Below are 442,487 nucleotides of genomic sequence, written 5' to 3'. Positions count from 1 at the left end.
ATAATAGCCTCTTCTATTTCATCTGGTAACCCTACTTCTATGTGTTTTCTTTATGCAACTCCTATTTTAATGCTTTGCATATGATAATAAAATCAACAAGGGGTATTTAGGGAGATGATAACAGATTTGACTTACACAGTCCAAAATGCAGTCCAATTGTTTATAACATTTTGAAACATAAAAAGAAAAGGTTATGTACTCCATCAGTCTTTCCATGATTCTTACGCCTTTAAGAGATAGGAGTTATAGGACTTTATTGAGTTTTTTAAAATCCCCAGTCTGAATAGTTTCCCCTACACTGAAAACCAACATTCAAAAAACTATAAAATTTGTTGAGAGCACAGATCAAGTAGATTAAAGTTTGTAAAAATCATTAAAAGGATGCTAGTCACAGTGTTTTGTGAATTGAGGAAGGGACATGAGTGTGATAGCTTCCAAGGTATCGTAAACTTAAAAATCCAATTCTACAGCTGCTTATTCTCTAGGTTGATAACTATCTGAATTCCAAAGTTGAAGTAATTGATAGAGCATGAAACCTTTTGCTTAAAATTGAAGTCTTTGTGCGTGAATAATTAGGAGGGCCATGGTATCATGTACCAGGGAGTGCCATCAGCTGGTAAAACATGAGTCCCATGTGACAAATGGGAATTCTAAGGTTGTGATTCCCAAGTCTGGAAAAGTCTATAGTCAGGATTCATGTATCGATGGAGCAGATATCTCAGAAGATACTGAAATAAAAGGTTTAAAAAACGAGTGTGAAAACAAACCACAGAAAAATGCCCACCAAGCCAGTGTCTGAAAATCTTTTTAACCTCTTTTTGTCATTTATTGTTTCAACTCCTAACTTCCATCAGTCAGTTTGTGATGGAAAACAAAGGATCACTAGATCAGTCCCTAGTGGTTCTTCGAGCTTCCTTTCTAGAAGGTAGCAGGATGGGGGAGCTGAGAAACAAACACAGGGTTTCCTTGGGGGAGGTGAGTGTTCTAATGTTTTATCTGTAGGACAAGTAGTTACTACACTGGTGAGATTATTAAGATGTGCACCTATGTGAAAGTGAAAAAAATGAAAGTGTTTCGAGTCCAACTGTTTGCAACCCCAGGGACTGTAACCCACCAGGCTCCTCTGTCCATAGAATTCTCCAGGCAAGAATGCTGGAGTGGATAGCCATTCCCTTCTCCAGGGCATCTTCCCGACCCAGAGATAGAATTTGGGTCTCCTGCAGTGCAAGGCTGATTCTTTACCATTTGAGCCACGAGGGGCACCTATGTGAGTACAGGTCAAACCAGTTTTTGGTTTTGTTTTTTTAATAAAAAAGTTTTTTTAGTATTTTTTTAATTGGAGGATAATTGCTTTGCAATGTTTTGTTGGTTCTGCGGTGCATGAATCAGCTGTGTACAACATGAATCAGCTGTAAGTATGCATATATCTCCTCCCTCTCTAGCCTCCCTCCCACCCACCTCCCATCTCACGCTCTAGGGCGTCATAGAGCACCAGGCTGAGCTCCTTGTGTTACTCAGCAGCTTCCCACTAGTTATTTTACACATGATAATGTATATATTATGGAGATACCTTTTAAAAAAAGCTAGGAATTAAACTACCATATGACCTAGCAATCCCACTACTGGGTGTATATCCTGAGAAAACCATTGTTCAAAAAGACGACCCTCAGTGTTCATCGCAGCACTATTTACAATAGCCAGGACATGGAAGGAACCTAGATGTCCTTCAACAAATGAATGGATAAAGAAGTAGTATGTATATATAATGGAATATCAACCATAAAAACAAGTTTTAGGAAGGGGAAAGAATTTAGGAAGAAAGAGGCTAAATACTGATATTTTAGAGCAGTCTGACTCAGCCATTTATGGTATCTCGGGTTTCTTTTCAAAATACGGCCAAGTAACTGAAGGGGAAAGGAACTTGCTTATGCATTGCTTCACCTGTAGAAATATTCCTGGTTGGAAAATTGACTTTTTACTTCCCTCTCTAAATCTACCACCACATCAGAGAGTAGATTTTTTTTGCCCCCCTTCAGAAATGCCCTGGGAACATGTTTAAGAGTTCATGTGGGTAATGTAGATACGGAGCTATTTGGTTCAGGCAATGAATACCCAGTGGATAAGGATCTAAAAATCCATGAAGATTAGGAAAATCCTTTATTCAAGTTGCTTCTGTTTTAGAAGTCAAGTCACTTAATGTTTCTGATTGTTTCCTCATCTTAGGATGAGTAAATTAAGGTACATCAGGCATGAACTTCATTTGGGCAAAGAAGGAATTTTGAGAAAAGAACTAAGTAAGCTTTTGTGGGCCATATTTTAAAACTCAAAGTATAAATAACTTTACAGAGTTTTATGAAAAACATTCTAACTGGAATCAAAGATCATTACTGAGGAAAATGACCCTTTTTAGCCATTAAAATACAAACATAACTTAGACTTGCTTCTAATCTTAACTCTTAATGCTGTGTAGTGCTTTTGAATTCGCAAAGTTCAATCATATAGTAGTATTTTATTTGCCAAAAACCTAATGGAGTAGGTTTTATAAATTCCAAATTAGAAAATGAAAGGCCCAGTAAGATGACACAATATACCCATAAATGCACCAGAACTTAGCTTCAGAGCTCAGGCTAGAAGCTGCATCCCATTTCATGCAAAATTTATGGAGTAACTATAGTGCAAGGCATTATAAGAATAAAGGACTCATCTTCATTTTGGATGAAATCTCTCAGCCATGGAGAGGACAGCTATGTAGGATGCAAGTCAAGTCAGAAAGGCTGGTCGCTGTAGTCCAAATAGTGACAAGTGTCTGAGTGAACTAAGGCATTGGAGAAATTTGAGAAACTTACAGTGCTTAGTTGGATATAAAGACTGAGGTCTCCTTTTATTGCAAACTATATACTTTTAATTTAAATGTAAATGTAGCAATGCAGGTTTAGACCTGACCTACATGTAAAACATGTTGCCATACAATTCAGTTAGAAACAAAGACCCACTGAGATATTTGAAAAATGTAATTATTTTCATAGGTACCTGAATTTAACTCAGCAACTATGATAAGAGCTTTGACTAATTTAAGTCCACACTGGGCTTTAAAATGTATCATTTGTGATATTTTGGATTTTAGAGTTTTATATCCATAGTGAACTGCATTCACCCCTCCATTATCACTTAGTATAGAAGTTCAGACATTCCTACAAAAAGGTGTTAGATTCCCAGCAAGTGTTTCGAACTTTGCGTTATATTCTAAAATTTTTTCTCTTCATCTCCCTCCACAGAGATAGTTTTCCCAATATAAGGCATTGTATTTTCATTTTAATGAGAGGAAAAAGAGAGACAGATACAAAGAAGCATTTGTATGTGCAGAGGAGGAATTTTGTCTGTTTTATTCATTAATTAGAACTGTACCAGCACATAGTAGACACTCAATATATCAATATATCTTCAAAGTGTTGATGATAAGGTAAGAGGAATTCCTCACCCAAGCTTAAGGGTGATCCTCTTTTTTTTATGAAACTGCACCCTTTCTTTTTTAAATTTATTTTCAATTGGAGGACAATTGCTTTACAGTATTGTGTTGGTTTCTGCCATACATCAACATAAATCAGCCATAGGGATACATATGTCCCCTCCCTCCTGAACCTTCCTCCTTCCTCCCACCCCATCCCACCCCTCTAGGTTGTCACAGAGCACCATGCTTGAGCTCCCTACATCACAGCAAATTTTAGGGGTGGTCTTCTTGAGGCTTGTGTTTTCAGTCATAAATCAGTTTAAGTCTTGTGTCATTTTCAGTCGAGAATGTCCTAATTGATGTGAAGCTCTTTTTACTCCTGTGATTTCTCCTAAGGGCCCATGTTCTCTTTGTTTCTTCTCTCCCGCTGCCTCTCTTCCAGCTGCCTGCAGATGCCAGTATACCTTACAGTGTTCTCTTCTTTACATTGGTTCCTGACAATGTCAGCCAAGTTCATAGCTACCCAAAATTAGTAACACTCTAATGATTTCCTGCACAGTTTCATGCATGCAATTGTTCACTTCTGCTTGGGTCTCAAAGGCCCCTCATATACTGTACGTCCAAAACCCAACACATTGAGTCAAAACCCACACCATCTCCTATAATTCATTTCTGGTTAATGGCATCACCATCAACCCGGAAATCTGTCCTCTGCCTTACTTCCCATCACATGAGTTTGGTCAGCAAATACTGAGGGTTCTTTCCCCTCATTCTCTTAATCCAGCTCTACTAAATCATTTACAGTCCCCCGGATACCCTCCAGTTTCATCATTCTGTACCTTCACTTGTACCATCTGCTTGGCCTGGCCCTTCACTATCTACTTAGCAAACCCCTCTCTTTCCCTCCAAGAAGCAGTTCAATTATTCCCTCCTTTATTCACCTTGTTCTGTTTATCCCTGTATCTGGACCTGTGTGTTGTTTTTCCCCATGCTCAGTACCAAACAAATAGCCAACATTTACTGAGTATTTATTATGTGCCAGGTTTTATTCCCGGTGTTTTCCATGTATTAGTAACTCATTTAATTTGATGAGGTAGGTGCTATTACTAGCCCTACTTTTCAGGCGAGAGAACTGACAAACAGAGAGGTTAGGTGATTTGCTTAAGGTGGGAGAGCTGCAAAAGGCAGGCAGTCTGGCTCCAGGCCCTTTCCTCACTGCACTGGAATCAATAGAGTGAGTGGTGTGTGTTTGAGGCAAAGAATGTCTTAGCCCTAGAAGGCATTCAGAATACAAATACTTGGAAAATTAATGAAACTAGTTCACTAACCAGAAGCCCAGCATTTGTTTAATACACCAGAAACATCTTTCAGATGGATCAGATAAATGGAAAAGGAAAGTCAATGCATGAATGTTTTAGGAAGATTGATGCATAATTCAATAATTTGGTAGCTTATTTATCACATGAATGAATAAAAGTTGCTCAGCATGTCTGACTCTTTGCAACCCCATGGTCTCTCCATGGAATTCTCCAGACATGAATACTGAAGTGGGTTGCCATTCCCTTCTCCAGGGGATCTTCCCGACCCTGGGATCAAACCTGGTCTCCTGCATTGCAGGCAGATTCTTTACCATCTGAGCTACAGTCTCTCACTTATCACATAGTTGGGGTATTTTTAATTGACAGTCTTAAAGTAATAGGTCTGAGAATACACACCTCTTCCTCCAAAAATATATTTTAGCTTTTTACTTGTTTTTCAGTCTACTTTTTTTCTTTTTTTTTTTTTTTAGCAAAGCCAGATAGATAGCTTTAAACCACAAATTTTGCTTTAAATTTCACTGGCTTTTCTCTAGCATTTCAAATTATGGCTTGAGTTTAGAGTCAAAGCACCAGGGCATGGGAAGGCCTCCCCTGGTACAGCCTTCCCAGAACCTAGGAATGTCTCCTCTGTGATCTTACCACTCTTTTCTCGGCTCACAAGCAAGCCCACGAAATGAGAGGTTTATAGGCTGGATTTGAAAAGTCATTTCCTGTGCGTCTGTAATATTTTGGTATCCAGGATCTGGAACTCCTGTTCCTTTCCCTGTGTTTACCATTTTCAGAAAAAGGAGAAGAAATGGAGGATTTGGTGCATATCATTGAAGTATAAGTGCACCTCTATTCCTGGCATAATTACCTGTCTCCATTTCTAAATAGGACCAAAATTCTAGCAACCTTTGCCAGCTGACTGTGGAGTTTAAATTTAGAATTCCTGAGAAAAACTGCATTGAAATAACACTCACTTCCACTAAGGAGGTGACTTGTCTGCCAGCAAAGCTATAGGCAAGCCAACTCAGAAATTACTCGCGCACGCACCAGGAAGATTTTAAGACCCTGTTGCTGGTTTTTGCTAGTTTTCAATCTGGAGAAACAGCCACACACACACACACAGAATCAATGAAACCTCTCTCTTTTTTAAATTGGAATATGATTGCTTTACAGTGTTGTATTAGTTTCTGCTTTACAACAAAGAGAATCAGCTGTAGGTATACATATATCCCCTTCCTCTTAAGCCTCCCTGCCATCCCCTCTCCCTGCCCATGCCAGCCCTCTAGGTCATCACAGAGCACCAGGCTGAGCTTGCTGTGCTATACAGCAGCTTCCCACCAGTCATCTGTTTCACACATGGTAGTGTATATACATGTCAATGCTACTCTCCCAATTCATCCCCTCTTCCCCCTTCTATGTCCACACGTCCATTCTTTACATCTGTGTCCCTATTTCTGCTCTGCAAATAGGGTTCATCTGTACCATTTTTCTAGATTTCACACGTACTTGCTCTCTTTTTCCCATATTCTGCCTTCAGGCCTTCCCGTCCAGTCCTCTCTTAACTACAAAAAGTAGCCTAAAACTCTGAACAGTAAAATTTCTTCCATAACATCTGGAATCCATATGTCAAATCTGTCAAGGCATAAACTTTTCATTTTTTTTTTCTTTTAATTTAGGCTTAATTATTTGAAGCCCTGCCTCCCTCCATACCAAACTAATTAGAGCAATTATCTGAGCCATCCAAGGCTGCAGATCTGTTAAAGCCTGTTATTGAGGCTAACAAATGAGAGGGTTAATTTCTCTAGACTGCACCATAGTTGGGGAAGAAAGATAATAAGCCCTTATATTTGTAAGGTGATTGTGAATTTTCAAGGTCTTTTTTCCCTAACACCAAGCTGCCACCTGGGAGAAGAGCTTATTCTCGAGATTGCAGACTGGATGTAAGTGACTTAATTGTGAACTGAAGCACTTGGAAGTCACCACTACAGCATGAAGGAGTTCCCCCAAACCTGGCTGCTTCAACTGTACAAAAAAGATTCTGGAGCTTTTTTAAAGAAATAGGATTGCCAGTGGGAGTTCCTAATTTAATCTTTTGCCCTGGAGGTTTTTAAAAATCACATAGCCTAATGTTAACTTTTTTTTCTTTTTAAGCCCAGGAGATTTTGTTGAAGGAGGACTAGATTTTTCTTAGCATTTACCATGATTTCAACTAATTTTTCCAACTGGGATTTGTGAAAATGTGATAATGATGGAGAACAGATTTTTTTGTTGTTGCTGTTAGTGTTCTAAGAGAAATTACAACTTTATTGCACTAACTTTTAAGAATGTGTTGTCCATGTAAAAGAGTAAATTGGAGAATAGATTTTCAATTTCCTCACTTAGGTGCCAAAAGTAAGAGAAAAAGTCCATGTGTTTCAGAAGAACAGAAAACAAAACTTTTTAAACTTTTTTTTTTACTATGAAGAAATAGTAGTTATTTTTTAGTCTTTTAAAGGACAGGAACAATATTTACACCAAAAATATAACAATAATTAATTTGCCATATTGTTTTAATTCATTGTCATAACATTCATGTTAGATACAATTTTTTATAACAGTATTTATTAAAATTTTTTCTGATTGTGAAAATGGTACATATGTATTATAGAAGATCTGGAAAAAAACACTTTTGGCAGAGAAATACGCTGTTAACATTTTAATATATAGTATTTTCTTAGAGTTTTTTTCCTATCCATATGTATACATGATCTTAACAATATAGATATCCCATATTTTACTTAACATTAAACATTATCAATTCCATTAAGAATTCTTCAAAGACCTAATTTTTAAAATGTTATTTATTTTTATTTATTTTGTTATAAATATTTCCATATTTTTCACCGCTATAAATGACCCTAAGATGAAGATCTTTGTAATTAAGTATTTGGTTGTAGTATTTGATTACAGAATTACTTTTGTGAGTAAGAACTCAATACAGAGTCATATGTAAGTTCATCCAGTTTGAATTAATGCTCCTAACCTCTTGAGACCATATTTAAACAAGTATTTTACAAACTTTTGTACAACTCCTTGAAAGTCCTAGATGTTAAATCACCTAAATGTTAGACGAGAAACCAGCTTTTTATAGTAGCAATTTGACATTTCTAATATATCCTCTTTTTAGGTGTGCTGAAAAACCATGTTTCTTTTTAGGCTGCCCCAAAAAGCTACTCACCAGTGCTCAGACTGAGAACCTGGTTATTTTGCCTCCAGCAAAAGGAATCTGTGGCCACATGAACTAAAGACTAATTTTAAGGTGAAAAGAGGACTGAGGGGAAAAAATAAAGCAGATTCAGCTTTTCTCCCCCACTTCTACATTATTGACAATATTAATGAAGGTAGGGAAGCAACAGTTAGAACTGGACATGGAACAACAGACTGGTTCCAAATAGGAAAGGAGTACGTCAAGGCTGTATATTGTCACCCTGCTTATTTACCTTATATGCAGAGTACATCATGAGAAACGCTGGCTGGAGGAAGCACAGGGTGGAATCAAGATTGTTGGGAGAAATATCAATAACCTCAGATATGTAGATGACACCACCCTCATGGCAGAAAGTGAAGAGGAACTAAAAAGCCTCTTGATGAAAGTGAAAGAGGAGAGTGAAAAAGTTGGCTTAAAGCTCAACATTCGGAAAACGAAGATCATGGCATCTGGTCCCATCACTTCATGGCAAATAGATGGGGAAACAGTGGAAACAGTGGCTGACTTTATTTGCGGGGGCTCCAAAATCACTGCAAATGTTAATTGCACTGCAGATGTTGATTGCATGAAATTAAAAGACACTCCTTGGAAGGAAAGTTATGACCAACCTAGTTCAATTCAGTTGCTCAGTCGTGTCCGACTTTTTGCAACCCCATGAATCACAGCACGCCAGGCCTCCCTGTCCATCACCAACTCCCAGAGTTCACTCAGACTCATGTCCATTGAGTCAATGATGCCATCCAGCCATCTCATCCTCTGTCATCCCATTCTCCTCCTGCCCCCAAATCCCTCCCAGCATCAAAGTCTTTTCCAATGAGTCAACTCGTCACATGAGGTGGCCAAGGTACTAGATTTCAGCTTTAGCATCATTCCTTCCAAAGAAATCCCAGGGCTGATCTCCTTCAGAGTTGACTGGTTGGATCTCCTTGCAGTCCAAGGGACTCTCAAGAGTCTTCTCCAACACCACAGTTCAAAAGCATCAATTCTTCGGCACTCAGCCTTCTTCACAGTCCAACTCTCACATCCATACATGACCACAGGAAAAACCATAGCCTTGACTAGACTGACCTTAGTCGGCAAAGTAATGTCTCTGCTTTTGAATATACTATCTAGGTTGGTCATAACTTTTCTTCCAAGGAGTAAGCATCTTTGAATTTCATGGCTGCAGTCACCATCTGCAGCAATCTTGGAGCCCAAAAACATAAAGTCTGACTCTGTTTCCACTGTTTCCCCATCTATCTCCCATGAAGTGATGGGACCAGACGCCATGATCTTCATTTTCTGAATGTTGAGCTTTAAGCCAACTTTTTCACTCTCGTCTTTCATTTTCATCAAGAGGCTTTTTAGTTCCTCTTCACTTTCTGCCCTAAGGGTGTGTCATCTGCATATCTCAGGTTATTGATATTTCTCCCAGCAATCTTGATTCCAGCTTGTGTTTCTTCCAGTCCAACGTGTCTCATGATATACTCTGCATAGAAGTTAAATAAGTAGGGTGACAATATACAGCCTTGACGCACTCCTTTTCCTATGTGGAACCAGTCTGTTGTTCCATGTCCAGTTCTAACTGTTGCTTCCTGACCTGCATACAGATTTCTCAAGAGGCAGGTCAGGTGGTCTGGTATTCCTGTCTCTTTCAGAATTTCCCACAGTTTATTGTGATCCACACAGTCAAAGGCTTTGGCATAGTCAATAAAGCAGAAGTAGATGTTTTTCTGGAACTCTCTTGCTTTTTCCATGATCCAGCAGATGTTGGCAATTTGATCTCTGGTTCCTCTGCTTTTTCTAAAACCAGCTTGAACATCAGGAAGTTCACGGCAACAGGCAAATTTGGCCTTCGAATGTGGAATGAAGCAGGGCAAAGACTAATAGAGTTTTGCCAAGAAAATGCACTGGTCATAGCAAACACCCTCTTCCAACAACACAAGAGAAGACTCTACACATGGACATCACCAGATGGTCAACACAGAAGTCAGATTGATTATATTCTTTGCAGCCAAAGATGGAGAAGCTCTATACAGTGAACAAAAACAAGACCAGGAGCTGACTGTGGCTCAGATCATGAACTCCTTATTACCAAAATCAGACTCAAATTGAAAAAAGTAGGGAAAACCGCTAGACCTTTCAAATATGACCTAAATCAAATCCCTTATGATTATACAGTGGAAGTGAGAAATAGATTAAGGGCCTAGATCTGATAGATAGAGTGCCTGATGAACTATGAAATGAGGTTCATGACATTGTACAGGAGACAGGGATCAAGACCATTTCCATGGAAAAGAAATACAAAAAAGCAAAATGGCTGTCTGGGGAGGCCTTACAAATAGCTATGAAAAGAAGAGAAGTGGAAAGCAAAGGAGAAAACGAAAGATATAAGCATCTGAATGCAGAGTTCCAAAGAATAGCAAGAAGAGATAAAGCCTTCTTCAGCGATCAATGCAAAGAAATAGAGGAAAACAACAGAATGGGAAAGACTAGAGATCTTTTCAAGAAAATTGGAGATACCAAGGGAACATTTCATACAAAGATGGGCTCAATAAAGGACAGAAATGGTATGGACCTAACAGAAGCAGAAGATATTAAGAAGAGGTGGCAAGAATAAAAAGATCTTCACAACCCAGATAATCATGATGGTGTGATCACTCATCTAGAGCCAGACATCCTGGAATGTGAAGTCAAGTGGGCCTTAGAAAGCATCACTAGGAACAAAGCTAGTGGAGGTGATGGAATTCCAGTTGAACTATTTCAAATCCTGAAAGATGATGCTGTGAAAGTGCTGCACTCAGTATGCCAACAAATTTGGAAAACTCAGCAGTGGCCACAGGACTGGAAAAGGTCCGTTTTCATTCCAATTCCAAAGAAAAGCAATGCCAAAGAATGCTCAAACTACCACACAATTGCACTCATCTCACATGCTAGTAAAGTAATGTTCAAAATTCTCCGAGCCAGGCTTCAGCAATGCATGAACCATGAACTTCCTGATGACCAACCTAGACAGCATATTAAATAGCAGAGACATTATTTTGTCAACAAAGTTTCATCTAGTCAAGGCTATGGTTTTTCCAGTGGTCATGTATGAATGTGGAGTTGGACTATAAAGAAAGCTGAGTGCAGAAGAATTTATGCTTTTGAACTGTAGTGTTGGAGAAGACTCTTGAGAGTCCCTTGGACTGCAAGGAGATCCAACCAGTCCATCCTAAAGGAAATCAGTCCTGGGTGTCCATTGGAAGGACTGATGTTGAAGCTGAAACTCCAGGCCACTTGATGCGAAGACCTGACTCATTTGAAAAGACCCTGATGTTGGGAAAGATTGAAGGCAGGAGGAGAAAGGGACAACAGAGGATGAGATGGTTAGATGGCATCACCAACTCAATGGACATGGATTTGGGTAAACTCCGGGAGTTGGTGATGGACAGGGAGGCCTGGTGTGCTGCGGTTCATGGGGTCGCAAAGAGTCAGACACGACTGAATGACCGAACTGAACTGAACTGAACTGAATGCAGTTAACAGAGGAAAACCTTAGGGGGAGCCAAAAGCTACTGAAGCTACCCTCTGCTTTCAGGCAGGCCAAGCCGGTTGGCTTCCCCACAGCAGCGGGCTTGCACCCCTGCAGCAGGCAGCAAACTTAGAGAGAGTGCCAAGGAACACCTTCTCCGGAAAACAGGACAGAGGAAAATGCCTTCTTATCGTGACTTGTGGAATTGGGGAGATTCCACAATGGGAACTCCCAGTACGGTTTTACCAGAGAGTAGGAGAAGTAACATTATACTTCCCCTCACCTTGTCACTTAATCACACTTACATTGTTCCCTCACTCTGGGCATTTTATCTTCCTAACTGGATTAGGGGCTGCTGCAGAGCCCTGGACAGAGGAGCCCCATGGGCTGCAGTCCATGGGCTCACAAGAGTCGCATACCACTGAGCAACTAAGGATGGAGGCAGAGCCAGAAGGGCCTTAAATTTCTTGTGGGACAAATTCAGAGACCCAGCACAACACAATAAAGATAGAACTTGTCCAATAATTGAATGAAAAACAAATTCTTAGTGTGCATGTTCATGCTCAGTCATTCAGTCGTGTCAGACTCTTTGTGATCCCTTGGACTATAGCCCGATAGGTTTCTCTGTCCATAGGATTCTCCAGGCAGGAATACTGGAGTGTGTTGCCATTCCCGCCTGCAGGGGATCTTCCCCACCTAGGGATCGAATTCCTGTCTCCTGCATTGTCTCCAACAAATTCTTTACCCCTGAGCCACCTGGGCCCTGGTAACTCTTAGCATCTTAGCATGTCAGCGCAAATAAGTTTGCAGGGCTTTTCCTGCCAGCCTATTTTCTTTGGGGGGACTCAGCAAAGCAGCCCAGGGAAGAGAGGACTGGCAAGGAGCAGTTTACTAAGGTTTTCATTTCCTTGGACTGGCCCTGGAGTTCGCCAAGTCCGCATTCTGATTCCTGTACGTCAGTTAATCCAAGTATTAGCAACTTTCAATTAACAGAGATCCTCACCCTCACTTCCTCAATTTTTAGAATAAAAGATGGTAAGAAAATGATAGAAACTTTTTATTTTAAAAAACGACTTAAACTGCTTTTCAGAGTTGGCCATTAACAGGGTATAATAAATACAACCCAACCTCCTAAGCCTTCTCCATTCAAGAAATGTATTCTGAGAAAAGTACTTGCCTGTGCTCTGAAAAAAAAAAAAGAAAAAGATCTCCATTGAACCTGACACTGAACCTCACAGTTGCAAAGCCCCTGAGGAGCCAGCCAGTGAGGAAGGCTCTTCACCTTCTTGGTCTGAGTGCCTCAGACTTAGCACAGATCTCTCTTAAGGACAGTTGGTAAATCTTGTGGAATGGACTTGAAGAGGTGCTGCTCTCTACCGTGTGGAATGACAGTACTCTTTCGGGTTTACACTGGTGAGGGGGTCCAACAGGAGCTGGGGGAAGGAGGGTTGATCATTGATTATTCATGGGGTCAGCTGCTTCATAGAGTCTATTTCTAAATTAATTTTCAAAACATTTGTTGAGTCAAAAAGATAGTTTTAAAATACATGCAAATTAATACTATTAGGAGATACTATTTCTCACCAACTGGATTAGAAAAATTCCGCTTGACAGCACACTCTGTTAGTAAGGCTACAGAGGCACAGCATACTCACACAACACAGGCAATAGGGTAAAGTAATACAAAATCCATCAAGAGAAAATTTGCAAATTCTATAGAAATTACAAATATATTACAGAGTAACCCTACAATTGCACTTCTGGAAATGATCCTGTGGATATACCAATACATATGCAATGTTATATACATACGTATATAATGTATAATATGTACTGGAGAAGGAAACGGCAACCCACTCCAGTATTCTTGCCTGGAGAAGTCCATAGACAGGGTTGCAAAGAATTGGACACGACTGAAGATATACATGATATTTATTGAAACATTGTTTATAATAGCAAAATATTGAAGTAAATCAATATCACATGGAACTGGTTAAATAAGTATGGTTTACCCACTCAGTGGAATAGCATGCAGTGGGGAAAAATAAGTAAGGTAATGAAGCTGTTTGTATAGAAATGGAAAGATATCCAGGATATACTATAAATTTTGAGAAAAGGAAGTTGCATAAGGTATATATACTATGCTGCTTTTTACTTTTTGTGTAAGAAAGGAAAGGATAAAAATATATATTCACCAAACAATGGAATATTATTTTGTGCTAAAAAGAAATGAGCCATGAAAAGGCATGTGCATATTACTAGATGAAAGAAGTGAATCTGAAAATACTGTGTGGTATATGATTCCAACTATATGACATTCTGGAAAAGGCAAAACTATGGGAACTTACAAGAAAAAGATCAGAGGTTGTCAGGAGTTGGGGTGAATGGAAGGGATGAATAGAGCACACAGGATTTTTAGGGAAGTGAAAAGACTTTGTATGATACTATAATGCTGGACGCATGTCATTTCGCATTTGTCTAAACCCGTAGTATGTACAACAGCAAGAGTGAACTGTTACTACGAACGGTAATTATGATATGTCAGCATAGGTGCTTTGGTTGTTACTAATGCGCCCCTCTGGTGGAGGATGTTGATAATGGGGGAGGCTATGCATATGGAGGGGCAGGGGATTCAAGAAAAATCTATATACCTTTTTCTCGTTGTTATTGTGAATCCAAGACTTCTGTTTTTTTTTTTTAAAAAGTCTTAGAATACATATTCAAATTTACCTGTGTTAGTATAATGTAATACTAATACCAATCCTGTAAAGTAGTCACCTATGAGAGGGCAGGAAAAGCTCGAGGGTAGACAGTGACAATGTTGAACTTTACCTGAGCCCCGTGCTCCAGTGAAAATGAAGGTTAAGACATCTCCAGCAAAGGAGTGCCCTGCTGTCTGAGACTATTTTCATCCTTCCTTGGAATACCTGTAAGACTCCTGTGGATGACTCCTTGCTTACCCGCCATCTTCCTGTTCTTTGAGACATTCCCTATTAATGAACATTCTCTCTATTATAGTAGCCAGAATAAAATCTTCTCTTACTTCTCTGCTGCATTTTCACAAAAAGCAAGAAGACAGAGGTGGGAAAGTTCTCTGGGTAAATCTTTTTTCATCGTTTAAATTTTCAATGTGACTGCATCATCTACTTTTGAATTTAAATTTAATTTAAAATACAAACCAAGAAAAAGATATTTCTTTTCTCAATTTCTATTCTCAGTGGCTCATTTGAGAGTTCCATTAACCAGACTATCTCAGTCCCAGCATCCCAGTTGATTACTTCAGGATAGAAGCATGTTCCACTATTGAATCCTTCCTACTGCCTGATGAAGTGCTAGCTCGAAGACCTTTTCCTCCCTCATGAGTACACTTGTAATGACGGTAGTAGAGAGAAAGGAGAAAGCAGTAAAAAGCAGGAAGCAGTTTTGTCTCCCAAGTATATTCTTTAATGCCTGGCTAATGAAATTCCCTACTTTGAGCCCATACTCTCTCTGCCACTGGGAAACAATGGAATATTGTTTTCTCTTCTCTTCCTCCACGTGTCACTGCCCTGGGTCTGGCTCTTATCTTTCCCTGCCAGTTGTCATTAGTGTGTTGGAGGCCTGAGCCTCCCTGTACCTCGCGCATGCCCACTCCCCCATCTCTGCTGGCTGGAGCTGGGATGCGGTGCCTGGCTTCACTAACAAGCCCTGGAAGTGAGCACAGGAGTGGGAAGGACCCTGGGTCCCTGAGTGACGGTGAGGAGCAAAGCTGCCCTGAAGGCCTGCACATTCACACTGGGACTGTTACATGAGAGAAAAAGAAACTTCTTTCTTAAGCCACTGTATGGCTTAACCTTATCCTAATGAACACAGTTTCTTTTCAAGAAAATCAAAGTGTTGTACTCAATAATCTGTAAGAAGCTTCCCAGTGCTAACTGATGTGAGTCAAAGCCTGATTTTGCTGCTTTAAGAGTTATAGCAACTTTGAAGTGCAGCTGCATTTACAGAGCATACAGCTGGGCACAGCTGTGGTACATGTGCTACTCTGTGGCCTAACGGATAAGACCTGGACTTTGGGTTCAGGCCCCATAGCTTCAGTTCCTTGCCCTGCTGCTCACCACCTGTGACCTTGGGTGAATTGCTTAAGCTGTCTGAGCTTTACTTCCTTGTCTATAAAATTCTGATAATACTAGGAACTCTTTTACAAAGTCAGATAATCTAGGAGCAGTTCTTGACTAACAATAAATGCTCAATAAATGATAGTTTTTAATCGTTGTTATTATGACCTTTGTAAAGAATATAACCCACAACTGTAACACTATTTGTAGGAACAGATTTTATCCCCATTCTGATTATATGCTTTATGTCATCACTTTAAAGAATGAACAGACAAAAATATCACAATAGATTGAAATCCTTGTGAAGGGTGAGGGATTGGATGTGAGAGAAACATCTACTCTTTGTCCTGTGTGGGTCTCCTCTTTCCTAGGAATCCTGGAGGGCTGTACTTCCTAGCCCTCTTGCAATTAGGGCTTTATGACTACCTCTTATCGAGGGATAGTGAGTCAAAGAAACATATATGACATCTGGTGCAACGTATTTTGGAGTCAATGCAAATTCTCTCTGGTCTCTCTTCCCCTAAAGCCCCTATTGATCTGACAGCATATACAATGATGAAACCCCCAGTGACCTAGATCTCTGAGTAATTATGTAGCCTAAGGCCACTTTTCACCCAAAACCTTCCACTGCTCACACTGGACACAAGGAATGAGAATAAACCTTCTTGTCCTGACATTGAATACACTATCATATTACCTATCCTTTTCTCATATAATGAGAAAGTTGCCATAATATTCAAAATACTAAAGATTTTGAACTGAATTAAGAGTAATGACCAAGTAGTGATGTAATATCCAAAATGCTTAATACTTAGAACAGAACTGAAGATCAAAGTGCCTGCCATCTGTCTACTGCAATTGGCTGTTGCTTGAAATGTCCATAACAAAAATTCCTAAAGATGATTTAAAACATAGAAATTTTAATTATTTCATTAACAAACACATAGAGATAAAATGTTTCTAGGACTGATTAATATGGAGATTCTATGGTTAAAGCCCCTGATAGTACAGGGAAGCACAGCAAAGGCTAATAGAGCTCTGCCAAGAAAACGCACGGGTCATAGCAAACACCCTCTTCCAACAACACAAGAGAAGACTCTACACATGGATATCACAAGATGGTCAACACTGAAATCAGATTGATTATATTCTTTGCAGCCAAAGATGGAGAAGCTCTATACAGTCAGCAAAAACAAGACCAAGAGCTGACTGTGGCTCAGATCATGAACTCCTTATTGTCAAATTCAGATTGAAAGCAAAGAAAGTGGAGAAAACCACTAGACCATTCAGGTATGACCTAAATCAAATCCCTTATCACTATACAGTGGAAGTAAGAAATAGATTTAAGGGACTAGATCTGATAGAGCACCTGACGAACTATGGACGGAGGTTCACGACATTGTACAGGAGACAGAAATCAAGACCATCCCCAAAGAAGAAATGCAAAGAAGCAAAATGGCTGTCTGAGGAGGTCTTACAAATAGCTGTGAAAAGAAGAGAAGCGAAAAGCAAAGGAGAAAAGGAAAGATATACCCATTTGAATGCAGAGTTCCAAAGAATAGTAAGGAGAGATAAGAAAGCCTTCCTCTTCTTGATCACTGCAAAGAAATAGAGGAATACAACAGAATGGGAAAGACTAGAGATCTCTTCAAATTAGAGATACCAAGGGAACATTTCATGTAAAGATGGCACAATAAAGGACAGAAATGGTATGGACCTAACAGAAGCAGAAGATATTAAGAAAAGCTGGCAAGAATACACAGAAGAACTATACAAAAAAGATCTTCATGACCCAGATAATCACGATGGTGTGATCACTCACCTAGAGCCACACATCCACACAAAGCTAGTGGAGGTGATGGAATTCCAGTTGAACTATTTCAAATCCCAAAAGATGATGTTGTGAAAGTGCTGCACTCAATACCAGCAAATTTGGAAAACTCAGCAGTGGCCAAGAGACTGGAAAAAGTCAACTTTCATTCCAATCCCAAGAAAGACAAAGCCAAAGAATCCTCAAACTACCACACAATTGCACTCATCTCACACACTAGTAAAGTGATGCTCAAAATTCTCCAAGCCAGGCTTCAGCAATACGTGAACCGTGAACTTCCAGATGTTCAAGCTGGTTTTAGAAAAGGCAGAGAAACCAGAGATCAAATTGCCAACATCCGCTGGATCATGGAAAAAGCAAGAGAGTTCCAGAAAAACATCTATTTCTGCTTTATTGACTATGCCAAAGCCTTTAACTGTGTGGATCACAATAAACTGTGGAAAATTCTGAAAGAGATGGGAATACTAGCTGACCTGCCTCTTGAGAAATCTGTATGCAGGTCAGGAAGCAACAGTTAGAACTGGACATGGAACAACAGACTGGTTCCAAATAGGAAATGGAGTGCGTCAAGGCTGTATATTGTCACCCTGCTTATTTAACTTCTGTGCAGAGTATATCATGAGAAACGCTGGACTGGAAGAAACACAAGCTGGAATCAAGATTGCTGGGAGAAATATCAATAACCTCAGATATGCAGATGACACCACCCTTATGGCAGAAAGTGAAGAACTAAAAAGCCTCTTGATGAAAGTGAAAGAGGAGAGTGAAAAAGTTGGCTTAAAACTCAACATTCAGAAAATGAAGATCATGGCATCTGGTCCCATCACTTCATGGGAAATAGATGGGGAAACAGTGGAAACAGTAGCTGACTTTATTTTGGGGGCTCCAAAATCACTGCAGATGGTGACTGCAGCCATGAGATTAAAAGACACTTACTCCTTGGAAGGAAAGTTATGACCAACCTAGACAGCATGTTAAAAAGCAGATACGTTACTTTGTCAACAACGGTTCGTCTAGTCAAGGCTATGGTTTTTCCAGTGGTCAAGTATGGATGTGAGAGTTGGACTATAAAGAAAGCTGAGCACAGAAGAATTGATGCTTTTGAACTGTGGTGTTGGAGAAGACTCTTGAGAGTCCCTTGAACTGCAAGGAGATCCAACCGGTCCATCCTAAAGGAGATGGGTCCTGGGTGTTCATTGGAAGGACTGATGTTGAAGCTGAAACTCCAATACTTTGCCCACCTGAAGCGAAGACCTGACTCATCTGAAAAGACCCTGATGCTGAGAAAGATTGAAGGCAGGAGGAGAATGGGACAACAGAGGATGAGATGGTTAGATGGCATCACTGACTCAATGGACATGGGTTTGGGTGGACTCCAGGTGTTGGTGATGGACAGGGAGGCCTGGCAGGCTGTGGTTCATGGGGTCTCAATGCGTCAGACATGACTGAGCAACTGAACTGAACTGAACTAGTACAGGGAATAGCAGTTATAGTTTGTAACTAATTTACTGAGATGATTTTTTTTTAATACTTTTTACTGCCTAGTGGTTAAGAATACTCTAGAATCAGAATACCTGCGTTTGAATTTTCACTTCATTTCTCATTTTGGGTAACAACTTCTCTGACCCTCAGTTTCTTAATTTAGAAAATGGTTTGATGCACCTCATTTGTAGGGTTATTGCAAGGATTAAGCAGTTCACATAAAGTTCTTAGATTATACATCATACATAGTCCTATGCAAGTGTGGCTGCTGCTGCTGCTGCTGCGTCGCTTCAGTCGTGTCTGACTGAGCGACCACACAGACGGCAGCACACCAGGATCTGCCATCCCTGGGATTCTCCAGGCAAGAACACTGGAGTGGATTGCCATTTCCTTCTCCAATGCAGGAAAGTGAAAAGTGAAAGTGAAGTCACTGAGTCGTGTCCAACTCTCAGCAACCCCATGGACTGCAGCCTACCAGGCTCCTCCGTTCATGGGAGTTTCCAGGCAAGAGTACTGGAGTGGGGTGCCATTTAGCTACTATTATTCTGATGATCATTTCTAATAATTCTAATGAGTTCTGAAATTAGAAATTATGCCGTATTATCCTGGCATAGGCACAGACTGATAAGTCATTGAGGCACAATAGAGAACCCAGAAATAGATTCGAGGCAGGACTGCTATCCACTATGTTTGCATGGTGTCCCATAGCAGTGATTTGCAGACAGCATCTATTCCAACTGGCTTGTGCTCACACTGTTTTGATAGTTTTTATTGAATACACTTGAAGAAGGCAATGGCACCCCACTCCAGTACTCTCTTGCCTGGAAAATCCCATGGACAGAGGAGCCTGGTAGGCTGCAGTCCATGGGGTCGCTAAGGGTCAGAAACGACTGAGCAACTTCACTTTCACTTTGCACTTTCATGCATTGAAGAAGGAAATGACAACCCAGTCCAGTGTTCTTGCTTGGAGAATTCCAGGGACGGGGGAGCCTGGTGGGCTTGCCGTCTATGTGGTTGCACAGAGTCAAACACAACTGAAGTGACTTAGCAGCATTGAATACACTTTCAGTCCTATAAGATATTCGGAAATTTAGTACATGCAAAATGTTTTACTTCAGTTCAGTGGTTGAGAATGATTTATTTCACATATATTGTTGACAAACACCTCACTATATATATGGTAAAATAAAATGTACAACCATTATCTCATGTACATTTCAGTCAGATTTGAGATTTAAGTATAAAAATGTAACAATGGAAATTTAGCTCTCAACATTGGTTGTAGAGTCCTTTAATAGGAAACCCAGAAGCTATAGAAGTAATAGCAGATGACTGCTCAAATATTAATATATATTTATATATGGTATGGAAAAATACCCCAAACAAATTCAATAGACAAATGATAAGTTAGGAAAATATTTCCAAAGCTTGTGAAAAATGAAGGTTAAGAGTTTTACTATACAAAAGTTAAAAAAATAAGAATAACCTAATAGAAATTGGAAAAAATGTAAGAAGGCCAATTCAAGAAGAGCAAAAACAAGATAGCCACTAAACACAGAAAAAGAATCCAAGATGCCTTCCTCATGAGAAGTCAGGAGATTGCAAATCAAAGTATCCCTTTGTAGATATCAGATTGGCAACAAAAAGAGAGAGAGATAACAGGTACTGCTTTCAGGAAAATGTGGAAAGGGGCATGCTCACACATTACTAGTGAAAATGTGAATTGTTAGACTATTTTGAAAAGTAAAATTAGCGTTAAAAATGCATATCTTTTTCCTAGCAATCCTACTCATACGAAGAATATTCCATTTAAATAAAAGTACCAATATGGAGAGTGAATAAGTTGGCTTAAAACTCAACATTCAGAAAACTAAGATCATGGCATCTGGTCCCATCACTTCATGGCAAATAGATGGGGAAACAGTGGTAGATTTTTTATTTTGGGGCTCCAAAATCACTGCAGATAGTGATTGCAGCCATGAAATTAAAAAACGCTTGCTCCTTGGAAGGAAAGCTATGGCCAACCTAGACAGCATATTAAAAAGCAGAGACGTTACTTTGCCAACAAAGTCCATCTAGTCAAGGCTATGGATTTTCCAGTAGTCGTGTATGGATGTGAGAGTTGGACTATAAAGAAAGCTGAGTGCAGAATTGATGCTTTTGAACTGTGGTATTGGAGAAGACTCTTGAGAATCCCCTGGACTGCAAGGAGATCCAACCAGTCCCTCCTTAAGGAGATCAGTCCTGTGTGTTCATTGGAAGGACTGATGTTGAAGCTGAAACTCCAATACTTTGGCCACCTGATGTGAAGAGCTGAGTCATTTGAAAAGACCCTGATGCTAGGAAAGATTGAAGGTGGGAGGAGAAGGGGACGACAGATGATGAGATGGTTGGATAGCATCACTGACTCAATGGACATGAGTTTGGGTTGACTCTGGGAGTTGGCGATGGACAGGGAAGCCTGGCGTGCTGCAGTCCATGGGGTCACAAAGAGTCGGACACGACTGAGCGACTGAACTGAACTGAACTGAACTGAGAGGGTATACGGATAAGGATACTGATTGCACCCTTGTTTGCCATTAGGGAAAAAATGTAAAAATTTGGCATTAGGTTCATACATTCAGTGGAAAAATAATGCAGTCATTATAAAGAATGTGTTTAGGGCTACACCAGTTTTTTCAGCGGAATCTCCATGGTATCGTTTAGATTAAGACAGATGAAATGCAGAGAAATGCCTATTATACACATACATAAGGGGATGACAGAGGATGAGATGGTTGGATGGCATCACCGACTCAATGGTATGAATTTGAGCAAACCCTAAGAGATGGTGAAGGACAGGGAGGCCTGGGGTGCTGCAGTCCATGAGGCTGCAAGGAGTTGGACGTGACTGAGCTACTAAACAACAGCGACAGCAAAACACACATACGACACAGACGTATTTGATTATATGAATGCAGGGAAAGAAAAGGACACATCCATACCATAGTTTTGTATTGATTCTCTGCAATGAGAATACAACCAAAGAAACGATATATATTTTTGCACAGTTTTTTCAATATAACTTTTATTTACTCATTTATTATGGTTATGCTAGGTCTTTGTTGCTGTGCATGGGCTTTCTCTAGTTGTGGAGAGTAGGAGCTATTCTCCAGATGCGGTGTGAGGGCTTCTCATTACAGTGGCTTCTCTTGTTGCAGAGCGCAGGCATTAGGCACATGGGCTTCTGTAGTTGCAGCATGGGATTCAGCAGATGGGGTGCACAGGTTTGTTACTCCTGGCATGTGAAATCTTCCCAGACCAGGGATCAAACCCTGTCCCCTGCATTGGCAACTGGAGTCCTATCCAATGTACCACCAGGGAAGTACAAGACACAATATTGCTTAAAAAAATTGTAAGTGCATAGTAAAAATAGCATGTATGGGATTCTATTTACAGAAATTTGTACGTAGATAAATGAGATGCATAAAAAGGAAAACAAAAATATTAACTGTGGTTTTCTCAGGAGATTTCAAGTCATTTTTACACTCTTCCCTACATGTTTGCATAGCGATTTTGGATTTTTAAGATATCTTACTTATAGAACAGAAAAATAGTTCTTTTCATTATTTGGGAAATAAATAAAGGAATGAAAATTCTCAACAAATTTCTAGTTAGAATCCTAGATATGAATGTAGGGTGAAACTTGAAATGTTGTCCTAGAAACACCTTAAATAATAATGAATAATCTCCTAATTTATTTAAACTTGATTTAAAATTAAAAATTAATTAAAATAAAAAAATAATGCTTTAAAGATTTGGATTTAGTTTTCCCCCTTAGATAATAAGATGTAGGAAAAACCTCATTTCATTTGACCCAAGTTTTTGTTATTGAGAACGAAATTTTTTCACTGTGATTCAAAAGAACTTTTGTTAAAAGATTTCTTTTCACACATTTAATGAAATGCTTTAATTTTCTTTCTTTCTAACTTCCTTGTATCCTGGGGCTTCCCCCATTTTTGGACACCTGCTAATTTAATGGTTTTATTCCTTCACTCTGTTTCCTTAAATTCACTTCTATTTTGCGGAAATCAGATGACCACAACAGGCTTGTTATTGGCGCACTTTGTTTCTTCATGGTCTCAAGACAAAAGATTTATAGTGTTTTCAGTTCTTATCTTGTGAGTACATGTCACTTCTCTTAAACAGGTGAAAAGCTGTTTATAAAAGAAAAACTAAATTATAATCCTGAAAGGATCTCTACCCCCTTATGTTAAAAAGTGGTATTATAGTAACTTTTATAATTTTGTACATCAACTATAGTTCAATAAAACTTAAACAAATCATTTCTTAAAGGAAAAAAATAGTATTATAGGGAAAGAACAGCGGCAATGAAAGCACTATCAGAATAAACCAGCAAGCGATTAGACTGAGCGAGATAAAGCAGTGTTTCAAACAGCTTAACTAGACACATACACTACATTTTTCTCTTTTCTGGCTCCCTTGGGTTTCTACATTCCAGCCCTCTCACCATTGTCTACCCACTCAGTCTCTTTCTTTCTCCTTTGACTAAAACATCTTCATGTTTTTCTTGAGTATTATGTCCCAGTAACTTTTCTTTCACAATAAGAGACTTATTGGTGTCTTATTTTAATAAATTGGTGTATTACTTTCATAAAGGTATTCTCTTTTTAGTGAACATTGCTTTGAAAAGCAAAAAAGGTAAGCCCAGCTGAATTTCTCAAATGTTCTCTGGTCCGTAGAGGGACATGTTATTATGAAATCATGGATCAGGTCAGCGCTAGGTAGTTCCACACGTAGCTGGCTGGAAGCCTCACTTTTTTATGGGTTGTGGGTGGGGCACTCCTTTACTCCCTGATCTAGGCTCATTCTACCTTTCTAGAAGCCAAAAAACTTTTTAAAAAAAAGTCAAAAAATGGGATCTGCAATACTTATCTAATAGGGAAGTTGTAAAACTTAAATGATGTTTTTGAAGCATAGTTGAGGAAATTCAACCTTAGTCTTGTTTCCATGGCTACTGTGACTCATTTTGCTTCAGTGATGCAACAGGTTAAAAAAAAAAACAACAATGGTTGCTTATGATCAAGATAAGCTTGAGATTTGCATGTGACCCAAAGAAGTAAAGAACTGTCATCTATCCTTCCAAAACAAAAATCCTATTCAAAGGGCTCTCTGTAATGTGTAGATGTCAATGCTTTTTCAAATTGGAGAATCTGTTTTGATGCTTTGGAAATTTCCAGTCGCTTTCTGCAGTTTCCTTATTGACAAGGCTATCAGGCTTTCCAAGAGGGTCTTATCTGCAAGCTGCAGCAGTGGCTGATGGAGCTGCCAAACAGGTTCAGTGGGATTACATAGCTGCCTGGGAGCTGGAGGCCAGCCTGGGTGAGCTCCCAGCTTTCTCCTTTCAAGGCCTGCAGGCTTTGACCTGTAAATAGGTGCCTACACACAGGGTCTAATCTGTCACACAAATATGCCTTAGCCGAAGTGGTAATGCCCCTTATTACCTGGCTTAACAACAATCCCAAGACATATATTTAGAGAGGTACTTGTATAAATTGCTATACTTGAAACTATGCCTGGTATTTCTATAAAACTCTCTTAAGAGATGATACAATGATTCAAATGTATTTATAGCATCCAATGAAAATAAGTCCCTTCCTATGACCCCAGCTCTCAAGAGCAGCAATAAAATGAAAACCAACACATGCACTCCTTGGATACCCTTTAAACTGAGCTCAAGAGTTCTGTTTTTGGAGATTGCATTTTATTCATTTGGGATGACATTTATCTCTACCCACCCTGATTTGTGATCTTAATGCTTCCACTAATACATATTTTAATTTTTTAATGTTTTCTTGATAGTTCAAGGAACTATTTTCAGTTTGTGAAAAAACATGCTAAAATTGGAGTAATCTTTGATATCTACAATTGGGAACTAAATTCCTAGCTAAGATTTGCTCTTTTATTCCTAAAATGGAGACAAATTGAGTAACAAATTAAATCTTGTGAAAATATAAGCCCTTATTATGAAGGCCCCTGGCAGGTTATTTGGGGGGAAAGCAATTAGAAGAGAGATTAGGACTTCCATTCAACAAATAATATAAATATTTTTAATATCTCCAGCTATTAGCACTTTCTAATAACAAAAACCCTTATCAGAATAGCCTTCTTCTTTTGAAGTGGGCAGAGTAACTAGGCCATTCTGTTCTGCCATATCAAGTCTTAGCTCATTATCATGAATGAAATAAACTATTAAAACATTATCTTCTCTAATGTGCATTTCACTGATTATTAATGTTAATTCTCTATAAAGGAAACAGAAGTTATATTAACAAGTTATTTTTTAAAATTTAATATTTAATACAATGGCAAGTCACCCTCCTCTTAAGAGATCTACTTTTTATAGAACTGGCTCCCTTGTGGTGGAAAATAGTTAACTATTCAATGTTAAACAATGACTTATTTACCTTTTCTTTTTTTAAAAAGACAGTCTTTTTGAAGAGATTATTTAGAGGTTTGTATTTAAGTCAGACCTTTACAATTATTTGCTCTCATCATTAGCTCTGTGATGGAGGGAAGGAGGCAAGTATTGTCAGGTTTTTAGATTTTTAAACAGTGGCCACAATTTTAGTATTAAGTGAACAACTTTGAAACAATTTATTTTGTAGCAACCTGAACCAACTCATCCTCCTTATTCCCCTTTACCTTTGTGTCTTAACCTGTAATTGACCTAATCCATGCATTTTCTTGGGTCCTTTAGCAAGCCACATTCTCTGTTTTCCCCAGAGCAGTTTTGGAATGTTTACACAGAGAATTTGATTCGCTTATAGATTGGCTCATTCTCTTGTTAACATACTGCTATGGAATGAAATCTTTGCTCCCCTTCAGCCTTGACAAGACTTGGCAATAACTACTAGTTATTTCATTGTGATTTTCATCTAGGTAAAAAGCACTCACTTCTCTTTTCATATACAGACAATGCCCTGCCTCAGACATTCGTCCTGATAGCCCTTTTCTCCCTCTTCCTTTTACCCATCAGCTGACCACACACTCTTGCTGAAGCAGACCCTTGGCTCCTTTTCCCAAGCTGCTGCTGCTGCTGCTGCTAAGTCACTTCAGTTGTGTCCAACTCTGTGCGACCCGATAGACGGGAGCCCACCAGGCTCCCCCATCCCTGGGATTCTCCAGGCAAGAACACTGGAGTGGGTTGCCATTTCCTTCTCCAATGCATGAAAGTGAAAAGTGAAAGTGAAGTCGCTCAGTCGTGTCCGACTCTTAGCGACCCCATGAACTGCAGCCCACCAGGCTCCTCTGTCCATGGGATTTTCCAGACAAGAGTACTGGAGTGGGGTGCCATTTCCCAAGCTAATGCTGTACTTTTCCATCCTTTGCCCACATTGTTCCCTGAGCCAAAAAAAAAAAAAAGGCGGGGGGTAGGTGGGGGGCTCGTTCTAGCAAGGATGCCCTCCCAACTCATTTCTAGCCAGCCAACACTTGGTGACTGCCTCCTTCACCAAGTCCTTTCAGAATAGTTTAATCAGAAGTCTTTGTTTGAATTCTAATTGGGCATTTTTCCCAAGACCATGCAATTGAAGGAGGAAACAGGACAGAACAGGCTCCATCTTGAAAGCAGAACTCCATCTTGGGCCAGACTGTGGACTTTGAGCTATATGCCCAGTATCTATGGAAACAACATAACAACTGGAAAACCAGCCCCACCCACCCCCCACCATGGAAGAGCCCCAGGGCTTGTACCTAGACTCTCCATTGCCTAAAAGAATACCCTAATTATCTGTGTAGCAGAATAAAATCATAAATTCTATTATGCTTATGACCACAGGCCTATCGATAATTGCGCACCGTTAACCACCTAGGCTTGAGGCATATAAATCACGGGTTAGCTTTGATTGTATCTTTCTTTTCCTTTGTTCAGACTAATTTCAGAGAATTTGTGGGGGGGGTGGGTTTGAGCACGTACACTTAGGGTATATAAGGTTTTCACAAAAACTGGTCAGGTCCTTGGCTAAGAGGAGATTCTGCCTTGGGCCCGCCAGTGTATAAACTGCACTCCCAAAGAAAGGCAACGCCAAAGAATGCTCAAACTACCGCACAATTGCACTCATCTCACAGGCTAGTAAAGTAATGCTCAAAATTCTCCAAGCCAGGCTTCAGCAATACGCGAACTGTGAACTTCCAGATGTTCAAGCTGGTTTTAGAAAAGGCAGAGGAACCAGAGATCAAATTACCAACATCCGCTGGATCATCAAAAAAGCAAGAGAATTCCAGAAAAACCTCTATTTCTGCTTTATTGACTATGCCAAAGCCTTTGACTATGTGGATCACAATAAACTGCGGAAAATTCTGAAAGAGATGGGAATACCAGACCACCTGACCTGCCTCTTGAGAAACCTATATGCAGGTCAGGAAGCAACAGTTAGAACTGGATATGGAACAATAGAGTGGTTCCAAATAGGAAAAGGAGTACGTCAAGGCTGTATACTGTCACCCTGCTTATTTAACTTCTATGCAGAGTACATCATGAGAAACACTGGACTGGAAGAAACACAAGCTGGAATCAAGATTGCCAGGAAAGATATCAATAACCTCAGATATGCAGATGACACCACCCTTATGGCAGAAATTGAAGAGGAACTAAAAAGCCTCTTGATGAAAGTGAGAGGAGAGTGAAAAGTTGGCTTAAAGCTCAACATTCAGAAAACAAAGATCATGGCATCTGGTCCCTTCACTTCATGGGAAATAGATGGGAAAACAGTGGAAACAGTGTCAGACTTTATTTTTGGGGGCTCCAAAATCACTGCAGATGTTGATTGCAGCCATGAAATTAAAAGACGCTTACTCCTTGGAAGGAAAGTTATGACCAACCTAGATAGCATATCTAGCATATGCAGAGACATTACTTTGCCAAGAAAGGTCCATCTAGTCAAGGCTATGGTTTTTCCAGTAGTCATGTATGGATGTGAGAGTTGGACTGTGAAGAAAGCTGAGCACCAAAGAATTGATGCTTTTGAATCATGGTGTTGGAGAAGACTCTTGAGAGTCCCTTGGACTGCAAGGAGATCAACCAGTTCATTCTAAAGGAGATCAGTCCTGGGTGTTCTTTGGAAGGACTGATTCTAAGGCTGAAACTCCAGTACTTTGGCCACCTCATGCAAAGTGTTGATTCATTGGAAAAGACTCTGATGCTGGGAGGGATTTGGGGGCAGAAGGAGAAGGGGACGACAGAGGATGAGATGGCTGGATGGCATCACTGACTTGATGGACGTGAGTTTGAGTGAACTCCGAGAGCTGGTGATGGACAGGGAGGCCTGGTGTGCTGCAATTCATGGGATCGCAAAGAGTCGGACACGACTGAGCAACTGAACTGAACTGACTATCTGCATTGTCCTTCTGAGTAAGTTTGTTTCCTGAAACGTGTGGCTACAATACAATGACCTGGACAGATTTCCTAAGGACAACAGTTAGAATCCAAGAAATCATTTGATAAACAAAGGGTTAAGCCTGTGGCTAGAATGCAGAGAAAAACAGCCAGGTGTTTGGGAAAGAAGTAGAGTATAGAGGAAAAGCTTCAGCTTTGGAATCAGATGTAATTTTTTTTTTAAGGTGGATTCTAATAGTCACTTACCAGTTCTGTGACTTGGACAAGTAACTTTCCCTCCCTGAGATTTAGGCTTCTCGTCTGAGCAGTGCGGGTAGTGAGTTCTATTTCTCAGAGTCATGAGGGAAATAAATGAGATGATTTATAATTAAGTGCTTGGCCTGAGTAGGATCTCCGTAAATTGTAGTTTTCCTCCATTAAGTTCTGTCAGTACATTAGAAGAGAAGCAAGGGATTGATCTAGAATTCCTACCAGCATATAGAAACTCAGGTGAGGTTCCAGTGTGTACAAAGGTGGTAACAAAGTAGATAAGCAAATAGAAGAAGGGTGAGAGGACTTGCCAGTTGCAGATTATGGAGGGAAGTGGGTCAGCAGCTATCCCAGGGAGTGAAATACGCGATAGTATCAAGTGTAATAGCAGGGTCTGAGGAAGGCCAAAATCAGGGCAGCCCTTAGGAACTGGTTAGAAATTCAAAGTACAGAGATTAGAAAAACTGAATATGCGGACCCTTGGGCTAGGTTTAGTGATTTTCTTTGATCAATGGAATGTGGGCAGAAATAACATGTCATCTCCAAGCCTAGGTAGTAACAGACATGTCAGGGGTAGCTACAGGGATGTTATGTCTTTTGTGAAATTTGGGAAGTTTTCAGTCATTACATCCCCAAATATTTTTTTCAGTTTCATGGTCTCCTCTTCTTCTGGGGCTTTGACGATGTGAATGTTAGATATTTTTCTATTAACCCATGGGTCTTTGAGTCTGTTAATTTTTCTAAAAATCTTTCTTCTCTGTTCAGATGGGAAGTTTTTTATTGAGATATCTTTAAGTTCATCGATTCTTTCTCTGTCATATCTATTCTTTTGAGCCTGTCCAGTGAAGTTTTAAATTTTGATCACTGCATTTTTCAGTTCTAAAATTTCCACTTGGTTCTTCTTCGTATGTTCTACTTTTTCACTGAAACTTTCTATTTTTCTATTTAAGAATGTTTCCAATTGTTTGTTGAAGAAGTTACATAATAGCCATTTTAAAGTCTTTGTCAGATAATACCAACATCTGTGTCATGTTGGAATTATCTATTAATTGTCTTTTCCTATGTAAGATAAGATTTTCTTGGTTATATGTACCCTGAGTAATTTTGGCTTATAGCTTGGACAGATTAAATTTTATATTCTGAAACTCTGGGTCTTGTTAAAATCTTATAGAGAATTTTTTTTTTTTTAAGAGACAGTCTGGCTAGGTTAAGACTACAAGTTTCAACCCATTTTCTGTAGGTTCTGCTTCCAATATAAGGTTAGTTTTTCAAAACTTTGTGGCACTGCTTATTTCTGTCCCAGGTATAGGTCACCTGGTAGTTAGTTTGGGACATGGGTGGTGAGGTATTCTGTTAATTCAGATCTCAAGGTCTTTGAAATGCTGATTAGGACCAGATCCACACAGGTGTAGCTCATGGTGAACCCAGGCGTTCATAAATAATCTGCCTCGGTCAGTTAAGGCTGCTACAAGAAAAATAACCAGACTAGGTGACTCAAACAATAAACATTTATGTTTCATAGTTTCTTTATTACAATTCCAGGGGGTGGGAAGTCCAAGATTAAGGTACCAATAGATTTAGTGTTAGATGGGGGCCCACTGCTGGTTCATAGGTGGCTATCTTATATGGTGGAAGGGAGGAGGGAGCTCTCTGAAGTCTGTTTTTTTTTTAAAGCACTAATCCTATTCTTGAAAGCATTGCCCTCATGGCCTAATCACCTCCCAGAGGCCCCATTCCTAATACCATCATTTGGGGCAGTAGATTTCAGCACATGAATTTTTGGGAATCACAGATATCCAGTCTCTGGCACAGTCTCTCAGACCTTTCTCAGTTCCTTGGTGCTCTCCTTTTTTGGTCTGTGGGACACCAAGCTGAAGCATTAGTTATATCTCTCTGCTGCTACTTCTATGACTGTGCCTGATATCTAGGGCAAGCAGCAGAAGGATGGAGAGAGAGAAAAAGGCAGTAGGGGTTTGTCCCACCTTCTTGGGGTCACAGCTCCACCACTCAGAGAGAAAGGTTTCCCTTCCTTACAGCGCTGACTTCTTTAGCTGCCATTGTGGCCTCCCCATCACCACCACGGGGACTGCTTGATTTCTGGAGTATAGGAGACTAGGGAGAAGAGAACACCTCAGGGGTTTCCACACTTTTTCTGAGCGTTAGGCGTTGCCTTCCACCTCCATGAGAAAGACTAGAGGACTTCTCCTGGAGCTCTCCCTTTTTGGGCCCCAGTGCCCACTTCTAGGAGTGAGGTTGCATTGCATTCAGGTCGAGGGATTCTGGAATTTAAAAAAAAAGATAAACTCACCACCAATTCAGTGTCCTTTGAACTCTGGTCTTCCCCAATCCTCCTGCTACCATTTATTCTCCAGAGTTTTCAAACAGGTGCTGAATGCTTTCTGTCCTTGTTTTATAATTAAGAGATAAAGAGTGTACATTCTACCCAAAACCCTAGTTTGTTTTTTCGCTTCACAGATATTTTATTGTACTTGTTATGATTGTCTTCTAGGAGGATCCATCTGGACCTGCGGGTGTACATTCAGTTTTCGTTAATAAATTCTACCTGAGAAAGAATTCTCTTTTTTTCTCCCTATGTGTAATATGTGGAGCAAATATAACTGTGATTCATATATTAAATATGCATTTATTTAATTCGCTCCTAGGGTAAACAGAGACATAAAACTTCTCATACCTCCAGGCAGTCTTAACTTATGCATTGAACTTTGGTTCAGAGCTTTGTTCTCTTTTTATTTGAACAATCTTTGAGTATGTAATTATGAGGTTGCTGACTGGTGTATGTAGTTAAAAAAAAATAGTTTTCAAATTAGCGAGCTTCTGCATTTAAAGAAAAACTTTTTCCAGTGTAGTTTCACAGAGATCCTGGTAAAAATTATATCCTCTATTGGGGGACTTGAAATTCTTGTTGTGAAGTAAGTTTTTATCTTTTCTTTCCTCAGACATATTAGATCAAATATCAATACACTATATACCATGTTGCTGTTTATAATAAAACATCACACTCCAAGATAATTATTCTGTACTACCAGAATAGTATTTCAGTAGTACTATTGATGTTGAAATATTGAGAAACATGATTTCCCAGCAGCAACTACCCTCTATGAGAAGTTAAATTCCACTTCAGCAGTTGTGCATGTGTGAGTATGGGCTTCCCTGGTGGCTTAGCAGAAAAGAACCCGCCTGCAATGCAGGAGCCACAGGAGATGCAGGTTCGTTCCTTGGGTCAGGAAGACCCCCTGGAGCAAGGCATGGCAACCCACTCCAGTATTCTTACCTGAAGAATCCCATGGACAGAGGAGCTCGGCAGACTACAGTCCATGGAGTCACAAAGAACTGGACATGACTGAAGTGACTTAGCACACACGTGTGTGTATGGGGCATGGGTGGTTTCATGAGAATTTTTTCCGCTTTGTCTTTTCTATGTTTTCCACGTTATCTATCATTTTAAAGAAGGAATCGTTTTTATCAAGTTAAAATATGCTTTTTAAAAATGAAGGGATTTGTGTTAGAAGTTTAGAAAACTGGGTTTAGATACTCCTCAGGCCTAAATATCTACCATTAAATGTCTTTCTTCTGGTGTCAGCTGTTTGGTCTGAATGTGGTTATGACAGTTTCTGTTCTATCTACTCCCAAAGACTTTTGATGAAAATCAGACTAAGAGGTGAAGTAAAAACACTAGTCATAAAATTCTTCATTCCTTGAGCTGGAAAAGCAGTTACTCCTTTCCAACAGGCAAGCATGGTCCTCTGGTTCTATCCCTGGACTACACACTCATTGGCAGGACCTAACAGATGCTAGTGGGCACTGAGCTTGGACCCTGTTGTAGATGTTTGAGATCAAGTTCATATCTTTGCATGAAACTCACCTGTAGTGTTTTTCAGCATAATTACCAAGTTTTCATAGAGTGCTGGTACCTCTGTTGACCATTACACTGCTGATGACTTTGTAGGCTCTAATCTTCTCTTAGTGAAGAAAGTGAAAGTGAAGTTGCTCAGTTGTGTCCAACTCTTTGCAACCCTATGGACTGTAGCCTACCAGGCTCCTTTGTCCATGGAATTTTCCAGGCAAGAGTACTGGAGTGGGTTGCCATTTCCTTCTCCAGGGGATCTTCCTGACCCAGGGATCCAACCCCGGTCTCCCGCATTGTAGGCAGACGCTTTACCATCTAAGCCACCAGGGAAGGTGTAGTGAAGAAGCCACTTACATATATTAGTTGAATGCGTAGAGTTGAGGGCTCTATTGAAAAACTAGGATACCATGTGTGAAGGCCTTTCTGAGAGTGATTGCCCGATGAAACATGCTTTCAAGCTGATTATTTGCATCTCTAGGAGCATCTAGGAAAACTGTCATCATGCTTCATCTTGAATGAGTCAATAGAGATGGTAACTTTGTTTACTCTGGTGATAAAACAGATGGCCCTATTCTTCATCTTGAATTCATTATTAGTGTGCGAAAGAACTTCATTAACTCTTGGGTGAGATGTTTAGTAATAATGATAAGTGTTTTGTGAGCAGGCTCATGACATGAGACTAGTGTCCAGATTTCAAAAAACGGGTAGTATTCAACACTGGGTCCTGTGGGCTCAAAGAACAATAACACATGATCCTAGCCATCAAGCAAAGTATAATGCAAGAAAGAATCTCTTTGGCAATTACTGTCTTAACTGTAAGTAATACCTGAAGGCAGAATTTTTCAGAACAAAGAAATTGTCATCTCTCTGGTGTGTTCATCAGTATTATTATCAGAAATTTGCATAAATTTAAATCTTTCACCACTTCAGTTTGCTTATCTAAAACATGTTAATTTAAAAGCTCTCTTATTTAAAAGAACACTCTTGTCTCAGCCGGTTCAGGCTGCTGTAACAAAATACAACAGACTGGCTCAAACAATAGAAATTTTCTTCCAGTTCTGGAGGCTGGAAGTCCAACATCAGGGTGCTCACATGGCTGGTTTCTGGTGAGGGTTTCTCTCCTTGGATTGAAGAAGGAGCTCATGCTATATATTCAGTGTTCGTGTGCCCCCAGCTCATATTTTGAATCTTAATGCCCAGTGTGATCAGATGGTATTTGGAACTGAGGTCTTTGGAAGGTGATTAGGTCATAAATGTAGAACCAAGAAGAATGTGTTTAATGTCCTTGTAAAGAGAGATTCTGAAGAGCTCCCTTGCCCATTTTACGTGAGAACACAGAGGAAAAATGGCTCTATATGAACCAGGAAAGGGGTTCTCACCAGATACGGAATCTGTTGCTGCCTTGATCTTGGACATCTCTACCTATAGTTCAGTGAGAAATCAATGTTTGATGTTGATAAACCACCCAATCTTTGGTATTTTTGTTATAGCAGCCCAAATGGATGTAAGACAAGCTCACAAGGACTTTTCTATTTGGAGAAAAAGAAAAAATCAAGCTGTCTGGTGTCTCTTCTTACAAGGACAGTAATTCCTATTAAACTAGGGCCCCACTCTCCTGACCTTATTACTTCCCAAAGGTGCCATCTCCAGATATTATTACCCCGGGGCTTCAACATATGAAATGTGGGAAGACAGAAATATTCAGCCCATAGCACCACTTGAAATGTGTTTCTTGAAATCTACCACTTCCATATTGACTAGACATTTCCGCCCTTGCACATGTTATATTCCCCTTTCTGGTATGTGTTATAACTGATGCATGTACCACAATTTAAAATAGCACCTGAAATAAACTGAGTTTTTGCTAACCTAAAACCATGGGGGCATTAGTAAGTTATAAGTGCTTTCACAAAAATGAGACTGAGAAGAAAATAACAGGATTTATATAGTAAAGAAAAGTCTAGCATTCTTTCTGGATTACCTGAAATAGTTAATAAGTTAGTGCTTATCCAAAGTTCCCTCTTCACATATAATTGAATAATCAGAAGATGATTTTAATCGAGAAAAGTTATTAGGCAGTTTTTGGCTTGTTTTTCCCCTCAACTGGTTCCCTGCTATTCCAAAAATAAATAATTCCTTATTCTGTGCTTTAGAGAAAATCCTCCAGTAGAAGAACACAAAAGGCTAAAAATGTGTTTACTTTCTTACCTCTCAGTGTAATTATGGCTTTTTTCAGTAGTTTCTTGCTTATAAGTGTAAGTAATGTTCTTTGGTTTTGTTTTGTTTACATGAAAGAACCATGAGTTTCCAAGTAAGAAGTGAAAGGAGGTTATTTCTAAATGCTGAAAATGTTTTTGTTTTCTTGGTAGTGAGAGTTTGAGGGGGTCAGAAAAGTCTTACTGTTTAATTTTATACGTCTAGATTTGAATTCAGTCGGTAACTGATAGAGAAAAGTAAACTGTAAGAAGCCATTGGAAAAAAAAAAAAAAAGAAGCCATTGGTACTTATTTGTTGAATATGTACAAACGCTATTGAAAACCTAGGATTTAGCATGTGAAAGCATTTCTGACAGCTTTTCCCCAGTGAAACATAGTTCAGACTCTCCTTATTTGCATCTCCAATCTTCCCTTAAAGGTTTCTTTAAAACATATTCTTTCATTGAGATTTTCCATGAATATTAGCTGGGAGTATAAAGATAAAGGGACAGGAAAACAGAACTTCTTTTAAAAAATAAGATGCGATTTGTTTACCATAAAATTCACCATTTTAAAGTGTACAATTCAGTGATTTCTAGTATATTTACAAGGTTGTGCAACCATCACCACAATCTAACTCTAGAATATTCTCATCATTGTAAAAATATATCCCATGCTCTTTGGCAATCAATCCTCTTTCCTCCCTTCCCCCAGTTGCTGGCAATTACTAATCTATTTTCTGTCTCTGTGGATTTGCTTATTTTAGATAGTTCACATAAATGAAGTAACAAAATATGTGACTGTGTCTGACTTGGGCTTCCCTTGTGGCTCAGCTGATAAAGAATGTGCCTGCAATGTGGAAGACCTGGGTTTGATCCCTGGGTTGGGAAGATCCCCTGGGGAAGGGAAAGGCGACCCATTCCAATATTCTGGCCTGGAGAATTCCATGGGGTCACAAAGAATTGGACCTGACTAAGTGACTTTCACTTTCTTTCACTCACCATAATGGGTTTTGTTTTTGTTTGTCTGTTTGTTTTCTGGCTGTACCATGCAGCTTGTAGGATCTTATTAGTTTCCTAAAAATGGATTGAATTCCCCGGAACCCCTCTAGTGAAAGCCTGAGTCCCAACCACTGGACTGCCAGGGACCTCCCAAGCATAATGTTTTTTAAGGTTCAGCTACATGGGGAGAGTAGCCTGGTAGGCTGCAGTCCATGGGGTCACAAAGAGTCGGACACGACTGAGCGACTTCACTTTCACTTTTACTTTCATGCATTGGAGAAGGAAATGGCAACCCACTCCAGTGTTCTTGCCTGGAGAATCCCAGGGATGGGGAAGCCTGGTGGGATGCCGTCTATGGGGTCGCACAGAGTCCGACACGACTGAAGCGACTTAGCAGCAGCAGCAGCAGCAGCATACCCTGTTAAACAGTAGCCAACTTATTTTACCACAGAGGAAATGGAAACATATATTAACTTGCTCTTGGGCGTGAAAATCACATATTCATTAAACAAATATGTATGGAGCACAATTTTACCTGGTGAGATTATGGCATTTAGGTATGTTGCTGGTGTCACATAAACAAACAGAAATCTAATGTAATATTAAATAGTAATAACTACAAGGAAGAGAAATAAAGCAAATGAATGGATAGGAAGTGTCAGGGGTGTTATTTTAGGCAAAGTGGTCAAGGAAGGGCTCTCCAAGGAGATGTTACATCTGAGGTGAGACCTCAACGGAAGGAGGGACTTTCAGACAGAGGGAAAAACAAATGCAAAGGCAAAAGTGTGCTTGGGGTATAGGAGGTGCAAGGAAGTCAGTGTGAGTGGAGGGCAAGAAGAGGAGTGAGGTGAAGGAAGTCAGATAGCTAGCCTCAGGTACGTGCAGGGCAGCCCATCTAATATAAGGGATTAGGAGCAGTGGAGTGTCAGGTAATGCCAGCTGGTAGATTTGGTGGTGAAAAATTAGGTGGTTCCCTCGGATATTTCCATTATCTCAGTTGTAACAAAAAAGAAAGGTAATAATTGAGAGTGAAGAGGTGGGTGGTTGATGTCAAAATTAATTTAACAAGAAGAGAATGAAAAGACTGGGCTATTTAGTAGCTTTTTGGCAGCATCCAGGAACCACCTGAAGTTCATGTGTTTTTCTCCAGGGACCTTAAGCCATTCAAGTGTCAACACAAAATATGTGGGGATGTTAGTTTTAGCCAGAGTTGAGGTTTTGCCAGATGTGTAGGACAATGAGAAAGAGGGACAAAAAAGTTGAGGATGTATGCAAGGGACTGATTATACAAAGACTGGGAAAGCATGAAGGGGAGCGACAGACTGGAGGGACAATGGGATCGAAGTGTTGTTGCAGGCAGTGCTGGAGGGAGTGAGGTGGAAAACAGGAAGTGGTATCTACAGAGTCTGCGGTTAATGGTTATGACAAAGTCTAATGTATGACTGTGGGACTGGGTGGCTGAGATGGGTGGAGGGCAAGATTACTAGAGAAGTTCACAAAAACAACAGGGCAGGGTATTAGGTGAGTCCTTTTGTGAATATTGAAATCGCCAAGAATGATGACAAGAAAAATAGTGCAGAAAAAGAAATAGTGAGGTAGGGCTTTCCTGGCGGCTCAGTGGTAAAGAATCCACTGGCCAATGCAGGAGACAGGGGTTCAATCCCTAATCTGGGAAGCTCCCCCATGCTGCAGAGCAACTAAGCCCGTGAGCCACAGCTACTGAGCCTGTGCTCTAGAGCCTGGGAGCTGCAACTACTGAAGCCCGTGTACCCTAAAGGCCCATGCTACAAGAGGTCAGTACAATGAGAAACCTGTGCACCTCAACTAGACAGTAAACCCCACTTGCTGCAACTAGAGAAAAGCCTGTGCAGCAAAGACTCAGCATAGCCAAAATAAATACATAAAATTATATAGAAACAAAGAAATAGTAGATGTTAGCATGAACAAAGGGCAAGCTGATAGATAACTGCAAAAGCACAGACAACAGGTGGTATTTCAAAAGAGCTGTGGAATATTAAAACGATGGGGAAATACTGATCTAGAATGGTAAAAATGAGCAAAAGTTCACCATGATCAGTGGTTTTGGGATATCTGATTGATCAAGTTAAGCTCTGAAGTAGTTCCATCTGATTTCAGATCATTTCCATTATACCACCTCAGGGTTTGGAATTACAGTTTTTGAACCTAAATATCAACATTCTCTTGCTACCCCTGTAGCATAAACTATTTGGCTGGTCTCAAAGTTGTATTGCTTTAAACAGTTGCCAGGATCTATTTGAAAAGTTGGATTCCAATTAAAATTTTGAAAGTTCATACATGTTCAACTGGCTAGTATGGTGAAAAAGCTGGATTCTTTGACCTATAGTTTCCCATAGTCTGGATTTTGTGATTGCATTCCCATGGTGTTATTAATATCTACATATTCCTCAGTGCTCTGTAATTCCTGGAAATTAGTAATCAGATCTTGAGGTTGATCAGACTCAATTTCACTTTTGATAAGAATGCATTACAGGTGGTGTTGTGTACTTGATCAGAGGCCATGTAATGTCAGGTTGTCTCTCTCTCCCTTTGTGATGTTAGTAGTCACTGGTGACCTTTGTCTAGATCAATTAGTTGTCCAGTTGCTCAGGGTGTCTGACTTTTTGCAACCCCCATGGACTGCAGCATGCCAGGCTTCCCTGTCCTTCACTATTTCCTGGAGTTTGCTCAAACTCATGTGCATTGAGTTGGTGATACCATCCAACCATCTCATCCTCTGTTATCCCTTCTCTTCCCACCCTCAATCTTTCCCAGCATCAGGGTCTTTTCTAATGAGTCAGCTCTTTGCTACAGGTGGCCAAAGCACTGGAGTTTCAGCTTCACCATCAGTCCTTCCAATGAATATTCAGGACTGATTTCCTTTAGGATAGACTGGTTGGATCTCCTTGCAGTCCAAGGGACTCTCAAGAGTCTTCTCCAGCACCACAGTTCAAAGCCATCAGTTCTTCAGCGCTCTGTCTTTTTTATTCCAGCTCATACATGACTACTGGAAAAACCACAGCTTTGACTATATGGACCTTTGTCAGTAATGTCCTTGCTTTTTAATACACTAAGTTTGTCATAGCTTTTCTTCCAAGGAGCTTCCATCTTTTCTTCCATCTTTTAATTTCATGGCTGCAGTCACCAAGAAAATAAAGTCTTTCACTGTTTCCATTGCTTCTCCATTAATTTGCCATAAATTGATAGGACTGGATGCCATGATCTTCGTTTCTTGAATGTTGAGTTTTAAGCCAGCTTTTTCACTCTCCTCTTTCACTTTCATCAAGAGGCTCTTTAGTTCCTCTTCGCTTTCTGCCATAAGGGTGGTGTCATCTGCATATCTGAGGTTATTGATATTTCTCCCACCAATCTTGATTCCAATGTATGCTTCATCCAGCCCAGCATTTCACGTGATGTACTCTGCATTGAAGAACTCCTTTCCCAATATGAAACCAGTGCATTGTTCCATGTCTGGTTCTAACTGTTGCTTCTTGATCTGCATACAGGTTTCACAGGAAGTAGGCAAGGTGGTCTGATATTCACATCTCTTTAAGAATTTTCCATAGTTTGTTGTGATCCACACAGTCAAATGCTTTAGCATAGTCAATGAAGCAGTAGTAGGTGTTTTTCTGGAACTCTCTTGCATTTTCCATGATCCAACGGATGTTGGCAATTTGATCTCTGGTTCCTCTGCATTTTCTAAATCCAGCTTAAACATCTGGAAGTTTTTGGTTCACATACTTTTGAAGCCTAGCTTGCAGGGTCTTGAACATTACCTTGCTAGTATGTGAAATGAGTGCAATTGTGCAGTAGTTTGAACATTCTGGCAACCCACTCCGTATATTGCCTGGAAAATCCCATGGACAGAGGAGCCTGGAAGGCTACAGTCCACGGGGTCGCAAAGAGTTGGACACGACTGAGCGATTTCACTTCACTTCACTTGAACATTCTTTGGCATTGCCCTTCTTTGGGATTGGAATAAAAACTGACCTTTTCCAGTCCTGCAGCCACTGCTGAGTTTTCCAAATTTGCTGGCATACTGAGTGCAGCACTTTAATAGCATCATCCTTTAGGATTTGAAATAGTTCAGCTGGAATTCCTTCACCTCCACTAGCTTTGTTCGTAGTGATGCTTCCTAAGGCCCATTTGACTTTGTACTCCAGGATGTCTGGCTCTAGGTGAGTGATCACACCATTGTGGTTTATCCAGGTCATTAAGACCTTTTTCTGTGTAGTTATTCCATATATTCTTGACACCTCTTCTTAATATTTTCTGCTTCTGTTAGGTCCATACTGTTTCTGTCCTTTATTGTGCCATCATTGCATGAAATGTTACCTTGGTATCTCTAATTTTCTTGAGAGATCTCTAGTCTTTCCCATTCTATTGTTTTCCTCTATTTCTTCGCATTGATCACTGAGGAAGGCCTTCTTATCTCTCCTTGCTATTCTTTGGAACTCTGCATTCAGATGGGTATATCTTTCCTTTTCTCCTTCCTTTTTGCTTCTTAGCTATTTATAAGGTCTCCTCAGACGATCATTTTGCCTTTTTCCATTTCTTTTTCTTGGGGATGGTTTTGATCACTACCTGCTGTACAGTGTTATGAACCTCCATCCATAGGTCCACTAGTAAGTAGATCCATTATTCCTTTAAGGTAAAAATGTTGATATTGTATCAAATCTTGTTATTAGGTTGACAACTCTGCCAAAAAAAAAAAAAGCAAACTTCCTTCAACTATGGGTTACCCTGAGGCACAAATCAGTTAGGAAAGACAGGCTATACCGGTTCACTTTTTCAAGGGGCTTATCTGAGAGCTCTTGTGGTTTTAAGGATGCATATATTTTGTCCTTAAAGTAGTTAATTGTAGCTTGTCCTACTTTTAAAATTAGACTACATTTACAGGATACAGTTTCACATTGTGGCTTAATACTTACAGTTAAATGGGAATATATTACAGGATTTGGTTCTAACACCCTTGAAGAGGACTGCATACAGAAGTATTTCAACTGTTCAACAAGCAGCTTTCCAATGTTCAGCTGAATTTCAGAAAAGCTCATAAAATATTGAAAACTTTTCTGAAAGGTGACTAACTAAATAATTTATGAAAATAATGTTTCAAGTCAGTTCAAGTAGAAAATGTCTACTCTCTTTCTCTACACAAGGAAATATCCCAGGGGTGCAGAGGTTTTGGAACCAGATAGATGGAGTCTGAATTCCTTCACTTATTATGTTGACCTTGAGCAAGTTATTCTACATATCCCATAATAAGAGAATCTGAAATAGTGAATATTCTAAAACATTATAAACTAAATACTAGAAAATACATATGTACTTAGCAAAGGCCTCTTTTTAATTACTTTGGTTGGGGGTAGGGGATAAGGTAAGGAATATTGCCAACTGCCAGATACAGCTAGTTATGAAAACATTAACATAAAAATTGTTATATTGATGACATGCCATCTTTGATTCCCAGGGCAATGATGATGCGGTCAGCTTTAGGCTGAAGTACTTTTTACTCAATTATTTATGGAACTGCATGGCAGACCAGAGGATCTCCATAATGCAGTTTAGAGAGAGGGATCTGGGCAAATGACAAATTAAACTTGCCTTTGGGAACTTCCCTGATGGTCCAGTGGCTAAGACGCCACACTCCCAATTCAGAGGGCCCAGGTTCAATCCCTGGTCAGGGAACTAGATCCCACATGCCATCCCACATTCTGTAACTGTTTGCAGACCTCAACTGAAAATCCTGCATGCTGCAAGGAAGACTGCAGATCCCATGTGCCACAACTAAGACCCGGCAGAGCCAAATAAATAAACATTAAAAAAACAAAACAAAACAAAAAAACACTTGCCTTTGGTTCCAAGAATGGAAGACAAAGCAGCAAAGGGACAGAAACACACCCTAAATTGCCTGTTAAATAACCATAAGATACCTAGATATTTCCCTTCTATCAATGTTAAACTTAGCCCTCTGCCTCAACCTGCCCTGCTCCCCTCCACCTTTTGCTAGACTGAGTTGGTATGACCCCATCTCTAGTTTGCCTCCCCAGCTTGCTTGAGCCCTGTGATCCTAGTTATTTTTTATCTTTTGTGATCGAGCTGACACATAGTTGCTAATTCATGGGGCATCAAAATAATTTCCAAGTCAGTGAGAAACAAGTACAAACACTGGAAAACATATCCCCACCTCCTTTTCATAAGAATATGTTTATTAGAAACACATGAAAATTGAGCTAACTGGGGGAATTGGGTAGAAATTGTTAAAACACAAAAATATTTTACACAATATAGCTGATGGTCATATCTTGTCACTATCAATTATATATAATATAAGTTTTGTGGGTGCTATTTTTTTTGGAATTACATTTTTATAAACTTTCTACTGAAGTGTTAACATACATATAGAAAAGTGGGATTTGCATTTGAGTCACTAGAGTCACATAGCTGTGACTGCCTTCATTTCTGTTGTGACCCAAAATACTTCCTAAAAATTGTGAACTTAAGTGATAGAACACTCTCAAGTTTACTTACACCGTCCAGCATCAGACTTAGTTCTGAGTAATGCTTAGAACATTGCACAACATTTTATACTAGCCAATGCTTTATAATTCTTGAACACAACAAGTTGACAAGTTGGATTAAAATTGAAGTTCAACCAAGACCTTTCAGGTTATATTTTTCTATTCATTTCAATACAGGTTTGAAACTTACAATATTCTTAACAACTGTGTTAACTACAAAGAATAAAAAGATTTTGCAACCAAGAGTTGGAATGCAAACAATTTTTGAGATAGGGATCAAGTTGTGTTTATAGACATCACTGGCAGCTTTACCATCAGTCATTTCCTGTGGGAATATTTCACTGGAACATAATTTTATGCCTTGATTATTCATTAAATAGCTTTGGTTCTATGAAATAAAAATAGGGTAGAACTATAAATAGTAACATATGTGAATTAAAGTATAACATTTCATTGTATTTTCCTAGATGAGAATTAAGATTATTTAATAAATTATGTTCTTACACATCACTGAAAGATTTTGAAACACCAATAGAGTATGGTCTAGTGGAGCGTTAGGCAATAGACTGGAAATTAAAGTCCAGTTGTTTCCTTCAAATTAAAGTTGACATTAGTTTTAAAATATTAATTCTTCATATGCCATGTATGTTATACTCTATGAAGAATACAAAAGTCAATTATAAGTAGTTTCTGCCCTCAAGGAATTTATGAATTTTCTTGTACAGGAGACAGTGTACACTTTGTATAAAACAAAAAATAACATACGATGAGTGAGTATGAACAAAGCACTATGGGAGAGTTCGGAGGAAGAGAGATTACATCCATGTGGAAGATCAGAGATGACTTCACGAAGAGGACAGCTAAGTGGAGTCTTAAGGATGGTTAAAATTTCTGCAAATAGAGATGCAAGCAAAATTATTCCAGGATGCAGAGACTAGGTAGACTAGGTTCTAAGGTAGTATAGATCAAACCACATCTAGAGGCTAGAGCCTTTGACTTGTAGAAAGAAAAAGGAACTTACATAGATAAATATAGTTGAACACAGGGTAAGTTAGAGCTAAATATTTATCGAATTATGCAAGCATTCATTTATTCGAAAGTATTTCTTGAGTATTTACTTGGTGCAAGTATTGTACTAGGAATTAGTAGTATATTTATGAGGTACTCAAAGGCCCTAACATATAAGCGCTAAAAAGTTTAATCCTTAAATTATATTGATTTTTGTCAACCACAATGTCCACCGATCTGTGGCAACACAAGGTATTTTACAGCTGTTAAACAGAACATGGATTTTAATGCTTTTGAGACAGAGTTGGTATTTCTAAATAATATTGTTTCTAAATTTCAACCCAGTTGTTTCTCATCCCAGTTCTAATGAAAAGTGTTAGGTAGGGGATGGGGAGACTAGCGGCTCCTTTCTGCAAGTTTTGGTTTATGCCAGAATTAATTTTGTCTTAGCATGCATTAACTGAAAGACAAAGAAAAACAGCCTGTAAAGAGAGACACCAATGGTGATCTTTGGGACAAAAAGATTTTCCTAACTGAAAAGGAATCGCTGCAAATTTCCTTGAACTAGCCAGCTCCCTGTACAATTAAAATGATTCAGAATGTTTCTAGAACACACTGCACTGAGATACACCTGTACTCATACCTTGTCCGTCAAAACAATCTTTGTTTTCTCTCAAGCTAGGACTTGCATTAGACACGCCTCGTGCAATGGTGGCAATGGGGGTGGGGGGTGGGATGGGGGGTGAAGGTGACTAAGTGGCAGCCTGGAGGGCACTTTCCCTTTCTGTCTCCCCAACCAGAATTCTGCAGCTTCCCGCTCAGACTCACCTTCCCGCTTCTTATTTTTCCCGCCTCGACTCTCACTGCACCCCTCTCCCAGCCCCCATGACGCGTTCACTTTCTTATCCGTCGTTCTTTCAGCTCTCACCCACCTCCCTCTCCGCCCTCCGCCTCGCCTCGCCCAGCGCGGTGCGCCCACCTGGGGAACTCAGCGCCGCACCAGCAGCCCGCGCGCCCCTTCGCAGCCCGGAGCTGCGGGGCATGCGCTCTGAGGCGGCGCCGCCCTCCCCCACCCTTGCCGCGGCAGAGTTATGCCAAGTATGTGAGGAGCCCGAGAGGGCCAGCGTCGGTCATGGGGAGCCGCCGCCGCCGCCGCCGCCTCCGCGAGCGCAGCTTTCTCGCGAGCCGGGCTCCGAGTTATCCCCGCACCGGGGGCGAGCCTGGCTGCTGAGGCGGAGGGGGATGACGGACCCTCTGAGGAAAACGTTGTCCAGGCTCCGGGGAAGACGGGGTCCCCACGCCACCGGGGGGCTCGGTCTCCGGGCGGCCGCAGCAGCCACCGTGGCGGCCTCTTCGGCTGCCGAGGGAGACGCAGGTAGTGCCCGGGACGCCCCCTCAGGCGAGCGCGCCAGCGGAGCTCGGCCGAACCTGGAGCGGCTCCCGCCGTCGCCTCAGGCGTGGGGTCCTGAGGCGGGGGTCCTGGGAGGGCAGCCGGCGAGGTCGGGGGCGCTCGGGCCTCCGCCGCGCGGCTGGAAGGAGGCCACCCCCCCGGGCCGCGGACTCAGTCGTGCCTTTCTGTACGCCCCGCCGGGCTCCGAGGGCAGCGGAGAGGACGAGGAGGAAGACGCCGACTACTACGAGAACCTGCCGGGAGACTTCCAGCCTGCATCCAAGCCTGAGGGGGCGGAGGCGGAGCTGTGGCCCCCGCCTCCCCTAGCCGTGGGCTCCTCCCCGGGGGCGGAGGGCGGCCGCCTGGAGACAGGCAGGCTGCAGACCCAGTTGCGAGAGGCCTATTATCTGCTGATCCAGGCCATGCACGACCTGCCCCCTGACTCCGGCGCGCGGCGGGGCGACCGGGGCTGGGCAGATCGCGGTTGCCCTGCGGGAGCCCGGGCTCCGGGCCAGCCGCCTTCCCCCTGCGGCGCGGCGGACCGCCGAGCCTGCCCCCGAGACTGGGAGCGCGGAGGCGGCGGCTGCCCTTGGCAGCAGGTGTCCCCGCCCCGGTCGCCTCCGGGGGAGTCGGGGGGAGGCCGCCCACGGACTCCTCGGATGCGGCTGTCCTGCAGCAGAAGTCTCGACAGCCTCCAGGTGGGTGCCAAAACGCCTCCCTTCCAGCGGTGGCCGAGCGACAGCTGGATCTGGTGCGGTACGCGCGGGGAGCCGGACCAGCCGCCGCCACGTGGAGGCGGGATGCACGGCTGGAGCGGAGGCAGCACCTGGGCCGCGGCGCCCTCGGGCCCCCGGCTTCCCAGATCCGAGGACCCTGGCCGCTCCACGGGAAGCCGCGGCAAAGGGGACGGCCAGGAGGGGCTCCCCTTCCTCAGGCCGCCTGCGGTGACAGTCAAGAAGCTGCAGAAGTGGATGTACAAAGGACGTCTGCTGTCCTTGGGAATGAAGGGTCGCGCCCGTAGGACACCTCCCGATAGCACGGGTGCTCAGGCAACCTCTCCAAATCTGGGCGCTTTGAAAATGCGGGAAAGCCAGGTCCTGTCGGTGCCTCCAGACCAAAGAATTACGCTAACAGGTAGGATGCCTTGGAATCAACATGCTAACTCTTTGAGCCTTAAAGTTTACCGAGCGGGCTTTGGTTTTAGAGCGAAGAAGAAGGTTATGGTTTTGCAGACAGGTACGTGCCCGTGCCAAAGTGAGTGTCATGTCAATGGCAGCCTAATACGATTTCCCGGTTACCCAGGATCATACGTTCTCTCGTTTTTTTTGCTTTTATTTATTTATTCTTTTTGACAGTGGCATGAGGAACTTGGGGATTTTGTCTTTTCTTCTCTAAGAACCAGTGTACCTACCTTCTCCTAAGCGCAACAGTGAGTAAAGGTTAAGTTCACCACACACTTTTTAGTGGATTTAAGAGTTGGGCGGTGCTGCCTTGATTTTTATTCTTTGTAGCTCTAGGCGAACTGTAGACTTTTGTGGAGTTTGTGAATTTGAATTTGATCCAAGTTAGACTTTATGGGCTTTTTAAACTGTCATTTTAGTCATTACACCTCCTCACTCTCCCCCACCCTAGGAGCGTTCGTGCACACAGACATATACAGAACCCAAACCCAAAGCCAAAGTAAACCGAAAAAAATCTATCATAGTAAAAAAATTTTTTTAGTCGGGTAGGATTTCACTTGTTTCTTATCTTCATCTTTCTCTCCCCTCCCTAACCCCCAAACCTAGCTCTAGATAATCTTCTTATTGTGGAAAATGAAGGGCACTTGGATTTTAATCAAAAGAAAAGTATGTGTTATATACTTTTAAAGAAAGTGTGGACATTTAAAGTCATTTGTAAAAAGTATATTTGTCCTAATAATGGAATTTTGCTCCCTGTTTCATATGTGTGATTTTTAGTTTTCACTGAAGGTTTACATCATCAATTCTAGAAATCTCTGAAGTTGTAAATAACAAAAAATTCTCTTGTGAAAGAAGTACCTTCAAACTGAGCCAAAAACAACATGATCTTTTGGATTACACTCTTAAAGACTTTAAGTGAACATAATGACTTACATATTAGTAATAATTTAAAAAATATTAAATGCTGAAATGTAAAAGTATTCACAGTATTTGGCTGTTTCCCTGGTAAGAATTACAAATCCTACAGGGCTAGTTTTGTACACATTAACTTTTTTAACCAATAAACACAAAACTGAGGAGAAACAAAGTTCACAAAACTTTTTATTACACAATGAAGACAAGTCAAATGATTCACTTCAAGTGTATGCAAAACTAGAAAAGTTTTTCTGAATCTATGAAGTTTAACCCACACCTGTCAAAATTTTCCCTCAAACTTTTTCCATTCCATCTAAATAAAAAGATAGTAGAATGCAGATTTTTGTGAAGAGAGATGTACTTTATGCTGTTCATATTAAAGTATTCATTTCCAGTAGTAAAGTATTTGTAATCATTTATTATATTTTATTGCTATTATACCTTTATCTCCACTGATTTTGGTACAGTTAACTCTTTGTAAGACAGTTAACTTTTAGCAATAACAAAAATCTGTATAAAACTTAAGTAAAATATGTATTACCCTTTTGTTGCAAAGGTTAAACATTACTATCTGATGGCTTTTAATATTCTCAGCTGTTGTGGAAAAATTCAAGTTTTTTAAAAATAATAAATGAAGTAACTTTTAAGAATGAATTCATTGACTTTTTTCATTGAGAAACTAAGTAAATGAAATTAATTTTAAAATAAATGACATTAGAATTACTATGTGATTATGTATAAATTAGATATTTACTGTGTATAAATTAGATATTTCACAAGAAATCTAAACAAAAGTTTAGGTAACCTCTGGTTTAAAAAAGTTACTCAGATGTTTCCTTTCAAATCATTAGTTTATCTTTTAGGAAAGATTAAAAATACTTTATGCAATGTTTATATATCTAGTATAGATTTGAAGAATTTAGTCTTTTTTAAAAAATTACTTTTTCTGATGGTTAGTTCAATTTTCTAAAAACATTCTGGATACTTTAAAGGGTCTGCATATAATCTTTATTACACCCCCATCCCCTCACTACCACCCCCACCCCCCGCCCCAACGTGAAGGTATGACAGCTATTATTGAACAGCAACAGCAAAAGAAAATAAGAGGTTAAGTACTTTGCCCAAGGTCACTTAAACTAGTATATGGTTTATGTATACTAGTATATAGGTCCAAACTATTATGTGGATTCAAACTCAAGTCTTTATAACTCCAAAATCCCTATTAATATAAGGTCAAAGTAACTTTATGGGCTTCCCCGATGTCTCAGTGATAAGAAATCTGCAGTTCAAGAAACCTGGATTACATCCCTGGGTCGGGAAGATCCCTTGGAGGAGGAAATGACACCCACTCCTGTATTCTTGCCTGGAGAATTTCATGGGATCTCAGAGTCGGATGACTGAGTGACTGAGCACACACACAAGCAAAGGGACTCTAAATTTCCTTAGAGGTTTGATCTAATTAATTCTCTTAAATTGCTTGGATTGAGGAGATGGGAAATAAGTAACTTCCTCAGAGTAGCAAAAAAGTTGAGGGACTCCTAGAATAGAATCAATTGCTATATCCACTTTACACTTTTACCTTTCATTAGTTCAAATTGGTTACTTGGATTCTGTTTTTAATCATGTTTTCTAAAAAATTAACCAGGCAGTCCTGATGAAGCAGTACATTCTTGATTGTATAAAGATGTTAAATAGCCTAAAGGTTTCTATCACATTTTGCTATACAATATGATTTGTGATTTTCAAAATACAGTTATAGTTAGAATTTATAACATGAAACAACTATATTGGGGGACAGAGATACCTAGTCTACATAGGTGTTTTGGAAGTTTTTGAGACCATATGACAAATGGAAGCCAAAGTGGTTTTCTGTTTTGATTTCTGGCTCCTATTAAGAATCATTAAAATTTTTGATATTATAATGCTGCCAGTGATTTGATGCAGAATGTAGTGTTCACAGATTGGCCAGTTTGTTACTAGTTGAGATGATTAATTGAGAAATCTAAAGTCATTCCATAGTAAATACTGTTAAGTTTCTGCAAGCCGTAAAAGGGAATTTAAATTTATTTACTGACTATACTTCATTATAAGTCTTTATAAATTTAATTAGCAGATAGTACTCAGAAATAAATGGAAAAGTTTATTTTCCAAGTTGAGCACCAAGTTGAGCTAGCTTGACCTTACTGCTTTAAAAAACAGTTAGCCTACTTTGACTCTACTCTTCTTGTTCCGTGATCTGTGAAAAAAGAAAAATTAGGGCAGGTAACAGGTAGTATTAAATAGCTGGTATGATCTTGTGCATTATATCTTAAATTGAAGTTGACAATGCAGATTCCTACTAATTCTGTTTTCTGAAATATATGTAGCTCCATTTTTGTAACTTTATGAGTTATATTTTCTTTATGGATTTTTCCAATAAATTCTTTCATGCATTAGCCCTTTCAAGACTAGTAAAACTATGTAGGCAAGTAATTTTTGTCTGTCTTCTACATCTAAATCCTTCTGTTAGAAATTCTGCCATCGTGGCCCCAGAAGCAAGCAGGTCCATGTTTTAGTTTCTGTTTTTTTGTTTTGGGAAGAGTGCCATAAAACATCAGAGTTGCTGGTGGCAGGAAAACACTGAGAATGACAAATTCAGCAGAAAACAGTGTTGTGTTGCTTTTTGAAAGTCCTACATTTCTAAATGGTCCTTAATGTTTTGAGAATCTCTATTGGTTGTTAAAATGAAGGTTTAATATGTATGAGGGTGGGACTTTGAGGTTCTACATTTTAACAAACTGCCAGTATAGATGTTATTTGGTATACATTTTTAGAATAGTAAGGCTCTGTAATTCTCAGTACCTCCAATCACCTATCTTGATATTTTGTTAAATGTTTTGAAAAAGCATTCTACTTTATTCTGGCACTTGATACTTATACTAACCCCTTTATTAGAGCAAAGCGCTTGACCTCTTTCTGCTTCAGTTTTTTTTGTTTGTTTGTTTTTTGGCTGTGCTGGGTCTTTGCTGTTGTACTTGTGGTGAGCAGCCTTTTCATTGTGGTGGCTTCTCTTGTTGTGGAGCACGGACTCTAGGCTCACACGCTTCAGTAGTTGCAGCATGAGGGCTCAGTAGTTATGGCCCATGGTCTTAGTTGCTCCGGCATGTGGGATCTTCCCAGACCAGGGATTGAACCCATGTCCCCTCCATTGGCAGGTGAATTCTTAACCACTGGACCAGCAGGGAAGTCCTTCTGCTTCAGTTTTGTAAGCATGAACTTATATTTACTACTTATCTATGACAAGTATAAGCAGCTCTCTCTGTGTTGGTCTTACCTTGCACCAATAAAAGTAAAAGATTTTAGAATCAGCAAGAGAGGAGGCCATATAATGTAATGGCTAGTAGAATAGAGATTTTGGGTTTCTGATCAAATCTACCACTTACCAGGCTTATGACTTTGGACAAGTTACTCAACCTTGCGTAGCCCCAGTCTTCAGGCTGCTGTGAAGATGAAAAAAGATAATCCGTTTGGTACCATACCTGGCACTTAGCTGTTACCAAGAGAAAGGCAAGCAAGCTTTGTGAAAATATTGCCTGTCCCAAGTCATTAAGATTCTGGCTGGATAGTGATCTGAAGTTGAGAAAGACAGCCTTAAGGAACACTGGGAATTGAACTAGAGGACACCACTTTAGGAACAATAAAAACTCTTAAGAAAAATGCTGTATGCTAGCTTTGGGGATAGAAAAGTAGAGAAGGGAAATTTGAGACTGTTTTTAGTTCTCTGAAAGTGAGGAGGCATAAGAGAGGAAAAGACAAAAAAGGCACAGAGGAAAAGATGAGCAGAATGAAGAAGTGCTTCTATAGTGGTGCCCTCTAGTTCAATTCCCAGTGTTTCTTAAAGCTATCTTTCTCAACTTCAGATCAATTGCAGATCACTCTCCAGCCAGAATTGCAAACTCCTAATTTATCCCATCTCTCCTTCCCCTCTGGTAATCATAAGTTTGTATCTGTGAGTCTGTTTCTGTTTTAGAAATAAAAGTTCACTTGTATCATTTAAAAATTGTTTTTAATTTAAAAATTTTTTATTTTTGGCTGTGCTGGGTCTTCGTTGCTGCAGCTGGGCTTTCTCGAGTTGCAGTGAGTGTGGGCTTCTCTTCATAAGCCTACATATGGACTTAGTTGCTCCAGGACATGTGGGATCTTCCTGGACCAGGGATTAAAACCATGTCCCCTGCATTGGCATGCAGATTCTTAACCACTCGACCACCAGGGAAGTCCCTGTATTATTTTTTTAGATTCCACATATAAGTGGTAGCATATTATATTTGTTAGACTTATTTCACTTAGTATGATCATCTAAAGGTCCATCCATGTTGCCACAAGTGGCATTATTTCACTCTTTTTATGGCTAAGTAATATTCTATTGCGTATGTATGCATTACATCTTCCCTATCCATTCGTCTGTCAATGGACACTTAGATTGCTTCCATATCTTGGCTATTGTAAATAGTGCTGCTATGAAAATGAAGCTGCATGTTTCTTTTTGAATTAGAGTTTTCGTCTTTTCTGGATACAGGTCCAGGACTGTTGTTAGTTTTAAGTGTAAAGGAGACAGAACCAAACTCTTGAATCTTCAGGTTTCATTGATTAAAGTAAATTAAATTAATTCAAGATATTTATTGAATATCTATTAAATGTTTGCATATTAGATTCTGAGAGAGTGGAGGTAGGTATCCTTTGGTAGTAGTCCAGGTGTACTCATGTAGACTTTGTGATCGGTTTGAGTGCTGCCTCTTCCATTTACCAATAGGTGATTCAGGCAAGTTACTTGACTTTTCTGAGTAGTACTATATAGTTTCAAAGTATTTTAAACATTACCTTACTTAGTCCTAGGAGCCACCCTATAAGGTTAATTGGGTTGATACTATCATCATGTTCAGAGAGGGTCACCTACTTCCCTACTTTTAGTAGCTGGCATGCTGTGGGGGAGACAGGTGAGAGCATGGTTTGTTGGCAGAGTAATATCTCTGCTTTTCAATATACTGTCTAGGTTGGTCATACCTTTCCTTCCACAGAGTAAGCGTCTTTTAACTTCATGGCTGCAGTCACCACCTGCAGTGATTTTGGAGCCCCCCAAAATAAAGTCAGCCACTGTTTCCACTGTTTCCCCATCTATTTCCCATGGAGTGATGGGACCGGATGCCATGATCTTTGTTTTCTGAATGTTAAGCTTTAAGCCAACTTTTTCACTCTTCTCTTTTACTTTCATCAAGAGGCCTTTTAGTTCCTCTGCACTTTCTGCCATAAGGGTGGTGTCATCTGCATATCTGAGGTTATCGATATTTCTCCCGGCAGTCTTGATTCCAGCTTGTGTTTCTTCCAGCCCAGCGTTTCTCATGATGTACTCTGCATATAAGTTAAAGACAGACTTAAGTTTGAATCCTAGGGCTAGCACCTTGACCATATTCCTCATATGTTTGAAGCTTATGGAACTAATTCAACCTGTCTCAGGATTACTGTGGTGGGTTAAAGGAGGTTAAGGGCTTTCTTATTGCTTTATCTCTTGTTCCTGCCACATAATAGGCACTCAGTAAATATTTATTGAGTAAATAAATATCTGACATAGTAGGCATTCATGGGAGATTTCTTCCCTTCTAAGTCTGTTCCTCTATTCTTGCCTCTGGAACTAATTGAACTTGAAGCCCAGTTTGTGTTTAAGGCTTTGTTTTGTTTTTAAATTAATCTGCTTGATTAGGTAACATTTAGGGTTATAAAAAGGGCAAATTTACATTTTCAAATGATTTTTTTCAGTAGAAGGGAGGTTACTGAAAACCTTTATTATACATGAACCAAATTTTTTGGTTGTTGTTAAGTTCCTCAAAGTTTAATATGTTTTTATCACTCTGTTACTAGACTACTATATTTTACTTGCTGTAATACTAAAATGAATCAACCGTCTACGCACTCAAAGTAGCACAGACCATAGTTTACAAACCTGGCATGATCTTAAAATTAGAAATATGGTTTTGTTTTAATTATTTATGCATAGTAAATTAGCATTAGTTCAGTTCAGTTCAGTTCTGTTCAGTCACTCAGTCGTGTCCGACTGTTTGCGACCCCATGAATCGCAGCACGCCAGGCCTCCCTGTCCATCACCAACTCCCAGAGTTCTCTCAGACTCACGTCCATCGAGTCGGTGATACCATCCAGCCATCTCATCCTCTGTCGTCCCCTTCTCCTCCTGCCCCCAATCCCTCCCAGCATCAGAGTCTTTTCCAATGAATCAACTCTTCACATGAGGTGGCCAAAGTACTGGAGCTTCAGCTTTAGCATCATTCCTTCCAAAGATATCCCAGGGCTGATCTCCTTCAGAATGGACTGGTTGGATCTCCTTGAAGTCCAAGGGACTCTCAAGAGTCTTCTCCAACACCATGGTTCAAAAGCATCAATTCTTCGGCGCTCAGCCTTCTTCACAGTCCAACTCTCACATTCGTACATGACCACAGGAAAAACCATAGCCTTGACTAGACGGACCTTAGTCGGCAAAGTAATGTCTCTGCTTTTGAATATACTATCTAGGTTGGTCATAACTTTTCTTCCAAGGAGTAAGCGTCTTTTAATTTCATGGCTGCAGTCACCATCTGCAGTGATTTTGGAGCCCCAAAAAATAAAGTCTGACACTGTTTCCACTATGGACAATATATATTTAATTTATTGACTATCACTGAAGCCAGCTTTATGTGACTTTTTGGAAGTGTAGAAATTTTCCCCTTTATATGTAATTAATGTTATACATTTTTAGAGTCTTATCCATTATATTAATACATGCACATATCTAAGTATTTGATGTTCTACATTGGGCTATGAATTCCTTAAGGGCAGGGACCATTTTGTTCATTCTTGTATTCTTGCTACTTAAGCTTATGCCTCAGTAATATAGCTGTGTTGTGTTTATTGTGAGACAGGATACTTAGTCCTAATCAAGGGCCTTCTAGGGATTTTTAATTTTTATTTTTGCTCTAGATATTTAGAACTTAAACTCTGTATGAGTTGCTACTGCATTATGTGGTTAGAAAACAAATGTTATTTTGAAATTTCAATAATCAGTAAGATAATTGAAATAATTAGTAATAAATGAGATACATTTATTTTGAAAGATTTATTCAATCTTTAGATTTATTTTTTAAAGATTTTATTAATCTTTCTGTGAAAAGGTAATAATATTACTTTGTAGTTTCTAAAGTTCTTGTAGTAGTGAGTTGAAAGTTACTCATATTAAAGGCATGCTGTGTACCAAGCATTCTATACAAGCTTTTTATAAAATATGTTTTGCTTAGGATAAAGCTGTTTTAGCCCTATGATATTTATAAAGGTGGTTTCAAAGTTTGTTTATTGTTTTTCTTAAGAATTCTTACAGTACCTGATAACTAAATAATAGAAATCATGTTTAGGTGGAAAATCCAAAGTTTTTCTTATTTAAGTTTAGTCTCTGAATGTGATTAATATTACACTTTTTTTTCTTTTTATCTTTTTAAAAATAGTATTTTAATAACTGGTCTAAAGTGACATATCTTTCTTGGTATGTGAGGTATTATATTCTACCTTCTTTTTTTCTTTGAAACAGATTTATTTGAAAATGTCTGTGAGTCTTCAATGAAGAGAAACGAACTTAAGGATCTGAAGGATAATATTGGCTTCAGGGGTCATAAGCCACTTAACAGCATCACTGTGTCAAAGAAACGCAATTGGCTATATCAAAGTACTCTGAGATCTTTTAATTTGGAAGAAGAAAATAGGAAATGCCAAGATATAAGTCATTTATCTGTTTCACCTATTTCTCTACCTAAACAGCAGCTGTCACAACCTTTTCTCAAATCATCTGAAGAATATTGTACGTATATGGTGTGTAATGCTACAAATTCTTCATTATCAAGAAACTGTTCGTTAGACTTTAATGAGGAAAATGATGCAGATGATGAAGGAGAAATATGGTACAACCCCATTCCTGAGGATGATGACTTTGGTATTTCAAATGCCTTGAGTTTTGGTGAGACAGACTCTGCTGTTCTGAAGTTTCCTGATGTCAGTTTGAGAGTATTATCTGGCAGTAACCTAATGAAAGCAGAGCAGTACACTGAAGACTTGCTCTGCCCTTCTGAACACACAGGCGATGTTCAGCCCGCACAGTCAAACGAGATAAATCCTGTAGATTCCATCTGTCCCACAGAGTTTGTGCAGCAGTACAAGCAAAGGCATAGACACAAGATGCAAGAACGTATAATTATAGAGGACAGGCCCATGTTGAAATCTCCTTTTTCAGGTAAAGATGATCGTATATCTGCCATTTCTTCTTTCATTTTCAATTCTTTGGCAGTATCTAAAACTAAGTATAGATGTTTATTGTAGCCTTGAACCTTTCCTTACAATGTGAGTGTATTTTCATGAAACTAAAACTCAAAAAGATTTATAAACACTTTTATGTACATGCTGGTTTAATTATTCCTATCACAGACTTTGTTTTGTAAGGGGTGAAGGAGCTGGAATCCTACACCAACTTTTAGTGTGTATGGTGTGGTTTAATGTCTGTCCATCGAGACAGTAATCACCTTTCCCTTAGTTGAAAGCATGGAGTCACGGGGACTGGAAAAGATGTATTCTTTGTGTATGTCTTGTTTTGCTTCCTTCATGTATTCATTCATTCACACCTAGCCTGGCCACAGGTAAAAAATTCTGTGTTCAGTATACTAGTAGTCATTAGTTTTCACTTTTGTGCCTACATTTCCTCAGAAACAAAGGAAAAGAAGAAGAGACAAAGAGACCGGAGGTGAAAGTAAATATTTTGCAAATAGGTGCTACAATAGATACGGAACCCAGAAAGGAAGTAACTGAATATATATTAGGTTGAACCATATGAAATTGCCAATATTTAACAGCTTTTGACCTGAAAAAAACCTGATATTTCATACAGTTCAACCTAATGGTTTTATTCTTGTTTGATTTCTGTTGTGCTTCTTTTTAAATTTAGTCCCAGATGTAGTACCCAGAAAACAGAGCATAAGCACTTTTGAAGTGAAGTGAAATTCTCTCAGTCATGTCTGACTCTTTGAGACCCAGGGCAGAATCCTGGAGTGGGTAGCCTGTCCCTTCCCCAGGGGATATTCCCAACCCAGGGACTGAACCCAGATCTCTCACATTGCAGGCAGATTCTTTACCAGCTGAGCCACAAGGGAAGCCCAAGAATACTGGGTAGCCTATCCCTTCTCCAGTGGATCTTCCCAATCCAGGGATCATACGAGGGTCTCCTGCATTGTAGGCGGATTCTTTACCAACTGAGCTATAAGGGAAACCCTAAACACTTTTAGTTGTAATTATAAAGTGTTGTTTAGAAAGCAGTTCTAAAAAAAAAAAGAAAGAAAGCAGTTCTATTTTATATCAAGGCATTTTAATTTAGAAAATTTCAAATTATAACAGAATATTCAACTATGTGGAGTGTAGCAGGTGTTGTTAGTACTTGTCCATATACATTGGGTGTTGTTATTTATTTAAATGGTGGCAGCCTACTTCCAAACATCATTATCTGCATCTCTACTTGGAGGACTCCTTCCGAAGTGTTAGGGAGTCTCCTGCAGGTCAGCCTGAGAGTGCCCTTCAACTCCTGATTGACAGGAGTTGGTGTAGGCCTGCACCAGCTCTCTCCACCCTTGTTGGGATAATTCTACATTTTTTTCCCAGTTTTCTCATGAAATTAAGCTCTAGTTACCCTTAGTGGTAGCAGGCTTGATAATTCACCTTGAATTTTCTCCTGAATTTTCTTTCTTGCTGATATTTTTTTACTTTACAAATAAACTACTTGCATTTGGATCCTTTTCTCAGGGATGTGAGGAGAAGGAGTAAATGTTACATTGATACAAAAAAAAAAAGTTAAAAAACAGTGTGAAGTATATGATGTTAATTTTGAAAGAAACAATAAAAAGCTATACTGGAAATGTTAATACCTGACTCCCCCACCCCCAACCCCCAGTGTTGGGATTAAAATTTTTTGTGTGTGTGCATATCTAAGTGTAAACTGATTTTCCACAGTGACTGTGTGTTTCTTTTGTAATGTGGATGTGAAGAGTAATAAATGGTATATAAAATAATACTTTGAAACACAGGTTGAGATCCAGGTGGAGTGATGAGGAAAGCTTGCAGGAGAAGGGCAGACAGATCGTGATGGGTGTGGAATGGTGCAGAAAAGGCAAGAGGGCATTAAGTATAAGAGCAGTGTTAGAAAGTCAGTGTATGTCACGTGAGATACACTTTAAGTTACTGTCTTTAAACTTTATTATTTTATGTTTGTTGCAAATTGTGAATCTGTTAAGAGGACAGACATTACCGAAAAAACAAAAACAACCACCCAAATTTGAAAGTACAGAAGGATGTGAATTATGTCTCCTTTCTTACTGTTATTCTTCTCCTAAGCTTATTGTTATAACAAGTACATTCCTATGTTGACCAGAGGAGATATTTAGACAATTTATTTATACAATCTTTTTTTTTGTTTTAATATGGTCAGAAAGGTTATTTACCTAAAGTGATAATGTTTTCTTTAGCAACACTGGCAAAAATCTGTTGGGAAATAGGCAGAGAGAATGGTTAAATTTCAAAATAATGTTTTGATTAAGAAATAGGAAAGCTCAAGTATTTTTAATATGAATGACAGTTTTATGATCATGCTGACACAGTTATGACTGTTTTTTGCCTATTAACTTTTGGATATATATATACCTTTTATCTAGTTGCTCTCATAGAGGACTGTTTTGGGTTTTGCTGATTTCACTTATTATCTATACTTTGTATTCTTACATGTGGTGGTGGTTTAGTCGCTAAGTCGAGTCTGACTCTTGCGACCCCATGCACTGTAGCCTGCCAGGCTTCTCTGTCCATGGGATTCTCTAGGCAAGAATACTGGAGTGGGTTGCCATTTCCTTTTCCACGGGATCTTCCTGACCCAGGAATCATACGTGGCTTTCCTGCATTGCAGGCAGATTCTTTACCGACTGAACTATGAGGGAAGCCCCATTCTTACATGTCGATTAATGTTATTGTTCCCCAATTTTTATAGTATTTAATTGGGTTGATGTGCCCTATTTGACTGGTTCCTTACTGTTAGATGTTAATAGAATGTTTCCACTACTACTATGGTGATCTTTATCATGATCTGTTTTGCTTCATTAAGATTGATTACTATTAATAGTATCTTTACTTGGTCTTTACAGCTGGTAACTATTATAGGTAATTTCTACATTGTATTTCCTAAAAAGTTTATAGTTTACAGGCAACTAACAATTGGTTAATTCAATTATTCAATAAACATTTAGTTCCTGCTATGTGCCATTTACTGTTCTAGGTGCTGAAGGGAATGTGCCAGTTTCAGTTGATCCTAGTCTGGTTCATAAATTTATATTGAAAGATTTTTCCTTTTTTTCTTTCCCTAGAAAGTCCCATGAATGGAGCAGCCTGGTGCAGCCTACTGTCCATGGGGTGGCAAAGAGGTGGACATGACTGAGCGACTTCACTTTTCTTTTCTTTCTTTATAAGCTATAGCTAATCTGTGATTTGATTAGTATAATTGTGGTTTCATTTTAAGTGAATGTTGAACTTGGTTTGTCATATTTCAGCTCTTGGATTTTATAAAAACAAAGCTTTTTTGTTTCAATAAATTCAGTCTTGCCTGCAGTAGAAATGTGTTTTAAAAAAAGTCTTTATATTAGATTTACTCTTTATTTAATAAAACCTAAAACAATTTTATATACTGGGTAGCTTCTTTAGGCCATGACAAAATAGATAGATTGTATGCTACAGCAAGACTCTGATTACTGTAGAATATTTTAGACCAGTAAACCAGTAGAATTGTACTACAGTTTACAGTATAAGAGAATGCTTTGTCTAGTTTATTAAACACTCCATTTCTTATTAGTTACGTACCAGAGAAGCCCAACAGGCATACTTAAAATAGTCCTTTCTCTATAAAGAAACTATTTTGTCAATAGGACACATAGAGAAGGATGGAGAGAGGACTATTTAGACTATTTTAATATTTTGAAGAAAGGTCATTTAATCTATTGATTTTTTGAAATGAATAAACACTTTTCTTATTTTGATTGTCAAATGTACTACATAGAGTAGCCTCTGGTACTAGGGTCATTAAGGATCCTTATAAGGAATAATTAGATAAAGTATGAAAAATTAATTTAAATTTTAAACAATTGGGATAATACTATGTTTTTCTTTAAAAGCACAGTTTAAATTTATATATTACATTTTTAGAAGCTACTTTCAATTTGCTGTATTAATTTGAAAACTTACTAGGAAATATTCAGATTTTCAATGAAATTGATTACCCTTTACACATCCTTTTTTTTTTAACTGAGAATTAAAAGTTTAAGGTTAAGTGGAATGCTTTAACTTCTTAATAATAGTTGAAAAAAGGTCTTTGAAAGTCAATTTGATGTATATGTATGGACAGAAAAATGTTTAAAAAGATGGAGAGACTGCAAGTATAGTATTTTAGAGCACAGATTCTGAAAGCCTGTTTTCAGATATGAGTCCTTATTCTTCCACTTACCAGAAGTGATTTTAGACAAATTAGACAGCTCATGCATCAGTTTCCTCATCTGGAGAATGGTCTCTTAACTCGTAAGGTTATTATGAGAGTTAAATGAGGTTCTGTGCATATTAATTATTAAATTAAGTTTTCATACTTTGTCTAGCTCAGTAAAAGTTGACAGGTATTATTTTTAATAATAAATATTATAATTTAAAAATAATAATAGACTTCCCTGGTGGCTCAGACGGTAAAGCATCTGTCTACAATGCGGGAGACCCGGGTTCGATCCCTGGGTCAGGAAGATCCTCTGGAGAAGGAAATGGCAATCCACTCCAGTACTATTGCCTGGAAAATCCCATGGACAGAGGAGCTTGGTAAGCTACAGTCCATGGGGTTGCAAAGAGTTGGAGCTACTTTTAATATAATTTTCACTGTTATATTACCATGATTAATCTCCTGGTAGTACAGTTTTACAATGATTAATCTTTTGGTGATATGGACTGGTTTTTTTGTGCTTTTTAAATTTTTAGAAAAACTTTTTATTGTAAGCCTGAGTAACTTTGACATTCAGAAAAAAATAAAGCAATTTTTGTGGAGAAAAAATTGAAAGCGTTTTATACTTTATTCTTTATAGAAACTGAAAATTATAAGAAAATGCATTTTATCAATCATTCTCATAATAGGTGAAATTTCTAAATAAATATATTAAAGTAGGAAATGTGAAAATTGGTGAACACATTAAAATAGAAAATTTCCCTAGTTTTCTTTGATATCCACTGTTTACAGTTATAAGTATATTGCCGTGGGACAGATTTAAAAGGAACCTATATTACCTTCCTTCCAAACCTTCAGAATAGAAAAGCAGATGAAGAGGGGGATGTTTCTTTCCACCATAAGCCTTTTGTAGATCTTGATATTCTGCTTAAACTTGGTAATGGGAATTCAGCTAAACTTTTGACTAAACCTCACCATTAAGATGAAACAGGGAAGAATTTCTGTCCATATGAGAGCTTGTTAAATTTGTGGTTTATAAAGTAAAAAGAAATAGAAACATATCACCTTATTTATTTATTTTTTTCAAGGTCCTGGGAGTATAGCTGCTACAAACAAGACTGATTTGGGAGTTATGGAACCGTCTTCACCAAGCCCTAGCCCAGTGAAAAAAGGCAGTTCAATGAATTGGTCTTTCCCGGATAAAATAAAATCTCCACGAACTGTGAGGAAACTTTCCATGAAAATGAAAAAGTTGCCAGAACTTAGCCGAAAACTGAGTGTTAAAGGAACCTTGAATTATGCGAACAGTCCAGATAATACTCCTTCTTTGTCTAAATGTAACTGTCAAGAGATTCATCATGCTGTTATTCTACCTTCTGGGAATACAACTACAGCTGCTAAGAGGAATGTGATAAGTCGGTACCATCTTGATACCAGTGTGTCTTCTCAGCCCAGCTATCAGAAGAAAACCTCCGTGAGTTCTAAGTATTCCTGCAAAGGTGGTTACCTCAGTGATGGAGATTCACCTGAACTGATAGCCAAATCTAGCAAATATGGATCTGAAAACAAATTTGCAAAAGGAAAAGACATAATTCCAAATAGCGGCAGCAAGAATGAAATAGACATTGATGCTTTTAGACATTACAGCTTTTCTGATCAACCTAAGTGTTCACAGTACATATCTGGGCTCATGAGTGTGCACTTCTATGGTGCTGAGGATTTAAAACCACCTCGGATAGACTCAAAAGATGTCTTTTGTGCAATTCAGGTAGATTCAGTGAACAAAGCCAGAACAGCTTTGCTCACATGTCGAACAACGTTTTTAGACATGGATCACACTTTCAACATAGAAATTGAAAATGCACAGCATTTGAAATTAGTAGTGTTTAGTTGGGAACCCACTCCAAGGAAAAACCGAGTGTGTTGTCATGGAACTGTTGTTCTTCCCACCTTATTCCGAGTGACAAAGACACATCAACTGGCTGTCAAACTTGAACCTAGAGGACTTATTTACGTGAAGGTGACTCTTTTGGAACAGTGGGAGAATTCACTTCATGGGCTAGATATAAATCGCGAGCCAGTAATATTTGGTGTTGATATTCGAAAAGTTGTAGAGAAAGAAAATATAGGCTTGATGGTACCACTCCTGATTCAGAAATGTATTATGGAAATTGAAAAGAGAGGCTGCCAGGTATTAGTTTACTGTGTTTCTCTATTGCCCCCTTATCTATCTATCTGAGTAATTAATTCAATTTATTTATAGTAAGTCTTAGGAGAAGGAGTTCAAGGTAAGTTTAAAAAATCTAATTTAGACTTTTTATCATTCCTATTCCTTATTTTTATTACATTATTGTTTAGGATATAATTTATGCCTTAACCTGTGTTGTCAATGATTGAAAGCATGCTAGATGGTTCTTTATGTTTGATGCAGGGCTGCATGGATACTTTGAGATGAAGACATGGCATTTTACAGTGACATTCCTAGGAAAAGCCAGAGCTAATAACATGGACTAAGACTAATTTGTTTAAGGAATGTTTCTGCATGGTTTGACTTTCCTTTGATGGAGAGTTCAACAGTGAATCTTATAACCCTGTTTCACTCCTAAAATTAACTCCCTGCCCTTATTTCCTGTTCTACCTTAGTTCCACGCTTTGGAAAGCGTAAGCTTATCCATGTCTTACCTTTGGGAATAGCATGGTGGATAAGGAGAAGTCCTACTAATAAAAGCACATCTCATTCTCTTTTCCTTTTAAAGAAGGTAAAAGCAGTTCATTAGAACAAACAAAAAACCTGGTGCTATTTGTAACAAGATGGGCTTCCCTGGTGGCTCGGACGGTAAAGAGTCTGCCTGTAATACAGGAGACCTGGGTTCGATCCCTGGGTCGGGAAATTCCCCTGGAGAAGGAAATGGCAACCCACTTCACTATTCTTGCCTGGAGAATTCCACGGACAAAGGAGCCTGGTGAACCTTAGTCCATGCAGTCAGAAAGAGTCGGACATGACTGATACTTACTTTCATGTAAATGTTAACCAGTTGGTAGACCCTATTTTTTGGGCTTTCCTGGTGGCTCAGGCAGTAGAGAATCCACCTGCCAAATGCAGGAGATACAGGAGACTCTGGGTCAATCCCTGGGTTGGGAAGATCCCCTGGAGAAGGAAATGGCAACCCACTCCAGTATTCTTTTCTTGGAAATCTCATGGACAGAGAAGCGTGGTGGGCTATAGTTCACGGGGTTGCAAGAGTTGGACACGAATTAGTGACTAAACCACCGCCACCAGACCTTATCTTTATTTCATTAATACTTGTAGAATGACAATGAGAAGCAGTGTATCACTGAGGATATTAATATGGGGTACAAGTAATTATTTATCTTTTGCAAAACAAAATGAGCCTTAGAATCATTACTAAAGTGTTTTGCTTTAGTGCTATCAGAATTTATAACATTGATCAAAAATACCAAGGATGAATACCATAAAATCTGAAATATAATTTCTTTAGAAGAATATAGAAGCAAATGTTAAATAACCTACCTTGAATTTAACATGGAAACTATAGAAACCTCTTAACTTAATGGAGTTTGGTATAAAGATACAGGAAACTTAGATTCTGGTTTCTCATCCATTGTTGTGTGATGTTGGGCAAGTCACTTAATTTCTGTGAGTCTTTTCTGCTTATATTAATAAAAATAGATGTAGTAACTTCTTGAAGCAGAGAGGTAGGACATTTGAATTTTTGAAACCTCCTTCAGATATGTGATTCTATCAAGTTGAGTTTGTGTTGTCTGGGTGGAAGTGAGGCCTTTAGAATCCAGCTTTTGGTCCAGTTACTCTTTTCTTAAGGGTGTCTATTTTCCCTCCATATTTTTTCCCAGGGAGCATATAGAGATACCAGAAGTTAGGCAGGCTTTAAATAAAGCTAAAGTCTTTTACAATTGTACATTAAAATGTGTGTTAGTTGCTCAGTAGTGTCTGACTCTGAGACCCCATGAAATGTAGCCTGTCCATGGAATTCTCCAGGCAAGAATACCGGAGTGGGTAGCTATTTCCTCCTCTCGGGGACTTTTCTGACTCAGGGGTTGAACCCCGGTCTCCTGCATTGCAGGCAGATTCTTTACCGTCTGAGCCACCAGGGATGCCCCATAAGTAACTCAAGTAGCACTATACTTTTACAGTCTATTTTCTGAAAATATTTCATAAAGAGCAAGTAGATAAGACTGTTGTAAGTGATGTTAAATGCCAAGAAAATATTTTTTAGGAATGCTTTATTTCTATAAAGTTTAGAAAGATTTATTTTAATAAGAAATTATTTCCTGTGAAATAAAAAGTAAGATTTACAGTTGTATGTTTGAAACAGTTCTTTTTAAATGCCTTTTCTTGTTTTGTCTCTTTTGCTTCTCCCTGTTCCACCCCAATACACATACAGAAAGAAGCTGATATGTGCCTGTGTTTTATAAACCAGCATACTGCTTTAATTTTGTTTACCTTTCTAGTCAGTATTCCTTTTTTTTTTTAACCATGACAATTAGGTTTCAATAGTCATACTAAAATAGTTTGTGATATTTTTCCAAATACTTGGAAGGCTACTATCATACATCTTCTGCTTCGAGTGGGAAAAGATTAGTATAGAAATCATACTCATGGTCCGTCCAGTTTAGATTCTGTCCTTACTAGAGGCATCAAGCATGTACTTCAAGTGTTTGATTCAGGAAATCAGCCTCTGAAGTTAAGGAATATACCCTAAAATATTCCTCCCTGATGTATGTATAGTATATCTTCCTTCTTTTATTCACTTTTAAAAACTATGTTTGTAATATCAGCTTTTGGGATAACACATTCCTTTAAAGTATCACTCATTATTGAAGTATTACTTTCTTTAATTTGTTCTGTGTGCATCTTTCTCAAGCTTAAGAGGATGCATCTTTATGAGATTTTTGTGACACTCTAAGTTTGTTACACTAGAAGGGCTCTACTCAAGTTGGTTTCTTCTAATGTTGTAGTGTTTCCTTTGATCCTGTTTAATATTTTAGTTTCATTTTCTGGATCATTTGCCATTCTGATTTTCTTTCTCTTGATGTTGTAACTAACACCTGCTATTGTCACTGTGAATATACCGTGAATGTGGAGAAGAATAGGACATTTGAATTTTATTCCTAGTACATTCCTTGGTTTCCCATATCCTGTTGATCCTTTCAAATTCAGCAGCACCTTGAACTACCTTCTCTTAGAAATAGTTGTAGATTCTCTATTATCTTTAAGTTAATTCTGAGTGCTTGTCATCTCAAATATTTTGGATAACATTTCTGTGGATCCGTTACTGACACTTTCCTATATTAAGACTCACCTTTTGTAGTGTAGTCTATCAGTTATTTAATAATTCATAAGAGGTTAGTGTCATAAGTAAACCTGTAAATTTTATTTGCTTTCTTCCTCTAGATCATTTTTAATATTTTTAAATGATTTCTAGTTCAGATCCTTAGGGATCGCCTTGTGTGTTTTCACTTTATTTCTGTCTTGAAGTAATCTTTATCCAATCTTTCAGTTCAAGGTGACTGAACTTCCTAAATAGTCTTTGATGTAGAAATATAGATGACGACCACTTTCCTCAATTTTCATGAAGATTTTTTTCTTTTAAAAGGCCCCAGTTGCTTAATCAGGTTGTTTTCTCTTTAAGATACCATGTTGATTTCCTCTTAGTGAATTTATATTGAACTAACAATGTTTAAAAAACAATTCTTTTTAATGTAGATTGAAGGGAGATTGAGTGGTGTCTTTGCATCATAAATACATTTTGAACTAGAAGTTTTATTTTCCCCTTTAATATATTATTTCCACTGAATTTCCTTCAGTGCTTTATAATCAATTCATTTGATAAGTTTAAAAAATCCTAGATTTGTTTTCATTTCTTCCCAAGAAACTTTAAAAGATAACTTTACAGAAATAGTTTCCTGGAACCTTATTTCAAATATATACTTAAAAAAAAATAAACTGAGGTTTTGGGTTTTAAAAATAAACTGAGTATTAAACAAATTAAAAAACTTGCCCAAATTCACCAAGCAAGGAGTGATAGTGTGGGGCTTTATGAATCCAAAATCTTTGATTAGCTGTTGTGCTGTATTACTTCAATCTGGAGCAAAAGATGTAAAAGGGCACCCATGGAGATATTGGTTGAGTGTATAAAATTAAAAGGAAGGTATTGTTTCTTTGCTTAAGATATCATAGCTAGTACTACAGGTATATCATTTGAATTTAAATGAAAGAATATAAAATTTATATTAAACCATGTAACTACAATCAGTATAGTCTGTGGTGAGACTTCAGAAGCTTATGTTTGAGATATTTTTAATTAAATGCCATCAGAATATATAAGATTGCCAAAGTCATGTGATTTATACATACTGTGCTCTTATATTTTCTCTTTATCCAATTTACCGTAATGTGGCGATAATTTTATTTCTAGGTAGTAGGCCTATACCGATTATGTGGCTCGGCAGCAGTCAAGAAAGAACTTCGAGAGGCTTTTGAGAGGGATAGCAAAGCTGTTGGTCTGTGTGAAAGCCAATACCCAGATATAAATGTAATAACAGGTAATAAATAGATGTTATTTTTATGTATACATTCTGAAAGACTACCTCTGCAGGAAGGAGAATTGAAATACGGTTTTGGTATTATTCTGAAGTCTTTTTTTCCTTCTTTCACAAACACTACTGTGTTCTTTTCTCAAACAGCCAACCTTTGGAAGGAAGTAAGGCCTACATTAAAATAGCTCCAGTAGCTAACAGAAGGAAAAGGGTACCTTGTCTTCATGGAGGGATAAATAAAGTGCCATCAGGTTCAGTTTGACTGGAGCATAGGTAATATAAGGGGCATTGACTGTCTGGTTAGAGAATTTAGATTTATTTACTAGGCAGAGGGAATCCAAAGATTTTTGAGCAGAGGAATGAAATCTTCAGAGATAGTCTGCAGGAATACTTATCTGGCAAGTCTGTGCGAATGATTGAAATAAGAAGATAGAAGAGGAACGAAAACCAGTTAGGAAGGCTTGGCAATAGTCTCAGCAAAGAGGTAATGAGAGCAGATGGCATCTTACAGCAGTAGCAATAGCAGGAAGGAATAGAATTGAAAGTGGATGAAGACAGGGAGGGCCCAGAAAAACATGACTTTGACACCTGGTTGATTGGATTCCATTAGCAGAAATAAGAGAAAACTACTGTTTTTGGTGGAGAAATGTAGAAAAAGATTATGAATTGGATTTCTTCTCAAACATATATTGAACTTGAGGTACCAGTCGGAGATCTCAGTGGATACATCAAGCAAAGTTGAAAGTGCTTATCTGCAGCTAAGGAGAGGATGTAGTAGAATGTGAGGGGTCTGTTATTTGCCCAGGTGATGAATACAGTCCAATGTACAGCATTGCAAATACTCTTCCAAAGCCCTGAGTGATGAAAATGGCAATTTGATGGTTATTGGCACTAGTTATAGTTAACACCTTCCAATTGTCTGTAAAGTTTCAAAAGTCCAGAACTTTGAGGATTTCAAAACTTTGGAGGCAGGCAAAGAAAGAAGAAACATCTAAAGGGATTGAGAGGAAAGGAGTCAGAAACTTTGGGAAACAAGAAACAATAGAGTTTTCACAGCAAGGTGTAATGCAGTGTCATTCTGTGGAGAGATCATATGAGATGAGAACAGAAAAAAAGGCCTTTAGGAGATTTTTTATAACTAATCAATATTTGGGGACTGTTGGCTTATAATTCCATGTTTGTTTTTTGTTGTTGTTTTACTTTTTATTAGCAAAGTTTTCAAGCATAGAATACTATGATAAACCTTCTTTGTCCATCATCTGGCTTCCATAATGACCAAACCTGTCTCATTTATACCCCTCATTTGATTCTCCCCACACTTGGACTATTTTGAACCATAATCTCAGATATCACATCCTTTCACCTACAGATGCCTTGGTATGTATTTCCAGATTGTCTGTGTATTTTGATAGTCTTTCTCTTCTCTCTATTGTCAACTACCATTTTTTCCCTTGCTCTAACAATATTTGTTTTTCTCTTCTAAATTGCTTTCTTATTTTGCACACAGTTGTCTAGGTGAGAATTTGAGGAGGGCTCAACTTGCACATATTAAAGAGATTTTTAATGATTGGAATCCTTAAAGACAACTTTTAGCATTGAGACTTTCCAAATGTTTGAGCTTCCCAATCTCTGAACTCTGAATGACTGTATTTTCATAGATTATTTAATATATATTCTTAGATACTAAGTTTGATCCCAAGCATTTTAATTCTAAAAGAAGACAAACCAAAGCACTTTTTTTCCTGTAAGTTTTAGCAAACCAGAAATAATGGTTACTTTTATTTTTCTAAAGGAAGAAGGTTTATTATTTCTACTAAAAAATGGGTCATTTCTACAAAAAGGTAGATTTTTCCCCCTTAGTAGTATATAATTAATAGAATCAGCAAAAGACTCATTTTTTAATTTATTAAGGAGAAATTTTATAAATATCAGTTCTCAGAAAATTACATTCTGAATAAAAAGAGGTTTTGTCTTAGTTGAAGCCTTGGCTTAGAGGTAAAAATTATGCCAAATGTGTACAGTTTAAGAAGATGAAGTGATGTGGTTTGAATTGTCAGAAATTTGCAGCATATGCAGAAGATATGACAGTAGATCAATGAATATTAGATTTATAGAAGCATTCTTTTCTAAAGTTGAGAGTTTCCATAGTTTATGAATTAGATATTTCTTGGCTTTATTCTTTGTATTCCGTTTCAGTAAAGTTGTTTTTCAGAAGAACCAAGAGCTCTTTTCTTTCTTGATAAAAAGCCAATGGAATGATTTAAGTTTTGTCTGAGAAATACCATTGGAATTGCAATAAATTATACACAGGGGCTCATCATGGCTCAAAATTTGGGGAGTTGGCCAGTAATAGTGTTGCCTCATGTGTTTGTTCCATGTGAACTCACATTGCTAAGTAAACTTTGAAATATAATTAACAGTTCAATAGGTCTAAAAAAGATATTAATGGAGTGGATAATAGACTTTACTCACAGTTTAATGTGTTCTTAGTGATTGGTTTGTCTGGAAGACAGAATGAAGTACTCCAGACAAACCAGAATTTTTTCAATCAGGTGCAAAATTTAAGGTGTAAAATCTATTCATAGTTTTAAGAGATGATAATAGAAAAGTCAATAGTTAGTATTTATTATTTAGTGATTATTAAAGTTTTAGACAGAGAGAATGGTGAATTTTGTGATTGAGAATTAATACAATATAGGTACTTCAAACCAGTCTCTGAGAAACAGATGTAGTTTCAGAGATAGAATGCCCTTTTTTTTCCAGTGTGGTGATGCCTGTATTGCATCACAGGGATGAGTAGAATCTTCCTGTGTAGTTGGTCCTTGTGCCTGAAGGCAAGAGGCATATGATTTCATAGTACCTAACTAATAGTGTTCTTGCCTGGAGAATCCCAGGGACGGAGGAGCCTGGTGGGCTGCCATCTATGGGGTCGCAGAGAATCGGACACGACTGAAGTGACTTAGCAGCAGCAGCAGCAGCAGCAACTAATACAGGGCAGCTTAAGAGATGTAACTGGAACCAGTTCTTTATTTACCAATAATTGCCTGCTTCAAGTACATGATGAAAGATATACTGTGTTTCATTAAATAAACTTCATCATAAATGTCCCCCAAGTCTTTTTTTAAGTAGCTTCTGTAGCATTAAAGATTGTCACCACAAAGTTATTATCTTATGTTTTTTATGTCCCAAAGTGTTAAGAAGGCAAAATGGTTTTAAGATGCCTCTGTCTATCACTAAGTTTTTGAATTAAGACCATATGGTCAATTTCTAGATTTATGAGTCGTTATATCTTATATGTCACAATGTACTATAAATACTTCCTCTCTGTATCATTTTATAAAATCCTTTATTTTTCCTGTGAAGTTTGTCTGCATTTACTAATAGAAAAGCAATAATAACCTTTACTTCATTGAACATAATATGCTGAGCATACTCTAAGTGCTCAATGTTTGTTATAATAATTCTCCCTTATTTGCCTTAAAATTATAGTGAAGTTAGTAATCTTGAATCCATTTAAAATCTGGATCCATTTAAAATTCCATTTATATTAATGGTTGTTTAGTATATTACTCATAAAGTATAATGATATTTGACATATATTTTCACTAAGTTATAAAGTTATCTTTTCTGGAGATCTTTTAGATTTTAATTTAATGTAATTGCATTATAGGACAAGTCTCAAATTACCAGGACATATTGAGTTTTATGAGAACTAACAAGTCTTGTTTTGTCAAGGAACAAATATGGAACCTTAAAAAAAAATTATGCCCTAAAGGTTTAGTAGTGTCTTTGTTTGGCAGCTACAGAAAATTGCATTTTCACTTTCTAGTTGTAGATTCTTTTTAAACTGAATGTTTCTCTTCATTGTGGGAAACTAAGGATAGTAGTAAAGATCACATGATAAAAGTTAAGGAATGGGAATATCACTGTATATCTAACAGGTATTGATTATTATTATATGCCAAGCAATATATATATATTGTATCTCTTTGTGTATATCAGAGAAAAAGTTTGGTCAGTATTCTCTTGGTTCCTTCCTGCATTTCCATCTTGTTACCTTTTTACTATGGAGTAGGAAGTTATGCTATGTTAAGGAATAAGGTTTTTTGGAGGCTCACAGCACAGTCTTGTACCTCCTCTTTCCTGTTTAGTATCATCATCAGAATACTTGAGCATTTTCATTTATTCACTAAAGACTTTAATATCTTACCTATGGTTAGATTTCCAGCTGAAGTCCTGCCATCATTCTGAATGACTTTAACATACAAATGACCGATCTAGTACACTCTTCTTATCTAACCTAATTATTATTGGGTATCAACTGATACCTTAAACTCTTTCTTGAAACATTCTTTCCTTTACTGCCTTGATAGCATATTTTCCTGTCCTGCTCCCCACCCCCACCCCGCCTCTACTTACCGTTCACACTTCTTTAGCCGTTCTTCCCTAGTCACCTTTGGAAAATCTTCTTCCTGATGACCACGTAAGAGCTGATTGAAGACTGGGATGGGGGCGGGGTGAGAGGGATATATGTTTGTAGCTGAATCATATTGTTATACAGCAGAAACCAATACAACATTGTAAAGCAATCATCCTCCCATTAAAAATAAATAAAAATAAGTTTTTTTAAAGAAAAAAATTTTTTTTAAAAAAGAGCTGATTGATGTTCTTCATCATTTTCTCCTATTATTAGGCCTTCTCATATCACTCTATATTACCTCCTTGGCTTCCCTGGTGGCTCAGACGGTAAAGAGTCTGCCTGCAGTGTGGGAGACCTGGGTTCAATCCCGGGGTTGGGAAGATCCCCTGGAGAAGGGAATGGCAACCTACTCTGGTATCCTTGCCTGAAAAATCCCATGGACAGAGGAGCCTGGCGGGCTATACAGTCCATGGAGTCACAAACAGTCGGACACGCCTGAACGACTTCACTTTCTTTCTCTCTTTCTCTCTCCTCCTTGATAATCTCAGTCATTCCCGAGGTTCTAGTTATCATGTTTAAGTTGATCATTCTCAGATCTGTGTCTCCAGCCATCTTTTTCCTGAGTCTCAGATTTTTATATCCAGTAGCCTTGAATGTCCCATAGATAACTTAAGCTTAATACGTTCAAAATCAAACTCTTTTCTATCCTCTAAAGCATGGTTTTCCTCCTTTCCCCCGTTTCAAGTAATAGCACTATTATTCACTTAGATGCTGAAGCCCCAGACCTAGGAAACATCCTTTTTCCTCTGAATGACAAATATATTTTTGATTCAGTGGTCCTGTTTTGGAATTTGTCCTACCAACATACCTGCGTATATACAAAATGATGATGTGCAAGGTTATTCATTATAGCATGTTGTGAAATAACAGATTAGAAAGAATACAAGTATCTGTAGCCACTGACTAGATCAAAATGTGGGGCATCCATACATTGGAATACTGTGATATGGCTGTAAAAACGTTTGAAGAAAATTTCTGTGTACTGAAAATATGGCAAGGGTTATGGCAAGGATAGGGCTTCCCTGGTAGCTCAGCTGCTAAAGAATCCACTTGCAGTACAGGAGACCCCGGTTTGATTCCTGGGTCAGGAAGATCCCCTGAAAAAGTGATAGGCTACCCATTGCAGTATTTTGGGGCTTCCCTGGTGGCTCAGTTGGTAAAGAATCTGCCTGCAATGCAGGAGACCTGGGTTTGATCCCTGCATTGCAAAGATTCCCTGGAGGAGGGCATGGCAACCGATTCCGTATTTTCACCTGGAGAATCCCCATGGACAGAGGAGCCTGGCAGACTACAGTCCATGGGGTCGCAAAGAGTCGGACATGACTGAGTGACTAAGCACAGCACATAGCAAGGATGAAATGTTAAATGAAAAAGTATATATGCTGTCTTTTATGTAATAAAGGAGAACAAATAATAATGTTATTAGTATTTATATCTGCATAAGCAAAAGCTGGAAGGATGCATAAGAAACTAATGAACCATTGTTGTGTTGTTTAATTACATCTGACTATTTTGGAACCCCAAGTACTGTAGCTCACCAGGCTTCTCTGCCCATGGGATTTCCCAGGCAAGAATACTAGAATGGGTTGCCATTTCCTTCTCTAGGGGATCTTCCCGAACCAGGAATTGAACCTGAATTTCCCGCCAAGAATTCTTATGAGCCATAGTATTATCAAAATTTAAAAGATTTATCAGATGGGAAACTTCCTTTATGATCATGTTTAAATTCAAATTGGGCTTCCCTTATAGCTCAGTTGGTAAAGACTCCACCTGCAATGCAGGAGGCCCCGGTTTGATTCCTGGGTCAGGAAGATCCACTGGAGAAGGGATAGGCTACCAACTCCAGTATTCTTGGGCTTCCCTTGTGGCTCAGCTGGTAAAGAATCCACCCACAATGTGGGAGACCTGGGTTCGATCCCTGGGTTGGGAAGATCCCCTGGAGAAGGAAAGGCTACCTACTCCAGTATTCTGGTGGAGAATTCTCTGGACTGTATAGTCCATGGGATCACAAAGAGGTGGACATGACTGAGTGCCTTTCACTTTCACTTAAATTCAAATTAAGCCCTCAAACTAAGTTCTCAGCTAAGCTGAGAGCATTTTCTAAATCAGTATTGTCTATATTTAGGTTTTTGCTGTCAGAAATGTCAATTTTTTTTCTTGCGATCACACTCTATCCTTTAGCTAGTATCTTAACCTACCTTCCTTATATGTAACAGCTATTATCCTTTCCTGTTTCCTCTACTATAGCTATATCACCTCTTAGTTCATAACTATTTGTGGTGTGTTTGAAATAGACTTACCTCATTCCTATTATAGTGGCACGTTTGTTGTTTTCTGTTCTTGGGTTTTGGTTTTAGAAATGATTTTTTTCTTCCATAGTATAGCATTGGAGATTATCCAGACTATTCAGTATGTGTGTTTAAGCCATATCTTCTGTATTTAAGAGGAATTGCATTTATGTAGCTCACTTATTTATAAGGGTTTATGAAAAGTCTGGAAATTAAAAATCCATATAATTGGAATAATTTGAAATTAATATTAGTGTGGCTTATTTTCTTTTGTTTTATATGGACTTAAAGGAGCTTTTTATAAAAGGAATTTACTTTATGAACAAATCTACTATATATGATAATTGGATATTATGCATGTGCATTATTAGCATGGTTTCAAAACAAAAAGTCAATTAATGAAGCAATTTCTAAGAATACAAATTGCAAGTGTTTTGTTATAGTACTTTTTACATTTCTGCTTTTATTGTTTTCAGAATGTTAAAAGTTCACTGTAATGATACTTTGAAAAAAAATTCGCCGCAGCTTTTTATTATTTCACTCTAAAGACTAATTGACATCTATTTCTGGTTTGTTTGGTTTCTGAAGGTGTTCTTAAGGATTATTTAAGAGAACTTCCTTCTCCTCTGATAACAAAGCAGCTTTATGAGGCTGTATTAGATGCAATGGCAAAAAATCCTTTGAAAATGTCATCAAATGGTTGTGAGAATGATCCAGGTGATTCTCAGTACACTTTTGGCCTTCTGGATTGTCTGCCTGACGTTGAGAAGGTAAGCACCATAGATATACATTCTTCCTGAAATAAACCACATACTTAATGAACTGAGTACTTAGCTCCAGAGCTACAGATAATTTTTAGTTATTTGACATTTGTAGCACTAATGAGTTTTAGCTCTACCTTTGCTGAAGACTAAACAGTGTAAATCTAGAAACTGATTCTTAAATAGAATAAATCTAGAAAACAGTTTTTTCTCTTTTGCATGTGATATTAACCTAGGCATGAATACTCCTGATAAGTTTTAAGAGTATTGTTATCTTATTATTAAAATGACATATTTGTAATTAAGTTAGGAAGGTATAGAAAAGAAGAATGGAATTTATAATTATCAATATCTAAAGCCTATATAATTAACATTTTGGTTTATTTCCTTTATTAATAGTATTTTTAAAATATGGTAACTGTTTTGTGTACATGACTTAGCCTCAAGACTTTGTGCTCACCACCACTCTTTCCTTCCTCCTTGTCTCTTCACATTTGCCCCCTTCCCATGATCTAAATCTCATACCAGTATCTTCTGGTATGCCTGCAGGAGAGAGGATGACTGGGCTTGCAGAACTAATCTTAGCCTAACTTTAGCTGTTGTTCCTTAGAACAAAAGGGAAAATAAGGGAAAGAAATATGGCCAGGCTTATCCAGATGAGGCCAACTTTGCCTATATTTCTTATCATGTGAGAGTGGAAGGTCCAAGAGTGGATAGAAATACTTTAAGCCTAATACCTTAATTAACTAGTTTATTTTAGTCATCTGAATGGCCTGTTCTCTGTCCAGTTAGATTAGGAATTTCTGTTCCCTTGGGTGGGAGAGAGGAATAGCTACAAAGAGGTAAACAGAAGAAGGGTGGGGTGAAGGGGTAGAAATGTTCCTTCATCAATATAAGGTAAAATTATGTATCATTTTGCTTATGAGTGAAGACTCGAGTGTCAAGGAATTTAAATCACTTGCCCAAGATTATGTAGCTTTTTGGGTGTTATAGTCTATCATATGAATCTAGGCCTTTCTGGCCTTAAAGCTCATGCTGTTAATATTCTTTCTAAAAAGGCTCCAAAGTATTCCACTGAATGGATTTGACAATTTATCATTATTTGTTTTATATAAAATTTAGGTTTTGAACCTATTTGTATATATTTGTCCACAGATTTCTTTTCAGTTAGAATTACTTATTCAGATTAGAATTTCAGAGTGGAATTGCTGATTTAAATGTTGTGAACGTTTTGAGGCTGTATTAGTACATATTTTCATATTACTTTTCAGAGGGGACTTAACAATTACATTATTTGGCTGATCTTATTTCAAGGACAAAAAAATTTCTTACTTTAGGTTGCGTTTCTTGGTTTGCTATTGAGATTGAGCCTAATATATTTAACCAGTCATGTGTGTGTGTTAACTGTGTTAACCAGTGTGTGACTGGTTTTGATTTCAGAATATCAACTGTAGTCTACTGTAGATCCATTTGCTCCTGATTCCTTCCCTTCATAGCCAAACACTGAGCAAATGTTTGTTCTGGCAGTTATCACTTCTTCACCCTTCATTTACTACTCAACAAACTGTTATCTGGCTTCCTACCCCATCTCTGTGGATCTGTTTTTGTCAAGGTTACTAATTACCTTCTAATCACCAAATCCAGCTGTCACTTTTGGCTCCAGAAATATTGATAATATGTCATTTTAATTTTTTAAAATAACTTTTTAAAGTGACAGGTTATTATTGGTATTTATTTCTTCAATTATGAAGAGGAAATTACATGCTTATTTTGTTAAATGATTGATCATATACCAGTATATTAAAAACATCATTTCTTTTCGTAATTGCTTAGACTTAAATAACCATTCACTTCTTAAGCAAATTCCCCTTATTGGTTTCTTCAAGGATTAAAAAAAAATTTTTTTTGAGTAATTTTTTTCATTTCTATGCTTCCCTTTTCCATTGTTTGTCTACTTAAAATATTTATTAAGAAGTGCATTGGCCTTCTTCCTAATCTGGATCACAATAGAACCTGGCCACGGTAACCTAGATTTTAAGATGGTGCCCCCTATTTATGACTACAGGATTTAACTGAACTTAAAAATGAACATTCTGTAACTCCTGCAGTTGAAGTGGGGAGTCCTAACCACTGGACTGCCAAGGAATTCCCTCAAGATACCTAATTTAATGATATCTACAAAAACCTGGATATTTTTGATGGCCATTATTTAGCCAACTATAGATACCTAATCTTATTAGTTTTTTGTTTATGCTTTCTGTATTTCTGTTTGCAAAAATAATTAGATACATGCATGTTTTCTCATTTCCCATTCTTTCTTACATAAAAAGTGACATAGTATGAAAACTAAGATCCTGCATGCCAAAACAAACAAACAAATAGGTATCTTGAGATGGAGAGATTATCTGGGATTATCAAGGCAGGTCCTAAATGTAATCACAAGTATCCTTATAAGGGACGGGGAGAGGGAGATTTGACTACAGGCAGACGAAAACAGAGGGAAGCAGAATCAGAAGATGTTACATTGTTAGTTTTGAAAATGGAAGAAGGGTCCCTGAGTTGAGGAATGTAAGGAATACAGCTCCTGGAAAAGACAGGAAACAGATTCTTTCCTAGAGCTTCTGCCGGAGTGTGCCCTACCTGCTGACACCTTGATTTTAGCTCCCTGAGACTCCTTTCAGACTTCTGGCCTCCAAATCTATCAGAGAATAAATTCATGTTGTTTTAAAACTTAAAAAAAAAAAAAAAGAACATTCTGCCCTAATCCCCTTTTCATCACAGCCTTTGCTGTTATCTTTTTAGAGAAGGGAAGAGAGGAAAAAGTTGATGGCATATTTTCTAAGAAACTCCAGCTAAAATTTGGAATTCATTCATGAGCATTTTAGATAATGTATATTTTAACCATTCTATGAATCAAATTATGTTGTCAAAACCTAAGTGTCCTGTGTAACATTTTATAAAAAAAAATGTGTTTCAAGTTCCAAACATCCAGCTTAAAAGTAAATCTTTGAAACAACCTTCTAAAAAGTGACAGGTTGTTTGTCTATATTTCCTACTATAAATTGTGTCCTTGAATTTATCCCTGTTTGACTGTATTAAATGAAATTTAATTCAATTTAGGCAACTCTAATGATGTTGTTGGATCATTTGAAATTGGTGGCTTCTTATCATGATGTGAATAAGATGACCTGCCAAAACTTGGCTGTGTGCTTTGGACCAGTATTATTAAGTCAGAGGCAAGAAACTTCCACCCATAACAACAGAGTCTTTACTGATTCCAAGGAACTTGCGACTGCTTTGGATTTTAAAAAACATATTGAAGTTCTTCACTACTTACTTCAACTCTGGCCAGGTAAATGATTCACTGGAATTATTTTTCTCTTACAATGATATCTCTACAATGATAGAATTAGCTAATCATTAAATATGCCCCTGTATGGTTGAAGAAAATCTTTTCTAGATTTTGCTTTTTAAAATAGTATGAATTGATACCTGCCCTTTAGATTTCTCCATTTAAATGTTCTGCTTTTGCTGATACTGTTGTAGACATAGAGATCAATGTATACGTTTTGGATTTGGTAAGCTCTGGGTTTGGATCCTGATTGTATCCCTTATTAGTCTGACCGTGGGCAACTTCATTAACATTTTAGAGTCTCAGTATCACCTTTTGTCATGTGGGTTAGTAATATGTTTATAGAATTGATAGGAAGATTAAATTTTAAAAAGTATGTGTATAAGGTGCTCAGCACAGCTCTTGGCACATAATAGATACTCAGTAAATATTAAGATTTTTACTGTTATCATTTTTAGTTCAACTGATTTAAAGCAGAATTCATTTTTCTACTTAAATCAGTTCTTCCTGACATCTTTCATGTATTCATGGTCATTCTTCAAATTGTCTAGGCTTGAGTGGACAGTTCAGTTTTTCTTGTCCATCCCTTATTCAATAAGAAAAGGCTGACAGTTATTTTCCTAACATATCTCTTAAGTATTTCCACAGCTAAAAGGAATATGTATTTAATTAGATGCTTTATAAAGGATCCCTGTATTTAGGTTCTAAAATTTTCTTACCCGGTAGTAACTCCCACTTGCCTCCCCTATCCTGCATAGGACCAAGTGTGAAGATACTTCAATGCTAAGGGCAGTACACAGTGTTGAAAGTGCCTGGGCCCTGGAGTCAGGCTTGGATTCAGATCCGATGGTGGCACTCACCAGCAGTGTGGACTCAGGCAAACTTTCCTAAGCCTCAGTTTGCTTCTGTATGAATAGTGCCTACCTTAGGGTTGTTGTGAAGATTGGCATAAAGGATCTAAGGAAATGAACAGAGAGTTTAGCATAAAGTCAGTCCTCAGTAAATGTGCTTATTAGTCTTCCCTGGTGGCTCAGTGGTAAAGAATCTGCCTGCAATGCAAGAGATGTGGGTTTGATCCCTGGGTCGGGAAGTTCCCCTAGAGAAAGAAATGGCAACTTGCTCTAGAATTCTTGCCTAGGAAATCCCATGGACAGAGGAGCCATGGGGTCACAAAAGAGTTGGATACAACTTAGCTACTCAACAAAAAAAACCTCTTTTGTTAATGTATATGAGAGAAGGATAGACTAAATAAAGTACAGAAGGCTTGGACTTCCCTGGTGAGTCAGAGGCTAGGAGTCCGCCTGCCAATGCAGGAGACACGGGTTTGATCCTGGTTCGGGAATATTTTACATGCCTCAAGATGGCTAAGCCCATGCATCACAGCTCCTGAGCCCATGCTCTAGAGCTCTTGAGCCACACAGCTGCTGAAGCCTGCATGCCCTAGAGCCCATGCTCTGAGACAAGAGAAGCCGCCACAGTGAGAAATACCAAGCACCACAGCTAGAGCGTGGCCCCTGCTCGCTGCAGCTAGAGAAAGCCCACGTGTGGCAACAAAGACCCAGCACAGCCAAGAATAAATAAATATAAATAAACACGTATTTTAAAAAAACACAAAGTATAAAGGATTGCTTGATTTAGTCTTTTAAAAAACTAATTAATTTTAAAAAGTGAGTTAAAAATTAAGCTAATTAAAATTTTCAACTTTTAAATTTGGAAAGTTAATATTTTTGTTTTCTTTTAAATACAGGCTTAAAAAATCATTTTCAAATTATATTTTAGCTGAGTTAGTATGTATTATTTATTAGTTAAAAGTGCTGAATGTAGGTGTTCTAATTAGTCTGATTTCTACATTTGGTACCCAACATAAGGGATCACTCGGGTTCAGGTTTAAATGTGTGTTTCCTAGCTTTTCCTGGAACTGTTTTAATTTTAATAAACATGAAAAATTGGGAAAGGAGCTATCTTATCATTCTAATCAAATGAAAGTTTTCTTGCCTGGAGCTATTAAGTTTATTACCAGTATCTGAGTTCTTTTATCATTAATTCTGTATCAGAGGTTAATGTCACTCCATTATTTTGTAACAGTCATCTTAGTGTTGGATTTAGGAGCAAAAATTTATGTTGTATGTTATAGGAAAAAAAGGTTCAGATTTGAGACTCACTGTACAGTATTTCAATAACAACCTTAAGCAATTGTGTCTGAGTATATAGCAACTTATTCCAAAGGTTTGTGTGGTTGGATTGAAAAATAGCTGCCCCCTTGTCTATAACTTGTTATTTTTCTTCAGTTATAATACCTCAGACAAAGTATAGAATAGGGCAGAAAGTTGAGAGGAAATAGGAGTTAGTCTTGCCTGCTACATCACTTGCTTTTGGATTTAAGAAGAGGCATAAATCAGGTAGACACAGTGCACTTACTGAGCCTGAGAAAATTGATGGTGCCATGGAAAATGGGCCACAGCCTATTACTTGCTGAATGACTGTCCTTGCTACATGTACCCCATTTATTTTCCTTGTTGGTATTTATCCTACTCCAGAAATAAAAAGAATTGGTTCCACCCTTTCCTGTCTACCTTCCTTCTTTTTTACTTCCTTAACTTTTTGTTTTATTATTTTTTTAATTTTGGGCAGTATAATTTGCTTTATATTAATAATTTGAATATAATTTACTTTGAGCTTTTCTTCTTGAAAAATCTTGTCTTCAAAGTGATCAGTTAGAACCCTGGTATACTGGCACTGAAAGTTAAAAGTCAGCCTGCCAGTGGCTTTTCAGATTCTTCTGGCAAAACCCTAAATTCTTTGGAAGCAGCTTTGAGGCTAGATTGGCAGCAGGTGAGGGAGCAAAATGGAAACACATTTCCCTTTTGATCAAAACAGTCTTCTTTTCATCTTTTTTATGTACTGGGTATGTAGAAGGTAGTTGCTTTTAAAAAAACATTAGCTTGCTGTCTTAAGAATATTGAAAATTAATGATAGGCTACCCTTTCACTTTATAGATAGGAAAATAGCTTTAGAGAATATACAATTCTTAGACTAGCTGTTTGTTACATCACATTTTCTATGACATCGATTTGGGACTGGGCTTTTGTTTTTGGAAGAGCTATCTATTTTCCCTAATTCTTTTTTTTTTTTTTTTTTGCGGTTGGGGGGCTGTGCAGCTTGTGGGATCTTAGTTCCCTGGCCAGAGATTGAACCTGAGCCCTTGGCAGGGAGAGTACTGGAGTTCTAACTGCTGGACTGCCAGGGAATTCCTTCCCTAATTCTTTTTGGTTCATTTTTCTCACTAGACTAAGCTTCATGAGGTCCAGGACTACATTTTGGTTACCTCTACACTTCCAGGTTATAACAGAGTACTTGGCAACAACTAGATACCCAATATATTCTATTAAGTAAAATAATTATGCCCAAGGTAATTATACTATAGATAAAAAGCTAATAGAGTGGTGATTAAAAATATAAATCTATTGGTAGAAAATAAGAAAATTATGCTTCTTAGTAATTATCATTATATTTTGAGAATTTTTTAACAACTTTCTAGATTGTATTTTCATCTTATTCTTTTGAAGGTGGGTAATCAGCAGTGCTAGGAAAACCAGAATTTTGGGGGGTAAAAGTAACCATTTTATCTGCATATGTAATAGGAAACCCGTATCACCACCAGTAGTTTAAAAAGCTAGTAAAGTTGATTTTTTAGAAATTTTGGTCTAAAAGATATAAAATACTTCAGTTGGTTTTTTGAAAGAAAGTGTTAGTTGCTCAGCCGTGTCCGATTCTTTGCAACCCCACGGGCTGTAGCTCGCCAGGCCCTCTATCCATGGACTTCTCTAGGCAAGAATACTGGAGTGGGTTGCCAATCTCTTCTCCAGGGGATCTTCCCAATCCAGGTTTCCTGCATTGCAGGTGGATTCTTTGCTGTCTGAGCCATCAGAGATATAAAATATTATAAATTGGTTTCTTAAATGTTTTCTAAGAAAATGCAAAAATAATGTTTGAACGGGGACTTGGTTAAGCAACTTTAAGCAGCTGGCAACAAAATAAAGGTGGGTTTTTGCAGGTGAATGTTGGAAAATACAGACAAATTAAGACAAGGTCAACACAGAGTCAAAAATGTTTTACCCTGGTTGGATCACAAACCAGATGACCTCAAGGTTAGCCTAGTACTTTAATGGGTTGGCAAAAACAAAAGGCATGACACTTAAGCACTAAGAATAGGAAGAGCACAGCAAATGAAGGGGAAAAGGCAAGGAGACTTAGTAAGGATAAGCATCTTCAGTAGAAGGATGAATAATTAAACAGTGAAAAAAGTTAGATATCCATTCTGCAATGGCATATGGCACTCTCTGTTAATACTGTTTTAAATATCAAGTTAAAGTAAATATCGCCATTCCTTTCATGGCTCAGCAGGTAAACAATCCTCCTGCAATACAAGAGACACAGGAGACACCCAGGCTCAATCCCTGGGTTGGGAAGATCCCCAGGAGGAGGAAATAGCAACCCACTCCAGTATTCTTGCTTGGAAAATCCCATGGACAGAGGAGTCTGGTGGGCTCCAGTCCATGAGTTGCAAAGGGTTGAACACAACTGAGCGACTAACACACACATTCCTTTAAAGTAAATATCAGACCTTTTTTTTTGTAGAAAATTTTAAATCAAGAGCTTTTAGCTATTCATAGTGATATGTAATAGCCATCATAAAAATGCAGGTAAACAGAAATGTTAAAAACATACCTATATACAGTTATCAGGTAAAAATCATTCAATCTCTGAAAATGTTATATAAATCACTGTACATCTGGAGAACTAGAACCATATACATGTCTGTATTATTCTTTAATTATTTTATTCAGTAGGAAATGAATATGTTAGAGAGTGTAAAGTTGGTATGTTGTCACTGGTTATATGTTCCCTTTATCGTAGTGAAGGGAGGTATATAAATGGAGAGGCACTTATTAATGGAGAATAAACATGCAGAAATAGAAAGGCATTATGGATAATTTTTTAATAGCTGTGCCTCAACATTTAAATTAAGTCCATTCGACAAGTGTTTTGTTCAGTACACACAAAAGAGTAAGCTGTAAAGCCTTGATTTGTTATGAAGTAATGTGTGTCTCCCTCCTAATCTGTTTGGCCAGTGCAATGCATACTATTAATAATAGAAGGAATTAGTCTAAGTATGAGGAATGTTATTTGTGATTGTTAGAGTCCTAACCAGAATGGGAAAATAAAATATCTGTACTATTTTCAGGCAATAAATGAAGACTGTTATTAGCTAATGCTGTATAATCAAACTCAGGTAACAAGTGGACAAGTCTAGATTTCATGCATTTTATCAAAGTGAAATTTGGCTGTTTAAAGTCAAGTAAATTATGACACCGCTGCTAGTAGAATTGCAAAAAACCCACAAAGATTAGAACTTTAAGACTGAGCACTTTAGATGCCTTGGCCTCATTTAGATATTTGCAGATAAAGAAACTTTTATTTTGTTTATACACAAACATGCCTTGCCTGCTTTTTGCTGTAGCTTTTAATTTAAAAGAAGCTACCAGCTTAGCCACTGTTTGAATTATAGCTAGATATTAATTAACTTGCACAGAAAGTTAATCAACTTGGAAATTTGATTTATTTGGGGATGTTGTGATGTAGCATGAATTAGCACTGCTGAACATTCTACTGGCTTCTGTTCCTAATCTTGATTATGTCTGGTGATAGAAAAAATAGTTATGGAATGCTTTCTTTTGGTAATGTGCATGTGTTTGTTGTAATGCATGTTTGTAGTTGATTATTAAATAGCTTATCTTTAGCTCTGTGTTTTTAAATTGGATTAAGTTGGATTACTGTCACTAAAGCAAATCAATTCTTTGTTCCTAGTGCAACGTTTAACTATCAAAGAATCAGCAGACAATTTGTTCCCAAAGCAGAAGTCTTCTCTGAATTATTTGAGGCGGAAGAAAGAACGACCTTACTTGTTAAATTTAAGTGGTACTGAATCATCAAGAGTACTCAGGCCAAGGCAAACCAGACTAGACAGTCCACTCAGTAATCGTTACGCAGGAGACTGGAGCAGCTGTGGAGAAAACTACTTTTTAAATACGAAAGAAAATTTAAATACTGTGGATTATGATGATGTCCCTTCAGAAGACAGAGAAAATGGAGAAAACTGTAGCAAAATATATGAGCCAGATATCATGACTGAACAGCCAACTCCTCTGTCCAAAGAGTGCACATTTCAGACGTATTTGACAGTGCAGTCAATTGAGTCTAGAGTGGACCGAAAAGTCAATCTCAAAGATCTACAAGAAAGTATTGATACTTTGATTGGAAATCTAGAGAGTGAACTCAACAAAAACAAGCTTAATATGAGTGTTTAAGGTTGAGAGTTTTTGCTTATTCATAACGTCTTATGTTTCACATCCATCTTTCTCACTTTCTTGTATATCTCACAGTGATGTTTTAAATTTTTTACTCTTGAAACCTTCAGTTATTTTCTAACAAGTTCATGTAATTCAAAAAACACCATCCATTACCATAGTTTTTACTTATTTCATTAGGAAGTTTTTCTTGAGGTAAAGATAACCTGGACTTCTTGTGGGTATTTCTTGCCAATGCTATGGGTATAAGTTTAAAATGCACTTCTAAGGTTCATATAAGTTATTAGCCCCTCAAGACTTTTGTGCTTTATAGAAACTGCTTTTCTGAAACAGACATTCCTTCCACTGGAAGGAATGCAGCTGCTCCGTCTGACTTGCAGTATGAATCCACGCACACTGCAACATCGTTCCATCACATTTCGTTCACAATGCAAATGCTGCTGTAAGAAAACCTTTTTATAAACTTTTACTTTTTATAAAGTAAAATTATACAAATATTAATGTATTCTGTGTTAACATTCAGTAATTATTTAAACTTAAAAATAAGTATTTTTGTAAGCCCCAACATATGTATATATTTATCAGCGCATATATGTATAGACATTAGAATGGGGGGAAGGATTGGCTGCAAAATCACGTGTATCTTTAAAGTATATGTCATAAGGCCAAAATCATTAGCTTAAAAATGTCTTTTTCAGGGAAAGAACATTTAAGTTAAAGGAGGAGTTGCATAGAAACACTTGAACCAAAACACTAGGAACATCTAAATAGAAAAAATAAGACTTTCATTTTTGACTTACAGAAAGTCACAGTATCCCCAGTGAGAAGTCATCCTTTAAATTGAAATCTTCTAACATTTTAAAGGATTAAGTGCCAAGATTTCTGCACTGGTGACTTAAATTTAAAAATCTTTACCTATTTATGCATTTTTATCTTCTGCTTTTTAAAACAAAGTAATTATACTTAGAACATATTTATTTGTAATAGTACATATATAACTTTGACTTTATAATTACCTTCATTTATTTCGAAAGAAATCTTGCCAGGATACTATGTTATTGATTTTTGAAAATTAACTTATTTTGACTAATTTTATCTACAAGATAGTCATTATAGCAATCACAACAGTGTTTGAAAATGTAAATTTAGAAGTCTTTTTTATTAAATTGGAATGTATTTTTTGTAAACTTTTATACCTACAGAATGTATAATTTAAAATTATTAACAAAGTTTGAACTACCAACTTAAAGATGTAGCAACCATTACAAAAACTGACTTCTTGATGTTTTTTAAAATATTAAAGTATTTAACTTTCTATGCAATATACCTTGGTAAATGGAATACCAAGTAATTTAATTTGGAAATTTACTTGTTAAAAGTCAGATAAATAACTATTTTTATATGAAACTTTCATTTTTAAAGCTTTATATAATAATTCAGAAAAATGCCAAAAGAATATGTGACAGACATATATTATTGAGTAAATGGTCAAAAGAAATGTACCCTAAATATTTTGTAAGAAGACTGTCTCAGTCTTCTTTCTTTTGAGTGCTATATCACATACCTTATATAAATTAGTGCCAGAAATGTAAAAGCTTTATTAAAACATTATAACCTCAGTGTCATGCTATTATTATGACGATTTTTAAGGATCATTTATTTCAAAGTCATTCTTTTTAAATGAACATGTTAAAGTATTGGACCATCATATATTATCCATAAATATATGTAATAACATTTTTTTTCCAAAATTGAGTTTTCCAGAATCTGCAGTACTTTAAGGGACATACATTATTTTGGATGCCAATAATTTTAAAGTTAATCTCTGCCATCTTAAGTATTAATGGAAAATACTAAACATTTGTTGTTTAAATCAGTCATAATAAACCTCTTTTGTTGACTGTGCTGTTTTAGAAGTACTCCATTAGGTATATACCTTTATTTAAAATGGCCTTTTCAAATCTTTTTTGAGTTTTTATACCTGCTTTTTATAGTCTCCTGGAATCTTCCCATACTGTTAGACAGTCAACTCTCATTCCCCTGCCAGCCCTAATGGTTTTCAGGATTGAAAACAAATTTAATTTTAGTGCATGTACCTGAACAAAGATTTTAAACAGTTCAAGTAGATTGAAAATAAAAAATAAAAGTGCTCCTCCCTGCCATCCACATCAATCTTACTTCTCAGAGGTAACAACCACTATTTATTCTTCAGGTAGCTGCCTTTGTCACTCTAGGCTTCCTGCTGCTGTTTCTTGATTTGTCATTTAAGCGGTACCTGTTGACTGTTTTGAGTGATAAGCAATTTATTTCACTCTGTTCCTCCTCCTTATTTATTTATTTAATTTTTTGGTTTCTCTTTTGGTTGCTTCTGTGACTTTAATAAGTTATTTCTTGATCCATCAGTTTTAAACAGTATCTCTTGACCTCTTACCATTGTGGAAATGACCAGCCCGGTACTTTCTTTCCAATTCATTACTGCCCTTTACCTCCCCAACTTCTGTGAGTTATACTATTAGTTTATATAATCAATCATTAATAGATGTGTATTATTTGGGGAAATAAACTATACTTTTGATTTTCCTTTAGTATTGATTCTAAAAACTGCTAATCAGTAACGAGCAGTTATGCTAGATTATGCAGAAATATTCATGGGTGATATTACCATGTGATGGTATCTCCAATCTTACAATCTTGAAGTCTGTATACTGATTTAAGCAGAATACAAACTAAAGGTCAAATGGATTATTTTATCTTACAGCCATCAGTTTCTCTAAATCATGTATTATTTGCTTCATAATGGCTTTTGAAGATTTTACTGTTTTCTGGAGTAAGTAATTACCTTTTTTTTCTTGGAGAGAAGATAAATATTTTCTTTACTATTACACTTCCTTTGTCAGTAAATTACCAAATTCGTTCAGACTACTTTTAGCTTTCATTCTGGATTCCTGAAGGGTATCATTACCTTTATTTTTCTTTGACAGAAGAAAAATATTTTCTTTACTATAACCCAGGGATCATTTTAAGCTTCTTAATTAACTTTATCAAACTTGTGCTTAGCAATTTTTAGCTGTTTCCTGGGATATATTTTCTTTGCACTCCTATGTGCTACTTTTTTTGTTTTTATTCTAAATTTCATTTTTTCCTTTTTTATTTGTTTGCTGAAGTATATTTATAAGTAGCCCTCTGCCCCACCACTTCCCAAAATCAGGCACATGGGAGATAAACTTTGTGTCCATGCATGTCTGACAAGGTCTTTATTTTCCATACTTCACTTTGATTGGACTTGTCCTAGGTTCAAACTCATTTTCCTTAGAACTTTGAAGACATTTCTCTATTATCTTCTAGCATCCAGCTTTGCAGTAATCCAGGTAAGAATGATGGTGGTTCAGACCAGCAAGGAGACAATAGGGTGGTGAGGAGTGATTGTATTTTCAATACATTTTGAAGTAGGAGCCAAAGAAATCTGCAAGTAGACTGTGGGCGAAAGGAGTAAATCCTGAGCAACTGAAGGATGGAGTTGCTATCAGCTAAGATTGACATGACTCCACTGTGTTTTTTAAATGAGTTCCTTGTAGTGGATGCTGCTGTTATAAATACAGTGATTATGGAAATGCTTTATAAAATCCTTGTTATCTCTTAAGTACTAATGCTTCTGTACCTGGTGATGGTCCCCATAGAGTCACTGTAAGAATAAGAATGCAAGAAAGCAAAATCCCACATTGTAATTGTCTTTGGAAATTTTCAGATTGCGTAGCTTTATATCAGGGACCCTAAAGAAACAGATTTGGGAGTGATACGGTTCCTGGAAAGAATTTAATTCCAGACCAAAGAATGATTTTGAGGTTTAGGATTTTATAATTTAAGAACATCAAATTTTAGCTACTTGGACAGTGATAAAGCTGTTTTATGTTTAAGTCCTAATTTGAGTCTCACTGACCTGAGGAATTTGGTACTAAGAGGAATGTTCTTTTCTCTTTTCCCTGCCCCATGTTTGCTTTGAATTCAATAAGGCTCAGATATGATAAACATCCCTGACAGAAGCATCAGACTGTGCCCCAGCTTCCAGGAGACAGAGAGCAGTTAGCCAGCATTGTTTCTCTGAATCTTACATGAAGGTAAATTCTATGAAAATAAAAAAGGGATTTAAATGCTGAACAGCCTGAGCAAGAGTTCCCTAGACTTCACCTCACCCTGTTGCCCCAAACTTGGAATCATTCTCTTAGCCCTTATACACAACCTGTCAGCAGTTCTATGCACTGAAGTTTGTCACTACCAACACCCTCGTCCAAGCCACCAGCATCTCTCTTCCTAGTTCATCTCTTTACTATCACTCTGCACTCCCCACACCCACAATCCATTCCAACCACAGAAGCTAAAGTAAACTTTAGAAAAGATAGCCACACCCTCTCCTGGACCTTTTCCCATGGTCCCTGTGCTTCAGCAACACGGAGGACCTCAGTCCTGTAAGGATCTTTGGACTTGCCATTCCCAGTGTCTAGAAAGCTCTTCACCCAGATCTTACTTGGGTGCCTTTTTTTAATCGTCTCACATCTCTGCTTAAATGTCAACCTAATCAGTAACTGCTTTGAGAATGGGGGAGGAAGAAGACAGAGATTTCTATTTCTTGTAACAAGCCCCAAATAGTTATGCTACTATATGATTAAACTACAGATATTTATAACTTTGGGAAATGTTTCCTGCCTTACTTTCATCAAGACGTTTATCAGTATCTGAAATTACCTTCTGTATTTAATCATTATCTGTGCCCACCCTTCTTGAATGTAATTTCCATGGCAACAGGGACCTTGTGTATCTAGTTCTTTGCCATAGGCCTAGGACTTATAACATTGAAGATGTTCAGTTAATAAATGAATGAATAAAAAGGGATTCTTAGAGAATGCTTATCTTGTCAGGAAAAGACTAAGCACTATGAGGTGCAACATGTATGTAATTTTTCAAATATTCACTCCTGATCAATAAATCATTTGTGGTTAAGAAAATAATGTTTCCTTTATTTTTTCAATGATTTGTCTTTCTTTTGGAACTAGCATGACATTGGTAAAATTTAGTGACTTAAAAAATAAGGGGGTTGGCAATTTTAGGTAATTTTGTGCTGCAGAGTTCAGTGGAAACAATTATTTAAATGATATGTGTGTGAAAAGGTACATCTCACCATAAGAAAACAAGATTTCTAAGAAAGCTTTTGTTAAAATGAATCATTTATTTCTTTACAGAAATTGTGATGAAAAATATCCTGTTAATTTTTGTGCACTTTTTAGTAGAACTGGAAAAACCTACGTTTCACTTTATTAGAAAATATTTTCATAAAGTTAAATGAATACTATAAACAATTCCTTTTTTCAAAAAAATTAGAATAACAGAGACCGTTTTAGGGCGAGGAACTACATTTAGTGTTTTCATTTTTCTCAAATGAATGTTTGTTTTAAACAAGTGAGAAAAATACCTAAATATTGCCCCTGAATTGGGTTAACTTAATCCTTATTTGTTTGATAAGGCCTTTGGTATGCTTTTAAGTCAGTTGAGTTAATCTTTCTTTTTTGGCTTAATGGATGTATTATGTAGGGAAAACTTGGTATTGGCCTCAGTATTCTACATACTTCTTTGACTGGAAGTTTTACTCTTCAAAATAAACTCTTCCAAGGAGAGTTTAAAATTCCAGCTTTAGACAAGTACAATGGATATTAAATTAAGAAATGGGAAAGTCCCTCACATCTAAGATGTTTTTGTGAAAGTGATGAGCCTGCAGCTTACATTTTTTCACAGCCACAGATACTGAACAGCGAGTGAACCCCTTGTTCCTGACGTTTGTTCAGGAAAATGGATCTATTTGTGTCTCTTCTTGACTGACTCCCAAACCCCATTCCTCCCCTCCATCCCCATCCCAGCCCCTTCCCACCAGTATAAGTGCACATTTTAACCTAAGAGCAACTCTGAATCATGAGATTAATGAAAACAACTTGTCTAAACCTGGGAGATGAAAATTGGCAGCATAAAGTGCCATCTGTCCTGGGTTATGAGTCTATGTTTGATCTGTACATAATCTCAAAACTCACCTGTAAAGTCAACCAATCTATACATAAAAGAAGGCCAGTTAATATCTCTTTCCATCAACGTTTTATTATAAATACTTCAAAGCATAAAGAAAAGCTGAATATCATATAGTGAACATTCACATATTTCCCACCTAGCTTCTATCACTGTTAAGCATTTTGCTGTATTTGCTTGATCATGTACCTATGTATCCACTCTTTTTTGTCTTGATTCTTAGCACATTTAAAGTAAGTTGCAGACTTCCAGTACATGTCACAATGTGTCATTTTGGACACCACAAAAATTGAGTTGGAGATAAATTTTGTGTGATTATAATTAACCTCTAAGAATCATATGTGAATTCACCATAAATCCTAGGTTTCATCATCGTTAGAAAAACCCATTGCTATGAAAATCCTCTAAAAATGCATATTTTGGGTATCCTGTGTTCCTTTCCATGTTACTTTTAGTTATCCTGGACCTCCATCATACAGACAACCTTTACAATTTCTGCCATATTCAATACCATGTGTAATATTATTTTCTTATTTTCTCTAAACATTTTTCTATTAAATTTATTTATTATTTATTTTATAATTTTAATATAAAATAAAATTAAAATTTATTATTATTATAAACTTCATATTATTACCATAAAAGGAAAACCAGTGATCATTTGTCATGTTAACTTCATATGTTTTTTCCAATACACAAAAACAGATTTATAACATACACCTTGGCATATATACCACACTTGGGGAAATACTGAATGACAGCCCCTGTTCTTTCCAATTTTCCTACCAGAAATACTGGGAGACAAGCAGTCAGAGCTGCACTGAAAGTTGGACACATAGATAACCCCAGGGAGGGACAAAAACATCACATGCAGATTTGCACAAGTCTCATCTTGATGATGGAGAGAGCTGAAGGGTTTCCCAGCAGTGCTAGGGAGGGTCTGTCAGCAGCCTGGCTGAGATATGTCCTGGGTGGGGTCCATTCTTCATGAGCCCTATGCTGCCAACTCCAGTGGCCCTGCAGGCCCCACACTGGCAGGAACAGAACCAAAGTCAATCCTTGCAGCTGGGGTTCCTACTTTAGGGTCTTCTCAGGGCTGTGGCCCTGACCACAACCACAGTTTTCATTTTGTTTCCTCTTTTAGCCCTCTCCTGCCAGCGTCTCTTCTTCGCAACTATGTCTGTGCTAGCATGTGTTGTAGGAGACCGGCACCACGCCCATCTGTCCTTCCTGAAATTAGAGCCTATTACAGGAACCAGACACATGGAGATAAAAGTAGCAGGTAAGGTAAGCTGGAGGACTTCCCTAGTGGTCCAGTGGTTAAGTATCTGCCTGCCAATGGGGGATCACAAGTTCAATCCCTCATCTGGGAAGATTTAATATGCTGCAGGGCAGCTTAGCCCGTGTGCTACAACTACTGTGCTCTGCAACAAGGGAAGCCACTGCAATGAGAAGCCCATGCACCTCAGCAAGAGAAAGCTCACGCAGAGCAATAAAGACCCAACACAGCTAAATAACGTTTTTAAAAATTTTTAATGTATACACACACACACACATATATATATATATTCTAGTATTAGTAAGTTAGAGAATGTGACTTTGGTCTGCGGTGAAATGGGCTTCTTTCTACATCCCTGTGATCTGATCCCCTCAGCCAGTCACTGGCAGCATTGGTAAGAAACAAGCCTCTCCTGGCAGAGGTGGAAGCTGTCAGAGATATAAAAACATACGCATATTACCTACTATCCACAGGCTGGCTCTGTGTGTGAGGGAACAGAGAAGGCACCCAGCCAAGCAGGCTCATGTCCTGCTCAATCCCACTCAGATGAGCCTGTCTCCTTGTGACTTGAACAGTAAATTAGGGGCAGAGAGAAGCTGAAGCATTCCTCCTGTGCCCTGTTCCCTTGAGAGGTGGGAAAGTTCCCTCCCTTTCATGGAAACAAGAGAAGAACAGGATGTTGTCGGCCAACAATTACCTCCTATTGCTTCCTCCTCTAGTGACCAAATGTCACAGGATGAACTTGGGGATCCTTCATTAAATGCAGCAGGAAATAGAAATGCTGAATGGCATGTTGGCAGCCAACAACAATATGCAAAGCTTTCCCAGGTAATTGCTAGGAAATCATTGTCATTCGGCACCCTGGTTAATCTGCACGGTGGCCAAAACTGGGCATATTCTCACCTCTCTTGATCAGTCCCTTTCTCCTCAAGCCTCTCAGGCCATGTGCCAGCTCTGGTGCCTCAAGCCTCAGGGGCCCAACCAGTCTTGCCCTCCCCTCCCATACCCAGCACAATCTGCCTCCTTCTCCTCTGCCTCCAGTGTCACCGGAAAGTGTGCAGTCCCCTTGTCTGATTAAAATGCTTTGGTGTTGATGGCAGGGTTATCTGTACTTTATTTTAAAATGAGAGCCTCTATTTTAAAATTAAGCCTCTTTTAAAGAATATGCAAAGAAAATATCAGGGGAACTCTGAGTTTCTCTTGGTTCTTTCTGTTGACTGTGGGCTCCCTTGATGCTGCTGCTACCTTGCAAGGTCACATTCACTTCTGGGAGATTGTCAGCCATTGTATGAGCCATCTCCACTTCCCAAATCTGCTTACATCCTTAGCCACTGCGGAACAGTACTTAATTCATCATCAGCTCTGTTCTTCATGCACTTACACAAGGCCCAAGTCATAAAGGGGCTGAGCTTCTAGCAAATCACTTAATGGAAATTTTATGAAAGCCAGAATTGCATATGTAAATTAACTGCTTATGAAAAGCCAAGGCTAGCCAAAACAACACTGGAGAACCAATATTACCTGATTTTAAGGTGACTTATAAAGTGATAGTAATTTAGACAGTACGGTATTGGCACCAGGATAGACAAAACATCCATGAAACATAATAGAGGTTTAAGAAAAAGATTCATATGTATACGGACAACTGATTTTTGACAAAGGCAATCCAGGGTAGAAAGAATAGTTTTTTTCAACAAATGTTGCTGGAACAATAGGATATTCATTTGGAAAAAAGCCTTCAATAATATATCTTATACCATATAAAAATCAACTAGAAATGGATCATAAATCTAAATGTAAAGCATAAAAGTACAAAACTTCCAGGAAAAAAAAACCTTGGGTTATGCAAAAATTTCTCAGGTCACCAAAAATGTGATCCATAAAAAAACAAATTGCTTAACTGAAGTTCATCAAAATTAAAAGCTTCTGCCCTTTGAAAAACATTGTTAAGAGAATAAGAAGATAATCCAGAGTGGGACTAAATGTTTGTATATATGTGATAAAGGACTTGTATGCAGAAAACTCACAAATCAGAATAGTAAACAAACAACAAAACCTTCCAAAATAATGAGTAAAATATGTGAACAAACACATATTTTCATGAAAGAAGATATGTAGATGGAAAATAAGCTCAACAGTGTTACTCATTAGGGGAATGCAAATTAAAACTACAGTAAGATACTACTACATCCTAATTAGAATGGCTAATTTTAAAAGACTGACCCTGGTGGTCCACTGGGTAAGAATCCACGTGCCAATGCAGGGGACACGAGTTTGATCCCTGGTCCAAGAAGATTCCACATGTCATGGAGCAACTAAGTCCTTCACAGCTGTTGAGCCTGACCTTCGGAGCCCAAGAGGCACAACTACTGAAGCCCAGGCAACTAGAGGCTGTGCTCTGCAACAAGAGAAGCCACTGCAGTGAGAAGACTTCACATTGCAACTAGAGAGGAGCCCCAACTCCCTGTAACTAGAGAAAGCCTATGTGCAGCCATGAAGACCCAGGGCAACTCTCCCCCCACCCCAAAAAATAGACTGACCCTACTGGTGAGAATGTATAGGACCTAGAATAGCCATCACTGCTGGTGGCAGTGTACAATGGTTTGTAAACATTTGGCAATATCTTAAAAAGTCAAACATACCCACACCATATGATCCAGCAGTTCTACTCCTGGATATTTATCAAAGAGAAATAAAAGCTTATGTCCATTAAAAGGCTTGCATAAGAATGATCATAGGAGACTAATTTGTTATGAACCCACACAGGAAATAACCAATTCAAGTGTTCATCAAATAAATTGTGATATATCCATACAATGGAATGTATCTCAGCAATAAAAAGTAATGAACTATTTATACCCTCAACATGGATGTATGTCAAAAGCAAGAGAATAAGACAAAAATAAGTACATATCATACGATTCCATTTATATAAAATTCTAGAAAAATACAATCTATCGTAATAGAAATAGCAAACCAGTGATTGGGAATTGAGGGGAAATGCTTAAGGGAACTATTGAAAAACGGCATGAGGAATATTTGGGGGTGATGGATATGTTTATTTCTTGACTTGACATGCCCATATACATATGTCAAGACCTAAAAATTTGTATATTTAAATTATATACAAGACTTCCCTGCTGGTACAGTGGATAAGAATCTGCCCACAAACTCAGGGGACATGGGCTGGATCCCTGGTCCTGGAAGATACCACATGCCGTGGAGTAACCGAAGCTCTTGCAACACAACTACTGAGCTGGTGCTCTGGATCCCTTGTGCTGCGACTACTGTAGTCCACAAGCCGTAGAGCCTGTGCTCCACAAGAGAGACCACTGCAATGAGAAGCCTGTACACTGCAACGAAGAGTAGCCCACTCACCGAACCTAGGGCCTTCCTGGTGGCTCAGCGGTAAAGAATCCGCCTGCACTGCATGGGCCTTAGAAGATGTAGGTTGGATCCCTGGGTCGGAAAGATCCCCTGGAGGAGGGTATGGCCACCCACTCCAGTACTCTTGCCTGGAGAATCCCACGTTCAAAGTAGCCTGACGGGCTACATTCCATAAGGTCAAAAAGAGTCAGACACAGTTGAAGTGACTGAGCCCGCACTCACTGCAATGCATGGAAGATCCAGTGCAGCCAAAATAAAAAAAATTAAAAAATCAATCTTTAAAAGAATAAAATATATACAGTGTATTTCATGTAAATTATACCTTAGTAACACCCTTAAGTGTGTACATGTGCAATTGTGTATTGTACCTATGAGACACAATATTCTAAGATTCACAGTATAACATTGCCTGTGACAGCAGGAACTCCGAAGCCAGTCTTGGTTTGTGTCTCACTACATTTCTTGGGCTAGTAACATGATTTTTCTGTCTCAGTTTTCTTAACTGTAGTATGAGGATGCTACTCACTACCTCTCAGAATTGTTGACAGGATTAAAATATATTAAAGCTTTTAGGAGAGTACCTGATGCTGTAGTAAGAGCTCATGAAACATTAGTTATGATTATTAGTAGTGTGGCATCAATTTATAGTTTTCAGCAGTAAATATAATCACTGTCAAATCATAAAGGCCCCTTATAGAATAGTAATACAGACCTCTTACAAGTGAATGTCCCTTTGCTTCAAAAAAATCTCAAGTGATGAATATAATAGATTCAAGGAGATTAGCCATGTAGTGATCTTCACTAAGAGCTTCCCAGGTGGCACTAGTGGTAAAGAATCTTCCTGCCAATATAGGAAACATAAAAGATGCGGGTTCGATCCCTGGGTTGGGAAGATCCCCTGGAGAAGGAAATGGCAACCCACCCCAGTACTCACGCCTAGAAAATCCCATGGACAGAGAAGCCTGGTGGGGTACAGTCCATGGTGTTAATAAGAGTCAGACACAACTGAAGCAACTTGGCACACAGCACGATCTTCATTAAAGTAGAATGCTAACTCACTTCTTGTCTCCTATTCCACTCCTGAAAAAGATTTGGAATGGGGAGATTTTCTTGGATTATCCAGATGGTCCCTAAATATAATCACAAGTGTCCTTATAAAAGGTCAAGGGAGGTTTGACTGCATAATTAGTGAAGGGCAGTGAGGGTAGGTGGGGTGTCTCCTGTGTCTCAGCGGTAAAGAATCTGCTTACCAATGCAGGAGACCCAGGAGATGCAGGTTGGATCCCTGGGTCCGGAAGATTCCCTGCAGAAGGAAATGGCAATCCACTCCAGTTCATGCCTGGGGAATCCCATGGACAGAGGAGTCTTACTTACTGCGGTCCATGGGGTCACACAGAGTTGGACACAACTGAAGCAACTGAGCACCCAGCACAGCAAAGGTGGGAGAGGGGATGAGTGATGTGCTGTGAAAGAGGGATGGCTGCAGCCTTTCAGAGGAACGAGGAGCAGGATCTCCACTGCATCCAGAAGGAAGCAGCCCTGCCTGGATTTTAGACCACAAGACTCAGTTCTGACTTCTGGCCTCTTGTTCTTTTTGTTATTGAGTTGCCAAGTCGTGTCTGATTCTTTGTTACCCCATGGACTCTAGTCCGCAACTCTAGTCCGCCAGGCTCCTCTGTCCATGGGATTTTCCAGGCAAGAATACTGGGTTGCCATTTCCTTCTCCAGAGGATCATCCTGACCTGTAAAAGAACAAATTTTCATTTTTTTTAAGCTGCTAAATTTGAGAAACCCTCTTTAGCTCCTCAACTTAAACCTGCCTAAATCTTCAGGCCTCAATTCAAAAGGTGCTTGCTCAGAAGCAACTAGAATAGATGCCCTCCTGTAATTGCTTGTTCTCCTATGTCTGCTGCTCTTGACCTATGATTCTTAACCCTGGCTGTGCATCTGATCTTTTACAGTCATCGCAGGTCATTGTGACATGCAAGCCAGACTGAGAACCACTGCTCTAGATGCAGGTTCTTCGGACTAGTTGGTAGTAAGAATACAGCAACCTGGGCATGCATGCATGCTCAGTTGCTTCAATCGTGTCTGACTCTTTGTGACCCTTTGGATTGTAGCCCACCAGGCTCTGCTCTCCAGGGGATTCTCCAGGCAAGAGCACTGGAGTAGGTTGCCATGCCCTCCTCCAGGGGATCTTCCCGACCCAAGGACTGAACCCTCGTCTCTTATGTCTCCTGCATTGACAGGCAGGTTCTTTACCACTAGTGCTACCTGGGAAGCCCAACCTGGGCATATCCAAGCTTAGAAGATGGTTTTGCAAATGCTTGCAGGTCTTTGTTCCTTTCTAAGACACGTTTACTTGAGCAAGAATTCTGATCCTACAAAATAAAATATTCAAAGCCATCAGAAATATTTCTCTAATATCTTTTATTCTTACATATTTGTTTAAAGCTAATAGATTTTTAAAACTTGGCTTTATTTCTTTTAAATGAGACAGTTTTTAAAAATTCAAACAATATGAAAGATACAAAGATGAAAGTAAAAATCATCAAAACTCTGAACATTCAAAAAGTGGTTTGATAACATATCAGTGACTATCCTTTCAGACATCTCAGACTCTATATAATATTTATGTAGTTTTGTGTATGAAATGCTACAAAAATGAGACTGCATATGTATTATTCTACACCTTGCTTTTTAAACTCAGTATCATATTCTAGGTCTTTCATGGTCAATAAATAAAGTTACACATCATCAGTTTAGTGAATTTATAGTATTACTTTTTATAGCTTCTCAGTGATGTACATGGTCTTCCCAGGTGGCTCGTAGCTAAATAATCTACCTGCCAATGTGGGAGATACAGGACACACAGGTTTGATCCCTGGGCTGGGAAGATCCCCAGAGTAGGAAATGGCAACCCACTCCAGTATTCTTGCCTGGAAAATTCCATGGACAGAGGAGCGTGGCAGGCTACAGTCCATGGGGTTGCAAAGTATCAGACACGACTAAGCAACTGAGCATGCACACATGAATGATTTACAAAATCAGTCCTCATTGATGGATATGAAGGTTATTTCCAATGCTCCACTGTTATAAGCAGTACTGGTATGAACAATCTTGAGCACAGAGAGGCTTTTTAAGATTTAAGAGCATAGGGGTTCATAAGTTAGTGAATGAGGGAGTTAAGTCATTCAGTCATGTCTGATTCTTGGTGACCCCATGGACTGTAGCCCACCAGGCTCCTCCGTCCATGGGATTTTCCAGACAAGAATACTGGAGTGGATTGCCATTTACTTCTCCCGGAGATCCTCCCAACCCAGGGATTGAACCCAGCTCTCCCACATTGTAGGCAGACACTTTACTGTCTGAGCCACCAGGGAAGTCCACTGGGGATGCATAGGGGAGGGACAAATTGGGAGACTGGGATTGACATTTACACACTGTTATGTATAAAATATGTAACTAATGAGAACCTACTCTATAGCACAGGAAACTCTACTCCAGTTCAGTTCAGTTACACAGTCATATCCGACTCTTTGCAACCACATGGACTGCAGCATGCAAGGCCTCCCTGTTCATCACCGACTCCCAGAGTTTACTTAAACTCATGCCCATTGAGTCGGTGATGCCATCCAGCCATCTCATCCTCTGTTGTCCCCTTCTCCTCCTGCCCCCAATCCCTCCCAGCATCAGGGTCTTTTCCAATAAGTCAACTTTCTGCATGAGGTGGCCAAAGTACTGGAGTTTCAGCTTTAGCATCATTCCTTCCAAAGAAATCCCTGGGCTGATCTCCTTCAGAATGGACTGGTTGGATCTCCTTGAAGTCCAAGGGACTCTCAAGAGTCTTCTCCAACACCACAGTTCAAAAGCATCAATTCTTTGGCACTCAGCTTTCTTCACAGTCCAACTCTCACATCCACACATGACCACTGGAAAAACCATAGCCTTGACTAGACAGACCTTTCTTGGCAAAGCAATGTCTCTATTTTTGAATATGCTGTCTAGGTTGATCATAACTTTCCTTCCAAGGAGTAAGCGTCTTTTAATTTCATGGCTGTACACACATTGGATTATGATTCAAACTTTAAAAGGAAAGAAATTTTAATACATTCCCAAGTAGCTCAGTTGTAAAGAATCTCCCTGCTAGTGCAGGAGATGTAGGAGACACAGGTTTGACACCTGGGTCAGGAATATTCCCTGGAGTAGGAAATGGCAACCCACTCTAGTATAATTGCCTGGAAAATTCCATGGACAGAGGAACCTGGAGGGCTACAGTCCTGTGGTTTAAAGAGTCGGACATGACTGAGCACGCGTGCCACGCCACACCACAGCAACTAAACAACAACAGCATGGATGAACCTTGAAAACACTATGCTAGGTGAAATAGGCCCGTCACAGAAGAACAAATACTGTTTGATTGCAGTCAATTAAGATACTTGTGTAGTAAATTGTAATCAGTTCCAAAGACACAGAAAGTGGAATGGTGGTTGCCAGGGGCTGGAGAAGGACGGAATGGTGAATAATTGAATAAGAGGTATAGAGTTTCAGGTTTGCAAGATGAAAAAAATTCTGGAGATGCATGGTGGTTGTAGTTGCACAACACTGTGAATGTATGCACTGAACTATAGACTTTAAATGGTTAAAATGATACATTTTATGCTATATGTATTTTAACAAATTAAAAATTAATTAATTTAAAAATGGTATACACAATGTGATAATGATCAAGGGATCAATCCAAGAGGAAGACACAACAATTATAAATATCTGTGCACACAACATAGGAGCACCTCAATACATAAGATGAACACTAACAGACATAAAAGGAGAAATTGACAGTAACACAATAATAGTAGGAGACTTTAACACCCTACTCACACCAATGGACAGATCGTTGGAACAGAAAATTAATAAGGAAACACAAGTCTTAAATGATATATTAGATGAGATGGATCTCATTGATATCTTCAGGACATGCCATCCAAATGCAGAAGAATACACCTTCTTCTCAAGTGCACATGGAACATTTTCCAGGATAGACCACATCTTGGGTTACAAACCAAGCCTCAGTAAATTTAAGGAAATTGAAATCTTCTCTGACCACAATGCTATGAGACTAGATATCAATTACAAGAAAAAGCTGTAAGAAACACAAACACATGGAGATTAAACAACACATTTCTAAATAACCAATGGGTTACTGAAGAAATCAAAAGGAAAATAAAAAAATTTTAGAAACAAATGACAATAAAAACATGACAATTCAAAACCTATAGGATGCAGCAAAAGCAGTTCTAAGAGGGAAGTTTATAGCAATACAATCCTACCTCAAGAAACAAGAAAAAAATCAAATAGCCTAACTTTACACCTAAAACAACTGGGAAAAGAAGAACAAAAAAACCCCCAAAAAACAGAATTAGTAGAAGGAAAGAAATCATAAAGATCTGAGCAGAAGTAAATGAAAAAGAAAGAAACAATAGTAAAGATTAATAAAACTAAAAGCTGGTCCTTTGAGAAGATAAACAAAGCTGACAAACCGTTAGCTAGACTCATCAAGAAAAAAAGAGAAGAATCAAATTAACAAAATTAGAAATGAAAAAGAAGAGATTACAACAGACAATGCAAAAATACAAAGGATTGTAAGAGACTATTATGAACAACTATGTGGCAATAAAATGGATAACCTGGAAGAAATGGACAGATTCTTAGAAAAGTTCAGTTTTCCAAGACTGAACCAGGAAATGGAAGCTGTGATCAAAAATCCCCCAAAAAACAAAAGCCCAGGACCAGATGGCTTCATAGGAGAATTCCATCAAACATTTAGAGAAGAGCTAATGCCTATCCTTCTAAAACTCTTTCAAAAAATTGCAGAGGAAGGAACACTTCCCAACTCATTCTATGAGGTCATCACCCTGATACCAAAACCAGATAAACACAACACAAAAAAAGAAAACTATAGGCCAACATCATTGATGAACATAGATGCAAAAATCCTCAACAAAATTTTAGCAAACAGAATTCAGCAAAACATCAAAAAGCTCATACACCATGATCAAGTTGGGTTTATTCCAGGAATGCTGGGATTCTTCAATATATGCAAATCAATCAATGTGATACACCATATTCACAAATTGAAAGATAAAAACCATATGATAGTCTCAATAGATGTAAAAAAGCCTTTGACAAAATTCAGCACCCATTTATGATTAAAACTCTTCAAAAAATGGGCATAGAAGGAACCTGCCTCAACATAGTATGATAAGCCTACAGCAAACATTCTCAACGGTGAAAAACTGAAAGCATTCCCCTAAGATCAGGAACAAGACAAGGGTGTCCACTTTCACCACTATTATTCAACATAGTTCCAGAATTCCTAGCTACAGCAATCAGAGAAGAAAAAGAAACAAAAGGAATCCAGATCAGAAAAGAAGTAAAGCTCTCACTATTTGCAGATGACATGATACTGTACATAGAAAACCCTAAAGATAGTATCAGAAAATTACTAGAGCTAATCAGTGAATTTAGCAAAGTTGCAGGATACAAAATCAATACGCAGAAATCACTTGCATTTCTACATACTAACAATGAAAAAAATCAGAAAGAGAAATTAAAGAATCAATCCCATTCACCATTGCAACATAATTAAATTTCTAGGAGTAGACTTACCTAAGGAGACAAAAGAACTGTGTGCAGAAAATTATAAGACATTGATGAAAGAAATCAAAGATGACATAAACAGATGGAGAGATATTCCATGTTCCTGGGTAGGAAGACTCAATACTGTGAAAATGACTATACTACCAAACACGATCTACAGATTCAATGTGATCCCTATCAAATTACCAATGGCATTTTTCATAGAACTAGAACAAAAAATTTCACAATTCATATGGAAACACAAAAGACTCTAAATAGCCAAGTAATCTTAAAAGTAAAAAATGGAGCCAAGGAATCAACCTTTCTGAATTCACACTACTCTACAAACCTACAGTCATCAAGATAGTATGGCACTGGCACAAAAACAGAAATATAGACCAATGGAACAAGAGAGAAAGCCCAGAAATAAACCCATGCCCCTATGGGTACCTTATTTTTGACAAAGGAGGCAAGAATGGGGCAAAGACAGCCTCTTCAATAAATGGTGCTGGGAAAACTGGACAGCTACATGTAAAAGAATGAAATTAGAATACTTCCTAACACCAGAAACTAGAAAACTCTTAGAGGAAAACATAGGCAGAACACTCGATGACATAAATCAAAGCAAGATCTTCTACGACCCACCTCCTAGAGTAACAGAAATAAAAAGAAAAGTAAACAAATGGGATCTGATTAAACTTAAAAGCTTTTGCATAGTAAAGGAAACTATAAGCAAGGTGAAAAGATAACCCTCAGAATGGGAGAAAATAATAGCAAATGAAACTGACAAAGGATTAATTTCCAAAATATACAAGCAGCTCATACAACTCAATGCCAGAAAAACAAACAACCCAATTAAAAAGTGGGGAAAAGACCTAAACAGACATTTCTCCAAAGAAGACATACAGCTGGCTAACAAACACATGAAAAGATGCTCAACATTGCTCATTATCAGAGACATGCACATCAAAACCACAATGAGATATCACTTCAGGTCAGAATGGCCATCATCAAAAAGTCTACAAAGAATAAATGCTGGAGAGGGTGTGGAGAAAAGAGAATGCTTTTGCACTGTTGGTGGCAATGTAAATTGATACAGCCACTATGGAAGACATATAGAGATTCCTTGAAAGACTAGGAATAAAACCACTATATGACCCAGCAATCCCACTCCTAGGCATATACCCTGAGGAAAACAAATTTGAAAAAGACACATGTATCCCATTGTTCACTGCAGCACTATTTACAATAGCTAGAACCTGGAAGCAACCTAAATGTCTATCGGCAGATGAATGGATAAAGAAGTTGTGGTACATATACACAATGGAATATTACTCTGTCATTAAAAGGAACACATTTGAGTCAGTCCTAATGAGATGGATGAACCTAGAACCTATTATACAGAGTGAAATAAGTCAGAAAGAGAAAGATAAATATCATCTTCTAGTGCATATATATATGGAATCTAGAAAAAGGTACTGAAGAATTTATTTACAGGGCAGCAATGGAGAAACAGACATAGACAATAGACTTGCGGAGATGGGGAGAGGAAAGGAGAGGGTGAGATATATGGAAAGAGTAACATGGAAACTTAAATTACCCAATGTAAAGTAAATAGCCAACGGGAATTTGCTGTATGGCTCAGGAAACTCAAACAGGGGCTCTGTATAAACCTAGAGGGGTAGGATGGGGAGGGAGGTTCAAAAGGGAGGGGATATACGTATACCTATGGCTGATTCATGTTGAGGTTTGGCAGAAAACAACAAAATTCTGTAAAGCAATTATCCTCCAATAAAAAATAAATACATTTAAAAAGTGAAAACAGTATATACGATGTGAGATTTAGATTGAGTTTTATATTTTTCTTTATGGATGGTAACTGTTGAACAGAATTTGTTGAAAAAAGCTATCATTCCTTCATTGAACTGCTTTTGCATCTTTGCAAGAAATCAGTTGGACATATTTGTGTGGATGAATTTCAGAGTTCTCTATTCTGCGAGCTTCCCTGATGGCTCAACCGGTAAAAATTCCTCCTGCAATGCAGGAGAAAGAGGGGACACCTTCCATTTTCCCTGAAAAAAATTGTCATGCAGTGCCTTTTCTTCTGCATTCTGTTCTTTGAGGCAACCACAGAGCCCCACCCAATTTCAAGGGAAGGGGAAATAGAATCTACCTTTTGAGGGGGTGTGGCAAGGGTTTTGAAGAGCTCGTGGGACCAGATATATTGCTGTGGCCATTTTTGAGAATTCATTCAACCACAGCAGAAGCTTGTCATGGTTAAATCTCTAAAGCTTGTAAGTGGTTCAGAATTCTTTCTGACTCCAAAGCCCTGATTCTGATCCAGATATTCCTCTTACTTTGTGACTGAAAACTATTAACAGCAGATTGTCAATTCCTTTTTAGTCTCTAAACAAGTTCTTATGAGCACTGTTCATTTTCCTATAGAAAGACCACACATGAACTACTATCTTTAAACGGTATGTAGATACTATTATTGGAGAGGAAATGACAACCCACTCCATCCAGTGTTCTTGACTGGAGAATCCTGGAGATGGGGGAGCCTGCTGGGCTGCCATCTATGGGGTCACACAAAGTCGGATACGACTGAAGTGACTTAGCAGCAGTAGCAGCAGATACTATTGTGGCTTCCTCAGTGACTCAGTGGTAAAGAATCTGCCTGCAATGCAGGAGACACAGGTTCTATCCCTGGGTCAGGAAGATCCCGTGGAGGAGGGCATGGCAACCCACTCCAGTATCCTTGCCTGGAGAATCCTATGGACAGAGGAGCCTGGTGGGCTACATGCATGCAGATACTCATATTGGGCTGCATTAGGCAGTGATTCATTTTAGAGCATTTTTGCATTCTTGGTAGCTTTTTGTTTTTTTAATTTAGCAGTGCTGGTCTTAGAACATGGGATCTTTCATCCTTGTTACAGCTGTGGGACATTTAGTGGCAGCCTGTGAACTCTTAGTTGCAGCATGTGGGATCTAGTTCCTGACCAGGGATCAAACCCAGGGCCCCTGCATTGAGAGTGCAGAGCGTTAGCCACTGGACCACCAGGGAAGCCCTTTGGTGGTTTTTAATCCATGGAAAGGGAGTAGTGTTTTCCAGGAAGCAGACATCAGAGAGAACACAGCACAGGAGGAGAACCACATAGACGGCAATGTCTGGAGGGGAAGATGGGAAGGCAGATCTGTGAGAGATGGGCTTTAAAAGTAAGCAGGGCTGTGCCATAAGCAGGCAAAGAATTTAGACCCTGTCCTGAAGCTGATGAGCGCCAACCATCGAAATATTTTAAGTCAGGAAGTGATGGGGTCCAGATTTGGTTGACGTGGATGAGGGTGAGAAATGTCATATGAAATGTCTTCTGACCTATTAAACAAGAAGACCTATTAATGTCTTCTGACCTATTATCTCTTTCCCAAGATAAACTCTAATTTTCCTCCTTTTCCTAAATTTCAGACTTTAAGACCCATTTAATTGCTGTTGTTCATTCGCTAAGTGATGTCTGACTCTATGTGACCCCATGAACTGCAGCACTCCAGGCTTGCCTGTCTTTCACTATCTCCTGGAGTTTGCTCAAACTCATGTCCATTGAGTCGGTGGACTGTTAAACCAAATTAATTGGCTACTAACATAGATAAATTGTTTATATCCAGTGAGGTAACAGAACGGAAATCTTGGCTAGGTGAATGTTAATGAAACACTGTAAAGAGTTATAATGCAATAAAATACACTATAGTAAGCATAAGTGAACTTGTTTTGATGATTCAAAAATCACTTTAGAATCCCAAAATAGTTCACCATCTATTATTATTATTATTCTACATACTCATGTTTAAAGCACTTAAATTTTATAAGGAATTTTCATATGTTTTATCTGACTATAATCTTCATGATCATTCTGTGCAATGGGTATTATCATCCTCACTTAATAGATGAAGAAATGGAGGGTCAGAAAGGTTATTTGCCCAATACTATAAAGCTTGAGTGTGGCTGAGCTTAAACTCTACATAGCTGTCTCTATACCTAATGACAATCAGAAATTATTGTTCAGTCCTAGAGAGACAACCTGCAGGCTGTATCCTACTGATATTTGAATGAACCTTGAAACTGGTCCCTAATAAACCTCAGAGAAGGCAATGGCAACCCACTCCAGTGTTCTTGCCTGGAGAATCCCAGGGACGGAGGAGCCTCGTGGGCTGCCACCTATGGGGTCACACAGAGTCGGACACGACTGAAGTAACTCAGCAGCAGCAGCAGCGGCAGCAAACCTCTAATAATAAATCCCTAATAACAAGACTTTTTTCGACTTTTGTTGTCAAAAGTGTTCACTGCAGAACTAGACTGCACTGAAGTTCTAGTTAAGGGTTGTTAGGATTCTGGATAACTGAGTTTATTCTGTTTTCTTAATTTGTTATATTTAGATCCATACAGTCAAGAAACTTCATGAAAACTGAAAAATTATTGTCAATCTCAAAGGTTAATTTAGCTTCTTTATTCAGGCTGACATAAAGTGGGCACTTGCCGTATATTAGATTTGATTTAGAGTTGTTTTCTTTTTTTAGGGTGGTTTTTTAAAGATAATTGTTTTTCTTAAAAATATGATTTCACAAAAGGACTGGAAACGTATCTTAGTTGACAAGGAATAATATGAAATCTCTTTCACATCTTCTTTCCTTTCCCTCTTTAATAAAAGATTAAAAACAGTTTAGAATATCACATGTACAGGTGACAGAGAAACCTTATTTTTTGCCCTTTGGAACATTGGCATTGTTGCAGAAAAACACAACCTGTATTATTTACCACCCATGCTGCATATGTTTTTAATGTCGTATTTGTGAACAAGAAAGCATTTGGAAGAAATTACACAATTTTTAAAAATCATTATTGTCTCCATATATTTCCGTGGCTGGTTTCTTTGATGTTTGGGGTTCTACTCAGTGCAAAGTGGTTTTACATGAGCCTGTGACCCTCAAACAGCTCAGCAGCTGTGGAAGGAGTGAATTCATTACACAGGGTTTAATTTGCCCTTCACTGAGATATTCAATTTCCGTTGCAAGGGCCTTGTTCAGTCACATAGTATCTGACCTGGCAATGGCAGCTTAGCAACCAGGTGGAGAGAGCCTACCCCATGCAGGCTTTGGATGCAGGGAACAGGGAGTGTTAATTATTTACAGTGGTGGATTACCACTGAGGCTGCGGAAGTGGGCCTGGGCCATGGTCTGCTGGAGCCAATGGCCTTTTCATGCAAAGCGCACCCAGACTGTATGTTTATCTGAGGGCCTGAAAATACACTGGCTTAATTATGCAACATTTCTTGGTGGGTAGAAAGCAGTTTGTACAGCTGAATGATAATTAAATTTAATCTAATAAATCAATCCTTATTCAAATGATTAATTTTCAGAGTAGTCATAAGCATTTTAAGTTCCACAAAAATAAAGCTACTGTCAAATTTTAAATACTACATGCAATATGTCTGGTCTCCTACTAATATGATCAAAGGCTAATATTAAACTAGGCATGCAGAGCCCCCACTTAAGTCATACTTGAGAGTGAGAGACATTTTCATTATAATTAATAACAAAAATGTTAAAATCAGAGAGTATTACCTAGGACAAAGAGGAAACACTATGGCTTCTCTGGCGCATGAGAGTATGCACCTGAGACCAAGCAAGAAAAAGAGGCAACATTTATTAATCACTAACGACATGCCAGATGTTTTACATCTGTTTACACTGCCTTTGTAGGAGGTAGGTATGATTATTAGCCCAGTTTTACAGATGATGTAACCCACTCTTGGGGGACAGAACAGCTGGATGATAAAACTGAGTTTAGGACTCAATTTTGCTAGGCTTTCAAGACCCCCTTTCTTTTCACTACACTGTACACTAGATCAAAAGATCTAAGTGCAGAAAAAGAAGACTGGGTTGATCCACAGTGGGGAAGGAAGGGGCAATAGGGGAAAGGGCTGGAGCCATAAGAACTGGAAGGAGCTACAGCAGGGAACTCCATTTTCACTGACACTCAATATTTCTACACCTTCAGTCAGAGTTCCCAGCTTGGGAACTGAGCCCCAACTGTATTCTCTGATGGGATTCAGCAGGTCTGACCTTGTCTGCTACGTGGAGAGTCTGAGCCAGAGAAAAAAAAGCATTTGCTGGAGAAGTTGAGGAGTCTTGGAGAGAAGGTATCCCCAAAATGAAGGAGGCAGCACAGTGAGTCTGCGCAAATTCCAAAGTCTCGGAGGCAAAGGGAAGAGAGCGTGCTGGGTGGTCTGAGACTCACTCTGTGCATCCTCTTTCCTTCCCTCTCCTCTTCCATGGGTACCAGACCTGCATCGAGCTCTGAAGGTTCTCCCTCGCGTCTCCTGCTCAGCCTCCCAGTAAATCTCTTGCACATCTAGTCTTGCCTTGGTGTTCACTTCTTGCTGGACCTGAACTAACACAGGTCAGTAACCTGAACTAACAATAGGCATTGACCCAGCATTTTCCCCTCTGTCACAGGCCATCAGCATCTCTAGCATATTGGGAGAAGGGAACCTTTCAGGGCCTGGTGGTTGTGAGCTTGTTTTTAAACATACGACTCTACCTTCTTCCCAGGGACTACAGAACACACCTGGAGGGGCTTCACAGAAGGGTGAAATACCTGATTAGCAGGTGGGGCAGGATCCCGTGAAAAGTGGGCTATAGCTGTTTATGTGACTCCATTGAAGGCCTTAGGCTGGTGAGATGATGAGATCTGGAAAACTGAGGTTATAAACACACAATAAAAATTTCACAGTGAACTGATAATAACTGCTTTCATAGGCAAGATGAATCCCATGTTTAGTTTCAATAGCATGAATATTAACAATCATATTGTATTTAAAAATTAGATAAAATAGTAGCAAAACATTTACTGCTTGCTGTGTGCCCTACCATGCTAAGCTTTTTACTTGATAACCCTAAGGGAGACGCTTATTCAGTATCTTCTGTGCTAAGAAAACCCCACTTTTGTTTGAGACAACAATATGCCAGCTCCAGGCAATGGATTTTGTCACATAACCACGACACTCCTGTTTTCTCTGTAGTCCCACCTTCTTCTTTTGTACTAAGAGGTGACCACAGGAAACTAAAGCAAAAGTCATCTGGGGTTGAAGAGGGGGCTGGGTTAGGAAACACAGTCTAGAAGACTGCAGGGCAAAACCCTTCACCGTCTTCAGATCCTTGCTCCAATGTTGCCTTCCCAGTAAGACTTACCCTGAACACTCTGTTCAACTCTATTTGTTGTTTAGTCACTAAATTGTGTGCTACCCCATGGAATATATAACCTGCCCCGCTCCTCTGTCCATAGAATTTCCCAGGCAAGAATACTGGAGCAGATTGTCATTTCCTTCTCCAAGAGACCATCTTGACCTAGGGATCAAACTCACATCTCCTGCATTGGCAGGCAGGTTTTTTTTACCACTGAGCCTCCTGGGAAGCCCCTTTCAACTATATACTTCAATTTTAAAAAAAATTTTTTAATGTAGAGTCTGGTACATAGCAAGTACTCAACATATTTTTTTTTCCCTTTGAGAAAGCATATGAAAATAAAAATGGGAAATTACTACAGAAAGCACAGACTATTGAGCACAAATACCTGGGTTAGGACCAAGCCTGGCATGTTGGGTGGAAAGAGGCTGCCATGATGGTGGAGTGACAAGGGGAGGAGAAGGAGAGATGAAACCCAGATAACAACAGGAAGTCTGACCACATGAGCACTTGCAGGTCCAGGAAAGCCTTTGGCTCCTACCCTGAGTTAGCTGGCAAGCTGAGGAGGAGCTCTGAACAAAAGAATGACAGCCACTGGCTTCCACTGAAAACCACCACCTGACGGCTGTTGAGAGAGACTGAAGAGAGACCTGTTAGGAGATCAATGCGACAATTCCGCCAGTGATGCAGGTGGCTTGGACCATGGTGGGAACAGTGGGGAAGGAGAGATGTGATCAGGTTCTGGGTGTATTTTGAAGGTGTGGTCAAAAGAATTTGCTCATGGACTGGCCATGAATTGTGAGAGAAAGAGAGAAATGAAGGATGACATCAAGACTTTTGCCCAAGCAACTTGAAGCAAGGTGACTAGAGGACGGTGGGAAGGAAGCATGGATTTTGGAGAGAAATTCAGGGACTCAATTTTGGTCATGTTTAAATATAACATGCCTACTATACCCCCAGCCTTCCTCAGTGGCTCAATGGTAAAGAATCTGCCTGCAATGCAGGAGACATGGGTCTAGAAGATCCCCTGGAGGAGGAAATAGAAATCCACACCTGTATTCTTACCTGGAAAATCACAAGGACAGAGAAGCCTGCTGGGCTACAGTCTGTGGAGTCACCAAGAGTCGAACATGACTGAGCAACTGAGCCTGCACGCATTATACACCTAAGTAGAGACATTAAGTACTCAAGTGAATATACAGCTCGATTTTACGGGAAAAGTCCCAGCCAGGTATGGAGGTTGTATGTAAAGCTATGAGACTGGATAGATTCAGCTAAGACCTGGGTGTGGATTAAAAATAAAAAGAAAAAAAAGAAAGAAAAAAAATTCAGGCACAAAGTTGAGTCCCTGGGACATTCCAATTACGACACTAACATGTGCTGGACACCATTACTTATATGCAGGTGTTCATTTGCTCTTATAAAATTTTACTCCACAGAAAGAGAATGTTTCACAGCAGTAAGTCATCTGGCCAAAGGCACTCAGACATGTGCTACTACTTACCTGACTTTTGGTAAATAACTTTGAGTTTTACTTCCTCTAGCAATTTAACTTATAAATCTTGGCATCATCCTTTGTCTTCCCTACCTCATCCAATCAGCCTTTCATTTTTATTTTAAGCTTTGGGACAGGGTGTCCTAATCTTTTACCTTGAACTATCATGACTGTCTCCTGTTAGGATTTCCTGCCTCAAGGCTCTCCCACTCTAACCTGTTCCTTATCTTCCTGAATATAAAGCTGATCATTGTCACCTTCTTGCTTAGCCCTTCCATTAATTCCCCATTATTTGCAAACTCTAATCCAACTTCCTTTGCTTAGTTTAAGGGAGCCTTCACCATCTGGCTCCAAGTCTCAGCTCCAGTCTCATCTCCTGCTATTTTCCCTGCAACCCACCTCCCACGCTGGTCACTTTCCTTTGATGTTGAACCTGTTGTTGTTTTTTTTTGCAGGGGGAGGGCACTTGGCATGTGGGAATCTTAGTTCCCTGACCAGTTATCAAACTCGTGCCCCTTGCAGTGGAACTGTGGAGTCTTAACCACTGGTGTGTTTAGTCGCTCAGTTGTGTCCAACTCTTTGTGACTCCTTGAACTATAACTCACTAGGCTCCTCTGTCCATGGGATTCTCCAGGCAAGAATACTGGAGTGGGTTGCCATTTCCTCCTCCAGGAGATTTTTCCCACCCAGGGATTGAACCTGCATCTCTTGTGCCTCCTGCATTGGAAGGTGGATTTTTTTTTTTTTTTTTTTTTTTACCACTAGCACCGCCTGGGAAGCCCTGGACCACCACAAGGGAAATCCCGTGTGTGTGTGTGTGTGTGTGTGTGTGTGTGTGTGTTGAATCTCTTACTGAGACACATTAAGCTCTTTCACAGCTCATTTTAACCAGATACTGATTAGAAGACAGGACAGTGTACACCATCTCATTCCATACTTCTGAGGGAGACTTTCAACTTTTCACCGTCAAGTATAACGTTTGTTGTAGGATTGTTTTAGATACCCTGCATCCAGTTAAGGAGGTTTCCTTCTTTTTGTAGTTGCAAAGAATTGACTGTTTTATCATGACTGGCTGTTGAATTTTAGTGACTGTTTTACTGCGTTTATTTGGTATCATAAATTCTCTCCTTCGGTCAATTGTTGATTTATTTTCTACTGTTACATTGGGCTTCCCAGGTGGCGCTAGCAGTAAAGAACCCATCTGCCAAAGCAAGAGATGTAAGAGACGCAGGTTTGATCCCTGGGTCAGGAAGATCTCCTGGAGAAGGGCATGGTAACCCACTCCAGTGTTCTTGTCAGACATGACCAAAGCAACTGAGCACTACCGTTACACTAACTTTCTATTTCCTAGATAAGCTCAGTGTGATCTTCATACGTTACCCTTTTCAGTGTATATTTCAGGATTCAATTTACTAATATTTTGTTTAGCTCATGGCCTGATAATCTGTGCTGTGGCCCAGTGGGAGCATTTTGTGGAGATGTGACCAAAAACAACCTGATAATTAGAAGCAAAGTTTGATTTCCTCTTCTGGTCTGGGATCTGGGGCTCTGAATAGATGCGGGCTGAGGATTGAGTGTGGATGTCTTAAGCTCTGTAACACTACAGGAAAATGAAAGCTTCATTATCAACACCTTTTATATTCAGTACAAAGTTTAGTACATATTCAGTCCCCAAACTGAAACAGATCTTATTGCCTAATTCAAAAGTTTTAATTGTAGTGAGATAAAAACTTAATATGTGCAAGTAAATCTTTTTAATGTTTATTTTGCTAGTTCACCTTACATGAAAAATAATGAGCAAAAAGAAAAGTCCCACAGACCCCCAAAACACCTCTACAGAAAACTTTTCTATATTAATTCCATGTATGACATTGATTCTTTCTCTTTGTTTAGACCCAGATTGATGAGGATGTTCTTCTCCAGTTCCAAATAACTCTCGTAGTCCATTTTCAACTCAGCCTCCAATTGTTCTTTTGACTTCTGAAACGTTTTCTGGGGGGGGAGGGGGAAAGCAAATCATTTGTATAAAACTCTGACAGCTAGAGATACCAAAGGCTGGAGGAGGCTATTCCCTTTTAAGATTTTGATGTAGACTTTTAAAAGCCCTTATTGAAGTTGTTACAATGTTGCTTTTGTTTTACCTTTTGGTTTTTTGGCTGTGAGGCATGTGGCATCTAGCTCTCCAACCAGAGATAGAACCCCACACCTCCCTCCACTGGAAGGCAAAGTCTTAACCACTGGGCCACCAGGGACGTCCCATGGAAGGGACTTCCATTATTTCTGAAGGGCTGGACTGGCTGCTGTTCTCCAGAAGGGCTCTGTGGGGCAGGGGGCAGGAGGGCATCTCTTGCATAGTCGGGGAGAGGGGCTGCTGACCCTGAATAGGAGGGGCACAGCTCAGCAGAGTAGTGTGTGCAGTCTCAAGGTATCTCCTAGTGGTGGGGCTGATCAAATTTTGTGATGGACTGGATGTGGGCTCTCAGGGGCAGAGGGAATCCAGGCTGGCCTATGAGCTCCTGCCACCAGGACAGGGAAGAGCATGTTGAGAGGGGAGGGGGAAAACAACAGAGCATTTATTCAGCTAATTTACCCAACACCACTTGCTGAATAATCTGAGTCATCTGTTTTGTTCTTTGATCTGTCAATGTTTGCATGAGTACTGTTCTGGTTTAGGTAGTATTTTAATTTTAATTAAAGTAATTTATTGCAGTATCTGCTAGGGCAGTCATTATGATTTTTAAGATTTTGTTTCTTCTCATCTGTGTCTCCTTTCAGATGAACTTACGGTTACCTCATATTGTATGTCATCCTGTGATTTTTTAAAAAAAATAATCGTATTTATTTCTTTTTGGCTGTGCTGGGTCTTCATTGCTACACAGGGTTTTCTCTGCTTGTGGCAAGTGGGTGCTGTTTTCTAGCTGTGGTGGCTTCTCTCTAGTCGTGGTGGCTCCTCTTGCTGCAGAGCACAGGCTCCAGGGCACAGGGAATTCACGGTTGTGATGAGTGGGCTCAGCAGTTGTGGCCCTGGGGCTCGAGGGCACAGGCTCAACAGTTGTGCTTCAGGGCTCAGTCGCTCTGTGACACGTGGGATCTTCCCAGACCCAGGGTCTCACCCGTGTCTCCTGCACTGGCAGGCACACTGCCACTGAGCCCCCGCAGAACCCCCCTGTGTTGGCTCTGTTTCTCCTCCTCTTGCCCTCTCCCCATCTTAATGTCTTCCTGTGCCCTCTGCTCTCTTGTCACAAAACTCTGTCTCTGAGGATTCTATCGAGGGCACCACTACCATATTTTATTCCAGTTTCTTGAGAATCATTTGCAAGAAGAATTTTCTTCTTTTCGCTGTTCACTATGCCTGAAGTTCCCTTCATCCCCTGCTGTATTTGTGCCTTATGTTTGCTTTTTCTCTCTCTTAATATCTCTGCTTCCTCAGATTATTTGAAGATCTAGCCCAGCCCAGTATTTAAGTGAAGAACTGCAATGCCCACTGCGCACTTCCATGGGTTGCCTCCACAGGCTGCCTCACTCCATTCAGAAAGTCCTCTGAAGCATCTGATTTGAGCCTAGCCACTTTCAAGTTTCCACCTGACCCCAGGACAACTCATCCCCTCACTCTGCCATCAGTACAAGTTCTTTGCTCACTGGTCCTCTCTCCACTAGTCTGTCAGAGCTGTTCAAGCCAACCTCTTGCTTGCAGACTTTCCAGCCATAGGGGTCAGGTCCCTGTCCCTGGGTTTCCTATATTCTCCCTGGACAGTCTGCTCTGGTCCCTTGGCAGTTTTGGGTCCTTGGATTTCTGTGGCTCAGCGAGCCTCCTGCCAGAGGTATGAGGCCAATTGTCCATCCTCACCAGCAACCTGTCTCCCACAGTGCTTCCCTTGAAGGTCTCCTCCCAGAGTCTGGGTGGTATTGCAGGAGTAGGAATGGGGAACACACAGCCCTCCAATGCTTCTCTCCAAAAAAAAAAAAAAAAAAAAAATTCTCTCTTCCAACCTCTTTCCCTGTAACCCTTGCCTCCCTTGTGCAGCCTGGAGTGTGGGTCCTTGACTAAGGGCTGCAGAATTGTTTTGAATTCTGAATGAATCACATGGAAACTACTGCTTGTTTTCTGCTTTGAGTCTCCAGCTGAAATTCCAGTTAAGAAAATTCCCATTTTGTGTGCTGTGAGAGCTGTAATTACTATTATTTTTCAATAAGTGAGTGGTATCCAGATTCAGTGTTTGCAAAGAGATGGGTATATGATTACCCTTATATCTGTGGGTTGAAGTGCATAGCCTAATCTCTGCCAGCTGAGGGGGGCGCTCATGAAAACCAGCCTTGCTGGACGGATGTGTGATTATCCCCTGCCCTCTGTAATAATACTAATAGTAGACACATTAGCACTTCCCATCTGTCAGTTACTGGCTAAGTGCTGTAAATATTTAACTCATTTAATCCCCACGGCAATTATCTGAGGCTGTTACAGTTTGTTCCCATTTCTCCCATCATCAGCCATTGCTTATAAGGAGATACTTCTGATGAACATTAGCTGTTTTCCTTGGTGACTCTATTCATGTTCTGAATGTGACAGAGGAGCCCCTTTCAGTTCAGTTCAGTTGCTCAGTCATGTCTGACTCTTTGTGACCCCATGAATCGAAGCACGCCAGGCCTCCCTGTCCATTACCAACTCGCGGAGTTCACTCAGACTCACGTCCATTGAGTCAGTGATGCCATCTAGTCATCTCATCCTCTGTCGTCCCCTTCTCCTCCTGCCCCCAATTCCTCCCAGCATCAGAGTCTTTTCCAATGAGTCAACTCTTCGCATGAGGTGGCCAAAGTACTGGAGTTTCAGCTTTAGCATCATTACTTCCAAAGAACACCCAGGGTTGATCTCCTTCAGAATGGACTGGTTGGATCTCCTTGCAGTCCAAGGGACTCTCAAGAGTCTTCTCCAACACCACAGTTCAAAAGCATCAATTCTTCTGCGTTCAGCCTTCTTCACAGTCCAACTCTCACATCCGAGCCCCTTTAAATGTACTCATTTATCCTCAGTCTAGTTCCAGAGAAAACTTGAGACGTGGATGCTCTGCTTTAAGGAGGGTACTATGTCAGATGGAAATGAAGTTACAAGAAGGAGGTGGAAAAGTTTTGGAAACTCAGTTCCAAGATATGCTTATTACAATATTTGAGTGTTTTAAAAGTACTTCACATGCAAATTACTATTATTTTATATGGATAATTAGCTGTCACTGTGCTATTTAAACACTCCTAGGGGCTTCCCTGGTGGCTCAGTGGTAAAGAATCTTCCAGCCAGTGCAGGAGACATGGGTTCATCCCCAGTCCAGGAAGATCCCACATGCTGTGGAGCAACTAGACCTGTGTGCTGTGTGCCGCAACCATTGAGCCTGCACTCTAGAGCCCAGGAACTGCAGCTACTGAAGCCCTGGTGCAGAGCCTATGCTCCACCACAGGAGCCACTGCAATGAGAAGCCCACCCTGCAACTGGAGGGTGCCGCTGCTCCCAGCAGAGCCCTCCCCAAATTTTTTAATAAATAGATAAAGTAAAATGATTAAAAAAAATAAGTAAGGAAACACTCCTAGTAATTGTGGATGATTGCTGGTGTGGGGAAAGGTGGCAGGTAATCTCCCCTGGCAGAAGTTCATCCTATGTTTGTGATCGTGTAAAAGAGCAGACCACGACCATTTTCTTTTTGGTAGTAAACAAGGTCAATTAATTGGCTTTTTTTATACCTCATCACCACTAAACAATGTTTTGAAATGATGCTTTATCTGCTTTTGTTACACTAATTTGTATCTGACAGTATGATAATGTTAACCTATTTGCTAATGCAATCCATGAAAATATTTCCATGTTTGTGTTTTTAATTGAGACCTAGGGTCTCACATGAGTAATTACATTGGGGGAGGCTATATATTTGGCTATAAGGAAACAGCAGGCAGTGATGAAATTGTTGGTGCCAAAAGGGCAAGGAAGGGAATGAGCAAGAGACAAGCAGAAATATGGACTGAGATGACCTCAAGTGGGAAAGAAAGAAGAGATGAATTCACAGACTATTTAAAGCCCCCAATTCCACTGGTCAAGGGAAGACCAAGAAAGTAAAATCACATCAGAGAGATTGAGAAAGAGGAGGGTGGGGGCTTCAGAGCTTTAGGTTCCTTTTTGGTAGAGTTCAAGAAGGAGGTGTCCTACACCAAATTATTCTCAATCACAAATTTCACAGTTCTAGTCTATTACAGTAAAATTTATATCTATTCGTTCATCTGTCTCTATATACTGTGCTGTGCTGTGCTGTGCTAAACTGCTTCAGTCGTGTCTGAATCTTTGCAACCCTATGGACCATAGCCCACTAGGAGACCGTAGCATACCAAGAATACTAGAGAGGCTTGCCATGCCCTCTTCCAGGGGATCTTCCAGACTCAAGGATAGAGCCCATGTCCCTTACCTCTCCTGCACTGGCAGGTGGGTTCTGAGCCCCAGTGGCTCAGGGGAAAAGAATCCACCTGCAATTCAGGAGACTCAGGAGATAAAGGTTCAATCTCTGGGTTGGGAAGATCCCCTGAAGGAGGAAATGACAACCCACTCCAGTAATCTTGCCTGGAGAATCCCATGGACAGAGAGACCTGGTGGGCTACAGTCCATGGGGTCGCTAAGAGTCGGATGGGACTGAGCAACAACTAGCAGCTATTATGCCCTCTATATACTAGCTCCCTCTTAATGACAGTTTATTATTTGTCAGGGTACCTAACTGAAATCGTCACAGTAATCTTAAAAGGTTGTTACTAGTATTCCCATTTTAAAAACAAGAGAACCCAAACTCAGCACAGATGCAAACCTTGCTCTGGATCTCACGGCTAGTAAGTGGCAGACATGAGACGTGAGCCCACATGCCCTAATTCATATTCCACTCTTTTTTACACTGTTTTAATGCATTTTCACTAAATGTTAAGTATCTATGAAATGAAAGCATTCAGATTTTCAATCTCTGTATCCATATTGGTATTTAGATACCACCTAATCTAAAGGACTTGAAATATAGAAAATTTCAGAAACTAAATTGGATAGAATCTCACTAGGTATCCAATTGGCAGTTTGACTCACACTAAGCTCGGAAATCAGAGAACTGCCCTCTTGACTCCCATGAGAAGAAGAGAAGAATATGAAAAGGCATATTTTTTTTTCTTTTGAATCTGTGGAATAAGCCAAACAAATATAATGCTACTAGTGTTAGAGGAAAGCAATTTTGGCTTTCTGAAATTTAACTTACGACTTTTTTCGTCTCCAGTTCCAGCTCCATTTCTCTCCTTTCCTGTTCACGAATTTTTTTGCGCTGTTCTACATAGTCCAGATGTTTGACTTCTCTTTCAAAGTAGTGGCTTATGCTTGATACCTGTTAGAAATACAGGCCCATGAGAGGGGGGCTCACACAGAAGCCCCCATGTTCTTGACAAAGCTCTGGAAGAACATCTGCTGCTTGTAAGTTATTAGCTAGATTGCTTGCTTTGGGATAAGGCCCAAAGCCCACTACCAGAGGAGCTAATTCATGGGCTACTGGGCTGAGGTTTAGGGACCTGCAAATTGGGGGATGGCAGAAAAGGAGTGGGATTGGAAGGAGAGAGCTGCAAAAAATTGCAACTTTGTAAGAGAAATATCCCTGGATGCCTCTTTTCCCTCCTTTCTCTCCTTCTCACTTTTAAGGCTGAGGAAAGTTTTGCATTATCAGTCAAACTTGGAAAACCCAGACGAGGATGTCAGTGGAGACCCTTAAGGGACTGGAAGCAGAGTTGAGTTCCTGGTCCCCTGGAGAGCTTAGCATGTGTGGGCAGAAGAATAGAAGCAGGGAAGGCATCAGAGACCTTGGGCGAGGTGACCAAAGGGAGAGTTTTTTGCCTGCAAGTAACTAGGTTGACGTTGTTGGAACTTGCAACAGATTGCAATCTATATATTTAATGTTTACTGTATCCATATTTATGTACTATTTATGAATCTTCTTTTTATAACATATTAACACTGCTTGAAACGAAACCCCTGGGTGGTATGCATGGAGGGGCAGAACACTGCCACTTCAGACCTGCTGCCTGCAGTACACCAAGTTGGGGAAGGAGGGATGGAGGCTGGCAATGGAGAGATGCAAAAAAATGTCAGCTGGGTCCTCTGGGATATCACCAAAATAAGGGTCCCATGCTTGGGTTACAATCTGAAAATAACTTCCTATGATTATGAATCCCCAAATCAATTCTTCTCTGAATCTAGGCTTCATTTACTGGGCCTTTCTTTCATTGCATGCTTTTCTTCCCCTCTAGCTTTAAGTCATTTATCTCACACAACAGGAATACATCCCCTCATTATTTTATTTTATATTGGAGCATAGTTGATTAACAATGTCGTGTTACTTTCAGATGCATAGCAAAATGATTCAGCTACACGTATACATGTATTTATTCTTTTTTTTTCCCCAATACTTCATTTATTCAAATTTTTAACTAATGGGAAGTTTCAAAGACAATTCTTTTTTTTTTTTTCCTATTAACGTACCAGCCTTGTGCGATGGTACATTTTATTTTATTTTTTAATTTACTTATTTTTTTAATTTTAAAATCTTTAATTCTTACATGCGTTCCCAAACATGAACCCCCCTCCCACCTCCCTCCCCATAACATCTCTCTGGGTCATCCCCATGCACCAGCCCCAAGCATGCTGTATCCTGCGTCAGACATAGACTGGCGATTCAATTCTTACATGATAGTATACATGTTAGAATGCCATTCTCCCATATCATCCCACCCTCTCCCTCTCCCTCTGAGTCCAAAAGTCTGTTATACACATCTGTGTCTTTTTTGCTATCCTGCATACAGGGTCGTCATTGCCATCTTTCTAAATTCCATATATATGTGTTAGTATACTGTATTGGTGTTTTTCTTTCTGGCTTACTTCACTCTGTATAATCGGCTCCAGTTTCATCCATCTCATCAGAACTGATTCAAATGAATTCTTTTTAACGGCTGAGTAATACTCCATTGTGTATATGTACCACAGCTTTCTTATCCATTCATCTGCTGATGGACATCTAAGTTGTTTCCATGTCCTGGCTATTATAAACAGTGCTGCGATGAACATTGGGGTACATGTGTCTCTTTCAATTCTGGTTTCCTCGGTGTGTATGCCCAGCAGTGGGATTGCTGGGTCATAAGGTAGTTCTATTTGAAATTTTTTAAGGAATCTCCACACTGTTCTCCATAGTGGCTGTACTAGTTTGTATTCCCACCAACAGTGTAGGAGGGTTCCCTTTTCTCCACACCCTCTCCAGCATTTATTGCTTGCAGATTTTTTTTTTTTAAATTTTAAAATCTTTAATTCTTACATGCGTTCCCAAACATGAACCCCCCTCCCACCTCCCTCCCCACAACATCTCTCTGGGTCATCCCCATGCACCAGCCCCAAGCATGCTGCACCCTACGTCAGACATGGACTGGCGATTCAATTCTTACATGATAGTATACATGTTAGAATTCCCATTCTCCCAAATCATCCCACCCTCTCCCTCTCCCTCTGAGTCCAAAAGTCCGTTATACACATCTGTGTCTTTTTTCCTGTCTTGCATACAGGGTCGTCATTGCCATCTTCCTAAATTCCATATATATGTGTTAGTATACTGTATTGGTGTTTTTCTTTCTGGCTTACTTCACTCTGTATAATCGGCTCCAGTTTCATCCATCTCATCAGAACTGATTCAAATGAATTCTTTTTAACGGCTGAGTAATACTCCATTGTGTATATGTACCACAGCTTTCTTATCCATTCATCTGCTGATGGACATCTAGGTTGTTTCCATGTCCTGGCTATTATAAACAGTGCTGCGATGAACATTGGGGTACATGTGTCTCTTCCAAGTCTGGTTTCCTCGGTGTGTATGCCCAGCAGTGGGATTGCTGGGTCATAAGGTAGTTCTATTTGAAATTTTTTAAGGAATCTCCACACTGTTCTCCATAGTGGCTGTACTAGTTTGTATTCCCACCAACAGTGTAGGAGGGTTCCCTTTTCTCCACACCCTCTCCAGCATTTATTGCTTGCAGATTTTTGGATCGCAGCCATTCTGACTGGTGTGAAGTGGTACCTCATTGTGGTTTTGATTTGCATTTCTCTAATAATGAGTGATGTTGAGCATCTTTTCATGTGTTTGTTAACCATCTGTATGTCTTCTTTGGAGAAATGTCTATTTAGTTCTTTGGCCCATTTTTTGATTGGGTCGTTTATTTTTCTGGAATTGAGCTGCATACGTTGCTTGTATATTTTTGAGATTAGTTGTTTGTCAGTTGCTTCATTTGCTATTATTTTCTCCCATTCAGAAGGCTGTCTTTTCACCTTGCTTATAGCTTCCTTTGTTGTGCAGAAGCTTTTAATTTTAATTAGATCCCATTTGTTTATTTTTGCTTTTATTTCCAGAATTCTGGGAGGTGGATCATAGAGGATCCTGCTGTGATTTATGTCTGAGAGTGTTTTGCCTATGTTCTCTAGGAGTTTTATAGTTTCTGGTCTTACATTTAGATCTTTAATCCATTTTGAGTTTATTTTTGTGTGCGGTGTTAGAAAGTGATCTAGTTTCATTCTTTTACAAGTGGTTGACCAGTTTTCCCAGCACCACTTGTTAAAGAGATTGTCTTTACTCCATTGTATATTCTTGCCTCCTTTGTCAAAGATAAGGTGTCCATATGTGTGTGGATTTATCTCTGGGCTTTCTATTTTGTTCCATTGATCTATATGTCTGTCTTTGTGCCAGTACCATACTGTTTTGATGACTGTGGCTTTGTAGTAGAGCCTGAAGTCAGGCAAGTTGATTCCTCCAGTTCCATTCTTCTTTCTCAAGATTGCTTTGGCAATTCGAGGTTTTTTGTATTTCCATACAAATCTTGAAATTATTTGTTCTAGTTCTGTGAAAAATATGGCTGGTAGCTTGATAGGGATTGCATTGAATTTGTAAATTGCTTTGGGTAGTATACTCATTTTCACTACATTGATTCTTCCGATCCATGAACATGGTATATTTCTCCATCTATTAGTGTCCTCTTTGATTTCTTTCATCAGTGTTTTATAGTTTTCTATATATAGGTCTTTAGTTTCTTTAGGTAGATATATTTCTAAGTATTTTATTCTTTTCGTTGCAATGGTGAATGGAATTGTTTCCTTAATTTCTTTTTCTACTTTCTCATTATTCGTGTATAGGAATGCAAGGGATTTCCGTGTGTTGATTTTATATCCTGCAACTTTACTATATTCATTGATGAGCTCTAGTAATTTTCTGGTGGAGTCTTTAGGCTTTTCTATGTAGAGGATCATGTCATCTGCAAACAGTGAAAGTTTTACTTCTTCTTTTCCAATTTGGATTCCTTTTATTTCTTTTTCTGTTCTGATTGCTGTGGCCAAAACTTCCAGAACTATGTTGAATAGTAGCGGTGAAAGTGGGCACCCTTGTCTTGTTCCTGACTTTAGGGGAAATGCTTTCAATTTTTCATCATTGAGGATAATGTTTGCTGTGGGTTTGTCATAGATAGCTTTTATTATGTTGAGGTATGTTCCTTCTATTCCTGCTTTCTGGATAGTTTTTATCATAAATGGATGTTGAATTTTGTCAAAGGCCTTCTCTGCATCTATTGAGATAATCATATGGTTTTTATTTTTCAGTTTGTTAATGTGGTGAATTACATTGATTGATTTGCAGATATTGAAGAATCCTTGCATCCCTGGGATAAAGCCCACTTGGTCATGGTGTATGATCTTTTTAATGTGTTGTTGGATTCTGATTGCTAGAATTTTGTTGAGGATTTTTGCATCTATGTTCATCAGTGATATTGGCCTGTAGTTTTCTTTTTTTGTGACATCTTTGTCAGGTTTTGGTATTAGGGTGATGGTGGCCTCATAGAATGAGTTTGGAAGTTTACCTTCCTCTGCAATTTTCTGGAAGAGTTTGAGGAGGATAGGTGTTAGCTCTTCTCGAAATTTTTGGTAGAATTCAGCTGTGAAGCCGTCTGGACCTGGGCTTTTGTTTGCTGGAAGATTTCTGATTACAGTTTCAATTTCCGTGCTTGTGATGGGTCTGTTAAGATTTTCTATTTCTTCCTGGTTCAGTTTTGGAAAATTGTACTTTTCTAAGAATTTGTCCATTTCTTCCACGTTGTCCATTTTATTGGCATACAACTGCTGATAGTAGTCTCTTATGATCCTTTGTATTTCTGTGTTGTCTGTTGTGATCTCTCCATTTTCATTTCTAATTTTGTTGATTTGATTTTCCTCTCTTTGCTTCTTGATGAGTCTGGCTAATGGTTTGTCAGTCTTATTTATCCTTTCAAAGAACCAGCTTTTGGCTTTGTTGATTTTTGCTATGGTCTCTTTTGTTTCTTTTGCATTTATTTCTGCCCTTATTTTTAAGATTTCTTTCCTTCTACTAACTCTGGGGTTCTCCAATTCTTCCTTTTCTAGTTGCTTTAGTTGTAGAGTTAGGTTATTTATTTGACTTTTTTCTTGTTTCTTGAGGTATGCCTGTATTGCTATGAACTTTCCTCTTAGCACTGCTTTTATAGTGTCCCACAGGTTTTGGGTTATTGTGTTTTCATTTTCATTAGTTTCTATGCATATTTTGATTTCTTTTTTTGATTTCTTCTGTGATTTGTTGGTTATTCAGAAGTGTGTTGTTCAACCTCCATATGTTGGCATTTTTAATAGTTTTTCTCCTGTAATTGAGATCTAATCTTAATGCATTATGGTCAGAAAAGATGCTTGGAATGATTTCGATTTTTCTGAATTATCCAGTTTAGATTTATGGCCCAGGATGTGATCTATCCTGGAGAAGGTTCCATGAGCACTTGAGAAAAAGGTGAAATTCATTGTTTTGGGGTGAAATGTCCTATAGATATCAATTAGGTCTAACTGATCTAATGTATCATTTAAAATTTGTGTTTCTTTGTTAATTTTCTGTTTAGTTGATCTGTCCATAGGTGTGAGTGGGTATTAAAGTCTCCCACTATTATTGTGTTATTGTTGATTTCCCCTTTCATACTTGTTAGCATTTGTCTTACATATTGCGGTGCTCCTATATTGGGTGCATATATATTTATAATTGTTATATCTTCTTCTTGGATTGATCCTTTGATCATTATGTAGTGGTCTTCTTTGTCTCTTTTCACAGCCTTTGTTTTAAAGTCTATTTTATCGGATATGAGTATTGCCTCTCCTGCTTTCTTTTGGTCTCTATTTGTGTGGTATATCTTTTTCCAGCCCTTCACTTTCAGTCTGTATGTGTCCCTTGTTTTGAGGTGGGTCTCTTGTAAGCAGCGTATAGAGGGGTCTTATTTTTGTATCCATTCAGCCAGTCTTTGTCTTTTGGTTGGGGCATTCAACCCATTTACATTTAAGGCAATTATTGATAAGTATGATCCCGTTACCATTTACTTTATTGTTTTGGGTTCGGGTTGATACACCCTTTTTGTGTTTCCTGTCTAGAGAATATCCTTTAGAATTTGTTGGAGAGCTGGTTTGGTGGTGCTGAATTCTCTCAGCTTTTGCTTGTCTGTAAAGCTTTTGATTTCTCCTTCGTATTTGAATGAGATCCTTGCTGGGTACAGTAACCTGGGCTGTAGGTTATTGTCTTTCATCACTGTAAGTATGTCTTGCCATTCCCTCCTGGCTTGAAGAGTTTCTATTGAAAGATCAGCTGTTATCCTTATGGGAATCCCCTTGTGTGTTATTTGTTGTTTTTCCCTTGCTGCTTTTAATATTTGTTCTTTGTGTTTGATATTTGTTAATTTGATTAATATGTGTCTTGGGGTGTTTCGCCTTGGGTTAATCCTATTTGGAACTCTCTGTGTTTCTTGGACTTGGGTGATTATTTCCTTCCCCATTTTAGGGAAGTTTTCAACTATTATCTCCTCAAGGATTTTCTCATGATCTTTCTTTCTGTCTTCTTCTTCTGGGACTCCTATAATTCGAATGTTGGAGCGTTTCATATTGTCCTGGATGTCTCTGAGATTGTCCTCATTTCTTTTAATTCGTTTTCTTGTTTCCTCTCTGATTCATTTATTTCTACCATTCTATCTTCTATTTCACGAATCCTATCTTCTGCCTCCGTTATTCTACTATTTGTTGCCTCCAGAGTGTTTCTGATCTCATTTATTGCGTTATTCATTATATATTGACTCTTTTTTATTTCTTCTAGGTCCTTGTTAAACCTTTCTTGCATCTTCTCAATCCTTGTCTCTAGGCTATTTATCTGTGATTCCATTTTGATTTCAAGATTTTGGATCATTTTCACTATCAATATTCAGAATTCCTTCTCAGGTAGATTCCCTATCTCTTCCTCTTTTGTTTGGTTTGGTGGGCAACTCTCCTGTTCCTTTACCTGCTGGCTATTCCTCTGTCTCTTCATCTTGGTTATATTGCTGCATTTGGGGTGGCCTTTTTATATTCTGGTAGTTTGTGGAGTTCTCTTTATTATGGAGCTTCCTCACTGTAGGTGGGGTTCTATCAGTGGCTTGTCAAGGTTTCCTGGTTAGGGAGGCTTGTGTTGGAGTTTTGGTGGGTGGAGCTGGGTTTCTTCTCTCTGGAGTGCAGTGGAGTGACCAGTAATGGGTTATGAGACATCAAAGGTTTTGGGATAATTTTGAGCTGCCTGTATATTGAAGCTCAGGGGAGTGTTCCTGTGTTGCTGGAGAATTTGCGTGGTATGTCTTGTTTTGGAACTTGTTGGCCCTTGGGTGGAGCTTGGTTTCGGTGTAAGTATGAAGGCATTTGATGAGCTCCTATTGCTTAATGTTCCCTGAATTCAAGAGTTCTCTAATGTTTTTAGGCTTTGGATTTAAGCCTCCTGCTTCTGGTTTTCAGTTTTATTTTTATAGTAGTCTCTAGACTTCTCCATCTATACAGCACCGATGATAAAACATCTAGGTTAAAGATGAAAAGTTTCTCCACATTGAGGGACACTCAGAGAGGTTCACTGAGTTACAAGGAGAAGAGAAGATGGAGGGGGTAGTTAGAGGTAACTGGAATGAGATGCGGTGAGATCAAAAGAGGAGAGAGCAAGCTAGCCAGTAGTCACTTCCTTATGTGTGCTCTATATTCTGGCCCACTCAGAGGTATTTACGGAGTTATATGGGGAAGAGGAGAGGGAGGAAGTAGACAGAGGTGGCCAGGAGGATAAGAGAGAGGAATGAGAAGGAGAGAGACCAATCCTGCCAGTAACCAGTTCCTTAGGTGTTCTCCACCATGTGGAACACACAGAGATTCACAGAGTTGGATAGAGAAGAGATGGGGGAGAAAAGAGACAGAGGCCACCTGGTGGAGAAAAAGGAGAGTGCAAAGGAGGAGAGAGTGGTCAAGCCAGTAATCTCGCTCTCAGGTAAACTTGCGTAGTGAAGTTTGGGTTTTTAAATGTACAAAATTGACAACAAAAACCTAAGAGCAAAGATTAAAAATCTAGAGTAGAGGTTGGATTTTCAAAAATACAATATTAAAGAAAAGAAGCAGAAGGAAAAAGGAAGAAAGAAAAAAAAAGAGAGAGAGAGAGGAAAAAAAAGAATTATTTTAAAAAAAACAAACCACCAACAACCATCCAAAGACTATATACAGTGTTTGCCTTAAAAAAAAAAAAAGGCCTTTTTTTTTTAAATAGTAATAGTAGGTTATAGAAATAAAAATTAGAGGAGAAATAGACTTAACAATTTAAAAAAAGTTAGGAAAAAAAAAAGGGATGATTTTAAAAATAGTAAAAATATACCTGGCCCTTCTCTGATGTTGTGGGCCATGTGGGATCACTTCCAAGGTGGTTCCCTCTGTTTGCTGGTTTTTTAGGCTCACTAGTTCAGTCGCGCTGTGGGGAGGGGGGATGCTGCAAACAAATAGCACTGTCGTGTGCACACAGTGTCTCAGCCCCACTTGACCTGTCCCTTCTCATGGCGCACAAACCGCTCCGGCTCTACGATGCTCAGCCGGGAACCGTCTGGGGCCGGCCCTAGGCTGCGTGCACTTCCCCGGTCCAAGCCGCTCAGGTTCGGCGCTCAGGCAGCCCTCAGAGGCACAGATTCAGCTGGGACTGCGCTTTGTGCCCTTCCCAGGTCCGAGTAGCTCAGGAGTTTGGCGAGCGCGATCGCCACGACTTGTCACCTTTTCTACCGCTGCTGCTCAGCTTTCTGGGTGGACCACTGGTGCCCCCCGTGAGGCAGATGGTGACTGTCCAGGACTCCCAGAAGTCTTAGCAAAGAAGCCTGCTTGCAGTTAGGTAAGTAAAGTCTCTCCGAGTCTGCAATTGCCCCTTTCCAGTCCTTATGGCTCTGGCTGCCTGTCCCCAGCGGGGGATGGTCTGCAGCCGGCTTTTTCCGTTCCGTCCTTTGTTCTGTGCTCGGTCCTGGTGGTGTCTTATGTTCGAGCTTTTCGCGTGGTAGCTATCCCACAGTCTGGTTTGCTAGCCCAAGTTAGATCGTTCTGGTTGCGCGTGGGGCGTTCCTGCCCGATTCTTGCAAAGGACTGCAGCCCGCGCCTCCCGTGCGTCCCTGCCCTGCCCCCACTTCCCAATGGCGGATGCAGGTGTCTGTGCTGCTTTTCTGCTGGGGGAGTTACTGTTGGGCTTGTAATCTGTTGGTTTTAATTATTTATTTATTTTTTGCTTCCTGTTATGTTGCCCTCTGTGTTTCCAAGGCTCGCCACAGACTCGGCAGGGAGAGTGTTTCCTGGTGTTTGGAAACCTCTCTTCTTAAAATTCCCTTCCCGGGACGGGCTTCCCTTCCCGGGACGGGCTTCCCTTCCCGGGACGGAGCTCCCTCCCCACATCCTTTGTCTCCTTTTTCGTCTTTTATATTTTTTCCTACCTGTGTTTGAAGACAATGGTCTGCTTTTCTGGTTGCCTGATGTCCTCTGCCAGCCTACAGAAGTTGTTTTGTGGAGTTTGCTCAGCGTTGAAATGATCTTTTGAGGAATTTGTGAGGGAGAAAGTGGTCTTCCCGTCCTATTCCTCCACCATCTTTTTCACATGTATTTATTCTTTTTCAAATTCTTTTCCCATTTAGGTTAATATCCCCTTATTTTTGACTGCATGATTCTTTTATTTTCTTACAGAGCAAAAATGCTGTCATTTCTGAACATATTTCTAAAACATGTCTCAGCTGTATCTGATCACATAAATCCTCAAAACCAAAAGTTACTAACCTCATTGGTTGAAGGGTGACTTAATGTCCAAGGAATTTCCAATATATGCAGTGTTCCATAATAATCAGCTATGGCTATAAATTGCTGCTTTGCTAAAAATTTCAAAATATGGGGAGAAAAAACAGCTCTGCAATCAGAAAGTCATCTTAGAGGTTAAACACATACTGCATTTTTGCTTTGTGATTTCCCAAAGGGCCTGTTGTGGTTACAATAATCTTGGCATCTTCATCAGACCTTCATGACTGGAGATCATAATAACACATGAAAGACATTTTCCAGTTGATGAAATGAAGGCTGAGACCTTGAACCTTTCTCAGCCACCCTGCTCATCCCCAATCATGTTTTCTTAGCCTCTACTTAAGGACTGTGACTCCCAGGTGAGGTTGACCTTCTCTGACTGGATCCATGGCAGATTTGAAAAGGAAGCAGGTACAATACATGGAAGATTTTCACAGAAAAATCATGATGCCAATTTTCACCAAAGACAGTAAGGGCTAAAGGATGCCATTATCCAGATGAATTTCAAATACAGCCAAAACCAGTTTTGTTATTACAGAAACAAATTGCTCCTTTTGGCCATTTTAAATGGGTATAAAACACAAGTGTATTTGAGAATTTAAATTTCTTATCTCAGCTTTTTTCTCCTCCTTTTCAGAAGGTCTGGTTCACATTGCTAAATAATAGAATCGTAATCCCTGTAGGTATGCAAAAGCAATGTTTTGCAGCAAATATGGGAAAACACATTTTCATGGCATATACGGTCAAGTAGTAGCCAGACTCTGACACTCTAGAAATTCTGAAGACTGTGAAAATTGAAGAAAATGATAATTTTATGCCTGTGCATCTCTGGAAACAAAGGGAAACTTCTTTTAAATGAGGCAAATATATACTTAGTCTGGGCTGTAACCAAAATTTGAGAAGTGGGAAGGGAAAGGAAGTGCAGTGATGGGAAGGGAGGAGGTGGCATGGGGAGAAAGAACTTGAGAAGCAACATCAGAGGCTTTCCAGATGAATGTCAAAATGTCCCCTGCCCAAAAAAAGGCAAAATAACTTTGCTCCTTTAATCAGAGCTAACATACCAGAAAAGGTCCAGGGTTTGATGTACATGATCATAGTTATACAGATGTTTTGGGACTGGGCTGGTTCATGAGTTTTCTCAAGAAGGTCCCAAATATCAATATACCCATCTTCTCGGCCAATGTAGAAGACCCCAGGCCTGGTCAGGGACCAGTGCCCCGAGGTGTACCTTTTTGGTGCACAGCAAGACTGAAGGAGGGGTCCGGTCTAAAAGTAAAAATAAAAGGTTTTGTTATTATCTGAGGGATATTCCCAAGGTTTTTTGTTGTTGTTGTTTGCTTTTAGAATTAAACTCAGATGGCTATGATCATATAACAGCAGAATTATGCCTACTCAGAAGTCTTCTTTGTTTTCCTCCCACATTGTAGACAGACGCTTTACTGTCTGAGCCACCAGGGAAGTCAGTGTTTTCCTTACAGGGTTTTTATATGGCGGCTCTTTTCTTTCTTGTATATTTTTATAGCATTTTTTTCTTATGTTAGTGACTTTTTTAAAAAGATCAAATTTTCTAATTGAGCTATTGATGGTTCTAATTCAACTGTTCCTAAAGCCCATTGCTATTTGTTTGAAGACTGGTGGACACTGGATGAGTAAAGATTATAAGATTATAAATCTTGCTTATATCTTTATTTTCCTGTCAGGTGCCTACTCACCATGGAAACAGCTCTGGTGTTCAGAAAAAGGAATGAACAGTCAGTTCTGTGAGCTGCATCTAGTAGTCTATGAATATTTTGGGGGAGAAATTTTGGACCACCAATGCAACATAATAAGATCATTTCTCTTCTCTGCTGTGGGGTACTTTGCCTTCTTCGGGAGGTTTTCATAAAGACAGAAGATCAAAATGCATTCTCTTCCCACCATCATGCTCTACCTGGCAACCAGGTGGACCCCTTTACCTACTTATATCTTCCGGGACTAACCTAAGCTATGGAGCTGCCTCCTACCCTCCCAAACATGCAAACAAAGGCTTCTTGTGGGAACAAACACCACTAATTCATGGACTCCTTACAGGAGACACTGCAATCTGTTCTTAGTTACTTCGGTTTCTGTGGCTAACCAGGTTCTTGACCCCTGCAGTCTCTGGACAATCTTGGCTTAATTTCTTTTTATTTTAACTGAAAAACTAATACTTGCTTGTTGTAAAGAAAAGAAAAAAATCATACCAAAGTACATTGGTATGAAGTAGAAGTCCTTTTCTGGAAGGACACTTGAGGAGATCCCAACTTTTTTCAATGACAAACTTGTACATATATCACAGTTTTTTTGAGTATTCATGTAAGTTAGACTCCCGGAAATAAAAGGGAAAAGTGTTAGGTCAAAGAATATATATATTACAGATATGAAACTCATATATATATATATTTTTCCCATATTTTGATAATTCTCTTAAGTAGCTCATGAAAGGGATATATCATACTGATTTTCCCACACTCCTGCTTCACTCAATTTTACCAATCTTTCTAGGTTTTGGCAGTTTAGCTTCTGACTATCTGGATCCAGGCCCTGTCCCTGACCACCAGATTCTTGGCACTGCCTCATCCTGACCTCTGCATGTCTCTGCCTGGTGATAGATCCCTTAAATTTCCTACTCCCACTTTCTGGTGACAAGTTGCCTGGTGCAGGAGCGACGATGATAGACCCATTGCTTCTCTTTGGGCTTCATACAGTAATCAGTACACCATCCTGTATTTTAAGGGGAAGGGAAAAACATAAACCAAGTGAACAGCTCACAACATATAATTTAGAAGACAACATTGGTTTCAGAGAACAAAAAACTTGTAAATGTTTCCTGCCCTCAGGGAAGAAAAGCAAACAGTTGTGTTTTCCAAAGGCTTGTATTGGTTCTGCTGACAGGCTGGGGCCCAGGCCATCTGTTCCAATATTTCTAAAAAGTGTCCCAAAGGCATTGTTATGTCAGAACAGTCTGTTGTTCCTATTGTTTTTCTCAATAATAAAGGACCACACACCTACTCCTCCATTTTGCAGGCAACTTACCATAATACCTTCTTTCCAGATGGCTACGTTCCAACCCCCAACAGTGAGGATAATGTCCTTGTAGAAAGGTGACCTCTGAACAGTGTGGACAGCTCCATCATGGACTGTGTAGAGGCTCACGGGCTTCTTTGCTGTTGGAATGGAAAAGGCCATTTCATCTTTCATAACACTGTTTACATTCCTACAATGAAGAATGGGCAGATCTCCATGGACAGATAGGTCCTGATTAATGAGGTCTGAGAGTGGAGAACCAGAGGTCAGCTGGGATGAATCAATCTGTCAAGGGACAGCTCCTCTTCTTTCTATGGAAAAGACCAGGGAAATTCCCATCGAAGCCACTTTGCAGGCTCAAAGGAACACTTTCCGTTCTTATTCATTTGTGAAGTGAAGTCACTCAGTCGTGTCCGACTCTTTGTGACCCCATAGAGTATAGCCTACCAAGCTCCTCTGTCCATGGGATTTTCCAGGCAATAGTACTGGAGTGGGTTGCCATTTCCTTCTCCAGGGGATCTTCCTGACCCAGGGATTGAACCCGGGTCTCTTGCATTTGTAGACAGACGCTTTACTGTCTGAGCCACCAGGGAAGCCATTTACTCATTTATTAATCCATCACTTAGTCAGTGTTATAGATTGTTAGTCAATAAATATTTATGGATTGTTTGTAAGTACCAGCTACTATGGATGGCTGGGTAAAAAATGGTTAATAAACAAACATGATCTGCCCTCTCAGAACTTAAAATCCAGTGGAAAGACAGATACTCCACAAACAAATCCCAAGGTATATAATAAGAAAATGTGAAATTTATTATGAAGGAAAAAAATATCACAAGAAAAAATAACAAGGGACATTTCAAAAGGATTCTCTGAAGGTGAGTCATTTAGGCCTGAGTTCAGCACGGGAAGATTTTGGTGTGTAGTAGCATTCCAGACAGAAGGAATAATACACAACAGAGTGCTGGGAAGTGTTTAGAGCATCTATAATTTTGAGGAAGGCAATAGGACTGGAGTCTGATAATCCAGAAAGTGAAGAGAAACTAAAGAGCCTCTTGATGAATGTGAAGAGGAGAGTGAAAAAGCTGGCTTAAAACTCAACATTCAAAAAATGAAGATCATGGCATTCAGTCCCATCACTTCATGGCAAATAGATGGGGGAAAAATGGAAACAGTGACAGACTTTCTCTTGGGCTACAAAAATCACTGCAGACAATGACTGTGGCCATGAAATTAGAAGACGCTTGCTCCTTGGAAGGAAAGCTATGACAGACATAGACAGTGTATTAAAAGAGACATCACTTTGCTGACAAATGTCCGTCTAATCAAAGCTGTGATTTTTCCATTAGTCATGTATGGATGTGAGAGTTGGACCATAAAGAAGCCTGAAAGTGAAAGTAAAGTCGCTCAGTCGTGTCTGCCTCTTTGCGACCCCATGGACTATAGCCCACCAGGCTCTTCTGTCCATGGGATTCTCCAGGCAAGAGTACTGAAGTGGGTTGCCATTTCCTTCTCCAGGGATCTTCCCGACCCAGGGATCAAACCCAGGTCTCCCACATTGCGGGCAGACACTTTAACCTCTGAGCCACCAGGAAACGCTGAAGAATTGATGCTTTCAAACTGTGGTGCTAGAGAACTTTTGAGAGTCCCTTGGACAGCAAGGAGATCAAACCAGTCAGTCCTAAAGGAAATCAATCCTGAATATTTGTTGGAAGGACTGATACTGAAGCTGAAGTTCCAGTACTTTGGCCAGCTGATGCAAAGAGCTGACTGATGGAAAAGACTTTGATGCTGGGAAAGATTGAAAGCAGGAGGAGAAGAGGGTGTCAGAGGATGAGATGGTGGGATGGCATCACCAACTCAATGGACATGAGTCTGAGTAAACTCCAGGAGATAGTGAAGAACAGGGAAGCCTGGCGTGTTACAGTCCACGGGGTCACAAAGAGTTGGAGACAACTGAGCAACTGAACAACAGCAACTGATAACCCCAGGGTGAAGCATAGGAAACCAGTGAAGACCTGGTGAGTCCCGGTGCTGCAGAGCTTATTAGGAAAAGCGTTTAGATTACATTCTAAGTATAATGTGATTTAATGAGTCCGTTAGGGCTAGAAGACGATCTGATTGATACATGAAACGATTCTCTGACTGCTGTGGAAAGACTAGATCAGAGGAGATAAAAGCAAGGAGGGGACACTATGGGAGATGGTTGCTGCAGTTATAGTGAGAAAGGATGGTGACTTGAATGAAGATGCAAGGGAGGAGTGGATAATCAAGAAATATTTGTGAGCTAGAGTTGACACGCGGGGTGAAAGAGATGAAGTGCTGAGAACGACAGCCAGGTTTCTGGTAAAAGCAATGGGCTCACTGTACCTTCCATTTATTGCCACTGGGAAGACTAGAGGATGAGCTGGTTTGGATATTAAAATGATGACCTCCCCTTTGTCTCTGTCCTGGGCACCAGGGTACTCCTGCTCCCCTAGTCTGTCTACTCTGCTGTGGCTTGGTTTCCTCTCGCCTGGCCTGGCTTTGGAGCCGCCTTGCTCCTCTTGCCTTGCTGTCCACACCCACAAGTCCCAGGGATGGCCCTAAAAATATGTGCCTGTCTAGGTCAAACTACACTGTGTGGCTACTTTGTACTAAAACCACCAACTTACTCAGAATCTCAATATATTAATAGCTATGTGAAGGTTCAATTTTTTTTTCCTCAGAACACCAACATAACATTAAGCAGAAAAAAGAGCCACCATAATCTTTCAAAAAGCTGATACAATGTCAAAGAGATTTTTGTCCACGCATGTTCACAGAAGCATTATTTGCAATACTGAAAAGGTAGAAGCAACCCAAATGTCCATTAATGGATGAATGGATAAGCAGAATGTGGTATACCCATACAATGGAGTATTATCCATCTTTAAAAGCAAGGGAATTCTGACATATGCTGCAACATGAATGAAAATTGAGTATATTATTTTAAGGGAAGTAAGCCAGTCACAAAGAGGCAAATACTGTATGATTCCACTGACATGAGGTACTTATGACAGTCACATTCGTGGGGATAGAAAGCATAAAGTTGGTGGCCAGGGGCTGAGAGGAAAGAGGAGTGGGAGCTAGTGTTTAACCAAAACAGAGTTTCAGTTCCACAAGGTGAAAAGAGTTCTGGAGACTAGTTGCACAGCAGTGTAAATATACTTGACACCATGGAACTATACTTAAAAAATGGCTAATGTTAAATTTCCATGTATATTTTTATCTCAATTTAAAAATTATTTGAAAAACCTTATAAAGTATAAATTTAACTGTAGCTCTTCTAAGTTAAAAACAAACAAACAAAAAGGCCAGTTTTCCTCTAATCAAAGCTCCATCTTGAAGACAGCAGAGAAGACTTATTTCTAAGGCCATCTTGAAGTGATCTGGAAAATTCCTGGGAAGGCAGAAGGTCCCTGTAAACCAGCAGCTTTCTTCTTGGTGATGCTGTATTTCTCAGATCCTGGTTTTGTCCTTGTTGAGCTGGGATTTCCTATACCATTTCACTCTATGAACAGGGTTATCTGGGAGTCTAGAAGCCCTCTGCAAAATTTAATGATCACTAGTGATAGGAATATAGATAACCATCAAGACTGGTGCTTTAACAGGTTGAATGTTCTCAGCCCATATAACTTTTCCTTCCTTTTGTCCTTTGAAAGACCTTAGTGTCATTCAGCAGTAAATGGAGCTATCCTTAAGTTATTCAATGAAATGCCAGAGCCCCCAGTCAGGTAAGAAACTTAAACAAAACAGTAGTTACCAGAGTCATTATCTAAAGAAGGATTTAGCATCCTGATGTGGTTAAGAGCACAGATGGCCTGGGTTCAAATCCACAGTGTTGCTGCGAAGATTAAATGAGTTAATCCATGGAAAGTACTGGGAAAAGTGCCTGACATATGACATGTGCCAACTTGAGAGTTGAGTACATGAGATGATTATGTCAGTTGTCATCATCATCAAATACATCAGCCTGTATTTCTTGGGTCATCTGGAAGCCTTCTTTGATTATGACTTTTTAATCACACATAGCTCAGGTAGGGTAATCCATCTTTCAGAAGTTTCTTCTTAGAAGAAACTCTTCTTTCTGCCTTGCACATTTGAACTTGGGGCAGATCAAGAGAAAATGGGTCCTAGTAATTGCCTCATCTTTACTCAGGAAATGTCCATGCTGTTTATGAATGCCTTTGGGCAGGTAACTCCCAAGGAAAACACTGCCAGTTCACAGAATGTAAGTAAGCCGTACAATTTACAGTTCAGCACCTCTACACATTGACAGTCCCTGAACTTCAACCATTATCCAATGGAAATAAGTGTCATTTGACTTTCCATGTTACAAAATCCTTGATTGGTAATTTTAAAGTATTAAAGCAAGAAGATGATTTTAAAATGCCCTTTAAGTAGGTGGTTAGAGCTATTTCTCTCTGTTTTTTTTTTTTGGAAGGAACTAAATGCCAAGAAATTAAAAGCAATTTCTCTTACTTTTCCACTCATATCCCACTGGTCACAAAGCCCTGGCATGTTTATCTCTAAATCTCTCCCTCTTGAATTTCCTCTTTATCCATCCTCATCACCCTGCCTGCACACCAGTCCTCTCCATTCCTCATCTAGGCTATTGCAACTGGTCATCCTGCTTCCACTGTAAGACCCACCAATAAATTAATCCAACCCCTGCTCTCCTGACAGAGTGATTTTCTGATCATACTGATGGTACTAGGATGAGGTCCATGGCTTAGGGAGGCACTCACGGCTCTTTGCCATCTAGACTCAAATGTCCTTCCTGGGGCCTTTCCTGCTGCTGCAGCCGTCTCTACTGCTATGCTTTGGCCAGGAGGTCTCCCTGTTTCCTACTTGTCCACTGCTCTTTTGAGCTGTGTTTTTGCGTTTGTTCTTCTTTCTACTTGGAATGTCTTTCTCCATCTGAAAATTTGAAATGTACCCTTTAAGACTCAGCTCAACTGTATCTCTCTATGGTGGGCCTTTTCTTTTTTTTCAAACTTTTTATTTTGTATTCTGGTATAGCCAATTAGGGCTTCCCCAGTGGCTCAGCGGTAAAGAATCTGCCTGCAATACAGGAGATGCAGGTGATGTGGGTTTCATCCCTGGGAGCTTGGGAAGCTCCCCTGTAGGAGGAAACGGCAATCTACTCTAGTATTCTTGGCAGGAAAACTCCATGGTCAGAGGAGCCTGGCGGGCTGTGGTCCAAGTGGTCACAAGAGTCGGTCACGACTGAAGCGAGGGAGCATGCATAGCCAATTAGCAAGGTTGCAGCAGTTTTAGTGAACAGCAAAGGGGTCCAGCCATACATACACACCTATCTGTTCTCCCGCAAACTCCCTGTGGGGCCTTTTCTTAACCACCCAAGAGAGTTGGTCCCTTTGTGGGATTCCATGTCACTTTGTGTTTGCTGCCAGCCACAGCACCAATGACAGTGTAATGTCATCATTTGTTTATGTGGCTGACTTCCAATAAATCAGCGATCTCCTTTGGGGGAGAAACTATCTTGTTTATCTTTGTATCCCTAGTGCCTGGCACATAGTAGATACTCAGTAATGATTTGATGAATGAATGAAAGTAAGAACAAACATCAAAGAGGTATAAACATTAAGCTTTGGTTTTTATGTTTATTGTCACTGGCTCTGTAGATGGAATACAATTCATTTAAAATAAATAGCTCAATCTGTTTGCCATCAGTTCAGTTCAGTCACTCAGTCATGTCCGATTCTTTGCGACCCCATGAATTGCAGCACGTCAGGCCTCCCTGTCCATCACCAACTCCTGGAGTTCACTCACACTCATCGAGTCCGTGATGCCATCCAGCCATCTCATCCTCTGTCGTCCCCTTCTTCTCCTGCCCCCAATCCCTCCCAGCATCAGAGTCTTTTCCAATGAGTCAACTCTTCTCATGAGGTGGCCAAAGTATTGGAGTTTCAGCTTTAGCATCATTCCTTCCAAAGAACACCCAGGACTGGTTGGATCTCCTTGCAGTCCAAGGGACTCTCAAGAGTCTTCTCTAACACCACAGTTCAAAAGCATAAATTCTCTGGTGCTCAGCTTTCTTCACAGTCCAACTCTCACATCCATACATGACCACTGGAAAAACCACAGCCATGGGTTACCTTAAAAGCAGTTTAGGGTAAGCCTCCAAGAAAATCTGAGACCAGGAGGAACCCATGTCCATCTGTGCACAACCAAGTCATGGTGTCACAAACTGAGTCATTGCCTCAGCTTGCAGCCCAGGGGTGTGGAGGAGACTGTCATCATGTACTAATGTGCCTGGCCGGCAGCACATGCACTACTAACATTCATGAATTATTAAATAAATAGAAACATGAATCAGCCTAAATGTAGTGAATGTAATTCACTATGTTATATTATACTCAGTATATAATGTTGAGTTCAACTTTAATCATGGAATTGAAAATGACTGGAAAATGGGAAATCAGTCTCGGTCCTACATGCACTTGACTCTTTTTTAAGTCAGATCCAATCCTCTCTCAATGCCCCACTCTTATTAATAACACATACTTAGGTCTCTAGGCAGGAGACTTGTGTAAGAAAAGTAGGAATGACCACCCTGGAGGCAATGCTGACGAAGCTGATTTCACAGGTCTAAGGCAGACACTAGCCTGCAGAACCAGACTCAGAAGTGAAGATTAAGTTTAAGGCGGAGATCTGAGCCCCAACAGCTGTCCCCTGCAGGCGGTGGCTCTGACCTCTGAACCTCAATCACTCACACATAGGTCCATCTGCTCCAACCACCCACAGGACTGACTAGATCACCTTCTGCAAACCAAGCCTCATTGCTTCTTCTCACTGCTCCACAGGGTTCAAGTGGTTCAGGGAGCTGCCTCTTCCTTATCTTATGGTTATTCCATACTCTGAAAAGTAGGTCAAATACATGTTCATGCCATGATAAAATCCAAAGCATTAAAGCAAGTGGTTGTAATTGTAGTGTGCCCCAAGGCTCTGAGCTTTGACGGGGAACTTGGCTTATTGGTGGTGGTGGTTTAGCCACTAAGCCATGTGCAACCCTTGCGACCCCATGGACTGTAGCCTGCCATGCTCCTCAGTCCATGGGATTTCCAGGCAAGAATACTGGAGTGGGTTGCCATTTCCTTCTCCAGGGGATCTTCCCAACCCAGGGATTGAACCAGTCTCTTGCGTTTCCTGCATTTGGCAGGCAGATTCTTGAGCCAGCAGGGAAGCCTGAATCATTGACTCTGATTCTTGTTCATACCTGGGTGTGACCCTCATACCTCTGTTCAGCTGCCCAGCGTCCGGGCCTAGGACCAGGGGAACACATGGACACCAACCAGTCCCAGCCCCTAGAGTTACTTCTCCCTTACAGTGCTGAGGTCTTCAAGATCATGGTGAATTTAGCTTATAATTTCACCTTGACTCAGGTTTTCCACACTGCTGAGCTACTGGGTTGTTGAAATATTGAAACAGCATTGTTATTTTAAAATTGAATTGTCCAAGTGTCTCCATAAGCACCAACAGATTAGTGCTCCTCAAATTTTGGTGTGAAAACAAATCACCTGGAGAATTTTATTAAAATCTGTATTTAGATTCAGTAGGCCTGGGGTAGCATCCTGTTTTTCTAACAAGCTCCCAGGTGACAATGGTGCGGCTTATCTGAAGCCCTCACTTTAACAGCAAGTGTAGGGTCAGAACCTCACATGCCTTCCCTCCCATAAGGCAGGCCAGGGCTCCTCAGTGCTTTGGAAAAAAGAAACAGTTTATTAATAATGGAGCAATCATAAAGACTTACTCACAGGATGAACCTAGAATATATTATAAAGAGTGAAGTTGTCAGAAACAAATATTGTATATTAACACATATATATGGAATCTAGAAAGACAGTTGATCAACCTATTTGCAGGGCAGCAATGAAGACAGACATAGAGAACAGACATGGTGAGGGGGAGAAAGAAGAGGGTGGGATGTTTGGAGAGAATAACAAGGAAACATGTTCATTACCATATGTAAAATACGTAGCCAATGAGAATTTGCTGTGTGACTCTTTAACAACCTAGACGGGAGGTATGGGGAGGGAGGTAGGAGGGAGGTTCAAGAGGGAAGGGACATAGGTTTGCCTATGGCTGATTCATGTTGATGTTTGGCAGAAACCAACACAGTATTGTTGACCAATTATCTTTCAACTAAAAATAAATGAATTGAATTATTGAAAATAGGAAACACATAGAAACAATAAAGAAGGAAAAAAAACCTTACCCATAAATCGGCCAGTTTCAGGGTCTCTTTCCATTTTCCAATCTGTGTATATCACTTCACCTTCCTAAAAACATGACAGGTTCCTGATGAGTACACTGACAACTTAAAGAAACAGAAAACCTCACATTCATATGCTAAGACTGACTGCAACCCAAACACAAAGCAACAGGTTGATTTAATCGAATGACAGTTGGGTGCAGTGAGGGTGACGGGGGAAGGTTCAAAAATGATTACTTTATTTTATATTAAACAAGCAAATGAATTTGTTGAGTTTTTATCTGCACACAGTGATTGGGAGAACACAGGCAATTATGAAAATAATCCAGCTACACAAAGACCAACTGCTGGGTTTCCAGAGTGTGTTGTTAACAGAAAATTGTCCCAATGGATGGAAAGCTCCAGAAGGGGAGGGATCTCGTCTGGTTTATTCAGTGATTTGTTCTCATCATGGTACAAAATAATCGTGCAATAAGAGCGAAGGAGGAAATACGTATTCATCATATAGTACTCATCATCTTTGAATGCTGAGAACAAGAAACAGAGTTCCAGCCAAACCACATGACAAGTACTATATATTTCAATTCTATTTATGGCCATTTTAAGGAGAAGAGAAGACAAAGGAACCTGTAAACAAAAGGCAGAAATTACCACTCAGAGGAGAAAGACAGAGAGAACCAGTGAATGACAGAGATGGAGAGAGGTTTAGAGAAAAAATTGAGTCTCATGCCACTATCCTATAGATGCAAAACCCAGACATAATCTCCTAATCTCATTTTTTTCACCAGATAATAAGAGGAAAACACAGAGAAGGGTGTATCAAAAAATGAGTTAAGAGGACTCAGAGAAGGGGATGGATTGGGATTGTAGGGGAGGGAGGGGAGATGGAAAAACATTTGACTTATACGAAGTGTAGGACAATCTCAAGCAACTGAGGCCACTCTTTCACTCATCCACGTCAACTCACTTGACAGACAAAAACTGTGTTTGGTGCTGAAAATTCAGAGTCTGAGGACAAGTCTTCCCTCCCCTCTGTGTACACAGTCTAAGGGAACAGGCACCTGGGATATGTCTACTGTACACGTCACCTTGCGGCTATGATTTACTCCAACACCAGAAACTGTGGTGTTGGAGAAGACTCTTGAGAGTCCCTTGGACAGCAAAGAGATCCAACCAGTCCATCCTAAAGGAAATCAATCCTGAATATTCATTGGAAGGACTGATGCTGAAGCTGAAACTCCAACACTTTGGCCACCTGATGCGAAGAACTGACTCATTAGAAAAGACCCTGATGCTGGGAAAGATTGAAGGTGGGAGGAGAAGGGGACGACAGAGGATGAGATGGTTGGATGGCATCACCGACTCAAAGGACATGAGTTTGAATAAACTCCGGGAGTTGGTGATGGACAGGGAGGCCTGGCGTGCTGTAGTCCATGGGGTCACAAAGAGTCGGACACAACTGAGCAACTGAACTGAACTGACAGTGCTTGCTGGAATTGTCAGGAGCTTTACGTATGTGACCTCAGCCTTTACCAAAATCCTCTAAGAGAGTTAGTATCTCCTGGCTCTCATAGCTGAAGTGAGGAACTTTGACACTGAACTGAGTCAAAGGAATAATTTGTACCCAGTTAATAAATATTTATTGAGAGCCCATTATATTGGGCTTCCTAGGTGAAGAATCCATCTGCAAATCAGGAGATACGGGCAGACATTAGTTGGATCCCTGGCAGGCGGGGGCGGTGGGCATCCTCTGGAGGAGGGCATGGCAACCCACTCCAGTATTCTTGCCTGGAGAATCCCATGGACAGAGGAACCTGGTAGGCTACGGTCCATAGGATCATAAGGAGTTGGATGTGACTGAAGTGACTTAGCACACATGCACACACATCCATTATATTACCAGATACCTGGCTGGAAACCTTCACATCCCTCTCCATCTGGTTACTTAGTTCTGACACTTCCACTCCCCCTACACATATGTGACATTCTCATCCCCACTGCTCAGGCTCTCTTCACCCCTGGGTGGGCCCACCTGAGATCACTGTCAACCTGGCCTCTGCTTCCAGGGCTCCACTCCCTCCTGATTCAGCCCTCTGCCCCACTTACACTCCCTTAAATTCTCTGTCCAAAGTAGAAGGATCAGTCAGCCATATCAAGGGCTGGTAGAAGAGTGTCCCACTGGAATGTCAGCCCTTAGAAGGCAGGGGATTCTAGCTGTTCTGTTCACTGCTATATTCCCTGGGCGAAGAACAGTACTCAGCTTATATTAAATGATCAATAAATAACTGCTGAATGATGAATGTCATTCATTCCAAGGAGTGCAGGGACCTGAAAGGCAGGAAAGAGTCTGGTACAAAAAATGAGAGAGAAAAAAATCAGAGCAGACAGAGTGAGGAGATTGGTACAGATGAGGTAGAGAGAGAGAAAGGAGGCAACTTACGCAGAAACTTACAGGCCTTGGTGTAAGGAGTTTGGATTTTTCATGTATCATGAAGAAGTCACTGAAGAGGAGTTAAAGCCAAGGGTGTCATGCTTTCAGTTTGCTCAGTTCAGTCGCTCAGTCGTGTCCAACTCTTTGTGACCCCATGAACCACAGCACGCCAGGCCTCCCTGTCTATCACCAACTCCCAGAGTTTACCCAAACTCATGTCCATTGAGTCGGTGATGCCATTCAACCGTCTCATCGTCTGTCATCCCCTTCTCCTCCTGCCTTCAATCTTTCCCAGCATCAGGGTCTTTTCAAATGAGTCAGCTCTTTGCATCAGGTGGCCAAAGTATTAGAGTTTCAGCTTCAACATCAGTCCTTCCAATGAACACCCAGGACTGATCTCCTTTAGGATGGACTGTGTTGGATCTCCTTGCAGTCCAAGGGACTCTCAAGAGTCTTCTCCAACACCACAGTTCAAAAGCATCAGTTCTTCTGTGCTCAGCTCTCTTTATAGTCCAACTCTCACATCCATACATGACTACTGGAAAAACCATAGCCTTGACTAGAGGGACCTTAGTCGGCGAAGTAATGTCTCTGCTTTTTAATATGCTGTCTAGGTTGGTCATAACTTTCCTTCCAAGGAGTAATTTAATTTCATGGCTGCAATCACCATCTGCAGTGATTTTGGAGCCCCCAAAAATAAAGTCTGACACTGTTCCCTCTTCTATTTGCCATGAAGTGATGGGACCAGATGCCATGATCTTCATTTTCTGAATGTTGAGCTTTAAGCCAACTTTTTCACTCTCCTCTTTCACTTTCATCAAGAGGCTCTTTAGTTCTTCACTTTCTGCCGTAAGGGTGGTGTCATCTGCATATCTGAGATTACTGATATTTCTCCCAGCAATCTTGATTCCACCTCGTGCTTCCTCCAGCCCAGCATTTTTCATGATGTACTCTGCATATAAGTTAAATAAGCAGGGCGACAATATACAGCCTTGATGTACTCCTTTTCCTATTTGGAACCAGTCTGTTGTTCCATGTCCAATTCTAACTGTTGCTTCCTGATCTGCATATAGATTTCTCAAGAGGCAGGTTAGATGGTCTGGTATTCCCATCTCTTTCAGAATTTTCCACAGTTTATTGTGATCCACACAAAGGCTTTGGCATAGTCAATAAAGCAGAAATAGATGTTTTTCTGGAACTCTCTTGCTTTTTCCATGATCCAGCGCATGTTGGCAATTTGATCTCTGGTTCCTCTGCCTTTTCTAGAACCAGCTTGAACATCAGGAAGTTCACGGTTCACATATTGTTGAAGCCTGGCTTGGAGAATTTTGAGCATTACTTTACTAGCATGTGAGATGAGTGCAATTGTGTGGTAGTTTGAGTATTCTTTGGTACTGCCTTTCTTTGGGCTTGGAATGAAAACTGACCTTTTCCAGTCCTGTGGCCCCTGCTGAGTTTTCCAAATTTGCTGGCATATTGAGTGCAGCACTTTCACAGCATCATCTTTCAGGATTGGAAATAGCTCAAATGGAATTCCATCACCTCCACTAGCTTTGTTCATAGTGATGCTTCCTAAGGCCCACTTGACTTCACATTCCAGGATGTTTGGCTCTAGGTGAGTGATCACACTGTTATGATTATCTGAGTTGTGAAGCTCTTTTTTTGTATAGTTTTTCTGTGTATTCTTGCTACCTCTTCTTAATATTTTCTGCTTCTATTAGGTCCATACCATTTCTGTCCTTTATTGAGCCTATCTTTGCATGAAATATTCCCTTGGTATCTCTAATTTTCTTGAAGAGATATCTAGTCTTTCCTATTCTGTTGTCTTCCTCTATTTCTTTGCATTGATCACCAAGGAAGGCTTTCTTATCTCTCCTTGCTATTCTTTAGAACTCTGCTTTCAAATGGGTATATCTTTCCTTTTTGCTTCTCTTTTCACAGCTGTTTGTAAGGCCTCCTCAGACAGCCATTTTACTTTTTTGCATTTCTTTTTCTTGGGGATGGTCTTGATCCCTGTGTCCTGTAAAATGTCAGGAACCTCTGTCCATAGTTCATCTTAAAGATTTTCTTTCTAAAGCTGTCATCCCTGGCTTATAAAACTTCACTGTGCACAGAGACAAATATTATATGATTCCACTTACATTTGACTACTAAAATAGTCAAATTCTTTGAGAAGGTAAGTAGAATTGTGGTTGCCAGGAGCTGGAGTCAGTAGGGAATGCAGAATTACTGCTTCAACTGGGACAAAACTTTAATTTGGAATAATGAAATAGTTCTCAAGATGGATAGTGGTGAGAGTTACTCAACGATATGAATGTACTTAGTACCACTGAATGGTATACACAAAAATGGTTAAGATGGTAAATTTTATGTTTATGCATATTTTGTCATTATTACTATATCCAATTGCTATTTACCTTTTGAATTGAGTGACTTTTTCACTCTCCTACTAGATTGTAAGTGGCCTAACAAAACAATATATTTTCTTAGTAAATCTGAAACACTTAGCATGGTTTTTCCATATGGTATGTGTTTGGTAAATATTTGTAAGTTGATAATTTATTAGTAAAAAGAGTCATACCTACTTTTATAGTCTTTTATTAGTAAAGAGACATACCTCATTTTATAGACTTTTATTAGTAAAAAGTCATATCTAATTTTATAGACTGTTCACATTTATGAATTTAAAGACATCTAAGAACTTGAGAACTTGATCGACTATTCAAATATGAATCTATGAGACATTGAGGTTAAAATTTTTAAATTTCAGCAAGCATATAAAATTATGAAAATAGGATAAATATTGTAAGCCAAAAGATAGAAGACTAAAAAAAGTATTATAAGCCCTCATAAGACAAACATACTATAGAGGTCATAATCATATATTTAAATGTAACTTAAATGCTAATTTTAGAAGCAGGTAATTGCAACTCACCTCTGTTCCCACAAAGAACTTGGTGCAGAAGTCATCTATTGGCTTGAGAATATTGCTCAATGCGTTCTCCAGATTCTGGTATGGGTTCATTTCTCCTGCCTTCACTGCTTTGCTCTGGGCTAATATTTTTTCTTTTAGAGACATTTGGATAGAAGAAGCACATATTTACATTGAAAGATCTTCTAAAATATAATTAGTTTATATTCTCTGTCCTTTGTCACACATATCCACCCTACTTCCTCCCCAGTGTGGTGGGCATAAGTCCAAGAAGTTTTAGAGTTCTAATTTAGCAGTAGAATGCCTTTTTCAAGCCACAGTTTATATGGAATCCCTTGCCTATGAACCTGATCAAAGCCACACTGCTCTGGTTGAAGTGTTTCCTGAGTGAGAAAGGGAAGACTCCTCTGCCCACTTTTCAGGGGCTCTAAAAGTTTTCATGGCATGGTCCAAAAGTCACTTCTACAATATCTATATTATCTCAGAATTATTGACAGTATACTGGACACAAAATACATCCTCTAAGTTATATAACACCCTTGGATTTTCTCAATAAGAGATATCATTGATATTTACCTTGAATTAACACCCTTGACAATCTCCAATGAGCAATTCATATCATTTTTATACAGTTGGCATCATATAGCAATTTTAAAAAATAATTCAAGGTTAGCCTTTTATGTGCAAATTCTTTTAACTGCTAAAAACTAAATCCATCTAACATGTGTTATTTGTGTTTGTCATAAATACAGCATGTTGAACATTATTTAATGCTGGCTGATTATTTCACGTTTATTATTTATGAACTTTGGTGATTATACTATATCATAGCTCTCCATGTAAACGGTTTAAGAGCACAGCTAAACTAGGGGGTGAAATTCAAATGTTATCTGTAACTTTTATCTTTTAAAAGCATCTGATTAATTTTAATTAATCTAAAATTAATACATGCTATTTTTGAGGTCTTAAATTAGTAAATGTTAATTGAAGCTTTCGAAATGAGAGAAAAGCATGAATAAAAGAGCAAAAATCATTCATTATCACATTTCCCAGAGGTATCACTATTAAAATATTGGTCTATTTTTCTCTATTACTTTTTGGTGATTATATATAGACAATTTGTTTTTAAGTGGGTTTTCTAGTTTTTTTCCTTATTTTCTATTCTCTTAAAGATATATCTTGGACATTTTTCCAAATCACTTATTTTTTTTTAATGTGATATTATATTCCTGGGAAAGATCATAAAGAAATTTAAGTTCACAATACTTTACTCATCACACACACCCTTAATATATCCTCTGGGTTATATCAACCATGTAAAAACCAACAAAAGTATAAACGAAAACTAAGTAGGAGAAGAAAACCTCAACTATAATAAAAAGACAAAAGTAAAAGATAATCATCATGATTTAGTAAGCATAGTCAACCAACACTTCGTTTGGGATCCACACACTTTGAGCAATCCCATTTCATACTAGGTAAGACATTAAAAACAAGTACCAAAGTAAGAGAAACATGGAATCTTTAACTGGCTGTATTACACAGTGTCATCAACATTTCAAGAAATAACTAGAAACATTCAACCACTGTTCTTGCTGCTGCTGCTGCTAAGTTGCTTCAGTCGTGTCTGACTCTGTGCTACCCCATAGACGGCAGCCCACCAGGCTCCCCCGCCCCTGGGATTCTCCAGGCAAGAACACTGGAGTGGGTTGCCATTTCCTTCTTCAATGCATGAAAGTGAAACGTGAAAGTAAAGTCGCTCAGTCGTGTCTGACTCAGCGACCCCATGGACTGCAGCCTACCAGGCTCCTCCATCCATGGGATTTTCCAGGCAAGAGTACTGGAGTAGGGTGCCATTGCCTTCTCCAACACTGTTCTAACTAAAAGATATTATTCACAATGCATTTAGCAAGAGCAAAAAATGCATTTCATATCTATTTAATACATAAAATTAAAATCATTAAAATATTTCAAATTCTTCACTCTCGTTTTTATGTTTTTCTCTTTTTAAAATAATGTACATAAATATATTACCAGAGTAGAACATACATAAATACAATGTAAATAAATACATGTTCATTGGGACTATGTGCTTAAAAAATATTTCCTGAGATCTGTTCATTTGGTTACTCCTTTCTGCCTGTGTATGCCTCGGAGAAAGCATCGCTGAAGTTCCCCCATCCCGCCTCCACTGCTTTCATGTCTGAGTCAGAGTCTCCCAAAGAGCCTGAACAGCTGCGGGAGCTCCTCATCAGAGGACCGAGCTTTGAAACAACTGATGAGGGTCTGAGGAGCCATTTTGAGCAATGGGGAGCGCTCACAGACTGTGTGGTAACGAGCGATCCAAACGCCAAGCGCCCCAGAGGCTTCGGGTTTGTCACACACGCCTTGGAGGAGGCGAAAGGAAGGCCGCACAAGGCGGACGGAAGAGCTGTGGAACCCGAGGGCCGTCTCGAGAGAGCATTGTCACAGACCTGGGGCCCACTTACCTGTGAAAGAGGTTTTTGTTGGTGGCATTAAAGAAGACGCTGAAGAGCATCGCCTGAGAGATTATCTCGAGCAGTATGGGAACCTGACGTGACTGAGATCACGACTGACCGAGGCAGCGGCAAAACGAGAGGCTGCGCTGTCGTGCTCTTTGATGGCCGCGACTCCGTAGGCGAGACTGTCGCTCAGAAACACCGCACTGCGAACGGCCACGGCTGTGAAGTGAGAAAGGCCCTGTCTGAGCAAGCGATGGCTACTGCTTCAGCCAGCCAGAGGGGTCGCAGTGGTTCTGAAGACTTTGGTGGCGGTCGTGGAGGTGGTTTGGATGGGAGCGACAACTTTGGTCGTGGAGGAAACGTCAGCGGTCGAGGTGGCTTTGGTGGCAGCCGTGGTGGTGGCGGATATGGTGGCAGTGGGGATGGATATAATGGATTTGGCAATGACGGAAGCAGTTTTGGAGGTGGCGGAAGCTACAATGATTTTGGCAGTTACAACAATCAGTCTTCAAATTGTGGACCCATGAAAGGAGGAAACTTTGGAGGGAGAAGTTCTGGCCCCTATGGTGGTGGAGGTCCATACTTTGCCAAACCATGAAATGAAGGTGGCTGTGGTGGCTCCAGCAGCGGCAGGAGCTACGGCAGTGGCGGAAGGTTTTAATTACTGCCAGGAAACAAAGCTTAGCAGGAGAGGAGAGCCAGAGAAGTGACAGGGCAGCTACAGGTTACAACAGATTTGTGAACTCAGCCAGCACAGTGGTGGCAGGGCCCAGCTGCTACAAAGAAGACACCTTTTAGACAACACTCATGTGTATGGGCAAAAAACTCGAGGACTGTACTTGTGACTAATTGTATAACAGGTTATTTTAGTTTCTGTTCTGTGGAAAGTGTAAGCCATTCCAACAAAGGGTTTTAATGTAGATTTTGTTTTTGTACCCATGCTGTTGATTTCTAAATGTAATAGACTGATCATGATACTGAATTAAATGTGCTTTTTTTTTTTTTTTTTTAATGTGCTGTAAAGTTAGTCTACTCTGAAGCCATTTTGGTAAACTACCCTGTGAAGTTAGAATTCCTTCAGGGTGATGCCAGGTTCCATTTGAAATTTATTTACAACCTGCTTTGGTGGAGAAGCTGTTGTCTTCAGAACCTTGGTGTAGTTGAAGTGACAGTTACTGTGTTGTGACCTGGAGTTTAAATGGGTGACCATTTAAAGGGTCACCCATGCAAAGTCATGGAGGTTTTTTTATTATTATTAATGATTGTTGGCACATGCTATGCAATATATCTAAATTGAATTATGGTACCAGATGAAGTTTTAGATGGGAACGAAGCTTGTGTATCATCCATTATCATGTGTAATCAATAAAAGATTTAATACTCTCAAAAAAAAAATGTTTCCTGAGGGAGTGCTCCCCTGGTCTAACAAGGGGAACCAAGTGCCTCATCCAAGGGTCACTGCTGATAATGCAAAGGAAAAGGAAAAGGCATTGTGGACACAGATTTAGTTATCCTCTGTGAGAGACTGGGCACGGGGGCCTGAGGAGAGAGGCAGGGGTAACTCATGTTATGAGTTCTATTCTAGATGCACTGATGTTGTATGGGTAGGGTGGGTTCAGTACAAAGAGACAGTGAGAGACAAGATTTAAGGATTCTCAGCACAGGTGGGAGAGCACACTATGTTATCAAAGGGAGAGTGTGCAACAGGAAAAACACACAGCTAAAGTACATTCCTGATGAGAGGGCAGCAAGCCAGGAAAAATATCAGAGGAGGGAAACTAAAGAGGGACCAGGAAAATCTCAGAATCCAAGGTGGGAGCTCCAAGAAGATGGGCTTAGTCAATAGCATTTAATTTGCTGGTCAAAGAGGATGAGGCCTGAGAAAAATGTTATCATCAGCTGCATTTATTCAGACTTGTCTGGAATAACTTGGATATGTATTGAATTCAACATCATCCACAGTTCAGTTCAGTTCAGTAGCTCAGTCGTGTCCGACTCTTTGCAACCCCATGAATCGCAGCACACCAGGCCTCCCTGTTCACCATCTCCCGGAGTTCACTCAGACTCACGTCCATCGAGTCAGTGATGCCATCCGGCCGTCTCATCCTCTGTCGTCCCCTTCTCCTTCTGCCCCCAATCCCTCCCAGCATCAGAATCTTTTCCAATGAGTCAACTCTTCGCATGAGGTGGCCAAAGTACTGGAGTTTCAGCTTTAGCATCACTCTTTCCAAAGAAATCCCAGGGTTGATCTCCTTCAGAATGGATTGGTTGGATCTCCTTGCAGTCCAAGGGACTCTCAAGAGTCTTCTCCAACACCACAGTTCAAAAGCATCAATTCTTCGGCACTCAGCCTTCTTCACAGTCCAATTCTCACATCCATACATGACCACAGGAAAAACCATAGCCTTGACTAGACAGACCTTAGTCGGCAAAGTAATGTCTCTGCTTTTGAATATACTATCTAGGTTGGTCATAACTTTCCTTCCAAGGAGTAAGCGTCTTTGAATTTCATGGCTGCAATCACCATCTGCAGTGATTTTGGAGCCCCCCAAAATAAAGTCAGCCACTGTTTCCACTGTTTCCCCTGTTTCCCCATCTACTTCCCATGAAGTGATGTCATGATCTTAGTTTTCTGAATGTTGAGCTTTACGCCAACTTTTTCACTCTCCTCTTTTACTTTCATCAACAGGCTTTTTAGCTCCTCTTCACTTTCTGCCATAAGGGTGGTGTCATCTGCATATCTGAGGTTATTGACATTTCTCTCTGCAGTCTTGATTCCAGCTTGTGTTTCTTCCAGTCCAGCGTTTCTCATGATGTACTCTGCATAGAAGTTAAATAAGCAGGGTGACAATATACAGCCTTGACGTACTCCTTTTTCTATTTGGAACCAGTCTGTTGTTCCATGTCCAGTTCTAACTGTTGCTTCTTGACCTGCATATAGATTTCTCAAGAGGCAGGTTAGGTGGTCTGGTATTCCCATCTCTTTCAGAATTTTCCACAGTTTATTGTGATCCACACAGTCAAAGGCTTTGGCATAGTCAATAAAGCAGAAACAGAGGTTTTTCTGGAAGTCTTTTGCTTTCTCCATGATCCAGTGCATGTTGGCAATTTGATCTCTGGTTCCTCTGCCTTTTCTAAAACCAGCTTGAACATCAGGAAGTTCACGGTTCACATATTGCTGAAGCCTGGCTTGGAGAATTTTGAGCATTACTTTACCAGCATGTGAGATGAGTGCAACTGTGCGGTAGTTTGAGCATTCTTTTGCATTTCCTTTCTTTGGAATTGGAATGAAAACTGACCTTTGCCAGTCCTGTGGCCACTGCTGAGTTTTCGGTCATGAATTTTCCATCAGCAGCTGCTAATAGTTGCTAACATTTACTGAGTGCTGACTACATACCAGGCACTAAGCTGTGTGCACTAAACCATATCATTCCATTCTCACAATGATTCCCAAGGTGTTGAAGTGTTAATCCTCCTTCAAGGGTGAGTAAACTGAGGGTCAGAGAGATTAAGTAGCTTGCCCAAGGTCTCACAGATGGTAGCTAATGCTGATTGTGAGTTGATGATAGGCAGTTCTTACAGCTTACATGCATTAGCTCATTTTATCTTCATAACACTCTAAGAGGTAGTTACTGCTATTATTTACTCTCCTTAGTTTCATCTCTCTCCTTTCAAACACATGGTGGGGAAAAAGGCACAGACAGATCTGTTCAAATAATAAATTGTGGCTTTTGAATTTAAACCCAGCCTCCAAAATCCACATCCTATTGCTTATAAGAATATAAAGACAGCACCTCAAAAAGCTCTGAAAAATTACTCCAAAGACACAGGGGGGAAAGGTCAGTATATATGTGATTTTGGTGAAAAGGGAATATATTCAATTAAGCACATATTTTCCCAGAAGGTTTCTACTAGTCCCGTGAAGCTTTTGGTATCATGAGGAATCGTCATCACCATGAAGGACTTTGGTGCTTTTCTTGATAAGAGGAGATACGACAATTGGGTTCATAAAATCGGTTCCTAAAAATATCTTTCTGAAGGTCACTTTTTGTTAAAAGAACAGTAGAAAAAACTTACCATGAAAGAAATGGATAGAAAGGACAAAGTGAATAGGATTCACAGTTGCTTTCAAAGAAAACTCAAGAGAATCTCTAGATAAACTAAAAGATTTAGGCAAGTTAGTCGGTTTGAAATCAGCATTGTCTTATACTTAATATAAATTCAAAATTATAATTTTAGAAAAGAATCCCCATTCACAACAGCAAGAGAAGTTTGAAGAAATATAGGAAGAATTCTTTTTTAAGAAAGGAGATTCAGACTGATTGTAAAAATTAAAAAACCTTACCGAAAAGTTACTATTTAGAAGATCACTGACTTATGGCTCTGACATGCAGGCAATGGCACCCCACTCCAGTACTCTTGTCTGGAGAATCCCATGGATAGAGGAGCCTGGTAGGCTGCAGTCCATGGGGTCGCTAAGAGTTGGACACGACTGAGCGACTTCACTTTCACTTTTCACTTTCATGCATTGGAGAAGGAAATGGCAACCCACTCCAGTGTTCTTGCCTGGAGAATCCCAGGGGTGGCAGAGCCTGGTGGGTTGCCGTCTATGGGGTCGTACAGAGTCGGACACGACTGAAACGACTTAGCAGCAGCAACATGGCAGGCCTGTGACCACTAGATGGCAACAGAGTACCAGACACAAACTGAAGGCGTATTCAGGAAAATGATGGTAGAATAGCAAGAGCCTGTGATTCCTAGTCAGTGAACCCATCACAAGCAAAATGTGATACAGAAGCCTATGAGTGTGTTCTAGTCAACAGGTCCAAATCTGGCCAGAGTAGGTGGATAGATCCAGTGTGTGCAAGGAAGATCTCAAAATTCCATAGGTAGATCTCCAACTCCTGAAAGGTGACTGGTGAAAGGAGGCAGGACGTGGTCATGCCTTTAGAGATAACAGGCATATATTAGAAAGATCCAGGGGATCACCAGGTGAAAGTTAAGTCTTTTTCTGATTTGTGGTGCTGTTGATATATCAGCTTAATACAGGTAAGAGGACATGGCCAACTATAGTCTCAGATGAGAATTAAAAACATATGTCCATATCTCCTTTCTGAGCTGATTTAGTCAAATATGCCTTTTTCTAAGAAATCTCCCAGGGCCATAAGAAGTATATGTTAGAAAGATCCAGGGGCTCACATGAAAGACTTAACTTGGTGATCCCCTGGATCTTTCTAACACATGCCTCTTATCTCTAAAGGCATTACTATGCCCAGGTTCTGCCTCCTGTTGCCGGTCAGCTATCAGGAGTTGGAGATCTAACTATGGTATTTGAGAGTCAAACATGACTGACTTTGGGCTTCCCTGGTGGTTCAGTTGGTAAGGAGTCTGCCTACAATGCAGGAGACATGGGTTTGATCCCTGGGTCAGGAAGATCCCCTAGAAAAGGAAATGGCAACCCACTCCAGTATTCTTGCCTGGAAAATCCCATGGATAGAAGAGCCTGGTGAGCTACAGTTCATGGGATCGTGAGTCAGACACAACTTCCTGACTAAACCAAAAAATTCTCAACAACACGATTTTGTCTGGAAAGAGAACACTCCTTTGATGAAGCTCCTGTTTGATGGCATTCGGGGCGTGCTTCAGGTTTACTTTACATAGGCCCTTCATTAAGCAGATGCCGGTATGTATTTGTCGTTTATTTTAGTGTGTATCCCACCAGAATGTAAGCTCCTTGAAAGCAGGGGCTTCTCTATGCACAGATACATCCTCAGACACCGGCACTTTGTAGGAATGTAATAAATGTTTTGAATAGACACAGATATGAAGATAATAACAATGAGAAAATTGTCCTTTAAAAGTTAAAGGATGACAGTATTTCTAAATAATGCTCTTACCACATTGAGCTTTATGTGCCCGTTCCCTATTGTTAGCTGTGCCTATACTAAAATGAAATATGATGTTCTCTAAGGAAAAAAAGGTTTATGTCTCCTGAGATGGTAACATATTTAGGCAATCTTCAGAAAGAGATGGGCTAAGAGTCCAATGTAAAGAAATGAAGGATCAATAAAAATTATACTCATTTGAGGAATGTTAAAGTTACAATTCACCTGTTTTCTTAAAAAATAAGTAGTCATATCTCATAATGCATTTTAAAAAGCACATTTTAGAAAGACCTCTGCTTTGGGTCAAGAAGGAGCATAAATTAGCTTTATTAAAGTTAAAAACTTCTGCTTTTCAAAGGAAATGTTAGGAGAATAACACAATGATTTATTAGAGTATAAATCACAGGCTGAGAGAAAATAGTTGCAAATCATATATTTGATAAAGGACTAGTATGCAGATTATATTAGGAACTCATAAGGCTCAATAATAAGATATCAAACAATACAACTGAAAAACTGACAAAAGTTTTGGACACTTCACCAGAGAAGAGGTACAGGTGGCAAACAAATACATGAAAATATGGTCAACATCTTTAGCCATTAGATAAAAGGCAAATAAGATATCAATAACATATTTTAGTATTCTTGCCTGGAAAATTCCATGGGCAGAGGAGCCTAGTGGGCTACAGTCCATGGGGTTGTAAAGAGTTGGACAGAACTGAGTGGCAGAGCACACAGGCACACATCATATTTCAGAATGATTAAATTAAAAGGACCAATCACACCAACTGTTTGTGAGGATGTAGGAGAACAGGAAACTCTCATATACTGCCAGGGGGAAATGTAAAAGGGTACAGACACTTTGGAAAACACTGGTGGTTTGTTTAAAAAAGTTAAACATACATCCATATGATCCAATCAGTCCATTCCTAGATATTTACCCAAGACAAATGAAAGCATATGTCCATACAAAGACTTGCATATGAACATTCACAGAAGTTTTATTTATGTCCTAGCTGAAAACAACCCAAATGCCCATCAACAGAGGAATGAATAAACATCTGTGGTATATCCATGCAATGAAATACTACTCTGGAATAAAAAGGAATAAACTACTGATACTCACAACAACATGGATGAATCCCCAAATAATGAGCTGATTGAAAGAAGACAGACCCAAAAAGTATAACTGTGTGATTTACATAAAACTCTAGAAAAGGCAAACTCTTAGTGACATAAAATGGATCAGTGGTGGCTTGGGAGTGGAGGTAGGAGAGGTCCTGGAGGAAGGGATTGCAAAGAGTCCCTACAGGAGTTAACTTTTTGAAGTGATGGATAAGCTCGTTATCTTGATTACAATGAGGGTTTCACAGGTTTTTAATGTCAGAATATATCAGGTTGAACATTTTAACATGTGCATTTTATTGTATGTTGACTATACCTCAACAAAGTGGTTAAAAGGAAAAAAACCCACACTTTAAAGGCCATAATTGTACCCTTACTATAAACTGGATAAAAGCACTAATACCCTGATGATCATCTTTTTTCATTAGGTTAAAAAAATAAGACTAGGACATTGATAACTTTTTACAAGTTACAGTCTTGGTTTCCTTAATTTTACGTTGATAAGGATAACTCCCAGCTTGTAGGACTGTTCTGATTACTAGTGTCTATTTTACTCACCATTGCACTCCCAGGGCCTAGCATAAAATAAACACTTCATAAATATGTCAAATTAATAAAAGCATGTGCAATATTAGCACAGTACCTGACCCATGGCTGGAATTCAATATATGGAAACCAATAATGGAATACAAAGAGGAGAAGTTGGAGGAGGCAGCTCTCCTTACTTACCCTCTGGAATGAAGGAAGCCCGAATACATATAACACATGCAATGTGTTAATATTGCTTTGAAAATGTCTCTAAAATTCTGATTCCATTTTTTTTTCTTTTCGGCATGAGATATTGGGTTGTTTCTATGAAAAATACACCTTCAAGGTGAATTTTGCCCAAGCTTGATATTAGTCATATTATATGTTTGTCTTATGTGTCTTATTACTTAACAATGAACAATTTATAAATGTAAATCCTTTTGATAAGGCAAATGTTTAGAAAATACTTCAGATGCTAGTGATTCCAGTATACTTTCATTATGTGTTGCTCTCCAGGTAGGATATTAATCCACACCTTTAAGTTTTGACAGCTTATAAGCACACCCTTCAATTACTTCCCAAAGGGTATACAGGTTGCGATATCTTTAAAAATGAATTGTTCTTTCTCTACTCAGTTTTATTATGGTGCTATATAAACACTAATTTTTTCTATTCTGATTGAGAATGGTGGTTTGTTTCTGAGTACTCCATAATTTAGTCTGCTAGACTTGAGATGCATTCCATTCTGTGGAATTATTCTTTGAGCACATACATATTCATTAAGTGATCTTCATTAAATTTTTTAGTATAATGAGCTTTCAAAAATATATGAATGTGCTCAATAACTATGAAACTGAACGTAACTGAGTTCTAGCACGTCTTTTGGTATATACAGGAAGTTTTAATGTGCATGCTGTCGCTATCACAGCCATTGTAAAATTCCGTACTGGAGGGTTTGTTTTTCTGTATTTTTTTTTACAAATTAGACTATCCCAGCAAGTAGTCACCTTAGACATAAGAAACTACTAACTCTGGAATCTTATTAAATGCCTTTTTAATAAGCAAAGGCAGTTACCTTGTGCTTTGAAAAGGAGATTGTCTTCACTCAGGCTTAACTTGGTTGGGCAGTGGTCTAAAGTTGTTTCGCCTTTAGACAGCCTTATCTTTTGAGAGAACATATAGGAACGATTATTACCATATTTCCTTAAACTGTCCATGGCTGATTTATTCTTGCCTTTACCTCTGTCCCCACATGGCTATGTCCCTACTTCCCTCTCTGCCTCCCTTCGCCATTCTTCCTCAGATTTTGGTTGCTTTTCCCCACAGAAAGCACCTAAACCACAGTTTCTAAAACCGGGCTACTGAGGGGAACTTGTCTGGGGGCTCATTTCCAAATCCCAAAGTCGTATATGTTGTTAAATTTCTCAAACTGTTTTGTCTTCTGTTTCATAATGTCTTATTGTTAGTTTTAATGTAAAATAATGGCCTGTTTCCCTGTTCCCTAAATCTTCCAGCTAAAGAAAGCTCTGAACAGTTGTGCAGGGACCTTGCACCTCCCTGGAGCTGTCAAGTCCCTTCAGGGACATACAGGCCCTTGAGTTCCGCCAGTGGCCCGGGTCTGCTCCAGAATGGGAAACCGTCACACACAACGTTTTCCCCTCATGGCTCCCTCCCCATTTTTCTCTGTTAGAATTTTTGTCCGCATGCTATACAACTAGTCTCAGGTGAACTTTCTTTACTTGTTCCTTTTAAAACTATCTACAGCGCTATAAATCCTGCCCAGAACATTTCTAATCCTAGTTACTTCATGAATATTCTCAACCCTCTTGCTTTCTCTTCCATGGGGAACAAATGCATGATAACGTAATTTTAGTGATACTTGTAAATCAAAGGAAAATAAAAATATTAAATTTTGAAATAGAATTAGACATTTCAAAGAGAAAGAGCCATCGATGTCAGAAGTTTGTTCATACTTCTCACGTGCATCTCATTCACAGCCCTACTTTTCTTAAATTAAAATTACTTTTCTTTAAGCTCTGCCATTGAAGACAACTACAAATAATAACTCTTTCAGCTACCTTCAGTTTTATTTGGTCATAAGTATTGTGATTCAATTCTACTATTGATGGGTAAAACATGTAGAATTTTGGCTATAAGACTGATAAAATTAGCTTTTCTGGGCTAACCTAAGTGCTTACTAATTTTTAAGCAACTGTTATGTAATAATGAATAATTGTTAAAAAAAAATTGGTAAGTTGCTGCTTGCTTATACATGAACAAATATCCATCTTGAGTTCATGGTAACTGTGATTTCTGTCTTGACCTAGGCAGACATAATACCTCTCAATGAAAGAATGTATTGGTTGAATGAATACATGAGTTGTAATGCCCTGTGTTAATCTGAGGGGCTCTACTTTTAAACTATATAGTGTATATAAGCAGATAAAATGGACTAAATCCCATGTTAACTTACCTTTGAGAGAGGTTTCCAGCTGAGATCTAGATGCAAAAAAGTAGATGGTATATCAAAAGGAATTTCAATACTTTCTTCTTTCTTTTTCTCTGCCTGTGGTTGAGGGGTTAAGGCTTTCTGTGGTCTGATATCCCAAAAGCATATTGTGCTTAAAAAAAAGTTTACAGTTCATTTTTTAACTAAGTACAAAGAAGAGGTATAACCTCAAGACTACCATTCTCGCTGCTATACATTAACATTGTGATTATGGCTATATTTGATATCTCCAAAATTAAGATTTTAATTAAATGGGACTATTTTACATTTCATATCTTAGAGAATTATAAAGTTTATAGGATTATTTAATGATTTTGCTAGTATTGAGACTAATATTATCATACATGGCAATTGAATTTTCGCAACTGACGATCTTTTTCATGATGCAATCTTTTTTGAAAAAACGTAACAACTTTATTGAAATATAACTCATATACTGCAAAATTCACCCACTTAAAGTATACTTAAAGTGCTTCCTTGATGGCTCAGTGGTAAAGAATCTGCCTACAATGCAAGAGATGTGGGTTTGATCCCTGGGTGGGGAAGATCCCCTGGAGAAAGGAATGGCAACCAACTCCAGTATTCTTATCTGGAGAATTCCATGGACAGAGGAACCTGGTGGGCTATATAGTCCATGGGGTCGCAAGGAGTTGGACACAACTGAATGACTAATACTTTCACTTCACTTTCTTTCACTTAAAGTACAGAATTAAGTGGTTTTTTATAATATACTCATTGAACTGTGCAAACCATTACCAAAATCAATTTTAGAAGATTTTATATCACCTCTCCCCAAGAATTTGTGTACAGATTACCAGTCATTCCCCATTTCCTTCAGTCCCTCCCACTAGCCCTGACCAACCACTAATCTCCTTACCGTCTCTACAAATTTGTCTATTTTAGACATTTCATATAAATGGAATCATACAGTATGTGGTCTTTTGTGACTGGCTTCTTTCACTTAGTATGTTTTTGAAGGTCATTCATGTTGTAGTATATATCAGTACATCATTCCTTTTTATTGTCAACTAATATTCCATTGTGTGCACTATACTACACTTTATTTACCCCTTCATCATTTGATGCACTGATGAATGAATAAATAAAATTGGGTTACTTCCCTCTTTTGCTATTATGAATAATCCTGCTATGAACATTTGTTGATAAGTTTTGTGTGGGTGTGGGTTTTCATCTGTCTTGGATATATATTGGGGACTTGAATTGCTGGGTTACATGGTAGCACCTATGTTTAATCTTTTGAGGAACTGTTAAGATTGTTTTCCAAAGCAACTGAATCATTTTTGAGAATTCCAATTTCTCTACATCCTTACCAGATGTATTATTTCTTTTGTCTTGAAGATCCCAATTTCTCTACATTGTCAACAACACTCACTATTTTTTTGGTCTTTTTTATTTTGGCTATCTAGTCTGTGTGAAGTGGTATCTAATCAAAAGTGATTCTGATTTGCATTTCCTTTGTTGGTGTAATATCTAGGAAATCATTACCTAATCCAAGGTCGTAAACACTTATATTTATGTGTGTCCGTGTTTTTTTCTAAGAGCTGTTTAGTTTTAACTCTTACATTTAGCTCTTTATTTCATTTTCGATTAATTTTTTAATATAAATTTATTTTAATTGGAGGCTAATTACTTTACAATATTGTATTGGTTTTGCCATACATTAACATGAATCAATTAATTTTTATATAGAGTATGAGGTAATTCTTTTACAGGTGAATACCCATTTGTCCTAGCACCATTTGTTGAAACACTATTTTCCTCCACTAAATTGCCTTGGTACCCTTGTTGAAAATCAGTTGACCACATATGTATGGGTTTATTTCTGGGTTTACCTCTTCTCTGAATCTTGAACAGTTATACAGTTGTTGGAACCGATCCCTTCTGATGGAAGAGGCTGGCCATTCATTCTGGCTATTCACTATATACATAGTGAGCTATAGATAGATGATGTATTTGCCTTCAAAGCCTCATTTCCTTGATCCATAAGTATTTTTTCAGGGTTATTGGCAATATAAAAAGAGTTAACCTGCTAAAGCATGTATTACAGCATTGGCATAAACTTCCAATAAATTAAGTTTGTTCACTTAAGGTAACTATGGTCAATTTCTGTTGCTTGTAATCACAGAACTGTACCCAATACATGACCACAGGGTTAATTAATTCAATTTTTTATGCCTTCATCTGCCATTCCATAGCTGCTTCTGCTGCAATCAGTGCCTAAAGCTTAAGGTGTTGTGATTTCTATTTGGAATTGTAAAGTTTTGCTAGTATCTGGATGTAGATAATACTATTCCCATTCATATGTCCTATTTCACTATGAATTTTCAGTTCTATAAATTGAAGGATATAAGTTTTAAAAATAAATATTTTTCAATATAGTTACTGAATTATTTATAAAAACACTTGTAATAAATGTTCAATAAAAAATGCAAGACTCTTCCACCTTCTAAAAGAAACTTTCCCAATTAAATGTTGTCATCTTCATAAATGTAAGATAAAATTGAATATAAACAAACATTGCAAAATTTCAAATATGTGACTATGAAGAACCAGAATAATTATGGATAATGTTTATACAATATTACCAATCATGAAATCTAGTTCATTCTTCTTTTTACAATATATTCGTATCCATAAGAAGATTTTTTTAAAACCAGCAACAATATAGTTAGTTAATTAGGCTTTAGTTAATTAGGCTTAATTGCTGCAACAAAGATTATTTAAGGAACAGAAGAGCACAATAATCTAATAAGCATCAGATAAAGATATTGTTTGAAAACAAATAGGTAATGATTAAAATAAGACATACCAGTCTGCCGAACAAGTGACAAGTTGACAGGATATTCCACTTCGATTTTCAAAGACGTTTCCCAATCTGTTAATCTATTTTTAAAAATGCTAGAAATAAGTTCTGTGTACCTAGAACAGTGATGACTTTTTTCTCAAAGCTTTTTATGTTAAAATTTTTTCTTCTTTAACATTTTTTAAAAGAACATAATACAAACACAGAATTTGGGAACTGGAAGGTTTTGAAATCAAGTATAATTCTGACATACATCTTTTCCAGTCCTTTTTCACAGAAGCATTTTTACATTTTAAAATTAGTTTTAGTTAGTATGAATATAAATTTCCATCCTAAGATTTTTCAGTTACTGCAATTTGAAAACTTACCTATGTAGTCATAAACCATTCTGGTTTTTAATATACAGATGATATGCCATAACTTCATTACTATTATTATTAGAAATGTAATAGAAATGTATTAGAAATGCAGAATGTAATAGAAAAGCAGAAATGCATTCGGTTTTTCACTGTTAATTATGGAGCTGAACATAGGTGCTTTTATGAGATTGTTAAGCAGGTAAGATCAATAGATAAGAGGCTTGGTGTTAAATTAGAGACAGCATGCAGTGAATGCTGGGCACCTGCATTCTTTCAGTAAGTAGTGGCACAACTCTGCTAGCACACAGAGGAGTCCAAGGAAGGTTAGTGGCTTAGAGTCCTGACGGTCCACGTTTCCAACCAGCCAGCTCTCAAAGGAGGTTAAAGATTTTTTGTGGCAACCTATGACAGCACTACTCTCAAATCAACAGGAAAAAATGACTTTTCCCAATACCCTATCTACCCGATAGAACTGATGGGCAAAACGGAAATAAACAGTAAAAGTAGGGATGGGAGAAGAATGCAGGTGCTGCAGTGGTAAGGTCTGCTGGCGTCACAGGAGCGAGGACCCTGGAAACCTGGCTGACTCTGCTGTGTGGCCTGAGCCCAGTCAGGTTCAGTTACAGCTGTCACCTTCCACTGAGATTGATAAACAAGCAGGAACCCATGTTTCCTTTCCCTCTAATAAGGCTTCCCTCTTGTAGGAACCTCAAGACTCCAGACTTGCACTTACTCTGGCGCTTTATGCATTAATGATTGAAAAAAAAACAAAATATAATCATATTATGAAAGTTTGAGAAATAGAAGTTTTTAAAATCAAATATAATTCTACCTTATATTCTTTTCCAATCTTTTTCATGGATATACTTTGACATGATTTGTCAAGATACATATGTGACTGTGTATCTTAGGATATAAATTGGATTTCTTTGTATAAATTGGATTATTTCTTCATATAAATTCCCCAAATTTTGTATTAATGGTCAAAAACTTTGAAAATGTGAATGATTTGAGAACCACATTGGCTAACTGTATTCTAAAATTTTTATATTGAAACCAGTAATGTTAGAGTTTATTGATTTCACCATTTCATCTTTTCTAACACAAGATAATACTTGAAAGTCTCATGTAAGAATTAAATAGGTCCAAAAGAATACATTATTGTTGCTTTATGATTAATTTCTTTGATTATTAGAAACTCTGAATGATGTTCCTGTTTATCTGTTAATTGTTTTTCAGTATATGTCTTTAGCTTATTTACTGGGAATTTGTATTTACCATATTTGGGGCAAATGTTTTTCTTCATTTTGCTACTTGCTCTTTATTTTTTAATTAAAAAAATTACATGTGCATATTTTAAATTTCTTTCAATATAATTTAGCTTAGAAAACTATAGATTCCAGGATTATGATATTCTGATTCATTGTATTTATTTTGGCCCATTAGAACTTTGAAAAGTAATAGTATTTTTGCAAAATCCACTTGAATACCCTGAAGGGCTAATCACCGTTCATAACTCTGCTGCTGCTGCTAAGCCACTTCAGTCATGTCCGACTCTGTGCGACCCCATAGACGGCAGCCCGCCAGGCTCCCCCATCCCTGGGATTCTCCAGGCAAGAACACTGGAGTGGGTTGCCATTTCCTTCTCCAATGCATGAAAGTGAAAAGTGAAAGTGAAGTCGCTCAGTCGTGTCCGACTCTTTGCGACCCCATAGACGGCAGCCTACCAGGCTCCTCCATCCATGGGATTCTCCAGGCAAGAGTACTGGAGTGGGGTGCCATTGCCTTCTACCTTCAAAACTCTAAGTTTTTAGAATGTTCTTCAATATTCTTATCTTTTAATTTTTCAAAATACATAATAGACCCCTAGTTTCTTGAGGGAAACATTTGGGAGGTTTATTTGTTTTCAGATTCACAAACACCAGACTTTGCAGGTAAAGCACAGAACTACAAAGTGAAACTGCAGCACAAATGCTGGGCAGTCAGCCAGACTCACTCACAGCGCAAGTGTCGAGAGTTTTCACCTATCAGCCTCACGGTGCACTCAATTCAAGACCACCTTGCAAAATGACACATTATCACATGTCACAGATCTTCAGAGTTGTCTGCTCTAAACAGCTGAAATCATAAAATTTAAATTCGCGAAGGTGTAAAATATTTGTTTCTATTTTTACAACCTTCATTTTCTCCATTTTTGTATTATATTAGTGTTGACACTACCTACATTTTTCAGTGGTTTATAAAACATGGAAGTTGAAACCCTGGCCTTCTTCTCATTCCCAAATCAGATCTTGGTTTGTCAACAGTGACAGTGTGTGATGTTTAGTTCCTGGTAATTCACAATTTAAATGCAGATAAATTGTTGACTTGAAACATCCTCTTTGAATAAAATTTTCCAAAAACCTACAAGTCAGCAGGCGAAAAGTATGAAGCCATCAAGACTCACCTCAAATGTATCAGGCAGCCAATGTATATCTGTAATTACTTTCCTATGTCCACTTTCTATTGAGGAGACTGCACAGTGTCTGATATACATTGCTTCTTTATTATTCTCTGGTTCAAGGAGAAACATAGGCTGTAAAATGTTACAAGAAAGTTACGTGCTGATTTCAGAGAGCTGATGAAGGAACTCATACTTAATGTATCATTCCAATTAAAATCAATAATTTGAAGAAATACCAGTTCAAAGAAAAACATAAATTAGTATTTCTATGTATTATATAGTTAGGTAATTAGATTATCTTCTTTCCGCTTCAGTTCCCAGGGAGCTTTTCCAGGCAATAATACTGGAACGCGCAGTGGAAGTGACTCTCTATGATGTTCTAGAAGAAAGCCTGAAGTAGTCATGTGAAGACACTCCCAGGAGCCACCATGTGGTGCACCTGTACCCATCAAAGGCCTGGGGAAGCCTGGGTCAAAAGCCAGCATCGCCCCTCAAGTATGTGAGCGAAGATGCCTTCGGATGATCCCACCCCAAGTTATCAAGCAGCCCCCTTCTTCAAGACGCCAGTCTCCCCAGATGAGGCACCAAAGAGAGTGGAACAGAAACAAGCCAACCCATTAAGCCCATTCTAAAAGCCTCCCCACTGAATCCATGAGCATAATAAATGTTTCTTTCAGAGTACACATGCACACACACACACAAGAATACTGTAGCGGGTTGCCATTTCGTACTCCAGGGGATTTTTCCAACCCAGGGATCATCTCTGCCATCTCCTGCATTGGCAGGTGGGTTCTTTACCACTGCCCCACCTGGGAAGCCCCTAATTAGATTAGCTTCTTTCCACTTCAGTTTAGTCTAAGATTTTACCTCTAAACTTTTTACAAGAATAAATGACCCATACCCAAAAGAACCAATGAGATCCCATTTTTGAAGGAGTGTTTTTTTTTAAGTGCACAGAAGACAACATCCATGGTTTCTTGGTTGGAGATCTGTGATGCTCAGGTTGAAGGACTGGGGATGGGAATGTACAAATGGTAGGTGAGTACTGAGCTGGGAGCTGAAGCATCTCTTCCCAGACCTCTTGGCAGAATCCATGGCTTCACAAGTCAGAGCATATTATTACCAAGAAGGATTGTAACTCATTTTATATGCAAGAAAATCAATGCTTGGGGGTATTCGGGGGTAGGGGAACATACCCAAACTCATGAAACTTTGATCTAGAGCCTGGATACGTGGAGTTTCTCTCCAGTGCTTTTTCAACTGCATCACTTTAGAGAATCCCTTGGCTCCTTTATTTAACAACAGTGACCACAAAAAAGAACTCCTGGGATAGACAGTACATTCTGCTTTGTGGTGTTTTTTATCAAGGGCCTCAGTTCAGTTCAGTTGCTCAGTCATGTCTGACTCTTTACGATCCATCAATTGCAGCATGCCAGGCTTCCTTGTCCATCACCAGCTTCTGGAGCTTATTCAAACTCATGTCCATTGAGTCAGTGATGCCCTCCAACCATCTCATCCTCTGTTGTCCCCTTCTCCTCCCACATTCAATCTTTCCCAACATTAGGGTCTTCTCCAATGAGTCAGTTCTTCCCGTCAGGTGGCCAAAGTATTGGAGTTTCAGCTTCAGCATCAGTCCTTCCAATGAATACTCAGGACTGATTTCATTTAGGATGGACTGGTTGGATCTCCTTGCAGTCCAAGGGACTCTCAAGAGTCTTCTTCAACACCACAGTTCAAACCATCAATTCTTTGGCACTCAGCTTTCTTTATAGTTCAACTCTCACATCCATGTTGGAGAAGGAAATGGCAACCCACTCCAGTGTTCTGGCCTGAAGAATCCCAGGGATGGCGCAGCCTGGTAGGCTGCTGTCTATAGGGTTGCACAGAGTCAGACACTACTGACACAACTTAACAGCAGCAGCAGTTCACATCCATACATGACTACTGGAAAAACCATGTCTTTGACTAGACGGACCTTTGTTGACAAAGTAATGTCTCTGCTTTTTAATATGCTGTCTAGGTTGGTCATAACTTTCCTTCCAAGGAGTAAGCGTCTTTTAATTTCATGGCTGCAGTCACCATCTGCAGTGATTTTGGAGCCCCCCAAAATAAATTCTGTCACTGTTTCCATTGTTTCCCTATCTATTTACAGCGAGGTGATGGGACAAGATGCCATGATCTTAGTTTTCTGAATGTTGAGCTTTAAGCCAACTTTTTTGCTCTCCTCTTTCACTTTCATCAAGTGGCTCTTTAGTTCTTCTTCACTTTCTACCATAAGGGTGGTACCATCTGCATATCTGAGGTTATTGATATTTCTCCTGGAAATCTTGATTCCAGTTTGTGTTTTAACCAGCCCAGCGTTTCTCATGATGTACTCTGCATATAAGTTAAATAAGCAGGGTGACAATATACAGCCTTGACATGCTCCTTTCCTTATTTGGAACAAGTCTGTTATTCTATGTCCAGTTCTAACTGTTACTTCTTGACCTGCATACAGATTTCTCAGAAGGCAGGTTAGGTGGTCTGGTATTCCCATCTCTTTCAGAATTTTCCACAATTTATTGTGATCCACACAGTCAAAGGCTTTGGCATAGTCAATAAAGCAGAAATAGATGTTTTTCTGGAAGTCTCTTGCTTTTTTGATGATCCAGCACATGTTGGCAGTTTGATCTCTGGTTCCTCTCCCTTTTCTAAATCCACCTTGGACATCTGGAAGTTCACAGTTCACATATTGTTGAAGCCTGGCTTGGAGAATTCTGAGCATTACTTTACTAGTGTGTGAGATGAGTGCAAATGTGCAGTAGTTTGAGCATTCTTTGGCACTGCCTTTCTTTGGGCTTGGAATGAAAGCTGACCTTTTCCAGTCCCATGGCCACTGCTGAGTTTTCCAAATTTGCTGGTACTGAGTGCAGCACTTTCACAGCATCATCTTTCAGGATTTGAATTAGCTCAACTGGAATTCCATCACCTCCACTAGCTTTGTTTGTAGTGATGCTTCCTAAGGCCCACTTGACTTTGCATTGCAGGATGTCTGGCTCTAGGTGAGTGATCACACCATCGTGATTATCTGGGTCATGAAGATCTTTTTTGTATAGTTTTTCTGTGGATTCTTGCCACCTTTTCTTAATATCTTCTGCCTCTGTTAGGTCTGTACCATTTCTGTCCTTTATTGTACCCATCTTTGCATGAAATGTTCCCTTGGTACCTCTAATTTTCTTGAAGGTATCTCTAGTCTTTCCCATTCTATTGTTTCAAGGACCTACATAAAAGGAACACAAAACGTGTCTGCAGCAGATGTGAAGACAGGAAATAATACTTTTTTTCTGTTGAATCTTTGTTTAGCTTGGCAACCTTGTCATATACTTTTTGATAAACTCCTGAATGGAATAAACTCGCAGGTGAAAAGTTATAAAAACTAACCTTGAGAGTGACTTTTTTACTTCTACTACCACCTGCTTTGATATTTTCTATTCGATCTGCATGTGCAGTAATATCCCACATGACAACCTAAAAGAGAAATAAATATTATTATAACATAGTTTTAGGAATTAGCAAATTGAGTCTTGAACATTTAAAAAAATCTATTGGTACTGTATGCACTCTGAGAAATCAATCACCTTGGGAGGATAATAAAAAATAGCCTATATCCTAAGTCAGCAACTTTTAAAGGTAATATAGAAAAGTTTTGTTCTCTATAAAAGCCTTTTCAGCTCTTTTTTGTGCTTGTGTTAATGAATGCCAAAATTTTTTAATCCAAGATACACATCATGCAATTCTCTCTGCTTCGGGAACAGCTCTTCCTCTGTGTGGAGGAATGTACTGATTATGGGGATAACTGCTTTAGACCCAGGAGAAAAGTCTGTTCTCCAGAATTAAGTACAAACACTCAAAATTGACTGAAAGGCTAGGAAATGATGATTTCTATTTCACTGAATATCATGGCCAATTCCAGGGCTTCCCAGGTGGTTCAGTGGTAAAGAATCCACCTGCCAGCAGGAGACCTGGGTTTGATCCCTAGATCAGGAAGATCCCCCTGGAGAATGAAACGGTTACCTACTCCAGTATTCTTGCCTGGAGAATTCCATGGACAGAGGAGTTTGGTGGGCTACAGTCCATGGGGTTGCAGAGTCAGACACAACTTAACGACTATACAGCAGTAGCAGCAGCATGGCCAGCTATGAATCTGCATATATATTGATGGTCATTTTTTGTAAAATCAGGACAAAGTAGAATGTGCAATGCTAGAATAATTTTCAATGATTAAAAGTCATTTCCATATGCTAAAAGATCAGGATTACAAAATTGTGGCTGATTTTATTTTCATCATTTGCTTTTCTAAAATATTGTGAAAAGTTGTGTCCCATTCTCAATCAGTAAAGAGGGCAGTATTTGTGGGGCTTGGAGGATGTGCTCTGGATTCTCATTATAACCACCAGTTATTGTTGAACAAAACCATGGAAGAAAATTAGTTTACTTAGATGTTTTGCTTCTCGATAAATGAGCATGGATGATGCAGTCATTTACATTTCAATCACAAAAAAGCTTTCCTAGCCACATGATAAAAGGTCATTATACCCTTGTAATGGTCAAATTCACTATATCACAATGAACTTAAACTTTGATCATAAAATAGCCATAAGCTTTTTGTTTTGTTTTGTTGGATAAACAGGCAATTGGAAGAGAGAATCTAAGTTTTATACAAATTACATAATTTTAAAAAGGTGTCAAATTATATACACATAAATTCAGTGATATAGGTATGTTTTCCAGAGAATTCTGTTTAAACCCTGGATCATTCCCTAACTCCTACCCCTAGAGAAATTTCAGAAGAGGCCTCCTGGCCAAGAGGTATTATGCCTATGGTTTTTGTTCTTCCCTGGAATCTTACATAATATATGGTTCTAGTTCAGCAACACAAATAGATCTGACCTGGTTTTCTTCCAGTTACCATATAACTGGGTTATCCTGTGGACATTTTGAGCCTAGATGCCATATCTACCACATTTTTATACCCCGGTTCCTGGTATGGTGATTGGCATGCAATTGGCATGTCTTTCCTCTGCTGAATTGAACCCTTAAGTTCAAAAAAATAACCAGTCAAAATGTATAACAGAATTCTGCCTAAATTAATAAAGAGCTGAAAAATAAAACCCAGATGTACCTGCCCATTTATGCAGCCACCAGCAATGATATTAGGGTCAGTCGGACAGAACTGGAAGCAGAAGATGTCATCTGGGCTCTCCAGCATTAACTAAGGTAAATCACCAAATTCAAGAGAGAATGAGAAAAACTATTATGATCATAGCAAGAAAACAATATTAATAAAGTCAAAAGTCTAATTTTAAAAACATGCACATGGAGTCCATTCCCAGAATTCTACCTGCGGAGCGGAAGCTGCTTTTGCTGAGTTTTATTCTGGACGTTGATCAAGCACATGAGAGCAGAGTTCTTAAGGAGACCTGGTCTCCCCTCCTCCACCCCCCGTGGATCAGTGTTATTATTTTTTAAAATAAATAATGACTATGAAGTCAGTGCTTCTGAAAAGTGTGGAGAGCAAGCTATGGGAGGTCAGGATATTTGTATGATTTATTTCCATCTGTAGATACTAGCATGGCACAGAATGAGCACTCAAAAATAAAACGTATGAACAAAAATAGATGATGGAGTTGCCAGTGATATTATTTCAAATTTTAAAATAATACAGAACCCATAAACAAAATCAAGTGCCTGGGGGGTAGGGAGGAAGCTCTGCAAGGAATATAGCAGTGTGAGGAAATAGATACACTAACCATACTTAGCATCTGTGCTACTGTGTCACCACCAAGCTCAACACCTGCATGGGTATCACTCTTCTTTAAACATTAATGACCAAAACTATAGGTTCCAAAGGTCACTGGTTTACCAGCACTGAGCTAAAGATTTCAAATTGGAATTGGGGTGGATTATCTTGGTTTATTTGGTATTTTGTGAATTCTAGAGAAAACTCTACTTTTGAAAATAAAGTCTTTTAATACTTTCTTATAGTTTTGATTAGAACAAAGACAAAATCACTTGCATTATATCATTAAGAAAATATTTGCATATCTCTTAAAAATTATTCTTCAAAATACAGGAAAGGAGAGGGTTTCTTTGCTCTTCCTATTTGCCAGGAGGTTCAGCCACCCTTCCATGGCATGGGATGGAGAGTAGTTCTACACTACTGGAAAATGCTAGAAAACCCCTGTGAGAGATGGCACCATTCTTGTGGTAAGAAGGCCAAGGAGGAAGAATGACAGAACTGTCGTTTTGATCTCAGTATCTATGATAATTAAAGCATCTAGACTCTCTAGCAGTAAAAACTGTCTCTATTCAGATGAATTAAGGAAGAAGAGGGGAGGCTAAGGCTGGAAAATTCTGAGAGAGATGGGAATACCAGACCCCCTGACCTGCTTCTTGAGAAACCTGCACGCAGGTCAGGAAGCAACAGTTAGAACTGGACATGGAACAACAGACTGGTTCCAAATAGGAAAAGGAGTACGTCAGGGCTGTATATTGTCACCCTGCTTATTTAACTTCTATGCAGAGCACATCATGAGAAACGCTGAGCTGGAGGAAGTACAAGCCAGAATGAAAATTGCCGGGAGAAATATGAATAACCTCAAATATGCAGATGACATCACCCTTATGGCAGAAAGTGAAGAACTAAAGGGCCTCTTGATGAAAGTCAAAGAGGAGAGTGAAAAAGTTGGCTTAAAACTCAACATTCAGAAAGCTAAGATCACGGCATCTGGTTCCATCACTTCATGGGAAATAGATGGGGAAACAGTGGAAACAGTGTCAGACTTTATTTTGCGGGGCTCCAAAATCACAGCAGATGGTGATTGCAGCCATGAAATTCAAAGACACTTACTCCTTGGAAGGAAAGTTATGACCAATCTAGATAGCATATTAAAAAGCAGGGACAGGGACATTACTTTGTCAACAAAGGTCCGTCTAGTCAAGGCTATGGTTTTTCCAATGGTCATATATGGATATGAGAGTTGGACTATAAAGAAAGCTGAGCGCCAAAGAATTGATGCTTTTGAACTGTGGTGTTGGAGAAGACTCTTGAGAGCCCCTTGGACTGCAAGGAGATCCAACCAGTCCATCCTAAAGCAGATCAGTCCTGGGTGTTCACTGGAAGGAATGATGTTGAAGCTGACACTCCAATACTTTGGGCCCCTGATGTGAAGAGTGACTCATTTGAAAAGACCCTGATGCTGGGAAAGATTGGGGGCAGGAGGAGAAGGGGACGACAGAGGATGAGATGGTTGGATGGCATCACTGACTCAATGGACATGAGTTTGGGTGGACTCTGGGAGTTGGTGATGGACAGGGAGGCCTGGCGTGCTGCGGTTCATGGGGTCACAAAGAGTTACACGACTAAGCAACTGAACTGAACTGAAGGCTCATTAGGGAAACTTAAGTTATACAATGCTTTATAGAAACAAAATATTAATATATTTAAGTATGTTGAGAAAACTTAATTTAATACTATAAACTCCCTCCCCCTAAACAGAACTCATCTTGAGCAGACATTGGAAATTGAACACTGTGGGGGGTAAACCCAGCCATCAGCCTATTTTATTTGGATTGCTGTGTGTTTTGGTTTAGTTTTAGTTGAGGCATTTAAAACTTGGGAGATCTCACACAAAATTGCTGGATTCTGTCGACAAGTGGGACCACTTGACAGCAACAGCTGAAGAGTACTGTCCCCACAGATGGGCTGTGCACTCTCCAGAGCCACAGTCCCCACCACTCCCCACCATCCCCCACACAGTTATCTTTACTCATTACTACCTCCTGCTGGTGATCCTTGGAATTGACGGAGTTCATGGGAAACTAGTCTCTTTGCATTTGAACAATTAGTATTGAAATAAAGCCCATAAAAGAGTTTGCTCTTTTAAAATCAATTGAACATTTCTCTTATAATATTTTTTAAAATAATATTTTTATTTGTTCAATAAACTTTTTCAATAAGCTGAGTGTAAACTTGAGTTTTGCTCAAATTGAATGAAAAAAAATTCCGAAGAAAGCCTAGCTTTATAGGGGTTTACAACCTTAAGTGATTATAAAATGATTTGCAATTAAAACTGCTAAAGATATGTGAAAGCAGTATTTGAAATTTTTAGACCATATGGATGACTCTCCTGTATTACCTGAGGATGTATGGGATCGGAGAAACTCCAGAAAAGAATCAGTGATGGTTGCAGCAATAATTTACCAGAAAAGTGGACCCTCTCTTCAAAGGACAGTCGTACAGCCACTGACACAGCTATTAGCCCTGTTTGGAACACAACTGGGAATTAAAATCTGCAGCCATTGTGCACAGAGAACTGTTTTCAGGTTTTGATTTTCTCCATAGGCACTGTTCACTTCCATTTAATGGAACCTGTGTAAAAATATTCTACAGGAGACCAAGAGTATTGTTAGAGCTGTACTGTCTAATAATACATTGGTTGCCAGTAGCCACTGTTGCTTATTAGCACTTGACTGTGGCTGGTCCAAATTGAGATGGACTGTTGATATAAAATCAATGGTACACTTTGAAGACTTAGTAAGAACAAAAGATGTTTGTTTTTGTGAGGAGAGGGCCAACGCTGGGCAGGAAAGGAGGAAGAAAGAGAGCAAGGCTGGTTCTGTCCATCGTTCCGCCCTCGCACATTCCTACCCACTTAGCTGCTAAGCACTTTAAAGGAGCTGCGTCTCTTATCTTGCCCAGTAATCAGAGAGGCAGAGTGTTGCAGGGAGTGAAGCTAGCCTTGGGAGCCCAACAAGTCCCAGTCAAATCCAGATTTGGCATTACACCAGCTGGGCAACGTGGGAGCTCTGGTCCTCTCATAAAGTACAGACCACAGTGTGGTCCCAAAAGGTAGCTGGGAGAAGAGATGAAGGGAGGGTGAAGAAAGCTCTTGGCAGGTGCAGGCACTCAGGAATAGAGACTGTCTTATTGGAAGTGAGCCAGTTTGCAACTTTACATATAAAAGCAACAGGTTATTCTGATGTCATCCCAGGAGGGAATCCCAGTCAAGACTCTGCCTCACCGTAGATGACCGGATGCCAGGAGACGCAGGTGATCATCTTCTCGGTTAGGCTGTGAAGGTCAGTAAAGGACTGGTACTCTTTCAGATGGGTATCCGTCTTATCCCCAAAGGTGCTTTCTTCTTCTGCCAGGCATTTCCAGTCATGAATAAATGTATTCATGATTTCATTTTGCTGTAGGGCGATTTCCACACTATTTTGTAAATGAGAAAAGAATTAAGAGGTTGAATGTTAGTATTCAGTGATATGTCTTCCAGCAGCTCCTCCTGCTTCATTTATACTGAAAGAAAAAAATGTTCTCCATTGTATTTCATAATTAATGATTAATACCTGTGTAAAATATTAAATGACTTACATGAAAAAAATTCATGGCAGTGTGCTACTCAGAGCCTCTAGTGCCAGGGTACGTTAGCTGACAGCCTCTGCGTGCTCAGTTGCTTCAGTCATGCCTGACTCTACAACCCCATGGACTGTAGCCCACTAGGCTCCTCTGTCCATGGGTTCCTCTAGGCAAGAATACTGAAGTGGATTGCCATGCCCCTCCCGGGGATTTCCCAACCCAGGGCTCAAACTCGCATCTCCTGCACGGTCGGCAGATTCTTTACACTGAGCCACCAGGGAAACCCACAGTAGCCTCTAACAGCATCACAATCTGCCTCAGCTTTCCGGCCAAGGTCATGCTCTCTGTGGGTCAATGAGAGCTCGGGGGCTGCAGGCTCCAGGGCTGCCGACTCTGCCCTGGGCAGGACTCCTCCAACAGGCCGTCTTCCTCTGCAGCCCTCTGTTGGGTTGGCTGAGACTTTGTCTGCAGCTCTTCCTGCTCAATCATGCTTCCTCTTCCTTCATTTTTCACAGTGAACTTCTCAGTAAATGTCTACTTTGAACTTGATTCATCTGCTTTTGGAAAACTCCAAATTGATAGAAAGAGCAAATTCTTTTAGCCATATTCAATACCAAATGATCATGTATGCTAATTACTGTATTTATCTATAATTATTATATTGGTATGTATAATAATTATACTATATGTGTAATTCAAAACAACAAATGAGAGTTTCTCAAGGGAAGATTTGGAGCTTAGAAATGTGTGTATATGCATGTGTGTGTGTGGTGGTTTTAGCTGTCACAGCATCTGGGAAGTGCTAGTGTGTTTAATTCTGTTTCTAATCTTCCCACAGTGCATGAGACAGTCCCTAAAAACGAAAAATTATCCTGCTAAAAGTACTAATAGTGCTCCTTTGAAAAACAATCTGAGTACTCTTCTTCATTTAAGGAACTCAGCTTGACAAGTTCCTGTTTTATAAGTTGCTATAATGTCTATTGTCCCTTTATGTGCTTAGGGTTGAAAACTCAGCCCACTCCCAAGGCCTCTAGGAGCTTTCCCACAATTAGAATGCCACCCAAGGTTTTACCCTGATGATCAAAAGTCCAAATAACTTGATTTTTAAAAAATAAATACAGTAAGTTGAAAGAGTGATTTTTCAATTATGAATTTCCTAAAGAAAAAAGAACCCTTTAGTTAGATGATTAAATATAAGCAGTAAGTATCATAATAGATATTCCTAGCACATTAAACAAGGGTACAATTTAACGCCTCTGTCATTAATCATTCACTGCTGTTCACTGTGGGCTTCCCTGGTAGCACATTGGTAAAGAATCCACCGGCCAATACAGGAGACGTGGGTTTGATCCCTGGGTCAATAAGATATCCCGGAGAAGAAAATGGTAACTCACTTCAATATTCTTGCCTGGGAAATCCCATGGACAAAGGAGCCTGGCAGGCTACAGTCCCCACAAAAGAGTCGGACAGGACTTAGCAACTAAACAACAACAGCCATTCACTGCACAATTGAATATTCTGGGCTAAATTCTTTTTGTACTTCATCTTTCAAACTAGATGCATTTCCTTGGACCAGCAGTATCACCATGACCTGGAGCTATTAGAAATGCAGAGTGACAGGTTCCACCCCAGATCTACTGAGTCAGAACCTGCATTTTAACAAGACGCCCAGGAGGTTCATATGCACATTAACGCTTGAATCACCCTGTGTAGGGCAGCTTCACACCCAGAGCTTCAAGGTTTAAACTCAGTTTCAAGTAGAAGCATTTGTTATTAATAGCATTTTCAAAATCATTTCTTTCTGTTTCAGCCTGCACTGGGAAGTAACTCACAAGGGAGAAGTGAAGACAACACCTTTTCTCTGGTTTCCTGTTTCTTGATTTCCCTGCACTGCACTGCGTGGTTCCTGAGCGTGATGAATCTGAGGCTTGCAAAGCTTGCAGTCTGAGTGAAAGCCCATGGGTATTGTTTTTTTCTTTTTCTTAACTTCAAGATGAATGTTTCTCAGTTGCTTTGAACTCCCTTGAAGTTTCTTACTTTCTGCTCAGATCATTTTCTTCTTTTGCAAATAATGCTTGCTTTAGTTTGTTCTAGACAAAATTCTATGACAAGGAAGGAACTCATTTCTAAAAGAGTTCTCTTCCAGAACAAAACAAGGTTTATTTTAATTTTAAAAAATTAACCAAACCTTAAAACAGTTCTAGAGTGGGAAGCATGGCTGTGATGGTTATGTGGGTTTCTTTTTTATTCTTGGCCAGGGCTGTTAAAATTCCTGTACCAATTTTCCCTCTTTTTTCTTATAGTTCTGGCTCCTCCACCCCACATCTCATGGAAGGAATTATGAAGCTCTTCACTATCCCTTTCTTCATAAGTATGGCAATTGAAAGGGAAGAATAAAAGTCCAAGTCTAAAGATAATACACAGTGTAGATAATTGAGAATTGGCTATAGGGCATTTATTCCCTCAAAATTGATTGTATATAGACAGACTTCTCATTTTTAGTGTTCTTAGGAAAATTTCAATAATTATTGAATTTTTGTGTGGAAAGGAAAAGAAACCTCAGATATTCTGGTTTCTTTCTAATTGTCCACCTAGGAAAAACTATAGCATATTTGTTGTGAGTGAGTGGCAAATAGTTAATAATCTCTTTCTGAATAATTATACTGAAAATTTGAACCAGATTCTCTCTAGGTAACAACTTTTTGAGAGTTGTTGGAATTTTCAAGACATTTACTCTTAAAATGTTTCCTTAAAAATAAAAAAAGCTTAACTTGGGCTATGTATGAATTTGTCTAGCAAATCTTTAATTTTGGGAAAAAATGGAACCCAACCTTTTGGCACAGCTGGCAGACTTGTCCACCATTGGTTTCACTCATTTGAACTCTGATATCACCTTGATGAGACCTTCAAACTTTTTCTCTGGTTAGAAGTCCTCAGGGTCTGCCTAGGGCCCTGGTATGAGTAAAGGGGGCGTTCTGAAGACACTTCTCTTTCAGAGCCAATAAGAGTGCAGCAACATAGGAATTAGAGATAAGGATGGCACATCCAAAAATTATATCTGAACTGAATTCAGATTCTCATTTAAAATATATTTTTGTAAATTCCTATCATGGTGATGATCATCCTCAACATCCACAACATCCCCATCTTTGTAATCCCATGAAAAATCAGGAAAAAGACTTAAATAATAGAAACCATGGTAAATAAACGGTAATTTACTGTTAGGAAAACATCCTCACAGGTTCAACAGTATATACCTTCCAGGTTCATGCTGTTTGGTGTGGCCCTAGCTTGGAAGGTCTAGGATGTTGCTTAGCAATAGAACGGAAAGAAGACAGAATCTGTAGAAAGTATCACATGTTCGTGGGTGTCTAAGAACTGTCTTCACACTTTCTACCTGTACATCAGGTATGAAGTTGTTTTCTAAGGTCTCTTATTATAAGTAAACAAACACATTTTATGTTTTTTTTAATTTGATACACAATTTTTACCTTGTGGACACACTGTTAAGAAACTCAGTCAAAGTCTTTGATTGTCCCAATGCCTCTTTTTCTTCTTCCAAAAATTCTCTTGGATAATATTGTGTAGTAGCATTTTTGGGATGTGTCCTAATAAATTAAAAGAAATTGAATACCAAAAATTAGATCAAAGACAAATACAAGTCATGGCAGGTCAAAGATTTTTCTCTGTGACCATATTAAGATATTATTTTATATTTAAATTCTATATATTGAATTTTTTCTTTACCTTACATACCAACTGCCATTCAAAGTATTTGTGAATTTCTCCCTGATGTAATCAGCAAGTTCTTTATTTTAAAAAATTTAGATACCATTTTAAACTTACAGAAGAGTTTTAAGAAGGGTATAAGAAATTCCCATACACTCTTCACCCAGATTCATCAGTTATTAACATTTCTAAAAACTTTAATTGGAAGATAATTGCTTCACAATGTTGTGTTAGTTTTTGCCATACAACAACATGAATCAGCCATATATATATCCCCTCCCTCCCACTGCCTCCCCATCCTGCCTCTCTAGGTCATAACAGAGCTGCCAGGCTGGGTCCCTATATTATATATTCATAGCAGCTTCCCATTAGCTACTTATTTTGCATATGCTAGTATGTATATATCAGTGCTACTCTCTCAATTAGTCCCCCCTCTCCTTCCCACACTGTCCACAAGTCTCTTCTCAATTATTAACATTTTGTTACATTTATTTTTCATTCTTTCTTCATTTCATTAAATCAGAGTTTCTCAACCAGTGAGATCCTATGCCATCGTCTCAATCCAGGAATATTTGGTAATGTCTGGAAACAATTTTGGTTGTCGCAACTGGAAGTGCTTTTGGCACCTAGTGCATAGAGCCCAGAGATGTCGTTAAACACCCTAGAGAGTGCAAGATGGCACTGCCCCCCAACCCACAACAGAGAATTATCCAGACAGTGGTGTTGAGGTTGAGAAACTCTGCTCTAAGTGTATAAAACCAGAAATAATTTACATTTTGGCAGGAATGACACCAGGATTCTGGGAGAAATTATTCCAGCCAGTTTGCTCTCAGGATTCACCTCTGCCCTTGGACATTATACATTGTATTTATACCTCTGGGCTTTGTCAGTCTCACCCACTAGACTGGGTGAGATTCTTGATTTTAGGGTATGGGGCTGTAGAAAGATCATATGATACAATCCTTAAGAGAGTGCACTCTGGTGACAGGCTGCCTGGCTTTGAAGCTGGGTTCTGTCACTTACTAGCTATGTGACCCTGAGCTAATTAATTACATGTTGGCCGAAAAGTTTGTTTGGGTTTTTCTGTTACATCATACGGAAAAACCCAAATGAACTTTTTTTTGCCAACCTAATATTGAACCTCTCTGTGCCTGTTTTTTAATCTCTAATTGAAGTTCTTAATGTCCCCTAGCTCACAGCGTCATGGTAAGTACTGAATGTGTTAATAGACGCAAAGCTTGTAAAACAGTGCCTAGCACACTTTAAGTGCTCCAAAATTTAGGTTGTATGTAATCTGTGTTTGTCGAACAAATGTCAGTAACATGTCTCTGAAAGGCAAGTATATTAATGGATAGCAATCAAAAAGAGTGCTAAAGAGAGTTTTGCTCATATTTAATTGAACAGTAACTTCTTTTTTCCCTGCCTAGATCAGTGTCCACAGAAGACAGGATGATGGAGAGAAAGAATGTTGGTGTTGGAACCAGAGACTTGGGTTCAGATCTTAGCTTTACCTTTTGGTTTCTATCCACACTAGGACCCTCTGGGTAGGATTATGTGGCTCCTGGTGGTTTCATCAAAGTAGCAACATGACTGAGTCACTCTCACTTTTTTTTTTTTTCCTTCACATCAGATGGGTAATGTGCCGGTGTCCTAACAAGGTTTGTGGGGAGGCACATGTCACGCAGCAGCGTGAACACCCAATCATCACGCTCATGAACTACAAAAGGATCGCACTCTCACTTTTTAACATGTGATTTGTTTTGTTGTTTTCTCAGCAAATCTATTCATTACTGCTTAAAATTTAAATTATGTTCTAAACATTGTGCTTTCATTTTTAACCTCTTTGCTTTAGTTTCTTTATTTGTAAAATGGAAATAGTGTCTACCTCAGATGGCAGTTGTGAGAATTAACTGAGTTGTGTGTGCAAAGTACTTAGAAAAATGCGTGGTATGTCGTAAGAACACTGTAAACGTTTGTTTTCATAGTCATTAATCTTTGAGCCTCATCTCTGACTTTTTTTTTTACTTCTTCCATCACAATCATATATCCCATCTTTTCCACCTAATTTCTCATCTTAGTAAATGGCACCAGCATTCTCCTAAGTTACATGGATGTGAACTATTTGAATTCCTTTTGATTCACTCCTCCAACTTCCCTCCACTCTGTGGGTCAAGATCTGCAGCTATTTCTCATTTTTTCTCTCCATCTACACAGAAACACCTGTCCATCATAATCACTCAACGTGCACGGAGAACCTACTAAATCTAAAGTCCTGTGGTTAGGGTCCCTGCTGTCATAAGCTCCCTCCTGAGTCTACCCTGGCTGACTCATGCTTTTTATTTTTTTGGAGTATTCTTGTTTTACAATGTTGCATTAGTTTCTTCTGTACAATGAAGTGGATCAGCTGTATGTATACATATATCCCCTCCCTTTTGGACCTCCTCTCACTCCACCCACATCCCACCCATCTAGGTCATCGCAGGGCCCCGAGATGAGCTTCCTGTTCTTTATAGCAGGGTCCCACTATTTCTCTATTTCACACATGGTAGTGTCTCTATGTCAGTCCTAATCCCCTAGTTCCTCCCCTCCTTCCCTTCCACTGCTCTGCCCACAAGTCCGTTTCTATGTGTGCTGCCCTGGAAATAGGTTCATCTGTACCATTTTTCTAGATTCCACATACACCCGTTAATGTACAGTATTTGTTTTTCTATTTCTGACTTACTTTACTCTGTATGACAGACTCTAGGTCCATCCACATCTCTACAAATGACCCAATTTCATTCCTTTTTATGGCTGAGTAAACAGAAATCTCTAGTTGGCTTGACTAAGAAATTTGTCTCAAAATCCAAGTTTCTTTTGTACTAATGAATCACAACTCTCCTTCCGGGCTTACCCCTTACTTGTCAGTGTTTAATGATTCTTGATGTCCTAATTCTCTGCCAAGACTTGACTACCAGTCCTTGTCTACCAATCCTTGTCTTTCTCTTCATCTCTTTTGGTCTGGCCTGTCTGTCCATGTTTCTCCCTGGCTTCTGACTCATGTTTCGTCCTGACCCCTGGTATCTATGTACATGTGCTCTAACTTAAAAGATTCACCCAAGGATTAAGTGTAGTTAGAAAAAACATCAAAAGGAGTTAGATTTAGGGGTCCTTTAATGTTTAGAAGTTGGGAAGACAAGGATCCAGTAAAAGAGATTGAGAAGGAGCTGCCAGCGATTTAGAAAGAGCACATTGAATATTGCTCAGAAGCCAAGAAGAAGAAACAGCCAACCATGTTAAATACTGCTGAGCAATGGAGAGAGGGTATCTGAAAACTGGATTAGGCAATCAGACCACTGCAGGTCTTTGGTGACCCTCTTAAGACTAGAATGGAAGAAGAAAAGGTAGAATTAGAAAATGTGGAAAACTTCTGTGAAGAGTTTTGTTGTTAAGAAAAAAAAAAAGCAGAGAAATTAGCTAATTGTTTGTTGGTTCTAATGATGGGAGTTTTAGGATTTTGTATTTACACATGTCTCCTTTTCACTCTTGGTTTACTGCCACCACTTTATTTAGACACTGGTCATTTTACCTGTGACCAGGTTTAATTACAGAAGACTCTTATCTGGGCTTCCCCGGTGGTAAAGAATCTGCCTGCAGTGCAGGAGACATGGGCTTGATCCCTGGGTCGGGAAGATCCCCTGGAGGAAGGCATGGCAATTCACTTCAGTATTCTTGCCTGGAGAGTCCCATGGACAGAGCTGCCTGGCAGGCTACAGTCCATAGGGTCGCAAAGAGTCAGACATGCCTAAGCAACTCACACACACACACACACACACACACACACACACACACGCATAGACTCTGGCCAATCTCCTCAATTACAGGCTCTTTTTTCCCTCTGTGCTCCAATACATACTGCCTTGCTCATCTTTTTTTTTTTTTTAATTTAAATTTTTTAATTTACAAAAGTATGATAACACATTTACAGGAGACTTTGAAAATACAGGATAAGGTTACATATAGTTTCATTATATATTCCAATTTTTTTAAGTAGATAAATTAAGATTTTTAGTTGGAGTTTCAATACTAAGCTCTCAAAAATTAATCTGGCTCAACTTATTCAATAGCTCTAATCTTTCCTCTTCTTTGCTTCAGAACTTGAAGAAAAATGCCTTCCTGCCTGCCACAGAGAATCTGCTTATCTTCTGCCTCTGCTACTGCATCCACCCAACCTGGGCTAGTCCTTTGCGAACTCTGCTTATACCACCCTCTGGAACTGTTCAGGTCATTAAAAAAATTCTGGGAAGTTTTCTCTTTCTCTAGGTCTCAAAATCATATCCAACATTTGTGGCTTATCTTCTATAGATCTAAAATCATTTCAAAATAAAAGTTTTTTAATCCTAATAATAAGCCTGCGTATGCGCTGAGTTGCTTTAGTCGTGTCTGACTCTTTTGCGAGCCCATGAACTGTAGCCTGCCAGGGTCCCCTGTCCATGAAATTCTCCAGGCAAGAATACGGGAGTGGGTTTCCATACCCTACTCCAGGGGATCTTCCTAACCCAGGGATTGAACTCGCATCTCCTGCTTTATAGGCCCATTCTTTACCGCTGAGTCACTGGGGAAGCCCCTTTGCACAGCCATATATATACTTGTATTTCATTTTCCTAGTAAGATTTTTAAAAAGCACCGGTGATAATTAGTTTTTCTTGAGCTGGATTACTCTGTGGAGATGAGGCATCACTGTCAATTAGTTTCTATTATAAAGCTCTCTCACAGTAATCACAGAAACTGCTAGGTTTTACCATAGTTGCTTTTGAAAAAAAAATATATCTATATATTCATTTCATACTTACCATCTTGTCTGAGTACTTGTTTCCTTGATTTGGGGGACGACTTGCATGCCAACATCTCTCTCAAGTTGCTTAAGGGTGAAATTTTTATCTGGGTAGGCTGTACATTCAATATAGGCATCTTTCACACTGGAAGCGTTCTGGTCACTGAACTTAATGGGGGCACCAAATTCACTTCGTTTTCGAGAAATCATATATGTGATCTGCAACACAGGTGAGAAGTAAAGGAGACAAAAGTCTCTGGAGAAGAACAGATCTGTGGTCCACAGCACTGGTGCTCTACCCACATCCTCTTGGATGTAATTTCTGTGCACCTTTCCAGGTCCTGCGCTCTCGGTTCCCAAAGCCATCACCTATTGCTCCTCCATGGAGGATGCTCTAGGGCTACCAGGCCACTTTGCCTGATGGTACAAGGAACAGGAAGTGACTGGCAGTTTATATCCTGACCAGGGATAGACAGTAGGAGACACAGGCAAGCCCATCCCTTTTGCTTCTGTTTGGGACAACTCTGAGGTATAACTTATACTCCAGAGTTCCCTAGGGGTGCAGGCTGAAGCTTCCCTCTGCTAGACTTTGGCCTAAGAGTGCACCCCTGCAAGGCTTCTGCCATGTCTCTGTCCTGCTGCTCCCCCCATTCTTTTCTGAGACACTTTAATCACTTGTACACAATTGCTCCTCACAAGGGCTGCTCTGGGAACGCCCTAGTTTCCTAGGGCTGCCGTAATCACAGACCACAGACTAGGTGGCTTAAAGCAACAGGAATTTATTCTCACTTGTTTGCGGAGGCTAGAAGTCTGTAATAAGGATGGATGTGTGTATATATAGCTGATTCCTTTCCTTGTACAGCAGAAACCGACACAATATGGTAAAGCAACTATACCCCAACTTAAAAAAAAAAAAGGAAAAGAGCTGTTAGAGGGTTGGTTCCTTCTGAAGACTCTGCGGGAGAACGGGCTCCCTGCCTCTTTCCTTGCTTCTGCTGTCTCGGCCAGCAATCCTAGGTGTTCCCTGGGGCAGATCCATCACTCCAACCTCTGCCCCCACCTTCCACGGTGTTCTCCGGGTGTCTCTGTCTTCACAACACCATCTTCTTATAAAGATCCCTGCCATATTGGATAAAACTCCCCTTCTTTCCTTTCTGAAGTACTGGAGGGTAGGACTTGAACTTATCTTTCGGGAGGAGATATAATTCAACACATAACGTGAAGTGAAGTCGCTCAGTTGTGTCCGACTCTTTGCAACCCCATGGACAACAGGCTCCTCCGTCCATGGGATTTTCCAGGCAAGAGCAGTGGAGTGGGTTGCCATTTCCTTCTCCAGGGAACTTCCCCACCCAGGGATCAAACCCAGGTCTCCCACATTGCAGACAGACACTTTACCATCTGAGCCACCAGGGAAGTCACGAAGGTGGTCTAACCCTTGTTATTCAACCCATAACACCCACCTAAGACAGTGACCATTCTTCTATGAAAAGAAAAACCCTAACCCCACAGCAAACATAGCAAAGCGTATGGATTCCTCAGGAATAAGTGTTGCTCAGCTCTAGGCAGGTGACCATATTCAAGCTGCTGACCTGTTTTGTAGAGTCCTTAACTGACTCTTCTTCGATTTCTTTTTCACTGCCCATAGAAATCCATGGTTTAGAAATAGGTGGCTTATAAATATATGTTTCTTCAGGAATATGATCTTTGTATTCTTCTTGTTCTTCTGGTAGTTCTGGGGGCTGGAATAAAATAAATAGCATTCTAAAATGTATTCCCAGAAGACAAACTTATAGTTACCAAAGAGGAAAAGGGAAGAGAAATCAGTTAGAAGTTTGGGGTTAACATGTACATACTAATGTGCGTGAATGTGTGTGAACGCGCTCAGTTGTGTCCAATTCTTTGCGACCCTTTGGACTGTAGCCCACCAGGCTCCTCTGTCCATGGGATTTTCCAGGCAAGAATACTGGAGTGGGTTGCCATTTGCTTCTCCAGGGGATCTTCCCAACCCAGGGATCAAACCCATGTCTCCTGTGTCTCCTGTATTGGCAGGTGGATTCTTTACCACTAGCGCCACCTGGGAAGCCCCATATACAAACTACTATATATAAAATAGATAACCAACAAGACCTACTGTATAGCACAGGAAACTACGCTCAAAATTTTGTTATAATCTATAAGGGAAAAGAATCTGAAAAAGAATCTATACGTAAGTATATGTATGTATATATATGTGTGTATGCGTGTATATATATGTCTGAATCACTTTGCTGTACACCTGAAACTAACACATTGTAAATCAACTATACTTCAATTTTTTAAAGAGATAAGTTCAGCAAAAAATATACATATATATATAACCAAATTTAGGTTATAATTATGCACATATATTTTGCAACAAACTTTACTTTTATATAAATTCATTGAGCTCTCCCTTCTTGTTTTTCTTCTTAGTTGGTTCATGCTGCTCGGTTATGAAAAGGAAACTAAGCAAAAAAGGGAAGAATAAAGGGCAAAAAAGAAAGAATTTAAGGACAAAAAAAGGAAGCTGAAAAAAGAAAAAGATGGGAGAATAAAGGGAAAAGATGTGTGATAAGAATTGAAGAATATGGAATGCTAAAACTTGATAAAATACAAAACTAATTTTCTCTGATTTAATAATGCTTTTTGATAAGAAGATTACATGTATGAATAAACATGATATCCACTAAATTATAAAGAGTGAATGTTTTTTTAAACCAAGATTTCCGCAAGAGGTGCAGAGAAATACAGGTATGGCTATAAATACAGATATAGACCTATAGATGTTTATTGCTGCCTTATTCATAATAGTGAAAAAAATGGGCAATTAAATGAATGTTAGTAGGGAGAGGGTTGATACACTGTGGAATAATCAGAAACTAAAATCTCATAAAACAGTTGGAATGAACAAACTCAATCTGTGTGTATACGATGTCTAAATGTATCAAAATGAATAGATCCTAGAATTTTACAATTCAGTGACAAACAGAAGCTGCAAAACAAGTTGTATAATTTTATGTAAATTTTAAGCAATAAGATATATTATCTGTAGAACATACATACATGGTGACAGTATCAAACCATGGACAAAAGACGACAACAACCTTAGAGCAATACTTCCTTATAGAGATGTTTGAAAAATTGAATTAAGAAGGATGTGTAAGAGGGAGTGAAATGTTATCTGTTAATTTTGTCTCAAAAGACTTTAAAGTAAACATGATAAAATATCAGTATTAACATTTGTTAATTCTGCATAGATATTTGTTTTATCATGTATACCTTTCTATACACTGGAAATATTCCACCATAATAAAAACTAAAACACAGAGAAAAACCACCATAAAAATGAAATTGAAAATGTTGACTAACAAATATATCAAATTTTAAAAGTCTTAGGTATTTTAAAACTCTATGGCGTTCTTTTATTTTTCTTGCTACTGGGCAACCATGCAAACTCCTCTGTCTCCCTCACTTTGAATACACTTCCTCATGAGGATGCTAGACCGGAAGGCAACTTGTTACCTTTCATGACCACTTTGAACGCAACACCCCAGAGGTGAATTGACTTCTTTTCCTTGGAAACTACCATTCTTTTATTTTTTGCTTATCTTTGACACCCCGTTCCCTTCAACTGCCCACTGACCAAGTTGTCTTTTAAAACGTTTGCTTTTGAATAATCATAGCAAACATGTATGAAGCCCCAGCTTTGTGTCAGGCACTGTACAAAGGGCTTTTCCTGTTTTGGCTTATTTAATCTTCATGACAGCTCTACTGGTACCACCGTTTTGCAGATGAGAGGCTCAGTAACTTACCTGAAGTCATGGAGATGGCAGGACAAGAACCAGGAATATAGGCCAACGAACGGCTGAGAGCAGATTCACAGTTTCCACTCTCATTGGGTAAGGGAAGGGCAAAGAAGACGTCTTAGCTACCTCACTGCACACTTACTGCTCACCTACTCTAGGTTCCAGAGAATCAGAGCCAAACGAGAATAATCATGAACATGTCTGCTCCCCACCCCCAGAGGTAGTGCTTCCTTCTGACAATCAACAGGTTGCACTGACTTAGGGTGTGCTTACATTTAAATAGTTTTCCTTGCCCTCTTCAGTTCCAATAAGATAAAAGTTAAGTCCATACTTGAAGTCTCTATCATAAACAAGGAGAAGCTCATCTCCAGGATATTCCTACAAAAACATAATCAAAAGAGAAGGTTAATGTTCAGCAGTCATTCAGTTTACTCAGATATTGACACAAAATTAATATTTCTTTAATCAATCAATCATAGAAGATAACCATAATGCTAATCTATTGTTAATAACCCCAAATTTTAAAGTTATTTTATTAACTTACAAAAGCTCTTGAAACACAATGGATGGAAAGTTGGCTATCAGTTCAGTTCAGTTCATTTCAGTTCAGTTGCTCAGTCGTGTCCGACTCTTTGCGACCCCATGAATCACAGCACGCCAAGCCTCCCTGTCCATCACCATCTCCTGGAGTTCACTCAGACTCACGTCCATTGAGTCGGTGATGCCATCCAGCCATCTCATCCTCTGTCATCCCCTTCTCCTCCTGCCCCCAATCCCTCCCAGCATCAGAGTCTTTTCCAATGAGTCAACTCTTCGCATGAGGTGGCCAAAGTACTGGAGTTTCAGCTTTAGCATCATTCCTTCCAAAGAAATCCCAGGGTTGATCTCCTTCAGAATGGACTGGTTGGATCTCCTTGCAGTCCAAGGGACCCCCAAGAGTCTTCTCCAACACCACAGTTCAAAAGCATCAATTCTTCGGCACTCAGCCTTCTTCACAGTCCAACTCTCACATCCATACATGACCACAGGAAAAACCATAGCCTTGACTAGACTGACCTTTGTTGGCAAAGTAATGTCTCTGCTTTTGAATATACTATCTAGGTTGGTCATAACTTTCCTTCCAAGGAGTAAGCATCTTTGAATTTCATGGCTGCAATCACCATCTGCAGTGATTTCGGAGCCCCCCAAAATAAAGTCAGCCACTGTTTCCACTGTTTCCCCATCTACTTCCCATGAAGTGATGCCATGATCTTAGTTTTCTGAATGTTGAGCTTTAAGCCAACTTTAATAACCCAATACAAAATAAAAAGTTTAAGAAAGAAAGGGAAAAAATCAAAAGCACAATGGGTTCAGGGAAATTTACCATGCAATTTTATTTCTAACAAGGAAAAAAAGAAGTATTCCTTTTATCTGGTGTTGCACTCTTTAGCATGTTTGCAGACAAATTAGGACTAAAATTATGAATGTTTACAATCAAAGCAGTATGGGGAAATAGAGTAGGTTCCCTTTCTAGTTAAAACAGGGCAAGAACGAGCTTTTATGGGTGTGGAATAAGACAATCTGTCACTGATAGGAGTTTGTTTTTCACAAAGGGTCATTGAGAAGGATTCCCGAAGAGACATGGACAAGATATCAAAGTCAGATTTGAGCTCAAGAATCTCTTCAAATTTTGTGATTATGTATCAGGAACCTCTTGAGGTAAGGCTGAAAAATAAAGAGGGGTGACATACTTACCTGAACAATGTTTTTGACTGGGTAGAAATCAGATACTGCAGCTCTGTTTGCAAAGTCTGCAAAAATATCTTCTTTTTTGATAAGTTTGTAAGGTTGTTCTTCTGTGACATCTTCTTCTACTCTGCAGTTAAATATTTCCTGGGTCTTGGTAGTTAACACTAAAGGATAAATTTCTGGATGACCTGGGAAAGGCAAAGTGAATTTAGACATTAAATACAACCATTTAAAATATGAACACTAGGAAATATGCAGTTGTTTGCTTTAAATAATTGTCTTGGTTAAAATTTTAAAAGACTTTAAAATCATTGTTCATATTTTAAAAGTAAGTTTGTCCATTATAAGAAATGTCAGCAAATAAATTTATTTATAAAACAGAAACAGACTCACAGACTTAGAAAACAAACTTACGGTAACCAAAGGGGAAATGTGGTGGGGGAGAGTGGGAAATTGGGAGTTTGGGACTGACATATACTCACTATTATATTTAAAATAGATAATAAATAAGGACCTACTGATTAGCACAGGGAACATTACTCAATGTTCTGTAAAAACCTAATAGGAAAGAATCTGAAAAACAATAGATATATGGATGTGTGTAACTGAATCACTTCTTTGTACAGAAGAAACTAACACAACATTGTAAATCAACTATACTCAAAAATGAAATAAAATTTTTGAAATGTCAAAAAGAGAAAAAGGCAGAAATAACAATTACCCATAATACTGTCTCTCAAGAGAGAACCTATATTAATTGTTTGTTTCATTCTAGTCACTCCATACATATTAATAGTATCTTAAATGAAATTCTAAATCCTGCCTTTCATATTTACCATTATGTCAGTAGAATTTTACTATAACATTATATAATTTTTCTAATGCATCGTTTCAAACTAGTGCAATTCTGTAGCATAGTTTTTAATCACTCTGTTGTTGGTAAGCATTACTTTTATTTTTCTAATTTGTTTTTAATGATTATAAACAATTCTTTGGCCACCTCATGCGGAGAGTTGACTCATTGGAAAAGACTCTGATGCTGGGAGGGATTGGGGGCAGGAGAAGAACGGGACGACAGAGGATGAGATGGCTGGATGGCATCACCGACTTGATGGACGTGAGTCTGAGTGAACTCCGGGAGTTGGTGATGGACAGGGAGGCCTGGCGTGCTGCGATTCATGGGGTCGCAGAGTCGGACACGACTGAGCGACTGAACTGAACTGAACTGACAAACAAATATCTAGTTTATAAAGTTTTATCACATTTCAAATTCTTTTCTTAGGATAGGTTTTAAAAGTGAAATTTTGGTTTGAAGGTATTATCGCCCTTTTAGGCTCTAACCTAAACCTGTATTGCCTTCCTAAAACACCCCTCCCTCACTGTTCACCTGCTGCTCTCTCTCACGAGGTGACTTCATTTGCCCTCACAGAGAAAATTCTATCTGTACAGCAAAGAATCCTGCAACAGCCTGCAGCCCTGCCCACCAGCTGATCAGCACAAGCCCTGACTTTCTGCCTTCCCCTCCAGTCTGAAGACCTGCCTGCCCCTCTTCGCCCTTCCCTGCCCATCAATGCTTCCTCCCTACTGACATTCCTACCTGTGTGCTGTTTGCCCTTAGTAGGCCCTTCAATAGGTACCTCTGCTCCTCAGGGCTCTTTTTCACAGTCAAACTTGTTATTCAGTTCTTCACATCTAAAAGCTACTGACTTTCCAATTAGGTCGTATTGCTAAACCTGGCAGTGAGGAGGAAGGTGGGATAGGGAGTTCCTTTTCCCTCCTCTGCTTCCCCAATCCCAGAACTGCCCTCAGAAGAGGAGGAGGGGAGGTTCTGGAGGCTTCCATTCCTCTTCTTCCTGTCCTTTTGCCCCCACCCCAGGTCAGTGCTGGGCAGCAGCAGGCCCTAGGACAGTGGATGGAAGGGAACAAGGTATCATTTTGCCTGTTGCCATCTCCTCTCTCAAGCCTTCTTCTCCTTTTCTTTTTCTTTTTATCATCATTAGCTTCTACCACCCCAGTCTCAGTTCTGCGTTTACCCCCAGAACTCTGTCCCCTAACTACAAGCTCCCAGAGTCCCAGAACCCACTCTCATCCTCTCCAGGCCCCACACCTGGGTGTCTGACACCCTCCCTCCACTGTTCAACAAGAGCATCATCGAGGGGAGAAGAGCAAGTGGCCTTTCAAGTAGGAATTGTAAGCTTATTTTCCCACAGAAACCCTGACTTCTAGCCCTCGTGGATCAATGATATAATTATTCAGGTAATTTGGGGTTTTTTAGTTTCTATAGGCACAACACTGATTATATATGGAAATACATTGCAAAGTACAATCAGTTGGCATAATAAGCAAACATTTGGAATGTAAGTTGTTGACAAATTAGAAACAAATTGCCAGTTTTTATTTCCTGAAAAATACTAATCTTAACACCTGGCATACAGGAGGTGCTCAAAAAACAACTGTTGACTTGATTCACATGCAAGTTATCCTTTAAAATCATACTGCTAGCTATAATTTTCAGTGTCCAATGCCTAGTACATTTAACTCAGATGACCATTATATCTACTACTGCGGGCAGGAATCCCTTAGAAGAAACGGAGTAGCCATCATAGTCAACAAAAGAGTCTGAAATGCAGTACTTGGATGCAATCTCAAAAACGACAGAATGATCTCTGTTCATTTCCAAGGCAAACCATTCAATATCATAGTAATCCATGTCTATGCCCTGAACAGTAATGCTGAAAAAGCTGAAGTTAAACAGTTCTATGAAGACCTACAAGACCTTCTAGAATTAACACCCCAAAAAGATGTCCTTTCCATTATAGGGGACTGGAATGCAAAAGTAGGAAGTCAAGAAACACCTGGAGTAACGGGCAAATTTGGCCTTGGGGTACAGAACGAAGCAGGCCAAATGCTAATAGAGTTCTGCCAAGAGAATGCACTGGTCATAGCAAACACCCTCTTCCAACAACACAAGAGAAGACCCTACACATGGACATCACCAGGTGCTCGACAGCAAAATCAGATTGATTATATTCTTTGCAGCCAAAGATGTAGAAGCTCTACACAGTCAGCAAAAACAAGACCGAGAGCTGACTGTGGCTCAGATTATGAACTTCTTATTGCCAAATTCAGACTGAAATTGAAGAAAGTGGAGAAAACCACTAGAACATTCAGGTATGACCTAAATCAAATCCCTTATCACTATACAGTGGAAGTGAGAAATAGATTTAAGGGACTAGATCTGATAGAGCGCCTGATGAACTATAGACGGAGGTTCATGACATTGTACAGGAGACAGAAATCAAGACCATCCCCAAAGAAGAAATGCAAAGAAGCAAAATGGCTGTTTGAGGAAGCCTTCCCTGGTGGTGCAGAGGTTAAAGAGTCTGCCTGCAATGTGGGAGATCTGGGTTCGATCCCTGGGTCAGGAAGATCCCCTGGAGAAGGAAATGGCACCCCACTCCAGTATTCTTGCCTGCAGAATCCCATGGACAGAGGAGCTTGGTGGCCTATAGTCCATGGGTCGCAAAGAGTCAGACACGACTGAGCAACTTCATTTTCACTTTTCACTTTACAAATAGCTGTGAAGAGGGAAGTGAAAAGCAAAGGGGAAAAGGAAAGATATACCCATTTTAATGAAGAGTTCCAAAGAATAGCAAGGAGAGATAAGAAAACCTTCCTCAGTGACCAATGCAAAGAAATAGAGGAAGACAACAGAATAGGAAAGACTAGAGATCTCTTCAAGAAAATTAGAGATACCAAGGGAACACTTTGTGCAAAGATGGGCTCAATAAAGGACAGAAATGGTATGGACCCAATAGAAGCAGAAGATATTAAGAAGAGGTGGCAAGAATACACAGAAGAATTGTACCAAAAAGAGCTTCACAACCAAGATAACCATGATGGTGTGATCACTCACCTAGAGCCAGACATCCTGGAATGTGAAGTCAAGTGGGCCTTAGAAAGCATCACTATGAACAAAGCTAGTGGAGGTGATGGAATTCCATTTGAGCTATTTCAAATCCTGAAAGATGATGCTATGAATGTGCTGCACTCAATATGTCAGCAAATTTGGAAAACTCGGCAGGGGCCACAGGACTGGAAAAGGTCAGTTTTCATTCCAATCCCAAAGAAAGGCAATGCCAAAAAATGCTCCAACTACTGCACAATTGCACTCATCTCACATGCTAGTAAAGTAAAGCTCAAAATTCTCCAAGTTAGGCTTCAGCAATACGTGAACCATGAAATTCCAGATGTTCAAGCTGGTTTTAGAAAAGGCAGAGGAACCAGAGATCAAATTGCCAACATCCTCTGGATCATGGAAAAAGCACAAGAGTTCCAGAAAAACATCTATTTCTGCTTTATTGACTATGCCAAAGCCTTTGACTGTGTGGATCACAACAAACTGTGGAAAATTCTGAAAGAGATGGGAATACCAGACCACCTGACCTGCCTCTTGAGAAACGTGCATGCAGGTCAGGAAGCAACAGTTAGAACTGGACATGGAACAACAGACTGGCTCCAAATAAGAAAAGGAGTACGTCAGGCTGTATATTGTCACCCTGCTTATTTAACTTCTATGCAGAGTACATCATGAGAAATGCTGGACTGGAAGAAACACAAGCTGGAATCAAGATTTCCAGGAGAAATATCAATAACCTCAGATATGCAGATGACACCACCCTTATGGCAGAAAGTGAAGAGGAACTAAAGAGCCTCTTGATGAAAGTGAAAGAGGAGAGTGAAAAAGTTGGCTTAAAGCTCAACATTTAGAAAACTAAGATCATGGCATCCGGTCCCATCACTTCATGGGAAATAGAAGGGGAAACAGTGGAAATAGTGGCTGACTTTATTTTGGGGGGCTCCAAAATCACTGCAGATGGTGATTGCAGCCATGAAATTCAAAGACGCTTACTCCTTGGAAGGAAAGTTATGACCAACCTAGATAGCATATTCAAAAGCAGAGACATTAGTTTGCCAACAAAGGTCCATCTAGTCAAGGCTATGGTTTTTCCAGTGGTCATGAATGGATGTGAGAGTTGGACCATAAAGAAAGCTGAGCGCCGAAGAATTGATGTTTTTGAACTGTGGTGTTGGAGAAGACTCTTGAGAGTCCCTTGGACTGCAAGGAGATCCAACACAGTCCATCCTAAAGGAGATCAGTCCTGGGTGTTCATTGGAAGGACTGATGTTGAAGCTGAAACTCCAATACTTTGGCCAACTGATGCAAAGAGCTGACTCATTTGAAAAGACCCTGATGTTGGGAAAGATTGAGGGCAGGAGAAGGGGACGACAGAGGATGAGATGGTTGGATGGCATCAGCGACTCAATGGACGTGGGTTAGGGTGGACTCTGGACGTTGGTGATGGACAGGGAGGCCTGGCGTGCTGCAGTTCATGGGGTCGCAAAGAGGTGGACACAACTGAGTGACTGAACTGTACTGAACTGAATGCCTAGTAAGAGTTCTTACAGTTTTGCCTTAGAAAACCACTAGGTGGAACCGTGAGACCCACACAGAGCTAGAGCTGGAAAGGACAGCCACCTGGCTGTCTTTCATGAACAGAGGTGCTCACAAAGGCCAGAAAAGCTTCCTACCACCCAAGAAACTGGAAGGGCAGAGACCAAGATATGTTCTATGTCACCCACTGTCACTAAATATACTTCAAATCCTACTGGGAGATTTTGTCATAAAAATAATCCTTTCACACTAACTGAGCATTAAAAAAATATTTGGCTGCCCTGGGTCTTAATTGCAGCATATGGGATCTAGTACCCTGACCAGGGGTTGAACCTGGGCTCCCCTGCGTGGGAGAGCAGAGTCAGCCACTGGATCCCCAGGGAAGTCACTAACTTGTCTTTTTCAAGGCAACTTTAATATAGGATCTTACATTTCTTTATCTAGAAGGTAGTAGTATTACTAGCCTGTTTCTGGCTGGGATCTACAATCAGTAGTAACTGTAGGCAACTAGTAGCCAGTAGACCACACAGAACTACTATAGTCTAGTACCTCCACGCCCTATCTGAACAATGGCCAAACTAAACAGAGCAAGGCCTGACACTTCTGGACACCCCAAGGATCTCTGGCTAAATTTAATGAAAGAATTGCTGTTATTTAGGCTTTGAGACCTGCACTGAAGACAGCACTGTAAGTGCATAACAATGAGGCTCTGGTGATTTGTGGTGAGATGGGCTCTGGGCTCTGCCGTGCCTCTAGCAGAGTGGGCAACTGGCTGGTCCAGGAGGGTGAGAAAGATGCTGGAGCAGAGCAGAAGGCATGCAGGGCCTCCTGAAGCTTGTAGAGGTCAGAAGTGCTTCCACGGGGGCAAGACCTGCTGGGCATTTTACCAGCCCACTGCAGTGAGTGAATGACAGCATCAGCGAAAAACAGCCTGTTGTATAGAAGCTTCTGGGAAGCACCTACTGCCAGGCACTGTTCCAAGCACATTACACAGATTATTAATTTATTTACTCTTTATAACAACATTCTGAAGACATTATTGTAACTGCCTGCATTTTTTAGCTGAGAAAACTGAAGCCCTCAGAGTACAAGTAAAGTATCCAAGGTCAGGGGCTAGGAATTAGATATAGGGGACCTAGGTTCCAAACCAAATTCCCTGCACTGTATCTAGCATGCTGTACTTTCTCTCAAATGTGTGAACACGGAGTAGCACAGGAGAGGGTCCTGCTCCTCTTCACACACAGTCAGGGAGGTAACAAAGGTACATTGCACAGGATGTGGTGAGTGCAGTTATTCACCTAGTAGCTTGGTAGAGCAGGGGCTCAAGACAGACTCAAGCTCTCCACAACTAACTCGCTGGGAATCCTATGTGCATAAGGATGCAGGCTGTGCAGTACAAATCACAGGCCACACGGCAATTAGGCCAATCCTGCATACCGAACCCGTATGTACATAAGTCCCATGCATTCATCCATATCTTTCTTTTAACATTTTGATTTACTCTTCTGAAAATAGTGCTAGTGAGATATAATCGATAAATAATAAGCCATAGATATTTAAAGTCTACAAATTGATTAATAAATGCATTGACCCATGAAACTATCACCACAATCAAGATAAACAACACAACCATAATACACAAAAATTTCTTTCTGCCCCTTCTCCCAGCACCCCTCCTTATTCCCAGGCAATCAGTGATCTGCTTTCCATTTCTATAGATCAGTAGTTTGTTTTTTATGGACTATTTATCAGTTTAGTTCAGTTCAGTCGCTCAGTTGTGTCCGACTCTTTGAAACCCCATGAATCACAGCACGCCAGGCCTCCCTGTCCATCACCATCTCCTGGAGTTCACTCAGACTCATGTCCATCGAGTCCATGATGCCATCCAGCCATCCCATCCTCGGTCACCCCTTTCTCCTCCTGCCCCCAATCCCTCCCAGCATCAGAGTCTTTTCCAATGAGTCAACTCTTCTCATGAGGTGGCCAAAGTACTGGAGTTTCAGCTTCAGCATCATTCCCTCCAAAGAAATCCCAGGGTTGATCTCCTTCAGAATGGACGGGTTGGATCTCCTTGCAGTCCAAGGGACTCTCAAGAGTCTTCTCCAACACCACAGTTCAAAAGCATCAATTCTTCGGTGCTCAGCCTTCTTCACAGTCCAACTCTCACATCCATACATTACCACAGGAAAAACCATAGCCTTGACTAGACGGACCTGCATGTTATATGCTTTTTGTTTGCCTTCTTTTGCTTAGCACGATTATTTTGAAATTCATTTATATTGTTGCACATAGCAAGAGCTCATTCTTTAGCTCATTCTGACTAGAATTTCATAAAACAGAAAACCAGTTAGGCAAAGACTTCTTAGGATTTACAGTTTTGGGTGTTTTTTTCTAGGAAATTTTTGCCTAATCCAAGGTCACAAATATTTTTCTCCTATGTTTTCTTCCAGAAGTTTTATAATATCTGGTTTTACATTTAGGTCTATGATCCATTTTGAGATAATTTTTGTATGTGATGTGCAGTATGGTTTGAAGTTCACTTTTTTGCCTGTAGATATCCAATTGTTTCAAAATCGTTTATTGAAAAGACTGTCTCTTCTCCTTTTGTTGAAAATCAATTGACCATATATATGTGAGTTCATTTTTGGACTCTTCATTCTCATTTATTAATCTATTTCCCTACCGTTATAGTAACAACAGTTAATGCAAACCTTCTCTGTGACCGCCCTGTGGTCTAATTTCCCTTCTAATCGCCCTAATTTCCCTTCTGCCTCATGCTCATGAGATGAGTGTCACTACCTCATTCTTCAGATGGGGAAGAAGCTCAAAAAAGGTGAAGTCATTTGTGGCCACACAGTCTTTAAGTGGCAGAATTATGACTCAAACCACATCTGTCTAATTCCAAAAGCTGTGCTCTTAATTTCTTGTGGTAAACAGAATAATGCTTCCCCCAAAGACAGCCATATCCTAATTCCCGAAACCTGTGAACGGGTTGCCTTACATGACAAAAGAGACTTGCAGGTGTGATTAAGTTCAGGATCTTGAGATGAGAAGGTTATTGGGCTTCTGAGGTGGGTCACGTGAAATCACAAGGGTCCTTATAAGAGGAAGGCTGGAGGGTCAATATCAAGGAGGAGAGGTGACAGGGAGGCAGAGGTCAAAGTCAGAGAAAGATTAGAAGATGGTACACTGCTGGTTTTGAAGACAGAGGAAGGGGCCAAGAGTCAATTAACACTGGGAGCCTTTAGGTGGTAAAGGTAAGAAAACAGACTATCCCTTCAGAGACTCCAGAAGAACCAGCCCTATGAGCAATTTGATTTTACCCCAGGGAAAGCAATTTCAGATTCAATATAATACAGTACAATAATAAATTTGTGGTGACTTGTTACATTGGCCATAAGCCATTAATATACCATGGATGTTCTAACCTGTATTAAAGTGTGACCCATAATTTGGGTAAATTATTTAACTTTTGGGAGTCACAGCACCTCCATCTTCTAATGGCCACAGTAACGCTAACTTCCTAGGGCTAAAGCAATTAGAGAAGTATTCCTGACACAAAGCTCAATAAATGTTAATCACACATCATCTCTAGAAACCTCCAGACACTGACTGTTAGGGCCTTGGTGGTGGTGATTTAGTCGGTAAGTAGTGTCCAACTCTTGCAACCCCATGGACTGTAGCCTGCCAAGCTCCTCTGTCCATGAGATTCTCCAGGCAAGAGTACTGGAGTGGCTTGCCATTTCCTTCTTCAGGGCCTCTTCCCCACCCAGGGACTGAACCTGTGTCTCCTGCATTGCAAGCAGATTCTTTACTGTCTGAGCCACCAAGGAAGGCTGTTAGAGCCTTAGGAGACATTTTTTTTAGCTAGTCTGTTGATCCCTTTGTCCTTGGTAGGAGACGGAATCCTACTCTCAAGCAGCATGACAGCCCCAAGCCTTGAGTGACAGTTGGCAATTACAGGAGCCCACAGCAAGGGAGTCTGGGAGTAGAGAGTAGAGACAGAGGTTGTAGGACAAAGGGATGCTAAATCAAACCCCTCAACTCTCACTACAAAGTGCTGAAATTTCTTTTTTCTTCCTTAAAGAAACGTGCATGCATACATACTAAGTCATGGATCTGCTTACTCGTTATTTAGTCAGAAAATATTTACTGAGCACCTACTATGCGAAAAACATGGTGCTAGTGTAGGGTATACAATCTAGAGGGGGAGACAGATGTTAAGCCTATAAATACCCTCAGAAACAAGGACAAATGGTGACAAGTGCTACCTAGGAGAAAACTGGGTGAGAGATAGAACATAGAACGAAGCAGGGCGGGAGTGCTGCTGGTCTATCTAGAAAGTAAGAAGAGGGAAAGCAATGTATTCATTCACTCACTCAATCAGCAAATATTTACTGAGTGTTTATTCTGTATCAAGATGAGCACTGGGGTACAGGGGTAAACAAGAGTTTCTGTTCTCCTGAAGCTTGTCTGTGTGCAAGAAAGAAACAGAGAGAGAGAAAGAAAGGGAGAGAGGGAGGAGAGAAGTGTAGGAGGGAGAGAGAGAAGAGAGAGGGTGAGAGGTAGCGAGCATACACAAGGGCGAGTCAGCATGGGTGTGTGTGTGATTAGGATATAAATGCACAAATAAATAAATATGCTCCCTTCTCATCATTCACAAATTTTGTACTTGCAAATTCACTTTCTAAAATGCATTTGTAACCCAAGATCAATAGTTGTGGCACTTTCACGTTCACTAGTGGACATGCTTTAAGGCGGCAAAAAATGTGAGTTACCCAATGTACATGTGGCCAAGGAGGCTCTACCATCTTCTACTTGCTGTCAAGCCAGTGTCCTTTCTACCGTTGATGTGGTGTCACATTTCTTATGCTTTGTGTTGATGATTTGCCTGTTTAAAATGGTCCCTGAGCTTACAGCTAAAGTGCTGTCTAGTGTTCCTACATGCAAGAAGGCTGTGATGTACTTTATAAGAAAACATGTGCATTATTAGATAAACATGCCAGGCCTGACTTACAGTGTTGTTGGCTGTGAGTTCAATGTTAGTGAATCAACAATATATGTGTTTCCCTGTTTCTAAACATGAACTGCATGATCTAAGAAAACTCGAAGAGAAAGTTTCAACAACAACGACAAAAATAAAAGTTGTTAGAATAAGATCATTTAGCCTCTAAAAGTAGGAACATGATCAGTTTGGTTGTTTAAGTTCTAGTCTATTTGCTTAAAAATCAGCTTCTTTCCTTGAAATAACAGAACCCTAACATGACGTCCAGATATATGTTGCCCGTGAGCCAGAGTTTGAAAAACATTTTTATAAAAAAGCAACAACTTTATTGTTACAAAATAAACAACACACTCTATAGTTTCAAAAGGTCTCTCAACAATCATAGGATGTTAGATTTTTAAGAGACTGTTCAGTTTGAAATTCTCTCTTCCACTCTTTCAATCTTTCTTCAAAAATTTTATTTTATATTCTAAATAACATGATGTACTTTTAGTATATGCACATTTTCTTCAATCATTTCAATTTATAGTATTCTCCCTTGCTTGTTGCATATTAAAATGTTGCAGAACTGGGGACATGGATTCTGAATTGTATTTCCACTTACCCATGCTCTCCATATTCAAGGGTTCTGCTTCTTCACTAACTAGAATATAATAAAATGATGTTAAATTTACATTTTTGAATCAGATATGTATCTTAGTCTTCTACCAAGTCTTAAAACATAAAACACAAAAGCAAATAAACAATGAAGATTTAAGCTATTTATTAATAATCAAATAGAAACTGAATAATTAATTGTCTTTCTCACCGAATAATCTCATAATGATATATTTGCTATAACATTTATCTCATTTATTACATGATATTTAGTTGATATTATAATGATATGAATAAAAATAATAATAAATCCCCATATTTTGAATTCCACTTGCATTTGACTTTATGACAGCAAAAACTGTTTGAGAGATAAAACCATGATTGTTTCGGCTGCTAACAGATGTACAAATACTAAACCCATAAAAATCCCATAAATGAAAAAACAGTCCTACCAGTTAATGGCATTTTGGTTTTGGCATGTTTTGTTTTCTTTCGTTTTTGAGGTTTTGGAGCCATGGCTCAGATTTTCAGCTGCATAAAGAGAGGATATCATTAGCATCATTTATAGTTTCAAATAGTAAGTATTATCATCTAATAAACATAAGAATATATCTCCTAAGTTTTGTCTTTGGCTAAATCATCATGTGGGTTTCCCTAGTGGTTCACTAGGAAAGAATCTGCCTGCCAGTGCAGGAGACACAGATTCAATCCCTGGGTGGGGAAGATACCCTGGAGAAAGAAATGTCAACCCACTGCAGTATTCTTGCTTGGAGGATTCCAAGGACAGAGGATCCTGGTGGGCCACAGTCCATGGGGTCACAAGAGCTGGACACGACTTAGCAACTAAACAACAGCAAATCAACATGTATCTTCACAAATGGGTGTTTTGTGACCAAAAGTTTATTGCAACAACAGTCTTCCTAGTGAGATCTTGCCATTCCAGGGGAGCCATTCAACTGAAGCTGAAGTTTTGGCAAGAGACATGTCAAGGTTTCCGCCACAGATCCTGCCACGGAAGCACAAAAGAGGACACTGGATCCCCTGCCTCCTGCTACTGTTTCCATTTCAGGAAGCTGCTCTGTGCTCCCCTGTGCCCGGCAAGTGTCCCAGCTACAAACACAGGCCTAAAGTCCATAGGAAGGCACAGACTCACAATGTGTATATATATGCATGATTTTTGAATGATATAAATAAACCTAGACAGCATATGAAAAAGCAGAGATGTCACTTTGCCGACCAAGATCCATATAGTCAAAGCTATGATTTTTTTAGTAGTCAAGTATGGATGTAAGAGATGAACCATAAACAAGGCTGAGCACTGAAGAATTGATACTTTTCAATTGTGGTGTTGATGAAGACTCTTGAGAGTCCCTTGAACTGCAAGGAGAGAAAGCCAGTTAATCCTAAAGGAAATCAACCCTGAATATTCATTGGAAGGACCGATGTTAAAACTGAAGCTCCAATACTTTGGCCACCTGATGTGAAAAGCCAACTCATTGGAAAAAACTCTGATGCTGGGAAAGATTAAGGGCAGGAGGGGAAAGGGGAGACAGAGGATGAGATTGTTGGATGGCATCATTGACTCAATGGACGTGAGACTGAGCAAACTCTGGGAGATGGTGAAGCCTGGCGTGCTGCAGTCTATGGGGCTGCAAAGTGCAGACACCACTTAGAATGAAAAACAACCAAATTTAAGTAGTACTTTTGTCCTAGAATGTGTACATGTAACCATTGTGTCTTTATTTGCACTCTCAGAGAATACCTCCAAAAGTTTTCTGTGGAATTACTCAACAATTTTGACAGGACATAACATGTCCAAGGTCATTGCCATGACACTAAATCCCTGTCATCTCAATGATCAGCTCTGATCCGTCTTGTTAGATGGGTAAGATGTGATTTCAGGAGTTTGACCAGCAGGGATTAAAAATAGACCCTTCTACCAGCTTAGTGGCCTTAGGCTAATTATTGTGCAATGGATGGCTCTGACCCACTGTTTCAGCCTGTTGAGCCTCCTCCATCCTACTTCCCAGCCTTAGTGCAATTTCACATCTTGGACCTAGTCTTCTTCTCAGAAGATTCTTATCAATGTACCCGTCTCTATATTCTATCCCAGCTATATTTGACTTAAAATACACAGAAACCTTGTGAAGGTCACCCAAACTCACCTGACGTGCACACACACACACCCCCACACACTGTTTATTTCACAAATACTTACTGAGTGACTATAATGTGCCAGATGCTTTCCTAAGTATTAGGAATATAGCTGTGAAGAAATTGGCAAAAGCCCTGCCCTGATAGAGCTTGTGTTCTAGTGGGGAAAGAGACAGCAAAGAAAGGAACAAAATAATCAGTCCCTCAAATGATGATAACTATTAAGGAGAAAAGGAAAAGCAGAGGTGGGTGTAGGAGGAGAGAGAGTGCATGCAGGGAGACCTCACGTAAGCAACATTGAAGCAAAGTCCCAAGAGAAGGGAGGGAGCCGGAAATGCAGGTATCTCAGGAAGGAAAGGGTATTTCCAGGCGGAGGGAATGGTAGGTGTAGTGATTCTGGGGCAAGTGTTTGTGTGGCGCTTCAGGAAAACGCAAGAAGGTCGTGATGGTTGGAGCAGAGAGACTCAGGGGAAGACTAGGACCTGAAGTTGGTTGGAGAGGTAATGCAGCTATATTAACAGTCAGTTTTGCTGTAGAAACAAATGCCCTTTACTGCTCAGTAACATGCAACAGCAAACATTTCTTTCTTCCCATGTTCTTTATTATGGCTGTGGGTGAGATGTTGGCTCCAGTCTTTTTCTGCGACACAGGCTGAAGGAGCAGTGCCTATTTGACACATACTACTTTTGCGGCAGAAGAAGAAGTGAGAGCTAATAAAATCGAGAATGCTTTCTAACTCTTCTCCTTGACACTGGTGCACTGTCCTTTTTCCTGCTTACATTCCATTGGCTCAACCAAATCACACAGTCAATCCTGATAAGGGGGTAAGAATGTATGCTTGCCTAGGAATGAGTCGGAATGATGATCCTCCTACAAGGGAGGTGGATAGTTGGGGGCAATTATATAATGTACCACAAGAGGGCTAGGTCATGGAGAAGGACTTTGGGTTTCACTGTGAACGAAGGGGGGAGCTTTGGATGTTTTTGAGCTGGGGAGTTACTTCACTTGACTTGATTCACATTTTGAGAATCACTGTGGCTGCTGTGATGCCAAGACTACAGCAAGGAAAGAACTGAAGTAGAGAATCCAATTAAAAGACAGTCAATTATCCAAGAAAGAGATAGTGGCAGTTTAGATCAGGGAGGTGAGAGTGGGATGGAAAAACTGCCTGGATTCAGGATAGATTTTGTAGAACCCACAGTATTTGCTGATGACTTGGATGCAGGTTCTGAGAGAAAGAAAGAGATCAAGGATGACTTTAGTCAGTTTTGCCTCAAGAACTGAAAGCATAGGTTTGCTGTTTATTGAGATGGGAATTCCCCAGGAAGAATCGTTTTGAAAGGGAAGATTGGGAGCTCAATTTGGGGCATGTGAAATAGACTATATACTGAGAGGATGGAGGTTCATTTTCTTTCCTATTATTGTGACCTCTGTAACTGGCATAGTATATGTACCAAGAAAAATTGTTAATGATTCCTTGGTCCTTCTTCCCCTTCTTCTATTCTTAGCTTATGAAATTCCAATCTAAAAAAAAAAAAGGCTTCTAGATGGTAAAGAATCTGTTTGCAAAGCAGGAGACCCATGTTTCATCCCTGGGTTGGGAAGATCCCTTGGAGAAGGGAGTAGCTATTCACTCCAGTATTCTTGCCTGGAGAATTCCATGGACAGAGGAGCCTTTTGGGCTACTGTCAATGGGGTGGACATGACTGAGTGACTAACGGCTTCACTCTTCTTTTTTTCTATGAATAAGCAGTATGCATGCTGTATTAGTGTTCTATTGCTGCTAAAACAGTTATCACAAACTTAGTGTCTTAAAACAGTAAAAATTTATCTCACGGTTCTATAGTTTCAAAGTCTGGTTAAAATCAATGTATCAACAAGGAAATGCATCAACATTTCCATCCTTTCTAGAGGTTCTAGGGGAGAATTCATCTCCTTGCCTTTTCCTACTACTGGAGGACCTCAGCATTCCTTGGCTTGTGGGCACTCTGGCTCTATCTTCAAAACCACTGATGGTGGGTTTAAGTCCTTCTCATATAGAATATTCTTACCTTCTCTTCCTCCTCCCTCTTCCACTTTTAAGAACCCTGGTGATTACCTTGGACTCACCTCGATAATAAAGGATGATCTTTCTCTTTTAAGGTCAACCGATTAGCAATTTGAAGTTCACCTACAAATTTAATTCTTCTTTGCCACATGAAGTAAAATAATCACAGGTTCCAGACAGGTGCCACTTGAATGTATAGGTCTCAGCTTAACATAAACCATCCCAAGAAACGTCAAATCAATTATATGCGCCCAGTTCTCTTCAAATGTTGCTATTAAATGTGCATGGGTGTCCTCAGTCACTCAGCCATGTCCAACTCTTTGTGACTCCACGGACTGTAGCCTTCCAGGCTCCTCTGTACCTGGGACTTCCCAGGCAAGAATACTGGAGTGGGTTGCCGTTTCCTTGTCCAGGGGATTTTCCTGAACCAGGAATTGAACCTGTGTCTTCTGCATTGTAAGCAGATTCTTTACTGTCTGAGCCACCAGAGAAGCCTGTTAGGGCCTTAGGAAACATTTTTTAGCTAGTCTGTTGCTCCCTTGCATCCTTGGTAGGAAAGGGAATACTAGCCTTTTGTATCTCCTGCATTGGCAGGTGGGTTCTTTACCACTGAGCCATCTGGGAAGCCCTTAATTACAGCAGGTCTTACTAAAATTTTTCATAAAACCAACAGCATATTTTGTGTAGTGAATGTGCTATATTATATTTTCCAAAATTCTCTCATTAAATCGACTACTTCAAGGTCACAGAAAACTTTCAATACAGATATCATTTTATCAAAATTACTCTGAAATGCTCACCATATTTTTCCTGTTCCCAACAGAAGTAAATCCATCATGATTAAGAGTAGCAGAAGAGATATTCATCTATTCCTAAAATAAAGATTATGTCTACCCTGGAGGCTTGTGCTACAATTGGTTTTCAAAGCCACCATAGCTGATTGAATTTAAAAACAGAATTTATGAAAGATAATACTTACAAATATTTAAGAATTCCATGTAAGTATTTTTGATAGTAACTTTGTAAATTAACTCACTCATTCCAGAATGCCTTTTTGCTACCAGTGCACCAAAGGACACATTTTCTACCTTCCATAATGACAGCAAAAGACAATTGGGAGTGACAGAAGAAGTGAGTTCAGTGGACCCTCCTCCATAACTGCGGGTTCCACAATCTTGGATTCAACCCAACTCAGATCAACAACATTGAGGAAAGAAATTCCATAAAGTTTCAAAAAGCAAAATTTGAATTTGCCATGCACTGACTATTATTTACATTGTGTTAGGTATTAAAAGTAATTTAGAGATGATTTAAAGTACACAGGAAGATGTGCTTAGGGTTTGTAAATAATACACCATTTTATAAAAGCACTCTTGGATTTTGGTATCTATGGAGAAGCCTGAAAAAAAAAAACCCTGCCATAGATACTGAGGGACAACTGTACTGGATACATGCTCTGTGCAACAGTTCATGTTCAAAACCTGTGATGGTACTCCACTGATAATGAGGAGCATTGCATTCAGAGCTGTCCATGACTTGGTTCCAAACTAAAGATTTGCCTGGGACTGTTTTTCTATGAGGCTTCAGGAAGGCAACTACTGCAAATGAAGGGATAAATGATATGAATTATAACTGACATAATACAGCAATGTAAACAGTTGTTAGCTTCCTCTCTTCAGTTTATTCTGCTGTATTGCACATACCTGTACACATTCTCATCTGTTACATATATGCCTGTGTGGCTCACAGCCATTCATGAGATTTTTAATTCTAAGAAAACCTGTAGCACTGGAACCTCATCTTCACCTAGTGTCTTTCTATGTAAGTATTACTTCCTTAAGACTTCTTCAATTATCTGACCTTGTCTAGATGGCCATCAGCCTCTTTATCCTCTTTCATCTTCCCAAAGTATATGTAAGCTCATCATGTTTGCCTCCATCGCTTTCACTTTTGTTAAAAAATAGAGATTTAGAATAAGATCCAAGACTAACATCTTGGGAGTCTTGTAAGTATGTTTCCAAGAACTGCTGCTTCTTGGTCAATCTCTACCAAGATCCTGATGATTAAGCTTCAAGGTTCTCCTGGGCTCTTCTGCCATCTTTGGAAAAGTGCAAGACACCCACACTCCAGAGATAACTGTTTCTACAATATTTGTTAGTCTTCTCTTCTCGTTTCTCCCCTTCTAACCTACTTCCATTTATTTCCAATATCAGATATTTACTTATTTAAGTAGATGCTAAATCATGACTTCTCCCTCTGATATATCTCCTGAACTCCAAGCTTTCCTCTCCCATAGCCTCCTCTGGTTTAGGTCTTCAACATGTCCTCTTATATCAGGAGTTCCTGTCTTGTGCCATAAACCCCTCTGGCAGCCTGGTGAAGCCCATGCATCAGACAAAAACATGGGATTACATGGACTACATTATACTGAAATACAGTTATCAAACTATTTAAAAAATTATGGTATAATAATTTATGTGCTTCTTTATTAATACATTAAATAAGATCTAGCAGTGGTTCTATGACTGCCTTAATTTTGAAGAAGTGGTGAGCATAAATAATATAACATCCATGATATTATATGAAAAGGTATATAATATCTTTTGATGACAAAGTCACAGGTCCCGTGAATACTACTGTGGTTTGTTACCAATGAATGCATTTCAATTAGTGGTTAGTCAAAATAAACACGCAATTTTTTTTTTCTGTCCACGGATTCCTCTTCCCCTACCCTGCCACTAGACCAAGTAGATCATGAACACTTAACTTACTCCCCACCTCTGTTCCAACCAGAACAGTCCCACAGGGCAGGCCTTCAGAGTGCTCTTCCTAAAATGCAGATCTTAACAGGCCACTTCCCTGTATACTAGGGAATATAAAGTGGGTTTCTATCAGCCACAGAGGCATTCTCCTCCAGTGAAAGTGAAGTCGCTCAGTCGTGTCCGACTCTTTGCAACCCCATGGACTGTAGCCTACCAGGCTCCTCCATTCATGGGATTTTCCAGGCAAGAGTACTGGAGTGGGTTGTCATTTCCTTCTCCAATTCTCCTCCAGTAGGATAGAAATAGAATTCATCTGAAATGCAAGTTTCCTGGACTCCCACTGTGATTCTGTAGATCTGGGTGAGCCTGGGACTCTGCCTTTTTAAAATTACTGTGAGGCAGTCTTACACTCAGGGTTTGAAGACCAGATTTAACAAAACAGGAGAGAGTCCAAATTTTAAGCATCACTTTTAACACCCTTCGCAGCCAGCCTCACTACATATATTCTTCTAGTTCTACTCTGGCCTCATAGAATTACTATCCATTCTCTAAACAGAGAGTGAAAACGCCCTGCCCTCCCCACCCCCCATCTTCCATATGATGCACATCTCTGCTTGCTGAAATCTTACTCATTCTTAAAGGTTCAATTCAACCTTCTCTCTGAAGCCTCTGCAACTTTCTCACTCAGGCTAATACAATCCTGTTTTCCTTGATACTTTCTAATCATGCTGCAGCCTAGTTAATTATGCCAGGCTTCTGCAAAGCCAGGAACCTCAAACTCTGAGCTGCCTGAAGGATTGCTGTAAGTGCATTCAGCATTCAGAATACACCGTGGGGAAAGAGAAATTATTGAACATCAATCAGGTTCTGGAAGTCAACAGAGGAATAAGACAAGGCCCTTACTTTCAAAGAGCTAAAGTTCCTCTGTTTACCTTCTTCATGTCATCTACTAAAGCCCTTTCTTAAGTCCTGAAGACATCTAATCACTTCAGTCCACATTAATCATTTCTTCTTTGATCTGCTAAACCAGGATCATGCTGTTTTCCTTTTTATCCATCTATTCATCCATCCAATAATTATTGGGTTTCTACTATGTTCCAGGCAATGTGAAAGCACTGGGAATACAAAACCTGTGTACAGGTACCGGCCCTCAAAGTTCTCAGAGTGTTGTTAACTGCTCTCTCATTATTACTTTTGTCCCCGGTTAGGCTGGAAGTTCTTTGAAAGCAGAGAAAGTTTTGTAGATTTATGTAGTCTTCACCATGTGAAGACTGGCACAGCGAGTGTTCCTAATGCCCTTGTGAGTAAAATACTGACTTGTTTTCCAAACCTCCTTTCCCACTCAAAGCTTCCCTTACCTGATACTGCTAAACTGAAGGGAAAAGAAGCCTCTTCACAATACCCTGGAGAAAAATTCCTTCGGGAGCTGGAGATGAGAGTTTGACTCTACTCTCTCAGAAAAACAAGTCCCCAGAACAGAAAGTCTAGTTTCTCCAGCAAACTGTTACCCTGACGCATCCGTTGCTAAGAGAAAAGAGGCTGGTCCTCTGCTGAGATTGACAAAACGGCATCACCAGTACAATGCCCGCTCCCTCCGGTCTCTTTCAGAGCTGATTTGTGATTGGTTGCTATGGTGATGACGTCACTCAACCTGAACCGAAGGGAGGCCCTCAAGTTTCCCACCAGTAAGAAAGAGATGTGCAGTTTGAAAGTGTAAAGAGCCTAACCTGGTCTAACTCCACGACTGCCTGGCTTGATGCATGCCTTGTCGTACCCAGAGCAGCCGTACCTAAAGGAGAGCCGTTCTAGGGTGAGGTCTCTAGCATCCAGGAACGAAGGACGATGTGAAGATTTAGGGCTGCTGCTCTGCCTCCCCAGCTGCAACCCGGGTCCCTGCCCGGAACCTGCCTAGACTTACGTCTCGAGGAAAGAAAATACGGCTCGATCGGGTTTCGCGGTGTCCTAGAACTTTTCACGTTTTACATTTACTTCTTGCCAAAATAACTTTTGTACAGAGTGTGAGCCAAAATGAAAGTGTGAATCTCCAGGGGAAGTTGATTAAATCCCTCAGCAACACCAAGGTTAATTTTATCTATAATTACGGCTCCTATGGGATTCATACAGTAAAGCTCATCTGTTACCCGCCCTCTCCTCCTTTAGAAAAATAATTAAAACTGCCTAATTTCTAAGCTGGCAGAATTTAATGAAGTAATTCAATTGATTTCTGTAATTGGTCTAAATTACTATTTTACACCCAATTAAAACGAAAATATTTGGCAACAGCTTATAGATTCATAACATATCTGAAATTTAGTAACCCTGAACAAGATGACTTTATATGGTGTGTAGGAAGATCATGTACATTCTTTCAAATATCTGAAGAATTTATGTTTTGCAAAATGCAAATAAATTTCACTAAATCAGTCATTAAAAAACAAAACTAGGAGGAAGTCTTATTATTGTGACTTTGTGAAAACCTTTTCCCAGGCTCTCCCCTGGACTCAGTCCTGAAAAATCTTCTTTTCCTACTCTTTGCAGTCTCCTGGTGGCATCATAACCCTGCTGCTTAGCTTCAACCGTCCCTCCAAACACATCAGTGACTTCCATTTTTATACTCTCAACCTAACACATCTCTTAAATTCCAGACCTGAATTTCCACTACCTCTTGGATATTTCCAAGTATATCTAGCTTAGTTCATGGTGTTTAATGGTTGCTAAATAAAGATAATGAATAATTACTGTGCCAGAGGCATCACATTTTAGCAGAAGCAAAAATCAATCATTATCTTTCATATGTCTTTCAGGTATCTTCAGAAACTTTTTTTTTTTTCACTTCTTTACTGTCCATTAGTTTGCAAAGCAAGAAATCTGAGTCACCCCTGACTCCTACCTCCCTCAGTCAATATCACTAAATCCTGTCATTTTCCTTTTCTAAACTATCTCACAAATAATCTATCTCTTCTTAGCCGTCTTCACTGCTTCTGACTTATTTTAGGTGGTAATAATGGTCTGTTGACTTGTTCTGTCTCTTGCTCTCTAATTTATTTGCCACAGTGCCACAGAGTGTTCTGAAACAGAAATTCAATCCTGTTAGCATCCTGCTTACATATTCTCAATCTGGCATATGAAACCCTGTACAAATAAGGTTCTGAAGGATACCTTAAAAATATCCAGAGGATAATAAGTTATGTTTTTAACCTTACTTCCTGCCTCTCACATTAATTCAGTCCACATTTTAGTGCAGCTTTTTTCAGTTGAACCCCTTTAAGAGCTGAGAGGCATGGAACCATAAAGGTTGGGGCTTGGTAACAGGCTGATAGAGGGGTTATAGCTTAGCTAGAAGGGTTATTGAAATGGACTTCTGCAACTGAGAGATGTTTGTTTCATTCAAAGAATTCATGAGGTCTTAGCATTCTGCTCCACAATATGTTCATGCTCGCTTTTGTTTTTTAATATGCCTAAAATCCTTATTCATTTGTATTTCAATAAACTGGGGAAAGTGTCCAAAATCACTATTAACTAAAATGGACATAACATTGAATAAACTCAAAAAAGCCCTGGACAGCTGTGACATGCTCACCCTGGGGGTTTCCACAGCTCCTGGCGTACTGCTGCACAGGCCCGGGAGTCTGTGTGTCCCAGGAAGAGAGGTGGAGCTCTGGTTATGCAGAGCCCTGGACTGCTCCCTAAATATGCCTTACCCTTTAATAACTGTGCATCCACTTCTACCTCTACTCAACCTCTAATGCCTTCCTTCATCTGCATTATCCAGTAAACTATTTTTCAAGACCAACTTAAATACCATATTCCCTGAAAGACACCCAGACACCCAACAGAATTAGTCACTGCTTCTGTTTTTTCTTTATAGCAACTATTACACTGTGTGGCAATGGCTTGTTTGTGTGGATATCTCCCCTGTTAGACTTTAGGGCTGGGATGGTGTCTTACTCCATTATATTGCCGTTGTTTAGCACAGTATCTGACATAGGTATTTAATATATGTTGAGTCATTTAATTGATTAACTCTTCTTGAGACCAAATCTAGATAAAACTCTCTAACAAAAATTTCTTTATTTTCTTCTAAAGAGTTTTCTTTTTTAAAAAAAATTCATACTGCATTGCAGTCAGATTTAAGGAAGTAAATATTATAACCTTGTGATTTAGATGACACATCAAGCCTCTGTGTCATCTTTACAGACATCCCAAAGGGATGCCCATTTGGAGGAATGAGTCATAGATCCTAATACCAAGAAGGCTAGAAATCAAATGGAAATGTTTAGTGATTTCTTCATGTTACAAATTCAGATTATAAATTAATGTTCTTTCATGGATGTGGTCCCCATGATGGCTAGTGAACACTGTTATGCTCTCCCAGGGGATGCTGAGTGAAATCTGCTGGCAATTTGAAGATATTTAAAAATTAGTTTAGTTGTATTAGTTGCTTCCCTGGTGGCTCAGATGGTAAGGAAGCTGCCTGCAATGCAGAAGACCTGGATTCAGTCTTTGAGTTGGGGAAGATCACTTGGAGAAGGAAATAGCAACCCACTCCAGTATTCTTGCCTGGAGAATCCCATGGACAGAGGAGTCTGGAGGGCTACAGTCCATGGAGTCATAAAGAGTCAGACATGACTGAGCAACTAAACTTATCAGTTGAGTGACAATGTAATGAATCGAGAAGCTGTTATTGAAAATACTTCTCTGATGGTTAAGGACACCTTGTAACTTCAGATTGGGTTTACAGGGGGTAATCCCTTGGTGGCTCAGACAGTAAACAATCTCCCCATAGTGCGGGAGACCCAGGTTCGATCCCTGGGTGGGGAAGAACCCCTGGAGAAGGGAGTGGCAACCCACTCCAGTATTCTTGCCTGGAAAATGCCACGGACAGAGGAGCCTGGCAGGCTACAGTCCAGGGAGTTTCAAAGAGTCAGACACGACTAAGTGAATAACAATTTCACTTTCACTTTGACAAATTAGATATGAGTTAGATTTTTGCTACTTTAGGGCTTCATTTCCTCACCCCTTTTCAGAATTTTGTTTAAGAGTTAGTTCAGCAACTAGAGCTTGAATACCCTTAATAGGAGTCATTACATGTTTTGTTGGGCTTCTGTGGTGGTTCAGATCGTAAAGAATCCACCTGCAATGCGGGAGACACAGGTTTGATCCCTTGGTCAGGAAAATGCTCTGGAGAGGGGAATGGCTATCCATTCCAGTATTCTGTCTGTCTGCATGAGTATGCATGGGAGAAAGAAAGGGTGGGAGAGAAGGAAGTGTCTCTGTTTGAGCCCCAAGTTGCTGGGATTCTGATGCGTTTGGACAGTGCTTGGGAAAACTATCACAATCTACTACTTGAGGAACTGAGGAGTATCCCAGAAGAGTACTCAGATTCAGAAATGAGAAAAGACCAAAAAAAAAATCTGACCTGGGAACAAAGCTTTATCTATTGGGGAGAAGACCAACTGTGGCAATTCTAAGGGGAAAAAATGAACAGAAACTTCTATAAGAAATGAGAATATGTACAAGTGAGACGATAGGCTTTCTTATGACTTGTGCACAGAAAGGCTTGAGTCTAATGGTGACTAAACAGAGCACAACCCTCACTCCCATCAAACCTGTTGGTACTTCCCACAAACGAAGGTGGGGGCCTAGGGACTGTCTGTAGGCTGTGGGCAGCCTGTGTCTGCAGAGGGACCAATGCAGGAGTTGAGGAGGAGAACACAATGCCATGGGGTAGCAGAGTATTTGTGAGTATAGATGAGGCTCCACTCTACACTAGAAACAGTTGGTGAGTGAGAGTGTCGTATAGAGGTGATAGTCCTACAGTATCAACAGGCATCAGGAACCAGTTCTACATGTATACTTATTAATGCTATCAAGGTACTTTAAATTCTACTTTTTTAAGTGTATCATTCAAATAATACGTTGTATAAAGTTTAAAAATTATGTTAGAGTCTAAATTTGTCACTTTCTGGATAAATGACCTCAGACAAGCGGTTGAACTCCCTCTAGCTCAGTTTCACTTCTGCAAAATCTGGGACAATAATGCTTTCCTCGGAGCCAAGTCACATAAAGAGCGAGAACACCCACACTGCTGCTGAAAATGGCTTTCTTCAAAAAAGATAACTCTTCACAGTATGAATTGGAAACAGGCAGTCAGTTCATTCAGGTTTCCACAGGGGACTTCTTACATTCCAGGAGAGAGAGAAAACTGGTTCTTCTCTCAACCAAGTAGCTTCAGATTTGAAACAAAATCATGTTACTATTTTTGCCATATGAGGGTACAAATCACAAAGTTTTTTAAAAAAGGGTAAAATTCCCATTCTTGAGTTTAGCCAGTTTTCATGTTTAAAGTTTGAACAGTTAGATATGTCCCCAGTAAAAACCTATTCAGAAGCAACTAGTTTAGAAAATTGTGTTTAATACATTTTTTTTTCAGTTTAAAGAAACCAATCATGTTTGTTAGCAGAAATTAGTTTTTACCTATTCTCACTAGCTATATAGTAAAAATAAAATTTTAAAGAATATTAGTATAAAGGGATAACAGATTACTACCCTGTCCAGATTACCCACAGATCTTAATCTGTCCCTCCATCATAGCACTGCCATTAAAAAGGCCAACATAGTGCCTCAAATGTGGTATATGCTCAAAACCACCACAATATTGTAAAGTAATTAGCCTCCAATTAAAATTTTAAAAATATATATACAATATATAATTTTTAAAAATGTAGTATATGCTCAGTGGTGATTGTTGAATCAAAATTAATTTGAAACTCTGTTCAGCGTCTGTTCAGACATTGCCTTTGCCCTTTGATGACAGTTGAAGGCAGATGTGAATATTTAACTGTCTACTAGACATTTCCATTTGGATGTCTAATACAGGGTTATTCAACGTGTGACCCTCAGATCAGAATCAGTCAGGAAATATTTGTTACCAGTCCAGGAAATATTTGTTAACAATCTACAACAAAAGAAATACTGAAATCGCAGTTGCTTAAAACCTTTCTAGCATTTTGATAGAGTTGCTGCTTTTTATCACATATGAAAAAATTGGTTTGTACTCTAAATGTCTTTATTCCATTTTCTAGAAATATATTTGTATTGTATTTCACAGAAATATCAGTCTGTGAGAGAAATGGAAACAAAACCAAATCACATTGCTTCCAACAGATAGTTTGAGAAGCACTTAACTGATATCTCAAACACATGTTCAAAACTGAACTCCTGATTCTCTGCTAAACTGATGAACTACCTGCTTATCCTGTAGTCTTCTTCCCTCAAGTGATGGCCACTCAGTCTTTACAGCTATTTAGGCAAAGACCCAAGAATCATCCTCTGAGGCCTTTGCTTCCATCCTTCACCCTTTTGGGATGTATTTTCAACATGGCAATCAGAGGGATGCACTTGTAAAACATAGGTCGTATCATACCAGTCATACCAAAACTCTCCAAAGGCTCTCATTTCACTCTGTGTAACGACCTACAAGGTCCAGCTTAACCTGGCCCCTGTTACTAGTCTCATTTCCTACCATTCTTCCTTGTGGCTCACACCTCTGCAGACACACTGGCCTCCTCGGGGTTACTCGAACACATCAGGCATGGTCCTGCTCTGCGCTAGCTGTTCCCTCTGACCGGAACACTTAAACCAGATCTCCTTCATGTTTTTGCTAAAATGCTAACTTCTCAATTAGGCCTGGTGGTGGTTTAGTTGCTAACTCGTGTCCAACTCTTGAGACCCCATGGACTGTAGCCTGCCAGGCTTCTCTGTCTATGAGATTCTCCAGGCAAGAACACTGGAGTGGGTTGCCATTTCCTTCTCCATCAATTGGGCCTACCCCCACCATATTTAAAATGGCAACTTCTCAATACTCTTCCCTCCCCATTCTCTGCTTGATTTTTTTCTGACAATATTTATCACCTTCTAAAACACTCTATGGGCTTCCCGGGTGGTGCTAGCAGTAAGGAACCTGCATGTCAATGCAGGAGACAGAGACACAGGTTCGATTCCTGGGTCGAGAAGATCCCCTGGAGGAGTGCATGGCAACCCACTCCAGTATTCTTGCCTGGAGAATCCAATGGACAGAGGAGCCTGGCAGGCTACAGTCCGTAGGGTTGCAAAGAGTCAGACACTACTCAAGTGAACTAGCACACATGCACTCAAGACATTCTATAAATTCCTTATTATACTTGTTGCCTCTCTTTGCCACTAAATTATGAACTCTATGAGGGCCAAAGATTTTGTCTTTTTTATTATACTTCTGCATACCCAGTGCCGGAATCTATTAGAAGGTGCAGCGTATAATGTTCATTAAATGATCTGGAACAACCACTTTGGGGAGTTATTTGGCAGTATCTAGTAAAACTGAAAATGTATATATCCTATAATCCAGCAATTCCACTCTTGGATATTTACCCTAGAGGAATTCTTACATGTGAGGAAATGGTTCATATGTGTTCACTGTAAAATTTTTGTAATGGCAAAAGATGGAAACAACCTAAATGTCCATTAGTAGGGAAATGGATAGAATGCTATGGTACAGTTAATAAATTGCCATAAAACTGCTAAAATAAATAAACTGGCATGGATGTAACTCAGAGCCAAAATGGTGAGGTGAATGTTGAAGACTTATGCACAGAACAATGCCATTATTGACAAAAACATGTTCGAGCTATTTCTGTTTATTATGGGCACATGTATGTGAGAAAAATATTACAAATGAACTATTGAGATGATTCATACCCATTCATGACAGAAAGTTCCATTTAGGGAGGGACTGTTAATTTTACAATGTTTTATTTCTCATTAGATTAAAAAAAGACTGGAAATGAAATAAAACATAAAATTTGTTGCATTTGAGGTTGTGAATATTGAGTGAGATTAATGGTTTTCTTTGTACTTTTCTGTATTTAAATTTTTCTTAATTAAAAAAAATTATCTTCTCGACTGTAAGATTTTAAGAGCTGGAACTGTGTTTTATTCATATTCCTATCCATAGTACCTAATACTCTTACTAGAATATAGGCGATTCTCAAGATATACTTGAATACATATGTATTGTATAAATAAACATTTTAATTTAAAAAGGATAAGGAACTAAGAGGTAAATAAGATGAGTGGTGCAGATACAAAAAGAAAGGCAGGAAGTATTTTGGATGGACTATGCATGACCTGGACTTCCCTGGTAGCTCAGCTGGTAAAGAATCCACCTACAAGGTGGGAGACCTGGGTTGGATCCCTGGGTTGGGAAGATCCACTGGAGAAGGGAACGGCTATCCACTCCAGTATTTTGGCCTGGAGAATTCCATGGGCCATATAGTCCATGGGGTTGTAAAGAGTTGGACACGACTGAGCTATTTCCACTTCACTATGCATGACTTAATACTCATGCTTCCTAAGGCTCTCAGCTGACCTAGGTTACTCTGAAACAGAGGATTTTTGAGAAGAAGATAAAGTTGTGAAAGAAAGCTCTTTTCCATGGGTCAGTTACCAAGAAGGCTATAGGGGATTCACTGGTTATTGCAGTAGTGTTTCCAAATTCCCCAAAGAAATCAATCTTTGAGATTCAGACACAACAACAGCAAAAAAACAACTCCTGAAATAATGACCTATTTTATATTTTTCATAACCCTTTTTCGCATGTTTTTAAAATATAATGGTAACCATGATAATAACCAACTATTTTACTGTGATAGGGTTATAATAAAAGTTCCAGAGATTTCCTTCTGTTTAAAAAAAATAATAATAAAAGTGTCATTTATTATTATGATGAACCAATATATTGGACAAGATGGTATATTTTAGCTGTATGCTACCTGTTATAGATATTTCATAATAAAATCATTAAAAGAGGTAAGCATTAATGCAAAATAAATTCTAAATAAAAATAATTTTTATAGATAAAAAGTAAAAAATTTAATATTTAAAAACTTATTCTTCAAATGACATCTTAAAACATATAAACATTAATTGCCTTATCCAATAGATTTGATCTTTGTTTTGCAACAAATGTTCCAGGTGAGAGAAAATTCCTCTTACTCTGTGTTTGATGTTGGTTCAGAGGTTAAAAGTGCTTCCAAAAGTATTATCAGATTGGGCATTAGAGTATCTGTTGCTTTTTATAAGTTCAATTACCTTTTTCACTATGAAAATATGTGGTCTGTTTTACAAAGAACTGTATCTTTTAGTGAATATTCAAACTCTGAAAAATGCAGCAAACATGATTAGATAATATTCAAACCATGTAACACTGGGATTTCCTAGCAAGAGCAATAATATTACATATAAATATTTTGAAATCATGAATTTATGAAATTATTCTTACAAAATGTTATTCCTTGAAATACCACCCACTGGATTAGCACATTTTTGTATTCTCTCTATATATAAATTATTAATTATATACATATATATTAAACATTAATTATATAATATATATTAAGCATATTACTATTTATGTTATTTGTAAGAAGTGCTCAGCAGCAAAGCCAGGAAAACTATGACAACAGTTACAAGCAAGACAGACATCTTAGATATTAACCTTTCTAATATGCTCCTGACATGCTTCCAGAAATATTTACCTTAATTTTTGACTCTGTATGCAAATATTTCCTCTCTTCCTTTAGACTTGACGTCAGTACTGTTCCTGCTGGCTCAGCAGTAAAGAATGAGCCTGTCAATGCAAGAGACGCTGGTTCGATCCCTGGGTCGAGAAGATCCCCTGAAGGAAATGACAAATGCGCCAATATTCTTGCCTAGGAATTCCCACTGGCAGAGGAGCCTGGAGGGCTACAGTTCACGTGGTCACAAGAGTCAGACACGTCTTAAGAGACTAAACCACCACCATCAGTATATAGTGTATTGTATATATTGCTCTGAGCCAATAATATCACTATGTTGACTGTGAAAGCTCAATTTTCCCCTTAACATTGTTTTAGCACCTTTGTTAAAAATCAATCGACTGTATGCGTAGGAATCTATTTCTGGAATCGACAGTCTGTTCCATTCTGTTTTATTCTTTTATGCCTTTTTTCAGAGACTCCAAACTGTCATGCTTACAGAGCTTTATAATAAGTCTTGAAATCAGGTAAGGCAAGTCTTCCAATTTTACCCTTATTTTAATATATTGCTTTGGCTATTCTAGGCTCTTTGTATTTCCATTGAATTGGGATGACCCAGAGGGATGGGATGGGGAGGGAGGTGGGAGGGAGGTTCAGGAAGGGGAACACATGTACACTTACGGTGGATTCAAGTCAATGTATGGCAAAACCAATACAATATTGTAAAGTAAAATAAATAAATTTTAAAAAAGAAAACAAAAAAAAAAGAAATAGCCTGTCAGTTTGTATAAAATTTTGAATGAGATTGAATCTATCAATGAACTTGGTGAGAAGTGACATCTTAATAATACTGAGTCTTGCAATCTATGAACGTAGTTGATTTTTTCACTAATTTAGATTTTTCAAAAATAAAAATTTAGAAAGGATTAATATTTGCAAGTGTATAAAATAGGCCAGGCACAATAATGGGTGCTTTGTATGCATCCAATTTATTAAAATTCATTATTCCTTTTAGTCAAATTACACGTGGAAGAAAATGGGAACGTGGAGAGCTTAAGCAGGTCCCTGAGGCCAGGGAGTAGGTGGCTGAGAAGGCAATTTGGGCCCCGAGGTGCCTGACACCATGGGCTTCCCTGGTGGCTCAGTCGGTTAAGAATGTGCCTGCGATGGAGGGCACCCCAGTGTAAGGCGAGTGCAGAGAAAAAGAGAATGAGCCCAGCAGTCAGGCAAAGAAAAGGAAATTTATTAAAGAGAATGAAAGGGAGAATGGCCCTTGAGAAGAAACAGCGGCCCACCCTTCTGGTGGATCCCTCTTATACCCTGTAGATGGGAAATCAGGTCCCCTGAAGTGGGGTGGTTAGTTTAGCCTGCAACTGGAGTCTGGCCATCATGTGGTCTCAAGAGAGAGCCTCAAGTGTCCCATGGCAGGGTGGTGGCATAATGTCGAGAAAGTAAGTGTCAGAAGCTAAAACAGGATGTCGCTTAAGCAATGTGGTCAGTTTCATGGGTCACTGTGACTTTATCTTTTGTTTGCGTGGTCAGCACAGTGAGCCATTTTAACAATGGGCCCCCATGCAGACCCTATCACCAGGTTTGATCCTTTTGGTGGGAAGATCCCCTGGAGAAGGGAATGGCTAGCCAGTCCAGTGTTCTTGCCTGGAGAATTCCATGGACAGGGGACCCTGGCAGGCTACAGTCCATGGGGTCGCAGAGAGTAAGACATGACTTACTAACTTATTTCATCTGCCTGACACCAAAGCCTGGCTTTTTTTATTCACCAGCCTACTTAATTCAGCTCTAACTAGGACTAGCACTTAGGCCTGCAAAACCCTCTAAAGTTCAGACTGTTCCTGAACAATCAAGCATTTCAAACTCCCACCATCACTGTTATGGTGGAGAAAGTGCAAAATGTGGAGGCACAGGGGCATGAAAGATTAAATTACGTTTTCCAAATTGCACTTGAGAATTGAATGTGCCAATTAGACCCTTGTGACCACCTTTTTCACAGCACTTGGAATTTTGAGTTCATGAACAGCATAAAATTCTTGTACCCCATGGCAAGAAAAGATATTCCCATTTATAAACTACCTATGCAAATTATTCTGGTTTAGGATTTGGAAAAGTTTTTGTAAAATATCTAAAAGCTCTTGATATGATTTGAGGAACGACCGGTTATGGAAATTCAGTGACCTTTATAAACTAGCTCAAAGCCAAAAGAGAAAGAAATCAATGAAAACAAATCCAAATTGGTGTCATTAAAAGTAATCTAAGTTCCTAATTCATTATTCCTGATGAGTTTAATTTTAAAAAAAAGAATTCATTAAGAAAAAGCTTACGGTTGGAGATCTATTCTCAAAAAAAAATCGTCAATGACAGATTAAAGTGTCCACCTAGATAGTTGTAGGGACCACTGCGATGGGATTTTTACAGTGGAGGGAGAAATGGAACTCAATTCCTAATACCGCATGGGCAAGTGGAAATTTGCAGGATAGGGGTTCAGTGAATGGAAAATTTTACTAAGAGAAAATAAGGCTAAGGGGAGTTCTGGCGAAATTAATCTAGCAGGATTCTTGTTGAAAAAGAGCCAGGACGATCAGACATCACCTGGGGAATGGTGGAAGATGCGGAACCTGATCATATATTGAGGATCATCAGATACTGGGGTGGAGGTGGGTGTTCCTAGTTAAACTGACTTAGTAAAGTTCTTGCTAAAACTGGATTTTACAAGCAAGTGCACAGATGAGCCTAGGAGAAGGTTTCAGGAACCTGACTGAAGTCTGGCCAAGCAAAGAATCTTTATTTCAAGTATTTCCAGTCATATTTCTTTTAAGAGCTTTTCAGGGCTCTTTCAGACCCGACATCCAGTTTAGAAGAGTCTAGTCAACATCCACTAATTTTATAGCAATTCCCTCAAACCGAAAGGCCTAGAGAGGGTATAAGGCTCAAGTTTGAAAGATCTTCCCCTTCCCGGTTTGTCTACAAAAATTAGAATAGAAGGCTGCTAGGGAGAAGGCAATGGCACTCCACTCCAGTACTCTTGCCTGGCAAATCCCATGGATGGCGGAGCTTGGTGGGCTGCAGTCCATGGGGTCGCTAAGAGTCGGACACGACTGAGCGACTTCACTTTCACGTTTCACTTTCATGCACTGGAGAAGGAAATGGCAACCCACTCCAGTGTTCTTGCCTGGAGAATCCCAGGGATGGGGGAGCCTGGTGGGCTGCCGTCTATGGGGTCGCACAGAGTCGGACACGACTGAAGCGACTTAGCAGCAGCAGCAGCAGAGAGCAATGGGTACTCACATGCCTCCAGGCATTTGACATCCTGCCTGGCTCTTTTACGCACCCACCCTTCCCTGCAGCCCCAAGTAGAGGGAGCAAGCCAGGAGCCCACGCCCTCGCACCCGGGCAGCGCAACTCTGGAGCAACCTGAGAAACCCACGGAGGGCGGAGAGGATCGTTTACGCAAGCAGGGAGGGGCGCGAAGGGAGTGAGGCGCCCAGAGATGGCCCAGAGATGTCCCCGGGCTAGTTCAGAGGCCTCCTGCGCCCCAGGTCCAGAAAGACCGCTGCAGAAAGGGGCGTGGAAGGGAGCGGAGCTGCGGAGGCGGGTCACGGGTTCACCCGCCCGGCGGAGGGAGGATGCCACCGCTGCTGGGCTCACGTCGAACCCCGGCTGAGCTGGGCTGTAGAGGTTTCTAGAGCGGGCTGACCTGCCGCGGCCCCGGCCGCGGAGAAGTAGGACCCCACCGGCCCTCTCTGGCGCCCCGCTTCCCGCGCCGCGGCCGCAGGTGAGCCGAACCCAGCCGCACCTCGAGGCATCAGGTGTCGTGGGAACGGCGCCCGCGGCGCGAAGGGAGAGCCCGCCGCGTCTCCAGCCATCCGTGATACACGGCGGGAGGGTCGGGTCCGACGGCGGCGCTATGGAGGGGACACAGGAGGGAGCGGGGTGCGAGCTGCAGCGGTTCGGCCCCCCGGCTGCTCTGCAGCCCGCACAAGGTCAGTGACGCCCCTGCAGTTGCGGGGATGTGGCTCGCCGCCACCGGGAGGGGGCGGACTTCCGCGTGGTGCTCGGGGCTCGGTGGCTGTCTGCTGATTGCATGGCCAACCTCTCCGGACTCGGAGTGCTGTTTTATTAGAAGGAAGAGGGAGGATGTACTTGGGACCAAAGCCCGGGTGGGTGTGCAGGGTTTGGCGCGGCGAGGGGTTCGGACAGTCTCCGTTTTTAAAGTGCGCCTTCAGACGGGCGCTTTCTGTGACAGTAAAGCGAAGGTTTGCAGCGAGTTTAGCGGTCAGTCCTCGGAATGGAACATCTTTTCTGTAAGCTTGGTGCGCGATGTGCTGAGTAAGTTAATTGTGGTTGGCTTCTTTTTCACTTTGTTCCTATGGGTTACTGTTACACGGCGTGTGGCTAGTTTAATTTTACCAGTATCAGAAGTAGAAAGGGCTGAAGGTGAGCTCAAATCTGTCATTCACTAACAGAGGCTATATTATTAACAGTTCCCTTATTTTGTTACTCTTCATCTGTGAGTTTCCATGAACTGGCATGAATCAGCTTCCTTATAAATCCCATAGATACAGTGTCTTTAAATGCTGATGAAAATATTAATATACCCTTTTGAAGAAAGAAATAAAATGTTCTTGAGTGAAAATCCTAAGGGATTATCTTTTTTCTCTCCCTATGTCTGTATCTAGGAGTTACTGTACTCAGACTTTGACAGGCATTTAAACACCCGCAGCAGCCATACTTTAATGAATTCTTTCCTAATTAGTTCACTTTGAAAGCACTGCATATGCTATTGTAAATATATGTATGCTCTATTGCCTCAGCAGTATCTTTATTAATCTTTTCATTCATCAAAAACTTAAAAACCTTCCTCATGGACAGTTTTTACAGTCAGTATCTACTGTTTGGAGATGGTGAGTTTGCTAACAATGTTTGACTCAGAACCAAATGTTGGATTCTAGACTTAGAAAGCACTTAAACAGTGACTTGTTAGATATTATATTAGTACACTTTGACTCTTAGAATTTTTGATAAAAATATCACACAGAATCAGCCTTTCTATTCTGTAAAAATGTGAACGATACTGTCCATAGTGGTTTGTGGTATTTTATTTTTAAGAAGTTTCCATAATATCAAGATTAGTCTGAGGGACAGTCCAGGATAGGTTCCAGTTTACAAAGTGACTTCTTTATCACTTTGGATAAGCTGACTATGAAGACAGTAAAACCAGCCCTATCCCTTTCAAAGGGACAAAAAAGTATGAAGCGCTTTGAAAAGTAAAGCGTGCTAATATAAATATAAAGGCCCTCAATAAAAAACTTCATGCAAGTGATGTTGCCGATTGGGATTTGAACTTAAATTGAGATTCTGAGTTCTTTGCAGACCTCATTTGTAAGTCCCCCGAAGCTCACACTGCCTCTTAGGAACTTTGTTGGCTGTTTAGGAAGCTGCTGTGTCTGCTGGAGCTGTAGGGAAAGTAAGGCTGATGGTTTAGTGTTAGACCCTATGCAAGGGCTTTATTTTCATTTTCTCACTAGAAACACATGAAAATGTAGATATTCTTATTCCCATTTTGCAGAAGAGAAAACTGAGGCTCAGACAGGCTGAATGACTTGCATATGGTCACAGAAGTGTCTCAATGTAGAACCAGGATTAGAAACAAAACAGGATCTTTGTTCTCTACATCACATTTTTTACCTTTAATTCAATTGTTAAAAAAATTTTTTAATATAATCTGACAAAACTGTATCTCTCCAGGAAAATTGCCCATATTCATATACACACAAAATTTAGCACATAATTTCAGAGTCCAGCCTGCTTTCTGAAACCTTTTCAGTGCTTTCAGGACACCCTACTCTAACTATGTCTGTTACTGAATGAGGCAAAAAGCATATATATACTATATATTGGTACCATAATCTTTTATTAACAGCAGCCCTTTGAACTTGGTAGTTTTCAACTGGGTAAAAATTCATTCAGTGACTGAAATGTAAAGAAAAATGACTTGCTATGTTCTAACTGATTCTGTAAACACCAAAATGCAGTCTATTTTTTTTTTATAATTGTAATCACATTCTTTTTATTTTTTAAATTTTTTAAAAATTTTGTTTTATATTATAGTTGACTTAAAATGTTGTGTTAATTCCCGGTGCACAGCAAATTGATTGTCGTCCATATACATATATCTATTGTTTTTTCAGATTCTTTTCTCATATACATTATTACAGAATATTGAGTGGAGTCCCCTGTGCAATACAGTAGGTTCTTGTTGATTATTTTATATATAGCAGTGTATATATGTTGGGGCTTCCCTGGTAGCTCAGTGGTAAAAGAATCTGCCTGCAATGCAGGAGACTTCGGTTTGATTCCTGAGTTGGGGAGATCCCCTGGAGGAGGAAATGGCAATCTACTCCAGTACTCTTGCCCGGAGAATTCCATGGAAAGAGGAGCCTGGTGGACTACAGTCCATGGGGTCGCAGGGAGTAGAACAAAGTGACTAAGCGGCAGCACAGTAGCAGTGTGTGTGTTAATCCCAACCTCCTAATTTAACTCTCTCACCTTTCCCCTTTGGTAACCATAAGTTTGTTTTCTGTGACTGGAAGTCTGTTTCTGCTTTGTAAATAAATTCATTGTATGACTTTTTTTTTTTAGATTCCACATATAAACAATATCACATGATACTTGTCTTTCTCTGATGTCATTTAGCATGATCATCTGTGGGTCCATGCATGTTGCTGCAAATGGAATAATTTCTTTTTTATGACTGAGTAATATTCCATAAAACTCAGAATCATGGCATCTGGTCCCATCATTTCATGGGAAATAGATGGGGAAACAGTGGAAACAGTGACAGACTTTGTTTTTTTCGGCTCCAAAATAACTGCAGATGGTGACTGCAGCCATGAAATTTAAAGACACTTACTGCTTGGAAGGAAAGTTATGACCAACCAGATAGCATATTAAAAAGCAGAGACAGTACTTTGCCAAGAAAGGTCCGTCTAGTCAAGGCTATGGTTTTTCCAGTGGTCATGTATGGATGTGAGAGCTGGACTGTGAAGAAAGCTGAGCGCCGAAGAATTGATGCTTTTGAACTGTGGTGTTGGAGAAGACTCTTGAGAGTCCCTTGGACTGCAAGGAGATCCAACCAGTCCATTCTAAAGGAGATCAGTCCTGGGTGTTCTTTGGAAGGACTGATGCTGAAGGTGAAGCTCCAGTACTTTGGCCACCTCCTGGGAAGAGTTGACTCATTGGAAAATACTCTGATGCTGGGAGGGATTGGGTGCAGGAGGAGAAGGGGATGACAGTGGATGCGATGGTTGGATGGCATCATCGACTCGATGGACATGAGTTTGGGTGAACTCCGGGAGTTGGTGATGGACAGGGAGGCCTGGCATGTTGCAATTCACAGGGTCGCAAAGAGTCGAACACGACTGAGCAACTGAACTGAACTGAATATTCCATATATATATTCATACCACATCTTCTTTGCCTGTTCATATGTTAATGGACATTTAGGTTGCTTCTATGTCTTGGCTATTGTAAACAGCACTGCCGTGAACATTGGTGTGCATGTGTCCATTCTAACCATGTTTTTCTCCAGATATATGCCCAGTACTTGGATTACTGGCTCATATGGTAGCTCTGTTTTTAGTTTTTTAAGGTACCTCCATACTGTTCTCCATAGTGACTGTGTCAAATTACATTCCCTTCAGTAGTGTAGGAGGGTTCTTTCTCTTCACACCCAGCATTTATGTTTGTAGATTTTTTGATAATGGCCATTCTGACTGGTGTGAGGTAATATCTTCATTATAGTTTCTTTTTTAATTGGAAGATAATCGCTTTACAATGTTTTGTTGGTTTCTGCTGTACAACAACATGAATCAGTCATAAGTGTACATAGATCCCCTCCCTCTTGAGCTGCCCTCCCACCCACCCCCCAATCCCACCCACCCCCCAATCCCACCCTTCTAGATTGTCACATGGCACTGGGCTGAGCTCCTTGTGTTATACAGCAGCTTCCCACTAGCTATGCATTTTACACATGATAATGTATATATTTCAATGCCACTTTCTCAGTTCATCCCACCCTCTCTTTACCCCACTCTATCCACAAGTCTGTTTTCTGTATGTCTGCATCTTTCTGCCCTGCAAATAGGTTCATCAGTACCATTTTTCTGGATTCCATACATATGCATTAATATGTAATATTTGTTTTCTCTTTCTGACTTATTTCACTCTGTATAACAGGCTCTAGGTTTTGTCTGTCCTCAGTTCAGCTGACTCAAATCCATTCCTTTTTATGGCTGAGTAATATTCCATTGTGTATATGTACCACTTCTTTATCCTTCATCTGTCAGTGGACATCTAGATTGTTTCCATGTCTTGGCTGTTACAAATGCAATGAACACTGGGGTACATGTGTTTTTTGAATTATGGTTTTTTTAAGGGTATATGCCCATTAGTGGGCTTCCCTGATGACTCAATGGTAAAGAACTCTCCCTCCAATACAGGAGATGCAGGTTCTATCCCTAAGTTGGGAACATCCCTTGGAGAAGGAAATGGCAACCCACTCCAATATTTTTGTCTGGAAAATCCCACGGACAGAGGAGCCTGGTGGGCTGCAGTCCTCGGGGTTGCAAAAGAGTCGGACACAACTTAGTGACTAAAAAACAACATGTTGGGGTTGCTGGGTAATATGATAGTTTTATTCCTAGTTTTTTAAGGTAGTTTTTTAAGGCACCTCTGTACGGTTCTCCTTAGTGGCTGTATCAGTTTACATTCCCATCAACAGCATAGGAGGGTTCACTTTTCTCCACACCCAGCATTTATTGTTTGTAGATTTTTTGATGATGGGCATTCTGACTGATGTGAGGTGATTCTTCACTATAGTTTTGCTTTGCATTTCTCTAATAATTAGTGATGTTGAGCTTCTTTTCACATGTCTCTTGATCATCTGCAAGTCTTTGGAGAAATGTCTATTTAGGTCTTTTGACCATTTTTGATTGGGGTTGTTTGTTTTTGTATATTGAGCCGCATGAGCTGCTTGTAAATTTTGGAGACTAATCCCTTGTCAGTCAAATCGTTTGCAAATATTTTCTCCTATATGTTTTTAATATTTGTCCGTGGGTTGTCTTTTCATTTTGTTTGTGGTTTACTTTGCTGTGCAAAAGCTTTTGAGTTTAATTAGGTCTCATATGTTTATTTTTGTTTTTATTTCCATTACTCTCAGAGACAAATCAAAAAAGATACTGCGGTGATTTATATCAAAGAGTATTCTGCCTATGTTTTCTTCTAAAAGTTTAATAGTATCCATCTTACTTTTCAGAGAAGGCAATGGCAACCCACTCCAGTACTCTTGTCTGGAGAATCCCAGGGATGGGGAGCCTGGTGGGCTGCCGTCTATGGGGTCATGCTGAGTCGGACACGACTGAAGGACTTGGCAGCAGCAGCAGTCTTATCTTTAGGTCTTCAATCCATTTAGAGTTAATTATTGTATATCGTGTTAGAGAATGTTCTAATTTCATTCTTTTAATGGCCTCGGATATGCGGATGGCACCACCCTTGTGGCAGAAAGTGAAGAGCAACTAAAGAACCTGTTAATGGAAGTGAAGGAGGAGAGTGAAGGAGTTGGCCTGAAGCTCAACATTCAGAGGACTAAGATCGTGGCATCTGGTCCCATCACTGCATGGCAGATAGATGGGAAATGGTGGAAACAGTGGCTGACTTTATTTTTGGGGGCTCCAGAATCACTGCGGATGGTGACTGCAGCCGTGAAATTGAAAGATGCTTTCTCCTTGGGAGGAAAGTTATGACCAACCTAGAGGGCATATTAAAAAGCAGAGATGTTGCTTTGCCAACAAAGGTCCATCTAGTCAAGGCTATGGTTTTTCCTTGGTGAACTTCCCTGCTGGCTCAGACGGTAAAGCATCCGCCTACAATGCAGGAGACCCAGGTTCAATCCCTAGGTCAGGAAGATCTCCTGGAGAAGGAAATGGCAACCCACTCTAGTATTCTTGCCTGGAAATTCCATGGACAGAGAAGCCTGGTAGTCTACAGTCCATGGGGTCGCAAAGAGTCGGACACGACTGAGCGTCTTCACTTCACTTCATCCAGTTATCCCAGCACTGCTTATTAAAGAGACTGTCTTTTCTCCATTGTATATTCTTGCCTCCTTTGTGGTGGATTAATTGACCATACGGTTTACTTCTCGGCTTTCTGTCCTGTTCCTTGATCTTCGGAGGTGCAGTTTAGAACAATGGCGCTTATTTGAAAGCAGATCTTTTCTTTGGACTCCGTCAACCATCCTTCAAAAACAAAGAACATAGGTGTTGCCTTTACTTACAGTTTTTTTTGTTTTTCCTCCTAGAGATGGCAAATCCTAAGGCTGCTATAAGTAGCTGCAGCTCTCATGAAGAGGAAAATCGCTGCACCTTTAACCAGCATACATCTCCCTCTAAGGAACTTCTATTAGAAGACCAGATGAGACGAAAACTCAAATTTTTTTTCATGAATCCTTGTGAGAAGTTCTGGGCTCGAGGTAGAAAACCCTGGAAACTTGCCATACAAATTCTAAAAATTGCAATGGTGACTATACAGGTAGGCACCTCAGATCATGAGCTTAGTGAAGTTGTCTTTTACTAACAAAGATGACTGTGTGTTTTGTTTTGTTTTTAAATAACTTTTAAACTATATGCCTCATAACAATAAATTAGGAGATATACAATCTTAAATCCTCTCTCTTCCATATTTGTGAAAGAAGACTTTTTTTTCCCTTAACTTGTTTCTTTTCATCTTTCATTAAATTGTAATTTTACTCACATAGTGTAACTAGATTTCAGGAAAAGAAAATTTTAATATTTTGCTTCCAGTCAAGAAGTTTAGCTGAAGGTTTCTAAATCAACTTTGGAAGCTAGCTGTTGCCCAAGTAGAGAATTCTTTTTTTTTCCTAGTTAGTTGCCTGAAAATTTCTCTCTCTTCATAATTTTTTGGATTCTCACATCCCTGTGATCGTGGGAGCCCTGAAGTAGAAGAGTGTGGAGCTGATTAAAAGGAGTAACATAAGTAGTGAAATATGAAACTTCATTTTAGGAGATGTTGAATCTCATTTCCTTGGCTTCTCTTAACATTTTGGGGAGAAATTATGTTTTGTGATTCTTTATATATATTTATGATTTACTCTTGTGAAGGTATGTTCCTGCTAGTGAGAGTAATTATCTCTTGTTTAAAGCAAAAGAGCAAAAATAAAAGCATATTTCAATAGGAAAATAGGTGATAGGTTTATTTTTTATTAATTTGGTGAAAAATGCATATGTAAATAAATGACTGGATTAAGGAGAATTTTTTTAACTCTGAAATCACACATTTTATTTTAGCTGATTATTGAGCACAAATTCTTCTCGATTGTTAGAAGCTGGCAATCACATGAAGTTGGTGAAATTCTTTTATTTATTTATTTTTTAATTGGAGGATAATTGCTTTACAATTTTGTGGTGGTTTCTGCCATACAACAGTGCAGATGAACCATAATTATATACTCTCCCTCTTAAACCTCCCTCCCCTCTCCCCACCCCTCTAGGTCATCAGAGCACGAGACTGAACTCCCTGAGTTGTATACTTCTCACCAGCTGTCTGATTTACACATGATAGTGTATATATGTTGATGTTACTTTCTCCATTCATTGAAGTTGATGAGATTCTTGCCTAAGTTTCTGATGCTAGATGTTGTGTAAAGGAAACTGACATTTGAGTGATTATCTTGTTCCAAGACATTATTTTGTTTAATTTCAGCAATACTTCTATTGGGTACCTACTGGACTCCTTCAGTTTAGAGAATATGGAGCTGATATTTATAAAGTTTTGGAATGCCATATGATGAGTACTGATTAGTACGGCCAGTGGCAGAATTAATGCTTTAAAGACACATGCTCTTTCTAATTATCAACATAAAAATGGTTGTTTGATTCCCAATATATTTGGCAAGTTGGAATTGAAATTCTAAATTTCCAAGTGATAATGTATGTCACAATAGTGAAAGTATTTCTCTATGTTGTTTCTGATAAGTCAGAGGGGAAGCCTGTATCAGTTCAGTTCAGTCGCTCAGTCGTGTCTGACTCTTTCCGAACCCATGAACTGCAGCACGCCAGGCCTCCCTGTCCATCACCAACTCCCGGAGTTCACTCAAACTCACGTCCATCGAGTCTGTGATGCCATCCAGCCATCTCATCCTCTGTCGTCCCCTTCTCCTCCTGCCCTCAATCCCTCCCAGCATCAAACTCTTTTCCAGTGAGTCAACTCTTCCCAGGAGGTGGCCGAAGTACTGGAGTTTCAGCTTTAGCAACATTCCTTCCAAAGAAATCCCAGGGTTGATCTCCTTCAGAATGGACTGGTTGGATCTCCTTGCAGTCCAAGGGACACTCAAGAGTCTTCTCCAACACCACAGTTCAAAAGCATCAATTTTTTGGCACTCAGCTTTCTTCACAGTCCAACTCTCACATCCATACATGACCACAGGAAAAACCATAGCCTTGACTAGACGGACCTTTGTTGGCAAACTAATGTCTCTGCTTTTAAATATGCTATCTAGGTTGCTCATAACTTTTCTTCCCAGGAGTAAGCTTCTTTTAATTTAAATGGCTGCAGTCACCATCTGCAGTGATTTTGGAGCCCCCCAAAATAAAGTCTGACACTGTTTCCACTGCTTCCACATCTACTTCCCATGAAGTGATGGGACCGGATGCCATGACCTTCATTTTCTGAATGTTGACCTTTAAGCCAACTTTTTCACTCTCCTCTTTCACTTTCATCAAGAGGCTCTTTAGTTCCTCTTCACTTTCTGCCATAAGGGTGGTGTCATCTGCATATCTGAGGTTATTGATATTTCTCCAAGCAATCTTGATTCCAGCTTGTGCTTCCTCCAGCCCAGCATTTCTCATGATGTACTCTGCACATAAGTTAAATAAGCAGGGTGACAATATACAGCCTTGACGTACTCTTTTTCCTATTTGGAACCAGTCTGTTGTTCCCTGTCCAGTTCTAACTGTTGCTTCCTGACCTGCAAATAGGTTTCTCAAGAGGCAGGTTAGATGGTCTGGTATTCCCATCTCTTTCAGAATTTTCCACAGTTTACTGTGATCCACACAGTCAAAAGCATTGGAATATATGTTAATATACTTTAATTTAGAGATGAGTTGAAAGAATATTTTTATTTTTGGTCTTATTGTCACAGTTTTGGTAATTAGTCCTAGAAATATAGTTTGATTATAAGACTTAAACTTATATATTTCTTAGGTTTTATTGTACACACGCTTCAAGCCTTCTTGATGTCCTGAAGAATTCATTTTGAAATCTTCTACTTGCCCTTCAAGCTCCTGCACCATCTGACTTAAGTGCTTCTGCTCACATTTTTCCCCACTGTTTCTCTAATCGAATTATGCTGGTGTCCTCAGTGTCCCCCTCAAAGTGCTAAGTTCAACTCGACCTTCTTAGCTTTCTCCACACGCTACTCAAATGTCCCCTGCCCCAAGTTATGCACGTACTACGAGGGTTTCTGTTATTCTTTCTTCCCTTAGGAAACCTTCCAACTTCCTTAGTCAAAGTTATCTTGCTTCTCTGAGCTGAAGAACTCCTAAAGGACTTCTCAGAGCTCCTAAAGTTTTTATTGGTGGGGACAATGTCATAAATGAGATCGTACATGAAAATAAATGTTGAAAGTATGCAAAGTCAGTTTCTTTTAGTTTAAAACTAGAAACCCACCTTATCTTTAAGGACAAATTAGTTCCCAACTGCCAAATGTTTAATTTCTATAGGATATATTAGGAATTAGTTAGGTATTGAATCTTGAATAGATGAATTAATCATTTAGTGGAGACCTTTATTTCATTGCTGTTTCACCCTCTTTTTCTTTATTTTAAGCTGATCTTTTTTGGCTTGAGTAACCAGATGGTGGTAACTTTCAAGGAAGAGAACACTATAGCATTCAAGCACCTCTTCCTAAAAGGATATATAGACAGAATGGACGACACATATGCAGTGTATACACAGAGAGATGTGTATGATCAGATCATCTTTGCAGTGAACCAGGTAAGTCAGACACGTGCATTCTTTACTTTGGAGAAAGATTAGACTGGAGAATTGTTAGCAATGTGCAAAGCAGAAGCTGACATTCAGGTGTACAAGGGTGAGCATTTTTTAATGAAATTATAAATGTCATGTATGAAACCATTAATTTTTTTAACTTTGCCAACAAACTTTTACAAAACTATAAGTTGAGAAGAGCTTTTGTTTAGTAACAGAGAGACAGAAACTTTAAAGACTTAATTAAAAGAGTCAGATCTAGGGCTTGGCATAAGAACTTCAAAGATTTAAAATTATTAACCATGACCTTGGTTGTAAGTAGTCATTAAGTTTTCAGAGTTTATATGTTCAGGGACCCTTTAAAAATAATGAGATTATTAACCTTGCAGAATGTGTAGAGTAACCAAGACCTGAAATTCATTTAAAAAATAAGAAAGGCCTTTATGTCACATGAGGCAATGGTTTTATTGTAACATTGATTAACTGCTTCAAAAAGGAAGCTTGTTTTTCATACATGTAGGTCAAATTTCTACTCTGAGTTTCTAATAAATTCATTTTTGCTACAAGCAAACACTACTTTCTTAAGTACGAAAATCTCCTATTTTGTAGGAATCTTTGGCAGCTTTCTTGAAGTCAGCATTTCCAACCCGAGTTAGTACTGCAGACAACATTTCTGCAGTACTAACTGCAGTATATATAAAAATTATAACTCTTCTTCAAAAATTGTTATAGTGTAATCAGGGCTTTTCATTTTCCCAGAGACAAACTATGGGATAAAATACATATTTGTGACACTAAGGCTTTCTGATAGCATTCAGATTACAAAAATTGTCCAGAAATCTATAATAATAGAAGTAAGCTACATGCGTTGTTAAATAGAATTATGTCCTACAGTTTGTCCTACCCTTGCTTCCCTGGTGGCTCAGAGGTTAAAGCATCTGCCTCCAATGCGGGAGACCTGGGTTTAATCTCTGGTTGGGAAGATCCCCTGGAGAAGGAAATGGCAACCCACTCCAGTGTTCTTGCCTAGAGAATCCCATGGACGGAGGAACCTGGTGGGCTACAGTCCACGGGGTCGCGAAGAGTCGGACACGACTGAGCAATTTCACCACCACCACCTACAGTTTGTAAGGTCAAATAGTAATAAAATTCTGGAGATACCAAGTTTTGAGATCCTTGTTTTAAGATTACTAAGTTTATCTAAATAGGATCTTCCCTGCTGGCTCAGACGGTAAAGCATCTGCCTACAATGCAGGAGACCTGGGTTCAATCCCTGGGTTGGGAAGATTTCCTGGAAAAGGAAATGGCAGCCCACTCCAGTATTCTTACCTGGAAAATCCCATGGACGGAGGAAGCTGGTTCCTAGATTATCTAAATTACTCTGAAGCAAATTAGTAATTTCGTTTTGACAGGAGGGGTGGGTAGAGGCAAGAGATAAACAGTTCAATAAATTCTTCCTAAAACATTTTGACCTTTATTATTAAGGTTAAAAGCAGTCTTAAATATATAGTATTTGGCATTCAGGCAGTTCTGTTTATCAGATTTCTTTTTTCTTTATAGAATTGCATGTAGGTAGATTCCCTGTGCTAGTAAATAGGTAGATACTATTTGGGGTAGAGTTTACCCCATTTGGGGCAAGTGACTCCCTACCATCTTCCAAGCACTGTCATGCATTTTAAACTGAAGGTAAAAAAGTATCTTATCACAATGTTAGTGAATGAAGTTTGTGTGGTTAATAAGGTCAGTTATTCTACATGATTCCAGAGAAGTGAATAGGGAAAACATGGCCTGATATGAAAGAAACATCTTTGACTGCTGTAAGGAAATACCTTGATAGTTGAGGTGATAGTCACCAGGAACTGACAGGTAAGACAGTAGCTTCTCAGCCCTTAGAGTTATTTCCATGACTAGCTTTCCTGAAGAGTGGAGCCCTAGAATGTCATCTAACTGAATAATCTCTAGGGCTTATCCTGATTTAACACTGGTTGTAACAGCATCACTCTTGTTTAGTATGTCTATTTATGTATTGGAATATCAAAGACCTAGTTATTTTAATACTATAGCCTGGCTTTCATCAATCATGTTTGGGTCGTCTTTACTGGGTTCCTTCTTTCAGCTGCCTCTTAACTTAGGGCAGTCCTCAAAGGTCTGTCCTTTTCCTGCAGAATTTTCCCCACTGTCACCCATCGCCAAGATAGATGTTTCCAAAACAGTTGTTCACACTGTTGTGTGGAGAGAGCTCACAAGCACCTCAGAATCACTCTGTTCAAAGCAGATGTATATTCTCTTCCCACCTACTTCTCAGAGGTGCTTCTCTTTCTGATCAGTTGCTTAAATTTAAAGGTCTCAGGATCTTGGGACCACTTACTTTTTTGCAGCTCAAACACAGTCTGTAAATCCCTGCTTCTAGTTGGTTACACTCTTTCCCCTCCCACCTGTCCTACCACTTCTTGGCAGTTTATTCTAAATGATTCACCTGAAGTCACAGATTTGACTGCATGGTACTGCTCATTTTATAATAGTGTTCAGTGCTACATATTAATATATTTATTCCATGAAGATGGAGGTACGTACCAGGCACTCAAATGTTTGTGAATGAATGAATGAGCTCAAAAGATTCATGTGTTCAGATCAAGTAATAACAGGGAGACCACAAAAAAAATGCATCTGCAATCAAGGAACAAGCTGTTTAATCTGCTTTACTTTGGGTGCCACATTTGTCAGGTAAGGATTTTTATGTGTTTCTATATAGTCTCTCAAAGGATGCCCTAGGACCCATGAATCCGTGTGAAAAACCAGTTCTTTCAAGGTGGAGCTGCAGAGGCAAGTGGGGACGGATGCCAGCCTCATTAGGGCCCGACAGAAGTCATAGCCACTTAGGTGCCCCATTAGTCAGTCCTACCGGTTGCCTGCATTTCAGTGATGGTCCTATTAGCCCTATACCACCTTTGGCTCCCAGAGTCTTCTGACTCAGGCTCCAGATTGGCCCTTTAGCTGGCCGCAGTTCTGCTACTTGCCCCTGACCGTTGTTGACTGGGGAAAAAAAAAACAAAACATAACCTAAAAGTTGAGAATTATGTTTTATTCAAGGACATCACCAAGGACTGTAGCCCAGGAAGGCAGCCTCTCAGATAGCTCTGAGAGACTATTCCAAAGAGGGTTTTTGCAGAAAACAAAATAAAAGCCATGTAGTGGAACATCAAAAGATTTACTGCTAATCACAAAAAAACAGATATCTCAAGCTAGTGATTTTCTGGGAAGATGAATCTGGCCTAATGGCAGTTATTCCTTTGATATACGTCTTAGCCATCCAGGGCAAGTATCCTGTTTTCCTCCATCCTGAATTCCCCTCAGGGCATACCCTCAGTGCCACTATAGTGGCTGAAGGTTTGATGGCTGGCAACACTTGGTGTTTATGGGAATGGCAGCAACACTTTTTGTCCACACCATCCAGCTCTGTAGGTGCTCAGACCTCACGTGCTAAGTCACTTCAGTCATATCCAACTCTTTGTGACCCTATGGACAGTAGCCCACCAGGCCCCTCTGTCCATGGCATTCTCCAGGCAGGAATCCTGGAGTGGGTTTCCATTTCCTCCTCCAGGGGATCTTCCCAACCTAGGGATTGAACCTAGTCTCTTACATGGGGAGGCAGGTTCTTTACTGCTAGCGCCTGGGAAGCCCCAGACTCCACAAGGAGCCTTATTAAGATAGCAAGGAAGTCTGGCTGAAGAATCACTTATAAAAATAGCGTGTACCTGAAGGCCTACAGCTTGGCTCTTTTGTGTTTCAAGATCTTATAAGGTTTAAGACACAAGTTTCTATGATAGGTTCAGATCTTTAAGTAATTCCTATGTGGACTGCTTCACAGGGAGTGGGCACTCAGAAGGGCTACAGGGGCCCATACAGGTGTGACCCCTGCCTGCCTTTCTGGCTTTACCTCCTGTTACAGGCAGGGGGTATCTCACATTTCAGGCGTATTGGTCTCCGTGGTACCTTACCACATTCAATATCTTTTACTTCTTTTTTCATTTAATAGATTGTATTCCTCTTACTCCCCCATGCCCCAATATATAATTACCAGTTGGACTCTGAGTAGCTTTAGAAAGACTTAAGGCACTTATTTCCTTGTATGGGAAATATCTCAAAACTAAATATGTCTAGCATTATACTATTTCCTCTAGATGCAGGACATAATACTATTTAATGATCTATACAGCTTAATTCTATTACTGTAGGTTTCTGGCACATTTTCCCAGCGCCAGTGCTAGCAGAGATATTGGTGCCATAACGAGTCCTATCCTAGCGGCTTACCATCTCACTGTATGTAGATGAGCTCTAGTGGGTGAAGATCCTCTATCAAATTGTAATCGTTTTCACCTCACCATTAACTTGACAAATATTTGAGCATGTACTCTGTGTACTCTTACCTGAAAGCTGGGTTTGCCTCTTGGTGGACGTCAAGCCAAAAGAACCAACCAAGCCAAAAATCAGAAGGAAGGATTTATTATTTGCAGCAAATAAGGAGAACACCAGGGATCTTTCTCAAAGCAGTGTCTCCTGGGACAGTAAAATTGGGAAACTTTTAAGTTAAGGGCACCTGCATATTTATGAAGGGGCTGGGGCAGTCAACAAGAGTCCAAGTTTTAGTTAATTGAAGTCATGAGGGTCAGAAAAGGTTAAGTGTTACGGGCTAATCTTTACCACTGAAACAGAACTGGGAATCTTTACAATGGATGTGTTACCTATGCTGTTGTTACTTTTCTTGTCTGCTAATAGTCATTTGTTTGTACATTCGTTTGTTCCCTTAATATTGTTGATTACTGAGACCTGTTTAAGGACCAGCATTTGATCCAAAAAGGCTGAGGCCAAAAACGGCTTCTCTTATGACAAAGTCACACGTATTCTCTTTCTCCAGGGACCCACCCCCTGCCCAGCCTATCTGCTTACAATATGGTTCTAAGTGCTGAGGTTAGTGCAGTGGGCTTGATAAAGTCCTTGCCCTGTGGAACTTAGATTCTAATGGAAGAGATGGATTTTAAACAAATTTAGCAAAATAATTTGATTTCCAACAGTGATGACTGCTATGAAAAAAAAATTAGGTGGCATAAAACATGAACAGTGGTCTCAAGATGGTCAGAAAAGGCCTGTCTGGGGACTTGAAGTCTGAGGAAGAATATTTCAGGCTGAAGGAGTGGCAACAGCAAAGACCCTGGAGGCTGGAAAACATTTAGTGTGTTTAAGGCAAGTGTGCAAAGGAGTGAGGGAAGAGCCAGCGGTAGGGCTTTCCAGGCCCTGGAAAAGAGCTTTTAAGTTTATCCTGAGACACAGGAAATCATGGGAGGACTTTCAGTAGGGGAATATTGCTTAAAAGTGACTAAGCTATATTCTTGCAAAGATAAAGATTTTTAAAAAATCATCTTTAGACAAAGTTTTGCTGGTTAGTCTGGAACAATTTTATCCGACTTCCTATATTATAGCAAAGCAGAACTCTTGACTATAGAAAATAGTTCAAAGATAATAAAGTTTGTACTCACATTAAATGTAAAAGTCACTTCCTAAAGATAGTTCTTTAAAGGAGGAAAGAACTTGAAATGTTATTTAAGGTTAAATTCAGCCTTTAATTTTGCAGGTAAGAAAGCAGAGGCTGATAAAGTTTGTGACTTGCTCACAATCACAGAAATGAGACTTGAACCCAAAACTCTAATTCACAAGTGCTCTTTGCCCTCTGCCATCCCAGTGCAAAGTAGCATGCCAATTACTTTCCAGTCTCCACCTGGACGGGAGGTGGGAACCCACCGTTTCAAAGGCAGGGAGGGAGGGGAATCATGGCTTCACTTCTGCCTGGCTGGGTGCTCTCATCTTCTGTTTCTCTTTTTGGTTGAAGTATTTGCAGCTATGCAACGTCTCAGCTGGGAATCATGCATTTGAGGACAAGGGCACGGAGCAGTCGGCCATGGAAATCTGTTGGCACTTCTACAAGCAAGGAAACATCTATCCTGGAAATGATACCTTTGACATTGACCCAGAAATTGAAACTGGTAATATTCTTCTATAAGCTAGAACTTCCATTTTTAACTCCTTGATTTAAAGTCAGTAATTTCATCTCTGAAAATATCGATTTGGCCTGTGCTAGTAGGTCATAGTAAGAACTGTATCAGTTATGCCAGGTACTCTACTATGCCTCATGATTCTTAAACAGACCAACAAACAAAAAATCAACAAGACAAGTTTATTGTTATCCTCACTTTACAGAAGACCAAAGTGTGGCTCAGAAGGTTTAGTAATCTGCTCAAGGTGGACCTAGTAAGAGACAGTGCTGAAATCTGACCCAGGCTGTGCTCTTAACCATTTTATTCCACAACTTCTCTTCTGGATAAGCCAGTTTAATAGATAGATATTGCCCTTATAAAACAAATGTTTGAAAGTTCTTGAATATATGATATATAAAACTTTCTCCCCTCGATAGTACTTGACTATTCAGTATCTTTGGGGGTAAGTTGAGGAGTAATGAAATTCCCTCGTAGCTCAGTCAGTTAGAGATATGCCTGCAGTTCAGGAGACCTGGGTTCAATTCCTAGGTCAGGAAGATCCCCTGGAGAAGGAAATGACAACCCACTCCAGTATTCTTGCCTGGGAAATCCCATGAAGAGAGGAGCCTGGTGGGCTACAGTCCATGGAGTTGCAAAGAGTCAGACACAACTTAGCAGCTAAACCACCGCCAGTGAGAACCAGAATTTAGAATAGCATAGCTTATTCCCATTAGCAAAGTTCTATTTACAATTTGTACCTAAAACATTAGCTTAGGTCATTGAGTTAAAAAGTAAGTACTTTTAGCAGTAGCCGCTGGGACTTTTTCTTTGAGAAAAATAATAAAGTATTATAGTACTGACTAGTAAAAACCTTCTAAGATGCTGTCTTCCTTTTTTAAAAAAAGTGTTTATTGAGGGAAAATTGTCAACACATAATATTTTAAAAAAATAGATACTGTAAAAAAAAATTTTATCTTAGACACTCTAGGTGCTTCAAATGTATGCATAGGATACAAAAAGGGAGAGGGGCCTCAAAATTTAGGCTGAAAAAGACAGGAAGGAAGATGGCCTTTTATACCCAGTGAAATAGAATTCAGATCTTTCTCTACCTCCATCCACTCAAGAAATGTTATAGTCACATCTTACAAACAAATAAAAGTCATCGTCACCATGTGGTATGGATGTTTAGATTTAAAAATCTTAATTCACAAAAATACCAGAATCTGAATATCCAGTTTTCATGATATGATCCCTTCAGGAGGCAGTTTTCGGTTTATTTCAGGTGCTATTTCATGTTTTGTTCCTTTCTATGGCAGAATGCTTCTTTGTGGAACCAAATGAACCTTTTCACATTGGAACCCTAGAAGAGAATAAACTCAACTTAACGCTGGACTTTCACAGGTGAGGGAAGCAGGCGGGAGGGAAACTCCTGTTTGTGTGTACATGTTTTCACTGCACTAGAATCTCCTGTTTTCCAGACTCATAACAGTGGAGCTGCAGTTTAAACTGAAGGCCATTAACCTGCAGACTATTCGTCATCATGAGCTCCCCGACTGTTACGACTTTACTCTGACTGTGAGTGTGGGCTGGGCTAATTTGATTCCTGTCTAGAGAAAAATTGTTTTATCTAGTTATGTGTTCCATCTACTTGTGTTGAGGGTTGATCAAATGTATAGGGTGTTCTTGTCCTAATTGGATATGCACAGAGGAGACATTAGTTCAGCTAGCTCTGTTAGTCCTTTCTTAACTGCATTTTCACTTTCCGAGGTTTTAGTTATCATGGTCAACCTCTGTCTGAAAATATTAAGTGGAAAATTCCAGAAATAAACCATTCATGTATTTTAAACTGCATGTCATTCTGAGTAGCATAATGAAAACTTTCTGACCCTCCTCAGTATGAATCATCCTTTGGTCCAGTGTATACCATCCGTTAGTCACTCAGTAACCCTCTCAGTTACTTATTTAACTTATATGCACAGTACATCATGAGAAACGCTGGACTGGAAAAAACACAAGCTGGAATCAAGATTGCCGGGAGAAATATCAATAACCTCAGATATGCAGATGACACCACCCTTATGGCAGAAAGTGAAGAGGAACTAAAAAGCCTTTCGATGAAAGTAAAAGTGAAAAGTGAAAAAGTTGGCTTAAAGCTCAACATTCAGAAAACCAAGCTCATGGCATCCGGTCCCATCACTTCATGGGAAATAGATGGGGAAACGGTGGAAACAGTGGCTGACTTTATTTTGGGGGGCTCCAAAATCACTGCAGATGGTGATTGCAGCCATGAAATTCAAAGACGCTTACTCCTGGGAAGAAAAGTTATGACCAACCTAGATAGTATATTCAAAAGCAGAGACATTACTTTGCTGACTAAGGTCTGTCTAGTCAAGGCTTTGGTTTTTCCTGTGGTCATGTATGGATGTGAGAGTTGGACTGTGAAGAAGGCTGAACGCCAAAGAATTGATGCTTTTGAACTATGGTGTTGGAGAAGACTCTTGAGAGTCCCTTGGACTGCAAGGAGATCCAACCGGTCCATTCTGAAGGAGATCAACCCTGGGATTTCTTTGGAAGGAATGTTGCTAAAGCTAAAACTCCAGTACTTTGGCCACCTCATGCGAAGAATTGACTCATTGAAAAAGACTCTGATGCTGGGAGGGATTGGGGGCAGGAGGAGAAGGGGACGACAGAGGATGAGATGGCTGGATGGCATCACTGACTCGATGGACGTGAGTCTGAGTGAACTCCGGGAGTTGGTGATGGACAGGGAGGCCTGGTGTGCTGCGATTCTTGGGGTAGCAAAGAGTCGGACATGACTGAGTGACTGAACTGAACTGAACCCTCTCAGTTATTTACATGTCACAGTATTTGTGTTCAGATAAGCTTTATTTTACTTAAGAATGGCCCCAAAGCTGGTGATTCCAATATGCCAAAGTATTTCTTTAGGTGAAAAACTGAAAGCTCTTAACTTAATGGAGACAGAAAACCAATTGTATGTTGAGATTGCTTAAGCTACAAGAAGAAATCTATAGGTGACATTGTGAAGAAGGAAAAAGAAATCCATGCTAGTTTTACTATTGCAGCTCAAACTGCAAAAATTAGGGCCACAGTGTGATAAGTATGTAGTTAAGATGGAAAAAGGCATTTAATTTGTACAAGATACTTAGACCACATTCATCTAACTTTTATCATAGTATATGTTATAATTTTTCTATTTTATTATTGTTGTTTAGTCACTAAGTCATGTCTGACTCTTTTGTGACCCCATAGACTGTAGGCTCCTCTGTCCATGGATTTCCCAGGCAAAAATACTGGAGTGGGTTGCCATTTCCTCCTCCAGGGGATCTTCCCAACCCAGGGATCGAACCTGCGTCTCCTGCATTGCAGGTGGATTCTCTACCACTGTGCCACCAGGGAAGCCCACTTTTTAAAATTATTACTGTTTTTACTCTCCTGTGCCTAATTTATAACTTGATCAAAGGTGTGTATGTATAGGAAAAATATTATATATGAATTTTGGTATTATCTGTGATGTCAGGCATCCGCCGGGGATCTTGGATAAAGGGGAGGGACTCTTGTACCCACTTGTTTAATTGTTAATCATCGGTCTTCTGTACCTGAGCGTAAGTTCTCTGAGGGCAGGGACCTTGTCTTGTTCACTGCTGAGTCTTCAGGACCAAGAACAGCACCTGGCAAATACAAAAAGAACAGGTTTGTAGGTTTGTATGGTTAGCTCCCAGCAGTTGGTGGCAGTCTGCTTAAGGTCATTGCCAAGGGTTCTTGCTGCTGAGTTTCCTCACTGAGGATATTTGCAACGTATGGAAGTTATTGCTCACAGTGCCTCCTGCATGCTGCCTCTGAAAGTTCTGGTTAGCTTCCTCTTTGTATTCCAGTTGCAGATGGAGCTTTGATGCTCTGTATAGAGCACAAGATGCCTCTCATGCTGGTTCATCATCTCACAAGGATCTGAGTCAGTAACGCAATGCTGAGAGGCATATGCAGGACAGCATTTGATAACGGCTAGCCTTCATATGGTCCAGATTTCTAGTACTACAGTAGCAGTTTGTATCAAAAGTTATGTCCACAATACTTAACTAATTGGCTGTTAGAAATCAAGTTTTCAGAAATTGAGATTAAAAATATTTTAGGATGTAGTATAATATAATAATTATGCATATTGTTTAATAAGAAAAAGCACTAATTCTGTAAGACTGTATTTGGGCTACACATTTTGATCCTAATAGTAACCAGCAAGTTGTGAATTTTTAAAATTACATGATTTTTTAAAAATTGAGCTGTTAGCCAGAGTCTTCTCTCTGTCTGTCTGTCTGCCTCTCTCTTATAGAGAAATGATACTTTTTAAAAAAGTCTTATAATCTTCAGAAAATGAAAATCATGGCATCCGGTCCCATCACTTCATGGGAAATAGATGGGGAAACAGTGGAAACAGTGTCAGACTTTATTTCTTGGCGGCTCCAAAATCACTGCAGATGGTGACTGCAGCCATGAAATTTAAAGACACTTACTCCTTGGAAGGAAAGTTATGACCAACTTAGATAGCATATTCAAAAGCAGAGACATTACTTTGCCGACTAAGGTCTGTCTAGTCAAGGCTATGGTTTTTCCAGTAGTCATGTATGGATGTGAGAGTTGGACTGTGAAGAAGGCTGAGCGCTGAAGAATTGATGCTTTTGAACTGTGGTGTTGGAGAAGACTCTTGAGAGAATTATCCCCAGCTATGTCTGTTCATTGTGTATTTAGCAGTACATCTCATAGAACTGTGGTGGAAACTATATCCTATCAGGTAATTTGATAATAAAAGCCATCAGTGTGACTTTTGCCATAAATAAACATGAACTGTGGCAGTATATCCTTAATGTAAAATACAAGGATTTTCAGTTCAGTTCAGTTTAGTCGCTCAGTCGTGTCCGACTCTTTGCGACCCCATGAATCACAGCACACCAGGCCTCCCTGTCCATCACCAACTCCTGGAGTTCACTCAAACTCACGTCCATCCAGTTGGTGATGCCCTCCAGCCATCTCATCCTCTGTCGTCCCCTTCTCCTCCTGCCCCCAATCCCTCCCAGCATCAGAGTCTTTTCCAATGAGTCAACTCTTTGCATGAGGTGGCCAAAGTATTTGGAGTCAGACAAATCTAAATTTTAATGTTAGCTTACCAGTTAGTAGCTATGTAATTTTAGGCAACTTATTTAATTGGCATGAGCCTCAGTTTTCTCATTTGTAAAACCAAATTAATGCCCACCTACCTGACAAAATTGTTGTGAAGATAAAATATAGCACATATGAAGGACCTATCTAATTATCTGGTATGTGGTAGATGTTTGATTCAACAGCTGATTAAGGTTATCTTGTGTGTGCCCAGTTGGGTTCATAATATAAAGTAGTACATTATCATTCATTCATAGTAGTTTGATAAATTCTTGCAACTTGTATTTTGAAGCTCTTCATTAAGTGTGTAGACATCTAGGGTTTTTTGTGTTCACTTGAACTGACTCTTTATCATTGTGAAATGGCACTTTTTAACCCTTATCATATTCTTTGCTCTAAAATTTACTTTGATGTTAATATAACCATTCCAACTTTCTTATAACTAGTGTTAGCATGGCATATCTTTTTTCATCCTTTTAAATTATTTGTATCTTATATTTAAAGTAGGTTTCTTGTTACACAGCATATAGTTGAGTCTTGCTTTTTTAAGCCAACCTAACAATCTCTACCTTTTAATTAAGGTGCTTATATCATTTAAATTGCATGAAATTATTAATATGGTTTCTTTCTTTTTTTGCCTTCTTTTGGATTGAGTGTTTTTTTTTAGGATTCCAGTCTATCTCATATGTTAGCTTATTAGCTATAACTCTTTGTTGTGTTATTTTATGGTTTATAGTACACATATTTAACTTATTACAGCCTACTTTCAAGTGATCGTGTGCCAGTACATGTATACCATAAAAACCACCTGGCATGGTTTTCCTTCTGCATACAGGGCTTCCTTTAATATTTCTTATACTGCAGATCTGCTAGTAATAAGTTCTTTTTGCTTCTGTATGTCTGTAAAAGTATTTCACCTTCATTTTTTAAAGGTAGTTTCACGAGGTAGAGACTTCTAGCCTGGCTGTTTTTACCCTGGAACTTTAAAGATTTTGCTCCTTAGTTTCTATTGTTTCTGATGAGAAATCTGCTGTCTTCTTCGTCTTTGTTCTTCTGTGTGGGATGTATCCTCCCCCCACCCCCCGCCCCGGATGCTTTTAAATTTTTTCTCTTCATCTCTGGTTTCAATGGTTTGATTCTGATATACTTGTATGTAGTTTTCTTCATGTTTCTTGTATTTGGGGTTCATTGAATATCTTGGATCTGTGGGTTTATAGTTTTTATTATGTTTGACATTTACTCAGTGTTATTTCTTCAAATATTTTTCTATCTCTTTCCCCCTACTTTTCAGAGATTCCAATAATATGTATATTTGGGTACTTGAAGTTGTCCTCTTTCTTTGATTTAATTTTCTAATATTTTCTCTGTGCTTCACTTTGAATAGTTTTACTGCTGTGACTTCAAATAACGAATCATTTCTCCTGTATTATCTAATCTGTCATTAGTTACACTCAGTTTCTTCTTTTTCATTTAAAGAATTCAGTTTCTTCTAAACCTTGCTTAGATGTGATTGACATTAAGTCAGAGTTTATTGGATATTTACTGAGCACCTACTATTTGAAAGACCCCGAGGCTCTTTGTATGGGCAAAGCATGGTTTATTCTTGGCAAAGATTTCTGACTCATTCAAATAGTGCTGAGCATCTTCCTTGTGTGAGGCTGGGTCTCCACAATGATAAAGATGGGCATACATTATCAATATCCTTGGTTGCTTGTCACGGGAAGAAACTTATAGTCTAACATGAGTGGAAACAGATTAACTAGACTTACTGAGTTTATTTGTAATCTTTTGTCTGAAGTGATATCTGATTACACCACATGAAGATTTTCAATTAAACTCATCTAAAAGAATCCGCCTGCAGTGTAGGAGACCCAAGTTCGATCCCTGGGTCTGGAAGATCCCATGGAGAAGGGAATGGCAACCGACTCCAGAATTCTTGCCTGGAGAATTCTATGGACAGAGGAGCCTGACAGGCTACAGTCGATGGGGTCACAAAGAGTCAGGCACAACTGAATGACTGACACAACAAAAGGCAGACTTGAAAAGAACTTTCCTTTTACTTTAGGACCTGAGAGAAGAGGCACCAAAAATGAAAACAAAACCCCCAAACCAGGCTGATTTCCTTAGTTTGCCTTCCAGGTGTCTGCAAGGAGAAGGTGGGGGAGCTTGAAGGGGAAGACAGTGGAAGAGCTATGAAAGCTGTTCTGGCATTTGTCCTGTTGGTGCCTGGTATCCCAAAACAGGTATCACTGAAGCCAGACATACTGTTGGTTCCCTGAGACCACATCCTTTGTAATATTGTACATATGGTTCCAAAGTGACAAAGAAAATGAATCTTAGAAGGAAAATTGAAAAAGCTCCACCTGAAATGTTTCAAGACGGAAATAATGAGCATCTGTGTTAGTAAGAACAGCATTAAAAATCTATCCCTAGCCAAGGCTCTGCTGGAAGAAGGGGGATAACGTGCTTGTACTTGCTCAGGAGGACATCTAGAGGTGCTGAGAATGAGAGGAGGGGGAAGTTCTCTTGTGTTACAAGTGGTTCAGGGCTTGAATACTATCCTAGAAACTTAGGATTTTTAGAGACTAAACATTCTTTACAGAAGATCTAACTCAACTTTCTCAGCTCACAGAGAAATAAAGGGAACTTCCTGAGTTTGAAGGAAGTTAGTTAGCATCAGGTGAAAGTTGAGGATCTGGGTTTCCTGTAACTTTGGGAGAATTGTTTCCTAGTTAATGCATGGCAGCAGCTTGGCTTTAAAAGCAGTAGGTATGTTTTTGACCCTTTTCCTATTCTTCACAGATAACTTTTGACAACAAAGCCCACAGTGGAAGAATTAAGATAAGTTTAGATAATGACATCTCTATCAGAGAATGTAAAGACTGGCATGTATCTGGATCAAGTAAGTAATGAATTTTACTAGTTTTCAAAATAGTTATTAAATAATATTAAACAGTTATTAAATTACTCATCCCAAGGATACGTGGAGCTTCAAATGAAAGAATTGGATCATGTCCAAGTCCCTAATTCATTTTAGTTATCTAATGTTCCAAGTAATTCATAAGTTAATTTAAATGGTTTTTCTTGCCTTTTCCATGAGCCTTCACTGGCTAGTCCTTACTAAAAAAAAACTGCTTATAATTCCCCCAACAACAACAAAAAAAAATCACATCTTCTCAAACCAGTATTTATCGAGTGTTTATTGCATAAGTACTTTGAGCTACACTTTCCTTACTTCAGTGTTTTAAAATATCTTTGAGATAGGTAGCATCCCTATTTTTTACAGATGAAGAAACTAAGGCTCAGAAGTGAATTTTGGTGTCTTTGGTCATATATCCAGGGAGAATTCAGGTAGGATTTGACCCTGAAATATCCCACACATTATAATTATCTTCTATCCAGGTCGAAAAGTAGATGAAATGAGGACAGAGTACAGTCCTAGAAATATGGACACAAACTCAAGTATAAATTGAGTATCGCTGAGAATTTTGGAGCTGAACTAGATGAAATTGACTGGAAAGAATTGATCTCATTTCCTAGTTCCTTGTAGTGGTGTGTAATAGTGTGTTGTGCTTGACTTTAATGATTAGGTCAGAGGGTCTTGGATTCTAGTAAGCAGAAGCGCCATTCCAAGTACCTGCTAAGATGCAGTTTTCCCAGCTTCACACAAGATAGTCAGTAAGTCTGGCAGTGAGACCCAGGAATGTGCAGTGAGTCCTTATTCAGACTATACTTGGATAATAACTACTTTAGGGTTCCCTACTAATGGATTCACAAAGTTCAGAAATAGTAATGAGATAGCATGAATAAATGAAATAAAATGTCTTCGTTTTAGTATTCTTTTCACTAATAGGTAACTTCAAATATATGAAGACCTGGACTCACAAACTTCAATTATAAAATTTCAATCACAAAATTGTTTATTTGAAACACAAACCTGTTTTGTCATCTGTAAACATCTTAATACTTCACATACTTGGGAACAGGGAAAATGAGAGCATATGAAGGTGCCTGGGACATAAACTTTCTCTCAAATGTTTGTTTCTTTTAAGTTTTTCTGAAGTAGATATAGTCCTTCATATAACATTTAGATGCCTCTTGACAAAAGTATGGGTTGCTTCATTACAGTATAGCCTTGAGTTCTTTCCATCAGCAGAGAGCAGCCCAACTTGTTAAGTAAGACAAGCTCTGTAAGCAAGCATGTGACGGCCACCCTCCGCTCTTCACCTAGCTGTGCTTCTGCTGGGAGGACTGATTCCCAGAATCTCTGTGCGGGTGGCTCTGCCTTGTCATTCAGGTCTCAGCTAAAAGCCACTGCGTCTGGTGAGGCCTGCCTTCACTGTGCGAACAAACCTCTCTTCTCCCCATTCCCTCTCCCAAAGCTCCCTCAGCAGTGGTGCTCAAATTTTAGTGTTACCTGGAGAGCTTAGGAAAGCAGTTCCTGATTTACTAGGGCTAGGGTAAGGCAGGAGGATGTTCATTTCTAACAAGTTCCAAAGAGATGCCAAGAACCACTGATAGAGTGACGGATACTGGAGACAAACTGCAAAGGTCTGTACGCTGACTCTGCACTTACTGGCCTGGAATTTCAGGCAAGTTCTGTAACCGCTCTGGGCTTCAGTTTTCTCACCTGCAAAGTGGGGATAATCACACCTACCTCGTGGGGTTACTGTGAGGTGCAAATGAGTTAAATCTTCAAAAATGCTTGAAACTACCCCAGATAGGAAATACACTTAGTAGCTGTTTGGATTTACTTTCTTCCTATCACTTACTCCTCTCAGGAAGTATTTTGTTCCTGTACTTGTTTACTTTTTCCTCTTATCTCACTGGAGTAGAGGTTCCACAAGGTCAGGGACTCTGTCTTGTTCACTATTGTATTCTCAGCATAAAATACACCTCATGCTTAATGAGTATTTTATACCTAGATAAGTATATTTAAATAAGATATGCGGGAACCCTAACTGTATTAAGAACAAAAGATGACAGGTAATAGTTAAATATCTTTGATACATGGTTTTGAGGACTTTTAACCTTCTTTAAATACTAACAGAAGAATCTGTATCAGAGCTTTTTTTGTTTGTTATCTTTGTACAAAGAATACTTGAATTTTTAAAATTATTCTAAACATGAGTGTGGAGAAGGATCCATATAAAACTTGAAAATGTTTCTGAGGAAAAAAAAGAATGTTTCTGAGGATGGAAAAAAAAAGACGACACATTATGTCTTTCGTCAAGTGATTTAACATGAACATGTCAATTCTCCCTAGATTCATCTATAGATTCAGCATGATTCCCCCCAAAAATTAACAGTAAGATTGTTATTGGAATTTGACATTTTGGTCCTGAAGAAATATGGGAAAATAACAAGTAAGACTAGCCAGCAGAAATTCTAGGAAAGTAATGAGATGTATTTTTCTTAGGCATTAAAACACACAAAAAAGTTGGAAAGGGAAGATATGGTACTTGAATACATTCAACAGCCATTTGGTACATGATAAAAATGGCATTTCACATCACTTGCTCCTTTTATTGGTAAAAACTAATGAATACTGATATCCAATGATGAAGAAGATGTGTGATGTGTGTAGGCATGTAAACTGGCATGATATTTTTGCAGAGCAATTTCTTAGATCTATTTTTAGAAAGATGCGTATGCTTTAACCCAACAATTCCATCTTTGGATATTCATCCACCTGAAGAATCACTTGAACCTGTGCACAAAGAGGACCTGGAGAATGGATTGTAGTCGTGAAACCAGATTACAGCCTGAACATCCTTACAAATAAAGTCTTGTACATCTGTACTGAAATGACGCAATGCAGCTGTTAAAATAAATGAGGCTAAAAATGGGGGGGGCGGGTAAGAAGTAGAAGTAAATGTCACCACACTGATGTTCCAGCACATAAGCAGGTAACCTTCTTTCCTCCAGTTCAGAAGAACACTCATTACATGATGATCTTTGATGTCTTCATTATTCTGACATGCTTGGCTTCGTTAATCCTGTGTGTTCGATCTGTGGTGAGAGGACTTCAGCTTCAGCAGGTAGGAGTCACTGCTTTCTAGGAATGCACTGGTTGTTTTGACTGACAGAAGTTCACCATGCCTCCCCTCTTTTCCCTAAAGGAATTTGTCAATTTTTTCCTCCTCCATTATAAGAAGGAAGTTTCTGTTTCTGGGCGAATGGAATTCGTCAATGGATGGTATATTATGATTATTATTAGTGACATATTGACCATCATTGGATCAATTCTGAAAATGGAAATTCAAGCTAAGGTAAAATTTTTTCCTATTTATGTCATTGTTAGTATCAGATTTGCCTTAACTGTCATTTGTTTTTCCAAAATGTAAGGATTCACAGAGTACAAGATTTTTTTCAAACATTGTATTGAGTAAACCTGAAATAACAGTAATTTGTAAGAGTATAGTCAGGAAATATTTTAGGCTGTTTTTCAAAGTGTGATTTAAGTCCTCTCAATCAGGGTTGTTTGGGTAAAATACCCCATGTCATCTGATAAAATACCCCACGTTAGACCTACTGAATGTGAACTCTGAGGTTGGGGCCTATAAATTCTTGCACACACTGAAAGTCATACACACACCAAGATAACTAAGGTAAAAGACTTTTTTGTTGTTGTTCTTAGGAGGAATGCAAGAATCTTCAGTAGAAGGAGCTGGACTGTGGGCAGGAGATGGGAAGTGAGGCCAAAGTACTATTGTGCGAGTCCTTGCAGTTACTCCTTTATCCATTCAAACTGAGAATATTCCCATTTTCTTGATGTTACCATTGATGTACTGCAAGGTTTTCCATTTTAAGTTAGGACTAATCCAGCTTGTATATCAACCCTCCCCCAAAGCAAAAAAAAAAAAAAAAAATACTGTTCAAACTAATCTTGTTTAGATTTAGGTTTTTCTATCCTCGACTGCAATTAAGGATGAGTATGAACCACATGGGGAGCCTGTTTTGGTTGAGATTCCTGGGCAGAGATCTCAAATGCAATAGCTCAGATATGATAAGAGCTTATTTCTCCCTCATGTAATTGTCAGGGTGGGTTTTCCAGCCTGGCAAGTCATGCAGCTCCACACAGTCATTCAGGAATCTAAGTTTCTCCCATCTTTTTCTCTGATGACCATTGAAGGCTCACCCAGGCTGCATGATTGATACTGGATTGTCTCATGAACAGGGTGCAGCCCATGGAAGGGAGAACCTGGTATGGTAGGTAGTAGGTCTCTTATAGTCATCCCTTGGCTCAGAATGGCAGCCTTCATTCTGTCCAGTCCTGCTGGAGAAAATTTAGCCACATCTGACTGCAGGGGAGCTGGGAAGACAGCCCACACATGTACCTCAGAAAGAGAGAGTGAGTTTAGAAGCCATGGAGCAGCTGTCACCATATGCCAGGGTAATATATATCATTGAAATAGATGTTTAACTTTAGGGAACAAATAAAGAGAAGTAGGGGGAGATTTGCAGCAAATCTTCATTTTTACTAATCCCACCTACCATTAACTTCAGTGAGCCCTTAATGGTGTCCAGCAGTCTTTCTACATTTTTCTAGACCATGCATTCCCCCTGCCTTCTAGCTGATCATTTCATATTTTTTCTCGCTTGAAACTTCTAAACTTCTAATACCTCTTTTCTATCCTTTCTTCCAGCTGATGACCTCACTTTCTGTTTCATAAAATATTAAACAGAATTGAAATTCTACAAAATCCCACTTCATTTATCTACCCATCAACATCAATGCCCATACACTTTGCATTTTCTCTTACTGTGGATATAATATTTAGGTTACTATCCGGGGCCAACTCCTCCATGTGCCTATCAGATGCTGTCCCTGCTTGCTTGTTCCAGACCCATGAGCATCAATGCCCATACACTTTGCATTTTCTCTTACTGTGGACATAATATTTAGGTTACTATCCAGGGCCAACTCCTCCACGTGCCTATCAGATGCTGTCCCTGCTTGCTTGCTCTTCTTACTCTGTTTCTCATGCATCCTTAATTTCCTGTTCTCTGCCATGGCGTTTCCATGAGCATGTTTTGTTTTGTTTTTTCTTTCTTTCTAAAAAGACAAAATCTCAACCTGTTCTCTCTCCAGCTACTTCCCCATTTCTCTGCTCTCCTTTACATAGCAAAAGACCTCAAAAGAGTATTTAATACTGTTTCTGGCTCTGTTCATCCAGTTCTATCTTGTATCTGTTCTAATCAGGCTGCACGGAAAGTGTATTTTCCAATGACCTGTAACTGTTGCTGTGTCTAATATTCAGTTATTTACCCTCATTTTGACCCATTAGCAGCTTTTTAACACTGCAAGCACTTTCTTTGTTGATGAGTTTTTTCGCTGGCTGTCACTTACCTAATTTTTCTCTTGAATCATGGCTGGTCTTCCCTTCCCTTTGCTGTTCCTTCTGACTTCACCAAGCTATTTAAGTAACAGAGCTTCAAGGCACCGTGCTTAAACACCTCGTTTTTCTGCCTTTGTTTTGTGATCTTCTCCTGTCCTATTGCCTTAAAGAGTACCTATTTTCCAGTGATTTTCAAATCTGTTTCTCCAGTTTGGAATTATTCCCTGAACTCCAGTCTCAAATATCCAACTGTTTCTTCCACATCTTCACTTGAATGTCTACACAGCTTCACAAATTTAACATACCTAAAACAATCATTGTCTCAATGGACATGAGTTGGCGCAAACTCTGGGAGTTGGTGATGGACAGGGAAGCCTGGCATGCTGCAGTCCATGAGGTCACAAAGAGCTGGACATGACTGAGTGACTGAACAAAACAACTCCACCTGCAAAGTCAAAACTCACTTCTCTGTGGCCTTTCAAACTTCAGTTAATGGCAGCTCTTTTCAGCTGTTCAAGGAAAAAAACCATAGATCCATCCTTGGCTCCTCTTTTTTACTAATTCCCTCTCCTCCATATCTCATCCAAGAGAAAATCCTGTTTGTCTACCTTCAGAAATCCCCTCATCACCTTCACCATTCCCAGCCTGGTCCAAAGCACCATCAGCTCTCATCTGCATTACTGCAGTAACCATCTCTCTCTTCCACAGTCTGCTCTCAACCATTGAGTCAACATTGGATTACAGCACTCCTGTTCAGAGCTCTCAATCTCCCTCATCTATTCAAAGTAAAAGGCAAAGTTGTTAAATGATACTTGTGAAACTCTAAACTACCTGCTTCCTCACCTCAGTGACTCCTTATTCTCCTCTATCATTCTCTAGCCAGACCACTATCTTGCCAGATGCCCTCCTGCTTTTGGGCCTCTGCAGATACTGGTCCCTCTGCCTGGAAAGATCTTCCCCTAGATTCTTGCTTGGTTTGCTCCCTCACTCCCTTCATGTCATTGATCAAATGCCCCCTTTTCAGTGAGGCCTTCCCTGATCACCCTTTTGAAATGCAGTGCACAGCCATCCTTTGTCCCCTCCCCTGAATTTTCTCCTCTCCACTTACCATCAGCCCATGTATGAAGGGTTGCGCTAATTAACGTCTGTCATCTCTCTCTACACCCACTAGAATGTAAACCTCATGAGGGCAGGGAATTTTGTCTGTTCACTACTTTGTCCTTAGCACCTAGAATGGTGCCAAACTCTTTGCTACTCAATAAATAATTTTTGCCCCAATGAATCTCTGCTATATAACTGATAATTTTTTTCCACTGTGTTTTAGAGTCTAACAAGTTACGATGTCTGTAGCATACTTCTTGGGACCTCTACCGTGCTTGTGTGGCTTGGAGTTATCCGGTACTTTGATTTTTTTCAGAAATACAATGTAAGGAATTCCACAGATCTCCAAGCTGTTGGTATTTCTCTTTCAAAGTTACTGCACTGCTTTGTTTGAAGGACAGAGGGATTCTAATAACCTCTTTTACTTTCCCAGCTCCTCATTCTCACCCTCCAGGTGGCACTGCCCAATGTCATCAGGTTCTGCTGCTGTGCAGCCATGATTTATTTAGGCTATTGCTTCTGTGGATGGATTGTGCTGGGGCCTTATCATGATAAGGTACTAGTACACAACTTTCTCTGTCGCTGTTAAGCTCTCAGGGTAGTACCAGTGGCTTGCTATTCTTTTAAAATAAGCTCCTTTTACTTTGTGACTCAGCCTTAAACGTTGAAGGTATTGTGTCTGTTGCCGTGTTTTTAAACTGGTGAGGTAAGACCAGGTGGCACTAATGGGAAAGAACCCGCCTCCCAGTGCAAGACATGTAAAAGATGTGGGTTCAATCCCTGGGTTGGGAAGATCCCCTGGAGGAGGGCAGGGCAACCCACTCCAGTATTATTGCCTGGAGAAATCCCATGGACAGAGGAGCCTGGCAGGCTATAGTCCATAGTGTTGCAAAGAGTTGGACACGACTGAAGCGACTGAGCACACACGCAAGGTAAGACCAGCTTGAGAGGATGGTCGATTCCTTGGTTGCCTCAGCTCCTTTTGTGAGCAGTGTCAGATAGTTAAGTGCTTCTTACCATCAGTGGAGCCAGCTTTGACAATTTGACTCATCAACATATATTTATGGGCTATTTAGGTAATTTTTATTGAAATGTGACTTTATTTTTTAAAGTAGTATGGGGAGAAACTTGTAGAAATATTTGAAAATTTTGTTTACTAGAGTTATAGTCTTGACTGTAATACCATCATCTTAAATGGAATGAACTTTAGAACAGAAGCATGAGCATTTGTGTTCGAGACCTGAATGCAGAAGCATTTCAAGGATCTCTTTCTATAGAAAAGTAAAGGAGAGGGTAAAGGCTTGACTCAGAGGAGCTGGTCTGTCCCTTCCGTGTTTTTCTTCTTCAGTTCAGGCTCCTCCTATGAAGAGGAACATCAAGAAGGAGCTCCTCGTTCCAAGAAAAATAGTAGGCATGTACATACTATGTAGATCACAAAATAAATGTCTATAGGAATGACTTTTCCCGGTTGTCTCCATTGTGTACATGTTATTAAACTTTTGTTTGATTTTCTCTTGTTTTTTTTAAAAAAATGCCTGTGGTTCCCTAAGGGTATTTGTTTGAAAGGGTAACTTGGGATATCTAGTTCCACTATTTTTATTATGGAGTCATGATCAAAGTCTCCAGTGGGAAGGAACATGAAATAAAATGAGTATTTTTTTTTTTGCAGTTCCGATCTCTGAACATGGTCTCTGAGTGTCTTTTCTCGCTGATAAATGGAGATGATATGTTTGCCACATTTGCAAAAATGCAGCAAAAAAGTTACCAGGTCTGGCTGTTTAGCAGAATTTACCTCTACTCATTCATCAGCCTTTTTATATACATGATTTTAAGTCTTTTCATCGCACTGATCACTGATACGTATGAAACAATTAAGGTAGGGTCATCAAGAACCGCGAGGAGTGACATTTCCCTAGAACTTGTAGAGAGTCAATAAAATACAGTACCTAATGGGGAGGAGATCAATGGAATGGTAATTTCTTCTGAGTAGAGAAAAAGGACTTCAATTTTAGATCCCGAGAAACAGAATTTCTAGAATGTTGAAAGGTTTGTCTTTGAGTAACTGTGTGTTTTCAAACAAGCTTTCTAATCTTTTATTAGCATTATAAGGATCATTAGGTATTGGGTTAGTGAAACATAACATTTCAGATGGTCAAAATCTTGTGGGGAACTTTTAAAATCCAATTTTCATGAAGAAAAATTGACCTCTTTATTTGAAGTGTGCTGTAACTGAACTCATCATTCTGCTAGGCCCTTCTTGGGACCACTCCAGAGGCTTGGTCTCCAGAACAGTCAAGGAACTGATAGGTCAAGAACTCGCCATGTATACGTTCCACATTTAGGAGCATGATTTGAAAAGCTGTTATCATTTAGTCGCTCACTTGTGTCCAACTCTCAATCACTACTACTGTTATTCACGCTGGATTTTAAAAATCAGTTTGAGCCCTTTAAATTATGGAAAGGCAGAATAAATATCCATATGTATTCAAATTTCTAATAACCTTCCCACATGGTGCTAGTGGCTCAAGAACCCATCTGCTAATGCAGGAGATGTAGGAGACTTGGGTTCGATCCCTGGGTTGGGCAGATCCCCTGGAGAAAGAAATGGCAATCTACTCCATATTCTTGCCTGTAGAATCCCATGGACAGAAGAGCCTGGTGGGCTACAGTCCATTGCAAAGAGTTGGATATGACTGAAGCAACTTGGCCTGCACACACACGTTAGTAGTAGCACATTAGGTATATTATTGGCATAGACACTTCCATCTGGGGACTTCTGTTTCTGAACATGAGAGGGTAATGAAACCTGATGCCATGTGAATAGATAAGGAGAAAGATGATCAAGAGTTGATGGATTATATATTGGTAATTACAAATACCTTGTTCAGGCAATCAGGGCTGTGACTTCATTCTTACTGAATCAGGTGTCAAGAACTGACTGTCCTCAATGCTCACTTGACCTACTTGCTTAGAGTCACCAGGGAGACTGGAAAGAATGTAGTTGTACCTGTCCAAATCCCTTCCCATGGTGCTCTAAAAGTTCACTGCCTTCACCTCTGCATGTAGAAAGCTATATTTTATTCAAGGGTGATGATATCTGAGGTCTCAAAGAGTAATGTGAATGGACAGCTCTTGACACAAGCTTAAGACTCTTAGTTTAGATGTTAACCTCTTTCCACGGACTCAGGGCACTTGTCACATGGGTGAGTCCTTTCTGATCCTTTCTGGCCCAGGGCCCATTCTCGGGATCTTAGATCCCCAAACTGAAATAAATATTGGATCTTTATATAAATCTCTCTGTCTGGAAGAGAGACTCCAAAATGGTATGCAGGCTGGATTTTCCCTGGAAGGAGGTCTTAGATTCAGATTCAACATGTCCATTTCAGGTTGACTCAGACCCATGAAAGAGAGCCCAGGAGGACACTGCAGAATCTTAGACCCACTCTTCCTTAGGCAAACCTAAGAGTGGCTCCAGAGGCTCCATCGCCATGAAAATACGTGGAAGCGAGTGAACTATCCCTTTAGAAAAACCCCTGCCTAACCCACCCCTGTGGGTTTCCCAGGTGGCGCTAGCGGTAAAGAACCTACTTTCCAGTGCAGGTAGATGTAAGAGATGCAGGTTCGATCCCTGGGTCGGGACGATCCTCTGGAGGAGGGCATGACAATCCACTCTAGTATTCCGTGGAGAATCCCATGGACAGAAGAGCCTGACCGTAGGGTCGCACAGAGTTTGACACGACTGAAGTGACTTAGCATGCATCCCACCCCTGTAGCCAAATGATCCACTCTGAATTTGAAATAAAGCTGTTCTCAAGGGACTTATTAATGAAAACTTTTTTTTTTAATTCTTCTGTATAGCATTACCAACAAGATGGCTTTCCTGAGACTGAACTTCATATGTTTATATCAGAGTGCAAAGATCTGCCTAATTCTGGAAAGTACCGATTAGAAGAAGACACTCCAGTATCGATATTCTGCTGTTGTAAAAAGTAGCTGTTAGGCTAATCTGTGCTCTGGAGAGAATATATTATGTAAATGAGTTGAGAGATAAAAATAGGTATTTTAATATCAGATGTAGTATGTCTGAAGACTACTATTTTGAGCAAATTGATGACTGTAATTCATCAAGAACTGTGTTTATATTTTTAAAGCAATATTTAATGTCTATAGCTTTGTGCTAGATTTATTTTTTTTTTAAACCCACTTTGATGATGGAAACTGTTGGATTCTTGTCCTGTTTTGTTTTTTTTTTTGCCACTTTTAGAATATGTTTTCCATACCTTTCTTTACTCTTGCTTCCAGTTATTTTGACTGTGCTGACTGTGTCATCAGTAGAAACAGTGCCTGGTCTGATATCAGCCAAGTCACTAACCCTGGCCTGGACCATTCTCAGTGGTCATCTGAGAGACGGGATGGTTGCTGTCTATCCAGTAATCATTGGTGGCTCAGATGGTAAAGAATCTGCCTGCAATGCAGACCTGGGTTCGATCCCTGGGTGAGGAAGATGCCCTAGAGTAAGAAATGGCAACCCAGTCTAGTATTCTTGCCTGGAAAATTCCATGGACAGAGGAGCCTGGTGGGTATAGTCCATGGGCTTACAAGAGTTGGACACAACTGAGTGACTTTAACTTTCTAAAAGAATGAGAAGGAACAAAGTCACCAGCTAACAGTCACATATTTGGTTCTGAAGGACAACTGTTATTTGATACTGTTTTGATTTCTGGAGAAGATCAGATTTTTTGGTACTCACGTATAGGTTTTCTCCTTTCCTATAGTATTAAAGGACAAAGTTGAAAAAGTATTCTATATATCTAAGAAAATTAAAGTGCATACCACAAGCATATTCAATCCCACAAGGATTTTTATTGGTACTTGCACAGCCTTGTGAAAAGTAAATGATGCACCAGGTCCCTTGGGGGCACATTCATTCTCACAGAAAAGAGTAGCATTTCAGGGTCACTAATCGTGGTTTCATGGGGAGAAGTTCTATAACTGACATCAGAAATATTTTAGAAATCAATTATGTTCAAAATTTAAAAATCAATGGGAAATGTATGCCTTAAAAAGACATAAAACCAAAGTCTCTACTCCTTGCAGACTGCTGATTAGAAGCTTCAGGGATTTTCACAACATAAGTCTTTGTTTTGTGTGCTGTTTATTCAAACAGAAATTAATTCAGTGATGTAATGTGCAATAAAGGTTTTCTGAAAGCAAGCTCTTTTTCACGGAAATTGATTTGTTAATTTTTCATTTTAAGGGCTAAATGAAGGTAACCTCAAGACACTGAACTCTTATTGTTTTAACACAATAACATTCATAATAATGACTCTAGGTGTCAAAATGTGAGATTCTGCAATGAATATAAGCTATTTTGTAGTACCTATGGCTTTTAAAAACTAGAAATCTAATCTCTAGGTGAATTTTTTTTTAATCTTCATTCTAATATTTGTGTCACAATCATTTTTGGAATTTGCTGGAATGCATTGAGTTTTGAGATTGTGTTCATTATCTGACAGATACTTCTTTTTACCCCTTCAGAAGTTTTTGGATTAGCAGTAATATTTCAGTGGAAATGTGAGACCACTGACTTATTGCTCTGAGGTTTTGCTTTTCTCTGAAGTCACTATGTTCCTCCTGTGGAAATACAGCCAATGACTTAGCACCTTCACATCTTTCTCCTGATTGTTCAAGCTTTCTTATTGTCGGGAATCCATGATAAACTCCAAGGCCTAATTTTTAGTAATCATCCCCATGATCTTAGCTGGAAAGTTTCTAAGCTTCTCACCATTAGGTAGGATATGGGCTGTAGACTTTTCACAGATGTTCTTAATTGAGTTGAAGATATTTCTCTCTGTTCCTGTTTTGCCAACAATTTTAAAAATCATGAATGAGTATTGGATTTTGTCAAGTGAATTATTTGCATCTATTGATATTATTGTGATTTTTTTTTTTTTTGAGCTCACTGATGTGATGAATTACATTAGTTTGAGTTTAGAATGTTGAACTAACTTTGCATACCTGGAATAAATCCCACTTGGTTGTGGTGTTTGTTTATTTTTACACATTGTTGCTAGAGAAGGCAATGGCACCCCACTCCAATACTCTTGCCTGGAAAATCCTAGGGACAGAGGAGCCTGGAAGGCTGCAGTCCATGGGGTCGCTGAGGGTTGGACACGACTGAGTGGCTTCACTTTCAGTTTTCACTTTCATGCATTGGAGAAGGAAATGGCAACCCACTCCAGTGTTCTTGCCTGGAGAATCCCAGAGACGGGGGAGCCTGGTGGGCTGCCATCTATGGGGTCGCACAGAGTTGGACATAACTGAAATGACTTAGCAGCAGCAGCATACATTGTTGCATTCAATTTGCTAATCTTTTTTGTTGAGGATTTTGCATCTATGTTCATGAGAGATACTGGTGTGTAGCTTTTTTGTTTGTAACGTCTTTATCTTTTTTTGTTATCAGGGTAATGCTAGCTTCATAGAATAAGTTAGGAAGTATGATCTCTGCTTCTGTCTTCTGGAAGAGATTATGGAGAACTGGTATAATTTCTTCCTTAAATGTTTGGTAGAATTTACCAGTGAACCCATCTCAATTGGTGCCTTCTGCTTCAGAAGATTAGTAATTATTGATTCAATTTCTTTAATAGACATAGGCCTATTGGATTGTCTATTTCTTCTTGTAGGCCAGGAATAGACCCACATCAATATAGTCAACCGATCTTTGACAAGGAGCAAAGGCAATACAGTTGAGCAAAGACAGTCTTTTTCGCAAATGGAACAACTGGATATTTACATACAAGAAAATGAACCTTAACATAGACTTTACATCTGTCACAAAAATTAACTCAAAATGGATCATAGTTGTATATGTAAGATGTAAAACTGTAAGATTCCTGAAAAAAGAAAAATCTGGATGACCTTGGGTTTAGCAACAACTTTCCAAATATAACATTAAAGGTACAGTCCATGAAAGGAAAATGCCTTTTTGAAAGTGAAAAACAATGCCAATTGTGAATTAATTTACTAGTTTAGAATGGTCAAGATTTGGTGCCTAGAAACAATAATTTATATCTTAACGTGTGATATTTACAGCTTTCAGCCATCTGACTCCAATTATCCTTCAATCTAACACTGCCCGCCTCTTCTCCATCCCCAATTTCCTCAAACACTCAGTTTAAACATTTCCTAGAAGCTTGTTACTTAAAAAGTGATGGGTGGACCAGCCGTATCAGCAGCATCTTCTAGTTAGAAATGCAAACCCTCAAATCCTGTTCCAGACAGATCCACTGAATCAGAGTCTGTTTATATCAATTTGCTGATATAAAAAAGTGTTATCCCAGTTTACAGTCCCCTTCTAAAGGGACTGTAGTTCCTAGTGGAGTCCTAACATTTTGAAGTGAAGGGTTGTCCCTTTATAGTGGCTTTGTTTGTTTGTTTTAAATCTTTTTATTTTGTATTGGGGTATAGCCGATTAACAAGTGATAGTTTTCAGGTGAACAGGGAAGGGACTCAACCATACATATACATATCCATTCTCCCCCAAACCCCTCCCATCCAGGCTGCCTACAGTGGCTTTTGTTTTTAATTAAAAAGGCTTAAAAATTCTTTAGCATAAAAATTATATATATAGATATATATCTGTATAAATATAATATTTCTTACTTACAACATAAACTTCCTCCAACACTCTCCAACCAAGCTACAGTCTGCCTCTTTACACCAGTGTCCACGTCCTTCCCACAAGAACAGTGCTGGAACATTTCCTCTCCTAAAAAGGAAACACACCACTGCTGCACCCACCTGCAGGGACTGTGAGTACACAAACAGGATCTTCCAAGTCTGTCTATACCCAGTGGGCACCTCTAATGAAACAGGCTCTAAACGAAGGCCTTTGCCCAATGGCCTATTGAAAGTGACTTTTAAAAGGGGCTGTAAAGAAACAGTGTTGCCTGCCATTTCAGTTCTACAAGCATCAAGCCATGGACAGTGTACCTTGAGGGGAATTCAGGATGATAAAAAATAGCTTTCTGGGCTTGGTTACACCGAGATAGTTAAGATACATATCTAAGTCAGTAACCCCAGATTCTTCTCATACATATAAAAGCACTAAGATCATTAACTTGTTCTTTATGATTAGCAGTGATCTTTGGATGTTCACCCACCCCAGCAAAAAATTCATGCACATTCTGGCTCTTCCCCTACCTCCTATTGAAACGAAGCACGATCGTAAGGAGACCCAAATAATAAAAGTAGCTGTTAAGCATAGTCGGAGACCTTTAGCTCCTTCTCAAGGGCTATAGATAATATTCTGAGCCATTGCCTGTGTGCTCTCTTCTAGATACTGAAACTCCTACCAGGTGGAAGAAGTTGCCTACATCATGACCAGACTATATCCGTGATGTAAGCTGCCACAATTCTGAGAACTGGCCTCGAAGTAAAAACAAACCTACCCTGGAACTGAAGATTAACTGTACCTAAAACAATCGAGATGGTGTTGGTCAGATATCAGAGCTGAGTGAACTGCTTTTGCATGTAGCCCCTTTTACTATGTCTGGAAAAGCTCTTGCCCCTGATTATGTGGGGATGGGGGAGCTGGCCTTTGGACAGGTGTTCCCTTCCCTACCGGACACAGCATCGGAAATAAAGCTAACTTTCCACCATCCTGGCCTGTGTATTGGCTTTTGAGCTGTGAGCGGCCACACCCCGCTTTCGGTCACGCTATTAGTCAGACACGACTGAGTGAGTGAGCATACACATAAGCCTTAGCGCCTCAGAGCTATCTGATGGGCTGTTTCCTGGACTATTGTCCTCAGTAAAGTCCTCAAACAAAATTTAAATCCCAGCTTTTGAGTGCTGTTCTTTTCTTTCCATGGACAAAGGGATCAATTACGTATCGTTTTATATACATTTTGTGTGTTCAGTCGCTCCAGTTGTGTCTGACTCTGCAACCCTATGGACTGCAGTCCACCAGGCTCCTCTGTCCATGGGATTTCCTGGCAAGAATACTGGAGTAGGTTACCATTTCCTTCTCCAGGGGATCTTCCCCATCCAGGGATCAAACCTGCCTCTCTTGCACTGCAGGCAGATTCTTTACCGCTGAGCCACCGGAGAGACCCTTTATAGATATTACTTACTTCCAAGTGCTTCTATCTGGAGATGCATATTCTCAGAATATTCTTTGCCCAAGGTAAACCCAAAGACCTTTTAAAGTGAAGTCGCTCAGTCGTGTCCGACTCTTTGCAACCCCATGGACTACATGAAGCCTTATCAGGCTCCTCTGTCCATGGGATTTTCCAGGCAATAGTACTGGAGTGGATTGCCATTTCCTTCTCCAGGGGATCTTCCCGACCCAGGGATTGAACCCGGGTCTCCCTCATTGTAGACAGACGCTTAACCGTCTGAGCCACCAAGGAACAGTTGCTAATTCGAACAGCCTGAACCTCTCGGACTCTGCCGCTCCTGCGGCTACCAATAGGAATAGGGTCTCTCGGAAAAGAAGCTTTCGGCCGGTTGGGACTTCCAAGTCAACATAATCCTCAGCCGAAAGTGGCATTTGGGTAAGTAACCGTGACCCTCCTTTCCAAGATTCATGTCCCGTTTCCAACAGGCGTCCTCCTTAGAAGTTCTGGGAGGGTAGAGCAACAGTGGCTGCAGACCAGCACGTGGTCTTATCTGGGGGTCCTCGGTGTTCAGCCCTGGGCTTGGCATTCATTGAAAGTGTTCCTTGTCTTGAACGCATCAAAATACAAATGACTTTTAAAATGGTTAAAGGACGGATGTCAGAATCAAAAGAATGCAGAAATCAAGGAAGGATAGAGTCAGGCGCCCCGGAGGGCAGGGAGTGCGCAGCCCGGCCACCCGGGGGCGGTGTGGAGGGCGCGGCGGCTGCCCAGCGTTCCACCGCCCGCGCCGCTTTTGAAGGTGCTTCTCCTCCGCACTACCGCCCGGCAGCCACTCAAGAGGCCTCCTTCTCCCGCCGCTCCGGGCAGCACCATGGCTCGCGACGTGGAGGCGCTGGACCTGCCGGCGTGGAGCAGGGCCTCAGGTCTGTCCCAGGGACCCCAGTGCAGGTCAGTACCCTGTGGGCGATCGCCGTGGGGGGCCCCTCCATCCTGCGGTCGCTCTTCGGGGGGGGTCTACAGCCACCCCTCCCCGGGCTGCTCTCCTCCTTGCGTCTCCTGGCGCTCGCACCTCTGCTCCGGGGACTCGGAGGCCGGCTTGTGCGGAAAAAGTGCTCCAGGACACCAAGTTGAGACGCTCTCCGGACGCGCTCCAGCCTGGAGCTTGGAGACCAGGCGGAGGTGGGGACTCGCGGTGGGGCGGGACGCCTGGCCACGCGCCCCTCTCCCCAAGGCGTACGCCGACCAGCCTGGTGACCCAGCCGCCGGCGCCGCCCTAGCGACCCCGCGACTCCGTGTGCCTGCTCTCCGACCTGGGTCCGCGAGCACCGGGCAGCTGGTGGAAGAATAAGAGAGAGGGGCTAAAAGGAGGGGGGCCCCTAGGAGGGGTCTGACTTCAGGGGAGGCGGTCCCGCAAAGCCGAAATGCGTGCATTGAACTATTTCGCCTACTCCAAACCTCGAGAGCAGTGGAAAGTTTTGAAGGTGCAGGCATGAGCGTGCAGCCCTATCCTTTTCCCCAGGCCAGGAAGCCAGAGGACAGATCAGGTGTTTCCAGGTTAACCGTCAGATGAGGCGCCTGAGCTGTGTCTTTCTAGATACTGGACTCTGAAGAAATCCTCATCAAGTAGATGACTTTCCTGTTCTAGACTAGAACTTTCTTGCTGCCTTGCTTATAGACCGCTTGCAGTAAGTTAAACCAGGCTGGGCTTTGCCTTCCGGAACAAACAAGCCTTTTCCTCAGGTGGGAGGGTTACAGTGTGGTTAACTCTAGTTCCTCTGCCTGTATGAAAAGGCGTACAGTTCAGACCCGTGGCTCTGCCAGGGGGCCCCACCTTCTTGGTCAGAGCTCCAACCACCCAGCCGTGCAGCTGAGCCTGGGAGGTGCGGACAAACAGGCCTTCGCTCCCCTTTTAATGATCGCAAAACAAATACAGTGGTAGGTTGTTAAATTTTCTTAAAATAGTGCAGAGACACTCCTGACTGTCCTGCGTGGCGCTCTCCATGTTATTACAAATGAACTTAATGCTAGCAAGGAAAGCCAGAATTCGTGGGGAGGATTTACTTCATCTCTGGTCGCTGTCCAGATAAGTATTTACCTAATTCCAAGTAACTCTGGTATGTATTTTTTTAGACTTTGACAGACCAATTTTGAAGTAGATGGCAAAATTGTGGTGCAGCTTTTCTTGACAACTTGATACCTGTGAATGTCACATCGAAATAACTGAGTATCAGGTAATTTATAAGGGCTTCCGAGGTGGTACGAGTGGTTAAGAACCGGCCTGCCAAAGCAGAAAATGGTAGGTTTGTTCCCTGGGTTGGGAGGATCCCCTGGAGGAGGGCTTGGCGACCCACTCCAGTATTCTTGAGAAGAATCCCCGTTGACAGAGGAGTCTGGTGGGCTACAGACCACAGGTTCACAAACGGCTGGACACAACCAAAGCAACTTCGCATGCACACAATGTAATTTATAAACTCTCTCTCTTAACGCTGAGTGTTTATTTTTAATAGAGCGGATGGATAGAAATTGAACACTGCTTCCATCTACCATAGCCCTAAAATCCCTGTTGTAAACATAGGGAGCAAGTTGGTCCTGGGTTTATTTACTATCTTTTGCTTGGGCCGATGAACAGGCTTGTGCTTATGATGGGTATGTTGTGTATAATCTTTATTTCTTAAGTTCACTTTAGTTTTTTTCTTAGCATATTTCCTTCAGGAATTAAATGGTTTTATCATGTCCAGTGAGTACCTTCAGAAACTCTCATTCTTAGAGAACACACACTTGGGTGCGCACATAAATAGGTTTTGAAGGGATTCTAATTTGAAATATACATATGTCCGGTTGTGCAGTACCAGTGGCACAGAGGGTTTTGTTTCATCTCAAATAGAATGGAAGGTGCAGTCGGTAAGAAAGAGGTAGGAAAGGTTGTCTGTGGATGTTAGGATGCAAATTCTGATGTGCTATGTTGAGGGGATTAACTGTATGGTTCTTGCAGAGGTGCAGTGTGAATTTCACACGTCAGAAGTGCGTGTCCACAGAGATGCTCATCATCTCTGTGGATGATGAGCACAAGTTTGGGGGAACTTGGTATCTCCTTCTGATTGAGGTTTTAGCTCATCTTCCTCTTCATACTTTAAGAGAAGTTAAACTCCCATTATTATGAACTCTCATTTCTACTTTAGAATTGTGCTCAGTTATAGCCAATTCTTTGTCACCCTTTGGACTGTGGCCTGCCAGGCTCCTCTGTCCATGGGATTTTTCAGGCAAGAATACTGGAGTGGTTGCCATTTTATCCTTGGGGGGATCTTCTCACTCCAGAGATTGAACCCGAGTCTTCTACATCTCCTGCATTGCATGTGGATTCTTTACCTGCTGAGCCACTGGGGAAGCCCACTTTAGTAAACCTGCCATAAATCAGGCCCTGTGGTTTGGACCCTTTAAAAACAGGCACATTTCCCACACATCTCCTGACCATTTTCATGCAGAGGCCATCATAATAGTGCACATTTCTCCTGCACATAAAAGCTGGTAAATCCTGATGAAGTGTTTGAGGAGGCCACATGCTCCTCCTTTGGCATATCAAAAATGTTTTTAACAGTAAGATGATACATGTGAAATGTCTTAAGGAAGCAAGTAGGAAGAATGGGGAGACAAGTAATGTACAAAGTGGCAGAGAATACAGAACTGAAAGTCAGGGGTGGTCATACATGTCAGCTAATCTCTTTGACTAGATCTCTATCTGTGAAGTGAAACCTAGAATAAGATAATTCTTGAAACTTAGTGGAAAAACAGGTCGGTTCTTGTGGCTACAATTTTTCTAGTGGCCAAAGAAAACCCTTTTGGCTCTGAAAGTTGCAAGTGGAATCTTCTTTGAGACTGGGCTGCTCTCATTAGCTGAAGCTTGGAGTCCAAGCCCCACGTGTCTGTTCCTAAGAATGAGATCACCCTTCAGTGAGTCCTCACATCATGTGTTCTGAGCTTCATAGAGGCAAGTAATTTTATTTCCAGACTTCATTTTCTTTATCAAACGGCAATATTCGTTTCAGCACCAAATGTGAAAAGCCATGTTTTGGTTTGTTTACCTATTTGTTTGCTTTGGCAGTCATTCAGGGTTTTTCCTTCCCACTTTCCCCAGCCTGCCTCCGGCTGAGCTTTTACTCTGTTCTGAGTTTGGGCCCCACCTCCTTTTCCCTGCGTGAGGAGAGCTTTGTGGATGTGTTTCCCATAGATATTTATTCCCTCTCAGCTGGGAAGACTGCTTCCTTTTTTCTCCTTTGAAGCTTGTGTTTTGTTATCTCCCCTTGAATACATTTAGTGATTTTAGCCTAAAACATTTATCAGATAAGAGTTAGTGACTAGTGAGGCTAAAGACTCTGGAAAATTGTCCTTGGTATAATTCCAGAGGACCCACAGTTTAAAGAGTGGGCTTAAAAAAAATATCCTATCACCTATAGCAACTAGAGGGAGTTGCTAGAGATAGCGTGAATCTAGGGTCTCCTCAACTGGCACTGAGGTGGGCTTGTCCAAAGATAAGGCAAACTCATCCCGTTGTTTGAAGAAAAATGATAAATTATAGCTTTGTTGTTGCTGCTGTTTAGTCATCGTGTCCGACTCTTTGTGACCCCACGGGCTGTCGCCCAACAGATTCCTCTGTCCACAGGATTTCCCAGGCAAGAATACTGGAGTGGCTTGCCATTTCCTTCTCCAGGGGATCTTCCCAGCCCAGGGATCAAACCGGTGACTCCTGTGTCGGCAGGCAGATTCTTAACTTCTGAGCCACCAAGGAAGCCCAATTATAACTTTAGTTACAACTTGATTACTTCTGTTAGTGTTCCTTCTCCTTACGGAGGGTCATCAGCATGACCCTGTTATATCAAGCACTTACTGGAAATGTTAGAGAAACCAAAATGTAGGCAATGGTGTAATTGCAGTCATCTTTTCCAACTTTTACTGCATTTGGAATCCTGTGTTGGCTCAGACTGTAAAGCATCTGCCTGCAGTGTGTTCGATCCCTGGGTTGGGAAGATCCCCTGGAGAAGGAAATGGCAACCCACTCCAGGACTCTTGCCTGGAAAATTCCATGGACTGAGGAGCCCGGTAGGCTACAGTCCATGGGGTCGCAAAGAGTCAGACACGACTGAGGGACTTCACTTTCACTTTCATTGCTTAGAAATGGAGTTTTGCTTTGCTTTTCTCTCTGACATGGAGAGCTGATTCTTCAGGCTGTGTTTTCAGAATACATGTTCAGAACGAGCACTTTGAAAATGCCAAGCCCTAGTTCTGCTTTCCTGCTGACCTGAGGCAGCAAAGTAATGATGGGAGATGATCTTATGGGAACTTGGTGGCACAGTTGTCTTTAGGGAAATTCCTGAAAGTTGTAGCATGCTCATCTCTTATGGGTGACTCTACAGGAAAACGAAAAGCCCCTAGTCTGTTTTCCGGGTGTTTCTCAGAATTAGAATGAGCATGTCATTTTTGTTTTGAGTGCTGTGCTGAGAAGGTAACTATGGTTTCTTTCTTTGACTTTTTTTTTAAACTTACTTTTAACTGGGGTTCAACTACCCTAGAGCCTGAGCTATCTGGACATCTCTTTTTCTGTCTTCTGAGGTTAGCAAATCTTGAGAAAATAAGTTCATTGTAGGAACTAGAGTGAAAAAACAAACAAACAAACAAACCCATGTGGAAGTTTGGGATTGCGTTAAAATCTTCCGTCTGCCAGATTTCCTAGGACATTCACCCTAGGGTCAGCATGATCATTGCTGTAGAAACCCCGAATTTTCATCTGCATTTACTTCCCCTGATTCTCCTCCTCCTATCCACTGCTCACAAACTAAGGGCAGGGACATATTGGATTATCCGATATGTGTTATTAGGCTCTGTGAAATAGCTTATTTTAACTCAGAATGATAACTTCGAGAATTCATGTTAATCACCCCAAATCAAGAAAATATGGAATACTTGAAGAAGAAAGTTAATATTACCTCTGATACTACTTCACAGAGATTACTAAAAAATTTTTTTCTGATTTATGCACTTTTAGACTTTTAAAATGTCTACATATAGCAATAAATGTCCACATTTTTGGAAAAATGAAATCTCAATATGTTGATTTTGTAACTTTGAAGAAATCTAATAGTATGTCGTAGACATCGTTAAGTCAATACAGAGTTACAAAGAGGTTTGCAGTGAATGTTTTTTGTAACCATGTGTTTGACTGGTTTTTAAACACTTGTAATATAAATCCATAGAGTTTTAATTTCAAGATCACAGATGCTCTTCTGATCTCATTCTCTTTTACTGCCAAGTGTCCTTCTTTACATTTCCTTTCAATAGATGGTTTTTGTGTGTGTGTTATTGATAAATAAAATTGAAGATAGAGTTTAACCATTGTGACCGTTAGTAAGTTTGTTGTTAAATGACCATTGGCTAATTTCTTAAAGTTATAACTTTTTGTGTTAAGATCTGTCAGTTATTTTCATTGGCTTCTGAACTTTCTCATACTTAGAGAGGCATGTTAAATTATATTTTAAAAAATTCTATCTTATGGTTCTATCAACTTTATTTTTTTCAATGTGCCTAAGTTTTATTTTTGCATTTGGTTTCAGGGAAGACTCTAGCTTTCTCTCTCCCCAGTGGATCACAAATTTTCATAACAATTCATTGAATAATTCATTCTTTGGACAGACTTCAGGAATATTAATTGAAACAAAATAAGTTTTTTTATCAGCAAACCAAGCAACTAAACTATCTAAAACCCTCTAATATATCTTGGCTAAGATATTTTGATGTTGGGAGGGGTTGGGGGCAGGAGGAGAAGGGGACGACAGAGGATGAGATGGCTGGATGGTATCACTGACTCTATGGACGTGAGTCTGAGTGAACTCCGGGAGATGGTGATGGACAGGGAGGCCTGGTGTGCTGCAATTCATGGGGTCACAAAGAGTCGGACACGATTGAGTGACTGAACTGAACTGAATTGAAGATATTTTCAGTATATTTTAAATTTAATTTTTTGTATCAATGATTTTAGACTTTCTATTAGATTTTTTTATTTGTTGTTATTTTATTATTATTATTATTTGATCTTAATGGGTGCTGGCCAAGGAAAAGTTCACACAATTAGGACTGTCATCTTTTTTCACTGACTCATTTCTTTTTTCCAAAAAATATTCACTGAGCATCAGTCATGTGTTACCTACTCTGCGGTATTCTGGGAATATAGTCATAAGCAAGACTGGGTCTTTATGAAGTTCTCTTGTAGGGAAGACCAAAACAAAGATTTCAAAGTCAGTTATGAAGGAAATTAACTGATGAGAGAGGCTGTGGAGAAGTCCTATTTTTACAAAGTGATCAAGGAGCCCACTCTGAAGAGGTGTTGCTTGAGCTAAGGAGTGAAGGTGAGAAGGATCTGGATGCGTGGGGAGTTGGGGGGATGGCAGAAGGGTAGGTGAAGTGGCGAGTGCGCATGCCCAGAGCCAGGAGGGAGGTGTAGTGGGGTGGTGAGGAAGAGGAAGAGAGGGTATGGGAAGGAATGGGCAGGGAACTTTTAGGCCATGGCAAGAGGGCTGGATTTCAGTCTGAGAGCAGGGGGAAGCCACTACAGGGTAGAGGAGTGATATCTGCCTTACGCTTTTAGACTTCCTCCTCTGGCTACCACGTGGAAAATTGGGAAACTGGTGTAGTTTTCCGGTGAGGGATGATGATGCTGGGCCCAGGGAGTCTGCAGTGGGTGTAGAGAGAAGGGAGCCACTCCACGCTGTGTTTTGAAGGAAAACTTGCTCAAGTAGGTATGAGGGTTGACGAAGACGAAAAATCAAAGCGTGACTCTGGAGCAAAAGTTCCTGGACTTTGCTGCATGTTAGAATCGCCTGGAAAGCTTATCAAAATCTCCATGCCCAGTCTGTACCTGTGTGTGTGCTAAGTTGCTTCATTCATGTCCGACTCTTTGTGACCCTATGGACTGTAACCCACTAGGCTCCTCAGTGGATGGGATACTCCAGGCAAGAATACTGGAGTGAGTTGCCATGCCCTCCTCCAGGGGATGTTCCCAACCCAGGGACTGAACCCGCATCCCTTAAGTCTCCTACACTAGCAGGTGGGTTCTTTACCACTAGCTCCACCTGGCTTATACCTGGTCACCAATTAAATCAGAATGTCTTGGCACTAAAACCTTAAAAAAAATCCCCAGATGATGACTATGCAGCCAGTGAGGAGGACCACTGACAGAATGAGGGTTTGCAGCTGAAACATCTGGATGGATGGATGTCATCATGGTGTTGAGCACATGTGCAGAGAAGAGGGTGGAGGAATCCATTAGTCAGGTGGGTGGAGTTTCAAGGAAGAGTTTGGCGAAGGGAGCCTGTTTGAGAGAGACATTTGCTGGAGATGTGAAAGTCCACATTGTGTAGATAATATTTAAAGCCACAGGACTCCATGAACTCTTCTGGAAGAGAGGATAGAAGAGCCCTGGGCTGCGTGTTCTGAGGCACTCTGGCATCTGGACGTCAGAAGGAAGAGAAGCCAGTGAAGGAGACTCAGAGAAGCTCAGTAAGGGAGGGAGAAAACTAGGGCAGTGGGATGTCCTAGAAGTGGAGAGATGAGGTTGTTCCAGGTGGTCAACTAGATCAAGCGCTGCTGAGCCACCAAGCTGCGTCCTGGGAAGTGGCCATGGAATCTACAGCAGGAGATGGTTCCTTCTGAGCGGGTCCAGAATGGAAACCCAGTGTTTGCTCTAAAGAATCTGAAGCACAAAGGTACCTACTGGGTTCATTCCATCACATGTCTTTATTTGTTTTTTCCGTCTCATTTCAGTAACATGACCATTTAGAAGTTTCCTAAATTTATGGCATAGGGTGCTGTGGTCTGCCAAATTGTCACACTTTTAAATAAGATAAATTATGTTGGAAACATTAGTTTATTTGAATATGCCATTTTCCCCCTTCATTCCAGACCGTCTTATAGGCCATTGCTCTTTAAGAAATACTAATTCAGGGGTCAAAAAGGGACACTGGACAAAGATTCTTAACAGATTCTTGGATCCGATTCTTATTCTAAATTGGATTTCTATAGCTGGGGGCAAATTGCAGCCCCTAGGCACGTTAGTTGCCTCATTTGTGAAATGAAGAAATATGAACAGGTAATCTCTAAGGTAAGAAGTTCAAACTGGGTGCACATTAGAATCACTTGAGGAGCTTTTTAAAAGCCCCAATGCCCAGGCTGGATCCACACCAATCAGGCCAGAATATCTGAGGGGAAAAACAGGGTATCAGTACTTCTGAGGTGCCCCAGGTGACTTGGTGTGCAACCAGGTGTGGAAACAATAATCTAGCTCTAATACTGAATTATTCTGTCCTCAGTATACATGCATTCCTGCCCTCAAAATCAGGAAGAGGGGAGGAATGAATAGTGGATGGCAACAGTGTCTGTCCTGGGGGATCTCAGACTTCCTCACACAGGAAGGGATTAAAGGCTACTCTCCACAGAAATGAGGGGGTAAAGAAAGAGGTGGAGATGGAATCCAGGAAATGTGGAATCCAATTTGGGAAGAAGGTGAAGAGAATTTCCAAACTGATGGCCCCTGAAAAGGAATTATAAAGCAACCCATGTAGCTGGAGGGTTTCCCTGGTGGCTTAGACAGTAAAGACTTTGCCTGCAGTGAAGGATACCTGGGTTCGATTCCTTGGTTGGGAAGATCCCCTGGAGAAGGGAATGACAACCCATTCCAGTATTCTTACGTGGAGAATCCCATGGACAGAGGAGCTTGGTGGGCCCCAGTCCATGGCATTGCAAAGAGTCGGACATGACTGAGCAACTCAGACACATGTAGTTGGAACAGGAGGATGAGGGCTACAGGAATGATATCTCTGGAGGAGAAGAGAATTGACAGGATGCCCAGCCTGGTTGACTGTACTGAAAAGGAGCTGGCAGATTCATCAGAGTTTGATGCTAAAGCCGTGGTTGGTATGTGGAAAACTAAGCAAATGAGGAAAAAAGCAGTTAACTCCAGAAAGAAAAGTTTGTAAGTGAGAATGTAAAATCACAGTGTACTGATGGCTCAACTCTAAAGAGTATTTGCATATTCACTTCATAATTTCTAAATGTTAATTTATCCTAAATTTTTATTAGAACTTTGTTGGGAAGATGAGAGGGGAGGTAAACTGTGAATGTTGCCTGGTGGGGGCCAGCTATAAGAGCTATATTCTTATTTCTCTCAGTAGGATATAAACTGATAATATCCAAAGAGAAAAAAAATTATGCAATAATATTATTTAGAAATATTAAAGTAAATAGAAACAACAAAACCCCAAATAAAAGTGGTTGTCCCTAAGGGGCAGAACTAGGAATGTGGTTCATTGTAGTCCTTTTAAAATTATGTACACAATTAAGTTGAGGGAAGAAATGAGAGTGGCACCAGATCCTGGAGAGCTACCCAGATGTCGGTTCCTGGAAGGCATCCTGGTAGTACTTTTCACTGTGAAGAGGATGCAGGAAGAAGGATAGACTTGGGAACTGGTTCACCCTACTTCCCCTGCCCTATCCTCTGTGACTAGGAGGTACTAGTTGTGAGTTAGCAAAAACATTCTTCTCATACTGCTGCATGATACGTGATATCTATATAGACATGATAAGAGAAGAGCTGCCTGTCAGTGTTAGTTTCCATTTATTTGTTGGAGCCAGAGGAATAAACATCAATTTCTCTCAACATCAGCTGGAATAACAAAAGAGCAACCACATCTCAGTGGGGCTGCAGTTCTGAAATACTCAAGAAATCCTCCCAAATATTTTTGATAACTTATCCCCGTCGGTTAAAAGGACATCTACCCTCTCTGAATGGATATTTACTTATATATTGTATGTAAAACTCTTGAGAGTCCCTTGGACTGCAAGGAGATCCAACTAGTCAATCCTAAAGGAAATCAGTTATGAATATTCATTGAAAGGACTGATGCTGATGCTGAAACTCCAATATTTTGGCCACCTGATGCAAGAACTGACTCATTTGAAAAGACCCTGATGCTGGGAAAGATTGAAGGTGGGAGGAGAAGGGGACAACAGAGGATGAGATGGTTGATGATATCACTGACTCAATGGACATGAGTTTGAATAAACGCCCGGAGTTGGTAATGGACAGGGAAGCCTGGAGTGCTGCAGTCCATAGGGTTGCAAAGAGTTGGACACGACTGAGCGACTCAACTGAATGAACTGAAAACCATACATACTATAAGACAGGTAAAATGAGCATTTTAAGGGATGCGACTGATGAGGGTGTTAAAAAGAATTGCTAAGTGCAGTGATTTTTATGGTGTGATTATCATTCACAACATCATTATATAATGTCTTAGGGTACAATATATACAGTTAGGGCCAGGTTCATCATGTAACAATAGTAGATTTTGTTAGCATTTTAAATACTCTCTTGATAAATCTATTTATTTCCCAACTATTTTTCAGATCAGATTTTCGTTTCATCTTTTTTTAAACTCATGGCCAACAAATGTTGTGTTAGGAAAATGTTAGCTCTCCCATTTTCTTGATGTAAATTTAGATTTACATTAGTTTTACAAGGAGTCTGATGTTTTGCAAGAATCTTTATTCCCTTGCTCATTTTACGAGGATTAACTAAAGTGGATAATGTACTCCAACAAATGCTTAAGTGGGCTCATATAAACCCTAAGTGGTGGGAATGTGCTGCAACCAAGTTAGGGCGCCACCTGCTCTGGGAACCTGCACTCTCCCCCCATATTGCCTCGTGTACTTAGGCGAAATACATGCATCTGACTTTCTGACCATGTGAGGGGATCTTAGGTGTATAATTCATACACTGAAACTTGTAAATCTTAACTTCTCTTTGCCTGGTTAATACAGTTAGAAGCCCTAGCCCTGTCCTCTCCACTGTTATCCCAGTGGACAGTCTTGCATACCTGCCTTGTGTGTCTACACCCCACTTTGGAGGTCACTGCAGTAGAAAACAAGCTTTCATACCTCTTTATGAGTAGGGGAAGGGCCTTACAAGCTGAAAAGAAGTAGCAGTCTGAGCTGGTTAGCATATTTACTGAGCAAATTGTGCTCATGGGAACATGGTATCATCACTGAAACTGCTATGTGTATTTTTCCAAGGCAAAGGTCAAAAACCTTCACAGGTTCCTTGGGGGTTTATGATCCTAGCAAGGTTAAGAATTGCTGATAATTTGTTCTGTGTTGTTATTTTTCAAAACTTCAAGCTTCCATCAACTCTTTTGGCTGTTGATTTGCTAAAGTTGGAATTGCCCTTGGTCATATGATTGCCTTAAAATATGGTCATATGCATGCCCTATGTTTAAAACCCTTCACCTACTGGAGAACTAGCGAAAATCCACAAATTGAGAAGAATAGATCAAGAAAGAACCTTCAAACGTAGAGTTTAGAAAGCTTACATATTTGCATTTTCCTTGAGATACCAGAATTGTTTAACCTAAGTATCATTAATATTCTTTTCTGTATTTCTATCATTCTGTCATTAGTTGATCATATTTGACTAATACTAGCTTCCAGGTCAGAGTAGGCAATGGCACCCCACTCCAGTACTCTTGCCTGGAAAATCCCATGGACAGAGGAGCCTGGTGGGCTGCAGTCCATGGGGTCGCTAAGAGTCAGACACAACTGAGCGACTTCACTTTCACTTTTCACTTTCATGCATTGGAGAAGGAAATGGCAACCCACTCCAGTGTTCTTGCCTGGAGAATCACAGGGATGGGGGAGCCTGGTGGGCTGCCGTCTATGGGGTCGCACAGAGTCGGACACGAGTGAAACGACTTAGCAGCAGCAGCAGCAGCTTCCAGGTGGCTCAGTGGTAAAGAATCCTCCTGCCAATGCAAGAGACGCAGAAGACATGGGTTTGATCCCTGAGTCAGGAAGACCATCTGGAGGAGGAAATGGCAACTCACTCCAGTATTCTTGCCTGGAGAATCCCATGGACAGAGGAGCCTGGCAGGGTCGCAAAGAGTGGGACACGACTGAGCAACTAAGCACACACGTGCTTCTACCAGTGTACATTCTGTGCACATCCTGTATTTCAACTGTTGGCTCCCGTATGCTTGAGGGGAAAGGTTTTCATGCTGCCCTTTTCATTTTTCTTTTTCATAGTGCTAGGAGTACTGCACTTATTCTCTAAACGTGTGTTCAGTTGCTCTGTCGTGTCCAACTCTTTGGCCACCCCATGGACTATAGCCCGCCAGCCTCCTCTATCCATAGGATTTTTCAGGCAAGAATACTGCAGTGGGTTGCATTTCCTTCTCCAGGGTATCTTCCCTTCCCCAGGGATTGAACTGGCAGGCAGATTCTTTACTGCTGAACCATCAGGGAAGCCCTTTTGTCTACCTCAGTGAAAAACGTCGGGAAGGATACAGGAGTGTGAATGATTTAACACCATGAGTGATCCCCATGATCATTATCTGGTACTTTGCCCTTTTTTTTCTTGCCTAAAACGTATCTTCTTTCATTGGTTTTCTTAGTTTAACATTAATGTCAGTTACCATTTCTTGAACATTTAGTGGCCATGTTGATTGAAACCAGCAGCTAGAAGAATTACGTGAAGCCTCTTGGAGCAGTTGGGCTGCATCAGTTTCCTTTTGTCTGTTCCAGGACCCTCAGTGCATACTTCAATTTGAGCACTTAACACATTTTATTGTATTCTTATCTCTTTACATTTCTCCCTTCCACTGGACTGAGCTCCTGGAAGGCAGGAGAATGTCTCTTGCAGAGCTTGGCTCACACCTATTCACCAAGCACTTGACCTACTGCCCCTATGTTTCTGCCACTGTTTTCCGGAAAGCAACCTCCTCTTTCTTCAGTACAGGGTTTCTCACACTGGGGGCTGGGAGTATGTTCTAGGGAGGAGTTTCCATGGCCTTATTTTCAGGGTGCTATCACAACTTTGCAGATGCCCTTTTCATTTTATTAAGTGAAAAGACATTGTGAATCATCAGGATGAATACATTAGCTGCACGGAGCCACTGAAATGATGGTAAACACTAAAGCCCGAAAGGCTTCCACAGGACTGTTCTCAGGGGTCTGAAGTTTCCTGTTGGAGGCTGTGGCTCTCAGGCACAGTTAAGATGCCACCTTATTCTTAGAAATGCCTCCCTCAATGCTCCTTGCCGAGAGCCCTGTAGCATCTACCACTCCGTGTATTAGGACATGTAATGGGATTCCTTCTCTGGCTTTCTGAATCCGTCTCCCTTGCTTCCATGATACATTTTTTTTTCTTTTGAAAAAATTTATTATTTAATTGGAGGATAATTGCTTTACAGTATTGTGTTGGCTTCTTCCATACAACAATGTGAATCAGCCATAAGTACATATATGTCCTCTTGAACCTTCCCTGACCCACCCCCTCCACCCCATCCCACCCTCTAGATTGTCACAAAGTACTGGGTTGAGCTCCCAGTGTTGTAGAGCAACTTCCCATTGGCTGTTTTACACATGGTAATGTATTAATATATGTTTCAATTCTACTCTCAGTTCACCCACTCTCTGCTTTCCTACCTCGCTGTGTCCAAAGTCTGTTCTCTGTGTCTGCATATCTTTCTGTCCTGCAAATAAGTTCATCAGTACCATTTTTCTAGATTCCATATGGTACAGCATCCACTGAGCTAATTGATAACTTACACATTTGTATTAACAAATCTGTCTCTCCTATTGGATGCTGAACATCTGAGCTTCAGGAAACCTATTTATGTTTATTTCCTAAGCACCCAGTACAGTTGCTCAGCATAGCACCTGCTCAGTAATTTGGTTAGATGGAATCAGGAGGTAACTATAGAAGATGCAGGGAAAACACGTTTAAAAAGTCTTCTTATTCTTTTGAAATGAGACTCATGTTGGTCATTGATTTTTCATTTCTAGAAGTTTTGTTTTTTCCCAAGATTTTCTTACAGATATGTTAACCTATATGTGTTTTTACATGTGGTGAGCATGGTTGTTTTTTAACCTGTGTCTGATTCTGATATGCTTGGCTCTGTTCCTGCTGTTTCTAAGTTGACTGTTTTGTGCTGCTTGATTTCCTCGTGGGCCTGGTATGTTTTAGTACCTGTTGGTCCATGTGTTTTATTTATCTGTTGGAGCTCCCCAAGTCCCAGGGTGAGCATCTGGAGAGGTCTACATGTGTTTGCCAAGAGAGGGAGGGCAATTCCCATCTGAAGTTCCCTGAACCAAGCAAGCTGACAGTTTGACTCTGGGTCACCCAGGCACGAGGCTCAAAGGATTGGGTTGTGACCCTCATTTCTCAGTATGGATCCTGCCCTCCTCTCCGTCTTCCTCTCTCCTTCCCTTCCCTCCTCCCTCCCAACTTCCTTCCTTCTTCCCCTCTTCTTTCCAGCAAAATAACCTGGCCTATTAATTCTGGAAATAGGAAGTCTAAAAATCAACTTAAAAATAGAAAATCATTAGCAACCGAATATAAGCCTTAAAAAGTCTTAAAATAACTCTTAAAATAGTTTTTTTAGCATCTCTTTTTTTTGTTTCTTTTAAATTTGTTAGTCAAGCTACATAAGTCATAAGTCAATATAAAATATCATTACAATATTTCAGGTGAAAAGATCCCCAAGAATGACCCCCAATTATAAACATTTTCTGAGAAATGAGTAGCTTGAATGATGGCTAAACTTAATAGAATTTGTCTATTAAACGTACCATCAAGACATTTCTTGTTTCAAGGAACAGAAATTGAACTTAAACAGGCCTAACTCCCAGATTTGTTGGCTCAATTTGAAAGTCTTGCATGGCTTCAGGCACAGCTGGCTCCAGCAACTCAAACATTGTCACTAGACAGTCTTGTCTGTTCTTTGTTAGCTCCACTCCTTGGCAAGCTCTCCTATGATGGCTTCCAGGAGAGATGGTTAAAATGGCTTCTAGGAATTCTAGACTCCGTCTATGCTTTAGGTCTATGATCCCCAGATTTTGCTGATTATGCATTCAACGGTAAAAGTTAGGCACATATCCCCAATGTATATATATTTGTTTATATTAATAAAATATATGCTACTATATTACCACTGTTACTTTATATATTGTCAGTAGAGCTCAATTTTTTTGTTTTTAAGATGAAGACTAAAATAGAAGTACTAATGTTTTCTGTTCTCCCAATGGATGTTTTGCACAGCCCACTTTAGGGACTACTTAGTGGAAAGACCACGTCTCTTCCATTGGTTATAATTACAGTCCTGTGTCCGCATCTCATTGGTTCTCTTTGACCTAGGTTCAGTCATGTGCCCATTTCTGAGTTCAGAGTCCTTAAAATAGTCAAAGCAAAATTTTTCTAATGTATGAGATGCCAGAAATATCTGACTAGGCATAAACAGAGAGATGATATATTAACTTTCAAGTGAGCTATAGTTTGGAGTCTTATAATCACTGAGGCTCCGTGGCTCAGTCATGTCTGACTCTTTGTGACCCCAGGCACTGTAGCCCACCAGGCTTCTCTCTCCATGGAATTTTCCAGGCAAGAATATTGGAATGGGTTGTCATTTCCTACTCCAAGGCTGCAGATATTTCTGACCAAGAGATTGCATCTCTTGCACCTCCTGCCTTGGCAAGCAGATTCTTTCCACTGTGCCATCTGGGAAGCCCCCATAATCACTGATATATCATGCAAGATACACAGTCTTTTCAGAACAGAGTTACAAAACAGAGATTCTCTATTTCCATAACAATTTAATTATAATAGTTGGTGCTAAATTTCTGGGATTTCAAACTTAGAATATCATGAAAGTGTCCCATTTAGTTTTTGTTAATACTCTAGTAACATGTGAATGGTATATATTAAGATGTTGGAATTGACAAGTCTTGCAAACAAAATCCTATTTTTATAATTTTGATGGTGGCCATTTGGAACAAGATGGATAGCTATATGTAAAGGCAAGTGATAGAGGATCCTGAATCATTTTCATATTTCTAAAGTGAAAAGGATTTCACTGGTTAGAGAGAGTTTTGCTTTAAAGAATGGGTAAAACATGTGAATGGAAAGTATTCTTCAGGAGATTTCAGGCTGTTCAGTGTATTTAAAAATTGATCTTCTTTGCAGAGATGCAATGGCTCATCTTGATTCTGAGGTGAAAGAAGAACGTCTGAGAGAAGACCTGAGGTTTTATTTCATGAACCCTTGTGAAAAATTCCGAGCCAGACAACAGATTCCATGGAAAATGGGTTTGCAGATTTTGAAGATAGTCATGGTCACTACCCAGGTAAATGATATTATCAGTTCCTTTGTTTTTTATCCTTACCCCAAGATGAACCTGTTTTTCCATGTTCTGCCACTTGACTTTTATCCTGAAAAGGCCACACACTCATGTTCATAAACCTCTAAAATTATGTTGACTCTGGAGGGCAGATGGTAGGTTGAAGTTCAGTTTAGATGACGACTTTGTTTTAGTAAGGGACTCTGAGGTCATCTCTCACGGGTTGTGTAAATATAGATAGTGTTAGATCTGAAGTGGGTAGGGTTTCTATATCTGAATGAGGCACAAGGCTGGTGAAGGCTGCCTGGTCCAAAGTTCTGTGTTCTTGAAATCTTTCATCTTTCTTCGAATATATCTTTTTTAAATATACTTTTGAAGTCTGCATTTTGGACTGCTTTGATTTTGGATTTACAGAATGCTAATGCTAAGTTTTCTTTTCATCAGAAGCTAAATGCTTAAGTAAACACTCCTCAACCTTACCCACGCCCCACCTACCTCCCCAGGCAGGCCTGGGTAAGGTGGGGGAGTGTTTACTTAGACACTTCGGAGTGTATCAGGAGTGTATAAAGGCTGCATTGGGACTTTTTGCTTAAATTGAAATTGTTAAATATTTTATTATCAATATCACAACAGTCACCCAAGTTGTCATCTAGTTTTGGGGCCTGAACCAGTTTTAGAGAGGCTTCTCTGTATGCAATTACATTTGAAACATGTGTCCTTTAAAAAACAGTACTGATTTGGAATATTAGGCTCCAGGGGCAAATAATCATTCTGTCATCAGTGTAAGTGTTTTTAAAGATTTGATTTCTGGAACACAAAAATTAATAGCTTCCTAAAAGCACCTCCATATGCTTTAGAAATGAGAAAGGTGGTTCCTGCCATAACTAAAGCTGCATCTTTATTCTTTGTTCATAAAGAGGTCTTGTTACTGCATGACACGCCGCACCAGCTCATCACATTTTAGGGTAAGCAAGCTACTTCCAAAGAAACAAAGATGAGAGGCAGGGTCACTCTTAGATGTACATGGTTGGATTTTTTTTTTCTTTAAAAATTTTTTCATTTTAATTCTTGGTTTTGAAGTTTTAATTTTGGCAGCCTATAAAGTAGTGCATTGTTAGTATTACTTGGAAGAAGAAATAATGTCCCCTTTTGCCATTTGGTTAATTTTAATTATTCCCCAATTACTACTCTTGCCAAACTAGCTTTCAAGTTTTTGATCTATTAATATTATTAATATTCTAACTCAGCTAGGCATAAAATATCATCACCCTCTTTGACTTACATTTTTGGTCCTAATAGCTGCTGAATTCCATGGATGCTTCCTTCAAAACTGCATCTCCTTATGATTTGCCATATTCACTATCTTGTCTCCAGCATAGACTCTTACCTTGTTAGTTAATTTAAAATATTGATGTGTATAAAGTACTTCATATGCTCCGCACTATCTTGGGAATATAGCTGTGAATGTGTTATGCCTGCTGACAGCTCACACATAGCCTAGCAGTTCCATGTGGTACGCACAGTAAGTGCTTTATGTATGGTAGCTCATTTCAGCCTCACCAGACTCCATGAGGTAGGTTCAATTTTTACTCCCTTTGAATAGATGAGAATACTAAGCCAAAGAATGTTGAGTAATTTGCATGTGGCCATTCAGCCAGGAGGGGCTTCCCAGATGCTCAGTTCAATCCTCACTCGTGTCCAACTCTTTGTGACCTCATGAACCGCAAGTAGCACGCCAGGCCTCCCTTTCCATCACTAACTCCCGAAGTCCACCCAAACCCATGTCCATCGAGTTGGTGATGCCATCCAACCATCTCATCCTCTGTCGTCCCCTTCTCCTTCTGCCCTCAATTTTTCCCAGCATCAGGGTCTTTTCAAATGAGTCAGCTCTTCACATGAGGTGGCCAAAGTATTGGAGTTTCAGCTTCAACATCAGTCCTTCCAGTGAACACCCAGGACTTATCTCCTTTAGGATGGACTGGTTGGATCTCCTTGCAGTCCAAGAGACTCTCAAGAGTCTTCTCCAACACCACAGTTCAAAAGCATCAATTCTTCTGTGCTCAGCTTTCTTTATAGTCCAACTCTCATATCTATACATGACCACTGGAAAAACCATAGCCTTTGTTGGACCTTTGTTGACAAAGTAATGTCTCTGCTTTTTAATATGCTGCCTAGGTTGGTCATAACTTTCCTTCCAAGGAGTAAGTGTCTTTTAATTTCATGGTGCAATACCAGCTGCAGTGATTTTGGAGCCCAGAAAAATAAAGTCAGCCGCTGTTTCCACTGTTTCCCCATCTATTTGCCATGATGGCGCTAGTGATAAAGAATCCTCCTGCCAGTGCAGGAGATGTAAGAGGTGCAGGTTCAATCCCTGGGTCAGGAAGATCCCCTGGAGTAGGAAATGACAACCTACTTCAATATTCTTGCCTGGAGAATCCCATGGACAGAGGAACCTGGCGGGCTACAGTCCATGGGGTTGTGAAGAGTTGGACATGACTGAAGCAACTTAGCATGCATATATTCAGCCAGGAAGAGGCAGAGTCAGGATTTGAGCCCTGGTAGTCTCGCTCTAGAGTCTGCACTCGTTTTCTCATATTGTTTCTTTCCAGATGTACAGCCTCAGAGTTTGCACTTGAGAAATACACTCAAGTTAACTAGGCTGCTTATGGAATTCATCTTATGCTTACCTTTTTTATCTCCAAACCTACCAGTCCATTCAATACGCATGTCAGATTAATTTTTCTTAGAATGCTCTTATTGTGTCTCTTATTCTGAGAAACTTCTGTGGAACCATATTTCCCATAGAACTAAATTTTCACTCTGTGGCCTGGGATTCATAGATTTCCATAGTCTCCTTCAACTTGCCTTTCCAACAGGTTTTCATCTGCTGTTTCTTCCCAATGTCCCACCCAGATGGACACACTCAATGATTCTGGCCCCTGCCTTGTTTTTCCTCCAAGTACAGAGGAGCTCTTTTCTCCCTCATCTTTCAGCTGCTATTTGAAGTCCACCTCCCCTACCAGCCTTGCCTGATCACTCAACATGTGTTTTTTCTTGGCTCACTAGTACCCCATGCTGGACTACTTTCACTTTTAATAAAATATTTCTGGGACTTGATCATTTACCTTTTGGGTGGGTCTACCCTACCTCCCCTAATTAAACTGAGGTGGTTAAACTTGTATTCCCCTGTAGGGCCATTCTAATAAATTTTGCTACTTGGGTAATATATAATTGGAATGGAATTCTCAAATATCTTCCTTTCCTTCAAATCCCACTTTTCCCTCCTCCTCTTTTTCTGTCTCTTTTAGCACTCCATTCTCAAGTCTAATGGAATGAGTGGTGTTTTATAAACGTTGATGGGAAAGAAACATCTTTTAAAAGACATTCCTACTCTACATTCTTCAGTAATTTATAATCTTGAGAGAGGTTTCCACATTCTTTTGCCAGATCTGCTCTTTTCCTCCCGTATTCTTTGTATATTATTACAGTGGTATCTTGTTTTTACCTGGCACAGAATATTTTCTCCTCCATTGATTTCATAATCAGTTCTTAAATTCACAATCTTTGCCAGGCTGCACTTAATGTGTGATTATTTTTCTGTCTTATAGTCTCAACAAATCTTAAAATCTAGTTAGTGGGGCTAGAATGAATATTTTTGTCATTCCTTTCTTGAAAATAAAATCATTTGACCAACACTTCATCATCTCTTCACCCTTGCTCTGTAGTGGACCAGCCCTCCATCATCTCTTCACCCTTGCTCTGTAGCGTCTGTTTCATTCTGCCATAGTAAAAAGGGGACCTCATGATCTCCTCCCCAGGGTTTCTCTCTACTGAGATTCTTGGGGAATCCTACCTGGACCTGGTTTGAGGCTATACATGTGGATATTGTCTTGTTCTATAAACAATAGTATGGAGGGAATTTCTTGTTCTTGATGCCAGATGAGGGTGGGTCCAAGCAGAGATTATATCTCCATATTCTCTCATTCCCAAAGTTGAAGTATTGGGCTTTGAATCTAAGTAAGGTGGTGTTAGTTGCTCAGTCGTGTCTGACTCTTTGCAAGCCGGTGGACTATAGCCCGCCAGGCTCTTCCGTCCATGAGATTCTCCAGGCAGGAATACTAAGGTGCGTTGCCATTTCCTACTCCAGGGAAATAAGATGGTAGCTGAAAATGTCAGTACATTGAATGCTGCTGTCTTTGTTAAGTTATTCACTCCCCGTTCACTTTTTGGGTTTCTTTAGCTCAACTATAAGTGTGGGAAGAGGGACTCTCATGTCCCCTCTTCTAGAGTTAAATTGGCAGCTTTTCAGTTTGAGAGGTTGTATGGCCAAGTGGTCAAGAGAACTAACAGGTGAGTCAAACAGACTTGCTGTCACATTTCTAGCTGTTCCAACCTGGATAAAGTACCCAGCTTCAGGTTGCAAGTGTATAAAATGGGATGGACAGACTCAGTATATGACTCTGACCTTGTGATGGCCACTGTTCCAGTTCCTGGATATATGTGCATGTGTGTGTGTATGCTCAGTTGTGTCCAACTCTTTGTGACTCCCATGCACTGTACCCACCAGGAATTTTCCATGGAATTCTCCAGGCAAGAATGCTGCAGTGGGTTGCCATTCCCTACTCCAGGGGATCTTCCTGACCCAGGGATGGAACCTGAGTCTGCTGTGTCTCCTTCACTGGCAGATGGATTCTTTATCACTAGCACCACCTGGGAAGCCCATTCATTTGTGTATCAGTATGTAATAAACCCCCCAGTCATGTGTATATTGGTCCCCTGGTTTACTTTTATAGCTTTCGAAAAGCAACATGACCTTTCCTTTTCTATCATTTCCTTGCAGGCACCATTGATAGACATCACATGCTTGAAATAACTTTTAGCCTTTGGTTGCTTGATTTTCAGCACAGGTTGGATGTTGTGGGACTTCTTATCTATCTTCCTTAGAACAGCTGGGTTTAGCAATCGCTCAATCTTTTGATTTGGTATTTAAGGAATGTGATCTGGTGAGGCTCAGATGCTAAAGAGTGTCATCTGTGTACACTCTCCAACAGCAGTTGCAGTTCTGGAAAGCTAGCACCTAAATTCTTTCCTCGAAAGGGAAGCCCCAAATCAGAATTTTCTGCAGATGAAAAATCACGCAGCATAATAGAAGTGACTTTGGAGTTAGACGTGGCTTTCATTCTAGTTAGGTGACATGGGCAGTGTAATGAGACTAAATCTGTTTTTACATATGTAAAGTGGGGGTAAGAGTATTAACATTTTCATAGGCTGGTTGTGTTAGTAAATGAGATGGTGCAGGTAAAGCAGTTAGTACAGTGCCTAGAGAATGATAATTGCCGAAAAGTGGTAACTATTTTAAATTATTTAGCCTTTTAAGAAAGTCAGACAAAATTTGAAAACTAAAAAACATAAATCACTAAAAAGAGTATGTAAGTTTGCGTGTGCAAATTAGCATCTGTTCATCGGAAAGGTCTAGTAATTAAACCGTGGAGTGACAGCAGGTAGCACAAATGTCAAGGTCATCTTGTTGAACTTGCTGGTTTCACATGACAGCGGAGTCCCAGATTGTTTTGGTGACTTTAGCAGGGTGAAGTTTGGGGAAAATTTTCTGGACTCTCACTGTCTTAGAAAGCAGATGAAAAGATAAAGTAGGGAGATGGGGAAGAGAGTGTGGGCCGGGGTTTATAAAGGTTTGACTTCTACAGTTGCATATGTGTGTCTGTGTGTGTGCATGAGAGATAGAGAAGTAGAACACTTGTGAGGCTGTATATATGAAACAGGGTATGTGAGATAGTATTTATGAGAGTGTGAGAGCAAGTGTGCAAGAGAGTGTGAGAGAGTGAGTGTCCATTTGAGTGTGAGTGGAGAGAGAGGCTGTGTGTGGAATGCCTTGGGTTTGGGGGTAAACAGTGCCTGCTAATTTCCCCTCCTTTTTAGATTCTAAGAGGAAAACTTTAAGGCAGAAAGAACACACTCATTCCTGGTGAAGAAAGCCTTTGGCATCTAACCCTGTGCTATGATACAGTTTAAGGGGAATAAGTAGAAGTTCTATCACAGGAAGATGGGTGCTTGGTGACAATGAGTGGGTTTGCCATCAAGGAGGTGGAGTGAGCCCTGTTATTCTGTGTGGTGCTTTGATGCTGTAGATCTTGGAGGCAGGAACTCTTAGGTATAAATCTTATGTGAGTTCTTGCCGAGCTAGAGGACTGAATTCTTTGATGATAATTTCCTCTTAGCTGGAGGAAGTATTATATAGGCCACTTTTCAAAAATGTTTTTAAAAAGTCGCATGCAAAACAGATATGATTTTTTAAAATATTTGCAATTTCTAAATGTCAGATCATTTAGATTTGACTATCAAACAGTAAAACATGAGAATTAGTGGTTTACTAAGTATGGTTGAATATAGCAGGGTTGAACATAGCAGGCTTGAACCACACAGATTCACTTCTGCATAGACAGAGATATATTTCAGTAGTAAATACAACACTGCTACACAGTCCATGATCCACAGTTGGTTGAGTTCTTGAGCCCTCAGGGTGGACTATAAATCATACTTAGATTAACCCCTATATTGTTCAAGGGTCAGATGTATATCAATTTTGAGAACCATTAATTTGAAATGCAAGTATAAGAAAAATGGATTCAAATTTTAGATAACCAAGGACCTACTGTATGTCATAGGAAAATATACTCAATATCTTGCAATAACCTATAATGGAAGAGAATATAAAAAATAATGTGTATATTTATATAGAGGTATAATTAAATCACTTTGCTATACATCTGAAACTATTACAACATTGTAAATCAATTATATTCAATAAAAATTTTAAAAAGAAAAAATAGCATATCTATTAAAGAAAAATGGATTCAGGCTTAACTTTGAATTTCTCCTTTCTCTTCTCCTTCTCTGTCAATAAAGGCCAGTAAGTATATTAGTCTGGTCCCATCACTTCATGGGAAATAGATGGGGAAACAGTGGAAACAGTGTCAGACTTTATTTTGGGGGGCTCCAGATGATGATTGCAGCCATGAAATTAAAAGACGCTTACTCCTTGGAAGAAAAGTTATGACCAACCTAGACCGCATATTAAAAAGCAGAGACATTACTTTGCCGACAAAGGTCCTTCTAGTCAAGGCTATGGTTTTTCCAGTAGTCATGTATGGATGTGAGAGTTGGACTATAAAGAAAGCTGAGCACAGAAGAATTGATGCTTTTGAACTGTGGTATTGGAGAAGACTCTTGAGAGTCCCTTGGACTGCAAGGAGATCCAACCAGGCCATTCTAAAGGAGATCAGTCCTGTGTGTTCATTGGAAGGACTGATGTTGAAGCTGAAACTCCAGTACTTTGGCCACCTCATGCGAAGAGTTGACTCATTTGAAAAGACCCTGATGCTTGGAGGGGTTGGGGGCAGGAGGTGAAGGGGACGACAGAGGATGAGATGGCTGGATGGCATCACTGACTCGATGGACATGAGTTTGAGTGAACTCCGGGAGTTGGTGATGGACAGGGAGGCCTGGCGTGCTGTGATTCATGGGGTCGCAAAGAGTCGGACACGACTGAGCAACTGAACTGAACTGAAGGGTATTAGTCGTTGGGAGTGGTCACCTCTTCTAATTTCATGCTACTTCAAGTTGCTAATATAGCTTGATGAGGTTGTTTCTAGGGGGAAGAATTCTTATCTTTTGACATTGATATGATTAATAGGAACCAAAGCAGTGAGATATTTCTTGCTGATGTTTATAGATGAGGGTTAATGATAGTAAGAAGGCATTTGCCTTCCTTGGAAAATGGTAAAATACATATATTTCTATTTTATTTTCTTTCCTAGCTTGTTCGTTTTGGTTTAAGTAACCAGCTGGTCGTTGCTTTCAAAGAAGAAAACACTGCTGCTTTCAAGCACCTGTTTTTGAAAGGATATTCTGGCTCAGATGAAGATGATTACAGTCGCAGTGTGTATACCCAAGAGGACACATATGACAGCATCTTTTTTGCTATTAATCAGGCAAGTCTTTTGTTGTGAATTGTTAATATCTAAACTTGAAGAATATATTGATACTTGACCTTGGCCTTGACCTGTTATCTTAGCAAAAAAATTATGCGTATATTCTGGTATATATAACATATTAAGATATATAACGTATTCTGATTTAACTGCCAAAAAGTGTTTATTGCTAATTCTGTAGCTACATTTCCATACAATAGATTTTGCTGATTTAAATTTTTATGTTTTAAGATTTATATTTGTATTTATCCCTTCCCACCCACTTCTGTTGGGAATTACTTTATCCCAGATCAGATAGCCAAATAGCTAAAAACAGGCTTATAGTCTCAGAAGGTGTGATGAATGAGAGATCAAATCTAAGATTCTAAATCTCAATTTTGGTGTTTTATCATTAATAAGCCTAGCTGAACCCTAAGAATATCGAGTAGGATATGTCATATCTAGACAGTATTGAGAAACCAGATTGGTAGGCCTGAAGAAAGTATTTAAAGGAGAGAAATACTTATTCTTTCATTCATCCATTTACTCAATCCATAAATATTTTGGTACCTATTATGTACCAGGTACTATTCAACACACTGGGGCTACATCATGAATAAAAGAGACAAAACCCCTGTCCTTATAGAACTTAATTCTGGAGGAGAGAGCCAGGCAAATGAAAAGAAGTGAAATAGTACTAGATGCTGATTCCTTGAAAACACCACCCCACCAAAAACAAACAAACAAAACAAAATATATTGAGAACAAAACTAAATTCACTGCTAACAGTAGTAAAAGAGGTGTTCTGTTGACTTGACTAATAGTCAGGGTGCTCCTTGACTATTTTCCGTAGGGTGTAGAGTGCAAACTCCAAATATAGATTTTGAAGTCTGGTGTAAGGCAGGTCTTTCAGTGAGAGGGGAGCTTGATAAGAATTGGGTAAAGGTCCTCATATAATTAATAGTTTAGGATTGGTGGATATAGCAATCCTATATCCCCAAATCCCTGTGAGGGTTTGGGGGGGTATTCAAATATCAATAACCTCAGATATGCAGATGACACCACCCTTATGGGAGAAAGTGAAGAGGAACTAAAAAGCCTCTTGATGAAAGTGAAAGAGTAGAGTGAAAAAGTTGGCTTAAAGCTCAACATTCAGAAAACGAAGATCATGGCATCCGGTCCCATTACTTCATGGGAAATAGAGGGGGAAACAGTGGAAACAGTGTCAGACTTTATTTTTGGGGGCTCCAAAATCACTGCAGATGGTGACTGCAGCCATGAAATTAAAAGATGCTTACTCCTTGGAAGAAAAGTTATGACCAACTTAGATAGCATATTCAAAAGCAGAGACATTACTTTGCCGACTAAGGTCCGTCTAGTGGGCTTCCCTGGTGGCTCAGATGGTAAAGCGTCTGTCTGCAGTGCAGGAGACCCGGGTTCGATCCCTGGTTTGGGAAGATCCCCTGGAGAAAGAAATGGCAGCCCACTCCAGTATTCTTGCTTGGAAAATCCCATGAACAGCGGAGCCTGGTAGGCTACTGTCCATTGGGTCGCAAAGAGTCGGACACGAATGAGCGACTTCACTTTCAGTCAAGGCTATGGTTTTTCCAGTAGTCATGTATGGATGTGAGAGTTGGACTGTGAAGAAGGCTGACCGCCGAAGAATTGATGCTTTTGAACTGTGGTGTTGGAGAAGACTCTTGAGAGTCCCTTGGACTACAAGGAGATCCAACCAGTCCATTCTGAAGGAGATCAACCCTGGGATTTCTTTGGAAGGAATGATGCTAAAGCTGAAACTCCAGTACTTTGGCCAACTCATGCGAAGAGTTGCCTCATTGGAAAAGACTTTGATGCTGGGAGGGATTGGGGGCAGGAGGAGAAGGCGACGACCCAGAATGAGATGGCTGGATGGCATCACTGACTCGATGGACGTGAGTCTGAGTGAACTCCGGGAGATGGTGATGGACAGGGAGGCCTGGCGTGCTGCGATTCATGGGGTCGCAAAGAGTCGGACACGACTGAGCGACTGAACTGAACTGAACTGAACAAAGAGTCTTGGAAGTTGTTAGACTGAATCTTCAAATTGGTCATTTGTTTGAGGTTTTTCAATGTTTCTGAAATAAACAATACAGTTATTGTTTTTAAGTTCCTGGGCAATAGTTTCCTGGAATAATAAATCCATGTTAATAAAGATAGTTGTTGTTCAGTCACTAAGTTGTATGTGACTCTTTGCAACCCCATGGATTGCAGCACACCAGGCTTCCCTGTCCTTCACCTATCTCCTGTAGTTTGCTCAAATTCTTGTCCATTGAGTCGGTGACCCCATCTCATCCTTTGTCACCCCCTCCTCCTCCTGCCCTCTTTCTCAGCATCAGGGTCTTTTCCAATGAGTTGGCTCTTCACATCAGGTGGCCAAAGTACTGAAGCTTCAGTTTCAGCATCAGTCCTTCCAATGAATATTCAGAGTTGATTTCCTTGATTCAGGGTTGACTGGTTTGATCTCCTTGCTGTCCAAGGGACTCTCAAGAGTCTTCTCCAAGACCACAATTCAAAAGCACCAGTTCTTTGGTGAGATGGGGGCCAGTAAAACCCTGTTAGTGCAGATAGGCAGATGGGAAAGCTGTGTTAATGTAAGCTGTGGGTGTGGATGGTTTGGGTCCTCAGAGGTATGTCGAAAATGATAACTGGAATAAAGCAGGGGAGGAGACTGGACTGCCTGTTGATGCCTGTATATTAGAGATAGATGTTTATAATTTTCATTGGGTGATAAGGACTGGCCTCCTGGAGGCAATAATATTCGCATAAGGTCTGAAGTGAACCTTGCAGATAGATAACCTGGGCTTCTAGGCAAAGGCCACATCAAAGGCCCCAGGCGGGAGTGTGCCTTGAGAGTTCCAGGAACTGCCTGGAGGCCTACATGGCTTGGGAGGTGGTGGGTGGAGCCAGTGGCCCATAGTGGGCTAGGAGGTCAGAGAGATAGGCAGGACCTTGTCTTTGGCTCAGAGTAGTTGGGAGCCTCTGTCCAGATGTTTACTTTAGTTTCAGGTACTGTGGGGCAGTATGTTTTTACTCAACCCAAGAAAATTACCTTGTGGTATTTTACTTTTGCGGAATTCTGTTGAGGAATATGAGACAAACAAAAAAAAGTTAAATGAATGTTCCATGTGCTGTAACTTCTGATGAAACTTGTTAGGCTCATAAGTATTTTTATTTAACTATTTTTAATAGTTTCATCGGCTAAGGAACTTGTCTCTGGGAACCCTTGGTTATGGAGAAAGCGAAGACAACAGGATTGCTTTAAAAGTCTGTAAGCAGCATTACAAGAAAGGGACCATGTTTCCTTCTAATGAGACACTGAATATTGACAGCGACATTGAAATAGGTAACGCAATGGTAATTTGATTCTGTGCCTTTATCAGCTTCTGTGTTAAGAGTGAAATACACCCTCGTGCCCAGGCAACCCAAATGAAACCACTCAGCTAATCTATTTGAGGCTTCAACATTTGCCTGTCAAGGGCTTTGGCTCAGAAAACTGTGGGTGTGCTGTGACTGGACCAGGAACATTTGTGGATATCTTTGGTGCAACTCAAGATTGTTGGGTTTAGGGTAAATGCACAGGTGTTTCCTGTTTAAGTTTTTCTCTCCATGATGGGGTGATTAGGCTTTTTGAAAAAAAAAAAAGAGTCTGTATTTGTTAAATGACATATTGTGGGTTAAAATGCTTGGTATGCTTGCTTTTGCATGCCCAGTCCTTCCGTCATGTCTGACTCTTTGAGATCCTATGGACTGTAGCCCTCCAGGCTCCTCTGTCCATGGGATTTTCCAGGCAAGAATACTGGAGTGGCTCATTTGTTAAATATATCAATGCTCTTTCAAAGGAGAATTGTGATTAATAACTCATTTTCTCTGGAGACCGTTTGGCAAAAGTTAACATCTCATTAAGTAGAATTGTTTTGTGACATGCTGTTAAGGATTTAAAAGCATACGGTATATAAATGCAAAGTATTTGACTTGAGGTTCTGGAGATTTTGTCATTCATTCAACAAACCTCTGGTGCACAGCTTCCACGCCTCAGGCATTCCTACGGTTAGGGCTGCAGAGATAATCTGTCCTAGGATAACCTAATCTGTTAGGTTAGAGATACTCTGTCATGGCTCCTCAACTAGCTAACAGGTCAGGAATCAGGGTCCTAGTAGCAGTGTGAATTTGGAGTGGTTTATTAAAAAGAGAGCTTCATTGTTCATTTGCCCATATTTCCTGTAACTCGATTCTAAGGTGTCTTGGTAATATAATAGAGGGACATCCGTATAAAACAAAGGTTCTCGTGCTTTTTTTCAGCAGGCTATCTGTTTAGAATCTTTAATGAGTAAATGTGACCCGTCCTCTTGCCGCTAAAACAAATAGCCCCAAGCCAGCAGAGTCAGGTTGCTTCCAGAGACCCATCAATAGCTCGTTCTGTGGCCAGCAGCCTTATCTGATTGCCTCACAGGATCTTCTTGGAGAAGGCAATGGCAACCCACTCCAGTATTCTTGCCTGGAGAATCCCAGGGACAGAGGAGCCTGGTAGGCTGCCGTCTATGGGGTCACACAGAGTCGGACACGACTGAAGCGACTCAGCAGCAGCAGCCGCACAGCATCTTCTCTCCTGAGAGCTGTTTTGTCGTCAGTCTGCAGGGGCTGATCCAGTTTCACCCTGAATCTTTTTCCTGAGCTCTCAGCTGTGCTCCCCGCCTTGGGCAGTTCCTGTAACTGTGATGAGAGTACTGACAGATGGAGCTGAAAGCTTGTCCAGTGACCCTCTGCTTACAATAAACTACTAGCCACCTGTCCTTTTAAAAATGTGAGACTTAATTGGATCATATGACTGTTTTCCAGTGATTCATATGTTGTTTTCCTCAATTGATTTTTCTTGGAAAAATGATTAAAGAAATGTGGCCAAGTGGGTATCAGTGGCTAGGTGAGACATAGTGCAGAAAGCAGGATTTATTCCCAGACTATCAGACCAAGTGTTCTTGGTCACTTCCTTTCTATCATATGGACCATTTTTAACCAAATAGAGAGAAGTTGATTATTAATTTGACTTTAAGAGACTGCTGAAGCCAGCTGATTGTATCTTTTGACTTATTAAAAATAACTGGTCAAAGAGAACTTTTTGATGTATCTATTCAAAAGGTGTAAAAATATTCTTAAAAGTACTTGATACTGGGTTTTAGATTTTCTGGTCTTAGACACGTTGGAGGAAGCCTGCAGATGGTATAAATAGGGATTGAGTTTGACTTTATTGGTGTGGTGTTATAGTTTAAGTAGGTGAATTAGCAGAAGCTGTCCTGGATGACTTACTTATGAATTTTGCAGCATCTTTCCAACTAAGAGGAGCATCCTTCAGTGTGCTCACTGCAGAGATCTGTTGTGCACCGCTTTCCTGGTGGGTTTCTGTTTAGTTGCATGGCTGATAGAACAGTTCAAACTAAGGGTTTCCCTTAATTCATGCTGAGGGTATATACCCCTGTCTGCTCTAGACATATCGCTTTACAATTCAGCTTCACTGGAGATTGTTGTGAATCCTGTTAAAATAACTTTTTTTTTTTACAACATTTAGATGGGTATCATTCTAATATGGTGCTTCACTTTCTATACTGCACATTGAATTTCTTAAATTGTCCTTTCCACATGTTCTTAGCATGAAACATATGACCACTTCATCATTAGCCCCCTGTCATTTTAAGAACATATCCATTCCACCCTCCCTTTGTCTCTGGGAGGGTTGTTGTTCCATCTGCTCGAGTGTTTTGCCCTGTAAATGAGAAGCATTTGAATGATGAGGCTGCTACTCCAATACCAGTTTGTTCTGTTTGAGATTTGATGTTTTTTTTGACTTAGGGCTTTTGCCATGCTTAAAAAAACCCCTCAGTTCTTAGGTTTTGCTGCCACCAACTGTGTGACTATAGCATAATAAGGTAAGACAGATGGCAGAGTTAAAGTGTAACTCTATTATCACAATGAAAGAACCTGAGTAATCAAGTAGCCTTTTATAAGGCAAATTTTACAGGTAGTGTAACACTGACTAACACATACTGCCACGTTTCTCTGAATCTAAGATGTCATCAATTTTTAAAAAGACTCATCAGTTTTAGAAACAATTGAAAATGACAAAAATTAATGTCTTAGAATGAATGAAATACAGGAGAAAAAGACCTAGGATAGTATATCTGGCACACAGATTTTTAACATATTACTCCTCCTTTCAGAATATTGTCATCTACTCAGATCAGTTTAATTTAAATGTTATTTTTTTCCTCTTCCTTTAGGATAAGAATGTTAGAGGTAGAAGGGCCTTAAATAGCCTCAGTTTGAACTTCACTTTACAGGTGAGGAAACTGAGGCGCAGTCAGACTTGGTGATGCCGTGATTCAGTGGCCAACGGTCTTTGCTTCTCCAGGCCCAGTGACATGGAGCTCACGTGGGAGCTTGTGAGACAGGCAGAATCTCAGGGCCCCTTAGAGCTGCTGAGTCCACATTTCCATCTTAACAAGGTCTGTGAATGATATGTACACACATTAAACTTGGGAAGTACTGGCTTCGTACTCCCCGGCTGAAGGCCTTTGACTTTGCACAGATCTCTCTCTTGCCAACTTCACACATTTTCTACCATCCCTCACCATCAGCCTTCAGTGCACCCTGCACACGCTAGGACACCTCTGCCCATCAGTATGCTATGCTCTGCTGTGTTTAGTCTCCCAGTCGTGTCTGACTCTTTGCGACACTATGGACCTCCAGGCTCCTCTGTCCATGGGGATTCTCCAGGCAAGAATACTGGAGTGGGTTGCCATGCCCTCCTCCAGGGGATCTTCCAGACCTAGGGATTGATCCCAGGTCTCCCGCATTGAAGGCAGATTCTTTACCAAGCTGAGCTAACAGGGAAGCCCTACCCATCAGCATGTTCCCTTACAAAAGCTGCTTGGGCAGGCACTTGCCTTTCTCACTTCTTTCTCTCCTGGGTCCTCCCAACCGTCACCAGGGTCTTCCACTGGTGAGCCCCACTGCCACAGCTGCTGATACCCCTGGAGAAACAGGGCAGAGCAGAACACACTCATGGTGCCACCATAATCTGCAAGCCTCCTGGCACAGCCCCTCTGCGCTCCCTGTCAGCCTGGTGTTACAGAGGCAAGGCCATTGTCAAAGGCGCCCCCCACGGCACCAGGGCCCACCCGGTTCAGCTTTCAGAAGTCACACCCCTCCTCTCTGAGCTCAGCTCCTCCCTGAACTCCAGACTCCTCTTCCATTCACCCCACTATGACTCAGCTACTAAGGATTTCAAACCTGTTGCATTCAAACAGAACATTTCAAACCTCTCCCGCTCTGCCCCTGCCACCCTATTTCTTTCTTACTCTTCCCCATCCCAGAAAATGAAAGCAGTATTTTCATATCATGCCATCATATTCCTAGTTGCTCAAGCCCCAAACCTGGAGGTGTTGATTTCTCTATTTCCATTGCCATCTCTGTACTCCAAACCTCTGTCATTCTTGCTTGGATCTTCACCCACTGCCCTGTCCCTCAGTAATCAGAATATTTTTTTAAAACTTGGGGAAATGCAGTCATATCATTCCCTGGCCCAAAATCTGTAAGTGTCTTCCTGTTCTGTTTAGAATAAAACCCTCAAGTCCCTATAGTACTGGCCAACCGTCTGCCTCCTCTCAGGCCCTCACACCCACCCCTAGTTCATTGTTCCCACCTCTTTGCTGCTTGTTAAACAAGTCAGGACCTTTCTGACCTGGATCTTGGTGTCACTCAGTCATGTCTGACTCTTTACGACCCCATGGACTATAGCCTGCTGGGCCCTTCCATCCATGGGATTTTCTAGGCAAGAGTACTGGAGTGGGTTGTCATTTCCTTCTCCAGGGGATCTTCCCGACCCAGGGATGGAACCTGGGTCTCCCGCACTGCAGGCAGACTCTTTATTGTCTGAGCCACCAGGGAAGACCCCAAACAAGTCTAGAGTTTTCTGACCTGGATCTTAGTGCTTAAATTGCAGGATAATTGCTTTACAGTATTGTGATGGTCTCTTCCATACATCAACGTGAATCAGCCGTGGGTTTACATATGTCCCCTCTATCCTGATCCTCCTTCCTGTCTCCCACCCTATCCCACCTCTCTAGGTTGTCACAGAGCACTGGGTTGAGCTCACTGCATCACCCAGCAAATTCCCACTGGCTACCTATTTTACATATGGTAATGTACATGCTTCCATGCTACTCTCTCAGTTCGTCCCAGCCTCTCCTTCCCCCAACTGCGTCCACAAGTCCATTCTCTGTGTTTGCGTCTCCACTGCTGCCCTGCAGTGGAGGTTCATCAGTACCATCTTTCTAGATTCCATACACATGCCTTCATATACAATATTTGTCTTTCTCTTTCTGACTTACTTCACTCTGTACAATAGGCTATAGGCTCATCCACCTCATTCAGATTGACTCAAATGAGTTCTTTTTTATAGCTGAGTAATACTCCATTGTATATATGTACCACAAGGTTTGTTCTGTCTGGAGCACTCCCCTTGCCTCTGTGCTCAGCTGGGGCTCCTTCCTCCTTCAGGTGTCAGCTCAAACAGCCCCAGTGCCTCGAAGCCCCTCCCCAGCAGTTCTCCCCAGGGAGGGCCACGCCACCCTCTGATCCCCCAGCGCTTCGCTCTGTCTTTGCAATAGTGTGCATACTGTGAAATCGTCTTGTGTGTATTTCTCATTCTTGGCTTATCTCCCCTGCTACAGTGTAAGTTCCATATGGACCTTGTCTATCTTGTTCATTGCTGTCTTCAGTGCCTGGCCTCTGAAAGCTTTCAGCAGATATTTACTGAACATCAGGTAGAAAGCCTGGGTCTCCTGAGTTTCTGAAATAGAAGCTCAGGGGTCAGCCTCATCAGTGTACTGGGGAAAAGCTCAGGCTCTGGAACTGAGCACATGTGGACTTAAATTCTGGTTGGCCACCAGCTTGCTGTGTGACCTTGAGGAAGTTTCTTGGCCTCTCTGTGCCTTGGTTGGTCCATCTGTAAAATCAATAGTGTCCATCTCACAAGGTTGCTGCAGGAGCTAAACAAGATGATGCATTAAACAAGAGAACATATAAAACCCCAAGCACAATGCCTGGCAGAGAGTAAGTCCCCATATGTGTTTGCTATTTTCATCATCATGAGTCTTTTTCTATAAAAAGTGAGTTTCTTTTGATTATCTACCCTCATTGTATCAATCAAGGCCCAGTCAGGTAAACCAACACTGAATTCTTCTCCACCCTAATGGTCCGTTTGCCAAACACAGGGAGACACCCCCTATGACACCTGCTCTTAAATATTGTGGCTGGTGAATTGTCCATTCAGCTCCACGTCCTCAGTTTTGGACCAGAATACCTAATTTTCGTAAGATGTAAGTGCATCCTCCATAGTTTGAGTGTCCTATATGCTAAGCAGTGTTTAACAGCCACAGCAGTTATGCCCTTGCTCTCACAGACCTTGTCCTCTAGTTGAGAGAATAGATAAGCAAATGAAGAGTCGAACTGTGGCAGAAGATTCTCAGAGAACAACCCATGGGCCCTACCCGGATTCTCGAGCACCTAGCTAGTGTCTGGAGAAGGCAATGGCACCCCACTCCAGTACTCTTGCCTGGAAAATCCCATGGGCGGAGGAGCCTGGTAGGCTGCAGACCATGGGGTTGCTAAGAGTTGGAAACAACTGAGGGACTTCACTTTCACTTTTCACTTTCATGCACTGGAGAAGGAAATGGCAACCTACTCCAGTGTTTTTGCCTGGAGAATCCCAGGGACGACAGAGCCTGGTGGGCTGCCGTCTCTGGGGTCGCACAGAGTCGGACACAACTGAAACGACTCAGCAGCAGCAGCTAGTGTCTGGCATTGCAGGAGGCCCTGACTTTCCTGATTTCGAGGCGGGGCCAAGGTACAGCAACAGCCTGGATGAGAATTGGCCAGGCTGCTTCACACCAGTTCTGGCATCAGGGCTGGATGACCTTGAAAGGCATTGACCATGAACGGTGTTCATTGTCTCCAGGCCTCCTCAGTTTCCTGCCAAGGTGTTAGGCTACAAAACAACGAGACGAATTTTTATGTGAAGGTCTTGGAATCATCCTTATATAGTTTACAGCTCCTAATTTGTTTTTATTTGAATACAGTCTAGGTTCCTTTCCTCTATCTTAATATTTTTCTTTGGAAAAACTATTGGACTAAACAGAAAGCTTGCCAGCTAGCACAAAGATGTCCTTGTATACCTTTCGTCTAACCTTCCCAAATGCTAAACAAAGGTACTTAACCAAAAAAGTTAATTTTACCACATTTACTTTATCATTCTTCCTACATATAAAAATTTCTCCTGAAACATGTGAATAAGGGACAGACATGATGTCTCTGCCTCTAAATACTTGTATAAAGAAAGAAAAGTTAAAGTGTTAGTTGCTCAGTTGGGTCCTACTCTTTGCGACCCCATGGACTGTAGCCCACCAGGCTCCCTCTGTCCATGGGATTTTCCAGGCAAGAATACTGGTGTGAGTAGCCATTTCCTTCTCCAGGAGATCTTTCTGACCCAGAGATCGAAACTGGGTCTTCTGTATTTCAGGCAGACTCTACTGTCTGAAGCACCAGGGAAGCCCAAAATACTTGTGCGCCTCTCCCCAAACTGTGCAGTGTTCAAAAACACGAGTTAACATGGATGTAACAGCATAATCTACAAAGCCTATTCACATTTCATCAGTTGCCCTAATATTCTCTATTGCAGAAGCCACACCCAACTTTCTGGTCCAGCATCACATACTGTACTTAGGTGTATCTTTAGTCTCCTATAATCTAGAGAAAAATGAAGTTTTTTGCCTTTTTTTTTTTTTAATGATCTTAACATTTTTAGGGAGTAGAATGTCCCTCCCTTGAGTTTTCCTGTTTCTTTGTGTCTGGGTTGAGGTTATGTATTTGGTGTGGAAATGCCACACAGATGGTACATTATTTCAGGAGGAATATGATGTCTCTTTATCTCATTCCTGATGATGTTAACTTTGATCATGTGGCTAGGGTGGGACCTGCCAGGCTCTCCACTATAAAGTTACTGGTCTTCCTGTTGTGATTAATGAACACGTGAGATGCTTTGGAACGTGGTGAGCCTCCTGCTCCTCGTCACACTTTGGCCTTCGGGTTGTAGCATCTGATTCTTACCTGACAGTCACTGTGGTTCTTTCATGGCCCTAGACTGCATTCACCTAGACCTCGAGGCACTCTCCAAGGACCCTCAGGACTGGAAGAATTCATCATTCTTCAGGCTGGAATTTTATCGGTAAATACATTTTTTAAAATTAATTAATTTTTTTCAAATTTATTTTTTAATTGAAGGATAATTGCTTTACAGAATTTTGTTGTTTTCTGTCAAACTTTAGCCTGAATCAGCCATAGGTATACATATGTCCTCTCCCTCTTGAACCTCCCTCCCATCTCCCTCCCCATCCCACCCCTCTGGGTTGATACAGAGCCCCTGTTTGAGTTCCCTGAGACATACAACTAGAGAAAGCCCATGCAGCAATGAAGACTCAGCACTGGGCGGGCTTTCTCTAGTTGCGATGCATGGGGGTTACTCTCTAGCTGTGGCGCGACGGCTTCTCATTGCAGTGAAAAGCAGGGGCTCTAGGGCGCGCGGGCTTCAGTTGTTGCAGCATGGGGGCTCAGTAGCTGTGGCTCCCGGGCTCTAGAGCACAGGCTCAGTGGTTGTGGTGCACAGGCTTAGTTGCTCTGTGACATGTGAGATCTTCCTAGATCACGGATCGAACCCATGTCTCCTGATTTGGCAGGTGGATTCTTTACCACTGAGCCACCAGGGAAGCCCCAGTAAATACATTTTTAAGTCTCATTACCCAGAAGACATAGATGGGGAAGGGAGAGTAGGGTAGGAAGAGTGTGACAATGTATATCTTGTAATATGTTTTTATTCAGCCTCTTGCAAGTTGACATCTCCTTTCAACTCAAAGGCATTGACCTGCAGACGATTCATTCCCGAGAGCTTCCAGACTGTTACGTCTTTCAGAACATGGCAAGTATCTATTTCACTATGCCATTTTTTATCCTTTTTCTTGACTCCTATTGTAGGTGCAGAGTGTACAGTGCACCTGCCTATAAATGTATTAGACGAAAGTGTGTTTGAAAGAGTTTGAATGCCATGCTATAGCATCATTGGTCCAGAGGCTGTGACTCCTAAAAATGAGGCAAACCTGTTCCAACTTTTTAAAACTAGATTTCTGTGTTGAATAGAGGAGTTTTCAAAGTGGACTTTGACTTCCTACTCTCCTAATACTTTTTTTTTTTTTTTTTAGTTTATGACCAATGCTTTGAGTGTCTATAATGTTTTTCCTTTTTTCAAAGAAAGGTCTTTGCAAATGTTGTAGCAAATGTTTTCAAATCTCAAGGCAGAAACTGCCCCCTTGACCTGAAGTCTGCAAAGCATCAATTCCTGCAGCATTTACTTTTGGACGGGTGGCCATGTGCCATGGAATCCTTCCTTCCTACCTTCTTTCTTCCCTTCCTCCCTCCCTCTCTCCCCCTTCCTTTTCTCATGGTTAGTGTTGGCTAAAACTGAATGCTAAACTGGCTGTTATGTGTTGTTGCTGTTTTAGCAGTTCAGAAGTGTGCTTCATTTAACAACAATTGCTAAGTGCTCTATGAGTCCCTACAAGGCAGCAGGCAGGTTGTCATGCTCTAGAGGTACCATGGCCCTCAGGAAGCTTATACCCTAGTGGGAAAGATAGATAGAAAAACAGGTCAACAAAGAAATAAAAGTAATTATAAATTATGATGTGTAAGTAGGGAAGAATGTCTGGATCAGAAAGTAGCATAATTTATCTCCTGGGGTGACCTGCCTGTTGCAAAACTCATTATGAAATCCAAGGCGAAGAGCTTGGAGAGCTGAACGTGTAGGTTCAGCTATGACTGAACCCATGATCAAATCTATGATTGAACCCACAAGTGGGCATCTTTGAGCACAAACCGCATGCGTGCCACATATTCTCAGTGTAATCCAAGAATATCTCTATGACCAACCAGAGGTTAGGGAATTAAGCTATACAAACCTCACTTCTATACCTATGAGCTAGGACTAAACTTCACTAGTCCTGGCATTCAAAGCCTCATTCCCTCCAGGAAGGCCCTGAACATGCTTCTCTTAAGTCCTAGCATACTCTGTATATGTCACTTATACACTTTAAATGCTTGATATATAATGTGGAAGACTGAGGGCATTTGGAAATCTTAAATTCAACCCATAACCTTGGAGCAGTCTTTGCCACATCTGACTGTATGCAAGACTCCTGAAAACATTATATGTAGTGCTTGAAGCAAATAGAAAAATAATCTCTAGCACAGTAAAAGCCTAGAATCTCATACCCAAAGAACTATATTGAGGCAAATGCTTATAAATTCCACTCAGGGTAATAAGTGACATCTTTGTGTTCTCTTGTCAGAAATTGGTGGTGAATTCTCGTTTTCGTTCCTCAGACCATTTGGCTGTTTTGCATTAGGGTTTCTCTGAATCTGAATGTAGATTTAGTAGAATTTCATGTATACACCCCTTGAACCAGCATCTTTGGCACCAGGGACCAGTTTCGTGGAAAATAATTTTTTCACAGACTGGGGGAGGCAGCACTCAGGAAGGATGGTCTTGGGGTGATTCAAGTGCATTACCGGAGAAGGCAATGGTACCCCACTCCAGTACTCTTGCCTGGAAAATCCCATGGATGGAGGAGCCTGGAAGCCTGCAGTCCATGGGTTCGCTGGGGGTCAGACACGACTGAGCGACTTCACTTTCACTTTTCACTTTCATGCATTGGAGAAGGAAATGGCAACCCACTCCAGTGTTCTTGCCTGGAGAATCCCAGGGATGGGGGAGCTTGGTGGGCTGCCGTCTATGGGGTCGCACAGAGTCGGACACGACTGAAGCGACTTAGCAGCAGCAGCAGTAGCAAATGCATTACATTTATTGTGCACTTTATTTCTATTATTATTACATCAACTCCACCTCAGATCATCAAATATTAGATCCTGGAGGATGGGGACCCCTGCTTTGGACCACAGTTTTTCATTAATAATAGGAAGTTGTGAAGGAATCATGTGATGAGGACATTTTCATTGGTCTGATTCTTTTTGGATCAGCGCACTGTTTGGATGCCACTGATATTTTAAGCAGAACTGATCTAACGTGTCATACTTTCTGCTGGGTTGTAACCTCTTCATCTGTTTGTGTCTCTAGATAATCTTTGACAATAAAGCTCACAGTGGCAAAATCAAAATCTATTTTAACATTGATGCCAAAATCGAGGAATGTAAAGACTTGAAAATCTCTGGATCTAGTAAGTATGTTACATGCTTGCCCATTGTGGATTGTGAATGATCTTTAACACTTCATTTGGGGATTTGGGGTGTATAAAGGGTTTACTTAGATGATAATAAGAAGAAAGAGCTCCAGAAAACCACACTTTGAATGTTTGCTTCTGTCAAGCATATTCTGAAGCTTTGCATTTTTGTTCAGTTCAGCAAATGTGGATTATAGACCTCGTAGGAGAGGCTGTGTTGCCCAGTATTTAGGAGCAGTTTCTAGAGCCTGACTGCGTGGGCTTGGGTTTTGCTTCTATTTCCTGTGCCTGTGATCTTGGACAAATTCCTTCGGCTCTCCACGTCTCAGTGGCTTTCTCTGAAAAGTGAAAGTAACAATAGTGCTTACTTTCCAGGATGCTGAGCAGTAAATGAGTAACTATGTAAAGTGAGCACTGAGAGCCAGAGCTGGCAGACACTCATTGCTAGCGCTCCCAGGAAAGAAAGGAAGCACCTTCGTGAGGGACACTGACACGCTTAGAGAATCTCTAGTTGTCCTGGATCAGAGTAAGTGGCGGAGGCACAAGATATGGTGGTCAAAATAGCAAAGGTTCATTTTGACAGGCAGAGCAGGACGTACAGGAGAGCAACACTTCTGGGAAAAGGTCTGATTTGCCCTGAGCCTGTGACAGTGGAGCAGGACCGAGGCCTTCAGAGCCCAGAGAGCAGCCTGTACAAACCTGGGTCGGTCACTCAGTCATTACTCATAAAACACTCCTTGATCCACAGGCTAACGTGGGCTCCTGAGACCCCTTTCTCGTTGAGGGGTTTGGATGATGTTAACGATGGGTGGTCAGTGTTTTTTCATTTACAAGTTTTGTTTAACTGAACCTGCCTTTGACCAAATCTTAGAACAAAATAAAATGTAAAATACTTGTGATTCCTGACTATTTTGAATTAGTTTTATTTATTTAACTTTAATTTGCATTTATTTTTTGCGGCATTTATTCCCAGGCCATAAGTTTTTGTTTCTTCAGTTTCTTCTGAGATCTCTTTTTCTTCTGCGCAACCTCCTCTTCTGGTTTAGGAACAGTCTGTTCTTTTTCAGTAAGGATCATCTCAGTATGGCAGGGAGAGCTCATGTAGGGGTTGATCCGACTGTGAGCTCTGTAAGTCCTGGCGCTGCATCTTGGGGGCTTTGTTCACTTGGATATGCTCAATGACCAGAGAATCTACATCTAAGCCCTTAAGTTCAGCATTACTCTCTGCATTTTTGAGCATGTGTAGTAAAAATTCAGCACTCTTTTTGGGCCACTGACCCTGCGTCCAGCCCCACTGTTTGGCCCGTGCACACCTACCAACTCCACCATTGTAGCGATGGAATGGCACACATTGCTTCTTCAAAGTGACATCCTTCAGGTACTTGGTGCCTTTCCGGATATGCATACCCTTTATGGCCTGGGCAGTTTCACAAGTGTTCTTAAAGTGAACACGAAGATTTGAACCTCTCAGTTCAGTTCAGTTCAGTTCAGTCGCTCAGTCGTGTCCGACTCTTTGCGACCCCATGAATCTCAGCATGCCAGGCCTCCCTGTTCGTCACCATCTCCCAGAGTTCACTCAGACTCCTGTCCATCGAGTCCGTGATGCCACCCAGCCATCTCATCCTCGGTCATCCCTTTCTCCTACTGCCCCCAATCTTTCCCAGCATCAGAGTCTTTTCCAATGAGTCTAGAACCTCTAGATTTGCATGATTTTGTGGGGTTTTCTGGGTCGAGTGAATAGTGCACCATTTTTAGGGATCACCTCAGGCCGCTTACCAGAAAAGCTATTTTGTATTAGTTTTAAATTAGACTAATTTTGTGGCTTTTCAGCTATATAATACATGTGTGTGCACGTGTGTGTGTGTGTGCGCGCGCGTGCGCTCAGTCATGTCTAACTCTTTGCAATCCCATGGACTGTAGCCCACCATTCCTCTGTCCATGGAATTTTTCCAGGCGAGGATACTGGAGTGAGTTACCATTTCCTCCTCCGGGGGATCTTCCCCACCGAGGGATCGAACCCACTCTCTTGTGTCTCCTGCATTGACGGGGGGTTCTTTACCATTAATGCCACCTGGGCTGATGATTCTGAAGTTTTGGCTTTGTAGTTCCATTTGCTGGCTCAACCTCTGATCAGAATACACACTTTTAGTTTCTGTTAAAAAGTGGTTGCTACGCCTCAGCATTCTCCGTACAGAAGAAAGGCACAGATCAGATGTGAATTTTCCAAGTCCAAGTGTAGGCTGCAACTATTTTATGTGAACAAAGCTAACCCTTGTCGTATAGGAAATGTGGTTTGGAATAGTCGTTTGACCAAATAAGTGAGTTAAACAGGTTTGCCAGACCCGGGTTTCCTTCCTCCTCGCCGGCACCCTGACCACACTGGGAAGTTTTCCGAGCCTTTACTCAGAAGAGAGGAGCTCTAGCTCTCTCTTGTGGCCAGTGGGGAGAAACACAATCTCACAGCTAGAAATATTTACATATTCTTCTTCCAAAGCTACACCCTATAAAACCAGATTCCATGGCCAGGAGAGAGCAAATTTAAAATAATGTGACAAGTCTTAGAAAGCTGAAGTTTGGAAAACAGCTTAGAAAATGGATTTATTTTCCTTCTGTGTAGGAAGCTGTCTGGTGGATTGATTGCCCTGGTTTTTGGGGAGGGGGACAAAGGCAAGGGTGACATCTTGGGGGGTCCTTGTGCTATTTGCAAAACACTCTGAGATTCATTCACATCCATACACTTCCCTTGACACTTCTCTAGCTTTGTCGTTAACTGTTATCTCAAGGTAAAATAAAAGAGGATATCCAAAAAAAAAAAAAAAAAGAGAGAGAGAGAGAGAGAGAGAGGATGGCCATTTTCACATACAAACTCAAGGTTGCCTTTTATGACTTCTAATACCCATTCCCACTACATGACTAACCTTCATGTTAACTTGATTTTGTAAATGAAGCCATTTGAGCCTGGGAGCTGGAAGGGATGTGTACTGACAGACAGGACTCCCCGTCGATAGGTGATGTAAATGAGTGTCCCGGGGAAAGGGGTGCAGAGACTCCCCGTCAATAGGTGACGTAAATGAGTGTCCCAGGGAAAGGGGTGCAGTGTGTGAAGCGTTGGTCAGGGTCACACAGGTGGGAATGGTAGTGTGTGGGGGACTTCTCAGGACCCTGGAAGGACTGGGTGGTGGGGTTGGATTTCCCTAACCAGGTTGCCAGAGCAACTCTCTGGACTAGAGTTTTGCAAACCCAGGTTTGGGAACTGTTCTTGTGGGAATAACATAGTAGAATAAGAAAGCAGTTATGATGTTTGGGCTTCCCTGGTAGCTCAAATGGTAAAGAATCGAACTGCAATGCAGGAGACCTGGATTTTTGGTGGATTTTAAAATGTTTGTGCTGTGCTTAGCTGGTTGCTCAGTCATGTCTGACTCTTTGTGACCCCATGGGCCGGATCTATGGGACCCCATAGATCCCCTGGAGAAGGAAATAGAAACTCACTCCAGTATTCTTGCCTGGAGAATTCCATGGACAGAAGAGCCTGGTGGGCTACAGTCCATGCGGTTGCAAAGAGCTGGACATGACTAAGCTACTAACACACACATGATGTTTATAAAATACTTTTTGTAACATGTCAAAGTAATCTCAGTAAATCAAATTTTAAGAATACAATACTTGTCTCTGTTATGAGGGATGATTTATCTTCTTAGTTCCAGGCCTCAGTTTTCTTAACTATAAATAAGGCCCCACTCAAGCAGTCTTAGAGATTTTATTGTCATAGGTCAGAAAAGAAGGTACTAGGTGCTGTGCTTGCATTTTTTAAAGATTTCAGCCCCATCTTTCCAAGAACTGCTCCTATTCTCTCTGCCTTATTCATGGATAAAAAAAAAAAAAAAAATGGTGGTCTTGGATTTTGGTCAGGTTGTGTTCTTACCTACCTATTAGATAGGATCTTGAGATAACTTAAACTTGTGAAGTGGAAAATGCTAAAGAGGGAGGTAAGTGCTCCATGTGAGGCACTAACAAGCACTTGATAGGGATCGTTTGCCTGATTTTCTAACAGTGCATGAAACTGGTACAGCTATGCTCCCAAGTGGTACCCAAGGCACCCGAAGCTGAGCAAGGCTGGACCACTCGCTCAGTGATATTTACTAGCCGGCCACACACGTAACCCACTGGAGGAGCTGCTCTCAGACATGTGCCGAGATTGCTCACGCCATTATTATCTCTAAATCTGTGGACACACTCCCGTCGTCCTCTTCAATGCCTTCTCGGCAGAGGTGTCTCTGTGGAGCACCCTGACTTCCGATGTTCCTGAAGGTTGCCTGTCCCCAGCCCTGCTTCCTGCTTCCCTGGCCTTTCTGCATGTGGTTCCTGAGTGTGTCTCCTCTCCTAATTTCCAGACGTTGCCACCCTGCTGCCCGCATCCCTCATCCTTCCTAGTCTGCATTCCTGTCTGTCATCTCTGATTGGCTGAAACCCCCAGTTTCAGTCGCCACCAAGTCGTCCTCTCTTGTCATGAATGTCCAGACTGAGCCAGTGGACCCAAGACAGAAAAGAGGTCATTCTTGGTCAGTCCTTCCTTACTCCCTAAGTCGCACTGAATCTCTCTTTTTCATCTCTTTCTACTTTCTGCCGTATCCTTCTGTGTCTTCTCTGCCTCTGACGTTGCTCAAACCTTCACAAATTCCAACTTAGATTATCGTAGTCTTCTTATGTTCTGCTGGGGTCACTGTACTTATCTGTAAGCATGCTGAAGCATTATGCTAAGCACAGGCTTTGTAGTGTTGAACAAAATATATCCAGTCCCTGCTTCCCAGAACCAATCATGTAGTGGGGAAGATGAACATCGAATGGTATAGTAACTGCTCTGTTATTATGTGTATGGGGCAGTTCTAGGTGCTTTCATATATGAACTTACTCAATCCTCATGACAGCCCTATAAAATAGGTTTTTTTTTTTCATTGTACCCATTGTTTTGGATGAGGAAACTGAGGCAACTTCCCCAAGACTCCACAACTTCCAAGTGCAGAGTCGAGATTCAGAGCCAGGTCTCAGGCTCCAGAGATTGTCCTTTTTCATTTTATACTGTCTCTGTGTGCCTTGCTGTGCTGTCTTTGAATATGCAACAAGTTCAGTGACCATCAAGCAAAGGGGAGTAAATGAAGCTATAGGTATATATACCTGTGGACAGGGCTATGATAGGATTTGGAGGGAAGGGTTAATAGGGATGAGAATTTAGGGGATTCTGTTCTGAGGAGGAAAATACTCAAGGCTGAATAATCCCCTTGAGTGATGGGGAGGGTGCTGTTCCAGGCAGAGGTGCAATGTCCCTGCGGAGAGAGAGAGGGAGAGGGGAAGAGAGAGAGAGAGAGAGAGAGTGCGCACGAGCCCCTAGCAGGAGCAGGGAAGAAGGAAGACTGGAGTGGCCTCAGGGCGGAGGAGGTGGGGGCTGGGAGAGAACAGCAAGCTGCCAGTGATGAGAGCCATCGTGGGGATTTGGGACAACACCGCGAAGTCTGAGAGAAGCTAAGCTTACAGTTTGGGCTTCCTTTAGTCATTCCCTGCGCTACTGTGTGTTCCGGGATCCAATCTCAATGCTCCGCGGTGACTAAATGTGAAGGAAATCTTTAAACAAAAAGGGAGTATGCGTATGCACAGCTGGTTCACTTTGCTGTACACTTTGTAAAGCGACTATACTCCAAAACAAGAGACACAGATCTGATTGCTACTCTCTGTACTTTCATTCCAAGTGGTTGCTTTCCCCACGCCTAAGAAGAGCTTATTGAATTGGCACTCTTTGCTGGGAAAGTGCAGAGTAAGATTGAGAAGCAGAAATGGGGATTTTTGGTGGATTTTAAAATGTTTGTGCTGTGCTTAGCTGGTTGCTCGGTCACGTCTGACTCTTTGTGACCTCATGGACCGTAGCCTTCTGTCCATGGGGATTCTCCAAGCAAGAATACTGAAGTGGATTGCCATGCCCTCCTCCAAGGGGATCTTCACAACTTAGGGAAGCCCTTTAAAATGTTTGTTCCTTCATTAATGGAGAACTTATGGTTTTGATTTTTATGTGAGAGAAAAGAGTATGTCAGTAGTTTTGCCTCTTTAGAATACGGTCCAAATGGACCACCTTCTATTGAATTCTACTCTACAGTAAATATTTATAAATACATTTTAGTATATCTGTTAAGAATACATATGTTTTTAAATGTGTAATTCGACACCGGGGAATGATTACCTTGTTTGTGAGCCTCTGCATGAACGCTGTGTAATTTGTGTCTGATGTTGAAGCGTTTATCATTTGATCTTATTTTCTAGGTGCGATTTTGTTTGGAAATTATTCCCGAGTAAGGTGTGCTTGACGTCTGAATTCTGTTTTTGTTTCTCAGTTCAGAAAAACACTCAGTATGTCCTGGTGTTTGATGCATTTGTCATTGTGATTTGCTTGGCATCTCTTATCCTGTGCACAAGATCCATTGTTCTTGCGCTGAGGTTACGAAAGGTAAATGTGTGTTGGAATATTCTCCCTCCCTTCCAGACCTCCGCCTTCAGCTTGTCCAAACAGTGGGGCCTTGACGAAGGGTTATCCTGCCCTACCTGGGGCCTTGACTGAATTAAATTCCTTTGAGTGATTGTCCTCCAACAGGGCATTAATCAACCTGGGGTGTAGAGAGTGAGTCCAAGCTCCTGGCATGTCAGGGAGAATTAGACAATTATCCTGCTTCAACTTGAGCTAATAAGCACAGATGCACAGCAGTGAACTTCTCAAGATTTTGAATGGTTCTAGAATAAATGAGACCCTTTTAAATTCAAGAGTGATCTTAAGAACAGGGTAATAGCATGTGTGGGTTTCATCTTTTGTCTTCAGATCAGAGTTCATTTTGACAGGAAGGCATGGTAAATGGGTTATAATGATGCATAAAATACTTTATCCTATTTTTAAAAATAGTTTTTAAATTCTCCCCTGAGGTTCCTTTTGCCTTTTTACCCTTAGGACTCTTGTGACCATATACTCTAGCACAAATTTTATCCCACTGTGTGGCATGTGTATAAACACAGACTAGGGTCAGTGGAAGTAAGAAGTCATCAGAATACCACACGTGGAGCAATAAAACGGTTTCCATTCTATTTTCTACTTCTTGACCTGTGTCAATTTATTGTGTAAATACCCAGTTCTCTTACCCACCCCCTCCCAAGTCCCTTGATATTCTGGATCCAGTGTCAGGGGCTGGGTTCTGCACGAGAGTGGGGCACGCTGGGAGCCCACACCCAGGAGCTGGACCGCCTGGACTCAAGTCCTGGCTTGGCTGCCCTGTGTCTCCATTCTTTCCTCTGGAAGGAAGGGTCCATGGTGCCTAGTTCGTAGGGTTGTTGTCTGGTTGAATGTGTTGAGAATATGTAAAGCGTTTGGAATGGACTCTGTGTTAGCTATTTCAACAAGAGTCTGTTGGAGGGAGAGCACGGCATTGGGTGTTGGAGTCACTCAGGTCACTGGCGTGCTCATCTCCAGCTGGGCTAGATGGCGGGGGAGGGTGTGGGCTGTGATCTGTACCCTCCAAGTAAGAATCCGTCACCTTGGAAAAGGTAGCGTCATGCCATCGGACATGCAAGAGCTCTATTCTGCACTTTTTTCCTTCTAGAGGCCAGTGCAGTTTGTTAGAAATGCTTCTTCTTCTTCTTCTTTTTTTTTTTTTTTTTGCTGCAGAGATTCCTGAAGTTCTTCCTGGAGAAGTACAAGCGACACGTGTGTAATGCCGACCAGAGGGAATTTATCAACCAATGGTATATCCTGGTGATTATCAGTGACCTCCTGACAATAAGTGGATCCGTGTTAAAAATGGAAATTAAAGCCAAGGTGAGGGCAACCCATTTTAAATCTTTTGTTCTTTCTATTCTTTTGGGTGGTCTCACATACTCTTAAGATATGCAGTGATTCTCACGTTTTCTGTTTTCTCACACCCATAAAACTGAAGCCTCCTTTGACCTGGTTTTTTGTGAGCAGAAAATGAGGAGGTGGATGTTCTGTGGAAGGTGATATCCCCATGAATGTCCTCTCGGGAACTTGGCAGCATCTTCAGAATAAGAATTGAAGTGTGAGAGGATTGATTGCTTGGTCAGGCTTTATTTTTTTTAAGTTGCAAAAAGCAGCCTCTGACCCTTGATCCAATCACACTGTGAGCCAGGGGTGCTCACCCATGACTGATGGGGGTTCTGAAGGATAGAGGTTTTATTTGAGTGCTTCTGGGTAACTTAGTTGGCCCTTGGGTAACTTAGCTAATTTAGTCTCACAGGTCTTGACTCCTCCCCTCCATGCCCTGCCTTGAGTTAGCAAATCTTACCAGCCTTCTCTCCTGACCTCTAACACCTCCCTCTCATCCAGGGCAACTGCTCCACTCCCTCCAGGCGTCTTCCTGTCTGGTCTAGATCTTCTCATTGTTGCGGCTCCTCCTCCCGCCACAGCGGTCTCCTCATTGTTGCTTTGCGTTCAGCCTTGTACCCCTTGGACCCATCACACAGTCGTCAAAGTCATCTTTCTGGTGTCTGTCTTGCAGTGACAGTCCTTTCTGCCTCAGAGACGCCCCTTTGTGATGAAGTGCCCTTTTTTCAGTGTGGTCTCCGGGGTCCTCATCATCCAGGTCTCCTTGCCTCTCCCGCCCTCACTTTCTCTGGCCTGTCTTGTGGGCTCCCAGCCTGAGGCCCTGGTTCAGCCTCTGCTGACTTGCAAGGCTCTCCCAGCCTGTCCAGCAGGCTGGCACCACTCTGGGGTCACGCCCATGGGAGCCCTATGGAACAAGTCCGGCTTGTGCCTCTCACTGCACATGGCACATTATATTAGAATTGTGTTTGTGCGTGTGTCTCTTCAGTTAGCCCTGGAAGTCCTTGAGAGCAGGAACTGTTAGCAGATCATGCTGGGGCTTTCATTTAAAAGTGTTAATAGCTGGAAAGTATTGTTTGATATTTAGCAAACATCAGTTTATGTGCTTTAATGCCTAAGTCAGTGGTAAATGCAGTCTCTAGTTCAGAGTATCGTTTGAACAAAGATTTAGTTCAACAAATTGCAATCCTAAAAGGAAATGAGAAACACATTTGGAATTGTGCACTCTTATTATTTTCTTCTTCCATTTAAAAGCTCTTAGAATCACTGTAGAGAGGCAGGCAGACCATTCTTTTCCAGTCAGTTTCAAGCGAGGTTCCTGAGCTGAGTGGAATAGAATATTTTACTAATATGTCTGTTTTTTCATTTCCTAGAATCTCACAAACTACAATCTGTGCAGCATTTTGCTTGGAACGTCTACACTCTTTGTCTGGGTTGGCGTCATCCGATACTTGGGTTACTTCCAAGCATATAATGTAAGGATGTGGGCCCTGGGCAGCACCACTGGGATTCAGGTCCATTTCTTCGGGATCTATTAGCTACTTTTTAATAACTCCCATTCTGCCATTTTGTGTGTGTGTGTTTTTTCAGGTGCTCATTTTAACAATGCAAGCCTCATTGCCAAAAGTTCTTCGCTTCTGCGCATGTGCTGGTATGATCTATTTGGGTTACACCTTCTGCGGCTGGATTGTCTTAGGCCCGTATCACAACAAGGTATGTAGCCCAATTCTTCCTCCTGCACACGAGGCACCTGGGGCCCTTAAGAGTAGGTTTTGGGACTTCCCTGGCAGTCCAGTGGTTACAACTCCGCACTTCCAATTCAGGGGGCTCGGGTTGCATCCCTGGTCAGGGAACTAAGATCCCACAGTGCTGCACAGCATGGCCAAAAAAAAATAAGTAAAAAGTTTTTTTAAAAGGTGGGTTTCTAGCACTGAGCTTCATCCCACTTCTCTCCAGCACATACGCTTGACATCAGTGAACACATATCTTTATTGTTTATTGTTTTGTTGGTTAGTTTTCCTTTTCTTTCCCTTTCCTGGATGTTGAAGTGACTTTAGGATATTGAAACAAGAACTGCAGGAAACTGGAGAGCACATTTATTTCATGGTTGTCTGGGTCTGGCTTAAAGGGTCACATGTGAACCCAGCTGGACACCACATAAGAAGTGTTTGTACATAAGATCACTATAATAAAAATGAAAATTAAGTAAGGAAAAGCATTTCAAAATCCTTCTAACTCAAAGAGTTACAGTTTTCATCCAGATTAACTGAGGAGGATGGAGGAGGATAAAGACTGCCTGGAATGACCACATTAGTTATGATTGCAAAGATAACGCATCTTGCCTTTGCAGGGGGCTTTGATTTCAGCGTCATCTTACTGCCTTATTAAAGTTCAGTATCTGAATTCTCAGCTATTACTGGGCTGCAGTCAGTATCATCATTTCAGGGACAACAAAGTTATGTTCAGATGTTCTTGTTTTTCTTTTTACAGCATTTATTTATTTGTGGCTGTGCAGGGTCTTCAGTGCTGTGCGGGCTTCTCTCTAGTTGCAGTGAGCAGGGCCTTCTCTCTAGCTGTGGCATGTGGGCTTCTCACTGTGGTGGCTTCTCGTGGCCGAGCACGGGGTCCAGGATGCTCGGGCTTCAGTTGTTGCAGCACCTGGGCTCAGGAGTTGGAGCTCCCAGGCTCCAGAGCACAGACTCAGCAGCTGTGGCCCAGGAGCTTAGCTGCTCCAATGCACGCTGGGATCTTGTCAGACCAGGGATGGAACTCACATCTCTTGCATTGGCAGGTGGATTCTTTAACACTGAGCCAGCAGGGAAGCTCTCGGGCATATTTTAGATTCTAGTTTTCTACACGCATAGCTGGTGAGAGAGGCCAGGATCAAGAAGCCCGGGATCTGGGAATCCTCAGCCATAGTTCTGGCTCTGCTGTCAAAAGCTCTGGGGCCTTTGGCAAGCATCTCAACTTTCCTGAGACTGTTTCCTCCCCTTAAATATGACTGGATGCTCGCTCAGTTGTGTCAACTCTTTGCGACCCCATGGACTGTAGCCCACCAGGCTCCTCTGTCCATGGGATATCCCAGGCCAGAATACTGGAGTGGGTTGCCATTTCCTTCTCTAGATGTTCTTGTTTTAAAATGATAAATTTGATTCAAAGATATAGCAGGAAATGAAATTTGGTAGGCTTTGTTTTCAAACCAAAAAAGTAAAAGCAATGATTGCAATCTTATAGTTTTTTTTTTCCCCCACGGGCCTTTGGCAATTGGGACAATAGGAACAAGAAAAATAAGAATAATAGCAGCTAACGCTTGAGGCAATGCTAAGCGTTTCTCTCTTCTCTTTCATTTAATTTTGTCAACAGCCTAGGGTACAGTCATCTTGACTTAGGTGTCCTACAAGGAGAAAAGTAAAGATGTAAAGGATTGTATTGACACTGGTATACAGCTCAGCTTTAAGTTTTGACCTAGATAGTTGCATTTAAAAAAACCATGATCAAATCTGGTTTATAAACTTTTCACAGAAATTGAGCAATCCATAAAACTCAAACTTTTGGTATTTTCCTACTAAAATAAATTCTAGTAACTTGGAATCTACCCAGACTTTCTCCTCTTTAAGCATTACATTTAATTTGTCCAAAGAGAATTGCGAAACTGTATAGTCATTTTCCTATTTGAGAAACTGTATAGTGAACAAAGTGACTATCTCTGGATTATTAGCAAATCTTGATCATCTTACTGCTCTTCCAGTTCTAGCCACTGATTTAAAGGTGACTCATCAGTAAAAACTGTTCTTTGATATGATCTCTCTGATCTGGAGAATTTATTGTCTTAGTGCCCAGGAAAATTAACATTTTTCTTCCTTACTTGCCTCGTGGTCCGAATGCTTTGCCACATTTTTGTCACGAGAGGGCAGTGTTGCACCATGTGGAATAAATACTGCTCTTCCACGTCCAGTGAATTTATCCAGTGGTCCTGTGGCCATTAATGGTTCTCTACCTTCCCTGGTGGCACTAGCGGTAAAGAACTCGCCTGCCAATGCAGGAGACTTAAGAGACGTGGGGTCGACCCCTGGGTCTGGAAGATCCCCTGGAGAAGGGTATGATGGCAACCCACTCCAGTATTCTTGCCTGGAGAATCCCCATGGACAGAGGAGCCTGGCGGGTTACAGTCCATGGGGTTGCAAAGAATCAGGCACACATCTTCCCTATCCCATCATTGTTCGGGAAGATGCTCAGAAATGTTGCTTTAATTTTATCAAACTAGCTACCATTCTCAAGTGCTATGTGCTAAATAGATAAGGTGCCCAGGTTCTTTACCTTCCTTGCTCTGTTAGCCCTCCCATTAACCCTGTGGGAAATATTATTATCTTTTGACAGAAAATAAGGATCTTAATATGTTAGATTCCTGGGGTTGAATAGTTAGTGAATGGCGAAGACAGAATTCACACCCAGCTCACCTTTACCTGAGTACACATCATTTGACCAATAAGCTGAAGGCTTTTCTTCTTTTCTTTTCTTGGCATTACCTAAAACAAATCATTACAAAAGAGCATTTAGTCTGACTCAAGAGTGGATCAACCATGAGAGGAAAGCCGAGTCATCATTCTTATTTCTTTCAATATGTGTCAAGGTTACCTTGTGAAAAATGGTGTTCTTTTGCTTTGTGAGTCTTAACTGTATTTTCATATCTTCAGCTCTGTCCTTACAAAGAGTCCAGGGGATCAGCACTATCCAAGGAAAATATGAGAGCTACAAATGAGAGCCATGTCTGTACTTTAAAAATTTTTCTAGTAGCCACGTTAAACATTTTTTTAGAGAAATGGATGAAATTGATTTTAATTATGCCTTTTATTTAATCCAATATATTTCAAATATGACTTCAGCCTGTGTTCAATATAAAACATTGAGGCCTTTTTTAGGCACTGAGTCTTTGAGATCTGGTGGGCATTTTGTCCCGGCAGCACACCTCAGCCTGGACTGGCTATTCATCAGATGTTCCATAGTCACCCGGAGCTGGCGGTGGCCATACCGGATGTTTCCCCTCTTGACTTATGTCTCTTAGTTAACGCCAGTCTGTCACTTCTCCCCTGGAGAAATAGAGAGATAAGAACTATATCTCTGGGGCTGTGCAGCAGGTCTGTTTATGGCTTCTATCTCCCATTCCTAACCAAGCTGATCTATTTGGAAAACACAGAGTTGAGTTAATTCAGCGGATGCACTGCTCAATAGTTAGAGAAAACCTTCACTTTGGTTCTGGACTTCTGTTTTTTCTGCTCCATATTACTTCTTCTTTGAGTCTAAAGTTAGAATTGTTTACTCCCCCTGCATATCTCTCTCCAAACCAATCCAAATGGTCAAAAATGTCAGGTTCTGCCAGTCAGTCACTATCTGTTGAATCAGAAGACCTTCAAGTATTGCCTGAAAGCTGGACGGCACCATAGCGAGCATTTTCTAGAATCACAGCTAGCTTGGGTATAGAAGCTCAATCGCTGTTTAAATAAACAAACAAAAAACTCTAAAGAGAAGGTATCAGAAAAACCAGAAATTCACCCTGATGCTTGTCTGGCAGCAGGCATCCCACATTTTAGCTTCTGGCTTTCCTGTTAGACATCAGATTTCAATGGTTCAACTGAAAGAGAATAAAAATACAAGTGTCCTGCCAACGTTTACTCCAGCACTAATGGACACTGGCACAATGCCCTTTCAAAATGTGTGAGCATGGTAGGCTGGAGCCTGTTGCTGTTTAATAATTCAAGATGAGTACTGGAAGAACATAGCTGTAATGTGGCTTTGACGTTGCCAGAGTACTTTCTGAGGAATATACCACAGTCTTGCATTTATTGTCCCCATTTTGCAAATGAAAAGACAAAGCATTGAAAAATCACTGGTCTTGGCTGACGCCATTGGTAAAATTTTAGTGGCACCAGAGTTACACCTTCTTGCTTTCAAGGCCTCTGGTTTTATCCAAGCACCTCTCTTACTTGAAACAACTATTAGCTGGTTAAAACATTTTATGTGAATGCTACATGAGACTCTTAGCACCAACTCTTGAAGCAAATTTTTATGTCACTCTCTGACATAAGCCATTGCAGACTGTGCTTTCATTCACATGAAAGTTCTTTTTGGCGCAACTGAACAGTGGTCATTTGTGGAACAAACGCTTGGGTTTTCACTGTGGTAGCCTGCAGCCTGTGGAGACTCTTTATGGAGAGCTCCATTTGATATTTATTCAACATCTACTGTGCCCCCAGCACTGTCAGATTCTTCTAGCCCAAATTCTTTGAGGACAGGGACCATGGATTATTGCTCTTTGCATTCCTCATGTCGAGTGTGGTCCAAAGAACACGGTACCACAAAGTTCAGCAAGTTTGCTGAATGACGAGAAACAGAGACAGCAGACCTGCTTTCCGGGGACTTGGAAGCTTATAAGAACCAAAGCAGTTTCCTAGGGATGCATCTGTAGCCTGGAAGCACATTAGGACCGTATTTCTCTTTACCTTGGGTTTTTAATCCCTTTTTTTTTTTTAATTGAAGTATGGTTGATTTGGAGAAGGAAATGGCAACCCATTCCAGTACTCTTGCCTGGGAAATCCCATGAACAGAGGAGCCTGGCGAGTTACAGTCCATGGGGTCATAAAGGAGTTGGACACAACTTAGCAACTAAACAACATAATGGATTTACAGTGTTTCAAGTGTACAGCAAAGTGATTCAGTTACACACACACACACACACACACACACACACATATATATATATTCTTTTTCAGATTCTTTTCCATCATAGGTTATCACAATATATTGAATACAATTCCCTATGCTATATAGCAGGTCCTACTTATTTATCTGATTTATATATAGTAGTGTGTATCTGTTAATTCGAATTTCCTAATTTATCCTCCTCCCCTTTTCCCTTTGGTAACCATAAGTTTATTTTCTATGTCTATGAGTCTATTTCTGTTTTGTAAATAAGATCATTTACATTGTATTTTAGGTTCCCCATGTCAGTGGAATCCACATGTAAGTGACATCATGTGATATGTGCCTTTCTCTGTCCATCTTACTTAGCATGATAATCTCTAAGTCCATCCATGTTGCTGGAAATGGCATTATTTCATCTTTTCATGGCTGAATAATATTCCATTATATATATTCTTTATCCATTCATCTGTTGATGACATTTGAGTTGCTTCCATGTTCCATGTTTTGGCTGTTGTGAATGCTACAAACATTGGAATGCACTTACCTTTTTGAATTAGTTTTCTCTGGATATATGCTCAGGAGTGGGTTCCTGTATCAAATGGTAACTCTAGTTTTTTAAAGACCCTCCATACTGTTCTCCACATTAGGTATTTTTAAAGCTAACTTATACTGTGGATCTTGGCAACTGAAACTAGCTCACAGCCACTTCTTATGGTAAGTAAATGGTAGAGTATGTACCATTTACTTACCTTACTAGGTCTCTGTTTAACTTTTTGGTGGGTTAAAATAAATCTCACGTGCCCAGAGAAGAGGGAGAGAAATAATGTTAATGCTGAGATGCATATTATGTCCAAATTGACTCTAAGTAACTGCACAGGAAACTAAGGGATGAATTTGCACTGTGCCCACCAACTCACAGTTCTGGAACTTGAAACACAAACTGCTGGAGGTTCTTGACACTAAAGAAAGGAATTGGCCGGTTTCCAAGAGAAACTGAGAAATATGGATTAAAATTTTTTTTAATTAATTTTTGGTTGTGCTGGGCCTTCATTCTTTTCATGGACTTTAGCTGTAGTGAGTGGGGTCTGCTCTTGGTGGCAATGCTCGGGTTTCTCATTGTGGTGGTGTCTCTTGTTGCCTTGAAAGGGCTCTAGGGCACATGGGCTTCAGTAGTTGCCCACATGCTTAGTTGCTCCTTGGCATGTGGAGTCTTCCTGGACCAGGGATCAAACCCATGTCCCCTGCACTGGCAGGTGGATTCTAATCCACTGTGCCACCAGGGAAGTCCCGAGAAATATGGATTATTAATGGTGCCATCAGAGTTGTAATTGATGTTCATAGAAACCAACTTGAACCACATTGTCTTAAGGCTAGTGGTGGGGTGGAAACTAGTTACTCTGGGAACTGCCTGTCTTATTATTAAATTATCTGCATATTAATAAGTGATTTGCTCCAATGGATGTTCCCTCCAGGTCTCTGTGGAGAGTGACTTTAGTCCAGGTCTTCAGAGTTGTTGCCGATGTAGCAAACCATGGGCATGATTCTTATTTGGGGTATGTCTGTATGCTCTCCTTTGGTTACAGAATTTACCCCGTGAATCTCTCATGGACTGGGAGTTTGCTAGCTAGTTGGGGTACAGAGAAGTGTGCAGACAACAATTAGAAGACCAACCAATAGTTTCTTCTGTGGTTCTTACTGATGTAGAGAACAAACTAGAGCTGCCAGGGCAGTCTGTCTTGATGTAAGACTGAAATAGCCCTTCAACACTGGCTTCATTGGACGGAGACAATGACGGATGTATCAGATGAGTTACTCCAGGGTTCTTGGTTTGGATTTTTACTTTGCCTCCAGACTTTGCATTATTGTTAAGCAAGAGAAACGATCTGAAGGCTATGTTCTTTGAAGTTGAGATTTTATTGCAGCTTGGACTGGAGGCCGAAGAGGTTGGAGTGAGGAAGTCTTCCCTGGGGTTTTCTGTAATAAATATTTAAGTGTGAAATCAGAGGGGGGTAGAAAGAGTGGGTTAGAGAAATACCATACAAGTAGAGCAGGGAAAATAAATTCATTCAACACACTGCTTTTTTTTAAATTGAAGAATAGTTGATTCACACTGTTAGTTAATTTCTGCTGTACAGCAACATGATTGTTATACATATATATAGATTATTTCTTTAAATGTTCTTTTCCATTGTGGTTTATCGAGGTTCCCTGTGCTATATAGTAGACTTTGTTGTTTATCCAGTCTATATATAACTGCTTATACCTGCTAACCCCAGCCTTCCACTCCAGCCCTCCTCCAGACCCCTCCTCTTAGCAACCACAAATCTGTTCTCTATGTCAGTGAGCCTGTTTCTATTCCACAGATAGGTTTCTTTTGTGTTGTATTTTAGATGTCACATATAAACAACACATAGTTTTAAGCAGTTGATTATTTTGAAGTAATCTTTTTCTTAGGAGGCTGGAATGGCAGAAAGAGAGAAATTTGGAAGGGAAGCCCATTTTCTGGGCTCAGGTGGTGGGAGCTATTATTGTGTTGCCTGTGAATCCATATTGATAACACAGCTCCCAACTGGAAATGTCCCAGAAACATTCACAGGGACTTGTCCCTACAGCCACACATGCTGACCTGATGGATGTACTGGCCCCTCCTCCTGCTAAGGACAGATTAGGTTCTGTTACAGCTTTGCAGCAACCTGTTGTATCTGCATTTCTGAAAACTGTGTCACCTTTTACCTATTAAGTCATTATCATTCTTCACATAGAAACTTTTCACACTTATCTAATGTTTAACCCTCTGACCTCAGAGACTTCATTCATTAAGCACTTGCTGTTTACTTTCTGTGGATATGGTGCCTAAGCCAGGTGGGGGCTGTGAGCTTCCTGGGGCATTCCACACCAGCCCCTGCTCAGCTCTGCCCCCAGGGCTTCAGGTGTTCAATCAGCCTCTTGCTAACTACCTCCTGCTGCTGCCTCTACCTGCCCCTTAAATTGGCCTTGTCTGGAACAGAGTCCGTCAGAGGTTCCTCCCTCAGCCTCCTGGGCTTACTTTCTCCCCACTTTCCTCTGGATTGCTTGCAGTCCTGGGCCCCTGCACTCAGTCTGACTGGCACCCTGGCCCCTGAGCTTGTCTCACTTTGGGAGATCTTCACGTGCCACGGAAACAGACAGCAGATCCTATCCCTCTTTTGTCCAAGTTTTCACTCTTCTCCAGGGAAGGCGAGATTAGTCTGAAATATTTAGAAGCCCAGACAAGGCTCTGTGAGCACAGCACACACTCACTCTCCAACCACGCCTTCGGCTGCGCACCTATTCTCCCCATATTCACTGAGCAAATTTCTCTTCCTCCTCTCACTGATGAGCACCTTGGCTTTCAGGCCTGACTTCTGAGGGCCACTTTCTTTAGGCAGCCCGCCGAGCTCTGCCACAGGTGTTAGGTTTCTTGGCAGCGGCTAACTGTTAGCTGGGGAGCCCTCAGAAGACACACCTGCGATCATTCATCCTAATGCACTTTCCCACCTCTGGTAATCTTTAGCTTTTAAGGCTTGAAAATTATCTGAATCCATGGTTGGAAAGGCTACAAAGAAACCAATTTTCTTGAGCCTCTGTCTCTGGCCCTTCCACCTTTGCTGCTGCTCTGCAGTTCTTTCAGAAAGCAGTTTAGCAGATTTTAGCCTTAAAATGTTAATTGTGGGCTTCCCTGGTGGCTCAGTGATGAAGAATCTGCCTGCCAATGCAGGAGAGGCTGGTTCAATCCTTCATCTGGGAAGACATCACCTGCTGCAGAGCAACTAAGCACATGCGCCACAACTGCTGAGCCCCCGCTCCAGAGTGAGAGGGGTCCCCTCTCCAGAGTGAGAGGGGCCCCTGCTCCACAAGAGAGGGGCTCCTGCTCCACAAGAGAGGGGCCCCCGCTCCACAGTGAGGGGAGCCACCTCAATGAGAAGCCTGCACATCGCAACTAGAGTACAGCCCCTGCTCACTGCAACTAGAGAAAAGCCAGTGCAACAGTGAAGACCACACATGACCAAAAAAAAAAAAAAAAAAGTTAATACTGAGACCTAATAGTAGGAAAAAACTCAGTGCCGAGAAATGTGCCTTGCGTTGTTCTCTACAATAGCAAACATGATTAGGGTGTCCAGTGAAAGGGAAATAGTTACAGTTGACATTTCCAACAAATGATCTCTGGGTATGAATAATACAAGACTATGTTAAGTAGAAAAGAAAGAAAAATCGGATCCAAAATTGTCAGGTGACTTGACCACAAATATATAAAAAGTCATTGGAAAAGACCCTGATGCTGGGAAAGACTGAAGGCAGGAAGAGAAGGGGGCGACAGAGGATGAGATGGTTGGATGGCATTACTGACTCAATGGACATGAGTTTGAGCAAACTCTGAGAGACAGAGGACAGGGAAGCATGGGTGCTACAGTCCGTGGGGCTGCAAAGAGTCAAACATGACTTAGCACCTGAAAAACAACAACATAAAGAGTGCAAAGGAAAAAAACTGAGAGAGGTGTCAAGAAATTATCTTTGTGAATGTAGAGGAGTGTTTTGAGTAACAATTTGCAATGCATGGTATGCCAGGTGCCCTAAAGTGAATGTTAATGGTGATAACAATGGCAGCAACAATGTCTTCAGCGAAACCAGCTAACTAAATACTTCTCTACTCGTCGCTAGCATATCTCAGTCTACTTTTGGTCTCCCCTCCACAGTTTGAAAATCTGAACACGGTTGCTGAGTGTCTGTTTTCTCTGGTCAACGGTGATGACATGTATGCGACCTTTGCTCACATCCAGCAGAAGAGCCACTTGGTGTGGCTGTTCAGTCGCCTGTATTTATATTCCTTCATCAGCCTTTTCATATACATGATTCTCAGCCTTTTCATTGCAATTATTACAGACTCTTATGACACCATTAAGGTAAGCACTTATCATTATTTCCTACCAAAAACTATTGCAAGTTCTGTATAGATTAGAACATAGGAAAATACTATAGGTTTTTACTTACTTAAAATACTATAGTTTTACTTAGATTTTTGAGATTTTGTAGAAAAGAAACTTTTTAGATGCTGGAGGTTCATTTTAAATATGCATTTAGGTCATTGTTCTTGGTGCCCAGATTGGGGTGGACTGGTTTGGAGGTATAGTGGGAAAGAGAAAGGAAATGGGTAAAGATGGGCCTGCCTGCCAAGTCGCTTCAGTTGTGTCTGACTCTAAGTGACCCTATGGACTATAAGCTGCCAGGCTTTTCTGTCCATAGGATTCTCCAGGCAAGAATACTGGAGTGGGCTGTCATACCCTCCTTCAGTAGATCTTCCCGACCCAGGGATCAAACCCCCATCTCCTGCATTGCAGGCAGATTCTTTACCACTGAGCCACAGGGGAAGCCCGTAAGGATGGGCTGAATTTGGTAAATCAGGTAGCTGGGCTGTGGATCTTAGTGCTTACAGGCATACGTGCCTGTCCTGGAACTTCAGCTTTGAGTGCTAAGTTTCAGTGATAAAGGGTGACCATCTTCCTGAGAACTGTCCACAAGCGGGCACACCTCAAACACTGGATGTCACTCATGTGATGCATGTTTCCTTTAAGTTACAAAATCTAAGGCTTTTGTGGCTGTTTAGCTTCCTACCTTCCTAAGCTACCCAGTGGACCCTGTGTCCTTTCAGACTGGGTCCATTTAACTGATCTGTAGCATGAAGGAAGTTCTGTAGCCTCGGGGGGTGGTGTCTCCACTGCAGATGGTCGTGCTTGGAGCCAGCACCCTGTTTGGGGCCAGCATCTGAGCAACCAGGGATTCCATGTCCATGTCCTGTGTTGTTGTCCTCTTCTTGAACCTTCTCAGACTATCCCAGAAGAAGCCAGTCTGTTGGAAATACTCCTGAGCATTTTGTGCAGAAGGAGACACATGTTCCTCTAGGAATGGGTGGTTGGCTGCAGGGGGGCTGGCTGTGGGGAGAGGAGCCAGGCCTGCTCAGTGTGGGCGCTGTCTTTGGATGTGGCAGTGTCCCTATGAGAGTGTCAAGCTTGGTGACCTGGTGGATGATCTCACTGAACATGAGGGGAGGGGTCTTTCAGAGTCTCTGTGTCTGTTTGGAGGAACCTACTGCCTTCTACCTCACTAAGCGACCAGCTTCTATAAAACTTGCCAGCCCAACTCCACATGGGCAGTGTGGGAAAGGGGAGGTTTCTCCTGGGCTTGCGGTGAACACAAAAGCTTTAGACTGCTATTTCCTTCACTCCTTTAATTAACATGCCTCTAGGCTTCCTTGGTGGCTCAATGGTAAAGAATCAGCCTGCCAGTGCAGGAGACGGGGTTTAGATCCCCTGGGTCGGAAAGATCTCCTGGAGAAAGAAATGGCAACCCACTCTAGTATTCTTGCCTGGGAAACCCCAGAGACAGAAAGCCTGGCGGGCTGCAGTCCATGGGGTTGCATGAGTCAGGCACAGCTTAGCGACTAATAAAACAATAACAACAACAAGCCTTCCCCACTAAGGCTTGCTTTCTGGAGTTTTCCTCCGAATGGCTATCTGTTCCCATGTCTTGCCTTTCAAGGGACCCAGAGATAGATTGATTATTGTTAATATCAGTTCTTAGATCCGAGCTTGCAACATGGGAGAGTTTTATTTTAGCAGAGGCGGGTTTTGTTCGTTGACAAAGGGAGCAATTTCTCATACTGTATAAATAAGGTAACCACACTGTGTACTTTTTAAAGAAATACCAACAGAATGGGTTCCCTGCCACGGATCTTCAGGAATTCCTGAAGGAGTGTAGTAGCAAAGAGAAGTGTCAGGAAGAGTCACCAGCCTTCCTGTCCAGCATCTGCTGTCTGAGGAGGTCAGTATTGTGTCGAGTCAGGTCTCCATGCTCCCAGGATGGGATGCTCTGTTGCCTTAACAAAGAGTCCTCCCAGGGCAAACGCTGCACTCAGAAATCAGCTGATTGGAGGAAACAATGCAGCCCTCCTTTCTTTCCTCCCACTGCACTTGGCTTTAGAAATCTATTGTTTCTTATAAAACAAGATACAAAGGTACATGACATGGTTGGAATCTCTTGGGAATGTTAAAGCCTGTTATGAGAAGGCATGAACTATGTCCCTGAAGTCAGGAGTGTGGGCTGGCCACAGGAAGAGGTCAGAATCCTTCATTTACAGGTGTAGCTCCGGGATGTTTTCCCCTTTTCACAATTGGTGGTACAAGTAACCTTCCTTGAGCAGAGCAGAAAATCTGCTTGAGAGGGGCTCTGTGTGTCCTTGGCTGCAAACACAAATCAGTTGATCAATGGCTCTTTGCTCACCATTCATTGGGGCACTTACATAGTCCGGACCTCAGTGACAAAACCTCCACACAGTGGGTTGGGGACTAGAATGGGGGACACATGAAGATAATCTTAACTGTGCCCATGTTTGTTTTCATCTCAAGTCAGGGATGGGGGTTGTTAGCTAGAAGTATCCCCGACTTGCATCTTTTGAGAAGCATTCGCTAAACCAGAGTCCTGAAGGAAGAGGAAGAGGAAGAACATAATTACTACTTATCACAGGATGTATTTTTCGTTAATCAATTCGCACGGCATCTTGGGATTTGAAATGGTATGATGGAGCACTTCTAAATAATGTCTAGTAAATATGAAATGAGATCTTCTGAGAAGAGTTAAGTTTTTACAGTCACATTTTATCCTCTCAGAGCATTAAAGTGTTGCCATGGAAGCAGGGATAAAGGGAAATTAATTTTCTTAATAGGCAGCTGCCTCCTAAGGGGTACCTTACATAAGGTACCTTTTCTAATTAGAAAGTTGCTTTTCTAATCTGTAGTTAACCATAAAAAAAAATCATCTCAGAATGTAAAATAGTTGTGAACACTGGACAGTAATGGATAGGCTTTTGGTGCTTGATTTTTGGACCTTGGTTTGTACCAGAAAAAGCCCCAGAGGGTTGTTAGATCATTTCTCGTGCAGCCATATGAAACAAGTGAAAGATTTAAAGAGTGAACTGCAGGACTGATTGATAAGATTGAGTCTGGCTGGTGAGGACAGAGCAACATCAGCAGGCAGTTTTCCCTAAGATGAACTAAGTCTTGTGGAGAAGGTGTGTCTGGTGTGAAGAAGAGTCTGCTCATAATGAGCAATGAGAGAATTAGTAGAACCAGAGGGTCAACCAAAGGAAGCCAAGTAAAGAACAGGATGTTGAAAGTTTTGAAAAAAGAGGAGATCAAAAATAGAAACAGAAGTGGCCGTTACCAAAGATGGCCATGGGTGAAGTCAGCTTGATCGGTTTTAGCTGAATAATCGGATCAAAGCCTGGAATCCAGGGGGATCTGGCTGGACCCTGCACAGAAACAATGAAGGTCGTGGGGTCTAATGAAGGAAATGGGTTGTATTAAGGCCTTGGAACAAGTGATGGTTTTGAAATCATTGAAAATTAAATACACCTGGATGTGTTTAACAGCTGGAAACTTAAGAATGAAATAAAATTGAGGAAGGTGACTTAATTCAATGAGTCTAGGACTCATTTTATGACTGGAGAGTACATGTTGGAGAAGAACCATAAAGGCATCACAAGTGTTAGTGTCTGGGCCCCACTCCAGTGCCCATGACATGCAACCCAAGTATCACAGCTCGGCCTCCTTCAGAGAATGGCCAGGTTGCTCTTCTTCAACCAAGCAGCCCAGCAGCCACCACAGACTCATTCTCTCTTGAATAATTGACAGAGCCTCTAGCCTGATGGTCAGAACATTTGGGTTTTCATTTTGGATTCTTCCAGTTACTGAATGTGTCCCATGACCTTTCCTAAGCCTCTGGGTCCCTCTGTGGTATCATCAGGGTGGAACAAGTAGCCTCTGCATCCTCTTCTGGTTCTGTGAGGAGGTATGCTTCTGGTCTGGTTCTCTGGAGGGGTGTGCTGGTTTGAGAAGATGCAGTTAATCTTTCCCCTTCTCTACCATAGTGAAGGAGGAAAATCTGCAGTTCTAGCCATGGAGATGGAGGGTGGACAGCTCCTCAAAACTGCCAGAAGCATCAAGTCAAACCCCAATTAATGTAAATTGTCCTTAAGTTTCCTTCCACTTATATGTTGCACTCAGCATGTCAGTAACTTACATATGCCTACATGATAGAGCATGTATTCCTGTTCCATCTCAAAGAGTTTTAAGTTTTTGCTCTCTTTTCTCTACTTCTCCCCATTTCTGTTACAGGAATAGAAGTGATGACCATTTGATACTTATTAACTGAAATCCTCCTGCTGACGATGATCAAGTTTCAGGTCTCCATACTGAATGGCAATGTAGAGGGGCCCCAAATGGCTTGGACCAGCACTTCCAAAAATACCGACTGTGGATGGGGAAAGAGGACTGACTGCCAGCTGGCTGAATAGAACTGAAGTCCCAAAGTGCCTTTTTATAAACTTGAATGATGAAGAACAGAGCACAGTCACCTCCTGGGCACTAGTGTCATAGAGCAGGGACAGTGAAATCCTGTCTTGGTGCTTTAAATTATGATGGCATATTTCAGAGTGTGTAAAACAATGGTATTTAAAGCCATGTATTTGAAGATGTGAGTTTATCATCAAATATGGGTTTGTCTTAAAAGTGATTCTTGGGTTAGAAGACATTTATTAATCCATGGTCTGCACAAGACAGAGATTGGTTGCAATACCAACTTAGAAACTCAACGCTGGAGAACCATTAAGCCATGTAAAGATTACACTTAAATCAACAAAAAGACCTCTTGCAGTGGACATTTCTTGGCCTATGTTTTCCTATGGTCTTCTCAGAATGATCTGAAGAAACTGTTGGTAAAGTCAGTGGGAAGAATTGGAAACAAAGTCATTTGGACACCTTGTCACTTGTGCTCTTTGTTGATTGTACACCCAGGACATGTGGACATTATACTACAGCAGTGGTCACTCATATTAACACCTGAACTCCACTGTGGTGGGAATTTACCCTTGTCAAGCAAGGAAGGTGGTACTTTTTTCCAAAATAAATTTATTTTTATCATAACATATGGAACTATTGGGCTTCCCTGGTGGCTCAGACAGTAAAGAATCTGCAATGTGAGAAACCTGGGTTTGATCCCTGGGTTGGAAAGATCCCCTGGAGAAGGGAACAGCTACCCACTCCAGTATCCTTGCCTGGAGAATTCCATGGACATAGGAGCCTGGCAGGCTACAGTCCATGGGGTCACAAAGAGTCAGACAACAGCTGAGGTCTGTACACAAAATACTTTGCTAAACTTATCATTTTAGTTATAAACTTCTTTACTTACAAAAAAAAATGTTGTTACATTCAAGTTTTAAATTAAAGACTATTTAACCCGTGTTTCTAGGGTCATCTCCATGCAGAATCAGTGTGCAAATAGCTCACTTATTCACCCCGAATATACCCCCAGTACATCATTTATCTCTGAATAGAATTGCTATTAATGCCTTTTATGCAATTTGAATTGAAGATTAATGATGGTCTTCCATGCTCATGTTTTTCTTTCATTGGCTTTCATGTTTCCTTTTATTTCTTTTCCCTCCAGCTGAACAAAACACTTTCAGGAAGACAAATCTTTTTTCAAGGTTACCCTGTTCCTGTGGAAACATTGTTTTCTCTCTTTTTAAAGATTTTAAGCAATTGTCACCTTGACAACTCTATTATCTATTCGGATTTTATTGAACAATATTTTCTTATAACTCTGCTAATAGACGTACCTGGGACAAACCATTTTCTTTGCTTTCCTAGGCTTCCACTTGGAGAGTTCACTGTGAAAGTTAGGAGACTCATTCTTTCTGCCTCTTGGTTTCATTATGGGATCCCAGTTCTCATAGAACATACCTCCATGGCTTGCAGTGATTTCCTCAAAGCCTGATGTAACATTCTTAGGCCTATTGACTTGGGTTGGTAAGAAAAGGTCATGGGTGACTTTCACTTCATTGAATTACTACTAATTTTTTTTAAATGTACTGTTTCTTAACATCTACCTAGTGAAAAATTCAGATCACATCTCAATCAACTTACTATCTGGTCTTCAAAAGGGATTGCTCACTTTCTTAAAAGCAGTGAAGGAGATAGGGGGGCTAATTTTTTGGAATTAATAAATATTTATGATAATGACTTGTGATTAAGATCACTTCATGCATAGATTTAGTTCATAACTGAACTATCTTAGGGGTCAACTGTTTTAAAGTTACTGGTGAAGAGTAAGATTTTAATTAAGTAGGACTTTCATTATAGGACTCTCCCTCATTGTCTCTGGCTCCTCCCCATCAAGCCCCTCCCAGGACTTTTCTGGTCCCCTCACTTCTCTCTCCATGCACCCACACTTTCATCATGTGTTCATACCATGTCTAGACAGCTAAAATCCCAGCTTACCCTGTACTTTGGTGCCTGGGCAAGTTACTTCCAGCTTCTAAGTGATGAAACCTCAACAAACTGTGGGGTTGGCATTTAAGTCAGGTAATTCATGCAAAGCCTGATGTTGAATATTGAAACCTGAGCCATTCTTAGTTTTTATTTTCTGCCCCGTTTGTATTAATAAGTAGTTCCATGGGATCATGAGGGAGTGAAGATGTTAAGCCATTTAGTTTGCCAGGGTGCCTGTCCTCCTACCATCATCTGAGTCTCTTTGGACAGGTCACACCAGCCTTGGTTTCTTCATCTGTAAAGTGGGGATTGCAGGGATTAAATGAGTCAAATGTAAAGTGAGTGGGCATGACTCACTTATATGGGCATGACTTATAAGTGCTCAGTGAATATTAGATCTTCCAAAAGCTTTTCTTGTGTGGTCTACATACGTACAAATCTATCACCTGGGCAAGCCAGGAAGATCTTTACTTTGAAGAGACCTCACCACACAGTTTTGGTGAACTTTATTAGGCTTCTAGGTGAGTAGATACCCACATCCATCTTTGTCCTGGAGGCAAAGATCAATTCAGTGTCTAAAGCTCAAGCAGTTGTGGAGGAGCCTGTGGACCTCAACAGCCTAAAGGCCCTGCCCTCGGGGCAAAGCTGTCAGTAGGATGGGTGGATAAAGGTCCCTGAGGTACACAAGTGTCGCAAATCCTCAGTGCTTCACCCTGAGACCCCTCCCCCGACCCTGTACCCATCCTCAGCTAGGAGCCCACTGCCTTAACCAAATTTGTCAGAATGTGGGCAGTACAAATCAGTTATTGGTAATCTGATGTAACAAATGTGAAAAGGCGAGAAAGGGTCTTCAGGAAAAGATTTTCCTAAAAACCTTTTAGGAGGGTTTTCCTTCCTTCAGCCTCTGCTGAAGGCTCGCATTGTAACAATCGTGGGAAGGGTGCCTGACCCACCCCTCACCCCCTCCCAAGGAGGCCTCAGCTCAGCATCTCAGGTTGATGAGAAGCACAGTGACCCAATCTCTTGATTACTAGCCAGACACCTTGTGGTTCCTGAGGGCTTCCCTGTAAAAACAGCCCAGCACTGTCTCTGAGGTTCAGGGTCCCTGGAGTCACTGGGAAAGTATGTTCCCCAAGTGCCTACTATGGTCTTGGCCATGGATGCTCCAGCCAATATAAAGAGCTGTAATGCTTAGAGGTCCGATTCCAGCTATCTGAATCACTCAGTGTGTGGTGGCCACATTTTCCAGCAACATTGGATAACTAGATTGCATTTCGCTACTCTCTAGTTCCATATTTATCTTCATGTAATTTGAGCAAATTTTATTTTTCTACCCCTGAGTTGAAGTTTAAATATCTCAACCACAGTATTCCAGTGGCGTGGAATCTTTCTCTAACAAATATCTAGAATTTCATATACTTGTGGAACATGCAGAAAGTAGCTCTTGTGTGACTGGGTGATTGAGGACCTCAAAGACAAAATCCTGAGCATGGCTTCTGGATCTTAGGCACCATAGGAAGGACAGTCAACGATGGCAATGAGAACTGGTACTAGAGGAGCACGGAACACTTCTGCCTCCTCCCCCATTTTTTTTTTTTTTCTATTTGAGAGGTTCCGAGCTCTCAACACTGGCAAAAGGCAGCTTCTTGGTTGTGTGATCTGTCCTTTTGAGAGGACTTCATGCCTGGTTTAATGTTCTTCCCTGACAGTCTTGAAATTCTCTATTTTTCTTTACAGATTTTTTTATGTGCACCATCATTAAAGTCTTTATTGAATTTGTTACAATATTGCTTCTGATTTATGTTTTGGTTTTTTGGCCACGAGCCATGTGGGATCTTAGCTCCCCAATCAGGGATTGATCTTGCACCCCTTGCATTGGGAAGCAATGTCTTAACCACTGAACCACCAGGGAAGTCCCATTTCAATATGGGGCCTCACAAGTGATGCAGCAAATTCTGCTGATTGGACTGGGTAACTCAGTGACTAACAATGATTAAAGCATAGCCTTTTAGGAAAAGGCACTGTAGTTTTTCTTCAAAACAATTGAAATTTAATGAAAGGAAAGAATAAAGCTGAATGAGAATTATTTTTTAATAGAATTTCGGATGCATCATTTTTTTCAGTCTCTGATTTTGCAAATAAGTGGCTATGGGGTGGCTCCTCATCTCATATCTTTGTTTCACAGATTAAACTTCTGTGGTTGGTGATATTGGCTAATATTGTTTCCATATCACACTGGCATTTTGGAACTGGACTTCTCACCTTGCCCACTTTCTCTGCACACCCCCTTCTCCCCAGCAATGAAGAGTCTCATTTTCCAAATTTCCACTTCATGTTTTTCCCTTGACAGAGAATCGACTTAAGGTGGTTCTTCTCAACTAGAGCACGTTTGCCCAGTTGCTATATGACCTACAACCTGGCTCAACAAAGTCCTCTGGGACCTGCTCCTCCCACTGGACAGTCAAGCACTTTCTCCAAGCTCTTTGCAGCCATTTACATTTAGAACGAAAGACGGTCTTTGAATGGGCAGCTATAGAATTGTTTAGCATGCTATGTATTGGAGAAAATAACATAAAGCACTGGGAAAACTTCAAGATGAACCAAATCTCAAAATAGACACTTAAGTTGTTAGGGAAAATAATACAACTCATAGCTGTTCTCCCAGGGGCTTCTTTACAGCAAATGAGGCTGCAAACCAATGGGTGAAAATGATGGCCGGTGTTTTTCTTGCCATCTCTCTGCCAGAGAACCAGGGAGTGAATGAGACAATAAATGGGCACAGATGAACATTTCCACACCAGCTGATGTAACAAGGACAGCAAAACTCTGATTTTCCAAAGACCCCTGGGAGCTATGGGCTGTGGTGGATGGAAGAGACAATTTGTTACCATGATATATGTTTCTTAGTTTCTAATGATACATAAATTATCCCATGAGCCATGATACATACAGTTTAGAGAGAATTTTAAATGAAAGCAATTTTTTTTTTTAGCAGCACTAATTGCCTCGCAGCAGTAAGTGACTCATCACCTGCTGCCTGTGGGCTGTGGTCATTACTGTCTCCTGGAGGATGAGCCGATGCCCCCCAAGAGAAGCGTTTGCTTTGACAAAGTGAATTTACATCCTCACTTTGGAGCCTGCCAAGCCAGGTCTACAGAAGGAGAGAGTATTAACAGTGCCTTTCAGACTTATCTTTATGTGTTTGTCTCATCCTGTGCGTGTTATTTATGAAACAGGACGGTGTGTTGGGTTGTCCTGCATGTGTCATCTATGAAATAGGACAGCGTGTTGAGTCATAGCTCTTGGCTGCCTTTGGAGAAAAGTCACGGAGCTGATATCATGCTTAATCTCCAGCTTGGGGCGGGGGGTGGGGGGTTGAAAGGTAGACTTAGATAAGAAACTTGGACATTTCCTAATGACAGGTTAAGCAAGGCAAGCTGATAAGTACCATTAATTTCAAGAAACGTGGATAAATAACATGTGTCGATGAAAAATGGTAATGCTATTAATGACTAGAATTCAATACATGCTTGTTGATGTCAAACATTGTGCTGGGAACTGAGGATGCAAGAATGGAATGACATGATCCCTGCCTTTGTGAACTGTGGTGTCCAGTGGGAGGAACAATCATGTACCAAGATAATACAAGGTCACCCACAGTACTGAATGACAGTGGGATGGCAGTAGGTCCTGACTGCCTGGAGTGTAATTGGAGGCCTTTTAAGGAGACCTAGACAATGCTAGAACTGAGACTTGAATAATATATTTTATTTGACCAGATGGCCATGATGGGGGTGGGGGTAGGGCTTTCTGGATAAAAGGAATGGCATGGCAATGGCTTAGACAGCTGAAAGAGAACCCAGACAGATGGGGAAACTATGTTTTCGGGTGGTCAGAATATAGGTCAATGTTGGGGAAAATTTTAAAAGATGAGACTCAAGCAACAACAAAGGAAAGCTTTAGACCTGGGAGCTACATGATCAGAAAATGTAGAACTGGTAGAACTGGGAAGGATGGATTGGGGTGGTGTGAGATGAGCGAGAAAATCAGTTAAAAAGCTGCTACAATCATCCAAATTAAAATTTTTTTTAAGTGATGCTGTTATCCTGTAATTAAACTCAAAACAAGCCCAATAAGAAGCCTGCTTAAAACTGTCTCTAAGGAATGTACCTCTCTCATATACCTGTTTTGTCTGCCTGCATATGTATATTTTTTGCTTTCTTAAAAGATTTCCCTGCTAAATGCTGTGTCATTTCCCTGGGAGTTTATGCTTTTAGACTGTGCATTTAGAGGGATGGTCTCTTTTCATAACTTCTATTATTGAGTAATATACTTACTAGGAGGAATGGGTTGAATGCATATATCTATCATATGCTATTTCTCCTTCCCCCATATTTAAAAGATTATCTATTAATAAGACTGTCTCTGCATCATCCCTCCCCACCTACTCCACACATACCACACATGCATACACTCTGAAGCTTATCTATTCATGACTGTCTCCGTATCACCCTTACCCATCTCCTCCACACACACATATACTCTGAAGCACCCTGACCTTGACCAGCCACAGTTTATGTCTGTCAAGGTTGTGAGACTTGCAGGTGTGTGACTTCTAACAAAGCCAGCCTGACATCCATAGTCTGAAGCTTACGGGTTGCACACAGACTTTCCGAAGTTTCTATCTCCCTGCCCCCTACCCAGAACAACCGTGAAGATTTGGGTGTGTGGTCACAAAGGTCAGAACTGAGTGTGGCACCTGGGAAAGGAGGGTGTCACAGGAAAGAGCTGGGAGGTCCTTGGGTCGATGGCTCCTTAGTCTGGGGTAGTTTGTGGAGCTGGGGTGCAGGGCGGTGCAGGGGAGGGGAGCTGATGGAGGGACTCTGAGGAGAAACTGTGGTGCTCACCCCCACTGCCTTGATTTGGAGGTCTGTAGTGAATGTAGTCATGTTAGAAGAATGTTCTTGGGCCCAGGGAGCCCGAGACTAGGGGAAGTAAGGGGTGGGAGAGTTGCGGGCAGAGCAGGGAGGGTGGCATGGCTTCCGTCTCACAAATGAAGAAAACATAGCGTGTACCAGTGCCCGAGTGCACCATTGCCTTCCAGACCCTGCAGAGAAGGTCAGCAGTTTGTGCTGAGACCAGCCCCAGTCGTGCCTCCTTCACAGTCTAGTGAACTCACTTCCTGAGGACCAGAGGTGGAAGACTCAACACTTCCTTAATTTGTGGAGTGGATGAGAATGTTGGCAGGGTCAGAACCCTATTAAGGATTTCCTCACCTCTCAAAGTTGGAGGTCAGGGGAGCCAACCTGGGTGTTGGAGGCGAGAGAGAATTCTCGAAGCTCTACACTGACTACCCTGAGGGTCACAGTGGGCAGCCTGGCTTGGCCTTTGGGGGTTCACCTCTTGGCATGCTCAGAGGGCCAAATCATGGCCTTAAAGGTGCTGGATGACCAGCAAGACGCTGTGGGGCAAACCATCATGTCTACAGCTGCTCCTGCACAGTGAGGCTACCCAGCCTGAGGCCGATACTGGGGAAAATGCATTGGTCTTTCTGGCCAGACTAACATGGAGACTGTTTGCTACATCTTTTCTCAAGAAAGTCAAGTTTCTGGAACAGTATTTAAGAAACCGCAGTAACGGACTGAGGCAGGGATGGGTGGATCAGTAATGATTCTTCTACTAGACTTTTAGCTCCCTTGCATAAATGGCTCCAAGTCCATCTGGAAAAGCTGAGCACATGGGAAGAGATGACAGGCAGATGAGGGAAGTTTGGGGTGGGGGGGCAGGGTTGTGACTAATGGGTGATGACCTGGCTCGCCCTCTTTTACACTTTTCTCTGGGCTTAGGGAGACACTAACTTCTAGCCTTTATGCAAAATACTGTGTCACAGTTTCTATGTTTATCTGATTGAGACAAAAGAGCTGACATTTATTACTCTGCACTAAAAGTAAATCAACTAAATGGGAATACCCGATAGACATATTTCTGTCCTATGGGCCTTTTCAAGGTGGGACAATTCAAGTGCACAGCAGGCAGTTCAGAGGGTAAGTTATTGAGATAGAAATGAGTTTAAGTCAAATAAACTAGTCCCATCAACCAGCATCATTAAGAAGGTGTCTTAAAAAGATAACTATTCAGCACCTTGTAACAATGCAGCCAAATAAATTCCAGATGGATTAAAGATTTAAACGTGAAAAATGAAGACTGTAAAAGAACCAGAAAGAAACAGAGATGAATATTGATCTGATTCAAGAAGTAGAGAGGGGCTTTCTGAGTTTAAAGCTGCAAATCAACCATACAAGAAAAATCAAGTAGATTTACTACACAAAAAGGAAAATTTATAGAGAATTAAAAATGTAAACAAAAAATTTCAGTGCCCTGGGAAAAAAGAATTGCAACATACTTGACTGGCTACTATCCTTACTTTGTGAAGAACCATTACAAATTTCTGGAGGGTGAGCCCCAAAGAGAAGGAGTAAATTTTTTGCCTTCCTGTATTTCATGGATAAGGTGCTTCCCACGTGGTTCAGTGGTAAAGAATCTGCCTGCCCCTGCAGAAGATGCAGAAAATGCAGGTTCAGTCCCTGGGTTGGGAAGATACACTGGAATAGGAAATTGCAACCCACTTCAGTACTCTTGCCTGGGAAAATTCCATGGACAGAGGACCCTGGCAGGTACAGTCCATGGGGTCACAAAGAATCAGACACGACTGAACAACTGAGAGCATTTCATGTATATAGCAAAGCTCCTGATGAGTAGCAAGCACAGAAAGAATAGTATATTTTTGAAAGGCTATATTATGGTCAATGCCTAGTATGTTCAATGCCTAGCAACACATATTGTTGCTACTCATCCCAACAAACTTATAGCTTACATATCAGGATTTCCATTTTACTGAAGAGAAAACTGAGCACAGATCAGGTAACAGAGCCTGGTTTCAAATACAAATCTTCTGATCCAAAGCCCTCTCCCACTCCCCTTTCTTCTGCCTACTTTCTAAATAATGCTTACTGAACAGAACTGAACGGCAGAAAAAATGTTTAACCTCCTTAAAGAGAAATGTGACTTCTATTTTCAAACAACACCCTGTTAAGCAACATTCCTCCAACTCACACAATACCAGTGCTTAGTGGAAACGAATCTGTTTTTTTGTAGGGGAGTTGAAATCTCCATGGAAGCTCCCAGTTCTTACACTAAATTGCCAAGTGATTTAAAACAAGATGCTTGAAACCTCAGAATCATTATCTGTACTACAGGGATAATAAAGCTGAGAATACAGAGAGGTCAAGGAACTCGTGCAAAGTCACACAACAGTAACCACCAGTGCTGGGACTCGGACTCAGGCAGTCCATCTTTAGAGCTGGCTAGAGCACAAGGTTGATGTAATGTCAGGAAGATAATGGAGGTAAGTAAGATTTGAAAAGGATAAACTGGACACATCAGACGAAAAGAGATAAAAATTAAAGCTATAAACCTGTTGTGTGTGTGTGTGTGTAAGAATTGTGAAAATAAGAGCTTGATAGGGACATCTTGGATGTCTGGGTGTGTCCTTTTTGACCTTATATCTATTTTAAAATTTTTTCAACTTAAAATGCACACAGGCAGAGTGATCATCCCCTCCCTCCCAACCCTCTTTATGTCAACCAGCATGGGAGTACTGGTTAATGGATCAAAGACAACATGCCCACACTTAGAAACGTACTCAACTAGCTCTTTTAAAAAAAAGAAAATGAAAATGAAAGAGATAATTGCATCCACTAGGGTAGAGTTGCTGGCATGTGCAATAATGAATCACTAGACAGTTGTGATTGAAAAAAGATAGCCACCCCATAAATCTCGACTCAGCACCTCTTTCATCTCACTGGCCAGAAGCCAGGAGAGCCAGTTTAAAAGGTGTTTAATATCACTCATGTACTTTTCATGCCTCAGTACAGTATTTGATCACTGGCAAAGTCAAAAGTATCTTTTGGAAAGATACCCTGAATGAGGTGCACATGCAACTGCTGACTTTGAGTTCAGTTCAGTCCAGTCGCTCAGTCGTGTCTGACTCTTTGCGACCCCTTGGACTGGGGCAGGTCTGGAAGCAACAGTTAGAACTGGACATGGAACAGACTGGTTCCAAATAGGAAAAGGAGTGCGTCAAGGCTGTATATTGTCACCCTGCTTATTTAACTTATATGCAGAGTACATCATGAGAAATGCTGGGCTGGAAGAAGCACAAGCTGGAATCAAGACTGCCAGGAGAAATATCAATACCCTCAGATATGCAGATGACACCACCCTTATGGCAGAAAGTGAAGAGGAACTAAAAAGCCTCTTGATGAAAGTGAAAGAGGAGAGGGAAAAAGTTGGCTTAAAGCTCAACATTCAGAAAATGAAGATCATGACATCTGGTCCCATCACTTCATGGGAAATAGATGGGGAAACAGTGGAAACAGTGTCAGACTTTATTCTTTTGGGCTCCAGAATCACTGCAGATGGTGACTGCAGCCATGAAATTAAAAGACGCTTACTCCTTGGAAGAAAAGTTATGACCAACCTAGATAGCATGTTGAAAAGCAGAGACATTACTTTGCCAACAAATGTCCATCTAGTCAAGGCTATGGTATTTCCAGTGGTCATGTATGGATGTGAGAGTTGAACTGTGAAGAAAGCTGAGCACCGAAGAATTGATGCTTTTGAACTGTGGTGTTGGAGAAGACTCTTGAGAGTCCCTTGGACTACAAGGAGATCCAACCAGTCCATTCTGAAGGAGATCAACCCTGAGATTTCTTTGGAGGGGATCACGCTGAAGCTGAAACTCCAGTACTTTGGCCACCTGATGCAAAGAGTTGACTCATTGGAAAAGACTCTGATGCTGGGAGGGATTGGGGGCAGGAGGAGAAGGGGACGACAGAGGATGAGATGGCTGGATGGCATCACGGACTCAATGGATGTGAGTCTGAGTGAACTCTGGGAGTTGGTGATGGACAGGGAGGCCTGGCGTGCTGTAATTCATGGGATCGCAAAGAGGTGGACACGACTGAGTGACTGAACTGAACTGAAACCATTTGAGAGATGGTTATATATATTATGCCCTTTTATGCCTTAAAACTTCAGCATGTATTTCCTAAGATCAAGAATAGCCTCTTATACACAAGGATATGGGCTTCCCAAGTGGCTCAGTGGGTAAAGAATCTGCCTGCAATGCAGAAGATACAGGAGCTGTGTGTTTGATCCCTGGATTGGGAAGATCCCCTGGAGGAGGGCATGGCAACTCACTCCAGTATTCTTGCCTGGAGAATCCCATGGACAGAGGAACCTGGTGGGTACAGTCCATAGGGTTGCAAAGAGTTGGACACAACTGAAGTGACTAAGCATGTACGCACGTGCTTGCACGTGTACATGATATATTGTACACCACCAGGAATATAGCCAATATTTTGAAAAACTATAAATGGAGTATAACTTTAAAAATTGTGAGTCACTATGTTGTACACCTGAAACTTATATGTATTGTACATCAACTATGTTTTTGTTGTCCTGTGTTACATTTAGCCCCTTAATTTGGATTTGTTGATGTTTCCTCATGATTACATATAGGTTAAATACTTTTGGCAGGAAGGCCACAAAGGCATTGCAGTTTCATCCTCAAGGTATCTATCTAGAGGTGCATGATACTGCTGTGCTCTCATGGATGATATCTATTTGGACCACCCTGTCAAGATGTTGTCCTCTTCCTCCCTCATCATAGTGGACATAAAAACACAGAACTCAAATCTCCAGATGTGAGGAGCCTACATGATGACTGTCCTGGCCGCTGTGCTCAGAATCCATTTGTGTGGAGACCTCACTGACTGCTCTGGCCACTGGGCGAATCCAGCAACGATCACAAGGCAGGCCCATTTCTGCTAGATGGGCACCCCTCTGATAGCGTTCCATCAGTCGGACTGAATTCCTCCTGGAACTGGGCTGCATCTAAGACTCTCCCACCTGACACTTTATCTTCTCCTCCCTCCTCATGAGGTCAGACCAGCATTGTCTGACAGCTCTCCCTGCCTCCTCTGGCTCACTCCCATTTCCCCCTCACAGCCACAGCCTCTCACCCTCCCTACAAATTCTCTTGCATTTCCCATCTTGTCTTGGCATCTGCCTCTTGAAGGGTGCAAACTACACAGTAATATGGAAAGAAGTGATTGAAACAGGTAGTAAGGTGAAGATTTGGGACTGGGTTAAGTCATCCCTGGTGAAGGAAGAGGATATCATCCTCAGTGGCAGGTGGGGGACACATAGTCTCTGACACAAGGTGGTGGCCCAGGTACCAAAGATTTCACTGTTGGTGACCTGGGGGTGCGTCCTGGTGGTCATGAATGCCATTGCAGCTAAGATGATTCAGGATCCTTCAGAGATTTAGAAGATATGGCGAGAAGGATGCTTATAAAGACAGATTGCTTCTAAGTTGACTGACCGTCTGCAAAGGGGTGAGAAACTAAGGGCTGAGAAGAAGTAGTTAAAGCCCCAGTGTGAATCCGAGGTGTTGGTGGTAGCTAACAAAGAGGACCTGATCTCCTCAAGTGCAAGAGTAGATAGACTGAGCTAAGGATTGAAGACCCTGTTTAGCAGGCTTTCTTACCCTTATTCTACGAAAGTGGAGGCTCAGAGAGACGGAGCGACTTGCCTTTATCCACCCAGCTCTCAACTTTTTGACAGGTCAGCATACCTTGTCTTTCTGCACATCCATTTGTGTGAATCCATGGACTTTACAGGAAAAGAAGGTGGCCGTTGGTTTTGGGGGGAACATTCCTATATCATATGCCCTGCATATTCCACCTCACCCCTTCTTCACAACAATTCTGACTGCCCTTTTTTTTTCGTTTTTTGTTTTTGCCAGAGTCATGCTCTCCAGCTCAAGAATTCAGGGATACCTAAATGAGAGTGACGTGATCGGTCAGATGTGTTAGTCAGGTTCATAAGAGCTACAAAACCAACAACTAAGAAAAAACACTTCTCTTTGGTGTATGTATAACTACAGTGTATGTGTTTCCAGGGAGAGAAAGGTGAATGGTGAGAATTATTTTACTGGGCCATGATTTACTTACATTTTTGTAACTATATAAATGGGAGTAGTTTTACTCTTAAACATTAGTAAAAGCACCAATAACGAGTAATTGAGATTTTTACAGACATGTTCAAGAAACGGTGGATAAAGCTTTCTAATACTAACCCATCCTAGGACCATGGATTTATAATAATACCTTACAGTTCCATAGTACTAAATGTTTACAAAGGGTTTTTACATACATTATTTAATTTCATTCTCACAACAATCTTATACTAGATAGAGCAAGTTTTATTATCCTTATTTTATATATGGAGAAATTATGTTCTTTCACAAACCAAAAAACTAAATAAAGTTAATTAAAATGCCCATGCATTATAAGAAATGGATCTGAAACCTGGCATGAGAGGAACTCAGTTTCTGAAACTACCTACTGTCCTGCCTGGAAACTTTCATTTCTTTCATAATTTTTAATATTTAATATGTTAAAATAATTGCTGATACACTAAAGTCAGTGTCCCCAACCTGCAGAGAGCCCTCACTTAAATCTATATTTCCTTGTGCTGCTCTTTGCAATCAGGATTTAATAAATAAAACAGTACTAGCACTCAATATGATTTGCTTTTTTAAGCAGCTTAAAATCTTTTAGATTGGTATGGTTTAATTTAAAAGGAGAGACAGAAGAATCAAACAGTAATTCTAGATCTGATTCATCTGGGAGATGGGATAGAAAGGGGTTATTACTTTTTTCCAATAGGAATACTCTTCTAAAGTTTGCACAGGAAGACCTTTTCATAGGCAAAACCGCCCCTTGTTTTTTTAAGCAAAGTGTTTTCTTGGAGAATACATATGTGGTGATTCTCTTTATTTCAAATAGCACTTTTTGCCTTCAGGTCTCTTGCTGGGTATTGATAGAGTCTTTCTTTCGGTTAATCTTTGCCTACCATATATTTCTTATCATTATGACTTAAATATTTCTCATTCAAATAGCATGTGGCTGGATTTGCTGGCTCAATCAAAGTATCTATATATAAACTGGATAGTTTATTTTGCTTATATTGCTGTGACAATAAATATATTTGAACATATTTGTACAATCCTAATTTTTGTTTTTCATAAATTATGCTCTGTTTTCCTTGTTTCTTTCCTCCTATTGGATTAACGGAGCGTTTCTTTATTCCCTTCTATTCCTTTTCTTTTGGTATTTACTCTTAACTTTTGAACCTTTTACCTGACTTAGAACAGTCTCAAGTTAATCAAAATCTTGATGTGTCTCTTCAATAGTATTAGAACGTTGGATCTTTAGTTCCAGGTCACCTTCATTTTCCATTTACTGTCTGTCTTACATGATTTTCTTGTCTAGTAATTTATTTCCTTTTGCTACCTCCCTTCCCTCATTAATTATGATTTTTACTTATTATCTGGTACAGACAATGTTTCCATAGTAGAAATGTTCTTTGCAAACCACTTCCTCTTTCTGGGTTTAATTTCCTTCTTCCTTGAGTAGCTCTTTAATTGAGTCTCAATCTTCATTTGAAAAACATTTTTATGTTTTCATATGTAACTCAGTTTTCAATATGTAACTCTTTACCGGAAACTCAATTAAATGGTAATGGTATTCCACTGTACTAGTCTATTGTTATTGAGAACTGTTATTAGTGTAAGTAATCTGTCTTTTCTCAATGGTGGCTTTTAAGATTTACTCATCTTTACTACTTCAGTGTGTGTGTGTGTTTAAAAATTTACTTGTTTGAGAAAGCTGTGCTTCTTGAATCAAAAATGCATGTCTTTCTTCAACTGAAAAATACTGAATCATTAGTTTAAAAACAATAGTATTTCTTTCTGCCCATTCTCTCTTATCTGCCTTTCTGATTACAAACCTGTTGAACTTTCTCTTTTTGGTATCTCCTAATCTTTCTTTAAAGGCGTTCCTGGTGGCTCAGTGGTAAAGAATCCGCCTGCCAATGCAGGAGGCCTGATCCTCTGGAAAAGGAAATGTCAACCTACTCCAGTATTCTTGCCTGGGAAATCCCACGGATAGAGGAGCCTGGTGGGCCACAGTCCATGGGGTCACAAAGAGTTGGACATGACTGCACACAGCACAGTATATAATGAATTTCTTTAGAAATATCTTTCAGTTCATTAATTCTCTTTTCAGTGGTTTTAAAATTTTTGTTCAAGTGGTTCATTGAGTTCTTTTTTTTTCCATTGCAGGGACTCAGTTTTTCATTCCTAGATGTTCCTTTTGGTTTTCTTTTTGTACTGATTTATTTTCTTTTTAGAGTGTCTTGCTATATGTTCAAAGTCTTGCACGAGCTGATCTCATAAGATGCAAACAAAATATAAATGTAACGTTTCTCTTAATTCCCATTTAAACTTGATGCATGCTGAGGCCTTTTCCCTGCCTTTTGGGTGAAGTCATACACAAGTCTCATAAATATTATAGTTATCATTAGATAATTAGGCATCCTGTGATTACTTTTAGACACAAGAATAATGATAAAAAGACAACCCAATTTTAAGACAAGCACAACACTTGAACAGAAATTTTAAGAATATAAATGAGTGCTAATAAGCACATGAAAAGATGATGAAAAGTCACCAGAGAAACATGAGACACCACTTCACACACACTATAATGATCAAAATTAGAGCGACAAAGAAAACCAGTATTGGCGAAAAGTGAACCAATCGGGAGTCTTATATATTGCCAAAAAGAGTGTTAAATGGTACAGTCTTTTAAAAACCTATTTATTAATTGCTGTTCTGTGACTCAGCAATTCTACCTGTGGTTCTCTACGCAAAAGAAATGAGAACACGTGTCCATAAAAGTCTTGTATGGCAATATTCAGAGCAGTCTTATTTATAGTAGCCCCAAATTAGAAATAGCACAAATGTCCATTAACAGGTGAATGAACACATTTTTTTATATCTATACAGTGGAATGCTACTCAACAACAACAAAAGCAAAGAACTACTGATATAACAACAACTGGGGTGAATGTCAAAGGTGTTAAGCTGAATGAGAGAAGCCAGATACAGCATATGATTCTATTTATATGACGTTCTAAAACAAAGAAAACTAAGACCTAGTGATTGAAATCAGAATGTCGGGGATTCACTGGAAAAGGGCCCAAGAGAAGTTCTGCTCTTCTTTCTCCATCTTTTTTAGTTAGACGTTTAGGTCATTGATTTTTGAACTTTATTTCTTTCTAATATCAGTACTTAAAGCTAAATATTGTTTTGGCTGCAGCCCATAAAGTTTGGTATGTAATGTTTCCATTATCATTCAGTTCAAAATATTTTCTAAATCCTCTTGTGATTTCTTCTTTGACCAATAGGCTATTTTCTGCATATTGCTTAATTTGTAGATACTTGGGGATTTTCTAGGTATATTTTTGTTACTGGCTTCTAATTGATTACCATTTTGTCCAGAGAATTATCTCAGTCCCCTTAGATTCATTGAAACTTGTTGTATGATTCAGAAAATGGTCTAACTGTGATGGTTACATGCGCACTTCAAAATACATGTATTTTGTAGTTGGAGGGTATAATGTTTAATAAATGCCGACTGGGTCAGGTTGGTTGATAGTGTTGTTCAAACCATCTATAATCTGGTTTTTTGTCTACCTGTTATATAATTACAGAGAAACAGATGTTAAAATCTCCAGCTATGAGTATGAATTTGTCTATTTCTCCTTTCAGTTCTGTTAAATTTTATTTCATACATTTTGAAGTTCTGTTATTTGATGAATGGATCCTTTTAACTTCATGAGATAGCCCTGCTTTATTTTCTGGTAATAATCTCATCTTTAAAAAAATTAGTATACTATCTCTTGCTAATTTTCACTTCAATTTGAGATATGTACGTTATTACATTTATAGTTGTAAAGATCGAGTGAGACTGGCCAAGTTTGTATAACTAGTGAACACTAAAAGTAGAGCATACTAAAGTTAGCTGAGCATAGTAGAGCATACTAAAGTTTTTGAATCCGACAGAAAGTCTTCAAAGTTATAGCTACTTTAATTAATATAGTCTCCTATGATAAAGTTCTATAAAATGTCTTTTTAAAAATCTTTTTGGCTTTCACAATATTTAGCTATTTAATATTTATTCCTACATGCATGAATAATTATTCTTATTAATATTCATGCCTCTCTCATCGTTCTTTACCTCCACTGTATTCATTCCCACCACAATACAACATTACCAAAGTAAGCTACATCCCAGAAATTAAAAGGAAGCTGAGAATTGAGCTTCTTAAAAAAATATATTCAATTATAGGAAAATAATTTATTATGACATTTTCTTGTCTGTTAGGAAAAACTATTTATTAATGACTGCAAACCCAAGTATACAATTATGTGATGTGATTATTACAATGTGCTTCTTTCATAAAATCATAGAATCCTATTGTATTTTATATTAAATTTTTTGTTTTAAAACTTCTCCACATTAAAAAAGAATGAAAATTTCTCTTGATCTTCTATGTTGAATGAATCAATTCTCTGTTTTAAATGGACTAAAGGTTAATTGCTCAAATCACTTCTGGAGTCCATTCATATCTTAGTCTTTTGTGTTATTATTCAAATTATACCAAAACATTAAATATTAACCCAGCCAGTGGCTATGAAATCCAGTTGAAACAATCAATCCTGGAGATAAGAATGTTAGGGTCATATTACAGCATTCTTTTGCAAAACAAGGAAAAATATTTAGTGCATGGAATGCAGAAAATTCTAACAAGATTTATTTACAACTGTTTGCTTTTCCTTTTTCAGGTTTACTAGAATAAATATTTGTGCAGCTGAAAGTGTTGCTGGTCACAGGTCCTTGATGGCTTCCCAGGGAAAATATGTAGTGGTAGCTTGAGTGTCAGGTTTGGGAGTAGAAGCTGGCCTATTACATAAGGTGTTCTCATTGTCTATGCATGGCTTCAGCTTTGTCTGCCTACACCCTTAGCACCTCACTGTGGCTGAATACACGCAACCTCCATGATGTACTCTTAAAGTTATCTTGGTGTCATATGCATACATTTCTCAGAATGCAAACTTAGGCAGGCAAACATGTAACTATTTTCCTAAAAGTGTATCTAAAATCTACCTTGAACCTCCTATTTCTATCACTGACAGGCAACTTCATCAGTCTTGGTCATTTGAAGTTAATACTTAGGTTTCTGCCCCTCCCATTTTCTCCCTACCCCAGCAAATAAGTCCTGAACAGACTTATTAGTGTCCAAGTGTTGGGGTAGAATGAGTGGGTGATGAACACATGGTGTACCTTCTCTTAAGAGGTAAGTCTTTGGATCCTGGCTCAGTTCCTGGTATACCCACTGCCAGGATTTCCCTTCACGTACTTCTCCATACAGAACTGACTTCAGTGTTGTTCTGTATCAGTCTGGGACCCACAAAAAACTCAGACAGTGGGTTCAGTTCCTCCTATGTCTAGCTGTGCCATGTCACCAGTACTGCTGTTCCATTATCACTGCAGCATGGAGCACAGAGGCAAGAGTGTTTCTTACCCAAGTCTCAGATGGACAGCAGGGCACGGTATATCTCTACTTGTATTAATGAGGATAAATTCAGTTTTGCTGTGGTGGCAAATGCTCCCCAAATCTCAGTGGCACAAAGGGACAAAGGTTTATTTCTCACTTGTATGTCACTCCTGGGTCAGGCATGGTACTGCTGGTTCTTGCCCTCTTCACTCTTGGGTCCAGGTTGATGGAACTGACTCTGTCTGGGACACTGCTGATATCAGAGCAGAGGAAGAGGGAACAGGGTGAACTTGGTTTTGGCTAGTAGCACAGCTCACACTTTATTGACCAAAGAAGTCAAATGGATAGGCAGAGAACTATAATTATTCCCCAGAAAAGGGGCAGCTTATGTTTTTAAATAATACAGTCTACCACACTAATCCTGGGTTCATAACCAAAGGGAAGGATCTATATTTCTCTAATAATTTAGCCTGAGGAATGGTGAGAAGTCAGCACCTTCATGCTCAAGGATATCAGTATTACTTTTCCTCTTCTTAAGTTCTCCTCTCCAGTCAAGGAGGACCTTATCTAGTCTTCAGGGAGGATGGTCTGGTTCTTCATCTGTTTTCTTTTAGTTGATTGCTTATGGGAAAATTTTTTATGTTCAGTTTCTTTCAGCATTTAGCCCTTTGAAGATTAAGAGCACCCAACTTTTGCAAATCATAAATCTGAGTCCAAGGGGCATCCTAGTTATTATGGTTTTATAATGTATTTTCATATCTGCTAAACCAATCTGATTACATGGACCACAGCCTTGTCTAACTCAATAAAACTATGAGCCATTCATGTAGGGCCATCCAAGATGGACAGGTGAAAGTAGAGAATCCTGAAAAAACGTGGTCCACTGGAGAAGGGAATGGCAAACCACTTCAGTATTCTTGCCTTGAGAACTCCATGAATGGTATGAAAAGGCAAAAAGAAAGGCAAAAAGATGAATTCCCCAAGTCAGTAGGTGCCAAATATGCTACTGGGAATCAGTGGAGAAATAACTCCAGAAAGAATGAAGGGATGGAACCAAAGCAAAGACAACATCCAGTTGCGGATGTGATTGGTGATGGAAGTAAAGTGTGATGCTGTAAAGAGCAATAATGCATAGGAACCTGGAATGTTAGGTCCATGAATCAAGGCAAATTGGAAGTGATCAAACAGGAGATGGCAAGAGTGAACATCAACATTTTAGGAATCAGCGAACTAAAATGGATTGGCATGGGTGAATTTAACTCAGATGATCATTATAACTACTATCATGGGCATGAATCCCTTAGAAGAAATGGAATAGTCATCATAGTCAACAAAAGAATCCGAAATGCAGTACTTGGATGCAATCTCAAAAGCGACAGAATGATCTCTGTTCGTTTCCAAGGCATACCATTCAATACCACAGTAATCCAAGTTTATGCCCCAACCAGTAATGCTGAAGAAGCTGAAGTTGAACGGTTCTATGAAGACGTACAAGACCTTCTAGAACTAGCACCAAAAAAGATGTACTTTTCATTATAGGGGACTGGAATGCAAAAGTAGAAAGTCAAGAAATACCTGGAGGAACAGGCACATTTGACCTTGGAGTACAAAATGAAGCAGGGCAAAGGCTAACAGAGTTTTGCCAAGAGAATGCACTGGTCATAACACACACCCTCTTGCAACAAGAGAAGACTCTATGCATGGACATCACCAGATGGTCAATGCTGAAATCAGATTGATTATATTCTTTGCAGCCAAAGATGGAGACGCTCTATACAGTCAGCAAAAACAAGACTGGGAGCTGACTGTGGCACAGACCATGAGCTCCTTATTACCAAATTCAGACTTAAATTGAAGAAAGCAGGGAAAACCACTAGACCATTCCGGTACGACCTAAATCAAATCCCTAAAATTACACAGTAGAAGTGACAAATAGATTCAAGGGATTAGATCTGATAGACAGAGTGCCTGAAGAACTATGAACAGAGGTTCGTTACATTGTACAGGAAGCAGAGATCAAGACCATCCCCAAGAACAAGAAATGCTAAAAGGCAAAATGGGTGTCTGAGGAGGCCTTACAAATAGCTTTGAATAAAAGAGAAGCGAAAGGCAAAGGAGAAAGAAAAGATATACCCATTTGAATGCAGAGTTCCACAGAATAGCAAAGAGAGATAAGAAAGTCTTCCTCAGCAATCAATGCAAAGAAATAGAGGAAAACAATATAATGGGAAAGTCTAGAGATCTCTTCAAGAAAATTAGATATACCAAGTGAAGATTTCATGCAAAGATGGGCACAATAAAGGACAGAAATGGTATGGACCTAACAGAAGCAGAAGATATTAAGAAAAGGTAGCAAGAATGCACAGAAAACTATATAAAAAAGATCTTCAAGACCCAGATAATCACAATGGTGTGATCACTCACCAAGAGCCAGACATCCTGAAATGTGAAGTCAAGTGGGCCTTAGGAAGCATCACTACGAACAAAGCTAGTGGAGGTGATGGAATTCCATTTGAGCTATTTCAAATCCTGAAAGATGATGCTGTGAAAGTGCTACATTTAATATGCCAGCAAATTTGGAAAACTCAGCAGTTGCCACAGGACTGGAAAAGGTCAGTTTTCATTCCAATCCCAAAGAAAGGGAATCCCAAAGAATGCTCAAACTACTGCACAATTGTACTCATCTCACACGGTAGTAAAGTGCTCAAAATTCTTCAAGCCAGGCTTCAACAGTATGTGAACTGTGAACTTCCAGATTCAGGTTGGATTTAGAAAAGGCAGAGGAACCAGAGATCAAATCGCCAACATCCGCTGGATCAGCGAAAAAGCAAGAGAGTTCCAGGAAAACATCTACGTCTACTTTATTGACTATGCCAAAGCCTCTGACTGTGTGGATCACAACAAACTGTGGAAATTCTGAAAGAGATGGGAATACCAGACGACCTGACCTGCCTTCTGAGAAATCTGTATGCAGGTCAGGAAGCAACAGTTAGAACTGGACATGGAACAACAGACAGGTTTCAAATAGGGAAAGTAGTACATCAAGACTATATATTGTCACCCTGCTTATTTAACTTACATGCAGAGTACATCATGAGAAATGCTGGGCTGGATGAAGCATAAGCTGGAATCAAGATCGCTGGGAGAAATGTCAATAACCTCAGATACACAGATGACACCACCCTTACGGGAGAAAGCAAAGAAGAACTAAAGAGCCTCTTGATGAAAGTGAAAGAGGAGAGTGAAAAAGTTGGCTTAAAACTCAATATTCAGAAAACTAAGATCATGGCATCTGGTCCCATCACTTCATGGGAAATAGATGGGGAAACAATGGAAACAGTGACAGACTTTATTTTTGGGGGCTCCAAAATCACTGCAGATGGTGACTGCTGCCATGAAATTAAAAGACGCTTGCTCCTTAGAAGAAAAGTTATGACCAACCTAGACAGCATATTAAAAAGCAGAGACATTACTTTGCCAACAAAGGTTCATCTAGTCAAAGCTATGGTTTTTCCAGTAGTCATGTATGGATGTAAGAGATGGAATATAAAGAAAGCTGAGCAATGAAGAATTGATGCTTTTGAACTGTGGTGTTGGAGAAGACTCTTGAGAGTCCCTTGGACTGCAAGGAGATCCAACCAGTCCATCCTAAAGGAAATCAGTCCTGTATATTCATTGAAAGGACTGATGCTGAAGCTGATACTCCAATAATTTGGCCACCTGATGTGGAGAACTGACTCATTGGAAAAGATCCTGATGCTGGGAAAAATTGAAGGTGGAAGGATAAGGGGATGACAGGATGAGATGGCTGGATGGCATCACTGACTCAATGCACATGAGTTTGAGTAAACTACGGGAGTTGGTGATGGACAGGGAGGCACGGCATGCTGCAGTCCATGGAGTTGCAAAGAGTTGGACATGACTGAACAACTGAACTAAACTGCAAGCAAGATCCCCATTATGATTTTCAAAATTGGTCACTTGGTACAGGGATAAAAATATGCAGAAGTAAGTAGTGATGGGATCAAAATCTAAGAAGTACTGATATTTTTGAATGATTCATACATGTCATATGAGATGGTTTACTCAATTTAAATGAAGTTTAGATTAATGTTTATTTTTGGTATTTTGAACTATTCCTGTGACTTTCATTATGGCTTTCCACTTGAAGTTGCAGTTGAGAGAGACTCTACATGGCCATCACCTTCCTTGTGCCTTCTATCTTTTCTTTTGGTTTCTTTAGAAATGACCTTTTCTTCAGGCTTTCCTCAGAACCTTCCAGATCAGTTATTTCAGGTACCACTGACATCTCACTTTATAGCTGCCATTCCACTTCCTTATACCATTCACCTGCTTTAAGTATCAGCATTGCTAATTAGGGCAGATAAGCAAAATTGAAGGGTGATTCAGTTCAGATACTTCCCAAAGGTAAGAAAGACAAACCTATGAGCCCCTGCCCTATACTTGGAGGTCTGAGCTGAGCTGGGGGCTGAGGAACAGGAGCCTCTTTCCATAAGTCCTGAGAAGAAGAAGTCCTGCCCATGTCCCATTTGGCTTCTCATCATGGCAGCTGGCTGACCTGGTTTTAGTTTTGTTTGCTTATTTATTTATTTTGCAGCATTTCTTCCCTGCCAAGTAAATGCTGGCTGACACAAGCTCTCCAAGGTCATAACTGTTCTTCCAGCCATCACTATTCCATTCTATCAAGTATTGTAGAATCCATCCCCTACACTGGCCTGCCTTTCCCCTCATAGAAACAATGTTATAAATCTTTGGGTCTCCAGGAACATAAACTAGACCAGTTTGTATACAGGAAGCTGATCGGTAAATGTTTGTTGAAAAAGTTTTGAATGATTTTCCAGCCAGTGATCTTTAAGGCAAAGCATATCCTCAGGCTTTGTGTTTACCATTTTTTGCTGTTAATTTTAATTTGGTTTTACTGACTAAAAAAAAATTTTTTTTTGGTAGAAAAGTGAGATACTGTAGGCCCCACAAGGATTTACAGAATCTGGTGGATAATCCCTCCACAAAACTAGAATTTAGAGCCACATTTGTCTCTTTACTTGCCCTTTGCGTCCTATCTCCTTTTTCCTGTTCCTGCCTATAGGTCAATAAACTAGCTGTTCTTCCTGCCCCATCCCCTCTGCATATCTTTCTCGCATCACTTCCTTGTCTTCTGCTCAGATTTATTAAAAAGCATCTAGTTAGAATGTCTTTTTTCTTTTGCAACACAGCTCACCATCTTTCCTTCTCCTTTCTCCCTTTTAAGGATTCATACATCAAAGGTAATCACATCTGGGTCGACAAGAGCCCTGTTCCACTTTGCGTTGCTCCAGTCCAGGAAGTTCCCAAGTTACAACATAATGAGTTGCCAAAATCCCTTTGCTAATAAGTTGTTTGGAACTTGGAACAAATTTCCCAGCAAAAAGAAGGTTCTATGAGGTATTTACAGTTCCCAGTCCAGCCTGCAAGTTACTCACTCAACATACTACAGATTTATTGAGTCAAGCATTTGGTAAGTGCTGGTGGTTGAGAATTTTTATGTTTACCACACTGCCCTTCAGCACTGTTATTTGAGTTGAGCTGTTCACTCCCCTGGCCTCATTCTCATATATATCGTCTGTAAGAGTTTTGCTTGTTCTGGTAAACATGATCTTTAGCACTAACTGCAAGTTGTATCTCTCTATACACAATTCATCTGTAAGACACCACAGTCGTTTTCTGCACACCCAGAAGAAGCAACAATATTTTGGGCACATGTTGATGAACATATAACCCAATCTCTATGAAAGTTTGAAGCACACTAGGCCTACAGGATGAGATCCATTGCATAAAGAATAAAACATTATTATTTGCAGGGGGAGCAGAATTTCTTTAATGGTAAGAGGGAAGTTATCATCCAGATTGTTTCCTGGGATATGATTCCTAGTTAGCATACAAAAGGACCCAATATCAGCAGTGAATGATGAATGAATGGCAAAGGGTTACAGGAAGACTTCTCCTCTTCTGTCTGGGTTTCCCAAGGTTTTGAAGCATGAGGAGGAAGGACCTCAATTTACCGTATTTCCCTCCTGTGTGGTCACTGGGAAAACGCGACTCTCTGCATGTCTGTGCCTTTTTTGCTTTGCAGACTTTAGAGAGAACAAAGTCTTCATGACAAACATTGTTTTACTTTGCACCTTCCTTCTTTACCAAAGGTGGGTCAATGGAGGCTTTAAATTTCAGCTTTGAGAAACAGTATCCAAGACTCTTGACCCCAAGAGGCCCATAATTCTCTTACAAGAACTTTAAATACTTTTTGTTCCCTGTTGCAATAAACAGGTGCCTAGGAAAGGCCCCGAATCAAATATCTGTAAACACCCTTGGCCTCTGCGGCTGCCTGCTCCCTTAAAGGGCTTCGGGATTCGAGTTTTAGAGCAAGTGGCCAGCTGCCTCCCACGTGGGCTGTACTTTCCTGAAGCCACTTCAAAGGAATCTCTCCCCGCAGAATGAGGAGAGGTACAGGGGGACAGTGCTTTAATACAGGGCTCCAAGGTATGGCTCTGTAGGGCTTGTGGGTACTAGGGGTCCTTCAATGAGTGCCATCTCCTCCTGGAGGCCGGTCGCACTTCTGAGGACCAGTCCCAGGCAGAAGGGCACCTGAAGAGCCCCGAGCGCCGATCCGTGCCTCGCCGGTGGGGGGCGCTCTCCCGTGGGAACAGTCGGGCCGAGCGGAGCGGGGAGAGGCGGAGCAGGGCGGGACGCGGACCCCCCGCCCCCTGGGCCCCGCCCCTCGCTCTGCCAAACTTTGGGTTCCCAGGGAGTCTCAGCGGCCACTGGAGAGGAGGCGCGCCGCCGCCCGCCCGCCCGCCCGCCCGCCGCGTCCTCCGCCGCTGCTAGCGCCCGGCCCCGGTCGCCCGTCGCGCTCGGCCCCGAGGGCATGCGGCAGCAGCAGCGGTCCCGGTTCCCGGGCTCGGCGGCGCGGGCGAGCGTGAGCGGTGAGTGGGGCGCGGAGCTCGGGGAGGGTTCCCGGAGCTGCAGCCGGCCGGGCCGCGTGGGGAGGTCGGGGCTCATCTCTGCCGGGCCCAGCCCGCGGCTTTTTTGGGTTGCCTGGCGTCCAGCCCGGACCCCAAACCTATTCCACGTACCTTGGACAGACCTCTTTGGGCAACGTGGAGCACATCTTGCCCTTTCAGCCTTCCCTTTTTCCCGCTAGGAGTAAAAAGCCGTCGGGATGCGGAATCCGCGCTGCGTCCGTCCGTGCTCTGAGCTGGTGGGCTGGGCGCAGAGGAGCGGAGAGCCAGGCGCAGGTTCCGCTCTGCCTTTGCATAGGTCTCTCTTTCCCAAACTCGATCTTGCAGCCCTCGATGGTGAATACGAGGTTCTCCCGTAGAGCCCACAGATGTAACATTTTCCAGCCATCAACTCCTTCCGGGCTGGCGGTGTGTTAGGGAACAGTTCGAACCATGCGAGGTATCCAAAGATTTGGGAAATGGTTATTATGAATTCACTAGTAACTGTCAGAGGCAGTGCTTTGAGTAAGGGAAGGTCCTGACGGTCCCCCTCACCATCGGTAGACAAAAGCGCTTTGTTCTGTAGCAGTGTTACTTTATTGCTTTCCTTCAACAAGTTACAACTACCTAAACTTGCTTAGAAATTTCTCAAGCAAGTACTTTGAGGAGTGACTGTGCGTATTGGAAACAGTTTAGTTTTATTAAGGGAATCATTAAAACTGCCCCCAAAACATGTAGGTCATTTTTAAACGGCATTTTCCACGAAATGTTACTTACTACTGTCACTACTGTGCGTTTCTCCCCCCTCACTTCTTTGCTGCCCTGGGTATTACCTGGCTTTGGCATATTATTTTAGAAGTTAAGAGCTTCTTTCAGCTTCTCGCGGTTCCTACTTTTCTAAGTCAGAGAATAAAGTAAATGCCAGTCACAGGCGATCCCTCTCCACCAGTCGGTTACTATTTCATGCACTGCACAGCATGTCATCAATGCATGAACTTTTGTATTGCTAAGGAGAGTTATTGGGCTTTCCAGTGAACTACTTATCAGGGGTTGCTAACCCTACTTCTCATGAGAAATTGCATCCAATTTTGTGTGTTCTGATCCAGTGAATAGAATTTTCCTTTTTTTGAACAGAAACGATACAGTTAGAAACACACCACCTCTGCTCAATTAACACCATGCTTGTCCAAACAAAGTGGGCTGTTCTAAAAAAGACCAGCAAGCAACCCCTGCCAGTGAGGTTTCTATACTTGAGATAAGCTTCTGGAGGTGTCTCTTGTACCATGCGACTGTATGTATCATGTGGTGATATTCAGTCATCTGGATATAACTTATTCATTGCTATGTCAGTATAATACCAAGTGCGTGCATGTGTGTGAATGCATGCTCAGTCATATCCGACTCTGCAGCTCCATTGACTGTTGCCTGCCAGGTTCCTCTGTCCATCCATGGGATTCTCCAGGCAAGAATACTGGAGTCGGTTGCCATTCCCTTCTCCAGGGGTTCCTCCCAACCCAGGGATCAAATCCATGTTTCTTACATCTTCTGCATTGGCAGGTGGGTTCTTTAACACCAGCACTACCTGGGAAGTCCATATGAGTACCAAGTACCTAAAAAAACAGGTTATTTGAACACATTTTTCAGGTTTTCTATTTTTGTCTTTAGAATTCAAAACTTTGTAGCTTTAACTCTAAGTAACACATTTCTAAAACTTACAAATGCATAAGTAGTAGTTACCATTCTCTTTATATTATTAGGTCAGGTCTAGTTAAATATCTAGGTTTCCCTGGTATCTCAGTGGGAGAATCTGTCTGCCCACACAGGAGACTTGGGTTCGATCCCTGGGTCAGGAAGAATCCCTGGAGAAGGAAATGGCAACCCACTGGGAAATCCTATGGACAGAGGAGCCTGGTGGGCTACAGTCCATGGGGTCACAAAGAGTTGAATAGGACTTAGTGACTAAAGAACAATTTACATATCTGGATGATTTACAAGATGTTTAATTGACTAGATCTACGTATATTTTCTACAAATGAAGACTAAAACGAAAACATTTCAAACTGGGATAATTTTCCATTTATGTTCATCATAACCTATTTGAAAATCTACATGCTAATCCTCTCTCATTTTCCCAAAACTCATAGACACAGAGGAACCCTTGCACACATAGCTCCATAGCCAGTCAGCAGTCACGGCACACACCCTCAGAGTGGTGCACCCATGCCGGAGGCTGGCTGCCTCTCCCCCAGGTTTCTCATCTTGGAGCAGAAATCCACCATAATCTAAGCCTAGCGTCTGATTTCTTCGGGCTGTGGCTGGGGGAATCATTGTAACTCGAATGGGAATTGCTATAACTCAAATTACCCATTAGCCATTCTCTGTGAAGTATATATTAGTTCAAAATGCTTTGTGGACTGTGATTATACCCAACAGAGTGGTTAAGTCTGATTGCAAGGTTCTACATGCCAGAGCCCAGGCCCAGGGCGTTATTACTGTGGTATAAAGAGAAGAGCTAGGCTTTGCAGTAAGACCAGCCTTTGTTCCAGGCCAGGCTTTGCGACTATGAATACTTTGCTTCACCTCTCTAATTTCCTTGTCTGTAAAAATGAAGATTATATCCACCTCCCAAGATGAAAAGAGAAAGTACTTATTGGGGTCTCGATGTACAGGAAGTACTCCTTAAATGTTGGCTGCCTCCTTTCCCTCCTAGATAAACCCTAAAATATTGACATTTCTGTAAACATGGTGCAAATGTACATTGTACTGGTGAGAGTGCAAAGAGAGATTCCCAAGTCCTGGGTGACTTAGAGATGTTCTTCTCACTTTTCTCACTCATTTTCCTGCTTCCTCGCCATGGCCCTTTTACTCTTCTGTCCATCGTTTCTCCTGAAGGTACTGAGCTGCCCCCTCTCTGACTTCTGTCCCTCATCCTGGATTCTTTCTGTATGTGGAGGAGTCCCCTGGAACTTAGTCCTGCCGTGGCTGGGAAAGGTGGAGGTGAGGGGTGCAGAGCTGAGTGAAAGCCCCAAGAGCTTGTGCCCTTGCAGTGCTGCGTTAGAGAGGCAATTTGGTGTACAGGGGTCTGAGTTCTAATCCCAGCCACACTGGCGTGAACTCTTGTGTCCTTGAATAAATTGTGTATCATCTTTGAATCAGTTTTCTCATTTGCACAATGGGGATAATAATTCCTTTTCTAGCTACCTGCATTGGTTGTGTTGGGTCCCATTAAATCAGGTATGCAGAAGAGCTTTGTGCTCGGCCAGGGTCACATAGTGGAGAAGGCAATGGCACCCCACTCCAGTACTCTTGCCTGGAAAATCCCACGGACAGAGGAGCCTGGAAGGCTGCAGTCCATGGGGTTGCTGAGGGTCAGACGTGACTGAGTGACTTCACTTTCACTTTTCACTTTCATGCATTGGAGAAGGAAATGGTAACCCACTTCAGTGTTCTTGCCTGGAGAATCCCTGGGACGGAGGAGCCTGGTGGGCTGCCGTCTATGGGGTCACACAGAGTCGGACATGACTGAAGTTACTTAGCAGTAGCAGGGTCACATAAATGTTGGAATTAAAGACGCAGGGCCTCCAGATATGGGGCAGACAGGCTGTAGGGCTGGGAGGATCTCCACATGGGTGTTGGACGTGCTGAGTGAACTTGCTGCCTCGTCAAGGAAATCCTGCCAAAGGTTGCGAGATTGCCCTGTGGGAAATATAAGAGGAAGAGAAATTTCAGGACCAAGATTACCTAACATTGTGTGATCGAAGGCTCAGGGCAAAGGTCCAAAGAAGTTTTCATTCCATCTTAGAATTACCTGTGCTGTCTGCTCATCTCAGTTCTTAGTAGATAGAAACATAGAGTTAACTAACCAGCCAGTGAGTCAGAGCAGAGTGGTATTGGCGATCATCAGACATTAAATTGGGGTGCCCACTGCAGATGGTGACTGCAGCTATGAAATTAAAAGACGCTTACTCCTTGGAAGAAAAGTTATGACCAACCTAGATAGCATATTCAAAAGCAGAGATATTACTTTGCCGACTAAGATCTGTCTAGTCAAGGCTATATGGTTTTTCCTGTGGTCATGTATGGATGTGAGAGTTGGACTGTGAAGAAGGCTGAGCGCTGAAGAATTGATGCTTTTGAACTGTGGTGTTGGAGAAGACTCTTGAGAGTCTCTTGGACTGCAAGGAGATCCAACCAGTCCATTCTGAAGGAGATCAGCCCTGGGATTTCTTTGGAAGGAATGAATGATGCTAAAGCTGAAACTCCAGTACTTTGGCCACCTGATGCGAAGAGTTGACTCATTGGAAAAGACTCTGATGCTGGGAGGGATTGGGGGCAGGAGGAGAAGGGGACGACTGAGGATGAGATGGCTAGGTGGCATCACGGACTCGATGGACGTGAGTCTGAGTGAACTCCGGGAGTTGGTGATGGACAGGGAGGCCTGGCATGCTGCGATTCATGGGGTCGCAAAGAGTTGGACACGACTGAGCAACTGAACTGAACTGATCCTGTCCCTGGGCTTCCCAGGTAGCATTAGTGGTGAAGGACCAGCCGGCCAATGAAGGAGACAGGAGAGATGTGGGTTGATCCCTGGGCCAGGAGGATTGTCTGGAGAAGGGCGTGGCAACCCACTCCAGTATTCTCGCCTGGAGAATCCCATGGACAGAGGAACCTGGTGGGCTACAGTCCATGGGGCCGCAAAGAGTTGGACACTACTGATGCAACTTAGCATGCGTGCACAAGCCATCCTCACTGGCCTGTGCCTACTTGGTAACTTGAGTCTCCAAGGCTTACTCTGCAAAGCACTAAACTGACTCTTCCCTCTCCAGGCTGATGTCTTCATCCTTATTGCTCTTCATCTCCTGGCCTGGCCTCTGTGGCCCCAACCCCTAGCCTCTTGTCCCATCTGCCTACTGCCTTGAACTTCCCTGCTCCCGTGGACCTTGCCTCCCATCCTCAGATGTGAATTATTCATACAGCCAAGTCTGGGCCAGACTGAGTGTCGCTCTGAAAAGCAACCTGCCCCACCCCTTGCTAACGATGTTAGTCAGCCCCTGAACTTACTCATCAGCTATCCTGTGTCTTTATTGTTCCCTGAATGTTTGGCTGGAGGACCTACAAGCCCTGGTTGATTCAGCCTTGTGCAGCCTGATATGGTATCATCAAGGTGGCTTGGCAGGTGGCAGGGATGGGTTGGAGGGCATTTTATCTCCTCCATAAGTGCCGCTAGTTTGCCCAAAGGCTCTCCAAGCAAATATGCAATCTGAATAAAAGCAGTGTGCTTGCTTTGTAAATGCACCTTTAAGGTAAGTCCCCTGGGCTCCCCTTTCAGTCATGCTGCCTCCAGACCCCTCTTTTTCAGAAAGGCTTGAGCTGTCCCCAGTTGGACTCAGGGCATGTAAATCAAAGGTGGGCAGTAGAGTCCATCACAGATGTTCACTTCCCAAAGAGAGCTGGAATCCAATGTTAAGGCTCAGAGCCCTTGTTATCTTCAACTAGTTATTGAAGATCAAAGCAAGACATTGGGTATAGAACATCCCTGAATAATTTGCCTCCTGCCCTGGTTGATTTCTAATAGGTCAATCCTTTGAATAGGAGCCCTTTCCCTGAACTAAACTGTCACATGGGTCTGGCAAGGAGGAAATAAGTATAATCTTTTTCTATATCCCCATGGTATTAGGCGGAGAAGGCAATGGCACCCAACTCCAGTATTCTTGCCTGGATAATCCCAGGGACGGAGGAGCCGGGTGGCCTGCTGTCTGTGGGGTCACACAGAGTCGGACACAACTGAAGCAACTTAGCAGCAGCAGCACGGCCTTAGGATTAGTCAGCGTTCTCCAGAGAATGGAACCAATGGGATAGCTATTTATAAGAGGATGTTTGTTTTAAGAATTGACTTAGGGTCATGGAGGCTGAGAAGTCACACAGTCTTGCCATCTGCAAGCTGAAGAACCAGCAAAGTAGTGTAATTCAGTCTGAGTCTGAAGGCCTGGGAATAGAAGCTCTGATGTCTGAGGACAGGAGGAGATGTTATCCCAGCTCAGACAACAGGGAATAGTGGCTCTTCTGCCTCCTTTTTGCTCTATTCAGTCTCTCAGCAGACTGGATGATACTCAACCATGTTGCTTGAGGATCATCTTCTTTACTGAGTCAGCAGATCCAAATGCTAATCTCTTCTAGAACCACCCTCACAGCACACTTACCAGCTACCTGGGCATCCCTTAACCCAGTCGAGTTGCACATAACAATAATCCTTGTACCACCAAACCAGGAAGTTGCCATTGTTACAACAGTACCATCCAGTCCACAAAGCCCACTCATATTTCATCAAGAGTCCCCCAGATGTCTCTTTTTCTCCTGCCTGATTTGGGATTCATGTTAAATTTGTCATGTTGTTTTCTAGACTAGTTCCTCAGACTTTCCCTTTCCTAAAGCCCTTGCAGTTACACAGGTCTTCCATACAGTAGATGGCTCTCAACCTGGGTCTGGCAGGCGTTTCTTCCCAACCAGACTTGAGCATATGTTCTTGGCAGGATGCTCTGCTCTTCTCAGCACATCACATCAGAAGGTACACAATATCAGCCTATCCACCACTGGAATTTTGGCCCTAATCACCTGATTATGTTGGTGTCTGCCACATCTCCCCACCTTCAATTCACCATTTTTCCCTTTGAAACATATTGGTGTTTGTGGAGAGATGTTCCGAGATTATTCTAATAGCCTATTCCTCATTAAACCTCTACCTAAAGCCTTATTGGGATTCCCTGATTGCTCAGTTGGTAAGAATCCGCCTGCAACGCGGGAGACCCCACTTTGATCTTTGGGTCAGGAAGATCCACTGGAGAAGGGATAGGCTACCCACTCCAATATTCTTCGGCTTCCCTTGTGGCTCAGCTTGTAAAGAATCTACCTGCAATGTGGGAGACCTGGGTTCAATCCCTGGATTGGGAAGATCCCCTGGAGAAGAGAAAGACTACCCACTCTAGTATTCTGGCTTGGAGAATTCCATGGACTGTAAAGTTCATGGGGTTGACGAACAGTCAGACGTGACTTTTTATTCTTCCCTGCCGACTTCTGCCTGAATCAGCTACCTCTCTGAAGGTTGCCAAACGGCGATTCTTTAGTTCCATCACTGCTTTCACATTTGTTAGTTGGCATTCTATTATAAGGAAGAACTTTCTTTCTCCTTCATGCGTTTACTCATTATATTAGGATGTATTCGTGGATTCCTTTTGAATACAATGTGTTGAGATCTCTTACTCTCATTACGTATTTTGATGCTCAAATTGTTCTCAGTTTGACCAGTTGAGAGTTCCTCTGAACTGGCTCCTTTGTCCTTTTGGCATCCTTATCATTCACTGAGCATTTTAAAGTTTTCTGTCATCTCGAGATAGCCCAGGCTTATCTTGTACTTTCCCTGACCTGGTTAGTCATCCTTTTTGGTAGAGAACAGTATTTAGAAAACAAGATATGGAAGGTTGGTGTGCCTGTTGTTACTGGGGTATTGTTGCTTTAGATTTCTCAGAGGACAAAACTAGGAAATATATGTATAGATACATATACATTTATATGTTATCTACATAAGGCCATACATTATAAAATCATGAGTTCATGCTGCTGCTAAGTCGCTTCAGTTGTGTCCGACTCTGTGCGACCCCATAGACAGGGGCTCACTGTCTTTGGGATTCTCCAGGCAAGAACACTGGAGTGGGTTGCCATTTCCTTCTCCAGTGCATGAAAGTGAAAAGTGAAAGTGAAGTTGCTCAGTCGTGCCCGACTCTTAGCGACCCCATGGACTGCAGCCTACCAGGCTCCTCCGTCCAAGGGATTTTCCAGACAAGAATACTGGAGTGGGGTGCCATTGCCTTCTCTGGAGTTCATACTAAGACCTCCAATTCCAATCCAACACCCAAGGATCTTTCTAGTCTTACCTGTTTATATATTTCTACGTATCATCTCTGGCAGTTAGAAACTTGACTCCCATTACCTTCAATATTTTTACTTATTTGTTCAAAGTAGCTCATCTCTCAGCCACAAAGGCCATCCTGCTTCCCCTGCGTCCCCCTCTCTTCCCACCGCTGCCTGTCTTTGACTGCCAGGCCTGTTAGCTCAGGCATGTGTGCAGCTTTATTATCAGCCTCCAATCCCTCCAGCTCCCTATGTGTTTCCCCAACTATAGCCCATTCTTCCTTGCAACTCCCCAGATTCCCTTTCATCATAACTGCATTCTCAGCCACCTGCTGGCCCATCAGTTCTGGGGAGGGAAGAAAGGAGAAGGCAGAGGAAGACAGAAGATGGGAATGATAGAAAGCAAAAAGAGAAATAGTATATACATTTTTTAAAGTTTCCATGGGTTGATACTAGATCATCACTAGCCTTTCTTAGTTAAGTTCTAGTCTAACTTCTGTAGTCAGATAATTGGTGTCTGTGGCCTAGTTCAGCTGGTAAACTCTGTTGAGTTGATGGGGAAGGTAAAATTCCTTAGGAGAAACTGTTTCTTAAATTGTATCATTCAACATGTAAGAAGTAAACTGGGTTGCTTGCTCTTCTGAGTTTTCTCTGAAGCAGGCAGACTAACTAATCATTGCTATTTTCTATCTTGTATTTAGAGTTTTAGCCAGTAATTTTCATTTGATAATGGATTTTCCCCATAAACTCTTGTCAAAAATTCCAAATAGAGATACATTTACAAATTTTTATTGACATTTACCACAATCATATTATATTACTCTAGAATCACTAAATGTTTGCAAAAGGCATTAATGTCATTATGGAGAACAAATCTGCATATTTTATTTCTCCTGGGGTTAGGGGATTAACTACTGATAAAAAGAGGCTCCAGTGGTCAGTGTGATGAAAAGAGCCCTGGGCTCGAAGGATGAGAGCTGGTCAGAGTGAATCAGTGTCTCCTAGTTTTACTTTTCTCCTCTGTGAGAGGGAGAAAGCTATACTGCTCATCTCACCATGGGCTCAATGGGAAAAGAGACATGAACTCACCTCGAAAACTGCTCATTGGTCTTTTAATGAATATGTTTTGATGGGTTACTCCAAGATCCAAAGTGGTAGCGGAAGTGTAGTAAAATTATTAGAAGATTAAGCATGGGGTCTAATTTCATCAGGTGAAGATTAAACACCCAGCTGGCTAAACTCCATTTATACTTTTTCTCTAGGGCTGCATGTTTCCAACTGGTAGTGGGAAACACCAGTTAGCGACCCTGGACAGGGTGGTAGAGGGGAGACGTCTTGAGGTTGTAGTGCCAGTGACCCACCCAGCCTGAGGGAGGGATTTCCTCCTCTGATCTTCCCTCCCTGGTAGTCTCTCTTGGGATCCCCCGCCCCCACCTGTTGGAAACAGACCTGCCCTGTTTCTTTACTGGACTTGTCTGACTCCTCTGGACCTGGAAGTGGGTTGAGAACTTTACACTGGCTGTTTCATTCACTTTGTCCCAATAACCCAATAACCTGGCAAGTTAGTCTTGTCTCACTTTCATAACAGAGAAAATTGAGGCTCAAAGAGGGTAAGTAACCGTCCTCATGTGTGCGTGCTCAGTTATGTCTGCCTCTCTGTGATCCCATGGAATGCAGCCCACCAGGCTCCTCTGTCCATGGGATTTCCCAGGCAAGAATACTGGCGTGGGTTGCCATTCCTTCTGCAGGGGATCTTCCTGACCCGGGGGTGGAAACCACGGTCTAGTGCTACCTGGGAGGCCCAACTGTCCTCAGGCCCCACTGACCATAACAATACAGCCTCTGTGTCAGAGACTATTCTGAATGCCTCATTAAATCTCCCAGTAGTCTTAGGAAGAGGGTACTGTTGTTATCCCCATTTTATAGATGACAAAATTAGGGCACAAGCAAGGCTTTGCCCTTGGTAAGCAAGGTTTTGGGTTACCTGTTGGCGCAGTGGTAAAGAATCTGGCCACCAGCTCAAGAGACACAGGTTGGATCCCTGGTCCAGGAAGATCCCCTGGAAGGAAATGGCAACCCACTCCAGTATTCCTGCCTGGGAAATCCCATGGACGGAGGAGCCTGTCAGGCTATAGTCCATGGTGTCACAAAGAGTCTGATACAGCTGAGCAACTAAACAACCACAAAAGCAAAGCTTTACATTCAGGCCAGTTATCACCAGAGGCCATGCTCTTTTTGGTCTTTTTTATCCAGTTTCCCCAACACCATTTGTTGAAGAGACTGTCTTTTCTCCATTGCATATTCTTGACACCCTTGCCAAAGATCAGTTGATCATATATACATGAATTTATCCCTAGGCTCTCTATTCTGTTCCATTTGTCTGTGTGTGTCAGTCACTCAGTCGTGTCCTACTTTGTGACCCCATGGACTGTAGCATATCAGGATCCTCTGTGCATGGAATTCTCCAGGCAAGATTACTGCAGCAGATAGCCATTGCTTTCTCTAGGGGATCTTCCTGACCCAGGGATCAAACCCAGGTCCCCCACACTGCAGGCAAATTTTTTACCATCTGAGCCACCAGTGAAGCCTCCATTTGTCTATATGTCTGTCTTTATGTCATACTTTTTCTGATCACTGTAACTTTGTATTGCTTTGTAGTATGTTTTGAAACCAGAAAATATGAGGCCTCCAGATTTGTTCTTTCTCAGACTATTTAGAATCCTTTGTGTTTTCACATGAATTGTAAGATTTTTTTCTATTTCTGTAAAAAAAAAAAAGTGCCACTGAGATTTTGATAGCAGTTGCTCTAAATTTGTTGTGTAGGCATCTTAACAATCAGTTCATTTAAGTTCAGTTCAGTTGCTCAGTTGTGTCCAACTCTTTCCGATCCCGTGGACCTTAGCATGCCACACCTCCCTGTCCATCACCAACTCCTGGAATTTATTCAAACTCATGTCCATTGAGTTGGTGATGCTATCCAACCATCTCATCCTCTGTCGACCCCTTCTCCTCCTGCCTTTAATCTTTCCCAGTATCAGTCTTTTCCAATGAGTCGGCTCTTTGCATCAGGTAGCCAAAGTATTGGAGCTTCAGCTTCAGCACTAGTCCTTCCAATGAATATTCAGAACTGATTTCCTTTAGGATGGACTGGTTGGATCTCCTTGCAGTCCAAGGGACTCTCAAGAGTCTTCTCCAGCACCACAGTTCAAAAGCATCAATTCTTTGGTGCTCAGCTTTCTTTATAGTCCAACTCTCAGATCCATTCATGACTACTGGAAAAACCATATTTTTGACTAGACAGACTTTTGTTGGCAAAGTAATGTCTCTGCTTTTGAATATGCTATCTAGGTTTGTCATAGCTTTTCTTCCAATGAGCAAGCATCTTTTAATTTCATGGCTGCAGTCACCATCTGCAGTGATTTTGGAACCCAAAAAAGTAAAGTTTCTCACTGTTTCCATCTTTTCCCCATCTCTTTGCTATGAAGTGATGGGACCAGATGCCATGATCTTAGTTTTCTGAATGTTGAGTTTTAAGCCAGCTTTTTCACTCTCCTTTTTCACTTTCATCAAGAGACTCTTTAGTTCTTCACTTTGTGCAATAATATCTTAACAATATTAAGTTCTAATCCATGAGCACAGCATGTCTTTCCATTTACTTTTGTCTTCTTCAGGTTCTTCCACCACTGTTTTATGGTTTTCAATGTACAAATATTTTGCTTCTTTGGTTATATTAATTCTTAAGTATTTTATTCACTATAGTGCTATTGTGAATCGGACTGTTTTCTTAATTTCCTTTTCAGTTTGTTGTTAGTGTTTAGAAATGCAGCTGATTTTTGTATGTTGATTTTGTGTCCTGCAACTTTACTGAATTCATCCATTAGTTGTAACAGGCTTTTTTTAAAAAATGTGTGTGGGATCTTTAGGGTTTTCTACATATGAGATCATGTCATCTGCAGACATATAAGTTTACACCTTCCTTTCTGATGTGAATACCTTTTATGTCATCATCTTGTCTGATTCTGGCAAGAACTTGAGATACTGTATTGAATAGAAGTGGCCAGAGTGAGTATCCTTGCCTTGTCCCTCCTGATCTTAAAGGAAGAACTTTGAGTTTTTCACTGTTGAGTATGATGTTCATTGTCGGGGCCTTGCTCTTTAACCACTCTGCTCACCTGCTTTACTACTAGTACTTGAACCCAGAACCCCAAACCCGAGTTCTTTCCCCACACCACGTTGCCTCTCCTCTGCTTCCTCACCCCCTTCTACCTGCCCCTTCCTGCTTCCCTGCTTTGTTTCAAGCAGCAGCAGAAGAGGGAAGTGGCAGTGCCCTAGGCCTCATCACAGCAGTGCTGGGCCCATACTTTCAGGCAGGGGAAGAGTCTTTCCTGGACTGTAGTTAGTTTAGTGTGGGTATAGGATGCCTTTGTTATTGGTCCTTGTTAAATTGAAGTGTTAGAGCGTGAACAGTGATTCCAGAATGCCAGTTGTATATTCCATTGAATTTGGTGGAAACTTTGAGTCAATGGACTTTCTTGGGAAGTGTTATCTACCATTTATTGAGTACACCCTATGTGCTAAGCAGCTTGCTAGGCGCTTTATAGACGTTGCTTTCATTATCCTTTCAGCAGTCTGTAGAGTTGTTGCAGTTATTGTGCTGTAGTTACTTCTGGAGAGGAAGGAAAGGGCTCTGGCCAGATCAGCGACGTGCCAGGTTAGAGGTGTTGCTGACAGCGATGAGCCTGCATCTGACCCAGGGCCAGCCGCCGCCGCAGCCTGTGCCGCTTTCTCCCTGCTCCCCAGCCTCCTGTGTGTCACGGCCTGCTATACTTTCCTCGAAAGGATTTAGATGACCAGAACTCCACAGGTCTGGCCTTTCCTTCTCCAAACCCTGTTTTTTGTTTTTTTTTTTAAATTTAATATCTTTAATTCTTACATGCGTTCCCAAACATGAACCCCCCTCCCACCTCCCTCCACATAACATCTCTCTGGGTCATCCCCATGCACCACAAACCCTGTTTTAAATACTCATGGTAAAATGTCCATTTCATTGCTTATTCTGACCGACAAACATTCGTTATACAATGGAGGGATAGAAGCAAGCAGACCACAACAAAATAAAACTCCCATTCTGAAAAGTGGAAGGCACCTAGCAGCCACAGGTGTGTAAAAATGATGAACCACTGCTGGGCAGGGATTGTTAAGGTTTCCCTGCCTTGATCCCTGCTTCTGCTCTCTGGGAGAGTCTTCCTAGCGGCCTTGACTTTGACTTTCGCCTGGGAAGTTCTTCCTTGTCCATTACCCTCTGTGGCCATATCTGAAATGGATGTTGGAAAGTGTGAGCTCATGCCACGCTGTAGCTTCCATGGAAGTATGGTTCCTTAAAAAGTTTACAGTCTTCTGATCTGTTTGCTTCTGGTCAGTTCCATACACCAGTTACCATATCCGGGTTCCATTCTGGAGCAAGTTCTTTAGCATTCTTTATTTCCCAGCTTCTGTCCGGGTCCATCTCTCTCTTCCTCTCCTTAGTGGTCTCTACTCTGACTTCCTCTAAAACACGGACTTGTCAGGAGGGTGCATGCTTACTCTGATCTTTCCTATCAGCCTGACTTCTTTGTTCCAATGCCATGTTTTACTGAGAGGCCTTTGAGAAAGGCTATGAGCAACGATACTATTTTCTAGTCTTTGCAGTTGTAGAAGCAGTTAACTTTTCTGATCCTCTAAGGCCTCCAACTTCTAGGTACTGCCCATTTTTCTCCACTTTTGCTTACAAATGATCCTTGCCTGAGCTCTTCTCTTTCTGGGAATGCCTTTCTAAAAGCGAGGGCTTCCCAGGTGACTCAGGGGTGAAGAATCTGCCTGCCAATGCAGGAGATGCAGGAGATGCTAGTTCGATCCCTGGGTCAGGAAGATCCCCTGGAGAAGGGCATGTCAATCCACTCCAGTATTCTTGCCAGGATAATCCCATGGACAGAGGATGCTGGTGGTCTGCAGGCCATAGGGTCACAAAGAGTCAGACGCGACTAAGTGACTGAGCGTGGACACACACACACACTAAAAACTGTGAGGAGCAGCCAATGCTTGCTCATAGTATGTTTCCTTCCAACACTTGCACCTAGAGCTACAGGCTTCTTTGGCAGAGAGGCCCCCAAATACAGTGATTTGAAGATGACAGAAGTTTTTTTTTTTTTCTCTCTCCCTCTTGTTAATAATCCTGCGGTGAGTGGTTTGGATTTGAAGGGCTCCTTTTATTTTGTTTCTCTACCACCTACCAGGGTAACGTTTCTCAAACTCCCTTTGTTTAAAGATAGATTTCTTTACATCCAGTATGCTGAAGACCAGTATTTTGGTTTGGACTCCACAGATCATGCATTTGTATTTCATAACAATGTCAAATTGTGACAGACATTTCTAGGTGTTTATTCATAATTTCTGTATTTTTATCTGTTTATTAATGGAAAGTTGTCCCCGGATGACTTTGAGTTGTGCTTCTAGGGCTCTGCCTTGGTCTGAATGTTGAGTGCCGGATCACAGGTCTCTCTGAGCTCCAGCACATGGGAAGGTGAAAGAGCATGAAAGTGTCAGGCTGTTCCAGGGCTAACTCAGGAGCTGTGCTCTTCATTAATGCTCACAGTCCATTAGCAAGGAGTTAGCCACACGACCACCCTGGCTGTAAGGAGGCTGGGAAATGGAGTGTATTACTCTGTAAGAAAAGGAAGACATGATCTAACAGTCTGTGCCATAGACCATAAAGCGAAGAATGATGAAAGAAATCATCATGAGAGAAGTCACACGGCAGCAGACAGTCATGGGCAAGTGAGTTGGAAGAGCCGTCCTGAGCTCAATGTCCTGTCACTCAGAACAGGACCTCTTGGAGTCCGGGGTTCTGCTGGTCCTTTTATGCATCCCAAGGGCCGCAGGCTGGTAGTGTGGTGAGGTTAACAAGGGGGAAGTTTGCTCAAGAAGGGGCCAAGAACCATTCTCAGGAGGAAATCCAGAAATGAGATATATAGATTTGGCGTTAGAATCCACAAGGCTGTATCCAGTGTGCTGGGGCAGAGGTGAATCTGATTGCCTGAGATGCTGCAACAATCAGGATCGGTGGAGCACCAGGAAAGGGGTTCTACTAATCTATCCTGAATCCAAGCAAAGCCCTGGAAGAGGGAAAACAAAAGATCCTGGCCAGTGTGAGCTGGGAGAAGTCTCTCCAATCCCAAACCTCTCTGCCAGCTTGCAAATGCTATGCTACAAACAACCAATAAAACCCAAGACCACCCTTGCTTTAGCCTCTGTGTTAAAACCTGGTGCTTAAGCCTCAAACTTTGTTCCTATTCCAACAGCTGAACTGAAGGAGGTTTCATTCTATCCTGCACAGATGCTACCCTCATGGTGACTTTCTTGTTTATCTTGGAGGCAGTTTGGGAGCTTAGCATGAGAAAGAGAGGACATGAGCAGTGTCAGGGCTTGAGCTAGTTCTAGAGTCACCATATAAAGGAAATAACTTAAGCAATCATAGCTCTGGGGCAAGAAAGTTTAAAGGGAAAAGAAGAGAGGCCTGAGAGCCGAGTCTAGGCATATGTACACTCCAAGGCTGATGGAAGAAAGCATGACAGAAATAGTGAGGACAGTGGAAAGAGAACCAGGAAAGAGTAGAGTCACAGAGGCTTGGGAGGGGAGTTTCAAAAAGAGAGTAACTCTCTGTCCATATCCACAGTGAAACCGAAGAAAAAGAGAGACTGGAAATAAAGGATTTGTCATTGAATTATTTAGTAAAATTGAGCATATTTTTTATTATGTGCTGATTACAAACAAGTTTCTGTGTTTGTGCTTCAGAGAACAGGGAGACAGAAGGATACCAGCTCTGCCCAACAGGTTTGGAAGTGAGGTGAAGACAAATAAATATTTAATACGGTATGTTGAATGCCATAGGAGAGGTACCAAGTATTTCATAGCCGAATTTCTTGAAAGAATAGCCTATACTTTCTTCCTACTCCTGTATCACCCAGGCATCATTCAATAAAGTGTGATCAAGTTCTTGCCTCCTCTACTCCCAACCAGCAAACTAAAACTAACCAACACATGAACTAGACACGTGTTGTCCATGCCCGTGGACATGCCCATGGTGCCCATGTCCATTGGGCATCAGGTGCACAAATGTAAGTAAGAAACTGGTGGCCTTTCAGAAGCTTGCAGTCTGATGGTAAAGGCTGATACTGAGACAGAGGCTGCTTCTACAGTGCAGTAACAGGGGAGTTCCCTCCAGGGGCTAAAAGAATCTGAATTTGGTAAATAAAGAGTCACCTTAGGAGAATGAATGTGTATATGTCTGAAAGTTCCAGGGGTATACATGTGTGTAGGTTCCAGAGTTAAGGACTGCCTCTCATCTCCCCCAAGTGTGTTTGTATTCATTTTTTTAAAATTTAAATTTATTTATTTTAATTGGAGGCTAATTACTTTACAATATTGTATTGGTTTTGCCATACATCAACATGAATCCGCCATGGGTGTACACGTGTTCCCCATCCTGAACCCCCCTCCCACCTCCCTCCCTGTACCATCCCTCTGGGTCATCCCAGTGCACCAGCCCCAAGCATCCTGTATCATGCATCGAACCTGGACTGGCGATTCGTTTCATATATGATATTATACATGTTTCAATGTCATTCTCCCAAATCATCCCACCCTCTCCCTCTCCCACAGAGTCCAAAAGACTGTTCTGTACATCTGTGTCTCTTTTGCTGTCTCGCATACAGGGTTATCGTTACCATCTTTCTAAATTCCATATATCTGTGTTAGTATACTATATTGGTGTTTTTCTTTCTGGCTTTCTTCAGTCTGTATAATAGGCTACAGTTTCATCCACCTCATTAGAACTGATTCAAATGTATTCTTTTTAATGGCTGAGTAATACTCCATTGTGTATATGTACCACAGCTTTCTTATCCATTCGTCTGCTGATGGACATCTAGGTTGCTTCCATATCCTGGCTATTATTAACAGTGCTGTGATGAGCATTGAGGTACACATGTCTCTTTCAATTCTGGTTTTCTCGGTGTGCATGCCCAGCAGTGGGATTGCTGGGTCATAAGTCAGTTCTATTTCCAGTTTTTTAAGGCATCTCCACACTGTTCTCCATAGTGGCTGTACTAGTTTGCATTCCCACCAACAGTGTAAGAGGGTTTCCTTTTCTCCACACCCTCTCCAGCATTTATTCCTTGTAGACTTTTGGATCGCAGCCATTCTGACTGGCATGAAATGGTACCTCATTGTAGTTTTGATTTGCATTTCTCTGCTAATGAGTGATGTTGAGCATCTTTTCATGTGTTTGTTAGCCATTTTGGAAGAGTAGAGGTGAGGAATGCTGGGATAAGATGAGACTCTTGATGGAATGGAGATGAGCTGATTCCTGAGCCCCTCCCTCTCCCTCAGTGCCTTCAGCCCCCATGCTCTTTGTCTACTTAGGGACTAAGTCTGGTTCATGTGCGCAGGGCCTAAAAATCATCTGCCATTATAGCATCACCACCATTATAGTATCTACAGCATTTTAGCGTCTCCACCAGCCTGCAGAGCTTCTGGGAGAGCAGTGCTCATCCAGCAGCCCCCGTGGCTGGCCCTGCCACTGGAAATACCACTGTGGAGGGTGGATCAGCGGTGCCACCAAAAGGCAGCCCTGTGGCAATGTCTGCCTGGCCTCAAATCAGGTGGCAGTGCCCCTTGGCTCAGGTTGTCATTACCCTGCCCCTCTCTGCCCCACCCTCTTCACAGCACCGTAAGGGAACGTCTGCTGCTTCTTTCTCTCCGCTTCTAGTTTCAGACCTGGCTAACCTGAGGCCCAAATGAACACTTCAACCCGTGTCATTTATTTCCATGGTATACAAGACCAGGCACTCAGAGCTGATGCTGGAGTATAGCTGATGCTGGAGTACACTGCAGGACATCCAGGAGGTAGACTCCAGCATGCAAGGTCTGTTGTGCAGTCATCTTTCTTGTGTATAACCCCTGATGTGGAGGCATCTGTGCTCAGTCGTGTCTGGCTGTTCCCAACCCCATGGACTGTAGTCTGCCAGGCTCTTCTGTCCATGGGATTTCCCACGCAAGAATACTGGAGTGGGTTGCCATTTCCTACTGCCGGGGATCTTCCTGGCCCTGGGACTGAACCTGTATCTCCTGCATTGGCAGGCAGATTCTTTACCACTGAACCACTAGTGAAGCCTGCATATAACTCCTAACTGTGGGCAAATCGCTCATCGATTGAATCACTTAGTGTGTGTAGGGAAATTTGCTAGGGTTCTGGCATGTCTAAGGGGACATAGGGAACATCTAAAGAATTGTAATACTGGCGTATGCCTTTGAGAATACTGTTTATTCCTCTTGCCTTCTCTGAGAGTTGCTACATTTATAGCTAGGAAATATTATGTGTGCTTGATCATACTGAAAAGATTTAAGAAAATCTATAACTGATAGCATATTAACTCCTTTCAGATAACACTGTTGTATTACAATGTACTTGAAGATGATATCTGTTTCACTACGTGAGAGTTAATTTGATATCTGGAGGAGGGGGTTGATCACTTGGTAACTGGGGGAGGGCAGAGTTCATGGAAATCAAGAGATGGTGCAATGACCCAGAGCTGGAAACAGCAAGGAGCTGTTAACACCCCTCAAGCTGAAAGCCAAGGAGAGGGGGAAGGGGAGGCTGCCAGTAACGAGAGGCTGCCTGCCAGGTACTAACCCGGCCAACTCAGAGCAATATGCCAGGGAGTGAGCAGGGGAAGTCAGTGTCTCAGCTCTGCCCCACCCCCTCCTCTTCATCTTTCACTGTACCTCTCAGGGTAGGAGCTGGAGGGCAAGGAAGCCAGTTGATGAGGTCCCAACAGGGAAAAGAGCAAGTGGAGCGGGTCGGAGAGGGAGCTGGCTGGGCGGATGGTTGAAATCAGGCACAGTGTTCTCCTGTCTTTTGTATGCACTTCTGTGACCTGATTACCTTCATACAGGTGTGCTGTTTTGCCTGTCTATGTGCATGGGATGGTAGAGGGGGATGGAATGGGGATGGCTGTGAGACTCCTGCTTTAGTGACCAGACAGCGGTGCTCTCCTTTAGAGCTTCTGAAGCTTTCATTAAAACAACCGTCTCCTATAGCCACATGCTTTGAAAGTGTGATTTTCCTTTCTGTATCAAATTTCAGGATTCAAACAGGCACTAACCTGGGCGGGCATGCTTTCCAGAAGCAAGGAGGGGTCACTGCAGGTCACTGTTCACTTGTTACTGGGAACAGCGGGGGACTATTTGGAACACACCATGTAGAATAGGAGATTCTTGAACATCCTTCTCAGTACCAGAGGCAGATTTAGTCACGAAATGAATCAAGCCAGGGAATGAATGCAGTATGTGGTTACGTTAAGACAAGCAGTTTGGACCAAAATTTTCTCTGTTGTGAATTTTATAAGGAAAAGAAATCTGATATTCTTCTGAGAAGTCATTGGCTGTAAGTAGGAACTTTGAAATTTCTCAAAATATATCTTCACAGAGTGACAAAGTTCTTTGTACAAAAAAATATCTCTTTCAGAGGTGAATGTCCACATTTAAAATTTTGGCATTCTCTCCTCCTTCAAACATGTGATTACATGATGATCTAAAGATCATTTGCTACATAATAGAACATATTGGGTTATATTATATGTAAATATTAGTCATTTTAAGCATTCTGATTAGCATCTTTACTTTAGGACAGCCAAAATGTATGTCATCTGTCCAGCCTAATGAATTAGAGGAGATTAAAATTGTATACAATTGACAGAGTAAACACAGTTAAAGATTTATATTACATGTGGATAAGCTGAGTCAGAGAATTTGCGGATCACGTAAAATCCATGTCTCACCTCTTTTATTTGGTTTAGTTCGGTATGTTTTCAAGTTTACTTTCCTGTTTAACCAAGAGGTTTAAGACAGTCCTCAATCAGTCATCAGTGACATCTGGGGAACAATACGTTTGACTCTAGTTGTTTATTAAACAAGTCCTTGGGTAGAAGCTGTGTGTTTACAGCCTGCGCGTTCATAAATCCACCCACCTGATGGAGAGAGAAAGCAGTGATCGAATCAGCTGACATGCAACAGGCGGTCCTCCCTACCTACAGGGCTTAGAAATGAGCCCTGACACAGTAATCTGTTTATTCTGCTGAGCTCTCGCTGCCATTTCCCCTGTGTGTCACCACTCGAAGCTGAAGATGGCTCGAGGCACGGAAGTTTCTCATTTCCCAAGCGCACCCGGGTGTGCCTGCTCCTCCTGTGTGTCTGCTGCTTGGGGAACACCACTACCAGCAGCGTCTCTCGGTGTACCGCCGGGCCTGGATGCTCTGTGGAGAACGGGGGTCGAGATCAGAACAACTTTATGTGCCGGAGTTTACCATTTGCTCTTAAACAGAGAAATGAAACTTTTCAACAGAATTGAGTTTAACTTGCTTAAGAGAAATGGTCTAGTGTATTCAGAGAGGGTTGCATATTTGTAGTAGCCCTACACTTAGCGGGGAACCCTAATACAAATGTATGAGCTTTAACCTGAGAATATCGAGGATCCCAGTCTTCTGTCATGGACGGTATCTGTTTAAGTTGAAATCTCCAATAGATGGCTGCTCCTCTGTGTTATTTTGCTACAGCAAAGAGTAAAATTACTGCTTATGAAACCTGCAGGCTTTATTTATTTTGAAATTGCTGCAGTATAGCAGAGCTGACATCCTCTCCCCTCTCTTTTTAAAATCTATTTTAAATATTATTTGGTTATAGGACAGTTTCATATTTACAGAAAAATTGACCGGATAGTATAGAGACTTCCCATGTTATACCCCTACTCCTGTTACTAACATCTCCCATTAATATGGTGCATTTGTTACACTTAATGAACTGATATGGAAACATTATTATTAACTAAATATTTATTTAGTTAGTTATTCTCAGATATTAATAATATTATATAATTATAATAGTTGCATATGATTATATATAATTATGTACTTAATATATTTATATTTATAAATTATGTGTTTATAAATATATAAATATAATGTTTATATTATAATTGTATGTATTATATAATAATAAATATAATACTCATTCAAATATTCTCACTTTTTACATAATATTCCTTTTATGTTAAAAGATCTAAGATACACATTATATTTAGATGTCATGTCTCCTTAGGTTCCTCTTAGCTGGAATAGTTTCTCAGATTTTCTTTGTTTTTGATGATTTTGATGGTTTTGATGATTTTTGAGAATGTTCTCCTGTTGGGATTTATCTGAGGTTTTTCTCAGATCAGGCTGGGATTATGGGTTTTGCGGGGGTTCCTTGGTAGCTCAGCTGGTAAAGAATATGCCTGCAAGGAAGGAATCCCTGGTTCGATTCCTGGGTCGGGAAGATCACCCGGAGAAGGGGTAGGCTACCCACTCCAGTATTCTTGAGCTTGGGCTTCCCTGGTGGCTTAGATGGTAAAGAATCTGCCTGCAACGTGGGAGACCTGGGTTCGAACCCTGGGTTGGAAAAATCCCCTGGAGAAAGGCATGGCAACCCATTCCAGTATTCTGGCCTGGAGAATCCCCATGGACAGAGGAGCCCGGCAGGTTACAGTCCATGGGGTCATAGAGTGGACATGACTGAGTAACCAGCAGCAGCATGGTTTGGGGAAAGAAGATTACAGAGTAAAGTGTCATTCTTAATGTATCTGATCAAGGTTACAGGCTAGCAGTGTGACTGGTCACTGTTGATGCTGACCTTGATTACCTGGCCGAAGTCATGTTTGTCAAGTTTCTGCACTGAAAAGAGGCCCACACCCTGTCGTGCTCTCCTCTTTGGGAAGAAGTCACCATGCCCAGTCCACACGTAAGGACTGGGAGAGATGTTCCCCTCCTTTAGAGCATCTACATAATTTATTTGGAATTCTTCTGCATGGGAGATTCATCTCTTCTTTTTTGTTTATTATATTTTTCAGTCTTTTATTTCCATCAGTATGACTAATAGATTTTTTTTAATACATTGGGTGATAGTCCAATCCTACTTTACTTTGTTGCTCAATTGGCCTAGCTTTGGCCATTGAGTCCCCCTTTTCTTTGGAAGTTGTGTGCAAAGAGGAGTCTTAATTTCTGATGTCCATACAGACTGGGGAGAGGTCTCTACCATGGGACTACCCTTCAGACCACCCTGATTTGTCTGCTCTGGTGAAGTTTCTGTTCCAAGGTGGCAAACACCGCTCCTCATACCTCTCAGCTAGCAGAGCTGGGAGCGAAGTCTACAGAGGAAAGTGAAAGAGTTCTGAGACCCTAATTAGAGAGTATGCAGCAGCAGAAGCAGCAGTGGAAAGTAATAATGCTCAGTTTGGTTAAACAAGCAGGGTGCATGTGGGCGTATGTGTACTTCATTTAATTCTGCATTGAACTAGTGTCTACTGAGTGCCTACTGTGTGCTGGGCATTGTCCCACGTGCTGGGGATATGCCACAATAGCACAAAGGCCCCAGCTTCCTAAGCACATGGGGAGACAGACCATAACCCCAAGTAGACAGTGTTGGGTGGTGAGAAATGCTGTAAAGAATAATAAAGCAAGGGACAGGGTGACAGGCAGTTGGCAAGGGGTCGGGTAGGAGTTTGGAGAGGTGCTCTTTTACAAAGTGGCAGGGAAGGGACTCTGATGAAGTGATGTTTGGACAGGAATGAGGTGGCAGAGTGAGCCCTGAGAATACCTAGGGGAAGAGGCTTCTGAGCAGAGGGGCAGCAGTTTAAGGGCCTTGAAATTCATGGCTGAAATGAACCTCAGGGATCATGTGTGGAGTTAAAATATCCCATGCTATCCCAATTTTGCCATTAACATGAATTAGTAAGAATTCAGTGCACAAATGTGGTTGATTGGCAGGAGTGGTCTCTTTCCTGGTGGTTAGTGTACCGACTAACCTGATCTCCAGCTCCCATCTGGCCGGGGTTTCCAGAGAGGACAGGAGAGCTCTATACTTGTGGACCACAGGAAACGAAAACGTGCACAGCACCAACAGATCTTGTTTTGGAGGTATGCTGTTTCATCCTAAGGGGAAAAAGAAAGTGGCATTGAAAGCCAACTAAAAGGCCAGCAGCAACTTGTCTCCCAAGATGTAGTTTGAAATAAGCTGCTTGAGTGGTTTTCACATGTTTTAATTTTCATAATTGTTTCCACATTATGGGCTGGCTGGACAGTGTTTTAGAGACTCAAGTTTGGGAGAGTCTAAATGAAAGCTTTGCTCCTGAAGTTTTCATTTGGATTCCACATATAGACTTTCTAAACCATCATTTTCTGAAGTCTTAAATTACTGAAGTTTAAAGTTGTGGTAATACCTCCAGAGTTTAACATCTTTTGTTTCTGGGTCAAAACTATTCAAAGTCTCTAAACCTTTAGTATAGAAAAAAAAAAAAAAGAAGAAGAAGAAGAAGAAAAAGAAAGAAAGAAAGAAAAAGAAAGCCCAGCTTGAGATTTGGTGGAATTCAAGTTGAACAACATTAGTCTTAAAATTGTATTGTGTAACCTGCTTTCTATGAAATTTGAAAGCATATTTTCAGGAAAAAAATGCCTTTTCCTATATTTCTCAGGGCTTTAAAAACAAAATAAAAAATCTAAAGGGTATTTAGGCTGTCCCATTTTTTAAAAAACATGCGTATAGCGCAAGACAGTCTTTGAATGTGATTTGATGGGATCATTCTATTTTGGTAATTCCAAGGTTATTATAAGTATGACTATAGTTCTTGATCTGTCTCGTATTTCGTTTGTCTGTGGAGAGAAAATGTAGTGTTGTGGAGAAGCTTGCAAGCCTGGGAGCACAGCTGCCTCAAGAGAAGACAAGGCCTTCCACTTACTAGCTGTGTGACCTTAGGCGAGGATACTTCAGTTTCCTCACCCACACAATAGATCATATAATAGTATCTGCATCACTGTGGGTATGATTAAATGAGAAGGCCTACATAAAATGCTTAGTCCTGCATCAGGCACAGAGTAATCACTCAAATATTAGCAATTAAAAATAGTAATAGTAAAGTCAAGATATTAAGTAACTAACCCAAGAACCAGTAGTTAATCAGTGAAATTCTCCAGTTGGCATAGTTAGTGGGTGGTGTGTAAGTCATCAAAGGCATTTAACTGAACCTCTTCCTTATAGTGGGGAAGAGATAGTGTTAAATGGAGATTCATTTGTCCCCTCCACACATGCTAATGCTATAGACGTGAGCATAAAAGGCAAGGTCCCTGGTCTCATGGAGCAGAGAGGTCTAGCAGAGGGGGATGGGTAATAAAGACAAAACACGCACAAAAAGTATGTCATAACTGGTAGAGAAAGCAAGGCTCTCTGATAGCGGGAACCGAGGGTTACTTTGGATTGGTTAGAGGGGGTATCTCTGAGGATGGGATGTTTAGAATTTATAATAGAATCATATTTTGAGGTTTGAGAGAGGTCAAGAAATGATAAGTTGATCATTTGTTATAAGCTCACTAAGTTTTTGGTAATTTCCAGCTAAGAGAATATGGTGATCTGTTGTTAATATATATTGGGGACTGTCAACAAGCTTGACAGCTTATGGCAGAGGAAAAAAATATCAGAAGTACTAATTCACAAACTTCCATTATTCATTTTTGGGAGTTTGGGGTGATTGTGTTGGGAATGTTGTATAAGAGAGTTAGAGAACCTCTTGATTTGGCCTCTTGATGGGACCTCTTGATTTGGCCAGTTGTCAGCATTATGAGGTTTTGTAGTTTCATGAAGTTTTAAGAAGAAAACCATTTTATTTTCATTATCATTGGAAAACTCTAAAGTGTGCTTTGCTGATAAGAGTAATAATAATGAACATAAGTAAATCCTTGAGGTTTTTCCTTTGAGGATTAAGTTTGATTTTTCAGTGTCATAGTTTTCAAAGACAGAATTTGTAAACCAGCATTTAAGAGTCTATTTATTTATTACAAAAAATGTAGATTGTAGAAAAAACTGGAAAGAATTAAAAAATAAAACCCCACAATTCTACCATTCTTTGTTAACTATTTACACTTTGAGTTTTTTCCCTCTTCTTTTTTCTGTCTTTTAACACACATATTTGTGTGTGTTTATATGTGTGTGTGTGTATATATATATAAATATATGTGTACTTACATATATATGTATATATACATATACTTTATTTTAATTAAAACAATAGCATATGCTTTTCTTCATATTAATACAGCCTCATAGTAAACATGATTTTCAATGGGTGCATAATATTCCATCTTGTGGAATCTTTTTCACAAATTCCCTATATTAACTTTTTAATATTCTCATTGTCTACTTCTCCCAAAAGTAGAATTAGAGCTTGGGACATAGGAAACTGTGGTGGGAGTTCTGGTTAATCATGGTTTTCCTGTGGTTTTCAACTTTGTAAGACAAAACTACTTCTCATTCTCAGGACAACTTTTGCTAAAATATGTTGAAGAATGTGCCATTTCGGTTTGATGAGGGAAAGTTGAATTTGAAGATTTTTAAAGTTTTTAAGAATCATTGAGGTTTTAGGGCATGATATAATTACAAATTCAACCAAGTTTATGAACCACAATAAATGTTAAAAACCCCTTTCAAAGGAAATTAGGAAAATTTAGCTTTCTGCTAGTATGTTAATTCCTACATCTTTCTGACATTAATCTTGATAAACTGATGAATTAAAGATAATATAATTTTAGGACTTCCCAAGAGGTTCAGTGGTAAAGAATCCACTTGCCAATGCAAGAGACTCAGGTTCGATCTGTGAGTTGGGAAGATCCCCTGGAGAAGGAAATGGCAACCCGCTCCAGTATTCTTGCCTGGGAAATCCAATGGACAAGAAGAACCTGGTGGGTTATAGTCCATGGGGTCACAAAAAAAGTCAGACACGACTTAGCAACTAAACAGCAATAAATATAATTTTTAAATCAGAACAGTGTTTCTCTTAACTATCTAGAACACATAGCAAAATAAAATACATGAAATAGTTTTCATTAGTAGGACACATAGCAATTGCATACTAAAAAGGCACATAATCATTAAAATTTCTCATGTGGTTTTTGGGTTTTTTTGTCCTGAATTTCAGTATACTTTCAGTACTGTTGAAAGCTACATTTTATCTTTGGATATTAAAATTGAATTTTACTAGATTAGTATCTTCCATTCAACTCTCATCTGCTGCTGGTGGGATTAGAAATATCTGTCTTGAGGGCAGTTCGACAACATATACAAGAAACCTTTAAATAAGTTTATATTTGCTATTTCATCAACTAAAGTATGTGGGTTAATCCTAAGGAAATAATTGGCCAAGTGTGTAAAGATTAATGCATAAGAATGTAGTCTTTCTTGTCAAAGTAAAATATTAGAAACAACTTAAATATCCAACAGTTAGGGATTAGTTAAGTAAATTGTGGTATATTCATACTGGAATATTGTGAAAATTATCATATAGACGTGTAGTTTTAACTTGGGAAAATTATCATGATATAATGTGGATATATTGACCTGTTTAATGAAGTTGTCTGATATTGGCAGTTAGTGGTTGGTGAATATCTTCCAAAGAGAATAGTTCTTGTTTTGTCATTAGTAAAAGGCAGTTAGACCCATTTGTATTTTGAGATCATTCCCGTTTGTTTATCTGAAACATATATCATGATATTTTACCTTTCATTATTTATGGCAGAAACACATATATCTAATTCAGTAAAAATATCATTATACCATTATAAATTAAAATGAAGACTGTCTACAATAAATCTCTATTTTGTACTACTTTAGACTGATATTTGATCCCCTTATCCTGATTCTAGATATGATATTGAGCTTTACAAGAGCCTTTAGAATTTATGAGAGCCTTAAAAGCTGGGGATTTCCACCAAGTTTTCACTGTTAGAGCCACTTCATTCCCACCAGTGGACTGCTCAGTGCACGTGTCTACCAGGTATCCAGTTTCCTAGAAGAAATATTGTAGCCTCGTTTCTTGAGAGAGAGCCCTGGTCATTCTCTCCAGAAGATAGATTACCTGGTCTTCAACTCCATTCTCCGTTGATTGGACCCTTCACAGCAATGGCCGGATCACTCTGAGGCAAAACACCTGGTCTTCCCAACAAGCACAGACGCATGCGCATTGTTTGAGACCCTGCCCAGCCCGTCCTTGGTCAGAACCCCTCACTTTTGGACTGCGAGAGACCTCATCCTGAGATTAGTATCTTACTTGTCTTCCTGGTGCCCCAGTGTGGGGTCTACTTTCAGACATGTGACTGGACAACTTGTCTTTACTTGGCAAGTGCATTGTCATACCCTCAGACTCCAGATTCTAGTCTTACCCATGAAGGACTGCTCTTCTGCTACCAGCCATTAAACAGAGCCCAGGGAAGGAAACTGACTTGAAGTGATTGAGGTGGATAATCAAATATGCAAATTCACATTGGTGCAGTTTGGCTTAGGAGAGTAAGAAAGAAGTGAACAAGAAGGTAAAAAAGGAGGATTGAGGACAAGGTCGCCAGCCCTGTGCCGCGTGCTTAGCCAGTGTCGTCGTAGCTTGAAACTAAAACATGGCAAAGGTGGATCAGAAGTCTTGGGAAAGCCATATGGTAATGTGAAGAGTAACTCAACACCTGATATCTTGGCAAGAATGTGCCTGGCATTACCAACTTGCCCTTGATTAATGAACAGAACCTGTAAATAAGCAATGAGCTGGAAACCACCAGGAGAAGTGTTAACATACTATGCTGTAATTGTCACCAGTATAGAGTGGATTATTGCAAGGTTCAGAATATTTGACCTAGTTTTGCCTCCTGATCATTCATTCTTTCAGCCAGCCAGCCAACCATTCAGTAAATATTGGTCTTGAGACAGCCAGGGCAGATGGGTCCTGGGGTTATCATGATGAACAAAATAGATAGTACCCTCGCTCACTGAGCTTACACCTAACCTGAGAAACAGAAAACCGTGACTGATGTGAGATAAATGTTGTAATAGAAGGTCAAGGACCAGGGTCCTGGAGCAAGGGACATTTACACCAGGATCTGAGGGATTAACAGGAGTTGACTAGAATGAGGGGCTTAGCAATGGCAACTGGTGGTTTAGTGACTGATTTTTGCAAAGAGTGATATTTGTTTCTTCTTTAAATTTCTTTCTAGGATGTTCAGTTCTTCTCCACAATGAATGAGTGTTACTATGATAAGCGGATGGACTTTTTTTATAATAGGAGCAACACTGACACTGCTGATGAGTGGACAGGAACGAAGCTTTTAACTGCTTTGTGTCTTGGAACATTTTTCTGCCTGTTTATCTTTTTTTCTAATTCTCTAGTCATCGCAGCAGTGATCAAAAACAGAAAGTTTCATTTCCCCTTCTACTACCTGTTGGCTAACCTAGCTGCTGCAGACTTCTTTGCTGGAATTGCCTATGTGTACCTGATGTTTAACACTGGCCCAGTTTCAAAAACTCTGACTGTCAACCGGTGGTTTCTCCGCCAGGGACTTCTGGACGCTAGCTTAACAGCCTCCTTGACCAATTTGTTGGTTATTGCCGTGGAAAGGCACATGTCAATCATGAGAATGCGGGTCCACAGCAACCTGACCAAAAAGAGGGTGACGCTGCTCATCTTGTTCGTCTGGGCCATCGCCATCTTTATGGGGGCTGTCCCCACGCTGGGCTGGAATTGCCTCTGTGACATCTCTGCCTGCTCTTCCCTGGCCCCCATTTATAGCAGGAGTTACCTCATTTTCTGGACTGTGTCCAACCTCATGGCCTTCTTCATTATGGTCGTGGTGTACCTGAGGATCTACATGTATGTAAAGAGGAAAACCAACGTCTTGTCTCCGCATACGAGTGGGTCCATCAGCCGCCGGAGGACGCCCATGAAGCTAATGAAGACGGTGATGACTGTCTTAGGTAAGAGGAACCAAGTCAGACGTTATTCCCCTTCATTCAGCAAATATTTATTGAGTACCTGCTGTAAAAAAAGGCACTTACTAGGTGGTAGGAATGCAGGAATGAACCTGAACAGACATAAACCCCCACCTGCCTGGAGCTTATACTCTAATAGGGGAAGGCAATGTAAGTACTGTAATGGGACAAAAAATAATTTTATAGTAAATTTTATTATAAATTTTGTAAAATAAGATGTTGAGGAGCCTAATGGGAAAAAATAGAGCAGGGAAGATAAGAAGTGTGCTAAACAGGTATAGCTTGCAATTTAAAAAAAGTATTGTGAGGGACAGCTTCACCTAGAAGATGACCTTGTAGCCGAGATAGGAAAGTGGTGAGGGAGCGAATCGTGTGGGTATGGGGGCCGGCGGGGGGGACAGTGGTGGGTGTTCCAGGCAAAAGATGCAATGAGTTTTGGAGGCTGAACAGAAAGGAAGCCAGTATGGCTGGAGTGGAGTGAGTGAGGAGGGCGATGAGGTCAGAGAGCTGAGGGGGTGGGGGTGGGGAGACTCAGATTCAGTGGGGCTGTGCAGTTACCGTAAAGGCTTTGACTTTTCTGAATGAGAGGAGAAGCCATTAGAAGGTTTTGAATGAGGGAGTGACATGATCTCACATTTTAGTGGCATCTCTTTGGCTGCTGTTTTGAGGAAATACTGTAGTGGGGCAAAAGCAGAGGCTTAAGAGGGCATTTCAGTGCCCAAGAGAGATGGTCCAGAGAGCAGGACCAGAGAGCAGTCCAGAGGTGATATGACGTGGCTGATTTCTGAATTTTTTAGATGATAGCACCAATAGGATTTGCTGATGAGTAAGGTACAAAGGAAGATGGCAGGGCTAGGGGAAGGTGGAGATGGAGAAGACAGAAGAGATTTGGGGAGAAGGTGGGGAGTTTGGCTTTGGTCTAGCTAAGTTTAGGGGTGTTTTTTAGACATCTCAGGGAGTTATTGAATGAAGCTTTCAGGATTTAGGGGTGGACTGGAGATCTATATTCGAAAGTCACTGGGGGGAAAAGTGGTAGTTTAAACCAAAAAAACAGATGAGCCCACTGTGAAAGGGAGTGTGGATGGAGGAAAGAAGAGGACCAAGGAATGAGCCCCAGGACATTCCAATGTAGGGAAGATGGAAGGCAGGAGCAACCAGCATAAAACCAAGGAAAGGGGTAGCCAGAAAACCCAGGGGAATACAGTGGCCTGGAAACTGTGAAAAAGAAAGAGTTTATCAACAATGGTCATACTCTTGAGAGGTAGAGTCACACAAGGTCTCACTGGGTTTAGCGGAGTGGTAGTTGTTTGGTGACCTTGGAAATGTCAAAACTAACATAGCTGTTTGGTGACCTTGATCCAAAGGAAATTAAGAAAAGGACAGAAGAGAACCTTTAAGACAATGGGTTTGAGCACCTCTCAGGAGTTTTGCTTTCCGCTGTGATTCTTGGACCAGGAAGACTCATTTGGGTGAAGAATTTTACCTTTGTTTTGTATTCTCTGTGACAGGTAGCCAGTTGTGCACCAATTCCAGTCCTGTGTCCAGAAGACAGGTAGACTTTGTGATGGGTGGATGAAGACTTTTATGGTTTTTCCGGCCTTGACTTCTACATTAGAGAGACCATTTCTCACCCTGTGTGGTGGCTGCAGCTGTGGGGACCATTGCTGAGAGAGATTCAGGAGGATAGTCCTTTTAATCCCCAATGTGAAGTAACTATAAAGTGAATTCCTGGGGAGCAATTCATAATGGAAGATGCAGGGGATGCGTGGTCTGGAATGGGAACCATCAGGATGTCAGTAGGTCCTGAAACTGCTAGTGTGGTTTGGAGGTCAGCAGACACGTAGTATGATTGTTAAAATAATTTCAAACTGAGGGTTTATTTAAGATAACAAATATTTATATAGGGTTTAATGTGTGCAAGCATTGTCCTAAGGATTTTGTGGATATTAGCTTATTTAATCCCCTTGGCAACCCTGTGAGGTCAGCTACTGTTATCCCTGTATCAGATGAAGAAACTGAGTGGAGGGTTTAAGTAGTATGGCCAAGGTCATTCATTGTTAATGGTGGAACCAACACTGACCAGTTGGCCGGTGAAGTCCACATGCTTATTACCACATTCTGTAACTAGTTTTGCTTTATTTGGACTTTTTACTGGCTTCTTTGTTCTGTCTTCAAGTTTGAATACCTCATTCTCCTTGTAGTGCCTTGACAAGAATGTAGACAGCAATAAGGAAAGGTGGAGTCAAACTGATCCATTTTTCTACTCTTGAGCTAGAACTATTGATGTTTTTGGTCTTTATTCTTAGTGTCAATAAACTCTACTTTTCCTACTTGCAAGCATAACTGTTTGCTTTGTTGTTGTTGTTCAGCTGCTTAGTCATGTCTGACTCTTTGCAACCCCATGGAGTGCAGCATGCCAGGCTTTCCTGTCCTTTACCATCTCCTGGAGCTTGCTCAAACTCATGCCCATTGAATCAGTGATACCATCCAAAAATATCATCTGTCATCCCCTTCTCTTGCCAACAATCTTTCCCAGCCTCAGGGTCTTTTTCCAATGAGTTGGCTCTTCGCATTAGGTGACCAAAGTATTAGAGCTTCAGCTTCAGCATCAGTCCTTCCAATGAATACTCAGGGTTGATTTCCTTTAGGATTGACTCTCCTCGCTGTCCAAAGGACTCTCAAGAGTCTTCTCCAACACCACACTTTGAAAGAGTCAATTCTTTGATGCTCAGCCTTCTTTATGGTCCAACACTCACATCCCTACATACAAGAAAAACCATTGCTTTGACTATACAAACCTTTGTGGGGTTTTTTTTTTTTGTTTGTTTGTTTGTTTGTTGCCTTTGTTTAATACACTATCTAATTTTATTATAGCTTTACTTCCAAGGAGTAAGTGTCTTTTGATTTCATGGCTGCAGTTACTGTCTGCAGTGATTTTGGAGGCCAAGAAAATAAAGTATGTCACAGTTTCCATTGTTTCCGCATCTATTTGCCATAAAGTGATGAGACTGGATGCTATGGTCTTAGTTTTTTGAATGTTGAGTTTTAAGCCAGCTTTTTCGCTCTCCTCTTTCACCTTCATCAAGAGGCTCTTTCCTCTTCACTTTCTGCCATGAGGGTGGTATCATCTGCATATCTGTGGTTATTGTTATTTCTCCTGGCAATCTTGATTCCAGCTTGTGCTTCATCCAGCCTGGCATTTCACATGATGTACTCTGCATATAAGTTAAATAAGCAGGGTGACAAGATATAGCCTTGACATACTACTTTCCCGGTTTGGAACCAGTCCATTTTTCCATGTCCTTTTCTAACTGTTGCTTCTTCAACTGTGTACAGTTTTCTCAGGAGGCATGTAAGGTGGTCTGGTATTCCCATTTCTTTAAGAATTTTCCAGAGTTTGTTGTGATAACACAAAGGCTTTAGCATAGTCAATGAAGCAGAAGTAGATGTTTTTCTGGAATTCTTTTGCTTTTTCTGTGATCCAATGGATGTTGGCAATTTGATCTCTGATTCTCCTGCCTTTTCTAAATTCAGCTTGTACATCTGAAAGTTTTCAGTTCATATACTATTGAAGCTTACCTTGGAGAGTTTTGAGCATGACCTTGCTAACATGTGAAATGAGTGCAATTGGACAGTAGTTCAAACATTCTTTGGCACTGCCTTTCTTTGGGACTGGAATGAAAACTGAACTTTTCCAGTCCTGCGGCCACTTCTGAGTTCTGCAAATTTTCTGGCATATTGAGTGCAGCATTTTTACAGCATCATCTTTTAGGATTTGAATTAGCTCAGCTGGAATTCCATCACCTCCACTAGCTTTGTTCGTAGTGATGCCTCCTGAGGCCCACTTGACTTCACACTGCAGGATGTCTGGCTCTAGGTGAGTGATCACACCATTGTGGTTGTCTGGGTTGTGAAGATCTCTTTTGTACAGTTCTTCTGTGTATTCTTGCCACCTCTTCTTAATATCTTCTGCTTCTGTTAGGTCCAGACCGTTTCTGTCCTTTATTGTGCCATCTGTGCATGAAACGTTCCCCTGGTGTCCCTAATTTTCCTGAAGAGCTCCAGTCTTTCCCGTTCTGCTGTTTTCCTCTGTTTCTTGCATTGTTCACTTAGGGAGTCTTCCCGTCTGTCTCTGCTGTTCCTCGGAACTCTGCTTTCAAATGGGTTTATCTTTCCTTTTTCTCCTTTGTTTTTCACTTCTTTTCTCTCAACTATTTGTAAGGTTTCCTCAGACAACCATTTTCTCTTTTTGTTTCTTTTTGGGGGGGATGGTTTTGATCACTGCCTTCTGTACAATGTTTGAACCTCTGTCCTTAGTTCTTCAGGCACTCTGTCTATCAGATCTAATCCTTTGAATCTATTTGTCACTTCCACTATATAATCAACAGATTTGACTTAGGTCACACCTGAATGGCCTAGTGATTTTCCCTACTTTTTTCAATTTAAGTCTGGATTTTGTAATAAGGAGTTCATGATCTGAGCCATAGTCAACTCCTGGTCATGTTTTTGCTAACTGTATAGAGCTTCTCCATCTTTGGCTGCAAGGAATATGTCGATCTAATTTCGGTGTTGACCATCTCATGATGTCCATGTGTAGAGATATCCCTTGTGTTTTTAGAAGAGGGTAATTACTATGAGCAGTGTGTTCTCTTGGCAAAACTCTGTTAGCCTTTGACCTGCTTGCTTCATTTTGTACTCCAAGGCCAAACTTCCCTGTTACTCCTGGTATCCCTTGACTTCCTACTTTTGCATTCCAGTCCCCTGTGATGAAAAGGACATCTTTTTTTAGTGTTAGAAGGTCTTGTAGGTCTTCATAGAACCGTTTGACTTCAGCTTCTATGGCATGAGTGGTTGGGGCATAGATTTGGATTACCATGATATTGAAGGTTTGCCTTAGCAATGAACTGAAATCATTCTATCGTTTTTGAGATTGCACCCATGTACTGCATTTTGGACTCTTTTGTTGACTATGAGGGCTACTCCATTTTTTATAAGGGATTCTTGCCCATTATAGTAGATATAATGGTCATATGAATTAAATTCACCCATTCCCGTCCATTTTAGTTCACTGATTTCTAAAATGTTGATATTTGACCACTTGCTGTCTCCTGTTTGACCACTTCCAGTTTACCTTGATTCAGGTAAATTGACCTGGACCTAACATTCCTGGTTCCTATGCAATATTGTTCTTTACAGCATTGAACTTTACTTTCACCATCAGACACATCCACAATTGGGCTTTATTTCCACTTTGGCTTAGCCTCTTTCATTCTTTCCAGAGCTATTTCTCTGCTCTTTCTTCAGTAGCATATTGGGCATTTGCTTGGCTATGTACCTTCAGAAACTACTTGCCTGATTGAAGACAAAACTTTTTCCAGCATGTTCTATATTTTAGACAGCATGAGATGGAAAATAACTCAGTCATCCTGTTCTGTCCTAGAATAGGACTCTGTGAGATGGTCATCATGGTCACCAGCTTCAGTGTCATATGTAACTTTGTCTGGAACATATAACAAGTTTTTCTGGAAGGATTAAAATTAAGGTTGTATAGTTTGGGCAGGTGTGGTGTTGGATAAGGGCCAAACCAGAAGAAACAGTGAAATTGCCAGGCAGGATAGGAGAAGTCATGGCATCAAGAGGAAACAGCATTGAGGAATTGGTCAACAGCAGGAAAATAGCTTGGTGTGGAGGACCTGGGGAAGTTCCTCAGTGGTGAGACAGAGGCATCTGGTGGAAGACAGGAAGTGGGGAGAGAGGAAATGAAACTGAAGAGCTCGGTGGTATGAGGTTTTTAGACTTACAACTCCTGACTTCATTGGATAACAGATTTAGGTTTTTAGCCCCACTGCTATGATTTTCTGTAGAGATGATGTGAAGCTCAGCTTTCCCTAGTTAAATTTCCTTATCAGAGATTCAATAGGTAATCTTTAAATTCTTTTCAAGTTCTGAAATTCAGTAGTCTACCATGACAATAAATAACCAAAGCCTACACAAAGTTCAAGGATTCACTGAGCATCAAAGCACAAAGCCTCCTTCCATAAGAGCATCTTCTCTGGTGTTCTTAGGAAGGAAGCCACTCAGTGGCTCTGTCTGATGCATGTAAGAATTGCTTAATTCAGGTGTTTGTCATATGATAGTATATATATTAGAAAAATCAAAGGACTGGCACCTACCACTACTATAGTCACTGGTTCTGAGTATGTTGAAATTAACAGCGTAATATTTATTTCTTTAATGATTACTTGATTTAAATAAATTCATGATAAAATACTAAATCCTCATGTTTACTCCTTGATGTGTATTTTGTAGAAATTTTTAATTTAAAATTAAAGTTTCTTGTAAACATAAATTCTTTTAAGTATTAGAAAATTCATAAATACATATCATATCAACTGTCTGTTAAATAGCATCTAAGAGGCCAAAGGCTGTATGAATTCAGTGAGTTTAATTTCATTTCAAAGAAGGAAGAAGGGATAACAGGGCCCGTAGAATTTGGGGAAGGCTTCTTAGGGATCTGGAATGGTGGGTAGGATTTGTATTGGCAGGAGGGAAGGAATTCTAAGCAGGAGAAACAGTATGATCAGAAGTGTGATGGTAGGAACGTCTCAAGCGTGTGCGGTAGCACAAGGACTGCCCTGTGAAACACAGAGGCAGGTTGAGGTCCAAGGGGAAGTGACTCTGAAGAAGGAAAGTTTAGTTGGCGCTTCTCTTTGGAAGGAAAAGGGTAGATCCAGATGACCTTTGTGTTTCTTTCCAGGTTTAGGATTTTGGTTGAACACAAAAAGCATACAGAACTGGATGGGGAGCACTCTTTAGGCTTGAGGAGATAGATGATGGTAGCGACTACGGCAGTATGAATTTTAAGTCTGTGCGTGACCGGAAAGGCATCTAGGCAGTGTGTTCCTATTTCAGCTACCCTGAGGTGGAATGCTGCTCACATCTGGGTTATGATGTGTGATGATCGCTTTATGCGAAAGAAGTTGCTTGTTGAATGCTCTCCTTGAAAAGACACCGGAGACATACGATCCTACTTTCCACAGGGCACGAAGGCCCTGCCTAAGAGAGACCCCTGTATTTTGAAATCTTACTGGACAGCCAGCCTATGGCAACCAAACACACAGAATACCCTGCGTGGAAACCTCTAACTTATTGTCATCAGCAGTACCCTGTGTGAACTGTGCACCTAGGGATGTCTTGTTTTCTAGGAAATGGCCTGGACTTTCTTTTATTTTGCAATATCTGGAAATGAAGATGCTAAGGATTTGTGAACCATTCTTTTGAAATTTTTCATAAGCCTTCCTATCTCTTAGGATGGTGTTTTCAAGTTGCAAGTGTGACCTACTAGCAAGTAATGAAATCAGGAAATTGTAACTGACACTTTTTTTTAAAATGACATACAGTAGAATAGAAGAGGAAGTATCAGAGTGAATTACATATAGTAGATGTAAGTATTGTTTCATAGTGTGTATGTGTGTGTGAGAGAGAGGGAGAGACTGGTTTATGGTATAAATTTTTTTTTTTTACTATGGGTTATGGAGAAGAATGGGCTTCCCAGGTGATGCTAATGTTAAAGAACCCACCTGCCAATGCAGGAGATACTAGTTACGCAGAGATGTGGTTTCAATCCTGGGGTCGGGAAGATCCCTTGGAGGAGGGCATGGCAACGCACTCCAGTATTTGTGCCTGGAGAATCCCATGGATAGAGGAGCCTGGTGGCCTACAGTCCACAGGGTCACAAACAGTCAGACATGACTGAAGCAACTTAGCACACAGACATGCATGCATGCATGGAGAAGAATATTTGAAAAGCCATGGTCTTAGGGTCAAGGTTATTTTTTGGCCAGTACAGACTGAGGTTTTTAAAAATATGAGCAGCATTAAGTTAAGCGACTTTTCAGTTTGTGGTCATTGAAACAAAGAGCTGAAAGTTTTTATTTCTGCCTCCCACCTCTCCACTTAGATCAGTGCTGAATCCTCCTTACCTTCTCTCAGTGGGGAGGGAAGGGTGGCAAAGTGGTGGCAAGAGAAGAAGCAGTACCTGGAATTCTCGTGCTAGGAAATGGGTGAAAATTTAGTGCCATATGAACCTTGCTAGAGCACTATTAGTAATCATGCGCAACATTTCTGCAACACAGTGTCTTTTTCAGTGTTTTAATTGTTCTTGTTTGGACTTGTGGAAATTCTATAGGGTAAGTGGGGAAGATGCTATTATCCTTTTTTCCTGCCGCTCCCCTAATTGCTCCCTGTTACTCAGTTATAAGTCATTATTGAGTTCCTCAGTTGGCATCACTGAGCCTTTGCTCAGACTGGAACACCTTTCTTCTTGTTCTTCCCGGGAAACTCCTATTCAGTTTGTAAGGCTCAGCCCCAGGGCCTCTATTCTCTGAGTCTTGCCCTGCCTAGATACATCTGGCTCCTATCTCCTTTGGGCCACTCTGACTTATCTATGTCTCAATCAGCACACTTCATTTGTTTGCATGGCTTTAGTTTGAACTAGGGTGTCCACTTCTGGAAGATGGGACCTGTACCTTGTTGGTCTGCCCTTGCATATATAACATGCTGTCTGGAATACATGTGCTGAGGTTATAATAGAAGGAATAAGTGAGGAAACTGGGGTTTTCAAAAGCTAGAACTAAAAGTAGAACCCAGGTTTCTTCACAGGCAGCCCAACCTTCGGCAGGCTCTGGCTGTGAAGTAAGAGATGGGAGGGGAGTGGGTGGGTGGGTGTCCCCTGTCATACTGTGGGAGGCTGAGGTCTCAGAAGGGCCGGTGACAGTGGTCTCTTGGGAAGAGGAAAACAAATGAATGTTTTCTGAGTGCTTACTCTGAGGTCTGCATCTTACACACTTTTAGGATTTTCTTTCACTTAACCCTCATGACGACTCTCTGCCAATCCATTTTATACATGAGGAAACTTGGATGGATTTAAGCATCTTGACCAAAGGCCCATACTGGTAAAAATAATAGTAGTTAATACTTACTGTGTGCTGCACATGGTTCTGAGACATGTTTTACTTCATTGAATCTTCGGTGAGGGAAGATTCTGTTATTATACCCAGTAAGCCAAGGCCCTGAGAGGTTCAATGTCTTGCCTGAGATTAGTATTGATAACAGAGCTGACATTCAAATCTGAGCAGGTTGGCTCCGAGACCCAGGTTTTCAAGGTTAGTTAGCAGCCTCTGGTAAGTGGTAGGGCTAGAATAGCACTGATGCATGCAATGAGGTTTATGGGCTTCCCTGGTGGCTCAGGTGGTGAGGAATCTGCATGCCGTGCAGGAGACACAGGTTCAGTCCCTGGGTTGGAAAGATCCCCTGGAGAAGACGATGGCAACCCACTCCGGTATTCTCTCCTGGAAAATCCCATGGAGAGGAGCCTGGTGGGCTACAGTCCATGGGATCACAAAGAGTTGGACACAACTGAGCAACTAATACTACTGAGGTTTATACTTTGTATCTCCCTTCACTTCTAGTTCAGTTTATCTCAGTAAAGGCCCTTGATGTCTGACGTTTCCCTTGCTCTTTGTCTTAAAGATTCTGCAGCATGGTGACAGTGATGACAGCATCTCCCAGGGAATGAAAGCACCACACTCTTCAGACTTTATGTTCTTTAAAGTCAACGGCAAGAGTAGGGGCTTTGAAATAGGGAGGGAACCAGATTTAAAATATGGCTTTGCTGCTTCCAAACTGCGTGATCTTGAGCAATTCACCTGACCTCTCTGTGACTTTGTTTCCCCATCTCTAAAACAGAGATCATATCAGTACCCCTGGCATGCCAAGGTTTTGAGGATGCAGTGAGACAATGCACGTAAAGTGCCGATAGTAGTGCTTGACACATGGAAAGTACTAAACAACTTAACATAGTTAAGTACTAAGAAGAGTAAGTTGCTCTGAAGAGCTCTGCCCTGCATTCAAGCCCTCTTATCCCCAGTACTGTGGAGATGGGGACTGGAGGCCCACTGTTGGCACCATCATGATGGCAGATTTTTGTAATGTGGGCGTGCAGCCAGAAAGAAGCTAACTGGGTGTGCTTTGCGGAGGCTGCCTGACAGCAGACACATGGCAGAAGTTCAGTTCCAGGAGACCCAGGCCAACCTGAACACATGCCGCCACGGCCCTGCAGGGCTCTGCGCTTGCATCGCTAGTCCCTATAAACCACCCTTTGCTGCCCCATCAGCCCTAGTAAAATCCTGTCAATGGTTCCTGTCTCTAACAAATGGTCTTTGCATTAATAACTCATTTTGCCTTTGCATCATTTATGAATCAGACATGCTAAGTGAGACCCTAACTATCAAGTGTTAGCTTAATAGGAATCCTGTAATATAGTACCAACATCTTATGTGTGGATCCATAAGATATTTCTCATAAGAAACTGTCCCCATCTTCTAATGAATTTGGCCAGGATTCCTAGTTAGCCACGTACTGTTACCACCTTTACTAGGATTGGGAGATTTGCCCTTTGAAAAGAATTGGGAACACACAGACGTATACACACACACACATGCACAGAAATCAGGACTCAAGAGAAACTAGCTATGGGTCCCCAGGAAATGTGAAATGTTTCTTTCTAGCTTTTGTGACCTTGTAGTGGCTTCTGCATCACAAAAGCCTGCTTTCAGTGTTTGCTGCCTTGCATGCCTTCATAATCAAATATCTGTTTTTTAAAAAAGCTAAAGCTTTGCCTTAAGAAATGCTGAGTGAAATGATCAGATTTTTGGCACTCAAGAGTTCTCTTGTTGCTGTGCATTTGTTTCAGAATGACTAATGCTTTTCAGAGGCAAGCCATCCAGGCACCAGTACTCAGTACATTTTGTCCAGGGGTATTTGTACTTTTGTCTTGGAAACAGCTAATTAAAGGAGCACCTTTGTGGCAGACGCTTCTCCCATGGGCTTCTCACTGCAGCAGGGGCCTTCAGGAGAGGGGCTTGGCTTCCAGGCCAGCTATAAATGAATGAGGGTAAAAATGCAGCCACTTCCCAAATGCTGCCCCCAGCAACACAGCGTCACAGACTCTTCCATTCTGAGGGGAAATGTGTAAATTGAGAAAGCCTCAGCATCTGGATTTAGCTCTAAATTTTTGAAAAAGCATCATTGTTTGTCACCGTATCCCACCTTTTCAAATTGTCTGCACTTCGTAATACTCCTTCTTATCCCACATTCTTAGGAGTCTGTCTCTCCCCTTCTGCCTCTGCTATGTGTGCCCTTTGTTTTATCATCTCCGGCTCTTAGTTCTTTTTTTTTTCTTTCCTGCTTTCATGTTTTAGATACCTTCCTTTGCAAGTCAGTTCAAAAGTCATTTTTCCAAATCTTTGTCCTTATTTCCAGTGTAATCACTTCCCTGCCTTCCTCCCACTTCCGTTTCCTGCATGTGCGCCTTGAGTTCTGTTCATCTCAATTCATTCAGCTTCTTTCATTTCCCTATCACACTCCCTCCTTCAGAACTGTTTTTTCTGGCTTTTCATCTGTTCAGAAACCTGAAACCTTTCTCTTCAGCTGGAACAATGACTGAATATTTCCTGAGTATAAGGTACAAGAGGACGTCTCAAATTCTGCCTCTTTGCTTTTCCCCCCAACTTTATTAAGGAATAATATAGAATTGTGTGTGTGTAAAGTACACAGCATGCCAATCTGATGGACATATTCCTTGTGGAACTGATGACCGAGATCAAGATAATGAACACATTCATCACTTCATATAGTTAACTCTGTTCCCTTTCTCTGTGGTGAGAACAAAAAGATACATGCGCAGAAACTTTCCGGTGAGCAGTCGTCAACTCCAGTCATCACACTGTATATTAGATCCTCAGAACTTACACTTCCTCCAGCTGAAAATGTGTGCCCTTTGATCTATACCTCCCATTCCTCCTCCCCTCCCTCTGGCAATCACTATTCTGTTTTCTCTGTGAAGTCAGCCTTTTTTTTTTTTTAAAGAGTTCACATATACACAGTCTGTGCAGCATTTGTTTTTCTGTCTGGCTTATTTCATTTAGCAGAGAAGTCTCATTACTCAACTGTATCCCACTCTCCTGCCAGCACCTAGCCTCCTGGAAGGTTTAGTTCCAGAGCTCAGTGATGCCCCCTCTTAGGTCTTGGCATCTGCCAGAGGAGAATGTGCTTGTTTCCTATCATACCAGCTGAGTAGCCTAACACCTGGAAGAGCATGGTATATGTTGATCCCTGGTAGAATTTACATCAAATCTGTGTTAACCATGTTTGTAATTTTAAAATTTCCACTGGCTCCAAGCGGGGAAAGGAGGGGAGTGGGATAAATTGGGAGATTGGGATTGACATATATATTTATATTTATATATATATACACACATTATTTTTTGTTATGTATTCAGCTATTACCTTTTATTTTGGGGGGATATAGTTGCTTTCCATATATACACTAATGATACTATGTATAAAATAAATAACTAATAAGAAGCTAGTGTATAGCACAGGGAACTCAGGGCTCTGTGGTGACCTAAATGGGAAGGAAATCCAAAAAGAGGGGATATATGTAAACCTATAGTTAATTCACTTTGCTGTGCAGTAGCAACTAGCACAACATTGTAAAGCAACTAGACTCCAATAAAAATTAATTAAAAAAATAAAATTTCCACTGAGGACTGCACTCAGTGTGTAGCTAAAGCACACATTTTATGGGAGGGAATTGGGAATAAAGGGTGTTTGCTGGAATCACAGCCGCTCATAGACCTAGGGGTCAGCATGGAAGCTGGGATAAAGGGAAACCAGGCATTACTGGTGGGGAGGGGACACCACATGGGCAGCCCTCCCCGTGCTCTGATTGTCCCTCTAGTCCTTCCCTCTCCACCAGGTTGATATCATAGCTCTGCACAGTGTGAGAAAGAAAGATCCCATTACCTGGAAAAATCAATATCGGTTGAGAGATTTATCCAGGTTCATCTTGTAAATCATCACTAGTGTGGGGGCCAGAGCTTTGGGTTTCCTAGCCCCTGCTGCTTCCTGCAGGTCTTGCTTCTTGCCTTGGTGAAATATACCTGTCCTTGGGTGCCTGCGGGGCAGTGATGAACAATAAGAGTTGTTTATTTCCATCGAGTCAAGAGAGTTTACATAAACATAAAACAGATAAAACAATGGGCCTGTTTTATCCTTTATGTTTTCTTAATAAGAAGGAACTTCTGCTTTTTATACTTCCCCATCATAAATGTCTGTTGAGCACCTCCTTGATTTTAGACGGTATACTAACTGTAAGACATGGCTTCTGTTCTGAAGGCTGCAAATCTGTGCTGCTCTAATGTTTTATGGTTGTGAGGGCATGGCCATGATTTGAGACAATGGTTAGGTGGTGTGTGAGGTAGATTGTGTGAGTTACTTATAGGGAATCCTACTTATAGGCTTATCTGAGGAAATAAGCTTATTAAAAAAGATAACTAAAAGAACAAAGAAATATACACAAGAGCAAGTAACGGGTCCAGGCAAAGAGTACCGTGGGTTTGGATGATCTGTGGAGTCCTCCTTGAAGACAGAGGAGAGATGAGGGGGTCTGTGTGATGTATGGAGAGGAAAGGGCAAGGCCTTACTGATAGGGGACAGGTAGGGTGGGAGGAAGGCGTATAGACATCTAGAGAGACATGCCGAGGTCAAGAGGGGAAGGACAGGGCAGGGCAGGCGGGTCTCTGGAATAAGGGCTTTGCATGTTGATGACAGTTTGGTTTGAGAAGTGACTGGACCAGAGATTGAAAGGCCTTGAATCCCGAGACTGCCTGGACTTGATTGTCAAACGTCTGCAGAGATGGAGGAGAACACCTTGCTGTGTGCATTGGGCCTGGGGTGGGAACCAGGCCCTAGGGAGCGGAGGCACCTGGCTACCCTGACAGTTCAACGTTTGTTAAAAGCCTCCGTGCAGGCCAAGGCAAATAAGTCTGTGGCCAGTCTTCAGCCCATAGCTAAGCTGCCTCACTTGGCAATGGAGAGCTCCTGTAGGATCTTGGGGTATTGATGGCTTGAGAAGATGGGAACTGCAAGATGGGCTGGAGAGGGAGAGATCCCTTAGGAGACTGCTGGTATTGGCCCAGGACTCTGTGGGCAGTAGATAGCTCAGATACCAGAGAGAGACAGAGCTGGCTTGTCCTAGCATTAGTTTGCCAACAAAGGTCCGTCTAGTCAAGGCTATGGATTTTCCAGTAGTCATGTATAGATGTGAGAGTTGGACTATAAAGAAAGTTGAGTGCCGAAGAATTGATGCTTTTGAACTGTGGTGTTGGAGAAGACTCTTGAGAGTCCCTTGGACTGCAGGGAGATCCAACCAGTCCATCCTAAAGGAGATCAGTCCTGGGTGATCATTGGAACGACTGATGTTGAAGCTGAAATGCCAGTACTTTGGCCACCTGATACAAAGAGCTGACTCATTCGAAAAGACACTGATGCTGGGAAAGACTGAGGGCAGGAGGAGAAGGGGACAACAGAGGATGAGATGGTTGGATGGCATCACCGACTCAATGGACATGAGTTTGGGTAAACTCCAGGAGTTGGTGATGGACAGGGAGGCCTGGCGTGCTGTGATTCACGGGGTCGCAAAGAGTTGGACACAACTGAGCAACTGAACTGAACTGAGTGGGTGCTGCAGGAAAGCACGTCTGTCACCAGCAGTCCCAGTCTACACAGGGAGGCAAGAGCAGCCAGGGAGGCCCAGGAGACTGCAGGGGAGCAGAAGAGAAGCAGGCCAGTGGAGCATGAGCTGGTGGAAATCTGGCAGGAGAGGAGCTGGAGTAACCATGTGGCCAAGGTCGGAGAGACCTGGAGGCAGGAAGCAGGGATCTATTATGCGGACTAGGATTTGGGGGTAGGGGGCTGGTAAGAACAAGATTGGACCTACTCAAAGTTTTCCCACTTTCCTTTGGGCTTTTGGGCTTTTCCCTTTTCCCCTCCCAGCTGACCTCTCCTTCCTTCTAACCAAGAAGACATAAGTTACCTGGCATGAATTCCCCTAATTTCTTTCCCTTCACCAGCTTAGTCAACTGGAAAGGCCTCCATCTGTTACCTTCTAGCTTTTCTGTGAGAGTGATTTCTCATCTCCCCAGGGGCCTCATCCTTATTTTTGCTCTCAGGTGCTCTATTTTTGGCCATTAAAAAATGTAACCCTTGATCTTAACCTCCCTTTTCTAACTACTGCTGTATCTCCTACCATTTATTACACTGTTTTCTTAAGACCTCAGACCACGCTACCCTTGCCATTCTACTGAGACTGCACTGATGAAGCCACCATCAGCATTTTGTTGCTTAACATTGCATCTGTCTGGATTCCTTTTTCCCAGTCTTCTCTGCCCCAGGCCTTCCTCCATACCAACAGCTGAGGCATCTTCCTAAAAAGCACAGTTAATTCTGTCCAATCTTTTCTCATTCCTTCTACGTGCTAGATAAAACTCAGATTCCTTTGCTGGAATTGCAAGGCTGTTTTCACCTCTCTGTTTCCAGTCTTCTTTCCCGAATGCCTCCTGCCCCCATCCCAGTCCATGCTTCTATGTGTCAGGCCTCTCACTGTCACCTTGCAGGAATGCAGGGATGGTTTAATGCTCCTTGTGGTCATTCTTAAAAGGGCAAACTCCTATCCGTCTTTCAGGATCTTTCCCTGTGATATTTTCTGATTCTCAGGCAGAGTTAATTATCCAGTGCTTCTATAGCACACTGTCTATATGCATAAAAATATTTAGCTCATTTTACTGTAATTCATTTGCAAAACTTCTATATCTCTTACTAGATTGTGAACTTGTCAAGGACAAGAATAACAAAGAGTATCTCCATTCTGCACAGATGTTTATAAAATGAACCAACAAACATATTTACTGGATGGGTCACTGGGAGGCAGCTGCCCTAGCCTCTATCCTTGTCCTTGTCATAACCACAGGGATGGTCCTGCTGCCGCTCAGGATCCTTGTTTCTAACTCTAGGCTATCTTAATCTGATTGCTTTCTGGAATGCAGGTCCCCTATGTCCTGCTTTTTACCAGTGGCCTTCTTAATTTGAGCTGGGGAAGTTTTGAAAAGGGTGGAAAGTAAAGCTGGGATGGGAACTGACTTATGTGAGGAGTGACCCTAATCTCCTTCAAAGGAGGCATGGGACTAAAGGTTGAGGGAGCTCCAGAGAATACCTGGAGTTTTGTGTTGCTTGGGAAGCAGTTATATCAGGGCTGCTGACAGGACCAGCTGCATAATTTGTGGACCTCTTTTAAAAGAGGGCAGGAAAGGGGGAGGATTGAGAGTTTGGGGTTAACAGATGCAGACTATTATATACAGACTGGATAAACAACAAGGTGTGTGTGTGTGTGTGCGCACGCGCGTGTGTGCACACATGCATGCTCAGTCGCTCAGTCGTGTCTGACTCTTTGCAAACCCATGAACTGTAGCCCACCAGGCTCCTCTGTCCATGGAATTTTCCAGGCAAGAATACTGGAGCAGGTTGCCATTTCCTGCTCCAGGGGATCTTTCCAACCCAGGGATCAAACCTATGTCTCTTGTGTCTCCTGCAATGGCAGGCAGATTCTTTACCACTGTGCCACCTAGGAAGCCCCACTGTATAGCATAGGGAACTATATTCCATATCCTATGATAAGCCATAATGGAAAAGAACATAAAGAAGAATATATATATATATATAAAACACTTAATCACTTTGCTGTATAGCAGATTTAACACAACACTATACACTGTGAATTAACTATACTTCAATAAAAAAAATTTTTAGGGCTTCCCTGGTGGCTAAGAGGTTAAATTGTCTGCCTGCAATGTGAGAGACCAGGGTTCGATCCCTGGATAGGGAAGATCCCCTGGAGAAGGAAATGGCAACCCACAAAAAGAAAAGAAAAAAAATTTAATTACAAAATTACAGGGAAAAAAAGTACCACTAAAGGTAGTAAGATAGAAACCTTTTTCCTTTCGTTTGCACATCTCCTGTGCACATACTCATACTCATTGTCCTGTTAAACTTCACTTACAAAAAGTTAAGTTCAAAGATACACTTAGGATTTCAAGCAGAGCTGTAAGCCAGGCTCAGGGCCCTTGTGTGAGCGACTTGTGACTGCACAGTCTTCACGCCCTCAAGGTTGGCCCTGGCTGCTCAGTTTGACCCCTTGGCCTTAAGTCACCCAGAGCCCCGCTGCTGTGATGCAGGGCACTTTGAATGACTTAAGTCTCACTGAATTTGTGCCATCAGTTTTATGAAGACCAGCCATGTGCGTTGTCTCATGATCAGTCTCCTTGACTACGAGAGGTGTTTTCTTAGAGGCTTCCTTGTCTTCGCCAGGGCCTGTGCCTGTTTCCAGGGCAAGTCTCCTTATCACCTGTTTTGAGTACTGGTGGGAGGTGGAGTGGGGCTATGTGGCTGAGACAGACCTGGGGCTCCAGCTCAGAGCTCATGTGTTGCTGGGGTTTCAGAACTGGGTTCACCAATGAGTCAGGGAACAGCCTGTTCCTGCTTTGTATCTGCTCTGAGCTGCTTCTCTGGGTTCAGGACAAGGCTTACGAGATAAGGGTTGTATCCAGAACAGTCCCCCTCATGACTGGATCACCATGAGAACACTGCAGATGGGCCTTGTACAAAAGGTCAGGATTTTGCACGCGACTTGAACAATCCTTCCCGTGTGTTTTCCTCCTGAGGACACGTTCCAAGCTTCTCAATCCTGGGGCTCCTTATCGCTGGGTCTGTCATTCTGTGGACAGCTCTGGGTTCCAGAGAAGTTGTAGTGAGTTTGTTCCTGAGGGTCTGGATGCTGGAAAGCATGTAGCCAAGTTCATAGGACCTGCATGGCCCCTTTGATATCTTATTGTTACTCTAGGGACACATGGCAAGCCTTTTGTTTTGAAGGCTTACAAACACACATTTCTTTTCTCATAGTTTAGAGGCTGGAAGGCCAAGATCAAGCAGGGCTGGATTCATCTGAGCTCTGTCTCATCATCCTGTAGATGGATGTCTTCTTGCTGCATCTTAACATGGCCTTTTTTCTATCCACCACGTGGCAGACTTTTGAATGGCGTCTTGGAGTGGAGTTCATTGCTTTCACTGGGTCTGGGGAGTCTAAGGATATTGAGGTCTCACAGCAGGCCTGAGTGGTGCTGGGTGCTCCATTGGATCTCTCTGCAGCTTAGAAGCTAAAATGGTGTCTCTTTGGTAGCACAGAATGGACCCTCAGAAGGACGTAGAGGTGGTCCTACAAGAGGGGAATGTTAATTTCTGGGGTGAGAATTGGACTCTCTTTATTTGTTCTGACTTGGAGGGGAAATATTGTTCCCCTGCTTTAAGGCAACTCACAGTTCAGGGCCTGGAGGATGTTTAGGTGTCCGGGTTCTTCCTTGGGGCCTCTATATAATAAGGGGCCTTATAGACCCTTCTGACACAGGGAGTCTCTCCAAATGTGGTCCTCAGGGGCAAGGCCAAAAACCAGCCCCTGGATTCTGGATTTCTGCCATTTGGGAGAGACATTGGCCAGCCTGGGGGCCCTTGGGTGAAATCTGGACATTCTTAAGTTGAAGGCTTTCATGGATTCCCTCAAACTCAGGGATGAGATAACACAGGCAACTTCACTCCTGGGTGGGAGAGTCAGGCCTAGGTCTGCCCCACATGGAAAACTGATGCTTGGGTTCAGCTTGGGGGGCCTCAGTGATTGTAGACTGGAGGAGCTGTGGCCTTCGGATCTGGCCAAGAAGAATGGGGATCTCTAAACTGTGGAGTTCCCTGGCACCTGGCTGGCTCTGCAACTTCTCTGCACCCACCCAGGGCTAGGCTCTGGGAATGTGGAATCAGGGCAGCCTTAAGAGGCATCAGGGCCTCAGGAGAGAGTGCCATCTTGAGTCATTAAGAGACTGGCTTAACTTGGCACTAGCAGGCAGATTCTGCAGGAGACCCAAATTAGATCCCTGGGTTGGGAAGATCCCCTGCAGAAGGGAATGGCAACCCACTCCAGTATTCTTGCTTGGAGAATTCCATGGACAGAGGAGCTTGGCAGGCCATGTGGTTGCACAGAGTCAGACGTGACTGAGCAACTAACTTAAACTAGGCACTGGTCTTCCAGAGAACACAGCCGAGCCAGGGTTCATTAGCTGCAGGCAGCCTTGGACAATGGAAAAGAAAGTGGACTAGGGTCTAAGGGCTCTATAGGAGATGCCATGTTCTCCTAAGGCCCCTTGGAGGCTTACTGGAGGACACTAACGCCTGTCCCACATTTGTCAGTCAGGGGCATTGGATGAGACGACCCTTCCTACGCTGAACAAGAAAGATCAGATGCAAAGCTCGCTGCACCCGTGGGAGATGAAGCTCTCCAGCAGCTGTGGGCTCCTCTGGAGTTTCCTAGGGAGCTCTCTGGACATTCCCTTGACATGGGAAATGGATGCCTGGAGATCTGCTAGGACAAATGGCCCTCTGGAGTCTGGTGGCTACGTACGTGGAGCTTTTCCCACACATCTAGACCAGGATCAGGTCACAGAGTGATGGCAGGACCCCCTGTGGGGTTAAGGAAGTAGTACAGATGGGGCTGGCCACATTCAGGTGGAGAGCGCTGTTCCCTTCAAGCTGCCGCTGTCCAGTCTCTGCTGCAGGTGAAGGCTGGGTCAGCTGAGAGGAGGGGGCCAGGTTGTGGGACCGCTGTGGAGGGAAGGAGCTGGCTCCAGGCAGGCTCATAAATGCCTGTGCCTGTGGTGCTGAGGGAGTGCCACAGAGAGATCGATGTAAGTGGCAGGTCTTCATTGACAGTAGGGGCCCGAGATTAGCACCCAGGAGCCTCCAAGGAAGGGTTGGGATCCAGGCGGAAAAGCTGGGACAACAGATGCCACTTCTTGCAACAGCCAGGTGCAGGCAGCCCCCTTGGGAGTGGCAGTTGAAAGTGAGGGTCAGGGAAAGCTGGCTGTGGGTACTGGGAACTGGTCATCAACCTGGGTCAGGCTGGGATCAAAATGGGTGGATGAATTGTCTGCAGGGCTGGAAGGTCCCTGAGAGACTGACAGTCTCTGAGAGTCCCTGACACAGGTCTCTGAGAGTCCAGAAGAGGCCCAGCCTCAGTGGACCTTGAGTATCAGGTTGCCATGGAGACCTTATTAGTGGGGCTGGAATATAAGGCAGACACCAGGGTTAAAGCGGAACTGAGGCTTCAGGCTCCTCAGATTCCTCCCGATCAGAGATGGGCTCTCTAAGTGGCTCCAAGTACTTGGTTTGGAGGGTTGAGAAAGGAGGGGCACAGCCAGTTCATTATAGAATGTGGTTTCAGGGTGGTGTGGTGATGCTTTGCATCAAGGTCGCCCGGGTGTTTTGCACATACTCAGAGCTCTCCTTCCCCTCCTACACACGCATACCAGTTTCTACTTCAGTGGTCTGCTGGCACAGCCCTGATGTGCATATTTTGAAAAAACTACCGAGGTGTTCTGAATGCCCTTATTCCATGCATACACGCTGCAGAAGAAGAGTTCCTGTGATGGCACTGAGAAAAGAAAAGGAAAAATAGAATTAAAAGACATTAAAATGATGGATGCCTCAGAAGGTGGAGACATATCAGACATGAGGGGAGCAGCCAAAGGGCGACTCCAGCTTCCAAAGTTTAAATTTGGGTGACTGACAGAACAAAGAAAATGGTGGTTTAGAAATGGAAAAGTTCAGTGAAATAGAATCAAACCCCAATCTCTGATATTCCTAGAAAACATAAAGTATCATTTCTTTTTAGGCCTTTGGAAAATACCTGGTTCCCCAACTCCAATCTCTAGGAGAATAACCTACAGGCTAGATCCTCACAACTTCCAGGTAGCACATCGAAGCTGTATCATTTACTCTGATACACCTACCTATTTATATACATTTCTTCTCTTCTGCCTCTCTGTTATAGAGACTCAACACATTTTTTTCATCAATGTCTTAGTCTTTTCGTTATAGGAATAAACTATTTTGGTAGGTTGAAATTAGCCAGTGTGAATTTGTATCAGATCTCATTTGCCCTGACACAAACAGTCCCTTGGTGGGTAATGACAATTTAGGGATATGGTTTGAAGGAGAAAACAATATTACTCAAACTATTGACACCAGGGGACTTCTCGCTGACCTCTCAAGATGCCCTGCAGACTGTGCTTGTAGTATTACTGCACTCTTGAGGAAACATGGAGTGGAAGCTTGCCCCAAAATATTTTAGAGAATGCTTCATGTGAGAGAGTCGTAAAGGCAGAGAAGGGGAGAAGGGACTTCTAAAATTAACCTGATGACAAGGTTGACTCGTTTTGAGAAACATGTCTCCAACACCAGTCTGAATTGGGCACAGGAGCCCGTTGCTATAGCACCTTGAAGATAAAAATTGCATGGCGTTCTGTAATATTGTGTTTTGAGATTCTCTAATAGGACTGGAACTTTCAAGGAAATGCAAATTAGGCCTAACATTTCCAGCCTTAATTCTGAGTGTCGGGTGAAGCCCTTTGAGGCAGAGACTGGTTTGTCTTTATATTGCACTGTGAACTACACCCAGGAGTTGAATTATCCAAGCAAGGACATCTTCAAGAAGACAACCTTTCCGTGCCTTGAAGTATAGATGGCACCCCCAAGGAAGAGAGAATAATGATTATTATTTAAAATTAATATCTACTGTTTCAGTTATATAAATGGGACATCTTTAAAATGCCTGTTTTAATATAGAGGAAAATTTTATCTGGGAAGTTAGTTTTAGTCTTTTATGATCAATAAAGGGCTTCCCAGGTGGCGCTAGTGGTAAAGAACCCACTGCTAATGCAGGGAACATAAGAGACACGGGTTTGATCCCTGGGCCAGGAAGATCCCCTGGAGGAGGGCATGGCAACCCACTCAAGTATTCTTGCCTGGAGGAGCCCATTGACAGAGGAGCCTGGTAGACTACAATCCATAGTGCCACAAAGAGTTGAACCCTACTGAAGCGACTTAACACGCACAATGATCAATAAACATGCTATCTCGAATTTGGTTTTTAGATCCGTAGTGCTGGGAAATTGATAGAACTTTGTAATATTGATTAAAAACTTGCTTGAAACTGAAAGAATTGGAATATACCCACCTTATCTGGGAATGTGCCCTCTTATTTGAAGTCATGTCAAGAGCGAGAGGGGCTTCCCTGGTGGCTCAGATGATAAAGCGTCTGCCTGCAATGCTGGAGACCTGGGTTCGATTCCTGGGTCAGGAAGATCCCCTGGAGAAGGAAATGGCAATCCACTCCAGCACTCCTCCAGGATGGAGGAGCCTGATAGGCTACAGTCCATGGGGTTGCAAAGAGTCGGACACGACTGAGCGACTTCACTTTCACAAGAGTGAGAACTTTCAGGGTTATGGCTACTTGAAACAAGTAGGACATGTCATGCCCTCGTTTGTACACCCTGCTTGTGTATGATGGTAGCTGTGCTGCAGTGAATAAAACTTCCTTCATAAACTTCCCAGTGGCTAAAACGTCCACCCCTTCATAGATCATAGCCTTATGGTGGCAAAAGTCTTGCATAGCTCAGTGATGCTATTAATATGAACCGTGCTGTGCAGGGCCACCCACGGTGGACAGGTCATAGTGGAGAGTTCAAATCAGTCATAAAGGAAGTCAGCCTTGAATATTCATTGGAAGGACTAATGCTAAAGCTGAAGCTCAGTACTTTGGCCACCTAATGTGAAGAGCCAACTCATTGGAAAAGACCCTGATGCTGGGAAAGATTGAGGGCAGAGGAGAAGGGGGCGACAGAGGATGAGATGGTTGGATGGCATCATCGACTCAATTGACATGAATTTGAGCAAACTCTTAGAGATGGTAAAGGACAGGGAAGCCTGGTATGCTGCAGTGCATGGGGTTGCAAAGAGTCAGACACAGCTTACCACCTAAGCAACAACAGAGTATCCCTTTCTGCACTTTGGTGGAATTAGTGCCCCACTTTTTTTCCAAGTCTCATTTTTCCTGCCGGTAAATGCATGTTTGTCTTATCAAACATACATTTTCTCTTCTTAAGTAAAATCCTGAATATTTATTCTGAAGAAGTTTCCCTAAACTGTTCTGGTTTTAAGTGCATTTATTTGAGCATAACTAAGAAGATTAATTGGCCTTGGTAAAGATGGACCAATACGCTTTGCAGAAAAAGAAATGTACAGTTTTTTGGTTTTTTTTTTTTTTGCTGCAGTCATATTTTATTTTATAGTTCCTTAGGTGCTTATTACTGCTCCTGCCTATACCCAATCCCTTACATCTTAGAGGATTTCATAGTTTCCTGAGTCTATTCACCTCCCTTTTCTCTGGGTAATGTATGGGATGAAATGGGAGTTTAACATCAAAGCATTTGATTCTAGTTGTACTATCCAAGGGAGAAACTTAATTTCTCTCTGCCCGAATTTCCTTACCTGTAAAAAATCATAACACACATCCTTTCTACAATATGTTCTTAGGAAGAAATGAAATATAATGCTAACAAGAAACTTAAACAATATACATAATGGCTTCTTGGAATTTAAAGTGTTTTTAAAACTCATCGCATGAATTTGATTTAGCTACCCAATAACCCTGAGCAGTAGACAGGACAAGAATTCCTAGCCTCATGTTATGAGTCAGGAATAAATAAAACCTAGAGTTGATAGAATTTGTTAATCTCAATGTCACGACGAGAGCTCAAAATGTAGATAATTTTGTAAATATCAAAGTTCTCTGGCTCCAGAATTTAAATGATGTTTAAAACCTTTATTGTTTTTTATTATTATAACATGGCATTTGCTTGTTGCTAAAATGTACACATGATAGAAATGTATTATTTAGAAAGTGGAAGTCCCCCTCAGCCCTCTCTTTAGAGCCATCAGCACCACTGTTAACAGTTTTATGTGTCTTCTTGGAGTCATTTTCCCTGCAAATAAAATGTGTGATACACACACGTAGTGATGATATTTGAACAGAAGTAGTCTTAATACTCGTAATAGTTCTCTATCTTGCTTTGTTCCCTTGACCATAATATCTTGGATTTTTTGTCATATCAGTATCCACATGTGTATCTAATTTTCTTCAGTGACTGTATATGATTATATTATATTCCACACTGAATTATTGATATTTTATGGATTACTTGGGCTTCCTAGGTGGCTCAGTGGTAAAGTATCCACCTGCCAATACAGGAGACGCAGGAGACGTGGGTTTGAAACCTGGCTTGGGAAGATCCCCTGGAGGAGCAAATGGCAATCCAGTCCAGTATTCTTGCTTGGAGAATCCCATTGACAGAGGAGCCTGGAGGGCTACAGTCCATAGGGTTACACAGAGTTGGACACAACTAAGCGTGCATGCACCTATGGGTTACTTCTGATTTTTCACCATTATCAATAATGCTGCAGTGCGCATCCTTGTATATACATCTCCGGGGATTTGTGGGACTATTTTGTGCACTATATTATTTGAGAATTAGTAGATCAAGAAAATGCCTGTTTAAGATTTTGTTAGGTATTTCTAAACTGTCCTCCAGCTGATTTTATCAAACCCCTCTCCCACAAGCATGCAGTATTCTTTCTCCTCATGCTTTCCATCAGTACCAGGCTTATATAATTCACATACCTTTAAACGAAGTGTTTCTGCTTTAGCACAAGATGTGCAAAAGGGTGAGAGCTATCCATCTCCCGATTCCTGTCAGCAAACCAAGGGCAAAAAGCATAGGGGAGTAAATCAGAGCTGACAGGGAGTTAGAAATGAGAGATCTGGCTTCTGTTCCTATTCACTGATTCTTTCTTAGCAGTCACCGAGGGCCCATATGGGCCAGGTCCAACTCAGGCCCCAGGCATAGAGTGATACAAAGACAAAGTCCCTGCCTTCGTGAGCTTACATTCTAGTGGGCGTGCACCTTAAGTAAATTATAATATCATCTCCAGTAGTGTGATGCCCTTTGATTAAAACATAAAGCAGAGGAAGAGATAAAGAGTGTGGCAGGGTAGAGGCAGGAGGAGAGGGGGTGGTCCTGGAATTTTCTCTGCAGACTTGATGCCTGAATAGAACCCCAGATGCAGGGAGGGCAGAGCCCAGTGCTATTCAGAGAGGGTCCCCACAGAGCTGGCAGGAGCAAGAGCAAGAGCCTGAGAAAGGAGCAGTTTGGCGGGTTCCAAAAGTAGCCCCAAGGCGTCGCTGACTTTTGATGCGTCTGAAGAGGATAACGGGGCTACTTCCTTTCTTTATAGAAGGCCTTGTGCAGGTGAGTGAACTTAGAAATAAATTAAGTGATGCTCTTACGGTAAACTAGGACTTTTAACCACTAAAATCCCTCAGCTAGTCCCAGCCAGGGTCCAGCAGATATGGCGTTCTCATTGTCTGTCTCAGTAGCAATACAGCTCCCTGCCTGGAAACATGAAAATGTAAAGCCGTAACCCCCACCCCTCTAGCCTGCAGGTTAGACCAGCATACTCTTATGACTGACATGTCCTTCCCTCTGCTTCTTTGCTTCATAAGAATGTGGTTCTTTATTGAAGTGTTTTAAAAACCACCAGAGAGAAGTCACAATTGAAAACGAAGTTTGTTTGGAAGGTGGTCACAGAAAGCAGCTTCCACTCTCCAGGTCTGGGAAGTTACTCCTGTGTCCAAAGATGGCTCACCTGTCCCCTCATCTCTGACTTGGGGACTCAGGCAGAGGCTGAGGGCAGCAGCCAGGAGATTGAAGGGTAGATGAGTGGAGCTTGAAAGAGTTCGCACTGAAAGCAAAAAGGCAGCTTTAAATGTGAGGAGGAAGGTAGAAGTTAGAATTTTCTGTGGGCCAGAGCCTCCATAGGCATTGAACTTCTGGCTCATCCCTGACAAACACCGCAGGCTTGAGTTCCTTTTAATGATGTGAAGAGTGAGACAGGAGTTTACTTTCTCTTCAGCACTTGGTCCGCTCCTTGTAGAGCTCATCTTTTAAGGAAAGGATGAAATTGCCTGGCTTTAGGGATTATAGAGGCCAGAGCATTGCATACTGGGTGGTTTATGCTGCTTGCACACCAGCACCTTCATGTCTCAACATGTGGCGAGTCTTTTTTTTTTCTTCTCCAAGAGTCTTATATAAGAAGGCTCAAACAAGAAAAACCTCCCTGTGAACCAAACAGTACCCCTGGAAGACTTTGATATTCATGCCAAGTGTGATACTGAACTTGAAATTCAAACATAAGACTGTTATTATCTTCTGCTTCTGAAAGGAGCTCTTGAGTCTACCCCCTTTACCTACATAAGGAAGAAATGTGCCTACTTAGAAGTGCTTTAACAGATGATTTTTTTTTTTTTTTTAGGTGACAAGTTTATAAGAGTGCTATTAGGGGCTTCCCTGGTGGCTCAGGGTAAAGTGTCTGCCTGCAATGTGGGAGATCTGGGTTCGATCCCTGGGTTGGGAAGATCCCCTGGAGAAGGAAATGGCAACCCACTCCAGTATTCTTGCCTGGAAAATCCCATGGACAGAGAAGCCTGGTAGGCTACAGTCCATGGGGTCGCTAAGAGTCGGACACAACTAAGCAACTTCACAACTTCACATGAATAAACAGATGGATGAGGCTTAAAGTCTGCACACTTTGCACTTTATCAAAATGAAAATTAATCTATTTAAGTGCACCTCTTTAATACACCTCTTCAAATCTCTGACTTATGAAGCTAAGGAAAATGGAAGGAAAATAATTTCTAAAAGCTTATTTACATCATTAAAGCCCCTTGTGTGGCCATACATTATGTTCTATGCCAGCCCTTTCCCCCAAACTCTTTGGGAATTTTTTGGCTTTTGACTGATGAATGACTCAACTTCTTTTTGTCTGAGATCTAAAATTATAGCAGATGATTGATCTGATTGCAGTGGTTATGACGCATCTGGAAGAAACTATATGTTTCAGTTTCTGAAATATATGGAAATCTACGCTTACATTTAGAGTTCCATTCATTTATTAACTATACTCTTAATTGCAAAACCAGGGATCGACCACGTCTGTCAGCTTAAGTGAAACAGTTGAAGAACCAAGAGTGTATAGATCACCAGACCTAAGGAGTGGCCTGGAAGCAGGGCATGGAAAGTCCTGTGTTCTCCAGGAAATTCTACTCCCTTTTCATCTGAGTTTCCCCTATGTGCTTATTTTCTTCTTATCTTCCTCTGCAAACTGCTTTTTATTAGCCTGCCAGGCTCCTCTGTCCATGGAATTTTCCAGGCATGAATCCTGGAGTGGGTAGCCATTTCCTCCTCCAGGAGATCTTCCCAACCCAGGGATTAAACCGGGGTCTCTCACGTTGCAGGCAGATTCTTTACCATCTGAGCCACCAGGGAAGCCCTTTTATTTTCCAGCTACTTCTATCTAGATTGTGCAGAATTTGCAGCCCGTAGCTCCTGTGTGTATGTATCCAGGTCTCTCTCTCCCGTTTACATGTTCTCTGGGATGAGTCTTACCTGGCCCAGCCTGAAATCAGAACAAACCTTAGAACATTCACATCTGGCCAGAAGCTGGGGTCTAAGGATGGGATTTTGATTGGTCCAGTTTGGGTCAAGTGTTTCAGAGGAACAAGTTTTGGTCAGGAGTAGTATCAGGTGTGCCAGGAGCCTTACCTGTGTAACCACGTGGATGGAGTGTCTGTATGTATGAGGGAGAGAGACAGAGAGGGAGAGAGACAGAGTGTGAGAGAGAGACAGAAGGGTAAGGGATGTGATACTTAATTTATACAAAGCTAAGACACAGAGATTAATCGAGGGGTATGCAATTGCAGAGGAGAGGGGGTCTTTGACTTGTAGTTGTCTCTTTTAAACTCCAAACATGATCCCCTACATGCTGCATAATTTACAAGTACAGTGGTGGGTATTGACAAATGACAGAGGAGCCCCTGAGAATTTCCTAGGGTCTCATGGGGGGCCTCATCAACTTATCTTTCCCAGTAAACAAACTCTACTTCAGAGAAATCTAAAAACTCTCCAGATTTTTAGTTGGGGTTTTGTTGTTTCAAAAAATTTTATTAAATTCACGAATAAAATAAACATTGTTTGTCATAAGGGACCATTAGTTGTCCTCCCAAACTTCTCAAGCAAATAAATAATTTCATGATTATGCTACATTTTAAGGAAGATTTAATCTCCATCACAGAAGTGGGAAATGGAGTTTCAGGAATTCATTTTTAACCTGGGATCCAGAAAGAATAGACAGCCACAGCACCTCAATGAATACTGTTTTATTTTCTTTGCCAAGCATTGCCAAAGAATGGATCATTGTTGAAAACTGAAGGATAATGTTTATAGTAAAAGTTCTGGTTGCTGTTTCTTCACAGGGAAATTCCTGTGAGCATTTAAATGGGTCACAGACGAGAGGACCGAGGCTTTGGACTGCTTGGCAGAGGGTCTACTCTGAATGAAACTTTCCTGTATTTCTATGTCTCTTTTGGTGAAAACCAGCCATTGTTTTCAGCAAATAGGGTCTCTATTCCAGTAATCTCTAAAGAGAGAGTGTTCCTAACAAGGGATGAAATACTCAGTGACTCCACAAAATCCTGGCAGAGTGTCCGTTCAGTTATATCCTTTCTAAATTATTGTTTTAATAAGGCATCTGCTGTGTTTTTTAGAGCACACAACTAAATCCCTGTCAAGGTCTGAGGATGCAAGTTTTTTCACTGTCGGTGAATAAATTGTTCGGGGAATTTTTGCCTTAAATTTTTCCCCATCAAATCAACTTCTTTGGTCCTAACGCTTCTCACAAATCTGAGCTTATCCTGTTAGTTAGTCTTAGGAAACATTTCTTGATAGCTCTCTTATTTAATTTGGTCCTTATATAGGGCTTCTCAGGGGATGCAGTGGTAAAGAATCTGCCTGCCAGTGCAGGAGATGCAAAAGACATGGGTTTATTCACTGGGTCGGGAAGATCCCACTGGCAACCCACTCCAGTATTCTTGCCTGGAGAATCCACCTGGAAAAGCCGAATGACAGAGGATCCTGATGGGTTGCAGTCCTTGGGTTGCAAAGGGTTGAACATGACTAAACACAGCACAGGAACATGCGGGAGTTTATTCTTTATGTGAGTAAGTGGTGTGCTCTGAAACTTCGAGGCCTTTTCCTCTTTGGAGTTGGTTAGAGCTGACTCATTCATCTGCTGTTTTTGTTAGTTTGTTGTTTTCGTTGTTCTCTAAAAAAATCTGCTGACAGGATATTTTGTAAGGAATCCATCCTTAAGCTGTTTCTTTGATGCTTTGTAACAAGTATTTGGGCAATGGTGTTTAATTCTAGGACCAGCAGATGTTTGAGGATTGTCACTTTATCTTAGTTTCTCTTGCCTCTAAAATTGAACTAATGATATCCATTCCATTTTACAAGTGCTTTTAATTTCTTTGTTAACAGGAATGCTAATAATAGCAAACACTTGTATAGTCCTTATTTGTGCCAGGAATTCATCTAAGCACGCACAGATATCAACTTATTTAGCTCTTACATGAAATATGTATTATCATTATCCCCATTCTAGGCAGAGAGGTAAATTGCTCATGGTTACACAGTCGTGGGAAGATCTGAATGCAAAAGCTCCTAGAATGTGCTGTGTGCCATCTGTGCTGTGCAAGTTGCTTCAGTCATGCCTGACTCTCTCTGACCCCATGGACTGTAGCCCGCCAGGCTCCTCTGTCCATGGGATTCCCTAGGCAAGAATACTGGAGTTTGTTGCCATGCCTCCTCCAGGGCATCTTCCTGATCCAGGGATCAAACCCTCATCTCTTACATCTCCTGAATTGGCAGGCAGGTTCTTTACCACTAGCACCACCTGGGAAGCCCAAGATTGTGCTACTAACCTTTATACCATTTGCCACCCTTTCTACCGTATTGCCAAGCATTGCTGTCACTGCCATCAGTTATTTTATTGAGCTTCATCTCAGAGACCACCAAAAATCAGACATGTATTTTCCCATCAGGACTGCACTCTGTGCAGAAGATTAGGAAAATAGATAACTGTAAGTTTTATGATAAACACGGGAGCCTCTGGGAGGACTTCAGAAGTGGCACATAATCCAGCTTTGAGAGATCACGTGAGCTCATCTATAAAAGAGGAACATGATAATCCCTACCTCAGAGAGCTGATGAGGGGATTCAGTGACTGGATGCATTAAAATGCCCTGAACAGAACCATTCACATTAAGTGAAAGCTATTCTTTTTATTAAACCAAACACTGGAAACTACGGAGTGGTGTGAGGCACTGGCACGTGGTTCTTTAAAGTGTGCTGGAGACAGAGGGAGCTTCAGGGACAAAAACCTGGAAACGAAAGATGGCATGGCCTGTTCAGGGTGCTGCAAATAACACAGAGGGTAGAAATAAGGGGTGAAGGGACAAGGAGACTGGTGGATCAGTCAAGGTGAGGTCATGAAGGACCTACTGGTCAGGCTGTAGACTTTGGGCTCATCCTGAAGACTTCTAAGCAAGGAGGTAGTCTTGTCAGTCTTGACACATATAGAGACTGCTGACCACACTTTGCAGAATATAGGGGCAGAAAGACCACTTGGAAAGTTATTAAATTAGCCCAGGCTAGCAATGATCTACCACACAATTTCACTCATCTCACACGCTAGCAAGAGAGTTCCAGAAAAACATCTGCTTTATTTACTATGCCAAAGCCTTTGACTCTGTGGATCACAACAAACTGTGGAAGTTCTTAAAGAGATGAGAATAGCAGACCACCTTACCCGCCTCCTGGGAAATCCATGTGCAGGTCAAAAAGCAACCGTTAGAACTGGACATGAAACAATGGACTGGTTCCACATTGGGAAAGGAGTATGTCAAGGCTGTATCTTGTCACCCTGCTTATTTAACTTCTATACAGAGTACATCAAACAAAATGCCAGGCTGGATGAAGCACAAGCTGGAGTCAAGATTTCTGGGAGAAATATCAGTAACCTCAGATACACAGATGACACTACCCTTATGGCAGAAAGTAAAGAGGAACTGAAGAGCCTCTTGATGAAAGTGAAAGAGTAGAGTGAAAAAGCTGGCTTTAAACTCAACATTCAGAAAACTAGGATCATGGCATCTCGTCCCATCACTTCATGGGAAATAGATGGGGAAACAGTGGAAACAGTGAGAGACTTTATTTTCTTGGGCTCCAAAATCACTGCAGATGGTAACTGCAGCCATGAAATTAAAAGACACTTGCTCCTTGGGAGAAAAGCTATGACCAACCCAGACAATATATTAAAAAGCAGAGACATTACTTTGTCAGCAAAGGTCTGTCTAGTCAAAGCTATGGTTTTTGCAGTAGTCATGTATGGATGTGAGAGTTGGACTATAAAGAAAGCTGAGCACTAAGAATTGATGCTTTTGAACTGTGGTGTTGGAGAAGACTCTTGAGAGTCCCTTGGACTGCAAGGAGATCCAACCAGTCCATCCTAAAGGAAATCAGTCCTGAATATTCATTGGAAGGACTGATGCTGAAGCTGAGGCTCCAATACTTTGCACACCTGATATGAAGAACTGACTTACTGGAAAAGATCCTGACGCTGGGATAGGTTGAAGGCAAGAGGAGAAGGGAAAGACAGACGATGAGATGGTTGGATGGCATCACTGACTCAATGGACATAAGTTTGAACAATCTCTGGGAGTTGGTAATGGACAGGGAAGCCTGGCGTGCTGCAGTCCATGGGGTTGCAAAAAGTTGGACATGACTGAGCGACTGAAATGAACTGAACTGAACTGAGGGATGATGGTAATTCAATCTATGGGAAACATAGGGTAGTTGGAAAGAAGCAAATGGATTAAAGAGATACTAAAGAGATACTTGAAAGTCCTTGGCGATTGTTTCCATTTGAAGGTGGGAGAAGGGACAAGTCAAGGATGATATCCAAATTTTTGGCCTGAACAACTGAGTGGACAGTGATCCTATTTCCTTGAACTCAGAGCATGTAACCCATATATAAGAGCATAGGTTCTAGCAGCATTGAGGAACATGAGAGATGGTAGAGTACACAGTGAAAGAGGGTGACCTATGTAAGAATCCACCGTGGAGCTGGCGCAGTCAATACTGGGTGGCACAGATTTCTCAACATTCGTGCAGAGAGGCTAGTAATCCGACTATATTAGCACAGGGTTGTAGGGGAAAATAGTCCTCACCCTCAGATTTCTTTTGTTCTGAGAATACCTGCTGGCCCCTTAGCCTCCAGGGCCTTCCCTGGCAGGAGGGGAGTGCACCTTGTTTCTCAAGGAGTTGGCCTGATGCTCTTTATGCCCCAATACATGATATACCTGTGTTTTATAGAGCTCTGCTATTCTAGGGAGTTTTAAAATCACGTCCTGTTCTATCAGGAGGGACTTCAGATGCCATCTAGTTCGGCCATTCACAGAGGATATTTCACAAGTAGATGTGATAATACTGAATTCTGTGTATTGTAAGGACACCATTTCTGACTCGTATCATTTTTGCTTCCAGCTCCAAGTAAGACTGTTTTCACCCTAGTTTTTGTGCCAGTAAGAACATAACTCTCCCCAGCCTCACTACCCTCCTATTTCTGTATCTTGTTACTTCCATAAGATTTCATCATTTTTTTTCCAGTGGCAACAAACTGATAAGAATATTATTTGTGTGTGTTTTACATATATATGTGTTGTTTTGCATGTATATGTGTGTATATATGTGTTTTGCATATAAATATATATATATGATATGTGTGTGTTTTAGAAATATGTGTGTATAATATATGTTTTACATATATGTGTATATATATTATGTGGGGCTATGTGTGTGTTTTACATATATATGTGTATATATGTTATATATTAATATATTCCTGTGTGCATGTGTTAGTTACTCAATCGTGTCCGACTCTTTGTGACCCCATGGACTGTAGTAGCCTGCCCAGCTCCTTTGTCCATGGGGATTCTCCAGGCAAGAATAGTGAAGTGGGTTGCCATTTCCTTCTCCAAGGGATCTTCCCAACCCAGGGACTGAAGCCAGGTCTCCTGCATTACAGGCAGATTCTTTACCATCTGAGCCACGAGGGAAGCCATATATTAATATATGTATCATATTTCCATGATGTATGATGAGAAACTCCTGCCTAAGTCTGACATTTCATGTACCCTCTGTAGATTCCATTAGAGTTGTTTGTTTTCTAGAATAGGAAAGGACCCCACATTCTCTGAACTGGGCCCTAACTGGCTCATAACCTGCAGGGAGGCATATCTGCTGCCTAGAATCAAGCTGGGGGAAGTTTCTGTCTTTTTTAAAATGTGCTATGTTCATATCAAGGGGGGTTTATAATAAATAATTGATAAAATAAATGTTTTCTTTCAGTGATATAATTTTTTTAAGAATGTAGGGCTTTTAATTTGCTAAAGATATCAGCTTTATTGTATTATTTGCTGATGAGATTTACTAACCCATTTGTGTCTCAGTTCCCACACCTATGAAATGAGGCAGTTAACACAGAAATGATTGTTTATTTTGAGTCTTGTGGTTTTAAGATTTTGTTCTAATTTTCTAAATAAAGTCTCAAATGAGTGTTTATGGTTGATTGTAAATGAAATAGTCTTATTCTTTCCTGGGACATAATGTATATGTGGAAAAAAATAATAGTTTTGGACTTTAGAAATTTAAATTTCATTACCTGACCACCTTTACAAGATCTCTGAGTATTTTATAAATATGAACATTTTTATATGAAGTCAGAAGATATGTCATGATTTTATATTGCAAAACTATTTTAATATTTGATAAAGAAACCTATGCTCAGCAAAATTGTAGGATGGATTTTTAAGTAAAAAAAATAAGAAATGGTGCTGACAAGACCCATACATATTAAATAACTAATTCAGTTTATAATTTGTGATAAGGTTGCTAGAAGAGTAGTTAAGAGAATGCTATAGACAGTGTGTATATGTGGATGTCTAGAAGACCTTTGATAATTGGACATTGTATTCTCATCATCAAGAGGAACTGTGGGCAGGATTATAGAATAGTCAGGAGGTTCACCAGTAACTGAACGTTTCACCTGAGCCTTGGTGATTAGGTACAGGCTTGATGTCAACCTAGCAAGAATCTCAGGACTGCCAGAGGACTCTGTGCTTGGTCTGTATTTTCCCAGCAAAGTAGCAATGACTTAGAGAAGATGGAAAAAAACATCACTCGCAGATGTCAAAATATGCAGGTAACAAAAAGAGAGAAGAATTGCTAATATGTTAGGTAGGAGGTTCCAGACTCAAACAGCTATCAACAGAATAGATCTGCCAAAGCGAACAAGAACAGCACTTTAGAAGAACAGATGTAGTCATTAGGTTTAAACACCACACACACACGTTGCAGTTATACAACCAAAGGGATTAGGAACATCTTAAAACAACACATGTCAGGGGTAGGGGGGAAAGAAGAAGAAAGGGTTTTTATGGACCAGAAGTGCAGTTGTGTCAAGGACATCATGTTGTGTACTTGTCCCAAAGTGGAGTGTAGTCATAGCCGTGTTGATTGAATGTGAAGGATCTAGACTTAGCGAATTGTCCTGTATTCTGTGGATACAAGGACATTCACAGTGGCACCATAAAGCCAGATCTGGAGCTCACATTTTGAGACGAATATTGTCAGTGTAGTGAGCACATACTGGAGGGTGACTGGGGTTTGGAAGGATCCAGAACAGATGAAGGAATTGGAATTGTCACCAAAGAAGATAAGAAATGAGGACACAACAATTATTTTAAAACATTTTATGAGTTGTTACCTGGAAAAGGAATTACATTTTAGAAGTTTGAAATTTAAGATAGGATCAAGGGACAGAAATTACAGAAGGAATATTTTAACTCATTATCAGATGAATTTCCTAAAAATGAGAGCCATTCTCCAGGGGAGCCAGCTGCCGAGTGATGTGAGGGAGCTTCCTCCTGCTGGAGGTGCTGGGTAACCGAGAGATGACTCTTAGTGTATGGTGCTATCCAGGGATTCTTACACAGTGTGGGAGGATGGATGGACAAACTGTAGGAAGGCTTGTGAGTCTCAGAGTCTATGACTCTATAAAAAATGTTTTATTGGATTTATTGATAACATTTTTGTGCAAGTATGGGAAGATGACTTGGTCTTATTTGAGCTGGGTGCAAGCATTAAACACTTTAGTTGGGTTGGGTGTATATCATCCGCATAAAGTAAAAACAGTCTTGCCAAAGGCCCCATGCAGTGCATCAGCTCTAGCTAGGCTAACTAGAATTGCCAAGAGGATTCATAATAAAATCTCTCTATGGTAAAAACTAGGGACTGTGAAATTGAGGTTCCAGGCTATAGGGATATCATTCTTGTTCATCTTTCTTCTCATTTGCTATTGGCTCCTACCTGGCGATCTAAGAGTCAAATTCTGCTCAGATAGTATAAAAAGATCTGTGTGATATGCTTGTACTTGAACAAATGTCTACATGTATCTTAGAAAGTGAAATGAAGATGTTGTTCAGTTGTGTCTGATTCTGTGAATCTGTGGATGGTAGCCTGCCAGGCTCCTCTGTCCATGGAATTCTCCAGGCAAGAATACTGCAGTGGGTTGCCATTTCCTCCCTTAGGGGATTTTAATTGACTCATTTGATCAATCACTCATTAATAAATATTAAGTGCCTGCTTTATGTCAGGCACTCTGCTAAGAACTGGGAATGCAAAAGTAAATTGGCAGAATGTAGTCCTCATCCCTTGAGGTATGTACGGTCTAGTAGAGAAAACAGGCATGAAGGTGAAAAATACCTGCAGCATCACTAATGCTGTAATAGAGATGTGCTAAATGGGTAGGGCTCTGCAGGCTACTTCGGCCCCTCAGGTCTTCTCACTTAGTTATTCCTGTGTTCTAAAAGGCTGTTAAAAAACATAATGAAAAAATTAAAGACTAAGTATCTTGATAAAAATCATTATCCCAGCGGGATGACTTAGGAAACAACAACTAATTTTTGCATCTTAAGTAACTGGTTTCTTAGTCTGTTCCCACCTCTTCCCGCTCTGGAGTCTGATTCTGAGAATCTTTAAACCTGGAGAGCAGGGTCAGCAGCAAGAATGGCGAACGCATCATGTCTAACTCAGTGCTGAGCACTGATCTAGATCCTTTTGTATGATCAGTCATGTAGCCCTTATAGCAACCCCAGGAGGTGGGCATCCTTGTTATCTCCATGTTGCAGATCAGGTATAACTGAGGTATAGGTAGGTTAAACAGGTTAAATAAAATAGCCCAAGGGTGCCCCAAAGCAAGTGTAGGTTAGGGGTTTGAACCCAGTAGTTTGGCCCTAGTAGACAAGCTATTAAAATTAATTCTCTGCCATGTTGCTCCTCTGACCAATGCTGTTGTATTAATAGGTTTTTCAAATATCATATCACAAAGGCTTTTCCTGGAGAAAGAATAAGAGGTGCTGATCATGATGATGACTTTGTGCTCCATGCTGTACTAAAACTTAAGTCCGTTCTCCAAACTGGGCCTCACCAACCCCACAAGGGGAATTTTATTGTCTATTTTGCAGATGAGAAAACAAGGTTTAGCAAGTTTAAGAAAATTACTCATTTACCTAACTAGTAAATCCTTCAGTATAGGAATATCGTTAGGTAAAAAGATCAGATTAGTCATTGTACCCAGTAATAAACACACATTTGCTTCAGGAAAATGTTGAGTTGGCCAAAAAAGTTCATTTGGGTTTTTCCATATCTTCTAGAAAAACCCAAACAAACTTTTAGCTAACCCAATAAAAAGGTATATGTTGAAAGAGGAAGTGTTTAATATTTTCCAGTGGGTGGGGGCTAAAGGATAAGAAGATAAGCTTTCTGTTATTTGAGTATCACGATGTCTTTAATTCCACAGTTTGAGTGAGACAGTATCTCAGACTTTATTTATTTGCCCTTTATTGAACTTAGGGTGTTTGATGTACCCAATATCCTCTACCGGGGTAAATAGATAGTCTCTAGTTCAAAGACAGACTCCTTAAACTTTGAATGACCTTTCTCAGCATCCATATCTATGTGATTTGGATGTTTCTTCTTCCCTGATTAACAATTTACAAATTATTTATTGTTGTTTACATATTTGACTTACTAATCTTATTTGATTACTAGAATAGTAAAGCTAATGTTTTGAACAGAGGGTTCTTTCAAACTATGATGTAATGTGACTTAAATGTGTTTGATTAACCCAAATACAGCTTCCCTGGTGGCTCAGATGGTAAAGAATCCACCTGCAAGGCAGGAGAGCTGGTTGGGAAGATCCCCTGGAGGAGGGCATGGCAACCCACTCCAGTATTCTTGCCTGGAGAATCCTCATGGACAGAGGAGCATGACAGGCTACAATCCATGGGGTTGGACACGACTGAGCAACTAAGCACACAACCCAAATGTGGAAACACGTGGACTATAAGATAAGCCTCAGACTCCTCTGTTCTAGGTTATAATAAATCACCTCAAATGAGAAGAGGAGTCCTTGGCCTCCCAGGTACCTATGATAACATGCTTTATGACATGGGAGAAGAATGCACTGGGAGCTCTACCATTTTGCTGCTATTATTACACTAAGGGACAGTGCCTCATCGCAAAGGTATTTGGTATATTTGCATATCATGTGTGTGGTCAGTGGGTTAGGAGCATTTCAGCTTTCCTTTTCTGCTTCCTTGAAAACTGAGTAACTACTAAACATCCAGCCTCCACCCCGTATTAGGTGTCAGGAATCCAAGGTGAATATGGCAGCATCTCTGCCCTTCGGGTGCTCTCAGTCCAGCTGGCCAGATGAAGGGATAATCCACTACCAGTGTCTCATTCAGTGATACATATGTGGAGAGCCTACGGGAACATGGGGTGGGGATCATTTGACCCAGCCTGGGAGGAGTGTCTGGGGAGAGCTCCACACAGGAGGAAAAAAAGGAACCAGCTTTGAAAGAGTAAGAAGACCCCAAGGCCGTAAAGTTCGCGCACAGAAGACTGTGGGTGAAGCATGGCGCCAAAGCTGGTTTCCCTCCTTCCCTCCTCCCCCTGGCCTACCCTCTGTCTGAATTGTGTGTGTGTGTGTGTGTGTGTGTGTGTAATTAACTAGAATGCCATCATATTTTTTCGGATTGAGGAAATAAAATTACCAAGACATTTGGATACTCAATACCTGGCAAATCTAGTTACCATCAGAGGTTGCTTTTTGCACAGAATCAGAACAAAAGTGATATCCCAGCCATGAAAAAGGCTGACATTGACCAAGAACTTTCTCCCTTGAAATTGTGTATGGCCATTCTAGACATCTCTGGCTTGGATGACATTCTTTCTCCTGAGATGTTATTGCCTTCAGTCAGATTTGAGGAAAGGTGTTGCAGGTCTGGGGACTATAATATCTCTTTAGGACTTAACTAAAAGAACAACCTCTTTCCTCTTGTTTCCAGGTTCTTACAGAATGTTTTTATTGGCATCTCCTTGTACTACTTGTCGTGTCCGTTGTTTCTTTCACGCTTATCTGTTACATGTATTCTATTTATGGCCTCCAACCTTACTTTGCTTTCTTCTCCTTTCATCCTCATTATATGCTTAACTACATATTCCCTCATATTCCTTCTGTCAGGCTTTGGAAGTTTATTCAATGCAAACTAAGAACATATTTCCAAATTATGGGGTTTTTTTTCTCTTTTTCTGATTACATAGTATGTTCACCAGGGTATTAACCAGATTGTGCTTTACCAGTAATTTTCTTTTTCTTAAATATAAACCTGACTGAAAATGGCTTTTATTAAGTTCCTGTAAGCCTATACAGTTCACTGTTATCAAACTATGTATCACAGGAGACTACACAGTATATTCAAATTGAAGATTTTTCCTTTCCTGTTGGAAGATCCCTAAGTGGGATGTAAGCAGATTTGGTCATCAAACTTGAAGACCTGGGTTTGTCTAGCACTCTGTACATTTACCCTGAGCATGAGACTCCCTTGGGACATTGGTTAAACATTCAGATTCTGTCCAATTGGGATGATTTACAATTAGTAAATGAGTTAGCCAACCAGTCAACAAATAAACAAGATAATTGCAGAGAGTGACACAAGGAAACCCAACAGAATAATATTTGAGGAAATGACGGGGCTGGGTGCTACTTTATATGGCACAAAGGAAGAGCTCTCCAAGGGGTGCACTTGGAGCTGAACTCTGAGAAGGAGCCAGTGAAATCAGGAACTGGGAAAGAGCTTGTATGTCTCACTTTATTTACCTGTGCCCTGGGTGGTTAGCACTATTGTTGGCGTCTCTTGTGGCTCAGTGAATTTTTGTTAGGTAATGCATGCAGTCCTGAGATAGCACTGCTTATCCCCAGATTCTGAACAATAGAATCAAATAAATGCTGTTTAAGTCTGCAGGGGTCTCTAAGTCAGGTTTAGAGCACTTAGAACTTGAATGTTTAACCAATGTCCCAAGGGAGTCTCATGCTCAGGGTAAATGTGCAAAGTGCTGGACAAACCTGGGTCTTAAAGTTTGATGACCAGCTCTGCTTACATCCCACTTAGGGATCATCCCACAGGAAAGGAAAAATCAATTTGAATATACTGTGTAGTCTCCTGTGATATGTAGTTTGATAACGGTGAACTGTATAGGCTTACAGGAACTTAATGTGGGGTTATTATCACAAGTAGGATACAAGCAGAATTCCTGAAGAAATAGAGAAAATGAAGAAAAGTGGATAAAGGAGAGCATCTGGGATGAATAGGACATGGCTGGGGGAGGTGGAAAGAGAGGATGGCAGTAGAGCAGCTAAGGAGTTGAGGGGGAAAAAAACTAGAAAAGAAAGCCATCTTTGCACCCCTAGCATCACTGTACTGCTGTCCACCAGGGAACCCCTAAAGAAAACTAGAAAAGAAGGCCATCTTTGCACCTCCGGCATCACTATACTGCTAGTTAATAGGTTGGTCAGTAATTATTGCCATCTTCTTGGGATTTGAGCAGTGTGCTCTAACTAGCATAGCATTGCTTCTATTTTGCAAAGTAAACTAAAAAAAAAAAATCTTTGGAAAACAAAGATGGTGTCACATTATGGTGGTGGTTTAGTCACTAAAGGAAATTATGGTAAATACCAATTCCAGCTAGCTTAGGACAAGTTAGATATGATCAAAAGTAGTAGGTAGAAAATATTTTGACAGAATCTGAATGGCAGTCAAGTTCATGTATCTGCCAAGTTAAAACTATAGATGTTTGTCACTTGGATTTATTTTTACCCACTTGGTTGCAGAAAGCATAACACATGCAAAATGAGTTACTGGAGAAGCTGGCTACTTAAGAACTAGCAGGGTGTGTTTACAGCAGACTCTCTCTACATTGGTGTGTGGAGAAGGAAGCTGAAGGTGAAACACAGAATTATCCAATGTAAGAGCCAGAAGGAAACTTCCAGGTCATTCTAGTCCAACTCCTTTAATATACAGAGGAAGAACCTGGGGGGAGAGACATAGAATGACCTTTTTCAAAGTCTGCTCTAGTCCAGGGCCTGGATTTGAATCAAGATCCCTTACTTCTTCATTTAACAAGCTTCTGTTAAGTACCTATTGTATGTACCATACATGGCCAAGCACAGGGTATCACTAGCTGAAGAAGATAAAACAGGATCTCCCCTGAGGATGTCATTCTAGCAGGGCAGCCAAAATAGGACAGAGTGTGATAAAGTGTGTGTGTGTGTGTGTGTGTGTGTGTGTGCAGGTGTGAGTGTACAGTAGCAACTGAAGCTCTCTACCAGATGTGAAAGCACAGCAGGGAAAGTATCTGACCCCATCTGGGCAGTCAGAATGAACATTTTTGGAGTGTTTTCTGTGTTAGACACTCTCCGCCCATTATCTCATTAAATCTCACAAAAATCCTGTCCAGTCAGTATCTTTCATGCTCATTCCAAAGCTAAGAAGTGCAGAGAGGCTCAGGAAAAATGAACTGATGTCCCTGTGGGCATAAACCAGGATTTCAGCTCTGGGACTGCCTGATCTTAAGCCCTTTTTACTGTAATAGGGATAAGTAGACTCATCTCAAGGGCAAATTCCAGCTGATTGCTAGAGGCTGAGCACTGTGCTGTGAAGGAGTCCAGGCAGTATCTAGGTTCAGAAGCACATGGTGTGATAGGTTAATGATGGTGGCCATTGGGCTTCCCAGACGGCACTAGCCGTAAAGAACCCACCTGCCAGTGCAGAAGACATAAGAAATGTGAGTTTGATCCCTGGGTTGTGAAGATCCCCTGGAGGAGGCCATGGAAACCCACTCCAGTATTCTCCCTAGAGGATTTCATGGACAGAGGAGCTTGGCGGGCTACAGTCCATATGGTCGCAAAGAGTCTGGACATGACTGAAGTGACTTAGCGCTCATGGGTGTAGAATGGAAAGGGTAGCCCTGAGTCAGGACTTTGTACTTCCTGAGCTATACCGTGCTCTATCAAAGATATCCCTTTTGAAAAAAAAAAAAAAAAAGATATCCCTTTTGCAATGCCCCACAACCCAGCTGTGTGCTAATGGCAGCTTATGTGTTATATAAATTATTACATGCCTACAGTTGTGTATGTTTGTATGTATAGGTGTAATGGCAAGCCTTCCTAATTCAAAGGCGTGACTTCAGCAGGAAAAAGTTCAGATCCTGGGGCAGGCTAGCTAGGATGTGTCAGGGTTTAAGATTACACCAGGCAAACAGCTGCTGTCAGTACACACAGTTGACCTCACACCTTTTCTTAGATGCTGGAGAGCCCTTGTTATAATAGTTACAGAGGTGCCGAGGTATGCAGGCCCCTGCATATAATACTTAAAGAGGAATCTGGAGGTTGAGATGGTGTTCTCTTACTGCTGCAGTTTATAATTTCCAGCTGTCTCTCTGAGTTAGACTCTAGAATTAGGTTTAGGCTGTGGTTCTAGCTGGTATGCCTCTGCTTTAAATTTTATCTCCTAACCCCTTGGCACCAAAGAATTTCAGTTTTCCAAAGCTGGCCACAAATTTGAAACAAGTGTCTAAAACCAGTTGTTAGAGTCAAAAGACCCAGCAGTAGTAACAATCGTGTTAAATGAATCATTTGTGGAATGCTTAACTGCACATCATCTGTTTGAAGTATCTCGGTGCTTTCTTGTTTTCTGCAGTAAAAATAAGTCAGGTTTACTAAAGGTGTATATTTTCATTCCTTTCACATATGTGACAATCTATTTTCTGAATTATTGGAGTTCTAAAACACTGTGGGTAAACAAATATAAATTTGAATGCAAACCACATCTGGAGGTGTTACTTTTAAATTATTACATAAATTCCTTAGTGTCATAAGAGCATTTTCACTTCAATATTTCATTAACATGTAATTTACACATTGTGATACTTCTAACCAAGAACATCTATTGATTAAAATTTTTTTACTTTTAAAATTCTTTTCAAATAAGAAGAGAGCTTCCTGTGGATGAGGCTCCCAACCTGATTTTTATGTAGAGTTGTAATTTTCTATTTTAGTAAATCAGACAGTCCTGTGGCTTAGTAGGTTAGCATTATTGCTAGTACCCTGCTGTTTTTTTCCTGGACTAAAAACAAAGAATAACAGAGTGAACATATCTAAAATATATCCTCTTATTTGATGAAATGAGTAGCCCATGTGCCAAAGTGAAACTATTCTGTGTGAGTGATTTATTGTTATGGATGTTTTATTTGTGTGCACTCACATGTGAACGGAGAAGGCAATGGCACCCCACTCCAGTGTTCTTGCCTGGAAAATCCCATGGATGGGGGAGCCTGGTGGGCTGCCGTCTATGGGGTCGCACAGAGTCGGACACGACTGAAGCGACTTAGCAGCAGCAGCAGCAGCAGCACATGTGAAGGTTTGTTTTTAATTGTATGTGTCAGTTTTTGAACAAATGAAAATAAGGCTAACTAGACAGAATAGAAAACTATGAGTACTGAAGAACAGGATTAAAAAAAAAAAACTTGAGGGAAGTCTGAATCCTCTACATATCTTGTCTGTCACCCAGACCCCAAGAACTATCTTAAATACATTCCAGTGAGGGGCCTTTCTCCCAGATGGACTGGTATTCTTCTTTCCTATAATGTGTATCTCCTCTTTCCTGTAATGCAGCAATGAGGTATTAACCAGAGTATTGTTTGAGATATTTTGAAACCTTCTAAATAAGGTAGGTGGTGGTTGTAGATTATTTCAAGATAATATTGACTAGAGCATTGGAAAGATTTCACTTAGCACCAATATTTTCAGTTGTAATTTTATTTTCAAAGTGTTAAACATCCCTTAATTTGATGTTTCTGATTACCTTGAATTGCAGTTGTTTGATATCATTTCAGTATTTAATTGAATATTCTAGTATCTGATTCACTATACTTTAGAAAGTTACATGAAACTCATGATACTAGTTTCTTAGTATAGCACTGAAACTGGTTGAATTACTGGAGGAAGGCTCATTTGTAGTCTAATTGGACTGTTAGTGAGTCTCTTACTAAACAGGTACTGAAAGAAAAGAAAACATCATTAAACTAAACAAATAATTGCAGGAGCTTCCTGGTAATCCAGTGGTTAGGAATCTTCCTTCCAGTGCATGGGACATATGTTTGATCCCTGGTCAGGGAACTAAGGTCTCACATGCCAGCGAAGTAAGCCTGCAAGCTGATGAAGACCCAGCGCAGCCATGAAAAATAAACAAACGCTTCTCATCAACATAACTGACCTGTCATATGGCACTAGAAGGAAGTTATATTTGTTATCCAAATGTAATCACCTGGAAGCCATTCACTGTTACTAGCTGACACATGGCATGCAGTTGCCTGCTGCTGCTGCTGCTGCTGCTGCAAAGTCGCTTCAGTCATGTCCAACTCTGTGCGACCCCATAGACAGGAGCCCACCAGGCTTCCCTGTCCCTGGGATTCTCCAGCCAAGAACACTGGAGTGGGTTTCCATTTCCTTCTCCAATACGTGACAGTGAAAAGTCAAAGTGAAGTCGCTCAGTCGTGTCCGACTCTTAGCGACCCCATGGACAGCAGCCCACCAGGCTCCTCCGTCCATGGGATTTTCCAGGCAAGGGTACTGGAGTGGGGTGCCATTGCCTTCTCCAATGCAGTTGCCTAGTAAGTATTTATTAATGAAAGTATAGCTTCAATTCCACCTACTGCTGATGACTCCCAAGGCAACATTAAAATTGGGAGTGCTCATTATTCTGACCCATGTTTCTGGCTGCTTTCTCCTCCTCTATACCTGGAGGAGCCACAGATAGTCCAAGTTCCCAGTGCCTAAAACTGAACCACCATCTCTTCCTTCTAAACCTGTCCTTCCTCTCTCTCCTGCTTGGTTATCAGAATCACATGCTGCCCAAGCACCCTGGATTCTTTCCTTTCCCTCGCTTCCTAGATCTAGATATTTATACATCAAATCTTACAGGTTTTTTTTTTCTTAGCACCTCCTAACCTGGTTACATCTCTCCATCTCCATCACCAATGTTTTTTCAAATCCTTAAACTTTTCACCTGAATTTCAGCTGATCTTCAGGTGTGTCGCCCTGCCAAATCAGTGGTTCTTATACTTTACAGTACTAAAGCATTTCCCAGGGAGCTGTTTAAAACTGGAAATGCCCAGATCATACCTTCATCAGGTTCTCATTTGGGAGGTATGGGTGGGATCCAGAAATCTGAATTTGAAGCCAGCAACCCAGGTGATTCTGATGTGTACCACCATTCCATCCTGAGCACTCAGATACAGCTTTGCTCTAAAATATAAGACTTATCCATGCCACTGATTAAAATAGTCGAAGAACTACCATTCTACAGCAGTGGTTTTCAAACTGTGGTCATTGAGGTTCCCAGGGGTTCCTCAAGGGTTCCTCAATGTGTGTATGTGTAAGGCATGGTGGGGGGGGGGCACATTGTATGGGGAAGGGTATATTCTCTATGAAGGTCCTTATTCAACTACTCCCACCCCATCTCTTTCTTTAGTCACAGCAGCTCTCATTTTGAAGCTTAACAAAAGATTTCCTTTGGGAAGTAACCCTCTACGTTTAAAAAAAATAATGAAGTAGATTTCAATTAAAAAAAAAAATCAGGACCTCACAATGAGAAATGATGTACATTCTCTATCATGACCCAAAACATACAAATATTTTTCTGTGTAACTGAAACAAGTTTCATGAAACATACCCTTACTATATTTAATATGTCCTGATGTTTTTCTGTTCTATTTTATTTTTTAGAAAATTGCTGGTTTCAGCCTATTAAATGATTTCACAAGCCACTGATGAGTTGCAACTGAGCCACCAAAAACCTCAGCTCTAACCTTTCTCAATAGGTTTTCTTTATGAACCGTGGAATATAGAAATATTTTCTTAATCCTCCCATGATGGTCTATGACTCATACCATTCTAGGTGCTTGGAAGAGAGGTTAATTCAGTGTTAATACACTGCATACCTGATGGCATTCAGACTTAATTCTCCTGATGAACTCCTGATTGAAAAATACTTATGGGATGTGATTTACACAATAAATCCAAACTCTTGAGAACTTCCCACAGGGCCCTTCCAGGTCTTACCCAAGTTCATCTCTCAGACTTCATCATACTTCCCTAGTCACCTTCCTGGGTTAAAACTATCCAAACCTGTTTGGAATTCCCCAAGTGTATCACACTATTCCTCACCCCTGCATAGTCATTCTTGACCTTTAGTACTCTGCTCAACTGAGTGTCATTTCACCTGACACCTTCCTTGACAGTAGTCAGAACCATCTTATTCTGGTTCCCTGCCTGTCAGTGCCTGAAGGGCAGGGTATTATACTGCTTGCATCAGAAATGCTCGCGCTTATTCATTACCTGGCCTTGTGGTTGTTAATAAACTTCAGTTACATTCAATGGACATATCTTCTCTGCCACTTGAGTGTGGGGCTCTATACTTCATTCTGAGGATACAGACAGGTATGAGGCACAGCCTGCCTACTTGGGAAGTTTATAGTGGACCTGAGCAATGGGACCTATGTATTAAAAACTACTTCAGCATAGCACAATGCTCAAGAATTTGCATGGAGGAATCAGGCTGGTGTTCAAATTCTGACTCTTCTATTCATTGGCTTCTGACTAAACCGTTGAGCCATTCTGAAGTTCAGATTCATCAAGTATGAGACTGAAAATAAGAGTAGCAACCTCACAGGGCCATGAGATTTAAACAATGGGTGTATGTAAAGCTTTAAGCACACTGCCTAGCCCAGAGGTCTTGGGAGATGTGAGAGTAGAACTAAGCAGGTGATATGCCCCGTGCCACGTGGATGTTGTAAGTGGGAAGAGTCACAGGAATTGAGAGAAGAGAATGGTCACTGTGGGTTGGACAAATGGGAGAGGTCCAGTGGAGGAGGCCGAATAGGAGCTAAGCTTGGAATGAAAAGTAGACCTTAGATTAGGAGCCAGGAAGGCATTCTTGGCAGGGTGAACCAGAGAGCAAGCTAAGGCCAGCAGAAGATGGTGTATGCCTTGCCTGTAGACTAGTTTCCATTGTTGTGTTTATACATTTCATTTATGCATAAGATCTATTCAAACATTTTTCCAAATAGAAGCTGAAGGTATTGATCTAAAGGTGATTTTTTTTGTTGTTGTTTTAAAGAATTCTACCTCCTTTCTCTTTTCCATGTCTTTTGGCCAAATCTATATAGAGTCTACAATTTTGCTGACAAGGTCAGCTTGATGAAACCATGTTAGTCAGCATACAGAAGTGATTTGTGAAACTGGTCATGCATTGTAATCACCCAGGAAACTTCTTCTACAGATTTCCCCATCTGACTATAGAGAGTCTGGCCATTGGGTTTGATATAGGACCAGAGGGCATGCATTAGTAAAATGCTCCCTTGGGAATCTGATGGACAACCAGCTTTGGGAATTGCTATCTTGGAGAATTTGTCTTAATCAGTTTTTAGCCATACTGTCTGATAATGGTGTCTGGGAAACCAACAAGTCGAATTTCTTTGGATTGCGTGGGGAGTTGAAACTCAGAGTTTGTAGATAGCAGTTTTCTACTTGGAAAACAGTTCAGAAGCCACTTAACCCTCTCTCTCTCATTTGGGGAAAAATCCCTCCCCTTTGTACATCTCAGGACAATCTGGGCAAAGAAGATACTCAGGCCAAGGGAGGCTGTCTGTCTGCTGGACAACAAATTCCTCTCCAAAATAGCTTTATTTTCTTTAAAAAATTTTTTTGTTCAAATTCTGCTTCTTGATACTTTTCCATTTGGTTCATGGTGACCTTCAAGCTAAGTTGTGCTTCTTTTTAGGTAATGACCCTTCAGGTATTTGGGGACAGTTAACATAATCTTGTTTTCCTTTGCCTTTTCTTCTCTAAGAAAAATGTACCTGATTTCTTCCATTTCCCAGATAGATACCTTTAGATCTGCTCCTATTTGTTAATGCCTAATTTAGGGGGAAAAACAATCCGGTCTTGACATATGTCTCTTGATAAGCCTAGCTTATTCCTAGCTGTTTGTTCTAGGCATTGAGTTTAAATACTCAAAAAACACTTATCTTAGTTTTTTCTTCTAGAATTTATTGGAAATTCATAAGGGGCTGACTGATACATATTTGCTAGAACGCACCATCTGGCCCTCTTTTAAGAACTGGGACAGTTGCCCATTTCTATGTTTCTGACATCTCCCACATTCTTCAAGAATTCTCCAAGAGGACAGATTCCCAAGGCCAGAACCATTCCTGGCATTTTCTTCTCCTTTTAAATATTTTTGGGGGACATCATATCTGCTGCTGCTGACACACAGTAAAAAAACCCCTAACAAATGAACTGTTAAGATAAGCTGTGCCTCCACTCTGTGGTGTGTTTAGAAGGAGAGCCTGGCCGCTGGGTGGAGGAGTCACGGAGCTGCGGTTTCCCAGGTTCCCTGCTTGGAGTGTAATCGTCACCTCAAATGGCACCACTGAAGCACCATCTCTGGTTCAGCAGCCCAGTGTGTTTGGGCTGTTCTGTCAGAGCCTTGCCTTTTGTTGTTCTTGGAAACAGTGTAATAAAAAGGTCAGCAGAATTTTTTTTTTTTTTTTTTTGGCCCTTCATATCCCAATGGCCAGCCTATATTTTTGCTGAAATTCTTTCTCCTTTCCTCCCTCCCCTTCCCCTTCTTTCTTTCCTTCTTCATCTTTCTTCCTTCCTTCCTTCTTTCCTTCCTTCCTTTGCCAGAAAATCTTTCTGTTAGCAAACCAAAGAATGACGTAGTTGTGATATATGCAGCTTTAGAGTTAGATATGACATTCTATGAACAGGACTTTAAAGGCCAAAAGTACTCTCTCCTCTTCCCCATCACTTACTTTAGAAATAAGATCCTTTGCACTCACTTCTGAGCCTAGCACGTGAACAGGAGCACAGGCTCTGGGGCCAGGCTGCCTGAGTTCAAATTCTGGCCCTTCCACTTATCAGCTGCATGGCTTTGAGCAGCTTCCAACTTACCCATGGTTCATTTTCCTCAGATTTAAAATGAGGGTACTGTGACTCAGTCGGTAAAGAATCCGTCTGCAACAAGGGAGACCTGGATTGGATTCCTGGCTTGGGAAGATGACCTGGAGGAGGGCATGGCAACCCACTCTCCTATTCTTACCTGGAGAATGCCCATGGACAGAGGACCCTGGTGGGCTACAGTCCATGGGGTCGCAAAGACACGACTGAGTGACTAAGCACAGCACACAGCACTGTGTGTGTGTATATCAGTTCAGTTCAGTCGCTCAGTCGTGTCTGACTCTTTGCGACCCCATGAATCGCAGCACGCCAGGCCTCCCTGTCCATCACCAACTCCCGGAGTTCACTCAGACTCACGTCTATCAAGTCAGTGAAGCCATCCAGCCATCTCATCCTCTGTCGTCCCCTTCTCCTCCTGCCCCCAATCCCTCCCAGCATCAGAGTCTTTTCCAATGAGTCAACTTTTTGCATGAGGTGGCCAAAGTACTGGAGTTTCAGCTTTAGCATCATTCCTTCCAAAGAAATCCCAGGGTTGATCTCCTTTTGAATGGACTGGTTGGATCTCCTTGCAGTCCAAGGGACTCTCAATAGTCTTCTCCAATACCACAGTTCAAAAGCATCAATTCTTCGGCACTCAGCTTTCTTCACAGTCCATATATATAAAATAGTACCTATTTCCAAGGATTGCTGTGAGGATTAAATGGTTAATTCATATAAAATGGTTACAACAGTGCCTGGTATATAATCATTGCCCAAAGAAAAGTGTTTCAGTGTTGACTGAATGAAATATTTTATGAAGTTCAATGCAAAAGAAAAATGTGTATGAATTACCACATTATGACAAACATATCTGAAGATTTATTTAGAGTGTTAAAGCCCCCTGATTAATCCAAACTAGAGTTTTATGCTGAGGAAAAAACCTTTAATGATTCCATTTAAAGCTTAAAAAAGTCCATTTTAAAAACAATCTTTAGAAAAACATATTGGCAATTTACTTTTATCCCTTTTTTGATGTGTGTGTATGAAATAGATCATTCAAACAAAATTATATGTGTACAGTTTAAAGAATAATACTTAAAAGAATTTTAAAAATTAAAACACCTGTGTACTTGCTACCCAATGTAATTATCAATGTCTTTAGAACCTCCTTTGTACCCTATCCTGGTGGGCCCCTCTCTCCTGCAGAAGTAGACATATCATAAATCTCATGTTAATCATCTTGGCTTTCTTCATGGGTTTTACCACATATGGTTGTAATGTTAGACATCAAATTATTTCAGTTGGCTTTTTTAACTATACAGTTAACTTTGATTTTGATTATTAGGATACCATTGACCCTTGAACAAAAGGTGTTTGGATTGAGCAGGTTCATTTATGTGAAGATTTTTTTCAGGAAATACATTCTACAGTACTACATGATCTGATCTGAGGTTGTGTCTACAGATGTGGAATCATAGATGCAAGGGCCAAATGTAGTTATATATTGATTTTCGACTGTGCAGGTGTCAGCGCCCCTAACCCCCATGCTGTTCAAGGGTCAACATATTTGGATTCATTTCCAGTACCTTATTTTCCTCTTTATCCCTACTTTTTATGTTTGCCACCTTTCTTTTGTATTGAGACCCTTTTTTTTCCTTCGCTTGCATCCTTCCCCTTCCGTTAGTTTGGAAATTTATACACTATTAAAGTTTGACAAGGGGCTTCTCTGGTGGCTAAGTGGTAAAGAATTTGCCTACGAGTGCAGGAGACACAAGTTCAATCGCTGATCCAGGAAGATCCCACATGCTGTGGAGCAACTAAGCCCATGTGCCACAACTACTGAGTCTGTGCTCTAGAGCCCAGGAGCCGAAACTGCAGAAGCCCTTTTGTCCCAGAGCCTGTGCTGCACAAGAGAAGCCGCCACAATAGAAACCCAAGCAACCCAACTAGATAGTAGCCCCTACTCACTGCAACTAGAGTAAAGCCCTCACAGCAACAAACATCTAGCACGGTCAAAAATAAAAAATAAGTAAATATCAACAAAACTTTGATATGTATATTTAACTAAGTATGAAGTTTACCAGTATTTCCTCCTCCTACCCGTTAACACAAAACCCTTGGAAACTCCCTCTGGAATTTCTTTAGAATTCTGCAGTTTTACCCAGAAAGGACACATCCAATCGAAGTTGGTAGCTACAGCTTTTGATGTCTGCTTTGTTTAGTTCTTCCCTGTTGACAACACAGTAATCCTGTCTCAGAAACAGCAGAAAGAGCAGAAGTGTTATTGTTCTAGGAAATACAGACCATTGGAGCTAGATGGGGCCTTTTTCAAACTTTCTGACTAATCCCAACAGTCAGGAATATCTTACTTTATGCCCAACGCATGCATAAATATAGTATATAAAATTGAAACAAGAACTGCATGAAACGATATTTCCCTTGGTCTGTGTAATATACTCTGAGTTGTTTCATTCCATTGCATTTTATTCTTTCATTAAAGAATGAAAACTTTTCCAAACTCATTAATTTGATTGCATACCCACTATGGTGCCCCAGTTCACAGACTGAAAAACCCACAACTTGCCACAGATCCTCAATTTACAGTTTAGGAAGATGAAGCCCAGACTGATAACATGGATCTTAAGAGTTGTACAGTAAGTGAAGAATTTGGACCCAAATCTCCTTTTAACTCCAAGGTCACTTCTTTCTTCATATATGTCAGCCAACCCCAAAATAATAAAGGATGGAGAGAAAAGGGAGCCACTGGAGAGGTATAGTTATGAAATGGGAAGTGAAACCCCCTGAGAACTCCGGCTCTTCTTCTGTCAGATGTCTCTCACAAAGCATCTCATGATAACCACTGCTGAGTGAACCCAGCACTGTGTTAGACTCCACTTTTCATTACCTCTGACCTTCCCAATTACCTCATAAGTCAAGATCATTATCTTTATTAAATGAGGGAATGAAGAAGGCTCAGAGAGGTGATTTGCCTTATTAGTAGCTCGTAAGGTGAGGAGCTGGGCCTAGCTGTCTGACCCCAAAACTCATGGAGTTTCACAGCCTCACACTGCCTCTTTATAATTCTTGACTTGACTTGCTTATCATTGTATCTCTCAGAACAAAGATAAAGCACTAAGAGGAATACCGTTCAGGTCTGACTCTAACCAAGAGGAGTAACTAGTTAGTGATACAGTTCACAGACTTGCTTGTCCCTTCTCTCTCCCCCATTAGCTCCCAGAGCACATGGTTCTCACCTCATTCACCTTCTAGCACAGTTCTTGGCACACTGAAAGCTCACAGTGACTATCTGTTGAATGCATAAGTAAGGGCATTAAGAAATGATAAGGACTTTTGGAAAAAGAAATCACACCCCAAGATGGAGGCAGGTCCCATGGTGGCCAAGTGCACAGCCTGTGAAGGAAGATTGCCTAGGTTCAAAATCCAGTGTCACTTACAAGCTGTTTTCTCATAAGCAAGTTACTGAATTTCTCTTGTGCCTCAGTTACCTGAGGATGATAATGATGTCTGCTTTCATAGTGTGGTTCTATGAGTTAATAAAGGGAAGCATTCATGTGTTAGCTGTCATTGTTATCTGATGTTATGCTGACTAAGTAGGGAAATAATGAACCTGTGTCTCATATCTCAGGAAGAATAAATCAGAAAGTTCTGAAGTAACCTAAATTGGTCAGATGGATAGAGACTCAGAAGAGACCCTCCTTCATGTGCTAAAATTATGCTAAATAAATGTGTTAATAAAAGCACATCTCTTAACTCATCATGAAAGAGAAAGACTTATTTCTGACAAAAATATCTGTCTCAACTTAGAGCAGTTGATTAAGCAGATGGCCTGTGAATGTCAAAAAGAATTTGTGCCTACTCAGCTTAAACGTGGTTTTGTTAAGAATACAGTTTTTGAGCAAGTGACTTGATTAAAAGACTAGGAGACACCTATGTATGCAGTGTGTCTTATTTAGGACAGCACTTGGAAAGTCTGAGTTGGAGAACAGCAGAGTGCAGGGTTCCCCACATATACTATGTGTGTGAGGCTTCCCCCACATAGACTCTGGAATTGGGCCTCAATTTTCTCACCTGTGCAATGTGGATAATGACTGCACAGCCTTCTAGTGTGATTTGGAGAACACATGGAAACAAGGTCTGTGTTGTGCTCAATATGTAAGAGAGAAGTGTAAGCCTCTAAGGTACCTGGGTAAGCAGATGGGAAGGTGAAATGGCATGTGGTTTATAGTCTGCTTCTAACAAGCCCAGGTCTCAAATGCTTAGAGGAAGTCTGGAAATTTGCTTTGCAGTTGTCAAAACAAATCCTCAAGTCCCTTGATGCCACTGATGGAAGACTGGGCGAGAAGAAACCTAAATAATTAACCTGACGTCTGAGTGCCTGTTGCTTCCTCTTTCTCTCTCTCCAGGGGCCTTCGTCGTGTGCTGGACGCCAGGCCTGGTGGTTCTGCTGCTCGACGGCCTGAACTGCACGCGGTGCAATGTCCAGCACGTGAAAAGGTGGTTCCTGCTGCTGGCGCTGCTCAACTCCGTCATGAACCCCATCATCTACTCCTACAAGGATGAGGACATGTACAGCACCATGAAGAGGATGCTCTGCTGCTTCTCGCAAGAGAAGAACCCGGAGAGGCGGCCCTCCCGCCTCCCCTCCATGGTCCTCAGCCGGAGCGACACGGGGGGCAGCCAGTATATGGAGGATAACAACCGAGGCCCCATCTGCAACAAGAGCAGCTCGTAGGCTGCGATGCCCCTCCGCCCACCCCGGTCTCCTAGGGGAGAAGAGGTGTTTGGAATGGGTACCTGTCTCCAACAAAGCCCACGTACAGTGTTATTTGAGCTCTGAATGAATCATTGAGAGGTTTGTTTCAAAAATTGTTTTACGTCAAGTAAAAGCACGGGCAGAAGAGAGAGGACACGTACATTTAGAGAGAAGCACAGAAAGAGGGACGGCAGCACAATGGATTCCCACCTGAGGCCCCGTGACCCTCTCGGAGCACCACCCACCAGGCCGTGTGTTCTGGTCTCTGCCGCCATCTTGTAGACATTGTCTCTTAGTTTTCAAAGGATGTTGTTAAAGGGCTTAGGCCAAAATAAATAAAAACGTTACTTGAGCCACTATCCGTAGCTGCTTGGAAAGCATATGTAGTTCTTTCTGCATGCATTTGAAATTTTTAAAAATGCTTCAGCAGTGATGTTTTTCTCCTCAAACAAACCATGGCCAGTAGCTAGGTGTTCAGTAGGAATCTCAAAGTAACACATCAGTCAGGGCTCCAGAAAATGAACTTGATCTTTAACTGAAAGGACAGTCTGAGGAAAAAAGATTTACTCTAATAACAAAAAAGGTAAACATTAAACACTCTACTTGCAGCGAAAAGAGAGGCCTTGATATAGTCCTCTCAGTCCTCTCATTTGACACACTTCAAATTTGTATTGAAAGACATCACAGATAGCGATGGTGAAATAAATTCACTGGCCACCTAGACTTTTCAGCCTAGGACTAATAGTTGTAGAAATGACCTCTTATGCTCTAATAGCAAGGGGTGATTCATTTGAAAACAGATCAGCAGGGTGAAAAGCATATTAGCATGTGGGCCAAGTTCCTTGCGTATAGGATTGCATATGAGTTCCAGTTCAGTCGCTCAGTTGTGTCCAACTCTTTGTGACCCCATGAACCGCAGCACACCAGGCCTTCCTGTCCATCACCAACTCCCTGAAGTTCACCCAAACTCATGTCCATTGAGTCAGTGATGCCATCTAACCATCTCATCTTCTATCGTCCCCTTCTCCTCCTGCCCTCAATCTTTCCCAGCATCAGGATCTTTTCAAATGAGTCAGCTCTTCACATCAGGTGGACAAAGTATTGGAGTTTCAGCATCAGTCCTTCCGATGTACACCCAGGACTGATCTCCTTTAGGATGGACTGGTTGGATCTCCTTGCAGTCCAAGGGACTCTCAAGAGTCTTCTCCAACACCATAGTTTAAAAGCATCAATTCTTCGGCGCTCAATAGTTGAATCTTTCTATCAAGTTCCCTCCATACCCTGGTAACTTGTCAGATTTAATATATAGAGTAATTTTCACATCTCATATTTTACCTACAATTATTGACATATTTCCAGTACTTGCTTTACTTATGGACTGCATTTTGATCTGGATTCTATTTAAAATTTTTCTCCTTCCAAGACCTAAGTAATATGAAAGGCAAGTCAGTAAGAAAAGCTTTATGCATGTAGGCTACTGGCCAGAGTTTTCTATGTAAAGCATGTAGATTATATTCTGATTTTAACATAAGAATAACTTCAAAGCAGATATTATAGTATTTATGTAGTTTGCAAAAGAAGTTTACATTTTTTTTTGCTATTGTGATATAACATTTTTGTGCAAAAACTACTTGTAATAAAAGGATTTGAGAAGTCATGCTTTTAAATATAATGACCTAAAATAGAGAGTAGTATGATTTGAAGGTATAGATTTCACAAACTGTGTAGTAAGTGGATCTATCTGAAGCTTATACCAAAGCTACCTATAAAATAAAAAAGAGAGAATCTGTTTTCTCTTGTTGGAGGTGTATTATTACTTTGTGTATTTTCTAAGTAAAAATATAGTTTGTGGTAACTATAGCTCTCATTTCTATTACAGAAGAAAAATCAGATTTGCTTTGAAGTACATACTCTCAGTGTTTTATGTAAGCATTTTGAATCTACAGCTGGGCAAGGGGTGGAGAATTGAAATTGAAAACCAGTCCCTGAATAGCTACTAAGGGACCTTTAAAGGTTTTATTTTGAGGAAAGCACCATTTTTAGTACCCTTCAGCAGAGTGTCATGTTCAGAATGGTATCTGGAGGGGATCCAAGTGTGGAAACTCAGGGTGGAAATAGATAGCTTTTGTTTTTATGCACACACATATCTCAGCGCTGGTCCAAGAGTAGAGGAGTCATGTATATTTGCATATGACAAGTGCCAGCCATCTCAGGGCTCACCAGGAACATAGCAAAGCCATCTGTTTGTTGGAAAAATATAAAGAGAGAATGCTCCTGTTCAAATTCTAGGACCCCAAAATTTATCTGCAAGTCATTGAGGTGATAGTTCTAAAAATCTGACCTAACTTTTTCAGATGGCCCCTTGACTCAAAGTAGGGGCTACACCCAAGCCAAACAAGATTCATTTTCACCTTAGATTTGTAGCACTGCCCGAGGTGTTCTGCTAAATATGTATTGATGAGAGAATTTAGTTCTTCATGAAAATTGTCTCTTGAAAAGAAAAAAGTTTTTTGGAAATAAATTGAAATTTCTTGATGAAAAAACTTTTATGTGAGTGGTAGACACAAAAAAGCCTCAAAACACTAATTTCCTTCACAGTCAGCACTTTGATACTTTTTATAAATATTTGCAATCAAAGTTTGGAAACCTCAATGCCTCTGCTTCACTGGCACCCTGAGCCCATGTTTGGATGGCCCAGGATCAGAGACTGGGGGAGCTCAGCAGATGCAGCAGCAGCAGGCAGGTTGGGGGGGAGGGTACAGGAGAAGTGTCAGGGGTACAGCTCTGTTCATCTTCTGGGGCTGCCCCACATAGATGACAAGTCATGCAGTGCCCTGAGTTCCTAGACTAATTGCAGGAGATTAAGAGTATTTTGTTTTTATTAGCTCATTGATCCTCTAATCATTCTGTGAGTGGGAGTGGAGGCAATCAGAATGCTTGGCCCTCTTTTAACTGATTAGGCATAATGCAGGCAAGCCCTGTTATGAATCTCGTGAAATTGACTGAGAGACAGACTCAAGCCCTGTTAGAACCTGGAGTGAAAATAACCAAAGTGTTATTCTACACAATAGCGCATCTCACTGCATACTAACAAGAATTTAAAACACACACATATCTGACTTATGGGATGTTTACCGGAGAATTCTATGCCCTTGGTGGGTTGCTAAACGTGAGATTAAATTGGGAACTCCTAGGGCTCCTTTTAACATTGTACATTGTCTTTCAGGCATAGGAGTTGGGGTTAGGATCACTTAAAGGCATGAAGGAACTTTAGGAAAAGCTGCATTTTGTGAGGAATGTTCCCCTGAACATTTTGCATAATTTAAGATACTCATCATGTAAGACTAGTTTTCACAGAGGAATAACATTAGGATTGTAGGGATTTTTATTTGGCCTTAATGCTTTACTTATTTTCACATCATTCTCTCCAGTGTCTTAGAGTGTGCTCTCTCCTAAATTAACAGATGGTCAAGAGTTTAAGGATTCAGAGTATTTTGTCACATGTAATTTCTGAGCTAAAGGTTTATGGTGCAAACACTAGTACAATGGTCACTAAAATCACATGGGGAGATTCTGATACACGTGAATAAGAGGGCGGGTCACATTATGCTATATATATAAAGCAGCACCTCTGCATGTCAATCCACGAACATGGTTTGCAATTTACTGGATTTTGGAATTTACCGTTCTTGCTAGCTTTTTAGAGAGCTGCTATTTTATACAGCAAACTTTATAGAATTTTTTCTACATTACAAACTTCAAGTTTACAGAATTCAAATTTCCATAAACTTCATCTGTATTGTGTTTATTACTGAGATTAACACCTACACATTCTGTGTTAGTCACAAGGCTATATTGAAGAAAAACGAGGGTGGTGCCGGCCACAAGTCCATGTTACATCTTTGTGCATATTCAAAAATGCTATCCCTTCCTCAAGACACTTCACTTGCATCTATTGGAAATCATCTGATAGATTAATTTTGCTAGAAGTTTACCACTACTTGTCAGACAACTATACTAACACAGTAGCATATTCACAGTATGATTGGCACACATAGGGGGGTTGTTCGCTTCACCACTAACACAAATGTTATGATAGCCATCTTAAAGAAATCACTAGGCTGAAATTCAGAATACCAAGATTCTGAGTTCTGTTCTGTCCTAAACTATCTATGAAATTCCAGATATGATCGCTGATCTGAATAACAGACTTAAATGATCTGTGAGAACATTTCCAGCTCCAAAACTCTGTCGTCCTATACATCACCTCCCAGATGTGAATCATAAAAAAGAACCCCAAGCCTTGGAGTCTTTGGATTTTATTCCTTGCATTAGGAATTTCAACTAAAAGGAGCTGATTCATTGCAGTGGTTCTGAAGATTTAGTGTACGTAAAGATCACCTAGGGAGACCATTTGAAATCTAGGAGGCAGGTGTGAAATGTGTAACTGTAAATCCATCATCAACACAGGGAAGAAGGAATTTCTGGAATAAAATGGAACCACTAGTCAAAATGGAGAACCTAAAAGATTTGATGATCTGCTTATGGGTGCTAAAGCGAACTTAAATTCAAAATGTGTGAATTGTTGTTTACTCCATCCAGGCAAACGGAAACCCACACACTTATTTTTACATTGCATTTAACCAGCATCTTTGAACATTTCCTAGGTGCTAGGGAACAAACAAGCGAAAAATCCCTGCCCTTAAAAGAATGGACAAAATCATACACACAAGTAATTGGACAGAAATAAAGAGAAAGGAAGCTGAAAATATTAAGGATGGACTATGGCAAGGTAGCTGTCCCCCTGGTATCACTTGGAGCATTGTTTGATATTGGTATATTTTTTAGATCCAGCTTCTGTAATAAAATTATTGATATAGAATTCTCCAACAGGAGAGGAAGAAAAATCACAAAAGGGGGTACTTCAGCTGTTAAAATCAGTTTACATACAATTAATGGGTTGGGGGTCTGGTACTGATCATCTAAACCAGACTTGTCTTTAAGAGGACACTTGACTACATGTTTATATAAATTAGGAGATTGCAGATTTCAGTCAGTCTTCCCATTGAAAAACAGAAACCACTCTGGACACTTGAAGCAGGAAGGTATTTAAAATACGTAATTAGATGCTGATAAGAGAGTTGGAAAAGCTAGAGGAGCAGAGGTGAAAGAAACCCATTGTTAGCTTGCAGGTGTGTGGCTAACCTTGGAGGAATTCTCGCCACACAGCTCAGGAAATTGTGGAAGCCACCCAGTGAGGCAGGTGATTCGTTGGGGGATACACATGCAAAATTGCGGTGGAGGGGCCACAGCAAAGTCTCACAGCTATTGCTGGGAAGAATATGGCCTCTGCCTGCCTTCTGCCTGCCTTCTCGTTTGTACGTGGCACTTGCAGAATCTAAACTGGGAAATTTGCTGGCTTCTTTTTCTAGGAAATATAATTCCAACTTTTCAGATTCAGGGGCGAGCAGAGAAAGGATCAGCAAGCCAGCGGACTGCTGACAGACAATACAGCAGGGAAAAGAAAAAAGGAAGGGGGCAGGGTCTTCTTGGCTTCTGAGACTCTGCCTTTCTGAGATATGGGTCCCATTAGTTTTTCTTGACTGTGGATAGAACACAATATAACTAGTTCTAGAGTGAGTGAAGTGTGAAAGTCACTCAGTTGTGTCCAGCTCTTTATCGACCCCATGGACTATACAGTCCATGGAATTCTCTAGCCCAGAATACTGGAGTGGATAGCCTTTCCCTTCTCCAGGGAATCTTCCCAACGCAGGGACTGAACCCAGGTCTCCCGCATTGCAAGTAGATTCTTTTACCAGCTGAGCCACAAGGGAAGTCCAGTTCTAGAGTAATAAATGAAAATTCTGTAAAAACTTGTGTCGGTATGTGCAACTTTTGAATTCCACCTTACAGTATATGGATCTTCTGAAGGCTGAATGGGTAAATAAGACAAAAAAAGAATGTAAGAACATAGTTTACTTATTGGCTATTTATTATCCAAATCTGTGATATCAAACTTGAGATTTGAGCATGAGAAATAAAATGTGTGGTTACAGTTGATATATAGCCATGGCAAATTTAGTACTACTTAATCTGCTTGTCATTTCAAGAGACATAGGAGATGGGGATTTGATCCCTGGGTTGAGAAGAACCCCTGGGGAAGGAAATGGCAACCCACTCCAGTATTCTTGCCTAGAGAATCCCATGGACGGAGGAGCCTGGTGGGCTACAGTGTGTGGGGTTGCAAAGAGTCGGACACGACTGATAGACTAAACAACAACAACCTTTCTTTTAGATTTTGAGATGGTGAGAAGAGAATCTTGAAACAACGAGTGAGCCAAGAAAATGAGGTGTTAAATATAGGTGTGCAAAAAAGTCAGAACTGAGTGTTCCACAGTCTTAAAAGATGCAATGGATCAGTTCTTTTGTAGAGCTGAATGCAATAGTCTAAGTTTCAGAGTTTGTGGTTTGTTTGGGGAGCAGGGGGAAGTAGCACTAAAGTTTCTCCTTTTGATAGAAATAAGGGTCTGATTTAGGCATTATTGCGAGGAAGTTGTAATGTAGGGGTTGTCTTGATGTTACAAATGAGGAAACTGAAGACCACAAGATTGAATGAATACTTAAGTGACTAAATCAGGGGTAAACTCAGCTAAGTTCTTCAGAGGTTCTTCTCTATTAAGAAAAAGTTTCCTACAACTATACATGTAACTTCACATTTTAAAGAGCCAACGTTTACTAATAATAAATAAGTTAGCTATTTTAGGGATTGAGAATGTTTATACTCTGACCAATTCAGCTTCTAAGAATGTATGCTTAAGAAATGATTCTAAAGTAAGAAAAGGTTTATTACACAAAGGTGATCAAAACAACATGATTCATAACACTGGAAACTTCTAAACAATGTAAATATTCAAGCATGTGATAAAGGTAAAGCATTGTAGTCAAGCCTGGGAACTCAAATCAATTTCCCTGCATTTACAAGCAGCCATTTCACTTCCTAGCTCTGTGACTTTGGGCAATTCCTCTGTGCATCAGCTTTTCTTCTACAAAATGGGATCACAGCTCTATCTCCCTCATAGAATTGTTGTAGATTAAATTATAAATCAAGCACTTAGAACAGTGCTGGGCACTGTGAAAGTGTATTTATTGTTATTGATAGAATGCTATTTGGTGATTTTAAGTTATGGGTAGGGATAATCTAATAAGGAAAAGCATGTGATGATGTAGGATTTGCCAGTGGATTGGATATGGCAGCAAAAGAGGTGTGTTAAGGCGACTTCAAGTGTTTTGACCCAAACCACTACAAAAGTGGGATTTTTTTTAATGATGGAGAGGTGGCAGGAACAACAGATTTGGGGATGGCTAGGAGAAGGCGATAGCACCCCACTCCAGTACTCTTGCTGGGAAAATCCCATGGATGGAGGAGCCTGGTGGGCTGCAGTCCATGGGGTCGCTAAGAGTCGGACACGACTGAGTGACTTTACTTTCACTTTTCACTTTCACACTTTGGAGAAGGAAATGGCAACCCACTCCAGTGTTCTTGCCTGGAGAATACCAGGGATGGGGGAGTCTGGTGGGCTGCTGTCTATGGGGTCGCACAGAGTTGGACACGACTGAAGCGACTTAGCAGCAGCAGCAGGAATCAAGAATTCAGTTTTAGTGTGGTACTTAATGTTGTAGAGATGCATGTAAGTAGAGATGTTGAAAAGTCAGCGGCAGAAACAAACCTCCCACTCAGGGAGAGGTCCGGGCTGGAGATACTAATCTTGGAATCACTAGTGTATGAATGGTATTTATAGCCACAAGGCTAGGCTAAGTCCCAGGGACAGTAAGTATAGATGGATCAACAGATTCAAGAATTGACCCCTAGGCATTTGCAATGTTGGAGGTCAGAAAAATGAGGAATCAGTTGGGAGACTGGGGAGGAGCAACCAGTGGCATAGGGAGAAAACCAAGAGTCAGCGAGACCTGGGAGTCATCCACTGTGTCCAATGCTGGAACTTGAGGCCCAAGAATTGACTGTTGATTTGGCCATGGAGGTGTTTGTGATCTTGACAAAGCTGAGTGAGTTAAAGTCACTCAGTCATGTCCAACTCTTTGCAACCCCACGGACTATATAGTCTATGGAATTCTCCAGGCCACAAAACTGGAGTGGGTAGCCTTTCCCTTCTCCAGGGAATCTTCCCAACCCAGGGATAGAATCCAGGTCTCCCGCATTGCAGGTGGATTCTTTACCAGCTAAGCCACAAGGGAAGTCCAAGAATACTGAAGTGGGTAGCTTATCCCTTCTCCAGCAGATCTTCCTGACCCAGGAATTGAACTGAAGTGTCCTGCATTGCAGGTGGATTCTTTACCCACTGAACTATTGGTGGTGAAAGCATAACTGAATGATTGTAGGGGGTTCAAGAGGGATTGTGAGGAGAGGATAGGAGACAAGTGAGGAATAGTTTTTGTTTGCTTTACTTGGGATGGGCCAAGTGGCATGTGATCTTAGTTCCCACATCAGGGTTAGAACCCTGCCCCCGGCAATGGAAGTACAGAATCTTAACCACTGAATGGCTAGGGAAGTCCCAGGACTAGCTATTTTTTAATTATTGTTTTTGTTTTCCTAAAAAAGGCATCAAAGAAATGGGGCAGTAGTTGAAAAGATATGCAAGGTCTGGGGACCGGGGTAGGGATTTATTTTAAGATGGGAATCACTGCAGCTTATTAGTTGCTGGCGGGAATGCTCCAGTAAAGGGGGAATACGTGATGATTCGGAGAGTCATGGTGATAACTGCTGAAAGGAATGGGCTTTGAGATACAAGAGGAAGGTTTGACCTTTGACAGCAGTGGGGACATTCCATTCCTATTTGGGGGGCGGGGAGGAGGGGTAGGAAAGGTATGCAGGCATGGACCTGGAAGTAAATCTGATGGGTGTGTATATGTATTTTTTTCCCCACCTTATCAGTTAGTGAGGGCTTCAGATTCTTAGCAGAGAATAATGATAAGGCAAGAGGTGTTGGAGGCTTCGCAGGTGGTTCAGTGGTAAAGAATCATCCTGTCAATGTGGGAGACACAGGCTCAATCCCTGGGTCAGAAAGATCCCCTGGGGAAGGAAATGGGAGCCCATTCCAATATTCTTGCCTGGGAAATCCCATGGACAGAGGAGCCTGGCAGGCTACAGTCCATGGGGTCGCAAAAGAGTCAGACAGGACTTACTGAATATACAACAAAATGAGTTGGAGGTTTGAGTAGCTAAGGTGAGGTGAGAAATCTCTGCTCAAGGAGTAGGCCAGTGAATGCATTTAATAGTGCTTCTGACAAAGGTCCACCCAGTGAGACTTAAGACCAGAAAGTTCATGTGTTGCCCTTGAGTCTGACTAGTTGACTGGCTGCAGTCATGGTGAAAACAGAGTTGAAATGTCTGTCAAGTAATGTCTGCGCTCCATCCCAACCAGTTAGATCAGAATCTCTGGAACTTGGTCCCAGGGGTACATCCAAAGTGATTGCCATGAGTAGCCAGAGTTCAGAACCATGGATTAAAGCAAGAAGGTGAAGGTTGGGGGCGGGGGGGGGGGGGGGGCGGTCACAGAAGAGCCTAAGATCCTGGACATCCTGCTGTGAAAAAAATTCAGTATCTGTTTGATAACCTAATTGTGGGCTGAAATTTTAACTGAGAAAAGAAGGCAAAATAGGGGAAACTAACATTGATTGAGTGGGTTAGGAGTTGTTTTGTGCACTATGTACATATCCCCCCCATAAGTTAAGAATTAGATAAGAACCTTGGAGATAAGAATTTTAATCTCTACTTCATAGCACTGAGATTTAGACAAGTGATGTGAGTTGCCAGTACTAATATGTAGTCAAGCCAGGATTTAGATCCAGAACCAGTTTACTCTAAATTTTTGCATAAGATTTTGTGGTAAATGTGAGATGTGAGCTGTGTGTCAAAGGTGGAGTGAGGTTTTGATTTTGGAGAGGCAAAAAGGTTTCCCAGCTGGAGGGATGCTGTAAGGAAAAAAAAATAGAATGGCAGCAAGAAAGAACACGATGAACACAAGGGAAATTCAGGGAGAGGTGTGCCTCCCGTGGCTCGGTAGGTTGAAGTAAATGAAGGAACAAATGATTCAACCAACCAACTAACAAACAGAGCGAGTGTCTTCTCTCAGTGGCCAGACAGCTGGGCAGCCTGCCAGGGTATTTAGGGCTCCAGGAAGTTGCACTGCAGAACTGCTAAGCAGACGTTCTCTGTATTGTTTGTACAATTCATTATTTTTAAGAAATGTTAGCTGTTGGGGTCCATTGAGATAAAAGATGGCCTCTAAGTATAATCTCATTATCCTCTGTCACCCTGGCTTGGGAGTTTTATGTGTCTGCAGAATCTTAGAATCTATATTTCTCCAGCTTTAATCTCAGGGTCAATATCCCAACACAGCACTGTTCATAATAAATAGCTAGTAGTAAATGATAAAGTAGGGTACTGTGTTTTATTTTATTTGGCTTTCAAGCCAATCCATTTTATAGCTGTCTGCTTGAGTGCTGGAAAAAAAAAAAAAATTCTGGAGACAGCAAAGAATCATATGAAAAACCAGAACATGCTGACAGAAAAATCTTTTTATCTCCCCTGCTTCCCCCACAGAAAGAGGCCCTAGATAGACTGTTGATTATGCATCTAATAAGGTGGCTGCTCATGGAAATGGTCCCTTTGATTGGTTTGCAGAAAAACTCTGTTTTATGCCCCTTTGGCCCATAATACAGCTTCTCATAGGCACCTGTGTGGTATGCTCAGTCATGACATTGCTTTGCTTGCCTTCTCACAGAGATTTTTTTTTTTTTTTTACTTTGACGCTATGGAAAATCATAATTCCTGAAGTGGTAGCAAATAAAAAAAAAAGAAAGGAAGAGAAATGAAAAATAAAATACCCTGTCCTCAATAGCAATGGTGATTACAAAGCTGAATTTCTCCTCTCTTTGTCTAGTTATTACTTTTGGAAATACACATGGTTCAAATAAGGTTGAAAGTGTTTTACCTGCCCTATGATGGAAAATCTACACTTCTGAGGTTTTACATTATAGGAAAAAAAAGTATAAATGGTCCCAAAATAAAGTATGCAATAAATTCAGCATAAGAGACACTGATTAAGTATACCTGTTATGCTTATCAGACTTTCAGTTTCTGACCAGGAAAGTGTTTTTATTTCAAGTCATTCATTAATGCATCATGCACTCACTGTTCATTCATTTTCCGAGCACACTTTCAGAGCACCTATCATAAAGCATTGTGAAATAAATACCAAGGAAAATGAGATTGACTGTAAGCTCATAAAGAGCTTACCTTAGTGACTAAGCCTCTTTGAGTAGATATTCATGGAGCAAGAAAGGGGCTAAAATCAGTGGTTGCCCACACTGTCCAAGATGCACGGCCTTTGCAAAATTTATGGACTATAGCATAAAATTCACTGTTGTTATGGTACCAACTGGAATTTTCCTAAGAACAAATGACTGCAAGAGTATTTGCATGCTAATGTGCACATTTTATGTAGGTTATATGAATGAGTTTTATAAGCCTACTTTTAAAATTATTATTGCTAGCCCAAGGTATATTTCTTGATTTTTATTTCCTTTATTACTTTTTAACACTTAAAATCCATTTGAGTTCCACTACCGAAGTCTATGCAGAAAGTCAAAAGATGTTTAGCTAGAGAGGAAGAGTTAGGGGAAACTGAGAGGGCTACAACAGATACAAATAAGCTGGACTGTTAAGGGGCTCACTGACTTCGTGTGGAAGACATTTCCAGTTAAAAACAGATGCTCATGCCGTTGAGGATCGGCCCCTTGCTTCCAGGACACACATTTCTCAGTTGCCCCTTCTGAGTCTCTTTTGCTGGGGTCACTCTTCTCTCTGGCATCTCAGTGCAGCTGGACTCTGCTATCAGTCCAGTTCTCTTCTCTGTTCACCTCCACTATCTTGGTCATCTCATCTAGTCACGTGGCTCTAAGTATATATATGCTGACAGCTCTGAAATTTTTATCTATAGCCAGGACCTCTCTGTTTCGCTCTCAAACTTTAAAATCATAGAAAATCCCCCCTTGAAGGAGAGCTAAATTAGGACTTTAGTATTAACATACAAACACTACTATATATAACACAGATAAACAACAAAGACCTATTGTATAGCAGAGGGAACTATACTTAATAACTTGTTCAGTTCAGTTGCTCAGTCACGTCCAACTCTTTGCAACCCCATGGACTGCAACACACCAGGCTTCCCTGTCCATCACCAACTCCTGGAGCTTATTCAAACTCATGTCCCTTGCATCGGTGATGCCATCCATCCATCTCATCCTCTGTCATCCCCTTCTCCTCCGGTCTTCAATCTTTCCCACCATCCGGTCTTTTCCAATGAGTCGTTTCTTCGCATCAGGTGGCCAAAGTATTGGAGTTTCAGTTTCAGCATTACTGATGCTGAATATTCAGGATTGATTTCTTTTAGGATGGACTGGTTGGATCTCCTTGCAATCCAAGGGACTCTCAAGAGTCTTCTTCAACACCACAGCGCAAAAGCATCAGTTCTTCAGCTCTCAACTTTCCTTATGGTCCAACTCTCACATCCATACATAACTACTGGAAAAACTATAGCTTTGACTAGATGGACTTTTGTTTGCAAAGTAATGTCTCTGCTTTTTAATATGCTGTATAGGTTGGTCATAGCTTTTCTTCCAAGGAGCAAGCATCTTTTAATTTCATGGCTACAGTCACCATCTGCAGTGATTTTGGTGCCCCCCAAAATAAAGTCTGACACTGTTTCCGTGGTTTCCCCATCTATTTGCCAAGTGATGGGACGAGATGCCATAATCTTAGTTTTCTGAATATTGAGTTTTAAGCTAACTTTTTCACTCTCCTCTTTCACTTTCATCAAGAGGCTCTTTACTTCTTCTTTGCTTTCTGCCATAAGGGTGGTGTCATCCAGCCCAGCATTTCTCATGATGTACTCTGCATGTAAGTTAAATAAGCAGGGTGACAATATACAGCCTTGACGTACACCTTTCCTGATTTGGAACCAGTCTGTTGTTCCGTGTCCAGTTCTAACTGTTGCTTCCTGACCTGAAGCAGGAAGCACAATTCTCAGGAAGCAGGTCAGATGGTCTGGCATTCCCATCTCTTTCAGAATTTTCCACATTTTGTTGTGATTCACACAGTCAGAGGCTTTGACGTAGTCAATAAAGCAGAAGTAGATGTTTTTCTGGAACTCTCTTGCTTTTTTGATGATCCAGTGGATGTTGGCAATTTGATCTCTGGTTCCTCTTCTTTTCTAAGTCCAGCTTGAACATCTGGAATTTCACAGTTCACATACTATTGAAGCCTGGCTTGGAGAATTTTGAATATTATCTTGCTACTGTGTGAGATGAGTGTAATTGTGCAGTAGTTTGAGCATTCTTTGGCATTGCCTTTCTTTGGGATTGGAATGAAAACCGACCTTTTCTAGTCCTGTGGCCACTGCTGAGTTTTCCAAATTTGCTGACATATTGAGTGCAACACTTTTACAGCATCATCTTTTAGGATTTGAAATAGTTCAACTGGAATTCCATCACCTCCACTAGCTTTGTTCATAGTGATGCTTCCTAAGGCCTACTTGACTTCGCATTCTAGGTGAGTGATCACACCATCGTGGTTATCTGGGTCAGGGAAATCTTTTTGTATAGTTCTTCTGTGTATTCTTGCCACCTCTTCTTAATATCTTCTGCTTCTGTTAGGTCCATACCATTTCCGTCCTTTATTGAGCCCATCTTTGCATGAAATGTTCCCTTGGTATCTCTGATTTCCTTGAAGAGATCTTTAGTCTTTCCCATTCTGTTGTTTTCCTCTATTTCTTTGCATTGATTGCTGAAGAAAACTTTCTTATCTCTCCATGCTATTCTTTGGAACTCTATGCTTATATCTTTCCTCTTATCCTTTGCCTTTCACTTCTCTTCTATTCACAGCTATTTGTAAGGCCTCCTCAGACAACGATTTTGCCTTTTTGCATTTCTTTTTCTTGGGGATGGTCTTGATCACTGCCTCCTGTACAATGTCACAAACCTCATTCCATATTTCTTCAGGCACTCTGTCTATCAGATCTAATCCTTTGAATCTATTTGTCACTTCCACTGTATAATCATAAGAGAATTGATTTAGGTCATACCTGTATGGTCTAGTGGTTTTCCCTACTTTCTTCAATTTAAGTCTGAATTTGGCAATAGGGAGTTCATGATGCCACAGTCAGCTCCTGGTCTTGTTTTTGCTGACTGTATATAGCTTCTCCATCTTTGACTGAAAGAATATAATCAATCTGATTTTGGTGTTGACCATCTGGTGATGTCCATGTGTAGAGTCTTCTCTTGTGTTGTTGGAAGAGGGTGTTTGTTATGGCCAATATGTTCTCTTGGCAAAGCTCTATTAGCCTTTGCCCTGCTTCATTCTGTACTCCAAGGCCAAATGTGCCTGTTACTCCAGGTATCTCTTGACTTCCTACTTTTGCGTTCCAGTCCCCTATAATGAAGAGGACGTCTTTTTGGGTGTTACTTCTAGAAGGTCTTGTAGGTCTTCATAGAAA

General features: G+C 40.8%; 5 protein-coding genes, 3 long non-coding RNA genes, 3 other non-coding genes and 1 pseudogene across 25 annotated transcripts; 7 read left to right on the top strand and 5 right to left on the bottom strand.

The window, feature by feature from the left end:
- Nucleotides 1–30,059: 30,059 nt before the first annotated feature.
- On the bottom strand, nt 30,060–44,198 carry LOC138443663 (uncharacterized). Its single transcript, XR_011258234.1, has 3 exons — nt 43,991–44,198; nt 35,797–36,033; nt 30,060–30,830 (listed from the first exon to the last, which is right to left on the bottom strand). It is a non-coding gene; the product is annotated as an uncharacterized lncRNA (long non-coding RNA).
- TRNAG-CCC (transfer RNA glycine (anticodon CCC)) lies at nt 41,249–41,321 on the top strand. Its single transcript has one exon. It is a non-coding gene; the product is annotated as a tRNA-Gly (tRNA).
- An 83-nt stretch (nt 44,199–44,281) lies between the features above and the next one.
- SYDE2 (synapse defective Rho GTPase homolog 2) lies at nt 44,282–85,618 on the top strand. Of its 4 annotated transcripts, XM_069596108.1 has the most exons (9): nt 44,282–45,686; nt 54,252–54,947; nt 58,105–58,161; nt 60,299–61,401; nt 65,669–65,795; nt 73,146–73,327; nt 76,439–76,670; nt 81,916–81,963; nt 82,539–83,535. In XM_069596108.1, the coding sequence occupies exons 1-8, from the start codon at nt 44,405–44,407 to the stop codon at nt 81,924–81,926; spliced, it is 3,690 nt and encodes a 1,229-aa protein (XP_069452209.1). In that variant the 5' UTR covers nt 44,282–44,404; the 3' UTR covers nt 81,927–81,963; nt 82,539–83,535. The 4 variants fall into 4 exon arrangements, with proteins under 4 accessions (XP_069452209.1, XP_069452190.1, XP_069452215.1 ...); XM_069596089.1 differs by lacking the exon at nt 81,916–81,963 and having other exon boundaries at nt 82,539–85,618; XM_069596114.1 differs by lacking the exon at nt 58,105–58,161 and having other exon boundaries at nt 44,341–45,686.
- A 5,000-nt stretch (nt 85,619–90,618) lies between these two features.
- LOC138429621 (uncharacterized) lies at nt 90,619–94,038 on the bottom strand. The gene is made up of 3 exons (XR_011252869.1): nt 93,762–94,038; nt 92,607–92,781; nt 90,619–90,811 (listed from the first exon to the last, which is right to left on the bottom strand). It is a non-coding gene; the product is annotated as an uncharacterized lncRNA (long non-coding RNA).
- Nucleotides 94,039–110,879: 16,841 nt separating this feature from the next.
- On the bottom strand, nt 110,880–204,186 carry DNAI3 (dynein axonemal intermediate chain 3). 2 transcript variants are annotated; one of them, XM_069571073.1, is made up of 23 exons: nt 204,034–204,186; nt 196,165–196,243; nt 195,720–195,758; nt 184,662–184,843; nt 183,201–183,305; nt 180,693–180,842; nt 179,123–179,322; nt 174,053–174,169; nt 170,224–170,414; nt 169,339–169,463; nt 166,323–166,412; nt 164,582–164,668; nt 161,165–161,293; nt 158,366–158,439; nt 155,500–155,647; nt 154,102–154,189; nt 143,009–143,139; nt 137,646–137,709; nt 129,395–129,525; nt 127,402–127,606; nt 126,323–126,414; nt 116,403–116,525; nt 110,880–111,132 (listed from the first exon to the last, which is right to left on the bottom strand). In XM_069571073.1, exons 2-23 carry the CDS (start codon nt 196,226–196,228, stop codon nt 110,989–110,991), a joined length of 2,679 nt encoding a protein of 892 aa, XP_069427174.1. In that variant the 5' UTR covers nt 196,229–196,243; nt 204,034–204,186; the 3' UTR covers nt 110,880–110,988. The 2 variants fall into 2 exon arrangements, with proteins under 2 accessions (XP_069427174.1, XP_069427247.1); XM_069571146.1 differs by lacking the exons at nt 110,880–111,132; nt 126,323–126,414 and having other exon boundaries at nt 116,409–116,525.
- Nucleotides 145,179–146,232, top strand: LOC138429560 (heterogeneous nuclear ribonucleoprotein A1-like; annotated as a pseudogene).
- LOC138431666 (small nucleolar RNA U13) lies at nt 175,915–176,019 on the bottom strand. Its single transcript, XR_011253815.1, has one exon. It is a non-coding gene; the product is annotated as a small nucleolar RNA U13 (small nucleolar RNA).
- A 12,664-nt stretch (nt 204,187–216,850) lies between the features above and the next one.
- MCOLN3 (mucolipin TRP cation channel 3) lies at nt 216,851–253,159 on the top strand. 5 transcript variants are annotated; one of them, XM_069570869.1, is made up of 13 exons: nt 216,851–217,223; nt 223,598–223,827; nt 227,143–227,310; nt 233,189–233,342; nt 234,650–234,734; nt 234,812–234,908; nt 241,305–241,404; nt 244,431–244,543; nt 244,625–244,774; nt 248,169–248,270; nt 248,379–248,501; nt 249,615–249,713; nt 251,804–253,159. In XM_069570869.1, exons 1-13 carry the CDS (start codon nt 217,148–217,150, stop codon nt 251,936–251,938), a joined length of 1,632 nt encoding a protein of 543 aa, XP_069426970.1. In that variant the 5' UTR covers nt 216,851–217,147; the 3' UTR covers nt 251,939–253,159. The 5 variants fall into 5 exon arrangements, with proteins under 5 accessions (XP_069426970.1, XP_069426715.1, XP_069426881.1 ...); XM_069570614.1 differs by having other exon boundaries at nt 249,615–249,821; XM_069570780.1 differs by having other exon boundaries at nt 216,855–217,015; nt 249,615–249,821.
- TRNAC-ACA (transfer RNA cysteine (anticodon ACA)) lies at nt 228,518–228,589 on the top strand. The gene has a single exon. It is a non-coding gene; the product is annotated as a tRNA-Cys (tRNA).
- Nucleotides 253,160–257,784: 4,625 nt separating the features above from the next.
- MCOLN2 (mucolipin TRP cation channel 2) lies at nt 257,785–321,192 on the top strand. 6 transcript variants are annotated; one of them, XM_069596199.1, is made up of 15 exons: nt 257,821–258,015; nt 259,198–259,298; nt 274,124–274,283; nt 282,113–282,286; nt 285,494–285,647; nt 293,495–293,579; nt 294,230–294,326; nt 296,535–296,634; nt 303,015–303,127; nt 304,331–304,480; nt 305,875–305,976; nt 306,092–306,214; nt 315,913–316,119; nt 317,913–318,034; nt 320,386–321,192. In XM_069596199.1, exons 3-15 carry the CDS (start codon nt 274,131–274,133, stop codon nt 320,420–320,422), a joined length of 1,617 nt encoding a protein of 538 aa, XP_069452300.1. In that variant the 5' UTR covers nt 257,821–258,015; nt 259,198–259,298; nt 274,124–274,130; the 3' UTR covers nt 320,423–321,192. The 6 variants fall into 6 exon arrangements, with proteins under 6 accessions (XP_069452272.1, XP_069452300.1, XP_069452291.1 ...); XM_069596207.1 differs by lacking the exon at nt 257,821–258,015 and adding an exon at nt 258,878–259,002; XM_069596171.1 differs by lacking the exon at nt 259,198–259,298 and having other exon boundaries at nt 257,785–258,015.
- Nucleotides 306,576–309,029, bottom strand: LOC138443666 (uncharacterized). The gene is made up of 2 exons (XR_011258235.1): nt 308,959–309,029; nt 306,576–307,895 (listed from the first exon to the last, which is right to left on the bottom strand). It is a non-coding gene; the product is annotated as an uncharacterized lncRNA (long non-coding RNA).
- Nucleotides 321,193–345,448: 24,256 nt separating the features above from the next.
- On the top strand, nt 345,449–429,766 carry LPAR3 (lysophosphatidic acid receptor 3). 2 transcript variants are annotated; one of them, XM_069596345.1, is made up of 3 exons: nt 345,449–345,606; nt 374,117–374,873; nt 427,562–429,766. In XM_069596345.1, exons 2-3 carry the CDS (start codon nt 374,138–374,140, stop codon nt 427,888–427,890), a joined length of 1,065 nt encoding a protein of 354 aa, XP_069452446.1. In that variant the 5' UTR covers nt 345,449–345,606; nt 374,117–374,137; the 3' UTR covers nt 427,891–429,766. The 2 variants fall into 2 exon arrangements, with proteins under 2 accessions (XP_069452446.1, XP_069452438.1); XM_069596337.1 differs by having other exon boundaries at nt 345,568–346,049.
- The last annotated feature ends 12,721 nt before the right edge of the window (nt 429,767–442,487 follow it).

The sequence above is a fragment of the Ovis canadensis genome, chromosome 1 (assembly GCF_042477335.2).
Source record: "Ovis canadensis isolate MfBH-ARS-UI-01 breed Bighorn chromosome 1, ARS-UI_OviCan_v2, whole genome shotgun sequence".
Classification (NCBI taxonomy): domain Eukaryota; kingdom Metazoa; phylum Chordata; class Mammalia; order Artiodactyla; family Bovidae; genus Ovis; species Ovis canadensis.
This window is presented reverse-complemented; position numbering and strand designations above follow the sequence as displayed.

Excerpts from the sequence above, each read along its gene's own strand:
- MCOLN3 (XM_069570614.1), top strand. The coding sequence starts at position 217,148 with ATGGAGGGGACACAGGAGGGAGCGGGGTGCGAGCTGCAGCGGTTCGGC. Across the intron at positions 223,828-227,142 it reads TTGCAATGGTGACTATACAG|CTGATCTTTTTTGGCTTGAG; the intron begins GTAGGCACCTCA and ends CTTTATTTTAAG. Across the intron at positions 234,735-234,811 it reads TTAACGCTGGACTTTCACAG|ACTCATAACAGTGGAGCTGC; the intron begins GTGAGGGAAGCA and ends CCTGTTTTCCAG.
- MCOLN2 (XM_069596171.1), top strand. The coding sequence starts at position 257,939 with ATGGCTCGCGACGTGGAGGCGCTGGACCTGCCGGCGTGGAGCAGGGCC. Across the intron at positions 305,977-306,091 it reads GTTACTTCCAAGCATATAAT|GTGCTCATTTTAACAATGCA; the intron begins GTAAGGATGTGG and ends GTGTTTTTTCAG. Across the intron at positions 306,215-315,912 it reads TAGGCCCGTATCACAACAAG|TTTGAAAATCTGAACACGGT; the intron begins GTATGTAGCCCA and ends TCCCCTCCACAG.
- DNAI3 (XM_069571073.1), bottom strand. The coding sequence starts at position 196,228 with ATGGCTCCAAAACCTCAAAAACGAAAGAAAACAAAACATGCCAAAACC. Across the intron at positions 180,843-183,200 it reads GCAAGGAAAACTATTTAAAT|CCCCCAGAACTACCAGAAGA; the intron begins GTAAGCACACCC and ends ATTTTATTCCAG. Across the intron at positions 127,607-129,394 it reads TCTGGAAAGAAGGTATTATG|ACCGGACCCCTCCTTCAGTC; the intron begins GTAAGTTGCCTG and ends TTTTACTTTTAG.
- SYDE2 (XM_069596089.1), top strand. The coding sequence starts at position 44,405 with ATGACGGACCCTCTGAGGAAAACGTTGTCCAGGCTCCGGGGAAGACGG. Across the intron at positions 45,687-54,251 it reads CCAAAGAATTACGCTAACAG|ATTTATTTGAAAATGTCTGT; the intron begins GTAGGATGCCTT and ends TCTTTGAAACAG. Across the intron at positions 73,328-76,438 it reads GTCTGCCTGACGTTGAGAAG|GCAACTCTAATGATGTTGTT; the intron begins GTAAGCACCATA and ends AATTCAATTTAG.
- LPAR3 (XM_069596345.1), top strand. The coding sequence starts at position 374,138 with ATGAATGAGTGTTACTATGATAAGCGGATGGACTTTTTTTATAATAGG. Across the intron at positions 374,874-427,561 it reads GACGGTGATGACTGTCTTAG|GGGCCTTCGTCGTGTGCTGG; the intron begins GTAAGAGGAACC and ends CTCTCTCTCCAG.